Genomic DNA, 505,228 nt, shown 5'->3' with positions numbered 1-505,228 from the left:
TTGAAAATGACTAATTTCATGAGCAAGAGAGACTAGAACACTGCTCAGGCATGTGCAGTGCTGGGGATTGAACCCTAGGCCCATGCTTGCAAGGAATGTACTCTACCCCCAAGCCACTTCCCTGGCTGCTGCCCGCCCCCCCCATTTCTGCAATTCTGAAAAGATATGGAGAATCCTGTGTAGCGTGCTATCCTGACAGCTAGAAGGTTCTAAACACAAGCATAAGGGGTTACACTTATTATTAATCTAAGCATGCAACTTACTAAAGCCTATAGTGTGCTTTCATTTCAGGGGTTTAGGTAGATTTGTTTGTTTCTGTGTAGAGTAAAACCGGAACAGATTCAATTCCTGCTTGGGTCTTCTGTGAATTTATTTGAAATACAAAGAATAACAGGAAAGATTAGAGGTCATGCAATTCAGTTCTTACACAGTGGTAGAGCAGCTTACAGTAGCACTTGTAAACCCATGGCTGCTGCAATCTCTGTAGGGGGTCAGAGAAGACTATGTCTGAGATAAATTCAGGGCACGTGTAGAAAGACTTCAGGCAGCCGCTTACTAGCAAAGAAAAATAAGCATAGAACACTGGCCCTAAACATCAGGATGCTACCAGGGCTGCTGGAAATAGAAAATAGAGGCAGAAATAGTAGACTTCTTAAGGTTAAGGGATGGGTTGGGGTGGAAGTCGCTATAAAACACCAAACAGTCCAAGCACAGCAATGCAGCCTATTTATAGCTGTTACAGCTAGATGAAAAGTAAACTCAGGGATTTTATTAAAAAAATATTCATTATTTAAAACATGATAGAGAGGAGGAGAGAGACAGCTAGAGTATCACTCTGGAACATGGGATGCCGGGAATCAAACTTGGGACCTCACACTTTTGAGTTCCCAGTGCCCTACTCACTGTGCCACTTCCCAGACTATCTTAGATGTTTTATTAACCAAAAAGCCGACAGGCTTTTCCAATCTTTTCCTACATACATACACAAACACCTTGTGTGCCCCCCGCCCCCCGTAAGACCTCTGGGATAGTGTGGGCTGACTTGTGTCATTCAAGAGATTGAAGTCCTGACTCCTAGGATCTGTGAACTTGGCCTTACCTGGAAGTAAGTTCTTGCAGGTGATCAAGCTAGATGAGTTCATGAGGAAAGGTCCTTATTTGATGTGACAGATTTCCTTATAAAATGGGGAAACTTGGGGGCTGTGTGGTGACAGACCTGGTTGAGTGTACATTATCATGTGTCAGGACTCAGGTTCAAGTCCCCGGTCCCCACTGGTGTGTGTGTGGGGGGAGCTTTAGGAGCAATGCTACAGGTGTCTCTTCTCAATGGTAGCTAAAAAAGGGGTGGTGGTTGGACAGGAAACATGAGAGGAAACACAATGAGAACTTACCTTCAGATTCATTCTGTCTGCGCGAAAGGAACCAAGCCTTGATCTTGGACTTCCAGCCTCCAGAACTGGAGTAGAATACGTCCGGTGTTTAAAGCCACCCAGTTTGTGGAAATCTGTAACAGCAGCTCCAGGAAACTTATGCAGATGGTCTTCCAAAAAGATGGCAGATGGATAAGGGTTTATTTATTAGTCAGCTCTCACTGCAATAATACTGCATAACAAGCAAACTTGAAATTTCAACAGCTCGTAGCAACAAGTGTTGATTTATTACACTTCCATCTGGATCTTGGCTCGGGTTCAGCTGGTCCAGGCTGGCTCTGCTGGGCATGACTCCAGGCTGGGTGCTGGGTGCTGGGTGCTGGGTCTGCTCCACATGTCTCTCATCTGCTTCAGACCAGTGGCTACCTGAGAGACGTTCTCATGGTGAGAGGCAGGAGGGCCAGCAGCATGATTCCAGCACATTCGTAACCTCCGAGCCATGGCTCACACTGTCCCACCGGTCAAAGCGCATTGTATGGCTCAGTTTGAAAGGCCAGGAAGTATGTGCTGCCAACGAAGACACCATAGCCTGGCTTGTGGGTGCCAGCAAGTGAAAACTGAAGATCTTCCTGCAAACCTGCCACGTTTCCATTTAGAATTTAATATAAAATCCAAGGTGTGTTTATTGTCCCGTTTAGAATCCATGATGTTTACAGGACTAGGAAAAATGTCTTCCTTGGAGATTTCAACACAGACTGTCCACCTGAGTCTAACAAATATGTGATGACTGAATCCCGTGGCCCTGGATCACATTTTGAGCCAAGCAACCAACAGATGACCTCTTGTTCGAAAGGAGATGGTAAAATCTCTGCAGAAAATAACCAGAAGCACTAACGGTTAACTGGATAAAACAGTACTGTGAGTTGCAGACTTAAACTGTTCTGAGATGCCAGACTTTGTGGCTTCCTGGAAGGAACATGGTTCTTAGGAGAGATGCCATTTGGTGAACATAATTCTTTTAGTAATTAGGGGGCCTGAAACAAGTTTCAGGAGCAAGACAAGGAACAGGAGTTACCAGGCGACTTTGTTCCGTTTAGTAGCGGGATCAAGGCTGGCTTAAAAAGCCATCCTATATTCGCAGGCATAAAAGTTCACAGTGTTCCACAGTAGCTTATGGCTGTTACAATTTATTCATCACATTTGGGACAAGCAATGTCAACTCCTGAATATATCACTCATGGGGTACAGGATGTGGAAATAGATTTGAGCATAGGCTTTGCGTTCAGACCACAGATTTTAAATCCTCAGTTTGCCACTTTTGGCCCTGGGCAACTGGCCATCAGTGCATCTGTACAATACATAATAAGGGGTAGGGGTTTAGTCAGTTTGGGGGGGCTATAACAGAATGCCTTCCAGGGGCTTATGCAGTAGACTTCTCTCAGTTGGGAGACTGGGAAGTTCAGGACCCACTGATTTTGTGTCTGGTGAAAGCTGACTTCCTGATTACTTTTTTCCCCCTTTTTTGCATCCTCACATGGTAGAAAAGAGATCATTACACCATCCCATTGGGGGGCTAGCATTTCATTATGGCTTTTGCTTGCAGGGGGGCCACAACATTTCAGTCTGTAGCTCCCTCCTTAGTGAGGATCAAATGAAGGAATCCAGAGTAAGTGGCCAAATGCTACTTTTACTCATCAGCAAGTACCAGGATCCAAAAGGAGCTTTGCAGAATCAGGACTGAGCCCACTGCAGTCAAACTGCCCATTATGTTGAGCAACTGCTGCCTTAATAGCAGTCAGATGGTAGACTCTGAAAGGAGCCAAAGAGCCATGCCCTCTTCAGTCTCCACATACATCAGGGAAAGCTATATAGAACTTGTGTTATTTGACTTTTTTTTTTGTTTTTGCCTCCAGGGTTATTGCTGGGACTCAGTGCCTGCACTATGAATCCACTGCTCCTGGAGGCTATTTTTCCCCTTTTGTTGCCCTTGTTTATCATTGTTACTATTATTGTTGTTATTGCTGTCGTTGTTGGATAGGACAGAGAAATGGAGAGAGGGGATGACAGAGAGAGGGAGAGAAAGATAGACACCTGCAGACCTGCTTCACCGCCTGTGAAGCGACCCCCCTGCAGGTGGGAGCCAGGGGCTCGAACCGGGATCCTTATGCTGGTCCTTGCACTTTGCGCCATGTGTGCTTAACCCGCTACACTACCACCTAGCCCCATTTTATTTGATTTTTAAATACTTTAATTTACCCAGATGCTCACTTTTTCTCTAATTTCTCCACATATTGAAGGTAACTGGCTATACTAAATAATTAATGAAGTGGGGGGCAATAAAGAGATTAGATGTTCCTTTAAAAAAAAAACTTTTAAAAAAAATCTTTATTTATTGGATAGAGACAGCCAGAAATCAAGAGGGAAGGGGGAGATTGAAGGAGAGAGACAGAGAGACACCTGTAGCCCTGCTTCACCACTCGTGAAGCTTTCCCCTTGCAGGTGCAGGTGAGTACCAGGGGCTCGAACCCCGGTCCTTGCACACTGTAACAGTTGTGCTCAACCAGGTGCGCCACCACCAGGCCCCGAGGTTAGATGTTCTTATGTGTCTTGGGAGGACTCATTTAAGGGACAATGGGTGAGTTTCCATCTGTGTATTAATATCTAACCATCAGGTTAGGATAGGAATGCTATGTAGTCACGGGGAGAGTAGGAATCATGCCCTAGTGAGGGATATAGAACACAACAGAGAGAAAAAATATAAGTGATCAAAATGATATTATGAAAGACAGATCAGAAAATATGCATCCTAGTATGGATATGAGATCTGGTAACATACAAAAAGATTTTAGGTGCTTCAACATAGTTTTCCTGTACAAAAGACAACTTATTGTAGGCTTCATTGAGAGGCGAAAAAGATCAGTTTTCCACTACCTTCCCACATGTTTGCTTCTCTGGACTGACTTGATGTTGCCAGCTCACTTTCAGCGGTGGTGCAGTGGGTTTAGCGCAGGTGGTGCAAAGCGCAAGGACTGGCTCAAGGAACCCGGTTTGAGCCCTTGGCTCCCCACCTGCAGGGGAGTCGCTTCACAAGCGGTGAAGCAGGTCTGCAAGTGTCTATCTTTCTCTCCTCCTCTGTCTTCCCCTCCTCTCTCCATTTCTCTCTGTCCTATCCAATAATGACATCAACAACAATAATAACTTCTTCTTCTTCTAGCGTTTGCCCTTCTTCCGTAGCCAGTCAACAGCGTCAGGTTGAGCCTGATGTAAAGTTTCGAAACCTCCTTTGAATCTGGAGAGGTGGCAGTCGTTGACTATGTGGGTCAGTCTGTCTGGAGCCGCAGGGGCAGTTCAGGTCGTCTCTGGCTCCCCAGCGGTGGAACATAGCGGAGCACCGGCCATGGCCTGTTCGATAGCGATTGAGGAGGGCCCGATCATAACGTGCTAGGTCAAAGCCAGGTTGACGCTTGCAGGGGTCTGTGATGAGGTGTTTGTTCTTTACCTCAGCTGACTGCCAACTCCGTTCCAAGAGTCTGGAACAGAGAAGTTCAGTGTAGGCGTAGGGGACCAGATTGGGTGACGAGACATCAAGTGTTGGACAGGGTGGGCGAAGATATCCGCGTATATTGGCAGGTCTGGTCAAGCGTAGACGTAGGAAATGAACTTAGATGATGCCGCATCCCGACGAATATCTGGCGGGGCGATGTTGCTAAGAACTGGCAGCCATGGAACCGGGGTGGAACGGATGGTTCCAGAAATTATCCTCATGGAGGAATATAATTTGGAATCGACCAAGTGGACATGGGGGCTACGGAACCATACTGGGGCACAGTATTCTGCAGTGGAATAGCATAATGCCAGAGATGATGATCGTAGTGTGGAAGCACTTGCGCCCCATGAGGAGCTGGCCAGTCTTGCAATGAAAATAACTACAATGATAATAACAATAATAACTACAACAATAAAACAAGGGCAACAGAAGGGGGGAAAAAGTGGTGTAACAATTCACACATTTACCAGGACATGAGAGCTGAGGTTGCTCCTCTGCCAGCACTTGGCATTAGACTTTAAGATGTTTGTCAGTCTGGACGTGTTCAGTGGTGATTTTTTTTTTTTTTTTTTTTTTTACCAGAGCAGCCTTCGGAGCCTCAGGCATGAGAGTCTATTTGCATAACCATTATGCTATCTACCCCTGCCCAAGTGGTGATTTATTGTGGTTTAAATTTTTCATTTACTTGATTACTACTGAGGTTGGGCACATGTTTATAATTGGTCAGTCAGTGTTCTTTGTTGGAGAAATGCCTGTCTTCCATTCATTAACTACTGACTTAATTTTCTTCTTAAAAAAAAAAAAGATTTTAAGGACTGGGGAGAGAGCATAATGTTTCTGCAAAAGACTTTCATGCCTGAGGCTCAGGTTCAGTCCCCAGCACCACCATTAACTAGAGCTGATCAGTGTTCTGGTTTCTCTCTAAGTATCTTTGATTGAAATAAATATATTTTAAAAAGATTTTATGTTTATTATTGAGAGAGGAAGAATCAGCACCATTCTGGCACACATGTAGGGGATCAAAGTCAGGACCTCATACCTGTAAGTTCAATGCTTTATCAATTGGCCCACCTCCCGGGTCACTTATTTTCTTATTAATATGTTGCATGTACATCCTCTGGATAATAATCCTGTGTTTTTTCTATTGTAAGAAGTATCAGCGCCTAGCCAACTCTCATGAAATCTTTTTGCAACACATTTTGTGTTAATGACATTTTATAATGATCAGGGTTATGATCAGGGTGTTTGGTTATGATTTACCTCTTCATTTATAAATTTTATTTTTGATGCTTGTGGGTTTTTAGTTTTAATATAGTTGAGTTTGTGACTTTGCTGTACCATTCATATTTACTTTCTTGTATTAGAAATACTGTATTTATTTACTTCAGTGCTTTAATTGTTGCTGGTTAAGCCTTTCATGTTTCTGAAATTCTCCCTGCAGCCTCATTTTTTGGGGGGAGGACTGAAGAAGGACTTTTTTGTTTGTTTTTGATGCAGACCTCATTGCTCCATACCCTTCTAAGAGAGAGAGAGAGAGAGAGAGAGAGGAGAGAGAAAGCGAGCAGCACCAAAGCTCTCTCCCCAGTGCTATAGTATTCCCATTTGGTCTGTCAAGGGCTTGAACCTAGATCATGCATGACAAGGCAGGCACTCTACCAGATGAACTATCTTGTTGACTCTCTTTTGGCATTTGGTATGCTGAGTTACAAGGGTGTTTTTTTCCCCATTGTGAGCCTTATCTGTCTCAATACTCTGATTAAATTATCCATTCATTCTCCATGCTTTTTAATGCATTTACTGTTCTTTTTTTTAAATTAAAAAAAATATTTATTTCCTTTTGTTGCCCTTTTTTATTGTTGTAGTTATTGTTGTTGTTACTAATGTCATAGTTGTTGGATAGGACAGAGAAATGGAGAGAGCAGGGGAAGACAGAGAGGGAGAGAAAGATAGACACCTGCAGACCTGCTTCACTGCCTGTGAAACGACTCCCCTGCAGGTGGGAAGCCGGGGGCACGAACTGGGATCCTTATGCTGGTCCTTGCGCTTTGTGCCACCTGTGCTTAACCCGCTGTACTATCACCAGACTCCCGCATTTACTGTTCTATATCAATCATTTATCTATTCATGAGCTTGTGTCTGGGTCCAACAGCTGTTTCTTGAGTTTTGAGAAAGGGATAGTTGACGACTGTGCCAAAACTGTACTATAAAAAAAGACACACAGATGGCTACAGAATGCCCGTGGATTATATTTTATCTTAGGATATTATGGAAAGGGAAAAAAAAAAGATGTTGATCACAGGCTAGATGACCTGATCTTTTCTGATACTACATAATTTATTTTTAAATAGTAAATTTAAACATTTAGGTTAACATAATTATGAGGGATCAGATAGGCTAAACAAATATATTACAAAAATTGCTGAAAACACCAGGAATCAGATGTTTTTATCAAATGTAGTTATACCTAAGATGATTGAGTTTATGGACAGAACACTTCAGCATGAAGTAAAATGTACTCCAAAGAGTTCTGTCTTGGGAACAATTCAAATCCTAGGAATTGGGTTAAGGCAAGTCTCATCACCACCTTGAAACAGAAACACTAGTTGGATTTTAATGATCACAAAATTGTGCTTAGCTAAGCAATGAAATCTCTGTAGCTATCTGTTTAGTTTATTACCCAGATATCCCCCAAACAACCAGAAGCAATTCACAGTACTAAAACACATTTCAAAAGGGACAGCTACAGTAGAAGATTCTAGCCGCCATACTGTGTCGCTTGGTTATCCCAGCCCCACTCAAAATGAGTCTCTTTAAAGGATTTCCAGAGTCTGATGTCTTTTCAATTTCACCTGTATGAAATGACCTTGGATTAAATACAGTGCTCTATAGTATCGAACAGCATAGCCAAAGCTGGTCTCCTGATGATTATAAAATGTAATTAAAACAAAGTGCATTTTAAGAAGATTTCACAAGGGCATTCCTTGTCAGTCTTGTCTTTGCCACTAAGTTCTGGGCGTGCTCTATAATGACATTCAAATCCTGGGGGATTTGAATGTAATCATCTAGGATCTTATAGCTAGACCTTTTAATTCTTAGATTCTAAAAATTATAAAGGTAACATACTGGGTTAATTCATTTCCATGGCGGACTGATTCTGATATGCATCAAGCCAGAATAACTCTCAATGCTACATCGTTCATGAGAACAACAAATAAGTCAAACCCTGGTGAGGGGGACTCAAAAATATCCTCCAATCTGCTTGGGGAGACCAACTCAAAAGTAAAAAATAGTGAGCTGCTGTCTCACGATCCTGCATAGTGTGCCCAGTGGGTATTTGAAACAAAGCAAGTGACAATCTGAAATGGCCAAAAAGGGACAGAGGAAGGAGAGAGGGAGTATTTTTCAGCACTAACGGAAGCTCTGATAGTTGGGTGGAAGATCTAGTGAAGGGGTAGCTGTATATTTTCCAGGTTTCTTTTTTTTCTTCTTTTTTTATTCATCATCATTCAGATAGAAATGTTTAAGGGAAACAGCAGGGAAGGGCTGCCAGGAACATAGCAATTTGGTTTACCAAGATCATTATATTTAGTACCTTAATGTCTAGCTTTTGAGGTGGGGGTGAGGGGTGTTGAATTTAAGAAAAAGTAAACAGTTGTTCTTAATTATACCATCTCATGGGACTTGGTGTGCTAGCTTCAAACAAAAATAATCCAGCCTTTTCACTATTATAGGAACATTAGTGATTAAACAGAATCGATTGACTGAATGGTTATGATTGAATTTAGTACAGTTTAAATAATGCTAAGCCTTTGAGGTAAGCAGTAAACTCCAAATGGAATTTGTGGCTAATAATATCAGCCTATTGTGTAATGTAGATCCTTACAAAGACAAATGATTTTTTTTCTGTTTATATAATGTATCACAGTTTTGATCACTGGTTGAGTTTTATATAATGTACAATAAAATATTCCTAGAGTAAAACAGTTGAAAACACTGTCTCCTTAAGCAAATGAACTTGCATATAGGATTTAAGAAGACTTTACTGGGGTCTTTTCATATTTGCTTTATTTTTATAAAGTACTTATATTTCAATGAAAGAGAGGCACAGAGAGACAGGAAAGAGAGGACACATACACACACACACACACACACACACACACACACAACAGAGCACTGCTTAGCTCTGGCTTGTGGTGCTGGGGACTGAACCTGGGGCCACAGAGTCTCAAGCAGGAAAGTCTGGTTCATAGTAAATAGTTCATCCACCCCCATAGATGAGATCCATATATCTGTATTTTTGTTTGAAAAAAAAATCTGGCAGCTGAAATCTATTTGGAGATGTTGGATGGAAAACCTTTTAGGTGGTAAGCTGTGTGGTTAGGGCTAGAGTTTCGCTTTGAGCATTGGGTGAGAGGGTGCTTGCCTAGGGTCCTGGCTTAGAAAGGGGCTCATTTTGGTTCTCTGACAGTGCCTCTTACCATGGAATGAGCAGTCTTTTAAAAAAAATTATTTATAAAAAGGAAACATTGACTAAACCATAAGATAAGAGGGGTAAAACTCTACACAATTCCTACCACCAGAACTCTGTATCCCATCCCCTTCCCTGATGGCTTTTTTATTCTTTAACCCTCTGGGAGTATGGACCCAAGGTCATTGTGGGATGCAGAAGGTGGAAGGTGCCAGGCTAGCGTTGCCAGAGAGAGAAGAGACCAGGAACTCTTGGCAGAGTGGGAATGCAAATCTTTATTCATGCGGACGTCCCAGAGTCGGGTGTCAGCACAGTGGGTTTAGGCCATGTGGAGCTAGCAAAACGGCTGCCTCCCGCCCGCTATGCACACAGCCCTTTTCCATGTCTGGATACGGAAGAGAAAGAGAGAGAGAGGGAAGAAAAAAGCGGAAACAAAAGTGACTTTTATAGGAGAATTCCAGAAGTGGCAAGTCGGGATGGAATTGACTAGGAAAGAGGGTGGAGAAAAGAAAAAGGCATTCTGGGAAGGTAGAAAGCTGGTGGGATTAGCAATACCCTGAGGGGATAATGTGGGGATATGTAAATAATACTTGCTTGGAAATATGGTGGTTTGTGGGTCCTGCCTAACTCAACCACATCTGTACAATATCCCAACACCAGGTCTGGCTTCTGTAATTGCTTCCCTGCTGAACATGGGCACTGACAGGTTGATCCATACTCCCAGCCTGCCTTCTCTTTCCCTAGTGGGGAAGGAGGGCTCTGGGGAAGCGGAGCTCCAGGACATATTGGTGGGGTTGTCTGTCCATGGAATTCTGGTTGGCATCCTGTTAGCATCTGGAACCCGGTGGCTGAAAAGAGAGTTAACATACAAAGCTAGACAAATTGGTGACCAATCATGGACCTAAAGGTTGGAATAGTGCAGATGAAGAGTTGGGGGGCCCTCCATTCTGTAGATCGCTAGTAGGCATATTTTAGTTATATTCAAACAGCCTGTGGCTATACTAGTTTTTTTTTCTTTTTCTTTTTTTCCCCTGAGCCTGAAATCTGATATGCAGGTGGATCCAAGTTATTGTCTGAGGTCTGGAAAAAGGACCAGAAAGCTGGATCAGGGAAGAGAGTAGCTCCCAAATATGGAAAAGGGGTATAAGTATTGTTGACAGTAAACCCCATCAATTTGATGTGATCTGGGTCCATATTCAGCTTAGGAGCCTATGTGACCTCTGCATCCCTGTAGATCTGAGCTCACATTCTGTGGTCATGAGTAGGATCATTCCAAGCTGCCCCAATATCAGGACCCATCTTCCTCAGGTGTAGCATAGAGTATGTTGTCCATCCTCCCTTCAGAGGATGGAACATTCTCTACCATTGTTGATCCAAGTTGAGTGCAAGGTCCTATGGGGGCCCACAAAGGGGTCTGTTGTGTTGTTCCTGATAGAAATGACTGGTAACAATGGAGACAGGGATTTATTCGAAGTCTAGGCCCATCATGTCTGTTGGGGAATCTCAGGACTCCCCGATTAGGGCCCCAAGCTAATGGGGTGGCCTGATAGTGATGAAAGAGTCATCGTTAAAGTATGCCAGTCTCTTGCCCTTATTAAGCTTTGCAGTCCTTGCTTTGATAAGATTAGCTTTGGAGTGAGTGAGAGAACTGTAACAGGAAGTAGGTGAGGAGGGTATCTAAGTCTAGGTAGATACTATTTCATTATGAACTTTATATTGAGTCACAACAGACTATTGTGTATTTTTGCTTTCAGGTATATATTTTGCCCTAATTTATGGATACATGTGAACATATGCTCTATCTCATGGGACCTGGTCTATATCTAGGTTTTGGGACTTTGTTAGGAAGTGAACCTCCTGGAATGGAATTAGAGAATACAATGAAAGGAAAGGTCTCACCCGAGTAATGAGGGTGAAGGGTTGACATTCCATGCTTGACGTCTCTGGACACAGTCAGAAGTGAAGCATGCTGAGGTGGTACTTGTTACGTGGAATTAGCAGTCTTTAGCTTTGAAGGGGATATGTCTGCTTTTGGGTTTGTATACTCAAGACTTGAAATTTCCTGTTTAAACTGTGTAAAACCCACTCCAGGGCCCATGAAGGTAAGAGAGTGTGTGTGTGTATGGGGGGGGGGCTCTTTCTCTGTCTCGTGTCTCAGTGTCTTGATGGGAAACTCTGCCTGGGGTGAGGCTGTGGGGTTGGAGTAGGAGGTCTTTAAAATGCTGCTGGTCAGGGCAGGAGGTGAGGATTCTGTGCCCATATGTTTACACAGAACTTAATGGAGTCTGAGAATTTGCAATTGCTGCCTAGTCTTCTAGGTGGATACGAGGTCTATTTACACAGTCAGAGGATAGGATGAATTTGGTTAAAGAGTTTGTAGCTTGATTTACAATTTAAATGGCAAGTAGGTGGACAGACCTGTGTCAACACTCTGGTATCTGAGCCCATGATGCACAAGTAGGCTTTGGGAACTGTAGTATAAATGAAAAGATAGATAGGCGGTGCTTACTTATTAAGCTGCGCTTGAAAGACTAATGGACAATCTTATTTTGTGTCATACAAGCTTTCTTTGAGTCTAAATTTTTTTCAAATGCATTAGAAATCTGTAAAATGGAAAAATCTCATCTGAATTTCCTTTTTTCCATTTATAGCATATGCCTTATTTTGCTTGTACTCATCCCCCCTTCTTTCCCACTGAGTATTCAACTGGCAGAAAGTTGTAGAAAACAGGGTCATGTCTCATTTGATTAAAAAAAATCAATGTCCCCAGAGAGCACTTGACATTAAGGAATATCCAGTAGTGAGCTGTTATGGCAGAGGAGGCATGAGCTATGTCTAGCTTGAAAGAAATTGTGTCCCTCTTGTCCTTGATCCCATCTAATATTGTCAGAGAAGGGGGTCTGTTATCACCCCCTCTCTAGTCCTTTCTTTTCATTCCACTTGCAAAACCACAGTCTCAACCCTAACCTTTTCAAGTCAACTTTTGTCATTTCCTTGGGATTTCAGACCGCTATACAAAATACTATTAAGAAAGAACAGTGCTGTCACAAGAACAGTTGGCTGGTACATCCCCCTTCCAGACAGTGTCTCCCTTAAAAAGGACAGAATTTGAAAATGCATGCCCTTGGGCCAGGTGGTTCCACACTTGTTGAGCATACATATTACCGTTCACAAAGACCTGAGTTCAAGCCCCTGTTCCCAATCTGCAGGGGGGATGCCTCACAAATAATGAAGTAGGTCTGCAGGTGTTTGTCTATCTATGTATCTATCTCCCCCTCCCTTCTCAATTTCTCTCTGTCCTATCAAATAAAAAATAAATGAAAACAAAAAAAAATGTCTGCTGGGAGAGGTGGATTTGTAGCGTTGGCACCCCAGTGATAACCCTGTGGCAAATGATTATGATGATGATGGAAATGAAAATGAAAAAGAAAATACCCGCCCTCAATCTACCAGTGGTCTAATGGAGTGCATTTCCTTAGAAGTTATCACAATTGAAACTGTGGTATAAAGGGTCACCCTTTGATAAGATGAGGGGGACAGAAGGACTTTCCTAAGGATGAAACTCTAAACTGGGTCTTAGAAAATGAACCTGAGTTTCCAGAGGAAATGGTTTTCCAGGCAAAAGGAGAAATCATTTTCTAGGGGGACAAAGTTTGGGTGAGGTTTGCTGCCTTTGGGAACTTGAAGAGATTGTGATGGTCTGGTGTGTGGGGTGAAAAGTGGAAGTGGAGCAGTCTGGAGAGTTACATGGCTTCAGTCAGGTAGGTCCTTGAGGTGAAGCACTTTGGCATTTTCCAAAAACTGACAGCAGCCACTAAAACCTTTGGAGACCGACCCAAAGTCCATGGAACTCGGCTCTGCCTTCAGTTGCATCACACCAGTGTGGCAGCATCTTCTGCTAAATACAGAAACACCCCCTTCCTTGACTGTGGACAACTGTTGCCTGGGGCCCTGCTCTGCCTCAGCTGCCCCAACCCTTCTGGGGGCGCCTCTGAGTCCAGCAAGTGGGAGACAGTGTTCCAGAAGACCTCCCCTTCACCAGGCAAGTGCTCACACTCTCCCAGTAACATCCACAGGCAAATGAATTCCTGACCACCACCCCCAGGAGCCCAAACCCCTTAGCACTTGTGACCAACACCCCCTTCCCTCCGTACAGCCACTCCTGTGCTCCTGAGAGGAGACCGCCTCGCGCCTCAGCAGGGCTTTGCTCTGGGTGTTTGAATTGGCCAATCCGGCTTCCGTCAGGGAGCCCCCCCACCCCCGCCCTAATTAAAACTCTCGCGCCAGGCAGTGTACGTGCACGTGCACGTTGCCTCTTCCTCCCTTTGAACTTCCGGTGGCCGTGGCTGTCGCTCCTTCAGGCCCTGTGAGTAACTGCTTTCCTCTGTTGTTCATCTCTGTGGTGCCGGGTCTTGAAGGTTAGGAATCACTCACAAGTGTGCCCACTGGTTCACACCACTCTCCACTGTGGAGCCGCTGCCATGGTCCAGTTCAAAATACCAAGAGCCTGCGAAATTGCTCCTTTGTATAGTGCGCTCCTTTGCCATATGCAGTGACTCAGGTTCGAGGCCTGGCCCCCACCTCATTGAAGAAAGCTCCAGTGCTGTGGTCTCTTTCACTCTCTCTGCCTCAGTCTTTGGAAAAAAGAGAAAAATGTGATGGTTTTATTTCAGAGAAATTGGGGGGGTAGAGAAGGGGAAAGAGACAGAGACACCTGCAGCCCTGCTTTACCACTTGTGAAGCTTTCCCCCTGCAGGATATATATATATATATCCTTCAGGGTTATTGCTGGGGCTCGGTGCCTGCACCATGGATCCACTGCTCCTGGAGGCCATTTTCCCCCCTTTATTGCCCTTGTTGTAGCCTTGTTGTGATTGTTATTGTTGATGTCGCTCATTGTTAGATAGAACAGAGAGAAATGGAGAGAGGAGGGGAAGACAGAGGGGGAGAGAAAGATAGACACCTGCAGACCTGCTTCACCACCTGCGAAGTGACTTCCCTGCAGGTGGGGAGCCGGGGACTCAAACCGGGATCCTTATGCTGGTCCTTGGGCTTTGTGCCACCTGCGCTTAACCCGCTGCGCTACCACCCGACTCCCCCCCACTTTTTTTAAAATAGAGGTTGGAGTTTGAAACCCTTAACCTGAAAGACAAATACCCACTGTGTGACTTAGGGTAAATCAACCAGTACCTCCAGATTTCAGTTTCCTTATATATGAAAGGAGATGGAATCTAGCTAGGAAAGGTATTTAAAGAGTGGGGCCAGGTGGTGGTGCACCTAGTTAAGTGCACACATAGTACACAAGGACCCCGTTCAAGCCCTTGTCCCCACCTGCAGGGGGAAAGAAAGCTTCAGGAGTGGTGAAGCAGGGCTGCAGGTGTTTTTCTCCCTCCTCTCTCAATTTTTCTGTCTCTATCCAATAAATAAATAAAAATATTTTAACATAAGAAAGCTATATGTAAAGAAAAATGTTTAAAAAGATCAGATCTAGCAGCTGGGAGATGGCTCACATGGTAGAGTACACATTGTTACCATGTGCAAGGACACGGGTTTGAGCCCCCAGCTTCCACATGAGTGTATGTGCACAGTGGGGGAGCTTCAGGAAAGCGAAGCAGTGCTGTAGTGTCTTTCTAAAAAAAATCATTAGGGGGGTCGGGTGTGGCGCACAGGGTTAAGCGCACATAATGCCAAGTACAAGGGCGCGCTCAAGGATCCGGGTTCCAGCCCCCCGCTCCCCACCTGCAGGGGAGTCGCTTCACAAGTGGTGAAGCAGGTCTGCAGGTGTCTATTTCTTCCCCTGCCCCTCCCCTGCCCCTCCCCTCCCTTCTCTTCTCTCCCCTCCCCTCCCTTCCCTTCTCTCCCCTCCCCTCCCCTCCCCTCCCCTCCCCTCCCCTCCCCTCCCCTCCCCTCCCCTCCCCTCCCTTCCCTCCTTTTTCCTTCCCCTCCCCTCCCTCCTTTTCCCTTCCCCTCCTCACCCTTCCTTTCCCTTTCCCTCCTCTCCTTTTCTCTCTCTCCTCCCCTCCCCTCCCCTCTCAATTTCCCTCTGTTCTATTAAAAAAATGGTGGTAGGGAGTCGGGCGGTACCTCAGTGGGATAAGCGCATATGACCCGAAGCTCTAGGACCTGCTCCCCACCTGCAGGGATGTTGCTTCAGGAGCAATAAAGCAGGTCTCCAGGTGTCTGTCTTTTTCTCCCCCTCTGTCTTCACCTCCTCTCTCCATTTCTGTCGTATCCAACAACGACATCAATACCTACAACAACGATAAAAAACAAGGGCAACAAAAGGGAAAATAAATAAATAAATAAAATGGTGGTAGGAGAGGTGGATTTGTAGTGCAGGCACTGAGCCCCAGCGATAACCCTGGAGGCAAAAACCAAACCAACAGGGGTTGGGTGGTGGCACACCTGGTTGAGTGCACATGTTACAATGTGCAAGGACCCAGGTTCGAGTCCCCAGTCCCCACCTGCAGGGGGAAGCTTTGTGAGAGGTGAAGCAGTGCTGCAGGTGTCTCTCTGTTTCTCTTCCTCTCTATCCCCCACTTCCTTCTCAATTTCTGGCTGTCTCTATCCAATAAATAAAGGTAATACAAAATTTAAAAACAAACAGAAACCAAAACATTAGTAGGGGCAGGGGAGATAGCATAATGTTTATGTAAAAATTCTTTTTGTTCTTTTTTCCTTTTTGCCTCCAGGGTTATTGCTGGGGCTTGGTGCCTGCAATGCACTGCTCCTAGTGCTCCTAGTGGCCATTTTTTCCATTTTCTTTTATTGGCTAGGATGGAGAAATTGAGAGGAGGAGGGGAAGATAGCAAAGGAGAGAAAGGTGGGGAGGTCGGGGCGATAGCACAGTGGGTTAAGTGCACTTAAGTGCACTTGGCGCAAAGTGCAATGACCAGTGCAAGGACCAGCGTAAGGATCCTGGTTCAAGCCCCCGGCTTCCTACCTGCAGGGGGTCGCTTAGCAAGCGGTGAAGCAGGTCTACAGGTGTCTATCTGTCTCTCCCCTTCTCTGTTTTCCCAGCCTCTCTCGATTTCTCTCTGTCCTATCCAGCAACAACAGCTATAACAACAATAACAATAAAAACAAATGCAAAAATGCAACAACAAGGGCAACAAAAATGGGGAAAATGGCCTCCAGGAGCAAAGGATTCAAGCCCCAGTGATAACCCTGGAGGGGAAAAAAAAAGAAAAAGAAAGAAAGGGAGAGAAATATAGATACCTGCAGACCTGCTTCATTGCTTGTGAAGTGACACCCCCCCCCAGGTAGGGAGCCAGGGGTTCGAACCCAGATCCTTACATTTCCTACTTTGAGCGCTTAACTTGGTCCACCACCGGCTGGCCCTTAATGCAAAAAGATTCTTTTCTTTTTTTTAAATTTCTTTTGCAAAAAGTTTCTTATGCCTGAGGCTTCAAGGTCCCAGGTTAAATGCCCCACACCACTATAAACCAGAGTTGAGCAGTGCTCTGACCTCTATCTTTGGATCTCTCTCTCTCTAGGTATCATTAAAAATAAATAAGATCATTAGTGGTTTAAGGATGGTTTATAAGACCATGCGATAGGGGTATAGTTCCACACGGTGCCTACCACCACAATTTTGTGTCCGACCCCCATAACCACCATATTTCTTACCAAGTCTTAAAAACAGTTTGGCGGGCGTCGGGCGGCAGCTCAGTGTGTTAAGCGCACGTGGCGCAAAGCGCAAGGACCAGTGTAAGGATCCCGGTTCCAGCCCCCGGCTCCCCACCTGCAGGGGAGTCACTTCACAGGCGGTGAAGCAGGTCTGCAGGTGTCTGTCTTTCTCTCCCCCTCTCTGTCTTCCCCTCCTCTCTCCATTTCTCTCTGTCCTATCCAACAACAACAACATCAGTAACAACAATAAAAACTACAATAAAACAACAAGGGCAACAAAAAGGAAAAAATAAATAAAAATTAAAAAAATTATAAAAAAACAGTTTGGCTACTTTTTTTTTTTTTTTACAAGTTTATGTGTTTCAGTTCTTTAGCTTGCACAGATGAGCAAAACCATCAGGTAGCTGTCTTTCAGCACAGTGCAGGTCATTTGGTAAAGATGTGAACAATAGCTACCTCATGTACCCAATTTTTAAAAAAACGATTCTTTATTTACTTTGCATGCAGACAGAGAAGTTGACAGGGAAGTTGGGAGAGTGCTTTTCCACTTATGGGGCTCCCCCCCAGGCCCTTGAATTAACATGTGCACCCAACTGGAATTTCTAATTTTCTGGAAATGTAGTGAGAGGAGGAAAGAGAGAGGGAAGGGACAGTAGAGTATGCTTCACCATCCCTGGAGCTCCCTGCTGCCTCCCCCATCATTCTCTCAGTGCCAGGGCTCACACCCGGGCCTACACATAGTAGAACAAAGACTCCCCTGGGTTCTCCTCTCTCTGTGTCTCTCTATCTCTCTGTCTCTTACTCTATCTTAAAGAGATGGGAGTGGGCAGTGGCTCACCCAGTTGTGCGCATATGTTACAGTGCACAAGGACCCGGGTTTGAGCCTCCCCCTCACTTGCAGAAGGGATACTTCACAAGTGGTGAAGTAGGGCTGTAGATGGCTCTCTTCTTCTTTATCTCCCCATTCCCCTCTCAATTTCTCTCTGTCGAATCCAATAAAAAAATGAAAAAAAAAAAAAAGGAAAGATGGCTGCAGGGTTGGGGGTGGATTCATAGTGCCAGCACTGAGCCCCAGCTTGTTGGAAAAGAAAAAAAATGCAGATGGGATTTAATGTAAGTACTGAGTCTCACTATTGGAAAGCTTAGGGCTGAGTCCTCTGGTCAGAAGGCCCAGCTAACAGTACCAGAACTTTGGTGGTGGGCGTGGTCACACCCACACACACATGTGAAACTACTAAAATTTGATATTAGTGTGAATCAGTGTTAAAGCAATTAAAAGACACAGAAGAGTCCCACCACAGGGAGGGTGGGGAGACCCTTCTGAGCTCTGGGCATGTTGCTCTTATCTCTCTCTTTCCCTCCCTGCCCCCCCCCCCCCCCCCCCGCCTCTTCCTTCCAGTGGTGGCTGAGTGCATTTTTCAGGATTTGAATCACTTCCTTCTTTCTCACTGAAATTGTGGCCCACGTGGGGTTTGCCTGCCTGCCTGCCCAAGGACCCCGCACATTGCAGATAATGACCAGATGTGCTCGTGTCTAGTCTGCAGACTCCACCTCATCTGTCATCCGCCTGCCGAAGTTAGACTTAGCTTGCAGGATTATCTCTGGAGAATTGCCCTTACCTGTGGGTCTTGGGGGGGGGGTACCAGGGGGAGCTTATAAGTCCCATTTCCGGGAAGGGCTGACTCATCTGGAAACCTTTTGCTCTGGTTCTGTCCATTCTTGCAGGTCCTCCAGGGAATCTTCCCAACGGATCCTCCACTCAGGGTTTTCTAATTTTCTGTACAGTCACTGGTTTTTGGCGTCCCATGCATAGGCCCCCGAGGGTTTCACATTTCCTCAGGGCTGAGCCCAGCTCACCAGTCCTGAATCTCGGACTTCACTTCTTTCCTCCAGGGTCGCACACCTGGAAACAACCCATGAAACTTCAGCTGTCATTGATTGATTCTTGTTAATGCTCAAGAAAGTTTTGGTGTTGGTTCTTTATTATTATTATTTCATGGGAGAGTGAGAAAGGTCAGATCGTTGCTCAACTCTGGCATATGCAATGTGCTGAGTGTCATACCTGGTGCTTCAGACTTGCAAGTCCTGCACTCTACTGCGGAACTATCTCCCCACCCCCAGGAAATTCTTAATTGAAACAGTCAGGTGGCTGCAGAGACCACACTATTAACCCATACAGTAATGTTTCAGTTAAGTCATTTTCCCAGCTCGTGAGAAATTATTTTTAAAAAAATCGACAGCTTGTCCCAGAATAATGCCACTTCTGCCCTCCCCCCATACATACCGTATTTAGTTTCAGTGTGACAGCCTCAGGCCAAGACAGAGTGAACAATTTCCCCGTCACAACAGTTAGAGGACATTGGACTGGCGGGTTTTGCAAAGCTGCTCAGGTTTGGGCCAGCACCCTGCTTTGTGCGTGTGTGTGCAGGTGGGAGAAGAGGCGGCACCTCCCATATGTGTCAGTCCAGGCGTCCATAAAGTTCTGTGAAGCCAGAATGTCTGTGTCCCAAAGCTACTCGACTTTGACCTTGCAGTGTGGAAACAATCAGACAAATCCTACAAGGAAGGAGGACAGAGGTAACTTGGGTCCAAGAGAACCTGCATTATGAAACAGGCGCTGAGCCAGACCTGTCCTCGTTATATCTTTGTGCCAGACCTCGTTATATCTTTGTGCTATCAATTTTTTTATTTTACCCCTAAGTATTTTTTTTTCCCTGTGTGATGACTGTGTGTGTGCTTTTTTAAAAAAAATTTATTAGTGACAGAAAGAAAGGGGGCTAGAGACAAAGCATCACTCTGGTACATGTGATACTGGGAATCATCAAACTCTGGACCTCATACTTGAGAGTCCAGTGCTTTATCCACTGTGCCACCTCCCTGGACCACAACCATGTTTTAAAGTGTAGCTTGAGTGTAAGACAGTCATCATCTCCATAAAGGTTGAAAGATTAATGCAGAAATTGGTACACAAAGTGCATTTTGTATTAAAGGATTCATCTAAAGTCATTTCCTCTTCCAACTCTAACTGCCTCTCTTAGTTCCTCATCTCTCTCTCTCTCTCCCCCCCTTCTCCCATTTTCCTCTCTTCTTTGGCTAGAGCACTGCTCAGCTCTTGCTTATGGTGGTGCTGGGCATTGAACTTGGGCCTCTGGTGTCCCAGACATGAAAGTTTGTTGCATAAACCACTATGCTATCACCACTCCTTTTATCCTTTTGGTGAGTAAATAAACCATCATTTTGTTGCCCTTGTTATTGCTGATGTGTTGGTATGCATGAGACCCCTTCTGTTTCATTTGGTTTAAATCCCCCCTGCTTAACACTATTCTATTTACATAACCACTTCATTCTATTTATATAACCGCTGTTAACAAGCACCTCCCTCCAGGGCATTGGTTCAATCCCCACTGTTTCATGATATGTTTTTGCTCCACCCCCCCTCCTTGTCACACCCTGATCCTCTCCTTGTCACACTCTGATTGTCACCAGTCACTTTTCTCTCCACCCTCTCTATGTCACACCGTTTCCACCCTACTTGGCAAGTATATATAAAGACAGCATTGTGAGTTTTAGAGTACTTTACCTTGAGTTTAGCTTAGCTCGGCTTAGATTGTGCTGCGTCCTGAGATACTGCGTACAACCCAGACATGAGTCCCTGGTCGTCTGTTACCCGCCCGTGCCCGTGAAGCCAGCCCGGCGAAAACAACATAACCCATCGAAAACAACACTGATGTTGTTATTGAATAGGGCAGAGAGAAATTGAGAGAGGAGGAAAATACAGAGAGGGAGAGAGAAAGACAACTGCAGACCTGCTTCACCACCTGTGAAGCCCCCCCCCCCCCCCGCAGGTTGGAGTCTGGGGCTCAAACCGGGATCCTTGTGCTTTGTGCTATGTGCGCTTAAGCTGCTGTGCTACCGTCTGGCACCTATTTTTAAAAATTTCTTGGGGCCAGGTGGTGGCACACCTGGTTGAGCGCACACATTACAATGCGCAAGGGCCCAGGTTTGAGCCCCCAGTCTCCACCTGCAGGGGGAAAGCTTCACAAGCAGTGAAGCAGTGCTGCAGGTGTCTCTCTGTCTCTCACCCTCTCTATCCCTCCCTTCCTTCTTGATTTCTGTCTCTATCCAATAAATAAATAAAGATAATAAAAATTAAAAAATTCTTTATTGGGGGATTAACGGTTTACAGTCAACAATAAGAATTTTTTTATTTTTTATTTTTTATGAGCAAGAATGGCCAGAGCACCACTCAGCTCTGGCATATGGCAGTCCTCGGGATTGAACTTGAAACCTCTGAGGCCTCAGGCATGCTAGTCCTGTGCTGTAATGCTGAGCTACTTCTTCCCATATCAGAATTAAAGCATTTTTCTGTCTGTTACTGTGTATCTTAGTTTAGGGTGGGATGGAACCATCTTGCTTTTCCAGTTGTAACTAACGGAAGTTTTATTGATGGTAAAGGGCTTTGGACATAGTAGTTGAGTGCTGAGGGATGAATCCGTGTTGCTAAGTGATGCACAGGGGTACTCAAGGTTGCCCCAGTTGCTCTCACCCCAGGGGTGGGGGGTGAGGGACGTAGAGAAGGCCGGGAGGAGGAAAAGAAGTGGGTCCTGGTGTCATGCCTGTGGGGATGTCCTCTTTGTGTCGGGGAGTGTCTTCCAGCTGCACTCACTCAGTACGTACCAGTGCCCCTCCACAGGTTTCCATTTCCTGATTTTTCCTATGCCACCTGAGGTCACCCCTGGGTGCTGTGTGCCCATTTACAGAACAGAAGAAAATACCTTGGGTGTGAACGTGCTAGGACCTTGTGAAGTTTCATGATCACTCCAGCACTTTTTACTTTTTGTCTTCCCCAGAGCACTACTTAGCTCTGGTTTATTGTGGTTCTGGGGATTGAACGTGGGACCTTTAGTGCCTCAGGCATGTAAGGGTTTTTGCATAACCTTTTATGTTATCTCCTTGGCCACATTGGAGTATTTAAAAGCAATTAGGCTGAAAGATTCCTGAAGTTGATGTTTCAGAACAAGAGGTTAGGGCTAACTTGATGATTTTCATTGCTTTTTATTTCTCCCTTTATTATTATTAATTATTTAATGGTGACTTACAAGATTATAAGATAATGGACATAGCTCTACACCACACTCCCCACTAAAGCTCTTTGCCCCCACCCCTAACAGTAACCACCATGGTTCTTTGAAAGTCTTAGAGACAACTTTGCTACCTTTTTTTTCTTTCCAAATTCATGTGTTTTAGTTCTCTGTATTCCACATGGGAGTGCGTCACTAAGCATACCACCTCCAGTTTCATCCACTGTGTCCTGAAGGACATAATAATCACCTTTTTTAGTTTCAGAACAGCACTCCATGAAATACATGTCCCACGACTTCATCTAGTCATCTGTTGATGGGCATTTAGATTACTTCCATATTTTGACCCCTTCACTCTTTTTTTAAAAAATATTTATTTTCCCTTTTGCTGCCCTTGTTGTTTTTCATTGTTGTTGTAGTTATTGTTGTCGTCGTTGTTGGATAGTACAGAGAGAAATGGAGCGAGGAGGGGAAGACGGGGAGAGAAAGATAGACACCTGCAGATCTGCTTCACCGCCTATGAAGTGACTCCCTTGCAGGTGGGGAGCCGGGGGCTCAAACTGGAGTCCTCACATTGGTCCTTGTGCTTCGCACCACATGCGCTTAACCTGTTGCACTACCGCCTGACTCCCTGACCCCTTCACTCTTAAGGACTAGTAAACAGACATATGTCATGGATATGACTCCTGATTTCATGGAGCCACAACATAAGAAATGTTATAGTTATGTCTAAGAGCTCTTGGGACAGTCTTACTCTCAGGGCTAAAGGTCCACCATTATGTGTTAAGAAATACCAGAAGCAATTCAACAGCCAACAAACACATAATACCTACATCATATAGTGATGTCCTGATCTGGGCAAAGACTTACTGCTCTTCTGACTTTGGGGTCAATAAGGTAGAATGTGTTTATGGGATAGGTCTGAAACCCTGGGAGAATCCCAAGTGTTAAACTCCTATCCAGGATAAGACAGATAAGGATTGTGCACTTGTAGCCATACGGAGCTTTATGCTCACATCAAAACTTGTTAACCAAAGGCTGACTTGGTGGCACTGGAGAACACATTACCTGAGGTACTTTCCATCAAGACCTGCCCCGAGGGAAAAAGCCTTTTATCCCATCTTTTGTGGTTGCTCCTAAGCTTCCTCGAACATGTACTTGCCTTTTTACAATTTTTAAACTATATTTATTTATCTGTTGGATCGAGAGGGAATGGGTAGATAGAGAGGGAGAGAGATAGAGAGACACCTACAACACTGCTTCACCACTTGCAAAGCTTTCCCCCGCAGGTGGGGAAGAGGGGCTCAAACCTGGGTTCTGATGCTATGTAACATGTGTGCTCAACCAGGTGTGCCACACCCAGCCCCTGTACCTACCTTTTGTACAGTTCTTAGCACCCCAAGGGAAAAGTGCTTTTCCTTCTTAAAAAAAGCTCCTGACCAAACCACCCACCTCTGTAGGTTGTCTTAATTGCTGCTTTGCACTGGGCTCGACTATGACTCTCGCTTTTGGCACATACTGTCATACACAAAGTTCCTAAAATAAAATGCTCCAGGATATCCCAGGAACTCTTAGAAGGCTTTAAAAGGAGACTCCCACAAGGAAGGAATATCTTTGACAGAGACAACTTCAGGCAGGCAGGCAGAATGAGTCCTGCAACAGAATCCTGATTCATTGAGTGTCTGAAGTGGGTCTGGAGAGTCCTTGCCACCTAGCTTCGTGTGGTTTGGGAGGGGTGGGAGTTGGATAGGAATCCAGGCTTGATAAAGACAATTGTCTTTTTCCTCCCCCAAGTGACTATACATTTAAATAGCTAAAACATCTGCTCAGCAACATAGTAAAACATGTATACCCGGAGCGCCTGAGAGGAGCCTGCCAAATAGCCAGTTGAGAGGAACTTTGCTGGGGAGAGTGAGCACAAGATAAAGCAACCACTGTTTGTTTTGTCTGGGTGGGGGAAAAGCCAAGGCAACCAAGATTTGGGGTTTCCTTGATTTCACTTGTGAAGAACGATCTGAGAAAGGGTGCTGAGGGGGGATTTCCGGACGCGACTCGGCTAAGCTGTCCATTAGTGGAAGAGCAAGAGAACCTTGGATGTCAACACCTAACGGACTCTTGAGACCAGTCACCCAGCCCGGGAAAGCGACTCGCTTCTTGAGCGGCCTCACCTGCACCCTTCCCAATGGAGGCAGAAACGGGGAGCAGCATGGAGACTGGGAAGAGGACAAACAGAGGCACTCGGATCATGCTGGGTGTGTTTGTGGGTGTCACTCTGGTACTGGGCACGATGCTCTTTCTAGGTGAGTGGAGGAGCCCTAGAGGCCTGGGAGCTCTCAGGGTGGGGACAGAGATGTTTCCTGGGCTTCACGCTGCCAAACCTCAGCAGGGCGAAGGCGGAGGACCTTGTGCTTGTGGTAACAGCTGGTGCGTCCTGAGTGTCTATGACATGCGCAAACAGAAAGGTGCCTTTTCTTGTGCTTAGTACTACGTGCACTTAACCAGGTGTGCAGCCGCCTGGCCCTGAAAGGTGTCTTTTTGGGGGGAGGCAAAAACAAAACAAAACAAATAACAAATAAAACAAAACAAAAACCACTCCCAGGTGCCAAAGGCACAGTCCAGAATTCAGAGTGACTTTGAAGTCCAGCGGCTGGAGGATTTGGTTGCACCAAACCAGGGAAGCATTTATGTATTGCAGTTAGCAAAATGAGTGTTCACAGGCGGGTCCTTTCATTTGTTTTGGGAAGCAAGACTTTTGCTCTGTGATCAATGCCATGCTGAAATGTCTTTCCATTCAATTTTTGCCGATGTTGGCCTGAGTGACGCATGGAACTTAGTTCAGCAGATATAAATCAGTCTTTTAAAATGCCCCTTTTCTGTGTTCAGTTCCCTTCTAGTCCAGTGACGTTGGCAGGATGACATTTTCACTTGGCCCTTTGTATTAGATTTAACAGTGAATGTGAAGGAAAGCAGGGCTTTTCCTCCTAAGATTTGTAAGGTATTATGAGTCAATTGTTTTAATGAGAATGATGTACTCCCATGAAAAGAGAGGAAAATATCTTGTAAAGGGGAGGAATGTTCTAAAACTATAGGCATTTTTTATTTTGTTTTTAATATTTTATTTTTAATGACAATGATATAGTGGGAGAGAGAGAGACTGAGAAACACTGACCAGAGCAGAGAGAGAGAGGCTGAGAGACACTGACCAGAGCACTGCTTAGCTCTGGCTGATGGTGGTGCTGAGGATTGAACCTGGGACCTCAGAGCCTCAGGCAGGAAAGTCTTTTTGCAGAGCCAATATGCTGTCTCCCCAGCCCAACCCAATTGTAGGTATTCTGAATCCTTGAGTGCTATCCTTTGTATTTTACTCATATAATAGCCACACTATTCGATTAGCTTGAAAGTTATGCAGAGTGGCAGGAGAAGTGGCTCAGTAGGTAGAACATAGGACTTGCATGCATGCGGCCCAGGGTTCAGACCCCAGCACTGCATATGCCACAGCAGCACTCTCTCACTTTTCATGAAATAAATAAATCATTTTATTTTATTTTTATTAAATTTATTTATTTACTTATTTATTTATTGGTTAGAGACAGCCATAAATCAAAGGGAAGGAGGTGATAGAGGAGAGAGACAGAGATACACCTGCAGCCCTGCTTCATCACTTGCAAAGCAAGTGGGGGACCGGGGACTCGAACCTGGGTCCTTATGCACTGTAACGTGTGTGCTCAACCAGCTGCACCATCACTGTCCCCAATAAATTATTTTACAAAAGAGTTATGTATGGACAAACCCTATACTTAGGAGATTGTAGGTGCAGCTTGAACTGTAACAGACCTGGAAGAATTCCTTTGCATGTACGGGATGCGGAGGGCCATGTTTATTTTGGTAGGAGAAAACCCATAATTAAACTTTAAAAGAGCTAGTGTTGTGTGGTTGAACATTGCTAAAATGAGCAAACCATCTTTCCATGTTTTCTGTGGCTAAATATTTTAGAAATTAGATAGGCTGGTGGCTCTGGCACAGTTTAATCTCTGGCTTCTGCAACTGAATTTGTGTCTGTCAGAAACTGTTGGGACATTTCTTAGTGCCTGGGGCTCAGAGAAGTGTCCTGTCCAGAAAGGTAGATGAAAATAGGTAGGTTGTGCCCATGCTGAGGATACATAGTAAGTGGGCAGTGACTACAAAGGCAGACTATTTGTGCTTTGCAAGGACTCCCAAACTTACAGATCCAAACGATTCCTGTCTATGGAAAATTATGAACTCTATTTAATGGTGTTAGTGCTGCTTGCAAACTTTTTAACATTCTTCTGTTTATGATCACAGTCAGAAGTTATAACATGTAAGTTGGAATAACCTAGGTAGCAGCAAACCTTTGGTCTCAAAGGTTTATTTGTTGAGAGAGCAGAGCGCCGCTCTGGAATACATGGTGCTGGGAAAAGAACCTGGGAGTTCAAACATACAACTTCTGTGTTCTACCTGCTGAGCTATTTTCCTGGCCACCAGATCTGAAGTTGACACTAAATTCCTTAAAGCACAGTAAAATTCAGCAAGCCAGGCATTGCTCTTGTGAGTAAGGAGACCTACAGTGAACCCAAAGTCCAGCTTTCCAGTGGGCCCAGCAACCTCTAAGAGAAGCTCTCATGATGCTCGAGAATAAAGGTTCCCATCTCTCCCGCCTTTGCTACTGAAAGTGTGGTTGCTAGACCAGCAGCCTCCACTCTACCGCAGACCTGCTGATCCAGCACAGAAATCTACTCCCACAGGGCCCTCAGGTGACCATGTCCCTTCAGTTGACCCGTTCCACTCAAATGTACACATTCAGGGATGTCTGCTTTTTTTTTTTTTTTTTAATGATTTTTATTTATAAAAAGGAAACACTGACAAGAACCATAGGATAAGAAGGGTACAACTCCACACAATTCCCACCACCAGAACTCCATATCCCCTTCCCTCCCCTGATAGCTTTTCTATTCTTTATCCCTCTGGGAGTATGGGGTGCAGATGGTGGAAGGTCTGGCTTCTGTAATTGCTTCCCCACTGAACATGGGCGTTGGCAGGTTGATCCATACTCCCAGCCTGTCTCTTGTTCCCTAGTGGGGCGGGGCTCTGGGGAAGTGGGGCTCCAGGACACATGGTGGGGTCGTCTGCCCAGGGAAGTCTGGTTGGCATCACGGTAGCATCTGGAACCTGGTGACTGAAAGAAGAGTTAATATATAAAGCCAAACAAATTGTTAACTAATCATGAACCTGAAGGCTGGATTAGTGCAGAGATGTTTGCTTTAATATCACACTGTAGATGGGCTTTTGTCCAATGTCTGCACTCTTTCAGATGTCCTTCCTGCCTGTTTTCTCCTCATGCTCTGCCTCCCCGCTCCAGCCTGCACCGAGACAAGCCCTGCCTGATGATCTCCAGGGCCCTGCCAGGCAGTCTCTGTATGTAGCTTTCATTCAGGTCCTCTTCTCTCCCATGAACTCGTGGGCTGACAGTCAGGGTCAGTCATATAAGCGGGGGATGCTGTCGTCACAGTTTCTCATCTCCTCTTCTCCCCCTCCCCGTCTACCACTACAATTTTTCAAATGCGACGGTCAGCAAACGTTTTCTGTAAGGCACCTGCCAGTAAACATTCTCAGCTTTCTGGACCGAGCATCCTATCGCAGTGCCCTGTTTTAGCAGGCAAGCAACCACAGGCAAGAGGGACACACTGGGTGTGGCTATGCACCCTGGACTTGAGGGTGAATCTCAGATACTTTGCTCAGGTTAGGATGCTGTATTCTTTGGATTTTTTCCCCTACCCACTAGAAATATAGCAACCACTCTCAGTGCACTCTTCATGGACTGTATCAAGAATGTGCAATACCTCATCACACTTGCACCACACTAAACTTTTTTTAATTGCTGTGTTTATTTCATCCACTTACACCTTTACATTTCACTTAATCTGTTTCATTTACTTACACCTTCACATATCTGAGCTTGTTGACTTTCATTTGCACTATCTAAAAACACTCCCTGGATATGATACTTTTCCTTGAGAGGGTGGATGTATGTCCTGACATGTTGAACTTATTTAAAAATATTTTTATTTTATTCTACTTTAGTGGCAGGGAGACAGAGAAGTACTAGAGGCCTACTCAGCTCTGGCTTATGGTGGTGCTGGGGATTGAACTGAGAAACTAACTCTGAGACCTCAGGCATAAGAATCTGCTGCACAAGCTATTGTGCTATCCTCCAGCCCTCTTATATATATTGAATTCCAACCTTTCTTTTACTCAAATTTGGGTAAAGGTATCTGATTTTGTTCTGCTTACTTAATTTTTTTGTGTGTTTTGTTGTTATTTTAGATAGAGAGGAAGAGAAAGAAAGATGAGATCAGGAGTGTTCAGGGTGATATGGCCATAGACAAAGAAAGAAATCACAGCATCAAAGCTTCCTTCAGTGTGGTGGGGGGCTGACTTGAACCAGGGTCACATACATGGCACAGCATACACATAGTGCAAGATTTTGCCAACCTGTCATTTTTTAAAAATTTGGTTTATTGAATATGAGAGAGGGAGAGGGAGAAGGAGAAGGAGAGGGAGAGAGAGAGAGGGTGGGGGGAGAGAGAGAGAGAGAGGAGTTAGAGCACCACTCTGATACATGTGGCACTAGTAATCAAACCAGGAAATTTAAGCATGTGAGTCTGATTCTCTGCCACTTGAGAATCAGCTGTTTCCCTGGCCTCATTCCGGGAGGGTTGTCCTCTTCGACTGAGCTTGGGGAGGGACACACATGGAGAGGTGCAGGAGAAAGGGGGCACCCACCTAGCCAGCTAGATGAGCCAAATCAACCCTGGCAATCAGTGGGGTGACAGATATCACAGCCAGATCGCCCTCACACCCTCTGGCCTCATTCTGAAGAGGGTTTAAGAATTGTTTTTCAAAAGGACTATATTTAACTATTCCATTAGCTTAAAGAATAAAATCAAGAAGATATCATCAGAATCATAAAATTAACATTTCTTACTTTCTCATTAGAAAATAGCACACACCCATTAATGAACATTTGGTAAGCTAGAAATATACTGGAGGGATGGTTTCCCCCGTGGCTCCAGCACCTTGGCGCTTTCAACACACACCCTAAGGTTTTTATTTAGTTCTTGTTTTTTTTTCTTTTTTTGCTTTTAAAAGAAACGAAAACACACCTTTATGCTAAGATACTTTTTTCTTTAAAAAAATCGGGCATGGAAATTCCTTCATCAGTTTTCTTGAATCGATCTTGTAATGCAGGCAGTGTGGCTGTTAGGAGGATGGCAACAGAGAAAAGAACAAAGGAAACGCCAGCTCCCCTTAGAATGTGGGTTACTAAATAATACGCATATGCATGCTAGCAAGTGATGTACAGGCCTTTCATCTCTAGCACAAGTCTAGGTGCTGCCTTCCTGCTGCTTGGTTGAGGATGTCACAGAGACGTTGCCTCCCTGACCCTCCCCACATGTGTCTCCCTTAGGCCACATCTCCAAATGACCCCTTATTTCTGCTCAGAACAAAAGTGAACCATGTCAGACTTTTTTTTTTTAAACTTAAATTCACATGCTGCTGCCCAGAGTCTACAACTTAGGGCTGTCTTTTTATACTTCTGCAGAAACCTGCTTAGCTAGTATTGCCAACCAGATGGGCCTGATGAAGTCAGGGCTGAAAAGCCACTTGCATTTCACAGAGGGTTGGCTTGGTTTTGGTGGAAGTAGTTGGAAGCTTGCTTTAGAACTCTGTGTATGCCTGGAAGCTAGGCCCAGTCTTGTTGGGTGTGTGGGCAGGTAATGGAGTTGTGGGCAGTCTTTTTTAATCCCCCCCCACCCTTCGGAGTCTTATCTGTATGGATGGCTTAGATAAGACCTGGAACTTCAAATGCCATGCATTGTAGCCATCTTCTACCACCATGGATTTGCTCAAATGACATAGTTTTCCTTTTCTATGTGACTGTGAACAACATCATTTTATTTAAAAATTATACAAAGAACAGTTCAACATGGTAAGAATACAGAACTGAATGGATATTACAGAGGTATTTAAAATTTCCATCATGTAAATGAGTTTTGATTATACAGTCTAAAGCAAACTCAAAGATACCTGTAACAAAATCACTGATAGGTAATTTAAATAGCCTATGAAAAATATTTTGCTCTAATTGCTTATTTAAAATTAAATGGCATAGTTTTATAGGTTTCCATCATCCCATCTGGCAAATGAGAATGTGGAAGTAAACAGAAAGAGATGGAAGGGGCTGGAGTGACCAGTGGGCCTCCCTGTCACTTGGTTTGTCAAGCCACAAGGCGGCCCTATCCTGAGGCAGGAGACAAGCAGGGTTTCACTGTTCAGGCCTAAGCAGCTCCTGGATTCTGCTGCAGCCTGTGGAGCTCTCTCTCTGACAAACTTCATAGAGTTCTACCATCTGGGAGTCCTACCACTGTCACTTAGCGGATGACCAGAGCCTGGCTCTGTGACTCGGAGGTGACTAACATTTTAGATTCCTTGTGAATTCTGAGCACAGCGAAGTGACAGTAGACATGTCGCCTTGGGCTGGGTTACCTGCTCCACACCATTAACTGCCTTTTCTTTTGGTCTGTTTTTGTGTTTCCAGTGAGCCAAGGTTTCTTGAGCCTCCATGCAAAGCAGGAGTACTGCCTGAAGCCAGAGTGTGTGGAAGCCGGTAAGCCAACCGTGTTCTGGGCTGAGTTATAATTATGGTACCTGGGGGAGTGAAAGAAGACAAACCAGGTGGTATTTTTAGGATTCTGTTTCCTTGAGGTCTACCAAAGTACCAAATGCAGTTTTGTTACAATTTTAAGTTTACTTTGGAGTCTCAGTGTGAAGTAGTGGAGCCTAGGTTTCCTGTTTTCTTTTTCTGGGGCCAAAAACAGCTGTGCAGTATTTCCAGTCACTATCAGGAGACTTGGAAGGGCCTCTGTAAGACTCGGATATAGACCCAGATATATATATATATATATATATATATATATGCTATTAGATTCATTTTTCTCTTCGGTAGACTTTCTATCCTTTTTTGGCCAGTGGCTCTGACCTGTCAGCATGTAAGCACAGCTCCCCTGTGACCTCAGACCCTTTGAGACCTTCTTAGTCCACATCACAAGTCTCCCTTAAAAAATTATTTATTTGTTTATTATTTATTGGATAGAGACGGAGAAATCGAGAGGGAAGGGGAGATAAAGAAGGGATAGACAGAGAGAGAGAGAGAGAGAGAGAGAAGAGAGAGCTGCAGACTGCTTTACCACACGTGATGCTTTCTCCCTGCAGGTGGGGACCAAGGGCTTGAACCCAGGTCTTTGAACATCATAACAGGTCTTTGAACATCATAACAAGTACAATCAACCAGGTGCACCACCACCTAGCCCAGCATGTCGAACTTTTTTTTTTCTTCACTCTTGAATGTGTGACTTCACTCTGGACCTTTTTTCCCCATCGGGGGGACACCACAGTACCAGAGCCGCTGGCCATGAGCTACTGGGGCTCAGATCTAGGCAGTGTGCAGTGCAAGGCATGAGCCCTACACTGTGAGCTATCTGTCCAGCCCACAAGTGGAACTTTCCCTAAGACCGCTGGTCTGCATGCCAAGCCACCCTGAACTGAAGATGAGCACCTCGAGTTGCCTGTTCTGCTAGAGGTCTTGGATCCCCTCCTGGCCTCTGTCAGGGCTTAGCTTCGCAGAACACCCCCTTACCCCAGTCTGTAAGTGGGTAGGGACACCCGTGAGTCTCCCAAAGGGAAATCCCAGGGATAAATCAAACACATGGGCAGATGGTGTTTCTTCTCCTCTTGACTTTAGGTGGCAGGATTAAGGAATGAGTTCACCACTCACTTTAGTTAGGTTTGGGTCACACAACAGGGCAGCTAAACCAAGTGAGGGGACAGACACGAGCAACAATCACACAGGAGTCCAAGAAGCATCAGTTGGTGGCCTGTGTCACGCAGAAAATAAAAGTATGAAAACAGAATGATGTGCTAGCAAGGGGTGGTATTCCAAAATCAATATGTTTGCAGCAATGTGGTTGCAGTGAGTATGGATGGCGGGGGGAGGGGCGTGCTGAAGCTTGGGCCAGTGCTTTCCAAATGTGTGTGAAGGTTCCAGGGGCAATTGGGACAAAGGTCCTACAGAGCAAAGAGGAAGAGGTTGGCCCAGTTGAGGAAGAGAAGATCTCCTGGATACTGAGTGGCAGTAGAACTCAGATGTCAGAAAGTTGTGTTTTTTTTCCCTTCCACATGCTCAGAAGCCTCTGGAGGGTTTTCAGAAAGAGACACAAGACCACATTGGCACTTACAAGGAATTTTCTGTGACAGTTAATATTGGGGAGTTTTTCTGAGTGGACAGGGGACCAGAGGAAGCAAGCAAGAAAGTCACACAGGCTGGAGGTTAGTCTGGTAAATCCAGTGAGAGCTGGTGCTGTGTGGAATTCGAGATCTGGAAAGGAGATTGCACAGGACTTACAGGTCAGAGAGCTTGTTTGAAGGACTGGGTGTGGACTGAGAGCAAAAGCAGAGCCAAGGTGAAGCTTAGATTTTTGGCAGTGTTTGAATGGTGGTATTTATTGAGTTGGGAAAGACAGCTGAAAGAGCTTTTCAACTTGGATGCCTTATACAAAGGTAATGGGTTAGATATAGTCTTGGAGGTCTCTTTTGTTTCACTCCTTAAAAATATTCATTTCTTTGATAGGACAGAGAAATTGAGAGGGGAGGGAAACAGAGAGGGAGAGAGACAGAGAGACACTTGCAGCAAGGCTTCACTGCTTGTGAAGCTTCCCCCCCTGCAGGTGGTGGACTGGGGGCTTGAACTTGGGTTCTTGTGCACAGTAATACATGCGCTTAACCAGGTGTGCCACCACCTGGTCCTCTTTTATTTTATTCTTAAGTGATGAATATATAGAGACAGAGGAAAAGCAAGCAAACATTACTCCACCATCTGTGAAGCTCCCCTAGTGCCGTATATGGTGTGCCCATATGGTGTCGGGACTTGAACCCACAAGACGTGTGCTTTACTGGGTGAACTATCTTCTCCACCCACTATATATATATATAGTATATGTTTCTTATTTTAAAGCTAGAGACATACAAGGCAGAGAGGCAGATATAGAGAGTAATATAGACAGAGACCACATAAGGGGCTGGGATGCAGCACACCCGGTTAAGTGCACATACTACCATGCACAAGGACCGAGGTTTGAACCCCTACTCCCCATCTGCATGGGGGATGCTTCTGTAGGTGTTTATCTTTCAGTCCCTCCCCTTTCCCTCTCAATTTCTCTCTGTCCTGTCAAAACAAGAAAGGAGAACAAATGGCTGCCGCTGGGAAAGGTGGATTCCTAGTGCTCAGCGATAATCCTGGTGGCAATAAAGCGAGAGGGGTCAGGGAGGAGGACAGCACTAAAGCTTCCTTCAGTGTGGTGGGGACTGGGCTCAAACCTGGATTGTGCACATAGTAAAGCAGCACACTCTCCAAGTGAGCTATTTTGCCAGTCCTATTTTAAGTTTTTAAAATATTTATTTATTACTGGATAGAGATAGAGAGAAACTGAGAGGGGAGGGGGATATAGAGAGGGATAGAGACAGAGATACCTGCAGCCCTGCTTTCCCCCTGCAGATGGGGACCAGGGGTCTGAACCTGGGTCCTTGTGCACTGTAATGTGTACGCTTAACCAGGTGCTCCACTGCCTGCCTCCTGTTTTAATTTTTTTAAGAAAGTGTTTTATTATGAGTGACAGCAGGGGAAAGAGAGGACCAGAGCATCACTCTGGCACATGTGATGGTGGGGATTGAATTCTGGACCTGATGATAAAGAGTCAAATGCTTTATCCTCTGTGCCACCTCCTGGGCTGCTAAATATCAATATTTGAAAACACTCACCATCAAATGAAATCTTCCTAAGAACCCCATGAAATCAGTGTGTTTTCACCAGACCCAATTACAGGTGAAGGTGCACAAGCCCCTAGAGGCTGAAACCTGATGTTCCCGGGCCCACATCCTGACTTAGTGGCAGGGCGGGACTTCAGTTCGTGTCTGGCTTCTCTCCATTTGGGAGTAATCCTCTTCAATCTTGGTCCTGTCTTGCTCTGTTCTCATAATACTAGTCCTGCAAGACAACCAGTTGAGCTTACTCATCTCCTCCCTGGGAAGGCGACAGAGCTTGGGAATTCCTGAACCTTTCTTCTTTCCACCTGGAGCAGTTGGCCTGGTGATTCCTCTGGTAAAGAGAGAGGCAGGGGGTGGGGGCTTTAGTAGGTTAGGGTACCAGGTGGGGCTGTCAGAGGACAGGTTTTTAGATTTCTTGTCACCCAGTACTTGTACTCTGGCAGGGTTCTTGCAGAGGTATGAATCTGGAGTTTTGAAACTCAGGAATCTTCTGTCCGAGTACAGTCTGAGACGGTTGTGTGGAGGACTACATCATGAGTAGCACCTTTTTATCACAAAGCATAATGAGACAGAGAGAATGACATCTGACAGTGTCCCCTCTGGTCAGCTCATCTCTTATGCCTGATTGTCCTGTTTTTAATGTTTGTGTTGGTAAATGACTTTCTAATATTACAAACAAGACATCGACTTTTGCTATTTCTATAGTAAAAGACTCAATGGGATACAGTCCTCCTTACTGTAGCCAGAGCCCCCCAACACTTGGAGGTCTGCAGAAAAGTTGACAAGCACATATCCCAGGAGAACTGTGGCCAAGGGAGAGGCATGTGCCCTGAAGATGTGGGGCAGAGGGGCTGGGTGGTGGCACACTTGGTTGAGTGCACATGTTACAGTGCGCAAGGACCTAGGTTTGCAAGTGGTGAAGCAGGGCTGCGGGTGTCTTCCTGTCTCTCTCCTTATCTCCACCTTCCCTCTCAATTTCCCTCTCAATTTTTCTCCTTATCTCCACCTTCCCTCTCAATTTCTCCTTATCTCCACCTTCCCTCTCAATTAAAGATAATAACATTTAAAAAAAAAGATGTGGGGTGGGGCCCAGCCACCGGGTACAGAATTCACAAGAGGAGGAGGTGTTTGACCACCTTCAGAACCTTTTATAAGCAGGAGCCGACCATTTCTGGGGCGCCTCCTCTCCATAATTCCTTCCTTCTTCTTCTCTTCAGATCTTTTAAAATCACAGCTTGCAAAAGACTGCAAGGAAACAGATGAGGAAAGGGCATACTGAAGATAGTGGGCAACGGCAGACAGGTTGATGTCCCCTCCCCATGTTTATTTGTAATTAATGGTAGTTACACAGTTGTAAAATTAGGGGCCAGGTAGTGGCACACCTGGTTAAGTGCTCACATTACAGTGCACAAGGACCCAGGTTTAAGCCCCTGGTTCCGCCTATAGGGAGAAAGCTTCACAAATGGTGAAGCAGGGCTGCAGGTGTCTCTCTGTCTCTCTCCCTCTCTATATCCCCCTCCCTTCTCGGTTTCTCTCTGTCTCTATCCAGTAATAAATAAATAAATAAATAAACAAAATTGTAAAATTACAGTATGTAGTTCCACAGTGCACCCACCACCAAAATTCTGTGTCCCCACCCACCTCCCAGAGATAATCACTATAGTTCTCACAAGTCTTAGAAATAGTTTGCTTGCTTCTGTTTTTTTTCCCAAGTTCATGTGTATCAGTTCTCTAAATTCCACATATGAGTGAAACCATCTGGTAATTGTTTTTCATCTCTTATCTCAATAAGCATAATCACCTCCAGTTCCATCTGTTTTTTCCCAAAGGACACAATATCATCGTTTCTGATTGCAGAGTAGTATACCATGGAATACCCATAACTTTTTTTTCTTTATAAGAGCACTGCTCAGCTCTGGCTTATGTTGGTTTTAGAGACTGAACCTGGGGCTTTTGGTGCCTCAGGCCTGAAAGTCTTTTTGCATAACCATTATGCTGTCTCCCCAGCAGTGCCATAACTTCTTTAGCCAGTCATCTGTTGATGGGCATTTATGCTGCGTCCTCTCTTCGGCTATTGTGAATAATGCAGCTATGAACATAGAAGTGCATATGGCCCTTCTAATTAGTGTTTGTGTGTCCTTTGGATGAATGTCTAACTGGTAATGCTGGGTCATAAGGTCATAACTTTTTTGTTCGTTTATGGACTCTCCATACAGTCTTCCAAAGGGGCTGCACCAGTTTGCATTCCCACCACAGGCTGATGGTTTTGAAGTTGCCTCAGATAGGCTTGGCATAGTTCCAGGCACAGAGGAAATGTTCAGTATTTATGACATTGTCATCATTATTAATAATAACAAGTAATTGTCACCAGCCTCTCCCTTGAGTCCTGGTGAATCTTTTTTTTTTTTTTTTTTTTTTTGTCTCCAGGGTTATTGCTGGGGCTCAGTGCCTGCACCATGAATCCACTGCTCCTGGAGGCCATTTCCCCCCTTTTTGCCCTTGTTGTTGTAGCCTTGTTGTGGTTATTATTGCTATTGTTGATGTCGTTCGTTGTTGGATAGGACAGAGAGAAATGGAGAGAGGAGGGGAAGACAGAGAGGGAGACAGAAAGACAGACACCTGCAGACCTGCTTCACCGCCTGTGAAGCGACTCCCCTGCACGTGGGGAGTCCGGGGCTCGAACTGGGTTCCTTACTCTGGTCCTTGCGCTTAGCGCCATGTGCGCTTAACCTGCTGCGCCACCGCCCGACCCCCCTGGTGAATCTTATAAACTCAGGCTGGTAAACAGGACTGTTTCCACCTCCACTCCTGGAGAGACCACAGGGCAATTGTCCTTCTAAGCAATGACCTGGCCTGCCACAGACTTCCTGCATCATCGTATTTATGTTATTAAAACAAGACTCCCTGGATTTTCTCCATGGAGCTGAGTCGGGGGAAAGGAGTTTTAGTGTCTTGACAACTAGGGTCCCTCGCAATTTGAAGTCACAGTTCCCCTGCAGAAAGTACAGCCCTATGCCCAGCTGTGAGTCATGAATGATAGATCGAGAGGCTGAAGCCAGAGTTTTCCCACTTGCTCGGCTTGGCTCCAAATTCAGAGTGAATGATGCATTTCCCCCTCACCGTCAGGCCTGAGGTCAGAGCTGATCTTGCAGTTTTTGGGGACTTTCGAGAACACTGAAGAGGAGATGGAGAAGATGAAGTTGAGGGGTTGGGGGCAGGGATGGTTTGGGAAGGCAGCCAGAAAGATTGCGCTTATGCAAATAGAAATGTGTGTGTGGATTCCTCTGTGCAGCATAAATATTGTGCGTAACTGAAACTTGTACAGTCTGTGTCCCCGAGGAGTCTCCTAACAGATTCATTCTGTGGCTGCACAGAATAACTATAAGGACAAACTGCAAGGAGGATTTTGTCTCTTCTTGCATATTTGCATTATTAAATATTGATGATAAAATAGTAGTGAGTAAAATTGAGACAATTGAATTAGTTCTGAAAGAAGAAACTACTAAATGAACTTTTGAATTTATCAAACTTCTAAACCAATTGTTTTGCCTTGATTTCTTTTTGCCGTTCTTTCTTGAAAGCAGTGGGGGTTTTGAAGTCCTATAGAAATTAGGACAAGGGGGTCGGGAGGTTGCGCAGTGGGTTAAGCGCAAGTGGCACAAAGTGCAAGGACTGGCATAAGGATCCCGGTTCAAGCCCCTGACTCCCCACCTGCAGGGGAGTTCCTTCACAGGCGATGAAGCAGGTCTGCAGGTGTCTGCCTTTCTCTTCCTTTCTCTGTCTCCCCTCCTGTCTCCATTTCTCTCTGTCCTATCCAGCAGCAACAACAATAACAATGACAATAATAGTAATAACGACAAGAACAAGGGCAACAAAATGGAAAAAATAGCCTCCAGGAGCAGTGGATTCGTAGTGTAGGTACCGAAATCCAGCAATAACCCTGGAGGTAAAAAAAAAAAAAAAAAAGAAAGAAAAAAAAGAAGAAATAGGACAAAAACGTGAATTTTTCATATAAGATCTGGATTAGAGAAACATCTGCCATTACTTATAACTTAGGTGAACCACACATGGAACCAAAATGTAATATGTGTATCTGAATCTATGCAGATTACACTTTTTTTTTCTTTTTGGCAGATCACTCACATTTAGTCGAGAAACTCATTGGATTTTCATTACTTCAAACAAACATGTATTCTGGCATTAATTAAAGTATGAAAATTACCCAGAATGTCATCTTCCCAATGCCATTAAAATATTGGCTGCCTTTAAAATAAAATCCTTTAAAATGCATCTCTTTATGCTAGATTGGTGGCCAGAAATTGTATGACAGTTGGGAGCGATTTGGTTTTCAATATCAGGAATTTTAGAATCATCACATTTTGTAATGAGTTACTTGGTTTTGAAGCTCTTGTATACATATTTAGACTTGCACAAACTTCCTACCTATGGACTCTCCTTCCAGATGTAACTGTGTGTTTCCTTCTAAAAGAGGAAAATTGTTGCTCCATCTATTGTGTCTTCTGTCCGATATCCTAGACCTGAGCCCCCTCATTCAGAGTACCCCACATTGCCCTCATCTGGCCATGCCTCTCCCTTAATAAAGAGTCTTTGCAGGCTGGGGAGATAGCATAATGATTCTGCAAAAGACTTTCATGCCCGAGGCTCTGAGATCCTGGGTTTAATCCCCAGCACTGCCATCAGTCAGTGCTGAGCAGTGCTCTGGTGAGAGAGAGAGAGAGAGAGAGAGAGAGAGAGAGAGAGAGAGAGAGAGAGAGAGGCGTGCAGAAGCAGGAGGGGGGGGGAGGGGGAGGAGGAGAAGGAAGGAGAAGGAGAAGGAGAAGGAGGAGGAGGAGAAGGAGAAGGAGAAGGAGAAGGAGAAGGAGAAGGAGAAGGAGAAGGAGAAGGAGAAGGAGAAGGAGAAGGAGGAGAAGAATAAGAAAGATTGAGAGTCAGTCAGTCAGTGGGGCCAGGCTAGCAGCCTGGCAGTGAATACCCAGTTTTCCACATCTCTGCAAAGCTTTGTTGTAATTGTTTTTAAAATAATAAGGGAAGACTGGGGGCAGGGGGCGGTTTCTCTGTTTCAGTTAGTCTTTACTGTGAAACAAACCACAGTGGAGCAATAGAGACCTGACATTAGTGATTTAGTATTTTATGATTCTGGGGCTTAGTGGGGGCTTCTCTGCAGATATTGTTGAAGCTCAGTCAGGTGTTCAGCTGGAGGGTCACATTGCCGGGGGGGGGGGTGAGCCTGATAATGGTCTCATTCCCATGTCTGGCCCTTGCTGCTGCTGCTGCGTTTCCTCCTCCTCTTCCTCCTCCTACTCCTCTTTCTCCTCCTCCAGCCAGGGCCTCACATATACATAGTCTTACTACCCCAGGCTACCTTTCCATTCATTTAGAGAAATAGAGATACCACAGCACTGAAGCTTTCTCTGATGCCATAGCACTTCCCATGTGGTGGCAGGGCTGCAGGTTGGGCACACTGTACCGAATGAGCTGTCTCTCTACCCTGACTTGGCTCTTCATGTGTTCTCACCCCCTTTAGAAGACTTTTTCATTTTTTATTAGTCATTTAATAAAAATTTACATAACTACAAGATAACAAGGGTATACCCCACACCGTTCTCACAACCGAAGTTCTATGTCCCCATTCCCTCTATTGGAAAACTGCAGTGATTCTCCCAAAGTCACAGATATGGCCTGACTATATATATAATAAATATATAAATATAAATATATATATTTTTACCAGAGCACTGCTCAGCCCTGGCTTATGGTGGTGTGGGGATTGAATCTGGGACCTTGGAGCCTCAGGCATGAGACTCTCTTTGCATTAGCATTATGCTATCTACCCCTGCTCTTGACTATTATTTCTATAATTAACTATCTACCTCCATATATATATATTCTCATTTTTTTCTATGGTCCTGCCTTCTCTTCCTTTCTAAGTAACACATACAAACCCATTGCTACTTCTGAATGTCCTTCCTTTTTTCCTCTTCTCTTTCCGGGTCCTGATGGAATTGGGTTTCAGAGTTCTCTGGTCATCTTCTAATATTTCTCGCCCTCTAGGAGTATGGACCAAACTTCCTTTTGGAGTGCAGAAGGTGGGAGTTCTGGCTTCTTTAATTTCTTTTCCACTGAACATGGGCATTGGCAGGTGGATCCATACCCCCAGCCTGTTTCTATCTTTCCTGGGTGGGGTAGTGCTTTGGGGAGGGGAGGTTCTAGGACACATAGGTGAGGTCATCTGCTCAGGGTGTTCAGGATGGAATCATAGTAGCATCTGCAACTTGGTGTCTGAAGGGCAGTTAAGATATAAAGCAGGACAAAATGTTTAGTCAGCAGGAACCAGAAAGTAGAAATAGAACAAATAAAAATAGGGATTTTAGGATGGTTAAGAAGTATGGAAGTGGGGGCTGGGTGGTAGTGCAGCTAGTTAAGCACACATGGTGCAAAGCACAAGGACCAGTGTAAGGATTCCTGGTTCGAGCCCCTGGGTCCCCACCTGCATAGGGATCGCTTCATGGGCAGTGAAGCAGGTCTGCAGGTATCTTATCTTTCTCTCCCCCTCTCTGTCTTCTTATTCTTTCTCTCCTATGCAACAACAATGATAGTAATAACAACAATAATAACAACAACGATAAACAACAAGGGCAGCAAAAGGGAAAAAATAGCCTCCAGGAGCAGTGGATTCGAAGTGCAGACACCGAGCCCCAGCAATAACCCTGGAGGCAAAAAACCCCCAAAAACCCCCCCAAAAACCATGGAAGTCTATTTTAGGTATATTCCTAGGAGCCCATGACTTTAGTAATTTTTTCTTGAGCTTGCTAGTTAACATGGAGGTGGACTAAAAATGTTGTCTAGGAAGATGTAGTCATTGTTTAGAACAGAACTAGAAAGACTTCAAAAGATTATCAAGGGGTGACATTAATGTTGATGCTGTCAGAAGAGATTAGGAGATATATCTTACTTTCTTTTGTGTAGTTTAGTTGAGTAGATAGAGTGACTGAGGCAAGTGAAATAGGGGGTAGGAGAGGAGGGTGTTTAGGCCTAAGTTAGAAATATTTGACTAGAAAATGTATGGTGCCTTCTTTAGGCCATTCTACTAGACTGCCAAGCTTATGAAGTCTAAGTCTAATCATAGAGGACTATTAAACACTTTTTTTCCTCCAGGGTTATTGCTGGGGCTTGGTGCCTGCACCACGAATCCACTGCTCCTGGAGGCTGTTTTTCCCCTTTTGTTGGCCTTGTTGTTTTATCATTATGATGGTTATTATTATTGTTGTTATTGATGTCATTGTTGTTGGATAGGACAGAGAGAAATTGAGAGAGGAGGGGAAGACAGAGAGTGGAGAGAAAGATAGACACCTGCAGACCAGCTTCACCACCCGTGAAGTTACCCCCTGCAGGTGGAGACCTGGGGGTTTGAACCAGGACCCTTATGCTGGTCCTTGCGCTTCGCGCTATTTGTGCTTAACTCGCTGTGCTACCACCCGGCACCCTATTAAACACTTTTACTTTGAGGTATATAGTTGTCCCAGACTTACAGATACATGTATACATGTACCCAACCCCCTAGGCCCCAGCCTATATCTAGAATGAGTAATCTGTTAGGGAGTGTGCCATCTGAACTGGAACGAGATAATCCCATGTGTTAGGAAAGGTCTTACCAGATTATTGGAGTTGGAAGACTGACATCTCAAGCTTGACATGTCTGGATATTATCCAAAACACAAAGGTAGTGGCAACATGGCATGGTCGATTTAGTTGAGGGCTAGGAGACTTCTTAAAGGGAAGCCTCAGGGCTCCATTCAAAGGGAGTTTATAGGCTAGAAAAGTGCAAGAACTATTTACACCTAATTTTGAAACTCATAACCTTCTGGTCAACAAATCCCAAGGCAACCCAGATTCAAGACAAGGGAGAGATGCTACAGATTGAAGAGAAAAATGACAACGTCACCATAGAGGGTTTAGAGGGATGAAAGGAAATTCTGTGTGCATGTGTGTCAACAGTTGACCATTGGCATTCCTAGCCCATGCTCCACAGATGGTAGGGGCCGAACTGCAAAAACCAATAGCAACAATACCACTATACTTTTACCCACTCACTCTGAATGCCATAATATAATATGATGAAGTTGATTCAGGGAGTCATTTAAGGGGAGATACTTAAGTCATGGTTTGGGACCAGTTTGATATGAAATGGTTTGTTTTATTTGGAAGAGAATGGTATACAATGTTCAGTGCTTGTTATTAATCCTGTGATTTTCTTTTTAAATAGCGGCTACCATCTTGAGTAAAGTAAATCTGTCTGTGAACCCTTGTGATAATTTCTTCCGTTTTGCTTGTGATGGCTGGATAAACAGTAATCCGATACCTGAAGATATGCCAAGTTATGGAGTTTATCCTTGGTTGAGACATAATGTCGACCTCAAGTTGAAGGGTAAGTTTCTACGGGGGTTTGGTGATGCACTCTACAGAGGGCAATGTTTGTCAGGAAAACCATAGCTTTGAACTTGAAGCACAGCTGCTTATTTTTTTTTAGCTATGCTAAATTCATTTCTAAGGTTTTTAAAGGGAAGAAGGAACATTGTGGATTTTCAGTCTCCCATGTTTCAACACAAGCCTAGACTAGGTTGTTACTGCTGAAGGGTGAATAGCATTTTATTGAGTTTGAGAGCAAAAGAATAGTTAGTGGAAATTGTTATATTAGCATACCTATTTGTTGCGTTCAGAGCAGACTTCACCACTTGCTTACTGTGTCCTAGATTTCCATGGTTTACAAAATGTACTTAACACTTCATCGTCTTTGAACGTCACTTTTGAGAACTCTGGATGACCTTGTGCTTGTCATATTGTTCCTGTTAACTTCTAAATTGGCTCTGGGGAAGCTGCCTTTTCACTCTTGGCCTCCAGTAATGACAAGTTCACACACACACACACACACACACACACACACACACACACACACACTCCCTCTCTCTCTCTCTCTCTCTCTCCCTCTCTCTCTCTCTCCTCCCTCTCCCCCTTAAAAGGTGAAAGTGTCCTCAATTTACAGTCTTCTGTTTGCTTCTTTTAAAATTTTTTATAGATTATCTTTATTTATTTATTGGATAGAGACAGCCAGAAACCGAGAGGGAAGGGGGTGATGGAGAGGGAGGGAGAGAGACAGAGAAACACCTGCAGAGCTGCTTCACCACTCCTGAAGCCTCCCCCACCCCACAAGTGGGGACCGGGAGCTTGAACCTGAGTCCTAATGCATTGTAACATGTGTGTTCCAACTAGGTGCACCACTACCCGGCCCCTTTTGTTTGCTTCTGATTTAATTTTCATTCTGAGCTGCTGGAGAAAAGCACTTGAAGGGGTTCAGACAGTAGCACAGCGGGTTAAGCGCACGTGGCTTGAAGTGCAAGGACCAGCATGAGGATGCTGGTTCGAGCCCCTGGCTCCCCACCTGTAGGGGGGTTCGCCTCACAGGTGGTGAAGCAGGTCTGCAGGTGTCTGTCTTTCTCTCCCCCTCTCTGTCTCCCCTCCTCTCTCAATTTCTCTCTGTCCTGTCCAACATCAACAGCAATGATAACAACAATAATAATAACAGCGATAAACAAGGGCAGCAAAAGGGAAAAAATAGCCTCCAGGAGCAGTGGATTTATAGTGCAGGCACCGAGCCCCAGTGATAACCCTAGAGGCAAAAAAAAAAAAAAAAAAAAGAGAAGAAGAAGAAAATCACTTGAAGAGGTAAATGTGAAGACTTCCAGGTCAATGAAGATATCTATTTTGAAAAAGCAAAAAATATGTATATAATATATATTTTTCTTTTTGATAGCTGAGTTATGCCACCTAGAAAGAATTTCTGAAAAAAAAAGATTTTCTGAAAAGTTAAAAGATTAAACATTTTCCTTATATATCTCAATTTTACCTACTTTTTTTTTTAAATTGCCATCAGAGTTATCACTGTTGCTCATCCTGCATGATAAATCTACTTACTGCTCCTGGTGGCCATTTTCCTTTTTGGTTGTTGTTATTTGATAGACAAATAGAGAGTGGAGAGGGAAATAGAGAGGGAGAGATGAAGAGAGATACCCGCAGACCTGCTTCACTGCTTGAGCAGAGGCTCATACCTGGTCCTTATGTGTGCTTCAATGAGTGCGCTGCTACCCAGCCCTCCTACCTAGATTTATGTTATGCTAATTACATATGTTTCAGGCTTCTTTTTTAAAGTTACAGACAGAAAGGTAGAGAGAGAATGAAAGAGACATAGCACTGAAGCCTCTTCAATATGGTGAGGGCCAGGTTTGAACCTGTGTGACATGTGATAAAGTAGCCCACTATCCAGGGGGGCTATTTCAGCAGCCCTGCATCAGTTTCTGTATATAGTATCACAAGTGACTGGACTGGCTACATACACCATGGTATACAAACTATTCATGGCAAGGAAAAAATGTGACTACATTTTACAGCTAGATAGAAATCATATGGACTTAAATTGTCTACTAGGAGGCCCGCACTAAATCTTTGTAAATTATGAAAGTGAATTTGCAGGCGGGGCATTACATAATGGTTATGTGAAAAGGTTTTCATGCCTGAGGCTTCAGTTTCCCAGGTTCTATCTCCCACACCACCATAAACCAGAGCTGAGCAAAGCTCTGGTGTCTCTCTGTGTTTTTCTCTCTGTATCTTTCTCTCTCATTAAAAATAAAACAAATATATTTTAAAAATTCAAAAAAAGAAAGTGAGCTGGCAATACTGTTAGGGTTTCCCCCTAATTCACCTGCTGAGAGAGAGCCCCACATAGCAGGCCCTGGAGGAATGCTTTTACTAGTGCTTGTTTCCCTACTGGTTATTTACTCACGTTGGTCAGTCACCTACCATTCTTGTCCATTTCTCATTTCCCTTCTCTCTGATTTTCTACCTTCTTAGAAGACAGATTCATCCACACATTGCATACAACTGTTTCAGAAAGATCACTGAAAGATAAGAATGACACGAGTTTCCAGATATATGTTCCTTTTTACCTTACATAGCCAAAAAAGTTTAATCTTCAGAGTATGAAGTAGTTTATAGTAATTGAAGGAACTTCCTAAGGCTGTCTTAATTAAAAAAATTAAAGTCAATATTACCATACTTTGTTTTGAGGAGGACGCTGTACATGGGCTCTTTCAAAATTCACAGAAATAAGAGTAAATTGTTGAGAAGTAGCCCGGGAGATTTTTGTCTGCTTGCTTCTTTTAAAATGTTTCTTCCAAGCTCAGTTCAGAAAATACAAGAAAGCTGTGAGTCGGGCGGTAGCTCAGCTGGTTAAGCGCAGGTGGTGCTAAGCACAAGGACTGGCGTGAGGATCCCGGTTCAAGCCCCCGGCTCCCCACCTGCAGGGGAGTCACTTCACAAGCAGTGAAGCAGGTCTGCAGGTGTCTGTCTTTCTCTCCCCCTCTCTGTCTTCCCTTCCTCTCTCCATTTCTTTCTGTCCTATCCAAGAACAACAACAACAACATCAATAATAACTACAACAATAACACAACAAGGGAAACAAAAGGAAATAAAGAAAAAAATACAAGAAAGCAAAATTAACATGCAAAAAATAAGAAGAAACTTGGTTATAAATTCTCCCCTAGAAACAACTGTTTACGAAGCAATTGGGTACATATCTTTCTGGGCTGTTCTTCATGTCCGTGTACTTATGCAGAACCTCATATCCATTCATTAAAATATAGTCAACATTATGCATAGTTCTTTACAGTCTGCTTTCAAAAATGTCTTGCTCATAATGTAGCTTGTCAGCACATGTCTGTTCTTATTATAAATAACCCTGTGACAAATGTCCATGTCTACACATCATTATTTCTTTATCTGAATATGTCCTTAGCATGAACTCCCAGAATTGCAGTTATGTTGAAAGCATTAGCAATTTCGGTTAGATATGCATGTAGCCAAATCACCCCTTGGAAAGTTATTCTTAGATCTCCATGTAGTTTTTCTTGTTGTTTAAAAAGGTAACCTTTCCCTATCGACTGTTATTTCTGGTATAAAGGTCAGCAAACTCTGGCTTGTGGGTCAAGTGCAGTCTGTTTTATAAATAAAGTTTCATTAGAAGACAGTCGCATGCATTCAGTTAGATCTCGTCAAAGGGATTTTTTTTCCTTCACCACAATGGCAGAGATAAGTAGTTGCTGCAGAGACCATATGGCCTGCAAAGCCCAAGATAATTTACTTACTTTCTTTTTTGAATTTTTAAGTTATATTTATTTATTTGAGAGACGGTCAGAAATTGAGAGGGAAGGGGGAGATAAGAGAGACAGAGAGACACTTGCAGCCTTGCTTCATCACTTGTGAAGCTTTCCCTCTGCAGGTGGGAACTGAGGGCTTGAATCTGGGTCCTTGTGCATTGTAACATGTGCACTCAACCAGGTGCGCCACCACATGGTTCCCTACCACCTGGTCCCCTAAAATAATTTACTTTCTGACCCACATGGATAAAGTTGTTAACCTTTGATGTCTGACATAAAGGTATATCTATCTTGAATCAGTTTAGAAGCATCTTATTAATTAATAGATTTTTGGTGGCTGCTTTGGTATGTTCTGTACAGAATGCCATGATATGAAGAAATAATTGTCATGTCTCAACCTTTCCTTTTACTACTGGATTGTTAGAAAAGTCATGACATTATTTTATCTGTGTTTTTCTATGCAAAAAAAGTCGTGACTTTTCCAGTAACCCAATATATTGGCGAGAACCTTGAACAGTGTTGCATGATAGCACTGGTAAAGGCCTGAGTCTCTTCTTTCTAGCGTGGATGGTAGTGCCTCCAGTATTTATGCCCCTCTTGCATATTTTGTCTTTGTTTCTAATTGATATTCTTTATTGTGTTCTACTGTTCTGTTACTCCTAGTTTGCAAAAGCCATTGCTCAAGAAAGAATGTCTCTCCTGTTTATCAAGAAACTCAGATGGCGCATCTCTTTTAACTCCTATAGATTTTCTAATATTGAACTAAACTTACAATCTTGAAATAAAGCCTGTCTATGAATATATGGTTATTTTAAGATGTTGAATAAGAATTTTATGAACCGAGTAAGCTAGTGCTGTATTTTGTATGTTGTGTTTGTATTCATGATTCACATTGGTCCTTGGATCTTGGTGTGGTAGGTTTGTCAAACTCAATTTTTCAAGCTTTGTTGATCTCACGAAACAAAATGGGAGGCTTCACACAACCAAAAAAATTCCAGGTTCTTCTGTGACAAGGGCTCTTTTGGTGCTGGGAGATGGTGGAGCAGAGGGTCTCTTCTTAAATTAGCATCATCTTAGTACCAAGTGCATGTGTTTGTGGGAGCTGGGCAGTGGTCCACGTGGTTGAGCACACGTAGTACTAAATGTAAGGACCAAATGTATGTGTTTGCTGTTGCATTTTATTTTTATTTATTTATTTTTAATATTTACTTATTTATTTATTCTATTTTGTTGCCCTTGTTGTTTTATTGTTGTAGTTACTATTGCTGTTGTTATTGATGTCATCGTTGGATAGGACAGAAAGAAAATGGAGAGAGGAGGGGAAGAAAGAGAGGGGGAGAGAAAGACAGACACCTGCAGACCTGCTTCACTGCTTGTGAAGCCACTCCCCTGCAGGTGGGGAACCAGGGGCTCGAACTGGGATTCTTAAGCCGGTCCTGGCGCCTGGCACCACATGTGCTTAACCTGTTGCGCTACCGCCCAACCCCCCCATTTTTATTTTTATTTTTCCCCCTTTTGTTGCCCTTGTTGTTGTAGCCTCGTTGTGGTTATTATTATTATTGCCATTGTTGATGTTGTTCGTTGTTGGATAGGACAGAGAGAAATGGAGAGAGGAGGGGAAGACGGGGGAGAGAAAGATAGACACCTGCAGACCTGCTTCACCACCTGTGAAGCGACTCCCCTGCAGGTGGGGAGCCGGGGGCTCGAACCGGGATCCTTACGCTGGTCCTTGCGCTTAACCCACTGCGCCACCGCCTGACCCTCCCTCCATTTTTTAATTTTTATAGTTAATTTATTTGATTTGCCACCGAGGTTATCATGTGACTTGGTATCTGCTCAACTTCATTGTTTTTGGTGGTCATTTTCTTGACAGAAGATGAGAGACACAAAGAGATAGAGGGTGGAAGAGAGCCACATTAGGGGAAACACCTGCAACACTGCTTCACTGCTTGTGAAGCTTCCCCCCTGTAGGTGGGAACTAGGGGCTTGAACCTGGGCCCTCATGCACCATAGTGAGTGCACTCTGCTGGGTGAGCCAGCACCTGGCCCCACGAAATGTATGTGTCTGGACTATACAATATGCACATGTTCTTTTTAAAAATATTTTTTCATTACTGTGGGCTTACAACATTGTTTCAAGTATTTAGTGTTGTGATTCTACAGAATCTGTAAACACTGCATCAAGATCGACCACCAGAAGTTGAGTTTCTTTCACCAACAAGCACTTGCCCTTCTGTTTTTACTTACCATCAGCCCTCTTCCCCTCTAGTAACTGTCAGTGTTTTATTTTATTTTTGTATTGGGGGGATTTACAGTAAATACAGTTGTTGGCATATGTGTAAAATGTCTCAGTTTTCTGTAAAACACTCACCCCAGCCCAAGTTCTCGTCCACCATCATGCACCAGGACCAGGACCAGAACTCCCCCAGACCCCCGAGGTCCTTTGGTGTAGTACACCAAACTCGGTCCAACTTCTGCTTTGTTTCTGCTTCTGTTCTTATTTCTCAACTTCTGTCTATTCATCTTTTATCTAAGAGTTTGCTTTTGTTTTGTTCCTTTTCTCTGTTTCTTTATATTTCACAGACGTGTGAAGTCGTACATTGCTTCTCTTTCTCTGTCTGACTTATAAAATATGCATTCCCTCTTCAAACTTTTAAATTTCAAGATAAATTCAAACTTTTTGAAAAGCTGACAAGGTAATACCAGAAACTTCTACATACCCTTTAGCTTGTAGCTCTGAATGGTGACCATTTTGGTACATTTGCTCGATCTGCAACTGTGTAGTATTGCTTCATTCTCGCCCTCACTCTCTCTATACATAATCTGTATATTCGCACAGTGAAACAGTAAATGTGTAAGTATGGATATACAGATAGATTTATGTTCTTTTGGCTCTGCAAGTATGTTGCACATGTGTAGCTTTCAGTGTACTGAGATCCCCAAATTTCAGATTGATAACAATCTTATTTTTTTAAACAGAAGTTTAAACTCTATCTGTATCACTTTCTATATCCTATTTCTGTGTGTTGTCTGTCTATCCAGCCACCCACTTAATGCAGTCTTACGGTAGACTGACTTTATATGGATAACAAGAAGAAACATACTTCAAATCCCACTACTCAGTGCTAACTTTTTAAATGCTATCCTACATATATGTAGATCTCAGTAGGGAGTGTATAATATACTCTGTGGTCTCATTTTACTTGGCATGGTAATATATTTTCATGTCAGTTAAAACAGACCTGTACCATCATTTGTTGTCACTGCTTTGCGTGGACTTAGTGTGATTTGTTTAATTAGTTCCTGTGTCATCACTTAAAAGGTTGTATCCAGATTACACCTCTCAGAACGTGGCTTTTGAAGTCTAAGAGCTTGATTTTCATCCTTGTTTCTTTTTCATTTATCCTCCATGTCACTTTTGCCCAATTACTTCTCTGACCTAGCTCAATTTCCTTATCTCTCAAATGGAGATAAGAATACCCATTTCATAGGGTTGGTGAAGGCTAAAGGAGGTGACCTATATAAATTACCCAGTCCAATTCCTGGTAGATAGCAGACTCTCAGCAAATATTTGTCCTTTGTACTTCTATTTTGTCTCAAAGACAGTTGAGACCCATGAAGGAATGTCTATCAAATGCTGTAAGTTTTATTCTGGTCTTATCCTTTGTAAATATCATGTGCTTTCAAAAATATTGAATACTGTCTAGATATTTTCCCTCACCCTTGATAAAAGGAGAGAACATCTAAAAATAAAACCCAATACTGCCAATCAAAAGAATACCTTTTTCTTTTGGCTGATAGAGAACACATAGATACGGCTGTCCAATTTGTGAAATAAAATAGATTTGACAGACCTGGCTGATGAAAAATTGCCCTCTACTGAAGTCAGCAACCTGGCTTTGTGAGTTTTTTTTTCTTTTCTTTAAGTGGCATATAAGGGGGGAGTCGGGCTGTAGCGCAGCGGGTTAAGCGCAGGTGGCGCAAAGCACAAGGACCGGCATAAGGATCCCTGTTCGAACCCCGGCTCCCCACCTGCAGGGGAGTCCCTTCACAGGCGGTGAAGCAGGTCTGCAGGTGTCTGTCTTTCTCTCCTCCTCTCTGTCTTCCCCTCCTCTCTCCATTTCTCTCTGTCCTATCCAACGACAACAACAATAATAACTACAACAATAAAAAAAAAAAAAAAACAAGGGCAACAAAAGGGAATAAATTAAATAAATATAAAAAAAAGTGGCATATAAGGCTTAGATTTCAACTTGGAAAATAAAATTATTTCTTGTTCTCTCCAAGAAGCAGAATTTTTTTTAAAGGCTGGGTGTAGTCATGTGTTTGGATGTCCTAGAAATTTCCTTTCTACAAAACTTTCCAAATTTGTCTTCATGTGACCGTGAAAATGACACAGCATGCATTGCTTATGAACGAGCAGATGAACAGTTTGCAAATGAGCACTTGTGCAACATGAGGCAATGAGTGAGACAGAACACTTGTATCACGTAGAAGACTGATGACTTAGGCCGGGCCAGCTCATCTCTATTAGGGGAGAACAATCTATGCCAATATTTTGTAAAGAAATGATATATATTATTATGTTCCAGTGCAGATAGCACCAGCAGAACAGTAAAATGAAGTAGGGTCTGTGCAGTAATGCGCAGAGAAGAATGACTGCGTGTTGAAGATTTGCTGTGAATTTATAAACACGTGATGGCTGAAATTCAGATGGTCTTCATAATTAAATAGCCCCCCCAATCGTGTGTTTCCTCTAAATGACCCTAGCCGAATCATCTTCTGTAGGTGATAGAAAGCTGAAAACTTAACTCCAGCTCCTGTGAAGTTCATATATATATATATATATATATATATATATATATATATATATATATTGTATAATTTTTATTTATAAAATGGAAATATTGACAAGACTATAAGATAAGAGGGGTACATTTCCACACAATTCCCATCCCCAGAACTCCATATCCCATCCCCTCCCTTGATAGCTTCCCTGTTCTTTATACCTCTGGGAGCATGGACCCAGGATCATTATGGGGTACAGAAGGTGGAAGGTCTGAACACGGGCATTGGCAAGTCTATCCATTCTCCCAGCCTCTCTCTCTCTTTCCCTTGTGGGGCAGGAATCTGGTTGTGGTGGAGCTCCAGGACACATGGTGGGATCGTCTGCACAGGGAAGTCAGGTTGGCATCATGGTAGCATCTGGAACCTGATGTCTGAATAAGATATAAAGCGCGATCCCGGTTCGAACCCCGGCTCCCCACCTGCAGGCGAGTCGCTTCACAGGCAGTGAAGCAGATCTGCAGGTGTCTGTCTTTCTCTCCTCCTCTCTGTCTTCCCCTCCTCTCTCCATTTCTCTCTGTCCTATCCAACAATGACGACAACAATAATAACTACAACAATAAAACAACAAGGGCAACAAAAGGGAATAAATAAATAAAATAAATATAAAAAAAACAAATAAAAAAAGATATAAAGCGCGAAGTTCTTTTGATAACTAGGAAAGTTAGATTGCTGAAGACATTTTTCTCCTATCATGATCTTAGTATAATGATGTGTCAAATGGGCTTTGGCATCATTAAATTATTTGTGACAGTCATGATATCAGACTGAAAATGAGCAGTGTGTGTGTGTTTGTGTATGTGTGTGTGTGTGTGTGTGTACATATGTACATACTAAGAAACAACTAGCCATTGTAATGGGTTTTTGATTTCTGGTTGCAAAGTCTTGGTGAGTCTGTTGTATTGTCTAGGCAGGCCCACTAAGAGCTGATTCCTGTTTTTCTTAGCATGAAAGTCCTTTTTCATGTTGCAACACAGGAAACAACAAATTGCCAAATTAGGCATAGACCCCATCAGTCCTGCATGACAAGAGGATCATTGAAGATTTGGGCTCATTTCAAAGACCTTTGAAGTGTAAAATGAAATGATTTTGCTGAAAAATATTTTCTTTCTTTTATTTGAGAGGACAGAGAAAAATTGAGAGGGGAGAGGGAGAGAGAAATAGAGAAACCTGCAGTACTGCTCCACTGCTTGTGAAGCATCCCCTCTACTGGTAGGGCGGGGGGCTTTAACTTGGTAGAGTGTATGCTCTACCAGGCATGCCACTGCCAGTCCCTGAAGTGTGTGTGTGTGTCCACATCTTTCTTAGGTAGCTTTACCATTTTAGCATGGGTGGGAGTGGGGGAACATGGGGTGTGTGAAAGAGGAAAGAAGTCATCAAACTGTAGAAGTTGAGCCTCTTTCTGTAAGAGAACAGTCACTTCAAGTAGAGAAAAAGGTTTCTTCCTGAAGGCTCTATGAAAAGTATGCACGTAGCTTGAGGTGATATATCTTTCTGACTAGCTAAAGGAGGTGACCATGAAGATGGTGCCCTGAACAAATGCTAGAATCTTGGTATTTGGGACACTCAGCATTTTAGATTTTTTCCTCTGTCTCTTTGTGTTGCTTTTTTTAAAAAAATAAATTTTGCCTGCTTCACACATTTGATTTTAAGATCTGCCCTCTCCCCCCTGGGACTTTAATGTCATAAATATTACAAATAAGTTGGGTATGTTTGATAAGAGCCAGATTTTTTTTTTTAATTTTTTTTTTTATTTAAGAAAGGATTAGTGAACAAAAGCATAAGGTAGGAGGGGTACAACTCCACACAATTCCCAACACCCAATCCCCATAACCCACCCCCTCCCCTGATAGCTTTCCCATTCTCTATCCCTCTGGGAGCATGGACCCAGGGTCGTTGAGGGATGCAGAAGGTAGAAGGTCTGGCTTCTGTAATTGCTTCCCCGCTGAACATGGGCGTTGACTGGTCGGTCCATACCCCCAGTCTGCCTCTCTCTTTCCCTAGTAGGGTGTGACTCTGGGGAAGCTGAGCTCCAGGACACATTGGTGGGGTCTTCAATCCAGGGAAGCCTAGCCAGCATCCTGGTGGCATCTGGAACCTGGTGATTGAAAACAGAGTTAACATATGAAGCCAAACAATTTGTTGAGCAATCATGGATCCCAAGCTTGGAATAGTGGAGAGGAAGTGTTAGGGAGGTACTCACTGCAAACTCTAGTGTAGTCCTGCTTTCAGGTATATATTTTGCAGATTTACTCATTTACTTTCATTTTGAGTTGTGTGTGCTTTCTTCTGGGGAAAACCTACTCATTCCACATAGATCGAGGTGCACAGCAGTTTGGCTGTATTAGTCTGTGAACTCCAGACTATTTAGTGAGCATTTGCTTCCCCCTGGTACCAGTTGCTTTCAGTCACAAAGTGGCTTTAACATTAAAGAAATGCTGCTTCACTTAACCAAAGTGTCTAGAAGTAATGGGGACTTCCAGTAAGGGTCAACGCACCAATTGGAACCATGCCATGAGGGATCACCTTTCTTTCTTCTTTTATTTACTCTGGCAAACATTGCCTTGTGCTTCTTTCTTATGCTGTTAGGTCATCAGCATATTGCCAGTGGCAACCAGAATTTATGCTTCTTCATTTACATCCAACAGGATACAGAAATGCAGAGATTAATAAAGCCTCCAAGGCCACCTTCATGGGAATTAAAGCCTACACCTTGCAAACTGTTCTACTAGGTATTATAACCAAGACTCTAGACCTGCCCTATTGATTATGGTAGCCACTACCCTCATGCCACTTCTGGGCAATTTGTATGTGGCTATTTGGAATTCAGATATTCTAGAAGGATGCAGTAGACACCATATTTCAGACTTCATTAAAAATAAAAGGCCAGTAAGATAGTTTACTTGGATAGTGTGTTACTTTGTGCTGCACACATCACCTCTGAGCCCAACTTCCACTGTACTGAAGGGTTTTTCAGTGCGGTGGTGTCTCCTTCTTTCTGTCTTCATGTCTGGAAAAAAAAAGTTGACCTGGAGTATTAGAACCCGAGTGAAGACAAAAAAAAAAAAGAAAAATGCTTCATTAATAACTTGTTTCATTACTTATTTTGGAGATAATACTTGAAGATAGGCTGGCCTAAAGATAAAATAGTGTGAAATCTCACCTGTTCATTTTTACCTCTAAATGCAGTCATAAGATAATTTTAAATGAGGGCACCAAGTGGTGGCGCACCTGGTTGAGCACACATGTTACAATGCACAAGGACCTGGATTCGAGCCCCTAGTCCCCACCTGCAGGGGGACAGCTTTGCGAGTGGTGAAGCAGGGCTGTAGGTGTCTCTCTGTTTCTCTATCTCCCCCTTCCTTCTTGATTTCTGGCTGTCTCTGTCAGATAAATAAAGATAATTAAACAATTAAAGAAAAATTTAAATGACATATATGAGGGCCAGTAAGGTACACAGTGGTAGTGTATAGGACTTACGTGGGAGAAGTCTGAGGTTTCATTCCTGACACCTTCAGTGGCCAGAACTGAATAATAATTCTCTCTCCTCCTCTTTCTTCACCTTTCTCTTTCTTCTCCTTCACTTTCCTCCTTCCTCCTCCTCCTCCTCCTCCCTCTCCTTCTTCTCCCCCCACTCCTCCTTCTCGTCATCTTTGGGGTTTCACCACTCTAGGCTGACATCTTCAGATAGAGACAGAGTGCTGGTGGTGGGGGGACAGACCATAGTAGCTCTGAAGCTTCCTTTAGTGCGATGGGGGACGAGCTTGAACTTGACTCGTGCACATGACACAACAGTGCATTATCCATGTGAGCTATTTTCCTGGCCCTTTCACATTATTTCTAACATACTGTACAATTCTAGAGCTCTAACTAGGCTGCCAGAAGAACTGCCTAGAAATGGACTTAAATTTATATCCGTGATAGAGAAGGGTCAGTGAAGTACTTTGTTAAAAACAAACACTTATCCCAGGGAGATGAGAAATTATAGCCAAGCATTAGCCCCTCCTGATAAAATGATAAGAAAGTAGATCTCAAAAAAATAATAAAATGCTCAATAAAATTCAAAGTAGACCCCACTCTCACATCCAGCCCCTCTGTATTATTGTCCTTCATGGCGCTCCTAGCCACCTCAGAGGACCTTGTGTTCATGCTTGTTTTTATCACTTATATCTACCCCTACCCACCACCCCCAAGATGTCAAATTCCGTAAGAGCCAGAACTTTACTTGTTTGGGTTCTGCTGTGACTCAGCACCAAATACAGCACCTGGAACATGATTGGTACTCAGTAAACTCTTCTGTGAGTAGCTGGGTGCAGAGGTGGTAGGGGGCTGGTTGGGGAGGGGTGACTTTCCCCCACCTCTTTCCCCCTCTTCCTGTACTTGGAGTCCTAGAAGTTGTTCTGGAAGAGTTCTGAGCTGCATCCTAAATTCCCCTGGCTGGAAGGAGAGAGCCATTGTCAGCTCTCCATTTGTTCTAGGCCTTGGGAAGTTGGACAGGAGTGTGGATGGGGAACACAGGCCAGAGCCTTTCCTGGGGCTTCAAGACTCCCCGCTGGTAGGATCTCGTGTAAGTTACAGACAAGGAGAAGAACTCATGGGATGCCATTCAGATTTAAACTCTGCCACTTACTGGCTGTGTGGTAGTAGACAAACCCCTTTCATCTTTTTTTTTCCTCCAGGGTTATTGCTGGGGTTTCGTGCCTGCACTATGAATCCACGGTTCCTGGAGGCCATTTTCCCCATTTTGGTGCCCTTGTTGTGGTTGTTATTGTTGTTGCATAGGACAGAGAGAAACTGAGAGAGGAGGGGAAGACAGAGAGGGGGAAAGATAGAGACCGGCAGACCTGCTTCACCACTTGTGAGGCAACCCACCCCCCCCGCAGGTAGGGAGCCAGGGGCTCGAACTGGGATCCTTTACGCTGGCCCTTGTGCTTCGTGCCATGTGTGCTTAACCTGCTGCGCTACCACCTGTACTCCCCTTCATCTTTTATGAGGTGCCAGGGCCTCAAGCATGTGCAGTACCTCTGCTGAGTGCCTCCCTCCTCAGGACAATCTACTTTCCTTCTCTCCTCTCCTCTCCTCTCCTCTCCTCTCCTCTCCTCTCCTCTCCTCTCCTCTCCTCTCCTCTCCTCTCCTCTCCTCTCCTCTCCTCTCCTCTCCTCTCCTCTCCTCTCCTCTCCTCTCCTCTCCTCTCCTCTCCTCTCCTCTCCTCTCCTCTCCTCTCCTCTCCTCTCCTCTCCTCTCCTCTCCTCAGGTTGCATCCTGCTAGCATCTGGAACCTGGTGGCTGAAAAGAGAATTAACATACAAAGCCAAACAAATTGTTGAAGAATCATGGACCTAAAGGCTGGAATAGTGCAGATGAAGTGTTGGGGGGGGGTCCTCCATTTTGTCAATAGCTAGCAGGCATCTTTTAGTTATATTTCAAAGGACCTGTAGCTATACTAGTTTTTTTTTTTTTTTTTTTTGCTTGAGCCTGAAATCTGATATGTAGGTGGATCCAAGTTATTGTCTGGGGAGGTGATGTCATGGCTGGGAAAAGGACCAGAAAGCTGTATCAGGGAAGAGAGTAGCTCCCTCATATGGGAAAGGTGTATAAATATTGTTGACTATAAAGCCCATCGATTTGATGTGATCTGGGGCCCATAATTAGCTTAGGAGCCTGTGTGACCTCTGCATCCCTGTAGATCTGAGCTCACATTCTGTGGTCATAAGTAAGAACATTCTAGTATCAACCCCAGTATCAAACCATCTTCCTCAGGTGTAGCATAGAATATGTTGTCCATCCTCCCTTCGGAGGATGGAACATTCTCTACCGTTGTTGATCTAAGACATGCAAGTCTTGTGCGTTACTGTTGTGTGACTTCCCTGACTCTCCCTCCCCCACTACCATTTCTTATCTGCTAATACCATCAAATGACTTCAGTGAGATGCATTCAAAGTCTTCTGCACAGAGTTCAACAAATGGCATCTGGTTTTACTGTGGGTTTCATGAAGATTGTGTGGGTGTTTTAACAGCACTTGACGCTAGTTGCTCAGGCACAAGTAACAGAACCCGTAACTCAGTGGATGTGGAGATGCTTAAGAAATGTTAGGTTCTCAGCTAAATCACATTCACAACTGTGAATGATGAGGAAAGTTTGTCGGCATTATGAAAAAATACTCTAGTCTGGTTCTTCTCCCAGAAGACTCAGTATGCCTATAAATGAGGAAAGTGATCCTGAAAGAGGCATGTCTAGGGGCAGAAAAGTCAGGCTATTTGAGTCTGTTCCCAGCCTCAGCTGCTGGACCTTGGTCAAAGTCTCAAACCCCAGAAGGCCTTGATAATAGAATTGAATAGACCCCGCATTCATTGGGGGGAAATGTGATTTTGAAATCACCCCTCTAGGAAAAGAGAGAACAGGAAAGAGGAGATGGTGGACAGAAGAGTTTGGCCTACATCTCATCTAGATGCCAGTAAAAAAACAAACAAACAAACAAACAAAAAAAACCCATGCCATCCCTCCCCTTCTCTTTCCCTTATCCCAAAGGAATTCTTTTTTTTATTAGTGATTTAATGTTGATTTACAAAATCATAAAGTAGCAGGGGTGTAATTCCACACCTTTCCCACCACCAGACTACTGTGTCCCCATTCCCTCCAATGGAACTGCAGTAGTTCTCCCAAGGTCATAGATATGGGTTGGCTATTATTTCTATATCTATCTATCTATCTATCTATCTATCTATCTATCTATCTATCTATCTATCTATCTGCTTCTTTCTTTATTTCTTTCCCTCTTCCGCCCTTCCTTCCTTCCTTCCTTCCTCTTCCTTCCTTCTTTCCTTCCTTCCTTCCTGCTTCCAAAATTATTGCTGGAGCTCAGTGCTGGCACTATAAATCCACTGCTCCTAGCAGCCATTTTTTCCATTTTATTGAACAGGACAGAGAGAAATTGAGAGAGAGGGGGACATAGAGACGAAGAGAGAAAGAGAGACACCTGCAGATCTGCTTCAGTGCTTGTGAAGTGACCCTCCCCTACAGGTGGGGTGCCAGGGGCTGTAACCAGGATTCTTGCACGGGTCCTTGCGCTTTGTACTATGTCCACTTAACCCAGTGTGCTGCCACTCGGCCCCTGCCCATTTTTTCCCCTGTGATTCTGCTTTCTCTTCCTTTCTAAGTCACATTTACTTTTCTTCCTTCTCTCTCCAGGTACTGATGGAATTAGAGTTCAGAGCCCTCTGGTCATCTTCTAACATTTCTCCCTTTAGGAATATGGACCAAAATTCTCTTTGGAGTGCAGAAGGTGGAAGGTCTGGCTTCTTCAATTGCTTCTCTGCTGGACATGGGTGCTGATTAATCGTTCCATACTCCCAGCCTGTTTCTATCTTTCCCTAGTGGGGTAGGGTTCCGGAGAGGTGAGGTTCCAGGACACATTGGTGAGATCATCTGCCCAGGGAATTCAGGATGAAAATGTAGTAACACCTATAACTTGGTGGCTGAAATTCAGTTAAGATATAAAGTAGTACAAAATGTTTAGTGAACAGAGACCATAAAGTAGGAATAGAGCAGATGGGAATGGGGATTTTAGGGTGAATAGACGCTAGGAAGTCTACTTTAGGTTATGTTTCTAGGGGTCCATGACTTTGGTAATTTTTGCTGGAGCTTGATAGCTAACATGCAGGTAGACTAAAAATACTGTCTAAGAAGATGGTGTCAGAGTTGAGAAGAGGACTAGAAAGCTAGATCAGGGCAGAGAGTAGCTCCTGTACTTGAAGATAATGTGTAAATATAATTAACTGTTTACTACGTTAGTCTGACCTCCAAAGGGATTCTTAACCCAAAATCCCTCAAGAGAGATGGCAACACAATCCAGACATTTGCATAGGAAGTAATGAACCTTTATTTTCACTAACCACTGAGCACATTAGCTTTTCTTCATTTGTCACAGGAGACAGTAAATTATGATTTTTTTTTTTTTGCCTCCAGAGATATCACTGGGGCTTGGTGCCTTGAGGCCATTTTTTTCATTTTTGTTGTCCTTGTTATTGTTGTTGGATAGGACAGAGAGAAATGGAGAGAGGAAGGGAAGAGAAAGATTGACACCTGCAGACCTGCTTCACCACTTGTGAATCGACCCCCCCCCGTAGGTGGGGGGTGGTGGAGGCTGGAACCCAGATCCTTACACAGGTCCTTGCACTTCTTCGCTCCATGTGCACTTAACCCGATGCACTACCACCCGGTCCCCACACAGATATTTTTTTTTTTAGCAGTGTTTGTATCTTAAAATGCTACTCTGTGCATCATGGCTTATAATCATAATGGTAGCTAGGTCATGTGCTAAATGGTATGTAATGAGTTAATGCAGTAGCACATATATTACGCTGTCAAACAGTAAAACGACTGTTTTGTTAACTGTATTTTGGAGTAACTTGTTTCTGTTGTATATCAGTGTTTCTCGAGTATGTCATTCCGGAGAGTGACTTTTGAGTGTATGGTCTAGAAAAGGTTTGGAACCTTCTGATTATGGGGCAGGTCTTAAGAAGTATAGTTTGATTTAACACTTGCCTTTTGTGCATCTTAATTCAGGTGTTGCAGGTGGAGTTGGCTATTATGTGCATCCACGGGGCTAGTCCTACTCAAATCTTTTCACAGCCCACTGTTTAGAATGTCTGGGTAATGACCACGTTACTTACTGACTGTTAATATGTGTTTATAAAGATATCAGTTGAAACCAGATTTGTATTTTCAGGGTCTGTGCCAATGCCAAACTTGAACTGTTTAAGTACAGGCTTTATGGGATTACTTATGTCTTGGGACAAATACATATTTAGAGAGGAAGTTACTGAGTGTTGCCACATGCCTATTCTGAAAACAGAGTTCAAGATCACTCCCCAGCTAGAGGTAGTGCAACTTTTGCCACGGTGCAGTTAAAAAATGTTTACAAAGTTGTGCAAATGATAAAAAAAAATAGTACCATGCACTGGAGAGTCTTTATTCAGAAGTTCAATAGGTACTATGAGACCTAGGACAAGAGCTCGCTTGGCAGCTTAAAGAGAAGGACTCTGGGTTGAGCCTGGCAGAGTAGGGGTGCTGGGGGTGGGGCTATAAATCTGCAGATGCATGAGCCATGAATAAAATTCTAAGAAGACTGAATCAATACAACCTGGCTTTGCTGGAAGTAAGCAAAGAGCAAGAGTGCTGGGGAGAGATGACAGGGGTGAGCTGGGCAGGTGAAGGATGTCAGTAGCTATTTTGTGAGATTCCTCATTTGAGGCAAGAGCACTGAGGTTTCTGCACGTGAAGCCACAGTCTGAAAATGCATATTGAGCCCCATCCCAGATAAAGAATGGCAAAGCAGACAAAGGGTAGTGTAAATATTGCAACATGTCATGAAAATTTTCCTGCAGGTCAGCTTGAATGTGTTGAGAGGAAAGACAAACATAACTAAAGAAGGCTGCCGCCGAAATTTAGGTTCTTATGGCTAAATATAAGTCGTTTGACACAGCTAATGACACAGGGCGTGCATGTCCCAAGAAAGACATACATACCTCCACCCACAGTGGCACTTCCTACTCCCCCACCCCCCCCAGGTTCTGGGGCTCTGCTGTTTTCTGTGGCTGGGGTGCTGAAGTGTGTTTTGCTTTGCAGTGGTCCAGCAGGGGTGCATAGTTTTTGAAAAGCCACTTCCTGAAAGAGAGTGACTGTTGGGAAGGGCTGAGGAAAAAAATCCAGCTGGTGTTGGTGGTAACAATTAGGAGGCATACCCACATGAGCATTGGTGGTAGCACTTCCTGAAGCTCCTGGGAGGCCCCCATGTTCCTGTTCTTGGTTGCCAGAAGTTGGAAGAACAGTGGAGCAGGTTTTGTGCAGGAACTTGCTACAGTCACCTAGATTTCACAGCCCATGAATTCCTGGGCTTTGAAACCTGCATCTTGAAGAAACAGGTCCACCACTTACCAGCACTGTATTCCTTAGTGATCCATGGCAAGACTTAGGCACTAAGAATAGAAGTTGGTGCCATGCAAAAAATGCATGGCTAAGCTGAGGTGCACATTTCATTACGCATTTCAAAACTCCTGGTGAGAAGGCTGAGCGGGACTTTCACCCTTAGTTCTGTCATCTTCTCAACTGCCACTTGAAAGAGTGGATACGTTGAGCACCTTTACAATGTAGTCAAATACCCACTTCTTCCCCTCCCCTCAGCTCACTCCTAATAGTGGGGATTCTGTTTATTACTCTGATGTGAGGCTTGGACAGATTCCACCTGGGCTAAGCACTTGATAGAGGTAGCCTCATAGATAGATAGTTACCTTTTGCTGAACTCTTGAAAGTGGACTCAGGCCTCTGAGATGGTCAGATCGCTATGTGTTTTGCAAATGAAGAAACAAAGGCTCTGAGCAGTACAGTGACCAGCCTGGGATCACTCTGTTTGTGGATAATGGGGTGAGGGTTAGAATTAAGGTGAATTTGACTCTTAGTACCTAGTAAGAGCCCTGAAGCTAGGAAGGTGGTATCTTGCTGGTTCACAGCTATGCAAGTGAAGACTGGAGCAGCTAGGTAACTCACTCATTCACACAGCCATTTCTAGTAAATCACCTTCCAGACCAGTGCTGTCCAATGGAAATGCAAGGCGAGTCACACGTGTACATCCCTTGTAAGCTGGTGTTAAAAAAGGAAAAGGTTGAATTGATGTAGTTTATCAAACCCAACATATCCCAGATGTCATCATCTTACATGCATAGAAAAAAATGTATTCATTAGACATTTGGTGTCACATCCTACTAAGTCTTTGTAATTTGGCATGCATCTTAGTAGGGCAACAGCTCGTCATGGGGGCCAGTCACATTTCAAGAGCTCAGCAGCCCCGGGTGACTCCTGGATGCAAGACTGGAAGGCAGTTCTAGAGCCGTGCTTTCCAACATGGTGAATCATTAGGGAAATGAAAATCCGTAGGATCCTGGGGCTCCAGTGTGGATGGTCTGGCCCTCTTTCTGGATTTTATCCCCACCTGCTCCCAGTCTTGGGGGTTCTAATATGCAAACTACTTTGAGCACCTCTTTGAGGGTGATATTCAAAATCACTGAGTGGAAAACGATAGACACTGTTCACAAGAGAAGGTTCTGGAAGTTTTCTGAAATGCATATCATTAACATACCCTTCACACTAGGGAAAGGGCTAGCTAACTCATTAATTTTTCTTACCTGACATTTTTCAATGTTATGGGCCAAGTCCTGAAAAGATGTCTGAAAAGAAACACGATTTTGTTGCGTTCTCCCCCTACTCTTTTTTTAAAAAATATTTATTTATTTATTTTCCCTTTTGTTGTCCTTGATGTTTTATTGTTGTTGTGGTTATTATTGTTGTTGTTATTGGTGTTGTTGTTGTTGGATAGGACAGAGAGAAATGGAGAGAGGAGGGGAAGACAGAGAGGGGAAGAGAAAGACACCCGCAGACCTGTTTCACCGCTTGGGAGGCAACCACCCTGCAGGTGAGGAGCCCGGGGCTTGAACCAGGATTCTTATGCTGGTCCTTGCACTTCGCACCATGTACACTTAACCCTCTGTGCTACTGCCAGCCCCCTTTGCCCCCCACTGTTGAGCTGCACACTGGTTTGGTTACACTTTTCACTGAGGTCAGAGGTGTTGGTGTCAGCCTGGAATGGCTGAGCTGTAGAGAAGAGGCCAGGGAAGTGCAGGTTGGTGCCAGAATGACTCATGCTGGTGTGGGGCAGGCATGGGAAGTTCTGGGTGAGGAAAGGAGGTAATTGTGGCTGGGCTGAGGTCTGCAGGCTGCACAGCCCACGGTGTGGCAGAACGCCCACGAAGCTGCTCTCCACAGCCACCTCAAGCTGCCTTCCCACTTGGCCGAGCTTGCATTGCTGCCCCTGAGACCCAATTGTGAAACCCAATATTCAGGAATTAAAATGGCTCATGTCATCCGAGGTTGTCCTTAAAATGCTTTTTTGGAGTCATTTGGACTTATTTTGCCTTTCATTTAAAACCAAATGCAGCTTTAATATTCTGGACACATTTTTTTTTTTAATTTCCCAGAATGAAAAATGCTGGGCCTTCTATAGTTATTTGCCATTTTGTTCTATTTATCTGACTTAAACTTAAGCCAGAGAATGCACACATACTGCTGAGTCTTCCATAGCTTTAGCTTAATTAATACCATATTTCACTGAATCAAAAATACAGTCATCTGTAAGCTATGCTATTATTTCATGTTTGCGAAGGAAATCTGAGCTGTTACACAATGCTTTTTTTTCCTCACTTGGAATTTTTTACATTATGTTCATAGAAAGGGTTCTTTTTTTTTTTTAAAAAAAAGAAAGAGTTCTTTTAGCTATGATTGTATGTGTTATTTGTGTTATATTTTGCTCTTAGGCATTTGCTAAAAAAAGAGGGGGTGCAGGCAAAAGAGATTGAAGAAGATAGTGCTAATACTTCTTCACAGAGTCTTTTGTATTTCAAATCATCCGTGCATTTGTTTTCTCTCAAAATCTTGTTCACTTGCTCAGCAGAAGCAGCAAATAACCACTGCTTGAAAAAAGGGCTCTTTCTGACCATATCAGAGATTTGCTCCCAAGACTGCCTTTGGGGTAACATTGCCATTTCATCACCAAAGTGTTGTGACATTTTTCCTCCTTTTTTTTTTTTCCTATAAAGAGATTATTTAGGGTGCTGGGCAGTGGTTCACCTGGTTAAGTGCACATATCACCATGTGCAGGGACCTGAGTGTGATTCCCCGTTTCCCACCTGCATGGAGGATGCTTCACAAGCAGTAAAGCAGGTCTGCAGGCATTTCGCTTTCTCTTTCTCTCCCCTCTCCTCAGTTTCTCTCTGTCCTTTCCAATAAAACGGAAATTAAAAAAGGGAAAAAAATGGCCACCAGAAGTGGTGGATTTGTAGTGCAGGTGCTGAGCCCCAGCAATAACTTTGGTGGCAATATTTATTTATTTATTTTCTTATTTATTGTGCAGAGACAGAAATAAAGAGGGAAGGGGGAGATAGATAGGGAGGAGGGAGACCTGAGACCTGTTTCACCTTTTGAGAAGCTTCTTCCATCAGGTGGGGACTGGGGAATTGAACCTGGGTCCTTGCAGATTGTAGCGTATGTGCTCAAGCAGGTGTGCCACTGCCCAGCACCCATGATTTTTTTTTTTAACCAGAGCACTGCTCAGCTCTGGCTTGTGGTGGTGTGGGGATTGAACTTGGGACTTCAGAGCCTCAGGCATGATAGTTTATTTGCATAACCATTGTGCTATCTACCCTCACCCACTAAAATTTTTTTCTAAAGATACTTTAAGTGACAATTTTCCAGTCATGCAACCAACTTATTCGAAGGTCCCAGCTATGAGAACAGCTAGATTAAGGTCATGCATGGGCAGGCAATGGCAGCTACTCCAAGAGCAGGCTTGACTGGTAGTTTTCAGATGGATTCCAATTCCAAAGATGTTCTGATGTGAAAAAGAAAAATGCTGCTTAGAATTGGTAAGATCTAGTATGTTCACTACATTTCCAGTCATCCTGGATCCCCAGCAGCTGTTTATCATATCCTCTTTATTTATGCACTTTGAAACCTTCCCTCCTCTCCTTCCTTCCTTCCTTCCTTCCTTCCTTCCTTCCTTCCTTCCTTCCTTCCTTCCTTCCTTCCTTCCTTTCTATGTGATGGGACAGAGAGAAATTGAGAAGAGAGTAGGAACTAGAGCTAGAGGGAGACACCTGTAGCACTGCTCCATTGCTTATGAAGCCTCTCCCCTGCAGGTGGGGAGTGGGGCTTTGATCCCAGGTCCACATGCTTGGTCATGGGTGTGCTCAACCAGGTGCACTACTGCCTGAGTCCCTCTCTAAACACTTCTAATGAGAAAGATTTACATGATGTTTTCTCTTCTGCCTATCTACACTTTATTATACAGTGTTTTTCCCACTTTCATTTATTTTTAAAAATTTATTTATTGGGTAGAGACAGAAATCAATAAGGAAGGGAGAGAGAGAGAGGTAGAAAGAGAGCCACCTGCAGAAGCTCTTGAAGATTCCCCCCTGCAGATGGGGATCAGGACCTTGAACCCGAGTCCTTGTGCATTATAACGTGTGCCACTATTCAGCCCTGGATCCCCCACTTTCTTCTTCCATTCCAATTAGCAGCTACAAAGCTGTGCTTTGATTCAGTTCTTCTCAACATTCAATATTGTTAACATTGACTATCTTGTTAGGAGGCAGATTCTGATCCTATATATCCGAGAAGGGGTCCAGGAGTCTACATTTCTGGCAAGTTCTTGGGTGCTGCCTATGCTGCGGGTCCAGAGACCATGCGTGGGCACAGTGTGTCACTCAAGAAGCCCAGTACCTCTCCTGCGTGAAATTTAGGTTTTCATTCATTTGTCATTTTAATAAAAACATTTTTTACAGCAGATATTATTGTACTGGTTAAATACATATTTTTATGATAAAGAAACCAGGACTCTGTCTTGTCTTACAGTACAGAAAGGGAGCGAGAGTTCTTTCCTTTAATTTGCTTTCTGAGAGACTTGTTCATTTTGCTTTCCTTTATTGCCTTTTTCAAAGAACTTGGGCAACTTGAATTTACCAGTAAATATGCATGCTTAATAACAGACCCATGAATACCATACGAGTATCTATGTGAATGCTTAATGAGTTAGTAGTGATGGACTGTTTGCTGTAAAGTATAAAGGGAACATTCCATGTAAAATGGTACTACATACAACATGAAAATCCATCACATGCTAGCCAGATAATAGCTTACCACAAACATGAAGTTTGTTTGGAAAGTCTCATTGTTGTTGATACTTGCTCAATACTTTAAAAACCTTACTTGGGCCTTTCCGTTTATAAAATGGGACACACATTTTATTTTCACAAACAGCTAAGATAGGCTTGGGAGCTGATTTTTTGAATGAGAGAAACACTCCCACACAGGTATGTGCTGGCACAATCAGGTGTTTGCCTATGTTGCCGAACAGAGACTTCCTACTAGAGGCCGTTTGCATTAACTCCCAAGTTCAACTGTCACTACATGCTGCCGTCTTTTCTGAATGTGTAAGTTCACTTCTTTCAGGTCTGAGTGTTTCTTGTGACTAACTTTACTTCTTTAGATGAATCTTTTGTTTTTTTTTTTCTGCTTCTTCACTTGAATTCAGTGAGGAATAGTTTATTTCTGTCTTTGCCCTACATCCGAGGAAGCGAAGGTCAAGGAAATTATGTGACTTGCCCAAACCCATCCAGCCATATAATTTGTCCCCCACAGATTATGGGTCTAACATTTCAAATGTCGCCAGTTTTAACCCAGGCGGAAAGAGCTGCCTGAGCAGAGCCTCTGTCCAGCTGGTGCCTTTGAGGAAACCCAAGAAGCCCAGTGTGATCAGAGCTCAGAGTTGGATGGGAAAAGGCACCGGGGGGGGGGGGGGACTGAAGAGAAAGGAGGGACTGAAGGACATGGGCCTTGTAGGCCTTGTAAAAATTTTAGCCGCAGTCCCCAGGCAATGGGAAACCATTAGTAAATGTCAAGAAGAGGAGTGCAGTGAATGGTGTGTCTGCTAGAGTACACTGGCTGTGGGGAGAATGGCTCAGAGGAAGTGGCCACGTGTGGAGACCAGTTCAGACAGGCTCTCTCCTGCTGATCTGTCTTCTAGTTTGGGATCCAGATGAAGGTAGAGTTTCTCTTCCTTGTGACACCCCCCCCAGCAACTGATTATTGTTTTCTCTCTCCTTGCCCACCCCCTCAGGTCAACGTGAGGGGCTTACGGTCATTTCTCTGTAGTTCCTGGTTGCTTGACCATAGAAAGGTACTTTGCCAAGCACCCTGGTTACCTGGCAGAAACCACAAGGGAAGCCATGATAGCAGCTGGTGGGCGTGGGAGTTAGCTCTTAACCCACCATCATTTTGCCCCTGAGTCCTCTGCTTCTGCCAAATGTGAAATTGATTCTCCTCTTAGGGAGGAGGATTCTGGGTAGAAAAGGAAAAGAGCCCAGTTTTTAATTTCTTACTTTCAGAAACCCAATTTTGGAGGGACTACCTCTCTTGTCCACACAATGTGGTTTGAACATCCAGGATTAGAACCACTTCTGCTCTTACCTCCTCATGGAAGGTGGGAGTGAAAACAAGGGTTAGTTGGGAAGTGGTTTTTCAAACCTATGTTTATAGTGTTTTGATGCCACTTTCCTGGATGAGGGTGGAACTGTAAAGTCTGGAGCTCAGATTTTTGCATGTTTTGGGGATGCAGTGTTTATTCCACTCTTCTTCTCTATACGGTGTGTTATAAGCTGCAGACGAAAATAGTCATCCTGTTTTTTTTTTTTTTTTTTTGCTTCATAAGTTTTCCTTGCATAGTGCTAATTTCTTTTTTCCTCATGAACCAGTAAATCAACCCTCACTTCAAACTCTACTACATTTTACCCTAAGGAATGCAACTTTCTAAACCTGGGCTTTGTAGGCATTAGGAACCAACTTAGACTTAAATGGGACAGTTCGAGGAGAATTTCCAGCAGACACAGCAGTGCTCTTATTGCATAGAGCAAGTACATAATAAATGAGCAGTTACCACTGGGTCCTCGGAGACCTTAGAAGGAGCCTGCAGGAGTTTATGACCATGAGTGACCTTTTCCTTGTAGTGTTAAGATGGTAAAAAGAGGAGGCATAAAGAATTGAAGTGAATTTTTTTCCTATAGGAAAAATAATTGAAATTTGAGTCTAACGATGTTAAGTTCAGCTCAGGCTTAACATTGAATTATCTGCCAAGATACAAATTATCGAAATAGAAAAGCCATTTTTATGAGTCCAACTATCACATTGGCAGACTCATTGTAGTGCTGTGCTATCAAAGAGCAATGTTAAAAATTTAAATTATTTTGAAGTGTAACCTTGATAAGTGTAATCTTTATAAATTCACTTACAAGTGAGCATAATAAAAGAGTTACCTTCTATTAGAGTTTTGAAGCACTAGGTAGTTTTGTAAAATTGATTTAATTATGGACAAAGCCATCTTTTGTATTAACAGTGGGGTGTTTTTTATGTTCTCTGGTAGGCCATGATTTAGATTGATGAGGCAGAAGTCTGCTCCTCAAATAATCTCGGCCCTCTTTTCCTTTAGCTGGTGCCAACCAAGTGTCATTTATAAGAGGATCATAGAAATGGACAGGGGAGATTTCTGACAATTTCTCCCCCTATACCTAAGGGGGGAGGTTCAGAAGAATGATAAATATCAGATCTCATTGTCTTTTCGGTATGTCAAACAGACTTAGTTAATCCCACGCTTGACTGGCTGTGGGCCCAAGGAATAGCAGAATCAAGTGTCACCCAATCCATGGGAAAACATGAGGGTTATGGAACCCACAGACCGTGACGTGGTTAACTTGAGGTTTATATTTTAATGAGAGTCACAATGGGCCTTGCAAGCCGATTTAGAGTCTCCAGGTTAAGCTGTGTCAGAGTTTAATTTCCATGCAGTGCGAGTTAGAAGAATGGAATTTCTTAGTCCAGCAGATAAACAGACGAAGCTGGAGACCAAATTGAAGCCTGCAGCCTGGAAAATCAACAAGGACTGAAAATAGTATGATGAGAGGTGACATTCAACCATGGCCCAAGATGGTTTTTAAATGCCACCAAAGGAGAAACCAGGTCACGGTAGACTAGGCTTAAACAAGATCTCTATTCACCTCTAAGACCTTTATGGCAACCACTGTGCTGTCACCTCTTGCCACCTGGATCTGGGGGGTATAGCCACAGTGCCAGTACTACCTCAACCATTTTAGAAAATATACAGAGAGAAGGTTTGTTCGTTGTGAGGGTGAGAGAGGACACACCTTCCCTTAAACTGTTGCTTGGCTCTCTACAGTTTTGATTTCTTTCATGTTCTTCCTCTTGCTAGAATTGAAGGGGCATTTCCTTGACGTTTTCTTTCTAAACGGATTTAGCATTGGTTTCTAATATTATAAGCTTTTAGACATAGTTTCTCACCTAAAGTTCTCTGTGTGTGTGTATACAACTTGTCACTCAGCACACCCATCGCCAAAGTCCCAGTGTCATCACACCAGAGACTCCCTTCTCCCTGTCTCCCCGCTTCCCCATCTCATTTCATCTGATAACCTCCATAGCTTTTAAGGAGTCTAGTAGTCCATTTGGTTATTATTTTTGCTAGTTCACTAGTTTTAGTTATTTATTATCCACCTATAAGTGAAACAGTCTGGTAGTTGTCACCCACTTCCTTACCTTTGCACTTAGCTTATCACCTCTCGTTCTATTCATTTTGTCCTGAAAGGCTCTATGTTCTTTTTATTGGCAGAGCAGTATTTCATTGAGCTACTTCTCTATCTAGTGATCAATCCTCCTGATTATTTCTCCTCTTCCTTCACCCTCTTCCACTTCCTCCTCCTTCTCCTTCTTCATTGCCACTAGGGTTATCACTGTGGCTGCGCTACGAATCCACCGCTCCCAGTGGTCATTTTTTTCCCATTCAATTTTATTGGATAGGACAGAGAGAAACTGAGAGATGGCGAATGGGGGTTTAAACCCGGATCTTTGTGCTTGGTAATGTGTGCACTCAATTGGGTGCGTTACTGCCCACCCCCTTCCCCTGATTTCTAAGGAAGAAATGTTGGCATAATCTACATTGAGAATTTAGTTTCCAGGTTTATGCCAATGCCAAGCTTGAACTGATCAAGTACAGGATTTATGGGACTACCTGTCTTTAGGGAAAGAATAGAAAGAAAAGAGGAGCCAGGTAGTGGTGCACCTGGTAGAGCACGCATGTTGCCATGTACAGCAAGGAGCTGGGTTCAAGTCCCTGGCCCCCACTCGCAGGGGGGGAGCTTCATAAGTGGTGAAGTAGGGCTGTAGGCGTCTCTCTTTCTCTCTCTGGTGTTATGGGTAGGAATACTGGGGGGTGGTTTAGGAGACATCACCAAAAGATAGTCCTTGCAGGGGTGACCCAGGAGCCCTTATCGGTGCTTGTGGGACATTTTAATAACCCAAATAATTGTCTTTGATAGGCAGGCTTTGTTTTCTGCTCATGCATACCTCTCCAGGCTCGATTTCCTCTCTCTGTCCACTAATTCAAACACAGAGCTAAGTAAAATGGATGGTGCCCTGCGATCTTCACACCACTGTCTGCATACCAGTGCACTCCTGCCTGCCTACCTGCCTGCCTGCATGCTGGGGTACAAAGAGGAGGCGGGCAGAAGGGAGAGGGCACTGCAAGGATCCTGCAGTAGTTCAGTTCTTCCGGCCCACAAACCAGAATGTTGATGCATGCCAATTCTGACGGTGGCTTGGGAATGTCCCTTCTTTGCAGATGTGTGGCCTCTTCTTGTGATACAGTCCAGCTCCCTCATGCTTACGCAAGCACACATTTGCTGCTGGGATTTCATTCACTCCTCTGCTTTGTGCCTGATCCTCAGGCCTTCATGTGTGCAGCCTGCTGAGTGGTTATAGCTTGAAGGAACATTCTCTCTCAAAATGAAGTTTGGATTGTTGACTTCTAAATGATCCGCTCTCCCCATAATCCAATGACCATATAAGCAACATGGCAGGAAAGCACATGATCTGATTGGAATGGAAATATATGTGGCTATGGCTTCAGAACTATCTGTTTATTAAACAAAGTACAAGGTTCTTTTTCTACCCTTGGAGCTAGTTATCCCATTCTTACTGCAGTGGTAATATATGAGAGAAATACCAGGCAAGGTGAAATAATTAAAAATGCCACCATTCAACTAGTTTTATTGTACTTGAATCTAGGCCTGTGGACTTGTTATATAAGTGCTTTATAACAACAACAACAACAACAACAGCTGGGGGCTGGGGAGATAACATAATGGTTACAGAAAAGACTTTCAAGCCTTAGGCTCTGAGGTCCCAGGCTCAATCCCCAGCATCACCATAAGCCAGACCTCCGCAGTGTGCAGACCTGCCCCTCGTCATTCATTAAGAAATAGCAAAATTTTTTTAAAAAAGAATTTAACACTAAGGAAAGATTGGAACAGGCTGGGGGTCTGGATCATCTGCCAATGCTCATGTCCAGTGGAGAAGCAATTACAGAAGCCAGACCTCCTACCTTCTGCACCCCATAAAGATCTTTAGTCCCTACCCCCAGAGGGGGAGAAATGTTAGGGGAAGATGACCAGAGGGCTCTGAACTCCAGTTCCATCAGGAACCAGAGAGAGAGAGGAGGGGAAAAAAAACGAAAAGGAAAGAAAGAAAAAAAAGAAAAACGTGTGTTGGGGGACTCAGAAGCAGTAGGTGTAACTTACAAAGGAAGAGAAGGCAGGACCATAAATAAATGGACAAATATACATAGATAGTTATAGAAATAATAGTCAATCTGTGATTTTGGGAGAACTATTGCAGTTTCCTATGAAGGGAATGGGGATACAGAACTCTGGTGGTGGGAGCAGTGTGGACTTATGCCCCTGTTATCTTATAATTTTGTAGATCAATGTTAAATCACTAATAAAAATAAAAAATAATTAAAAAAATAATAAGAAAACAAACTGGACAGAGGCTGCAGGTTACATTTTTTTTAATGTGAAACTTCTGGTTTAGAGGTAGGTTCCTCGTCAGGGAATATTAATTTGATCAGCACTGTACGTTGTACTATTCAGAATACTATAGTAGCATCTGTCCTCTGGTCCCATGGAGGCTGCCAATTTGTTTCAGAAATAAACCCCAAATGCTTTGACAACAGCAATTTGACACAGTTCGGTGTAGACAGTGCCATGAGGCTGCTAGGGGAGTCTTTGTGTTGGCTTCTTGTCAGTCAATTGATACTCTCAACTGTATCCAAGGTGTTGGGGGGGTGATTTTTTATTTAGTCTTGGCTTCCTATTTCCCTTATTTAATGAAATAGTGACAAACATCACTTTCCACCTTCAACAGTAGCATCAGTGAGTGTATAAATAGAAAGTCATTTTGCAGGTGGGCTTATGTCTGCATTGGCAACAGTTTTTATATCTAAGGCCTCGTTGTTATGTGGCTGGGACTTTGAATGTGTAAATGGGGAAGTTTTTAGGCAATTTGGGTGGGCTTTCCAATCTTGCCTTTCTATTTGCTGTCTAAACAGCTTCCTCCATGTTTGTGCAACACCAAATAAGCTTCTAATGGGGACTTTGTTCCAGGTGACCTTCCTGAGAGGCTGGACTATAAGGAGATATTGAGAAATCCGACCCTGATGAAATTGCTTCTGTTGAGAATATTACTGAGTGTAGAAACAAGGGGCAGAATTCGGTGATTTTTTTTGGGGGGGGTGTCTGGAATAAATGAATTCTGTTTCTTTTGTGTAGGTGGCAGGAAAACACTAACCCCTGCAGAAGGTCCTGTCTCGGGAGAGATTGCACTTTTGGTTCCTTTGAGCTAAGAGGGAAGAAGGGAATGTCAATTTTTTTTTTTTAATTTACCTCAGGCAACTTGGCACAGGGCCTGCCTTCCATGTATCTTTATGGTTTGCAGGGTTGTCTGTCTTTACATTGAATTTCCTGGAAGCCAGGACTGTGCTGATCAAATGACCTCCACATGGCACCACGTGTGGTTGGATACTAATGAATCCTTTCTCAACATTCCTAGCACTGTTGGAGAAATCAGTCAGCCGGAGGAGGGACACTGAAGCTGTACAGAAAGCCAAGATCCTTTATTCATCTTGCATGAATGAGAGTGAGTAATAATAATATGTTCAATGTTTATTCCCTTTATTCTTCAGAATTTTATTAATGTTTAAAGATATGATTAAAATAATGGAAAAAGAGAACTACTGAGGCTTAATGTTTAAAGGCACTGGTAGGAAAGGGACAATTCTCAAAAGACTGGATTTTGGTTGAGGGATGGACTGCAGTGGCAGAACACATTCTCCATAAGAGGAGGCCCTGGGTACTCCCTCACCCCCCCTAAAAAAAAAGGACTGCATTTTGATTCAGTCTTTCACAATTCATGTTTTATTGCTGATATGATGGAGAGGATTAATATTTTATTTTAATTTTTTAAAAATTTATTTATTGGGTAGAGACAGAAATTGAGAGGGAAAGGAAGAGATAGAGGGAGAGTGAGAGACACTTGCAGCTCTGCTTTACCACTCATGAAGATTCCCCTGCAGGTGGGGGCCAGGGGCTTGAACCCTGGTCCTTTCACACAGTAACATGTGTGCTCAATCAGGTGCACCACTATTCAGCCCTGAAAACTTTATTATCATGGCTTGGATTCTTTGGCTGTCAGTTTCTCTGTGAGAAGTTTCGGTGGGTTGAGAATGGTAAACCCCATGTATGCAGTACAGAAACCAGAGACCAGGTCTGGTGAGAGGAGCCAGGGTGGGTGACACTGGGGGGATGTTGCTGTGTCCCATGGGACCATCTGGACCCCAGAGAAATGTAGAGTCTTAGACTGACCAGGCTTCTCTTACTTGTCCACCTGCTTAGCAGGCACCTAGGTTGGATGTCCTAGGCCTGTGTCAGCATCTTGGATCTGTTTGGAGTTCAAAGAGACACTTGCGTTTTCCCCTGGTCTGCTTTTTCAAGCTTGTTGCAGGAAGAAGCCAATGCCTTTGGGAAGTATGCTAAGTGGTATAGGGTTGAGGAAGTAATATTAGTGAGCTAGAAGAGGGCAGTAAAAGACAGTGAACGAAACAGAAGTGTTAATCCACCATTTTCATCAAGCAGCCTCCTTTAGTTAGGGTTGTTCCTTACTTTTGCAGAATCTTCTCAGGCCAACATCACTCATTAGCTGGGGTCAGAGCAGACAGCCTGTCTGTTTGTCATATCCCTAGTGAGCTCTCCTGGAAAGATCACCAGGTTAAGGCCGTCACGTTTGTGAGTGTGAGTCTCCGCTTGTGCTAGTTACACTTCACCACCACCCCCACCCTCACCCCCAACAGCTGAAACAAGAATTTTCTCATAAGGCCAGGAGATAACTCACCCAGTAGAGCACCTCAAGGGAGCACCACGGATGGAACTAGGGGAAGCTCCATGGATGGTGGAAGAGTGTTGTGGTATCTTTCTCCCTATCTGAAAACAAAAAGAAACGAAACAAAACACTACAGGAGCAATGAAATTCTGTGTGTGTGAGGCCCCAGTGCCTTAAAAAGAGAATTTTCTTTATGTTTGTTTTTATAAACAGAAATTGAGAAAGAACAGACAGGGAAAAACAATGTAGAATTTGACTGAGTTTGGGGTATTTCACCAAAGTAAAAAATTCTAAGTTCTGGGTGGGGGGAGAGGGTAGATTTTTTAGCTTCACTATAGGGTGGGTGGGGGTGGGGACACAGACCTTTGGTGGTGGTAACAGTGTTAATATACACTCCTATTAACTTGTAACCTTATAAATCACTATATATAAAAGGAAATTTTCCTTGTGGCTGGGAAGTTGGCTCAGTGGGAGAGCACAGGGCTTGCCTGTGTGAGGCTTTAAGTTCTATTTCTGGCACCACTTATGCCAGAGTGATGCTCTAGTTTTCTTAGTTTATAACTCATTAATACAAATAAAGAAATCTTTAAAAATGGGAAAAAAGAGAAGTTTCTTCAGGTTTGGGGATCCAGTCTGCAGTTTTAATTCTTCCTCTACATCTCCTTCCTTTCAGAAGTGATAGAAAAGGCTGATGCAAAGCCGTTGCTCCACATCCTGCGGCATTCACCTTTCCGCTGGCCAGTGCTCGAATCTAACATCGGTCCCGAGGGGGTTTGGTCAGAGAGGAAGTTCAGCCTTCTGCAGACGATGGCAACATTTCGTGGACAGTACAGCAATTCTGTGTTCATCCGTTTGTATGTGTCTCCTGATGACAAGGTGTCCAATGAACATATCTTGAAGGTAGGGTGGAGACTCATCACTCCTGTTTGCTCAGTCCAAAGATAGCCTTTTGGGGGTGCATGCCTTAAGAGACTACGCCACCTTAGTGAAGCGATCAGGTGAGGATCCCATTGAACAGTAGGATATAGCGGACCCCCATGTTCTCCAAAGCTTTGCAGATTGTAAGTTAGGAACAGATATACTTTATCAGCCTTGGTGAGTTTCAAGTGATGTATGATCTGGCCCTCAAATAGCTCCTCTGAGCAGGAGTGGGGGCCCTAAATCCCACTGGGAGTTGTAAAATCTTTCAGAACTCAGCTCTCTTCCCCTCACATTTGGATTTCCCTGACATAGGAGGCTGTATGCCAACTCTATTTCTCTTTCAATACCATCTCACCTGTGCACCTGATCACTGCAGAGGCCAATCTGTAGCTCTTCTTTCAAAAGGTAAAACAAAATTTGCTCTGAGTTCTTTGTTGCATCTTTCTTTCTTTCTCTCTTTCTTTCAATGGCGGGATTAATGTTTTACAGTTGACAGTAAATACAATAGTTTGTACATGCAAAACATCTCCCACTTTTCCACATAACAATACGACCCCCACTGGGTGCTCTCTAATTCGTCCTCAATCTTGCTAATTTTGTTTTCTGCCTCATTTATTCTATTCTCTCTCCCCACTGTTGTTTTCTGTAGTTCAGCTGTTTTGTTACCCTGTTCTGATACTGTATTAGCTTGTTCAGCTATTTGTGCTCTTAGCTCAGCTATTTCAGCTTTTAGCTATCTAATTACCTGGAGATAGATAGTGTTTTCTTTCAGAGTCTCATTTGTTGTTTCCCCATTTCTGATGACTTTACTTTCAAACTCTCTTCTCTCTCCTGTGACTAATTCATCAATTAGTATTTGGATGTTGACTTCATTCATCTGTGCTTTTACCTTTGGGGGGATTTTAGCTGGAATTTTGCTCTGGTTCATTTCTTCAATGTTTCTTATTGGTTTAACCATTGTATATAGTATATTATGAGATCCCTCTCTCAGTAATTTTCAATCTACTGATCCCTCTTGCCTGGATTGTCTTGTGTCTTAGTAAGGTACTTAAAGATTTCATAGTTGTAGAAATTAACAGTTGTTTCAATGCTATCTCAATCCCTGGGTTGAAGCACAGTGTCTGTTAAAGCCTCTCTGTTCTATTTATTCCCTGTAGGCTATGAAATCCTGAGGACTTTTTAACTATAAGTAGGCTTTTTAGCTCAATCACTCACTCCTGACCAAGAGATAAATCAGGGTGGGGAAGAGATATGACAGTGGTTATGCAAAAAGACTCCCATGTGCCGAGGATTCAAAGCCCCGGGCTCAATTTAGCTGTTCTTCCAGCAGCCAGAGCCAAGCTGGAAGTACTTGGCTCTGTTAGTTTCCAAATAAGTCCCGTTTATACTCTGTGGGTTCTGTGGCAGTTATTAACTGTGTCTCCTAATTCATCAGGAAATTCGGAAAGGCTCCCACTATACATCCCCACCTCTTGTTCACTGGGGTGTAGATCTCCTTCTGAGTTTCCTGGTCAGTTCTCTTCCCCACTATGTCAGCATGGGGCCTCCTGGCTGCTGCTCTAGACTCTGAGGGGAAGTAGCAATGGAGACTCACAGTTGCATTTGGTGAGCCTTAGGGGAGTTCTCACCTCCTCTCAGCAGTCTTTTTGTTGATACAGGCTTTAAGACAAGGAATCTCTCTTTAGGCTCCTCTCTGTCCACAAGTCACATGTGTTTGCACTCACTGGTGATTTGGTGGGCTCCCAAAGTAGTTCCAGTTGCAGTCCCGGGTGATATCTCTCTCTCTCTCTCTCCCTCTCTCCCTCTCTCCCTCTCCCTTCCTTCTTCCCTTCCTCCCTCCCTCTTTCTTTCTTTTTTTCTTCTTTCTTTTTTCTTTTTATTGCCACCAGGGTTGTCATTGGGGCTTGGCACCTACAGGACAAATGTACTGTTCTCAGTGATCAATTTTCCCTCCCTCACTTTTTCCCCTTTTCTTTCATCCTTCCTTCCTTCCTTCTTTCCTTTTTTTCCCTCCTTTTTTTGGGGAAAAGTCTTTAAACCTGGATGTCATTACACCCAGGGAATTGTTTAAGAATGAGTTCTCGGCAAAGATAAAGTTGATGCTGTCTTAGATTTATTAGCTAATGAGGAATAACTTTAGACAAAATAAAATTTAATTAAGACAAAAAATTAAAAAAGTGCTTGTTACTGTAGGAGTGAATTGTGAATTGCATAGGTCCCAATATTACAGCTTCCCCACTTTCCTCCCACTTCCTTTTTTTACTTATAAAAAGGAAACATTGACAAAACCATGGGATAAGAGGGGTACAGCTTCACACAATTCCCATCACCAGAATTCTGTATCCCATCCTGTCCCTTGATAGCTTTCTTATTCTTTAACCTTCTCAGAGTATGTACCAAGGTCATTGTGGGATGCAGAAAGTTGAAGGTCTGGTTTCTGTAATTGCTTCCCCGCTGAACATGGGTGTTGACAGGTCGATCCATACTCCCAGCCTGTCTCTCTCTTTCCCTAGTGGGGTGGGGCTCTGGGGAAGCAGAGCTCTAGGACACATTGGTGGGGTTGTCTGTCCAGGGAGGTCTGGTTGGCATCATGGTAGCATCTGGAACCTGGTGGCTGAAAAGAGAGTTAACATACAAAGCCAAACAAATTGTTGACTAATCATGAGCCTAAAGGCTGGAATAGTGCAGATGAAGAGTTATGCAAATCAAGACAACATTGAGATACCACCTTACCCCTGTGAGAATGGCATACATCAAAAAGGACAGCAGCAACAAATGCTAGAGAGGCTGTGAGGACAGAGGAACCCTTCTGCACTGCTGCTGGGAATATAAATTGGTCCAATCTCTGTGAAGAGCAGTCTGGAGAACTCTCATAAATCTAGATATGGACCTTCCATATGACCCAGTAATTCCTCTTCTGGGGATATACCCCAAGGACTCCATAACACCCAACCAAAAAGATATGTGTACACCTATGTTCATAGCAGCACAATTCATAATAGCTAAAACCTAGAAGCAACCCAGATGCCCAACAACATATGAGTGGCTGAGAAAGCTGTGGTATATATACACAATGGAATACTACGCAGCTATTAAGAACAGTGAACCCACCTTCTGTGACCCATCTTGGATGGAGCTAGAAGGAATTATGTTAAGTGAGCTAAGTCAGAAGGATAAAGATGAGTATGGGATGATCCCACTCATCAACAGAAGTTGAGAAAGAAGAACAGAAAGGGAAACTAAAAGCAGGATTTGACTGAATTTGGAGTAGGGCACCAAAGTAAAAACCCTGTGGTGAGGGTGAAGGTGGATGTTCGGCTTCCCCGGGCGGGGGGAGGGGATGGGATGGGATGGGACACAGTCTTTTGGTGGTGGGAATGGTGTTTATGTACACTCCTATTAATTTGTAGTCATATAAATCCTTCTTTTTTGAATAGAAAAAGAGATTGAGAAGGGAATATGGAGAGGGAGAGAGAAAGAGAGATACCTGCAGCAATGTTTCACCATCTGTGAAGTGCAAGTGGGGACCAGGGGTTTGAACCTGAGTCCTTGTGCATGTGTGCTCTACTAGGTCTGCCACCACCTGCTCCGTTTTGTTGCCTTTTCTGTTGGGAAAGTAAGCATCTCTTCCATAAAGGAGTTGGCTGTGCGGACAGACCCTGAGGTAGTTTATTACATGGAGAAAATCAGGAGACTGCCAGCCAGGAAAGATTAATCAGTAAAAGAGCTTGGCAAGCTTTCAAATCACTGTCTTCAGTTGTTTTGATTCTGCTTTTTTTTCTCCCACAGTTACTTTGATTAATGATGAAAACCTCATTGAATCACTTGAGTCTCCCCATTCTGTCCTTGTTGAAACAGAACATATTTATATATATTGCTATTCAAATCATGGAAGAATAAAACCTTAAGAGTGTGTTGCCCTCTCTCATACAGAAGTCAGCTTTTCCAGATCCACACTGTAGAGGTGATTATTTTGATTTATAGTAGGGAGTGGTAATTTCTTTGTGTGTGTGTGTGTGTGTGTGTGTGTGTGTGTGTGTGTGTGTGTGTGTGTGAAGGAGTAGAGAGTAAGTCTTTTTGGCCATGGGGGCCACATAGTATCGGGCTCAATGGCTCTGCCGTTGTGCCTGGAACGCAGCGATAGGCACACATGGATGGATAGAGGTGCTGAGTGTCAGGCTGGTCTCCTGTAGTTCACAGACCTCGATTGTAGACAGAGGCAGTTTCAAGACAAAATCCCCAGTCATTGAAAGAATCCCCATCTTCTTTGGAGGTACTATTTTCCCCTTTATTTTTGATAGAGAAACTGAGAGGTAGTGGGGGGGGGAGAGGGGGAGAGAGAAAGATAGACACCTGCAGTGCTGCATCACAGTTTGTGAAGCATCCCTGCTGCAGATGGGGAGCACGGGCTTGAACCCTGGTCCAGAAGAAACTTCTTGTTTTCAGGGATAGCTAGATGTCTGCGTTGGGTGATGGGCCAACAACAATATGGCACTGAGACCAAGTAAGATGTTCTCAAGAAAGATAGAACCTGACCTGTGAGACACAATGGTGGTGATGGTCCAGAGGTCTCCCTGGCTTAAGTCAATTGGCTGATCACTCATTGTATTTAATTTTAAATGCTTATATAAGTACACTTAAAAGTATGGTGCCAGGGATCAAACTCAAAGCCTCACATAATGGAAGTTACCACTGAACCACCTCCCTGGCCCTGATTACTCAAACCCCAGACCCATTTCTAGAAAAGAGCAACAGACTGAAAAAAAATTTAAGACCATTATTATAGAACAGCTATGCTGTCCTTTCATGCCTAAGGGATACATTTTGAAGTAGGCTGGACATTACTTTTCAATGTGCTGTTTGAATATCTGCATTCTATTGAGTGACAATGTGATCCTGATTCACACAGAGATAAGTAATTGCAAATGGTAGTCATTTCTCACCCATTTCTGGATCTAGCCTAATAATTGAATTCATTTTCTTTAACCACTTTATTATGAAAGATAATATACATGAAAGTAAAAAAGAGTAGTGCACCAAATCTCTGTGTACTCATCAGCTTGACTTTAATAGCCACAAGCTTTCTGCTGTTTTTGCGTTTTCATTCTTTGGTGTCTGCAGGAGAGGAGGTGGATGGAGCTTTGTATAGAAAATCTGAAAATGTAACATCATTGTGCTGGTAAATACTTCTGGATTTACCTAATGGAAAGGACTCTTATCAACACCAAAAAAAGTAACCAGGGCCGGCAAGATAGCTCGCCTGTCAGGGTACCTGCTTTGCCACACGCTTGAGTGAGGCTTCAGCCCCAGGCACCTACTACACTGGGGAACCCTCCTATGCAGTGCTATCTTGCCTTCACTCACTTCTGTCTCTTCTATCTCGATCTCTTTCTAAAAAAGTCTGTCTAGAGCTGAGAGGCCCCAGTGATGACAAGAAAAGTAATCATAATTCTTCAATCCATAGCTGATCTACATGGCAGACTACAGAGTCAGGGATGAGGTTGACTAAGGAGAGCAACTGACAGCCACTTTCTCCACCTCCTGGCCGCCCCCATTCTCAGCCTTCTCCCAGGGTACCAGGAGGTTCTCCAGTCATCAGCTGTTTGGTTTCTGTGAAGCCTGCTAGTCTGGCCCATGTGACTCATCCATTCGCGTGGTCTTTTCTGCTGTTGGGGCTCTGAGCCCCATGCCTTCTCAGCTCCTGACACTTTCTGGGGAGCATTGCCTGGTCTCATGAACACCTTTGAGTTTTTTGCCTTCCTGGGAAGTTCCCTCTTATTTACTTATTTGTTTGTTTATGAGAAATATAGGAGGAGAGAGAGAGAGAAAGAACCAGACATCACTCTGGTAAATATGCTGCCACAGATTGAACTCAGGACCTCATGCTTGAGAGTCCGATGCTTTATCCACTGTGTCACCTCTTGGACCACCCCCTCCTTTTTTTCATTTTTCCCTAGTGGAACACCATCTTACCTCAAATCTCTTCTCCATCAAATTCTTCTTTTCCATAATTAAAAAAATATTATAAAAAGGAAACACTGACAAAAGCCATAGGATAAGAGGGGTACAACTCCACACAATTCTCACCACAAGATCTCTGTATCCCTTTCCCTACTCTAATAGCTTTCCTATTCTTTATCTCTCTGGGAGTATGGACCCAGGGTCATTATGGGGTACAGAAGGTGGAAGGTTTGGCTTCTGTAATTGCTTCCCTGCTGAACATGGGAGTTGGCAGGTCAATCCATACTCCCAGCCTGTCTCTCTCGTTTGTTTTCCTCAATGTGTTTAGCTGCTACTATCCCTCAAAAGTACGGGGGAGAGGAAAGGGATTCCTTTGTGGCTGGGGGTGGAGGGGGTTGACACATGGTAGATCTTGGAAACCTGGGGTCACAGTTTTGATCCCCAGCACTGTATATGCCAAGATAACTTGCTGGTTCGCTTTCTAAGAAAACACAGATAATTTTATTTAGTTATTTATTCTCCTTTGTTGCCCTTGTTTTTATTGTTGTAGTTATTATTGTTGTTACTGATGTCTTCATTGTTGGATAGTACAGAGAGAAACGGAGAGAGGAGAGGGAGACAGAGAGAGGGAGAGAAAGATAGACACATGCAGACCTGCTTCACCACTTGTGAAGCGATTCCCCTGCAGATAGGGAGCCGGGGACTCGAACCAGGATCTTTACACCGGTCCTTGCGTTTTGCGACACTTGTGCTTAACCTGCTGTGCTACCATCCGACTCCCCACAAATAATTTTTAAAGGACATTTCCTAGGCAGGCATAGTCTTGTGAGCAGGTGGCACCTTTGGGTGAAGGAAAAGACCTTCATCCAAAGGACAGATGTCACCCCCATGCCAAGGACAGGCAGTTGGACAAGCAGGGCTTGCTCCAACTCGCACAATGCAGTGGCCATCTGACAAGCTTCCTGTGGTGAGACAGCACAGGGTTTTCCGGCTGGCTTAAACTGAAGGAAGAGAGTAGAAAATACAGGAAGCAACACATGGAAATGTTCACAAACATATCTTGCTGCATGCTTTCAGGCTTATTTTGTGTCAAGTGATAAGAAGGAGGACTTAAGGGATAATAAAAATACTGGAGTGTGTGTGATCCTGAAAGGGTGTTTGGAAGGCCAAGCTTGTCTCAGTAGGCATAACTGAAGTAGTGTCACCTTCAACAATAAATGCTATCACTCAGACCTGCTTTTGTTTGACTCTTAGCAAAATCTATGAGGATGACAGAGACTCTCAGAATGATTTTCTGATGTTTTTGTCTTTTCTTGACCTACATCATAATTTATCAGATTTTTTAAATTATTACTGTTTTACTTCTTAAGCCAAGACAGTGCAGCTGAAGAAAAAAAATATTTTCAGTTCAGTGTCATATTTTCTATGTGCAGTATTCTCATTAGTTGTAAATAGAAGAATTAAAAAAAAAACAAAACTCAAGTATCACAGTGTCCTAATTTGGGTCCCTTGAGAGCATCTTTTTGCCCCAAGAGTTTGTATATTTCTAATGAGATTCAGTGGACTAAAGTTATTCAGTCTGTTTGGTGGATTTGAAATGTTCCCTAGAAATCATAACAATCAGAAAGCTTAAGAAAGATCTGGTAACTTATTTTGAATCATCTAAACTTTTACTAGTGGATATTACTACTTTTCATCAGAGAGACACTTTGACTTTCTTGACTTTGTCTATACAGTTTCCTACAAGACTGGAGCTCACAAGATTCTCTAAATGGTCCAAATCTAATTGAAAGCCAAAACATCTTAACCATAATATTGTGTTTCATGAGCCTGCATTACTTAATTTTGGGGGATAAATGGTGGCAGATTGGGAATTGCAGTGGAATGAAGCAAGGTTGGCTTATGAGTTTGTGGTTTTGTATCAATTAGGGAGAAGCCAGAACATAGTAATTTGAGGATTTTAGGAAAACACACAGACAAGCTGGATTTTATGAAAGAATCTTTTTTTTGTTGTTGTTGTTTCCCTTGAAGCAAGAATACCATTTTTCCCTTGAAATTTTCATGACATCACTAACTTGGACTTTATAGGATTTATTGTTTTTATTAATGATTTAATAATGATTAACAAGTGTGTAGGGTAAGAGAGGTACAATTCCATATAAATCTCACTACCAGGGTTCTGTATTCCATCCCCTTCCATTGGAAACTTCCCTATTCTTTATCCCTCTGGGAGCATGGACCAAATATCTTTATGGGGTGCAGAAGGTGGGAGGTCTGGCTTCTATAGCTGCTTCTCTACTGGATGTGGGCGCTGACAGGTTGATCCATACCCCCAGCTTGTTTCTGTCTTTCCCTAGGGGGTTGGGCTCTGGGGAAGTCAGGTTCCATGCTATATTGCTGAGGTTGTCTGCCCAAGGAAGTCAGGTTGGTATCATGGTAGCATCTGCAACTTGGTGGCTGAAAAGCATTGAGATATAATGGAAAACAATTTGTTTAATAATCAGGAACCTAAAGGTAATATAGCAGATGAGGTTTGGGGTCTTCATGTTGGAAGAAGCTAGGAAGTCTATTTTAGGTATATTCTGTGGGGCTTATGAATTTACTAATTGTTTTGCCTTTATCAAAAAGTGTTTATTTAAATCTTCTGCTAATTTTTAATTGTGTTTTTGTTGTTGTTGTTGTTGAACTGTGTTTTGTCTGAGACAAAAAACTGTGTTTTTGTCTGTTTTGTCTGTGTTTTGTCTGACAGTTAATATGCAGGTGGGCTAAAAGTATTATCTGGGAAGATTGTGTCAGAGTTGGGAATATGACTAGAAAGCTGGATCAGGGCAGAGAGTAGCTCCCAACTATGGGAAAAGTATATAAATACCATTAACTGTAAACCCCATTGATCTAACCTAGGACTCATTTCTGTCCATATTTAGCACAGGAGTCTGTGTAACCTCTGCATCCCTGTCAGTCTGAACTTGAATACCATGGTCATAGCAAGGGACATTCTAGGCTGCACTCATTTCAGGACCTGTCTTCCTGGAGTGGCAGAGTATGTAGTCCCAGCCTCCCTTCGGAGAGTGGGGCAATTTCTGCCATGGTTGTTCTATATTGAGGGCAAGGTCTTGTAGAGACTCACAAGAGAGTTTATGATGTTGTTCCTGACGGAGATGACCAGTGATTGTGGAGAGAGGGATCTGTTAGAGGTTTAGGCCCATCAAATATATATGGGAGTCTCAGGATTCTCTGACTAGGGTCCCGGGTGATGGGGTGGCTTGATAATGACCAAAAGGGCCATTATTAAAGTGTGCTGGTCTCTTGCCCTTATCCAGCTTTTGTAGTCCTTACTTTATCTGACACAGTTGGGCTTAGAATGATTGGGGGAATTGAAATAGGAAGTAGGTGAGGAGGGTATCTAGTTCTAAATAGGGACTAATTTATTAAATACTTTATGGTGTCTTTTTTAGGTCTTTCTACTTGCTTGCTGCACTGATTGAGTCACTGTAGACTGTTGTGCACTTTGACTTTAAGGTCTATGTTTTCCCCCAACTTATAGGTACATGTGCACAGGTGCCTTTGCCATGGAAAACTGTAATTTCATAGACATTTTATGTATTAAGATTATTTAAGATTTTAGTACAACAGAGAAACCAGAAAGATAAACAATCTAATGTTTTATGAAGCAATGATAAGGGCATGTGGTATCTGATTTTATTTTATTCAGATGCTGCTAATGTTTTTGTTGATGCTAAATTTGTATGTCTTATTTACGTTATTTAATTTTTTTAATGTGTGGACCAGACTTAGGTTTGAATGTCTGCTGTTGAGGACCATTTTATTTACTTAATTTAGTTTAGATTGAGACACAGAGGCAGAGAGGCATAGAAATAGAAGAGTGAAAGAAATCGCAGCACCAAATTTCCCTTCAGTGCAGTGAGGGCTGAGCTTGGACCTGGCTCATGCGCAAGGCAAAGCAGCTCTCACTATCCAAGTGAGCTATTTCTCCAGTCAGAGAGCTATTCTAGATTTAGAGAAGGTTCTGGAAGCTTGAAAACTAATTTTTAAGTTTCTGTGTTCTTAAATTGCATGTGTAAGTTCTGACAAGAGCATATTCATGTACTCAGCACCACAGGCAGGAAGCAGAGTCGTCCTACCATCCCCAGTCCCCTCACATTGCCTGTTTAGTGAACCACCCCCTCCAACCCTGTTCTCTGCATAGTTTTTGCCATTTTCACTGTGTGATTAGAATTGGTCCATGTTGTGTTGCTGTGTGAGTAGCTGAGTGGTATCCCATTGTTTATCACAGTCTGTCTGTTCACCTGTCAAAGGACATTTAAGTTGCTACTAGTGTGTGGCCATTCTGAATGTAGTTAGATGCATGCTTTTAAATGAGCATAAGTTTTCAGTTCTCTTTTTTATTTTAAATCACATGTGTGACAAAGGATAAACACATAAGATGAGATTGCCAGTTATTATGTGAATGTATATTTAATTTTATTTAAAAAAATCAACCAATTTTTTTTTTTTTTGCCACAAGGGTTTACTACTGGGGCTTGGTGCTGGCAATATGAATCCTTTGCTCCTGGTGGCCATTTTTTTCCTTCTTTCCTTTCTCTTTCTTTCTTTCTTTCTTTCTTTCTTTCTTTCTTTCTTTCTTTCTTTCTCTCTTTCATTCTTTCTCTCTTTCTTCCCCCCTCTCTATTTTATTTTATTTGATAAGACAGAGAGAATATGAGAGAAGGGAGGGAGAGGGAAAGATAGATAGCTACAGACCTGCTTCATGGATCGTGATGTGAAGCACCCCCTTTGCAGATAGGGAGTGGAGGCTCGAACTCAGGTCCTTGCGCATGGTAATATGCGTGCTTAATATGAGTCCTTGCGAACTCAGGTCCTTGCGCATGGTAATATGCGTGCTTAAGTGGGTGCAGCACTGTCTGGCCCCTTTATTTTGCATTCTCACTAGCGGCCTATGAATGATGCACTTTCCCATATCTTCACCAGAACTTCCTGTTGCCATTTTTTGTTGTTGTATTTTAATAGATGTGTAGAGTATTTTAATGTGAGCTCAGTTTTATATATTATTCTCTTTTCCTCCCTTCCTTCTTTCCTCCCTCCCTTCTTCTCTCCTCCCCTCTCCTCCCCTCCCCTCCCCTCCCCTCCCCTTTCCTTTCGCCACCAGAGTTATCACTGAGGCTCAGTATTGGCACTAAGAATTCACCTCTCCCAGCAGCTATTTCCCCCTTTATTTTTCTTTATATTTTATTTGATAGGGCAGAGAGAAACTGAGAGAGGAGGTGGAGATAGATAAACACCTGCAGCCCTGCTTCACCACTCATGAAGCGTCCCTCCCCCCCTTGCAGGTGGGGGCCGGGGGCTTGAACCTGGGTCCTTGTAAATAGTAATGTGTATACTCAGTTGGGTGTGTCACTGCCTGCCCCCCCCCCCCGTTTACATTTTCTAAGGACTGGTGATTTCAGCACCTTATCTGTATACATATATATATATATATATATATATTAATGTGCCTGTTTTGCTAATTTTTATTTTTTAGATTTTATTTATTTTTGAGTGAGACGAGAGGAGATAGAGATAGAGATAGCGACAGACAGATAGACAGATAGAGAACCATAGTGTTACTCTGGTACATGCATTTCCAGGGACTGAACTTAGGACCTCATACTTGAGAGACCAGCGCTGTTGACCGCACCACCTCCTGGACTACTTGCCAACTTTTAAATTTGGTTCTTTTCTTATTGTTGAGTTCTGATAACTATGTATCTATTCTGGATGCAAGACCTTTGTTATATATGTTATTTAAAAATATTTTATTTATTCATTAATGAGAAGGGTACGTGGAGAGAGAGAAGGAGAACCAGATATCACTCTGGTACATAAGCTGCCAGGGAATCAAACTCAGGACCTCATGCTTGGGAACACACTGCTTTATCCACTGTGCCACCTCCCGGTCCATGGACATGTGATTTTTAATTATCTTCTTTCTTCTTCCTGTCTGTGATTTGACTTTTTTTTCTTGCCTCTAGGGTTATCTCAGGCTCAGTGCCAGCACTATGAATCCACTGCTCCTGGCAGCCTTTTTTTTTTTTCATTTTTATTGGCTAGGATGGAGAGAAATTGAGAGGAGAGGGAAAGATAGGGAGCGAGAAAGAGAGAGAGATCTGCAGACCTGCTTCACTGCTTGTGAAGCGACTTTCCTGAAGGTGGGGTGCGGGGACTCCAACGCAGATCCTTGCGTGGGTCCTTGCACTTTGTACTATGTGTGCTTAACCGGGTGCTCTACCTCCTGGTCCCCTATAATTTGCCTTTTTCATTCTCTTAATGGTTGTCCTTTCACTGAGCAAATATTTTTAATGTTGATAAAGGACAGTTTACTAAGTTTTGCTTTTATGGATTATGATTTCGGTGTCATGTCTAAGAACATTCCCTCCAAGTCACCAAGAACATTCCCTCCAAGTCACCAGTATCTCCTCCTGTGCTTTATTCTAGAAGTTTTAGGTATTCCATCTAAGTATATGAGTTTTTAATACATTCTTGTACAAAGTGTAAGGTATGGGCCATATTTCTCTCTCTCTTTCTGTGTGTGTGTGTGTGTGTGTGTGTGTGTGTGTGAGAGAGAGAGAGAGAGAGAGAGAGAGAGAGAGAGAGAATGTCCATTTGCTCTTTTTTTATCTGTATGGCATTCTACCTTTTTAAAAATTTTATCTTTATTTATTGGATAGAGACAGTCAGAAATCGAGAGGGAAGGAGAGACAGAGAGATAGAGAGACCCCTGCAGCACTGCTTCACCACTTGTGAAGCTTTCCCCCTGCAGGTGGGGACCAGGGGCTCAAACCTGGGTCCTTGCACACTGTAACATGTGCGCTCAACCAGGTGCGCCCCCACCTGGCCCCCCACCGTGATGCTCTTTAGAAAGGCTATCTATCTTCTTTCCTTTGAGCTTGTTTTAGTGCAGGAAGTTTTAATTCAGTAAATCATGCTATACTACTCTATAAGATGAATTCTAGCTATTTGGTTATCTGATTGCTATTTGCTATTTATTTATTGAAAAAAGTCTACTTATTTATTTGCCAAAAATCCATTTATTTATTGGATAGACAGAGAAAAAATGAGAGGGATGGGGGAGATAGAGAGGGAGAGATAAAGAGAGATACCTGCAGACCTATTTCATCAATTGTGAGGCTTCCCCCCTGCAGATGGGAACCAGGGGGCTTGAACCCAGGTCCTTGTACATTGTAGTATGTACATTCAATCAGGTGTGCCACCACCCAGCCCCAATATTATTTGCTTTTTAGCACCTATCCCTGCTCAGCTGTGCTACCTTGGGAAAATCAGTTGCTTCTCTGACTTCTGTTTTTCTACTCATCAGCTAGAGAAAAAAAAAATAAAACAATCTCACACAAATTCCAGCTCAGATAACTTAGATCAGGGGTGGGGAATGTCAGGCTCTCAGGCTGTATATTGTCTGCAAACTCATTTGGTCTGGCCCTTTCGAAGTAGCTTTAGGCAGAACTCAAAATTCAGTAAGTCCAGGATGGACACACGTGCACGCGCACACGCACCCACACCACACATCAACATTAAGGACTAATTATTACATTTTATCAGTAATTTAATAATGGACTTGTTGATCATAATTAAATCAATATTTTTTTTAAAGAAGATTGTTAGATAATAGGAGTATAATTCCGTATAGTTCTCACCACCAGAGTTCTGGTCCCATCCCTTCCGTTGGAAACTTCCCTGTTGCTTTTCCCTATGGTAGTATGGACCAAAATTTTTTTGGGGTGCAGAAGGTGGGAGTTCTGGCTTCTGTAAATGTTTTCTGATGGACATGAGTCTTGGCAGGTCAATCCATACCCCCAGCCTGTTTCTATTTTTCCCTAATGGGCTAGAGCTCCACGGGACACATAGGTGAGGTCATCTTCCCAGGGAAGTTAGGCTAGAATCAGTAGCGCCTGCAACTTGGAGGCTGAAAGGCGATAAGATATAAAGCAGGACAAGTTGTTAAATAAACAGGAACCCAAAGGTAGGAGTAGAAACAGATGAAATTAGGGATCTTAGGGTGGAAAGAAGTTAGGAAGTCTACTTTAGGTATGTTTCATGGGGACCATGACTTTAATAATTTTTCCTTGAGTTTGATAGGTAACATGCAGGTGAACTAAAAATATTGTCTGGGGAGATGGTGTCAGAGTTGAGACTAGGGCTAGAAACTGGAGCAGAGAGTAGCCCCCAAATTTGAAGAAAGTATGAAGGACTAATTTTAAGTTGATAATTTTGCATGACCCATAGGCAATTTTATAAACATTAAAATGGCCCTTGGCAGAACAAAGTCCTTGACTTAGATGCTATTTAGTATTGATGGAACCTCAGAAGGCGTAGAAACAGGAAGTAGTAGGGGACTAGATGGGTCGTCACTGCACTGTCTATTTGTATGTAACTAAGTACAGTTAAATGCTTTCATCCTGATGCCACAAAGTCAATATAGGACCGGGATGACCTCATGACTCTTGTTAACATGGTGCACAAGAATTTACAGTGTAAGCAGAATACTTTCTGTGTTTGTTTCAACAGCTGGACCAAGCAACACTCTCTCTAGCTGTGAGGGAAGACTACCTTGACAACAGCACAGAAGCCAAATCTGTAAGTTTCACTTATAGCAAAGCTTGTACTTTGTCAACTTGCTGTCAGGTCCCCAAGTTGCTCTAGAATCCCTGATTTTGCTGGAAATGAGCAGAATGGCTCTTAGATGACTATGTTCCTGGTGTAGGGAACAGAGAACTTTAGTTCACACAGATAAAGGCCACTTTTTTTTTAACTTTCTATTTTTATTTATTTTATTTTTATTTTTATTTTTAATTTTTTCCCCTTTTGTTGCTCTTGTTATCGTCATCATTATTATAGTTGTTATTGCTGTCGTTGTTGGGTAGGACAGAGATAAATCGAGAGAGGAGGGGAATACAGAGAGAAGGAGAGAAAGACTGTGAAGTGAACCCCTTGCAGGTGGGGAGCTAGGGGCTCGAACAGGGATCCTTACCCCAGTCTTTGCACTTTGTGCCACATGCGCTTAACCTGCTATACCACCACCTGGCTCCCAAAAGTCACTTCTTGTTTTCTGAAAACCTGGGCATGAAGGCTATACAAGCCCCCTTGTTTATACCCTCATGATACAGCTGGGGAAACACCCGCCAAGAAATGAGCTTCAGCCTTTCCTTCCTGATGCTTTGTCGAAATTAAGTGTGGGGAATGATAGCCAGTCAACCTGTAGTTCTTCCAGTGTACTGCTTAAAAACCACCTGGGAAGCTTCTGGTAAAGGTCCATTCTTGGGGCATAGCCCTGGAGAGTCAGATTTAGTAGTTTGGAAATGGGGACCCAGGGTCTGTGTTCTTAACATGTGCCCCAGGTTAATGGGAACCAGATGGGGCCAATTAGGATAGATTTCTTGGGTTGGCTTGGAAACCTATTACTGTAGTTTCCTGGGAACTGGCTTAAAGCTGGTTTATTCCTGACACATTCAATTTGTTTTTGGAAACTTTGGTGACTATCCAAAGGTGCCTCTGGCCCAGGGGACCCTAGACTGAACAGCTCTCTGGTTTCTGGCTCAGCTTGAGACTATGTTAAGTAGACTGGGAAGTGGAAATCCCTGCTTTTTTTGGTGTAATACTAAAGTCTGTATCTAGAAGGTTCTGGAGGGCAGGAAACTAGTGAAGATCATAGGCAGTTGTTTTGTCTGGGGACCGTCATCAAGGAGGGTTGACAAATTTTCCTTCTTGCCAGTAGACAGAATGGACTTTTGCTACCTTAGTGGGTACCACCCTGTCAGCAACTAGGCCTCAACTCTCCTTCCCTTAGAACCAACTGATCAAGTCCTGTGGATTCTGTCTTCAGAACAAATCCTCATCTTATTTTATTTTATTTTTATTTTGCAGAGTAGTTTCTTCAAAACCCAATCCTTTCTGTCCTCTCTGCCCAATGTCAGATCCTTGTTAGAACTCTCAACTTGACTTAAAGCAAGTAGCCTTCTACTAGGTACCTCCTCTTCTGCATCCTGATGCCTCCTTTGGTGTGCTCTGCTGCAAATTCTCTACTCAAAGCATAGCTCCCAGCAGGCTTTGCTCACCAGTGAGGATCAAAATTCCTGAAAGGGAGTTTGAGGCCCCCTTTCCCACCTGATCCCCAGCCGCCTTTGCTATCTATCTCCTCTGCTTTTGTTCTTCTCCCAGCAAAGCCCACTCAGGCCCCACACAGGAGGACTCCTCACTGCTTCCCAGCCTGTCTCCTTCAAATGCAAGGTTCGTGACTTCTCCGGGCTGCAGTCCTTCAGCTCTGGAGTTTCTAAGTACTTAATAAAGACAGTTTTACTAAGAACTGCTCTTTGAGGAGCCAGGTTATGACACAGCTGGGTGAGTGCACATGTTACCATGTCCATGGACCTGGTACCTTCCACCCTTTACCTGCAGGGAGGAAGCTTCACAAGCAGTGAAACAGTGCTGCAGTTGTCTGTTTTTCTTTCCTAATCTGTCTCTGTCCAAAATACATAAATAAATTAGTGGATCTTTGTTTTGTGTTACATGGATTATTTGGTTTTATTTTATTTTACCAGAGCACTGCTCACTCAGCTCTGGCTTGTGGTGGTATGGGGGGATTGGAGCCTCAGGCACAAGAATCTCTTCGCATAACCATTATGCTGTCTCCCCACCCTTTACATTAAAAAATAAATTTAACACTCACTCTACTGATGCTTATTTATTTTTATTCATTTATTTTCAATAGAAACAGAAATCTAGAGAGAAGGGGTGATAGAGAGGGAGAGAGACAGAGAGACACTTGAGGCAATGCTTCACCACTCCAAATCTTCCCCTTGTAGTTGGGGACCGGGGCTTTGCACCAGGGTCCTTGCATACTGCAATATGTCTGCTCAACCAGGTGTGCCACCACCTGCCCCCCTTTCCTAGTATTACATGTTTATATCCGTTACTGAACCACACAGAGAAAATAAGCTCAGGTTTTATTTAGTTTTTCATCTGTACCCCCTTCTCCTGTATTGAATGCCTGCCAAGACATCTTGTGCATGCATTGATTGAATACATATTTTTTGAATTGCAATGGAGATTGAAGAACACTGTTTTTAATCAAGGCTATTTGCAAATCTAGCTTACTAGTTCAACACATGCTTGTTTTTTTAAAAAATATTTATTTTATTTATTCCCTTTTGTTGCCCTTGTTGTAGTTATTATTGTTGTCATCATTGTTGGATAGGACAGAGAGAAATGGAGAGAGGAGGGGAAGATAGAGGGGGAGAGAAAGAGACACCTGCAGACATGCTTCGCCACCTGTGAAGTGTCTCCCCTGCAGGTGGGGAGCCAGGGGCTCGAACCGGCATCCTTATGCTGGCTTATTTATTTTTTAAAAAATTTTTTTAAAATTTATTTTATTTATTTATTCCCTTTTGTTGCCCTTGTTGTTTTATTGTTGTAGTTATTATTGTTGTTGTCGTTGTTGGATAGGACAGAGAGAAATGGAGAGAGGAGGGGAAGACAGAGAGGAGGAGAGAAAGATAGACACCTGCAGACCTGCTTCACCACCTGTGAAGCGACTCCCCTGTAGGTGGGGAGCCGGGATTCGAACCAGGATCCTTATACCGGTCCTTGTGCTTTGCGCCACCTGCGCTTAACCCGCTGCGCTACAGCCCGACTCCCACTGGCTTATTTTTTATACTTAAATTTTTTGTATTACCTTTATTTATTTATTGGCTAGAGACAGCCAGAAATTGAGAAGGAAGGGGATGATAGGGAGAGAGACAGAGAGACACCTGCAACACTGCTTCACCACTTGCAATGCTTTCCCCCTGCAAGTGGGGACAGGGAGCTTGAACCTGGATCCTTGCACATTGTAGCATGTACACTCAATCAGGTGCATCACCACTTGGCCCCCACAAGCTTACTTTTTATTTTATTTTTATGATTTAGAGCTTTTTGAGTAATGGTTCACCGTATAGTTCCCCCCCCTTACCCCACCACTCCTGTCACCAAAGGTCTGTGTCCTCATCCCCACCCCCAAAGATAAATACTATAGTTCTCTCACAGTCTTAGAGATAGGTTGACATTTTTTCACATTCTTATGCTCAGTTGTCTATATTATTCTGCATATGAGTGAGACCATTCTGTAGTTGTCTTTCATATCTTTACTTGCTTCACTGAGCATAATCTTCTTCAGTTCCATCCACTTTATCCCAAAGGACTCAATATCATCTTTTTTATTGCTGAGTAAAACTCCATTAAGTATATATCCCATAAATTTTTTATCCAGTCATCTGGAAAAGGGCATTTTGGTTGTCTCCAAGTTTTTGCTATTGTGAATAAAGCATCTATGCATATGGGGTGCATATATCCCTTCAAACCCAAAGTGTTATTCTAGCTTTTGGGTAAACGCCTAGTAGTGGAATTGCCGGATCATAAGGTGTTTCCATTTGTATTTGTGTAAGGGTTCTCCATACTGTTCTCCATAATGGCTGCACCAGTTTGCACTCCACCGGCAGTGCAGTAGAGTTCCTCTCTCTCCATATCGTCTTCAGCACTTCCCTTCTCTTGTTTTATCAATGGAGCCCATTCTCACAGGCTCAACACATGCTTATTAAGGGCCTGGGGATGCCATCACTGGGTAGACCTGAGGTTGGAAGCCTAGTTCCCAAGGAATGAGATCCTTTCTGCAGTGACATGAAATGCATGGAAGTGGGCTGGTGAGCATGCCAGAAGGGGATTCTGTGTTCCTCATTGCCATTCCTCTCTCCTCCCTTCTGTCTTCCCTGAGTTGGTGAGGAGAACCTTGCCAAAACCAAACCAACCCGGAAAGCCATCAGGGCCACAGTCGTGGGGCTTTGACTTCCTAGTGCGAAGGTGTGGAGGTTGAGCGGGAAGAGAATAACTCACGACTTCCACTGGCCTTCATGGAAGGCCTCCTTCTTTTAGCAGGATTTTATTAAAATCTCACTTGCCTACAAAGAGGTCATTTGACCGACCTTTCAGTTTCTATCCCGGGCCCATTTGGCGATGTTTCCCATATCCGTAATGTCCACACTGGCCAGGAAACGTGTTCCCTCGGCCCTAAAGGGCACAGCGGTTCTAGTATGGGTAGTACTCATGTAGCCACCACTCTTCTCCCCCCAGCCCCCACAGGCAGACAGGTGGTTGTTTCGCACAAGACCCCTGTCCTGCTTTCTATTGGAGAGAAGGTGAAAGCATTCATTTTCACCTGCTGTTTCTGCCCTCCCATGCCTCTGCACCATGCTTCCCAATAGGCTGTTCTCATGGCTGCTTGCATTCTCTCTTCCAGTATCGGCATGCCCTTTACAAGTTCATGGTGGACACGGCTGTGCTTTTAGGAGCTAACGTCTCCCGAGCAGAGCATGACATGAAGTCAGTGCTTCGGTTAGAAATGAAGATAGCAGAGGTAAGTTTTCACCTAGAATTGCTTCCTCACCTGTCCTTATTGCAAAGGCAGCATATCCAGAAAGGAAGTATAGATACGGCCAGTAGCCTTCTGTGGCATCACCCCGTGGCTCTGCGGGAGGGAGGATGGACTTCCCTCCCTGTGAAGTAACAGGGTGAAGAGCCATGTCTCTCTGCTAGAAGACTTAGGCACCTGAGAGAAACGCACACTGTGCCTCCAGTAGAAGACATGTTTCATTGACATTGAGTGGAAGGGTAATTTGAAAGCGAGGATACCCTGTTTCCTCTGGTGGAACTTAGACCTCATGCATGTGCAGTTTTACTGCTCCAGACCACTTTTTATACTATGTGTGCTCTACCCGGTGTGCTACCATCTGGTCCCCCAGACCACTGTTTTTTTTTTTGGATTAAAAAAAATTATTTATTTTCCCTTTTGTTGTCCTTTTTGTTTATTGTTGTTGTAGTTATTATCGATGCTGTCATTGTTAGGACAGAGAGAAATGGAGAGAGGAGGGGAAGACAGAAAGGGGGAGAGAAAGATAGACACCTGCAGACCTGCTTCACCTGTGAAGCGACTCTCCTGCAGGTGAGGAGCCGGGGGCTCAAACTGGGATCCTTAAGCCAGTCCTTGCACTTTGCACCACGTGCGCTTAACCCACTGTGCTACCGCCCAACTCCCTCCAGACCACTTTTTTAAATACACTTTTCAGAGTATTTTCATTGGCTTTTTCCTTTCTTTATTGAGGGGAGGGGGTTAATGGTTTACAGTGGGCAGTAAACTACAGTAGCTGGTACATGTGTCATATTTCTCAGTTTTCCACATAACACTCTTAACCCCCCACCTAGGTCCTCCTCTGCCATCATGTTCCAGGACCTGAACACTCCCTCCCCCCCACCCGGGGTTTATCTGACCTAATATTGGGGTGTAGAGAAGAAGTCTGCCACCCACAACTGGATGCAAAGTTCCATGTAGAAAGTGTACAGTCTTGACTCTTGAGGTGGATTTTAGCTGCCTTACTGGTGCTACTTTGTGTCTAGCCCTGTTGTCCACCCTCTTCCTGCCCCACTTTAATCAAGATCATTGCACCATGTGCTGTGTCCTCTGAAAGACACTTTATATTCTTCCAGACCTTTTGCGGAGACAATACAGGCCCAAGAACAAACTCGAAGGGGAAAAAAACCCCGCAAAATCCCAAATGGCTAGTTGTATTCAATGGATAGCTTTTTTAAAGTTTAAAACTCCTTAAACCTTCTCAGGACCAGAAGGGACAGATACAGTGTGATCTGCCTGTTGAGCCTACTGTGTGGTGACAGAGATGGTTTGTTCAAGAAATTCTTAGGTATAGGGAATATAGGCAAAAATCTGGAAGTGCCAATGAGTTCAAATGTTGCTTGGGTTTATGTTCGGTGAGGTGGTGGTGGTGTGTGGAGGAGTGGATTAAGGCGAAGTGTGAGGGGCAGGAGGGGTCATTCTCCCAGTGGCTGTGGCCCCCTGCATGTGTGCTTGTCTCCCAATTCCTATTTATGGCATCAAATGTCCCTTTCTGCACATCACCTCTGAGCACTGTGAGGGCTGCTACAGATGTTCCGAGTCAGAGACCATGCCCTGTCTAGAGACCATCTGGAGTCCCCACCCAGGCAATTCCAAGACCCAGAGCTCTAATCTGAGCTGAAGCTCTGACACAGCCAAGAAGGCCTCGCCCCGAGCCAGGGATTTGGACCAAAAAGGGAACTAAAAACAGCTGGACTGAAGCAAGACTGGGGATTGTCAGGAGGCTGGATGAAGTGACAAACCCAGGGGTCCTGGGGAGGGGAGTAGCTGGCAGTGAGCTGAAAACAGTTCTGAGGCCAGAGGACTCCAACCTGGCACTGTCTGAATCAAGGGAGGAGGAGGTGATGATTCTCATTAAGCCAGGAAGTCATTTGCAGGAGATGTGAAGTCTCTCCTGGGAAGGTCAGGGAGGGGGGAAGGGGTATGGAGGCATTCACAGGAGAGGGGGCAGATGTCCGCCCCCCAGCCCACCAGGACTTTGCCCTGAGAAGTCCCTGGTGAGTGGATTTTGGGCTAGTGAGTGAGGAATGCTTGCCACTGTCTCTTACAGTCTAAGTCATCAGGGGCGTTCAGAATGAGGGCACACCTCTGAGGATGAGGTGATGGGACAGAGAGGGGGAGATAGAGAGAGAGAGAGAGAAAGAGATACCTGTAATACTTACTTCACGAGTGAAGCTTCCGCTCTGTAGGTGGGGACCAGGGACTTAAACACAGTGCCTTGTGCTTGGTGATGTGCGAACTCATTCAAGTGCACCATCACTCGACCCCATCTATTTACTTTTTTCTTTTTTATTGTTTATTTATTTATTTATTTATTTATTTACTTTTTCAGATACAGTAAGATGAGGGCGACAGGGAAGAATCACAGTACAGAAGCTTTATTCAATGCAGTGGGGGCTGGATTTGAACCTGGGTCACATGCATGGTAAAACAGCACACTACCCATGTCTTTTGACCCTAGTCATCTTCTTTTTCTTCTTTTTTAAAATTTTATTTTTTAATACTCTCTCCCCAGAACACTGCTCATCTCTCTGGCTTATGGTAGTATGAGGGTTTGAACCTAGGACCTAGGAGCCTCAGGCTTGACAGTCCTTTGGCATAACCATTATGCTATCTCTCCTGCCCAATTAAATGAGCTATTATAAACTGAGCTGTGGAAGTGTGTGTTTAACCAACACCAGCAGGAGAGAGAAGTGCTTGAGGGGAGGTCTTGTTGCTGGAGTGGCCCTTGTGGTTGGAGTCAGGTGGAATTTAATTGGAGAAGAGTGGCAGAGAAGATGGGTCACAGTGGAAGTGGTGATAGTGTATGGGGGTTCAGGGGTAGGAGTGTGATGTGGGAGGTGGAAGATGGCCAGTTGAATGTCAGACAAGTTGCTTTATGGCAAAGTCCTGATGTGGTTCAGGGCTGAGTAGGGGACAATGCTGCCTGTCCACAGAAAAGATTCAGCTGGCTACTGCTGCTCTTCCTAGACTAACTTACACATGGTGGGGGCTGGGATCTTAGACTTGGTGTTGAGAAAGTAGCCAAGAACATGGCAGTTGGAATGGAAAGACTGTGGAGAGATGGAACTGGAGATGCAGGCGTGGAAATGTGGGTCTGGGTGGTCACTGAACCCATCCCCCCACTTAGCAGGTGAGGGCAATTTCAAGGCCAGGAAGACCAGAGGACGAGAGGGAATGCTCATGGGTGACAGTGGTGTCCATCTAGTACCTGTCAGTGAAAATGTGCCTTGAGGGAAAAAGGGATGGGTTGAGGTCTGTGGAACACTGAGGGCATTATCTGTACACCACGGGCGGAAGCACAGTGTTTGTCTCAGTTGCCCAGTCTCCATTCGACTATCAAACCTGAGCCACTAGTCATTCGGGAGGAAGGGATCCAGACGTCTTTGTGCCAAGGACAAAGTGCCTTATTGAAGGGAACAAGGAGAGTGCCTATGGTGATGTCTTTTTTTTCTCTCCCAAGTGCCACACCACAGCAAAATCTGGAACACCTTGGCAACATTATGCAGGCATTTTGGCACATGTAGAAAGCAGTCAGGCAGTAAGAAATGGTTTGTTTGAAAAAAAAATAACTGAAGTCTCTTTCTAACAGATAATGATTCCACATGAAAATCGAACCACTGAGGCCATGTACAACAAAATGAACATTTCCCAGCTGAGTGTGATGATCCCCCAGGTTGGTTGGTGAAAATGATTCAGGAGACTTCCCCTTGGCTGGTCATCTTACACACCACTGTATTTCAATCACATGTATTCATTTTTGCCATGTAAGACCCACTATTGGCCTGTTTGCTCACCATCATCTTCATCATTCATCATATCAAATAGTCCTTGTCAGTACACAGAGATGCATTCCACTATAGAGGGTACAAAACCTTCCAAAAGTTGTCTAAAAATTTAAAGTTCACTTTCTTTTTTATTACTGTGAGAGTGAGAGGGGCGAGAGAGAGAGAGAGACAGAGAGAGAGAGAATAGAGCTCAAGTGCAGCCAGACCATCACTTTAAGACATTTAATTAATTAATTAAATAATTAATAATTTATTTTTATCTTTCTTGCTTCCATGTGATACTAGGGATTGAACTCAGGGCCTTGCATACACAAGGCATGTGCTCTACCCCCAGGCTACCCCGTTGGTAGTTTAGACAAAGGTGGCTGTTGATGTTAGTTTAGTTTTGACAGCCAGGTTGTCAGAGAGCCAAGTTCATTATTTTCCTTTCATGCTCTTAGTGCATGGAGCTTTTGGCTCCATTTATTTTGCTTCATGGTTACAAGGAAGCTGACACAGCTCTCTATGTCACTTCTATCTTCAGGAGAGCAGAAGGAGGGTGGGGCTAGTGATAGCCATGTCTGATTTTGTTTTGCCAGGAAAAAAGCCAAATCCTTCCCAGAATATCCACAAGTGTCACTTATTTATTTATTTATTTATTTATTTATTTATTTATTTATTTATCTATAAATTGAGTTGAACTCTACTTAACAAATGAGGCCAGTCAAGGGAGCAACTGGTTTTCCATTTTGATCATGGAGCCAATCAAGGCAGGTGGGGGAGAAAAGGAAAACACTGCAACAGGCTTTGGGAGTAGTTAGCTTAAAGCACCAAGGTAGTGATGCTCTGAAGGAAGGACACCTTCCTTTGTTTTGCCCTCTGTGAGAGGTCTGTGCCAGCATCGAGGGAAGTGACACAGAGGTAGAGCATGGGACCTGAATGGTTGAGGCCCTGAGTTTGATCCCCTAAAGCAACATATGTCAGAGTGATACTCTGCTTCTCTCATTTGTCACTCTTATTAAATAAAGAATCAAGAAAGTGTGCCAGAGAAAAGACCGGTAATGTCAGAAATCCCTATCTTTGTGAACATTAGTGAATGAGTAAGAGAAAGCAGGGGAGACAGAACTGCAGATGGTGGAGGATGCAAGGTCCGTTTATGATTCAGGAAGATCTGAGTCTTATTTTCTTGACCTGAATTTGCAAGTACTAGCTGATGCATCTTCCCTGGACTCTCTCTCTCTCTGTTGCTTGGGGATTGCTGCTTAACTGCAGTTCACTTACACTGTTTTCTCTCTTCCTCTCCTTAGTTTGACTGGCTGGGCTACATCAAGAAGGTCATCGATGTCAGACTCTACCCTGAACTGAAGGACATCGGCCCCTCAGAGAACGTGGTGGTCCGCGTCCCACAGTACTTTAAGGATTTGTTTAGAATCTTGGGCACTGAGAGAAAGAAGTAAGAGCTTCTACATGTATTTAACTGTGATTTTTTTCACTGTAAAGGAAAAAGTCTTCCCTCTCGTGCCCTTGGTAAACTGTGTATAAGGAACGCCACATCAAAAGAATCTTTGGGAAAGCCACAGTGCCCTTTGCAACAGATTGGCTAAAAACCACTGTCTAGTTGTCATTTCCTTGCTGCAGATATACAACAGATATACATTGTTTTTGTCCATTATGTCTGGTTTCACTTTCCCCATGCTGTTTTCTCTGAAAGCTTAAATTGCTTATTAGTTTTGGAAAATAGTTACATAATGGTGCTATATTTCTGAGATCTCTGCACATGCCCCCTTCCTGCATCTAGTTCATTTCTGGTCTTTTATAGCTATATTTTTTCCAGGCTTTTTTTTTTTTTAAGTCAATAAGTCACATTGTGACAATACACCAAAGTACATGTATTCTGAAGACAAAGACCACTCTGAATGCTGTAGAATAAGTTAATTGATGGACCAATGTCAGAAACTGTTAGAGTTTTCTTACTTTAAAGAAGGTTTCAGAGTATGATGTTTTGCTATTTTAGAACCTCAAAAAAATCCTAAAAAAACACCAAGGAAAGGGAATTTTTCATCTTCACTAAGCCATTCAGTGTCTGACTATAGAGAATGAAGCATAGATGGGCCAACTAGTTTATGATGATAGTATACTCAGCCCTTTGCTGGGCCATAATTAAAAATTGTGCTTGTAATTTGAGCTTAGCTGAGTTAAAACTCCTGGGAATATAGCCTTGTCAAAGTCCAAACAGGAAAAAAAAAACACTATGCACACACACATTTATGAGATCTATGGATGTAGGCAGACACTTGCAAAAGTCCTTTGAATATGATTTCACATCCATTTGCAACCTGTAGACACACTTGGATGCCTTCAAAAGGCTGCTGTTCATTTTATGATGATATCTTCTTCCAGTAAGAACAGTATTTATTCATTCAAGAAAACAAACAGAAACAGAAGATGACAAAATGATTAATTTACTTAACGTTCCATCATATCATGAAAGCACTCATTGGAGGTTTTCTAAGTGAAAATAAAGGGAGGTGTGTGTATGTTGAGGAGGCTGCAGTCAGACCAGCAGTGTCACCTTGGGGTCTTTGGTAAAAATACAGATTTTGTGTGAGGATCTAGGTTCAAGCCCCTGTTCCCCACCTGCACGGGGGACCTTCATTAGTGGTAAAGCAGGTCTGAAGGTGTGTATCTTTCTCTCTCCATGTCTATCCCCCCTCCCCTCTCAATTTCTGTCTGTGTTGTCAAAAAACAAAAGGAAAATTGCCTGCCAGGAACTATGGATTCGTCGTCCGATGGATTTGTCGTTATGCAGGTACTGAGCCCCAGTGATAACCCGGCTGGCAATAAAAAAATAAATAAATAAAATACAGATTCTAAGGCCCCTCTTCCAGCGAGGCCAATGCAGCAAATTTGGGGAGAGTTCTAGGTACCTGAGTTTTTTTTTTCTTTTTACTTAGTTATCTTGGATAGAGGCAGAGAGAAATTGAGAAGGAGGGAGGTAGAGAAGGAGAAAGAAAGATACCTGTAGCCCTGCTTCACTGCTTGTGAAGCTCCCCGCCCCCATGAAGGTGAGGATTGGGGGCTTGAACGCAGGTCCTTGAGTATAGTGACTTGTGCATTCTACTGGGTGTACCACCACTGAACCCAGGAGCCTAAATTCTAGGAAGTGCTCAGGAGAATCTTCTGATACTGTGTGGGTGGGTGTGTGGTGGTGGCGGTGATTTGTGACCTTAATCATTGAAAACCTTGTTCATGTGTACTTTCTGACTGAAAAACTGCAAAAATAGGATCCTAATGATTTCTACTGCTTTGTTTAGTGAGGACTTTGGCATATTGGTGGTGTTGACCACAAAGTGAGTTTCAGTGTCTATTTTACCTACTGCTGTAAATTTGAAGACAATTTCATTTCCTTGGTTTCCTGTGCTGGGAAACTCATCTCTCTGTGCAGATTATCCTTTTTGACTTGCAGGACCCATCAGAACAAATGGGAGCAGGAAAGCCTGTGACTGGAGGGAGATAGTAATCAGGTTCTTGTCAATGTGACAACTTTGCCAAATGCAAATGTGATGAAAGGCAGTGGAAGAAATATGGATAGAACACTTTGCTGCCAACTCTATGTGCATATGAGACTTGGTATTTAAATAAAAAGCCAGATCTCTCTGATACAGTTTATTCCTCACTGGTCAATTCATCAGAAACAACTTGAAGTCTTAGGGGAGATTTCAAGGCACTGCACACACCTCGGGGAGACTAATAGCACTGTATTTTCGTAGCAAGTCCATTTTCTTATGCTGCCAGGCAACATAACCCTTATCTGGGTGGCATAGGAAGGGCCCCGTAGGGTGTCCATCACTGCCACATTAGTTGGGACAGACTATATTCATATCTACACAAATACCTGTGAAGTCTTGGGCTTTCACAAGAGAAAGGTCATTCTGCTCCTGGGGCAGTCCAGCAGAGGTGGTTCTGAAAGGCAGCCTCCCTCCACACAGTGACTCAGGACCCCAGGCTCCTTCTGTCTAGTGACTCTATCCTCCTTTGGGTTTTTGGCCTCTCCACTTGACTGCTGACTGAAGCAAGGGAGAGAACGCAGGACTGCACAGGAAATTTTCTTGGGAAGTCCCAGAAGTGGTGTTTATTACTTCTATTCACATCCCATGAACCAGAACCCAAGTCACACTGCCCATTGACCACAGAGGAGGCTGGGAAATACAGCCTGGCACTGAGTTCAGGAGGCAGGTACCAGGGAAGCTTGACGAGTGTTCTTGAAGTGGCAACTTCTGGTTTGCTCCTGTGCCTTCCACCCCAGTGACACAGTGAGCACCTGGTGGCTGACTCCCATGTCATGGCCTTTGTGACTTCTAGGCCTGGCATGGTGTTTCTCGCAGGGTGGGTACTTCCCCCAAATTGTGAGAAGTTGACCTGATGTCCATCACCATGTTCGTGGAGCAGAACCTCAGTGGATGAAGAAAAGAGGCCCAGCTGGAGGAGAACAGGGATGTGGAGAGTGTTGGCGATGGGACCAGCATGGACCTGGGTGCTGCCTTTAGGGCAGGGGCCAGCGATCTGGGGAAGCTCAGGATGTGTGAGGGAGGGGATTTCTGCTCTTTCTTAGCACCCTCCCCTGGCAAGAAACTTCTAGAGGCTTACCTGGAAAATGTGCCCAGGGGTGACGTTATCTTGGGGCTCTGCCATACTGAGGGGAATTGAGGGCTTTCCACCACAAGCCTTGCCTGCCAGCTTGTTAGCAAGGCAGACTCTTGGCCCCTATCCCACCCCAGCCCTGCTGAATCAGAATCTGTAGTTTCATAAGGGGAACCCCCCAACCCCCCAGGCATCAGAAGCCAGTTACAGGTATTTTATAATCCAGTGCTGGCGAATGAGCCCAGGGTCTCCCTGGCCACTTTTTTTAGTCTGTATTTTTGAAAGAGATGGAAGAGAATGGTGGAGATGCCAAAGCAGCACCCTACCATTCATGGTCCTCTCTTGGTGGTGTTCGTGGTGATGCCATGTGATGCCAGGGTACCCATGTGGTACCCTACTACTGAGCCATTTCTCAGCTCTCCTACACCTGCTTACATTCAGTGTTAAGAGGCTGTGTTAGGAGACTGAGGACTCCACCTCACCCCACTGATTTCTGACTTAGCAGGTGTGTGTGGGAGACTCAGGATTCCCTAAGTGCTTCTCAGGTAATGCTGAAGCTCCCAGGGACCACACTTTGGGAAACAATGGCTATGCTATACCTCTGGCAGTTTCTGGGTTCAAGAACCCACTGGACTCCCCATGGGTGTTCTGATGGAGAGAACAGATGCAAGGTCCGAACACCTAGCACCCGTGTGTTGCACATGGGCCTGACACATCTTGGAAATCCCTTCATCTTTGACCTTCATTTTCTTTACCTGAAAAGTAGAACCATAATAAGAACCACCCCACAGCACTGCCACTCATTCCAAAAGTATTTTATGATTTTGTAAATGCAATACAAATGCGAACTGTCGCTGACTGAGATCAAAGGGCGGTGAAAGGTTCTAAAATAACCCTTCAGAGCCAGAGACGTTGGGAAATGTTTTCATGCTGCTCTCTTAGTGCTAGCTTTCCTCCTGGGAGGTTTTGCTTTCCTATATATATTGCCATTTGGGGAAATTACCATACCACTGAAAGTGCTTTTCTTGGGGGCAGGGAGAGTGAGAGACTATGTGTTATTCCCCAGGACTGTTGCTGAGTCTGAGAGCTTGATATGTTTTGTGATGGATGTGAGCATTAGGTAGTGGGCATTCAGTCATTTGGGTCGGATCCTGGCAGGGTAAAGTTAGCACTCCAGAGGTGTGCCCCCCCTAGCCGGGCAGTCTGTTCACAATGCCGGCATGCACAGTTGTTAGTGCCAGCTTCGCCGCCACCCCTCTCCCACCGGGCACTTCGAGGTCTTGTCATCTGTTCTCATATCTTAGCTTGCCTTGCCCATGAAGACCTCTCAAACCCTCTGTCTTCATACCCATAGATTTCTGGGAAGTGTCTTTTTCACAGTATTTTTTAAATTTAATTTTTTATTTATAAAAAGGAAACATTGACTAAACCATAGGATAAGAGGGGTACAACTTCACACAATTCCCACCACCAGAACTCTATCCCATCTCCTCCCCTGATAGCTTTCCTAGTCTTTTTAAAAAAAATATTTATTTACTCCCTTTTGTTGCCCTTGTTTTATTGTTGTAGTCATCATTATTATTATTGATGTTGTCATTGTTGTTGGGTTGGACAGAGAGAAATGGAGAGAGGAGGGGAAGACAGAGAAGGGGAGAGAAAGATAGACACCTGCAGACCTGCTTCACCGCCTGTGAAGCGACTCCCCTGCAGGTGGGGAGCCGGGGGCTCGAACCAGGATCCTTACACCGATTCTTGCGCTATGCACCATGTGCGTTTAACCCGCTGCGCTACCGCCCGACTCCCAGCTTTCCTATTCTTTAACCCTCTGGGAGTATGGACCCAAGGTCATTGTGGGATGCAGAAGGTGGAAAGTCTGGCTTCTGTAATTGCTTCCCCACTGAACATGGGCGTTGATAGGTTGATCCATACTCCCAGCCTGCATTTCTCTTTCCCTAGTGAGGAAGGGCTCTCTGGCGCTCCAGAACACATTGGTGGGGTTGTCTGTCCAGGGAAGTCTGGTCGGCATCATGCTAGCATCTGGAACCTGGTGGCTGAAAAGAGAGTTAACATACAAAGCCAAACAAATTGTTGACCAATCATGAACCTAAAGGCTGGAATAGTGCAGATGAAGAGTTGGGGGGGGGTCCTCCATTTCGTAGATAGCTAGTAGGCATATTTTAGTTATATTCCAAAGGGTGTGTGGCTATACTAGTGCTTTTTTAATTTTTATTTATTTATTTATTTATTTTTGCCTGAGCCTGAAATCTGATATGCAGGTGGATCCTAATTATTGTCTGGGGAGGTGATGTCATGGCTGGCAGAAGGACCAGAAAGCTGAATCAGGGAAGAGAATAGCTCCCAAATATGGGAAAGGTGTATAAATATTGTTGACTGTAAAACCCAGCGATCTGATGTGATCTGGGGCCCATATTCAGCTTAGGAGCCTATGTGACCTCTGCATCCCTGTAGGTCTGAGCTCACATTCTTTGGTCATAAGTAGGAATGTTCCAAGCTGCCCCAATATCAGGACCCATCTTCCTCAGGTGTAGCATAGAGTATGTTGTCCAGCCTCCCTTCGGAGGATGGAACATTCTCTACCATTGTTGCTCCAAGTTGAGGGCAAGGTCCTATGGGGGCCCACAAAGGGGTCTATTGTGTTGTTCCTGATAGGAATGACTGATAACAATGGAGAGAGGGATTTATTCGAGGTCTAGGCCCATCATGTTTGTTTAACAGTGTTTTGAGGAGCCCCGGCCAGCTAGGAGACCTTGACTGAGTTTGAGGCATTAATTCACCATGTCCCATGGAATGAAGCAGAAAGGCTTTAGAGTTAGCTCCCCCAGTCTTCTCTGGGCACCCCCCACTTACTACGTTGGCTCTCCAAATTGGCTGCACGTTGGACGTAGCAGGGGTGGGGAATTATAAAACTGTATTATACTGGGTCCCATCCTAGAAATTCTGATTGGGTTGCCACTTGGGCGTCTGGACTGTGAGAGCTTCCCAGGTGGCCAGGAGATAGTGTGAGTGGCCTTGAGCCTTGGCATCACTTGGTAGCAGCATAGGCAGTACCAGAGCAACTTTGGATGGTGGCGTGGTGTTGAGGTGTCTCTTCTCTCTTCTCTTGCAAGGCAGCTCAAGGATATCATGACTGTGTGAGACTGAGTTCCTCCCTTGTCACCACATTAGAGAAAAAAAGAGCTCTGGGTCTGGGCAGAGGTACACCCAGCTGAGCGCATGTTTCCATGTGCAAGGACGGGTTCAAACCCTTGGTCCCTACCTGCAGGGGAATGCCTGATGAGCAGTCTGCAGTCTCTCTCTCTCTCTTTCTCTCTCTCATATATTTATTACTGGATAGAGTCAGAGAGAAATTCATAGGGGAGGAGGAGGTAGAGAGGGAAAGAGACCAGAGATAACTGCAGCCCTGCTTCACCCCTCGTGAAACTTCCTCCCTGCAGGTGGGGACCAAGGGCTTGAACCTGGCTTTTTGCACACTGTAATGTTCCTGGCCCCCCACTTTCCCTTTCACTTCCTCTCCCCTCTCAATTTTTCTCTGTCCTATCAAAGAAGACAGAGCTACCCCATGACCAAATCTCTGCAAGTCTCTCTGTCCAGTCAAATCAAAGAAGAAAAAAAATCTCCCCAGGTACCCGTAGTAAGTTGGAAATCCACCATGTGATCACGAAGGAGCTACTTGATGTGTAGATGAGGTAGGGCAGATCTGTGCGGAGCCAAAAGTCATGTGAGACGTGGCTATGGCATGATTTCACAGGAGCAGGAAAAACCCATTTATTCTCTCTCCTGCCACAGTGTCTGATCTACCCCGCTGCAGGCCTCAGCCTGCTGCGCTCCTTCTGCCCCCCCCCCCCCCCCCGTAGTTTTGCATTCCCGCAAGGCCCCTGGCCAGGAAGCTCCTGATCTGTGCCGGTGGATCTGGGCCCAGCTCTCACTTACACCCACCCGGCCAGCAGTACTTTCAGGTTGAAGGACAGAAAGAGGGGTCAGGCTCTGCCCCCCATACATGGACCCTGCTTGCTGCCATGTTTCCCTGCTATCGCAGGCCCTCTGGATGCCTCCATGTGTCAGGCCTGCTCACCAGCCCATTCAGAGTTCACGTGCCTGCCCATACCCCATACCCCATACCCCTTGGCCTTCCAGACAAACCTGGCCCCCTCATGGAGCCTCCTCTGAGCCCTCAGTTTGAGTTGGGGTGCACACATCGGGTGTGGGATCAGTTGTGGGGCGCTAGCCTCAGCCTTCTTTCATAGTCTAAAGCTCCAGGAGGTAGGGCTACACCTCCTGCCCTTCTCTAGCTCCCTTGTTTCATTTCGAGAAATATGAGGTTATGCCTGGGGGCTCAAGATTGGGCAGGTGAATGAACACTTTATATCTACTAATTTTTAAACTGATTTTTATTTGTTATTAATAGTATGTTACAAGATTGTGAGATTACAATGTAGAGTTCCACACCACACCCACCACCAAAGTTCTGTATCCCGCACCCTTTTAATTATTATTTTTAATTAAAAAATAAATTTTATTCATTGTTTATAGAGACAGAAATTGAGAGAGGAGAGGGAGATAGTAAGAGAGACAAAGAGACACCTGCAGCACTGCTTCACCACTGGTGAAGCTTCCCCCCTGCAGGTGAGGACCAGGGACTTGAACCCAAGTCCTTGTAGTATGTGTGTCAACCCGCTGCACTACCGCCTGCCCTCCTCCCCCCACACTTATTTTTAATCACAAAGTTTCTGTCATTGAGACCAGAAAGCTCTTTCACTGGGCAAGGCACGTGTCTTGCCGTATGTGTAGCACAGGATCCTGCCCCAGCCCCAGCACCACATGACAGGCATTACAGCACTGAAGGTCCTATATCACTGTGTCTCTCCCTCTTTCTGCCTCTCTATCTGAATGAAAAAATGGCCTGGGAGCAGTGAAATTGTTCACCCGTGATATCCCAGCTCAGCAATATATATGTATGTGTATATGTATATGTATATGTATATGTATATGTATATGTATATGTATATGTATATGTATATGTATATGTATATGTATATGTATGTATGTAAGAAAAGGCTTTGCTTCCTTGAAGTAACATTGTTTTACAGAACTGTTTGCACTGGGGGTACATATCATATCTCTTCAACATGTGTTGCCACTCCTTGCCTAGCTCCAAAGTCCCAGTGTCCCTCCACCCCCCAGCTTTAGTAGCCTCAGACCTATAGTCAGACTAGGGTTTGCTTCTTTTTGACCTCTCCAGCTCCCAGGCTTGCTTCTTTACATCTCATTTATGGGGGAGAGCATCCAGTGTTGTTGTTCACTTAGCTCAATCCTTCCCAGCGCCATCCATGCATCCATGCTATAGCGAAAGGACCCCTTATATCTTTCCTGGTAAAAACAACGGCGATCTAACCAGGTTTGATGAGGGTCTGGTCAAAAAATGTTTGGAAATAATCGACAGAATCGTGTTAAATATAGATTTCTATTCTGTCCTTGCAGATATCTGATCCCTTGTGGATAATGCGTCTTGAAGAATTTACTAGTTCAGACTTTGGGAAATAGCTTTATTTCCCTTTATCTTTGGAAATGTTGACTTTTCTGTTTGTTAAAACAGTTCAGATATGTTGGTTCATTAGCCTACATCTCTGTAAACTCAAGTAACCATACACTTCTTGAGTGCATATATGGAAAATACTTCAGTGCTAGGTGAGCTTGTCCATGGGGTTAGAAGGAGTGGTGGCCGATGAGCACAGGAGGCCAGGATGGGATGGGTGGGTAATGGAAAATTCAGCGTTACTGGGCTGGGGAGACAGCATAATGGTTCTGCAAAAGACTCATGCTTGAGGCTCTTAGGTCCCAGGTTTAATCCCCTGTACCACCGTAAGCCAGAGCTGAGCAGTGCTCTGGTGGCACACGCTCTCTCTCTCCCTCTTTCTCTCTCTCTTTGACTCTGTCTCTCTTTCTCTCTCATTAAAATAAATTAAATATTAAAAAATTTTAAAAGATACATTTATTTTTTTAAAGATTTTATTTATTTATTAATGAGAAAGATAGGAGGAGAGAGAGAAAGAACCAGATATCACTCTGGTACATGTGCGGCCAGGGATTGAACTCGGGACCTCATGCTTGAGAATCCAGTGCTTTATCCATTGTACCACTTCCTGGACCACAAACAAGGGGGTGGGTGGGCTGGAGCATCACTCTTGCACATGCAATACCAGGGATTGAACCTGGGACCTCATGCTTGTGAGTCCGAGGCTTTATCCACTGCATCATTTCCCAGGATTAAAAAAAAAAAGTATTCATTATTACTATTGGGTTGGGTAATTAATTTAGCTCACACATCCTGAGGTTGGGTTTTCAATTTTTCTTTTCTTTTGCTAATGTGGTAACGTTTAATAAATTTGATACATATGTATGTATGTGTGCATATATGATACTACCTGAACATCTGGGATGATTCATGCATTAAGTTAAAGTGAATGGCCAAAAATCTGGAATTAGTACTGTTTGCCAAGCACTTTGTTCTTTATTTAAACCTCACAGTAACCCTTTGGAGTAGGGACCATCATCATCATCACCATGTGACAAAGATAAAATCAGAGCACTCAAGTGACTCGATGGGACTCACATCTCTAGTGAATACAGAGCCAAACTGCACGTCTAGGTAGTTAGGGTGAGCCAGTGCGTTGCCCACCATACCCCAGGTCAAACAGCATATCCACATTTTACCAACTCACCAGCTCATTTGAAAGCATCAGTGATCTCTTGACAGAAAAGGCTAGGTGACAGTGGACCCTGTGGCTGAGAGGCGAGGTTTCATTCACTCTGAGACCTGGGACTTCGATGCTGATTTCAGCCCTCTCTGTTAGGAGATGCAGAGCAGGCCAGTTGTGGTTGCACTTTCTGACTCTATCATCCTTGTCATTTCTCAAGTGAAAGTTCTGCTGTTTTGGATGTGCAAGGGATCCCTCCATGGCACTCTGTTGTTCTGCAAAACATCAGATATCAACCAGAATACAGCACATGTATATCTCTTTTTCTTTCTCTCTACAGGACCATTGCCAACTATTTGGTGTGGAGGATGGTTTATTCCAGAATTCTCAACCTTAGCAGGCGCTTTCAATATAGGTGGCTAGAATTCTCACGGGTAGGTCTTAGGAAGACTGCAGTGCTACACCACCAGATAACTACATGCCTGAAAGGTCTGTGAAGTAATTAATCCGGCACAAACCATCTTTGGGGATTAGAAAGAGGGATTTTTGAAGCCTAAACTCTACTTTTTTTCCTTTCTTTATTTTTATTAAAGTCAACCCTGCACATGGTACAGCACACTCAAGCCCTATTTTGATGGGCCATGTGAAGATACTTAAGGGGACACTTGGGACCATCAGACTTTTTCTATTCTCCCTTCTTTTCAGCCTATTCTCACTATGCCCTCCCCTGTGTTTCTAATTGGCTCATGCAATTATAGTTTTATTTTATTATTATTTTATTTTAAGTGTGATAGCAGAGATTGAACCCAGGGCCTCACCCATGCATTCTACTGTTCAGCCACCTCCCTGGACTGGTATTTCATCTTATTATAAGTGAAACAGAGGCAGAGAGAGACAGATCAGAGCATAGATCCACCAACTATGGAGCAACACCTGTTTGTCTTTGTTGCTCTCATGTGGGACCAGGGTTCAAACCCAGAGCTCACACATACAAGGCAGGCTCTCTACTGCTGAACCACTTCCCTCGTTCAGTTTTAATATTTTTAAATTATAGTTTCAGGTTGTTTTTTAATAATATTTATTTATTTATTCCCTTTTGTGGCCCTTGTTGTTTTATTGCTGTTGTTATTGATGCCGTCGTTGTTGTATAGGACCGAGAGAAATGGAGAGAGGAGAGGAAGACAGAGAGGGAGAGAAAGACAGACACCTGCAGACCTGCTTCACCGGCCGGCTGGCTGGTGAAGGGACCCCCTGCAGGTGGATAGCACAATGGTTATGCAAATGGACTCCTATACCTGAGGCTTCTAAATTCCAGGTTCAATCCTCCACACACAAACCAGAACTGACCAGTGTTCTGGTAAATAGTAATAATAATAATGATAATATAAAAAAGAGTTGATATATTTTTCTTTTTTTCAAGTTCATGTGTTTCAATTCTAGATCTCCACTTCTGAATGAAATCATCCCACAGTTGTCTTCTCAACTGACTCTTTGAATTTGGCTTATCTCCCATTCTTGTTCTCTTAATTTGTTTAAGAATTATACTGTCTTGTCGAAACGGGCATTGGCGCATTCTGTTAAGTGCACATATTACAAAGCTCAAGGGCCCAGGTTTGAGCCCCTGCTCCCCACCTGCAAGGGGGACGCTTCATGAGTAGTGAAGCAGGTCTGCAGATATCTAACTTTCTCTCGCCCTCTCCATCTCCCCCTCCTCTCTTAATCTCTCTCTGTCCTATCAAGTATAATAGAAATATGAAGGAAAATAAAAAAGCTACTGGGAGCAGTGGATTCTTAATGCCAGAACCAAGCCCATCAACAACACTGGTGGCAATAAAAACAAACAAACAAAAAAGGAATTATCTTGTCATTGTTTCAAAGACTTTTGTCTAAGGAATTCTCCCACCAATAGTGGATTTACTGGTTTTTTTTTTTTAAATATACATTTAAAGAATCTTTTGGATTTAAATATTTTAAGCTTATTTTTTTCTCACTTTAAGCAAATGATATTTTCCTTTTTCAAATTATCTTTATTTTATTTATTGGATAGAGTCAGCCAGAAATGGAGAGGGAAGGAGGAGATAGAGAGGGAAAGAGGCAAAGAGACACCTGCAGCCCTGCTTCACCACTTGTGAAGCTTTCCCCCCTGCAGGTGGGAACTGGGGGCTTGAACCCAGGTCCTTGTCCACTGTAATGTGTGCACTTTACCAGGTGCACCACTACCTGGCCCCAATCTTTTCTTTTTTATAATTAAAAATTATCTTTATTTGTTGGCTAGAGATAGTCAGAAACTGAGAGGGAAGTGGGAGATAGAGAGGAAGAGAGACAGAAAGACATCTGCAGCCCTGCTTCACCACTCTCAAAGCTTCCTCCCTGCAGGTGGGGAGCGGGGGCTCAAACCTGGGTCCTTATGCATTATAACATGTCCACTCAGCCAGATGCACCACCACCCAGCCCCACAAATGACCTTTTTCCAAGTTATGATTTCATTGAACAGATGTTTTCATTATTGGAGAAACTTGTGTTTCTTACATTTTTAGGGTTCATGAATCTTGAGTAACCCACTTATTTGTGGTTCACTTTGACCCATTAAAGTTATTGGAATATTGAATTTTATCCAGAACAGCAAAATATATATATATAATCAAAAGGCTAAGCTCCAGAGCAAGTAGAGTGTGTATATATTTTTAGTTCCTTTTTTTTGATTTTTAAATTTTTTATATATTTATTTTATTTATTTATTCCCTTTTGTTGCCCTTGTTGTTTTATTGTTGTAGTTATTATTGTTGTTGTCATTGTTGGATAGGACAGAGAGAAATGGAGAGAGGAGGGGAAGACAGAGAAAGGGAGAGAAAGATAGACACCTGCAGACCTGCTTCACCACCTGTGAAGTGACTCCCCTGCAGGTGGGGAGCCAGGGTTCGAACCGGGATCCTTATGCCGGTCCTTGTGCTTTGCGCCACCTGCGCTTAACCCGCTGCGCTACAGCCCGACTCCCGTATTTTTAGTTCCTATAGATCACATAAAGGATGGAGGAACCCAACTTCTTTTTGCCCCTTCACTGTGAAGAGGAGGAGAGAGAGAGAGAGGGAGGGAGAGGGAGAGGTGAGTGGTGAGTAGTAGTGCATGGAATTTTGAAGTTAGGTCTAAGAATGTTTCTTGAGCATAAAGTGCTAAATATAATAAATATAAATATAATTGCCAATGAAGGTTGTAGGATCTTTTCTTGAGAGGTTTTAAAAATAGACTCATCTTTTACCTCAGAAGAGCTGTGTTACCAGGAAGCAGATTGATTACAGTGTGGTTCCCATTTAGACCTGCACCAACAACCTGACTCTTATCTTTGTGCAAGGAAAGCCTCCAACCATTCTCTGGGGCCCCTCCATCATTGCCGGCCTTCATGTTACACTCTGAGTGCTCCAAACACTCTGCTTCCAAGGACAACTTCATATTTAATCCTTTACTTTCATCACCAAGAAGAAACCTCTGAGCCTTCCAAGTCCTGCCTTGGAACCTCCTCACTTGTTTGTAAATGTTTTCTTATAGTGATTCAATTGGGCCAGATGGAGAAAACATTTACTTCTGGTTTTGACCAGGTTACCAGTGTGTTTTTTGCCATGTCAGCCTGCTCCCTGGGTTGTTTGTGGTGGCTCGCGTTCTCTTGCTCAACCCTCTGCCCCCTGAGGGTACTAACCTGAGAAAGGAGACCCTCACTGGGTAAAGCCTGTGGTCAGCCACTGAGTCTCGATGTTTCCTGGTGGATACTGACCGGACACTTGGAGAGCATCCCTTTATGCCCCTGCTAACTGCAGAAAAATGGCACCATTGTCCCAACCCTTTGTTTGATGGGAGAAACTAAATGGAAAGGAGCAATGTACTACTGCCAACTGTCAAAACATTTGCATTCATTTATTGTATTATTTGTATATGCATGTGAATGAGAGAGGGAGAGAGAGGGACAAAGACAAAGACCCAGAGTGCAACTCCACCATCTATGGCACTCCATTTGGCTTTTGTCTTGTTCTGTGGTGCTGGACATTGAACTTCCCCAGCTCTTTGCTCCATTTTAGACATAATAGAGTCCAAGCAGACAGTTTTCCTTCGTCAGATCTAACTTTAGGCATTAACAGTGTGACACAGATACAGGCTGGGTGTGTGGCATTTCATAGTCTGTTTCTGTCATGTGGGACACACATCTTTTTTGGCAACAGATCGGATATATTTAAGTGCAGCTAAGAGTCCAAGCAGACAGTTTTCCTTCGTCAGATCTAACTTTAGGCATTAACAGTGTGACACAGATACAGGCTGGGTGTGTGGCATTTCATAGTCTGTTTCCGTCATGTGGGACACACATCTTTTTTGGCAACAGATCGGATATATTTAAGTGCAGCTAAGTCTTGATCCATTGTCTCTCACAGGTCATCCAGGGGACCACAACTTTGCTGCCTCAGTGGGACAAGTGTGTCAACTTTATCGAAAGTAGTCTCCCGTATGTTGTTGGGAAGATGTTTGTGGATGTGCACTTCCAGGAAGATAAGAAGGAGATGGTGAGTGCTGATCCCAGCACACCCAGGTGGACACAGTGACAGCTGAGCCCTTCACAGGAGGGTGTGGGGGCTGGGTGGTGGCGCACCTGGTTGAGCGCACATGCCACAGGAGAGTGTGAACCCCACCCAGGCCCTTAGCAGACTCCCAAGCAGTGAAGCTAGATGACAGGTTTCGTGGAGGGGAGGACATCTTACAGGAACCATGCTCACCAAGTACACACTGGAAAGTACTCAAATGTAGAGTGTCATCATGAAAATTGAGGCCATTGAATAGTCAGGAAAGAAGCATGAAACTGGGCCACAGAGAGTCAGAATTTCTCCTGCAGATGTAAAATGTGCAAAGTCACTGTGAAGAAAAAGAGGCTGGAGACACTGATGATGAAATCTTGGAACTCTTGTGATTAAAAAAAAAAAAGGAGATATTCTAGCCAGGCCACTCTTTTAGGGACGGGGAAGGTAGAGACACAGAGATGAGATGATTTGTGATATTTTTAGCAATTATTCAGTGTCATTGAAATAGGAACAAAAGACAGGACTCCCCTACCCCCATCCTTACACTGTTTTTTTTTTTTTTTTTTTAACTTCAGCAGTGTGGCATTTATCTCACAAAACACTCTCTGACTATTTTTCATAAATGTGAAAAAATCCTTTTATTTTGGAAAATTTGATGCATAAATGAAAGTGGAATGAGCAGAGCAGTGGAAAGAACTTCCATGTGCCTGTGATCTGTGTTTATTTGCAATTGCTGTAATGGCCCAGACAGATACACTTACAGAAAGCTGAGGCTGATTTTATTCATCTACTCAACAAATACTTGGCGACCGTCTAGTCTGTGCCAGGCTCTGTTCTAGGGATGTGGGATACAGCGGAGAGTAAAGAAGACAAAGAACCTGGATAGCATTGAGTTCACACACTGTCTGAGGATGGGCACAGACAACACAGTGCAGGCATTAAACAGCAGGTTTGAGATGTTAAAGGTTCTGGGGGAAAAGAGAAAGAAAGTGCCAGGGTAGAGGGACTTGGTGCTGAAAGGGTAAGTGTTCAGGTGGATTGTAGGAGTTTGGATAGTGGTCAGGGGCAGCCTCTCTGTGCACATGACTTTGGGCAGAGTGGAAGTAGGAGAAAGAATTAGATATGGCTGAGATAGTCAGGGTAGAGTGTTTTAGGCAGGAGGAGCAGCTGCAGAGACACGTGCCTGAAGATCTGGCAGACTGGCAGGAAGGGCCCTCTGGCTGAAGTGCAGTGAGCTGGGTGAGGGCAGTAGGTACTGAGCTCAGCAGTGACAGCCGGGGTGGCATTCTGCAAGGCCCTGCACACCATTGTAAGGTTGTTGACTTTGACCCAGAGCCGAGGAGGGAGTTAACACAGACTACCCAGAGATCTGATGTGGCCAGGTTGCTGTGTTGAGAAGAGACTGTAGGGGGCTGAGACTAGAGGCAAGGAGACCAGCTGACTCCTGGAGTGACCAGGTTCACAAGGAAGGTGACCTGGAGCAGGTGCTAGCAACAGAAGCCATGAGAAGGGGTTGGATTCTGAGAACGTTCAGAAGGGTAGAACCAACATAATTTGCTGACAGATTGAACAAGGGATCCAAGAGAGACTTGCATCTGAGTAACTGGAAGCACAGTCAAGGGTTGCTTCACACTGGGGATACATTCTGAGAAATGCTTCATTAATGACTTCACTGTTGTGTGACGGTCACAGAGTGTAATTACACAAACCCAGATGGCACAGCCTATACACACAGGCTAGATAGAGGTGCTATCCTCTCTCTGTGTGTCTAGTTCTTTATTAGTGGTTTAATACTCATTTGCAAAATTAGAAGATTATATGGGATTTCACACGTGTGTATGTGTGTACACAATTCACTACAGCCACCATCAAAGTCCCTGTGTCCCCTTCCCTCTGATAACCATCATATTTTTTAAATCCTAGGAGTCAGTTTGGCCTCTCTCTTTTTTTGCAAGTTCATTGGATTTAGTTATCAACATTACACCTCTTATTTCACTTAGTTCAGTCACCTATTCATTTTATCCCCAATGCTACGGTCTCATCGTTTATCCTTGCAAGGCAGTATTCCACTGGTGGTTCAGATAGAGGCTGAGACAAAGTCTATGACAGCTGCTGTGGCGGGTCCACAGGACACCCTAGTGGTACCAGAAGCCTCTAGTTAGTGTCTTTGGATTCTTTCAGTTTCTCAGTGATATGGGTAGAAAGGTCACTTAAGGAGAGCAAGGATGGGCACGCAGCAGGTGTTGAAGTCTGAAGAGAGAAAAGAAGGTGTGACATTCTTATCCAGGGATGTGGGAGGGGGAGTAAATGGAGGAAGTACCATAGGGCTCTCTGGAGGCAGCAGTGGTCTAGGTAGGGCTGGAGGGCATGAATTTTATTTTTATTAGTGATATAATAATGACCCACAAGATAGGAAGGGTAAGGAAGGGTCCCTATTCTTTATCCCTCTGGGAGTATGGACCAAAGATCTTTATGGGGTGCGGAAGGTGGGAGGTCTGGCTTCTGTAATTGCTTCTACACTGGACATGGGCATTGGCAGGTCGATCCATACCCCCAGCCCGTTTCTATCTTTCCCTAGTGGGGTAGGGCTCTGGAGAGGTGGGGTTCCAGGAGACATTGGTGAAGTCGTCTGCTCAGGGAAGGCAGGATGGCATCATGGTAGTATTTTTCAACTTCTGTCTATGAGTGAGATCATCCCTGGCTTCTGTAATTACTTCTCCGCTGGACATGGACACTGGCAGGTCGATCTATACTCCCAGCCTATTTTTTTTTCCCTCCAGGGTTATTGCTGGGGCTCGGTGCCTGCACCATGAATCCACTGCTCCTGGAGGCCATTCTTTCCCCCGTTTTGTTGCCCTGGCCATTTCTCCCCCTTTTTGTTGCCCTTGTTGTTGTAGCCTCGCTGTGGCCACCATCATTGCCATTGTTGATGTTGCTCGTTGCTGGATAGGACAGAGAAGAAATGGAGAGAGGAGGGGAAGACAGAGAGGGGGAGAGAAAGACAGACACCTGCAGACTTGCTTCATCGCCCGTGAAGCAACTCCCCTGCAGGTGGGGAGCCGGGGACTCGAACCGGGATCCTTATGCCAGTCCCTGTGCCTTGCGCCACATGCGCTTAACCCACTGCGCCACCGCCCGACCCCCTCCCAGCCTGTTTTTATCTTTCCCTAGTGGGTACATTGGTGAGGTCATCTGCCCAGGAAAGTTAGGTTGGCATCATGGCAGCATCAGCAACTTGGTGGCTAAAGAGCATTAAGATGTAAAACAGAACACAATTGTGGTCCGGGAGGTGGTACAGTGGTAAAGCTCTGGACTCTCAAGCATGAGGTCCTGAGTTCGATCCCCGGCAGCACATGTGCCAGAGTGATGTCTGGCTCTTTCTCTCTCCTCCTATCTTTCTCATAAATAAATAAAATCTTAAAAAAAAAACAAACAGAACACAATTGTTTAGTAAGCAAGAACCTGAAGGTAAGAATATAGCAGATAAGATTTGGGGTCTTCGTGTTGGAAGAAGCTAGGGAGTCTATTTTAGGTATATTCCAACGGGCCCATAACTTTACTAATTTTGTCTGAGCCCGATATCTAGCATGTAGGTGGGCTCAAAGTATTGTCTGGGAAGATGGTGTTAGAGTTGAGAATAGGACTAGAAAGCTGGATCAAGGAAGAGAGTAGTTCCCAAATATAGGGAAAGTATGTAAATACCAATAACTGTAAACCCCATCGATCTGCCTGATCTAGGGCTCATGTCTATTCATACTTAGCACAGAAACCTGTGTAACCTCTGCGTCCTTGCCAGTATGAACTTGAATTCCATGGCTCATAGCTAGGAACATCCTAGGCTTCACTCATTTCAGGACCAGTCTTCCTGGAGTGGTGAGTATGTTGACCTAGCCTCCCTTCGGAGAGTGGGGCAGTTTCTACTATGGTTGTTCTACATTGAGGGCAAGGTCCTGTAAAGGCCCACAAGAGGGTTTATTATGTTATTCTTGATGGAGATGACCAGTGATGGTGGAGAGAGGGATCTGTCATAGGTGTAGACCCATCACACTCCCTGACTAGAGCTCCAGATGATGGAGTGGCCTGGTGGTGACCAAAAGAGCCATCATTGTAGTGTGCTGGTTTCTTGACCTTATCCAACTTTTGTCGTCTTTACTTTATCTGACAAGGGCTAGGCTTAGAGTGATTGAGGGAAGTGAATAGGAAGTAGGTGAGGAAGGTATCTAGGTCTAAGTAGAAACTCTTTGATTAAGTATTTTATGGTGTCTTCTTTTTAGGTCTTTCTACTTGCTTGAGTCACTGAAACTATTGTGCACTTTTACTTTAAGGTATATATTTTCTCCTAACTTATGGATACATGTGTAAGTGTGCCCTATCTCATGGACCCTGGTCTATATCTAGGTTCTATAACTGTCAGGAGATGTGCCACCCGAAATGGAATTAAGGAGTCCTGTGAGCTAGGAAAGGACTCACCTGAGTATTGGAGCTGGAGGGTTGACATCCTAGGCCTGCTGTCTTTGGACAGTCCAAAGTGCAACATTTCAAGGTGGCACTGGTTATATTGATTTGGTTGAGATTAGCAGATGTAGTATCAAATAGTATGGATCAAAAGAAGCATGATGGAAAACAAGCAAAGCCCCAGAGGTTCCACACAAGACCTTACCATGATTTATGTCATTTAACACTATTTACAAATAACTGTATATATGTATTTTTTTTCTTTTTTGCCTAGATGGTTATTGGTGGGGCTCGGTGCCTGTACTATGAATCCACTGTTCCTGGAGGCCATTTTCCCCATTTTGTTGCCCTTGTTGTTTATCGTTGTTGTTGTTATTGTTGCCATTGCTGCTGTTGTTGTTGAATAGGACAGAGAGAAATGGAGAGAGGAGGGGAAGACAGAGAGGAGAGAAAGATAGACACCTGCAGACCTGCTTCACCGCCTGTGAAGTAACCCCCTGCAGGTGGGGAGCTAGGAACTCAAACCAAGATCTGTAAGCTGGTCCTAGTGCTTAGTGCCATGTGCGCTTAACCTGCTGTCCTACCGCCCAGCCCCCACAAATAACTATATTTTATATACTTACAAGACCAGTCGCTTCTAGTCTAAGATTATAGGTGATTTAATATTTCATAAGAAAGAAAGAAAATTATTATTAGAAATGCATTAACACTTTGAACGCAGTGTTGAAATTCAGTTTCCTAATTTGAAACCTTAAATGCTTAGATTGAAGGAATGTATACTCAGAACTGAAGTGTATGTATTAAAATGCTCGAGACATTCAGTCTATTTTTCCTCTCTCATATTGATTAAATAGTGATTTATAAGACTATAAGTTAGTAGTAGTATATATTAACACTATTCCCACTACTAAAGGTCTATGCCCCTATCCCAGCCCCCCTACAGTGGAGCTGAAAATCTACTCCCCCACCACGAGTGTTTTTACTTTGGTGCAATAGTCCAAACTCAGTCAACATCTGCTTTGCAATTCCCTTTCTGTTCTACTTTCTCAACTTCTGTTAATGAGTAGGATCATCCCATACTCCTCTTTCTCTTTCTGACCTGTCTCACTTAACATGATTCCTTCTAGCTCCATCCAAGATGGGTCGAAGAAGGTGGATTATTTATTCTTAATAGCTGAGTCATATTCAATTATGTATATATACCACAACTTGCTTATCCACTCATTTGTTGCTGGACACCTGGGTTGCTTCCAGGTTTTGGTTATTACAAATTGTACTGCTATGAACATAGGTATACACACATCTTTTTGGATGGGTATGTTTGGTTCCTTAGGATATATCCCAGGAGAGGAATTGCAGGGTCACAGGGAAGGTCCATTTCTAGCCTTCTGAGAGTTCTCCAGACTGCTCTCCACAAGGGTTGGACCAATTGACATTCCCACCAGCAATGCAGGAGGGTTCCTTTGTCCCCACAATCTCTGTAGCATTTGTTGCTGCTATGTTTTCTGATGTATAACATTCTCACAGGGGTGAGGAGTTATCTCATTGTTGTCTTTATTTGCATTTTTCTGACAATCAGTGACCTGGAACAATTTTTCATATGTCATTTGGCCTTCTGTATCTCTTCTGTAGTGAATATTCTGTTTATATACTTTTGAATTAGGTCATTTACTTTTTTGTTGCTAAGTTTGGTGAGCCATTTACATATTTTGTTAGCCTCTTGTCTGATGGATGGCATGTAAAAATCTCCCATTCTGTGAGGAGTCTCTTTGGGTTATGGTTTCTTTTGCTGTGCAGAAGCTTTTCAATTTGATATAGTCCCACTGGTTTGTTTTTGTTTTAGTCTTCCTTGCAATTGGGTCCATATCATCAAAGATGTCCTTGAGATTTGGATGGGAAAACGCTCTACCAATATTTTCTTCTAAGCAATTGGTAGTTTCTGGTCTAACATTCATGTCCTTGATCCATTTGGAGTTGACTTTTGTTTCTGGTGAGATATAGTGGTTCAGTTTCTTCTGCACGTTTCAACTCAATTTCCCAGCACCATTTGTTGAAGAGAGGAGGGCATAACTTTCAGGGGACACTGCACGTGGCAGCAGGCCCTTCACCATCTGCATTGAAGAAGAGGATGGGATTTAATTAGACCTTTGAATCTGACCTTTTCTTTTTTGATTAAAATATTTATTTATCTGGTGGAGACAGAGAATTGAGAGAGAAGGGGGAGACAGAGAGGGAGAGAGAGAGAAAGACACTTGCAGCTCTGTTTTACCATTGAGAAACTTTTCCCCTGCAGGTGGGGACCTGGAGCTTGAACCTGGGTCCTTGAGCCTGGTAACATGTGCACTCTACCAGGTGCACCACTGCTTGACCTTTTCTTTTTGGGGTTTGCATTTTTCAGTGATGAATTATATTTTACAAATGGCAAGACACAAAAAGCACAGATGAAGCCAGATATCTGGGCATGACTAACAACAACCTGTGGCAGTCAGATACAATCAGCGCATGAGTAGTATGCATGCAGGTGGCTAATGAACACTGAATTTCAAGACACAGAGAAAGGCTGGGAAGTTATGATAATTCAGATGGTTACTATTCTGTGCTGCTACATAAAAATACCAGTCAGCCAGTTAATATTATGTACTGTGCTGCAGTTTGCTTTAGAATACCAAGAAATCGGAGTTCATTTACCTCTGCTAATTTGGTTTTGCTGTCTTTTGACACTTTGGACAATTTCCTGGCAAGCCTGAGGCTTTATATTTGAACCTTAGAGCTCTCCTCTCGTGAATAATTCCACTGAAGAATTAATGTCTTTTTTCATACATCCAGTATTCCCATTGTGTATCTTATTTCATTCCTTGGTCTGTGTAAATGGATTGAGAATTTATCAGATAATCACAGTGGTAACATTATAAGTTCTGGGACAGATACAAAACCAATTAAGGGATAATGGAAGTTTTTTTTTTTAAAAAAAAACATAGTGGGAATTTATATTTTGGCAGTAGAAGAATTTTAAGTAATAAGAAAAGTATGAGACTTAATTTGTTTTTCTCAATTTTGGTGTGAAAGTCGCTCTTTCATCTGTCAGAGTGTGACACTCTGAAGTAAAGTGGATTCCGGCAATTTCCTCCCTTATTTTGAAGGAGATGGAACATGGGGGTAGTTTGATACTTACATGGATACTCATGCATTTTTACATACAATTATTTGCCTCCTTTATGCGGAAGCTATTTGCCTCAGGGAATATTCAAGTTGGAAACTTATAAGAGAAATATCTAGCTTTTAATAGCCTTGCTACAGGGCTCCCATCCAAGAACTGCCTGGAACCATTGAGTGACTAGAAAAACACTCTGTATTATTAGCTACAGTCTCTCCAGGAGTGAGCCCAGACTCCGGTTCTGTAGGGTCCTGGCCAGGGGCTGCTAGGACTTTTGCTTGTTAGTTTATTTTTAAATTTTTATTGTCACCACGGTTATCACTACTGGCAGCCAATTTTCCTTTTTTAAAATTATTTTTATTTGATAGGATAAAGAGAAATTGAGAGGGGAGAGAGAGAGCGAGAGACAGCTGTAGACCTGCTTCACCACTTATGAATGTCCCCTCTGCAGGTGGGGAGCAGGGGCTTGAACCTGGATCCTTGTTGCGTACGGTAATGTGTGCGTGTACCCAAGTGCACCCTAACCCTCCTTTTTCTTTTTTTGAAAGTAGTCAGGAATGGACTTTTAGGGAAAAGCCCCCACCTTTTAAATCTTAGTACTCTGGTGACCAAACTAAGTGTGTCTTGGTGATGCCATTCCATGACTTTTCACTCAGATTCTCTCTCTTCCTCCCAATTTTCAGAACCCCAAGTAGGGCATTGCCAGAAAACTTCTTTAATTGTTTATCTTAGCTATAATACGTCTGCATTATTTAAAGCTACTGCGTATAAGCTCAACATTGAGTGAGTTGCTTTTGTGGACAGGATAAGGAAGCAGGGCTACCTCAGAGAGTCCCTGATGTGTTGGCATTAGGAGTAGAGATGACACTCTTGTCTTTTGTGACAAACCCTGCTCTGCATGTCCTGGATGCCAGGACAGAGTGCCAGGGGTGTGTGTATGGAGGGGGAGTGGTCGAAAGTTCTTTCTTGCATTTTCTTTTTGATTGTTTTCTCTTCCATATCCTTTTGATGACGAAGGGTAAGCCATTTCTTTGATGTGTGAGTAAATATCCACAAGATAAAGCCACATCCATAGAAGGTCCAGTGTGACTGTGACAGTCGGGATATAAAGCCTTCAAAAATCTGCCTAGCACAGGTAAAAAGGAAACAAGCCATCACTGAGGCTTAAGGAGATGGGCTGGCTGGCACCCTTCTGAGAGCTTTCAGGGTGTTAACTCACTTAATTCCCACCAGTGCTCCTATGCTATTATTATTGCCTCTGCTTTCCAGGTGAGGAAACTGAGGTCCCATGGTCATATAGCTAAAAATATTTGGGGTGGGGTTTTAACTTAGACAATTCATTGGGTCGTGATGTATTTCCCTCTTTTCTCTTTTCCTCTCTTTCCTTCCTTCCTTTTTTTTTCCTATTGAGTGAATTTTTTCAGTGTTTTTAAATCTTTTTATTTATTTATTTTTATTCATTTTTCCCCTTTTGTTGCCCTTGTTGTTTGTTGTTGCTGTTATTATTGTTGTTGGATAGGGCAGAGAGAAATGGAGAGAGGAGGGGAAGACAGAGGGGGAGAGAAAGACAGACACCTGCAGACCTGCTTCACCACCTGTGAAACGAACCCCCTGCAGGTCGGGAGCTGGGGGGCTCGAACCAGGATCCTTACGCCAGTCCTTGTGCTTCATGCCACATGCGCTTAACCCGCTGCACTACCGCCCAACTCCCCTTTCTTTCTTACCAGAGTACTGCTCAGCTCTGGCTTATAGTGGTGCTGGGGATTGAGTCTGGGACCTCTGCCTCAGGAGTGAAAGTCTTATTGCATAGCCACATAACCATTATGCTGTCTCCCTGGGCCCAACAATCTAGCTTTTTTTTTTTTTTTGTGCCTCTAGGGTCGCTGGGGTTCAGTGCCTGCACTACAAATCCACTGCTCCTGGAGGCTACCTTTTCCCTTTTGTTGCCCTTGTTGTATATTGTTGTTGTTGTCGTCACTGTTGGATAGGACAGAGAGAAATGGAGGGGGGGGGAAGACAGAGGGGGAGAGAAAGACAGACACCTGCAGACCTGCTTCACCGGAGGAAGAGGAGCCGGGGGCTTGAACCTGGATCCTTAAGCCGGTTCTTGCGCTTCATGCCTTGTGCGCTCAGCCCACTGCCGCCGCCCAGACCCCCTAACAATTTAGCTTTAACCACTGTTTCTTTGCTTCTCTTTCTCTCTCTCCCCTCATTGTGTGTGTGTGAGAATCTGACCAATCAAAGCACTACACCGTTTTTTTGTTACTCTAACCCAGGACCACATGCATATAAGGCACACACACACTCTGCTGCTAATCTCCTTGCTCTGTATGCCCCATCTTGCTTCTCTCTTAAACGCACTCAGATCAGGGGCCAGGCAGTGGCACACCTGGTTAATTAAGCGCACACATTACAGTGCACAAGGACCCACATTCAAGCCCCTGGTCACCCCTGCAGAGGGAAAGTTTCATGAGTGGTGAAGCAAGGATGCAGGTGTTGCTTTGTGTCTTTCCCTATCTCTGTCCTTCACCCCCTCTCAGTTTCTCTCCATCTCTGTCCAATAATAAATAAATAAGTAAATAAATAAATAAATAAATAATAAAAAGATTTTTAAAAAAGACACTCAAATCATCATTATGACTGAAGAAAAGTCTTAGTGGGGAGGCTTCTTAATGGCTCCCCTACAATTAATTAATCCTTATCAGAGTTATTCTAATATTAAAATTGTATAAAATAGAGGGCACATATGTCTTAGCATTTTAGATGCAGCAAACAATTAAAATAGATTTTGTTTCTTGTTTTCAATATTTTGCAGACAAATGCAGTGAAACCTTAATTGAAACCCAACCAGTTGACATTGCATTTTTGTGTTCACATATTTGTCGGAAGAGAGAAACAATAAGTGATCACCAGAGATTACATCTAAGAGCTATGTCTGGGAGTCGGGCAGTGGCGCAGTGGGTTAAGCGCATGTGGCGCAAAGTGCAGGGACTGGCGTAAGGATCCCGGTTCGAGCCCCCGGCTCCCCACCTGCAGGGGAGTCGCTTCACGGGCGGTGAAGCAGGTCTGCAGGTGTCTATCTTTCTCTCCCCTCTCTCTCTGTCTTCCCCTCCTCTCTCCATTTCTCTCTGTCCTATCCAACAACAAAGCAACATCAACAATGGCAATAATAACCGCAACGAGGCTGCAACAACTAGGGCAACAAAAGGGGAAAAAAGGCCTCCAGGAGCGGTGGATTCATGGTGCAGGCACCGAGCCCAGCAATAACCCTGGAGGAAAAAAAAAAAAAAGAGCTATGTCTTTGTTATGTATCCCAGTTTATCTCTGTTTCAGTCCATGCAATGACTCAGTTTCCAGTGTTTCCTATACATTATTCTGAAGAATGATCTTGATGTTTGGAACAATAGCCTGGAGGGCTGCAGGGTAAACCCTCTCCCGGGTTCTCCTTGGGCTGGTTGAGCAGTAGGAGATAGGAAGAAATTTAACTCATGTATTAAATTATGTGCATACTGTAAATTTAAAAGTAAATGGGGCAAAACTAGGATTTTTTATCCTGAGCTAAGCCTGGGGCTTCCAAAACAGAGGAAGGGAGTCATGATGAGAGAGGTCCCCAATGATAAAGACCAGATGTCCTGCAGTTAGATGTTTGCTCTGCCATAGATGTAGGTCACTCACATAGGAAGTTTGTTTCTGGTGATGACACAGTTCTCAGTAAGACTTTAGTCTTTCTTTCTTTGTTCCTTCCTTCCTTCTTTCCTTTCTTCCTTCCTTTTTACCAGAGCACTGTTCTGCTCTGGCTTATGGAGGTGCAGGGGATTGAACCTGGGATTTTGGAGCCTCAGGCATAAGAGTCTCTTTACATAACCATTATGCTATCTACCCTCTGCCCTAGTTTTTCATTTTTCTAAGTAGCTAAGTGCCGGGATAGCCTGAAGGTGCTTCTTCCTGAGTTAGTGCTCTCTGGGTTGGAGAGAACTCAACTGGAGCTGATCTAGGCTGCCGCGTGGGAGAGGGATCAGGAACTCATGCCGCACTAACTTCGCAGGAGATACACTCTGGAACTCTCGGAGCCGGAAAGCAATTTCCAAGTGTCTTTAATCAGAAGAGCAGCTGTTTTTATACTCTCCAAGTAGGGTGGAAACAGGATGTGATATAGAGAGGGTGGAGCAAAAAGTGACTGGTGGAAGATCAGGGTGTGACAAGGAGAGGATCAGGGTGTGACAAGGAGAGGGGGTGGAGCAGGTGAGAATTCTACCACTAAACCACCAGTGCCCTGGAGGGAGTGTGGTGCTTTATAAATGTAAAAGTGATTTATGTAAATAGACCAAAGCCTTGAATGGCATTAAATCTATCCCTATATAGGCATATGGTTAAGCAGAAGCCAGGGGGAGCTGGCATACTATCCATCAGCTAAGGGAGTGGTAAAAGCTTCTGAGGCTTCAGGGTCTCCGTTGTCAGCCTAAAATCACCTCAGTGTTGGGTATTAGACCTGTTCAGAACATCTTGGGGAACCCTTTAATGAACACCTTCAAACCTGAGTGTCATCTGGTCAGAGCATGTCTTTGACAAGCCTCAACTCAAGCCAAGTCTCTGGTGTCCTATTCTACATGAAAACATTTTGAATGTGGAAAATCAGTGGGTAAAGAGGAATAGCCTTGTGATTGCACGGCAGGTTTAGACTCACCTCGCGATGGACTAGAATTTCACTCGTAAAACTATCTCCAAACACTCTAGCACTGTAGGCACTTGTACTTTTCCTCCTTGGTGGTAAAGACAGTGTTTGTGTCCTCAAATAATGCCGCTGATGACCCAGAGCGCCTTCCTGTCTTCCAAGCTACAATCCAGGTAGTAATTCGTCTCCCACCAACAGGCTTCATTACCTGCCCCACACAGCTGCAGCTGGTGCTGAAAACTCAACTGCTCACAGGGGCCCCATCGCAGTGGCTGGGTTTGAGTTTGCAGCCTCCATCCACTAGGAGTTCACCTCATTAACAAGCCAAGATCATTGAATTGATGGACTTCCATTAATATTCAAGTTCTCCAACCCCCCCCTCCTCTTTCTCTTGGCGGGTGGAAGACATGAGGTAGAACTCTGACACTGGTGGCAAAAGTCGCAAGAAAGTCAATATCCTGCCTTCTAGCTGTGACCCTCTGCTGAGGGAGGACTGTGACTCCCCTGCTCCTGTAGACACTGCTGCTCAGCAGGGCAGCTCTCGGGAAACAAGTCATATCAAGAGAGGACATTCACTCTGACTACCCAGGTGGCTTTGCTTCTGTTTGGCTAGTTGGTGGTGTCAGCTGCAAAATCAAAATTGGTCATTCTGAGTGTTTGCTTGAAGACGTTTGTTCTGAGTGAAGGCAAACCACAGTAATCTGCACTCAGATTACCCCTCCCCTCCCCCTACCCTCCCCTCCCCCTCCCCTCCCCCTCCCTCCCCTCCCTCTCCCCTCCCCTTCCCCCTCCCCTCCCCTCTCCTCCCTTCCCCCCAGCTCCCCTCCCCTCCACTCCACTCCACTCCTCTCCTCTCCTCTCCTCTCCTCTCCTCTCCTCTCCTCTCCTCTCCTCTCCTCTCCTCTCCTCTCCTCTCCTCTCCTCTCCTCTCCTCTCCTCTCCTCTTTTCTTTTTTCTCTCATGTAGTTAGAAGATACTGACCTCATACAGAAATGGCATCCAGTTTTCTGCGTAGTTGCACCCATCTCTCACAGCCCAGCTCTGCTCTTACCAGTTTGGACAGGTTGTTAACCCCTTGTTCCTCTGGTTTCCAGTGTGTAAAGGGAGCTCTGTGGCTATAGTAATGCTTTCTACTTGTGACAAAATGTCAGCAGCCTTTCCCGGCGAGCAGTTGTCACAGATGTATCCGGAGTCTGTTTGTGGTCCTGTGGGCAGCTCTGCTGACTTTGGCTGAGTTTGTCGAATGTCTGGGAGTTGGCCTGTCTAGGCTGGTTTCACTTAGCTGATGGAGATGGCTAGGCTATCCTCCAGGAGTTTTACTTCCCTCAGCCTACCAGCCTGGGCATGTTCTCATGGTCATGGCAGAGGCACAAGTGAGCACTCAGGAACACTTGGGGCTCCTGAGACCCACACTCAGAATTGGCGTCCTGTTAACATTTGTACTCTGTTGGCTAAAGAGAATTGCCAGACCAGTCCTGGTTGACAGAGGTAAGCAATAGACCCGGCAGCTTGAGTGAGAGAAGCTGGAGTGGATAAAGGGAAGGCCACAGATAGAATTAAAGGCTCCATCACAGAGAATCACAGCCAGGGCTACAAACTATACCTATCTCCTTGATCTGTGGTGAGGAGGAAGGCAGTCTTCCTGGGAGGCCCAGCACAATGGTTGGTACATAGCAACTGCACGGTTAGAATCAGCTAGCACGGGTATAGAGAGAATCCCCCGACAGATAAGTAGGAGCAAGGAGCACATTCAATTACACATATATGGAGAATGTATTCAGTACATGTATGTGGGGGTGAAAGTCAATGGGGCAAAATGGGGGAATTATATCTAGAGCTAAAGAGTGGGGTAGGAACCTGGGACTCAAAGAGAAAGGAGGGGACTCTCCTGATGAGGACAGGGGCACTCACATGACTCTTTAACACACTGCTTGTCCTGCCATGTACTATGTATGTATGTTTCTCTGGTAGGAAGGTTATTTATGGGAAAACCCCAATTCTGCACAATACTTTTTAATCGTCATTCTTCTAGGTACATAAGGAGTACTTAGTTCTGCACTCAGCTCAAAATTGACCTTAGCTAGAAAGGATCCACATGATGAATGGGTCTTCGGAAGGTTTGTTCTGGACATCTTGGAGAGAGACCTATTATTTTTAATTGCTGGTACTACTTTCTGTTGTGCCTAACATTTACAATGAAGAGAGAATTCATACCACTCAAATCCTGGCATGGACTGTGGTAAGGCTCCTGCATTGAGGTCTCCTCTTTCAAATTTCTTTTTTTTTTTTTTTTTTTTTTAGTTTTAAAACAGTTCTTTTTTTTTTTTTTTTTTTATTAATTAACAAAACCATAGGGTAGGAGGGGTACAACTCCACACAATTCCCACCGCCCAATCTCCATATCCCACCCCCTCCCCCGATAGCTTTCCCATTCTCTATCCCTCTGGGAGCATGGACCCAGGGTCATTGAGGGTTGCAGAAGGTAGAAGGTCTGGCTTCTGTAATTGCTTCCTCGCTGAACATGGGCGTTGACTGGTCGGTCCACACTCCCAGTCTGCCTCTCTCTTTCCCTAGTAGGATGGGTCTCTGGGGAAGCTGAGCTCCAGGACACATTGGTGGTGTCTTCAATCCAGGGAAGTCTGGCTGGCATCCTGATGACACCTGGAACCTGGTGACTGAAAAGAGAGTTAACATACAAAGCCAAACAAATTGTTGAGCAATCATGGACCCAAAGCTTGGAAAAGTGGAGAGGAAGTATTAGGGAGGTACTCACTGCAAACTCTAGTATACTTCTGCTTTCTTACTTTGGTGCCATACTCCAAACTCAGTCAATTTCTGCTTTGCGTTTCTACTTCTTCTTCCTTTTTTTGTTTTTTTTACATGCATAACATTCCCCAGATTCCCATTTAGCAATACAACCCCCACTATTTCATTCGTCATTTTTCATGGACCTGTATTCTCCCCACCCACCCACCCACCCCAGAGTCTTTTACTTTGGTGTAATACTCCAATTCCATTTTAGGTTCGACTTGTGTTTTCTTTTCTAATCTTGTTTTTCAACTACGGCCTGAGAGTGAGATCATCCCATATTCATCCTTCTGTTTCTGACTTATTTCACTCAACATGATTTTTTCAAGGTCCATCCAAGATCGGCTGAAAACGGTGAAGTCACCATTTTTTACAGCTGAGTAGTATTCCATTGTGTATATATACCACAACTTGCTCAGCCACTCATCTGTTGTTGGACACCTGGGTTGCTTCCAGGTTTTGGCTATTACAAATTGTGCTGCCAAGAACATATGTGTACACAGATCTTTTTGGATGGATGTGTTGGGTTCCTTAGGATATATCCCCAGGAGGGGAATTGCAGGGTCATAGGGTAGGTCCATTTCTAGCCTTCTGAGAGTTCTCCAGACTGTTCTCCACAGAGGTTGGACCAATTGACATTCCCACCAGCAGTGCAGGAGGGTTCCTTTGACCCCACACCCTCTCCAGCATTTGCTGCTGTTACCTTTTCTGATGTGTGACATTCTCACAGGAGTGAAGTGATATCTCATTGTTGTCTTGATTTGCATTTCTCTGACAATCAGAGACTTGGAGCATTTTTTCATGTGTTTCTTGGCCTTTTGGATCTCTTCTGTGGTGAATATTCTGTCCAATTCCTCCCCCCATTTTTGGATGGGGTTATTTGTTGTCTTGTTGTTGAGTCTGGTAAGCTCTTTATATATGTTGGTTATTAAACTCTTATCTGATGTATGGCATGTAAAGATCTTCTCCCATTCTGTGAGGGGTCTCTTGATTTGGGTAGTGGTTTCTTTTGCTGTGAAGAAGCTTTTTAATTTGATGTAGTCCCATAGGTTTATACTTGCCTTAGTCTTCCTTGTAATTGGATTCGTTTCATTGAAAATGTCTTTAAAATTTATGCGGAAAAAAGTTCTTCCAATATTTTCCTCTAAGTATCTGATAGTTTCTGGTCTAACATCCAAGTCCTTGATCCACTTGGAATTTACTTTTGTATTTGGTGAAATACAGTGATTCAGCTTCATTCTTCTGCATGTTTCAACCCATTGTTTCCAACACCATTTGTTGAAGAGACTCTGCTTTCCCCATGTAATAGTCTGGGCCCCTTTGTCAAAGATTAGATGTCCATAGGTGTGGGGCCTCATTTCTGGGCTCTCAATTCTATTCCACTGGTCAGTGTGTCTGTTCATGTTCCAGTACCAAACAGTTTTGATGACAATGGCCCTATAGTATAGTTTGAGATCTGGCAGTGTGATGCCTCCGGTTCTGTTCTTTTTTCTCAAGATTGTTTTGGCAATTCTAGGTCTTTTCTGGTTCCAGATAAACATTTGTAGCATTTGTTCTATTCTCCTAAAAAATGTGCTTGGGATCTTGATGGGGATAGCATTAAATTTGTAGATGGCTCTGGGTAATATATTCATTTTGATGATGTTAATTCTTCCAACCCATGAGCATGGAATATCTTTCCACTTCTTTGTGTCTTTTTCAATTTCTTTGAGTAGTGACTCATAATTTTCAGTATACAAGTCTTTCACTTCTTTGGTTAGGTTTATTCCTAGATATTTTATTGTTTTTGTTGCTATAGAAAAAGGAACTGATTTCTGGATTTCAATTTCTTCTAACTTAGTGTTTGCATACAGGAATGCCACTGACTTTTGAATGTTAATTTTATAGCCTGACACATTACTGTATTGCCTGATGATTTCCAAAAGCTTCTTGCTAGATTCCTTAGGTTTTTCCATGTATACTATCATGTCATCTGCAAATAAGGAGAGTTTGACTTCTTCTCTTCCAATCTGTATGCCTTTAATTCCTTGCTCCTGCCTGATTGCTATGGCAAGAACTTCCAACACTATGTTGAATAGTAATGGTGATAGTGGGCAGCCCTGTCTAGTACCTGATCTGAGGGGAAATGCTTCCAGTTTTTCACCATTGAGTATGATGTTGGCTGTAGGTTTGCTATATATAGACTCCACTATCTTCAGGAATTTTCCATCTATTCCTATTTTTTGTAGTGTTTTGATCATAAAGGGATGTTGTATTTTGTCAAAGGCTTTCTCTGCATCTATTGATATGACCATGTGGTTTTTGGTCTTGCTTTTGTTGATGTGGTGGATCACATTGATTGATTTACGTATATTAAACCAACCTTGCATGCCTGGGATAAACCCCACTTGGTCATGATGAACAATTTTTTTGATATACTGCTGTATCCGGTTGGCTAGAATTTTGTTCAATATTTTCGCATCTATGTTCATTAGAGATATTGGTCTGTAGTTTTCTTTTTTGGTTGTGTCCCTGTCTGCTTTTGGTATCAGGGTGATGTTGGCTTCATAGAAGCTGGCAGGGAGTATTCCAGTGTCTTCAATCTTCTGGAAGACTTTTAAAAGTAGAGGTATTAGTTCTTCTTTGAAGGTTTTGTAGAATTCATTTGTAAAACCATCTGGTCCAGGACTTTTATTTTTGGGAAGATTTTTGATAACTGTTTCAATTTCATTAGCTGTGATGGGCCTGTTCATGTTATCCACTTCCTCTTTACTTAGTTTTGGAAGTTGGTAGGTATCTAGGAAATCATTCATTTCTTGCAGGTTCTCTAGCTTGGTGGCATATAGTTGTTCATAGAAGCCTCGCATGATATGTTGAATTTCTGCAGTGTCTGTTGTGATTTCTCCTCTTTTATTTACTATCCGATTTATTTGGGTCTTCTCCTTTTTTTGTTTTGTGAGTCTGGCTAAAGGTTTGTCGATTTTGTTTACTCTTTCGAAGAACCAACATTTACTTTCATTGATCTTTTGTATGGTTTTCCTATTCTCAATGTTATTTATTTCTGCCCTAACTTTAGTAATTTCTGTCCTTCTGGTTGCTTTAGGATTCCTTTGTTGTTCTTCTTCTAGGTCTTTAAGATGTGCAATCAGGCTGTTTATTTGTGCCTTTTCTTGTTTCCTAATGTGTGCTTGTATAGCTATGAACTTCCCTCTTAGGACTGCTTTAGCTGTGTCCCAAATATTTTGATAGCTTGTGTCTTCATTTTCATTGAACTCTCGAAACATTTTGATTTCTTCCTTGATTTCCTCTTTGACCCAGAAGTTGTTAAGAAGTGTACTGTTGAGCTTCCACATTTTCGCACTGTTTCTAATCTTTTGTTGATTGTTAAGTGTTAGTTTAATTCCACTGTGGTCTGAGAAGATGCTTGGGATGATTTCAGTGCTCTTGAATAGGCTGATGCTGTCTTTGTGGCCTAACATATGGTCTATCCTTGAGAATGATCCATGTGGATTTGAGTAAAATGTGTATTCCAGTTTCTTGGGATGAATGACTCTGAAAATGTCCAATAGTTCTAGTTTATCTATCTCTTCATTTAGCTCCCTTATGTCTTTATTGATTTTCTGCCTGGATGATCTGTCAAGTTGAGATAGAGGGGTGTTGAAGTCCCCTACTATGATTGTGTTACTGTTGATATATTGCTGTAGCTCTTTCAGTAGAAGTTTGATGTATTTAGATGGCTTCTCATTGGGTGCATAGATATTAATAATTGTTAAGTCCTCTTGATTGACTGATCCTCTGAGCAGTAAGTAGTGTCCATTCCTATCTTTTTTAATCTTATCTATTTTAAAGTCTATAATGTCAGATATGAGAATAGCTGTTCCTGCCCTTTTTTGTGGGCCATTGGCTTGAATGATAGTTTTCCATCCTTTCACTTTAAGTCTGTGTTTGTCTTGTTGCGTTAGGTGAGTTTCCTGTAGACAACATATTGTTGGGTTGTGTTTTCTGATCCATCTTCCTACTCTGTGTCTTTTAATAGGTGAATTCAGTCCATTGACATTTATTGATATCAAAGATTGAAGATATTTTAACGCCATTCTTGTAGAGTTTTAGAGTGTTTTGATATATGTTCTATTTGTGGTGGTCTGGTTGTTTATAGGAGACCTTTCAGAAATTCTTTCAAGGCAGGCTTGGTGATGGTTGCTTCCTTCAACTGTTGCTTGTCTGAGAAGGTTTTGATGCTTCCATCTAGTCTGAATGACAATCTAGCAGGATATAGTATTCTTGGCTGAAAGCCTTTCTCATTGAGCACTCGATAGATATCTTGCCATTCTCTTCTGGCCTGTAGTGTTTGTATGGAGAAGTCTGCTGCTAATCTTATGGGTTTTCCTTTGTAGGTGACTCTTTGTTTTTCTCTTGCAGCCTTGAGGATCCTTTCTTTATCCTTATTCCTTTCCAATCTAAGTATGACATGTCTTGGTGTCTTTAGGTCTGGGTTAATTCTGTTTGGGACCCTCTGGGCTTCTTGAATCTTTATGTCTTTGGTGTTGTCTAGACTAGAGAAATTTTCAGCTATTATGGCCTGGAGAATGCTTTCTTCCTCCCCTTCTCTTTCTTCCTCTGGTAAGCCAATAATGCGTATATTGTTTCTTTTGAAGTCATCCCATAGGACTCTGTTGTTGTTTTCAGCATCTCTTAATCTCTTTTTGAGATCTCTTACTTCTTTTTTAGTTGTCTCTAATTCATCCTCAATCTTGCTAATTCTGTCTTCAGCCTCATTGATTCTATTCTCTCTGCCCTCTACTGCTTTCTGGAGTTCATCTATTTTGTTGCCCTGCTCTGATACTGTTTTAGCTTGTTCAGTTAGTTGCCTTCTTAGCTCAGCGATTTCAGCTTTCAGCTCTCTAATAACCATGAGATTATTAGAATTTTCTTCCATATTCTCATTTGTTGTTCCTGCATTTCTGATTACAATTTTTTCAAATTCTTTACTCACTCCTGTTATTATTTCCTTAGCTAATGTTTGGATGTTGAACTCGTTGTTTTGTGCTTCACCCTCTGGAGGACTTTTAGCTGGACTCTTGTCCTGGTTCGAGTCTCCAATATTTTTTCTTGTTGTTTTAACCATTTTATATAAGTTAACAGTTTTTTCAATCCCTGAGTTGGAGTTCAGTGGTGTAAAAGCCTTTTTTTTTTCCCCCTGTAGGCTATGGGAGCCTGAGGGCTTTTAAACTATCAATAGGCTTCTTGGCTTAATCACTGACTCCTGACCAAGAGATAAAGCAGGGTGTGGCAGAGATACTCCAGTGGTTATGCAAAGAGACTTTCACAGCCCCTCAGCTATGCCACCGAGAGGCATAGGTCTTCTCCTGAGTTTCCCGGTCAGATCTCTGTACCCTGGTGTCCCTCCCTGTTTCTGCTCCAGACTCTGAGGGCAGTAGCAATGGAGACTCAGAGTTGTACTTGGTGAGTCTCTGGGGAGCCTCCTCCTCCCTTCAGCTGTCCCCTTGTTGTGGAGCAGACTGGAGGTGGTGTCTCCACTGACAAACTGTCGAACTAAGCAGCCACTTAATCTCTCCTTAGGCCCCTCTCTCCTCTCTGTCACCAGCCACGCGTGTTTGTACTCACGCGTGATTTACTGGGTTCCTGTGGTCATTCTAGTCCTGTCCTGTTTTGGTCCGGGTGGTCTCCTCTGGTATTCCTAGTTGATCCGGGAGAGGAGAGGAGAGGAGAGGAGAGGAGAGAAAGCGATCTGCTGCTCGTAGCTCCGCCTCCGGAAGTCCTTTTTCCTCTTTCAAATTTCTATTTCTTTCTCTGGCAGGCCAATTATACGAATGTTACTTCTTTTGAGATCATCCCATACGTCTCTGTTGTTGTTTTCAGTGTCTCTCAATCTCTTTTTGAGCTCTTTTACCTCTTTCTTAGTTTTCTCTAGCTCATCCTCTGTCTGGCTAATTCTGTTTTCTGCTTCTATTAGCCAATTTTCCTTCCCTCAGCTTCTTTGTTCAGTTCAGTTATAGTATTAGCTTGTTCTGCTAATTGACCTTTTAGTTCAGCTATTTCAATGTTCAGTTCTCTAATTACCTCGAGGTAGCTAGTATTTTCCTTGAGGGTCTCATCTGTTATTTCCAGAATTCTGATAGCCCTTTCCTCCATAGTTTGTCTTCATTTCTGTGATTATTAGGTTTACTGTTGTTTGCATACTTTTCTTATCTATGGTTACTTCTGACTGATTTGGAGTTTCTTCTGGGCTCCTGTCCTGATTCATTGTGGTAGCAGTTTTATTTGCTCTTGATTTAACCATTTTTTTTATTGATGTGTTTTTTATTTTTCTGTTCTGTCGTTCTTCAGTTGTTGTGCTTTGAGTACAAGCCACGCTATACTAAATACCTTTATGACAAATGCGGTCACCAACCTCAGAAATTACAACAATAGTAACTGAAGCAAGGATTGATGCAGTTTAACCAATACCAGTTAGCCAAACAACACCTCCAGTCCAAGAATAAATAGCAACCAAGTCCAAAAGAAAGAGAAAGGAGAAAAGGAAAATCAAGAATAGACAATTATGCAAATCTACTGTGCACTGAAAATTCTAGGGATAGCAAGAGGAGAAAGGGAAGTAGAGAAGAGAGGTACACACAGAGAGTACATTCTGAGTCAGATTTCTTCCCCCAAATAATTCACAAACGCGTATCAGTGAATTAAGAAACCAAAAGAAGGAGGAAGGAAGAAAAGAAGACAAGAACAAGAAAAAAAAAATAGCAGTGAAAGGGAAGAATTTTTTTTTAATTAGCTAGGAGGAGGGAAAAAGGAGAGGAGATCGGAGGGAAGAGGTAGAGTGAAACAAGTTCCTCCTACAATGGATAGGACATCCAGTCACTTATCAATGGAAAAAACAATAACAGTTAATTTTGGTCAACCTGAAAGGAGGGGGGGAAGGGACACACGTGTATATAATAGTAATGATAAAATAGAATAGAGTAAAAAAACCCTAGCAATCAGTCAGTCTGCAGCTTGGACGTCTCCAGATTGACTCAGGCAGCCTGAGCAAAGACAGCTAATTGTAAGAAGTATCCACAGGGGAAAAAAAAAACAACCCTCCAGGTAGTCTTTCCCAGGCAGGGGTGAGGCTCTGATTGGTCAGCTTCAGCCACTTAGAGAAAAAAAAAAGAGAAGGAAATCAAAAAGGAAAAGGATTGGAATGAAACCCCTGGTGAGCCAGGACTCTTGGTAAAGAAAATAGCTCAGTGGGAAGCCTGTGAGGAGCAGCTGTCCAGCCTCTAGAGTCTGGTTCTGGGGTGGGGGGGGGAGGGGTGAGCTTCAGAAATAATCAGAAGATTTCCTTTCTTTTTCTTTCGTTTTCTAACCCAAAAGTGAGCTATAGGACCCCTCCTTGGTTTCACACTTAGAACCCTTTATTCACCCTCTTGCTGATGGCCCAGTATCCTACCCTATCCAGCGAATCCTAGGTCACAGGCCACTGCTTGTTGGAGCGCATGTCAGCAGCTGCCTCCAAATTGCCATCTTGGCTCCGCCCCCTCAAATTTCTTTTAGAAATAATGAGAGAGAGAGAGAGACTGAGACTGGAGAGGGTTCTGTTGTTACTCCTCTGTCCATATCCAGGGCAGTAGCTTTCATTTGGGATAAAGATCCTTTTAATGGTGGTGCCATCAAAAGGCACCATTCCAGAGCTTACCCTATTATTGAATGCTAAATTTGGCTCACAGGAGAGTCTTATGAAAAGCACTCAAGGAGGCAAATATAATTTCTAGAACAGATCCAGGTTTCACAACTCTCTAGGGCTAAATCATGTTACAACAAATGTCATCAGACCCCAATCCTGACAGCTCTATTTAAGCAATGTTTGGTAAAATGACATCCAACAAAACAAGTAATTTAGACAGCTCGTTGGGAATTGTTTTGAAAGAAGTGTGGAGAGTACTCTTGCTGTTGTCCTTGGGTATGCTGCTGTGAGGACGACACACTTGGCTTACCTCTCTTGTTTGTGTCCACGTTGTTGGATGACACTGCACACTTCATCTTTACCTCATTGCATTGGCCACAGTCTGTCAGGCAGAGTTGATCTGACCTGTGGACTGAGAAGACCCTGTTCTGGAATGTATTCACTGAAAGAAAACATTTATGCCTTCCAACAGTGCAACATTTTGGAAGTAAACAGGCAGAATTACTTCTTGGGGGGACTTGCTCCACAGCAAGACCATTTTTTAAAAAAAATTTCTTTATTGGGGAATTAATATTTTACATTAGACAGTAAATACAATAGTTTGTACATGCATAACATTTCCCAGTTTTCCATATAACAATACAACCCCCACTAGGTGCTCTGTCATCCTTTTTGGACCTGTACCCCCCCACCCCAGAGTCTTTTACTTTGGTGCAATATGCCAATTCCAGTTCAGGTTCTACTTGTGTTTTCTCTTCTGATTTTGTTTTTCAACTTATGCCAGAGAGTGATGTCATCCCATATTCATCCTTCTGTTTCTTTTTTTTAAAAATTTCTTTATTGGGGAATTAATGTTTTACATTCGACACTAAATACAATAGTTTGTACATGCATAACATTTCTCAGTTTTCCATATAACAATACAACCCCCACTAGGTGCTCTGAATCCTTCTTGGATTTGTATTCTCCCCACCCACCCACCCCAGAATCTTTTACATTGGTGTAATACGTCAATTCCAGTTCAGGTTCTGCTTGTGTTTTCTTTTCTTATCTTCTTAGTTTAATCATCGACTCCTGACCAAGAGATAAAGCAAGGTGTGGCAGAGATAATCCAGTGGTTATGCAAAGAGACTTTCACAGCCACCCCCCTCCCCAGGTCCCCGAGGTATAGATCTTCTCCTGAGTTTCCTGGTTAGTTCTCTGTCCCCTGGTGTCAGCACAGGGCCTCCCTGCTGCTGCTCCAGATTCTGAGGGCAGTAGCAATGGAGACTCACAGTTGCATTTGGTGAATTTCAGGAGAGTCCTCTCCTCCCTTCAGCTGTCCCCTTGTTGGTGAAACAGACTGGAGGTGGTGTCTCAACTGGTAAACTGCCGGACTGTTACCAGCACTTAATCTCTCCCTAGGCTCCTCTGTGTCCACGAGCCACATGTGTTTGCACTAGCCGTGGTTTGGTGGCTTCCTGAAGTCGTTCTAGTCCTGTCTTGTTGCGGTTTCAGGCGGTCTCCTTTGGTATTCCTAGTTGACCCAGGAGAGGAGAGGAGAGAAACACAGCTGCTGCTGCTCCGTAGCCTCGCCTCCAGAAGTCCCCCCTTCTATACTTGTTAGCTGACCTGCTATATGCTATTTTATTTAATTTGTTAGATAACAAAAATCCAGCTGAGTTCGTTGTAAAGATCTAATTGATTTTATAAAATGGCTTAGCAAAAGGAAAGGTACTGCAAGAAGTATTACAAAATGAGCAAGTTATTTAAAAAGAGAAAGATTATTTCAGGCAGAGCCCCCTCCCCAAGGGAAAGACAGGAGCAGTCCTGTCATGTGGATTTCCTACCAACCAAGAAACTCCACACTGGTTTAACATTCAACTTTGGGGAGAGACTACACTAGCTTTTAGACTAGGTATTATGTCTTGTTGGGGTTTGCCAGGGATGACTCCATTTCAGCTTCGTTTTTTAAAATTTAATTTTATTATTATTATTTTTGTTTAGAGAGCAGGCTAGGGAAACAGAGAATAAAAACACCACAGTACCACTCCACCATCCATGGAGTGCTCACCCCCCCCCACTGTCCTTTGTGCTTCCATGTGGTTTTGGGGCTTCTACCTCAGAGTCACACACATAGAAGATCTTCCATGTGTGGTCTTATCTGCTAAGCTATCTCTCAGCCCATGTATTTTTTTCCCTTCTTAAAAGTTTAAATCATGATTCAAATTCTCAAAGTGTATGGATTTTGTTGGGGGAGATTAGACAAATGTGAATGGCAGTGAAGCCCACAGCTATGTTGTTCTGATTATAGGGATTCTAGTTGGTCACAATGGATTTATGTCTTCATTGCTGGAGATTAAGGGTAACAAAAACCTGCCCCATGCAATGGGCCGAGTTGACTCTCTCTCAAAGCAGTATGGCATCTGCCTCTTTAAACTTGTTAGTGGAAACATCACACATTGACACAAAGCACACAATTCCTCTGCCCACGTGATTGGAGAAAGGGGAAGGAGATGTCAGAAGACAAGCAGGGAAGACACTTTATACTTTACTAAGATAGGAGAATCTCATGGAAAAAAGCTTCTGAGGGAAGAATAGCTATAGAAAAATCCTGGGTGGTGTCGGGTAGTGGTGTACCTGGTTGAGTGCACATTTACACTGTGCAAAGATGTGGAGTTGAGCCTCTGATCCCCACCTGTAAGAGGAAAGCTTTGCAAGTGACAAAGCAGTGCTGCAGACATCTCTCTCTCTCCTTCCCTCCCTTTCCCTGTCTTTCCATTCTCTCTCAATTTGTCTTTGTCCTATAAAAATCAATCAGTCAATCGATCGATCAATAAATCAATCAAGAAAAATTCCTGGGATACAAAGAATGAAAAGGATAACCCTCTTTCAAATAGTAATGGCTGAGGAAAAGAAGTAACAGCTGCCCACAGATAGAATGAACTGCATCTTCATCAATGCAATTTGTATCTAATAGATGCTTAAGAAAATACTTGTTTGCCTAGAGGTCCACATCCTGAGTGTGGCCTCATAACACTGGAGTAAGTTTTTTGTGTATCATATCTTTGTGTTATTATTTTTTGTCATCTCTGGGGCTCCACCACTCTGAGAAGACTTTATCAGATAGAGATAAAGAGACAGAGAGTTCGGAGAAGAGACAGCATAGCACTGAAGCTTCCTTCAACGTGTTAGGTGCCAGGCTCCAACCTGGGTCTCGTGCAGGGCACAGCAGGCACACTATCCAAGTGAGCTATCGTGCCATTTCTATTATATTTTTATTTATTTATTTATTTATTTTTTCCCTCCAGGGTTATTGCTGGGCTCGGTGCCTGCACCATGAATCCACCGCTCCTGGAGGCCATTTTTCCCCCTTTTGTTGCCCTTGTTATTGTAGCCTTGTTGTGGTTATTATTATTGCCATTGTTGACACTATTCGTTGTTGGATAGGACAGAGAGAAATGGAGAGAGGAGGGGAAGACAGAGAGGGGGAGAGAAAGATAGACACCTGCAGACCTGCTTCACCGCCTGTGAAGCGACTCCCCTGCAGGTGGGGAGCTGGGGGCTCAAACCGGGATCCTTACGCCTGTCCTTGCACTTTGCGCCACATGCGCTTAACCCACTGCGCCACTGCCAGACCCCCGTATATTTTTATTTTTGGCTCTAAGTAAATTAAAAAGAAAAAATGTCTAGGGATATTTCTGTTTCTCACTTTCCAGTGTGATTTCTGTTCATTTTATATATGAGCTGGTCAAGGTATTTGTTTGGGGAAGAAATACTATTTCTCTCTGTTTTCTTATTATAAAATGATAGCAGACTTTTGCTGTCTCGGGGAACATGAGTGGGGGTGATGTTACTATGTGATGCTGTAGAATAGTCCTGAGATAAAAATCAGAAGTGTTCAGTGATTTATCTGCCTGGATCGAGCATGTTAAAGTCATTATTTTTCTTATTTGTATTGCCATGTCAGCCGAGGGCATTAATAACCTTCAGAGGTGTCCCTTGTTCATAGTCTGCTGGCGTAGTTCAGAACCACCTCACAGAAAATGTTGGACAATAAATCTGTAGAGTCTGCCAGAAAGGAAAGATGGAGAAACTGAGATGGGGCCTGGGGCAGGGAATGGTGGTGCCTGAGAATTCCGGGGCAGAGATCAACAGAAGCTCCTGGGAAATGATTACTTGGGTTCTGACATCTGTGAGAGGACCCCCAAGTAATCGGAGTTATCAAAGCCAGATTCAGGGGAGACAGAGGAGGTAGGGCAGGGGAGCGGAGAGGGAAGGAGGAGGGGATGAAGGAAACCGCTTGAATCAATCACATGACATTCTTTATTCCAGCAATGGGCTGAAATCTTTTTGTTTCTTTTTCTTTCTTTTTGAAATGCCAATCAAGCTGCAGCCTAGAAAGAACTTTGAAAGCCTATGCAAAATGCTTAATGCTTGTATGGATTCAGACTAGGTCCTAGGAAACCAAACTGCCCAAAGGGAAGTCTCTGGAAGCACTTGACTTTATTTTCTGTCACTGCTTGCCTTCCACCTCCGAGTTAAGTCGTTTGGCTTCCCACCTTGATATGTGTCCATACTGTGCCTACTCCCAAAGCTCTAGTTCCATGCTCCACCATCAACTTGACCTTCTCTTACCTGTTTCTCCCACTCTGCTGTGTTCCCCCCCTCTGCCAACCACTATCATTTTCATGGAATCTGAAAGTTACTTTGCTGTGTTTTGTTTGTGTTCCACCTATAAGTGAAGTGAATCCAGTACTTGTCTTTCATGTTCTGACTTCTTTTTTAAAAATCTTTTATTATTGATCAGAGAGAGACAGAAATTGAGAGGGAAGGAGAGATAGTAAGGGAGAAGAACAAGTGAGAGACACCCCCACAGCACTGCCCCACTGCTAATGAAGCCCCCTCCTTGCAGGTGGGTACTGGTGACTTGAACCCAGGTAAGGACCTGGCATGGTAACAGGTGGGTGCACCACTGCCCATCCCCTGACTTCTTTCTCTTACTATAATCTCACTTTCCATCCATGTTGTCACAAAAGGCAAGCGTTGACTCTCTTATAGCTGAGGGTAGTGTTCCATTGTGTATCTGTAGCCCACCTCTTTATCCAGTCACTCATCAATGGGCATTTGGGTCATTCCCAAGTCCTGCCTGGCTGACTCTTGTGAATAGAGCTGTAGTGAAGATAGGCATGCAGATAGCTTTTTTGAATCAGTATTTTCTTATTCTTCAGGCAAATTCTTATCACTAGAATTTCTGGATCACATGATATCTCTATTCTTGAGTTGTTGAAGGACTCTAGGCTATTTTCCCTATTTTGATGAAAATAAACACACTTCATAGAACTGCCCCGAAGAGCATTGGAGGAGAATAGTATTCACCACAAAAGTCTGCAAATTCTGATATACTTACTTGCCAAAGGTCTCTTTGACTTAGAGAGTCAATACCTGCTTATTTATTTATTTTTGATTTGACTTGATCTGTTTTCAAGCATGATGGAAGAAAGTTAGTTCTGATATTCCTTAGGCCAAATCAGTGGTCTCCTCGAATATAACCTTTTGGGTCTTCTTTTTTATTTAATTTTTTATTTATAAAAAGGAAACATTGACTAAACCATAGGATAAGAGGGGTACAACTCCACACAATTCCCACCACCAGAACTCCGTATCCCATCCCCTCCCTTGATAGCTTTCCTATTCTTTAACCCTCTGGGAGTATGGACCCAAGGTCATTGTGGGATGCAGAAGGTGGAAGGTCTGGCTTCTGTAATTGCTTCCCTGATGAACATGGGCGTTGACTGGTAGATCCATACTCTCAGCCTGCCTCTCTCTTTCCCTAGTGGGGCAGGTTCTGGGGAATCAGAGCTCCAGGACACATTGGTGGGGTTGTCTGTCCAGGGGATTCTAGTAGGCATCATGCTAGCATCTGGAACCTGGTGGCTGAAAAGAGAGTTAACATATAAAGCCAAATAAGTTGTTGACTAATCATGAACCTAAAGGCTGGAATAGTGCAGATGAAGAGTTGGGGGGGGGTCTCTGTTTTGTAGATAGCTAGTAGGCATATTTTAGTTATATTCCAAAGGGCCTGTGGCTATACTAGTGCTTTATTTATTTATTTATTTATTTATTTATTTTTTTGCCTGAGCCTGAAATCTGATATGCAGGTGGATCCTAATTATTGTCTGGGGAGGTGATGTCATGGCTGGCAGAAGGACCAGAAAGCTGGATCAGGGAAGAGAGTAGCTCCCCAAATTGGGTCTTCTTTAGGGTGCTTTCTGTTAGGGCTATATGTTGGCCAGGGCATTGAGAGGATGGGTTTCACTGCAAGTTTTGTGAGTACCCAGACACCCCTCTGCCAACCTACAGTATGTTCATGCTACAGTGTGTACATCTGCAGGAACCATTGTGTTTTTTTTTTTTGAGAAACCTGCCTTTAGCAAAATATATTGGTTCTGTTTCATGTAGAAAAGATTCCACTATACTATATCTAACCTTCCATCATCTAATTTTTTAATTTCTGGTTTTTAAAATTTTTAATTACCTTTTTAAATTTATTGGATAGAGACAGCCAGAAATTGAGAGGGAAAGGGGTGATAAAGAGGGAGAGAGACAGAGATACCTGTAACACTGCTTCACCACTTGTGAAGCTTTCCCCCTTGCAGGTGGGGACCGGGTGGTGAAACCTTACGCATTGTAACATGTGTGCTCAACCAGGTGCGCCACCACCTGGCCTCCCTTCATCTAATTTTATTTTCTTCTATATTCCTTTATTTAAAAAGGATTTGTTTATTTTAATAAGAGGAGGGGGGAGGGGGGAAGTGGACTAGACTACCACTCATCTCTGGCTTATTGTGTTGCTGGAAATTGAACCTGCAGCCTCTGAGGCCTTAGGCTTGCATGTCTAGTTTGCTGCCTGCTGTTCTATCTCCCTGGCCCTCTTCTGTATTCCTGATCACCACCTTGCCCTTCTCTCACACTCCTGTGCCTTGGCTAAGGGACACTCTTCCATAGAGACTTTGGTTCCAATCCCCTTTAAGACCACTCACCAGAACAGTGATTGAGCCTGCATGTTTTTCATGTTTGGGTAAAAGTACATCACACAACAGCTGTTCATCTCTCCCCTATGCACCCAGCCCCCTCTGGCAGCTATTGAACTTTTTCTTGTTCCCATAGTTTTGCCTTTTCCAGAATGGCATATGTGGATCACGCAGTGGTCTTCAGATTGGCTTCTTTCACTTAGTCCCATGCACTGAAGTCTCTGCATGATTTCTCCTGGCTTTGATGCAACATTTCTTCCAGTGAATGATATTCTATTGTCTGGATGTAGTCTGTCACCCATTGGATGATGTCTTGGATTCTTCCCAGAGATGGCATTTGTGAATCAAGTTGCTGTAAACATCCATGCACAGGTTTTGTTTTGTGAGGGCGTGCTTCCAACTCCTTTGGGTAAATAACAAGGAGTATGCTTGCTGGATCATATGGTAAGAGTATGTTTGTTTTGTAAGGAACTTCCAAACTGTCTTCCAGAGAGGCTATACCATCTGTACTCTCACGTGTGTTGCTCCACATCCTTGCCAGCATTTGGTACTGGCAGTGTTGGCAGATTGTGGCCATTGTTGTAGGCGATGTCATACTCTTTTGTTGTTGCGATTCACATTTCCCCAATGATGTATGATTTGGAGCCTCTTTTCATATGCTTATCTGCCATCTCTAGGACTTCCACGGTGTAGTGTCTGTTGTCTTTGGTCCATTTTTAATGAGCTTGCTTGTTTTCTTCTTGAGTTTCCATTGGTATTTGTTGTTTTAATTGATTTTTTTTGTTGTTGTTAATCCTCAGGGCTTCATTACTCTGGGCCAGCTTTTTTTCTTGAGAGAGAGAGAGATAATGGGAACGTGCTAGAGAGACACCGCAGCCCCAAAGCTTCCCCAGTACTCTGGAGGTTGTGGGTTCAAACCCCAATCATACACATGACAAAAGAGGTGCCTTCTGAAGTGAGGTGTTTCTCCGACCCTCTGTTGATATTTACTTACTTTTTGATTTTTATTAGTGACTTACTATTAGCTTACAAAATTATAAGATAACAGGACTCTAATTCTACACTGTTCCCACCACCAGAATTCTGTGTCCCCATTCCCTCCATTGGAAACTGCATTGGTTCTCCCAAGGACACAGATATGGATTAACTATTATTTCTATAACTGTCTATATTTGTATATAGCTGCTATTTTTTATAGTCCTGCCTTCTATTCCTTACTAAATCACATTTCTGAATGTTCTTTTTTCCCCCTTCTCTCTCCAGTCCTGATGAAGTTGGAGTTCAGAGTCCTTTGGTCATCTTCCCCTACCGTTTCTCCCCCTCTAGGAATATGGACCAAAAACTCTGGGGGCGGGGGATGCAGAAGGTGGGAATTCTAGCTTCTGCAATTGCTTCTCTGATGGACATTGATGTTGGCAGGTCGATCCATACCCCCCAGCCTGTTTCTATCTTTCTCTAGTGGGGTAGGGCTCTGGAGAGGCCTTCACTTCCTTTCTAAGTCATACCTACACCTATTATTATTCTTGAGTGTCCTTGGTTTTTCCTGTTCCCTGTAAGGTAAGAGAAACAGTGCCTGAGTTACTTTGGTATTGATATTTATTTATTTATTTTAAATTTATTTTTTATTTAAGAAAGGATAAATTAACAAAACCATAGGGTAGGAGGGGTACAACTCCACACAGTTCCTACCGCCCAATCTCCATATCCCATCCCCTCCCCTGATAGCTTTCCCATTCTCTATCCCTCTGGGGGCATGGACCCAGGGTCATTGTGGGTTGCAGAAGGTGGAAGGTCTGGCTTCTGTAATTGCTTCCCCGCTGAACATGGGCGTTGACTGGTCGGTCCATGCTCCCAGTCTGCCTCTCTCTTTCCCTAGTAGGGTGAGTCTCTGGGGAAGCGGAACTCCAGGACACATTGGTGGGGTCTTCAGTCCAGGGAAGCCTGGCCAGCATCCTGATGGCATCTGGAACCTGGTGGCTGAAAAGAGAGTTAACATACAAAGCCAAACAAATTGTTGAGCAATCATGGACCCAAAGGTTGGAATAGTGGAGAGGAAGTGTTAGGGGGGTACTCACTGCAAACTCTAGTGTACTTCTGCTTTCAGGTATATATTTTGCACTAGTTTATGGATAAGTGTGAACATATGTTCTCTCTCACAGAAACTGGTGTATATCTAGGTTTTGGGACTTTGTTAGAAAGTGAACCACCTGAGATGAAATTAGAGTATACTATGAAAGGAAAGGTCTCACCCAAGTAATGAAGCTGAAGGGTTGTCATTCCACACCTGAAGTCTCTGGACACAGTCTGAGCTGAAGCATGTTGAGGTGGCAATCATTGCGTTGATTAGGTTGCGATCGGCAGATGCAATATTATTTGATATGGATTGGGAGAGGCATGCGGGAAAGTGGGCCCTATCCTAAGGTTCCAGGACTGGGGGAAGTAGGGGCTCTATAGTGGAGATGTGAGGTTCCTGCTGTCTTAGGGTTCAAAAAGATAATGGATAGTTAATGTTATCATCACATTATTTGGTAATTGGGTTAACTTTGAAAAGTCCTTTTGTTAGAGTTTGCTCACAGTAAAGCAAGCATACTGTCTTTCCACATCATGTCTTCATTTGTAAGATAAGTGGTTCCCTGAGATCAGGGGGTCTTCACCCTGCTGGGGACCTTTTCAGACTTCCTGATGCCCAGGCCAGTCCTGGGTCCCTCACACCAGCATCTCGATGCCCAGACCTCAGGATTCTGTAAAGGTCCCCCCAGAGCCTAATGTGCAGGGAAGGCTGAGAATCACTGACTTCATGACTTCATAGGCCCTTTGTCCTGTCATTTCTTAGTTTGATTTCTTTGTGTCATGTCCTAACCCCAAGTTGAGGTTCCTCTCTCTCTCTCTCTGTGTTTTTTTTTTAAATTTTCCCCTTTTGTTGCCCTTGTTTTATTGTTGTTGTAGTTATTATTGTTGTTGTTGTTGCTGTTGTTGTTGTTGGACAGGACAGAGAGAAATGAAGAGAAGAGGGGAAGACAGGGGGGAGGAGAGAAAGATAGACACCTATAGACCTGCTCCACCGCCTGTAAAGTAACTTCCCTGAAGGTGGGGAGCTGGGGGGCTCGAACCGGGATCCTTAACACCGGTCCTTGCACTTCGCTGCCACGTGCGCTTAACCCGCTGTGCTACCGCCCGACCCCTCACTCTCAATGTTTTTACTAAGTGGAGAAGAAATAGCTGTGAAGTTCCCCCACCCCCTTCCATCTGCTGTTTGTTCTTATTTACATACGATGGAACCCAGCCCACTGATTTACAGCTCTGGTTCCCTTACAACTGTTATTGAACTGAAAACATAGCTGAAAACTTATTAAACAAAAAAAAATGATTTTGAGCTTCATGCCGACTATTCATTGTAGACCCAAGGAAACATGCAAACTTCATAATTAATGCTAAACATGGGTTCACCACCCCATTATTTCATATGGAACTTTTAATCTAGTGCCAGAGCCAGTGTCTGTGCATTAAGTGTTCATTAAGAAACCTGAAACATTGGGCTGGCCAAATAGCTCCCTTGGATAGTGTGCTGCTTTGCCACGCGTGCGACCTAGGCTCGAGCCAGGCCCCACCACACTGAAGGACGATTTAGTGCTGTGGTCTCTTTAAATCTCTCTCTCTCACCTCTCTGTCTGTATCTTAAAGAAAACAGGGAGCCAGAAGGTGGCACACCTGGTTGAGAGCACACATAAGTTACCATGTTCTAGGACCCGGGTTTGAGCCCCTGCTCCGTACCTGCAGGGCGGTGAAATATGCCTGCAGGTCTTTCTCTTTCTCTCTCCCTCCATACCTCCCCCTCTCCTCTCAATTTTTCTCTGTCATATCAAATAAAATAGAAAGATAAAATGGCTGCCAGGAACAGTAGATGCAAAGCGCAGGCACCCAGCCCCAGCCATAACCCTGGTGGAAATGGAAGCAGAAAAAGAAAGAAAGAAAACGGAAGCACCTTCTCAGGAGAATGGGATTTTCAAGGGACTTCCACCCATAACCAGCAGGGTCTTCTTGACTGTTTTGTGTGCATCTCTGAAGTTAAATGTTGGCATCTGTATCCCCCACCCCCAAATCTGCTGTGATCACTGACAAATGGAGAAAGAAGCCAAGACAAATGCTTGGCCATCATCAGTGTGATCTGACTGGCAAAACACTTGGGAACAGGTTTTGGAAGACAGACTTTACAGCCATTCCTTCTAGAAACCACCATTTTAGATTTGAAAAACAGACTTAAGTTTTAAAATTATCTTTATTTTATGTATTGGATAGAGGTAGCTAGAAATCAAGAGGGTAGGGGTGATAGAAAGGGAGAGAGACAGAGAGACACCTGCATCCCTGCTTCACCACTCGCAACACTTTCCCCCTGCAGGTGGGGACTGGGGGCTTGAACCCGGGTCCTTGCACACTGTAACAGGTGCACTCAACCAGGTGCACCACCACCCAGCCCTGAGACTTAATTTTTTAATTGGGGGGGATTAATGGTTGAAAACAGACATTTTTGAGGGAGTAGGAAGGAAAAGAAGATGATGGCAAAAACATGTAGTTTAACCACTGACACTAACTTTGGAAAGAACTGGGGTTCTTTCCTCCCATTAGTCTGATAGGTCTGATAGGAGCTCACCCTGCCTGCTTCTCTCTTCACAGTTCCTCTCCCAGTGGCTCACTCATTTTCTCCCCCAGCCCCTGTCTGAAACATTCAACCCCTGCCTTTGTTTGTTTCTCTCAAGACTTTGTTGCACTGCTGAAATTAGCTGCTGCCTTGCTCAAGATGGCCTAAGTGATGGCCAGGCAAGTTTTAGCTTCTGCCTAACCTGCCGACCTTCTTGTCTCTGGCCCTTTACAACTGGGTCATCAAATTAATCTCCAAGAGAGGACTAGTTAGTTGTAATCTAGTGGTGGTAGAAAAAGGCATTTCCCTGTGAACTGTAAGGCTGCTAGAGCACAGAGCTGAAAGGAAGCCTTTCCCCACTGTAGTAGTATTGAGCTAGTTCTCATGCAAGCCATTTTGGCCCCAGAAAACCTTGTCTGAAGCTTCTTGGTTTTGACTTAACCTCTTTGGACATTTTCTTGTAGATGGAGGAACTGATTGAAGGCATTCGCTGGGCCTTCATTGACATGCTGGAGACAGAAAATGAGTGGATGGATGCAGGGACAAAAAGGAAAGCCAAAGAAAAGGTAAGGGTTGTTTCCAGTGGAAAAAGAAATACTTGGGAGTCAGGCGGTAGGTAGTGCAGCAGGTTGAGCGCACATGATGCAAAGCTCAAGGACCAGAGCAAGGATCCCGGTTCGAGCCCCTGACTCCCCACCTGCAGGGGGGGTTACTTCATAGGCGGTAAAGCAGGTCTGCAGGTGTCTTTCTCTTCCCCTATGTCTTCCCCTCCTTTTTCCATTTCTCTCTGTCCTATCCAACAACAACAACAACTACAACTACAACTACAACTACAACAATAAAACAAGGGCAACAAAAGGGAATAAATAAATATAAAAAAATTTAAAAAGGAAAGACGCGCTTTTCTGGACTGTTATGTTTGACATGCATGGATGGTGTGCTTATTTTATGCTGACTGAGCTGATGACTCCAAAGGAACCCCGAGTTGGGGGTCTGGTTTATGTTTAAAAATAACACATAGATTCCATTACCAGGTGGTAACAGTAAATGCAGTTGGGTTTCCTGAACTGCAGTTTTGAACATCTTGTAACTCAGCCTTGAGCCTTGACTTCTTTCTATAAGAGCCACACAGCCTGCTGCCCAGCAGACATTGCCACACACTGGCAATGGCAGAATGTAGGGCAGCAGGGAGCCGTGGGCAGCACCTGGCAGAAGAGCTCGGGAAGGCACAGAGGAGAAAAGCCCCTGTTGGCCGTGCGTCCTCCCGCCCCGTGCACATGACGTGTGCAAATGTTCTCGGGTGGGTCCTCTCCTGTCACCACCCAGATTGACTTCCTAACCCCAGCAGTGAGCTTCTCCACGTTGGACCAGCCTTGGAGCACTGTGCAGGGATCCAAACATACCTGCCAGTAGCTGTCGACGTGTTTTCTAGTATCAGCAGCCATGCTGTTTAATAGTGAAACAGGAGTCATCGTGGATTCTGGGTATTCTGATGGGCCTGGGGCTTCAGAGAGTGGGAAACACATGCCAGTCACATTGTTAATACAGCTTGGCTGCAGTGGGCAGTGGAACAAGGAACATTTCCTCTTTACAGAGGCTTTTGGGGGGACTCTGAATGAGAGCCGACACCTGCAGTACCTGGCAGGCTGGTGCTTTCCCTGCACCTCTCTGGCCTGGTCTGATTCATTGCGTGGAGGGTGCAGCCTGCCTGCACCTTTGTGATTTCCACCGGTTTCCCTGGTGAGTCATATTGCTCTGGCTGCTCAGGGTCGTACTGAGCACAAAGCTTTTTGTCTTATGGTCAAGCAACTAGCAGAGAAGGAGCAGACATTTAGGATGACAAAACTACTTTGTGTAGTACTACGAAAATTTATGTGTGTTTGTCCACAGACTAAATGACACTGACTGTGGATTCCAGGTGTCCGTTCATTGATTATAACGAATGTCCCCCTTTTTGGAGTGTGACAGTGTGGGGGCAGGAGGTCATCTTTGGGAATTCTGAGCATTCTGTTCAGTTTTGCGATAAACCTACAGCTACTCTTCATATACATGTTGTTGGCACACCTTATTGAGCGCACATGGTGCCATTCCCAGGGATCTGGATTCAAGCTTCATGAGTGTTGAAACGGTGCTGCAGGTCTTTGTCAGTCTCTAGGTCCCCTTATTCTCTCAAGTTCTTTCTGTCCTATCAAATCAAATCATGGAATATTAAAAAAAGAAACATTTAAATATATATACAGGGACTGGGGAAATAGCAAAGTGGTACTGCAAAAAGACTGTCATGCCTGTGGTTCTGAGGTCCCAGAGGTCCCAGGTTCAATCCCTAGCACCACCATAAGCAGAGCTGAGGAGTGCTCTGGTAAAAAGATACCCTCCCTTGGGGGTCGGCGGTGGTGCAGTGGGTTAAGCGCATATGGCGCAAAGTGCAAGGACCGGCGTAAGGATCCCGGTTCGAGCCCCTGGCTCCCCACCTGTAGGGGAGTCGCTTCACAGGCGGTGAAGCAGGTCTGCAGGTGTCTATCTTTCTCTCCCCCGTCTTCCCCTCCTCTCTCCATTTCTCTTTGTCCTATCCAACAACGAACAACATCAACAATGGCAATAATAATAATAACCACAACGAGGCTACAACAACAAGGGCAACAAAAGGGGGGGGGGGAATGGCCTCTAGGAGCGGTGGATTCATGGTGCAGGCACCAAGCCCAGCAATAACCCTGGAGGAAAAAAAAAAAGATACCCCTCCTCCTAAGAAGGCAGTGTTCGGGGAATGCTTAGCCTTGATGCAATGAGAGCACACAGAGACTGAGCCTTAACACCCTGTTTTATGGATAAACACTGCCACAGCTATTTTTACCAACAGGCACCAAAAGGCTGTTCAGTGCTGACTGTGAAGAAAGTACTGGGCGGCAGTTTGGGAATGTAGAGAAAGACAAAGGGTCTGTCTGCTCCGATTTCTCCTGGAGAATCTGTGAGAGCTGTCTGAAGTCATGTAGCTGATGAGGCAGGAGCGTGAGGACTGGGGGAAGACACTCTCCAGGTGGCCAAGGAAATGAGGGGCACCAGCCAGCATATTTTTCTTTGCGGGCTCATGCACTTGGCAGGCTCACTGGTGCTATATGGGCACCATGGATCTTACATGGGTAGTTGAGCGCTCAGTACATCAGGAGCTCTTGGTATTAGCCCGAAGCCTTGTGGGCTGAGGGGCTCTGGCATGGAGCGTAGGGTGCAGGGGTGAGGACTGAGCAGCACGTGAGTGGGTGGGCACCCAGAGAATGTTCTGGGGACTTCAGCAGGTTCCCTGGGAAATTAGGCTGGCATCATCTCAGGGCAGTCATCTGGGTTTCCCGAAGGAGTGGGAGCTATGACTTTGGGGTCCTTATTCAAGAAGGCTTATTCTCAGTCTAATATTAGACCAGCTCCTGTTTGCCCCCTGAGCTGTTCTCCAGTCTTATATTGTATTTCAACAAGAGCTGTCACCTTTTCTTCTAATAATAGTCTTTGAACGCTCTGCTTTCTTTGAGCTGAGTTCAACCTGCCAGGAACTCAACTAGTTCCCCGACAGGTACAAATATCAAAGGCGATTGCTCACCCGCCTCTCTCCAGGTCCGCTGAGCCTCGCCCGCCTGGCAGAGTTCAGAGCAGCGCCTTTAATAAGAGGCAGGAGAGAGGAATGCTGCCCAAGGGTTCCCAGCAGTTCTATACGGCAGGGCAGGCCCCACAGACCCCTTTCTCAGAAGATGCAGGGTTTCTTTTTCCAAAGTAAATGAACGTGCTGTTCTACAAATGGCCTCTGGGTGGAGCTCGTAGCACAGAGAGGGTTAAGGGAGCAGAGGGTTTTCCTGCAGCTTTCTGCTTTGGGGTTGTTTTTGAAAATTTTTTTTTTTCGCCTTGCCCTTTTTCTGTGCTGCCCTCAATTTGATAGCTTTTTAATAGTCAACAAGAAAGAAGAGGCTGTGCCTAATAATTCCTTAAATCTTAGGTGGCAATCTCTGACCATCTTCAGGCTTTGTCTTTCTTCTATGGAGTGGCCCTTGCATTAAGACAGGATTTGCCTGCATTCTGAGTGGAGGTGAATAATTTGCTTGCTCTTCCTGGTATGACTTGGCACTCTTCTTTGGGCATGTGTTGTGTGCAGTATATCACCCAGGCAGAAGATTTCTCATCAATAATGTGCCCACACCGGGCCAATGCTGAGTCACTTGGCAACCCGTCGGGAAAGCTGGAAAAACGGTCCAATTTGCAAGGGAGAAGCTGTGCTTTCCCACACCTTGAAGTTTTGGTCTGCAGCTAATGGCAGTGCCTCCTAAGTGAGTGGACCCCTGCATTTCCATGCCACCCACCTCTCGAGCCAGGAGGGCCCCACCTTGGCCCTCACCTTGGCTTTTGTGGCTGTGACCCAGGTCTCGACACGGAAGCGTGGGGATGTGGCTTTGTCCTGCTCTTCGCTGAGGGCAATGGCTGTGACAGATCAACACGACAGCCTCAGCTCCCGGGAGGGGTAAAGTTGGTTTCTCCTTCTCCCTGCCTTTCCCCTCCCCTCTTATCTCTGAAGAGGTCACTAGTAGATCCTGGTTGGGAAACCCACCGTGTCGGTCTCACGGGGAATGCCGTATGGCCGGGCAAGCATCGGTCTTTGTTTAGGACTCTGAGTTCCCCACAAGCACGAGCTGTTAGTGACTAGACACAGTGGGCAGAAGGCCTGTTATTTTCCTGTAGACTGACTGAGTATAAGGTGGCCTCAGTTATTTTGGGAGGGGTGCCTGCCTTTTCTAGAGTAGAGTAGGAGGGTCTGCAGCTCACTATGTCATGATTGCAAGGCCCAGGGGAAGGGCTTTTAGGCAGCCTTCAGGTGTCCTGGCTGAGGAGCCAGGTTTCTGCTGGCCAGCTCTGGGCAGGCTCAGGAGGGACAGTTCCCTCAATTCAGCTTGTCCCCACCTAGTTTTGATCCTTCTTAGGATATTTGCTTGTGTTCTTTACCCCTCGGGTCTCCGCTTCTTGGGCCGCCCTCAGAGAACAAGAACTGGATGGAATACCTAGGGAGGTGGCATCTTAAGGATGCCATGACTTGACCTTGACCTTGACCACAGCAAGTGCAGAAGGTTCTCAAGGAAGGCTGCTGTGGTGTGTGGCTTCAGGCATAGGCTTTGGGTGAGGTTGGCCAAGCAGAAGTAGAAGTCTCCCCTTTGACTTTGTCTGTTGGGGAGGAAAAATAATCTTCTGTCTAACCTCTTGACTGGGGCCCTTGAACAAAAAAGTTTATTACCATGACTGTCTCATACATACAGGAAAGAGAAACAAATAACTCAAAGAGGCACCGAGAGCTCTAGCTTATGTGGCATCTTGAGTTTGTAGAGGAATGGCAGTGCCACAGGATGTGAATTTAGACTTTCAAGGGTGGCAGACTGTGGGAAGATAAATATATGGGGAACTAGTGGTAGATAGTAAGAGCTAGTTAGGAAGCTAGTTAGTAGAGTTGGTTATATAGCTTGCTCTCATGCTCTCTCCAGGCTGGTCAGTGTAAAGTTGTATTCACTGGTTCACTTTTGTCCTTCTTGGTAGACAGCAGAGGAGGGATAATTTTTAAAGCTGAGCTGGTAGCTGGAAAAGGGGCCTAGGAATTTTCACTTCTAACAAGTCCACGGTGATGAAGTTGGTCAGGGGCCAACCTAACAACCCTTGGTTCGATCCCTGGAACCCCATAAAATGGCACAGTGGTTCTCTGGTTTCTCTCTCTTAGGAACAGTAAGTTAAAAGTCCGCCCAAAATTTGGAGATGTTTAAGATGTTTCTGTTTCAAATGGAATCAGTCTCTTGTGTGTGTGTGTTTTTTTAATTAACAAGCGTTACATGTCAGGCTAGATCTTCTAAATGCTTTACAGATATAAACTCCTCCAATGCCACAATAGTCATAGATGGTAGGTGAAATTATTCATTTATGCAGAGGAGGGCCCTGAAGCACAGAGAGGGCAAGCAGGTTTGCCCAAGGTCACACAGCTAGCAGGTGCAGGGGCTGTGCTGGTGGGTCTCAGAGAGCCGTTCCCAGACCAGCAGCATTGGCCTCGCCTGGCAACTAGTTAGGAATACAGGTTCCTGGGCCCACCTCCCAGAGCAATTGAACCAGAAACTCTGCAAGGGAACCCAGGGGTCTGCATTTTGCTACCTGCCCCTGTCCAGTGCCAGTGACCCATGCAGCCAAAAATGTGGGGTGCTCTGCTCTGCACTGTGCTTCTGATACCTCAGCCTGCTGGCTGCTCTCCAGGCTTCCCACCTTTTGTTAATGTTCAAGTTCAAAGCTTAACACAGTACTCTAGCTATCATCCAGCTTACAGAGCACAGTGGGAATATTATTACTTCCTTTGTTTTGCATACAAATTATGTTAAGAAGCCTGAAGTTTATATTATGGCTATCTTTTCCCTTCAGCCATGCCACTGTTGGCTCATAACGAAGTTACAGTCAGTTAATTTCCAGGTCTTTCGTTCTTTCGTTTGTTGTTGTCCTTTTTTTTTTTTTTAATCCCATAGGAACTGTTGTTAAGCCCTATTGCTCCTGTCCTAAAGTTGGCTTTAAAGAAAATGCTTCATTCCCCAAATACTGCATTTATTCTTGTTTAATTCTACTGAGTGGAGCCAGACGATGGGGCACCCAGTTGACCATCCATGTTGCCATGCACAAGGTCCTGGTTCAAGCCCCGGGTCCCCACCTGCGGGGGAAAGCGGTGAAGCAGTGCTGCAGTGTCTCTCTCTCCCTCTCTCCCCTTCCCTCTTGATTTCTATCTTTTTCCAATAAACAGTAAAAAAAAAAACACAATCAAAATAAGTCTATTTAGCATTTATTGACAATTCTGACATATAGGTGGATCTGCTGTATGCTATTTTTGCTACAAAAGTTTTCTTTCTTCTGATATTTTTAAATTTATTTGACTTATTGGATAGAGACAGGGAGAAGCTGGGAGGAAAGGGGGACATAGGGAGGGAGAGAGAAAGAGACACCTGCAGCCCTGCTTCAGTGTCTCAAGTTTTTCTCCTGCAAGTGGAAATCAAGGGCTTGAACCTGGGTCCTTGTGCATTGTAACATGTGTACTTAACCAGGTGTGCCACCACCCAGCCCCCTAAAAAAGTTTTCTATTTATGTTGTTTTACATGGAAGTCTTTAATCTCATTAAAGAAAATTAGGAAGGCAAAAAAGAAAATGGGAAAAAAATCTTGTTGCTATTTCTATCTCTCAAATGTAGCCATTTGGATGTACTGCTTTGCTATTTTTTTCCATGTTGAACATACATCTGAAATTATATATATGTATATATATATATATATGTCAAACACACATATTTAACTCCTTTTGCTAATATCATGCATATATATAATTCCTTTTGTGTTCACATTCATATTATCTACATTTCTTCTGTCACTATATAGTTTTGTGAAAGAATTCACATTGTTGCTGCATATTCTTCCATTGGTTGTAGAATAGATGACTAAAACAGCTCTCTTTAGTAGGGCATTCAGGTTGCCCTGTTACTGATGTTACTGTGATGAATATTTCATATGTGATGCTTCCTCCCAGTATTTTCAGGACTAATCTCTTTCTTTCTTTCTTTCTTTCTTTCTTTCTTTCTTTCTTTCTTTCTTTCTCTCTCTCTCTCTCTCTCTCTCTCTCTTTCTTTCTTTCTTAATTATTGCCACCAGGGCTATCACTGGGGTTGAGTGCCAGCACTATAGATCCATCACTCCTGGTGGCCATTTTTCATCTCTTATTTCCTTTCCACCCCCCATCCCCACCCCCACCCCAACCAAGACTCTTCCCCACCCCCCACCCCATCCCCATCCCCATCCCATAGGACAGACATGAATTGAGAGGGAGGGGCCAGGAGGTGGTGAGCCTGGTTAAGTGCTCACATTACAGTGCACAAGGACCCAGGTTCAAGCCCCTGGTCCCCATCTGCAGGGGCAAAGCTTCACATGTGGTGAAGCAGGGCTGTAGATGTCTCTCTGTCTCCCATTTCTCTCTCAATTTCTCTCTGTCTCTATCCAATAATCAATAAATAAAAAATCCAAAAAATAATTGAGAGGGGAGGAGAGAGACAGATACCTGCAGACCTGCTTCACCACTCATGAAGTGTCTCCCCTGCAGGTGGGGAGCAGGGACTTGAACTCGGGTCCTTGCACATGGTAACATGTGTGCTCAACTGGGTGCACTGCCACCCAGCCCCAGCATCTCTAACCCGTTTTCACAAACGGGAACAGAAATCGTGAAGCCTTGAATGCTGTTTGGAAGGAAGTTTCAATAGAATTCAAAATCTTCCAAACAGCATTCAAGGCTTCACCATTTCTGTTTCTTTTCCTCCCCTAGTTTCTCTTCTTTCCCTTCCTCTTACAGGTAAACTTTGCACAATATAAAAATTACTTACTGAAAGTGTACACTTCAGTGCCCTTCCCTGCCTTTACAGTGTGAGGCAACCAACTCCTCTGCCTAGTTCCAAAACATTTTCCTCCTCCCCACCCCCAAGCAGAAAACCCTACTCAGAAGCAGTCATTCCTTCTGTCCTTCCTCTTTCTCACTTCTTTTCTTCTTTGTCTCTCTGAATTCATCTATTCTGGATACTTCTTTCCCCTCCACTTTTTTTTTCTTTATTGGAGGGATTACTGATTTATAGTTGACAGTAAAATACAGCAGTTGGTACATGCATAACATTTCTCAGTTTTCTGCATAGAAATCTAACCCCCCCCCGGTCCTCTGCCATCATGTTCCAGGACCAGAACATTCTTTTCATTTATTTATTTATTTTCCTTCATTGGGTGATTAGTGTTCTACATTCGACAGTAAATACAATAGTTGTACATGCATAACATTTCTCAGTTTTCCACATAACAAGACAACTCCCACTAGGTCCTTTGTCATCCTTTTCCAGGACCTGTATTCTCCCCCCTACCTACCCCAGAGTCTTTTACTTTGGTACAGTACACCAGCTCCAGTCCAGGTTCTGCTTAGTGTTTTCTCTTGTGATCGGGACCAGAACATTCTTATTAGTCCAGTGGTACAACATGTGATCTCCCACTTTGGCTTCCTAAACTCAGTGTAATGTTCTCTAGAGTTCCTCACATGGTGACACAATGCTTTTCTTCTTTTCAATCTGTTTCCTCACTTGTACTCTTGGAAAGAGAAGAGTAAGCCATTTATTTATTTGTTTATTTATTTATTTATTTATTTTGGATAGAGACAGAAATTGAGAGGGAAAGGGGTGGTGGGGAGGAGAAGGGAGGGAGGGAGGGAAGGAGAGAGATGGAGGGAGGGAGGGAGGGAGGGAGGGAGAGAGAGGGAGAGAGAGAGAGAGAGGAGATAGGAGACAGAGATGCCTGCAGCACTGATTCACCACTTGTGAAGCTTTCCACCTGCAGGTAGGGACTGAGAGTTTGAACCCAGGTCCTTGAACACTATAATGTTTTGCTCAGCCAGGTGGCCACCACCTGGTCCCTGAGAACAGCAACATTTTTTTTAGCATTGCCAATAATGAGGGCTTGCCTGTCGTATTTGAACTTTTTTTGAATGCGTCATATAGTTTATTCACAACTGAAAAACTTTAAAAAATTTTCTTATCTTTATTTATTATTACGTATGGACAGAGATAAATTGAGAGGGGAGGGGGAGATAAAGATGGAGAGAGATAGAGAGACACTTGCAGCCCTGCTTCACCAATCATGAAGCTTCCCCCCTGCAGGTGGGGACTGAGGGCTTAAACCCGGGTCCCTGAGCACTGTAATGTGAGCACTTAACCAGGTGTGCCACCACCCAGCCCCTATAACTGAAAAACCTGACTCCCCTCTGCCCCAAATATAGATTACTGATTTGAAATGACCCCTCTCATGGGAAGATATGTGATTGGCTGATTATTCTTGGATGCTCAGGACCTACTAGGACTTAGCAGTCCCTTCTTTGGCCACTCGACAGAATTACAGCTCCACCAAACACATGGCAAGATGCACATTTTGGGGACCCTTAGCTTCCTCATCCATGAAATGAGAATAAATAAACTACAGTCTTCACAGAGTATTTGGAAGGATTAAACAAGCAATGCATGTGCAAAGAGTAAATAAATAGATGCTCAGTGTTAGGGAGCTGGCATATTCTATTTGGCTCCAGTTTCTGTATATTTCCATCTCACCAAATAATGTGACAGTCCAGCACAGTTCCCGAAAACGATGAAAGAATAACAGATGACCATGACATTTGCTTTCATTGGGGCAGAGTGACAAAATGGACTTTTATTAACTCTGACTCTGCTCAATATAAAATATTTAATTATGAACAATCTTAAATGTACATAACAAATCCCCCAGGTCCTTATTCAGCAGCCTCACCAAGGAGAAGTTTTTGCTATTCTGATTGAATCTACCCCTTAGCCAACTGTTTATATGCTTGAGAAATCTAAAAGTAACTCCAGATATGGTACTGCAAACATTTCATAATATATCTCCAACAGGGATAGAATTAAAAAAAAAACCCACATGTGGGAGCTGAGTGGTGGTGTGTCTGTAAGGACCCGGATTCAAGCCCCTGGTCCTCACCTGCAGGGGGCACTTCCACCAGTGGTGAAGCATTGCTGCAGGTGGCTCTCTTCTTCCTTCCTTCTCTATCTCCCTCCCCATTTTCTCTGTCTCTATCCAAAATAAATAAATTCGTAAAAAATTAAAATGATAACATGTTAAAAATAAAACACCTGTATGCCATTGACATACCCAACAATGAAAACAATATTGCTGTAAAACATTAGGCTCCTGACTGGCTTTTCAGTAATTATTTCAAAAGTGTGTGTGTGTGTTTAATAATTTCAGATCAGTATCCAAGCAGAGCCTACATATTGCAGTTACTAAGCCCATCTTTTAAGGATTTACAAATCTTAAGAGTTCTTCCCCCAAACTTACTCATGAAATTACTTAGTTGTCGAGATTAGGCCATTTATTTGTCTGGTAGAATTTTCAGCGATCTGGACCTGACTGAGTGTACATCAGTATGTTTTCCCATGGTCTTCTGCCCCTGAAATTTCCTGTCAATCAGTAGTTGAATCTAGAGGTTCGATTAGATTGAGGCTCAGTTTTCTTCTAGCAAATAGACTTCAGGGGTGCTGCTGTGCGCTTCCTATTGCATCATAGCAAGAGGCAAGTGATGTCTGGCCCATTTCCAGTGAAAAGATTGATCTGTGGGTTCGGATGTATTCATACTTATCCTTCTATTTGTTTTGTTTTTTGTTTGTTTGTTTTAGAATGTGGGACTAGGTAATGATCATGGCCTTATACATGTGAGATATAGCTGAGCTACATTCCTGGCACAAGTTTTACTCTATATTTTGAAAGAGGAAGAGAGGGAGTGTATTCTCTGGTGCCATCCATAGTGTGTTCTCTCTCTCTCTCCCTCCCTCCCTCCCTCCTTCCTTCTTTTGATTTATATATTTATTATGAGAGAGAGAGGGAGAGAGGGGGGAGAGAGAGAGAGATAGGATAGAGAAGCAGAACATCACTCTGGCACATGGGATGTCAGGGCCTCATGCTTGAAAGTCCAACACTTTAGACACTGTGCCACCTGCAAGGCCATTGTCCATGGTGCTTTCTTGTGCTAGGCATTGATCCCAGGGGCTCATGCCTGATAAGATATGCACTTTACCTTCTTAGTCCTAATCCTTCCATTTTAACTTCACCATCAGCCTTTTTCCTTGGGTCCCCTTCCTGGACTGTGACTTATCATCTGGGGAGCTTTAAAAAATCCAGATGCAGCGAAAAAGCAAAGTAAAACTTGAACTATGTTTGCTGTATTGCATCAAAGCAAAGGACTCTGGGAAAGGAGGGAAAGGGATGAGGTAAGGGGTCCTGGTGCATGATGATGGAAAAGGACCTAGGTTAAGAGTGAGACTGCATGTCAACAACTGTCCTGTAAACTGTCCTGTTAATACCCCAATAAAATAACTTAAGACTCAGATATTCAATATGTGTTTACTTGGAAAAAAAATACAGGTTCTTAGGTCACACTCTAAGCCAGTGGCATTAGACTTTTTGGGGAATGGGACAAAACCATTCACATTTTTAAAAGTTCCTTAGAAGATATGGATGTAGGGGCCAGGCAGTGGTGCACCTGGCTAAGTGCACAGGACCTGGGTTCAAGCCCTTGGTCCTGACCTGCAAGGGGAAAGCTTCACAAGTGGTGAAGCAGGGCTTCGGGTATCTCTCTGTCTCTTTCCCTCTCGATCTCCCCTCCCCTCTCAATTTCTGCCTCTCTGTCTAATAAAATAAATTTTAAAAAACCATTAAAAACATATAAATACAGGTAAATTTTATTTAAAGAGTAAGATACTGTTGTAGCATAAAAAGAGAGATTTTTCCTTTATATCTTTTTTTTGGGGAGGTTAATGGTTTACAATGGTTTCCATAGTCATTGAGAACACTGTAGTGATAAATGCATTCACTAGGGTGTATGATGGTGATTTTCAAAAATCTATCATTCTGCCTTCACTAGCAGAAATCTTTCTATAAAGAAGATGTTCCACTCATCAGCCACTTGATTACAGTGACATACAGTTTGTACAAGAAAGTCAGCATAAATGTATATTTTTCTCTTTTTTTATTAGTACTTTAATAATTATTCACAAGATTGTAAGATAACAGTGGTACAATTCCACACAGTTCTCAGCACCAGAATTCTGTGTCCCATCTCATCCCTCTTGGAGTATGGACCAAAATTCTTTATGGGGTGCAGAAAGGTGGAAGGTCTGGCTTCTGTAATTCTTCTGGACGTTGCCAGGTGGATATGTACCTCCCAGCCTGTTTCTACCCTAGTCGGGTAGGGCTCTGGAGAGGTGGCATTCCAGGACACATTGGTGAGGTCGTCTGCCCAGGGAAGTCAGAATGGCCTCACGGTAGCATCTGCAACTTGGTGGCTGAAAAACATTAAGATATAAAGCAGATTGTTTAATAATCAGGAACCCAAGGGTAAGAATAGAGTAGATGAAACTAGGGGTCTTCATGTGGGAAGAAGCTAGGAAGTCTGTTTTAGGTATGTTTCAAAGGGTCTACGACTTGGTAATTTTTGCCTAAGCGCAGTAGCTAACATGCAGGTGGGCTAAAAGTATTATCTGGGAAGATGGTGTCAGAGTTGAGAATAGGCCTAGTGAGCTGGATTAGGCCAGAGGGTAGCTCCCAAACATGAGGAAAGTGTATAAATACCATTAACTGTAAACCCCATTGATCTGACCTAGGGCCCATATCTATTCACATTTAGAACAGGTGCCTGGCAGTCTGAGCTCATAGTCCATGGTCACAGCTGGGAACAGTTTAGGCTGCACTCATTTCAGGACCAGTCTTCCTTGAGTGGCAGAGGAGGCTGACCCAGCCTCCTTTTGGAGAGTGAGGCAGTCCCTACTATTGTTGCTCTACATTGAGGGCAAGGTCCTGGAGAGGCCCACAAGAGGACTTGTGATGATGTTCCTGATGGAAGTGACCAGTGTGTTCACAGTGGGTTGGTGCCCCAGAACCTCCAGAAATGCCAGAGCATTATTATTTATTATTATTATTATTATTATTATTATTATTATTATTGCCACCAAGGTTATTGCAGGGGCTTGGTGCTGGCACTGCAAACCCACCACCACTCCTGGAGGCCATATATATATATATTTTTTACTTTTTTCCCCTTTCTATTTTATTAGGTAAGACAGAGAGAAATTGAGAGGGGAGTGGGAGTAGAGAAGGAGAGAGAGAGAGACACCTGCAGACTTGCTTCACCACCTGTGAAACATCCCCTCTGCAGGTGGGGATTAGAGGCTCAAGCCCAGGTTCTTGCACATGATGATGTGTGCAATCAACCATGTGCCCACAGAGGTTTTTTTTTTTTAAATTTTTATTTATAAAAAGGAAACACTGACAAAAACCATAGTATAAGAGGGGTACAACTCCACACAGAACTCCATATCCCATCCCCTCCCCTGATAGCTTTCCTATTCTTTATCCCTCTGGAAGTATGGACCCAGGGTCATTATGGGGTGCAGAAGATGGAATGTCTGGCTCCTGTAATTGCTTCCCCGCTGAACATGGGCGTTGGCAGGTCGATCCATACTCCCAGCTGCCTCTCTCTTTGTGCCCATAGAATTTAAGCATCATTGAAACTCAGGGAATTTTATATATCTCATTATGTTTAGATTCACTAAAGATATTTTTATTTTTGAAGTTCACATCGTCTTCATATTGTCCAGCTTCCTTGAAGGACTTTTCACCCAAGTCTAGTTGTTTCTGATGGCATTTCTGCTTCCTGGCCAAAGCAGTAGCCCTTTCCATGTTTGACTTCTGTTTAATCAAAAACCAGTTTTGAACAATTAACAAGTTATTGCCTTCATCCTTCTACCAGTGAGTGATCTATTATTTATTTATTTATTTATTTATTTATTTATTTATTTATTTTGTCATAGTGGAAGAAATGCCCCTTACCAAATTGAAATATAGAGTTCAGCAATAAGCAGATTTGCAGAATTATAGATGGGAGATTACTGTGAATTATTATTGGTAAGGGGTTCTTGCTTGTGGCAGTGGACAAGCATGCTTGATAGTTTTTGAAGTTTTCTACGGTGTCAACAGTCAGGAATATAAATAAGTGTATAGCTAGCATATAATCATGCCGGAAATGTCTTATTTTTAAGGTTTGTTTTTAGCATTTTATTTTATTTTTTTATTACCAGAAAATGGTTCGGCTTTGGCTTGTGGTGGTGCAGGGGACTGAATCTGAGACTTTGGAGCCTCAGGCATGAGAGTCTCTTTGCATAACTATTATGCCACTACCCCTGCCCTTAAAAAATCCTGTTTAGTTTGGTAGAATGAAAAAAATTCTTTATTTTGATACATACATTGTTTTTTTCTTTTTTGTATGTTTATTTTTCATTCATTTACTTATTAAATTTATTTATTCATTAATAGAGACAGAGAGAAATTAAGAATGAAGGAGGGAGGTAGGTAGGAAGAGAGACTTGCTTTTAGTTTTCCTGGGAAAAGTCTAGTCGAAGTGTTTTTCAGCTCTCCGTGTGTCTTGGGCTCCTTCCTCTTTGCTTGAAGATAGAACTAATGGCCACCGGGCTCTGTCATCTTGGGCTGAGTCTGCTGCTGACAGCGGCTTCCTTCTTATCTGCCTGCTGGTCCTGCTCGGTCAGTTGTACTGGATGTCAGTTCCATTAATAACCCCAAGGGCAGACAGGCAGATAGTGGCAAATGGGCCAAGAGAGAGAGAAATTATGTTTAACCTGGTGTTCTGAGTTGTCATTTTCTAGACTAGCATAGCCAGGTGAAGGCAGGTTCAGGGCATGACAGCAAATCCACTTCTGTCAGAATCTCACAGATGAAGAGGAGAAGCATTCCCAAGCCAAGAGGAAAACGGAGCACAAGACACAGAGCAAAACAAGGAAAGGTTTGGTGTGGGAAAAGTCAACGGCAGCAAAGCTTTGAAGAAATGGTGTGATGGTCAGAGCATTCTGGTAGAGACACTGACATCTTGGCAAACCAACCTCATTTCGGTGTTGCAAATGAAGAAAATCCTTTTCTTTTGTTTAGACAGTTTTCTGTTTTTTTATTTTTTTAATATTTATTTATTTTCCCTTTTGTTGCCCTTGTTTTTTATTGTTGTAGTTATTATTGTTGTTATTGATGTTGTCATTGTTAGATAGGACAGAGAGAAATGGAGAGAGGAGGGGAAGACAGAGAGGGGGGAGAGAAAGACAGACACCTGCAGACCTGCTTCACTGCCTGTGAAGTGACTCCCCTGCAGGTGGGGAATCGGGGGCTTGAACCGGGATTCTTATGCTGGTCCTTGCGCTTTGCGCCACATGTGCTTAACCCACTGCGCTACCACCCAACTCCCGAAGAAAATCCTTTGTAAAACAGATGGGATCTGTGGAAGGATTGGCTCCATGCAACATTGGAGTTGTGTGCTGTTTCTTTTGATTCTGGATCAATCCATTGCCAGAGGGGAAACAAGTAGGCTCTGATTTTTCTTCATGTGGGTTGAATGACTCACCGATTCCACTGGTCTGTGTTTGGGCTCTCCACTGCTGCATAACAAACCATCTCCCAGTGTGCCACATACTTAAGGAAGTGAGTTTTCTATTGTTTCTCCTGACTCCGTGGGTTGGCTGGGGCTCAGCCAGGCTGCTCTTCTGCTGATCTCACCTGAAGTCTCTCAGGCAGGTATAGTCAGATGGCAACTGTGACGGAATTCCCCTGCTCCTTCTTTACTCACATGTTTGGTCTCTCAGTGTCCCTTGGGTCACCTTTCTCTAGCTGAGCAGCAGGAATCATTTCCAGGGGAGTGAGGGCTCCAGTAGAGAGGAAGTGGAAGCAGCCAGGCTTCTGAAAGCCCAGGCTCAGAAGTTCCAGAATGTTTCTTGTGTTAATAAACATCATTATTACCACTACTACCACTAATATTACTATTTTTCATATTTTATTAGTGATTTAATAATGATCAATAAAATTGTGAGATAAGGGGGTACACTTCCATACAGTTCCCAACACAGGAGTTCATATCCAATCCCCTTCACTGGAAGCTTCCCTATTTTTTTTTACACTGATTTAATAATGATCAACAAGACCTTAGGACAAGAGGGGGTACAATTCCATACAGTTCCACATCCCCTCCATTGGAAGGTTCCCTATTCTTTATCCCTCTGGGAGCATGGACCAAAGATCTTTAGGGGGTGGGAGGTCTGGCTTCTGTAATTACTTCTGTGCTGGACATGGGCATTGGCAGGTCGATCCATACTACCAGCCTGTTTTTATCTTTCCCTAGTGGGGCAGGGCTCTGGAGAGGTGGGGTTCCAGGGTATATTGGTCAGATTGTCTGCCCAGGGAAGTCAGGTTGGTGTCATGGTAGCATCTGCAACTTGGTGGCTGAAAAAGCATTAAGATATAAAGCAGAACAAATTGTTAAATAGTCAGGAATCTAAAGATAAGAATAGAGCAGATGAGATTTGGGGTCTCCATTTTGCAAAAAGCTAGTAGGTCTATTTTAGTATATTCCAAAGGGCCCATGACTTTACTAGTTTTTGTCTAGGCCTGAAAGCTAACATGCAGGTGGGATAAAAGTATTTGTTTGGGAAGATGGTGTCAGAGTTGGGAATAAGACTAGAAAGCTGGATTAGGGACGAGAGTAGTTCCCAAATATGGGAAAAGCATATAAATAAACCCCATCGATCTTACATAGGTCTCATGTCTATTTATATTTAGCACAGGAGCCTGTGCAACCTCTTGAATTCCTGTTGGTCTGTGCTCACATTCCATGGTCATAGCTAGGAACATTCTAGACTGCACTCATTTCAGCACCAATCTTCCTCGAGTGGCAGAGTGTGTTGACCCAGTCTCCCTTCAGAGAGAGGTGCAATTTCTACCATTGTTGTTCCAAATTGAGGGCAAGTTTCTGTAGAGGTCCATAAGAGGGTTTATGATGTTGTTCCTGATGGAGATGACCAGTGATGGTGAATTAAGCACTTCATGGTATCTTTTGGGTCTTTCTACTTGCTTGCTGTACTTACTTACTATAGACTTTTGTGCACTTTTAATTTAAGGTATATATTTTCCCCTAACTTATGGACACATGGTTAGGATTTACTATATTATACAAGACCTTACCATGATTTATGTCATTAAATGTCATTAGATTAGGGCAGAGAGTAGCTCTCAAACTTGGAAGAAAAATCTATGAATAAAATTAATGGTTTGCCCCATCCACCTGACCCAGGGCCCATATATATTCCTATTTAGCACAGGAGCCTGTGTAACCTCAGTTCCTGTCAGTCTGAGCTCGCAGTTTATGGTCACAGCTGGGAACATTTTTGGCTGCATTCATTTCAGGATGAGTCTTCCTTCAGTGGCAGGGTAGGATGACCCAGTCTCCTTTCAGAGAGTGGGGCAGTCTTTACTGTTTAAAGCTAATTATTGTTGAACAGTGATGAGGCCATAAGGCATTATTGCTCAGGTGTAGGGAGTTCCTGCTAGGTTGTAGGGTGCATAACTGGACTAGGCCACAAGGAGCCCAACTTCACCCTAGTACACAAGTCATTTTCCCCCAGTCTTACATATGCGTTCCTTAGAAAATACACCTAATTTTTCAGTATAGACAGACTCATCCTTCTTTGATTTCCCATCCTTTATAACCAGAGACTCTTGGCAAAGGAGAAAGTTATGCTTCACTCTTGGTCCCTTGCAAGGTAAAGGGGACAGAGCTGCCGCCTTTATTACATTCCAGTGTTCCAAGCACTGACAGCCAGCATGTCAGCTGATAAGAGTCTCCCTCCTGGGGCTTGTAGTGATGAAACTACTGAGCGCAGCTGACCTGCCCCCAAAAGACTGGAGTCCAGGATGGCACTGAAGCTGTGTCCTTTATGACTGCAGAACAAAGCCTTTGATTCATTCCAGTGTTAAATTATAAAAGGAATTTGCAAATTCATGGGATCATTCAACTGGCTCTTCCAAGCATTTGAAAATGCAAGTGAGAATTGGGCAAAGTGGCTTGTTGTGGATCTGTAGTAAATTGTGTGGTAATGAGGTCCTATGAGTGTTCTAAGTAATTTCTGATTCCATTAAAATTTGCTCACATTAAATGAGCTTGTCAGAGAGTACTTTTGAAATGAGAAGACTTATCAGGGTAGAGGAGGAGGAAGTCTCTGCTTCCATCTCTCTGCCCCCTCCCAAGTCCCCTCTAACTAACTCACTGTTGGCTGGCTTTGTGTAGGTTCAGGTGCTTCTCCGCTTTCTCTTTCCTCACTGTGCCTCTCTCGGCACTGAATGATGGCAAGAGTAGAGCCCCACAGGGCATTGTAAAGGGCTGAAAATCTCTGTGAATTTACTTGCCTGGAGTCTGCTCACACCCTGGCCACCCCTAGTTAAAAAGAAACAACTCAGTGTCCATAGATGGCTTACTCATTTGAGGACACACTTTACCATGTGAGGACCAAGGCTTGAGTCTTCTAGTCACCATGTGGAAACACTACATAAAGGGGAAGTTTCTTAGGCAGTGAATCTACTGCTGTGATAGCTCTCCTTTTCTCACTATCTCTCACCTTCCATCTGAAAAAATAAGAAAGAGTCCATCAGGAGTGGTGAAATTATATAGGTGCAGATCCCCAGCAAACACACTCTGGCAGAAAAATTAAAAGTATATAAAAAAAAGAGAAAAACAATCCATTTATTCTAATAAGCAGCCAAGTTGGGAAGCTGAGGTCTCTTAGGCTTGCACTGCTCAAGCTTCAGTGTGTATACCAGTCTCCCAGAGATCTCGTGGAAATGCAGCTTCTTAGAAAGTCTGGAGTCACCTGAATTTCTGCATTTTTTTCTTTAAAATTTACTTATTAAAAAAATATTGCCGAGACCATAGGATAAGAGGGGTACAATTCCACATACTTCCTACCACCAGAACTCTGTATCTCATCCCCCCCTTGGAAGCTTCCCTATTCTTTATCCCTCTGGAAATATGGATCCAGGGTCATTATGGGGTGCAGAAGGTGGGGGGTCTGGCTTCTGGAATTGCTTCTCCACTGATCATGGACGTTGGCAGGTTGATTCATACGCCCAGCCTGTCCCTATCTTTCTGTAGTGGGGCAGGGCTCTGGAGAGGTGGCCAAGCTTCTATGTGATATTGATGCCCTGGATCATGGATGGATCACACTGAGAAATGAGTGGGTAGAGCAGCAGCTGGTGAGCTTTTCATGTACAGGGCTAACTAGTTCATACATAGGACTTTGTAGGTCATATGGTTTCTGATGAAGCTCTTCAAATCCACTATTGTATTGTGAAAGCAGCCATAGAAAATATGTGAACAAGTGGGTGTGGCTACATGTCAGTAAAGCTTTTCTTTTAGTCTTTATTTTTTAATTTTTATTTTTAATTAATAATGTGTTATAAGGTTGCAAGATTGCAGGTTAAAGGCTCATACTGCACCCACTACCAAAGTTCTGTGTCCCCAAGCTCCCACCTCTCAAGGATAACCACCATAGTTTTTACTAAGTCTTAGTAACTGTTTGTTTGCTTCTGAGTTTTTTTTGCCTTCAAATTCATGTATATTAATTCTCTACATTGCACATATTAGTGAAACCATCCAGAAGATGTCTTTCACCTTTTATTACACTAAGCATAATCACCTCCAGACTCATTCATTTTGCTCCAGAGGATACAATTACCATCTTTTTTAATTGCAAAGTAGTATACCATGGAATATATATCCCATAACTTCTTTAGCTAGTAATCTGTTGATGGGCATTTGGGCTGCTTCTACTCTTTGGCTATTGTGAATAATGCAGCTATGAACATAGGGGTGCATATGTTCCCTTGAATTAGTGTCCTTTGGTTAAATTTCTAAGAGTGGCATTGCTGGATCATAAGGTCATTCCATTTTTATTTGTTGAAGGACTCTCCATACAGTCTTTGAAAGAGGTTACACGAGTTTGAATTCCCACCAATAGTGTAAAAGAGTTTCTTTTTCTCCACAGCATCGTCAATACCTGTCATTTCCTATTTTGTTGTTTTAATTTAATTTAATTTTTATTTTTTATATTTTTAAATTACAGAATTACATGTCAACAGGGGTTTGGATCCACACCATTCCCACCACCAGAGTTCTGAATCTTCAGTCTCCCCACTGCAATCCACCACAGTTCCCCTAAAGTTGTAGACATGGGCTAACCATCTTCTCTACAACTATCTGTCCACATTTTTACAAAGTTACCCCTTCTTTTCCTGATTCACTCCTCTCTTTCCCTCTAAACCATTCATGACATCAAAGCTACCTCCATATGGCCCTCTCCTTTTCCTTCTCTCTCTCTCTGGGTCATTTCCTATTTTGTTGATGTAAGCCATTCTCTCAGGTGTGAGATGGTATCTCAGTGTAATTTTAATTTTTCATTTCTCTAATGATAAGTGGAGTGGAGCATTTCTTCATATGCCTGTGGGACATGCATGCTTATCTCTCTCTCTCTCTCTCTCTCTCTCTCTCTCTCTCAAAACTATTTAGTTCTTTTGCCCACAGTTGCTTTTCAAATGTGCTATGCACAAATATCTTCCCCCAGTTACTGGATTGCCTTGTTATCCTTGTGTAGTTTGATTTGGAAGTGTAAATCCTTTTAGTGTAGTCCCATTTATTTACTCTTATTTTCATTTCCCATGCCCATGAGGTTGAGTCTCCAAATAATTCTTTGATATGAAGATTCTGTAATGTTTCAGCAGTGTCTTATTGTTTAAATTTTAGAGTTTCTGGCTAACATCCAGGTCTTTATCCATTTTGATTCAATTTTGGTGCATGGTGTTAGGCAGTGGTCTACTTTCACTTTTATACATGTGGCTGTTCAGTTTCCCCAGCATTATTTGTTGAAGAGAATTTTTTTTTTACTCTATTGAATGTTTTTGTCCCCTTTGTAATATATTATGTGACTGTATATGCGTGGGCTCTTTTATGGGCTCTCAGTTCTGTTCCATTGATCCAAGTGTCCATGTTTATTCCAGTACCATGCTGTTTTAACAACTACTGCTTTGCAGTATAAACTGAAGTGGGGGAGTGTGATACCTCCATTCCCTACTCCCTCTCTTTTTCCTCTGAAGTGCTTTGGCCACCCATGGCTTCTGAGGCTTCATACAAATTTCTGGAGAAGTTGTTCAATTTCATTGAAAAATGTCATTGGGATCTTGATAGGGATTTGCACTGAAACTGTAGATTGATTTTGGTAGAATAGCCATTTAAAATTTTTTTTAAATTTTTTATTGTGAGATTAATGGTTTACAGTCAATAGTAAATACAATAGTTTGTATGTGTATAATATTTCCCAGTTTTCCACATAACAGTACAACTCTACCAGGTCCTCCTCTGCCATCATGTTCCAGGACCTGAACTCTCCCCTCCCAACTCCAGTCTTTTACTTTGGTGCAGTACACTAACTCCAGTCCAAGTTCTGCTTAGTGTTTTCCCTTCTGATCTTAATTTCCAACTTATGCCTGTGAGTGAGATCACCCCATACTCATCCATCTGTTTCTGACTTATCTTAACATGATTTCTTCATGCTTCATCCAAGATGGGCTGAAAATGGTGAAATCACCATTTTTAATAGCTGAGTAGTATTCCATTATATATATATATACCACAACTTGCTCTGACACTCATCTGTTGTTGGAAACTTGGGTTGTTTCCAGGTTTTGGCTATTACAAATTGTGTTGCTATGAGCATAGGTATACACAAATCTTTCTGGATGGGTATGTTTTGTTTCTTAGGATCCGCCCCAGGAGATGAATTGCAGGGTCATAGGATAGGTTCGCTTCTACCCTTCTGAGAATTCTCCAGACTGCTTTCCACAGAGGTTGTACCAATTGACATTCCCACCAGCAGAGCAGGAGAGTTCCTTTGTCCCTATACCTTCTCTAGCATTTGTTGTTGCTACCTTTTCTGATGTTTGACATTCTCACAGGAGTGAAGTGATATCTCATGGTTGTCTTCATTTTCATTTCTCTGACAATCAATAACTAGGAGCATTTTTAATATGTTTGTTGGCCTTTTGGATCTCTTCTTTGGTGAATATTCTATTCATATCCTCTCCCCATTTTTGGATGGAGTCATTTGTTTTTCTTGTTGTTTAGTTTGGTGAGCTCTTTATATATTTTGGTTATTAGCCTCTTGTCTGATGTATGGCATGTAAAGTTCTTCCATTCTGTGGGAGGTCTCTTTGTGTGAATGGTGGTTTCTTTTGCTGTGCAGAAACTTTTCAATTTGATGTAGTCCCGTTGGTTTGTTTCAGTTTTCTTTGTAATTGGATTCATATCATTGACGATGCCTTTAACATTTATATGGAAAAGAGTTCTGCCAGTATTTCCCTCTAAGTATCTGATAGTTTCTGGTCTAATATCCAAGTCCTTGATCCACTTGGAATTTACTTTTGTGTTTGGTGAAATATAGTGGTTCAATTTTATTCTTCTGCACATTTCAACCCAATTTTTCCAATACTATTTGTTGAAGAGACTCTCCTTTCCCCATTTAATAGTCTAGGCACCTTTGTTAAAGATTAGTTATCTGTAGGTGTGGGGGCTTAAAGCTGGGCTCTCAGTTCTGTTCCACTGGTAAGTGTGTCTATGTTCCAGAACCAAGAAGTTTTGATAACAATGGTCCCATAATAAAATTTGAGATCTGAGAGTGTGATGCCTCCAGTTCTGTTCTTTCTTCTCAAGATTGTTTTGGCAATTCTAGGTCTTTTTGGGTTCTAGGTAAGCATTTATAGTTTTTGTTCTATTCTCCTAAAAATATTGGGCGAGATCTTGACGGGGATTGCATTAAATTTGTATATAGATCTGGGTAGTATATTCATTCTGATAATGTAAATTCTTCTAACCCATGAACATGGAATATATTTCCGTTATTTGTATCTTTTTCTATTTCCTTGAATAGTGACTCATAATTTTCAGTATACAAGTCTTTCACTTCTTTGGCTGGGTTTACTCATAGATATTTTATTGTTTTTTGTTGCTATAGTAGAAGCAATTGATTTCTGGATTTCTTCTGCCAACTCAATATTTGCAAAGAGGTATACCACTGACTTTTGTATATTAATTTTATAGCCTGACTCCTTACTATATTGCCTCATAATTTCCAACAGCTTCCTTCTGTATTCTTCAGGTTTTTCTATGTATATTATCATATCATCTACAAATGGTGAGAGATTGACTTCTTCTCTTCTAATCTGTATGCCTTTAATTCCGTGCTCCTGCCTGATTGCTATGGCAAGAACTTCTAACACTACGTTGAATAGTAATGGTGATAGTGGGCAGCCCTGTCTAGTACCTGATCTGAGGCAAAATCCTTCCAGTTTTTCACCATTGAGTGTGATGCTGGCTGTAGGTCTGCTATATATGGACTCCACTAACTTGAGGAATTTTCCATTTGTTCCCATTTTTGTAGTGTTTTGATCATAAAGGGATGTTAGATTTTTGTCAAAGGCTTTCTCTGCATTTATTGATATAAACATGTGGTTTTGGTCTTGCTTTTATTGATGTGGTGGATCATATTGATTTATTTAAATATATTGAACCAACTTTGCATCCCTGGTGTAAACCCCACTTGGTCATGATGAACAATATAGTTTTTTAATATAATTCTGTGTCTGATTGGCTAGAATTTTGTTCAATAGAATAGCATTTATGTCCATAAGAGGTATTGGTCTGTAGTTTTCTTTTTTGTTGTATCCCTGTCTGCTTTTGATATCAGGGTGATGTTGGTTTCATAGAAGCTGGAAGGGAGTATTCCTGTATCTTCAGTCTTTTGGAAGACTTTTAAAAGTAGAGGTATTAGTTCTTCTTTGAAGGTTTTGTAGAATTCATTTGTAAAACCACCTGGTCCAGGACTTTTATTCTTGGGAAGGTTTTTGATAACTGTTTCAGTTTCGTTGGCTGTAATTGGCCTGTTTGTATTTTCTCTTTCCTCTTTGTTTAATTTTGGAAGTTTGTAAGTATTTAGGAGCTGGTCCATTTCTTCTACGTTCTCTAGCTTGGTGGCACATAGTTGTTCATAGAAGCCTTGCATGATACACTGGATTTCTGTGGTGTCTTGCCGGGATAGCCTGAGGGTACTTCTTCCCAAGCTAGTGCTCTCTGGGTTGGAGAGAACTCAACTGGAGCTGATCTAGGCTGCTGTGTGGGAGAGGGATCAGGAACTCGTGCTGCACCAACTTCTGCAGGAGATACACTCTGGAACTCTCGGAGCCGGAAAGCAATTTCCAAGTGTCTTTAATCAGAAGAGCAGCTGTTTTTATACTCTCCAAGTAGGGTGGAAACAAGATGTGATATAGAGAGGGTGGAGAGAAAAGTGACTGGTGAAAATCAGAGTGTGACAAGGAGGGGGCAGAACAGGTGAGAATCCTATAACTGAACCACCAATGCCCTGGAGTGCTTTATGTAAAAGTGATTTATGTAAATAGACCAAACCTTTGGATCAGTAAATCCCTATATAGGCATATGGATAAGAAGAAGCCAGGGGGAGGTGGCAACTACCCAACATCTCACCCTTTCTTTTTAACTTTTTGCCATAGTATCAGGAGTGCGGGGCACTTTGTGAGGCAGGGAGACTGATAAGAGGCACACCTTTTTGGGGGTTCTACTGTCTCTCCTTGCTCAACCTCTCCGTGGAGAGAGAGACTAACAGGATTGACACACCCCTCAGAATTTTTTTTTTCACTCACTCACTCACTCACTCACTCACAAAACACAACTGGCCAGTCATAGCATAAGACATTTATTCGGGGGGGGGAGAGTTCTGTGAATCAGATTTTTTTTTTTTGATTCTGCCATGCTGTATTATGGATCCTGGGGTGCATCTTGTAGCCAGTCCTCTTGCAGCCAGTCTTCTTGCAGTGTTTCTTGTTCTTCAGGGATATCAGCGCCATCATGTGGGTATTGCCGGACATGGCGGGCAGGAACCCAAACAGGCTTGGAGTAATTTTGTGGAAAAATACATGCGAAACCCCTCTCCATAGTCAACAGGGGGTCAGGTCTTTTCCAAATTTTATCATGTGGGTCTTTTCATTTGACTTTAATAGCTGGGAGGGTGGGTGGTGTTTGTCAATGAAGAATTATAGGAGGTTGGTCGGAGTTTTTGTAAATATTAAAGAGATTTAATGTAGTTAAGGCTTTTGCCAGTTGGATATTAGGGGGGTACATTTTTCTTTTTTTTTATTTAATTGAGCCTTAAGAGTTTGATGGGCCCTCTCAACAATGTCTTGTCCCTGTGGATTATACGGAATGCCTGTAGTATGAGTAATGTTTCAGAGGGAACAAAAATCTTTAAATTGTTTGTTGGTAAAAGCAGGTCTATTATCTGTTTTAAGTTGAAGAGGTAAGCCCATTACAACAAAACAGGAGAGCATATGGCTTATAAGCTTTTTTGAGTTTTTTCCAGTTTGAGCTGTAGCCCACATAAACTTAGAGAAGGTATCAATTGAGACGAACACATATTTTTGTTTGCCAAAGTTAGGTATGTGGGTAACATCAATTTGTCAAAGAGCGTTGGCTTTTAAACCTCGAGGATTAACCCCTAGAGTCTGAATAGCAGGTGTTTGGATTAGACCTGCACAGGAGGAACATGTAGCAAGAATACGTTTTAACTGTGGCAGAGGAATATCAGGAAATCGAGCTCGAAGACCTTTAAGATTAACATGGGTTAGGGAATGAAAGTCAGCAGGATTAGAGACAGAGGCTAGCAGAATTCCTGTGGAGGCAAGGCGGTCAGCTGTAGCATTCCCTTCGGACAGGGGACCAGGAACAGGGCTGTGGGAACGTAGGTGCTGAACATACAGTGGATGGGTTCGAGAACAGAGCATAGAGGCAATTTGAATTAAAAGAGGAGAAAGTGGGTTGTCATCAATTTTTACATAAGATCGAGCAAGCCATGGAAGTAAGTTAACAGTATACACACTGTCAGAAAAAAGGTTGAAGGATTTTGGTACAGCTTTTAATGCAAGGAAAACAGCATAAAGTTCTTTGTACTGAGGGGAATTATCAGGAAGTTCAGTAAAGAGAGGTTTGGGGTATTGCTGGTCTGGATAATATATAAGGGCAGCAGCTCCCTTTTTTCCACCATCAGTGAACACTGTAGGAGCAGAGGGGATGGGATCTCGAGAGAAAAGTTTAGGTACTAGTAGAGGCAACAGAGGTAAAGAAGCTATCAAATTATTAGAGGGAAAATGATTATCTAATTGTCCTGGAAAACCCATTAAACTTATGGCAAAACGAGAATGGTGGCGTATGAGCCATTCTGTATCAGTGAGAGAAAAGGGAAGAATGGTTGAATCTGGTTCCCTTCTTAAGACCTGAACCGATCTGTTTCTTCTTTGGCGAACCATAAATGCTAAGGCATCAATCTCGGTAAGGAGTCTTGGAGCTCCACCTACTGGTGTATGAAGCCATTCGAGAACGCCATGTTTCTGCCACAATGCCCCCACTACCGTGGGGGTGGAGTTAAAGATTAGAAGATTTACTGGAGAGGAGGGGGAGAATCGAACGAGGTGCATGTCCTGGAGAGCCTGGTTAACTTTTTCCAGAGCCAAGGATGCTTCGGGGGTTAACATACGCTTTGAGGAGGGCTGTTTGTTTCTTTTTAACAGATCGAACAGTGGTTGCAGGCAGCTCGTAGGCAGATAAAGATACTGCCTAAGCCAATTCAAATTTCCAAGAAAACTTTGTAAAGAAGCAAGAGTGAGATTAGAAGGAAAAGTAACACAAGGTTTTAAAGGACGAATCTGCGTTAGGGAAATCTCTGAGCCTAAGAAAGATATTGGAGGGATTAGCTGTATCTTCTCAGGAGCTACATTAAGTCTACTTCTCTTTAAGGCAGGGATTAGAAAATCACGTAGGGCGGAGAGATCTGTATCTAATTCTCTCCATATTAACACGTCATCCATATAATGAAAAACCTTAAGGCCCTTATGAATATATGGAAAAAGGGCAGATTTAACAACCTCTTGACAAATAGGACTATTAGCCATGCCCTGGGGCAGTACCACCCATTCAAATCTATCGGCAGGGCTGGCATTATTAATAGAAGGAACAGAGAAAGCAAAACGTTTACAATCTTGTGGGTGTAAGGGAATAGAGAAAAAACAATCTTGTATATCAATAGCTATGATTGGAATTCTTGTGGGAATTGCGGAAGCAAGAGGCAAACCCCTTTGGGGGGAGCCCCAAACCTGCATGGTTTTATTAACTGCACGAAGATCTTGGAGGAGGCGCCATTTTCCTGAGCGCTTTTTAATTACAAAGACTGGAGTATTCCATGGGCTCCGAGAATGACGAATGTGTCCCAAAGATAACTGCTCTTGGACGAGTTTTTTTAAAATTTCTAGCTTCTCTCTAGGCAAAGGCCACTGTTCCACCCAGACAGGCTCATTAGAAAGCCAATCTAAGCGGGGAGTTCTGTTACGAACAGTGGCAGTTAGTATTGGGGGTGCTGGTTGGGTCTAGCAGTCTCACAGGAGTGAGTGTGGTGTCCTGCAGAGGTGTCTGAGGATATCACTACATCTAAAGATTCCAGCAAGTCTCTTCTCAATAAATTGGTGCTTATATCAGCTATTAAAGGCTGAAAGCGTCCGGTAGTCTCTTCTGGATCTTCCCACACAAGGGAATCTCGTGTGCGGAATGCCTGAGTCAATCTTCCAACACCATGTAAGCGTGGTCCTGGGAGGAGTTCCCAACTCTGGGGAACCTCTGCTTGTCTTAATATTGTCTTATCTGCTCTCGTGTCAATCAAACACTTAAAAGGAATATTACCAATCTTTACTGTCATAGTTGGGTGACCCCTTTCTAAAACAGGGGTGGTCCATAAAATCTCAGGCTCTGAATTCGAGCTGTTCTCTTGCTCCAGCCGGTTATTTCTATGCTGGAAGTTCCCACATACCACGGGTTCCTCTTTCTGCTCACCCTCTGTTATTGTTACTTGGCGTGGTGGGTATAGCGACGGATTGGGTCCCAAGCTGGGCTTCTGTTTGTGGAAGAAGGGCACAGCACCAAGCGGGCGACCTGCTTCTTTCCCTCTTGGGGGCGGGGCTAAGGGAAGCCCCATACCTAGTTTAAATCCCTGTTTACATTTGGCAGAGGCGTGCCGTTCCTATGGAACCTTGACCAACAATCTCTCCTCCAGTGAAATCTTTTCTGGCATCTGGGACAAGGCATTCGTGGTCTCTGATTCCCTGTCTGGAGGCGGGGTTGCCCTGATTGGAGGTGGGGTCGCCCTGACTGGAGGTGGGGTCGCCCTGACTGGAGGCGGGGTCGCGGTCTATTTTCTGGACATTGGTTACGCCAATGCCCTTGGCGACCGCACTGAAAGCAAGCTCCTTTTTGCTTATGTAAGGTAGCTGCATAGGCCTGTAACATATGTCCTTGAAAAGAGCTTGATCTGAGATCCTGTGTAGCTAGAATCCAAGTATCTGGGTGTTCGTTTTTAAGAGTGATACAGGCCTGTCGAAAATGCGGAAGCATTCCATCCCAGACTATGGATCGCAGAAGGAGAAAACGAGCGTCAGGATTATAAATCTTCCTTTCCAAACTCGACTGGACCCTGGCAATGAATTTAGCGAGGGATTCATCAGGTTCTTGTTGCAGGGAGAGAATGGGGTCTGAGGCTGCTCCCATGGGTGGTGTTAATCGCTCCCATGCTTTTAATGCACACAGGCGTACTTGATCAAAATACCCCGCTGGAAACTTGGCTTCCGCCTGTTGAATCCCTGTTTCTAATTGGCCTGTTCCAAACAATGCATCAAAATTACCCTCTGGCTGATTTTGAATATTTTTCCGCGATTGTTGTAAACATTCGTCGCGAAAGAATGCCTCCCATTGCAGGAAGAGGGGGCCTGGGAGCGTAGCACGAGTCACATCTCTCCAATCTTGAGGGGTATTAAGGTTCTGAAGCAGGCCTTGTAAAATGGACTTGGTCCATGGGGCATGAAGACCGTCATCTTTGATAGCCTGGCGTAGTTCCTTCAGGTCTGTGGCGGAATATGGATACCAGGCCTGAGGTTTTTGTCTATTGGGGGCAATATTGACCGGAAATGTGTGGACTTGCTCTAAGTGTGTAGCGGTAGGAGGAGTCATCGAAGTGGAAGCTTCTGGACAAGTGGCCGAAGAAGTGGTTTTGGAGGCTACAGGAGAATTCGGACATGTGTCTATCAAAACAGGGTGGGGTGAAGAAGCAGCCGTGGAGGCAGTAGGAGGTTCCGGACACGTTTCTGCCAAAATGGGGGTGGCCGAAGAAGTGGCTGTGGAGTCCAAAGGAGAATTCGGACACGTGTCTGCCAAAATAGGGGCCTCAGGGCAAGATGCCAAAATAGGAGCCTCAGGGCAAGATGCAGAGGAATTAGGGTGGGTCAAGATCACGACAGGCCTTTGCTTCTTCTTGTTTTTAAGGTGCTGGTTAATTTCTATGATTACTTCCTTTATCTCTTTGACCTCAGCCTCTAGGTCTGTAAGCCTTTTGAGAGGTTGACCTATATATCTCTTAAAAGCTGCTATGATGATCAACAGGATATAAGGTGAAGCCCCGAGAAAAATGTCCCAGATATATAAAAATTGTATACTGGAAAAAGAATGCAGGATTTGGAAAAGATTTTCCATGGTGGAAAGATCTCCGGAAAACAATAAGAAAGAAAAAAAAAATCACAGTGCCTTAACACAATATTGCAGATACCCAAAAGGTGTGTACTTATCTAAGATGTCTTCTTGTAAATCTGCTGCTTACGGGTCCCTGTTCAGGCGCCAGATGCCGGGATAGCCTGAGGGTACTTCTTCCCGAGCTAGTGCTCTCTGGGTTGGAGAGAACTCAACTGGAGCTGATCTAGGCTGCTGTGTGGGAGAGGGATCAGGAACTCGTGCTGCACCAACTTCTGCAGGAGATACACTCTGGAACTCTCGGAGCCGGAAAGCAATTTCCAAGTGTCTTTAATCAGAAGGGCAGCTGTTTTTATACTCTCCAAGTAGGGTGGAAACAGGATGTGATATAGAGAGGGTGGAGAGAAAAGTGACTGGTGAAAATCAGAGTGTGACAAGGAGGGGGCAGAACAGGTGAGAATCCTATAACTGAACCACCAATGCCCTGGAGTGCTTTATGTAAAAGTGATTTATGTAAATAGACCAAACCTTTGGATCAGTAAATCCCTATATAGGCATATGGATAAGAAGAAGCCAGGGGGAGGTGGCAACTACCCAACAGTGTCTGTTATGATATCTCCTCTTTCATTTACAATCTGATTTATTTAAGTTTTCTCCCTTTTTTGTTTTGTGAGTCTGGCTAGGGGTTTGTCGATTTTGTTTACCCTTTCAAAGAACCAACATTTAGTTTAGTTGATCTTTTGTATGGTTCTCTTATGTTCTGTATTATTTATTTCTACCCTAACTTTAGTTATTTCAGTTCTTCTGTTTGCTTTAGGGTTCTTTTGTTCCTTTTATTCTAAGTCTTTAAGGTGTGTAGTCTGGTTGTCTATTTGAGCCTTTTCTTGTTTTCTAAAGTGTGCTTGTATGGCTATGAACTTCCCTCTCAGCACTTCCTTAGCTGTGTCCCAAATATTTTGATAGCTCACGTCTTTATTTTTATTGAATTCTAGAAAAATTTTGATTTATTCATTAATTTCCTCTTTGACCCAGTAGCTGTTAAGTAGTATACTGTTGAGTTTACATGTTTTGAAATTTTTACTACTTTTTTGTTCGTTCTATAATGTTAATTTAATTTAATTCCACTGTGGTCTAAGAAGATGCTTGGTATGATTTCAATGCTCTTGAATTTGTTGACACTATCTTTGTGGCCCAATGTATGGTTTATCCTTCTGAATGACCCAAGTGGATTTGAATAGAATGTATATTCTAGTTTCTTGGGGTGAATGACTCTGAAAATGTCCAATAGTTCTAGTTTATCTATCTCTTCATTTAGTTACCTCTTTTCTTTATTAATTTTCTGCCTAGATGATCTGTCAAGTGAGAGAGTGGGGTGTTGGAATTGCCTGCTATAATTGCCTGCTGTTTTATTTATTTATTTATTTATTTATTTATTTATTTATTTATTTATTTATTTTAAAAAGGAGACATTAACAAAACTATAGGATAGGAGGGGTAAAACTCCACACAGTTCCCACCACCAGATCTCTATATCCCATCCCCTCCCCTGAAAGCTTTCCCTTTCTTTATCCTTCTGGGTGTATGGACCCAAGGTTATTGTGGGGTGCAGAAAGTGGAAGGTCTGGCTTCTGTAATTGCTTCCCCACTGAACATGGGCATTGACTGGCCAATCCATACTCCCAGTCTGCCTCTCTCTTTCCTTAGTAGGGTGGGTCTCTGGGGAAGCGGAGCTCCAGGACACATTGGTGGGGTCGTCTGTCCAAGAAAGTCTGGTCGGCATCATGTTGACATCTGGAACCTGGTGGCTGAAAAGATAGTTAACATATAAAGCCAAACAAATTGTTGAACAATTATGGACCTAAAGGCTGGACTAGTGCAGATGAAGTGTTGGGGGGTACTCACTGTAGACTATTGTGTATTTTTGCTTTCAGGTATATATTTTGCCCTAGTTTATCAATATGTGTTAACATATGCTCTATCTCTGGGGACCTGGTCTATATCTAGGTTTTGGGACTTTGTTAGGAAGTGAACCACCTGGAATGGAATTAGAGAATATTATGAAATGAACGGTCTCACCCGAGTGATGAAGCTGAATGGTTGTCATTCTACAACTGATGTCTCTGGACACAGTCTGAAGTGAAGCATGCTGAGGTGGCACTCATTACGTTGATTAGGTTGTGAGCGGCAGATGCAATATTATTTGGTATGAATTGAGAGAAGCATTCAGGAAAGTGCACCTCACCCTAAGGTTCTAGGACTGGGGGAAATATAAGCTTTATAGTGGAAATATGAGGTTCTTGCTGTCTTAGGGTTCAAGAAGACAATGGATAGTTATTGTTATCATCACATTATTTGGCAATTGGGTTAACTTAGAAAAGTCCCTTTGTTAGGATTTGCTGTAAAATACTCAACATCTTGTATATAGCTGTGCCACTTATTGCTTCTGTTCTCCCTGGTCTAGGCTTTTGAGAGAGTCAACATATCAAAGACTCAGCCTATGTATTAAAAAGACTCAGTCTGTGCTTTAAAAAGTTTGAGACATACAATTTTTCCTCTCTCATATTAAGTAAATAGTGATTTATATGACTACAATTTAATAGGAGTGTACATAAACACCATTCCCACCACCAAAAGACTGTGTCTCATCCCACCTATCCACCCCACCCCACCCCTGCTGCCCTGGGAAGCCGAATGTTCACCCTCCCCCTCACCACAGGGTTTTTACTTTGGTACCCTACTCTAGATTTAGTCAAATCCTGCCTTTAATTTCCCTTTCTGTTATTCTTTCTCAACTTCTGTTGACGAATGGGATCATCCGATACTCATCTTTATCTTTCTGACTTAGCTCACTTAACATAATTCCTTCTAGCTCCATCCAAGATGGGTCAGATAAGGTGGGTTCATTGTTCTTAATAGCTGCATAGTATTCCATTGTGTATATATACTACAGCTTTCTCAGCCATTCATCTGTTGTTGGGCACCTGGGTTCCTTCCAGGTTTTAGCTATTATAAATCATGCTGCTATGAACATAGGTGTACACATATCTTTTTGGTTGGGCATTATGGAATCCTTGGGGTATATTCCCAGGAGAAGAATTACTGGGTCATATGGAAGGTCCATGTCTAGCCTTGTGAGAGTTCTCCAGACTGTTCTCCAGAAAGTCGACCAATTTACATCTTGCTGTTTATATATTGCTGTAGCTCTTGCAGTAGATGTATGATTTACTTAGATGCTTCTCATTGGGTGCATAGATGGTAATAATTTTAGTCCTCTTAATTGACTGATCATATGAGCATTAAGGTAATATCCATCACTATCATTTTTATTTTAAGGTATATCTTGTCAGACATGAGAATAGCTGTTCCTGCCCTTTTTTGTGGGCTATGACTTGTATGATAGTTTCCCATACTTTCACTTTGAGTATGTGTGTCTTGAGTTAGGTGGGATTCCTGCAGACAACATATGGTAGGCTTGTGCTTTCTGATCCACCTTCCTACTCTGTCCCTTTTAATAGGTGAATTCAGGCCATTGACTTTTATTGACATTATAGATTGAAGATATTTTAGTGTCATTATTCTAGACTTTTAGTGTGTTCTGATATGACATGTTTATTATGATGCGATTGATTATTAGAGACCTTTCAGAACTTCTTGCAGGGCAGGCTTGGTCATCGTTGATTCCTTCAGCTATTGCTTGTCTGAGAAGGCTTGTATGCCTCCATCTAGTCTGAATGACAGTCTGTCACAATACAGTAGTCTTGGTTGGAAGTCTTTCTCATTGAGTATTCGATAGATATTTTGCCATTCCTTTCTGGCCTTTAGTGTTTGTGTGGAGAAATCTGCTGTTAATCTTATGGGTTTTCCTCTGTAGATGACTCATGTTTTTCTCTTTCAGCCTTCAGGATCCTTTCTTTATCCTTATTCCTTTTTATTCTAAATATGATGTGTCTTAGAGTCTTTAAGTCTGGGTTAAATCCCATATGTCTCTGTTGTTGTTTTCTGTATCTCTTAATCTGTTTTTTTAAAAAATATTTATTTATTTATTTATTCCCTTTTGTTGCCCTTGTTGTTTTATTGTTTTAGTTGTTACTGGTGTCATCACTGTTGGATAAGACAGAGAGAAATGGAGAGAGGAGGGGAAGACAGAGAGGGGGAGAGAAAGATAGACACCTGCAGACCTGCTTCACCACCTGTGAAGCGACTCCCCTGCAGGTAGGGAGCCGGGGGCTCGAACCTGGGGATCCTTAAGCAGGTCCTTGAACTTTGCACCATGTGTGTTTAACCCTCTGTGCTACCGCCTGACTCCCTCTTAATCTGTTTTTAAGATCTCTTCTTTCTTAGTGTTCTCTAATTCATCCTCAATCTTGCTAATTCTGTTTTCTGCCTCACTTACTCTGTTCTCTCTCCCCCGTTTTCTGTAGCTCAACTATTTTGTTACCCTGTTTTGATACTGTATTAGCTTGTTCAGCTAGTTGTGCTCTTAGCTATTTCAGCTTTCAGCTCTTTGATTCCCTCCAGATAATTATTGTTTTCTTTCGGGGCTTCATTTGCTATTTCTTCTTTTCTTATAACATTACTTTCAAAAGCTTTCCTCACTCCTGTAACTATTGCATCAATTAGTGTTTGGATGTTGTCTTCATTATTATGTGTTTCTATCTTTTGGGGGCTTTTATTTGCAGTTTTTATGTGATTCATTTCTCCAATATTTCTTCTTGGCTTAACCATTGTATTTAGTGTTATATGAGGTCCCTCTCATTACTTTTCAATCCACTAATCTCACTTGCCTGGGTTAACTTGTGTCTGAGTAAGGTAGTAAGAGTTCACAACTTTGGAATTTAACAGTTGTTTTAATATTGCCTCAACCCCTTAGGTGAAGCACAGTGGCTGTTCAGCCCTCTTATCTTCTTTATATTCCCTACAGGCTATGGGAGCCTTTTAAACTATAAGTAGACTGTTTATGTTAATCACTCAATCAAGACCAAGAGATAAAACAGGGTGGGGGATAGATAGCACAGTGGTTATGTAAAGTGACTCCTGTGCCCTGAGGGATCAAAGTCCTGGCTCTAATTCTGGACTTACCCATACTTAGCTGGACTTACCCCCAGCTGGAACTGAGCTGAGCTACACTCTGTGGCCCTGTATTTCTGAATAAATCCTGATTTCTGAAGGAATTATTCACCTTTTTTCCTAATTTATCACAAGAGTGATGTGAAAAGGCTTGTACTATATATTCACACCTCCTGACCCCCGGGATTGTAGATTTTCTCCAGAGTCACTTGGCCAGTGCTTTACCCCCTGAAGTCAGTATAGGACTTCCTTGCTGCTGTTCCAGTAGAATAGAGCAGATGAGAATAGGGATTTTAGGGTGGATAGAAGCTAGGAAGTCTATTTTTAAAATTTTATTTATTTTTTATTTATAAAATGGAAAATTTGACAAGACTACAGGATAAGAGGGGTACATTTCCCCACATTGCCCACCCCCAGAGCTCCATATCCAATCACCTTCCTTGATAGCTTCCTTATTCTTTATTCCTCTGGGAGCATGGACCCAGGATCATTGTGGAGTGCAGAAAGTAGAAGGTCTGGCTTCTGTAATTGCTTCCCCATTGAACATGGGTGTTAGCAGGTTAATCCATACTCCCAACCTATCTCTCTCTTTCTCTAGTGGGGCGGGGACCTGGGGAGGTGGGGCTCTAAGACACATGGTCGGATTGTTTGCCCAAGGAATTCGGGTTGGCATCATGGTATCATAGTCCTTAAGAAAGTTCCATGTGCACTTGAAAAGAATGGATATTCTTTTCTTTTGGCATGGAAGGTTCTGAATATATTTGTTAAGTTCATCTCATCTAAGACTTCATTTAAGGCCTCTATCTCCTTGCTGATTTTTCCCCTGATAATATGTTTCTTGCTGTGAGTGATATGTTAAGTTCTCCTACTATTATTGTGTTGATATTGAGGTCTCTCTCAAGGTCAGTAATTACTTGTTTGATATATTTGAGTGCACTCATATTTAGAGGGTATATACTGATAATGGTTATGTCTTCCTGTTGGATCTGTCCTTTGAGCAATATTTAGTGTCCATCTCTGTCTCTTATGATCTTCTTTGCCTGAAAATCTATTTTATTTGGGCAGGGGAGTGACATGCAGCATCTGCTACTCTATGGCCACACCTCTGGCAATCTCAGTCAATAAAGTTTTATTTTTAAAAACTGACATGTTGGAATCTGACCTGCAGGCCGTGGCCTGCTGACATGGTTAAGATCTTTCCTTAGTCATGAGTTTTTGACCAACATCTTACTGGTTTTCTCCCTTGGTGGTCTGAATCTTGATTAAGAATTAAGTGATTTTTGTAAGAAGTTATTCAGTGGCCTTGTTAAACAATGAATAATTGATGATAACATTTAGGCTGCTGTTTACAAACATCCCACATTGTCCCTTGGCTATGGCTCATTGCTTTGCCTTGATTATAGGTGGTCTTTTGGATTTCCTTCTCTAGGCTGCCTTTTCAGTGGGAGATCAAAACAGAGCTAGGATTTGTTCTAAAACATGGCCCATGGGCTCCCAGAATAAATAACCAGGCCTGAACTGTGGAGACAAAGGTGGTTTCAGGTTGCATTTTCCCCCCTATTTTGCCACTCAACCCTTGGAGTTGAATCTGGAGGGGTGGAGGCTGGTATTCTAAGAGGAATAAGTGGTGAGTCACCTGGACCTAAGCAATTCTCATTGCTGTATATCACAGCCATCAACATGCCTATTCTGGCTTCAGAATCACGTGTTGCTGATAATATGTTACTATAATAGGTAATGCAGGACCAAGTTGTCAGAATTTGGGGTTGGGGGGATCCGAATTTGGAATCAAGCACTCATTGCTCTGAAGGCCCAAATTCCATCTCCTGACCTTTTAGATGGCAGATGTCTGGTTCTTGGCTGGTTGACTATAGAATATTCCTGCATTCCTAACCCCAAAGTCAGGGTTGGACTTAGGAAATTTGCGAGTTTCATTGCTTCAAATCTGAAGCTGGCTTTCATTTGTTTTCATGACAGGGCTGACATCTCTATAGGGGAGATGTCACTCCTCTTTTGAAATAAAAGGTTGAGGGCCAGAAATCCTCAGGCCCTGGCTGGGCTCCATTTCTCAGGGTGGCTTTTGCCAGTGGATCTCTTCCAGGAGATTGGCAATCCTCTCTCCCTGTAGCCCCAGTCCCTGGAACCTTCCTTCAACTGGCGAAATTGAATCTACCTCATTACCCTGACTGGTCTGAAAAATAGATGTTATGATAGCTCCAGACTAGAAATACTTTCTTGACTCTTTTCTCTCTTGATCTCCCCACTGTTGGCCAAATCTTTGTCTGCCAGGGACTCTCAGTCAAAGTTTAGTTCAGTGGTATGGTTTTTAGAAAAGGATGGAAAGCTTCTTAAAAGTCTTTTAAAAAATCTACTTCACACTGTTTCCATTTGTCTTGTCTTTCTGACAGTTTAAAACATTGGTCTTGGTATATTGGCTGTGCTTTCTGTTGCAGAGGTGATCTGTCCAGTTAATTTGGATTTATGAAAACCAAGAACATTTACATAATTGGATATTACTTGTCATCCAGAAATATAATGTGCAGGAAAACATGGGTTTTGATGTCAGCTTAAGACTAAATTAATCTGAGTAAAACAGCTAGTTGGAAGAGTTACTTCCTCTTTCTGAGTCTCACTTTTCTTAACTGTGAAGTGAGAGTGATTTGGATCCTCCTAGTAGAGCTGAAGTAGAAGTTAGGTCTGGTAAGGAAGTGAAGCACTTTTAGTCCATGACATATATCAGTAATTCAACAAAGAATATTCCTTTTGTTGTTAAAAGTGATCCTTATTTCATCTTAAATTATCCCACCTTCTCTCATCTCACCTCATCTCATCTCATCTCATCTCATCTCATCTCATCTCATCTCACCTCACCTCACCTCATCTCACCTCACCGTATCTCACCTCACCTCACCTCACCTCACCTCACCTCACCTCACCTTACCTCTGCCAGGGTTATCATTAGGGCTTGTGGTGGCCAGTGCCCCTGCCCCTCCTTTCTCCCCTATTTTATCAGCTAGGACTGAGAGAAATTGAGAGGGGAGTGGGAAACAGAGAGGGAGAGAGAAAGATAGACACCTGCAGACCTGCTTCACTGCTCATGAAGTGTCCCCCCTGCAGGTGTGGGGGAGCTTGAACCCAGATCCTTGCACATGGTAACACATGTGCTCAGTGCACATACACCACTGCCTGGCCTACTAAGGCTCTTTCCATTGTTAGTGGTTCTATTTAGCTCTTGGAGTGTCTCCTCCTTAAAGATGATTTTTTCACCAGCTTCTCCCCACTCCACCCCACATCCCTTACATTCTTCTAGTGTTCTTTCGTCCCTCTCTTCACATATTTCCTTGAGGAGAGTAATGATGCGTTTTCACCTGTGCATCTCAACTGCGGCTATAAACAACAATGCAGATGGATTTTACAGTTGCACTGTTGAAAGACTCCAGGCATTAGAGAGTGTTCAAGTTCGAGGATGGGCAAAAACTAACCTATGGAGATAATAGCCAGAGTAGTGGGGACCTTGGGACGAACGACTGGTCAGGCACCCAAGGGAGCCTTTTAGGTGCCATAACCATTTTAAATCTTGTCTCAGCGGTAACAACGTGACTGTGTGCGTGCATTTCACAAGCATCTTTGATTTGCATACTTTGTGTTTGACTCAATACCCAGTCTGCAGTGCTTGGTTGGCAGTTAGCAGTCATTCAGGAAAAGGTCAGATAGCGAAGGGATGTTCTGAGGGAGAATGCAGTCAGTCTTAATCACCACATAACTAAGACTCAATTTAAAGAGAGATAGAATATACGTTTGAAAGACACAGTGGACATAATTCATAATTAGAGCTCACACTGCTATTCACAACACTACTTGAATCTTCATCTATTGCAATATATATATATATATATACAATATATATATATATCAAGTAGGGATGGCAGCGCAGGTGGCTTTGCAGGGAACAAAAGCAGACCAGGGATGCAGGCTCTTCAGGCTGGTGAAAAATCTCAGTTTTTATTCAGTCTCTGTTGCCCTCACCTCTCTCTCCTCCCTCCTCCCCTGTCCTTTTAGCCATTCTTCTTTGGAATGAAACCCGCGACTCTAATAGATGCTACTGACACTTGTGTGCAATTCTACCAGATGGTATTTGAGTCTTGGGTGTTCTGTGAAAAATGAAAAGACCAAACACATGCACAAATAAATGAAGGTTGAATTAATCTTTATAATTAAATGGAATATTACCTTGCTATGACTGATTTTAGCTTTCAAGCTGGACTGCATGCTAATTTTTCAGTGAACTGTAATTGTATTAAGGTGGGTTTTTTAGATGCCAAAAGTACTTGAAAATAGTTTTTTTTTTTTTGCCTAGTTGCTGAGGGAAAGTTACCCAAACTTTTGATCTATACCTCCCCAAGATCATATAGTCTAACTTTATCAGGACTTTGAATGGCCAGGCATCCAATTGTTGACTTACCCATTGCCCTGTCCTCCTGGCATTTGGGTGGCTTAGAATCAGGTTGAGTGAGCTGCAAGTGCCTGAGGCACATTGGGACATTTGTAGGAGAGAAGACAAGCCTTGCTCTTCACAAAGGGCTGCTCATGGCAGGAGAACGAGGCCTGTTAGTGAAACACCTCTGAAGTGTTTCAGAATAGGAGTTTTATTCTAAATGGGGTTCTCAGAAGTAGGTCCAGGGGCCATGGCAAATACCATAATCTAGAGCACGGAGTGTCTCAGCCCATAGCATAAACTGCCAGCAGCAGTGGCTACTTTTTAGCTAATTTTATTGGGGAAAGGGTTAATGGTTTATAGTACAGTTATTGGCACATGGGTACAGTCTCTCATCTCCCTATGACAAGTGTCTGCAAAACATTCACCCCAACACAGGTCTGCCTCCACCATCATGCACCAGAACCTCAAAGCCCTCTTTTACCCACAAAAATCCTCCCTGCCTTCCCTCCCCAGAGTACTTTGCTGTAGTACAATGCACCAAAGCTATTCCTTTGCCTCATCTGGATGAAGCTAGGAGGAATCAGTTAGCAAGTGAGATTAGTCAAAAAAGAGGATGAATCAGATGATCTAAACGTCTCACTGTGAAATGATAGGCAGAACTTAAGAAACAAAGATAGAAAGAGAAAACACAAAGTGAAACTCAGATTGGGTGTGGTGTATAGCAGTGACTCATTGGGACATTTGACAAGATCTGGAGATGTTTTGGGTTACAATGGTGTGTGTGTGTGCGGGGGGGGGGTGCGAATTGTTACTGGCATCTAGTGGGTGGAGAACCAGAGATGCTGCCAAACTTTCCACAATACCCAGGGCAGCCTTCACAAGTAAGAATGCTTTGACCCAAATGCCAGTCTTGCTGAGGTGGATAAACTATTCAAGTTGGTAGTAAGGGCTGTGGTAGTATGGATTCCTAGAGAGTAACTCTGAAGTGTTGTGAGGGTCCACGAATTTGCTTTTTAAAAGAGTTATTTTGATGAGAGACAGAAAATAAGCAAGAGAGAGGCTACTGCTCAGCTCTGGCATATGGTGCTGAGGTTTGAACCTGGGATGTCTGGGACCTCAAATGGGTGAGTCCTGTGTACTTACACTGGCAGGACCTCTCCAGTTCTGGATTTGTATTTTTGATCAATACCCAAGAGATGTAGAGGCTGATCAGCTACAGGCTGTGCTTTAAGCCTGAACTGGAGGGCTCCAGTGTCAAAGGAACACACAGCATGTGTGGGTATTGACCCCACTGCACCTCCTTTTCTAAAAAGAACAACATGGCAGTTCAGTTTTGGCTGATTTGAAAATTCACTGATGTTATCTACTTCTCCCCCTCCCTACTTGATGAGTCAGGAAGTTCAAAAGTGCTGTTACTAGTAGGAATTGGTCAGGTCCCAGCTAAACATCAGTTGTGAGAACGTTGCCATTCCCACTCAGTGGAACTGCTGAGCAGACCGGGTCTGTTTATTTAAGGTCATCTCCAACTCACCTGCTGTCTAAGAGCAATTTAAAAATTGGAGGGAGCAAAGCCATTGAATGAATTTATCTGAGGAATGGTGGGTGTGTGTTTCTAAGTCCTTTGCATGTTGACATTAGCAGATGGTTTTAAAGAATCTCTATGTGTGTTTCCTCTATCTTCTCCCAGAGTGCATTGATTTTCTTGTAGCATTTGTTCCTGTGTCTGTTTAATATTTACATGCTAGTACACAAGCAATATTTGTATGTCAGAAAACTCAGGTATTCATCTCCATAAAACATGAAGCGTTATTACAAATCTACTCACATGTTTACATCTTGATGAGACAGAAAAGACTAACTCTTGTGCATTATGTGGGCTGCCATTGCTCTGAGAGATAGTTCAATTCATGCGCAGTCTCCTGGACTTGTGGGTGCTTAAATAATAGAACTTTGATTGATCTTGATAGCAGTTTTCTGTGACACTTTTTTTTTCTGTAGTGCTGGGATCGAACACAGGGTTTTGTGTATGCAAAGCAGGTATTCTCCTGTTGAGCCACCTCCTTGACCCTCCTGTGATACTTCATGATTTGCTTTGAAAAATATGGAGCCTCTGATGTAGAAGTAGGCTCAGTAAATTTTTCCTGCAAAGAGCCAATTTTTTTGCAGAGTCTAGTGAATGTGCTAGAGTCTGTGGATGAAAGGGTCTCTGGTACAACTCCACAGCTCTGTGGGGTGGCATCCAAGTGGCCACAGCCAGTCCCTAACCCAATGAGCATGGCTGTCTTTGGCGAGGAGAAACTTCACTCAGCCTCTTTGGCTCAGTGTTTAGAGAGTGACGGTGACAAGATAGATTGGCAAGAGAAAAGGAACAGTCTTGAGACATCGTAAGTTGGTGAGAACTCACAGAAAATGTAGCTCCTAGAAGCAGTTTGAATTTGGGCTTTATATGCATGCCATCTTAGTGGCTGGGCAGGTGACTCAGTGGGGTCGAATGTACTCCTTTCAGGCATGAGGTCCTGGGTTCGATCTCCAACACTGCATCTGAAAGAGTAATGTTCTGGTCTCTCTCATCAAATCTTTTTTTTTTTTTTTTTTTTACCTCCAGGGTTATCTCTGGGGCTCGGTGCCTGCACTATGAATCCACTGCTCCTGGAGGCTATTTTTCCCATTTTGTTGCCCTTGTTATTGTTATTACTGTTGTTGTTGGGTAGGACAGAGAAAAATTGAGAGAGGAGGGGAAGACAGAGAGGGGGAGAGAAAGACACCTGTAGACCTGCTTCACTGTCTGTGAAGCAACCCCACTGCAGGTAGGGAGCCGGGTGTTCGAACTAGGATCCTTATGCTGTTCCTTGCACTTTGTGTCATGTGCGCTTAACCCACTGCTTCCTCCCCCCCCCCTTATTAATAAGCTGGTTCTTATAAACCCTCTCGGTAAGGGAAGAAAGTTAAGGTTTACAGGAATAATACATGGGGGGTAGCTGAAGCACACGGAGAGGAGGGGTAAAGTTTGAGTTAGTAAGATCTGCTCATACAGATTCTCAGCCCTGTGCCAACGTCTCATTTATGGTCATCAGTCTATCTTTTCCCTTAAGGGGGGATTTGTGACAGTTGAATTGTTTTGGAAGGTTCTGCTTCTAGGAAGATAAGGGGGAGTGCAGACGAAGCTTCTTCCTGCCTGAGTGGTTTCCTGTGTGGATGACACACAGAGCTGGTCTTTTCAGGTAAGAGGATGGATGGATGGATGGATGGATGGATGGATGGATGGATGGATGGATGGATGGATGGATGGAGCTGGTTTAAAACCTGGAACATGCCTTCTGAGAACATTGTCCACACTGGTGAGCTGTAGGCACTGTCTGCTGGACTAGGCCATCATTCAGGCAGGTTAAGGATGGGAGAGCTCAAGTCTGAACATCCCCGTCTCGCAGCTCTTGTAAAATTAGAATGATGTCTCACACTTTTAAAGCTTCTGATTCATGGGGGCTCTTATCTGTCCTCTGCTCTAGTCTGATGCATGAGCCTGTGAACCACCCCTAAATGCAATTTGCAGAATTAAAGTTTTTGAAGCTGAATAATAAATCAGTGCCATTTTTTATCCCAAAGATAAAATTTGACTTGTCAGATAACCACTTTGTTATTATTTGTGGGATCCAAGGTAGCCCCCAAAGGATATTAAAGCCTGCCCTCCAGGCTAATTTTTATCAATGCCATTAGCTCTGCTTAAGAGCGTATCTTTAGCCAAGGCATCTGTGCTAGTCAGTCATTTGTTTGGCACTGTGGAGCCTGCCATTGTTTTTGCAGGATAGTAGGATACATCATTCATGTACAGTCTCCTGAACTTCTGGGTACTTCAAGCACAGCATTCTGATAGATGTTTAATAGTTATTACAGAACTCATCAGAGAAAATGAGCCCTGGCGAGCTTCAGCCTGACTGAAGTTTTCAAAGCCAGAGCAAGCTTAAGAAAGTTTTGCTATAAGCTGTTTGTAAAAGGGCAGCTGATCATCAGGTGCCCCATTTTCCCCTCACGTTGCTTCAATTAATAAAAAAGAAAAAATATATGCTGAAACTTAACTATGTAGGGGAAGCACAAAGCTGCTTAATTAAGTGATTAAAGTGATCCCTTTGATGTACTACATGCAAGACATTGGAGAATTTGCCTGACTCTCCTAAATAGTCACTCCAGTGGGGATTAAAACAAATGAGCTTTCCTTCTTGCTTTCTGCCGATCAGCTTAATACTAAGTCACTTTGAAAATTCAGGAGTAAAGCAGTCAGCCAGTCTTGGAATCAGTTTGGTCATCTGTGTAGAAATTAGATGCTGGCTCACAGTCAAATCAAGTGGAATTGCATCTGGCTCTGTTTTGCCCACCTGCACTGTGAAGTTGCTGTGTGCTTTGTGGAAAGTTCAGGAAAGGGGTTGACTTGAGAGTTCATATGACGATGCTCCGCATTGGACCTGGGGTCCCTGGGCCTTGAGAGCTTTAATCATAGTATGTTTAGGTCGCAGTGCTGCTTGTCTTTCTCCGTCCCTTTGTGCTAGTTTTTTCCCCCCTCTTAATGTGAACATTTCTGCTTTGTGAGTTATTCTCTGTTGTCTGCACAGAAATTAATTCTGATTTTTAAAGCTCAAACTCTCGAACAAGTTAACTTTGTTGCAGGTACTTGTTACTAACAAGAGGAAAACAGAAACAAAAAAATAGTTAAGTCATGGCCTAGGAAGATAGCATAATGGTTATGCAAACAGACTCTCATGTCTGAGGCTGCCAGGTCCCAGGCTCAATCCCCTGAGCTACAGATAAGCCAGAGTTGAGTAGTGCTCTAGCAGGAAAAAAAATGTAGTTAGGTCATGGACACACCCAAGCCCCCCATTCACCATTGCATTAGAATTGGCAAGCATATCAGGCACGTAGTCTTGACAAGGTCCTGTACCATGAACAGAGGGAACTCACTGAGCAGTCTGTCTTTACTGAATGAACTCTACCACCCCAGGAAGCCACTTCCTGGTTTGGTATGACCCATAGTAGGTCGTGAGAGGAGTTTGCATTCTAAAATGGTATTTATTGATTTATTTATGATTGGGAGACTAATGGCCTCTAGTACAGTTGTGGCACATGGGTACAGTTTCTCATCTTGCCATGATAGCTGCCTGTAGCACACTCTCACCTCTAACTGAGGTGTACCCCAAAGATAAAGAGTTTATCACAAAGCATAAAATCTATGAGATTCAGATTAGAGTGTCCATCGAAGTTTCGTTGGAGCACTGCCATTCAGTGATGTGCTGTCTGAGGCTGCTTCCCCAGTCTGAATGGTAGAGTTGATTAGTTGCCACAGTGACTGGGTGACCAAAAAGCGAAAGCTTTTTTAATGTGGCATCAAGAAATGAATTCAGGGTCTTGAACATGCACAGCACCTCTGGCAGACCTCCCTGGAAAAGAAAAGAAATTTCTGTTCTTAATTTACTGTTTGAGGATCACTGAATGGCAGTGCTCCAACGAAACTTCGATGGACACTCTAATCTGAATCTCATAGATTTTATGCACCTCTGGCAGACCTCCCTGGAAAAGAAAAGAAATTTCTGTTCTTAATTTACTGTTTGAGGAGCAGGGAGAGACACCACAGCACTGCTTCAACATCAAGGGAGCTTACCTGGTTCCATTCATGGTGCTTCTGTGTGGTGCTGGGACTCAACCTCAGGTTTTCATGCTGAACAAGGTATATGTTTTACCCAGTGGATTGTCTCCTAGCCCCAAGTAGAAAATATTTTCTTTTTGTCACCAGGTTATCACTGGGGCTCAGTGCCTGCAGTACAAATCCACTGCTCCTGTGACCATTTTTTTTTATAGGACAGAGAGAAATTGAGAGGGAAAGGGGAAGATAGAGAGGGCTCACCTGGTTAAGTGCACACATTACAGTGGGCAAATCCCCAGGTTCAAGCCCCTGGTGCCCACCTGCAGGGGGAAGGTTCCACAAGTGGTGCAGCAGGACTGCAGGTGTCTCTTTGTCTCTCTCCCTTTCAGAACGTCTGAATCCTGGTGGCTGAAAAGAGAGTTAACATATAAAGCCAGACAAGTTATTGACTAATCATGAACCTAAAGGCTGGAGTAGTGCAGATTAAGAGTTGGGGGGGGGGTGTCTCCGTTCTGTAGATAGCTAGTAGGCATATTTTAGTTATATTCCAAAGGGCCAGTCCTATACTAGTTTTTTTCCCCCCTGAGCGTGAAATCTGATATGCAGGTGGATCCAAGTTATTGTCTGGGGAGATGATGTCATGGTTGGAAAAAGGACCAGAAAGCTGGATCAGGGAAGAGAGTAGCTCCCAGATATGGGAAAGCTGTATAAATATTGTTGACTATAAACCCCATTGGTTTGACCTGATCTGATCTGGGGTCCATATTCAGCTATCATGATGCCAACCAGACTTCCCTGGACAGACAACCCCACCAATGTGTCCTGGAGCCCCACTTCCCCAGGGCCCCGCCCCACTAGGGAAAGAGAGAGGCAGGCTGGGAGTATGGATCGACCTGTCAACGCCCATGTTCAGAGGGGAAGCAATTACAGAAGCCAGACCTTCCACCTTCTGCATCCCACAATGACCTTGGGCCCATACTCCCAGAGGGTTAAGGAATAGGAAAGCTATCAGGGGAGGGGATGGGATATGGAGTTCTGGTGGTGGGAATTGTGTGGAGTTGTACCCCTCTTATCCTGTGGTTTTGTCAGTTTCCTTTATATAAATAAATAAATAATTAAATAAAAATGTAAATTGTTGCAAGCACTAGAAAGACAATATGAAGTTTTCTCAAAAAATTAAAAGTGCTATATGATACAAAAAATTGATATAAAAAAAGAAAAGAACAGGACAGAGGTGCTAAGAGGTATGCAGAAGTGATAAAAGAGACTCCAGGGGGAGCTGGGCAGTTACTCTTAGCATAGTGTGTTTGTGTGAGACAGAGAGAGAGAGAGAGAGAGAGAAGAGAGAAGAGAGTAGAGAGTCCCAGAATCTGGGCAGAAGAGAGAGAGATTTTCATGTCCCTATAGAGTATGGCGTATATGGAGTATAGAGTATTCATGTCCCTATAGAGTATGGCGTATATGGAGTATAGAGTATTCATGTCCCTATAGAGTATGGAGTATATGGAGTATAGAGTATTCATGTCCCTATAGAGTATGGAGTATATGGAGTATAGAGTATTCATGTCCCTATAGAGAGTATGGTGCAAAGGAGCAGAGAGTAAATAATGCTTTGGGGAGGGGGCACAAGGTTTCTATCCCAACTACTCAGCACTACCATCTTGTAGCACAAAAGCAGTCATAGGTTGCATGCCAATGAATGGGCATGGCAGTATCCCAATAAAACTTTATTTGTAAAAACAGTTGGTAATGGGAGACCAGATTGGGTTTACTGCTGTATTGCCACCCCCTTCTTCCCATGATCCCTATTGTGAAGTCTTTCTTTCTCTCTTCCTTCCTCCCTTTCTTTCTTTCTTTCTTTCTTTCTTTTCCACCACTCCCATCACCAAATATCTTTGTCCCCATCCCCACCCCCATAGATAACCACCCAGTCTTGAAAAATAGGTTGACTTTTTTTTCAGATTTATATATTCGATTGTCCTTCATATTCTGCATGTAAGTGAAACCATTCGGTAGTTGTCCTTCACCTCTTTATTTGCTTCACTGAGCATAATCTTCTCCAATTTCATCCACTTTGTCCTAAAGAACACAATATCATTCCTTTTTATTGTTGCATAATACTCTGAGTATTATGCCATCTGTTAAAGGGCGTTTCGATTGTTTCCAGGTTTTTGCTATTGTGAATAAAGATCCCTATTGTGAAGGCCTTTCCTTTGTATGCATTTTGTCTCTGCCATTTTTGAAAAATATTCCTTATGTACTACAAAACAAAGGCAACAATCAGAGTATCTCTAAGAGGGATGGTTAGGATTATCTCCAATCTTTTTGGTGTCCTGGTCATCTTTCACAATGCTGTATGGCTCAAGGTGTTTGGTATGAATATTCAATTTTCTTTTCTTTTATTTCTTTTTCTTCTCTCTCTCTCTCATCTTTCTTTTTTCCTTCCTTCCTTCCTTCTTTCCTTCCTTCCTTCCTTCCTTCCTTCCTTCCTTCCTCTCTCCCTCCCTCCCTCCCTCCCTTCCTCTCTTCCTTCCTTCCTTTCCCACCATGGTTGTGGCTGGGACTCAGTATCTGTATGACTCTACTGCTCTCAGTGGAGGCAGAGAGAAGGGGAGAGATACCATAGAACTACTTGTGAAGCCCACCCCTTCAGGTGCTCCCATGTGGTGGCCTTAGGCTCAAACCCGAATCCTGGTTCATGGGAACATATGAACTCTACTGTGTGAGCCACCGGCTGGCTTCTTTTAGTTAAAAGAGAGTTAACTGAACCCCACTCTGGTTTACCAGTCTGCACCATGTACTTTTTTTTTTTAAACTTACTAGTGATTTAATATTGATTTGCAAAATTACAATCAGAGTTATGTATCCCCAACCCCTCCAATTGAATCTACAGTGGTTCTTCCAAAGTTGCAGGTAGTGTTGACTATTATTTCCACACCCATCTGTCTGTATTTGTATATATTTTCCCATTTTCCCCATGGTCCCATCCTCTCTTTTTTTTCAAGTCACACCTACACCTATTACTACTTTGGAATGTCATCCCCCCCTTTTTTTCTCTCCTCTCTCCAGGTCTATGGACTTGGAGTTCAGAGACCTCTGGTCATCTTCCCTATCACTTCTCCACCACTGGGAATATGGACCAATTTTTTGGGGGTGCATAAGGTGGTAGTTCTGGCTTTTGTAACTGCTTCTCCACTGGACATGGGCATTGGCAAGTGGATCCATCCTCCCATCCTGTTTTTATCTTTCTCTAGTGGGGTAGGGATTTGGAGAGGTGGGGCTCCAGAGAATATTGGTGAGTTCATCTGCCCAGGGAAGTCAGGATGTAATCACAATAGCATCTGCAGCTTGGTGGATAAAAGGCGGCATGGTATAAAGTAGGACAAAATGCTTAATGAACAGGAAACAAAAACTAGAAATAGAGCAGGTGAGAATAAGGATTTTATGGTGGAAAGAAGCTAGGAAGTCTATTTTAGGTATGTTCCTAGGGGCCAATGACTTTCATAGTTTTTGCTCGAATTTGATAGATAACATGGAGTTGGACAAAAATATTGTCTGGGAAGATGGTGTCAGAGTTGAGAATAGGGCTAGAAAGTTGGATTAGGGCAGGGAGTGGCTCCCAAACTTGAAGAAGAAAATTTATCAATAAAATTAACGGTTTTCCCCATCCACTTGACCCAGGGCCTATACATATTCATATTTAGCACAGGAGCCTGTGTAACCTCAATCCCTATCAGTCTGAGCTCGCAGTTTATGGTCACAGCTGGGAACATTCTTGGCTGCACTCATTTCAGAACCAGTCTTCCTTCAGTGGCAGGATAGGACGACCCAGCCTCCCTTCGGAAAGTGGGGCAGTCCCTGCCATTGCTGCTTTATAGGGAGTGCAAGGCCCTGAAGAGGCCCATGAGGGCTTATGCTGGTATTCCTGATGGAAGTGACCAGTGGTACTTCGTGCATTTTCTAGTCCAGCAAGAGCCACTACTCACTGCCATCTCTCTCACATGCTTGTGTTCCCTGTCCTCCTGTCTTTGTCCCTATTCCTTCCACTTTTGGAATGGTCTTCCTCTCAGCTGTGCATTTTGAAGCCCTAACCATTATTGATAGTTAGGTTTGGTCACTGTCTCTATTAAATATTTTCTCCACAAGAGTATAGTCTGGCCTCTGGATTTGGGTAACAGTATTGTCTATTTCCATTAAAACTTTGGTGTATGCTGAGATTTCATCTTGCACCTGTGAGAGTAGTCTACATCAACAAAACAGGACAAGACAGGTGTTGGTGAGGTTGTGGAGAAAAAGGGTCTCTGATCCACTGTTGATGGAAATGCAAACTGGTACAGCCCCTTTCAAAGACTGTATGGAGAGTCCTTCAACAAATAAAAATGGAATGACTGTATGATCCAGCAATGCCACTCTTAGGAACTTACCCAAAGGACACTCAACTAATCCGAAGGAACATATGCACCCCTACGTTCATAGCATTATTCACAGTAGCCAAATAGTGGAAGCAGCTAAAATGCCCACCAACAGATGACTGGATAAAGAAGTTATGGGGTGTATACTCCATGGAATACTACTCTACAATCAAAAAAGATGATGTGTCCTTTGGATGGATCTGGAGGTGATTATGCTTAGTGAAATAAGAGACGAAAGACAACTACCAAATGGTTTCACTCATATATGGAATCTAGAGAACTGATATACATGAACTTGCAAAAAAAAAAAAAAAAAACCACCCAGAAGCAAACAGACTATTTCTGAGTTTGTGCAAAGTGGGAGAAGAGGTGGGAAGGTGAAGACACAGAACTTGGGTGGTGGGTGTGGTGTAGAAGTACACCCTGTAATCATACAGTCTTGTAAGACACTGTTAATCACAAATAAAAAGACCCTTTTGTGTATTTTGTACTTTACAGTGATTTGCTGCATTAAATTTATTTTAGTTTAATGAGGACAGGGGTTGACTTTATTTTTTTATGCAGTAGATTGCACACTAGATATTTAGTAAATGGAGTTTTTAGATGATTGCTGCCTTCTTACATCTAGTTTAAGTGCTGAATCTCTGACATCATTTTTCTTTCTCCTTTTTACAGGCAAGAGCTGTTTTGGCAAAAGTTGGCTATCCTGAGTTTATAATGAATGATACTCATGTTAATGAAGACCTTAAAGCAGTAAGTGTTAAATTCACTATATATACTGGCCTCATGCCTTTCCTCTAACCGAAGTCCAAGCAATTAAATCTGGTGGTGCCAGAAAGCACCAACTTTTGATTCATTACTTGGCTAGATACAAGCCTCAATAGACCAAGTGAATCATAAGATTTAAAGTTGATTCACATTAAAGAGAGTGGCAGAAAGGAAGCATAGCTGAGTGAATCCCATAAAACAAAATGATCCTGGATTTGGTCTAGTGTCATCATTAAGGGAAGAATTCAGCAAAGTGAGATGTTTACAGTTAGTGGGCATGTTCTAATGGCCAACCCATGAAGCTTATTATTAAACAGTCTTTATGTGCTTCATTCCTATTGAATGACTAGTAATACATCTGACTGCTGGGAGTTGACTTCATTAAGCTTTAGAAGTGTTTTGGCAAATCAAGTACATATACATATGACTCCATAATTTATTGTGACTTGGACGATATGTTTGCAATAAGTTACTGATGGAGCTTTGTAATACTTCTCTTTTATTTCATATTTGAGACACATATTTTACAGTAGATTTATCCTTTAGAGCCTTTCTAACCCACCACTGCTCTTTCCTCTCCTAAAATAGCTCTGATGAGGTAGAATTCCTTCCTTTTGCACCCCCAAAAGAAATTTGGTCCATACTCCCAGAGGAGGGAATGGTAGGGGAAGGTGACCAGAGGGCTCTGAAACCCAGTCCCACCAGGAACCTGCACTTGTGTGATCAGGAACTTTTGTTTTTGCTGTATCACAGAGAGGGAAGAGAATTTGAAGAACACCCGAGGAAGTCAGGTCCCACCCCCCTTACCTGAGAAGGAAGACTAAATTGGAAAGACACCCAGAAGTTGTGATAGGGGTAGGTGTGGCTTAGATAGGATGTGAAGGTGGGGCCTTAGAAGTAAATAAAAACAGACTCACAGGGGTCATCCATCTTTGCTCCAGTGGCTCACATACTTCTCTGGTGCATGTCTTGTCATTTTCCTGATTAAAAGTTTAAACTATCGGGGGTGGGGAACCCTATGAGGATTCTTAGAGCTAGAGGGAAAAGCCTTTAACAATGAAATAAAAACCACTCATTTGACTCTTATAAATAAAAAAAAAATCATAGGGCATCTACTTATTGGAGTGCTACTCAGCAGTTAAAGACTATACTGTATCCTTTAGGATGGGGCAAAATGAATGGAACTGGTGGTGATTGTGCTTAGTAAGGGAAGTGAAGGGCAACTATGGGATGATTTCACTTATATGTGGAATATAAAGAACTGAAACACAGGAACTTGAAAAGAGAAAAATGGGGTGCCAGGCAGTGGCTCACCCTGTTGAACGCACACATTACAGTGTGCAAGTATCCTGGTTCAAGGCCCCACTCCCCATTTACAGGGGGATGCTTCATAAGTGGTGAGGTAGGTCTGCAAGTGTTTCTGTATTTCTCTCTCTCTCCCTCTCCCTCTCCCTCTCCCTTTCTCTCTCTCTGTCTCTCTCTCTCTCTCATCTTCTCTCACTTTCTCTGTTATAATAAAAACAAAAGAGGGGAATGGCTGCCAAGAGTGATGGATTTTTTTCATTTATTTTAATTTTACTATTGACTTAATGTTAATTTACAAAGTTTTAAGATAACAGGATTATAATTCCACACCATTCCCAACACCTGTATCCTCATTCCTTCCATTGGAAGCTACAGTAGTTCTCCCAAGGTCACAGATATGAGTTGACTATTATTTTTATAAGTATCTGTATTTATATGTATTTTCTCATTCCCCCCCCATGGTCCCATCTTCTCTTCCTTTCCAAGTCACACCTATACCTATTACTACTTCTGAATGTCCTTCCTTTTTCCAGGAGTGATGGATTTTGTAGTATTGCCACCAAGCCCCAGTGATAACCCTGGTGGCAAACAAACAACAAGAATATCTATCTATCTCTCTATATATTCATATTTATGATCTTGGAAGAACTATGGTGGTTATTGTTGGAGGATGGTTGGGCCACAGAGCTTTGGTGGTGGGAATGGTGTAGAATTGTACCCCTATTATCATATAGTATTGTAAATCACTCATACAAATTCTTTTTTTGTTTGTTTGTTTCATATATATTTTTTATTTAAGAAACGAGACATTAACAAAACCATAGAATAAGAGGGGTACAGTTCTGCACAATTCCCATAACCCGATCTCCACATCCCACCCCCTCCCCTGATAGCCTTCCCATTCTCTATCTCTCTGGGAGTATGGATCCAGGGTCGTTGTGGGTTGCAGAGGGTGGAAGGTCTGGCTTCTGTAATTGCTTCCCCGCTGAACATGGGCGTTGACTGGTCGATCCATACTCCTAGTCTGTCTCTCTCTTTCCCTAGTAGGGTGGGCCTCTGAGGAAGTGGAGCTCCAGTACACATTGATGGGGTCGTCTGTCCAGGGAAGTCTGGTCAGCATCTCGCTGGCATCCAGAACCTGGTGGCTGAAAAGAGAGTTAACATACAAAGCCAAACAAATTGTTGAACAATCATGCACCTAAAGACTGTAATAGTGCAGATGAAATGTTGGGGGTATTCCCTGCATGCTCTTGTATACTTCTGCTTTCAGGTATATATTTTCCCCCTAGTTTATGGGCACAGGTGAACCTATGCTCTTATCTCAGGGGACCTGGGCTATATCTAGGTTTGGGGACTTTATTGGGGAGTGGAACACCTGGAATGGAATTAGAGAATACTATGAAAGGAAAGGTCTCACCCGAGTGATGAAGCTGAAGGGTTGTCATTCCATGTCTGAAGTCTCTGGTCACAGTCGGAAGTGAAGCATGCTGGGGTGGCACTCGTTGTGTTGATTAGGTTGTGATCTGCGGATGCAATATTATTTGATTTGAATTGAGAGCAGCATGCAGAAAAGTGGGCCCCACCCTAAGGTTCCAGGACTGGGGGAAATATAGGCTCTATAGTGGAAATGTGAGGTTCCTGTTGTCTTAGGGTTCAAGAAGACAATGCATAGTTATTGTTGTCATCACATTATTTGGTGATAGGGTTAACTTTGGAAAGTCCCTTTGATAGGGTTTGGGGTATAGTACCCAGCATCTTGTATATAGCTGTTCTATCGGTTGCTTCTTTTCTCCCTGGTCTAGGCTTTTGGGAGAGAACATATCAAAGACTCAGCCTATGTATTAAAAAGACTCAGTCTGTGTTTTAAGAAGTTCTAGACATATCATCAGTTTTTTGCCTCTCATATTAATTAAATAGTGGTTTATATAATGTTTACACTTTAATAGGATTGTACATAAACACCACTCCCACCAACAGAAGACTGTGTCCCATCCCCACCACCCACCCCCGCCCCCCACCCCCTGCCGTGCCGAGAATCCCAATGGCCACCCTCCCCTTCACCACAGGGTTTTTACATTGGTGCCCTGCTCTCAATTTAATCAGATCCTGCTTTTAGTTTCCCTTTCTGTTCTTCTTTCTCAACTTCTGTTGATGAGTGGGGACATCCCATACTCATCTTTATCTTTCTGACTTAGCTGACTTAACATAATTCCTTCTAGCTCTGTCCAAGATGGGTCAGATAAGGTGGGCTCATTGTTCTTAATAGCTGCATAGTATTCCATTGTGTATATGTACCATAGCTTTCTCAGCCACTCATCTGCTGTTGGGCACCTGGGTTCCTTCCGGGTTTTAGCTATTATGAATTGTGCTGCTATGAACGTAGATGTACACGTGTCTTTTTGGTTGGGCATTATGGAATCCTTGGGGTATATCCCCAGGAGAGGAATTACTGGGTTATATGGAAGGTCTATGTCTAGCCTTGTGAGAGTTCTCCAGACTGCTGTCCAGAGAGTCTGGACCAATTTACATTCCCACCAGCAGTGTAGAAAGGTTCCTCTGTCCCCACAGCCTCTCCAACATTTGTTGCTGCTGTCCTTTTTGATGTATGCCATTCTCACAGGAGTGAGGTGGTATCTCAATGTTGTCTTTATTTGCATCTCTCTGAAATAGTTCTACTAGAGAACGTTTCCTCCTCACAAAAAGCCCATTTTTTAAAAACCATTTACTAGATTTTCTTTAAAAAAAAAAGTAGCTTTGAGGGATTGTTTAAATAGTTGCTACTCTGAGGTCTAATTCTTTCCTAAAGTTGTGGGTTGACAGGGGTGCATCAGAAAACAGTCCTACTTCTCTATACGAACATCAGAATTTTATAAGATTATGGGCTGGCAAAATAAGTCATTTGGGTAGTGTGCTGCTTTGCCATCTACATGACCCAGGTTCAAGCTCAACATCCACTACATTGAAGGAAGCTTTGGTCTAGAGGTCTCTTTCACTCTTTGTCTTTCTATATCTAAAAATAAATAAATGAAGTAAATAAAAGAAAAGGAATTTTACAAGACTATTCAAAAGTGAGAGAAAGCTTTAGTTGGAAAGTTTATCCATTAGTTTTCAACATATGGCTTTCCAAAGTAGTGATCTGTTTGCTGTGGAGAAAACTAATGATGCTTTGCCATCTTCCCAAGCTCTATAACCTACCTTCTTATATACAGATTAAAAAAAAAAACTTAGCCAAGTCAACATCTTCATAGATTTCACAACTGGCCCTGGAACGAAGTCAGTTCCATGTAAGCGTTAGTTATGACACACTCAATTCACACTGGTGATTGTGAATGGTTCAGGGCTGGAAAATCATTCTGCGTTAGCTCATGCAACATACAGCTCCCTTCAATTGATTTAAAGGTCTCTACAGAGGAAATGGCCTCAAGCTTTAATCAAATAAGCTATTGGGCTGTTGGAAAAGCCAGGGCACATTTATTCTATGTTTTCTTTTTTTCCTTCCTTCCTTCCTTTTTACCAGAGCACTACTCAGTTTTGGCTTATGGTGGTGCCGGGGATTGAACCTGGGATTTCAGAGCCTCAGACATAACCATCATGCTATCTACCCCCACCCACATTTATTCTATGTTTTTCTATGTGAGAATGTGTCGTGACTTTTTTGACGACCCAGTAGCATTCAGGACTCACTCAGAATATTTGCTTAAGTTCGGTTGGCAGCCTGCTGCTATATAAAGTGGGTGCCCAGCGTTTAAGGGCTCACTGAGTACACTATCTTTTGTGAAAGCAAGCAGATGTCAGAACAGCTGCAGCATTGAGTCTGCTCCTTCATTTCTCCAGGGCCTGAACCAAAGCCATGAGACACCAAGATTTGTGAAGCACTTTTGTGAAGAAATGGCTTTTATTTGATTCATGGCCAAACAGACACAGTTACACCCAAGAGCTTCTAACAGTTTTAAAGACAGGCAGATACATGAAATAAAAATGCATTTGTACTCCAAAACTGATAGAGAAAATGAATCAAACTCAGCTTGAAAAATCTATAAAGGAGGCTTGATGTGACAGATAGGGTAGTGTCACTGTGGTTAATAGCAAAAGGACCAAAGTATCACTGACACACAATGGGACTGCGCTTTCAGTTAGGAGGAACCTGTAGATAAGGACTGCTATGGGGCCAGAGAGAAACTGCTGGGAATCTCTGAGCATGCAGGGCTTTTCCTAGTGAAAAGCAGAGCGCTTGATGTGATATGATTCATCAGACACGCATAAGGAAAGCGGTTGGAGGTTGGGCAGTGGGCCAGATGAAGGTTAAGGAGAGAGGCTGAGAACTGAAAGTTGGGCTCATGTGGAGATAATAGCAAATAGAAAATAATTATGAGGGCTGGGGAGGCAGTACAATGGTTATATGAAAGACTTCCATGCCTGAGGTTCCAAGGTTCCTGGTTTAATCCCCAGCACCACCAAAGTTGAGAAGTGCTCTAGTCTTTCTCTGTGTGTCTGTCTCTCTTATTCTCTCATTGAAATCAAATATTAAAAAAATATTTGAACTGTGAGACAAATGTAAAGAATTAGAGAAAATTCTCTCTCTCTCTCTTTCTCTCCTTCCTTCTCTATCATTTGAGGAAGACAATGTAAACAGATAACCAATAAGATATTTCTGAAGAACAGTCTTTTTTAAGTTGTTGAATAGAGAAAGAAGAAAAGCAGAGCCCTTTATGTGAGCCAGCAGCCACATGTAGAAAAGCCTACTCATTAGCCAAAGTCAATAGGCATCAGCCCATGTCCAAACCAGCTGAATAAAATGCTCCTTTATTGACCCTCCATAGAAGCAGGCCCACGAGTTGATTATAATTTGAGGAAAACTCTTATATCAGTCCAGAAAGTCAAAAACACTAGGATTCTTTCCTTTCTTCTTCCCCTTCTAACCATCCTCCCTTCCTCTCTCCTCTCTCTCTTTTTCTTTCTTTCTGCCTGCTGTTGTTGGGGCTTCACCAGTTCAGGATGACTTCTACAGGTAGAGAGAGAGAGAGAGAGAGGGAGAGGGAGAGGGAGACCAAGAGACCACAACATCAAAGCTTCTTCTAATGCAGTGGGAACCAAGTTCAATCCTGGGTCATGCACATGACAAAACATCACATTATTCAGTTGAGCTATTTTTTTGGCCCCACACTCTATACTTTAAAGAGAGAGTTAATGCAGGAAAGGGTTGGAAGGCAGAAAATGGGGGTGTGTGTGATAACTTCCAGAAGCAGCAGGTGTACTACTTCATGTGGAGAGACACAAAAGAGAGGAGGCAGTGGTGCTTCCCCTTAGGAGAGTAGAGGAGGGACTGCTGGGAAGGGACCAAAGATTGTTCCAGACTCATTATGAGAGAGAAAACTGAGAACGAATGTGAGAGAATAGAGGACCCTTTCTAGTTTTGCCATTTGATTTCCTGCAGTGCTTCCTATTGGCACGAAGCCAGGTGGCAGTATAGCCTAGGAAGCCATCTTCAGGTCAGAGCCCCACCAGTATAGAACACAATGGTGGGCATGGGGCTGAGAGACAGTGGGTAAATTATGGGCCCAGTTAAGTGCTTCTCTCCTTCTTGTGAAAGGCAGTGGAGGATTCACAGTAGAGGCCAAAGTCAGAATCACACTGACCTCCCATTCACTTAGAATTGGATCAGGGTAATTTACCAGAGAAGATCAATGTGTTTGGTGAGTGATACACACAGGTATTGCATATTTGTATGAATATAGAAATTTACAACTATTAAGTGAGCACATGCTGTCTCCTATGGGTTGGATCTTGGTCTGCTCCAGCCAGTGAAACTCATGTGTGTGTGTGTGTGTGCGTGTGCGTGTGTGTGTGTTCTACACATTTGTAAATGACAGAGGGTGCTGCTGCTGCAATGAAAAGAGTGAGATGCTACTTAGGTTATGCTCCTCAAAGACAAGTGATTAAGACGTTGAAATCTATACTTTGGCTAAATAGATAAATAAAACATTGCCCTCGGCTCTCTCAAGTGCTTTGGCCTCCATGATCCTGGAGTGCTAAGACTGGGTCTTGGAGCAGAGCTCCTAGATGCTTACCTCCTGCCAGTCAGCTCTCTGTAAGTCCCCCATATTGGCTTCCATCTTGAGTGTGCCACTGGTCAGAACAGACCAAGACCTCCCCAGTGATGGCAGGGCTTCTGGTTCTGTCTGGGTCTTGGCTAGTAATTTCGTTGACTCTTCCACAGAGTCATCCTTAGGTGACCTCCTGTGGGGATTTCCTTTTCCATGTTGTGCCATGCATGTAAGTGATTAAACATTTTGATCACACTCCTGCATGTAAATATGTTGACACATATATACGACATATGAGCTTAGCTATCTGAACACAACAACCTTGCATATTACTTTGCTGCTTATGTAATGGAAGATGTAGACATAGAATGTGGATTCCAGAAAACATTCAGAAGCTCTTGAGGGCCTAGCAGTAAACTATTTTCTTCTTTTAAATTTATTTTTCCTTTATTGGGGGATTAATGTTTTACATTCGACAGTAAATACAATAATTTGTACATGCACAACATTTCTGTTTTCCACATAACAATACAACCCCCACTAGGTTCTCTGTTATCCTTTTCCAGTTCCTGTACTCTCCTCCCTCACCCACCCCAGGGTCTTTTACTTTCATGCAATATTTCATTTTTGGTGCAATAAAATATTTTTTAGAGATATTTGAATATAGCTTTAAGTGTCTTTAAGTAGATTTGACTTAAAAAGTTCTATAGGGGGCCAGGTTCTATAGTTAGCGCAGTGGGTTAAATGCACATGGTGCAAAGCATAAGGACTGGCGTAGGGATCCCGGTTCAAGCTCCCACCTCCCCACCTGCAGGGGGGTTGCTTCACAGGCAGTGAAGCAGGTTTGCAGGTGTCTATCTTTCTCTCCCCTTCTATGTCTTTCCCTCCTCTTTTGATTTCTTTCTGTCCTATACAACAACAGTGACAGCAATAGTAACAACAACAACAACAATAAACAACAAAGGCAATAAAAGGGAAAAATTAGCCTCCAGGAACAGTGGATTCATAGTGCAGGCACTGAGCCCCAGCAATAACCCTTGAGGCAAAAAAATGTTCTATAGCCTATACTTCTGATTGGCTTGTATACTATCTTATCAGCCTGTTCTTACTGAGCCTACAGAGAAATTAGACACATTACCTCATCTCGTCCTTTCAAGTCTGTTTCTCACCTCTGAAGTGGGGTGAGGGAAGGTTTATAACATTATTCTTCCATCTAGTCTGTCACTTTTGTGTTTAGCATCCAGGACAGAAGAAGAACCCAGATTCTCATAAATGGTATGACTTGGACAGCTATTCCTAGGAAACAACGGTCATGAGAGCACCAATTAGTTCCCCATAGGTCACTCAACTGAAAAGTCAGGAGCTGAAATTGAAAGTCATTATCAACTTGACCCACATTTTCACTAGTAACACAGAGGACAAGAGACGTTTGAGCCAAGTATTGCCCCTTGCAGAGTTTAAGCAGTTTGTCATGAAGATTACAAGTGGCTTTTGGAATATCCATGTGCTTTCAGTTTTGTTGCTGTCCCCACAATAGTGGACCTTTCTTAGTGGTTGCTGGTTTTCCTACCTTGGTCAGGGGCCTACTGAAACATTTGAAATGTGGAGCATAGGATCAAATGGTAGAAATTTTGGAAACTAGAGAAACGGAAAGAAAAGGCACCCATTAACATTCACCCCTGAACATCATCATAGCTTCTTCTGTGTCGGTGTGTTATTTTGTCTTTTTGGATTTGTGTCACTGTAGTTGATGCTTACATGAAGTTTGCGAATTGACCCATTACAGTTGGTATCTCGTGTTAGCCCTGTCTTCCGTAGCCTTCACTACCATTATCTTAGTATCTCTGTTGGGTTGAGCAAACTGTACCAGTGATTTGTTTAATCACTGCTCTCCTCCTACCTGTACTTTTTGTCTTCTCCTTCTTCCTTGTTGCTGTACTCATTCTGTTGAATCACTAGTTTTCTGAAAAAACATTGATGTAGGGGCCTAGTGATATGGGCTTGAGTGGCTTTGTCAAGTTCCATAATCTCTTTTGCTCTGTTTATTGGCTCTCATAAGTGGGTAGCAGTGGCTGACTCCTCCTGACCCCTAAACACTTAACCTGCTTCAGTGTAAGAAGTAAAATCCGTCCCCTGTCCCCTGTGATCTCCATTAAGTAAATGGACTAGATCAATTAAACCAGGGCAAGAAACAGCAAATATTCTCAATGTAATCATTAGAGTAGCATACAAGGTGTCCTTTTAAACAGAGATAAGTTGTTGGCAAATTGTAATTACTCGCCTCTGAGCTTCACTCCCCTTGATTACTTTAATGGCCATGCTTGGACCATATTTATATGAAGTTGTGTTTAAAAAGACTGTTTTCTTAATTTAGGAAATGTTGTTTTATAATTTTGCTCTTGTCTCAGAGGTACAGTTGCAGACCTCCTCCAAATACACTTTAACACACCTTGCCCACTATCAGTCTCAACCCCCAATCTCCTAAACCCCCAATCACCCTTCCCTTTTCCCTAGAGGTTATTTTGTCTGTTGTTTGACTTGGGATTTTTTTTTCTCTTTAGGAAAGTTTTGGATGGTATTCTAATTTTTAAGATAATTTTATTGGTAATTTAATAATAATTAAAAAGATTATAAGATAACAGGGGTACAATTCCACATAATTCCCACCACCAGAGTTCTGTATCCCATCCCCTCTACTGGAAGCTTCCCTATTATTTAGTCCCCTCTGGGAGCATGGAGCAGAATTCTTTATGAGGTGCAGAAGGTGGAAGGTCTGGCTTCTGTAATTGCTTCTCTGCTGGATGTGGATAGATGTTGGCAGGTGGATATATGCTCTCAGCCTGTTTCTCTTTCCCTAGTGGGGTAGGACTCTGGAGAGGTGTGGTTCCAGGACACATTGGTGAGGTCACCTGCCTGGGAAGGTCAGGATGGCATCATGGTAGTGCCTGCAACTTGGTGGCTGAAAGGTGGTATGATATAAAGCAAATTATTAAATAAACAGGAATCCAAAGGTAGGAACAGAGCAAATGAAATTAGGGGTCCTCGTGTAGAAAGAAATGAGGAAGTCAAGCAATTTTTATTCTCCCTTGTCTAATGTCCATTCTTCCTGCCTATCTCTTTCCCTAAAAGATAAAGGCTCTCTTGAACTCAGTGTTTGACATTCTCATGAATTTTCTTATGCTCTGTATCCATGGATGGATATGTTATATTGGTTATATTTATTTTCACTTTATGTTTTAATTATTTCTCTTTCTTTCTTTCTTTCTTTCTTTCTTTCTTTCTTTCTTTCTTTCTTTCTATCTTTTGGTTGCTACCATGGTTATTTATTGATAGGCACTACAAATTCACTGCTCCTGGTGGCCATTTTTTCCTCTTTCTTTCTCTCTCTCTCTCTCTCTCTCTCTCTCTCTTTCTATTTTATTTTATAGAACAGAGAGAAATTGAGAGGGGTTGGGGAGATAGAGAGGCAGAGAGAGACCTGCAGGCTGACCTGCTTCACTGCTCATGAAGTGTTCTTCCCCATAGGTGGGGAGCAGGGGCTCAAACACAGGTCCTTGTGCTTGGTAACGTGTGCACTCAACTGAGTGTGCTACATCTGTCCCCCTGATTTCCATGCTATAAAACTTTAAATTATCTGATAAATTCAACTTGCATTTTTCTTTTTTCCCTTTCTTTCTTTCTTTCTTTCTTTCTTTCTTTCTTTCTTTCTTTCTTTCTTTCTTTATATTTTATTTATAAAAAGGAAACACTGACAAACCATAGGATAAGAGGGGTACAACTCCACACAGTTCCCACCACCAGAACTCTGTATCCCACTGTCTCCCTTGATAGCTGTCCTATTCTTTAACCCTCTGTGAGTATGGACCCAAGGTCATTGTGGGATGCAGAAGGTGGAAGGTCTGGCTTCTGTAATTGCTTCCCCACTGAACATGGACATTGACAGGTCGATCCATACTCCCAGCCTGCCTCTTTCTTTCCCTAGTGGGGCAGGGTTCTGAGGAATCGGAGCTCCAGGACACATTGGTGGGGTTGTCTGTCCAGGGAAGTCTCGTTGGCATCATGCTAGCATCTGGAAATATAGGGTGGGGAAGATAGCATAATGGTTATGAAAAGAGACTCTCATGCCTGAGGCTTCAAAGTTCTAGGTTCAATCCCCTGTACCACCATAAGCCAAAACTGAGTAGTACTCTGGTATATTTAAATATATGTGGTTTTATGTGTGTGTGTGTGTGTGTTTGTGTGTGTATGTGTGTATCTTGTTGGTCAAGTAGAACACAATGTTGCTAGAAATTTCTACCTTCAGTTCTGCTTTTTTCCCTGTGCTCTCAATTATTTTATTATTTCCTTTATATTTTGGCCTATTCCTTCCCCAACACCCCCCCAGAGGCTGTTAAAGTGAATTATTATCAGAAGTTGCCCCACAGACATAATGGATGTTCACAATATGGTAGGGAAAAGATAGATGTGAATTAGATTTTGGTCAACAAGGAAGTGACTGTCAGCACTGTAACTGCTGGAGGTTGATAGCATAATGGTTATGCAAAGAGACTCTCATGCCTGAGGCTCCAAAGTCCCAGGTTCAATCCCCTGCACTATCATAAACCAGAACTGAGCAGTGCTCTGGTTAAAAAAAAAAAAGGAAAGAAAGAAACACAAATACGTAACTGTCTAGTCACAGGTGTATGTTCTTGTCTGTAATGGAGGGCTTGCAGCTTTCATATACATGCATGGTGGGAAGCCGGAGAAGTTCGCTCAATTTTGACCTTAGACTTTAAAGTAGTATCATGGTTTAAATCTGCAAAACTATTCCAGCTGTTAAGAATGTAGTTATTCTTATTCAAATGACCTGCTTATTTAAATATATGTTTTCCTTACTTGCCACATTTTTAAAGTCAAGACACTAGGCGATCACCCCAAACTACAGACTTGTTTCTTTCCCCACTTTATTGGGGGCTAGTGTTTTACAGTGCAGTTGTTGGCACAAAAGTACAACCTCTCATCTCCCCATAATAGATGTCTGTAAGACACTCTGTCCTCTAACTTAGGTCCTTCTCCATCATCACCAGGATCCAGAGCCCCTCCTTCCCATCCCCTCCTCTCCTCTCCCAGAGTCCTTTGCTTTTGTTCAGTACTGTTATATACACATTCTTTACAGCATTAAAGGTAGGTACTGCTAGCTTTCTTTTTTTGTAGATAAAATACATATAGAAATGAAATGGGCCGCCATTCTCTTTAAGAAAAAGAAAAGGAGCTCTAGAATCAGTTATGTTTCTCTTTTTCAATGCACAGAATTGTTGTGAGCCTTTGACTTCCATTTTTTTCTACATGGAAGCTATAATCTATGGTTTGCAGTTTCATTAATTTTTAGTGACCAGAGCATTTCTGAATACTGATAAATTCTGTTAATAATTAAATTATTCTAATGAGTTCATTGTGCTTACGGTGGAAAATAAGCCTCTGAGTCACTTTCTTTTTTCCCCTTCATGAGCAAATGCCAATTACAGTAAATTGGATTTTAACATTTGACTAAGTCATCATCTATAAGCTAAATGAGGTTTCAGCTGACTAAACTGACTGTTCTTAGAAGAACCTATGTGACAAATAAAGCACACATTTCAGAAAAAGATCAAGGTCTTCATGTAGACAAAGAAATTTCAAACCTAAGAGAACATGTTCTCTGAAGGTTAAAGGAGATTTTTCAATTATCAGGTAAACGAAGCACAGTGGAAATGATTGCATCTTCTCTTTTTTTTCACTGTGATCCAGAAATAACCGTATTGATTTTGAGCTTTTTATTTTAAAAAAGAAAATCCCTGCCATGAAGTGTCGTGGCTTTGTGAATACTGAGTTAACCCCTGGTAGCCAAGCACAGTGTGAGAGGCATGATGTCACCGTTGCCCCCAAAGTCATCTCAGAGATTTTTCCTGTTGGCACTTGGAATAATGAGGTTGTGTTTTGTTTTTTTCAGGTCAAGTTTTCAGAGTCTGATTACTTTGGCAACGTCCTGCAAACCCGCAAATATTTAGCACAGTCTGATTTTTTCTGGCTGAGGAAAGCAGTTCCTAAAACAGAGTGAGTAAAAGGGGAAAAAAGGAAGTGGATAAAGGAGTTGGGGAGTGAAGTCTGTACCTAGAACTGAAGTCAGAGTCATCTCAGTTTGATAAAATGTGGATTTTATTTTGACACCTCTTATTGAATTGTTATGGCTACTCCTGGCTTCAAGACATACCCCCCCAAATGCTTATTAGAGTGCAAATATTCACTTCACATTGAGGTCTGGTTATCTATATGTGCATCCACACAGTATATTACTCTAGAATTTCACACTCAGGTAGAAACCTTTGAAGATCTTCAAAAAGCAGATAGTTAAAAATAAAATATAGGAGTCGGGTGGTTGCCTAGCGGGTTAAGCACACATGGTGCAAAGCACAAGGACGGGCGTAAGGATCCCAGTTCTAGCCCCTGGCTCCCCACCTGCAGGGGGTCACTTCACAAGCAGTGAAGCAGGTCTACAGCTGTCTATCTTACTCTTCCCCCTCTCTGTCTTCCCCTACTCTCTCCATTTCTCTCTGTCCTATTCAACAACGACAACAACAACTACAACAAAAATATATAATCACAAAATGCAGATATAATTTCATAATTATAAGGTCATTAGGAGACAGTTGTAGAGGCAGTGACTTTCAAAGAATGATAGTGCCATTATTTTCCATCACTAGCAGTTATGATTTATGTGCTGTCCTTCTAGCTGCAAGTAGGAGATTTCCCTACAGGTAGGAAAAATTCCCTGGGGAGTTTTGGTACCAGGATCTGCCTTGACTTCCTTTAGAACTGTCCACGATGACGATAGCAACTAACACTTATTATGCATTTGGTAACTTGTTTCTTTCTCTCATCATTCCTCTGAGTTGTAGGTGCTATGTGTCACCCCGCCACCATCTGATGAATGAATAAGAGACAACTGAGAAATTCTTTAGCACAGGCTCAGATGAACTTTTGCTTTGCCTGTGGATACTTTGACTCTTGTCTGCTATGACCTACTTCTTCTTCAATGTTGCTTTTGTTTTCTCCATTCTCTTCACATTAGATAAGTTTCATTGATCTTTCATCAAATCCACTGATTCCTTATTTGGCCTAGTTTGTTATAGTCTTTGTCTACGTTTGTCTGTATTGTAATATTAGATTTCCTTTAATTCTTTGAATACATTTTTTATAATTTCTATTATCTTTATTTATTTATTTAGTGGATAGAGACAGCAAAAATTGAGAGGGAAGGGGGTGATAGAGAGGCAGTGAGACAGAGAGACACCTGCAACACTATCTTGCCACTTGCAAAGCTTTCTGCATGCAGGTGGGGACTAGGGGCTCAAACCTGTGTCCTTGTGCATTGTAACATGTGCTCACCAGGTGCATCACCACTTGGCCCTCAGTATAGAAATTGTTTGAACTTATTGATACTGATAGTTTTCAGGTTTTTACAAAAGTAAACATCTAGACTCACTCATAATCAGCTTTATGATTGGTATTTCAAAATACTTTTCACTTACACAACATTTTTATTGTTGTTGAAAAGTCTTTCTTCTATAATGTGGCATCAGGGAATGAACCCAGGGTTCCCCCTCAGGAAAGCATGATGCCACCACTGGGTGGCCTTCCTGGGTCAATTTTTTTTTCATTCTTTGTTTGACAGATGGCGAGGCATGGGGGTAAAGTCAGAGTAGAGGCACCAGTCCTGCTGATAAATTTCAAGTTCTAACATGTGATGAGCAAAAGTCCATAGTCTTCTGCTCTACTTTGTCCCAAGCTCCAGCAGTTTCTCAAAAATAGTTTATTATTATTATTTATTTATAAAAAGGAAACACTGAAAAAAACCATAGGATAAGAGGGGTACAGCTCCACACAATTCTCACTACCAGAACTCTGTATCCTATCCCCTCCCCTGATAGCTTTTCTATTCTTTATCCCTCTGGGAGTATGGACCCAAGGTCATTGTGGGATGCAGAAGGTGGAAGGTCCAGCTTCTGTAATTGCTTTTCCGTTGAACATGGACATTGACAGGTGATACATACTCCCAGCCTACATTTCTCTTTCCCTAGTGGGGCAGGGTTCTGAGGAATCAGAGCTCCAGGACACATTGGTGGGGTTGTCTGTCCAGGGAAGTCTGGTTGGCATCATGCTAGCGTCTGGAACCTGATGGCTAAAAAGAGAGTCAACATATAAAGCCAAACAAGTTGTTGACTAATCATGAACCTAAAGGCTGGAGTAGTGCAGATGAAGAGTTGGGGGGGGGTTGTCTCCGTTCTGTAGATAGCTAGTAGGCATATTTTAGTTATATTTCTTTTTTTCTTTCTTTTTTTTCCCTCCAGTGTTATTGCTGGGCTCGGTGCCTGCACCATGAATCTACTGCTCCTGGAGGCCATTTTTTCCCCCTTTTGTTGCCTTGTTGTTGTAGCCTCGTTGTGGTTATTATTATTACCATTACCATTGTTGATGTTGTTCATTGTTGGATAGGACAGAGAGAAATGGAGAGAGGAGGGGAAGACAGAGAGGGGGAGAGAAAGACAGACACCTGCAGACCTGCTTCACCGCCTGTGAAGCGACTCCCCTGCAGGTGGGGAGCTGGGGGCTCGAACCAGGATCCTTACGCCGGTCCTTGAGCTCTGCGCCACATGCGCTTAACCCACCGCGCCACCGCCCAACCCCCTTTAGTTATATTTCAAAGGGCCTATAGCTATACTAGTTTTTTTTTTTTTTTTTTTTGCCTGAGCCTGAAATCTAATATGCAGGTGGATCCAAGTTATTGTCTGGGGAGATGATGTTATGGCTGGAAAAAGGACCAGAAAGCTGGATCAGAGAAGAGAATAGCTCCCCAATATGGGAAAGGTGTATAGATACTGTTGATTGTAAACCTCAACGATTTGATGTGATCTGGGGCCCCTACTCAGCTTAGGAGCCTATGTGACCTCTGCATCCCTGTAGATCTGAGCTCACATTCTATGGTCATGAGTAGAAACATTCCAAGCTTCCCCATTATCAGGACCCATCTTCCTAAGGTGTAGCATAGAATGTGTTGTCTAACCACCCATCAGAGGATGGAACATTGTCTACCATCGTTGATCCAAGTTGAAGGCAAGAGCCTATGGGGGTCCACAAAGGGGTCTATTTTGTTGTTCCTGATAGAGATGACTGGTAACAATGGAGAGAGGGATTTATTTGAGGTCTAGGCCCATCATGTCTGTGTGGGAATCTCAGGACTCTCCGACTAGGGCCCCAGCTGATGGGGTGGCCTGATAGTGACTAAAGAGTCATTGTTAAAGTATGCCAGTCTCTTGCCCTTATTCAGTTTTTGTAGTTCTTGCTTTGATAAGGATAGCTTGGGAGTGAGTGAGGGAAGTACAATAGGAAGTAGGTGAGGAGGGTATCTAAGTTTAAGTAGACTCTATTTCATTATGAACTACATACTGACTCACTGTAGACTATTGTGTACTTTTGCTTTCAGGTATATATTTTGCCCTAATTTATGGATACATGTGAGCATATGCCTTATCTCATGGGACCTGGTCTATATCTAGGTTTTGAGACTTTATTGGGAAGTGAAACACCTGGAATGGAATTAGAGAATCCTATGAAAGGAAAGGTCTCACCCGAGTAATGAGTCTGAAGGGTTGATACTCCATGCCTGACGTCTCTGGACACAGTCTGAAGTGAAGCATACCTAGGTGGTACTCGTTGTGTTGATTAGGTTGGGATAAACAGATGTGATATCATTTGGTATGAATTGAGAGAAGCATGCAGGAAAATGAGCCCCAATCTAGAGGTTCCAGGACTGGAGAAATATAGGCTCTATAGAGGAGGTGGGAGGTTCCTGCTGTCTTAGGGTTTAAGAAATCAGTAGATAGTTATTGCTATAATCATATTATTTGGCAATTGGGTTAACTTTGAAAAATCCCTTTGTTAGGATTTGCTGTATCATACACAACATCACCATAATTTATGTCCTTTGATATTATTTGTATATAGCTGTGCCACCAGTTGCTTCTGTTCTTTCTGTCCTAAGCTTTTAAGAGAGTCAATATATATATGATATATATTATATATAATATGTATATTTATGTGGCATTTGCTAGACTAGTTTGCAAAGTCCTGAAACAATGGGTGGTTTTGAACAAGTTTGTCTTTATTTTTTGTAGATAGGATCTGTTGACCTTTTTCATATCATAATAGTCTGGCTTCTGTCACCCAGTTTTCCCCTTATGGCCCACTTTCTAAACTTAGCTGACTTCCTGGTTTCTAGATCTTTACCTGGTTCTTTAATGCTCTCTGGGGTTCTGGTTACTTTTCTTTCCAACTCCCTGCTATGTCCTGGCATCTATTAAAAGAAACTCTAGGCCTTGAACCTTCCTTGGCCCAAGCTGTGATTATTACCCCTCCCTTGTAACTGGGGCTTCTGTCTGACCATCCTTGGTATCTGTCATCAAACCTTCCTACAAGACATACCTACAATGTCAGTTAACCATGTTGAAGGCCTAAAGCTGAACCACTTCCTACACATTCTCACCTCCAATCAAAAGGCACAATAACAGAAAGTGGAAGACTCTGGAATTTTTTGGAAATGACAGATAGTTGGGTTAAAGCCATCTGCTCCACTCTCTGTGCTTCTCTCATCACAGAATCTCTCAGTTCATTTGTTTAATTCTCAATTTAAATTGTTTAGCAGAAAATTTAAATTTAGGACTCTAAAACTAGCTTCTCAAATCCTATGATGTCAGGTAATGGCTTCCAATAAACCTGTGAGTCTCTCCACACAGTATGGCAGCCCCAGATCTGTGTGAGTCACCCAGTCCTTGAAGCTCTGTCTTGGACTTTGCAGTAATCCAAAGCTTTCATCAGTAGTTTTATGACTCGGTCAGGGGGCTCCTCCATATTGGAGATGCTGTCAGATTCACACTTCCATTTCAGAATGTCATTATTCATGTGGGCAGAGTGAGGCCTGGGTTGCTAATTGAAGAACCACTAAATGTATCATCTTTGGCTTCATCTGGAAATGCTGGTGGGCTGTCAGACTCTGATAGCCCTGGCTCTCTCTTCTTTCTTTCTTTCTTTCTTTCTTTCTTTCTTTCTTTCTTTCTTTCTTTCTTTCTTTCTTTTTTAGGACAGAGAGAAGTGTAGGGAAGAGGGGAAGACAGAGAGGGGGAGAGAAAGATAGACACATGCAGACTTGTTTCACCGCCTGTGAAGTGACTCCCCTGCAGGTGGAGAGCCAGGGGCTCGAACTGGGATCCTTATGCCGGTCCTTGCGCTTCGTGCCACGTGTGCTTATCCCGCTGCCCTACCGCCAGACTTCCAGCCCTGGCTCTTTCTAAGATTGCATTCATGCTTTGGGGAAGTGCAGGCAGACATTGTGGGCTTAGTGAAAGTGTTGTTTTTCCTTCCTGTAAATGAAAACAGACACCTCTTTTTAAAAATTTTATTTGTTTATTTATAAAATGGAAACACTGACAAGACCATAGGATAAGAGGGGTAGAACTCCTACCACCAGAACTCAGCATCCCCTCCCCTCCCCTGATAGCTTTCCTATTCTTTAACTCTCTGGGAGTATGTATCCAGGGTCATTAGAGGGTGCAAAAGGTGGAAGGTCTGGCTTCTGTAATTGCTTCCCTGATGAACATGAACATTGACAGGTCAATCTATACTCCCAGCCTGTCTCCTTCTTTCTCTAGTGGGGCACGGCTCTGGGGACGAGGAGCTCCAGGACATATTGGTGGGGTCATCTCCCCAGGGAAGTCCGGTTGGCATCAGGGTAGTATCTGGAACCTGTTGCCTGAAAAAGAGATAACATATAAAGCCATATAAATTGCTGACTAATCATGAACCTAAAGGCTGGAATATTGCAGATGAATATTTGGGGTCTCCGTTTTGGAAATAGTTAGTAGGTCTGTTTTAGTTATATTCCAGAAGGCCCATGACTTCATTAGTTTTTGCCTGAGCCTGACATCTGATATGCAGGTGGACCCAGGTTATTGTCTGAGGAAATGATGTCATGGCTGGAAAAAGGGCTAGAAAGCTGGATCAGGGAAGAGAGTAGCTCCTAAATATGGGAAAAGTGTATAAATATTGTTGACGGTAAACCCCATCAATTTGATCTGGGGCCTATATTCAGCATAGGTGCCTACGTAACCTCTACATCCCTGTAAGTCTGAACTTGCATTCTGTGGTCATGAGTAGGAACTTTCTGAGTTGCACCAATTTCAGGACCCATCTCCTTTTCTTCTTTTTAAAAAATATTTATTCCCTTGTATTGCCCTTGTTGTTTTATTGTTGTAGTTGTTATTGTTGTGTTGATGTCGTCTTTGTTAGATAGGACAGAGAGAAATGGAGAGAGGAGGGGAAGACAGAGAGGGGGAGAGAAAGATAGACACCTGCAGACCTGTTTCACTGCTTGTGAAGCGACTCCCTTGCAGGTGGGGAGCCGGGGACTCGAACCAGGATTCTCATGCCGGCCCTTGCGCTTTCTTCTTCAGGTGGTAGATAAGAGTATGCTATCCAGCCCCAAAACAGACACCTTTCACAAGGACTTTACATTGGTTAATATTTCTGGGAGAATTCCCCAGGAACTACAATCAGGGTAATAATGGCAGGTATTTCTTGAGTTCTCAGACTACATTATCTATTTCAGGAAAAGCAGTATTTTTTTTTTCATTTTGAATTTTGGTTCTTTTTCAGGCATTGCAGGGAATTTTTGCTCCATGATACTCACTGGCTTTAATTGACATCTTTTAGGTCTGAAAATTCATGAGTTAATTGAGTGGGAATGATTCTGGAGTAGCTGTTGTGTTACACTAGTTTATTTTGAACATCACATCATGATTATATTTCCACAAAGCCTTGCAATAACATTTTGTTTCTTTGTGGGTATAGAAGATAAATACTCTTTATCTTTCACTCTCATGGAGTCCGTTTTAGCTGCACTAATGTGCGTTAAGAAGTTTCAAACACGATGGGAAATGTCAGCAAGAATGAAATTAATTGCGTGGTTATCCCTGAAGGTACATGTTTAGGGGCTGGTGCTTAGAATTGTCACTTCATTGGCTTGCTTAAAAATAGAGGATTTACTTCACTGCTCGGCTTGAGTCAAAAGTAATTTCTTTCCCTCAGGATCCCCTTTCTTTGATAGAAATGATTTTAAGCCAGCTTCCCTATTAACTCATTCTCATTCGACTGTGACCAAGCATGTCTGGGTTTCCCTTATCTTCTAAAATATAGGTAAAAGTGCACTGACTGTCTATACAAATCTGGTTCTGCCCAGCATATTTGTTTGCGGAATCACAGACTAGAACAGATATAATGTACAGGATATTAGAAATAAAGGAACAAATATTTTATGGTTTTTCCCATTCCATATTTCTTAGATCAGCTTTGAAAATTGAGAGGTTATAATAAAACACTTCAATGTATTTCCCCCTTCAATGTATTTTTTAAATCCAGAAGTATAAAAAAATAATCAGACCTGCTAGGTAAAATGTAAAACATTAGCCTGCTATCTATGACCTAAAGGAAATGAGATTTTTAATATCTCTTCCATTAGATCAGGTGGTGGGGAACCTCTTATATGCCAAGAGCAATCTGGATATTTATAACATCATTCGCAGGCCATACAAAATTATCAATCCAAAAAATGAACAGTGAATGCTGCTATGATAAAAGCTCCACTTGCCTTGGCAGGACCAGACCAGATGACACACCACCTGCAGCCTGCAGATTCTCCGGCCCTGCACCCCTTCCCCTTCCCCCTCCCCTCCCCTCCCCTCCCCTCCCCTCCCCTCCCCTCCCCTCCCCTTCCCCTCCCCCTCTCCCTCCCCCTCTCCCTCCCCCTCTCCCTCCTCCTCTCCCTCTCCCTCTTTCTCATTATTCTCTATATTCATCTGTAAAGTCATCCTGGAACAGTGAAACCCTGGAGACAACAATAACACAGTTTAAAACTGTGCATATTAAAACCAGAACATGAAAAAAAGTGCTAAAACGAAATATATAATGAATCTGCTATGTAGTTAGAGATAATACAAAATAATTTCACTGTTGCTTTGGCATGGGCACTGACTGATAATAAATAGTAAAGTCCTCAATCATGACCACTTCAGCAATTTAAAGCACCGTAAATTTGTACATTTCCAGAGGTCGTGGGTGGGGTGGATGGAGGGGGGGGCTGTTCTCTGTTCCAGGTTTCATTAGGGGTGACTCAAGCTAGCTGGGTTCTTAGCAGGAGGCTCTGGGATGTACGCTTTTCCAAGCTCGTTTGGGGGTTGGAAGAAGAGAGGCCCCTTCTTCTTTGCTGGGTGTCAGGTGGGAGCCTTTCTGTATTCAAAGCAGTCCTTGTACATAGCCCCCACATCTTGGGGCCAGCAGCAGTACGCCAAATCCTCCTTACTCTTACAGTCTCTCTGACTTCTGGTTCTGTAGCATCTCTTTTGGCTCTCTGCTCTTAAAGATTCATATGGTGAGATCGGGCCCATTGAATAAGCAAGGGCAAGCTCCCTATTTGAAGTTCCTTAAGCTTAATCACATCTGCAAAGGCCTTTGTGCCATGTAAGATACCATCCAGGGGTCAGGGATTAGGATGTAGGGGTGAAAGTTTTCCTGCTATGAGCAGTAACAGTAGGTCACCAAAGCTGCTTTCCCATCACACACTTCCTTGGACAGGTAAACCAGTAAGTTTGTGTTAAACATTACTGTGTATTGAACTACTAATGCAGAATTTGGAAGAAAAAAATCTGTACTCCTTTTATGGAACTAAGTATAGGTTTTATGTGTGTGTGTGCAACCAGGTCCTCACAGAGGCATACTCTCACTGTCCCTGCACTGCTTCTTCATCCACATAGAGAGCCAGAGAGAGGTACTGCAGAACTGGAGCTTCCTCCAGTGCCTTGGCACTCCCTTGTAGTGCTGGGTTTTAAACCCAGGATGTGTACATAGTGAACCAAATTCCTAACCAGCTCTAGATTTCAGTTTTGGCAAGAGGAGTCCCTCTCTTGATTTTCAGTAATGTCTTCAGTGTATTGTACTGATTAAGAAAACTGGCTTGAAATCAGATAGACCAGACACTGTGGAGGATAGAATCCTTGTGCGTCTCATTTTCTACATTTGTGAAATGGGTCAAGAATCCATTCCTATAGTTAGTGTGGGAACAACATTTGGTTAGAAAATGCTTAGGGGTCAGGCGGTGACACACCCAGTTGAGTGCACCCATTACAGTGAGCAAGGACCTGGGTTCAAATCCCTGGTCCTCACCTGTAGAAGGGAAACTTCATAAGAGGTGAAGCAGTATTTCAGGTCTCTCTCTCTCTCTTTCTCTCTCTCTGTCTGCCTCCCTCCCCTCTCTCCCCTCTCCCTCCCCTCTCAATGTCTCTGTCTCAACCCCAAAATAAAAAAATAAAAATAAAAATAAAGGAAGTGCCTAGCAATGTTATTTCAATAAATAGAAAGAGCTTAGGATAAGTGAGTGCTCAGAGAACATTAGCTACTATTTCTACTACTGGGAGTTATAATGATAATGATTAGTGAACTGTGTAGAGCTAGTACTTGGACTTCCTACCTGTTTCATACTCATCTGGTATAATTCGTCTGTTAGGCATCGATTAGTAAAGTGATTGTTCAGAAAAGGAATTTTATTCAAGTGTATTTTGAGCACTGTACCAAAAGACTTAAGTGCTTGGTTTTAATCATAATAGAAGTGGTTGAAACTAAGCCAGGGACGTGCACACTGTGATTTATGAGCTAAATTTTGCCCACAAGGTAATAATGTCTGAACTGTGGCCTAAGAGCTTTTATTTTATTTTAATCTAGTAATAACCATTATAACTTCTGTGATGCTAAAGCCTCATGTATGCACAGTTTGACTGCTTCTGGCTTGCTCTTTTTCTTTCTTTTCTTTTTTTTTTTCTATTTCAGAGAGAGAGTTTGTTAGGAGAGAGACACCACAGCACTGCTCCACCACCTGTGGAGTTCCCCTTGTGCTATGGTGCTCCGCTGTGGTGCCGGGGATCCTATCCGAGGCCTTGAGCATTGAGCATGGCAAGACTCGCACTCTGCTGAGTAAGCTTACTCCCAGCCCTGAGAGAGTGATCTTTAAAGACTGATGTTTGTCGTTGGTTTAATGGTAGGTAATCACTAACTCAGAACTCAAATTAGCAAACTTTATCCTGCCCCCCCCCCAAGAATTTTCCACTCTTCTCACCAATAGGCCTTCTTCTTCTTCTTCTTCTTCTTCTTCTTCTTCTTCTTCTTCTTCTTCTTCTTCTTCTTCTTCTTCTTCTTCTTCTTCTTCTTCTTCTTCTTCTCTCTCTCTCTCTCTCTCTCTCCTGGCTATTACTATATTTATTATTTTGTCAATAAAAATCTGTGGATTTGCCTTCTCACTCTGGAAGTACCTATACAGTCTTCTTGATTTTGCTTCTTTTTACCAGCAGAATGCCAAAATGTTAATGATTTGATCCTTAGAGGAAAATAATGTTTGCTATACCCTGATTTCAGTAACCTGTTGTGCCTTTAAAATATAGTGTAGACTCTTCATAGGTGAAACGCAGTCTCCAGATCTCCCCAAGTCACTCTTTCATTTGACAGTTCAGGCTGAATCTCAGGAAGGTAGGTGAATAATACAGCACAACCCAGCTTGTTAGTGATAGGCGGGACAAGTCATTGGATTTCGTGGTGTGTAAGCAGTGAGCTTCCTGTTGGAACAGGCAGGTCTCTGAGTAGCATGATTGTACAAGGACCTTATGTTGCCACCAGTCCAATGCCTTTTAATGGCCAGGTCTGGTCACAGATGATGCAGCACATAAGGCCATGGGCCCTTTGAATAGCATTTGGCAAATACTCACTTGTTTTTGTATTTCACTTTTTGGGGAAAACCTTTTTTTTAATATTATTTATTTATTTATTTATTTATTTATTTATTCCCTTTTGTTACCCTTGTTGTTTTATTGTTGTAGTTGTTATTGATGTTGTTGTTGTTGGATAGGACAGAGAGAAATGGAGAAAGGAGGGAAAGACAGAGAAGGGGAGAGAAAGATAGACACCTGCAGACCTGCTTCACTGCCTGTGAAGTGACTCCCCTGCAGGTGAGGAGCAGGGTCTCGAACCAGGATCCTTACGCCGGTCCTTGTGATTTGCTCCACCTGCACTTAACACGCTGAGCTACAGCCCAAATCCCTGGGGCAAACCTTTTTTTTTTTTTAATTTTTATTTATAAAAAGGAAACACTGACAAAAACCATAGGATAAGAGAGGTACAGCTCCACACAATTCCCACCACCAGAACTCCATATCCCATCCCCTCCCCTGATAGCTTTCCTATTATTTAGCCCTCTGGGAGTATGGACCCAGGGTCATTATTAGGTGCAGAAGGTGGAAGGTCCAGCTTCTGTAATTGCTCCCCCGCTGAACATGGGTGTTGGTAGGTTGATCCATACTCCCAGCCTGCCTCTCACTTTCCCTAGTGGGGCGGGGCTCTGGGGAAGCAGGACTCTAGGACACATGGTGGGGTCATCTGCCCTGGGAAGTCCAGTTGGCATCATGGTAGCTTTTAAAACAATTTATTATTAGTGGTTTGATAATAGTTTACAAGATTACGAGATTATAGGGGTATAGTTCCACACTGTACCCACCATCAAAGTTGTTTATGTGCCCCTCCAATAACTTCTACAATTCTTACAAAATCTTAAGAGACAGCTCAGCTACCCCCCTCTTGTGCACGTGTTTCTCTATATTCCACAAATGAGCAAAGCCACCCACAGTTTGTCTTTCACCTTCTTACTTACTTCAATAAGCATAATCACTTTCAGTTCCATCCATTTGCTCCCAAAGGACACAATATTATCTTATTGAATTTGCAGAGTAGCATTCCACTGAGTATATATCCCCTAATTTATTTATCCAGTCATTCACCTGTGGACATTTAGGCTGCTTCCACTCCTTGTCTGTTGTGAATAATGCAACTGTGAGTGTAGGGGCGCAGGTGCCCCTTCAAATTAGTGTTTTCATGTCTTTTGGGTCTGTGCCTTGGAGTGGTATTGCTGGGTCATAAGGTATTTCCATTTTTAATTTAAGGACTCTCTATACTGTATTCCATAGGGGATGAGCCCTTTTGATTCTTGAATGTCTCCTTAAAGCTCACTTGGAAGTACTGGTGCTGGCTTTTCCCATTAGTAATGGGACTAAACAGACATGTTAACAAATTCACACTGAATCTGCTCACTTTAGGAGGAAACTGCTCCTAAATGGAGGTGATGATCTCCTCACCGCTCCATTGTTCCTCAATCACTTGGTGATCAATCCCACAACCTTGTGTATTCCTCCTCTGCTCCTGCCTGGAGTCTGATGGCCGCCTGGTGCTTTGTTTCTCTTTCTGCAGGTGGTTTACAAATCCAACGACTGTCAACGCCTTCTACAGTGCCTCCACCAACCAGATCCGTGAGTAGCCGACTAAGTTTTCATTTAGTGCGATGCAAAGTGAAAGGACCGTCCATGCCTGTGATGAAGGGCATGGCAGTCTTCCCCCACCACCCCGCCTAGCCCCCCACAGTGACCAGCTGTGATAGTGAAGGACGTTTTACATCTCCCTGTCCATATTTCTACCCAATTCTCCCCATCCCCCTCATGTCATGTTCTGTAAGCTTTCTGTCAAGATCGAGTTTAGGGGCGAGTTGGTGGTGCATTCGGTTGAGTGCACATGTTACAGTGATCAAGGATCCAGGTTCAAGCCCCCATTCTCCATCTGGGATTGGAGGGGAGCTTCACAAGTAGCAAAGTATGGTGGCAAGTGTCTCTCTTTTTTACTCTCTATCTCCCCCTTTCCTCTCAATTTCTGTCTGTCTCTATCCAGTAAATAAATATAAATAAATAAAAATATCAAAATTGAGTTTTAAAGTCAACCACATTCAATAAAAAAACATGGTAAAGTTGCTTGTTACAAGTAAGCTGCCACTTTCTGCTCATAAGATAAACCTCACTGACCTGCCCAGGCAGTTCCACTAATGCCTGGGCTTGATGGGAAAGACATGCGGGTAACTGGCAGGTTTGAAGGGTTGCCTGAGGGCACTCTGTAAGGGAATGTTGGAAGCGCTTTAACTAACCTGGAGTAACAAGACTTGGGTTTCTTTCATTTCCATGGACGGGAAATGTACTTAAAAATGTCTTAGGGGGCCAGGTGGTGGTGCACCTGGTTAAGCACACACATTACAATGTGTAAGGACCCAGGTTTAAGCCCGTGGGGACTTCGCGAGTAGTGAAGCAGGGTTGAAGGTGTCTCTCTGTCTCTTTCCTTCTCTACCTCCTCCTCCCCTCTAAATTTCTCTCTGTCTCTGTCCAATAGTAAACAAAAAGTAATTAAAAATAAAAAATGCCTTAGTAAGTCTAAAGATTATAAAGGCCATATTGCCACAAATTAAAAAAAAAATATCTGACATCCCCAAGTGTTGGCAGCAAGGAAACATACTCACTGCTGGTGGAAGTGCAAGTTGCTTAAGTCACTTGCAGAACAACGTGGCGTTACTTGGGAATGAAAGGAGATGTGGGTGCTTATATGTGACTATGATTTGGGCTCCTGACCTGTGTCCAGACGTGGTGTTTGAGGGCAGGTTCTGGGACCAGGGGCAGTACCACGGGTGGGGGGGGTGTTAGAAATTTCAGTGCCCCACTTTGGGCCTCATGTTTGCTTCTCTGCCCTGGGGCCTGAGGCGTAGAAATATATTTTTACCAAGTCTCCCAGCTGTCTCTAGCCCAAGTCTCGACTAAGGAGGCTCATGTGAGAATGCTCAGAGAGGTGTTTTTCAAGCAAAAGAACCATTCTGTGTCTCTTCCTCTTTTTTTTTTTTTAATTTTAAGTACCTTTTTATTTATTTGATAGACAGCCAGAAACTGAGAGGAAGGGGAGATAGAGAGCAACAGAGAGTCACCTACAGTCCTGCTTCACCACTTGTGAAGCTTTCCCCCTGTAGGTGTGGACTTGGGGCTTGAACCCGGGTCCTTGCACATTGCAATATGTGCGCTCAATCAGGTGCGCCACCACTCGGCCCCCTCTGCATCCTTTCCTGAGACAATGAGTCACATGTGTGTGTGCTTAGGAAGGGCATACAGCAGTGACAGGGAGTGACAGAAAGAGACATGCATCCTTCCTCCCACGAAGACTTTCATGAGGAAATATTGAGTATGATAGAGCATAAGGGTGAAAGGCACGCAGAACGATTCTACTTATGGTCGGTCTGGCAGCACATCCATATGTAGTAAAAAGTATGAAGACACTGACGAGAATGACAGACACCAAGTTCTGGTAGGTGGAAACCATTTGGAAGGCCCTTTTTGCTTTCTCATGGCCCTGTATCTCCTCTAGTTTCTGTCATCACTTCTTCAGTTGGTAAGTAACATCCAACTCTTCCTTGGTTTTCAACTCATTGATGTGTGTCTACACTGTTGAATCTAGGGGATGGGGTTTACAAAGACTACTCACCTTGTGAGATGGACCCGCCATCTTGTTTTAGATGACTTAACAGCTCCCTCACAGACCATATACTCCTTCAATTTATTTTAAATAGAACATTGTGGCTGTTTTTAGAATGTTTTGCAGTATGTCATCTTACTTGTTCAACACCCATATCACTCAAAATAAAGCCAGATTACTTGCACTGGGTCAGAACCTTCTGATGGCCCTGTGGGTCAGAACCTTCCTATGGCCCTGTTTTTACCTCTTCTCTGTTCTAGCCATTCTGGCCTTCAGCCTGTGTGTAGAATATCTTCCTTTTGGGCATTAATACTTGGATTTTATTTACCTTGGAGAACTTCTTCCAGTGATTCTGCATGGTTCATTTGATTGCTTCCTTCAAAACTTTACTCCGAGGATATGTTTCTCAGTGAGCCAACCTGCATACCCTGTGCCAGTTAGGTGACTTCCCTAGGTCCTCAGAGAAGACCCTCATTCCCTCAGGACTCCAGAAGGCTCTGACTGCCCACTTCCAGAGAGCACATCTTCCTATTGTCACTCCTGTGTGGACACTTTTAGGAACTGGAGTGTCTGGAGGACTGACCTGGAAGACAATGAAGGAAGATGATCAGATGGTAATTTTTGTAACATGTGCTTAGCCAGGTGCACCACTGCCTGGCCCCTCTGTGCTATTTTTTTATTTAAAAAAGGAGATATTAACAAAACCATAGGATAAGAGGGGTACAGCTCCACACAATTCCCACTACCAGATCTCCGTAACCCATCCCCTTCCCTGATAGCTTTCTTATTTTTTATCCCTCTGGGAGTATGGACCGAAGGTCATTGTGGGATGCAGAAGGTAGAAGATCCATACTCCCAGCCTGCCTCTCTCTTTCCCTAGTAGGGTGGGGTTCTGGGGCAGTGGAGCTCCAGGACACATTGGTGGGGTTGTTTGTCCAGGGAATTCTGGTTGGCATCATCATGCTAGCATCTGGAACCTGGTGGCTGAAAAGAGAGTTAACATAAAAAGCAAAAGAAATTGTTGAACAACCATGGACGTAAAGGCTGGAATAGTGCAGATGAAGTGTTGAGGGGGGGTTCTCCATTTTGCAGATAGCTAGTAGGCATATTTCAGTTATATTTCAAATGGCCTGTAGCTATACTAATTTTTTTTCTCTGAGCCTGAAATCTGATATGCAGGTGGATCCAAGTTATTATCTGGGGAGATGATGTCATGGTTGGAAAAGGGACAGAAAGCTGGATCAGGGAAGAGAGTAGCTCCCTAATATGGGGGAGGGGTATAAATATTATTGACTGTAAACCCCATAAATTTGATGTGATCTGGGGCCCATATTCAGCTTAGGAGCCTATGTGACCTCTGCATCCCTGTAGATCTGAGCTCACATTCTGTGGTCATGAGTAGGAACATTCAAAGCTACCTCAGTATCAGGACCCATCTTCCTCAAAAGGTTTCTGCCCCATGATAGTCTTTTACAGACTTTGTACATCTTATGCAATTACTAGATAGAAAGATAGAAAAGATGTAGAGATATTGTGAAGAGATGGTTGAGCAGGCTGCGCTTAAACCTATGAGATGAGTCTCTCCAGGTAAGTCTCTCTCTCTAAAGAGGGGTTGAGCACAGGAGGACGCATAAATCTCACAAGGTTCGCAGCCATTTAAGCCTTCCATCCTCCACAGAAACTCCTACATCTTCCCACCTGAGCATGGCATTCCTCTAAAACATTTAAGCCTGCTCCATTCCATTTTTCTTTACTGTGTCCATTTAGATATAAAGGGATAGGAGGAGATGTTGCTGAGGAGTTATTCTGATGCAGTCTCCGCCCCCAGGTTTTACTATGCCGCGCGAAACCCTAGCATTGCCCCCTTCAACCAATCCTGGCCCTACACGTCACCTCTGGTTGTCGCCCAATAAAAAGCCCCCTCACCCCCCCCTCTCTCTCTGGGCTCTCAGCTCTCCCTCTCTGAGGTCTCGCTCCCTGCTCTCCCCCCGTGGTCAGGTAGTGGGGACGGCCATTGCCGGCTGGCTCCACGTGGTCCGCTGCGTGGGCTGCAGAAATACAGCTTCCCTGCCCAGTACAGCTTCCCTGCCCAGCCGTTGTCTCCGCGTCACTGTTACCCGCCTGTGAAGCTAGCCCGCCCAGCCAGAGCCCTAAGAATTTTAACAACACTCAGGTGTTGCATAGAGTATTTTGTTCAGCCTCCCTTCAGAGGATGGAACATTCTCTACCATTGTTGAACCAAGTTGAGGGCAAGTCCTATGGGGGCCCACAAAGGGGTCTATTTTGTTGTTCCTGATAGAGATGACCAGTAACAATGGAGAGAGGGATTTATTTGAGGTCTAGGCCATCATGTCTGTTTGGGAATCTCAGGACTAGGGCCCCAGCTGATGGGGTGGCCTGATAGTGACTAAAGAGTCATTGTTAAAGTATGCCAGTCTCTTGCCCTTATTCAGTTTTTGCAGTCCTTGCTTTGATAAGGATAGCTTGGGAGTGAGTGAGGGAAGTATAATAGGAAGTAGGTGAGGAGAGTATCTAAGTTTAAGTAGACTCTATTTCATTATGAACAACATACTGACTCACTGTAGACTATTGTGTACTTTTGCTTTCAGGTAACTCAGCTATTTCAGCTTTCATGTCTCTAATTACCTCGAGGTAGCTAGTATTTTCCTCGAGGGTCTCATCTGTTGTTTCCCTAATTCTGATAGCCCTTTTCTCCATAGTTGTCATTTCTGTGATTATTAGGTTTACTATTGCTTGCACACTTTTCTTATCTATTGTTACTTCTGACTGATTTGGAGTTTCTTCTGGGCTCCTGTTCTGATTCATTGTAGTAGCAGTTTTATTTGCTCTTGATTTAACCACTTTTTTTTAATTGATGTGGTTTTTATTTTTCTGTTCTGTCGTTCTTCAGTTGTTGTGTTTTGAGTACAAGCCACACTATACTAAAGACCTTTATGACAAGTGTAGTCACCAACCTCAGAAATTACAACAGTAGTAACTGAGGCAAGGATTGATGTAGTTCAACCAATACCATTTAGCCAAATAACACCTCCAGTCCAAGAAAAAAAAAGCAACCAAACAAAAGAAAAAGAGACAGGAAAAAAGGGAAAGCAAGCATAGACAATTATGCAAATCTACTGTCCACTATAAATTCTACGGATAGAAAGGGGAGAAAAGGAAGTAGAGAAGACACACACGCATAGAGTCCACTCTGAGTCAGATTTCTTCCCCCAAATAATTCACAAGTGAGTATCAGTGAATTCTGAAAACAAAAGAATGAAGGAAGAAAAGAATAAAAAGAAAAGAGAAAGGAAGAAAGAAAGAAGAAAAAAGGAAGAGCAGTGAAAGGAAAGTTGTTTTTTTTTTAATTAGCTAGGAGGAGGGAAAAAGGAGTAGAGAGTTGTTTTTTTTTTTTTAATTGGCTAGGAGGAGGGAAAAAGGAGTAGAGAGATGAGGTAGAGAAACAAGTTCCTCTCACAGTGGATATGACACCCAGTCACCTAGCAATGGAAAAAACAATAACAGTTAATTTTGGTCAACCTGAAGAAGGTGGATGGAAAAGGGACACATATGTATAATAATAGTAGTAATAAAATAAAATAAAATGAAATAGAGTATAAAACCCCTAACAGTCAGTCTGCAGCTTGGATCACTAGATTGGCTGCCAATTGTAAGAAGTATCCAAAAAAAAAACACCCTCCAGGTATTCTTTTCCAGGCAGGGATGAGGCTCTGATTGGTCAGGTATTTTTTCACTCAAATAGAGCTCCAGCCACTTAAAAGAGAGAGGGGGGGAGAAAGAGAGAGAGAGAAAAAAAAAAGAGAGAGAGAAGAGAGAAGTTAAAGGAAGAGGCTTGGAATGACACTCCAGGTGAGCCAGGAATCTTGGTAAAGAAAATAGCTCAGCAGGGAGCCTGCTAGGAGTGGCTGTGCTGCCCCTGGGGGCTGGTACTGTGGTGGGGGGGGGATGAGCTCAGAAATAATCAAAGAATTTTCCTTTGTCCCTCAGACCTCCATTTGTCAGCCCAAGAGAGACTTATGGGACTGTATTTTGGTGTCACTCTGACCAGCCCATGTTCACCTTTCTACAGACAGCCCAGTATCCTAACCTATCCAGCGGATCCTGGGTTGCAAGCTGCTGCCTCTGGGAGCTCATGGCAGCTGTGTCTCCAAACTCTCCATCTTGGCTCTTCCCCCCTCTATGCCATTTTTAAAATTTATACATTAATTGATGTAAACTGTTCAGTAAATATATATATATATTTTACCAGAGTACTGCTCAGCTTAGGCTTATGGTGGTGTGGGGGGATTGAACCTGGGACTTTGAAGTATCAGGCATAAGAGTCTCTTTGCATAACTATTATGCAATCTACCCCCCCAATATTTTATATTTTGTACTTAATTGTAGAAATATTCATTATCATGAAAATTCCACTGCATGATCCTCTCCCCAATTTATTGAGGTATAATTGACAAATCCAAAATGATACACAGTTAGGGCTGGGGAGATAGCATATGGTTGTGCAAAATGACATTCATCACAGAGTCTCTGAGGTGTCAGGAGTCCCCTGAAACACCATAAGCTAGAGATGAGGAGTGCTCTGTTAAAATTAAAATGAATACGCAAACAAATAATCTTCACCATGATGTTTCACTGTAACTCCCAAGTTGAGAGCTAACCTGCCTATGTTATATGGGGGCTTCTACTATTTGAGATATTAATTATAACTGATGTTTTCTGAATTATATTTTTATATAGTATGAATTCCTTGGAGTAACCTACTAGGAAATAGATAATAGTTTGGATCATCTGTTTCTCATATATATATATATATATATATATATATATATATATATATATATATATATATATATATTTTTTCCCTTTTGTTGCCCTTGTTGTTTTTCATTGTAGTAATTATTGTTGTTGTTGGATAGGACAGAGAGAAATGGATAGAGGAGGGGAAGACAGAAAGAGGGAGAGAAAGATAGACACCTGCAGACCTGCTTCACCACTTGTGAAGGGACTCCCCTCCAGGTGGGGAGCCAGGGGCTCGAACCGGGATCCTTATGCTGGTCTTTGCGCTTTGCGCCACCTGTGCTTAACCTGCTGCGCTACCCGACTCCCTGGATCATCCATTTCTAAGTAAACTGTTTTGGGCCAGCAAAATAGCTCACTTGGATAGTGCTATACACATAAGCCCAGGAAGCTTTGGTACTATAATCTCTCTCTCTCTCTATCTCTCTCCCCCTTTGTCTCTGTTTTTAAAAGTAAAGAATTTTATTATGTGATATTGGTACTTGCAAAAGAATATACAGAATGCCTGCTATTTAAAGTAAAATATTCCTAATTGGCATTGTTAGGTAACTGGAGGTGAGGTTAGAAGTGCTCAAAAATGTTCTCTCTAAGTCAGTGGAAAGAGCATCTCAGATACCATTTCAGATTAAGGTGGAAACCTGGATATGCAATATGTGAGCACCAGCAAAGTTATAAAGTATGTAAAAACATATATATATATATATATATATATATATATATATATATATATATATCTGCTTATGAACCTAAATCAACAAGAACCAGAATATTCCTGAGGTTATTAGATTGTCCATGCTCTGCCCCATCCTCTTTCTTGTCCCCATCATACAAGTAACCACTGCCTGAGGTCCCTGTTTATCTTTTCTTTTATTTTTAAAGTGAAATTTCTATTATTTCTCTATCCATAAACAATATATAGTTTGATTTTTGCCTATTTTTTAAAATAAAAATAAATATGGTAGCACACTACATGAAGTCACATGAGTTAAGACTCATCCACACAGTATGTGACAATAAGCTTTCTTTATTTTTTGAAACTGTATAATATTCCATTGCACAACTGTACCCACATATTATGTTTTTTATAATCTTTGTATATTAACAGACCTATTTTTTTGCTGTTAGGAAATGTCCTAGTCTAAATATTCTTGTACATGCTTCCTGAAAGGATTTTTTGGGGGGGTTTACCAGAAGTGGAATTATTGGCTTGTAGGATATGCAAATACTCAATGTTACTAAGTCACACCAAATATCAAAATGAGTGTTCTAATGTCCAGAAGTGTATTCATTTGCACTGTCATCACTTCTTGTTTGAGGCTATTTTCAACAGTCAGTGCATATAACAGAGTAGCTCTTGAGTAAGAAAAGGCATTGAGATGTCACTGCATGTTTTCACACCCACTTCCCAGGGCCATTAGATGCTTCCTGCTCCTTTGGGGCCTGAAGAACCCCTAATGGTGACTTTGCTCCAGGAATTCCTCCAGTCCTGCCTTTTCCTTGTCTGGTCCCCACAGAGGTTTAATGGAAGCAGCAGCCATTTCTGGGGACCCAGCGGTTTCTCCAAGGCTCATGAGCAGAGGGGATTTGAAATGAACAATTTGAAGCAGTATTTTAATTAAGACATTCAAGCTGTTTCTGTTTTCCTAATGGCCAGTGCTTGCTCTAGTTGTAAATTATATTCCTAGCCAAGATGACAGGGAATCCTTTGGGTGACATCTCTACCCCCCTCCTTCCCTCCGTCTCTCCCTCTCTCCCTCTCCTGATTTTCAGGACTACACATTAAGACAGGTAGAATTCCTCATTTTTAAGCATTTCTTACACTGGCTTTCCTGGGACCCCCAGACCCCAAATGCCTTCTTTTTGCTTCACTGAAGAAGTGAAAAATTGAGGTGATTTTCTGAAATGAACATCTTTATTGATTAGGGGCTGATTCTGACAGCATGTGGCCATCTGTTTAATTGGGTCTCACATCTAAGATGCAACTATACTTAGAAACATGATTTATGAGCATTTCATTCAGTTCCCATTATCATTTTCTGATTTATGCCACTTATGTCAGCTGCTTTCTGCGTGCAGTAGAGACTTGAATAGAAAAGAGAAAGCCCTCTAGTTTAATTGTTGTTTATTTATTCATTTATTTACTTTTGCAAATCCATGCCTTTGCATGAAGCCTTCTAATTTGTGGCCATGTTTCAATGTGAATGAAGATTTTTGCAGGGTGGTTAAAGCTTCTAATTCTTCTGCCTTCATTAGTCTGGGCAGTGCTGTCTTCAGACATGGAGTGGCACGTGTGAAATAATAATGAAATATTATTGGTGAAACAACTACTCAGCTGCATGAAGAATTCTTTTCAAAAGTACTTTTATTATTTATTTATTTTTCTTTTTTATTAGATAGGGCGGGAGAAATTGAGAGGGAAGGGGTAGACAGACAGGGAGAAAGAAAGAGAGACACTTGCAGATTGGCTTTACCACTTGTGAAGCTTACCCCCAGCAGGGCAAGCTCTGGAAGGCCTGCCCTGTCCACCCCATGTCCACCACTCTGTTGGCCACCAGAGAGGTGTTGTAGAGGAGAACGTGCAGAGTGAGGACTCAGGACATTATGGCAGGGGTTACACCAAGGTATTCTTATACTCGAACAAGCAGGCAGAAAAGAGGAAGTATTGTCGGACCAAGCACTATAAAGGTCAATATCGTGAAGTGGGAACAAGCTGGGGACAGGGAAGTTGCGGTCTTATCAGGAACAGGCTGGGGCAAAGGCTGATGCAATCTCAATGGTTAATCTATTTGTGGAATTCCAACACTCTTTTTCCTGCGGGAAATGGAAATTTAACTATAGTCTGTGCAGCAATTTCAGTTAACAGCTCCTGCCCTCAGGCCACATGCAGAATGTTGGCAACAAGGCTGTCTGAGGAGAGGGAGGAGTAGCAGGGAGGCTTTTTTGGGTGAACTCCTATCAGTCTCAGAGAGATGATGGGGTTTCAGCCCTGCTTGACCTGCCATATCCCCACACCCCGTGCAGGTGGGGAGCAGGTGCTCAAACCTGGGTCTCTGTGCAGTGTAATGTTTGCACTTAACCAGGTTTTCCACCACTTGACCCCATTGTTACTTGTTTTTTTCTTCTTTTATTTGTAAAATAGAAAGTATCGACAAAACCATAGAATAAGAGGGGTGAAATTCCACACATTTCCCACCACTAGAGTTTCATATCCCACTCCCTCCATTGGAAGCTTTCCTATTCTTTAACCCTCTGGGAGCATGGACCCACAGTCATTATGGGGTGCAGAAGGTGGTAGGTCTGGCTTCTGTAATTGCTTCTCCTATGGAAATGGGCATTGACAGGTTGATACATACTCCCAGCCTGTCCCTATCTTTCCCTACTGGGGCAGGGCTCTGGAGAGGTGGGGTTCCAGGGTACATTGGTGAAATTGTTTGTCTGGGTGAGTCAGGTTGACATCGTGGTAGCATCTGCAGCTTAGTGTTTGGAACATGCATTCCTTTGCTTCCTCCTTCTTGTGGAACTTGGTTCAGTAGTTCTTGTAAGGTGGGGTTGATTGTGGCAAATTCCTTTAGTTCTTGAATATTTGAGAAAACCTTTATTTCTCCCTCATATTTGAAGGATAATTTTGCAGAATACAATATTCATGGCTGGAATTCGCTCTCCTTTAGAACTTTGAATATATGTCATTGCATTCTTTCCTTGACTCTAGAGTTTGTAAAGAGAAATTTGATGAAAGTCTTATAGCTCTGCTTTTGTATGTAACTTTTTGCTTTTCCTAGAAGCCAGAAAATTTTTTTTCCTTGTCATTGACTTTTGATAGTTTTATAATAATGTGCCTTGGCTTTTGTCTTTTTGTACTTATAAATCTTGGTGATTGCTCTGCCTCTTGGATGAGAATGTTCTGATGGTTTCCTAAGTGAGGGAAGTTCTCAACTAAAATTGCTCTGAAAATGGACTCTGGGTCTTTGACCTTGTCCGCCTCTTCAGATAAACCTATCACTCTTATATTTGATCTTTTGATGGAGTCTGCAATTTCACACAGAGTTGCTTCAGTTTTTCTAAACTATTCCTCTCCATCTTTGAATTGAAAGAGTGGGCTGGCTGTATCTTCTGGATTGGAGATTATTTCTTCTGACTGTGTGGACTACTTGCTAAGTCTTCTACCTGGGCATGGGTTGCAGTTAGGGTGTCTTTTACTCCCTGAAATTCTTACTGAAGTTCTTCTTTCAAGAACTTAGTGATGTCTCTTATAAGTTCATCTCTCATGCATTCTAATCCATAGTAACATGCTCTTTCAATTCTTGCTTAAATTCTTGGAAAGCCCTTATAATGACCTCTGTGTAGTCTATCTCTGAGAGTCTCTCTAAATCTGTAATTCCTTGGATTTCCTCTGTTTCATTTCTGTCTGGCTGATACGGCACAGTTGGCTGTTTAGTTCTATTTTTCTGCTTGTGCATTTTTTGTGCTGGTTATTGATGGCCAGCAGGTGGTGCTAATGTGATCTCTAGGATTTTTTTTGCTTGTATGGTCTTCGGCATGTGAGACGGGGTGGGGGTGTTTTTTTGGGGGGGGCTGTCTTCCTGTCACAAATGCCCTGTTTTACGTTGTGTCCTTGCCTTGAATTCATAAAGCTAACCCCCCCCCCCAGTCAAAGACTGAGAGGTTTTAAGCCCCTGTCTCTCTTCTTCTGGCACTAGGAACAATGTTGCTTGATGCGCTTAAAGTGAAATTGCTAAAATGGCGCGGCTCAGCGCCTGTGCCACCCAGAACTCTGATTTGACTTTGCTGTTCTTCAACCAGTGCCCGCACCCCTTTTCGCTCCAACCACTCTCGAGCACCCACCTGAGGCTGCAGAACTTTTGGCTATAGATTATGACTTCGTTGGGTCTCTTGTATTTATTTGTTGTTTTGGGAGGAGAGGTGATTTGGTCCCAGTTATTCCATGACCACACCTCCCTGAAGTCTGTTATTTGTTTTTAATAAAAGAGAGACAGAGATGGACAGAGACCAGAGCACTACTCAGTTCTGGCTTATGGTGGTGCTGAGGATTGAATCTGGGTCCTCAGAGCTTCAGGCAGGAAAGGTTGTTGTAGAACCAGTATGCTGTTTCCCCAGCCCTGTGCAAAGAGTTCTACACAGGAGCTGTCCCTGAATGTGTCTCTGCTGTACTCTTGGGGCCAGAGATATAAACCAAAGCTTATGAGCAGGATGGCATGCCACTAAGGCTGTCTGCATGGCTGCAGTTTGTCATTTGCTGACCACAGGGCTGTGAGAGGAGGGGCCCTGGGGAACCATGGGCAGGGCTCTGCCCCAGCTCCCAGACTGTGCCTCTGGTGGGGTGGTGCCAGGAGTAGGAGACTGGCAGAGGGAATAGCTTGCACTTGGCTTTCTTTTCTACTCGCTCAGACAGAGCTTCAGGATAAAAGTCATGCCGCCTATTCATTTGTGTCTCCAAAATGCCTCATTTCAATATTAGTTTTTCTTGTTCTATGTCTCAAATCATATTAAAGAATTTTCAGCAAATAAAACCTTGGCTTGGAAACAGGCGAGGCCTGAGGGCTAAACCCAGTGATTTTATTATCTCTGTTGTTCGACACAAGAGTTTTGATTGCCCCAGTTTAATCACAGATATTCTACTAAAGAAGATAAGCCTTTGTCCAGAGGCTGGGTTTAGACTGGCATCAAACTATGGAATTAATTCCCAAATCAAACATAGGTTTGTTTTGTTGTTAAGGAAATAACCATGTTTCAAATTGGGAGAATTTCTCATACTTCACTGGCTGCCTAAAACTATAAAGTGGAATCCAAGTTAGCAAATACTCACCTGAAGCCTATATTGAAATCTAAGTTAATTGAATCAGTGAATCCATTTGGCACTCTATTTGGAGACCATATGAAGATCTTCCTCCATGGTTTTGGTGTTAGAAGGGAGCTTAAGTGGTCCTCACTTAATCTGAATTTGTTCCCTAGAAGAGATTCTAACAGAGAATTTCTTAGTAGTTTTCCTACTTATTCATTTAATATTTATAGAACTTCCTAAAACTGCTCCTCCCTGGTATTAAATTGTCTATGTATAGTCACCTCCCACATTGGACAAAGTCACCCTTTGTTACCAATAGGATACTGTGGAAATGAGGGAGATTGACTTCTGAGGCTACATCATAAAGCACAGAGCAGCTGTTGCCTTGATTTTCTTGGAGCAGCCTGGGGGCCCCAGCCTCCATGTCCTGATGGCAGTTAAGAACCTTGTGGAGAGACCATGTGGGAAGGGCCTGAGGTTTTCGGGCATGTATTGAACATCCAGTATGATTTTGGGCCTGGCTGAACAGCACTGCTTCTACTGTCAGTTTTGAATACAGAACAACAGTGGTATTTATGAAAGGGCGGGGCGGCCTGTTGGTACATGGCCTGTAGCTCCATGGTGGAAGGAAATTTTGTTTGCTTTTCATGATCTTGTATGATAGCAGTCATTCTCAGTATGGTCCCTGAATCAGCAGTAGCAGCCCCCACCCCCTCCACCCCCCCCTTAATAAGTTCGCATTATCTGACCTACTAAATCAGAAACTTTGGATGTGGACCCAGCAATTAATGTTTTTGCAAGATTTTAACCCTTAAACTTCTGCTAGATGTTGAAGTTTGAGAACTTCTGAGCTATAAATAGATAGTTTTTTTTTCTTTTGACATAATTCTATTGGGGAGGACTAATGGTTTACCTCACAGCTATTGCCATGGGTACAGTTTCTCATCTCCCCATGGAAAGCGTCTGCAAATCACTCTCACACCCTGACTTAGGTCCTTTCCCATCATCATGCACCAGGACCCCTTCCCCCCCCCAAAAAAAAAAGCAGTCCAACATGACTGGATAAAGACAGATTACTGACTCATCCTCATTTTCTTGGAACTCTCCCAATTTGGGTACTAAAACCTCTGCATCCTTGGAATCCCTTTCGTCCTGGACAGGTGTGGGGCGGGGGGATGGCTCTTTTTGTCACAGCTGAAAGGTAATTATGGCAGGAAAAGAAGAGAAGGGCCAGCAGAGAAGGCTTCAAGGTGGAAGGCAGATTTTCAAAGCTTCTTTCTGCTTGTCAGTTCTAGGCGGATGGATCTGGTGGCAGGAGGTTACCTGCAGGAAGCCAGCAGATGGCTAAGGCATCTTGCTGAATCCCTTGACATGAGTCACAGCTGTTAGAACTTGATACTTTCTGGAAAGGGAAAGGTTGGCATTCACTGAACTACTGCAGGATGCCAAATTGGAAAGAAAAAAAGCCACTGTTCATCTTCACAGTGATGACAATGGAATCTCCATACAGTGAAAATCAACCAAAAGTGCTTTGTAATTACAGCAATTTCCATGTCCCAACTGATGGGCCCCTAGATTCTAGAAGAATTGTATCCAGCTTATCTGATTATAAGAAGTAATCTTGAATAAGATGTAACACTCGCCCTCAGAATGAGTGTTCATCTTGGATTTTCCAAGACAGTTACAATGAAAACTGTTTTGTCCTTCTCTACACTCATAATTTAGAAGCCATGTAAAGTTTCAGTTTTGCAAATATAGTTTGCAATAGCAATATCAAATCATGTATTACAAGAAAAGTGTTGAGCAGTAAAGAGAGAAATGAAGCCTGAGAGCTGATGTATAAGGAGCTACATAGAAAGGATTTTAAATTTTTTCTAAACTGACAGTTCTGAACTTGTTTGCTTATTAGAATCACCCAGGAACTTTACAAACATATTGAAGCTCAGAGCCTTGCTCCAGAGATTGTGGCTTAGTGGGGCAGGAGTTTGGGCTCAGTTCTCTCTTTAAAAAGCTTCCCGAAAGATCCTAACATGCAGTTGGAATTGAGAATTCTGGTTCTGACCGCAAGCTGTGGATCCCAGCTAGGGGCACAGAATAGTCTAGAGGGCCTGCAGAAACCTCCAGAGACCAACCCCAGGATTCTTTCATCAGGCCTTGGGGGTGGCAGCAATAAGAAACAAAACCTCCTGGGGAAGCAATTCCAGAAGCCAGACCTTCTACCTTCTGCAACCCTCAATGACCCTGGGTCCATGCTCCCAGAGGGATAGAGAATGGGAAAGCTATCAGGGGAGGGGGTGGGTTATGGAGATTGGGTGGTGGGAATTGTGTGGAGTTGTACCCCTGCTACCTTATGTTTTTGTTCATTAATCCTTTCTTAAATTAAAAAAAAAAGAAACAAAACCTCCCTAACCAGTGTCCACCTGATGCTTCTAGTCTGGGCCCACACTTGAGAACCAGTGTGCTAAGCCAGCCCCTGCCCCCCCCCCCCCCCCGCAAACCCTGATTGGCCTGGCAAACCGTGTCTTGTAGTGTAGACATGTAGCTCATGAAGCCCCTTCCCTAGACCCTTGTACACGTCTACTCCCATGTACCCAATGTTTCTTTGCCCTACTGACTTGAGCGCACATATCAGCGAAGAGTACACTTTAGAGAGCTTTGGTATCACTTCACGGTCCTCTTTGGATCTTGAAAAACAGGATTAAAAAAAAAAACTTTCCACACTAGATTTTCAGTTCTTTTATGACCTTTGTGTAATCAGAGATTACCCCTGTGACTCAACACATCATGAATGCTCAGCCAGTGTTAGTGCTCAGTGGTCATATATAGAAATTGCGTTGTCATAGCAAAGCCCAAACATCCATCCCCAGTAGTTTTTCTTTTTCTTTTTCTTTTCTTTTCTTTTCTTTTCTTTTTTATTTATTAAAAGGAAAAGTTAACAAACCCATAGGATAAGAGGGGTACAACTCCACACAGTTCCCACCATCAGAACTCCTTATCCCATCCTCTCCTCTGATAGCTTTCCTATTCTTTATCCCTTTGGGAGTATGGAACCAGGCTCATTATGGGGTGCAGAAGGTGGAAGGACTGGCTGATCGTTTTTCTAATGGGATAAAATTCACTAAGATCTCGGAAACCAGTGCCACAAAACCTGTTCACTTAGTAAACTTAGAACTAGGAGCTGTTGCACAGCAAAAGTATAACAGCCAAATAGTTAATTTCAGCAAAAGTAACTACAAGGGGATCTCACGAATAAGTTCTGAATTTTGAACTGATGCATGGATTAGCTCTATAATATTAGCATTCACTGAAGGCTTTTGAAAATCACTCATGAGAAAGAAGATCACTCAGAATATGTACTAGAATAAAGCCACATAAATACATCAATAAATCCATGCAAAGGCTAGCACATCCTATTATTTGACAAAACTAATAATTCAATAGCAGATGTTGATAGAGTTATCCTCTTAGGAAAAGTGCCACAAGCAGTCACACTGAAATAAAATAAACACAGACACGCAATGGAAAAGGCAGGTATGTCTCTGGAGGAAGCAGTGGCAGCAACCATGGAAAAAGGTGAAATAAAACAAACAATTGAGTGTATGCTTTGGTATACACACATTCTTAATTTCATTCCCCCTGATCACTTTTTTTATTTTCCACTTCTCCTTTTCTTCCTCCTCCTTCTTCTTTATTTTACTTATTATTTTTTGAGAGAGCATTTTCATTAATGACTTGCAAGATCATAACGGGTATAGTTCCATACTACACCCACTACCAGTGTTCTGTCCCCCCCCCCCAACAAGGATAACCACCATAGTTCTCCCAAAGTCTTAGAGACAGGTTGGTATCTTCTTCTTCTTCTCTTCCTCCTTCTCCTTCTCCTCCTCCTTTTCTTATTCTCTCTCCTCCTTCACTTTCTCCTCCTCCTTCTCCTCCTCTTCCACTTGCAAGTTCATGTGTTTCAATTCTTCACAGTGCACATATGAGTGAAAGCATCCAAGAGGTGTCTTTTGCTTCCTTACTTAGTTCACTAAGCATAACTATCTAAAGTTCCATCTGTTCTGATGGAGGGAGAAAAAGAAACTCCTGCAGCACTAGTGAAGCTTCTCTCCTTGCAGATGGGGACTAGGGGCTTGAACCAAGGCCCTGGCACATTGTAATATGTACACTCTCCCAGATGCACCACTCCCCCCCCCACGGTTGTATATATATGGCATTTCAAGCATTAAGAGTGGAGGCCAGGATGTCACACAACTGATAGAGCACACACTTTGCCATGCACAAAGACTCATGTTCGAGTCATCAGCCACCACGTGGGAGCAGCAGGCAAAGGGGATACTTCACGAGTGGTGGAGCAGTGCTGTGTTGTCTCTCCTCCTCTCTCTCACCCCCATTTTAAAAGAAGACTCCACCAGGAGCAGTGGAATTATGCAGGTGTGGAGCCCCAGCAACAACCCTGGCAGAAAATAAAAGGACTTTAAAGACTAAATTGAGATAAAAAAATGCTTGCAACCATTTGTACTCTAACCAGCGAGCTACTTCCTCCCTGGCCTCTATTATCTTTTTTTATCATCTTGATTTATTTATTGGATAGAGACAGCCAGAATTCGAGAGGGAAGGGGGAGATAGAGAGGGAGGAAAGACAGACAGACACCTGCAGCTCAGCTTCACCACTCATGAAGCTTTCTCCCTGCAGGTAGGGACCAGGGGCTCAAACCAGGGTCCTTATGCACTGTAACATGTGCAGCCAACCAGGTGCACCACCACCTGGCCCCTTGGCCTCTATTATCTATTATGAGCTGTATTAAGTTTTGTCAACCCAGTAGTTAGACTTCTCTTTCCATTCCCCTTCCTCTCTCCTGCCTCTCCTCTGTGACATGCACGGGTACGCGTACATGTGCACATTCACTTCTCCACTGTGAATGCCACCCACATATATACCGATAGAAGAAGGAGCTGTGCAAGTGTAAAATAGAGAGTTTGTGTTGAAGTGGGGAGCAGAGGAAAAGAATGAAAAGAACATGCACAGACACATAAGAAAAAATTATCGGGGCCGGGCGGTAGCGCAGTGGGTTAAGCGCAGATGGTGCAAAGCACAAGGACCGGCGTAAGGATCCCGGTTTGAACCCCTGGCTCTCCACCTGCAGGTGAGTCGCTTCACAAGCGGTGAAGCAGGTCTGCAGGTGTCTGTCTTTCTCTCCCCCCCTCTGTCTTCCCCTCCTCTCTCCGTTTCTGTCTGTCCTATCCAACAACGACAACAATAACAAGAACAATGATAAGGGCAACAAAAATGGAAAAAATGGCCTCCAGGAGCAGTGGATTGGTAATGCAGGCACCGAACCCCAGCAATAACCCTGGAGGCAAAAAGAAAAAAAAATATCAAATAGCATGGGACTAGAAAAATAGTTCTCTGCGTGGGGGAAGATAGCATAATAGTTATGCAAACCGACTCTTATGCCTGAGGCTCCCAAGTCCCAGGTGCAATCCCCACACCACCCCCCACACCACCATAAGCCAGAACTGAGCATTGCTGTGGCAAAAATAAATCTGTCCCCCCTTTTTTTCTTGCTACCAGGGTTGTTGCTGGGACTTGGTACCTGTACTCCTGGCAACCATTTCTTCCTTTATGTTTTGATAGGGGGAGGAAAGGAGGGAGGGAGGGAGGGAGAGAGAGAGGGAGAGGGAGAGGGAAAAGAAAGCATAATAGGTCTGTAAAAGACTCTCACATTTGAAGCTCCAAAGCCCCAGATTCAATCCCCAGCACCACCATAAGCCCGAGCTGAGCAGTGCTCTGGTTGCTCCCTGTGTGTATCTTTCTCACTGTCATTAAAAATAGATTAAAAAATAAAAGAGAAGAGGAGACATCTGAAGCACTGCTTACTACGATCCCCCCCCCCACACACACACACTGCCACAGGTGGGGACTGAGGGCTTGAACCGAGGTTCTCATGGATGGTAGGCAGCATGTACACTCTACTGAGTACACCGCCACCCAACCTCGATTCATTGTCCCTTTATTTTTCGCATCTGTCTTTGCTAAATGCACCGTCTTCCATTTATGAAATACAATGATGAGTTGGCCCTTACTGGGATTTGATCTAGTACTCTTGATCAGTTGATAGTGCCTTCACCTCCAGCAAACATTCCTAAGGGATCCGTTGCTACTGCTCAGCTTTGCTGAGTCCCAAGACTTGTCAGACTTGGTAGACACAGCTGATCAGGGAGTAGGAAGACTGTGGCTTGGGAGTCCAAGGCCCCTACTAGCGGAGGTGGCAGGAAGAGCCTGTGCAGGTGTCAGATGTTTCACTGTGAGTAGTTTGGCAGTGGGCACTAAGGCTGCCAGCTGGGCACATTACTGAGCAGAAAGCCATGATGACTCACTAATTAAATCATTGGTTTATGATCATTGTTCTTTTTAGGAAGCATCATCACTTTTTGATCATCTATTGTGGGAGAAAGATTTGTCATAAAAACCCCACCATTTTCACACGCGTGTAGTATAGTATGCATACTTATTATTACAGTATACATTTATTGTGTGCTATATGTTTATCTGTATGACCGATATGTATGAATCCATGTCAGAATGACTTAGTAAATGCAATCACAAAAACTGGATGGATTATGGGTGTGAAAAAGACCAAGATATTTTAGGAAATGTGGATATGATGAAAATTAATATGCCATCGCTCCCTTTGAAGTCTGGCTCATTTAATACTGTTGTAAGGTGTAAGGGAAATTAAACATTGAAACTATTAGCATAATTACACCATTCATCCTTATATTGTGCGGATATAAGAACATTTTACTTGTATGTGGAATCACAGAAATACAGTTTGGATTTTATAGTGTGTATATGCATTTTATTCTTAGAAGAAAGTGACAATTACACATAAAACTCACTCCAGTATTTTCATTTAACTTTAAAAACCTTTGAATACAGTGCTGAGATCAAACCCATGGTCTTAAGCATGTGATTCATCACTTAGATCCTCTCCTGCCCATTTCTGTTATTTATTTATTTATTTATTGCCTCCAGGGTTCTCTCTAGGGCTCAGTGCTTGCACTATGAATCCACTGCTCCTGGAAGCCATTTTTCCATTTTGTTGCCCTTGTTGTCATTGTTATTGCTGTTGGATAGGATGGAGAGAAATTGAGTGAAGGGGGGAAGGCAGAGAGAAAGATACCTGCAGACCTGCTTCACCACTTGTGAAGAGACCCTCCTGCACTTTGTGGCATGTGCATTTAATCCGCTGCACTACTGCCTGGCCACCCTATTTATTATTATTATTTTCATGAGAGTGAAAGAGGGAGAGTGAATGCATGATTGAATGAATACAAAGTACTGGTCCAGGGCTGGGTGGTGGTGCAACTGGTTGAGTGCACAAGTTACAGTGCACAAGGGCCCAGGTTTTTGAGCTCCTGGTCCCCACCTGCAGGGGGAAAGCTGCAGGTGTCTCTCTGTCTCTCTCCCTTGCTATCTTACCCCCTTCTTGATTTCTGACTGTCTCTATCCGGCAAATAAATAAAGATTTTTTTTTTTTCAAAAGTACTGGTCCACTTTCATGGAATTCTCTTGGAGCTGTCCAGTGTGCTCTCATCTGATGCCAGAGATCAAGCCCAGGGCCTCACACCTGAAAGACAGGTGCTCAACTGCTGTCACACCTCTTGGGCCCTTATTATTATTTATTTAAGAAACGAGACATTAACAAAACCATAGGATAAGAGGGGTACAGTTCCACACAATTCCCTCCACCCGATCTCCATATCCCATCCCCTCCCCTGATAGCTTTCCCATTCTCTATCCCTCTGGGAATATGGACCCAGGGTCGTGGGTTGCAGAAGGTGGAAGGTCTGGCTTATGTAATTGCTTCCCCGCTGAACATGGGTGTTGACTGGTCGATCCATACTTCCACTCTGCCTCTCTCTTTCCCTAGTCGGGCCCTTATTTTTCTTATTTTCTTTCTTTTTAAATTTTATTAGTGATTCAGTATTGATTTACAAAATTACAGGATAAAAGAGGTGTAAGTGTACTTTTCTCACCACTAGAATTCTGAATCCCCAATTCCTCCATTATAAGCCGCAACAATTCTCTTAAGGTTGCAGATATGGGATAACTATTATTTCTACAACTAGCTGTCTATATTTGTATAGATTTGCCCATTTTTCTGTGGTCCCATCTCTTTTTATATTTATTTTCCCTTTCATTGCCCTTGTTTTTTTTATTGTTGTTGTAGTTATTGTTGTTGTTATTGATGTTGTGATTGTTATATAGGACAGAGAGAAATGGAGAGAGGAGGGGAAGACAGAGAGGAAGAGAGAGAGATAGACACCTGCAGACCTGCTTCATCGCCTGTGAAGCGACTCCCCTGCAGGTGGGGAGCCAGGGGCTCAAACTGGGATCCTTACGCTGGTCCTTGTGCTTCGCACCACATGTGCTTAACCCACTGTGCTACTGTCCAACTCCCTATCCCGTCTTCTCTTTCTAAGTCACACATATACTTATTACTACATCCAAATGTCCCTCCCTTTTTCCTTTTCTCTCTCTAGGTCCTGATGGAGTTGGAGTTCAGAGCCCTCTGTTCATCTCCCCCTTATCATTTCTCCCCCACTGGGAGTATGGATCAAAATTTTTTGGGGGTACAGAAGGTGGGAGTTGTGGTTTCTGTAATTGCTTCTCTGATAGACATGGATGTCAGCAGGTCGATTCATACCCTCAACCTGTTTCTATTTTCCCTACTGGGGCAGGACTCTGGAGAAGTGAGGTTCTGGGACACATTGGTGAGTTCATCTGCCCAGGGAGATCAGGATGGAATCACAATAGTGTCTGCAACTTGGTGGCTGAAAGGCGGCAAGATATAGAGCAGGGCAAAATGATTAATGAACAGGAACAGAAAGTAGGAACAGAGCAGATGAGAATAGGGATCTTAGGGTTGAAAGAAAAGTCCATTTTTAGGTATGTTGCTAGGGTGGCCCTAACTTTCTTCTTCTTTTTCTTTTTTTCTTTTCCGCCTTCATTTTATTCCATAGACGAGAGAGAAATTGAGAGGAGGGGGAAATAGAGAGGGAGAAAGAAAGATAGACACCTGCAGACCTGCTTCACCACTTGTGAAGCATTTCTTCTGCAGGTAGGGGACTGGGGCTTGAACTGGGATCTCTATACCAGTCTTGTCTATGTCTTGTACTATGTGTGCTTAGTATGGGTATCCCACTGCCTGAGATGGCCCTTATTTTCACCTCTTAATGTATGCACATTCTGCCAATACTCTCCACTTTGGATTACTGATGAATAGGGAAGGAAGCAAAGACAAGAAAACCATGCGTTGACCCATCTTTCCCTTTTGCTCTGTGGCTGTGCATGTTTTCAGTGTATGGGGCCAACTTGCACTGGGAAGGAAATGAGTAAGAAAGAATCTGACTGTACTCCTTGGCCATTCATGGTTTTGGCAATACCATCACTTTCTTTTGGTAACCAGAGCAGATTATCATTTAAATGGAAAGAGTGGGCTATTGGGGCTATCTGAACCCAACTTACTCAGTCCTAGGTGTAGCATGTGTATCTTGTACTTGCATTGGGTCCAGTTGGCCAACATGTTGTGAACCTACTGGAGCTCTCTGCTCTGGGGTAGTACCATGACTATTGCATGTGAATGAGAGATCAAGAAACCTGGGTGCACACAGCATATAAACAGAGCTCCTTTGTCTGCATGTACACACACACACACACACACACACACACACACACACACACACACACACCTCTTGTTCCCTTGGACTTTACTTCCAAAATCAAATTCAGAGTAAGAGTGTTGAAAAGTGACAACAAGTATTAAGCCAAGTGTAGGCAAAGTCCCTTCTCCATGAGAGACTTGCATGGATCCATAGGTTGTGCAACCATGAAACTAGCCCCCTCTCTATCAGAGGAAGTCACTGAAGAACTGGAAGTTTCCTGCACACATTGGATAAAAGAACCCAATTCACAGCAATCTAGACCTGCCATGTTTGCTATGCAAAATGGGTGTAGTGTACACACTTCAAATTCAATTGTGTTAGTATCATAGATCTCATGGATCTCGTAGAGAGTTCACAGTTCCACAAGTGGTGCCTTTTAGGTGGGCCTTCAAAATTCTGTACTAAAACTGGAACCAGGTCATCATGCAATCGATCTCTCTATATCCCTTTCAATTTTATTTGTCTTTCTCCCAGGATTCCCAGCAGGAGAGCTCCAGAAGCCTTTCTTTTGGGGAACAGAATATCCTCGGTAAGTGAATTAGTAAAGAGACAAGTTATTGACATGCTGTCTGGGTGTAGAGCACAGAACTTAAGGTGAGAAAACAAAGCCAGTGGTGATCCAGCATCAAGAAGGCATGGGACATGATGTGGTTCAGGGGTACTTTGTTATCTGATTCTTGGGCAAAGGTGTATGACTGGGCAGGAAAGTCAGTTTATATAGAGGTAGCTTTTATTGTTTGGCATGTTTTCACTTGTGTGTTGGCTCATTCTACAAAGACTTGGACTTTAAAGACTTTGGGGGATCTGAATTAATGGTTATGGCTTTAAAACTGTTTCAGCAGTTCTTTTGGGAAATCAAAAAGGGAAAACATAATCGGAGTGGGGAGGTGAGGAAGCTAGTAACTTGTGTTGTAGCAGTTTTTTAAGACTGCCATGTGGATTATCCTAAAGTCTGCAAGTTAAAGCAGTAGAAAGCCATTATAGGTCTGTGAGTTAGAAATCCTATCCAGTTCTCACTGGGCTAGAATCAAAGTGCCCACAGGGCTGCATTCCTTTGTAGCAGCTCTAGGGGAGAATCCATTCCTTTCCCTTTTCCAGCTTCTAGAAATGTCTCACACTCCTTGACTTATGGCCCCTTCTTCCATCTTCAAAACTGGTAAAGTTGGGGGTCGGGCGGTGGCGCAGTGGGTTAAGCACACGTGGCGCAAAGCGCAGGGACCGGCGTAAGGATCCCGGTTCGAGCCCCCAGCTCCCCACCTGCAGGGGAGTCTCTTCACAGGCGGTGAAGCAGGTCTGCAGGTGTCTATCTTTCTCTCCCCCCTCTCTCTGTCTTCCCCTCCTCTCTCCATTTCTCTCTGTCCTATCCAACAACAAAGCAACGTCAACAATGGCAATAATAACGGCAACGAGACTGCAACAACTAGGGCAACGAAAAGGGGGAAAAATGGCCTCCAGGAGCGGTGGATTCATGGTGCAGGCACCAAGCCCAGCAATAACCCTGGAGGAAAAAAAAAAAAACTGGTAAAGTTGTATTGCTCTAACCACTCATCCACAGCCACACCCCCTTCTGATTCTCATCTCTCTCCTTTCCCACTTGCAAAGACTCTCCTGATGCCATTCTGTATAATCCAGGATAATCTCCCTAGTTTAATCTCAGCAGATGAGCACCCTCAGTTTCCCTTTGCCATGTAAGACAACACATTCACAGATGGCCACCAGGGTGGCATTATTCCACCTACCTCACATGTGTAACAAAGCCAGTTAGTACCATGACCCACTGGGGCTCAGTCCTGCTAGTGAATTGTAGCATCTGTTTATGTGTGATTGTACCCAGGGGCAAAAAGAGCTGGGGTAGTTATGCTTTAGATCATCTGCTGTCATTGACTGAGGGCCACTAGCAGGTATGCTACCTCCTTGAATTTGCCCAGACTGGGCCTAGAGGGCTATGCTGGCCAGAGAAAGTCCTCAAACAATGAATTTCAGGTTGTAGCTTTGGAAGACTGGTGTACTGGAAAATGGTGCTTGCCTAGGGGGAATATGAGCAGACCTCAGTAAAACACGCTGTCAGGACGCATCTGCAGATTAGAATACATGCAAATTCCCAGTCCGGGTTGCCCAGACCCCTTAGTACCACCCCAGACCTTGGCTACATAGTTTTATTAGTACTCAAATATTTGGACACTATTTTTTTTATTGTTAAGATTTGTGTATTTTTCCACAAAGTTAAGATTTAGACTAAATGGTCTAAAATCTCCTTTCTGACCAAAAAATGCCCTAGAATGCTTTGCTTCTGCAGTCATTAACAATTTGACAGAACTTCTATTATTGTGGTTATATAATTTTTACCTGGGGACTTGGAAATGGTCTGGCTAGGTTCATGAGCACGATTTCCTGATATTAAAGTCAAATCAAAGAAATGTAGGAAATAATTCTAGCAGTCCATTTGTTCCGCCTTCCCAAGCCTTATTCAGTACTTGATTAGGAAAGAGATTTTATGATTTTCTTTAAAGAGTTCTATGTTTGACTGAAGCCATTCATCCTCTGTTAAGGTGGCTACTCAGTGAATCATTACTAAGTGTCATTAGGGTATTTAGCATTAAAAATGTGGAAGTACCCATGAGGGGCATCCCATTACCCACATGTTCTGCCTGCACAGTCTTTTAGAACCAACAGGTGGGAGTCGGGCTGTAGCACAGCGGGTTAAGCGCAGGTGGCGCTAAGCACAAGGACCCGCATAAGGATCCTGGTTCAAGCCCTGGCTCCCCACCTGCAGGTGTGTCGCTTCACAAGCGGTGAAACAGGTCTGCAGGTGTCTATCTTTCTCTCCCTCTCTCTGTCTTCCCCCTCCCCTCTCCATTTCTCTCTGTCCTATCCAACAACAATGACAACAATAATAACTACAACAATAAAACAACAAGGGCAACAAAAGGGAATAAATAAATAAAAATAAATATAAAAAAAATTTAAAAAAAAAGAACCAACGGGTGAAAATCCTTTTCATTCCCTCTGCTCAGCTCAACCTTTTCCTGATTGTTGAGTCTAACTGCAGGGCAGCAATAAGATGGGTTATTTCTTTTTTAAAATTTTTTATTATTGTTGTAGTTATTATTGTTGTTATTGATGTCATTGTTGTTTAGATAGGACAGAGAGAAATGGAGAGAGGAGGGGAAGACAGGGGGAGAGAAAGATAGACATCTGCAGACCTGCTTCACCACTTGTGAGGCGACCCCCCTGCAGGTGGGGAGCTAGGGGCTCGAACTGGGATCCTTACACTGGTCCTTGCACTTTGCGCCATGTTTGCTTTACCTGCTATGCTACTGCCTGACTCTCTTTTTAATTTTTTTTTTTATCCATGAGAAAGATAGGAGGAGAGAAATAAGCAGACATCACTCTGGTATTTCCTTTTCTCTCTTTTTTTTCCTAATCTTTTTTTATTCTTTACCACCAGGGCTATCTCTGGGGCTTACTGCCTGCAGCAGGAATCCATGGCTCCCAGCAACAGTCCCCCCTTTGTTTGATAAGGCAGAGATAAATTGAGAGAAGACAGGCAGATAGAGAGGGAGAGAGAGACACATGCAGACCTGCTTCACCACGTGTGACACCTGCCCTCTGCAAGTGTGGATCCAAGGCTTGAACTAAAGTCCTTGCACATGGTTATATGTGTGCTCAGCCGGGTGTGCTAATGCCTAGCCCCTGAATGGATTATTTCTTTAGGAGAGAATCAGGATTTTAAATGACCCAAGACAAAATTTGCTAAACTGTGTGTTCCATGAATCAGTCTTTGAGGTAAATTATCCTCTTTCCCTTGGCTTTCTAGAAGCCCAGTACTCATCAGTATATCTATTTAAAAAAAGTTCCCAAGTTCTTCAAGAAGGAAACATTTTCCCTCCCTCCCCCTCCATCCATCCCTCCCTCCTTCCCTCCCTCTCTCCCTCCCTCTCTCTCCCCCCTCCATTTCTGCCACCACCACCACAACCACCACCACCACCACCACCACCACTATCACCCCTCACCCCTGTGATTTCAGGGTGGAACTCTGGACCTTTGTATGCATGGTAGGCTCTGTGATGCTGTGCAGTGCACTGCCACAGCCCCTAGGAAGCTTATTTAAATGTGTTTAGCCTAAAGGTTTCAAAGCTCCCAGGAGTTCTGGGGGCAGACTGCTGGTTTTGGGTTCATAACTGAAGAAAAAGGTGAAACATTTGAGAATGCTTTGTGGAGAGTTGCTTCATCTGGCAGCATGGACTGCCTCCATGAGGATGTGTGTGGGGAGCCCCTAGTTACTGGAAATGCCCCCGGAGAACTCTTACAGACATTCAGATAGTTTTTTCACAAAAGGGGCCCATGCCTTTGACAAAGTGTTGAACCAGATAAACTCTTAAAACATATATATTTGCTTTATTTTTCTTATATTTACTAGGAAAGAGAAATTGAGAAGAGTGGAAGAGCTAGAGAGGGAGAGAGACTCCCCACCCGCAGGCCTGCTCCACTGCTCATGAGGCTTCCTTTGCTGTGGCCGGTGAAGGGGGGTGGTCTGGAGACTTGAACCTGGGTTTCCTTTTTTCTTTTTTCTTTTTTTAATTTAATCTCTTAGGGTTAAGAGATTTAATCCTTTTTACTTTAAAAAAAATTATCTTTATTCATTCTATAGAAACAGCCTGAAATCGAGAGGGAAGAGGGAGATATAGACGGAAAGAGACAGACACCTGCAGACCTGCCTCACCACTTGTGAAGCTTTCCCCTTGCAGGTGGGGACAGGGGGCTTAAACCCAGGTCCTTGCACATTGTAACATGTGTGCTCAACCAGGTATGCCCCCAAACCTGGGTTTTCTTGCACATGGTAATGTGTGTTCAACCAAGTGTGCCACTACTCAGAGCCTTGAACCTAGATGGCCTTAAAGCTACTTCCAGACCTGAGATTTTTATAAATTTCCAAGGCAGGCATAGGACAGCTTTTAGTGGCAGCCAGAGAGCACAGTCGCTCCAGACAGCTAGTCCTGTGCATATATTAAACCCATGGGATATTAAGGACAAAAGGGAAACTGAGTAGGTGGAAAATTTGCCACCTTCCCCCACTTAATTTTTGGAAGGCTTGATTTTCTCTGTAGGAGTTCACTTGTTTCTGGACAGCTACATTTTTGCTAGGCATATGGGTTTATTTATTTATTTTTTATGACATGCTAATGTAACTACTGTCTGTTGTTAAAATGAAAGCTGTGAGTGTAGTTTTATGAAACATTCCCAGTGTAAGGCTTAGTCAGATAAAATTGCTTCTTGTCTGTTGTTCAAAGGATTGTACTTATGTAACTGAGAATTGGAACTTGCAATGATTCAGTTATTTTCTCAGTTCTCTTATTACCCTTTGCAAATGGTGAGCTCATTGGAGCAGTTCTTTCTAAGGGGCATTTATTGCTGAGCACATCCTAAAAGCGTCCACTGTTGGCCCCTGAACTGTGTGCGCCTAGTAACTGCACCGACTGAGCAGTGTAGTAGTTGGATTGAGTGCTATTCTCTGGGCAGAGAGGCCTGGAAAAAAGCTGCAGTGTCACAGGCTCCATAGTGATATCCACTGCTGCCAAAATGAGCACCATGTGAAATTACACGTTTGTCCCAACTGCTATGATAGCCCTGAGATCGAAACTCTGGCTTCTCTAATGAAGGTCTGCAATGATGGAAACCCACTAGGAAGCAATTTTTTCCCCAAATGCTAATTACCTTGCAGGAAAGAAATAGCAAAGGAAAGAATTGCTGCCAAGGGGAAAAATGAAAACTTGCAGCACTTTCTTGGGTGTAGTTGAGACAAACAATTCACATGTTGAGGATCATTATGTCCTGTAATAACATGTTGCTTCAAATATTCTCGCTTCTTCTACTTGTGGGTCCTATCTGTTTGCAGGGTGACTTTGATGTTGCATGTCAGGAACCAACAGTGAGATATTTTTAGCATAACTGCAAACCTCGGGGAAAAAACAAAACAGAACACTTCATATCACTAGGACTTTGAGTTGCCTCTAATCCTCACCCACACATTGAATGGCTGAAAGAAGTTACATAGAGATCAACCACTTGAAATAGTAGAATTAATTCATTGGTTAGTGAAAACATTGCAGCTTTGTCACCACGTACTAGGTACAGAGAGCTCAGCAGAGACCGAGTTGAGAAGGGTCTGCCTTCATGGACTTGTAGTTGAGCAAGAAGATCCCAGACGCACACAGATGGAAGCCCCTCACTGATTCCTTCATATATCATTAATACACCCTGTTTCAGTTGTCTGTTGCGATGCCATGAAAGTGCTGCCAAACAACCACTTACTGGCTCCTGATTCTGTAATTTGGGCAGGGCCCAGCCTAGACAGCTCATCCCTGCACCATTTGGTGCTGGCTGGGACGTCTCAGCCAGGGCCAGAAGGTCTAAGATGACTTTGCTAACATGGCTGGTACCCACTTGGGCTGGCTTGCCTGATAAGACCTGTCTGGGCCCCTCTCTTCCTTTAGAAGTCTTTCAACTCTTGGCATTTCTCACTCACTTCCCTTAGTAGCTCTCTCTCCAGCTGGTTAATCCAACTTCTTTACATCACAACTCACCTCCCCCCCCCCCGTGGGGGGCCTACACTGTAAGGGGACAGAAATGGAAGCTACCTACCGGGCCTCTCACAAAGTAGGCCCAGAAGTCATTCCCAGCACGTCACATTGGTTCTTTGTCTCAGGGTCCTTGAAGACTCAAGGGGGTGGGAAATAGCTAGCCTCCTGGTGGAAGTGGGTCTCAGGCATCCTGGGGTGGGCAGAATCACCTGTGTTCACCTCTGTAAATAATCTGCCACACACACTTCTTGGAGGTGAAGAGAAATAATGTAACACCTTTCCCCAACCTGGTGCAAGCTTCACAGTCTTGGCTGCTGAGTTGTGAGCTTGTCTGTCGCTTTCTCAGAGCAGCATGAATCCCCTGAAAGCAGAGCTATCACTTTCCTCCCCGCTCTGCTCCCTTCACTCTGACTACATTTGGAAGACAGTCTCACTTCTAAATTGATGCTGGGTTTGTTTTTTTTTTTGACAGGTTATTAAATTAAAAAAAAAAGACATGACATGTTTACCAATAGGATCTTTCCAAACCCTGTTGCTGCTTTGGGTGTTTATCAGTAAAAATTACCTCCAGAGTAGCCACAGAATCCTAGAAGCCTTAGGGCTGGAACAGACTTTAGAAACTATCTGTTTTATGTCCTGGTTCCACAGGGTGGGACACTAAGGTCCATGCCTGGTCAGAGTGACAGTGCTAGAATTTGTGTGTGTTATTGACGGTAGGGTAGGCTTAGATTTTATTACAATTTTGGGTGTTGTTAATAGATGATTATTATTGTCCTTACTAGACAACAGATAATTTTGTCTTTTCATAAGGAAAAAAAAAAAAAAGCCTTAAGGAGTATGCTCTGCGATTCGTGTTTGTAACTTCCACCAAATTATGTATTTATGCCTTAGATCTCTGAGTTATGGCGCTATAGGAGTAATTGTGGGGCACGAATTTACTCATGGATTTGACAATAATGGTAAGTACTGGTTCACTGTTTAAGCTGCTGTGTTTATGATAATGTTAACTATAAGGGCGTTAATTGTTGCTATTATCTCTGCATAGTGGCATCATCATAGATTGAAGATTACCCAAAGCAGTGTGATTGCTGATTGAAAACTTGCTCTCCTGTCTTGCTATGAAAGCCTACGATAAATAAATAATTGTTCCCCTTGGTAAATGGGTCGGATGAAACAACAACAATCCTGAGATGTTAATGAATTAAGCTTTGCGTTTTGATCAGGATTACTGGAGCTGCCACTGTGGCTATACAGATCGTTTTATATCTTCCCACCTTGTCACCTTGAGACGGGCTCCCTGGAGGTGAGGTCCCTGCTGCCAACTTGGGACTCAGGGAGCTAGGATGCTGGAGCTCAGTTGGATTGTTTCCCATATACCATTTCAAGTACCATGTAGTGTTTAGGCTCTTTTTTTTTTTTTCTCTAGGCAGGCATATATTCATATATCCAGAATTTTTCTTCAGTCTCTGGGGCCTTGTGTGTACCTGTGATTTTATCACTCTGGGCTAACTTTTTCAGCTGGAGGGGGAGGCACCACAGCACTGAGGCTCTCCCCCCTGGTACCACAGCACTCCAATATGGTGCCAGAGGCTGAAGCTGGGCCACAAGCATGGCGAGACAGGCACCCTGTCAGGTGAGCTGCCTTGTCAGCTCCTACTCAGAGACTCGTGGAAAAGGTTTATACTTTCCTCATAAGGAATGGTATGGAATACACTGTGTACCTTTATGACGTTGAAACAAAAGGAAAGAGGAGACTATGGCATAAGCTAAAAACATGCTTGCCTTTGAGTGCCATCGCCATTATTTTCCCACCATTGCCATATTTAATCAGCATTTCTTCTGCTCAGGTGCATTATCAGGAAAACCACATGCAGTCTCCCAAACTGAGGAGTTTGCAGCTAACTAATATTATATCCACATCCATGTGATGATTTATAGGTGAACTCCAGAGTGCAAGTGGTCCAAGGCAGCATTTTTTAGGTAGAGGCACACAGAGAGACAGGGGTATCACAGCACTGAGGATCCCTCTCTCCCTCCAAAAATTATGTGGACTGGGTTGGAACCTTGGTGGTGCACATAGCAAAGCATTACGCTATCCAAGCGAGCTATTTTTCTGGCCCACCCAAAGCAGTATTGTATAGAGGAGCCTCTTTCTTCTGTGTCTATGGGGTCTCCAACATTGTTTTCTGGATGCCCACTTCAGGGGCAAAGACTCAATTTTTCTCCCTCTGGTCAGTTCTTTCTGTGTTCCCACCAGCTATTCCTTATTAATGTGGATGTTTGTTTGCTTGTTTCCCGGCTTCCTCCCTGTTAGAATGTGCTTTCTTGTGGTCATCTGTATCCCCAGAGCTATACTTGCTGTCTTATTTGTGAAGAGAATCTTCACTAAACCACAAAAGCCATTAATGGTTGCTTGGTTCTGGGCCATCCTTCCTGGAAAATTAAGTACAGTCTCCCCCCACCCACCCACCCCTCCAAATCTTCTGGAAAAGAATAGGATGCAATGGTAGCATTTTCACTCTGTCATCAGCCTTGGAACAGTGTGCTGAATATATAAGCACATGGCCAGGCAGTGTTTAGTGATTGGTTGGGTCACGGATGGAACAGAGCAGCTGCTCTCACAAGGGTGTTGATAGTGGCACCCAGCTTTGCTGACGAGCTGTGGATTGTTCCAGTTAGCGTCTTTCCTTAAGGGACTTTCTTGTGAGCCCAATGAAGACTTGTCTTCACAGTTAAATGTGAGCCACTGATAACAGTGGCTATAGAAGATAGTTCAGACATAGCCAAGGTTTCTTCTTGAAGAGTATAGAGAAAATGAAGAATTGAGCTGATAGCAGCGAAACCTGTTAACTGATATATTTATCACATTATGCTGTGGATATTTCCGTTCTTTCTCAGAGTTCTTTGTTTAGAGCAACCTTCCTTGTCAGAGCAGGACAGATGGGTCTTCCTTTCACATTGATGGCTGGGGGATGATTCATTGCAGAGCCTTAATGTGTCTCTGGGCTCCTGACAACTCTAAGGAGGCTCGTTCCTATAGGGCTGAGTCAGGGGCAGTGGTGGCTTGGAGTGAATGACTCACTCAAGTCTTCCCAGGGAGCCTTTGGAATTAAACTGGCCATGGTGAGACTCTCTCCATGGACATCCTAAACGAGGCCATTTAGTTTCCTGATGCAGAGAACGTTCTGGGTCAGACCAGGTGAAAGCAGGGAATTCGGGGTTGGATAACAACAATGTGCGTGGTGAGTTGATAGACTAGCTTTGAACTGCTCTTTCTTCCTTAGACAATGAAGAACTTTCTTGACCTTCCATTTCCTTCTCCCTGTTTCCAACTAGGCTGTGACACTGGAGAGAGGGTAGGGGCTGCTCCCAGGGGTGGCCCTGCTGCTGGGACTTCTTTTATAAGGCCCATGTTTCTCCATGGATAATGAAAGGAATTTTACCTCTTTTTTTCTGTTACTAGGTAGAAAATATGATAAAAATGGAAATCTGGATCCTTGGTGGTCATTTGACTCAGAAGAAAAGTTTAAAGAAAAGACAAAGTGCATGGTTAATCAGTACAGCAGCTACTATTGGAGGCAAGCTGGCTTAAATGTGAGTGTGACTGTGGTTTGGGAGTGGGGGGGCATCTGGTGGGTTATTGCTCCTCACTAGGACATTAGCTTACCTTTAGGCCATGGGTTCTCAAAGTGTGTTTCCAGGGGCTTATTAGAAACACAGATTTTTCTTTTTTAATTGTTTAATTAATTGTTTTCTCAAATCATTTTGTTGGGAGGGTTAATGGTTTAAAGTAAAGGGCTGCAAATCCCAGACCCCCCCCTCTAGGCCTACTGACTCAGCACTTGTGGCTCTAGGGCCTGTCCTTTGTCCTCATAGGCTGGTGGCCAGTATTTTCATAAGCCCTCAGGGGACTTTGACATAGGGTCCAGTTTGAGAACCACAGCCCTAAACATCAGTTTGTTTTCCCAGATTGGAACAGAGTGGAGGAGATAGCACAGTGGTTATTCACAGAGACTCTCAAGCCAGTGGCGCCAAAGTCCCAGGTTCAAGCCCTGTAGCATCAGAAGCCAGAGATGAGTGGTGCTCTGGTTAAAAAAAATAATAATAATGGAACAACTTATGCAATGGAGAGAAACAAAATTCTATTCTTTTTACCACTTAAAAGTTTTTCTTTCAAACTGTGGCTTACGTTTGAGGTCATTGAAATGAAACCACATTAGTGTCTGAATTGGTTAGGAGTTTTTAGTTATAGAGGATTTAACTCAAGAAACATATCTTTTAAACATTTATTTTGGGGGACTGGGTGGTGGGGTGCCTGGTTAAACACAAGTGTCTCCATGAACGAGGATTGTGGTTCAGACCCCCAGTCTCCACCTGTAGGGAGAAAGCTTCGTGAGTGGTGAAGCAGTGCTGCAGGCATCTCTCTTGTCTCTCTCCATCTCTATCTCCCTATTATTCTCAATTTCTCACTGCCCCATCCAATAAAATAAAAATAAATAAAATATATTTAAAAGTTGTTTTATTTGTATACATCAATACGCCTTTATTTCCACCTATCTGGAGTGTTTTCTTATTTTGCCTCCAGGGTTATTGAAGGCACTACTGCTCTTGGTGGACAATTTCTCCTCATTTTATTGGCTAGGACAGAGAGAAACTGAGAGAAGAGGGAGAGATAACCTGCTTCACCACTTGTGAAGCATCCCCCCTGCAGGTGGTGAGCCGGCGGATTGAACCTGAATCCTTGCACAGTTCCTTGTGCTTAATGCTATGTGCACTTAAACAGGTGCACCACCACCTGCTCCCCATTCTTTCTTTCTTTTTTTGGTCTTTACTTCATTCTTCTCCCCTCTTCCCTACCTGGCATGATGCATCTTTATAAGTCAGAGTCACTTCACCCCATGTGAAGGTAAACAGGCACATGTAAAAGGTAAACAGACACATGTAAAAGGTAGCTCATGTAAAGGTAGACAGACACACACTTTTAGCTCATTGTTCTCAGTAGCTGTCTAGAAATCCAGTGTGATGTACTATAATATGCTCAACTGACCTCTTTTTGGGGGCTTATACTATGTTTCTTATTTTTCCACAATAAGTGCTGTTGCAGAAAGCATCCTTGTTTTGTATACATTCATTTATGTTTTCTTCTTTCTTTCTTTTTTCCTTAGAGGCAGAGAGGGAGAGAAATGGAGAGAGAGAGGGAAAGGAAACAACAGCACTGAAGCTACAGCTGCTTCCAATATGGCGGGGGCTGGACTCAAACCTGGGTGGCATACATGGCAAAACAGTGCACTATGCAAGTGAGCTATTTTTCTAGCACTATATATTTTACGTGTCATCCAAAAGTCATATTCTCATCCCCACCAGTGATGTACGAAAGGGCAATTATCTTTTTTGAAAGTACAGACAGAAATTTAGAGGGGGGAAGGGGAGAGAGAGAGAGAGACAGAAAGAGAGAGATGGAGACTTGCAGCTCTGTACTGCTTGTGAAGCTTTCCCTTTAAGGTGGGGACCAGGGGCTTGAGCACAGATCCTTGCACACGGTAACATGTGCCCTCAATTAAGTGTGCCACTCCTGGTCCCAGAGATTATCTACTGAGTTGTTATTTCCTTGTCAATTTATCAGAACTTGAGAAAACAGATAAAGTATGGTCTGATATTCATATTATAGTATTTCCTCCAACTCTCTATTTTGTCTATTCCACAAATCTCATAGTGATCTTCCTCATTTATTTAACACTTCCTATGCACTGGACACTTTTTGCACACTGTCTCACACACTCACCTAGCAACTTCAGTAGGTGGGATAATTGAGATCCCAAGAAGTTCCACAAACAGTTTCTCCCAAGTTACATAGTAAGTGACAGAAACTTGACTGAATTCCAGGATTGCCTATCCTAAGGTTGTACACTTTCCTCTTAGGCTGAATGTCTTATGCACAATGCCACTGCTGCCATTGGAGACGAGGTGGCGTGTTCCCTTCCCCAGAGTCAATATCAATTAGAAAGAGGATCTGGTCTTTAGCAGCATGGAGTCACTGATGCTGATGCAAAGAATAAGCTCTTGCCACATCTTGAAGGCACTAGAAAAATGATCCATTTGCTCCTACACATATTGAATGGAGAATTAATAATTTGAGTTGGGAAGATAAAAAGACTAACAGCATTGTATCAGTTGGTTATTACTACATCACAAGTGATTCCCTTAAAATGTCGGTGGATTGAACTAATGTTGATTCTTACTCACGGTTGCAGACCAGCTAGCTATTGGCTTGATAGAGTTGGGTTCATGCAACTCTGCTCCAGGTCATAGGTCTCGCTGTCCATGGCTCCGTGCTTCAGGTTTCCAATGTATTCATCTGGACCTTGGGCAGCAATGGCCGCAACTCTTTTCTGCCCATTGGACTGCACACATGACAGACACCTTTTTTTTTTTGCCATCAGGATTATCTCTGGAACTCAGTGTCTGCATGAATCCTGTTCCCAGTGGCCATTTATTTTTTAATACAGAGTGAAAGACAAGAGGGTAAGAGTGAGAGGCAGGGAGACAGAGAGAAGAGACACCTGCAACAGTGCTCTACAACTCATATCCCCCCCACCCCCCGTTCAGGTGGGGACCAGGGATTTGGTAATGTGTGCCCTCTACTGGGTGAGCCACCACACAGTCCCATGTATGACATTTTTTTGACATGCCCAATTTAAATGTTGCTATATAGCTAGATATCTCTCTCTCTCTCAAAATAGCTTCTTTATTTCTATTTGAAAGTACGCACACGCACACACACAACTAAATTTTCTAGGTAAGTTTTGATTGCGTTGCTACTTTGTACTTAGAGTTTCATACAGATGAAATTAATTATTCTGTGGAGTTTTACATGAGAATTCACTTATATTTTCCCTCGAAAGGGTAGTCGATTGGTTCAGACTCATTGGTTGACATTTTCATCAGCCTTAGATGCTTGTCAAATACTAGGTCCTGAGGAATTTATGGACCCTGTATTCTGTTCTCATGACCTATTTGTTGATTTCTACAATAATGTCTTATTACCATGGCCACACAGGTTGTTCTGATATCTGTCAATAAAAGTTCCCTCTCCCAGTTCCACTTTGCTATACTTGGTCATATTTGGGCAAATATACTTTCATATACCCTCTGAGACAATTTTGTTCATTCTCTCCCCTACTAAGGATTACTAATTATCAAATTGGTAATTTTTCTTGTTGATACTGGAACTAAACAACCCTGGCCCAACTTTTACACACACATTGAGGGACAGAGACTCAGAGAGGGAAAGACACTACAGCCTCTTATTCAGTGGAAGCTGGACTTGAACCTGAGTCACATGCATGACAAAGCAAGCACACTACCCAGGTGAACTATTTTGCTGGCCCTTGAACTGATAATTTTATAAAACAGTCATCTTGTCTAATAAGATTGTATGGCTTTTCATTTGTTTGATTCTTGGTTTAGATTTTCTTTTTTTGTATTTTTTGTTATCAATAGTTTGTTACAGGATTAACATATTACAGTGTATAGTTCCAAAACATACCCACCACCAAAGTTCTGTATCCCCACCCTCCCACCTCCCAAAGATAACCACCATAATTCTCACAAGTCTTACAAACAGTTTGCTTATTTCTGTTTTGTTTGGACTTTTTTTGCGGGGGGTGGGCAAGTTCATGTAAATCAGATCTCTAGATTCCATATATGAGTTAGACTATCTGATCGTTGTCTTTAATCTCTTTACTTATTTCACTAAGCATAATCACCTCCAGTCCCATCTAGTTTGTCCCAAAGAACACAGTGTCATCTATTTGATTACAGAGTAGTATTCCATGGAATATATATCCCATAACTTCTTTAGTCAGTCATCTGATGATGGGCATATAGGCTGCTTCCACTCTTTGACTACTGTGAATAATGCAGCTGTGAACATAGCTGTTCTTGTGTTCCTGGTCCTATTCTAATACTTATCATCTCATTAAAAGTTGAGATTCCTTTGCTTCATCTTTTCATGTGGGACTCCTCTCAGTAATTCTTGCAAGGCAGGGTTGGTAGTGGCAAATTCCTTCTGTATCTGAATATTTGAAAAGATCTTTATTTCTCCCTCATATTTGAAGGTTAATTTATCAGGATACAGAATTCATGGCTGATAATTCTTATATTTTAATACTTTGAATCTGCCATTCCACTCCTTCCTTGCCTCAAGGGTTTGTTATGGGAAATCTGATGAATGCCTGATGCTTCAACCTTTGTAAGTGACTTTCTTCCTTTCCCTGGTAGCCTGCAATTTTTTTTCTTGTCCCTGGTTTTGGATAGTTTTACAATGATGTGTCTTGGTGTATGTCGTTTTGGATTAAAAATTTTATGTATGCATTTACCTTGGATTTCTGTATTTTGAATGTTGCTAAGATATGGAAAATGTTATGCTAAAATTACTTTGACTATGCCCTCTACTCCTCTCTGCCTCTCTTCTTCCCCGGGGATCCCAGTAGCTCTAATGGAATCTTTAGATGGAGTCTTTCTGATGGAGTCTGCTATTTCAAAGAGAAACACCTCATTTTTCCTAAACTTTTCCTCTCCAAGAGTTTTAAATTCACAGAGAGTGATGTTTGATATTCTCTAATCCACCTAATTAAATCTGCTTCTGAGGCCTCTGACCTTAGCCTGAACTGCATTCAAAGTGTCCATTAGACACTGCAGTTCTGTTTTTTTTTTTTTACTTAGTAATTCTTTGGTAAAATAATCACTGAGTTCTTGAATCTTAATTTTAGTTTCTTGAATTTATTTCATAGTGAGTTTTCTGAACTCTATCTTCATTTTTGTTTTCTGGATCTGTGCCTGTCTGGTCATTTGGAGTTTCTATCATTGCTGTCTGTGGATCTCAGTTTCCACATTTAGCATGGCTTTTGATATGCCAGCAGGAGGTTCTGTGGCTAAGATGTTCATTTTCTCTGTTTATATACCTTGATGGGGGAGGGGAGATTTTATTTATCCTGAGTCACCAGGCCAGGTTAGTGTCCCTGATGTCATTATAGGGTCTCCCTGCTGCTGTTCTAGCTTCTTTGGGGCAACAGCATTGGAAACCCAAGAAGTCACAGTTGTAAATTTGTGTTTTAGGTGATTTTTTTTCTTTTTAACAGTTTTTTGTTGCTTAAATTCAGAGCCGGAAGTGGTGCATCTGAGTACCAATCTTCCAATTTGGTGCCAGCTGTCCCTTAGTCCCACTTTTTAGTCCTGGGAATGGTTACTTTACCCCCTTTCTGCCTACAAGCCACATGTGTCTATATTCACGTGTGACTTAGGTGATTTTCTTTCTCTTTTTTCCTTCTTTTTTCTTTTCTCTTTTTTAAATTTTTATTTATAAAAAGGGGAAACACTGACAAAAACCATAGGATAAGAGGGGTATAACTCCACACAATTCCCACCACTAGAACTCCGTCTCCCATCCCCTCCCCTGATAGCTTTCCTATTCTTTAGCCCTCTGAGAGTATGGACACAGGGGCATTAAGGGGTGCAGAAGGTGGAAGGTCTGACTAATTGCTTCCCTGCTGAACATGGGCATTGGCAGGTCCATCCCTACTCCCAGCCTGTCTCGCTCTTTCCCTAGTGGGGCAGGGCTCTGGGGAAGCGGGGCTCCAGGACACATGATGGGGTCGTCTGCCCAGGGAAGTCAGGTTGGCATCATGCTAGCATCTAGAACCTGGTGGCTGAAGGAAGAGTTAACATATAAAGCCAAACAAATTGTTTACTAATCATGAACCTAAAGGCTAGAATATTGCAGATGAAGATTTGGGGGCCTCCCATTTTCTAGAATGTTAGTAGGCCTATTTTAGTTATATTCCAAAGGGCCCATGACTACACTATTTTTTCCCTGAGCCTGACATCTGATATGCAGGTAGATCCAAGTTATTGTCTGGGGAGATGATGTCATGGCTGGAAAAAGGACCGGAAAGCTGGCTTATGATGGTGCTGGGGATTGAACCTGGGAAATTAAAGCCTCAGGCAGAGAGTCATTTTGCATAACCATTATGTTGTCTCCCCAGCTCAGTTACTTGATGTCCCTAAATCTCATGGTCTTCATCTGTGAAATGGGTTGCTATTTCTGAACTCACAGAAAAGCTTACATGGCATCCCGTAAAGTCCCGTCTATCAGGATGACATGAGTGAGGTGATGTAAAGCACTGCCTGACATGCAGGAAGAGCTCAGTGAGTGGTAGTTTGGATTCCTCCACTTTGAGACAATCTCAAAGATACCTCAAATGCAGGAGGAAGTCAAGTGGAAAAGTTGGGGTTATGAAAAAGCAATAGGTTATTTAGAGGGAAGGAATGCATTCATCCTTGTAATTATTATATGTAGGCTAGGGAGCTAGATTTTTTCACTCGGTGGAAACAAATTTAATCTTGATAGTGGTCCCCAGTCCCCATCACTGCCTTATTTCACACTTAAGGGGATGTACTCCCAAAGTGATTAAAAGTTATGATTGGGGAGTCATGGAACTTTTGTGGTGGGCATTGTGTGGAACTTTATCCCTGCAATCTTATAATCTTTATGAAATCACTAATAATAGATAGCAAACAAAGACTCATGATCGCGTCTCCTTTGAATTGAAGTCATGATTCTAACCTCCATACTCTCTCCTCCTATATTGTGCATTGGTCTTCTTATTTTAATTGCATTGTATGCCCAGGCAGTGTTTTGAGACCGGAAGTTGATCTGTAACATTCACTGTGACTGTTACAGAGTGTGAGATATTGCAACTGAATGCTGATGAATGTGTACACAAGGACAACAGAATGTGCATGACAGAAAACAGTTTCTGTTTTCATCTCCACAGGAGAGGGGGTGGCTTCCTCTGGATGCACAGACTGTACTTTCTCCCCCCTCCTTTGTGAAGCCCAGTGGAGAAATGGAGGCTTTTGTTCCATTTGAGGGGGGGGTCAGTCCCGTGTGTCTGAATCCTTCTCTGTGGAGGTTTGAGTGGAGCTCCAGTGGAGTGCCACAGAAGCAGACTGTCAGCTGTTTTTGAGTCCTGAGAGGCCAGCCTGGGATCTAGAGTGGGAAGAGCCAGAGGAGTGAGGTGATCCTCACACCCCTCATTTAGGAAATGTGTGGAAGTATTAGGAAGGAGATAAAGTCAAGCATAGGTAGATGTAGTGATAACCACTGAGAGCCTGGACTTAGTTCAGCAGGTAGATTGTGTGACTCACCATGCTCTGAGTTCAAGCTCCAGTACTACATAGACCCGCCAGGGGGAGCTCCATGGATGGTGGAGAGATGCTAAGTCATCATACCTCTATCTCTCCCTCTCCACTGCTAAGTTTAAACAAAAAAAAAAAAAAAAAAAAAAAAGGAAAAGGAAATGACCTGGAGGTCACTCAGTGGCATTGTATTTGCACACGGAGCTGAGTTCATCCCTCTCATGTGGCATTAAAACAAAGAAATCCAAAGGAATTGAGGCAGTAGCATTTTAAGAATCTAAAGTGCTGAAGACAGACTGCTTGGGTCTGGGTGCCTGGGAAGTGTGGGCAGTTGATTTATTCATTTCATCCTCCCCTCAGATGCACTAAAAAAAAACAGAGTCCAAAGAAGGATTTCTTAGGTCAGTGGTTGCAGGAGAAACTTGTGTAAAGGGTTGAAGAAAAACATTGGCTTCAGAAATTTAGCCTCATCTTGACCCCATAGAGGGTTCCAGAGCGTGGATTGCAGCACAGATGTTGCTCACTCTGGCCACTGAGAAGTGAATGGGGCATTGGCTACCAAGAGTTGCCAGGTGAGGTGGCTGTCTTGAGCTAAGATTTATTTTCCTGGCCTGCTAGCAGCTGTAGGAATAGGTATGCAGTGTAGGTATAAAGGCATCTGGATGGAACCCATGACATCTGTTACCCAGCCTCAACTCAAGCGTCCTCATTTGTGAATCAAGGAAGAAATCCGATAGCACTACATTAAAAGAATGTATTGTGCAGGGTGGGACGTGGCCTGGACATTATCTATTGTAGCAAGACAGAGAACGTGGGTGGGGAGCAGAGGGAGGGGTTGAGAGGGCATCAGGGACCCAATGCACAATGGTGGAGTTTAGTGGTGGAAAGAATTCATGTGCAGACATCTGCCATGTAAGGAGGAGAAATCGTACCCATGTGACAGCAATTGTCTTGCAGACCATTACTTCCCTAGTAAAACATCAAACAAACCAAGAATGCATGCATACAAAGCAGGAATGGTCAATTTTGCAAACAGAAGCTAGATGGACCCTAGGTGGTCATAGTAGCAAATGCTTGCCCAGGGTTTTCATTCATTGGCAACGCTTTACGCCTGAGTAATTTGGTTGGCTTGAAAGGAGGGTGAGGAAGATCCAGGAAAGTTATAGCGGGGTGTCTTCATTTCCTGGTGCTGCTGTAACAAACCATCACAGGTAGAGTGACGTCATATAGCAAGACTTTATTATTTGACAGTTCTGTATGTCTGACTCAGAATATCTGAGTTCTGTATGTCTAAGCTAGAACCAAGGTGTTGCCAGGGCTGCATTCCTGTCAAAAGGTTGGGGCAGGGGCTCTGCTTTCTTGCTTTGCTTTGCTCACTTATATTTTACACTTTAGATCTATTTCATAGGAGACAGAATTTCACAAGGGAGAGGGAAAGGGGAGAGGGAGAAGGAGAGGGAGAGGGAGAGGGAGAGAAAGAGAGAGAGAGAACAAACTTCAGTGTATGCAGTATAGAGAATCAACTTGTGAGCCTCAGTCAAGCAAGCCCTGTGCTTTCCCAGCCGACCCAATTCCTTTTCCTCATCTTTCTTAACTCTTAGAAGGTTCCTGTTTTCCTTAGCTTGTGGCACCTTACTTCTTCAGAGTCAGCAATAACTCCCACAGCCTTCTTACATTGTGTGTCACTCACAATCTTGACTTCCTTTTCCTCTATTTATCCAGACTTTTGTGGTTGTATTGGATCCAACTGAATAATAAATATGTCCATCTCAAGATCCTTAACTTAAATCGTAGAATTTCAGGGATATAAGTCTGGGTGTGTTGTTTGGGGGATGTGTGCCCTGGACATTGAACTTAGGACCTCATATGTTTAAATGTGGAAAGAATGTCTTTACCATTGAGCTACATACCTGGCCTTATTTATATTTTAAAAATCATCCCTGACATCTAGGGAGATGACTCAGAATAGATTTCATACTTTGCAAGCTGAGGCCCCCAGTTTGATCCCCTGCACTTAAAAAAATCCTCTTTGCCATATATGGTAACATAGTGAGGGGCTCAGTGCATTAGGATGTAGCTATCTGGGGTGGGGGCATTACTCTGTGGTTTATAAAGGACCAGGCAGTAAGTATATTAGGCTCCATGGACTGTAAACTCTCCTCGTAGCCACTAAGTTCCATCTGCAGTAAGAGAACAGCCAGAGAAAACACGAACATGAGCAGGCTTGGCTGTGATCTGCTAAAACCTGATTTATGAGACTGAAATTTGAACTTTATACGATTTCTACACACCACAAAGTATTACCCTTCTTTTACCCCAGCCCATCCTGCTAACCATTGAAAAAAAAAAAAAAACAGTACAGTCTAGTCACCAGAGACTAGAAGTAGGTTGGAGTGGTTTTATGGGCTGGCTTGATTTAAAATATTTTTCATCTTCCACTGTAGAAGGGTTTAAGAAGCAATCTTCCAGTGCATGGACGAATTTCTTGCCATGCTTGGCTGGTTGCCATACACACTACAGACCTCAACCTTGTGGTCAGTGCTGCTTCAATTTGATTTTTGTTTCTCATGAGAACCACCCACATTTTAATTTGTCATGGAAATTGTTGAAGGCAAAATGGTGATGGCCAGTCCTGAAATCTTGTTCCGTGAGGGTGGTAGGTTTTTGCAAACATAAGCACACTGAAAAGGACACTCAAAAAGATATGTGTGAATCAGAAAAAGTAATCTGTATATTGATAGTTATATCTTCCCCCATTAAACCAGAGTCACCTACATTGCTGTGAACATTTATTGGAGCTGGCTAAATTGGTGAGCATGGAGAGGTGAATGAAAAAGAAACGTTTAGCTTAATAAAACAGAAATTATTACATCAGGAGCACCTTGCTGGGATTACTTTGCCATCTCGCAGTCTATCACAACTACCTCTGATTTATGTATTGTAATTTCCTTTTTAGAATAAGATACTTTCTCTTGCTATCATATTTATGTCTCCTGTTGAATGATAGCTGGTTGTGAAACACTTTTTTTTCTCTCTTCTTTTCTTTTGACTAGGTGAAGGGGAAGAGGACTCTGGGAGAAAATATCGCCGATAATGGAGGTCTGCGGGAAGCTTTTAGGGTATGGTGTGCACTGCTGCATTTGCCGTGATTTAAAAAGCAAACTATAAAACACTGTATGGATGTACCTCAAGTTACAACGTATACAGATGTTCCTGAGGAGTTGGAATTCTGTCAATTTTGTGAATTTCTGTAAACAGAATTCCCTTTCACCAATGACTCTATTGTATTCCATTATATGAGTGGAGCAGATTTCTGTTTTCTCTTCAGGGCATGAAGTCACCCTGCAGAATAGCACTTGCTGATACTGAGGATTATGTATCTGAAACATGACTTTCAGAAGATGTGTGTTCACAATAATGCTGGAGCATCTTAGAGATCGATTGCCTCTGCACTCTGCTCATTTGAGCTTTCCTTGTGCGACTCTGCAGCCCTTCTTATCATTTTCTCTGTTTTAATGTTTTTATTTTACATTAGAAAACATTTGACTAAGCTAAATTTTAAGCTAAAACATTTGACTAGTCTACAGTTCTGTATAGGTCCCGGTGCCCCGTCTTGCACAGCAGCAACAGCATAGATAACACACCAGGTCCCCCACCGGATGGTCAGTCACAGTCCACTACCAACCAGCTGGCCTCCTCTACCTATCCTATCTCCCCTTTTTCTCCTTCTGGTAACCACCATTTTTTTTTAAACTAGAGTCTAAGGAGTTTTGATTTTACTTTTGTTTTGTTTATTTGCTTTGTCTCTTCATATTCCACAGATGAATAAAATCGTATGTTTTTTGTCTTCTTCTTTCTGACTTGCTGCATTTAGCACAATCCCCCTGAAGTCTATCCATCTTGTTGAGCGGATATCTCACTGTGCTTTGCACTTCAATTCCCTAATAAGGATGAGGGAGAACATTTCATCATGTGTTTGTTGACCACCTGTGTGTCTTTGATAGTGAACTTCCTGTTTAGATCTTCTACCCATTTTTTCTTATTTATTTATTTATTTATTTATTTATTTATTTATTTATTTTGCCTTCAGAGTTATTGCTGGGGCTTGGTGTCAGCACTACTCAGGACAGCCATTTTCCCCCCATTTTATTGGTCAGGACAGAGAGAAACTGAGAGGGGTGGGGAAGATAGAAAGGGAGAGAGAAAGATAGGCACCTGCAGACCTGCTTCACCACCTGTGAAGTGACCTCCATGCAAGTGGGGAGCCGGGGGCTTGAACCAGAATTCTTGCGCTTTGTACTATGTTCACTTAACCTGGTGCATCATTGCCCAACCCCCCTCCACTCATTTTTTTTTAATTCATGCTGTATACTTTTGTTGAAATTCATAATTTCCTCACGAAATAACAAGCTTATAGCTTGTGGTCAGAGGCTATTGGGTCTCATACTGTTGCTTAAATAAGAGTCTGTAATGATGTTTTCATCTTCTGTTGATCCATGATTCGACGAGAATCATATGGATGATATGGAAAGATTTGTGTAAAGCCACCTGCATTCAGTGTAAACATCAGTTTGAGCTTATATCTTCCTGATAGTCTAGTTAAAATATCTTTTTTTCCCTAAAATGATGGAGATAGAAAATGAATCTTTATTTGACAAGAGAAAAAAATTGTCAGTGTGCTGACCTCAAAATTTATTGCCATAGACCTTGCCACTGTGTTAGATTTGTTTGTTCCCTGGGAAGAAAGAATGTTTTAGAAGTCATTTAGCATCAGAACACTTTGGTCCAGCTGCTTTGGTGTTTACCGAGTGTACGGTCTTTCTGCAGACGAACCGATTATCACTGTTAGGCTAAGTAACATTGACTTGCACTTCCAGTTATGTGTTTTCCTAGAGGAGAACTTGACATGGTGTACAGGGCACTTAGCAAAGGATGTATGGACTATCTCTGTACTGGATGAGAGAAGAGAAAGCCACTTGCAGAGGCTCACCAATTCTGCTTCTCTCTCCAGGCATATAGGAAATGGATAAATGACAAGAGACAGGGGATCGAGGAGCCCCTTCTACCCGGCATCCCGTTCACCAACAACCAGCTCTTCTTTCTGAGTTACGCACATGTGAGTAGACTGAGCAAAGGGCATTGGAGATGAACTGTGGGACTTAGGCTAGCTCCCTTGATCAAAAGTTTGGAATGAAAGTTCAGTAGCATAGCTTTGATTTTTAGCTGAAATTTATATTGCTGCTTATTTTTATACTCTTGCTATATTCTTAGGTTATGTTTCACTTAGTAAAAGCTTTATGTGACATAATGAATTAAATGAATCAATCTAGGTTCAAATGAGCCTTTTTTTAAAGCAGTTGATATCTGCCCTATTGCCACTACCCACTACATTGGTACTTTTTTTTCATTACCACTTATTATTAGGGAATTGCCCACCAAAACCACAATGCAACATCCCCTCACACCTGGGAGAAAGCTTATCTCAGAAAGCTAGCACTGCAAGAATTGGCAATGTTATGAGTTAAAAAAAAGGGGACCCTCATACATTATTGGTAGAGATATAAACTGGTCTATAACAGCATGTTGATTTCCAAAATATTAACAATAGATCTATCATGTAAGCAATTCCACTTAGATATCTACCTGAATTTTTTTTTTTTTTTGCCTCCAGGGTTATTGCCAGGACTCCGTGTGAATCCACTGCTCCTGGAGGCCATTTATTTTCCCTTTTGTTGCCCTTGTTGTCCATCGGTGTTGTTACTATTATTGTTGTTGTTGTTGGATATGACAGAGAGAAATGGAGAGAGGAGGGGAAGACAGCGGGAGAGAAAGATAGACACCTGCAGACCTGCTTCACTGCCTGTGAAGCGACTCCCTTGCAGGTGGGGAGCCGGGGGCTCGAACCGGGATCCTTACACCGGTTCCTGTGCTTTGTGCCACATGTGCTTAACCCACTGCACTACCGCCCGACCACCCCCTGGAGTATTTTTTTTAATGTAGCCTGACTTTGACTTCTTAGTGTATTCATACTATGTATGATCATTCCCCATTCTTTCCCTGCTGTGGCCTTGCCCTTCTACTTTGCTCCATGTGCCGACACAACCCACCATTTACTACTTCTCAATGCTATGTTTCCAACTTTCCTGTAGAGATGTAAAGACTACTAAAGCTGAAAAAGAAAACACTGCCAAAAGTCAGGAGAGTCATGGCACTCTCTTGTGAGTTCAATGGGCTCTCTGAACAGAAATGGAAAGGAAGACGTACCAAACATGGCACAGTGTTTTTTTTATTGTAGTTTTTCTTTTTTTCTTCTTTTTTTTCTTGCCTCCAGGGTGATTTCTGGGGCTTGGTGCCAGCACTACGAATCCACTGCTCCTGGTGACCATTATTTTCTTCTTTTTCCTTTTCTTTTTTTATTGAATAAAACAGAGAATTAAGAAGGGAGAGGAAGATAGAAAACTGCAGACCTGCCTCACCACCTTTGAAGTGACCCCCCTGTAGGTGGGGAGCTAGGGGCTCGAACCAGGATCCTTGCACAGGTCCTTGTACTTTGTACTATGTGTGCTTAACCTGGTACACTACCACCCGTCCACCATGGCACAGTTTGGAACTCTCTAGCTAATGCGACAAGTGCTAATTCTCTTTTCTTACTGGTGATTGCACTGGTTCATGTCACAGATGTGGAGGACTCATTTTCAAAGCACTCAGAGAGGGTTGATGATGGATACATGTCCTTATAGTGGACAAATAGGTTTCTGGATGTGCCAGCCTAGACCAAAGTTTTCAGTCTTCCTCAGTCAACTCAACTCATGCTAAAGGTGTCTTACTCCTCTGGGGTCCTTTATCCTACAGCTGATGTGACAACGTAAAATCAGTGATAATTTACCAACCTGCTAGCAGCAAAAGCGGAGTCATCACCAATTTCACTTTCCATTTTAATTTTCCATGTCTATCAACCCTCAACCCTATCTGTGCATCTGCCTGGCTAGAAAATCTGGATTCTCAGGTCACCAGTGACCTTGGTTTTATGGCACATTTTCCCGAAAGTAAAATGTTTTATCCTTCTAACTAGATTTCAGACCTAACTGCTCTTTGTCCCCATTCCTCTATCTTGTCATTGATAGGCCTTGATCTCTTTTACTTTGGGTTATTTTAACAGCTTCATGGCATGTTTTCCTAGAGTTGGTATCTTTCCACCACCTTCTGCCTTATATGTCACTAAATGGCACCTTTTCTTCCATTACTGGCATGCTGAAGGAAATAGTCACTCTCAAATGGGGTCAGACAGCTTCACCGGACTTTCAAAGTTGTCCTCAGTCTGATCCAACTCTACCCAACTGGTTTCAAACTCGTATAGGTTATTAGACTCATCCTCAGTGGAGCATATCTCCTCACCTCCAACACCCCTTCACACCATTATGCTTCCATGCATTTGCTTTTGCTTTTCCTTCTATGACATGTTCCTTTTCTTACCCCCCTCAGATTATCCAAGCCCACTTTCACCCATCAGGATCTATATTGAGTATTCTGCCTATTCTGTAAACTCCCCTAAGAGCTCTAGTCTCCATGTCTCTCTCTTTAAATTTCAATTCTTTTATACTTACCTTCATTACAATGATTTGATTATAAAACATTTGATTTTTCTCAGATGCTGAAGATTTTCAGTTACTCCACAGTGACTATTTTGGATCTTTACACTTCTTATTCATTTCATAGCATACAACAAAGATGTGTTGGGTATATTGGATACACTTGCCATCTTTAGGTGTGTTGCTGAAAAGAATGAGGCTAATTTCAACCAAGGAGTCATTCGCTTAGATCAACACTGGGTTCAATATATAAAACAAGTTTGTGCAGTATAGTTAGAATGTTCTAGAGCAGAAGGTGACAAATTGAGACTCCTGGGTTGAATGTAGTCTATTGTCTGGTTTATTTTTTTAAGCTATTATCTCATTTGGTAATGGCCACATTCTTTCCTTTTAATGTCATTTTATGAATAGATTTGTGCTTCAGCAGCAAAGCCTGAACTACTTTCTATCTGTCCTCCTACAGGAAGCTTTCTGATCCTTGTTCTGGAAAACAAAGTCCAAGGTCCTTCAGTTCTTACTTACATTCTGGTCCACAGTATTGCTTTGACAATGAAATAAATGAATTGATAGTAACATTATAGCCCGAATTTTGAAATGTCTCCAAACAAAAATCCAAATCATGTCTGGCTTATTTTAAGCTAGCTAAAGAGATTCAAGGAAAATTCAAAGCTAGTTTGTATCACTAATGATAAATTTCTCGTGGAATTTTTTCTACTGACAAAATAAGATTTTCAATCTTTGCATGTTGGTTTATAGGGAGTCAAGTTATTTTCCCTCCTGGGAAGGTACTAGGAAAATAGTAACAACCATAATGCACTTCCAGAAATCTCTTTAATGATACATGAAACAAGGATAATCCTATAGGGCTGGGAGGATGGCATACTAGTTATGCAAAAAGACTCTCAGGCCTGAGGCTCTGAGGTCCCAGGATCAATCCCCAGCACCAGACCATAAGCCAGAGGAGCAGTACTCTGGTAAAATAAAAATTGAAAATTAAATTAAAAAAAAAACCCAACCTATGGTCAGGCCCAAAATGCATTAACTCAGTTTCACTCATTCACAACCAAGTAATATTACTATTTCTCTCATCTCTCTTGCTCCATTTCCTAGCACTGTGCGGGCCAAGGCACTTCCAGAGGACTGAGACCTCACTATTTTTAATTTATTTTTATTTTTAAGTTGCCACTAGTGTTATTACTGAAGCTCTGCCATAAGTCAGAGCTGAGAAGGTTATGTTTTTTGTTTCTTTCTGTGTATCTTTACCTCATCATCTTTCTCATATAAACAAACAAAAAATTAAATGTTTCTAAAAAGACAACACTATATAATAATGTAAGGATATATGAAGTGATAACATAATGAAAAATGTGTTGAAATATAATACCAGAAACAACTTCACATTAGGTAGCTTCTGAGGAAATTAAGGAATTACACCATGAAAACATCTTCAGAGCTTCTGAAGCCATAGCATCATTTTATCCTACTGCCTCATATAGCCCTCAAGCTCAAAGACCTGCCAGATTTCCTTAGAGGTTATTCTTACTCTTGTACTTCTTTCCAGTCCCCATTTCTGCTTATTTAGTAGGTGGTCCTTGAGAACATACCCAGATTCTAAAAATAACCTTCTAGCTAGTCTCTAATTACCTCCTTCCACTATGTACCCTTGATAGATAAGTCTTTAAAAATATACTTTTTACCACTTTCTTCCTTAAGCCAATGCTTCACTGTAGTTTAAACATGTGTTCCCATTGCTCAGGTAATTAGAAATCTGGGACCATCTTCCATCTTCCCTGGTCTCCATTGCAGTGTACCACTCCTCCCAGTTCATCAGAGAAGGATGTCTTGCTTATTTTGTCTCTGTGTTGGTGCTTTCATTTTCCCCATGCACTTGGAATTCCCACAATATTCACGAGTCCTCGTTGTGTTCATACGTCAAGATGTTACACCAGGGTTAAATAGTTTATGGCAGAAGAAAGAGAGTTTATCATTTTTTGTTCATGTGCCATGTCTACTGTGGCTCAGCAGTGATCCTCTGCTTCTGTTTGGGACCCAAGAAGCTGGATGATGGAGTGTTGATCCCAGCATGCTACTGGCTTCCACATTGCCTCTTGGAACTAGGAAAATAGCGTGAGATAATGTGCACTGACCCTTAATGTAGTATCTTCAATTGTCGTTGAAGCTTTTGAAACTTCTTCCAGAATTAAAAAAAAATTCCTTACACCAGGGTGATCTCTGGGTCTCAATGCCTGCATAATATGCCCAACAGTCACCATACTCCTCCCACCCCCACCCACCTCAGTTTTTTGATAGAGTTGGAGAGAAATTGAGAGGGAATGGGGAGATAGGGAGAAAGAGAGACACCTACAACACTTGCTTCACTGCTCATAAAGCTTCCTCCATACAGATGGTACCAGGAGCTTGAACCCTGGCCCTTATGGTAATAATGTGTGCACTCTACCAGGTGTGCTGCTGCTTGGTCCCTCTGTCAGGATTTTAAAGTTTCTGCTAGTGAGATAACACACACACTCATACATATCATATAGAGAGATAACACACACACACACACACACACACACACACACACACACACACACACACATATATATATATATCTTGTGTTTATAATTCATTGGTCAAAATAAATCATATATCTATCTTTGTCTACCTTCAGAGGAAATGAAGAAGCACCTTCCTGTCCAAGGCCCAGAGAAGAGTGAGGCAAGCAGTACACCCAAAGTGCAAAAGACTACTACTCCTTGTCCTCTTTTTATTGCAACCAGGATTTTTGTTGAGGCTCAGTGCTGGCACTAGGAATCCACCGGAAGCTCCCGATGTCCATTTTTGCCTTTTTTGCTTGTTTGTTTTGGTTTTCATTTGTTTCCTAATTTTTACTAGTTAGGGCAGAGAGAAATTGCAAGAGGATGGGTAGATAGAGAGGAAGAGAGAAAGACAGACACCTGCAGACCTGCTTTAATGCTTGTGAAGTGGACCCCCTGCAGATGGGGAGCAGGGGGCTCAAACCCAGGTCTTTACACTCGGTAATATGTGTGCTTAACTGTGTGCACTGCTGTACGGCCCCCAAAATACTAACTTCTCATGACCATACTCAATAATCGATGATTGGTTGACTGTATTGGCTTGAGTGAATATGATTACATTTGCTAAGGGGGGATTCTTCTTTTTTTTTTAATTTTGTGCAATGGAAGTTCTGTAGTTCATTTTCTCCCATGAGGATTCTAATTTTACCCTCTTTAAAAATTTTATTTATAAAATGGAAATATTGACAAGACCATAGGATAAGAGGGATTCAGTTCCACACAATTCCCACCACCAGAACTCTGTATCCAATCCCCACCCTTGATAGCTTTCCTATTCTTTATCCCTCTGGGAGGTGCAGAAGGTGGAAGGTCTGGTTTCTGTAATTGCTTCTCCGCTGAACATGGGCATTGACAGGTCAATTCATACTCCCAGCCTGTCTCTCTCTTTCCCTAGTGGGATAGGGATCTGGGGAAGCGGGGCTCCAGGACACATTGGTGCAGTCGTCTACCTAGGGAAGTCAGGTTGACATCATGGTAGCATCTGGAACCTGGTGGCTGAAAAAGCATTAAGATATAGAGCAGAACAAATTGTTGACTAATCATGATAAGGGGATTTTAAGCACTGTATTACTTGCCCAACACATAGGTCAACTCTTGGACACATATGCTATCCTCTTGTTTAAAGTGTGGATTTGAAAACCTTCCTCATTTACTCAAATAGAATTATTCACCATGATAAATATTCTACACTGGGAGTTAGAATAATAGATATTGCTACCAACAATGGTGTTTTATCTGGTCTACTAAGACTCTGTGTAGTCATTGATTCTAAAAATTACTCACACGTATAGTTTGGGACAGTTAAGGCAGTAGAAAATTGGTATGGGGACATGATTATCAGGCTGCTTATTTTTCCCCCTAGGTGAGATGCAATTCCTACAGGTCAGAAGCTGCCCGAGAACAAGTCCAGATTGGCACTCACAGCCCCCCACAGTTCAGGTAAATGGGCAAGGGCTGGGGGATAGAATAATGGTTATGCCTGAGGCTCCAAAGGCCCAGATTCAGTCCCCCACACTATCATAAGTTGAGCAGTGCTCTGGGAAAATTTATAGATAAATCAGGTAAATGGGTGACATGAGCTTCTCATTTACTGTGCCGTCTCTCTGCTCACGCCCTCACCCTCCCAGTGCTCCATGAAGTAGGTGATCAAGTGAAAGCTTGTGCGTGAGTGACATCTCTATTTTGCCAACAAATAGAAACTAGGTGTCTTTTCTTATCTCAGAAGAAAGATGGCTTATTTAACATTCTCTCAACAAAACTTTAGTAGTAGGTGTTTGCGTACACTGAGTCTAGTGCTGTATCAAGCAATCCACGAGGTTGTACAAGACTCCAAAGGTAACTAGAATTTAGATCCTCTGGACTGGAGTTGCTGTACTGTACCAAAGTAAAAGACTTTGGGGTGTGGGGGAGGGTTCATAAGCTGAGCAGTGCTCTGGGAAAAATTTATAGATAAATCAGGTAAATGGGTGAATGGATGACATGAGCTTCTCATTCACTGTGCCGTCTCTCTGCTCACTCCCCCACATGACCGCAGAGAAGGACCTAGTGGGGGTTGTATTGTCATGTGGAAATGTTATGCATGTACAAACTATTGTATTTCACTGTTGACTGTAAACCATTAATCCCCCAATAAAGAAAAATAATTAAAAAATAATTTAGATTCTCACTTTCACATGAATCCCAGAGTTGGCAGTCAGCTGAGGTAAAGAACAAACACCTCATCACAGACCCCTGCAAGCGTCAACCCGGCTTTGACCTAGCACGTTATGATTGGGCCCTCCTCAATCGCTATCGAACAGGCCATGGCCAGTGCGCCACTATGTTCCATCGCTGGGGAGCCAGAGACGACCCGAACTGCCCCTGCAGCTCCAGACAGACTATGACCCACATAGTCAACGACTGCCACCTCTCCAGATTCAAAGGAGGTCTCGAAACTTTACATCAGGCTCAACCTGATGCTGTTGACTGGCTACGGAAGAAGGGCAAACGCTAGAAGAAGAAGAACATGAATCCCCATTTATAATCTTTCAGTTTTTGAAAGGCAGCAATTCTTAGGTACTCAGAAAACTCAAAGTTTTGATTCCTCCATCCACATACTTTTTTTCCCCCCTACTGGTCTCTATTTTTTAGACAAGGATGAGGTATTATATCCTGTGCCTTAAAGCACCTAGAGTTCTAGCTTGTTTTGTGTTATGGAGTATCTTTACTGAGACTTGTTCTTTCATGCAGCCAACAAACAGATGTTAATGAGTGGCCATTTTCCGAGCAGCTCTTTGCACAGAGGACAAACTGTGCTATTTAGCTATTGTAATTCATGTCTAGAGTCATATGCACTACATTTTGGCTTTTAGTTTGGGTCTTAGTTTGAATCAGTTACTTATATATGAAGGGAACTATGTTATGACTCAAAATCATATTTAATTGTCAGAACATATAAAATATTAAAGATAAAATTAAGGTTAACATTGCTTACCTCATCTTTGGCTTCTAGAATGATTTGAAGGGCATTTTCTATGGTAGGTGACTTGGAATTGTAATAGACACATAACGAACCATACTAATTTATATTTATTCACTTCTGTGCTCAGAACATATTATATTAGGATATGTTTATATTTAATGTTTAAATGAATCCATTAGCATACTGCAGGAAAATCACCTAAATTTTTGCATATTTTAAAATTGTATTCCTCCAACCTTGCTGTAGAAATGTCTCTGAAATTGACTATGAATTACTCAGTAGCATAAAAATCTAATCACTGTGTTGGAAATTCTCCCCCACTGGGCTAAACTGTCATGAACAGTGACAGTCTTTAATGGAGTAGAATATCCTCCCACTGATAAATGTGCAGATGAAGCCACACAGTAGATTAATTACCCAACAGATTAAGTTTCTAGAAACTAATTTCCTTTTACTAACTAGTTGCTTGTAATGCTGGATTTTCACTGATGATTTCCAGGGTATGCTTACTCATTATCAGTTAAATTCCATCGTTAACACTTGTCCACACTGAATCACTCTGTAAAACATGCCTGCCTGTTCATATAGCCCAGCTAACACATGAGACACACAAGAGGTTTGGGGGACTTTTTTTTTTTTTAATAATTCAGGTCATTGCATTCATTCAAACACCTGCAGGTAACAAAACCATTAGGGAAGAAATAGAGAGTGAGAATGCGAAGTCTCTAGTCAAACTTTTGAACATGCGTAGTTGAGTAAGAAATAGATGAGGGAGTTCTTCCTATTTGTTGGCTTGGTAGTGATAGCTGCTATAGATTGATAGCACAGTAGAACTCATCTAGTGGAAATATCACTTCCAAAAAAGGCAATTACAGTCCAAGTGTTGGAATATGCATTTTCTTCTAGATTGAATGAGCTCTTTAAAGATAGTTGAAAATGTCATAATGTAGATGGAGCTTACAGATTTTATAGTGAGGGAAAGAAATAAGAATCGTGCTGTGTGTTTCCATTCATCTGAAGCTCAAAGTCAGACAAAAGTAAATTGTGATGGTAAAGGCCAGGCCCATAGCCATTCTTGGGGTGCTAGTGGTAGGACATGCAAGAAGTCTTCTTGGTGCTACCAGTAGAGCTCAGTCTTGATCTGGGTGGTAGTAATACAGACAAATGAAAAAAAAAAAGAGCTTTCCATTCCACATATGTGCGTATTCTGTCTATCCAGTATACCTTCCATGTCAAGTTAAATTACAAAAAGTCAGGAACACTAATACTGGTGAATCCTGCATTTTAGATGAATGTGAAGATATTCAGAGAGATTAATTAGGAACATTTGCCTGGCATCTGGGGGTGCTGGCTCTAGACTCTGCTAATTTCTTTGGATATTTCCTTGATGCCAATTAGTTACATGGTGACATTTTCGCTTTCAGAATGCTTGCAGAGAAACAACTGGACGCGATTTACTTAGCTAGCCAAGATGCCGCTTATCACCCTAGTAAGCAGACTAAATGAGTGCCTGGCCATCCCTTCAAGCATTATGCTCCTAAAGTTTTGTTCAACACCGGTTGATATATAAGAATTAAATGTTTAAGCATGGTTTGACCTATCTTTTTCAGAGTCAATGGCGCAGTTAGCAACTTCGAAGAATTCGGGAAAGCTTTCAACTGCCCGTCCAACTCCTCAATGAACAGAGGCATGAACTCCTGCCGGCTCTGGTAGCTAGTCACCGGGTCACGCCACCGTAGGAGAAGCAGAGCAGAGCAGCAGGGCCAGTGGAATACTTCCCCATCGACTGTTTTTACTTCGCGTTACCCTCCCTGAGGACTTTGACTTTTCATGCATCTTCATCATTTGGGTATTGCTTGCATCTAAACACTACATAGTCAAGGCTGTAGGGCTTAAAACATGGAATATGAGAAGCAAATCATGGTACCCTTTAGAAAACCCAAGCAACAAAAAGAAACCCCTAGGGGACTTCCTAGCATGCTATCTGCTGAACTCTTGCTGGTGTCCATTTAGGTGTAAGCCCCAGCTAAGACGAACATGCACTTTGAATCTATAGCTTTGCAGGGGGCCTAAGTTGAATGTGCCCAGATTTTTTCTTCTTTTTGTATTTTATAAGCTTGTGACTCTCAATGATGAGGACTTGTGGATAGCCGTGAATTCTGAGTGCTCTGTGGAGTGCAGGGCTAGATTTGATGCCTCATGACACTGCATTTATTAACTCCAAGGTAGTTAAGTGAGGAATAGCTCCAATCTTCATGCTTCATATTGGGATGACTTTCTTAGTTTCAGTTTTGGAGTCTTTGAGGATAATAAAAAGCATGCCTCCTAGTTTATATATGGTTTGGCCCATCACCTTATCTAAGTCATCAGGAACAAAAGCTGGCAGAAAGATGACTTGGTAAAGAATTTGAGTTTATTGAACAGAAAAGAATCTCTCTCTCTCTCTCTCTCTCTCTCTCTCTCTCTCTCTCCAGGGTTATTGCTGGGGCTTGGTGCCTGCAGTGTGAATCCCCTGCTCCTGGAGGTCATTTTTCCCCATTTTTTTTATTGGGTAGAACAGAGAGAAATTGAGAGAGGAGGGGAAGATAGAGAGGGAAAGTGAAAGATAGATATCTGCAGACCAGCATCACTGCTTGTGAAGTGACCCCCCCCCCCTGCAGGTGGGGAACTGGGGGCTTGAACCTAGATCTTTGCACGGGTCCTTGCATTTCCTACTATGTGCACTTAACCCGGTGCACTACTGCCCAGCCCCTAAAGGGTATATCTCTAAATCCCACAAGAAGTTCAAACTTCATAGAGCACAAATCTTGTTAACATCCTAGAAACGTATCTTGTTTCTGAAATGAGCAGGCCTCAAGAAAGACAGTGTTTCAATTCCCCATTAGGAATGCACAGTGTCCATTCCTTTTAGTGCAAAGGGATGAGTGCTGTATCAAGGGAGAGGCTACAAAGTCCCCGTCTGTTTGGGTTCAGTAATCTCTCTCTCTCAGTCTCTCTCTCTCTCTATCTCTCTCTCTCTGTCTCTTCCAAATCTTTTGACGAAGAGGTTGATTTTTGATTGAAAACATTTTAGAACCTATTGACTGAAATTCCCTGTGTAGTCCAAAGACAGATCACTTGCACTCATTAGGTCTTCTAAAGGATTTGTTAAAATTGTTTTTAAAGTGGGGATGGGGAGGTCAGTACTGCAGTTTTGATCTTCAGAGCTTTATTCTGCTAAGTGAACTCCTCCAGTGTGTGTGTGTGTGTGTGTTGCAAGTCCAATGCCTTTAAAATGGTTGCCTAGTGTTTACAGTTTCTTAAGATATCCACTCCCTGTGCTCCCCCTTCACATCACCCATTGTGTGTGGAAGTGTCTGTTGAGTGGGCCAGTAGGAATATATACAAAGCAAAATGGTAAATTCAGACTAAACATAGGAGGCCATTTTGCATCCCTGTGACCTGGCATCCCTTCAGAAAGGTACATGCATACAATACAATAAATGCATGCCATGGCCTTCTGGCACTATGAGAACTTCTGAAGGGAGGAAAACACAGGGGCACCATTAGAAGGAAAGCAATCACACCACCTTCATCAGAGGAGAGTGATTTCCCCTTGACTTCCTCCTCTCAGAACGGATACATTTCCGAAGGGTGGCCTTTCTCCTTCCTCAACATGGCTTAAAGAGACCTTAAAGTATTTTTTAAACAAGCTAGATGAGGGTAGGGATGCTGGGCACATGTATGTCTTTATCCAGAGGACTCACTTTGATGTGGTGTAGACACACAAGATACTCCTTGTTTTATCCCTGTACACAAGCATTTCAAATGCCAGTTTGAGTAGCACTCTCCTTCTAGCTTTCTCTATTAAATGCCAAATGGACATATTCCTGCAGGTCAGAGAAAGTGTCTGGTGAATGCATAGAACTATGACTGTGGAAATGGAAATTTCAGGGTGGGCGTAGATAGCATAATGGTTATGTCAATAGATTCTCATGCCTGAGGCTCCGAAGTCCCAGGTTCAATCCCCCACACCATAAGCCAGAGCTGAGCAGTGCTCTGGTAAAAATAAAAAAAAAGGAAAATTCTCAGTCCTTTGTTGGCCTGGGAAACTGCTTGGTAATCAGTTGGACCCTCACATTTTCTAAACAACATGCTTACCTTGTCCTCATTAACTTTGCTTGATGTAACTCAGTTATACTGAAATATGTAGATAGGATGATCAACATTAAAACGAAACCCACTCAAAGCAACAATTACAAAGCATCCATACCAGCTAGAACAGTGTTCTTACAGCATTTCCAAATACATGCTCTTGTTTAAAATCACATATTATACTCTGTCCCAGCTCTTTTCTTTAAAACAAAAAACACTGATTAAGTGCTGTAGGGAAGGAGATAAAATACATATGGAAGGGAAGGGAAAAATAGAGAGAAACTGGCCTAAGAATGTGATTCTAAAAAGACAGACTTTTGGCAACCCCTGCTAAACCCATCCATTGGAGTAGAGCCAGTTTTACAAAAAATAGCTATGGGAAATTAAAAAGAACTTAGATATTAGATCTCAGAGTAGGACTGCTATGCCACACTTCTCTGATTCATAGGGCAAATATTTTGCCAGTCAACTATTGAGTTAACTATTGTCTTGGCATTGGAGAGAGAGGGAGGGGGAGAATATGAGAATGTCTCTGTGTGTGTGTGTGTCTCTGTGTGTGTCTGTCAGAGAGACAGATAAAGAGAGAGAGAGATTCTCTTGGATCAATCAAGTATGTTATACCTACAGAGTGGTTTTGTTTAGGCTTTCCATCAGTGTCCAAAGTTTCTTGAGCGTTTCAACACCCACACCACACTGGCCTCCTCTTTCCAATTTTTCCTTGATTGAAGTAGACTTGGGCATGACTAATACAAGGTCAGGCAGGACTCATACATTATCCTGAAGTTTATTTAGTGCCTTTTCTCAATGGAGCTTAAAGCCTAGCACATACATTTTATCTTATTTAGCCTTGGAGCCTCGCTAAGAAGCAACTAGAGACTATGGCTTGCAACACAGCTTGTGCTTATGCCAGAGAAGTGGAGAGGTTTGAGATGACTTGTCAAATAACCCACAGTCAGGGAAGGTGAGTCTTTGTTCTTTGGGATGCTGACCTTTGCCTTAGCCCCCAACCCTTAGATAACCCCATTTCTAAAAGACATTTATTCCACCGGTGTTTCTGTAATCACCTAGCATTTAACAAGCTCATTCCTTGACATTTCAAACATAATGCCTCTGCTGCATATTCAGTTCTTGAAGAAGCGTGCCTGGTTATTTCATGCAACCACATTCCTGTCACCAGTGGCAGTGCTCCACTGAGTGAAGAAAGGTATTCTTGGATTACACAGTTTTAAGCTTAACGGTCATTGTATTTTCCTCCTCTCCTTGTGAAGCAATATGATCAATCATGTTAAGGACAATAAAATTCTGCTTGAAGCTTTTCGGTTTCTCTCTTCTTAAGAATATTAAAATCTCTGTCTTTTAAAAATTATTCATTTTTTATTTGATAGGACAGAGAAAGTGAGAGGGCAAGAGAAGAGAGTGGGAGGGAAAGCCACATGCAGCACTGCCTCACCATTTGTGAAGCTTCCCCCTACAGGTGGGAACCTGGGGCTTAAATTCACATCCTTGCACATGCTATTGTGTGCACTCAGGCTATTGTGTGCACTCAACCAGGTGTGCCACCACTCACACCTAAATAAATCTATTGATATATCCAGTTCTTTGTTTTAGACAGTGATATTCGTCAGAAGAGTACACACTGGAATAGAGTTAACTTCCTTGGATAAGGAAAATGGCATTTTGTTATGAGGTGCCAGAGATCAAACCCAGGCCTCACACTTCCTGTTCTGACTTTTTCCTATTTTTAGAATGAGAGAGAGAAAAATACAGTGAAAGGGAGAGAGAGAGAGAGCAAAGCATGACTCCATCATCGAATGAGTTCTTCTTGCTGTTGCCATGTGGTGCCAGAGATCAACTTCAGAACCCCATGCATGCAAGGTGGGTGCTCTACCATTGAACTACCTTCCTGGTATCTAAAAATGGCATTTGGATGCTGTAATTTTCTCTGTAGATAATGCAAGATTTGGGGGTGCTTTTTGTATTTTCTTCCAGAATGTAAGTCATTAGATGTGGTATGATTTTTTTGTTTTGTTTTCTGCCTCCAGGGTTATTGCTGGGGCTGCGTGCCTGCACTACAAATTCACTGCTCCTGATGGCCACTTTTCCCCTTTCTTTTTGCTATTGTTGTTCTCATATAGGACAGAAAGAAATTGAGAGAGGAGGGGAAGACAGAAGGGGAGAGAAAGACAGACACCTGCAGACCTGCTCCACTGCTTGTGAATTGACCCCCACCCCCCGTAGGTGGGGAGCTGGGGGCTTGAACTGGGATCCTTGCACTAGTCCCTACACTTTGCACTATGTGCACTTAACCCAGTGCATCACTGCTGCCCCCCCCCCTGCCATCACCTTTCTTAAATAGTCTACTGTAGAGACATTGATTTAGCACACAGTCATTGTGCTACAATCACTCAACTAGTTGTATTGAAGTGGCGCATATGTAGTCTTTGGGCCTCAGTAAACAGTCTGGTCTAACATGGCAGATGGATATGGCAACAGTTATAATTATCCAACTGCATGACAAGTGTGATGATGTATAAGAACATCCAGTTAGGTGTGCAGAGAAGCAGCCATTCAGTTCTCCTTTGGTGGTTGCTTTTGGGAATCAGCTGTTTTCTCTGCTCAGATGCCAACAAGTTCTTTTTATCAGATACCCTGCCTCGGCTAGTGTGTGTGTCTTCTTCTGATTTGGCTCTCTACTGGAGCTTCTTTGCCTCAGAACTGGAAATGCCTTAGAGGTTACCACCCTGAGTAACCATGTGTCAGTGACTGAGTGGAGAAGGGCAATGGGAACCTGACTGTCTTGCCAGTTCAGACAAATCCAGAGATTTGGAGAATCACTTTGGGGTGTTTTGAGCAGGACAAGTAGAGCCTCTGATGAAAATTTTTATTTTTATTTTATTGGGTAGAGGTTAATGGTTTACAGTATTTTTTTTTAACACATAGGAACAATCTCTCATCTCCCTTTGATTGATACCTGGGAGACACAAAAGGATGCCAATGTCCCTTCATACTCTCCCTTCCCCTCCTTCCCCAGAGTCCTTTGCTTTGGTGTAGTACACCACTCCTAGCCCAAGTCAGAACTCTAAGACATCATGTCGGGTGAAACAAGCGAGGAAGAGAAAGACCACTACCAAATAGTTTCATTTATAGGTGGAACTTAAGAACAAAGAACAGTAAAGGAAAACATGAGGTGAAACTTGGACAGGGTGTGGTGTATTGCACCAAAACAGAGTTTTTATATCATTGTATTGAGAAGTTAATGGTATACTGTACAGACGTTGACACAGGTACAATTTCCCATCTCCCCATGCTAGGTATCTGCAAAGCACTCTCACCCTCAACTTGGGTCCATTTCCACAGTTGTGCATCACATCTTTTTGGCACTAATGGGTTCTAAGATTTGAAAAAAGTACTGGTTTGTATTAAGTCCATAGAGGAGATGGACAGCAGTCAGGCTACAGAGGTGGTGGGTGATAGGTGGCTAAGTGTGACCTGTAAGTATCCCTTTTACAGAGCTTGGTTGTGGAGCTGGTACATGAACTCAATTGGTGGTGGCATTGCTGTGCAGACTCCTATCACAGAAGGATAAGAAATTGTACCTACATGACAACTGTCTTGTAAATCATTACTTTTCTAACAGCATAAAAATTGTGCATAGGGTAGTGGTAGAAGAAGAGACACATAGAAATGACAAACTGATTTCTGAGGGATGGAGGCAAGAAGTCTGGACTCATTTCTGCTATGACCTATGTGACGGTTTTTATGTGAAGCAAGCAGTATTGAGTTGGCTTTGCTTTTTACACATGTATCTCTGAATGAACTGAATCAAAATGTGAAGGTGGCTAATGTTTCTAATCAGGTTTAAGGTATTTGCCTATCTCTTAAATTTAGCTGTTGTTGTTATGAATATCATACAAACTGTTGAAACAGATAACCCAAATGAACTAATTCAGATAGATTTTGTTTCTTGTTTTCATAACATACAAATTTTGCTTTCATAATCATTGAGTTTCTCTCCCCCAATTGATGATTTAGGGAGCCAGGTTCCATCGTGCTGTGATCCACTGTTTTCAACACATTATTACATACAAGTTTATCCTGAAGAAGTTAGTGGAGGGAAAGACTCTAGAAAAGATATTGAGTAGATGGTTTTGTTTGGTCCTAGAAGTTATCTATTACATCACTTCAGCTCATGTCTTATTGGCTCAGACTCAGTCATGTGGCCAAGCCTAACTATTAGGGGTGGGCAGATTGGCTGGGATATACAGCTTAGCTCTGTGCCCAGAAAGAAGAGGAAGTGGGCTTGGCTACCAGCTAACAATTCCAATTACACCTGCAAAGTGAAATATAGAACAGTAACTTTGAGCTCCTCTGAATTTAGGAAATTGCTTTTAAGCACAGCACAATGAAAATTTAAAATGCTATTGGTAGCCTGCAGTTTATTCCGTAGGAGTCTTTTAATTAACAGCATAATTGGATAATTTAACCCCCTTTAGAATTGAAGATATGAAAATGATAATGAGATACTCCCTGTGATCTGACAATACTATGCTCTGATAAACACACCAAAGGGAGCCCGGAAATGAGCACCACAAAAGCATTACCATAATTTGTGATCAGTGAAAGAAAACCTGATCTATAATTTTAATTATTTCTAAATGGTTTAGATACATGTTTCATTTGAATGTGTATTTTGTTTTGTTAATTGCCACAATTAAGAAGATAACTGAATATAAGATTCTGTGACTATGCCATAGATTTACAATATGTTTAAGCTTTTAAGAGACACCCCACTGAGACAGCAAATATTCTGTGAAATAAAATAGAGTGCATTATCTTCTAGTATTTTTAGAAAACTATTATAAAAATTGTTTTTACACAGAAGGAAAATTTCTATATGTTTCAAGTGTGTAACATTGTAATTCAACATGTGTACATACTACATTATATTGCCATGAAGTTTAGTTTCTGCCCACCATAATACAACTGATCTGTTTTGCCTGTGCTCTGTGGTAACCATCACTTGATTCTTTTTAAAAATTGTTTTTATTTATTATTATTATTATTTATTTTATTTATAAAAAGGAAACACTGACAAAACCATAGGATAAGAGGGGTACAACTCCACACAATTCCCACAGCCAGAATGCCGTATCCCATTCCCTCCCTTGATAGCTTTCCTATTTAAAAAAAATTGTTGTTTTAACTTCTCCATTGATTGAGATGAGCAATGCCACTCATATATATAGTTGTTTTTGGTCCTCTCTCTATTTGAAAGAGGGACTAAAGCTCATTGTCCACAAAAAATGATGAGTGTCCATATAAAAGCCACAAAAGTACCACTTGAGTGAATTCTGGCTCGAGAATCCATTTTATAGAGAAATGACTAAACAGTGAAGTTCATGTCCTCCATGTACGAGTTGTCTAACACACTGAGTATCATGCGTGTTGCCAGGTTGGCTGGAATGCATGCATATGTCCTGGACAGAAAGGGTAGTTGACCACTTAGAAGTATACTGGTGGAATCAGTACCCCTGCTAGCAGTCATATAACCCTCCTACTCCAATGGAATTTGAAAAATAGTAAAAACATATTTAGTCCAAATCAGTCATTTTCCTAGGTCAATATAATCAATATTTGAAGGTGGGCAATGTTTCCTATCTAAATTGCCATTCATAAATGGATTTTTGGCTTTGTAACGACCATAGTGAAAATGGCTATCATGGATTAACACCCATGATACGCTAGGCACTCTGCTAGCATCTTGACTGTAGTAGAGCTAATCCTCCCAATACGCTTGCAAATACTTGTTACTAAGCCCACTGTTGGGTGAGGAACACTTAACACGTTTGGCAGCATCACGTGAGTAACTGGAGGATCAGTTTTGTCTGATTTCAAAAATCCTCTACTGGGGCTGCTAATCCCCTACTGGGCATATGGAACAATGTTCACAACTCTGGCCTGGTCCTGTAAGTCATGCAGAATTCATATTCTATTCCATCGGGTAAAAAATAATGCGAAGAGAGGATTCGGCTTACCAGTATTTCTACTTGATGGTAATTCCACTTCACAGAGCTCTCTAGAACCTGCCCTCCAATGAGAATCCCAGCTCCTGAGCATGGTTCATATTATCTGATATAATTGTTAAGATCACTCAGATACTTATCATCTACCCGCCTTTACAGGTAAGGCAACTGAGGCTTGGGGAGATTCCAGACTGGCCCATGATCATCTTTTTTAAATTTTTTATTAGTGATTTAATATTGATTTACAAAATTATGAGGTAATGGGTATGATTTCACACTGTTCCCATCACCAGAGTTCTGTGTACCCATCCCCCCATTGGAAACTGCAGTAGTTCTCCCAAGGCCACAGACACAGGTTGACTATTATTTCTGTACCTATATTTATATATATTTGCCCACTTTTCCTATGGTCCTGCCTTCTGTTCTTTCTAAGTCACACCTACACCTGTTACTACTTCCGAATGTCCTTCCTTTTCCCCTCTCTGGGTCTTGGAGTTTTGATGGAAGTGGAGTTCAGAGCTCCCTGTGCTCATGTCACTAGCAAGAGGCAGTGCTAAATTGCAATCCAGAGTTGTTCAAGGGTTCCCTCAGCAAGTATCTTGCTATAATGACTTCAAGTCCTGGATATCTAGGCCAGGCTGGATGTGCCCCCTCCAGCTTCCTGGGTGGACGCTTCCTAAATTTAAGTGTTAATTTGGTGATTTTCAGCTCCCTCACTGTTCTGCCTTCTGACACCAAAATGTCATTTCCATATCACTGTCTCCAGAACACCAAGTTTTTACCACTCTACCTACCTGGGGACCATTGAGGGCCTGTAACCTCTGTGGACGGTTTTCAAGTAACCTCGCCTTTTTCAACCCTTTAATGCATTGACACTGACTGTTAAGAGTTCTCGAGACCTTTTGGCATCCCAAGGGGACCCAGTAGACGGGTAGCTATGCAGGCATGCACTTTTTTAAAGCTGTTTTTAGTGTCATTTTTTTGTGAGAGGGGTAGTATATCAATATATGAGTTAACAGGAAGTCTTTGTTTTGTTTTCTAATGGGAAAGTATAACAAAAAATTTTATTGAAAGAAATGCTTCCATAGATATGGTTCTCCACTGAATGCTTGTCTTTCCCTATAAATACCTATAAGAGACCAAAGCTTCCTTTAAATTTCCTGAATATCATGCAGGTTTCATTTTATGCAAAAGCCAGAGTAGTTTTTTTTTTTCTCTTGGTTATTTATTAAAAACAAGCATGCCTATACATTGGGTATTTTTCATCTTTCCTAGAGACAAGTAACCGAGTCTTTGGAGAATTCATTTGAGGTGAAAGGAATGTGTCTCTGTCCACCTTTCAGAGCTGTGCTAGGAACATGCCTAGGAAATGCTAGAGTAGATTTGTCATGAATGCCTCAGAGGAAATTTTTACTTATCAACAAGGGCCAACCTTGGCCCTTGGAGATTTATATTTCTGCTCTCATGTTCACACACATATCCAGGGTCTGGCGCAGATTGAGTTTGGGTTAATGCCCATAGCTTGTTGGGAAGAAATCAATCAAAAAACCTTTTTAAGCAGAACTGATTCTTTGGGAACAGAAAGCTGAGTGCCTCAATTTTATTGTCAGCACTGAATTAAAAAAAAAAGCATTTGAAAGCATTCAGCATATTAAAAGTCCTATAAAATGCTAGTAATTTGAGAGGTAGTACCTCTCTTTAATCCACTGATAGTATGTGCAAAGTAATATTTCTTATAGAATAAGAACAAATGGGCTACCATTTTAACATCTGCCTGTGGCACATGGGGTCGAGTGCTTGTTGTCATCTTGTGTTTTCATTAATCTGGGACTTCGGTGACTTAAAGCTCAAGCTTCACAAATGAGAGTATAATGACAAGTATTGTCCACCTCTGTTGCAAAACACTCCAGGGATCTTTCCACTGAATATAAAAAAATAATTCAAACAAACAATAGACCAGTACTGTCTCTTTACTCTCCGTTGCCATGTCTGTCCTTTTTTTTTTTTTTTTCTTAGTCCCACTCATGCCATTTGTGTCTCAGTTTAACTAAACTTTTCTCCTGTCAGTCTCAGGGCCAGCTTCTTCTGAAATTGTCTTTGCAGATGTTTCATATAATCCACTCCTAACTAGGGTGTTTCACTTTCTGATCCACCATGGCCCTACAGCTGCCCACTGGGGCTAGGTCCACCCCCATTAACTCCCTTCCCCTTGCTCTCCCTCTTGTTGATTTTTAAAATTTTCTTCTGGGGCACTTGTGACAAATCCACTCTAGCATTCTCCCCTATATTTTCCCAGACAATTCTGGAAGGTGGACAGAAAAACATTCTTTTAGGGGGTCAGGCACAGCGGGTTAAGTGCAGGTGGCACAAAGCACAAGGACTGGCTCAAGGATCCTGGTTCGAGCCCCTGGCTCCCCATCTGCAGGGGAGTCACTTCGCAAGTGGTGAAGCAGGTCTGCAGGTGTCTTGTCTTTCTCTCCCCCTCTCTGTCTTCCCCTCCTCTTTCCATTTCTTTCTATCTTACCCAACAATGACGACATCAATAACAGCAACAATAATAACTACAACAATAAAACAAGAGCAACAAAAGGGAATAAATATTTTTTAAAAAAGAAAAGGAAAACATTCTTTTACTCTCAGATTAATTCTTCAAAGGCTAAATTCTGTCTTTAGGAGAAATGGGGAAAACCAAATGTTCAGGTATGCTTTTTATTATTAAAATAAGACAAATAGGATGGGAAATTTTATTCTGTGTGGAATAAAATCTCTGCATATTAGAGTAAGAGTCTCCCTGGAGCACCGAGCAATCATAGCAAGGAGGTCACATTGGCTGGAGCACAGGAAGCAAGGAGGCATGCAGACCTAGGGGCTGGAAGAATGGCAAAGAGCTGTCAGGCCTCCGGTGCTCCTGTAGATTGCCATAAGATGGCTTCTTTTCTCTCTGTGTGAGATCAGACCCATTAGAGACTTTGGAGCAGAGAAGTGACAAGATATGACTCACGATTTCCAGGATGGCTCTGGCTGTGTTAAGAGTAGACTGTAATGAACAAGGGAGGGAAGCAGCAGGAAGACCAGTTAGGCAGCTGGCGCAGCCATCCAGATGAGGCCTGATAGTGGCTTTGCCTGAGGAAGCTGCAGGGGAGGCAGGGAGTGAGTGAATGACAGTGACATTTAAGAAAGAAGCTCCTCTATAATCCTGCTACCTTCAGATTTCCCATTTATTACTTTTGTATTTTTTGTTTTTGCTTGTTTTTTTCGTGTTGCTCCCTAGAACCATGCATAATTATATGGTACCATTTTAGTCCGAGTATAATATGATTTTAGAGTTTCAGTGACATCTTTTCTTCAGTTTTTATTGTTAGAATTGTATTATTGGTTTCATTGTAACTATTAAGTGTAATGTTTATTTCCTCTTGATTGTTTCCTTAGAATAAATATTTAATGAATTTGCTAGATTAATGAGGGCATATACTAACAATGTTTCCTAACAAGGTTGACTGTATGAGAACACATGTACCATTTTGCATCAGAACCTACTCAGAAAAGTGTTTTACCCACAAGAAAGTTCCAATATACTGGGGGAAAGTAGATGTGTAAGCCAACAAGTATCATCTACATCATAATGAAGAACAACATAAGGAGGCACCACCTTCAGTAGAATCTGAGCAGCTCTAGCTGATGTTAATTCCATCTTTACTAGTAATTTGCATCTATTGAATACAGAAATGTGTGTCTGGTTGCTAATTTTACTATTTAGTCTTTTGGCTCTTACATTTCTTGATGTACGTCACCCACACATCAGTGTCCTTAGACCATTATGTTACTAAGATACTGAATTTATCATTTCAGTTGTATGAGCTTTTTTTTTTTTTAACTTAGTAGAGTCATATTTATTTATTTATTTTCTGCAGGAAGAGGGAGAGGGAGTAGAGTCATTTATTTAAAAAGAAAAACCTGTGAGTGTGTGTGTGTGTGTGTGTGTGTGTGTGTGCGCGCGAGTGTACTCAGATATTCTACCCCTTCTCTTTCTGCTTCTGTGAGTAGTGTTCTCTTACAAGATGGCAGAATGCTCTTCTCCATTCAGTTTATTTTGCTGGAATAAACTTTATGCAAAGGAGTATTTTAAGGTAACACAAATTTAAAAAGAATTCAATACTAAGCGTATAGCAATTAACTGAACAAATACTTAGTGAAACCCTTGCTAGATACTTATTTAGAGCTGGTAATATAATGATGACTAAGAGTTCTAGCAGGGGCAGAGCAGTGGCACAGCAATTAAGCACACACACACATTACCATGTTCACATACCCAGGTTTGAGCCCCCATACCCCACCTGCAGGGGGGATGCTTCCCAAGTGGTGCAACAGGTGTGCGTATGTCTCTCTTTCTCCCCCTCTATCACCCCACTCTAAACTTCTGTCTGTCCTATCTAATTAAATCATAAAGAGAAAAAAAAAGACAAAAAGGAAAATGTGTCCGCCAGGAGCAGTAAGATTCATTTTATCATGCAGACACTGAAACCCAGCCATAACCCTGGTGGCAATGAAAAACAAACAAAAAAAGTTTCTAGCTTTCAATTATTCAATGATTTAAAACTTGCTTAATAATTCATAAGGAAAAGTAGAAATATAAATAATAATTTCAACAGTGTAATATATCATAGAATCGAGGTTAACAGTTTTTTAGAGAATGGGAGTGGATAAAAAAAATCTGTTAAGTTAATAACAAGAGAATTACAATGCCTTCAGCTGTGAAATAAAAATAATAATAAAAGCTTAAAATAAGGCTGGCAACTCAGTCTGAAATTAGACAAATGAGTTGGATTTGTGCACTGAAAAGGAATTCAAATCATTAACAAATAAATGAAAAAAACTCATCAATAAATAGGGAAATGTAAGTTAAAAACCACAATTTATATGCTTTCCCTCTACAGAAATACTAAAGCTAAAATAGGATTTATACAAGCAGAACTTTCTTATACTGCTGGTGGGAGTATGTATGGCTACTTTGGGAAAAAAAATGGTAGTATCTCCTAGAGCTAAACATATTTGTACCTTATGACCCAGTAATTCTGCTTCTCAGTATTAAGTTCCCATCATAGTGGGTTGGGAAGGGCTTATTGTTGGCAGTTGCATAATGCTCAATCTTATGTGTATTCAACAGAAATGTACATATATTTTCCAAAAGACACATAAAAGAATGTTTATAGAAGCATTATCTGAGAAGTACCCAGATGCCCATCCACACTAAGTAAATAATGAACTATTAAACTATAATCACAAGAATGAACAAATCATATATACATATATATATATATATATATATCCTTCTTACAAATATAATATTGAACAACAGAAACCAAATTCAAAAGAGAACAGGCTTTTTATGGAACATAAAAATAGATCAAGTCAATTTGTGCTGTTAGAGGATATAGAATTACTCGGAAGTAACTTGGGAAGTGATTATTTGGAATTAATATGTAGATAGGGTGATTTGTTTTTCCAGTAAAGCATGGTGTGGATCCTTTAATAAATAATGAATCATATCTACTGTCCTTGACGTTCCCCCTTTTAAGACCTTTCTCTAGTTCTCCAAGTTAAAGGATGTAATTATGACAGATGACAGAATACTCACCAAGCATTGCTTCTTAGAAAGGAAGCAATGACAGGACTCAAGTCTTTTTAGTGGTGTATCATGCAGGCCATGCCCCAGCATGCAGACTTCTTAATTTTGTCAAGTGAGTCAACTGAGAGGGAAAAGTTAATTTGTCTGAGTAGTCCAGTGTTAATGTCATTCTGCAACTAGAATGAAAGTTCTACCTCTAGACACTATCATATACCATTATATAAAAATGTATTCATGTGCTTATATGAGTATGTAAGTACAAATATATGTATATCCATGTGGATATGTATATATGTACACATATGCATACAAGCTAGGGACTTAGACAAGTATACGCCACCCTTGAGACTGTTGATACAGAGCTTATCTAGGTATATAAAGAAAGCCTGGCTTATTTAATCTTCCTCTCTTTCTAACTATTTTATCTGGGCAAAAGGGGGTATATGAAGGATATTTTCCTTACTTTAATGACCTCATTTCATTTCCTTCCTTTCAATTTTACTTTTTTTTATAAATGGGAGCACTGCATTAATCCATTCTAATTAAAAACCAACCATGCAACCCTTCAGTTAAAGAAACAATTTTTGGTCTGCCTAGGATATCATTTAGTCAGAAATTGCCTTTATGGCTTTTGGAATTATTGCCACTGAAGCGCTCTGGTGACCACTGGGGCAACAGCTTTGCTAGCTTGATTTGATTCTAAAAATAGGAATTGGCCAGGAGCCTTTGCTCTGAAGATGGGTTCAGAGCTCTTCCACGGGGGGGCTAACAGAGTGAGGCAATTTTGATTCCTCCAGTAAAAGAAGAGGGGGGTTGTGGGTGGGGCCACAAGAAAACCCCCCTGCTAGTCCACAGAACACCTCTTGGCCTTCTGGCTGTCAGGAGAGCTATGCTATTTTTAGCCATCTCTCGCAAAGGTAATTACACAAAGGCCCTCTGCAACCCATTTTCGCATTGGTCCAAGAAATTATTTTCTTTTCTTTAAATCTCCCACATTGTAACTGAGCCCTTGGTCTGCCCTTCTCATATGGAAGTACTTCCAGGCTCCCTCTCTTCACCAGAGTCCTTTCTGCACACAAATACAATCATGGCATCACTATGCCAGCTCTTCCCGCTTCTCCAGATGGGAAATGTTCATCTTTAGCATTTCCCTTGCCATTCTGCTTGTCAATTACATGAGCCTTTTCCTTTTAACTCTTGCCAGATACTTGTAAAAGTTGGACCCAGTGTTATGCAAAACAAAAACAAACAACAAAAACACACTAGCTGATCTTATTATGCTCCTGAGGTCTGACTATTGCAGACCATGCGTCTGTTTCCTGATGGAGAAACAGTCAGGTTATTGGAGTCTGGGAAAACAGCAGAGACAGTAGAAGCAGGAGCCTCTTACCCACCCCACCCCCAGCTGTGGAGGAAAGCTAAGTGCTATTGAATCATGGGTCAAAAAGCAAAGCTATCTGTACAAAACAAAGGCCCCCAAACCCAAACAGCAACTTCCCTTTGGACTTGCTGGTCCACAAGTCAAGGGAAAATCCAGCACAATTGCTCAGTGAGGGGAACAACCAGAGTAGCCGATGAGCAGCTGTGGCTTAGAATTGTCACGGGTTGGGGAGAGGCAGGTATATCCTGAGAAAATGCAGAACCCATCAGAATACCATCCTGACTGCCTGTTGAGAACAAGCCCAATTTTCTGTCGCTGAACAGAAGCCTCTTAGACCTTCTAGTAGACCAGCACCAGACTCATAAGAATATACAGAATAAATACACAGGCCCCAGGCTAAATGATTCCTTCCTAATTGAACTATGTGACAGATTTTGAGTCCTCTCTCTTTCCCTCCTCTCCACTGTCTATTTGTCCTCCCCATTGGGTTAGTCACCAAGCTGGCTCTTCCACACTCCCGTCGTGCTCACTCTCCTGGCTTCTCTTTCCTTACTTGGCCCTCAACAATCTCAGTCCTCAAGTATAAACTGCTCCCTCAGAGCACTTTCTGGTTCCCGTCCCAGTCTACACTATGCTCTCCTTGTATATGCACCCCACAAATTTGAAATGCCTGGAGGAATATGTTTCTGTCCCTTAATATGTTAAGAGTGTCCAAACACTCTTAACATTTGGCCCTAAACTACCTTTTCCTACCAAAACTCCCAGCAGCTTCCGTATATGAATCCTGTACTGCATCAAGTGCATTGTCCTTGAACCTACACATCCATCTTTATTCATACTGTCCCCTTGACTTGATAGGCCAGTCACTCTTCACTTTGCCCCTTTTTAAAAAATTTATTTATTTATTATTGAATAGAGAGGGGAGGAAAAGACAGAGAGACACCTGCAGCCCTGCTTCACCACTTGTGAAGCTTTCCCCCAGCAGGTGAGGACCAAGGGGTGACTGGCCCCATCTGGAACATTCGTTTTCTTCTTTTTGTTAAAATTAGTGTTTTAATAATAATAAACAATATTGTGTGATAAGAGCGGGTACAGTTCTCACCACCACAGTTCCACATCCCATCCCCTCCATTGGAAGCCTTCCTGTTCTTTATCCCTCTGGGAGTATGGGCCAAAGATCTTTACAGGGTGCAGAAGGTGGAAAGTCTGGCTTCTGTAATTGCTTCTCTGCTGGACATGGGCATTGGCAGGTCGATCCATACCCCTAGCCTGTTTCTATATTTCTCTACTGGAGCAGGGCTCAGGGGACGTGGGGCTCCAGGACACATTAGTGAGGTCATCTGCCCAGGGAAGTCAGGTTGGTGTTGGTAGCATCTGAACTTAGTGGCTGAAAAGCATTAGGATATAATGCAGAACAATTTGTTTAATAATCAGAGATCAAAAGTAAGAATATATCAGATGAGATTTGGGGTCTTCATGTTAGAAGAAGCTAGGGAGTCTATTTTAGGTATATTCTGGGGGACCCATGGCTTTACTAAATTTTGCCTGGGTCCAACAGCTGACATGCAGGTGGGATTAACGTATTGTCTGGGAAGATGGTGTCAGAGTTGGAAATAGGAGTAGAAATCTGGGTCAGGGCAGAGACTACCTCCCAAATATGGGAAAAGTATATAAATACCATTAACTAACATAAATAACATAAACCCTATTGATCTGACCTGGGCCCATGCATATTCATATTCAGCACAAGAGCCTGTGTAGCCTCTGCATCCCTGTAGGTCTGAGCTCACATTCTGTGGTCATAGCTAGGAACATTCTAGGCTGCACTCATTTCAGGACCCATATTCCTCGAGTGGCAGAGTATGTTGACCCAGGCTCTCTTTAGAGAGAGGGGCAGTTTCTACTGTTGTTCTATATTGAGAGCAATGTCCTGTAGAGGCCCAGAATAATGGAGCTAGAAGGTTGATATCCCAGGCCTGACATCTCTGGAGACAGTCTGAAGTGGAACATGTAGAGGTGGCACTGTTGCACTGATTTGGCTGAGATCAGCAGGTGCAGTATCAGATGGTATGGATCAAGAGAAGCATGAAGGAAAACGAGCAAGTCCCAGGACTGGAAGAAACACTGGCTTATAGAGAAGGAGGAAGGTTCCTTGCTGTATTAGAGTTTAAGAAGGCAATAGATAATTATTATTATAATCTAGTTATTTGGGAACTTGGACAATTCTTAAAGCACTTTTTTGTGGCAATTAGGGAAACTTGTCTATTTCACTTATTTAACCCCATACCAGGCTGTAGTTGGCTTTCTTGTATGTACAATAACTCCCCTTAGTGGAGTTTGAAATAGTTTGATGACATGAGTGAGCTTTCAGAGGTAGGAACCTCACTCTAAATGATTTCAAATTATCCCAAGACAGCTGAGTTTTGCTGTGAACTCAGTGAAGTTAGAAAGCTACAGTTCAGTGAATTGAGAGAGGAGGGGAAGACAGAAAAGGGGGGAGAAAGATAGACACCTGCAGACCTGCTTCACCGCTTCTGAAGCAACCCCCCTGCAGGTGGGGAGCTGGGGGCTTGAACCCAGATCCTTACACGGGCCCTTGCGTTTCGCGTCATGTGTGCTTAACTCACTGCGCTACCACTCCTCCCATTTTTTTCTTTTCTTTCTTTCTTTCTTTCTTTCTTTCTTTCTTTCTTTCTTTCTTTCTTTCTTTCTTTCTTTTTTGTTTTTTTAATTTGATAAGGCAGAGAGAAATTTACAGGGAAGGGGGAGATAGGGAGGAAAAGAGACAGTTGCTTCACCGCTTGTGAAAACTTCCCTCCTGCAGGTGGGAACTGAAGGCTTGAAGCTGGGTCCTTGTGCATGGTAATATGTACGCTCAATGGATTGTGCTCCTACCGGCTCAAAGCCCAGCAAACTTTTTTTTCTTTTGCTTCCGGGATTATCGCTGCTCCTGGTGGCAGTCTTTTTTGTTTTGTTTTGTTTTGTTTTATTGGATAGGACAGAGAGAAATTGAGAGGGGAGGGGAAGATAGGGAGAGAGGAAGATAGACATAGACACTTGTAGATCTGCTTCACCGCTTATGAAGTGACCCCCCCCTGCAGTTGAAGATTGGGGGCTCAAACTGGGATCCTTGTGCGGGTCCTTGCGCTTTGTACTAGGTGTGCTTAACCTGGTGCCCCACTGACCAACTCCCCCCCCCAGCAAACTTCTTGATGTCTTATTTAATAGAAAATAGCTGGACTTGGGTAGGGGAGATGGTTCAGTGTGCTAGAGCCTAGGATTTGAGGACTGGCGAAATCATTCAGTTGAATAGTGTGTGACTTTGCCTTGTGCCTGACCCTGGTTGGTGCCCAAGCCCCACCACATTGAAGGGAGTTTTGATGCTTTGTTCTCGTTCTCTCTGCCTGCTGCTCTGCCTGTTCTGCCTCTATCTAAAAAATAGAATTCGCAAGCCTTGGAGGTCCCAGGTTCAATCCTGGCAGTTTACTATAACTTAGATATGTGCAGTGCTCTGGTGCCTCTTATCAAAATAAATAAATAGATCTTTAAAAAGACAACAGCTGGATTCTTGGATATGCTTCAGTATTCAATGTTTTGTGATGGTTGGATTTAGGGGAAAGGATTGGGAGAACATTCAGTTTCACACAGAGATGTTGGAGAAAGGAGGAGTAATGTAGAACTTTACAGACGAATGCCAACATTCATCTCTGAAACAAAAATCAAAACTTAAGCATTGGTAGTTTCATTCTTTTTTTTCATTTTATTATTTATTTACTGTATGCATTTTCCTCCCGGCTTATTGCTGAGGCTTGGTGCCAGCATTACGAATCCGCTGCTCTCAGAGGCCAATTGTTTTCTTTTTCTTTCTTTTTTTCCCCCCTTCTATTTTTTATTTAATAGGGTAGGAGAAATTGGGAGGGGCGGGGAGAGATAGAGAGGAAGAGAGAAAGACAAACACCTGCAGACCTTCACTGCTTGTGAAGAGCAAGAGCGCACACCTTGCTCAGGTCCTTGCGTTTGGTATAGTGTGCGCTTAAACAAGTGCGCCACCACCTGGCCCCATCCGGTAGTTTCGTAAAGGTTAGTTACAATATGGAGTTTGAAATATCCATGTGGTAAGGGCCAGGGGGTGGTGTACCCAGTGAAGTGCACATATCACCATGCGCAAGGCCTCATGTCCGAGACCCTGCTCCCCACCTGTAGCAGGGACACTTCACTAGAAGTGAAGCAGGTCTTCAAGTGTCTATCTTTCTCCCTTTCTGTCTCCTCCTTCCCTCTCAATTTCATACTCAGTTATACTAAAATCCATTGTTATCTTTTTTTAATCATGCATGATATTGTAACATGACACTGGCCATTTGGGAAATATTGACTCACTTTAATTAGACAAAACATCCAAATGTTGACACATCTGATTACGCAATTTCAAAAAATTACACTCAATGGTAATTATCACTGACCTCTTGAGATAAGTGTTTAACACTGGGAAGATGTCAGGACTGTGGCGTCAGACACAAGATTTTCAACATTCTGATTTTTTTTCAAAAACTTGAATTTTATCATTGACAACAGACACTGTCCATTGTTTTCTTTGAAGTGGTGGGCTAACTGTTCTTCTTTTTTCTTTTTAACCACCTGTCAAATTTGAATAGCCATAGTTTGTCAGTTGTTCTTTCAAGTGAAAATGGTATTTCACAAAAATAGCAGATAGTTCACCTTCCGACTCAAATGATGGCATCAATCTTCCTGGAGACAGTCGTTGTACGTCATTGTGCAACGAAAGTGTCTCATGCATACTTTCCATTTTGTCACACAAAATATGAAAATGATGTGCACTCAAGGGTTTAGATTAAATAAAATCCATCATTTTTATAATTTTATTAAGGACATTCTTTTCTGAGATGTTTATTTAATGAGAGAGAGAGAGATACCAGAATGCCAATTGATTAAACCAGTGCCAGGAATTGAACCAAGGGCCTCATGGATGTCTGGCATGTGCTATACTCACTGAGGTACCACCCCAGTTGCTATCAATGATAATATTAAGTGAAACCAGAAATTTCTTTTTACTGTATTCCAACAAAAAGATAATAACTACTAACATAGCTTAGTACCTCTGCCTTGTTGTGTCTATGATACCACCTGTTTAATCCACCATTGCTTTTGCACTATTCCCACAAATGGTAAAGAGTGAAAGAGATAACTTCTGCATCAGTGCTAGTATGGAAATAGTTTTGACCTCAAGGGCCCTCAGCAAGGCGGTTAGCGATCTTTGGAGTCTGTGGGACTCATCTGAAAACTACTGTTCTGAATTTTTGCAGAGGGCCAGTCCTCCCAGGACATAAAATCTAGCTCCTGGGACATTTGGGTGGAGAATAGAGGTGTAGGGCAATCCACCTTACTTTTTTGAACCCAGGGTGGACTTCTTATTTCTTTGCAGAACTCAAGGCATCTGGCTTGGGAGCACAATTATTCCCCACTCACCTTTAAACTGCCTCAGCTATTACTAAGTCTCTGGCAGTGATATGTTGATTATGTGAATTTAAAGCCCACAGGTGCCTGAGGGATGACAGATCAGGTTTTCTTAAATGAGAAATAAAATCCAGGAGCCTGGCAGCAGGACATACGGCTCCCACTCCTGCCGACCTTTGGTGTCACTTTGGTAGAATGATGGCCTGGGGGCCAGATGGCATGTGGTGGAAAACGGAGACTTTGCAACCTGTTTCCTAACATCCATTGTGCACACTGATACTCCTTCATCGTGCAGTTCCAAATTCTTCATCATCAACCTCATTTAGATTTTTTTTGAGACATCAGAATTCTAGCAGGTTTCCATGAACCCAAGCAATTTTTAAAAGGTCTAATTTCTTTTAAATCTCCAAAGTCAAGCTACCCCCCCCGTGTGTATAACCACAGTCACAGGCTGACAGACATTGAATCTAGAATGAATCAAGCAACTTTTCAAAAGCAATGAGACTGAAAGCAATGAGACTCCTAAGGGAGGCAGCTGAATGGAAGCCTTTTTTCCCTCCTTTTTTTTAAAGGTACTAAATAAGGATCACTTTTGGGGGGGGATAGTGCACCAGGTTAAGCGTGCATAGTACCAAATGCACAGACTGGTGCAAGGATTCCCGTTGGAGCCTCAGCTCCCCACCTGCACTTCACAAGTGGAGATGCAGGTCTACAGGTGTCTATCTTTCTTTCCTCCTCTCTGGATAGGACAGAGAGAAATTGGAGTAGACTCATGCTCTCTCAATTTCTCTCTGTCCTATCCATCAACAACAGCAGCAGCAATAACAAAAATAACAGCAACAACAACAATGGAAAACAGATGGCCACCAAGAGCAGTGGACTCATAGTGCAGGCACCTGAGCCCCAGCGATAATCCTGGAGGTAATAAATAAATGAATAAATAAATGAATAAGGATCACTTTGTAGACAGCTTTCATATGTAGCAAGAGGGCCTTTTAAATCTGGGAATAAATGGAAGGCTAATACTCTTTATCTTACCAACAATTCCACCAAATTTTATTCATTTATTTTTCAAAAATTTTATTGATTTAATAGTGATTGACAAGATTGTGGGATAAGAGGGGTACAATTCCACACAATCCCACCACCAGAGTTCCACATCCCATTCCCTCTATTGGAAGCCTCCCAATTCTTTATCTCTCTGGGAGTATGGACCAAAATTCTTTATGGGGTGCAGAGGGTGGAAGGTCTGGTTTCTGTAATTGCTTCTCTGCTGGACATGGGCATTGACAGGTCGATCCATACCCCCAACCTGTTTCTATCTTTCCCTAGTGGGGCAACTGAGGAGGTGGCATTCTAGGACACATTGGTGAGGTCATCTGCTCAGGAAAGTCAGCCATTTACTAATGGCTTTTGGGTCAGGCTTCACCTGCAAGCAAATATATACTTGAAGCAGAGCTGTTGGAAGTGTTAAGCCATAACAGTTCCTGTGTGTAGTGTCTAGACTAGAAGGTAACAACATCACATATCTGTTGTGCGACTGTTTTTCTCTCTTTTTAAAATGTATTTATTTATAAAATGGAAACACTGACAAGACCATAGAATAAGAGGGGTACAATTCCCACTGCCAGAGCTCCGTATCCCATCCCCTCCCCTGATAGCTTTCCTATTCTTTAACCCTCTGGGAGTATGGACCCAGAGTCATTATGGGGTGCAGAAGGTGGAAGGTCTGGCTTCTGTGCGACTAGTTTTTATTGCTCTGAAGCCAAACTGAGAATCCATTGCAAACAAAATCTGAAGGAGTACCAGTGAAGAACAGAAGCAGAGGAAGTCTGGTAGGAAAGAGAGCTTAGGGTCATGTATAAGAGTAAAATTCTGTGTCTAGTCACCTGTTGGTGGGTATTTAGTTGTCTTCCACTCCTTAACAATTGTGAATAAAGCTGCTATAAACATGGGAGTGCATATATCCTATTGGATTAGTGTTTTCATGTCCCTTGGATATAAGCCCAGGAACAGTATTGACAGAATATAAGGTGTTAGCATTTTTATTTGTTTAAAGACTCTCCATACTGTTTTCCAAAGGGATTGCCCTGGTTTTCATTGCCACCAACTGTGTAACAGAGTTCCCTTTGCTTCACACCTTCACTCACACTTCTAATTTCCTGTTTTGTTGATGTAGGCTGTTCTCACAGGTGTGAGGTGGAATCTCCTTTTGGTTTTAATTTCCACTTCAATAATGATAAGTGGCATGGAAGCAATATTTTATATGTCTGTTGGGCGACATATATATATATGTTGCCTCCAGTGTTATCACTGCAGTTTTGTGCCTGAATCCAGTGCTCCTGGAGGCTATTTTTTCCCTTGTGTTACCCTTGTTGTTTATCGTTGTTGTTATTGCTGTTGTTGTTGGATAGGACAGAGAGAAGTCAAGAGAGAAGGGGGAGACAGAAGGGGCGAGAGAAAGAGAGTCACCTGTAGACCTGCTTCACCACTTGTGAAGCGACCCCCCTGCAGGTGGGGAGCCGGGGACTCGAACCAGGATCCTTACGCCAGTCCTTGAGCTTCGCGCCATGTGAGCTTAACCTGCTGAGCTACCGCCCGCCCCTTATCTGTATATCTTTCGCAAGAAAACTGTATTCAGACATTCTATCCACTTTCTCCTCCTGCTTCTTTATTTTTATTGGAAATTTAGGGCTTAACATTATGGTTTTGGGCACATAGGTAAATTTTCCTATCATGACAAGTGTCTGCAAAGCACTCTCACACCTAACTTAGGTCCATCTTCATGTAGCAGGAACCTGAAAGCTCCCCCCACTCCCAACACACACACCCTCTCCCTATGCTTCTTCCCCAGAGTCCTTTGCTTTGGTGCAAAATAGCAAACCAGTCCAAATTTTACTTTGTTTCCCCTTTCTGTTCTTGTTTCTTAAGTTGTACCCATGAGTGAGATCATCCTTTATCCATCCTTCTCTTTCTGGCTTATCTCACTTAACATGATTCCTTCAAGCTTCATCTAAGATGAGGTGAAGAAGGTGAACTCAAAATTCTTAAAATCTGATATATATATATATGTGTGTGTGTGTATATATGTATATCATAATTTTCTTAGCCAGTCATCTGTTGTTGGGCACCTAGGTTGTTTCCAAGTTTGTGCTATTACAAGTTTTGCTGCCATGAACATAGGTGTACACAGATTTCTTTGGATGGCTGTGCTTGTTTCCTTAGGATATATCCCCAGGAGAAGGATTGCTGAGTGATAGGATAAGTCCATTTCTAGCCTTTTTGAGAGTTATCCTGACTACTATCCACAGTGGTTGAACCAATTTACATTCCCACCAGCAGTGTAAAAGGGTTTGCAACCTTTCCAGCATTTGTTGCTGTTATCCTTTCTGAAGAATGACATTCTCACAGGAGTGAAGTGGTATATCATTGTTGTTTTTATTTGCATTTCTCTGATAATTGGTGATTCAGCATCTTTTCATATGTCTGTTGGCCCTTCGGATCTTTTCTTTGGTGAATATTCTGCAATGAAAAAAGATGATATTGTGTCCTTTGGGACAAAATGGATGGAATCAGAGGTGATTCTGCTTAGTGAAGTAAGTAGGGAAGTGAAAGACAATCACTGGATGGTTTCATCTATATGTGAAATGTGCATAATTAAAACGTGAACTTGCAAAATATATATACATTTGTCTCTAAGTCTTTGTGAGAACTATGGTGCTTATCATTGAGGGGAATATATCAGAACTTTGGGGATGTGTGCAGTCTGGAACAATACCCTTATAATTTTACATTATTGTAACCATTATTAAACCACCAATAGAAAGAATAAATAAATATATGCAGGGAGTCAAGCGGTAACACAGCAAGTTAAGCATAGGTGGCGCAAAGTGCAAGGACCAGCATAAGGAACCCGGTTTGAGTCCCAGCTCCACACCTGCAGGGGAGTCGCTTCACAGGCGGTGAAGCAGGTCTGCAGGTGTCTATCTCTCCTTCTCTCTGTCTTCCCCTCCTCTCTCCATTTTTCTCTGTCCTATCCAACAACAACAGCAATAATAACTACAACAATAAAACAACAAGGGCAATAAAAGGGAATAAATAAATATTTAAAATAAATAAATGTATGCATAACTCCACAACATATAAAATAATGTCATAAATAAATAATAATATGAGATATTTCTCAGTTTAGACAAAAAAAAAAACCCCTGGCTTCAGGAAATACAAAGTTAGGTTGTGGACGTTGTATCTGGCAGACCTTTCCCCCTTTGTATTCATCCTACTGGAATTATATGCAATTCACAAAGAGCTTAGCTAGCATGCAATTGTAAAAAAGAAAAAAAGGGGGGGAACATATCTCAATGATACGTGCTCATTTTCACTCAGAATCCTGGTTCACTGTTTATAACAGGGAAGAATGTACAAACTTCCGTAGGAACTACCTAGACTTATTACAAGTACTGAAAATACTAATTTTTTTTTTTTGGCCATAAAAATTTCAGTTATCTCAAGGTTGACTCAAGAGGTAGTGGGAAGCCTGATTTGAGAGAATAACAAGTGTTGGCATAGTGTTTAGACAGGTCAGGTGGGTTTGCAGACATTAAGAGGTCTGTTGGTATGAGAGAAAGATGAAGTTATTTCCCGGGAGTGAATGACTCCTAAGAGAAGGGAACATTGCTGGAGGACTGACTGGGGTCAGGAACTCGGGGCAAAGGTGAGGTGCCAGTGACATATATTCATACTTTAACTGGCTGCCCTGACCTGGCACTGCCTGAGTGCTTGTGAGGGCGGCTGTCACTAAGAGCAAGAAAAAACTAAAGGATTACTTTTCCATCATCATTGAACCAGGTAGAGGGAAACAGTGTCTTGCAACCATCTATTATGGAGAGATAATAGGTTATAACTATGTGTCAACAACTTCACTGTAAACAATATGCCCCCCTCAATATAGTGGGGGAAAAGGATGGAAAAAAAGCCTAAAGGAGTGATATGAGAAAAATCTCTTTAAGACACCAGGGAGTCTAATTCTGAAGTGCTTTGTAGTCTAGATAATAAGAGTGGGGGAGGAAAGAGGACAAGGAAAAACATTTATCTTCCTAGACATAACAGTATCATCTCTTTGCAGGGGTGGTAGTGACTTTGGCTAGTGACTTTGGTAGTGACTTTATTTTTTTCTGGCTACCTGGGCAATGCATTTTCCCCACTGGTATAGCAAAATCAACACTCCAGATACCCAGCAGGTGGCACAGTGGATAAAATAGTAGACTTTCAAGCCTGACATTTTGATTTTGATCCTTGGCATCACATGTGCTGGAGTGATGTTCTGGTTCTCTTTCTCTCTCTCTCTCTCTCTCTCTCTCTCTCCCTTCCTCTCTCCCTCCCTCCCTCCCTCCTTCTCCCTTCATAAATAAATACTTTTTTATTAGACTTTAAAAAAATATTTATTTTATTTATTTATTCCCTTTTGTTGCCCTTGTTGTTTTATTGTTGTAGTTATTATTGTTGCTGTCATTGTTGGATAGGACAGAGAGAAATGGAGAGAGGAGGGGAAGACAGAGAAGAGGAGAGAAAGATAGATACCTGCAGACCTGCTTCACCGCCTGTGAAGTGACGCCCCTGCAGGTGGGGAGCCGGGGTTCGAACCAGGATCCTTATGCCGATCCTTGTGCTTTGCGCCACCTGCGCTTAACCCGCTGTGCTACAGCCCGACTCTTTTTTTTTTTTTTTTTTTTTTTGCCTCCAGGGTTATCGCTGTGACTCAGTGCCTGCACCACAAATCCACTGCTCCTGGAAGCTATTTTCCCTTTTGTTGCCCTTGTTGTTTATCATTGTTGTTGTTGTTGTTATTGTTATTGTTGTCACTGCTGCTGCTGCTGTTGTTGGATAAGACAGAGAAATTGAGAGAGTTGGGGAAGACGGGGAGAGAGAAAGATAGACACCTGCAGACCTGCTTCACCGCTCTTGAAGCAACTCCTTGCAGGTGGGAAGCTGGGTCCTTGGGCTCTCTACACTATGTGCGCTCAACCTGGTGCATCACTGCCCGCCTCCCCTCTCTGTTCCTCTTTCCCTCTCCCTCTCTCCCTCTCTCCTCTCTTCTTCTTCCTCCTCCTCCTGCTCCTCCTCCTCCTGCTCCTCCTCCTCCTCCTCCTCCTCCTCCTCCTCCTCCTCCTCCTCCTCCTTCTTCTTCTTCTCTCTCTCTCTCTCTCTCTCTCTTTCTTTTCCTCTAGCGTTTTCGCTGGAGCTCAGTGCCGGTACTACAAATTCACTGATCCTGGAGGCCATATTTTTTCTGTTTTATTGGCTAGGGCAGAGAGAAATTGAGAGAGGAGGGGAAGATAGGGAGAGAGATAGACATAAACACCTGTAGATCTGCTTCACCGCTGGTGAAGCGACTCCCCAGCAGTTGGAGGTTGGGGACTCTAACTGGGGTATTGGCGCGGTTTCTTGCACTTCGTACTATGTGCGCTTAACCCGATGTGCCATTGCCCAACCCCCAATTTTTTTTCTTTTTTCTTTCTTTCTTTCTTTCTTTTTTTTTCTCTCTCGGTCTCTATCCAATAATAAATAAATAAATAAAATCTTGAAAAAAATGAATGTTGCACTTTCAAAAGAGGTGCTACAGAGGTGCCACAGTGATGGGTTAGGGTGAGCCAAGGGAATAAAGTATGTTGCTGTTTATGTGGTACAGTTTCTCTTTGTAGGAAGGTGAAATCTGGGAAAATATGGCTTGAATGTCATGCTCATTCTTTAAGCAAGATCATTCAATGTCTAACTCTGTGATTTTTTTCCATGTGCACTACTTTTTATATTTTATTTCATAAATATTTTTGTTTCATAACCATTATGCTATATCTCCCTAGCTCCCGTGTGCGCTGCTTTTCACATGATTTTTGATTAGTGTTCTCTTTCTCCAAAAGTGACTTGAAATTCACTGTAAGATGACAAAACCTTAAAGAAATAGGAGTACACACACACACACACACACACACACACCTATATGTAAATATACACAAATGCCTGCGCATGTGCGCGCATGAGCACAGAGTGCACATGCATGCACATGCGCTCATCAGGTTCCGTTGAGGAATTTTGAGTTTACAAAAGACAGTAGAATAAGACTCAATAAGGCAGTTCCAGAAGCTAACACTCTATGGGACCTTCTGGAAGTATATTCATTTGGCTTCTGGGGCACTCCCCTCTCCATTCCAACCAGTGTCTTCTCCACTGTGCAAGGCCACTTTCTCCTGGAAGACGAAGAGCAACCTCAGCTGCCTCCACCCCAAAGCTCTTTCCCCCTCCATCCAAGCCCCTTGCATTGTGTGAGGGCACAGGAGGGAAATTAGGGGCGGTGCCAGAGTACGTTGTGATGCGCATGCGTTGTATTGTGTGTTTGCAACCAATACCATCCCCTGAATCTCAGTGACGCGGGTAATGGGTTATCAAGAGGTCATAGTGCTGGATCTTTGGTTGTCCGGCCATCTTTAAACGAAGACTTTCTTTCGGATTCTCTTCGGAACATCCAAGCAAAATCAACTATGTCGCAAATCATAAGTACGCTGAAGGGAGATATTTCTAATAAAGACTTTGGATGCAAAGAGGGGCAGCATGACCAGAAAGAAGGCGAAAGGTCAGACAAAAAGAGAAAAAGCCGTTGGGGGGACTTTGCGATAAACCTCATAGGAGAAAAGGCTGATGTGCAAATTCATTTCTGTGATGGGTGTGACTTGCCTATTAAAATCTATGGAAGAATTATTCCATGTACGCATGCTTTTTGCTACAGTTGTGCACATTTATATGACAGACATGGGAACAAGATGTGTCCGAGCTGCGGTATTCCTGTGCTGCGAATTGAGAAGCATACACAGGGTTCTGTCTTTATGTGCACCGCCATCCAAGGATGTAAGAGAACACATTTATCGCAAGGAAACCTAGATGCTCATATCAGCCATTACCACAGGGGAACCAGAAGACATATTCCATTTGAAAATTTTAATCCTTACTTTAACTCATCAAAAGTTAAAGTCCCTGGAATGTGGCAGGACAAGGGCCGTGGGAACCATGCTTCAGTAGAGAAGCCTGCCACGACGTTCTCAACTCCGGTGTACCCTAGGCCCTTCAGGAGCTATCAGCAACGACGCCAGCGTGGCCACGCAGCTTCTGCACAGTTCTCTTCAAAGTCTTGGGTTCGTCAGGAAACCGTTGGTGCTTCAGCAAGAAAATCCAGCAATTTAATCGTTGTTCCTATTCAGCAAGGCTCCAATTCTGCAGATGAATGAACGCCATCACATCCTGCCTCAACGCCAGTGTGCCATCATCCTAAATTAAGAAGACAACCAGTGGCATCACAGCCTACTCAGATAATTTCTCCTGAGCATCATATAATACAGTATCCCTTCCACCCTGAGTAAGTCAACCGTTATCGTGTTCTCTTTAGAATTCATTTGCTTCTCACTTGACTTGTCGTCAACGGTCACCTCTACCCAGCATCCCTGACCTACCGTCCCTGACTTCTCTTTCCCTGGCACCAACATATAGGAGCCCTCCTCCCTCAGATCTCCTCTGTCTCAAAATGGTGGTCTACCTATACAGGACTTTCCTTTTAACTGTTACATTCTTAACTCTATTCCAGTTTGTAGGAGGACAAGAAAAACTCTGAACCTTTCACTCATGCAATCTCATGGAACAAATTCTGATATAAACAAAAAGGCCAATGCAGACTCCACCTTCTCCAACCCTACTTGCTGTATCACAGCTTTCAGGTCAGATAATGATATCTCAGCAATGTTAGTAGTATTTTGAACTGAAAAAACTTACAGAAAAAATATTAATAGGCAATCCTTTTCTTAAATTTTCTTTTGGGACGTAAAAACAATTTGTATAGAGATAAATGTGAAATGATTCAGATTTTGCTGCTTGAAATGATTTCAAACCCCGGAGAAATGCCAGAGCTGAGCACAGGTGATTAAAAAAAAAAGCATTTTTGTTCCCATAGTGTGATAAATTGACCCAGAGGTGACCTTTTGTAACATAGAGTTTGTGAAATTAATTGTTGTTCCACTTTCAAAAGTATTGATTTAGTTTTATAGTGAACACATTTTGTTACCCTGTGTAAAAGGATTAAAAGTAAATATGATGGTGAAAACACTATTTTTATCTTAGCCTTGGCACAGCCACATAGCAGTTTTTTTAAATGATGATTTTACCACTAACTTCTTACAGCACAGTAAAAATCCTAGAAGTAAAAATCTACTAGAACTAACTGTAGGGAGGACCACCAAATGATAGAAAATTATTTCACATTTAGGCACTGAGAATTTTGACTCACAATAAGTATGTAATGCAATTCACTTGAATGCGTTTTCATTTTCAGCCACCCTAAGAAATGAGCAAATACATAGAAGTTCGAGTACTTCAATAGATTTATGTTTGTGATGTTAAAAGGTTTTACTAAATCATTTGGGAATATATGGCCAAAGTCATTGAGTTTGGAGGCTCCAACCTGGAAGAGATGCTGTTCTTGTTTGTATTGTCCTTTCCCAGAATTGTTTTAATCATATAATATGCCACACTTACTAGTCTTCAGTAACATAGGGGTATTTAAATGGTGTTATTTAGATGATGGGTCAGCTACTGTTTATTGTCTCAAGTTAAATATCTAGGGCTAAATAACTTTATTGTAAAATTTCTTATTTCATGGTAGTGTTTGGGCCTGTTTTGTTCTGGCTTCTTGTTTATTGGGTTGTAAAGTACAATTTAAGGGCATTGGAGGGGTTTGAATAATGTGTTAGCTGTGGGCACTCTTACAATCACAAACTTGCATTTGTGTGGCTTTTAGCATTGTGTGATGAAGGTTTATTTTTTTAATCTGACTTAAATAAAACCAATCAAACCTTTCCTGTTTCCTTTATTGGTAAAATATTCAAAATATAGGACATTTTAACTTGAAGTTAGTGGTGAAGACTACTAGATGACTTTGTATTGGAGATAACAAGTGACTAAATGATACGGATTTCACTGCTCTGTGAGGCCCCTTTACAATTAGCTTTTGCCTCATAGTGACTTGCTATATTTCTTCTAAAGTGAACAACTGTACTTCATTGAGAATCCATGTGTGATTTGACATCCTCAGTATATTATATATCATTTGAATAAAGCCTCCTGAAGTTTTTCCTATGCTAAATGGCACATAATATAAACATGGAATGTGTTGTATGTGGATGTAATTTATTAGTTTCTAGTATACAAATTTAAAACCTATTTCTTATTATCAAAGCACGAACTGGCTATTAATTCATCATTTCATTCTGTTGGGTACAGGCAAAATAAATTCTTATCTTGACTGATTAGATGCAAATATATTTCTCAGCTTGGAGCTGAAGCTAGAAATAACATAAATGACCATTTTAACCTTGACCAGTTTAACATAAGTTAGACACTTGTTATGTAAGTGATTTTTCACACCTAGCAATTTGAGAGTCCAGTGTTAATGCAATATTTCTAGTGAGGAAACCTTGTTATCAGAAGCACAGAGTGCAGTCATGTGAGATGGTGACAAATGCTTTTATCATATTATCTTAGGTACTTAGATTGGCACAAACTTTATTCCCCTTTTTTGTTCAAGTTAGGAGCTGTTGAAATATCACTGTTAAAATCCAATACTGTTATTTGTTATAATAAAATAGTCACATTCACTGTCTCCTCAACTCTGTTTTTTTTGGTTGTTGTTGTTTGTTTGTTTATTTTATTTTATTTTTTTCCTCCAGGGTTATCGCTGGGGCTCAGGGTGGGCACTATGAATCCACTGCTCCTGGCGGCTACCCCCCCCCATTCTTGTTGTTGTTGGATAGGACACAGATAAATTGAGGAGGGGAATACAGAGTGAAAGATACACACCTGCAGACCTGCTTCATAGTATGCAAAGAGGCTTCCCTACAGGTGGGGAGCCAGGGCTTGAATAGGGATCCTTGCACCAGTCCTTGTGCTTCACACTATGAATGCTTAACCCAGTGAGCTACCGCCTGTTTTTTTTAAATATTTATTTATTCCCTTTTGTTGCCCTTGTTGCTTTTTTATTGTTGTAGTTATTATTGTTGTCGTCGTTGTTGGATAAGACAGAGAGAAATGGAGAGAGGAGGGGAAGACAGAGAGGGGGAGAGAAAGATAGACACCTGCAGACCTGCTTCTCCGCCTGTCAAGCGACTCCCCTGAAGGTGGGGAGCCAGAGGATCGAACCAGGATCCTTAAGCCGGTCCTTGCGCTTTCCTCCACCTGCGCTTAACCCTCTGCGCTACTGCCTGACTCCCACCGCCTGGTTTTAAGGCCCTGCAAAACATTAATACTTCACCTCGTCCTCCTCCACCATCATGCTCCAGGACCTGAAACTGCCCCCTCCCCTCAGAGCCCTTTACATTTGTGCAATACACCAACCCCAGTCCAAGTTGTGATTTGTGTTTCCCTTTCTGTTCTTATTTCTCAAATTCTGTCTACAAGTGAGATCATCCAATATTCACCCTGCTCTTTCTGGCTTATCTAACTTAACATGATTTCTATAAGCCCCATGAGACAAAAAAGGTGAACTTATTATTTTTTATAAATTCCATTGTGTATATATACCACAACTTACTCAGCCATCTGTTGTTGGACTCCTGGGTTGTTTCCAGGTTTTGGCTATTACTAGGTCATAAGGAAGGTCCATTTCTGTCCTTGTGAGGGTTCTCCAGATTGCTCTCCAAAGGGGTTGGACCAATTTACTTTCCCACCAGCAGTGCAGGAGGGTTCCTTTGCCTCCACAACCACTCCAGCATTTATGTTACTATCCTTTCTGATGTATGACATTCTAAGAGGGGTGAAGTGTTACCTCATTGTTGTCTTTACTTGCATTTCTTTGATGATCAATGACTTGGAGCATTTTTTCATGTGTCAGTTGGCTTTTTATAAATTTTATTAATGACTTAATTAATACTGACTTAAAATTATAAGATAACTAGGGTATAATTCCATGCCGTTCCTACCACCAGAATTCTGTATCACCATTCCCTGAATTGGAAACTACAGTGGTTCTCCCAAGGCTGTAGATAAGGGTTAACTATTATTTCTATAACTAGCTGTCTATATTTGTATATATTTGCCCTTTTTATGGTCCTGCCTTCACTTCACTTCCTTTCTAAGTCACACCTACACCTATTACTACTTCCAAATGTCCTTCCTTTTTTCCTTCTCTCTCTCTTTCTTTCTCTCTCTCTCTCTCTCTCTTTTTCTCTCGATCCTGATGAAATTCAGAGTTCTCTGGCCATTTCCCCCTATTGTTTATCCCACTGGGAGTGTGCAACAATTTTTGGGGGGGTGCAGAAGATGGGAGTTCTGGCTTTTGTAACTGCTTCTCCACTAGACATGAGTGTTGGCAGGTCTGCCTATACCCCCAACGTGTTTCTGTCTTTCCCTGGTGGAGCAGAACTCTAGAGAAGTGAGGTTCAGAGACACATTGATGAGGTTGTCTACCCAGGGAAGCCAGGATGGAATCATGATAGCATATCTGCAACTTGGTGGCTGAAAGGTGGTAAGATATAAAGCACAACAAAATGATTAATGAACAAGAACCAAAAAGTAGGAATAGAGCAAATGATAATAGGGATCTTAGGGTGGAAAGAAGCTGGGAAGTCTATTTTAAGTATGTCCCTAGGGTTCTATGACTTGTAGTTTTTGCTTGAGTTTTATAGGTAACATGAAGTTGGACAAAAATATTATCTGGGAAGATAGTGTCAGAATTGAGAATAGTGCTAGAAAGTTGGATTAGAGCAGAGAGTAGCTCCCAAACTTGAAGAAAATCCATGAATAAAACTAACTTTTTACCCCATCTACCTGAGCCAGGGCCCATACATATTCATATTTAGCACAGGAGCCTGTATAACCTCTTGAATCCCTGTCAGTCTGAGCTCATAGTTCATAGTCACAGCTGGGAATATTCTAGGCTGCACTCATTTCAGGACCAGTCTTCCTCTGTGCAGGGTAGGATGACCCAGCCTCCCTTCTGAGAGTGGGGCAGCCCCTATCATTGCTGAGCCCCTTATAACCCTAGAGGCAAATTAATTAATTAATTAAATTAATAAAAAGAATTCTTCTTCTTCTAGCATTTGCCCTAATAAAAAGAATAATAATGGATATCCCAGTCCTTAAGAAGTGCCTTGGTGTTTAAAGTGCTAGGAAATGGAGCAAGAGAGATGAGGGAAATAGGAAAGATATTACTTGATTGTGAATGAATGAAACTTGAAACTGAGTTAATGCATTTTGGACCTAACCATAGGTTGGGACTTTTTTTCCTCCAGGGTTATTGCTGGGGCTCTGTGCCTGCACTACAAATCCTCTGCTCCTAGAGGCCATTTTCCTCCATTTTTGTTGCCTTTGTTGTTGTTATATTTATTGTTGTCATTGCTGCTGCTGTTGCTGAATAGGGCAGAGAAATTCTGAGAGGAGGGGAAGACAGAGGTGGGGTGGGGAGAAAGACACATCTGCAGACCAGCTTCACCACTCGTGAAGTGACCCCCCCACAGGTGGGGAGCTGGGGGCTCAAACTGGGATCCTTGTGCTTCTCGCCATGTTCACCTAACCCACTATGCTACCGCCCACTCCTCTTTTTTTTTTTTTTTATATGATTCCCAACACCAGATTTCTGTGTCCCATCCCTTCTATTGGAAACTACAATAGTTCTCCCAAGGTCACTGATATGGGTTGATTCTATAACTATATATCTATGTCTGTCTGTCTGTTTCTCTCTCTCCTTCTCTCTCTCTCTCTCTCTCTCTCTCTCTCTCTCTCTATATATATATATATATATATATATATATATATATTCATTCCCATTTTTTCCTATGGTCCTGCCTTTCCAAGTCACCCCTACACCTGTTACTACTTCTGAATACCTTTCAATTTTCCCCTCTTCTCTCTCAGATAAGAGAAACAGTGCGGGAGTTGGGCGGTAGCACAGCGGGTTAAGCGTACATTGCACAAAGCACAAGGACCGTTGTTAAGGATCCTGGCTGGAGCCCCTGGCTCCCCTGCCTGGCTCCCCACCTGCAGGGGAGTCGCTTCACAGGCAGTGAAGCAGGTCTGCAGGTGTCTATCTTTCTCTCCCCCTCTGTCTTCCCCTCCTCTTTCCATTTCTCTCTGTCCTAGCCAACAATGATGACATCAATAACAATAATAATAACTACAACAAAAAAACAAGGGCAACAAAAGGGAATAAATAAATAATAAAAAAGAGAGAGAAACAGTGCCTGGATTCCTCTGGTATTTTCCAGTTTCACTTGCCTTTCAGCGATGGTATAAAAAACAAGATTCCTGGTGACAAATGCTTTGGGTCATGGTGGAATGGGGGTACAGAATCCTCTGGTCATCTTCCCCTAACACCCTTCTGGAAGTATGGACCAAAATTCTTTTGGGGGTACAGAAGGTGGGAATTCTGGCTTCTGTGATTGCTTCTCTATTGGACATCGACGTTGCCAGATCCATCTGTACTCACAGACTGTTTCTGTCTTTCCCCAGTAGGGTAGGACTTTGGAGAGGTGAGGTTCTGGGACACATTGGTGAGGTTGTCTGCCCAGGGAGGTCAGAATGGATTCATAGTAGCATTTGCAACTTGGTGGCTGAAAGGCGGTAAAATGGAAAACATCTTTTTTTTTTTTTTTTTTTTTTCGCCTCCAGAGTTATTACTGGGGCTCAGTGCAGACACTAGGAAACCACTGCTCCTGGAGGCATTTTTTCCTTTTTTTTTTTTTTATTGGATGGGACAGAGAGAAATTGAGGGGAGGGGAAGATAGAGGGGGAGAGAAAGACAAACACCTGCACATCTGCTTCACCGCTTTTGAACTGACCAGTGGGGAGCCAGGGGCTCAAACTGGGACTCTTCCAAGTGGGACTCATAGCACAGCATCACCCAGTGTGAGGCTGTCTCCTTCTGGATTGGTCAGTGCCCACATGACACTACTTATTAACTTAAAAAATATTTTTATTTGATAGGAGAGAGAAAAATTGATAGAGGAAGGAGAAATAGAGAGGGAGACAGAGACACTTGTAGCACTGCTTCACCACTCATGAAGCTTCCCTTCTCAAGTGGGGGCTAGGGGGTAGCTCAACAGGATGTGCCACCATCCGGTGTCAGCTTGTTAACTTTTTTTTTAAATTACTGTGGAGCCACCTCTTTTACAAGCCTTTTTTTTTTAATCTGTGATTAATAGTAGTTTTCAAGATTATAAAATGACAGGGCTAGGTGGTGGCAAACCTGGTTGAGCACACATGTCGCAATGCACAAGGACCCAGGTTTGAGCCCCCAGTCCCCACCTTCAGAGGGAAAGCTTTGTAAGTGGTGAAGCAGCGTTGCAGGTATCTCTCTGTCTCTCTCCCATCTCTACCACCCCATTCCCTCTCAATTTCTAGCTGTCTCCATCCAATAAATAAATAAAGATATTTAAAAAAAACTTTAAAAGATTTATAAGAAGACAACGGATAGTTCCACACCACACCCACCACCTAAGTTCTGGGGAGCTACTTTCTTGATTTTCAAGGTGCTCAGGGATCCCAGATGGTCAAATTTGATGTGTTTGATTGTGTCACCAGAAACTAAGGAGGGGGAGATGTGGGTGATTAAATGGATAATTCAGGGAAAAATACCTTAGATACTGGAACTTTCTTTTTTTTTTTTTAATCACTTTGCTGAAGAAATGATTTACAGTGTTGTTGTCACAAGGGTACAGTCCCATGTCTCTCCAAGATAGTGTCAGTCACACAGTCTATCTCAACAGATGGGAAACACAGGAGGGTTTTATATTAAATATAGAAGGTTCTGGATTAAATATAGAAGAAGGAATCTTATGAGGGGATGGGATGCAGAGTTCTGGTGGTAGAAATTGTGTGCAGTTCTACCCCTCTTATCCTATGGTTTTGTCAGTGTTTCCTTTTTATAAATAAATAATAATAATAAAGAAAAAAAGGAAGAAGGAATCTTACTGACAACCAGTAGTAAAGGTTGTGTGTATGGCCCCTTAAGAAATTCTCCCTACTCCACAGCATTGGGGATTTCTTGGCAATAGTTTTTATTATCTGAATCATCCTGAAAAGTGTCAGAATTTGGCACATCTCATAACAGTTCTAGCAATATTATGCCAAATAAAATAATCCATCTTTTTCTTTGATGAAATAGTCAATAGGAGGAACTCAATTGTATTTGAAGCATTTTTCAAGGTCAGACTTAGGGAAAGTGTTCACATTTGACGGGGATGTAGAGACACAGAACTCTTTTTTTCTTTTAATGCATGAAATATTAAGACCTGATTTCCTTTTTTTCTTGTTTTTTTTTTAATTTAAGAAAGGATTAATTAACAAAACCATAGGGTACGAGGGGTACAACGCCACACAATTCCCACCACCCAATCTCCATATCCTACCCCCTCCCCTGATAGCTTTCCCATTTTCCATCCCTCTGGGAGCATGGACCCAGGGTCATTGTGGGTTGCAGAAGGTAGAAGGTCTGGCTTCTGTAATTGCTTCCCCGCTGAACATGGGCGTTGACTGGTTGGTCCATACTCCCAGTCTGCCTCTCTCTTTCCCTAGTAGGGTGTGTCTCTGGGGAAGCTGAGCTCCAGGACATATTGGTGGGGTCTTCAATCCAGGGAAGCCTGGCCAGCATCCTGATGACATCTGGAACCTGGTGACTGAAAAGAGAGTTAACATACGAAGCCAAACAAATTGTTGAGCAATCATGGACCCAAAGCTTGGAATAGTGGAGAGAAAGTGTTAGGGAGGTACTCACTGCAAACTCTAGTGTACTTCTGCTTTCAGGTATATATTTTGCAGTAGTTTATAGATACGTGTGAAGATATGCTCTCTCTCACACAGAAACTGGTGTATATCTAGGTTTTGGGACTTTGTTAGAAAGTGAACCACCTGAGATGAAATTAGAGTATACTATGAAAGGAAAGGTCTCACCCGAGTAATGAAGCTGAAGGGTTGTCATTCCACATATGAAGTCTCTGGACAGTCTGAAGTGAAGCATGTTGAGGTGGCAATCGTTGCCTTGGTTAGGTTGTGATCGGCGGATGCAATATTATTTGATATGGATTGGGAGATGCATACGGGAAAGTGGGCCCTATCCAAGGGTTCCAGGACTGGGGGAAGTAGGGGCTCTATAGTGGAGATTTGAGGTTCCTGCTGTCTTAGGGTTCAAAAAGACAATCGATAGTTAATGTTATCATCACATTATTTGGTAATTGGGTTAACTTTGAAAAGTCCTTTTGTTATGGTTTGCTGTACAGTACCCAGTATCTTATATATAGCTGTGCTATTGGATGCTTCTGATATACTTGGTCTAGGGTTTTGAGAGAGTCCGCATATCAAATACACAGCTTATATATTAAAAAGATTCAGTTTCTGTTTTGAAAAACTTTGAGACATACAATTAATTTTACCCCTCTCAAATTAATTAACTAGTGATTTATATGTCTACATTTTGCTAGGAGTGTACATAAACACCATTCCCACCACCAAAAGACTGTGACCCATCCCTCCCCCCACTGATTTCCTTTTATGAGAGATAAAAGATGAGAGAGACCAGAGCACTGCTCAGCTCTGGCACATGGCAATGCTGGCAATTGAACCTGAGATGTCTGTGGCCTTAGGCCCCAGGAGGTACTGAGATACCTCCCTGGCCATGAACTGTTAATTTTTTTAAATTTCAAGATTTATTTATTTAATGAGAGAGAGAGAGAGAGAGCACTCTTCAGCTCTGGCTTTTAGTGTTGCAGGGGATTGAACCTGGGGCTTTAAAGCCTCAGGTATGAGAGTTTTTTTATGTAACCATTATGCTATCTGCCCCTGCCCTCTTTACTTCTTTCTAAACTGCTGGGATATCTCTCTGTTGGTAAGAGATATCACTGGTCTATATATTTTTTCTTTTCTTTTTTAAAATTTTCTTTATTGGGGGATTAATGGTTTACAGTTTTCATTTTCTACAGTCTAACGCTCTCCCAACTGAGCTATTTCAGCACCACTAGACAGTTTGTATTTTCTTAACTAAGAGACTCTGTTTTATTTATATTCACAGAACACTGCTCAGTTCTAGATTATAGTGGCAAGCAGGATTGAACCTGGGACCACAGAGTCTCAGGCATGAAAATCTTTTGCAGAACCAACATGCTATTTCCCCAGCCCCCTTTTTTCTTTATTGGGGGCTTAATGTTTTATAGCCGAGAGTAAATACAATAGTTTGTATATGCATAACATTTTTCAGTTTTCCACATAACTATGTAACTCCCACTAGGTCCTCTGCCATCATGTTCCAGAACCTGAACTCCCTCACCCACCCACCCCAGAGTCTTTTACTTTGGTGCAATACACCATCTCCTCCCCAGCCCTCCTTGACCCCCTTTCTATATCTGAATTCTTATTTATTTATTTATTTAAAAAAGGAGACATTAACAAAACCCTAAGATAGGAGGGGTACAACTCCACACAATTCCCACCACCAGATCTCTATATCCCCTCCCCTCCCCTGATAGCTTTCCCATTCTTTAGCCCTCTGGGAGTATGGACCCAGGGTCGTTGTGGGTTGCAGAAGGTGGAAGGTCTGACTTCTGTAATTGCTTCCCCGCTGAACATGGGCTATATCTGAATTATTTCCATTTGTCTTTATGGTTTCACTTATGAAGAAGTAGACTCTATTTTCTTTTCTTTTTTCAATTATATTTTATTAGTAATTTAATAGTGGTTTACAAGGTTATAAGATATTAGGGGTGTAATTTTACATCACTCCCACCATCAAAGTTCTGTGTCCACACTCACTCTCCTCCAATAGTAGTCACCATAGTTCTCCCATAGTCATAAATACAGTTTGACTACCTACCTACACACACACACACACACACACACACACACACACACACACACACACACACACACACACACACACACACATATTATTTTCAAGTCCATGTGTTTCAATTCTCTGTATTCCACATCTGAGCGCAATCATTATTTAGTTGTCCTTTACTTCCTTCCTTCCTTCAGTAAGCATAATCACTGCCAGCCCTACCATTTTTTCCTGAAGGACACACTATGTTGACTATGTTTTTTTTTACTCCTTTAAATATTAAATAGCCTTGTGATTTTATTTGGTCAATAGAATGTGTGCCAGAAGTGTCAATGTGCTACTTCTGCACATGAGGCCCTGTGTCCCTCCACTTTCAGCATCCTGCTACTGTGAAACCAAACTTGACCTACCTTGCTGGAAGATTAGAGATCACAAGGAGGAGGTAGGCCAGATGGTAATGCACAGGGCTAAGAGCACATAGTACAAAGCGCAAGGACCAGCATGAGGATCCCGTTTCCAGCCCCCAGCTCCCCGCCTGTAGGAGGGTCACCTCACAAGCGGTGAAACAGGTCTGCAGGTGTCTTCCTCTCCTCGTCTCTATCTTCTCTTCCTCTCTCAGTTCCTCTCTGTCTTATTCAATAAAATGGAGAAAAAAATGGTCACCAGGAGTAATGGATTCATAGTGCCAGCACTGAGCTCCAGTGATAACCGTGGAGGAAAAAAAAAAGGGAAGAAAGGAAGGATGGAAGAAAGAGAGGAAGAAAGAAATGAAGGAAGGAAGGAAGGAAGGAAAGAAAGAAAGAAGGAAAGAAGAAAGGAAGAAAGAAAGAAAAGAGGCTGGGTGGTGCAATGCGTTAGGGGCACATAGTACAAAGTCCACAGGTCCTCACCTTACAAGTGGTGAAGCAGATTTGTAGGTGTCTCTCTGTCTCTCACCCCTCTCTCTTCCCCTCCTCTATCAATTTCTCTGTCCTATCCAATAAAATGGAAAAAAATAGCCACCTGGAGCAGTGGATTTGTAGAGCTGGCACTGAACCCCAGTGATAAACACTGGAGAGAGGGAGAGGAGGGACAGGGGAGGGGAGGGAGGGAGGGAGGGAGAGAGAGAGAGAGAGAGAGAGAGAGAGAGAGAGAGAGAGAACGAACACATGGATGAGAACTCATTTTCCCATTTACAGCCATACCAGACCACCCTATGATCATCTAACTTTAAAAAGCATGGAGAATCAGCTTAGCAGAACAACCAGCCCATCCCACAGCTGACTACAGACACATGCAGGGGTTCAGCTCAGAGCAACCACCCAGATGATCTGTAGTTTTATCAGCAATGATACAAGTGTTTAACATTGGAAGGCACTGAGTTTTTGGAATGGTTTGCTACTCTGCAATAAGTAACCAGTACAAACCATTTTTGCCCTCTCTCTCCCCCTTTAGTCAGAGACATATAAGTCCAGTTTTACAATGAAAATTTTGTTCTGATGTAAGGTATTTTAAAAACATGAAGTACCAAGCAAGCAAATTAGCTCACTTGGATAGTGTGCTGCTTTGTCATTCATGACCCAGGTTCAAGCTTGGCCCCCACTGCAATGAAAGACTCTTCAGCACTGTGGTCTCTTTCACTTTCTCTGCCTCTTTGCCTTTCTGTCTGTATCAAAGAAAAAAGGGAAAAAACATGAATTACAAATATTTGATGCTAAGATACAGGGATAGTTCACCTTTGAAAAAGGGTTTAATGTACTAAACATTTTCTTCAGGTTTTGTCATCTTCACATATTCATTTCCCAGTTTTCTCATTAATATCCAGGCCATAAAAATGATTAACCTTCAATAAACTGCATAGTAACCTTGAACAAACTGTGGAGGATTTAGCTTAAGCAGACATTACATATGCAGCCAGTGTTTCCCAGAGTCTTGGTGATCAATTTACTGAAGACGGTATGCAAAGTCTTGCACTTCTCAGCATAAATCCTTCCTCCAAATTTTTCTCTTATGAATTGGAGTCTTGGGATCTCCTAAGTTTGTGGGAGCCATTTATGCACTAGCTGAGCTGTCTTGGTCTTTTCCTGAAAGTCCTCATGCCATCCTTATGACTAACAGGTCTCTGTTCCTAGAACCACAGTCACAATCACTATGGTGTACAATCTTTGTTTTTTATTTTATTTTTTTTTTATCAGAGGTTACCCAAGTTATCATGGAGATTTTGTCTTGGAGCAAAACTCTCTCTCTCTCTCTTTGTATGCTGTCTTGCTTCAATTTATTCTGCCTTCATTACATTTTGTTATTGTGCATTGGTCCTACAAATTCAGAACAATTACTTCTATGTATAGAACTGCTTGCATAAGTTCACTTCAGCCTTCATAAAATGGTCACATTAGTACAAAACCCTCCTTTTAACTTCAGCCTTTCGCGGGTTCCCAACTATCCAAAGCAGCTAGCCCTCTTTTTTCTCTTTCTCTCCTTCTTTCTTTCTTTCTTTTTAAATATTTTATTTATTTGATAGAGACTGAGAGAAAATTTGACAGCGGAGGGAGGTATAGAGAGGGAGAGACACTTGCAGCACTGCTTCACCACTCATGAAGCTTCCTCCCTGCAGGTGAGAACTGAGGACTTGAACCCGGGCCCTCATGCATGATAACATGTATGCTCTACCAGGTGTGCCACCGCCTGACCCCTTCAAAGTAGCTGCAGCTTTCTAAGTTAATGTCCTAAAATGTTCTTTTCCCAGTTTGGTCCAACCTTGCTATCTTTCTCTGACACATTTCAAATAATTTATGAGTAAGCTATTAGCCACCACCCCTCATCTCTGCATAGATCCAGATGTCTGTCACTACAACTGACATCATTCTGGATCCCCTTAGCTGCATTTCAGACGCTGATGAGTTAGTTGGGCAAACATCTGTTTCAGGGACAGATGTCTGTGTGTCATCTTAGGCATTCAGCTTGGAGGAAAATGTAATTAAGGCATTTTGATGTTTTATTAGGAAAAATAGCTTTAAGTGATTCTTGTGTTTTAGTTTACAAAACCAACATATGTCCATAATGGTATATGAATGCAGTATAGGCAAGGACAGATAAAAATAAGTTATCCCATGAGGATCCCGGTTCGAGACCCCGGCTTCCCACCTGCAAGGGGAGTCACTTCACAAGCAGTGAAGCAGGTCTGCAGGTGTCTATCTTTCTCTCCCCGTCTCTGTCTTCCCCCTCCTCTCTCCATTTCTCTCTGTCCTATCCAACAACAGCAACAATAATAACTACAACAATAAAATACAAGGGCAACAAAAGGGAATAAATAAATATTTTAAAAACTTACCTGTAAATCTATAGATAATTTTTGCATGTAAATTTTATACTTATTTATATGTTGTTCTGTGAAAAATGTTTCCATGGGCTCAGAATGTACCTTTTCTACAATCCCTTTGATGAATACTCATTTAAATTTAATTCATCACAAAGTTGACTTGATTTTTTTTTTTTTTTGCCTCCAGGGTTATCGCTGGGGCTGGGTGCCTGCACTATGAATCCACTGCTCCTGGAGGCCATTTTTCCCCATTTTGTTGCCCTTGTTCTTATTATTGTTATTGTTGCCATTGGTGTTGTTCTTGTTGGTAAGAAAGAGAGAAATTGAGAGAGCAGGGGAGGTAGAGGGGGGAGAGAAAGATAGACACCTGCAGACCTGCTTCACCGCTTATGAAGTGACTCCCCTGCAGGTGGGGAGCCAGGGGCTTGAACCAGGATCCTTATGCTGCTCTTTGCACTTCACTCCATGTGCGTTTAACCCGTTGCGCTACCGCCTGACCCCTGGTTGACTTGATTTTTAACTCGTAAAAGCACATGACTGGCATTTTCTTTCCTTTTTATTGGGAACATATTTTATAAGGTACTTGCTGTCCTTTTTCACATTTTGACATATAATAGCATTTGCTTTGCTTTGGATACTCCATATACGTCAATTATTTGTTTTTGTTGTATCTGTGTAGTCACTTAAACTGAAAACATTGACAAGAATTCACTCCACCTGTTGCCTATGCCTCAACGTACCTGGCTCGAGTGGGTGAGATAGCTCACCTGGGAGGGCACCTGCTTTGCCGTGCTTTCAACCTAGATTCAAGTCCCCACAATACTGCATAAGGCTACTCTGGTAGAAAGTACACCAAAGGAAACTTTGTTGCTGTGGTCTCCCTCTGTCTGTCTGAAAAAATTAGGTTGGATCAGTAAAGCCCTGGTAAGGATCACAACAAACACCATTAAAAACATACTTGGAGGCCAGGGGAGATAGCAATAGCGATTATGCAAAGAGACCCATGTTTGAGGCTCCGATGTTCCAGGCTCAGTCCCCCACACCACCATAAGCCTGAGCTGAACAGTGCTCTGGTAAGTAAATAAATAAATAAACAAGTTAAAATATGTCTTTAAAGAAAAAACATACCTGTTCTTTAGAGTAAAGACAGAACATCTCCACATTCCAGTGAGTATTTACAGGGCGGAAGGAGCAAAGTAGTTGCCAATTCAGAACAGATGCTCTGAGAATGAGCACCTGCCTCTGTCATACAATTTTTGTTAGGTGTGCTTTATCATAAATAAATAATCACAGAACTTCCCCCCCCCCCACACACACACAAACTGATGACTTTAAAGGGAGCTAGTGGGACAGGGAGGTGACACAGAAATTCTATCTCCCCTGTGGGAATTTCTGGGTTAGATCCAGACACCACAAGGGGGCAGCGAGGAGAACACCATGAAAGAAGCTTTTGCTCTCTCTCCCTGGCTGTTTCAGTTTCTCATTGTTTTTGTTTGTTTTCTTTTTGTTTGTCTCTGGGGCTTCACATCTTTGGGTCTGACTTTTTGAGAAGTGTTTGGGGGGGGAGACTTCAACATCAAAGCTTTAAATGCTGTGGGGGCTGGGCTCGACCCTGAGTCACAGCTCATGGCAAAACACTGCACTATCCAAGGGAGCTATTTTGCCAGCCCTATCTCTCATTCTAAAAACAAAAAGAAAAAAAAAGCTCAGGGCAGGCTGCTCAGTGGAAATTTGCATGAGCAAATTGTTCTCTAAAACTGCATAAAAAGAATGAATCAGTGAATGAATCAATGAATGAACAATAAAAGGTGCTGAGCATTTATTAGATGGCTGAAGGTAGCTGAAGGATGTTGCCCACTTTACTAGAAAATGTGCCTAATGAAAATAAAACTATGTGGGGGCAAAAAGCTCACCTGCACATCCCCCTACTTTGCTGAGAGCAGAACCCAGGTTTGAACCCAGTTGCCATCACATTGGGGAGAGTTTACTCGCTGTGATGTCTTTCTCTCCCTCTCTAGGTCTGAAAAAGTTGGTCCCAACAATGTTGCAGCAGCAACAACTGTACTTTTGTTATTTTGAAGAGGTCTCTAAGTAAACATTTGTATTTGAGTTGAAGATTCAATTTCATTTTGTGCTTGGAAGTGGCACCACTTAGGTATTTAAAACTATACTGTGACTGGCTTCCTTTGGATAAAATCTGGGCACCTCAGCTCCAATGAGCCCAGTACTGCATCGCCCCCTCCAGCCAGAAAGCTCTGCTGTGTCTTTAGTCTCCTGGGGCAGTGCCCTTCCCTACACAAACAGACCAGCAGAACCTTGGAGTGTCTCTTAGAATTCCACATTCCTCCTTCTTCCCTCTCCATAGTTGCTATCTAAGCCACTGTCTTACAGCAAAAGTGTCAGGGCCTCTCTGAACTCTGGGAAAAACCTTCTTAAACCCCACCCCCACTTCCAGTCACATCAAGGTCCACACTCACCTAACACAGTTGCTAAGTAAACCCTGACACCCAAAGGCCCTCATAGCTGGCCACTTCTTCAGTTATTTATATTCAGTGTCCTCCTTAAAAATAGAAAAGCAGTTTAGCCCTTTGTCTTGTTCCATAGATGTTGACCTCTGTGAGCTAACCCCCCACCCCTAGCCACATGCACACACAAGTTTTATTCGTCTCTTCTTAAAGATAAATTCTCCAGCTGTCATTTGCGAGAATACAGATGGGCCTAGAGGGTATGATGCAAAATTGGATAAGGCAGGGGAAAGACAAACACTGCAGGATTTCAATCATATGTGGGAGATGAGCCAAGTAAACTAGGAGATCAAAATCATGAAGGAAAGCAGTTTGGGGGTAGCAGGCTCAGTAAAAGGGGCCTGTTTTTGGTGGAGGGTGGAAACTAGATTTGCTGGAGGTCAGAGAGCATTATTTGCAGTTGTTGATTGATTCATAATGCTGTAATGTCACGAACCAAGGCTAATTCAATATAAACATTTTTAAACGCACCCTTCAAGTCTCAGCATAAGCATCACACTTTCTCTTTTTTGGCAACATCACTTCTTAAAAAAACACCTTTCTCTAACCAAAGTGCTTGATTTTGATGCCTCTGCACTGTGACTACTCTATCATTGGTATGTCTACATGGTGCCAGTTATACATGGCATGTTATTTGTATGTCTTTCAATTCCACCAAACTTGTGGGGTTCAGAATGTGCTCCCCTGACCAGCAGTGGTGGCTTAATTTGAGAATTAGAAATGCAAATTCTCAGGCCCCACCCCAGATCAGAATCTCTCGGGGGTGGAGTCCAACCATTTATGTTGGGTGCAAAACACTTCATATTTCACAACAGGAGAAGGCAGGTGGTATGCTGAGATGCAGAGGAACTTGAGGGAGACAGGTGCTTTTCAGTGCCAACTAGCTCTCTTTAAAGAGATTGACAGTGGTACGAGATAGCTGCACAGTAGAGCACAGGACTTGTAGGCATGAGGTCTCACGATCAGTCTCCACCATGGCACCTGTCAGAACTGAGCAGAGCCCTGGTTTCTCCCTCCACCCCACCCACCGTCCCTCCCTCATGTAAATCAATTCTGGGGTCAGGCAGTGGTGCACCCAGCAGAGTGCACATGTTACAATGCACAAGGACTTGGGTTCAAGTCTCCAGCTGTAGAGGCAAAGCTTCACAAGTGGTGAAGCAGTGCTGTAGGTGTCTCTCTATCTCTCTCCCTATCTCTCCCTCTCCTGTCAGTTTCTTTTTGTCTCTACCCAGTAAAGTATTTAAAATCAATTAATTTTGTAAAAAAAAGTACAGACAACATCAAGGAAGTTCAAAAAAATCTCGGATTATTTTTAATACTTGCATTCATTTGGGGCTCTATCACAAATCTAGCAACTTGAAGTGCTAAGAGCTGACTGAGATGAGATCTCTGAAATGGCTCGACCCCGGTTAAAGGCAGGCTGCTGCCAGAGATGAGTTCCTTCTAGAAGAATTGATTTCCCCCATCTTTTTTAGATCCCAGAGGTTGCCTGCGTTCCTTACTTTTGTACCCTCCTGCTCCATCTTCACAGCTGGCAGTGGCTGGTTGGGTCTTTCTCGTGTCATGCCATGTCCCTCATTCAAATTCTTCTGCCCCCTCTACTTCCCGATGTAAAAATGGATTCATGGGATCACATTGGGCTCGCTGCAGAGTATTCTTACATTTAAGTTATCTGATTAGCAACCTTCTTTCCAATAAAAGATGCATTCCCTTTGCCTTAGTACCTGGGCTATTTGGAGAGATCTAGGATCCCCCTTTTCATTATTGTCTCTTGTGAAGAAAGTGGTTTGGAAATCTTGTGGGTGACGTAGAACATTAACCCTCCCTCACCCCCAGAATTTATTTAGAGTTTTCACTGTGAAATTTCAGTGTTGCTCAAGGTCACCCAGGAAAACATGTCCCAGATGGCAGTTCCAGACTGTGAGATCTGTAGAGAGAAGTGCCCATATGCTAAATCTGCTTCAAATGTTTTGAAAGAAGAAATAACATGTTATTAAATAATATGTCTTTGTAGAAGGGGCACATAAATGGTTTTCTCTTAATTTTTCCCATGGGTTTTAACTAAAGCCAAAAGTCCAGTTTCAGGTTGAGCTTACCAGATTGTTCCTTCTTTTCTTTCTTTTTCTTTTCTTTCTTTCTTTCTTTTTTTTTTTTTTTTTTTTGGTTTGGAACAATGTTATTTATTTATTATATTATTTAATTTATTTTATTTTTTTCATTTCTTTACTGGGAGATTAATGTGTTAGTCAACAGTAAATACAATTGTCTGTACAAGCATAACTTTTCTCAGTTTTTCACACAATACAACCCCAACTCGGTCCATCCTATTCCAGGACCTGAACTCTCCCCTCCACCCACCACAGAATCTCTTATTTGGTGCAATACACCAACTCCAGTTCAAGTTCTGCTTAGTGTTTTTTCTTCTGATCTTGTTTTTCAACTTCTGCCTGTGAATGAGATCATCCCATATTCATCTTTCTTTTTCTGAATTTATTTAACTTAACATGATTTCTTCAAGTTCTATCCAAGATGGGCTGAAAATGGTGAAGTCACCATTTTGTAATAGCTGAGTAGTATTCCACTGTGTATATAGACCACAACTTGCTCAGCCACTCACCTCCTGTTGGACACCTGTGTTGCTTTCAGGTTTTGGCTATTACAAATTGTGCTGCCTGCTGGTGGGAATGTAATTGGTCCACCCCTGTGGAGAGCAGTCTGGAGAACTCTCAGAAGGTTAGAAATGGACCTACCCTATGATCCTGCAATTCCTCTCCTGGAGATATATCCTAAAGAACCCAACACACCCAGCCAAAAAGATTTGTGTACACCTATGTTCTTAGCAGCAAGATCTGGGAGTGTGATGCCTCCACTTCTGTTCTTTCTTCTCAAGATTGTTTGACAATTCTAGGTCTTTTCTGGTTCCTGATAAACATTTGTAGCTTTTGTTCTATTCTCCTGAAAAATGTTGTTGGGATCTTGATGGCCATTGCATTAAACTTGTATATGGCTCTGGGTAGTATATTCATTTTAATGATGTTAATTCTTCCAACCCATGAACATGGAATACCTTTCCACTTCTTTGTGCCTTTTTCTATTTCCTTGAATAGTGACTCGTAATTTTCAGTATACAAGTCTTACACTCCTTTGGTTAGGTTTATTCCTAGATATTTTATTGTTTTTTGTTGCTATAGTAAAAGGAGTTGATTTCTGGATTTTATCTTCCTCCAACTTAGTGCTTGCATAGAGGAATGCCACTGACTTTTGTATGTTAACTTTGTAGCCTGACACCTTACTATATTTCTTGATAATTTCCAAGAGCTTCCTGCTAGATTCTTTAGGTTTTTCTATGTATACTATCATATCATCTGCAAATATGGAGAGTTTGACTTCTTCTCTTCCAATCTGTATCCCTTTAATTCCTTGCTCCTGCCTGACTGCTATGGCAAGAACTTCCAACACTATGTTAAATAGTAATGGTGATAGTGGGCAGCCTTGTCTCGTACCTGATCTAGAGGAAATGTTTCCAGTTTTTCACCATTGCGTATGATGTTGATTGTAGGTTTGCTATATATGGGCTCCATTATCTTGAGGAATCTTCCATCTATTCCCATTTTTTGTAGAGTTTTGATCATAAAGGGATGTTATATTTTGTCAAAAGCTTTCTCTGCATCTATTGATATAATCATGTGGTTTTGGGGCTTGCATTTATTGATGTGGTGGATCACATTGATTGATTTACATATATTAAACCAAGCTTGCATCCCTGTGCTAAATACCACTTGGTCATGATGAACAATGTTTTTATTATACTGCTGTATCTGGTTGGCTAGAATTTTGTTTAATATTGTAGCATCTATGATCACCAGACATATCAGTCTGTAGTTTTATTTTGTTGTTGTTGTTGTTGTATCCATGTCTGCTTTTTGGTATCAGAGTGATGTTGGCTTCATAGAGGCTGGAAGGGAGAATTCCTGTGTCTTCAGTCTTTTGGAAGAGTTTTAAAAGTAGAGGAATCAACTCTTCCTTGAAGGTTTTGTAGAATTCATTTGTAAAACCATCTGGCCTAGGACTTTTATTCTTGGGATTTACTTGGCTTGTATCACACAAGCACTCAGAATCATTGTAGTTGCAGAAGTTTAAGAGTCAGAGGTCTGGGTTCATCTGGAAGGATAATACATATGGAAGACCCCACATAACGATCTAACCATGTAGGAAATGTCCCCTTGAGCTAAATCCTTAGGCTGCCTTGCAATCCAGGTGTATAAATTAGGACATTGGCCTCTCAAGATTCTGTAGTCTTTTAGGAAAGGGGGTTTAGGGGTCAGGTAGTGAAATAGCTGGTAGCATACACATGTTGCAATACACCAGGATCCTGGCTCAAGCCTCAGGTCCCCTCCTGCAATAGGGAAGCTTCACAAGTGGTGAGGTAGTGCTGCAGGTGTCTGTTTCTCTCCCTCCTTTTTTTCTTTTTTAAAAAATTTTATTTAGTTATTTATGAATAGATACAAAGATAAATTGAGAGGGATGAGAGAGAGGGGAGAGAGAGAAAGGAAGAGAGACAAAGAGACATCTGCAGCTCTACTTTACCACTCGTGAAGCGTTCCCTCTACAGTCGGGGACCAGGGGCTTAAACCCAGGTCCTTGCACACTGTAATGTATGTGCTTAACCAAGTATGCCACCACCTGGCCCCTTCTCTCTTTCTCTCTCTCTCTCTCTGTCTCCTCCTTCCCTCCCAGTCTATCTCTGTCTATTAAAAATGAATAAAAATCAAATTAAAAAGAAAGGGAAGAAAAGAGAATCTGTAGGACATGTTTTAACAGACCTGCTTTCTTCCCCTTTGTTCATTGGATCTGACATTTAAGTTTACATTTCTTTCTCTTTTTTAAACATTTGTTTATTACCTTTTGTAGCCCTTGTTGCTTTTTTATTGTTGTAGTTATTATTGTTATTAATGTTGTCATTGTTGGATAGGACAGAGAAAAATGGAGAGAGGAGGGGAAGATAGATAGGGGGAGAGAAAGATAGACACCTGCAGACCTGCTTCACCGCCTGTGAAGCGACTCCTCTGTAGCCGGTCCTTGCGCTTTGCGCCACCACCCGACTCCCTTAAGTTTACATTTCTAAGAAATGACTGGAACATGATGGTAGAGGTCCTAATGGGGGTTGTATTGTTATGTGGAAAAACTGGGAAATATTGTGTATGTGCAAACTATTGTATTTTACTTTCAACTGTAAACCATTAATCCCCTAATAAAGAAATAAAAAAAAAAAAAGACCGCTTCCTCCTAGGATTGAAATGGAAACTTTGCAAGGCCATCGTTACTACAAGGGATATTTATTATAGAGGTTTGAGTAACTTACACTTTAATTCAAGTGTCCTCTCAGCATTGAGAATGGGTTATTTTCTCCAGAAAGTCCCAGCAGGCTCCTGTTTTAAAGAAATTGAAAAGAAATGTATTGCTTTCAGCAGCTCCAAAATCAATACAGTCTCAAATACAGATGGGAACAAGTTTCTCATGCTTCTTATGTGGACTGAAGGATGGTGCTGACTTGAAGACCTGTGCGGTCATAGTACTTAGGCTGAAGTCACCGTGCTCCATTGTATCCAGACTGCTGGGATCAGCCCCTGTATACACGGGCAGTGACAGCGGCCTCCTAGCCGTCCACCTTTAGCAGTCTCTCTTCAACACAGAGTAGCAACAGACCATTTCCACATGAAAACATATTTGCATTTTTTCAAAAACAACAGGGAGCCTTAGGGCATTGCCATGCAGTGCTTTTTTTTTTAAATAGGTAATTTATTTATTTATTGGATAGAGAGAAATCAAGAGAGAATGAGGAGATAAACAAAGAGAGACACCTGACATACTGCTTCACCACCTGTGAAGCTTCCACCTTGCATGTGGGGACCAGAATCTTGAACTTGGGCTCACCTTGTGCATGGTTATGTGTATGGTCAACCAAGTGTGCCACCACTCAGGCCCCAGTGGTTTTTTTTTCATTCATTCATTCATTCATTCATTCATTCATTCATTCATTCATTCATTCGTTTTATTAGAATAGCATGTGTGATAAGTATGGCTTTAAGATCTAAAGCCCTAGATAACAGGATATCAAAATTTTGTTCATCTTCCTCTCTCCCTCACCCACTATGACTCATCTGTAAATGAGCTCAACACCTGTCTGTTAAGTAGACAAGTTGATAATTTCACAAACTTTTGATAAAAAGAGTATTCAGTAATGTTGTAGGGTGCCTTTTGTTTTGGTTTGCTTGAGGGGGGCATATTCTTTTTTTTTACTTTATGGATATGAATACAAATTAACAGGAGTGTATATAAACACTTTTGGGCATGTTCTTTTACTAGACTGTTGAGGTCACAGGGGTACAGTTTCACACCTCCCCCAGATAGGTGCCACCACCCAATTGCCATCTCCCTTGACATGGGGCTCTGGTTCCCCTGGCACTCACCCCGTCTGCCTCCCCCCCTTTAAATCCTTGGATCTGCTGAAACAGACCCTAGATTATTAATGCTTCACTTTGTATATGGATTTTTTTCTTGACAGGTTGAACTTTTAGTACCAAGAAAGGGATCTTGATTCTTTTGTGTGGTTTCCATTTCTCTGCTACAATTTTCAAAATTGCTTTTTTCTCTCATTGAATTTGGTGAGCATATTTATTGTAAAATGTTTGTCTGGGAACTCCAATATCATTCTTGTTATTCTATTTTTGTTTTTTTCCTTCTAGTCTCGGTTCAGGTTGTCCTATCTCCAGCCTGTCTGCCTTTGTTTGCATGTTGTACATTGCATTTCCAAAATTGTCTGTGGAAATAATTTGAGACCCAAGAGGAAGCATTTTTCTCCAAAGAAGATGCCCATTTGCTTCTGCCAAAAATGCCCAGAGGCACAAGCTGCCTTGGCTACTTTTGTCCATTTCTAGGGATTGAAGAAATTTAAAAAAAAATATTTTATTTATGTATTTTGGATAGAGGCACAGAGAAGTTGAGAGGGGGGAGATGATGGTAGAAAAAGAGACACCTGCAGTACTGCTCAACAATTAGTGAAAACCACCCCATCCCCACCCTACGGTTGGGGACCAGAGCCTTGAACTTGGTTTCTTGGGCACTTTAATATGTGTACTCTACCATATGTGCCACTTCCAAGCTCTGAATTTTTTTAAATGAGCAGAACTATAGTTTGTTTATTGAAAGATACATGCAATTGTATTTGCAGTATTTTTCATGAAACATTACCACCCATCAAAGATAAATCCACATTCTCTAACAGAAATCAACTAATCGGAGGAGAAGCAGTATGAAAATATTTGAACACAAAAAGCAGAGCTGTCAATAGCCCTATCCAAGAGAACAGAACAAAGATGGAAAAGTTCTGTCGCTTCTGTGCTACCTAATAGAGAATCCATTAGCCACACAAATGTTCAAAATGTGGCTAATATAATCAAGGAGTTGAATTTTTCAATTTTTAATTGAACAGTACAGTTTTAATGCCCATGCCATGGCTCTAAACCAGTGGTGTATTTGGGGGACTTTCTCTATAATCATAGCTGAGAGTTGGAGGGATGGAGCTTGGGGATAGAAAGGAAGGATCTTAACAGATCAATTTAGTCATTTAAACAATATCCAAAATTCTCTACAGCACACCACTAACTCCATTTGGAAACAAAAGGCCTAGGACTTTGGTCATTCTGGAGAAGACAGGTCTCTGGCTCTATACACAGAATGTGAAGCTTGGGTCATGTCATGCCCAGGGCATCTGTGCACGGGAATCTGGTGGAGAGCTCAAGTGGAAGGAACCATTCATTTTCGGACATTGCTTCCAGAGCCAGAAGATTTGGAAGTGGAGGGAGGAACCGAGGTTCCTTTCTGGCTGTTGGCAGGCTGAACAGGCCCTTTCTTCTTGGGGACCAAGGTGTTGTTCTTGCTCTTAAATACTTTTCTGGGATCCAGCTTGTTCACAAAGGAGTCAGTCCCTTCCATTAACAGCTTTGTGTTGTATGTTATGGGTTTATACATGTTGAAGCCTTGCTTAGCCTGTGGGCTAATGCCATTGCTGTTGAAGGCATACTGTCACCGGGACAGGCCTAGGTGGGTGTCAAGTAGCCGATAAGAGGCAGTAAAGTTGTTTGTGAGAAAATGCCAGTAGAGAGTGCTGTCTAGGAACCAGATCTCGGAGCCTTGTGCCAATCCTGGTGCCCCTCTTTTGTAAACAAGACAAACCTTTCCATGCCCATTGCAAAGATACGGCTTAAATATCACACTGTGTGAATCCGGATGAGGTTTCTCTGGCTGGTTCTCACTGGTGTCTTGTTTATCATCATCCAAGTCTGCCATAGTCGGCACATTAAGAAACGAATACATGGAAGACCAGTTGTGTTGTGTCAATTTGGAGATACCATTAATTGCCATGCCACCCAACAGAATGATAGGTTCATCCAGCTTCACACTGCATGTCGTGTGGAAGCGGTTGGTCATAAGGTAAAAATTCTTCACATCTTCAGGCAGTATGCAGTTATTTTTCTGCAACAAGCAAACCTTGGCCAACCACAGGGTCTCAGAGAATTCAATTCAGTTGTTATGCTGTTCATTCAGAGATAACATCAGATTCCACAAATTAAATGCTCAAGACCCCAGTGCCAGACTCACAGACACAAGCCTACATATTTACCTGGACTTCTGATCAAACAAGTAGAGATAGAAAGTCTCTGTGACCCTCTCGTCAGACTCTCAGCTCTGAATTTTAAGACCCCCAGTTCCTATAGCCGTATACTTTCGGTTGATGCTAATTTTAGGGTGCAGGTGTTTGGTGATCTAACCCAAAATGAGGAAGGTTAACAGCTGCCCCCCTTTTCTTGGAGGCTCCCAGATACTTACGTCTGTCCTTTAGCTTCACTAAGCTGATGACACCACTGCTTAGTTCCTCAGATGCTCAGCTGTCCTCTCCAGGACCATCAACTAATCCCAAGAGTAGAGACTTCAAGCATAGCAACATTTCCAGGGGCATTCATCTCCCCTGCCCCAGTTGTTGTTCAGTTACTACGTCTCTACATTGTTAGTACAGTAATTCCTTTAGGAAATAAATATATATATTCCTGGGATTGGAGAAATGACTCAGAGGTAGAACACCTGCTACACATGCGTGAGACTCGTGGGCTTGAGTGCCAACCTCACACCTCTGATGGCGTAAGAGTGCTTTGCTCTCTTTCTCTCATTCTACAAAGTAGAGGAAATATTGGGCTGGGGAGGTAGCTTGGTGCATGATGATATGTATGCTTGAGAGGATATCCTGTGTTACCATCTCTAGCACTGCATAAAACAAACAAACAAAAAAGACGTCATATCATACTTTTTTAGTGGTTCTTAGTGGGGATGTTTACATGACCTAATCTGCCACTAGCAGAGACAAAAAGTCCACTCACCTTAGCTTCAGTCATAGTGAATTGATTTTATAATTTTAAAAATATATATTTGTTTATTTATTTTCCCTTTTCGTGCCCTTGTTGTTTTGATTTTATAATTTTCACTTGTCTGTTACTCTTTGGTTAAAGCTGTGTGTGTATTTTGATATTTAAAATATTCATATATTTGTTTTGGTGGCTCGCTTTGCCCCACTAACTTCATAGAATTCTATTCATCCTTTGTTTCTGCAGAAAAGACCTAGTAATCTTTTATTTTGGGAAATGAGGTTAGAACACTTATTTCTCACTTATACCATTTGGTTTGATTTGATTGCATTATATATTTTGGTGTTTATCATGATACTGTTAAATGTATTTCTATTATTTAATTTTTAGTTAAAATTTGTATTTGACTTACCACCATTTAAAAAGGCAATGCATGGGGTAAAAGAAAACAATAGTATTGAAAAATTCTTTTAAAAATCATATTTCCTTTGTCTAATTTTTGGACTACATAAATGGCCAACTTATTTTTGGCACTCTTACTATGATTATGAATCCATTTCTATTATAATAGTGCTGTTTATTATTACTGTACATATTTTGAAACTATTGCTGTGTTATTGGGTTCCTGTAACTATAGTTTTCTATCTCTCTTACACATAACCCCTTTATTCTTAGTCCAAAAATTATTCTTTTGACTGAAACTCTACTTTTTATGATGTTTATATGACAATTATTTCTGTTGTCTATTGCTTGCATAGTGTATCTTAGAGTTTTTAAATTTCAAACTTTCTGTATTCTAATGTTCAAGATTCTTCTCTTTTAGACACCATTTCAGTGGGATTAAGTTTTTTTAAAAAAAATATTTATTTTATTTATTTATTCCCTTTTGTTGCCCTTGTTGTTTTATTGTTGTAGTTATTGTTGTTGTTGTTGTTGTTGGATAGGACAGAGAGAAATGGAGAGAGGAGGGGAAGACAGAGAGGAGGAGAGAAAGATAGACACCTGCAGACCTGCTTCACCGCCTGTGAAGCGACTCCCCTGCAGGTGGGGAGCCGGGGTTCGAACCGGGATCCTTATGCCGGTCCTTGTGCTTTGCGCCACCTGCGCTTAACCCGCTGCACTACAGCCCAACTCCCTGGGATTAAGTTTTTAAATCCACTAATACAAGCTGCACTTAATGTAATTACTGATATATTTGAGTTTATATATTCCTCCATATTGCTATATTTTGCTAATTGATACACTTGTTCTCTGATCTTTTTTTTTCTATCTATCTTCACTATACTTTTGTGTTATTCTACTTTTCTCACTTGATTTGCTTGTTATACATCCTTCTATTCATCATTTAAAATATTTTGATTGGAGGGATTAGTGGTTTATAGTAAATACAGTTATTGGTACATATGTAAAATTTCTTAGTTTTCTGCAAAACACTCTCACCTCCAGCCTAGGTCCTCCTCCACCATCATGCACTGGTATCTGAAAGTACCCCCCAACCACCACCAAGTACTTTACTTTGGTGCAATACACCAAACTCAGTCCAAGTTCTACTTTATGTTTTCCTTTTTCTCCATTTATTGGGGGATTAATGGTTTGCAGTTGACAGTATAATACAGTAGTTGGTATGTGTGTGACATTTTTCAGTTTTCCATATAACACTCTAACCCCCCACCTAGGTCCTCCTCTACCATCATGTTCCAGGACCTGAACACTCCTCCTACCACCAGCCCCAGAGTCCATTACTTTGGTGCAAAACACCAAATCCAGTCTAAGTTGTGCTTTGCGTTTTTCCTGTTTGATATGGCAAGTACTTCCAACACTATGTTGAACATTAAGGGTGATAGTGGGCATCTCTGTCTAGTATTGTTCTGAGGGAGAATGATTCCAATTTCTCACCATTGAGTATGATGTTGGATGTAGGTTTGCTGTATACAGACTCCACTAGGTTAAGGAATTTTCTATCTATTCCCCCACCTTTTTTTTTTTTTTTTTGTAGATCATGAAGTGATGTTGGATTTTGTGAAAGGATTTCTTTGTATTTATTGAGATAATCATGTGGTTTTTTATTTTTCTTTTACTTATGCGGTAGATCACATTGACTGATTTACATATATTGAATCAGCTTTGCATCCCTAGGATAAATCCCACTTGGTCATGATATATAATCTTTCTCATATACTGTTGTTTCTGGTTGGCTAGAATTCTGTTTAGTATTTTAACATCTATGTTCATCAGAGATATTGGTCTGTAATTTTCTTTTTGTGTGCATGTTGCTGTCTGCTTTCAGTATCAGGGTGATGCTGACTTGATAGAAGATTGAAGGTAGTATTCCTGTGTTTTCAATATTTTGGAAGAGCTTAAAAATTATAGGTATTGGGGGCTGGGCGGTGGCACAGTGGGTTAAACTCACATGGTGGGAAGCGCAAGGACTGGCCTAAGGATCCCGGCTTGAGCCCCCGGCTCCCCACCTGCAAAGGGGTCATTTCACAGGTGTTGAAGCAGATCTGCAGGTGTCTATCTTTCTCTTCCCCTTCTCTGCCTTCCCCTCCACTCTCTAATTCTCTCTATCCTATCCAATCCAACAACAATGACAACAATAATAATAACAAGGACAACAAAAGGGAAAAAATAGCCTCCAGGAGCAGTGGATCGTAGTACAGGCACTGAGTTCCAGCGACAACCCTGGAGGCAAAAAAAAAAAAAAAAAGTATAGGTATTAGCTCTTCCTTGAAGGTTTTATAGAATGTATTTATAAAACCATCTACACCTGGACTTTTATTGTTGGGAAGTTTCTTGATAACTTTTTTAATTTCTTTGACTGTTACTGGCCAGTTCCTGTGTCCTCGTTTCAATTTTGGAAGGCTATATGTTTCTAGGACCTTTTCCATTTCTTCCTGGTTCTCTAGCAAGGTGGCATATAGTTACTCAACTCATCATTCCATGGTTACCATAGTGACTATATTGTACTTTCCCTTAATTTATTTAAGTTTTAATTTTTCCATTTCCTTGAAAATGGTTATCTTAAGAGATTTGAACTTGAATTCCTTTTTGTCAGATTTTGTGATATTGTCATGCAGTTTAATTATACATTTATTTTATACTTCACAAGAAAATAATTATTCCCTATACTTAGTACGCATTTATCAATAGATTAGCTTTGTTATTTACCTATTTTTTTCTTTACTCCCTTGTTTTTTCTTGAATCTCTAAGATTATTTTCCTCCTTTTAGAAAAACTATTTTTATTATTCTTTATATTATAGGTTATGAATGTTGCCAGCTTTTGCTAGAAGGCATTTTTATTTAAACCTAACTTTTGAGGAATTATTTTCATATACATATATCTATATATATATATTATTATATCTAGTGAAAAGATTACCACAGTAAGGTTTACTTAATCTAATAGCCTTTTTTTTTCACGTTGAGAACATTTGCAATCTACACTTAACAGCTCTCCAGTATATAGTCTAGTACTGTCACATGTAGTCAACACTGTGCACCTTAGGTTCCCAGAACCTATTGATCTTATAATTCATTTGACCAACACCTCCCAATTCACTCCAGCCACCCTCAGCAACTACAGTTCAACCCTGTTTCTTTAAGTTTAACTTTCTTTTAACCTCCCACATAGAAGTGCAATCATATATATTTCACTTAGCGTAATGCCCATAAGGTCTATCCTTGAGACTGACCAGTTGCTGAAAAGGTCAAATTCTCTTTTTCGGTTATCATTCTGCCTGCCTGTTTGGTCATCTGCCTTCCTACCTATAAAACTATCTTTCTTTGTTCATTCATCCATCACTGAACATAGGTTGTCTCCATGTCTGAGCTGTTGTGAATGATGGTAGCAATGGTGAACACGGGGGTGCAAATATTTCTTCACAATAGTAATTTCATTTCCTTTGGCTATAGGCCCAGAAGTGGAATTGCTGGGCCCTATTCTTGCTGTCCTGATAACTCTCCATATTGTTTTCTATAGTAACTGTACAATTCATTTTCCCACCAACAGTTTCAAGGCCCTTCTCTCAACACACTTACCTGTGCTTGTTATTTATTTTTATAATGTTCTTACTGACTCAATATTGATTTACAAAATTATAACAGGGGTATAATTCTGCACCATTCCCACCACCAAAGCTCTGTATACCTGTTCCCTCCATTGGAAGCTAAAACATTGGTTCTCCCAAGGTTGAAGAAATGGGTTGACTATTATTTCTCTGCTCTGTATATGTTTTTATAGGTTTGCTCTTTTTTTCCCCTCTATGGGCCTTCCTTATCTTGCTTTCTAGGTCACAGCTACGACTTCAGAGTGTCCTTCCTTTTTTCTACTATTCTTTCCAGATCTTGATGGAACTGGAGTTCAAAACCCTCTGGTCATCTTCCCCTAACATTTCTCCCCCACTGTGAATATGGACCCAAAAAATGGGGAGGGGGAATTGTCCTGCACTTGTTATCTTAATACGAAAAAATCTTTATCAGTTCTGTTGTTATTGTGTTTTCTTTGTGGGTTTTTTCCTTCCTTTAGTCTTTCCTGGGATTTTTTTTCTTTTTAATTATTTATTATTGGATAAAGACAGATAACATAGAGGGGAAGGGTAGTTAGAGAGGGATACACCTTTAGCCCTGTTTCATTACTAGTGAAGCATTCCCCCTGCAAGTGAGGACCAGGGGCTTGAACCTGGGTTCTTGCACATCATATATGAGCACTTAAGCATGTGTGCCACTACCTGGCCCCCGGACTTTTTTTCTTTTTTTAAAAAAAATATTTATTTTATTTATTTATTCCCTTTTGTTGCCCTTGTTTTATTGTTGTAGTTATTATTGTTGTTGTCGTTGTTGGATAAGACAGAGAGAAATGGAGAGAGGAGGGGAAGACAGAGAGGAGGAGAGAAAGATAGACACCTGCAGACCTGCTTCACCACCTGTGAAGCAACTCCCCTGCAGGTGGGGAGCCGGGGTTCAAACCGGGATCCTTATGCCGGTCCTTGTGCTTTGAGCCACCTGCGCTTAACCCGCTGCGCTACAGCCCGACTCCCTTTTTTTTCTTTAAGAGAATAAATGGGGAACTAATCTGCTACACTTGATTTGTTTCACCACGGGCCTCCGGTAATATTGACATTCACCTTTGTTTCTACTAAGTGGCAACTACTGATGCCCATAGTTAGAATAGCATTTACAAAGTGCTTCCTATGAGCTAATCCAAGTAGCAATTGACTTGGTCTCCACAACAGTTTATGAGTACCATAGTTAAGGAGAACTATCGTACTTATTTTACAGATGAGGGAATACAAGCCAAGCGATATTAAATAACTCACCCAAAGTCACAAGATTAAGAAGTGGTAGGGTTGAGATTCAAACTCCAAGTCTGTCTTCAGAACCCAAGCAGTTACTCTAACATCTGTCGCCTTACCACCTCCAAAGAATACATGTTCTGACTTTCTTGAGCAGCTGGTCCTCTCAACCCTTGACCCTTGATAGGCTGATTTTTTGTGTCTTAGCCCCAGGTCATCCTCACTCTAACAGTTCCTCCTACTTTTCACCCTTTCCTCACCTGCCCATATATCCCTTGTGACTTTTTAAATCCTGTGTGTCATTGGATTGCCTGCCTCCCACAGGTTGAGCAGGTAGCCTCAACCCCTAGGCCTTCCCTGTGGGGAAAGGAGTCAGGTTGGAGCTTTCTGATGTCCTTCTCTACTTCCAGAAAAGTTAGCTCTGGTGCATGCATTCTTTTCTTTTTTTATTATCTTTATTTATTGGATAGAGAAAGCCAGATAAGAGGATGATAGAGAGGGAGAGAGACAGAGAGACGCCTGCAGCACTACTTCACCACTCACAAAGCTTTCCTCCTGCAGGTGGGGACTGGAGGCTTGAACCTGGGTCCTTGCGCATTGCAATACGTGTGCTCAACCAGGTGTGCCACCACCCGGCCCCGACACATGCATTCTTTTCTTCACACACAATGACAGTTCCTGCTTCTGGGCTTGCCTGCCCCCTGTTCCCCTCCTCCTTCCTTGCCTGAAGATACAAGCCCAGCACTGGTTCTGTGGCCACCATCCTAAGTTTAAGGAGACCTGACCTGCTCCATTGAGGCTCCTGCTGTAGTGGGGGAGACAAGACACAGATCACTGTGTATCCTGCCAGAGGATAACCAGAGCTTCGAAAACAAACAGAAGAGGCTAAAGGAGGTGGCAAGCCCCGGGGAGAGAGTGTATGGGATGTCCATTTTATGCCTGCAAGTATGCTAGGTACTGGGGATACAGAAAATTAATAGGACAGTTGCGTGCCTCTGACTTGTGCAGCCTTATGACATCTCTCTCCTCTGTAGTCTAGTAGACTAGAGCCAAAGATAACTTTTTTTTCCCCTCCAGGGTTATTGCTGGGCTAGGTGCCTACACCATGAATCCACTGCTCCTGGAGGCCATTTCCCCCCCCCTTTTTGTTGCCCTTGTTGTTGTAGCCTCGTTGTGGTTACTATTATTGCCATTGCTAATGTTGTTCGTTGTTGGATAGGACAGAGAGAAATGGAGAGAAGAGGGGAAGACAGAGAGGGGAAGAGAAAGATAGACACCTGCAGACGTGCTTCACCACCTGTGAAGCAACTCCCCTGCAGGTGGGGAGCCGGGGGCTCGAACCAGGATCCTTACGCTGGTCCCTGCGCTTTGCGCCATATATGCTTAACCCACTGTGCCACTGCCCAACCCCCCCAAAGAGAACTTTTAAAACATCAATTGTATCCATTCTTTGCTCACAACCTTCCAGTGGCTTCCTCCTCCCTTCCCACTAGGTCCTCCTCCACCATCATATTCCAGGATCTGAACACCACCCCCCTGCTCAACCACCCCAGAGTCCTTTACTTTGTGCAATACACACCAGCTGCGTACTTAACAGGCTGGTCTGGGCTATGTCCCTGGCCTTTCTTAAAATTTGTTTTTTTAGTACATGAGATCATTGTTCAGCTCTGGCTTATGGTGTTGTGGGGGATTGAACAGGGGACTTTGGAACCTCAAGCATAAGAGTCTCTTTGCGGGAGTCGGGCTGTAGCGCAGCGGGTTAAGCGCAGGTGGCGCAAAGCACAAGGACCGGCATAAGGATCCCGGTTCGAACCCCGGCTCCCCACCTGCAGGGGAGTCGCTTCACAGGCGGTGAAGCAGGTCTGCAGGTGTCTATCTTTCTCTCCTCCTCTCTGTCTTCCCCTCCTCTCTCCATTTCTCTCTGTCTTATCCAACAATGCCAACAACAATAACAACTACAACAATAAAACAACAAGGGCAACAATAGGGAATAAATAAAGTAAATATTAAAAAAATTAAAATTAAAAAAGAGTCTCTTTGCATGACCATTATGCTATCTACCCCCCCCTTTTTCCCCTTTTTTTACCTCTCCATGCCTGCCCACGAAGTTCTAGGGTCTTCTCACTACCAGAAATGACCCCTCGCCATATTCTGCCTACCCCACTCTCTTCCCCTCTGATAACTACCAGAGTTCTCACCTCATCTGGAAGTTAGTTTGAGTGGTTGGTTTAGGGCTTTTTCTTTTTGCTAGTCCCTCTTTCTAGAATGTTCCTTCTAGAAGGGCATCTACAGCAACCCTTCTCTGTTCTCACAAGGCCTCTGCCCAGATGCCAAATTCCCTGTAAAATCTACCCTGACTATCTTCACCCACCACTCCGGTGCCCTCCTCCTCTGTGTTCTGGCCCCTTTCACCCTTGTGCGCTACATAGTTGTTTGCAGCGTGATCTGTACCTGGCTCTCCTGCCCTGACCCCTATGAAGACAGCACTTTTTAAAAATTGTGACATTGAAGCCAGGAACGGTGCCCAGCACAGAGGCAGAGCTCAGCAAGTATAGATAGGTTCATGGAGCTGAGTGGAGTAGGGAATCAAGGCTGATAAATATCCAATTATAACACATCCTAATTAGTCAATTACAATAAACCTATCATTATTAGAGATAAATCCTTATTAGAGAGCTTTCAATGGATTTCCCCCAGGGGACACGGTGCTTTCTGAGTCCTGATTCTATGCCTATCCTCTCTCCCGCGACACTCTGACTTAATCACTGAACATCTCACTTCCCTCACCCTCCGCTGTCCCTGCTGCAAGCCCATCCACCTCTTCTCCGCAGCACTCCTGGTTGCATGCACCTTGCATCCCCACAAGGGAAGATTACACTTAGCCTCTCAACATCAGTGTGGGGCTGGGGTTAGTATTATCTATTTTCCAGCTGAGGAAACCGAAGGCTGGAGAAGCTTGGTCACTTGCTGCGAGGGCCTGGACATTCATGCTTGAAGTCAACCCTCAGCACAGGACGCTGGGGGTGGGTGGCCAAATGGCCAGTCCCCTTCTTCCAGTAGTCACACAACTCTGACGTGTGTTCCCTGCTCTTTTTGGAGGGCCTCCCTGTGCTCCCAATCTCTGAATTCCTCTTACCCTTGGCTTCCTTTCCTTCCCTGCCCTCACCTCCCAATGCCAGCCTGGTGTCACCTCCCAAATAGAGGACTGGCAACCCAGAACCCTGACATGCTTCTAAGAGGTTCCAAATGGATTTTAATACCACACAATTCCCTCCAAGGGACAGGAGAAATATCCCACACAAATACTGCCACCATCTCTGTCATTCCTCGAATGGAGAGAACTAAGTTGCCTGAGAATAAGACATTTTCCTTAAGCCCCCATGGCCACCCAGACACCGCTCCACACACCCCTACCTTTCTTTTGACCACCATAAGTCTAACTCTTTTGCTATCTCCATTGATAGCTGTCTGAAAGTCATTTGGGGGGATATTTGATCACATCAACAACCCGTCTGAATCACTAAGATGGATGGAACTTTTGCTTTGACCAATCTGTAATTTGGGGATGCTGTTGCCTAGGAAATGGTCTTTGTGGGCATGGAATTAAGGATAATAGGCCTAAAGCTGTGTATGAAAGAAGAGCAGATTGCCTGGTGGAAGGGCATGTGACACATTGGATTTCTCAAGCAACTTGAGGTGGCATTTAGTTCACTGGAAGAAAGCATTTTCTAGGCAGTTAGAGGAGTAAATGACTCAGTAAGAGATGCCTTTTGACAGTAGGGATTTCTGGAAGGGGATTTTCCATCACCTTATTCCAATTTCCTTCCGTTCAGTGAAAGTGATGGGCAGGGGGCGGGGAAGCTGTGGTGTAAACACATGTTGCTTGGGAAACACAAATATCTGAGAAAGAAAGGAAAACAAGGCAGGCTGTGCTCGCGCAAGCCATTCCTCCATGCTTATTGGACGGAAAGGATTTCTGTACAAAGGCAAATAGATGAAATCTTAATTCTGTCTCACTGCCCAGGGATAGTAGTCAAATCAATATTCTGCACCTCTAGGAGGAAATAAAGAGTGTTTCTGCTGTGGACTCAGCTAAACGTGTCTATATATTAGGGTTCATCGAGTTCCCTGGCCCTGGTGGCATAAAACAAGCACCATATTGCCTCGTGTTCATGGCCAGCTTCCACTGGGAGGTAAGATTTGTTCAGCCCTAAGCCTCGTCAGCTGTTCCATTTGTCACCTGTCTTTAAAGGTGCCTGTTGGCAGCAAGCTCCCCACGTGGGAATCTGCATGACACAGCAGTCAACTGAATGTTGCTATTCAACTAAGATGGCTGTCTCCTAGGGGCCTGTAGGTGTCTCTTGAAAACCTACGTGTCAGCACTGTAGTCTCCAGAACTCATAAGCAAGCAGGTCAGAGGATTTAAATCTCAAGAGCTTGATGTCTCCTTATTTAGGGTCAGGATTTTGATGAAGATTTCTGAGTTTGGATCATGCTATCATCACTTAAATGGGGTTGCACAGAAAAATGATACAGTCTTTCAAACTGTCAGTGTTTCCCTCCTTTACCGCTCATTCATGACCTTGATCCCATTCAGCCTGTCTCTCCACCGACCTTGTCTTGAGAGAACCCCTAAACCCTATTTCTGTATGCATTCCCAGTGTCTAAATTTACATGCCATTGCTTTGAGGCTTTGTGGTATATTGCAAAGCTCCTTCAAGTAATCACCAACATATATGCTGGTGTTATGAGGAGACAATCTGGCCCTGTTAAAGAAAGTTTCATTGCAAAGGAAGACAGTGTCCACACTTTGCTATAATCACCTGCCGGGCATCTCAATAATGTATTTCTGTTGTGGGCAGAAAGCAAAAGAATATGGCCACCTGCTGTCCTGGGGGCCTCCCCCATCCAAGACTGAGCAATGCTTATCTCCCCTGCTTCCAGAAGCTGCCCAAGGTCATAGTTCTGAAACAATATATGTTGCTAAGAAGATCTGGACAGAGCGCAAGACTGAGCCAAGTAAAAGGTTCTGTATAAATCGTCAATTAGATTTGTTTACTGATTAATGAGAAGAAAGAGAAAGATAACCAGAGCATCACTCTGGTATGTGCGCTGAGATTCAAGCTCGGGACCTCACACATCCAAGTCCTGTGGTCTACTGTTTCACCACCTCCCAGGTCACACCTCTGTCAACTTTTAAACTTTGGGGGTGAGGTGGCAGGAATCTTTTTTGTATTGACAAACTCTCTTAAGTCAGCTCCCTCGGTTATTAAAAATCATCTACCAATATAAAACATCCTGCTTCCTGCTATCTTCTCTCCTCCCTTCCCTGGGTATGGGGGATAGAGATTTGGAGGTGGGGTGGAGTGGGGGGTTGCACTTTCAGATCACCCCCAGGAAGTGACCCTACACTATCCTTTTTGGTTCCTTCACTTCTGAGTTCCAAACAGAGCCCTACCCCAGCTGGGAAAGATAGAAGCAGGCCGGGGGTATGGATCAACCTGTCAGCGCCCATGTCCAGTGGAGAAGCAATTACAGAAACAAGACCTTTCACTTTCTGCACCCCATAAAGAATTTTGGTCCATACTCCCAGAGGGATAAAGAATAGGGAATCTTTCAATGAAGGGGAGGGGATATGGAACTCTGGTGGTGGGAACTGTGTGGAATTGTACTCCTCTTATCCCACAATGCTGTCGGTCATTATAAAATCACCAATAAAAATATATTTGAGATGATGTAGGATCACCATGAGTAGCAATGGCTATGCTGAGTCTTTAGGTCCTGATGATAGAATCAAGAGGCTTGGATCCTTGCCATTATGCTGTCTTTTAAATACAACCCTTGGCTTCTATTTTTAAAAATGTGGGTTATTTTTCCCTATGTTACTTTAGTTGGTGTCTGTTTCTACTAATTTCTTCAAATTTCCAACTGTTCTCCTTCTCCTTGCCTTCTTGTTTTTAATTAGGCTATCATGGAACTAAGTTTCTTGAAATAGTACTTAAATTCTGAATGAGAACCTGAACACCCCACCCCTTTATTTTTGCTCCAGGGAGAGCTGGGGCTCAGTGCTGACAGTATGAATTCACTGCTCATGGTGGCCATATTTTTTCCATTTTTATTGGATGGGACACAGAAACTTTGAGAGAGGAGGAGGGATAGAAAGGAAGAGAGAAAGGTAGACACCTGAAGACCTGCTTCACCACTTGTGAAGCATCCCCCTTGCAGGTGGGGAGTTGGGGCTCAAACCTAGATCCTTGAGCTTAGTACTATGTGTGCCTAGCCACTGCCTGACCACCTGAGGCCCCTTTCTATGACTCAAATGTGTAAGTTTTCTACCTTAACAATCTCTGTTTAGTTGTTCAGCACCCCCCATGCAATGTTCTACTAACTGGAAAGTTATTTACAGACAAGAGAATTGTGACCACATTCTCCTCACCATAGTTCCCCGGTACACTGCTAATTATTCTTTTAGGGACCATCCCACCATTTTCTCCTGGTGCTTGAGAGGTTGGTTCTCCTCTGCCTTTTCCTCTGTCAAGAATTAATATTCACCAAGCTTTCCAAGTATGGTTCATTAAATGAGAGACTTGGATGGCTCTGATTGGAAATTTGGGGTGTACACACCAGAGCAGACTAACGCTTAGCAAATGTTTTTTGTTTGAATTGGAAGGTCCACTTGAAAGTAGGTGATTGTCATGAACTTTCAGGCTGGGCTTCAGGGTGATACTTATTTCCAAGGTCCAAGCTTTTGGAAGGGGTGTCCCTTTTAGGCATGAAATTCTCCTCAGAGTTTTCAACAATAGAGCTAAACAGGGCCCTAATGGGACAACACCTAAAACCTAACCAAAGAGTATACAAGAATCACCCATGCTTGCTGTTATGTGTGCTTTGCTGCTGGTAGGTCGCTTTGTTTGTTGAAGTCAAGTCAACATCTTGAGAGAAGCGGATTTTTCTATCAGAGACACCTGAGCTGTGCCTCCAAATGCTCAGGAGCTCTAAGATGGAATGATCTGCCAAGGTCCAACTCCTAGTTAGTCTGCGATGGAGGTGACGTAGAACTGACTGCCATGGCTGGTTCTGTTTCTCCAGAGCCCTTAGTACTGCAGTTTATCTTTCCCTGATGAACTTTAGGTATCGTAGGGGGTCACACACACTGGCAAAGTGGGGCTGACTGGTGACATAATCTTTATCAACGCTGTAACAATGGGAGGCCATATGCATTTACCCCACTGCACGTCTTTCACATGTTCAGCCAAGGATGGGGAACTTCACAGAAGAGAGGAGGATGAGGGCTAGGAGACAAGATCTGGTCTAGCTGATCTGAGAGAGCTTCCTTTTCTGCTATAACTGTCTATTTCTTATTTTTAAGTTGACTTATCATTGGTCCCCAATGCTATAAAATGTAGAGGTATGACTGTATACTTATATATGTATATAAGAGTCACGACACCCACCACCAAAGGTCCAGCACCATTCCACAACCAAAATAAATAAATAACCAGTTTTTCTGGGTGCTAGATATCAAGCTTAGAAAGTTTAGGTGGTGCACATAGTACTAAGCTCAAGGATCTGGGTTTGAGCTCCCAGCTTCCCACATGCAGGGGGGATACTTCAAAAATAGTAAAGCAGGCCTTTAGGTGTCTGTCTTTCTCTGTCCCTCTCTATCTCCCCCTCCTCTGTCAATTTCTCTCTGTCCTATCCAGTAAAATGGCCACCAGGAGCTGTAGATTCATTGTGCTAGCACTGAGCCCCAGCAATAACCTTGAAAGCAAAAGAAAAGAAAAGAAAAGAAAAAGAAAGAAAAAAGAAGAAGCAAGAAAAACTGTAGGTCATTGGACAATACTAGACCACCTCATCATTTGTAACCCTGGGATCCCCACACAGACATGATGGGCCTAGACCTCTAATAAATCCCTCTCTCCACTGTCACCAATCACTTCCATCAGGAATGTCATTACAAACCCTCTCATGAGCCACTCCAGGAACTTGTCCTGCTTATAAAGTAGCAATGGTAGGGACTGCCCCACTCTCTGAAGGAGGCTGAGTCAACCTACTCTGCCACTTGAGGAAGACTGGTCCTGAAATGAGTACAGCCTACAATGTTCCCAACTGTGACCATGAACTGTGAGCTCAGCCAGACAGGGACTCAGAGGTTACACAGGCTCCTGTGCAAAATATGAATAGACATGGGCCCTAGGTTAGATCGATGGAGTAAACAATGTTATTCATAGATTTTCTTCAACTGTCCTAATTCAACTTTGTAACCTTATTCTTTGAAAATTTTATTTTATTTATAAAAAGGAAGCACTGACTAAACCATAGAATAAAAAGGGTACAACTCCACACAGTTCCCACCACCAGAACTCCGTATCCCATACCCTCCCTTGATAGCTTTCCTTTTCTTTAGACCTCTGGGAGTATGGACCCAAGGTCATTGTGGGATGAAGAAGGTGGAAGGTCTGACTTCTCTAATTGCTTATCTGACCCTATTCCTAACTCTACACCATCTTCCCAGATATTTTTGTCTACCTCCATATTAGCTATGAAACTAAAGCTAAACTACAAAGGTCATGGGTCCCTAGGAATATAGCTAAAATAGACTTCCTAGCTTCTTTCCACCCTAAGATCCCTTTTCTCATCTGCTCTATTCCTACTTTTTAGTTCCTGGTCATTAATCATTTTATCCTGCTTTATCTTACTGTCTTTCAACCACCAAGTTGCTAATGCTATCATGATTTCACCCTGACTTCCCCATGCAGACAACCTCACCAATGTGTCCCAGAACCTCGTCTCTCTAGAGCCTCACCCCAGTAGGGAAAAATAGAAACTGCTATGGATCAATCGGGCAACACTCATGTCCAGCAGAGAAGCAATTACAGAAGCTAGAACTCCCACCTCCCCCCCCCCCCCAAAAAAAAGAAATTTGATTAATACTCCCAGTGGGGGAGAAATGAATGATAGGGGGAAGATGAACTCCAACTCTATCAGGACCCAGAGAGAGAAGAGGAAAAGAGGAAGGAAGTAGTAATAGCTGTGGGTGTGACTTGGAAGAGAAGAGAAGGCAAGACCATAGAAAAATGCAAATATACATATAAATATAGACAGGTACTTATAGAAATAATAGTTAACCCATATCTGCAACCTTAGGAGAGGGAGGACTACTGTAGCTTACAATGGAGAGAATGGGTACACAGAACTCTGGTGGTGGGAACGATGCAGAATTGTACCCCTATTATCTTATTGTGGATCAATATTAAGTCACTAATACAATTAAAAATATAAAAGAAAGTTTAGGTGAATTATCCCCCAATGAGTTGCCATTAGGTCTGGACTTGAATCCTGTCTTTTAGTCCCTGAAAAGCCATGGAAAATTCCTCTCATCCATCTACAGAGAAACAGTATTCAAAGAATCTTAACACATTCCCTTCAAATAAAAAAAAAAAATCGGTCTCTCTTTCAGATTTCAGTAGCTACCTCAGGATACTGTCAGGTTGCAACCACCCTGTGAGTATTTGCTGTTGTGAAACATCACTGCAAATAGTTCTGGCCATTCAAATCTTCTGGTGGTGCTTGGTGGAGAAATGAAAGCTCTGAGGGAGGGGAGGGATAATTTGTGATTAGAGACTAGAAACAAAGTGATTTTATTACTTAACCATCTGAGAGCATTCTAAGGGAGAAATGGTGTGTGTGTGTGTGTGTTTGTGTGTGTGTGTGTTTCTGTTTGTAAACTGGCCGTCAGAATGTACTGCACTGATAAACAACAGAGAGGGTGTGAGAAGGAAAGCATGTGTCTGTTTAATAGAAAACTTGAAAGTCAGAAAATCATGTTTTTGTCTCAGAAATTCTCACCTCCATCACAATTGCTGACCCACACGCATAAACAGTCTGTTGGCGGCAGCTTCCAGTCCATGCTCCCAGAATCCTGCTTCCAGAGATTACCAGGTGATCATAAAGTGAGTGTTAATGTGTTAGGAGATGCTCTTCCTCACCCATTTGCAAGGATGCCACTTACTTCACTGTAGTGGGGGCTCTTCAAAAGATGCCTCGCATACCGTGCCCCTTCATGGATTATTCTAGAGTGAGAAAATTTTAATTTCCATTAGCTGAACTCTGAGTCATTCTGCTGTCACCTCTGCCCACCTTCCCATTTGACTGGCCTTTGCTGGAGGCTCTAAATTTAGATAGGAAAGAGACTGCCTCTGGGTTACATAAGGCGGGCTAGTGGTTATTTTTAGAATGCCATTATATCTAGAGAGCCCAGTGCTGCTATCTGATTTGTTAACCACACTTTGGAGAAAGACTTGATTACTGATTCTCCCCACCTCCCTTGCTGCTTGGGGTGCTGCACCCCTCAGGACCGAATGACATTTGCAGTTTTGTTTACTCGCAGTCCTGTGTTATAAAAGTGCTGGGAGCCCATTGTGTTCCAACACAGTGACACTGCTTTCTACTACCTCTTGTATGTGAGGAAACCTCAGTAACCAGTGCAACATTCTCTGTCCTTTTTTAAAGACTGGGAAGAAGGCATCCCAGGCTGCTCCTTCTCTAAGGCTGTTGCCTGAGCTGGTGGTGGCACACGCCTATCTAAAGCACTAAAGTTCTGTGTGTGTGTTCTGGGTTCTCTTGCACTTTCTTTTTGCAAAAGGGATAGCTGCTGCAGCTGATTGAGGAAAATCAGAGTGGCAAGGCAGACCTTAGGAGAAGTGCTGCCAGGCGGAGAAGAAATGAACCACTGCGCGGGGTCACCGGGACTCTGGGCAGAGAGCGCCTGGGTGGTCTGTGTCTCTGTCGTTTCCCAGCCAGACACTAGAAGTCCACTTTTGCCCCTTCCTGACTCTTCACCGGTGTCTCAGTGTTTCTTAGCCATCAAACACATGTACTTCCTTGGAATTTTAATACAGCCATGGTGCATCTCTCTGGCTTGTTTTGATGTTTTTGCTTAGTCTTGAAAGGACTCTGTGGTCCTGTGGCTAATTGTCTAGGACATTTGTCTCTGCAGTCAGCCTCCTCTCTGTAGTTGGTGTAGGTAGCTGAGGCTTTCAGCTGGTGTCCACTGCAGAGAGACATGAATGAAGCATGCAAATGTGAGGGTGTTCCAAGCAGTGATACTGGAACTGCTGGTGAGAAGGGTTCCTTCCCTGAGACATCGTTCAGATTTTGCAGTGTCCCTGGGATGCAAGAAGCAGAAGTGTCCCACAGGGATCTTGGTGGCTGAGGCCAGCTTTCCTGGGTCCTGTCTTCCTCTCAGCCACACCTTCTTGGGTTCCACTGATTCACCTGCTGATCACTCTTTATTCTTGTTAATAGAAATATTGCATTTAAAAATACATCTGATCGGGGCTGGGTGGTAGCACATCTGGTTGAGTGCACATGTTACAGCGTGCAAGGACCCAGGTTCAAGCCCCTACTCCCTGCCTGTAGAAGGGAAGTTTCGGGTCTGCGGGTGTATCTCTTTCTCCTTTCTATCTCCTGTCCCCTCTCAATTTCTCTCTGTCTTGCCAAATAAAATAAACAAAAACATAACAAAACAAAAGGATATAAAAGGCTACTTGGAGCAGTGTATTTGTTGTGCAGACACCAAGCCACAGCAATAACCCTGGTGGCAAAAAAAAAAAAATTAAAGCACATGATTATGTCATCCATCTTGTTAAAAAGCAAATGGGCTATAGCTTCCACAGCTGCACGGAAGTGACTACTGCTCCCTGTCAGCCCCCACAGGTCCCAGACACTGAGTGACTGAGGAACAGAAGCAGTTCTGAAAAGATCAGGGATGCCAGTCCAGAGAGACTGCTGCCCAGGATGATGTTGTTGTGTCCTCTCTGTCAGGACAACTTCTCTCACATTTGCTCCGAGACTGCACGAAGGGGTCAAAGTCTTCCTCCTGGGTTTCCTGCCCAGGTGCAGGCTGCAGTCCACCTCTCCATAGAGCAGGTGTGAGGGAGAGACACTCATGCTCTCTCTGCTCTTATGACCAGGACCTTGTACGTTTCCACATTCTCTGTATGTGGTGACATTGTGACATTTGTTTCAGGCCTTTTGACACAAGATTGGAAAGCTAAAGTGGATCTTTTTGGGTATCCTCTGGCATGCCAGGTGAGGGGAATTCCTGTTGTCCAGCAGGAAAGGGCCCTGAGAACCACCTTGGATGTGGGAGAGATGAGAAAGTGGCTGGAGGGCTGGTGAGCAGGGTCACTGGGGATGAGCGAAGGCCACTGAGTAAGCCTGATGATCATAGGCCACCAGTCCCTGTGAGGGCGGGCTGGACCTCAACTCAGGATCAGCCAGTGACCCAGTGACCTGATTGTTTACCTGAACATCCCTCCAATATGGAGCAGCTGCTCACTGGGAAACCATGGAGCGGTGGAGTCACCACAAGACAGAATCCTAGGTGTTGCATGGTGGCATTGGCTGACTGAAACAGCTCTTCAAGTCTGCAGACCCCAAGACCTAAGAACAGAAGATGGAGAGAAAGGTCCCAGCCCCAAATGCTCTCTTGGTAGCTGGGGCAACCTCAGTACAGCACTGAGGAGCTATATGGGAGAAATGTAGTACAAATAGAAACAGAATATTACCAGGATAGAGAGTGAGGATCCCTCTAGGCTGCCGCCTCCCTCTTGGCTAGAAAATCTGCCAGAAGGGAGATGGACAGCGACGTTCTTGGATAGGTGCACATGTCTCTGATATCTGATTACTGTAAAAAATGGCAACTAATCCCTAGCACTGCAAAAACGGTATCATCTGTTTTCCATCTACACCATGCCTCGGCCTCGCGTGAGCTTAATGTGCAGCTTGGCGATACAAGAATCCGGCATGAAGCCCAGCCAGTCTATCTTGGCGTTACTCTCGATCGCACTCTGTCATTTCACAAACATCTCATAAAAACTGCAGCAAAGGTGGGCGCGAGGAATAACATCATTGCAAGACTGGCCAGCTCCTCATGGGGCGCAAGCGCTTCCACACTACGATCATCCTCTCTGGCATTATGCTATTCCACTGCAGAATACTGTGCCCCAGTATGGTTCCGTAGCCCCCATGTCCACTTGGTCGATTCCAAATTATATTCCTCCATGAGGATAATTTCTGGAACCATCCGTTCCACCCCGGTTCCATGGCTGCCAGTTCTTAGCAACATCGCCCCCCAGATATTCGTCAGGATGCGGCATCATCTAAGTTCATTTCCCACGTCTATGCTCGACCGGACCTGCCAATATACGCGGATATCTTCACCCACCCTGTTCAACGCTTGACGTCTCGTCATCCAATCTGGTCTCCTACGCCTACACTGAAGTTCTGTGTTCCAGACTCTTGGAAACAGAGTTGGCAGTCACCTCATCACAGACCCCTGCAAGCGTCAACCCGGCTTTGACCTAGCACGTTATGATTGGGCCCTCCTCAATCGCTATCGAACAGGCCATGGCTGGTGCGCCGCTATGTTCCACCGCTGGGGAGCCAGAGATGACCCGAACTGCCCCTGTGGCTACAGACAGACTATGACCCACATAGTCAACGACTGCCTCCTCTCCAGATTCAAAGGAGGTCTCGAAACTTTACATCAGGCTCAACCTGACGCTATTGACTGGCTACGGAAGAAGGGCAAACGCTAGAAGAAGAAGGTGCATATATCACCATGCTCAAGGTTCCATGTTTGAGCCCCCACTCCCCTCATTCAGGGAAGATGCTTCATGAGTGGTGAAGCAGGGCTGCAGGTGTTTATGTTTCTCTCTCCTTCTCTATCTCCCCTCCCCTCTCAATTTCGCTCTGTCCTGTCAAAAAAAAAAAAGTAGAAAGGAAAAAGAAAGGTAAAAATGGCCACCAGAAGCAGTGTATTCATAATGTATTCACCGAGTCCCAATCATAACTCTGGTGGCAAAAAAAAAAAAAAAAAAAGAAAGAAAGAAAAAGAAAAGAAAAGAAAATCTTCCAGAAGGTTGATTGTTTCTAGCTATAATACTGGAGGTTGGGCAAGAAGGAGGGCTTAACACAATGGCCCCCTACAGCAAAGTAAACTGCTAAGAAGAGTGGCTTGGGCATCTCTGGTGCCTAACCTCGGGCCCTTTTGACTCCTATCTCCCAGTGGTGTAGACAGGACCTAACCCCTGCTTTCCCTATTGGCACAGATGCACTGATTTAAGCCCTTCCTGAAGATCTATGTGATGAGAGTATGCACAAATGGAGACTTAGCCCCCTGAATAAAGTCTTGACCACCAAGGAAGAGAAAAATGTTAGTTTTTTATAAAGATTTAAAAGTTTTCATTTATTTATTTATTACTGGCTAATAACAGAGAAATTGAGAGGGTAGAGAGAGAAAGAGACAGAGAGACATCTTCAGCCCTGCTTCACTACTTCTGAAGCTTTTCCTCTGCAGGTGGGGATCTGGGGCTTGAATCTGGGTCTCTGCACACTGTAATGTGTGTGCTCAACTAGGTGTGCCACTGCCTGGTCCCCAATATTAATTCTTTTACAAATTACTTTTAAGATGTAGTTTAAATATTTCATTTATTTATTTACTTTGGATAGAGACAGAGAAATTGAGAGAGAAGAGGGAGATAGAGAAGGAGGGAGGAAAGGTAGAGAGAGTGACACTTGCAGCGCTGCTTCAGCCACTGCAAGTGGAACTGGGAACTTGTACCTGGGTCCTTGCGCACTCTGCCAGATGCACCACTGCTGGCCCTAAAGTATTAGTTCTTAGAATGGACAATTCTGAGGTGTACACGGCCCATGAGTGACTGTCCAGAAAATATGAGCTCCAGTTGCTCAAAATGGTGACAGCTTAATAATATGCCTTGTTATTTATATCAGTAGCACATGTTGAGTTGACATCATACAGCACAATATACAGTATAAGTCATTGCACTATAGCAATAATTAACATTCTAATAGTTATTAGTAGTTGTCATTAGTTGGTTTTCCATCCTCCCCATGCCACTCTTTGCAGTATGTCCATTTTTGTTCCCAGGGATTGCTTTCTTAAATAAACTACCTTTTAGTGAGCCGGGTGCAGAGAACGTAGTCGCAGGCTCTGATTTTTGGGAGAAGTGGAAACCAGAAGGTGACATGTAGGAGGCAAGCTTAGCAGAGCAGGTCGTTTGCAATTCTGAACCTGCCTGGACAGAGGGAAGTCCTTCGAAGGCAGGTCCTGTCAGCACTGTGGACCCCAAGGTCCTTTCCTGTGGAAGGGCTGCCCAGTCCATTGTAGGGTGTTCAGCAGTGCCTCCTGATGGGGACTGCTTCCCTGCCCCAAGCTGTAGCAATCAAAACTGCCTACAGACACCACTGCCAAATGACCCCAAGGGGCAAGCACCCTCACTGAGAACCACTGATCTGGGGACACGTGAGCCCATTCTGCAGTCCCTGCACATTGTCCACAGCTCAGCAGGTCTCCCTGCGGGCGGGCTCAAGAGAGGATGGGACATGCGCTTCCTTCTGTCTTCAACCTGGCTTATCAATTTCTCTTTTTACGAGTAAAACCCATTCCTCAGCTTATACCATGTGCCATTGTGGGATTGTCTTTGAACTCTAGCGTGACTGACAGTGGTTCAGGGGTGGTTCCAGCAGCTTGTACGAGGGGCTCGAAGGCATATGCATGTAGGTGTACATGCATAAGTATGCATATATGCTTTTTCAGTGAACCTCGGAAATGTAGAGAACCCCAAAGATCAATCAGGACCTGCTCAGATCCACAAATCCCATGGTGATCATGTATGAGCGAGGAGAGATTTAGCAGTTCCTGTGAAGATTCCACTCTCAGTTCAGATCACAGGAGTAGTCTGTTCAGTTTACACACTTGAGCACATATTCAGGGATTTCAAGTCCCTAGTGTGCCACTCAAGGGACTGATATGATCAAGAGAACAGGTTGTTTCTGGGCTTCCACCAGAAGAACTGGAAAGTTCTACATCTGTACTTTGGGGCCCCGTCCCCAGTCCCCTACCCCAAGCCAAAGGTGCCAAGTAAGAGGTCTGGTCACTCTTAGACTGCCATGCTGGAAGCTAATGTCAAGGGAAGTCTCTAGACCTTCTCTCTTGTGGAAACCATGTGACACAGAGATGAACCTGAGGAAGGGCTGAGATTCCAAGCCTTTCCCAAACTTCTACAAAATAGTAAGGTAAATATGAATCTTCCTTTTGAGGCATTACTTCTTCTTCTTCTTCTTCTTCTTCTTCTTCTTCTTCTTCTTCTTCTTCTTCTTCTTCTTCTTCTTCTTCTTCTTCTTCTCCTTCTCCTTCTCCTTCTCCTTCTCCTTCTCCTTCTCCTTCTCCTTCTCCTTCTCCTTCTCCTTCTCCTTCTCCTTCTCCTTCTCCTTCTCCTTCTCCTTCTCCTTCTCCTTCTCCTTCTTCTTCTTCTTCTTCTTCTTCTTATTATTAATTTTTTGCCACCAGGGTAATTGCTCGGGCTCAGTGCCTGTACAAGAGATCCACCACTCCCAGTGACCTTTTTCTCCTTCCTTTTTTGATGGAAACTGAGAGGATTTGGTAGGAAGGAGGGATGAGAGAGAGAGAGAGAAAGGGAGAGAATGGGACTTGCAGCGCTGCTTCACCACTTGTGCAGCTCCCTTCTTATAGGTGGGGTCTTGGGGCTTAAACCCAGGTCATTCTGCATGGTACATGTGTGTTAACCAAGTGTGCCACCACTCAGCCCCAAGTCATTACATTTTGAGGAAGTTTGTTATGCAGCAACTGATAAAACTGAAACACCTATAGTGGTGAGTAAAACCTATTTAAGACCAAGTTAAATTTAAGATTTAATCAACAAAGAACAAGAACTCTTATCTATACAAGGTCTTAAAAATCCTATATTTTGCAGACTCAATAAGTGCAGCAAGCAGATAGAAAGACCTAAAAAAGACACCATAAAGTACTTAGTCAAGTAGTTTCTACTTTGACCTAGAGACCCTCCTCACCTACTTCCTGTTTCACTTCCTTCAGTCACTCTGAATCTAACCTTGTCAAAGTAAGGATTACAAAAACTGGATAAGAGCAAGAGACTGGCATACTTTAATGATAGCTCTTTTGGTCAATACCAGGCAACCCCATCATCCAGGGCCCTAGCAAAAGAATCTTGGGATTCCCACATAGACATGATGGGCCTAGACCTCTAACAGATCCCTCTTTCCACCATCGTGGTCATCTCCATCAGAAACAACATCATAAACTCTCTTGTGGTCCTCTACAGGACCTTGACCATAATTTGGAACAACAATGGTAGGGACTGCTCCACTCTCCGAAGGGAGGCTGGGTCAATATACTCTGTCACTCGAGGAAGACTGGTCCTGAAATGAGTACAGCCTAGAATGTTCCTAGGTATGACCATGGAATGTGAGCTCAGACCTATAGGAATGCAGAGGTTACACAGGCTCCTGTGCTGAATATGGGCCCCAGATCACATCAATCAGGTTTACAGTTAATGGTGTGTATATATTTTTCTCATATTTGGGAACTACTTTCTTCCCTGATCCAGCTTTCTGGTCCTATTTCCAACACAGACATGATCTCCCCAATACCTTTAGCCCATCTGCATGTTAACTCTCTGGCTCAGGCAAAAATTAGTAAAGTCATGGGCCCCCTAGAATATACCTAACATATAGACATCCTAGCTTCTTCCAAAATGGAGACTCCAAAATCTCACCTTTGTCAAAGATTAGATGTCCATAGGTGTGGGGGCTTATATGCTTTACATCTTAATGCTTTTCAGCCACCAAGTTGCAGATGCTACCATGACACCATCCTGACCTCCCTGGGCAGACGACCTCACCAATGTGTCCTGGAACCCAACCTCCCCAGAGCCCTATCTGACTAGGGAAAGATAGAAACAGGCTGGGACTATGGATTAACCTCTCATTGTCTATGTTCAGCAAGACGCAATTACAGAAACTAGGCCTTCTACCTTCTGCACCCCAGAGAAATCTTTGGTTCATGCTACCAGAAGGATAAATAGGGAGGCTTCCAATGGAGAGGATATGGAACACTGGTGGTGTGATCTGTATGAAATTGTACCCCTCTTATCCTACAATCTTGTCAAACACATTAAATCACTAATATAAAAATCTTTTAAAAAAAAAATCCTATAGCATTTGAAAAGCCAGACATTTCATTTTCAGAATTGATGTCATTTCTAACTCAAATGGTGTCTTGTGAGAGGATGAAAATAAGAGAAGTCATGTCCCCAAAGGCCTGTGAAAACAATTGTTTGAGTCCCAGGACACCAAGAGAAGCTAAGAAAGCAGGACTTTGTTTCTCCTAATTTAGTTTACTCTCCAGGAAAAACTTTAAAACATGAAGACTTAAGGACAGACTCTCCCAGTTCACATCTTGTAGGTGTTTCATTAATGTGAGCCCACTCAATTTTGCTTTTGTAATGATGGGTCTCCCAGAGGAGTTTCTTATTCATAAATTCACTATTTTTGCCAAGAAGCCTTTGGGAATGTTGAAAAAAAATTTTTTTATTAAGGTTCCTGACACCTCAGAGATTGTTTTTCAGACATTGTAAAGCTCATCCTGTAATTACCACATTTTCAGATGGAATAATTATTATCCCATTTATAATAAATGTAGTGATAAACCATTAATCTGTAAGGAATATAACACTTGAAGTCATTCAAGCAATAACAAAGTCATATTGGAAATTTAAAAGGCCACACTAACAATCAGGGGCTGGAATATTACGGGGCTATTGAAAAAAAGGATGGGGAACTTCTGTGTCCTGAAATAGATGGACAGAGCAGTGGGTAGAGGGTGCTGGTTTTTGTGTTAAAAATGAGATAGCAATTATAGAAGTCCGACCTTCCACCTTCCGCGACCCACAATGACCTTGGGTCCATACTCCCAGAGGGTTAAAGAATAGGAAAGCTATCAGGGGAGGGGATGGGATACAGAGATCTGGTGGTAGGAATCATGTGGCATTGTACCCCTCTTATCCTATGGTTTAGTCAGTGTTTCCTTTTTATAAATGAATAATAAAAATATAAAAAAAATAAAAAATGAGAAAGTTATACTGCCTTATTTCTGTTGGTCTAAAGAAATTCTGGAAAGACAGTTGAGACATTAATAGAAGTAACTTCTTGTAGGCTTGGGAGGTAGAAAACTAGACAAATGTGACACAGAGAAACAAGAAACTATATATACATATGGATATGCATGTAACACATAAATGCATATTTGCATATATATTCACATGAATACACCACATTTTTTCATTTGTGATTAATAGTAGGTAGGTTACAAGATTGTAAGTCTACAGTGTGTAGTTCTGTATCACACCCACCACCAAAGTTCTATGTCCCACCCGCCCACCTACCAAAGATATCCACTGTAGTTCTCACAAGTTTCAGAAACAGTTTTCTTGCTTATGTGTTTTTTTTTCTCAAGTTCAAATATATCAGATTTCTAGATTCCACATATGAATGAAACCTGGGAGTTGTTTTTCATCTGTTTACTTATTTTGCTGAGCATTGTCTCCACCAGTTCTCTCCACTTTGTCCCAAAGGACACAATATCATCTCTTTTAATTTCAGAGTAATAGCCCATAGAATATATATCTCACAACTTCTTTAGCCAGTCATCTGTTGACAGACATTTAGGCTAATTCCACTCTTTGGCTATTGTATATAATGCAGCTATGAACATAGGGGTGCATATGTCCCTCTGAGTTAGTGTTTGAGTGTCCACTGGATAAATGTGGCATTGCTGGATCATAAGGTCATTCCTTTTGTATTTGTTTAAAGGCTCTCCATACAGTCTCTCAAAGAAGCTGCACCAATTTGGATTTCACCAGCAATGTAGCAGAGTTCTTTTTTCTTTTTTTTAAAATTATTTTATTATCTTTACTTATTTATGTATTGGATAGAGACAGCCAGAAACTGAGAAGGGAGGGAGAGGGAGAAAGACAGAGAGACAACTGCAGCCCTGCTTCATTACTCACAAAGCTTCCCCCTGCAGGTGGGAATCAGGGACTCAAACCCAGGTCCTCGAGCATTGTAACATATGTGCTCAACGAGGTGTGTCACCACCTGGTTGTCACCTCTGCAGGCAGAGTTCCATTTTCTTCATAACCTTGCCAGCACCTGTCATTTCCTGGTTTGTTGATGTAAGAAATTCTCCCAGGCATGAAATGGTATCTTGGTGTAGTCTTAATTTGCATTTCTCTAATGATAAGTTAAGTGGAGCATTTCTTCATGTGTCTGTGGGCCATGTGTCTAGTCTGTTCTTGATGGGCCTAGACCTCGAATAAAGCCCACTCTCCACTTGTGACCAGTCATCTATATCAGGAACAACAAAACAGACCCCTTTGTGGGCCCCCATAGGACCTTGCACTCAAGGATCAACAATGGTTGAGAATGTTCCATCCTCCAAAAGGAGGATGGACAACATACTCTGTGCTACACCTGAGGAAGATGGGTCAATATTGGGGCAGCATGGAATGTTCCTACTCATGACCACAGAATGTGAGCTCAGATCTACAGGGATGCTGAGGTCACATAGGATCCTAAGCTGAATATGGGCCCCAGATCACATCAAATCGATGGGGTTTATAGTCAACAGTATTCATACATCTTTCCCATATTTGGGAGCTACACTCTTCCCTGATACAGCTTTCTGGTTCTTTTCCCAGCCATGATATCATCTCCCCAGACAATAACTTGGATTCACCTGCATATCAGATTTCAGGCTCAGGGGCAAAAAGAAAAAGGAAAAGAAAAACTAGTATACCCACAGACCCTTTGTAATATAACTAAAATATGCCTACTAGCTATCTACAAAATGGAGGACCTCCTAGCTCTTTATCTGCACTATTCCAATCCTTAGGTCCATGATTGGTCAACAATTTGTTTTGCTTTATATGCTAACTCTCTTGTCAACCACCAGGTTCCAGATGCCAACAAGACTTCCCTAGACAGACAACCCCACCAGTGTATCCTGGAGCTCTGCTTCCCAGAGCCCTTCCCCACTAGGGAGGGAGAGAGACAGGCTGGGAGTATGAATCGACCTGTCAACGCCCATGTTCAGCAGGGAAGCAATTACAGAAGCCAGACCTTCAACTTTCTGCATCCCACAATGACCTTGGGTCCATACTCCCAGAGGGTTAAAGAATGGGTAAGCTATAATGGGAGGGGATGGGGTGTGGAATTCTGGTGGTGGGAATTATGTAAAGTTGTACCCCTCTTTTCTTTTATATATTTATTTATTCCCTTTTGTTGCCCTTATTGTTTTATTGTTGTATTTATTATTGTTGTTATTGATGTCGTCATTGTTAGATAGGACAGAGAGAAATGGAGAGAGGAGGGGAAGACAGAGAGGGGGAGAGAAAGACAGACACCTGCCTGCTTCACTGCCTTTGAAGCAGCTCCCCTGCAGGTGGGGAGCCAGGGGCTCGAACCAGGATCCTTATGCTGGTCCTTGCACTCTGTGCCAAGTGCGCTTAACCCGCTGCGCTACCAGTTGTACCCCTCTTATCCTATGGTTTTGTCAATGTTTCCTTTTTATAAGCAAAAAAAAAAAAAAAAAAAGAAGAAGAAGAAGAAGAAAAGAAACTTGTCTGTTTAGTTCTTTTGCCCATTATTTTTATTGGGTTATTTTTATCTTTCTGTAGATCTGTACCAATTCTGTATAGATATTTAATGTTAATTACTTATTGATGTGTGATGTGCAAATATCTTCTACTTACTGGGTTGTCTGCTTATGCTCATGTAGTTTTCTTTCAGTGTATAAAAGCTTTTTAATTCCATGTAATACCATTTATTTACTCTTATTTTCATTTCCCATGTCTATGCGGTTGAGTCTCCAAATACATCTTTGATGTGGAGATCCTGCAAAGTTTTGCCAGTGTTTTCTTCTATAAATGTTTGAGTTTCTGGTCTAGTATCCAGGTCTTTGATCCATTTTTATTTGGTTTTGGTGTATCATGGTAAGTGATGGTCTGGTTTCACTTTTCTACATGTGCCTTTCTAATTTTCCCAACACCATTTGTTGAAAACACCTTCTTACTCCATTGCCCCATGCTTGTAGCCAGGAGACCTGCTTTTGCTCTTTCGAAGCAGAGGATCCCTTTCCTTATGTACTTGTTTCTCCTTTTACTCTATCAGTTCCTCTTTCTTCTATTCTTTTAAAAAAATTAATTTATTTATTTTAAAAAGGAGACATTAAGAAAACCATAGGATAGGAGGGGTACAACTCCACACAATTCCCACCACCAGATCTATATCACTATTTAATTAATATGAGAGGGAAAAAATTGATTGTATGTCTCGAACTTTTTTTTTTTTGTCTCGAACTTTTTAAAACACAGACTGAGTCTTTTTAATACATAGGCTGAGTCTTTGATATGTTGACTCTCTCAAAAGCCTAGACCAGGGAGAACAGAAGCAACCGGTGGCACAGCTATATACAAGATGTTGGGTATTTTACAGCAACTCCTAACAAAGGGACTTTTCAAAGTTAACTCAATCAATTACCAAATAATGTGATGATAACAGTAACTATCCATTGTCTTCTTGAACCCTAAGACAGCAGGAACCTCCCATTTCCACTATAGAGCCTATATATCCCCTAGTCCTGGAACCTTAGGGTAAGGCCCACTTTCCTGCATGCTTCTTTCTTCTATTCTTATGTTGATCTGCCCATTAAGCTTTCTTTCCTAGCTAAGCCATACCTTTTCTTTGACTATCCTACCAGTTACCTTTCCTTTAAGAAGTAATAGACCCTAAATAAACCAAACCAGAGTTATTTATTATGGACTTGCTATGTGCCCAGCCACATTCTCATGTTGTATTAGATACAGAAAAATGTTCCTGCAATCCCGTGCCCTCAGGAGCTCATAATTGAGTTTCTAAATTGGATTAAATATTGAGCTGTGTGATATTGACTTGGTGTGATAGATCACAGGCAAGAGAAATTTTTCAAGGTAGAGCTAGTTAAGACAAAGGATAGGCCTTGATGAATGGGGAGAGTTTGGCAGAGAGAGAAATGAAGAGGAGGAGGAGAAGAGAGGGCATTCCTGGAGGACTAGGCAGGAAGAGGCCTAGGCCAGTTAGGGGACTGGCTGTGTGTTGCAATCTATGTAGTTGAAGGTTTCAGCTGTCACACTCAGGAGTCCATAATCCAGAAGAAGTAGAAATAGTGAGCAAAGACGTGGCCTGCATAATGAACAAACAGGCTCTATCAGATTCGACTTTCTTGTCTACTTTCTGACCTGTAGTGTGTTGACCAGCAGGCAGGAAAGCTCACACCACGACTGCCCTCAGTCACATGTGCCTCTGGTGACAACACCCACACCACTTGGTCCCCAGAACCACTGCAGTGCTTCACTGGCAAGGGCTCAGGCAGCACTGCTGAGTACAGAACCCGGACCTTTTCAGCTCCCTACACTGAGGACTGGCCTTTCCTGAGGAGGTGGCCATCTGTGTTGTTTTCCAAAGCCTTCCGGAGGTGTATAATACATTAATTATTATTTTTCTTTCTTTTTATTTTTTTATCTTTATGTATTTATTGGATGGAGACAGCCGGAAATTGAGAGGGAAGGGGGTGATAGACAGGGAGAGACAGAGACACCTGCAATACTGCTTAACCACTTGCAAAGCTTTCTCCTTACAGGTGGAGACTGGAGGCTCGAACTCAGGTTGTAACGTGCACTCAACCACGTGTGCCAGCACCTGGCCCCATTCTTCTTCTTTTAATGCAGTGCCAGAGAGTGAACTCAGGACCTTGTGAACTCAGTGCATACTGAGTGGCTTACCAGAACCATTTTTTTCTTTTACTTAGAGAAGAAAGAGGAGAGAAGAGGAGTGAGTGGAAGGAGGAGTCGGAGTCGGAGTCGGAGTTACAGCATTGTTCACATGGTGCTTACCTATGGTGCTAGGTCTTGCATATCCTAGCCCCAGAAAAATACACAGTTTAGACCACAAGTACTATCTTGTCAGGTAGAGCTCTAGTGAGGAGACACATTGGGGTTATATAAGGAGGGGCACGTCAAGCGTCAGCATCAGCATCGGTGCTGAGGGGGTGATGCCTAGACTGACAGATTCCCTCCTTGATCAGACTTAACTCAGGCTCCCAAAGCCTCCTCTATAGACATCTGTGCACTCCTTGTGGAGTTTTGTTTTTTTTTTTTCATTAACTTAGTGAGAGTGCCCCATTGTCCTTATGTGACTCCCCCCTTAGTATCTAACTTGGCTTTTCATCCTCTGTCCCCTGCCCCCAGGTGATGGTGGACCCCTGCTGGCCTGTCTTCTGTAAGAGCCTGGTAGAATGGGTTAGTTGTGTTGCTGCTCGGTCACTGCCACCACCCCCACCCCTGCCTTGTGCCTTGCCTATGAATTCCCTTTTGTCCAGGCTGTTTTGGTAGTGGAGCCTGGGTCTGGATAGAGCTCGCCTTTCTGCTTTTGCTACAATCACGAATAGAATCTGTCTTCTTAAGATTTCTTAAAATGTATTAATGAGAAAGGGGGGGACACCCACATGGAGGGGGGGAGAGAGGGAGAGTGAGAGAGATGGAGAGAACAAGAGCACCACCTTGGCACATGTAGTGCTGAGGATTGAACTCAGGACCCCATGCTTGCCAAGACTTGCTCTGGCCACTGTACCATCTCTGGGGCAGTTAGAATCAATTTTTAATAACATTTTTTAAAATGATGCTAGAGAATGAACTCAGGGTCTCATTTGTGTGTAATACTGCTGAGAAGCCTCCTGAACCCACTTTTAAATTTGTATTAATTAAAAAATTGTATCTATTCATTGCTTTAATTCCCATCAGTGTTATTGCTGGAGTTCACTGCTACTACAGTGGACCCATCACTTCTGGAAGCCATTTTCACCCTTTCTCTTTTTCTTTTTCTTTTTCTTTTTTTTTATTTTGATGAGACAGGGAGAAATTGAGAGGAGAGGGGGAAATAGAGAGGCAGAGAGACACCTGCAGCACTGCTTCACTACTTCTGAAGCTTCTCCTTTGTAGGTGGGCAGTGGAGGCTTGAACTGGGATCCTTGCACATGGTAACATGTGAGCTCAACCAGGCATGCCACCTCCCAGCCCCCACCCCACTTTTAATTTTTTGTATTTACTGCAACAGTGAGAGAGGTAGAGGGACTGAGGTGCAAGATATCACAGCATCCCACCATCAGTGGTACTCCTGTGTGGAGCCGGGGCTCCAGCCCAGGGCCTTGCTAATGTTACTGTGCAAATTCCACCACACGAGCTATCTGCTGGCCCTGCTTCTCACCACAAGTGCCCCCGGCACTCTGAAATCTCCAGTCTCAGCTTTGAAACCCATGTTCACCTGTGTGGCAAAGTGTGCGCTCAGCCAGGTGAGCTGTCTCCCATCCCCTCTGCTGGTCTTCTTTGCTGGTTTCTGCTACCCTCTTCGTGAGCACAAGGAGTAGGTAGATCTTGGGCTTTGCTCTACCGTTGAGCCCCTGCACTACACACACACACACACACACACACACACACACACACACACACACACACATTTGGTCCCGCTGCTGAAATCTTTCATTCTATGACTTCTGGTAGAGTGTTTCTCAGCCTTTCTCCTACTTTGTTGAATCCCCCCCCCTCTATTCTTGTAGTGTCAGTAGGTACCTGTAGAGGCAGTGCCTTAAAGTCTTTAGCAAGTTCATATTACTCTGCTAGATTTGGGTGTTCTAGGTGCTGACCCATCATTAGGTCTGCACTTGGGTGAGTGTAGTGGGGGGGGGGGTCAGGGGTTCAGGGTCATAGGTGTTCAGCAGCCACTAACTAGACTGGCACAGGTTTGAGTCTGAGAGGAGGCTGAAGTCGCTGTCCCAGACAGTGAGGAGCGTATATTTGCAGGCTGGCAGGGAGCAGCATTTGGCAGGCTGCAGGCTGTAGCATCCTCTTGCTAGCTGGATATGCTGGCTGTGAGGGTTTCACTTGTTCACTAGCAGTTAAGCAGCACTGCTGAAGGCCAGGTCTGCCTGTCTGGTGATTCAAGATCTTTGACACCTCCCCCCCCAATGTTGTATTATCTTGAGGGAAGTGCTAAGTCAGGTAAGAAGGGAGGATTGTCTTCCCTTTTTCCCAGACTCGAATCCACTATCTTGGGACTTTATTCATTCATTATCTCTTTAATGTAGTGCCAGGGGATGGCTGCTGGGCCTTGTGCATGTATCATGCCACCGAGCCACCTCCCTGCTCCCAGGTCTTTCATTCTCTATCTTTGAGGGGAAGCCAGAGAGAGGGGAGTGGCACTAAAGCCATCCCTGGATGCTTCACCATCCCTGGAGTCGCCTTGTCGCTGTCCATAGTGCTTCCACGTGATGATGAGGCTCAAAACCAGCCCCCACCACATGGTGAGACATGTGCTCATTCTGCGGAACCAGCTCCTGGCTCCTGTTCGTTTATATACTTTTCCCCCCAACCATACCACTGTTCAACTTTAGCTTATGGCATTGCAGGGGATTGAACCCGGGACTTTGGAGCCTCCAGCATAGTCTTTATGCTATCTCTCTGCCCTCTTTTATATGCTTTTAAAAGTATGCATTAATTTATTTATTTAGATAGGGCAGAGAGAAGTTGGGAAGAGAAGGGGAAACAGAGGGGGAGAAAGAGTCCTGCAGCACTGAAACTTCCCCGCTGTAGGTGGGGACCAGGAACTTGAACCCAGGTCCTTAAGTACACTAGCTTGTGTGCTACACAGGTCGCATCCCACCTGTCCTCCATGTATTATTCTTGATCTTCATAGTAATGATATTCATTGTAATAGTATACAAATCCCAGTTGTGTATCAGTGCCTAATTTTAGGTGGATTAATTCATTCATACTTGAAAACATGTGTCTCCTGGGTGGTAAGTCCCAGTGATGCCATAATTTGTCACTTTTTAAAAATTATTTATGAAATGGAAATATTGACAAGAATATAGGGAAAAAAGGGGTACATTTCCACACAGTGCCCACCCCCAGAGCTCCATATCCAATCCCCTTCCTTGATATTCTCCCTATTCTTTATCCTTCTGGGAGTATGGACACAGGGTCATTATGGGATGCAGAAGATGGAAGGTCTTACTTCTGTAATTGCTTCTCTGCTGAACATGGGCATTGGTAGGTCGATCCATGCTCCCGGCCTGTCACTCTCTTTCCCTAGTAGGGCAGGGCTCTGAGAAGGCAGGGCTCCAACACACATGGTGGGGTTGTCTGTCCAGGGAAGTCAGGTTGGCATCATGGCATCATCTGGAACCTGATGGCTGAAAAAGAGTTAAGATATAAATCAGAACAAATTGTTGACTAATCATGAATCTAAAGGCAAGAATGTTACAGTTGAAGATTTGGGGTCTCCATTTTGGGAAAAGCTAGTAGGTCTATTTGGAATTTGTCACTTAAAAAAACTATATCAGCTTCCCCAGAGCCCCACCCTACTAGGGAAAGTGAGAGGCAGGGTAGGAGTATGAATCGACCTGTCAACGCCCATGTTCAGCGGGGAAGCAATTACAGAAGTCAGACCATCCATCTTCTGCATACCACAATGACCTTGGCTTCATACTCCCAGAGAGATAAAGAATAGGAAAGCTATCAGGGGAGGGGATGGGATACAGAGATCTGGTGGTGGGAATTGTGTGGAGTTGTACCCCTCTTATCCTATGGTTTTGTTAATGTCTCCTTTAAAAAATTATTTATTTACTATTGCATAAAGACAGAGAAAATTTGAGAGGGAAGGGGGAGATAGAGAGGGGAAGAGGCAGAGTGACACCTGCAGCCCATTTTCACCACTTGTGAAGCTTTCCCCCTGCAGGTGGGGACCAGGAGACTTGAACCAGAGTCCCTGCACACTGTAATGTGTGTGCTTAACCAGGTGCACCACTGCCTGGCCCGCCAAAATTTGTCACCAAAAAAATCAGGGGGAGTCGGGCGGTAGCACAGCAGGTTAAGTGCATGTGGCGCAAAGCGCAAAGACTGGTATAAGGATCCCGGTTTGAGCCCCCACTCCCCACCTGCAGGGGAGTCGCTTCACAGGCAGTGAATCAAGTCTGCAGCTGTCTTTCTCTCCCCCTTTTTGTCTTCCCTCCTCTCTTCATTTCTCTCTGTCCTATCCAACAATGACGACATCAGTAACAACAACAAAGATAAGTACAGCAATAAAACAAGGGCAACCAAAGGGAATAAATAAATAAATAATATAAAAATAAAAAAATCAAGGAAAAGACTCCACGTGATAGATGAGACATATAGTCTCAATTATGGGACACTTGCACTTGAGAAGTGGGCTAGCCAGAATCTAAGGCTTGCTTGTCTTAACTGGCCCATCTCCCAGCGCCTGCATATGTAAAGCAGGTCCTGTTGGGGGGGGGTGCGGGAAGCTCTAGGGAAACAAACCCAACTGCCTGCAGATTGAGGATGGTCACTGAAACTCAGTCATTGACCAAATCTCTGAATGCACAGAGCTCTTTGGATGGCTTAAAATGCACTTTTGAGAGGATTAACTGCAAAGCATGTTTAATGGAAGGCAAATCACTCTGTCACCAGCACCGCAAGTGGGACACAAATTTTACATCGTGGAAAGTCTTCTTGGGAGCAAATGCCCATCACACTCTACCACAGAGGTTGGTCCTTGTTGTTCAACATTGGAAATGGCACCGTGCATGGATTAGGGTATTTAGTTGGTAGTTAGCAGACTTCCAAAGAGACTGAGTGGCAAGGAGAAAACTTTGCAGATTAAGATGTTAAGTCCATGTGTTTGGTTCGATGTAAATACGTGCATTGTTTGTCATTAAAAGTTGAGCTGTGCTCTCCTCTGCTGGAGGAAGGACTAGCCGGGTCCTTGCACTTAGTTCTATGTGTGCTTAACCAGGTGTGCCACAGCCCCCTTCCCCCCACCCAAGGAATATCTGCCAATAGTTTGTAATTTATTTTTCTCTTTCTCACAACTTGTTCTTTCTATCTTCACACACGTTTCCTGCAACCTTAAGTCTTCTCTGACTAGATTGGAATTGCTTGCAGTCCTTTATTGATTCATTCACACATCCATACATTTGTTTTTCTACTTTTTGTCTGAAACCAGAGCTCTGCTTAGCTCTGGCTCGTAGTGGTGCCAGGGATTGAACCTGGAACCTCTGGTGCCTAGGCATGAGGTCTCTTTCATGACCCCTATGCTATCCCACAGCCCAACCCATTGTTTATCTACTTTTTAAATAATTTTTTATTTATAAAAAGGAAACATTGACAAAACCATAGGATAAGAGGGGTATAACTTCACACAATTCCCACCACCAGAACTCCGTATCCCATACCCTCCCTTGATAGATTTCCTATTTTTTAACCCTCTGGGAGTATGGACCCAAGGTCATTGTGGTATGCAGAAGGTGGAAGGTCTGACTTCAGTAACTGCTTCCCCGCTGAACATGGGCGTTGACAGGTCAATCCATACTCCCAGCCTGCTTCTCTCTTTCCCTAGTGGGGCAGGTTTCTGGGGAATCGGAGCCCCAAGACACATTGGTGGGGTCGTCTGTCCAGGGAAGTCTGGTTGGCATCATGCTAGCATCTAGAACCTGGATAAAAGGAGAGTTAACATATAAAGCCAGACAAGTTGTTGACTAATCATGAACCTAAAGGCTAGAGTAGTGCAGATGAAGAGTTGGGGGGGGGGTTCTCTGTTCTGTAGATAGCTAGTAGGCATATTTTAGTTATATTCCAAAGGATCTGTGGCTATACTAGTTTTGTTTTCCCTGAGCCTGAAATCAAATATGCAGGTAGATCGTAGTTATTGTCTGGGGAGATAATGTCATGGCTGGAAAAATGACCAAAAAGCTGGATCAGGGAAGACAATAGCTCCCAAATATGGGAAAGGTGTATGAATATTGTTGACTGTAAACCCCACTGATTTGATGTGATCTGGGGCCCATATTCAGCTTAGGATCTTATGTGACCTCTGCATCCCTGTAGATCCGACCTCACATTCTGTGGTCATAAGTAGGAATGTTCCGAGCTGCCCTGATATCAAAACCCATCTTCCTCAGGTGTAGCATAGAGTATGTTGTCCAGCCTCCCTTTGGAAAATGGAACATTCTCTACCATTGTTGATCCAAGTTGAGGGCAAGGTCCTATGGGGGTCCACCAAGGGGTCTGATTTGTTGTTCCTGATAGAGATGACCAGTAACAATGGAGAGAGGGATTTATTTGAGGTCTAGGCCCATCATGTCTGTTTGGGAATCTCAGGACTACCCGACTAGGGCCCCAGCTGATGGGGTGGCCTGATAGTGACTAAAGAGTCATTGTTAAAGTATGCCAGTCTCTTGCCCTTTACAGCTTTTGCAGTCCTTGCTTTGATAAGGATAGCTTGGGAGTAGGTGAGGGAAATATAATAGGGAATAGGTGAGGAGGGTATCTAAGGCTAAGTAGACACTATTTCATTATGAACTTCATACTGACTCACTGTAGACTATTGTGTACTTTTGCTTTCAGGTATATATTTTGCCCTGATTTATGGAAACATGTGAACATATGCCCTATCTCATGGTGGTGTTCATTACGCCAGGTCTGCTGCATTGCTTGATGTTGTGGTCTATTTACATATTCACTGTTTTGCCTGAGACCCGCCCTGCCTGCAGGATATTGGTTTAATCCCCACTTCTTAGATGAAAGCTTTCTATGTTCTATTCACGCTCTTTTTTGCTCTGCCCCCTCTCCTAGTCACTTCCTGTTTTCCACCCTACCACTTCTGTCATAGAAGATATTTAAAGGCAGATTCTTTTCTGATTAAAAAAAAAACACATTGGATTGCGTTCCCACTCTGCGAATCCCAGAGTCTCTCTCCCAGCACGAGTTCCTGATTCCTTTGCTGCGCATCAGCCTAGGTTGGCTCCAGTTGAGTTCTCTCTAAACCAGAGAGCACATGCTTGGGAAGAAGCACCCTCAGGCTATCCCAGCATCTGATGCCTGAACAGGGACCAGCATCATGGGACCTGGTCTATATCTAGGTTTTGGGGCTTTGTTGGGAAATGAAACATCTGGAATGGAATTAGAGAATCCTATGAAAGAAAAGGTCTCACCCGAGTAATGAGGCTGAAGGGTTGACATTCCATGCCTGATGTCTCTGAACATAGTCTGAAGTGAAGCATACCTAGGTGGTACTCATTGCATTGATTAGGATGGGATCATCAGATGTGATATCATTTGTTATGAATTGAGATAAGCATGCAGGAAAGTGAGCCCCACTCTAGAGGTTCCAGGACTGAGGAAATATAGGCTCTATAGAGTGGGAAGTTACTGCTGTCTTAGGGTTTAAGAAAGCAGTAGATAGTTATTGCAGTAATCATATTATTTGGCAATTGGGTTAACTTTGAAAAATCCCTTTGTTAGAATTTGCTGTATCATACATAACATCACCATAATTTACGTCCTTTGATATTATTTGTATATACCTGTGCTACCAGTTGCTTCTGTTTTCCTTAGTCTAAGCTTTTAAGAGAGTCAACATATCAAAGACTCAGCCTGTGCATTAAAAAAAGTTTGAATCATTCAATCAATTTTCCCCTCTCATATTAATTAAATAGTGATTTATATGAGTACAGTTTAATAGGAGTGTACATAAACACCATTCCCACCACCAAAAGACTGTGAGCTATCCCACCCCCTCACCACAACCCCCCCTCCCCTGCCCGCCTGCCCCATGAAACTGAACATACACCCTCACCCTTAACCCAAGGTTTTTACTTTGGTGCCCTACTCCAAATTCAGTCAAATCCTGCTTTGAGTTTCCCTCTCTGTTCTTCTTTCTCAACTTCTGTTGATGAGTGAGATCATTCCATACTCATCTTTATCTTTCTGACTTAGCTCACTTAACATAATTTCTTTTTTAAATTTTTATTATCTTTATTTATTTATTGGATAGAGACAGTCAGAAATTAAGAGGGAAGGGAGGGATAGAGAGAGTGAGAGACAGAGAGACACCTACAGCCCTGCTTCACCACTTGTAAAGCTTTCCCCCTGCAGGTGGGGACCAGGGGCTTGAACCTGGGTCCTCGCACATTGTAATGTGTGCACTCAACCAAGTGCGCCACCACCCGGCCCCTTTTAACATAATTTCTTTTAGCTCCATCTAAGATGGGTCAGAGAAAGTGTGTTCATTGTTCTTAATATCTGCATAGTATTCCATTGTGTATATATACCACAGCTTTCTTAGCCACTCATCTGTTGTTGGGCACCTGGGTTGCTTCCAGGTTTTACCTATTACTAATTGTGCTGCTATGAATATAGGTGTACACATATCTTTTTGGTTGCATGTTATGGAGTCCTGGGAGTATATCCCTAGGAGAGGAATTACTGGGTCATAAGTAAGGTCTATGTCTAGCCTTGTGACACTTCTCCAGACTGCTCTCCACAGAGGTTCGATCAATTTACATTCCCACCAGCAGTGCAGAAGGGTTCCTTTGTCCCCAAAGCCTCTCCAGAATTTGTTGCTGCTGTCCTTTTTGATGTATGCCATTCTCACAGGGGTGAGGTTGTATCTCAATGTTGTCTTTATTTGCATTTCTTACAATCAGTGACATAGAGCAATTTTTCATATGTTTGTTAGCCTTTTGAATCTCTTTTGTAGTGAATGTTCTGTTCATATCCTCTGGCCATTTTTGGATGTGGTCATTTTCTATTTGCTAATTTTGCTGAGCTCTTTGTATACTTTGGTGATTAGTTTCTTGTCTGATGTATGGCATGTGAAGGTCTTCTCCCATTCTGTGAGGGGTCTCTTTGTTTGTGTGATAGTTTCTTTGGCTATGCAGAAGATTTTCAATTTGATGTTCTATTGATTTGTTTCTGCTTTAGTCTTCCTTGAAATTGGGTTTGTATCATCAAAGATGTCCTTGAGATTTAGGTGACAAAGTGTTCCACCAATGTTTTCCCCTAAGTATTTGATAGTTTCTGGTCTAACATCCAGGTCCTTAATCCATTTGGTGTTAATTTTTGTTTCTGGTGAGACAAAGTGGTTCAGTTTCATTCTTCTGCAAGTTTCAACCCAGTTTTCCCCAGCACCATTTATTGAAGGGAGACTCCTTTTTCCATTTAATTTTTGGGCCCCTTTATCAAAGATTAGATGTTCATACGTCTGGGGGTTTAGTTCTGGGCTTTCAATTCTGTTCCACTGGTCTGTGTGCCTATTTTTGTTCCAGTACAAGGCTGTTTTGATGATGATGGCCTTATAATATAGTTTGAGATCTGGGAGTGTGATGCCTCCATTTCTGTTTCTTTTCCTCAAGATTCTAGGAGTTTTCTGGTTCCAGATAAATGATTGTAGTTTTTGTTCTATTCTCTTAAAGAAGCTTGGTGGAATTTTGATGGGTATCATACTAAATTTTTTATGGCTCTGGGGAGAATATTCATTTTGATATTAAGTTTTCCAATGCATGAGCATGGGATATCTTTGCATTTTTTGGTATCATTTACTATTTCCTTGAGTAGTGACTCATAGTTCTCAATATACAAGTCTTTCACTTTTTGGTCAGGTTTATTCCTAGGTATTTTATTGATTTTGCTGCAATAGTGAATGGGAATGATTTCTGGATATCCTCTTCTTTGGATTTAGTATTTGCATAAATAAATGCCACTGATTTTTGTACATTGATTTTGTAGCCTGACACCTTGCTATATTGCCTAATAACTTCCAGTAGTTTTCTGCTGGATTCTTTAGGTTTTTCTATGTATACTATCATATCATCTGCAAATAGTGAGAGCTTGACTTCTTCCCTTCCTATCTGTATTCCTTTGATTTCTTTCTCTTGCCTGATTGCTATGGCAAGAACTTCCAATACTATGTTGAAGAGTAATGGTTATAATGGACAGCCCTGTCTAGTCCCTGATTTGTGGGGGAATCTTTTCTTCTTCTGTCCATTGAGTATGATGTTGGCTGTAGGTTTGCTATATATAGACTTCACTATCTTGAGTAATTTCCCATATATTCCCATCTTTGTAGTGTTTTGAGCATGAATGGGTGTTGGACTTTGTCGAACGCTTTCTCTGCATCTATTGAGATAGTCATGTGGTTTGTGGTTTTGCTTTTATTGATGTGGTGAATGACATTGATTGACTTACATATGTTGAAGCATCCTTGCATTCCTGGGATAAATCCCACTTGGTTGTGATGAACAATCTTTTTGATATACTGCTGTATTTGGTTGGCCAAGATCTTGTTTAATATTTTGGCATCTATGTTCATCAGAGATATTGGTCTGTAGTTTTCCTTTTTTGTTGTGTCCCTATCTGCTTTTGGTATCAGGGTGATATTGGTTTCAAAGGAGGTGGAAGGGAGTGTTCCTGTTTTTTCGATCTTGTGGAAGAGCTTTAGAAGTATAGGTATTAACTGTTTCCTGAAGGTTTTGTAGAATTTGTTTGTAAAGCCATCTGGTCCAGGACTTTTTTTGTTGGGAAGATACCTAATAACTGTTTTAATTTATTTGTCTGTGACTGGCACATTTAGGTCTTGTAGTTTTGTTTATCTGATTTTAACAAGTATTTACAGACTGCCAGGAGGGTCTAATGCATTTCTCCTGTTGCATTGTGGCTGTGATGCCAGTTTTCCTGGAGCTTGCATAGTTTTTTCTTTCCATCTTTCTTTCATTATTTCTTTATTTATTTTAAACATAAATACACACACACACAGAGAGAGAGAGAGAGAGAGAGAGAGAGAGAGAGAGAGAGAGAGAGAGAGAGAGACTAGGAGATCACAATGCTGAAGTTTCCTTCAAACCCTGGGAACTGAACTCAAAGGGCTATTACACTATCCAAGTGAGCTGGCCCTCTTGAATCATCTTTTCTGTCCCAAAGATGAACAAGTGTGCATTTGTACCTTTCAGAACTATTATGATCAAGCACACATCACGCTATTAAAATGGTATTAGAAAACAGAAGCAACTTTGGAAAAGGCAATTTCCTTGTGGCTTGCCAAATCAGCCAGCCTGAGTTCAAGCTCTCCCTCTGTTTGCCTGTGATCACTGTGAGGAGGCCTGGTCTTCCTGACTCTCAGCTTTGACAGTCTTTAGAAAGGGAGGTCTTTATTCCTTTTCACATCTGTTTGCTGTGGGGCTGAACTCCCCCAGCTCAGCCTGGTGGTGTGACTCTGTGATTTGGCTTTGTTTAAAAGTCCTCATTGCTTCCTCCTTCTCTATAGGCTTGGAGCTTGTCTCTCATCCAGGCCTACATCAGCTGCCAGAAGAGGAGCCCTGTGGGGACAACAAAGAGGGGAGACACTGCTCCACCTCTACTACTTCTTTCCTTCCCCTCTTCCCATCCTTCCTTTCTTCCTTTCTCACTGGGCAGAAAAATTAAGGGGGGTACACACCCTGCACAGAGTGTTTAGATGGATAGAGTGATTTCTTCATTCCCTCCCATGCCCTTTTCTCCCCCATGCCCTTAAAGGATTAAATGGTTTTATTCTGCTTAACTCACCCATCACACTCCCCTTCCGTCTTGATTTACTGGTGGGTGGGGTGGGAGCAATGGAAAAGAAATACCTTCACTTGCAGCAAATACTCTTGGGAGCCCTGCACAAAAATCCATGAGCAGCCTCAGTGAAAGGAATTATCCAGAGTTATCCAGAAGTGTTTTTTTAACAGACTCATCATCATTCACACAGATAAAAATTCCCATTGGCATCTAGACAGTATTTTCCCTTGAGATTTCATCCGCTTTCTTTACACCTATCATCAGTATTAAGATACAGTCCTGGTCATGTTGCAGAATTTGTGTTGCTCTAACCACACAGGCATTTCAGCTTCCCCTAACACTGAAGATGCACCCCAACAATGTAGTCAAGAGGGAAGCTAAGGTACCAGCAAGATAGCTCATCTGGGAAGGTGCCTGCTTTGCTGTGAATATGACCCAGGTTCTAGCGAGAACCCCATGACACTGGGGGAAGCTTCAGTGCTGCCATAGCCTTCTCTCTCTCACTCTGTCTCAAAAATAGGTCCAGAGCAGTGAAACCCAGGCAAGGATCGCAAAAAAAAAAAAAAAAAATGGTGCACAAGGACCTGGGTTCAAGGCCCCGGTCCCACTTGCAGGGAGAAATCTTCACAAGCCGTGAAGCAGTGATGCAGGTTTCTCTCTTTCTCTCTTTTAGTCTAACTTCCCCTTCTTTGTTGATTTCTCTCTGTCTTTGTCAAACAAATAAATAAATTGGGGGGGGGGGCTAGGTGTTGGCTCACCTAGTTAAGCACACATATTACCAAGTGCAAGAACCTGGATTTGAGCTCTGCTCACCACCTGCAAGAGGTCTGTTTTCACGAGTGGTGAAGTAGGTCTGCAGGTGTCTGTCTTTCTCTCCTTCTCACTATCTCTCCATCCTCTCAAGTTCTCTCTGTCCTATATAATAATAATAATAATTTAGAAAGAAAAAAAGGAAAAAAATGGCCATTGGGAATGTTGGATTCATAGCACCTGCACCAAGCTCCAGCGATAACCCTGGTGGCAATAAAAATAAATAAATAAATAAATTTAAAATAAAGCTAAGATAACCACTAATAATGACCAATGTGTGGTTTGAGCTCAGCTAGTTAAGTAGATAGACTGATACTATGTAGTCACAAAGAGACCTTTTTACAATCTGTATTGTGTGGTTTAATAAAGTGGCAATAAACAATTCAGGGTGGCCAACCTAAATGTGTGCAGAGGTTGAATCTTATTCAAGGATTCAAAACCAAAGTCACCTTTTTTTTTTAATTTTGAAATGACACACATTAAAATGTGAAATTTCCTTCCTGGACCAACTTGAAAATCCTTGTACAGTTTCAAACATTACAATTGAATTTGAATAATCATATTATACTTTGGTGCCCTTTGATTTGCCCTGAGAGCTAATGGAATAAGTAGACACGCTGTAATTAAAGCACTGTATTCCTCTGGGTCAGGATTCTTGGCACACAGTGGGTGTTCATTACCATTACTTTTCTTTTACAAAACCTCACTGAAACTATTCATGTGTTTTGGAACACAAAATCTCTAAGAAACCCATGGCTTTGTCTTCAACTCTATGAAAATAAGGGGGAAGGCTTCCAACCTCCAAAGCCATGAATTCCCTAGAATTAGCAGGGTTCCAGCACAAAGGAGGAGATGAAAGGGGGAGTATTTGAAACTGTCAGAATGTAAACGACACATTTAAAGCACATTCATCTGGCACAGCAGCACTTCACAAATTCTTTTATCATGCCACGTGTATTCAGTTTCCATCATTTTCTAGATGTGACATTTTAATATGAATTTTATGACTTTGAGCCACTGCCCATTTATAGACATCTATCTTGATACCATACAATAAATCCCTCTTCTTTTCATGAACTCGATTTGAGACATAGGTCAAGCTCTGAGTATAGCCATCCCTTGCCTGGCCTAGAGGAGAAGCTCTTGGGATGGATTTCACCCTCAGGGAGCCACCAGGGCTGCTCCTGCCACCTCCCATGCTGCGCCACACCTGCCACCTTCTGAAAGAAGGCTGGAAGCACAAATGCTGCTCCACCCCTCCTCAGGACCAAGCCCAGTCACCAACACCACAGAGCACTGCTTCCTGGGTCCCTCTGCTCTATCTCCCCCAAAGGGTTGTCTTCTTTCCTTCTTCCATGCAGCTTATAACAGCCCCTCCTTCACTCACTCACTCCCCCAGTCCTGCCTTACCCTCTGCCCACCAGAAATCCTCCTCCTTCTCCTCTGACCTCCCTCTTTGGCACTGGGGCCAAACTCAAGGTATTCTCCACCTTGGTGTTGGTGATGTATTAGAGTGGTTTATTCACTGTCGGGGTGGGGGGGCCTGTCCCTGGCACTGGAGGCTGTTTAGTAGCCTCCCTGTCCTCTACCTACCAGAAACTACTACTAATGCTTCCTTCCAGCTGAGACAGCCCCAAAACGTCTCCAATCCCAAGCGTCCCCTGGGAGTAAATTTGCTCCCCAGTAGAGAGCCAGTTATCCAACTGACCTCCTTCCAAGTCACTGTTTTCCTTGGAGCTCCTTGCTCTTTGCCATCTTACTTCTGGACCTGCTAGATTTGTGTCCTCTCTGCTCTTTTCTCTACCTCCGAGACAAAAGCTCCTTGGAATCACATGCTGATTCAAAGGCTTACTAGCCTTTGACTCCATCAATGGCCTTTTGCTACACCTGAGGATCAACTTAGTCACAGGCCTTCTTGTGAGGGGGAATTTCAGCCCAGGACTTTCCCTCCTTTTCCCTCCCTCTCCTCTACTATTTTGCTTATTACCCTCCTTCAGATTTTTCCTTCAAGAAGCTCTTTTACTCAAGCCTCTGGCCTCTAAGTTACCTGATTCCTGTATTATTATTATTATGAATTTTTTATTATCTTTATTTATTTATTAGATAGAGACAGGCAGAAATTGAGAGGGAAAGGGGTGGTAGAGATGAAGAGAAACAAAGAGATACCTGCAGCCCTGTTTCACTACTTGTGAAGCTTTCCCCCTGCAGGTGGGGACCGGGGGCTTGAAGCTGGGTCTTTGCACATTATAACATGTGCGCTTAACCAGGTGCGCCACACCTGGCTATAGTTACCTGATTGTTCTGACCTAGGTAAACCCCAAATTTCTACCCATGTTCCATCTGCGGAGCTGAATGTCATTGGAGGGAAGCATAACCCCCACTAAGAGCTCACTTCCAGTTAATGCTTGAAAATTTCGATTTTTTGGACCATCTTGTAATATTGCCGAGGCCAGTGTGTGCTCTCATTCTCTGAGACAACTATTTCGTATCTTCTCTTCTCTTCTGCAGAACTCCAGTGCTCTCTTTCTTCCCTCATCCTTCTTGACAACCATTTTTAACTCCTTGAGAAAACAGAAGTCCTCAGATAATAGCTGTGTCATCCTGGACCACTAGCTCAACTAACTTCTCTATAAGTATCTGTCACCCTGTTCCTTCAACTTCCTCCCGTCACAACTGGCTTACTTATTGCCACTCCTCTCTAAGGTCAGACTCAGCCTGTCCCTGTTTGCTGCCACCCCTTTGCACCTACCCAAGGATTTCATCCCCTCACTTCTTCCCCCAACTTATGCATCACACATTCTTCCTCACTCTACCATCAATGCTGCTCCCTCTCTCTACCAAAGATGCTACTGCAGTATTTTTTATTAGACCTAAAACCACAATGTGATATCTCCATCTTGTCACCACTCAGTCCTTCTTCTTCTAGTGTTTGCCCTTCTTCCGTAGCCAGTTAACAGCGTCAGGTTGAGCCTGATGTAAAGTTTCGAGACCTCCTTTGGATCTGGAGAGGTGACAGTCGTTGACTATGTGGGTCATAGTCTGTCTGTAGCCACAGGGGCAGTTCGGGTCATCTCTGGCTCCCCAGCAGTGGAACATAGCGGCGCACCAGCCATGGCCTGTTCGATAGCGATTGAGGAGGGCCCAATCATAACGTGCTAGGTCAAAGCCGGGTTGACGCTTGCAGGGGTCTGTGATGAGGTGTTTGTTCTTTACCTCAGCTGACTGCCAACTCTGTTTCCAAGAGACTGGAACAGAGAACTTCAGTGTAGGCGTAGGAGAACAGATTGGATGACGAGACGTCAAGCGTTGGACAGGGTGGGCGAAGATATCCGCGTATATTGGCAGGTCCGGTCGATTATAGCATATTAAATCAAATCCAGTGATGGTGAATCGAGCAGCTTCATCGACTGCTATGTGTGTTTCTTGTAGGCAAATGACATCTGCCTGATGCTGTATTGCCAATTGACCAATAAGAACGCGTTTGGCAAAGGACAGCCCCTCAACATTAAGTTGGAGGACTCGAAGAGCAGGACCAACAGCTTGAAAGCTGTCAGGAGCTGCTTGTTGCTGGCTTTGAAAGTGACTGGGATCCATGTGGATTCAGTTGGATAGGAAGGATCGTCAGTTTCCCCAATGAATGGGTACTCACGGGATGCACCACGGAAGGTCGATCCAATGCATCCCACAACGTGATCTCTCCATCTTGTCACCACTCAGTCCTGTACTTTGCTATCTCCTTTGACCCCCCCTCCACTCTCCTCCACCCATCCTTTCTTTGCCTGTTCCATCCATATTTACTCTCTTCTTCTTCTTTTTAAAAATTTTATTTGTAAAATAGAAAATATAGCATGGTCCGGGAGGTGGCACAGGGGATAAAGCACTGGATTCTCAACCATGAGGTCCTGAGTTCAATCCCCGGCAGCACATGTACCAGTGTGATGTCTGGTTCTTTCTCTCTCTGCCTAGCTTTCTAATAAATAAATAAATTAAAAAAGAAAAAGAAAATATCGATAAAAACATAGAATAAGAGGGGTGAAATCCCACACATTTCCCACCACTAGAGTTCCATATCCCACTACCTCCATTGGAATCTTTCCTATTCTTTATCTCTCTGGGACCATGGACCCAGGGTCATTATGGGGTGCAGAAAGATGTTGAGAGGTCTGGTTTCTGTAATTGCTTCTCTGATGGACATGGACATTGACAGTTTGATCTATGCTCCCAGTCTGTCCCTATCTTTCCCTACTGGGGCAGGGCTCTGGAGAGGTGGGGTTCCAGGGTAATATGGTGAGGTTGTCTGTCTGGGTGAGTCAGGTTGACATCGTGGTAGCATCTACAAGTTGGTGTTTGGAACATGCATTCCTTTGCTTCCTCCTTCTTGTGGAACTTGGTTCAGTAGTTCTTGTAAGGTGGGGTTGATTGTGGCAAATTCCTTTAGTTCTTGAATATTTCAGAAAACCTTTATTTCTCCCTCATATTTGTAGGATAATTTTGCAGGATACCATATTCATGGCTGGAAATCTCTCTCCTTTAGAACTTTGAATATGTCATTGCACTCTCTCCTTGCCTCTAGAGTTTGTAAAGAGAAATCTGATGAAAGTCTTATAGCTTTGCCATTGTATGTAACTTCTTTCTTTTCTCTAGCAGCTAGAAAAATTTTTCCTTGTCATTGACGTCTGATAGTTTTACAATAATGTGCCATGGTGCTGTTCTTTTTGTACTTATAAACCTGGGTGATTGTTCAGCCTCTTGGATAAGAATGTTCTGATGGTTTCCTAAGTGAGGGAAGTTCTCAGCTAAAATTACTCTGAAAATGGACTCTGGGTCTTTGACCTTGTCCTCCTCTTCAGATAAATCAATCACTCTTATATTTCATCTTTTGATGGAGTCTGCAATTTCACACAGAGTTGCTTCAGTTTTTCTAAACTATTCCTCTCCATCTTTGAATTGAAAGAGTGGGCTGGCTGTATCTTCTGGATTGGAGATTATTTCTTCTGAATGTGTGGATCTACTTGCTAAGCCTTCCACCTGGGCATGGGTTGCAGTTAGGGTGTCTTTTACTCCCTGGGGTTCTGACTGGAGTTCTTTTAAGATTTGATGATTCTTAGTGATCTCTGTTATAATTTCCTCTCTCATGCGTTTTAATTCCCTAGTAACATGCTCTTTTGATTCTTGCTTAATTTCTTAGAGAGTCCTCATAATGAGCTGTGTGTAGTCTGTCTCTGAGAGTCTCTCTAAATCTTTAATTCCTTGCATTTCCTCTGTTTCATTTCTGTCTGGCTGATATGGCATAGTTGGCTATTTAGTTCTGTTTCTCTACTTGTGCATTTTTTGTGCTGGTTATTGATGGCCAGCAGGTGATGCTATTGTGATATCTAGGTTTCTCTTGTTTGTGTGATCTGCTGCATGTGGGTTGGGGTGAAGGGGGTGGTTACTTTGGGCTGTCTTGTGATCACAAATGCCCTGTTTTATGTTGTGTCCTTGCCTTGAATTCAGATGACTAAAGCCCCTCTGAGTCAAAGACTGAGAGGTTTTAAGCCCCTGTCTCTTTTCTTCTGGCACTAGGAACAATGTTACCTGCTTGCTGCACTTAAAGTGAAATCGCCAAAATGGCCCAGCTCACTGCCCGTGCCGAATTCTGATTCAACTTTGCTGTTCTTCAACCTGAGCCTGTGCCCCTTTTTGCTCCAACCACACGCGAGCACCCACCTGAGGCTGCGGAACTTTTGGCTGTAGATTATGACTTCAGTTGGGTCTCTTGTATTTATTTATTGTTTTGGAAGGATAAGTGATTTGGTTCCACTTATTCCATGGCCATGCCTCTCAGAAGTCTCCATATTTACTGTCTAAATGGTCTCAATCAGCCTCATGACTTTACATAACATATATAGACTAGTGGCTCCAATTCCTCTCTCTTTGGAACTTTCAATTCACATCTCAAGCTGCCTGTATACATGTAGACTTGACTGTCTCCCCACCTCAGCATCTCCGACTTAACATGTCCAGTCATGAATTTTCGTTCAGCCCCTAAAATCTTTACTGGCCCTGTGTTCACCCTTACTAAACATTTCAGCAGGTAGTCAGGCTGAACACTCTGGCCATGCTAGTTGCGTTCATGTCTCCCCACCCGGCATCCCTCATCTGGTGTAGGTAGCTCTGCCTTCCAAGTAGGCCGTAAATCTGACCTCTGTCCATTATTCATTACCTCTTCTATCCTATCTCTTTGTCATCTCTTGGACCACTGCCACCATAGGCCTGTTGACTGGTTTCTCTGCTTCCACTTTTACTCACCCAGAGAATCTGCTTGAAACATTCCATAGAGTAGCCATTTGTTGTAGTTATATCTGTTTCTTAGGGAGGGAGGGAGTCAGAGGATCACTGCCACATAAGATGTTGGGATTGAACTCTGGACCTTGTGCTTGAGAGTTCAAGGCCTTATCCACTGCACCATAGGGAACCTTTTCAGAGTTAGAAACATGAGGGGCAGGAGATAATGCAGTAGGCAGAGTATAAGCCATGCCATGCTTGTGGCCCTAGGTTTGCTCTCCAGTACCACATGGGAGCACCGTCGATAGCACCAAAAGGAGCTCCATGGAACAGTGCATGGTGTTTCTTTTCTCATTCTCTCTCTCTCTCTCTCTCTCCCTCTTTCCCTCTCTCCCTCTCCCCCCTCTCTTTCTTCTTTCTCTGAGTCTATAGAATTAACACAAAGAGTGATAAAGTATATTATTACTTCCTTACCCAAAGTTCTTCAATGGATTTCTAAGACATTTAAGGTAGGAGTTCATGTTTTACCATGTCCTGAGCAGATTTGGGCCCTACTTAATCTCTTTCTTGTGACTGACTGTTTTATGATCCTTTCTCATTTTGCTCTGGCCACCTTGGTCTTCTTGGTGCCTGTCACACACCAGGTTCATTTTAGCAGCATGGCATTTCCACTTGCTGCTTTATCTTCATCTGAGATCATTGTGTGTCTGGCTCCCTCACTCAGGTGGGGTGGCCATGTCACAGATGGAAACAAGCAAGGCATTCATTGCCATGCCAGTCAAAATAATGTGTGTCCTGCCTGGGCTTGCCTTCCTGTGTTAGATCATTAGGGCCACTTGGGAAAGACAGCTTGAAAATTGCTAGTTATTACAAAGAATTTCATTACTCCAGTGACTGTTGGAGTTCATGACCCTGATCCTGACAGCAGCTCAAGACACCAGATTTTAGACCACTTTGGAAACTTTGCCTGTGCTTTCGTGACATAAATTAAACAATGAGGCTTTCTCACTTCTCCCTTCATCCATCCAGTGACGCCTTTATGAATCATGTCTTGTTTGCCAAAAAGTCCTCTTGTGACCCAGACCAGGCCTTCTGCGTGGGGACACTCAGTGAACTTGCCTTTGATCTTGTGGTTCTGCTGGCCTGGCTATTTCACCCACAGTGCCTTAATGGTTCCACTTTCTCCCTCAGTATTGTCTTAGGCTTTTGTCTTGAACATTTTTAGGACCCTTACTACATCATGTCGGTCTCTGTGTTTTCCATGATCTGTTTGTGGGGTGTCGTATGCTTTACATTGGTTTGTTCTAGCCCTTCCCCCGCCAAGAGAATTGGATCAGGCTTGCTAATTTCGAGGGCCTGCTTGGCCCCGCCCCAAGGAACCCCGGGAGAGGGTTCCTGAGTTCGAGAGTGACAGAGTTCCTGAGTTCCTGAGTCCGAGAGTTCCAGAGTGACAGAGTGACAGAGTTCCTGAGTTCGAGAGTTGCAGAGTTCCAGAGTAAGAGAGAGTTCTGAGTTCGAGAGTAAGAGAGTGTGCTTGCGCCGCTGCAAAGAGACAGCAGAGTTCTGTTTGGTGATTAGTTTGTCTTAGTTTATAAATCGTTGTTCCTGAATAAAGAAATACAGCTTCCCTGCTCAGCTGTTGTCTCCGCGTCTCTGTTACCCGCCGTGAAGCTAACCCGCACGGCAAGAGCCTCCGAAATTTTAACAACAGTGGGGACATCCTGTGTTCCCTTCCAAGGGAGGAGCTGCTCCAGGGGCCTGCATCAGGCACAGACCCCTAGCTGCTTTCAGTAGTTTGTCCTCCTGAGACATGATACAAAATCCATTCCTGAAACCCCATCAAGCCTGACCCCTTCCCAGGCACTCCTGCACCATCCCCTCCCTGCCCCAACAAAGCAAAACAAAACCAAACCCCTAAACTTTAATTAGTATAGCTATTTATTTTGGACCCTCTCCATGGGTGAAATTTACATTCATTAGAGTATAATGAAGCCTGCCCTTTCAGACAAATGTATTCCTTTGTTTGTACTCATTTGAGCACAGGGAGTGTTTCTGGAGACAGTTTACAGCATACGCGCGCAAGCGCGCTCACACACACACACACACACACACACACACACACACACACACACATCCCCATCCCCAGCCTGAACTTTCCTAATCCCAAGATGCTGGCTGTTCCACCCACTTGAGATTTCTAAACGGAGACATGTAGGATAGATGTATTTTTTTTCTTTTCTTTTGTTTTGCTGTTTTCCTACCTGCAGAAGAGACACATTTTCTGGGAAAACATTCCCTCCTCTGCAGCTTCCTGGTTAGTATTCAGGCCACCACCTCTGTTATCAGACGGTGGCAACAAAGCTTTTCCGCCTGGATCTCCAGGCGAGGTGGCAAGGGAATGGATTGCACAGTAATGAGCTGTTTCTGCAGGCTTCCTTCAGGAGTCTTTGCTCCTCTCCCTTGGCAAAAGGAACTAATTCAAAACAGCAGCCCACCCTTGGGCATCTCAAATTCACAGCAACTCAACTGATGTGACAGTAAGAGGGTCTCCCTGAATATAAGTGCTGGAAATTGGGGCTTCTTTATTCCAGGGGAGGGGGGTAGAGGTTTTTCTGGAATTTTATATAAGACTTTTATCCTTATTGCTGTTACAAGCCAAGCAAGGGTGGCTGAGAGTGTGCCGGGAGGTGCTTTTCTTTCCTGATTATGCTGTTTCATCCTCTGAGCAACAAGAAGTGAAAGTCTCAGAGTGTTTCCTCTCAGAGAGGCAATCATGGACTGTTTTATTCTTCATGAACTTGACCAGCTAGGCTGAATCTTCCCAAAGGCAGGGGCCAAGAAATGTTCTTTTTCTCTTCAGTAACTAACACTGTAGCCTGGCACTAGGTAGACCCTAGTTGTGTACCTGAAGGGTGTTGGATGTATGGTTTGTGGGGCTAGCAACGGCTCTGGTGAATCCACTTCCCTAGCAGTCATTGCCGCCAATGTTCGCTGGTGCTCTGGACTCAGGTTTACCTATCATGTGTTCTCATGCCATCAAATGCTGGCATCCAGTTCCCCCGCTATGTAGCTCTTAGTTCTCCTTTCCATCCAGTCTCTTTTATCTCAGGAGATGGTGATTCTCCATCTTGTAGACCTCTATCTGTATGTTCCCAGAGAAACTTGCTTGAAAATACACATCCTCCATATTCTCCCTCCCCCTCCCAGTTTTTATCTTTTCATGTTTCCTACTTTTGTTTTAAATTCTACTTTTCTTCTCTCTCCCCTTCAACCTCAAGCTCTCCTTACACTCTGAACCCAGACTCAACAAGCTCAGCTTTGGTCCTGTCTCCTGCCTTCTCTTCTCTCCTTCTATTTCTTCAGCAGGTTTCACCCTTTCACTCCTGGTGAAGCTTCCTTTTCGTGACAGAACTCTTCATATTTTCTGGAAGTTGGAACAGACCTCCCCTATCAGATTTATATTGTTACCTAGTGAGATTCCCCAAGCACTGCTAACTTTAGGGTCCGTGGCAGAAATTCCCTCAGTATGTGGGGGAACTGTGAGGTGGAGGAAATTATAAAGCTATGGAGTTGTGGTTTGTTTTTCATTTGAACTAGCCATTCATGACCAAGGGCAGTTTTGTCACCCTAGTGTGTGCATATGTTTGTGTTGGGGGGCGGGGAATACCACTGGGAGGCAGTGCTCAATCTCCACAGCACACAAGGCAGCCCCCAAACCAAGCACAGGGGCAGCGTGTCCATAGTGCCAAGGTGAAAAGCCTTGCTTTACACATGCTTCTCCCTTCTTTCCCAGGCCTCCTCTGCCCTGAGCTCCCATTATCTTGCCACTTGTGCCCCATGACCTCAACTACTGAGTCCTTACTGCCCAGGAAGCACCCCTTGTTTGGCTTTCTCTCTCTCTTTTAATTTTTTTTGGTATTATCTTTATTTATTTATTGGATAGTGACAGCCAGAAATTGAGTGGGAAAGAGGTGACAGAGGAGAGTGGGGGTCCGGGCAGTGGTGCGCCGGGTTAAAAACACATAGTGTGAAGCACAAGGACCTGCACAAGGATCCCCGTTCAGCCCCAGCTCCCCATCTGCAGGGGCTCAGCAGCCATTTTTCCTACCCCACTTTCTATTATACTTGATGGGGGGATAGCGAGGGAGAGAGAAAGATAGACATCTGCAGACCTGCTTCACTGCTCCTGAAGTGACCTCCTGCAGGTGGGGAGTGGGGGCTCAAACCTGGGTTCTTGTGCACGGTGATATGTGCACTTAATTGGGTACACCACTGTCCAGCCTTTTTATTATTTATTTATTTATTAATTATTTATTTTTACCAGAGCACAGCTCAGCTCTGGTTTATGGTGGTGCAGGGGATTGAACCTGGGACTTTGATGCCTCAGGCATGAGAGTCTCTTTGCAGAACCATTATGCTATCTACCCCTGCCCATATTGTTTATTTAGTTATTTTATTATTTATCCATTTATTTATTTATTTATTTTGTGGAGAGTTGGCCAGGTGTTGTCCTCAAGCCATTATCTTGACTCCACCCTAAGGTCAGTTAAGACTCAGGATTCTTGAAATAGAAACTAGAATCAGTAATTCACAAGTGTTCTTGCTATCATGTAGATGAGCTGTCTCTAATCTTCTCCAGTCTCACCCATCTCCTTGAACTAATTGTTCCAGCTCTGAGAGCTGTCGTATCATAGTACAGCCCAAAGAGAGAAACCTTAGCTTCTTCAACTCAGTACTATTAACATTCGAGAGCAGCTCACTTTTTTTTGGGCGGAGGCTGCCCTGAGCATTTCTAGCATCTCCTGGCCTGTACCCACTGGATGCCAGTAGCACCCCCTCTTAGTTATGACTACCACATCTGACACCAGATGCTACTTTGAAGGCCAAATCACCCCCCACGCCCAGCTGAGAACCACTCAGTTGAAAGAAGAGCAGGCTCCTGGCAGTGACTGGGGCCTGGGAGTGTGTGCTTTCATACGGCTCCCACATTACAGCCCACTATGACTTCTTTCTGAACCCTGGAAAGGATTTAATGTTCAAGTGACTAAAGGGGGTGTCTGAAAAATAACTGCATAGGAGGACAAGGAGGTGGGAGAGAGTTCTTGCCATTTCCCGTCCTCTTTCCCCTCACCCTGGCAAGTGGCCAAATCAGAGGCACTTTAGCCAGGTCCACAAAATCAGAAAAGAAACAGAAATGGAAGCCCTTTTTCATCAGCCAGTGGGCACTTGGCCACTCTGACACCACTAGAAAGTGCTGGGCTTTCTTGCAGTGGAGGCAGTGCTGAGCACAGAGCAGTGCTGCACACTGACAGATGTTAGCACACTCACCAGAATGCAGGCAATCAACAGTTCATGGGATGAAGTCTCTAAAGGGAGGAGGTTAACCCAGAATACAAGGGTCTGCTGGTCGATCCTTGAATCATCCATTTTGATGCGGCTTTTTGAAAGACCTTCCTGCCTTACTTGTAGGTCTCTAACACATGGCCCGGATATAATGGACACTCACTGGTTTTTAATGGCCACTTATTTTTCATCTCCAAAAGTGAATGGTCAGAGGTCATGGACTGTTAGACCTGTATGCTTCTAGACAGATCACTGTTAGACTTTAGATCATGCTTGTGTATGCTGCTTCTCCTCTTCTCTCTCTTTCCTAATAGTAATGTAGGGCTATAGTTATTTATATTGAGGCCAGACTATATGAAATGGACATTTTCATACACTAAAAATAATAGAGTAAGTCAATCTTTTCTATTTACCTTTCCTCCAGTTACTTCTCACAGTTTCTTTTCTTTTTTCTTTCTGCCACCAAGGTCATCTCTGAGTCTCAGTGCCCGCACAAAGACTCCATTACTGGTGGCCTTTCTTTCTTTTCTGGTAGGGACACAGATAAATAGAAAGGAAAAGTAGAGAGGAAGGAAGGGAGGGGGGGGACTAGCTTAAGCACCACTCATGAAGCTTCTCCCCTGAAGATAGGGACCAGGGGCTTGAACCCATGTCCTTGTGCATGGTAATGTTTGCTTTACTGAATGTACTACCTCTACCCCTCCCCTTCTAATCTATTTTCCATTCTCTAATTTCTTGTCTTTGTAAGCCCATGCATACTATCCAACATACCAGCAGTGAAAGTCAACATATAATACTAGGAAGGGGGCAGGTGGTGGGGCACCTGGTTAAGCATTCACATTACAGTGCACAAGTTCTTGGTTCCCACCTGCAGGGGGAAAATTCATAAGTGGTGAAGCAGGACTGCAAATGTCTCTTTCCTTCTCTGTCTCCCCCTCTGTTCTCAATTTCTCTCTGTCTCTATCCAATAATAAATAAACAATACTTTTAAAATGATAATACTGGGAAAATATTAAGAAAAAGACTAGGTTTCAAATTTCAGTAACTGTCAGTTGGCAAAACTGGGGGTGGAAGAAATTCCTTTTTTTTTTTTTTTTTGCCTCCTGGGTTATCTCTGGGGCTCAGTGCCTGCACTACGAATCCACTGTACTTGGAGGCCGCTTTTTTTCCCATTATGTTGCCCTTGTTATTATTGTTAATGCTGTTGTTGTTGTTGAATAGGACAGAGAGAACTCGAGAGAGTTGGGGAAGACCGAGAGGGGGAGAGAAAGACAGATACCTGCAGACTCTGCTTCACTGTCTGTGAAGCAACCCCCTACAGGTGGGGAGCCAAGGGGCTTGAACTGGGATCCTTCCGCCAGACCTTGCGCTTCCCGCCATGTGCGCTTAACCTGCTGTGCTACTGCCCAGGCTCTGAAATTCCTCTTTAAAAAAATTTAAAATGATCTTTATTTATTGGGTAGAGACAGCCAGAAATTAAGAGGGGAAGAGGGAGATAAAGAGGGAGAGAGATTGAGAGACACCTGCAGGCCTGTTTCATCACTTGTGAAGCTTTCCTCCTGCAGGTGGAGATTGGGGGCTCGAACCTGGGTCCTTGCACACTGTAATGTGAGAACTCAACCAGGTGTGCCACCACCAGGGCCCCCAAATTTCTCCATATGTACTGATCATGGCAGCTTTGCCAATATCAAATGAAGAGGCTCTGGCATCCTGAACCCCCTCCCCCAACCTACTGCCAGTGATCTGGCCGCCTGTTCCCCACTCTCCCCTCAAAGCTTGATTGAAAGTTGTGATTTTGGACCCTGGTAGCATCTCTAGGAGTATCTACACAAGTGGGCCTTGTTGACTGACCTTAGCCTGCCTGCCAGATTCACTCTTGCTTCCTGGACCGCATATGAAGTCTGTCAGCTTCTCTTGGAAGTTACTCCCCAAGCCATGTCCTTTGAGCAGGCCACGCCCTCTTTCTGCTCACCTCTTAGCCCTTATGCGCATGTGTATGTAAATTCTCACAGCCTGTCTAGGAATTTAGATTTCAAGTAATGTGTTTGTCTTTTGTCACAATGTAGAATGTAGAAAATTAGAGCGAATTAGCAATGTAGAAAATTACAGCGAATGAAAGTGTTATCGTGGAGCCCAGCAGTGGTGCCCCAGGTTAAGCACACATAGTATGAAGCACAAGGATCCTGGTTCGATCCCCCGGCTCCCTACCTGCAGGGGGCGCTTCACAAGTGGTGAAGCAGGCCTGTAGGTGTCTCTCTGTCACTCTCTCGCTCTATCTCCCTCTCCTCTCTCAATTTCTCTCTGTCCTATCCAATAAAAATGAAGCAGGCCTGTAGGTGTCTCTCTGTCACTCTCTCGCTCTATCTCCCTCTCCTCTCTCAATTTCTCTCTGTCCTATCCAATAAAAATGAAGCAGGCCTGTAGGTGTCTCTCTGTCACTCTCTCGCTCTATCTCCCTCTCCTCTCTCAATTTCTCTCTGTGTTAGCTCAGTGTGCTAAACAGAGCACAAGACTCAGATGCCTAAGGGCCTAGGTTTAATTCCTGGTGCCACCAAAAGCCATAGTTGCACGATGCTGTGGTTTCTGTCTTTCCCTCTTTTATAAAAGTAAGTATTTTATTTTTAAATTTAAAATAAAATCATTTGAGAGCATTGTTCTTTCACTGAATGTTTTAGAAGACTGCTTTTTGGTATAAAGTCAGTCTCCTAAGGTCTGTTTCTGTATTAAAATATTTTATCGAGGAGACTAGGCGGCAGCGCCCCAGTTAAGCACACACATCACCATGCGGAAGCATCTGGGTTGGCGCCCCGCTTCCCATCTGCAGGGGGACGCTTCTCAAGCAGTGAAGCAGGTCTGCAGGTGCCTCATTTTCTCTCCTTCTCTATTCTCCCTCCCCTCTCAATTTCTCTCTGTCCTGTCGAATAAAATGGAAAGGAAAAAAACGGAAAGCATGGCTACCAGGAGCAATGGATTCAGCACTGAGCCCCAGCAATAACCCTGGTGGCAAAATAATAATAATAATAATAATAATAATAATAATAAATTACTGATTTTATTGAGAGAAATACAGAGGTGAAGACACACACGCACACACATGCCAGACAACTGCTCATTTCTGGCTTATGGTGGTGCTGAGGATTGAACCTGGGACATCAGAACCCCAGGCATGAAAGTCTTTTTGCATAACTATTATGCTCTCTTCCCAGCTCATGATGTGTATCTGTACATCTGCATTATATATGTATATATGTATGGTTTTCCTATTCTCATATTATCAATTACTTAGGTTATTACTAATAGTAAGTAAATTATAAAAGACAAACTTTTAAAATATATGCCACTCTCATTGTACCCCTCAGTAATTTGTTAGAATAAATTTCTAGAAATTGTATGACTGGGTTAGAAGTTATGGGTTTATCAAATCTCTTCATATATACTTCCAAGTTATTTCCCAGAAAGTATCAATTCATATTTTTTTCTCCATCAGTATAAAGAGACATTTGTCTCTCTGTATTTTCCCCCACTTGACTAGAAGAAAGCATCTTCCCTAACTTTGCACTTTGCTGATTTCTGAAAGAACTGACCTCTTTTTTTATTTATTGACTTTCTATTTGTATTTCTTTTGTGAGTTGTCAATGTTTGGACAACAGTCTGAGATCAATGAGAAGACAATAAAAAATTTTAACTAGATGAGTGACATGAGTATTGTCAAAGCTCATGCTGATAAGAGTGTGGAAAATGGATAAGACTGCAAAGAGCTGCCTGAGTTAGGGGATTGTTAGTAACCATGGAGCCATGGTAATGAGACTGAAGGAATGTGTGTGTGTGTGGGGGTATGGGGGACTTCCAGGGAGAACTAGGAGATAGAATATTTAGGGCAACTGTTGAGCATGGGGACTAGGCTGAGAGATTGACTATCAGCAGGGCCATTCTTTTTTTTTTGTTTTGTTTTGTTTTTGTTTTAATTTTTTTTTAATTTTTTTTATTAAAGAAAGGATTAATTAACAAAACCATAGGGTAGGAGGGGTACAACTCCACACAATTCCCACTGCCCAATCTCCATATCCCACCCCCTCCCCCGATAGCTTTCCCATTCTCTATCCCTCTGGGAGCATGGACCCAGGGTCATTGAGGGTTGCAGAAGGTAGAAGGTCTGGCTTCTGTAATTGCTTCCTCGCTGAACATGGGCGTTGACTGGTCGGTCCATACTCCCAGTCTGCCTCTCTCTTTCCCTAGTAGGATGGGTCTCTGGGGAAGCTGAGCTCCAGGACACATTGGTGGTGTCTTCAATCCAGGGAAGTCTGGCTGGCATCCTGATGACACCTGGAACCTGGTGACTGAAAAGAGAGTTAACATACAAAGCCAAACAAATTGTTGAGCAATCATGGACCCAAAGCTTGGAAAAGTGGAGAGGAAGTATTAGGGAGGTACTCACTGCAAACTCTAGTATACTTCTGCTTTCTTACTTTGGTGCCATACTCCAAACTCAGTCAATTTCTGCTTTGCGTTTCTACTTCTTTTTTTTTTTTTTTTTTACATGCATAACATTCCCCAGATTCCCATTTAGCAATACAACCCCCACTATTTCATTCATCATTTTTCATGGACCGGTATTCTCCCCACCCACCCACCCACCCCAGAGTCTTTTACTTTGGTGTAATACTCCAATTCCATTTCAGGTTCGACTTGTGTTTTCTTTTCTAATCTTGTTTTTCAACTTCGGCCTGAGAGTGAGATCATCCCATATTCATCCTTCTGTTTCTGACTTATTTCACTCAACATGATTTTTTCAAGGTCCATCCAAGATCGGCTGAAAACGGTGAAGTCACCGTTTTTTACAGCTGAGTAGTATTCCATTGTGTATATATACCACAACTTGCTCAGCCACTCATCTGTTGTTGGACACCTGGGTTGTTTCCAGGTTTTGGCTATTACAAATTATGCTGCCAAGAACATATGTGTACACAGATCTTTTTGGATGGATGTGTTGGGTTCCTTAGGATATATCCCCAGGAGGGGAATTGCAGGGTCATAGGGTAGGTCCATTTCTAGCCTTCTGAGAGTTCTCCAGACTGTTCTCCACAGAGGTTGGACCAATTGACATTCCCACCAGCAGTGCAGGAGGGTTCCTTTGACCCCACACCCTCTCCAGCATTTGCTGCTGTTACCTTTTCTGATGTGTGACATTCTCACAGGAGTGAAGTGATATCTCATTGTTGTCTTGATTTGCATTTCTCTGACAATCCGAGACTTGGAGCATTTTTTCATGTGTTTCTCGGCCTTTTGGATCTCTTCTGTGGTGAATATTCTGTCCAATTCCTCCCCCCATTTTTGGGCCATTCTTGATTGTAAGACATTCAGCAGAACCTCTGCCCACAATGTGCCAGTAACACATATGGTCCCAGACTTTCCAAACTGTGAGAACCAAAAATACCTCCAGGCATTGCTCCATATCCTCTAGAGCAGGGAAAAAGTCACCCAGGGTTGAGACCACTGGAATAGACATTGATGGTTTCTAGAACTTGGGTTTGGATAACACACAAAGGGAACACAGGAAAAGCAGAAGATATCCATGGTGACGAAAGAAATGATCACAGTTCAGTAGGGGACATGTTGACTTGAGTTAATTGTGGGGAGGGTGGTAGTAGGCACTGACTGCAGTTTGACTTCCCAAGAACTGTCCTGGGGGCAGAAATGTGGGAGCCAATGGGATATAGATAATGATCAGTGAGGATGAATACAGCTAGAAAGAAAGAGGGTTTGGGACAGAAAGAACGAACATGGTAGGGGGGTTGTCAGCATTTAAGAAAGAAGGGAACTTTGCAAAAGGTTCTCAGAAGGAGTTGTCAGAGATGATGAGGAAAACCAGAAGAACTGGATGTCACATGGAGGAAGCTAAGTCTATTTTCACAGACCACAGCTTTAGGTGGTAGTTCTAAGATCTCTTTTAGTTGTTGTTGTTTGTACAGTCTTTTATTTATTTTTCTTTATTGTGGATTAATGGTTTATAGTCAACAGTAAAATTCAATAGTTTGCACATGTGTAAAATTTCTCAGTTTTTCCATATAACAATTTACCCCCCTCTAGGTCCTCCTCTGCCTTCTGTTCCAGGACCTGAACCACCCCCACCCCAGAGTCTTTTACTTTGTTGCAATACACCAAACCCACTCCAAGTTCTGCTCTGTTTTTTCTTCTTTTTCAGCTTCTTTTTTTTTTATTAGTGATTTAATAGCGATTGACAGAATTGTGGGATAAGAGGGGTACAATTCCATAAATTTCCACCACCAGAGTGCCATATCCCATCCTCTCCATTGGAAGCTTCCCTATTCTTTATCCCTCTGGGAGTATGGACCAAAGATATTTATGGGGTGTAGAAGGAAGGTTGGAGGTCTGGCTTCTATAATTGCTTCTCCGATGGACATGGGCAATGAAAGGTTGATCCATCCCCTCACCCTGTCTCTACTTTTCCCTAGTGGGGTAAGCCTCTTGGGAGGTGGGGTTCCAGGACACATTGGTGAGGTCGTCTGCCCAGGGAAGTCAGGTTGGCCTCATGGTAGTATTTTCAACTTCTGTCTATGAGTGAGATCAGCCCATATTCTTGGTTTCTTTCTGACTTATCTCATTTAACATAATTCCTTCAAGCTTCATCCAAGATGAGGTGAAGAAAGTGAAATCACCATTTTTAAATAGCTGAGTAGTATTCCATTGTGTATATATGCCACAACTTTCTCAGCCACTCATCTGTTGTTAGACACTTGGGTTGTTTCCAGGTTTGGGCTGTTATAAATTGTGCTGCTATGAACATAAGTATATATACGCAGATCTTGGTTCCTTATAGTATATCCCCAGGAGAGGTATTACAGGGTCAAAGGGTAGGTCCACTTCTATCCTTCTAAGAGTTCTCCAGACTGCCATCCACAGAGATTTGACTAATTTACATTCCCACTAGCAGTGTTGTAGGGTTCCTTTGCCCCCACAGCCTCTCCAGCATTTGTTGCTGCTACCTTTTCTGATGTGTGACATTCTCACAGGAGTGAAGTGGTATCTCATTGTTGTCTTTATTTACATTTCTCTGATAATCAATGACTTGGAGCATTTTTTTTCATGTTTGCTGGCCTTTTGGATCTCTTCTGTGGTGACTATTCTGTTCATGTACTCTCCCCATTTTTGGATGGGGTCATTGGTTTTCTTGTTGCTGGGTTTGGTAAGCTAAGAACTCTTAGTCGAGTTCTGGGTCTCCAAAGCTTTATCATGTCTACATTCTGAAAGTTTTCTAGTTTTATATTCAAGTCCTTAAGCAATTTTGAGCTCATTTTCATGTGAGGCTTGAGATTCAGGTGTTAGTGTTTTATAATTTACTACTATTGTTATTATTATTTGCCTATGGATATCTAATTATTTCAAAATCCTTTATCAAAAGAGGTTTAAAATTGTTAAGGTGAAAAATATTTGAATGGGCTGTCACATAGCTCACTTAGACAGTGTGTTGACCCCACCTCTGTAAAGGAAGCTTCAGTGCTGGGGTTTCTCTCTTTCACCCCCCCCCCACTTTTTCAACCACAGACTCTGAGTCTTAAAACAAGAAGTCTTTTTTTTTCTTTCCAAATGTGTTGACGTAGTTCACATTATTTGGAAATTTGTAACAAATGTCAACTCAAGCCCTGTCCTATAGCTTCTGAATCAGAAGCCTCTGGGCTTGGCCCAGTGATCTGTGTTTTAAAAAGATTTCCAGGGGATTTTAATGTACATTAAAATTGTGAGAGCCAGGCAGGAATAGATAGCATAATGGTTATGCAAAGAGACTATCATTCCTGAGTCTCCAAAGTCTCAGGTTCAATCCTTTGAACCATCATAAACTAGAGCTGAGCAGTGCTCTGGTTAAAGTAAACCAAAAAAAAAACCCAACCAAATAAATAAATAATTAATTAATTAATTAAATTTGAGATCCACTGACATAGCAAGCAGGTGACAGAGAGCCGGGATGCAAACTCAGATGTTTCTAGCTCACAGCTAAAGGGATTTTGATGTTATCCCTCTCTCTCAAAGTAGAGAGATGTTGTTTAGGTGGTCATGGTGACTTCAAAGAAGGTATGCTAACACATAATCCACTTTAATCTAACAGATAAGAACACACTTATCTTTTAATTGATACCCTTAGAGTATTAGTCTGTTCCTTAATTTTATCCAGAGGAAAAATAAGCATGGACACTCTTCTTTTTTATTTTCCCCAGCTTGATATCACACAGATGGTACAGTTTGCTTTTCATTTTCTTTAGATCAAAGCCACAATTTTGTTTTCCTGTGGAAACTAATAGTTAGGAAGAAGAGGGGAAAGCTTTCAAATATTCCCAAGGTGGTTATTGGTTTATTGCTCAATATCTCTGATACAGGTCGAAGCCAGTTTGGTCAGTAAGTTGATGTTTCTTGTTTGTCTATTTTCAGAATAAATTTCAGTATGCAAGTTGACAAAGTTATGAAGAAATCCAATTGGAACCCATTAAAATATTTCCCCTACAAGGAAAAGATAGTTACTTGTGTGGTCCCGGCTCAACATAAAAGGTAAAATTTGTCTCAGCCCTCAGAGTGCAGATTTGAATTTAAAGGGCATGTGCAGGGTCCAGGGGAGAGGAAGACACAGAGGCTATGACTCACTTTGTCTCTTATTCACTGACCAACAGGATGACTTAGAGTACATGGATGGAACATTAACATGGACATGCCTAGAATGAGATCTAGCAAAACACAAGACAAGTGCACTCTTTAGGATACAGTTCCATAACTCCATGTTCTATCGACCTTCTTCAGAAAGGAGCACTGTGGCAAAGAAGAAATCACTACAGAAATAAAATGGCGGGGGGGAGGGGGGAAGCACGGCTACCAAACTCACACTACCTATAAGTTTTCTTTTTACCATTTTGAGGGAAGCTTTGCTTGAAGGGGTGGAATGAATGTAAGCCAGTATCTTCTAGGAGCAATTAATCATATCAGTTTAGGACAGCTGTTCAGTTATCTTCCGCTGCATGGGAAATCATCCAAGTCTTAGCAGCTTCAAGCAATAGCAGCACTAATTACACTCACAGATCTACAAGCTGGGCTCAGTGGAGACAGCATTTCTCTGCTCAGTGACTGATGGGACCACTTGGAAGCCGTAGCTTACCAACATCTGTAGGTGACTTACACAGCTCAGACTCAGCTATCAGTGGGGGGGGTGCGGGGGGGGGCAGGGAGTGGAACATGTCTACGTGACTTTTTCATATAGCCTGAGTTTCCTTACAACATGGTGGCTGGTTTCCAAGGGTGAGTATCTATTGACAGAGGGAAGGAATCCGGTTGAGATATATCACCTTTGATAGCCTAGATTCAGAAATCAGGTGTCTACTCTAGATTCTGAAGTTGTCATAAGATCCTGTTGAGTTGTGGGGGTGGGAAATAGACTGCACCACTTACAAAGGAAGTGGCAAGATTCTAGAAGAGGAAGCCACAGGAGCTTGATAATTACACCTCTGGGGCTGGCAAAATAGTTGACTTGGATAATGTACTGGCTTTGCCATGTGTGCGACCCAGGTTCAAGCCTATCCCCCACCACACTGGAGGAAGTTTTGGTGCTGTGGACTCTTTTTCCATCTCTCACTCTCTGAAAAAGTATGCACGCAGTGATAAAACCCTAGTGATGACAAAAACAAGTTATACTTTTGGTCCAGTGTTTTTTAAAATGTTTATTTTGAAACCAGTGTAGACTTAGGGAAAGAATGAAAAACTATTACAGAGCTCCTATGTTTCCTTTACCAAGTTTTTCCTTACACATATAGAACAATTACAAAGATTAAGAAATTAATCTAGAGATAATATCAACTAGCTGACAAATTTTATATGGATTTTTATCAATTCTGCATATCCTTTAGGGCTTCCAAGATCTAACCTATGATTCTATGTTACATTTGATATTCTTTTTGTGATTTAACAGTGATTTATAGGATTACAAAGTTCGAGGGATAGAGCTCCACTCCACACCACACCCACCACCAAAAGAGTGTGTCCATACTACAGTTAGTTGTGTCTCCTTGGTCTCCTTCAATTTGTGACATTCCCTAGATGTTTACTTGTCCTTCACAACCTTGGTACATTTGAAGGAAACTGGTCAGTTCTTTCATGGACTCTCCCTTAATTTGTATTGGTTTGGCTTTTGCTCAAGGTTACACTGATGTTACGCAGTCTTGGAGGTATACACTTTATCAGAGGGCACACAATGATGCCATCAGTTGGCTTGTCTGCCAAGTGGTGTCAACTTCATAGTTTTCTCTGTGTACTTGCTAAATATTTTGAAAGATGCTTTACGACTAAGCCAGCTTCTTGTATCCATTTAAACCTTTACAAACTAATTTTAGCACCCACTGTGGTTCTTGCCTGCAGCAATTACTACTGTGGTATACTAATGAATATTTTCTATTTTCTGCATTTTTTCTCCATTACTTAATTAGACATCTTCTCTGTGGGAGAGCTGTCCTTCCTGCTTATTCAGTTATTTATTTATATCAGCAAAGACTCATGGATATTCATTTAATGTCACATTTATATTCCAATATTCATATTCTTTTGTTGGCTACAACATGCCCTCATCTTCTTAGTTACTTATATTTCTAATCTTTTTGACCACTTCTTTATTTTTCGGGCACCAGAACATGCTCCAGGTTCATCTTGTATTTTGCTTGTCACAGCCCTAGAAGCAGCCAGTTCTTCCAGAGTCCGGGTTTATCTTGTTGGAGAATGGTATTTAGAAACCAAGGACTGCACTTAGCTGTAAATATTGCTGCTGGGTGTCACATATACACACACACAGCTCTATCCCTGTCTTTATCAGCACGTGTGTGTATGCATGTGCGTGTGTGTGTGTGTGTGTGTGTGTGTGTGCGCGTGCGTGTGTGTGTGTGTGTGCGTGTGTGTGTTTAAAAGTTACACTGATGGTGAGAAGCTGGTTCTTATTTTTTATGCTCGTATATTTACTGGGTCTACTCTTAGAACACAAACAGATTCAGAATTTGTTAACCTGTAATCCAGTAAGAAGTAAATTTACCGACTAGAGCACAATGTCTTTATACTGTTAGTTTTGCCTTTAGTCTTAAAGTATCCAGTCAAAACATTGTTTTCCAAAGTGATTTAGGTCTAGGTCAGTTATTTATTTTTTCTTTCACTACCTTCAGGGTGGTTATGTGATTCATTTCTAATGCAGTTCAATTTGTCATAGTCTGCATTCCATCATCTCCCCTGCATCATAGTTAAGGGAATGTTTTAAATTTATATACAGTAACATTTGTAGTGCACATTTCTGTGGGTTTTAACAAACACAGGGAATAATATATCTGCCATCAAAGATCCTTACAGAACAGTCCCATCACTCCAACTTTTTCCTTCATTGTCACCTTTCCTCCACCCCTTACCATCTGGCAACCACAGCTATTGTCCATTCTTTTTCTTTTTTAGCTTTCTTTTATTGTCATCACCAGAGTTTTCACTGGGGCTGGGTGCCTGCACAATGAATCCACCATGCTCAGTGGCCACTTTCCCCTTTATTTTCTTTTTACTTGATAGGATAGAGAGAAAAGGGGGAGATAGGGCAGGAAAGAGAAAGAGAGACACCTGCAGCATGGCTTCACTGCTTATGAAGCGTTGCCCCTGCAGCTAGAGACCTAGGGGATTGAACCCAGATTCTTTTTTTTTTTTTAAATAAATGTAGCTTTTTTTAAAAAAAAATTATTTTATTTATTTATTCCCTTTTGTTGCCCTTGTTGTTTTATTGTTGTAGTTATTATTGTTGTTGTCGTTGGATAGGACAGAGAGAAATGGAGAGAGGAGGGGAAGACAGAGAGGGGGAGAGAAAGACACCTGCAGACCTGCTTCACCGCCTGTGAAGCGACTCCCCTGCAGGTGGGGAGCCGGGGTTCGAACCGGGATCCTTATGCCGGTCCTTGTGCTTTGCGCCACCTGCGCTTAACCCGCTGCGCTACCGCCCAACTCCCAAACCCAGATTCTTTAACATGATAATGTATATGCTTAGCCAGGTATGCCACTGCCTGGTCCCCTATTTTCTATTTCTATGTTTTTGCCTTTTTCAGAATATCATATGCATAGCAGTGTGCAACATGTAGCCTTTGGGTTCTGGCTTCTTTTGATTCAGCAAATGCATTTAGCTGTCATCCATTGCTGTGTGTATCAATAGCCTGTTCCTTTCTCTTGCTGGGGTATATTCCACTGTCTGAAGGCTCCACGGCCTGTGAACCCATTCACCAGCAGACAGACACGTGGGCTGTGTCATGTTTAGATGGTAACACATATTTGTCCTTTTTTTTTAAATATTTATTTCCTTTTGTTGCCCTTGTTTTATTGTTGTATTTATTATTGTTGTTGTTATTGATGTCATCCTTGTTGACAGGACAGAGAGAAATGGAGAGAGGAAGAAAAGACAGAGGGGGAGAAAAAGACACCTGCAGACCTGCATCACCGCCTGTGAAGCGACTCCCCTGCAGGTGGGGAGCTGGGGGCTCCAACCAGGATCCTCACTCCGGTCCTTGCGCTTCGCGCCAAGTGCGCTTAACCCGCTGCGCTACCGCTGGACTCCCGGATGGTCACACATAAAGTCTCTGCATACATCCATGTACAGGGTTTTACAACCCTGAGCACAAGCCTGCATTTCTCTCAGATGAATATCCAGGAGTGCATCTGCTGGTGAGTATTGGTAGGTATGTGTCTAGTTTTATCAGAAACTGTCTCCCAAAGTGACTCTATGCAGCAAGGCTGGTGGGCTTCGCACCATCTGTGGGTGGGCGTTCTGGTCATACTGTAGCTGTTTGATTATTCCGGAACTTAACTCTCTGATGGGCTCATAATAGTCATCAATTTGATATGAATTTAGTGATTCTTTCATTGACAGAATGAGGCTACCCTCCTTTTGAACTCTTTACCTCACAAAGGGGGAGTCAGAAGTAAACCTTTGAGGGACTAGTGAAATATTGGGGTGTCAGGAAAGTCATGATGCATTTTTGCATAGAAAAACCCGTCCTGACTTTTCCCACAACCCAATAGCTCAGCATTAGAGCACAGGACTTGCAGGCCTGAAGGTCCAGATGCCTTGAGATCAGTCTCCAGGCACCGCCTCATCCCAGAGTAGTGCCTTGTTCTCCCTATCTCTCACTCATTATTTTAAAGATGGAGAACTTTGTTAGGAGGAACTGAAGTCTTAGTGGGAAAAGTAGGCCGAAACAATATACTTATGTTATTTCGGAACAGAGAGCACCATGGCCTAGAAATGTGATGTGAAGGGAGATAGTAAGGACAAACAGCACTTTCTCTAATCGGCCTACTTCAAGTTGTTCATGCCAGGCACCTGGCTCCCTCCTTGGGGGCCCCTAAAGAGTTCCGTCCAGGGGGCTGGGCGGTAGCGCAGAGGGTTTAGCACGATTGGCTCAAAGTGCAAGGGCTAGCGTAAGGACCCCGCTTCGAGCCCCTGGCTCCCCACCTGCAGGTGGTCTCTTTGCAAGTGGTGAAGCAGGTCTGCAGGTGTCTATCTTTCTTTCTTCCTCTCTGTCTTCCCCTCCTCTCTCGACTTCTCTCTTTCTAGCAACAACAACAGTAACAACTACAACAAGGGCAACAAGATGGGAAAAATGGCCTCCAGGAGCAGTGGATTCATAGTGCAGGCACAGAGCCCCAGCGATAACCCCGGAGGCAAAAAAGGAGGGTTCTGACCAAATGCCTGTGTTGGTACCCCACTATTTCCACATACTAAGTAAACACAGGTTGCTTATTTGATTGTTCAAATAGTTGGAGAGATTGCATAAGCAGCATGGTCTTGCTGAATAGGAGACAGTAGAAAAAAATAGGCTGTATAGCTAAGCTGGAGCTCGGAGAGCATCCTGTGCTTTAAGGTAAGCCACACTGAAATGTGTGTCTGGCTGAGCGTGCAAACAGAGTTGTAGACAGAGACGCAGACACAAGCGTATAGTATAGACTAGATGGCTTGTTGGGGATTCTGCAGCCAATTGCAGCGCCTAGTAGGTGCTCAAGAGAGATTCTTGGACAGGGAACCACAAAACCGGCACGAAGTCCAAAGCATTCATGATTATACAAAAATAGATTTCTTTCCTCCTGTGTTCTGTGTGAATGCTGATGGCTCTTACAGATCCTCTGGAATTTCTCTTGTGCTATCAGTTTTTGACAAGGACTCTCTGCCCATGTGTCATGAGGCAGTGAAAGGAACATAGCGAGAGTACTAGACTCAAGTTCCTATAGCAACACACAGGCTATTTCCACATTAGGTATTGGTGCAGGTGACGGTGGCATAGGAGGGTGGCTTTTTATTTTTGTTTTCTTCATGTAAAATGACTACTTTGACTAATTTGGGTTTGTGAACAGCAGAAAGAAATTTCCTTCAGAGTGAAACTTATCTGTTGTAATTTAACTTAAAAAGAGGTTGGTGTGGGCTGCTGTGGCATGTAAAAGGATTCACAGCGGGAGCTGGGAACTGGTTTAAACAATACAAGGGTTACTGGGGTGAAACAGGTAAAAGGCAAAGTAAGCACTTATCACCAAGGGTTAAGAGTATGCTAGGTCCATAAAGTCTGAATATAGTTATCAAAAGTTTAGTCCCATAAGATAAACAATTATCAGCTCTGGTAAAGGTTGCTCATGGCTGTAGAGGGGTCTAAAAGTTTACTGGCTAGCAGAGTCACACGTGTTCATTTCGCATGAGAAGTAGCCATGACAGATACCTGGCACACCTCTGCCGAGATGCCTCCGACCAGGAGAAGAAGCAGCAGCCAAAGAGTGAGACCTGCTCAAAGTCCCGTGCTTTTATACATTCCCTTCTCTGAAGCACCTCCTTAGGGTGACTTCATTTGTCTGCTAATAGTCCCAAACTCCTGTTGGGGTCATAACACTTTTCCTGGGTAGCAGTCAGTCACCCCCACCTGTGTCATCTCACCACACTTTCAGGTTCCACAGCCATTGAAGTGGGGAGGGGTGTTTCCGAGAGTCAGAAGTGATAAAGTGTGTGCTTTCAGCTGCCATTCATTCTGAAGGGGCAATTTGAACTTTAAGATGAGTATCAGTACTTTAAGGTGCATAGAGAAGTAACAAGGTGCTGGAGTCTACACGGTGAATATTTTAAAGGACAGCTGAAAGGACTGTGAGAGATTATTTTTTAAACTTCGCAGTTGTCATTTTCTTTCCAAAGGATTGAGACACTTAAGGTAGAATAGGCGCAAAAGGAAAATTACAGGTTAGTTGATTTAAAAAAAAAAAAAGCCTTTTGGATTGAGGAAAGATTGCGGTAATGGAGATGGCAGATCTCAAGGAGGGCAGGATACATTTATACAGATGAGAAAGAACTCAGCTCTAACAGAGAATTCCCTGAGGCAGGAAAGACACCAGAATAAATCAGGTACAAATCCATGACAAATTGCAACGTGAGAGTAACCAGCTGTCTTCCTTGAGACAGCTATTCTGGACCCAGGTAGTCCACACGGCACTGGTCAAGTTCACAGTAGTCAATTAGCACCATGTGTTTTCTAGCTCTGTTGCTGCCACTTTAAGAAAGAAGACATCTTGCTTATGTGTATGATTTTTTAAATGAATTTTCCCTTTTTCATTTACTTGACAGGACAGAGAGAAATTGACAAGGGAGAGGAGGTAGAGAGGGAAAGAGAGAGAGAGAGACGCCTGCAGACCTGCTTCACCACTCATGAAGTTTCCCCCAGTAGGTGGAGAGTGGGGGCTTGAACCTTGGTCCTTGAGTGTGGTATGTGTGCGCTCAACCAAGTGTGCCACTGCTCAGCCTGTTTTCAGGTGTATGTTAACCCCACCATCTATAATTCTTTTTTTCTTGACTCACTTTTTTTTCTGTTTTGTAATTGCTGGTACTTCAACCACTCAGGGACAGCTTTTTCAGATATAAACAGTGACCGAGAGACAGAGGGAGGGGGAAGATGTCATAGCACCAAAGCTTTCCCCAGTGCTATAGGAGCCTGGACTGGAAGCTAGGCAGCACGTGGCAAACAAGGTGCACTTTCCAGGTGAGCTGTCTTGCCTTCAGGGTTACTTTTTAATATGCAAATAGCTTATTTGCAGTGACAATGACTTGAGTCAAGTTCCTATAGCAACACATGGGCTATTTCTATATTAGGTATTGGTGCAGGTGACTGTGGCATAGGAGGCTGGCTTTTTGTTTTTGTTTTCTTCACGTAAAATGACTAATTTGGGTTTGTGAACAGCAACAGGAAATTTCTTTCGGAGTGAAACCTTCCTGGGCACCAGTCACCCCCACACCAGTGTGTGAAGGACCACACCACCAAAGCAATTATTATTTGCTGACTTAAGACCATACTAATTTGAACTATTTCTTCAGTTTTTCATGTTTGCAATTAAACACTTAGGAGTCAGGGGCTCTAAGAACCTCTTTCCTACCCATGCTGGCCTTCCCTCGCTCTCTTGGAGAAGAGGTGAGCTCGACATGCATCCGCACTACAAGTCCTTTGTCCTTTCCTTTTTCTGCCCCTAGAAATATTATTAGTCCATACTCCCAGAGGGTTAAAGAATAGGAAAGCTGTCAAGGGAGGGGCTGGGATGCAGAGTTCTGGTGGTGGGAACTGTATGGAATTGTATTCCTCTTATCCTATGATTTTGTTAGTGTTTCATATATATATATTAGTCCTGAAACACTAAGGAGTCTGACTGGCTTCCTTGGCTACACTACTGCCACATTTCATCAGTCCGCAGAGGAGGAAATACGAATTTCATCTGAAAAGGCAGTGTTCGGGAGGATGGTATTCACAAATGACAATGGCTGAAAGGCTAATGTGTTGATCAGACTTTTATGACTTTGAAAAATAATGGTGCGCTCTCGGCATAGCTGCCAGTGTGCAGTCCTGGGCATAAATCTACCGTATTTAGGATGACAAGGCCTTGTATTTACATAGAGACTTTCTCCAAGGAATCCACATCACTCCTTAGGAATGGCTCCATTAATTCTTATGGCTTTGGGAACTGGCGTGGGATGATCTGTCTTTATGCCCCATTGTCATAAATGAGGGAACCAGGCCTAAGAGGAGCCTGTTACTTTCTCTAGGTCACTCAAGCCACGCTGAATTGCCAGAAGTGTGGAAATTAGAGTTTCCACTTGAAACTAGAGTTTCCATTTTTCACATGAGGAAGGACTGTTTGGATCACTTGGAATAAACAAGTGTGGCTTTTTTAAAATGACTCTGTTCTCTCTCTCTCTCTTTCATACTCTGAGACTAAGAAACAGTATGGGTTATTGTTTTCCAGGTAGACTATTTGAGACATCAGCAGGTCTTCACTGAATCAAAACAAAACAAAACGTGGTTTCCCTGGGCAAATGGGTTGAATTGCTTCATCCTGTATCTACTTCTTGCTGATTCAGAATTCTTATGAGTGCTTTGTGACGTCCTGTAGTGAAGAACGTGGTGAGCTTTAGAAATCCCAAATTCCCAGACTTATTTGGCCATGGAAATAGAGTTCCTTTTATGTAGAATTTGTGTGTTCATTTAGTTGAGAATCAGAGCATCCACTCAGGTACATGCAGTATCACAGACAGAACCCAGGGTGTCATGCCTGAGAGTTATCCACTGTACCACCTCCCAGGACACTGTGGAATCTTTGAATGATTAAGGATCTGTTATTCAATGAGTTCACATTTTTGGGAAATGGCTCTCTTCAGTAAAGACATATTTCTTTGATAAGGGAATATGTCTCTAAATTCCATTTGTATTCTCTAACCCTGGAGGAGGGAGAATGTGTGCGTGTGTGATTTAGATGTGCACGGGAACTCTCAGCGTGGCAGGGTGAAGGAAGGAATGATGGTAACAAAAGTGGCCCAGGACTAGAACCCTAGCTTTGTGTGCCAGTCTTTGCTCCATTCCTTCCAAATCTGTACCACATCCTGATTTGGGGCCATTGCCTTCCCTGTGTGATGGACATTGTGAGGGTGAACCACAGGCCAAGCAGCAAACACACAGTGCAGACCAAGGCCCAAGAAAGAGCCATCAATCAATCAGACAAGTTTCCAGGAGCTGACCACTAGGGAGCACTAGGGATGCAGGATAGATAGAGGCTCTCTCTCTCTCTCTCTCTCTCTCTCTCTCTGTCTCTCTCTCTCTCTCTGTGTGGGGGGAGGGAGGCAGCAGGTAATGGGGAGGCAGGGAATAAGTCATTCCAATGGAGTAATAGGCTGGTTCTTCGAATCCCAGGTAAGGTTCAGGGTCAGGGGAGGATCCCTGAAGAGGCCACAGCTAAAGTTTCCATGTAGGTGGTTCCTGCACAGTGATGGGGCACATCATTCTAAGCTGACATGTGAGTTCCTCTCCTTCGGAATACCAGAGAATGCTGCTCTCTCTGAGTTGCCAACTAAAACTGACATGGGGAACAGCCTTTGAATTGTGCCCACCCTCTCATCCCACCAAATGAAGGGACACAGTGTGCACCGTTAGAGGCAGCAAAGTCATGACAGAGAGCCAACATGGTTAGTGACATTTGGCCATGGTCACATATGGCTTGTGAAAGAGGTTACTATGTCTCTTCTGTAGCTATTTAAATCATAACCAAGTAAGAGGTTTTTTTTTGAAAAATTATTTATTGGATAGAGACAGAGAGAAATTGAGAAGGGAGGGGGAGGTAGAGAGGGAGAGACAGAAAGACACCTGCAACACTGCCTCACCACTTGTGAAGCTTTCCCCCTGCAGGTGGGGACCAGGGGCTTGAACCTGGGTCCTTGGACACTGTAATGTGTGCAATTAACTAGGTGTGCCACCTCCTGCCCCTGAAAGTTTTTTTTTTTTATGGTGGTGCAGGGGATTGAACTTGGGACTTCAGAGTCTCAGGCATGAGAGTCTCTTTGCATAAAAAACACTTCAGAGTCTCAGGCATGAGAGTCTCTTTGCAGATAAACACCTGCAGACCTGTTTCACTGCCTGTGAAGCAACCCCCCCGCAGGTGGGGAGCCTGGGGCTTGAACCGGGATCCTTACACCAGTCCTTGTGCTTCACGCCATGTGTGCTTAACCTGTTGTGCTACTGCCCAGCTCCCAAGGGAGTAGGTTTTTTTAAGAGCAGAGATCACCCTCCTCTGAGCTGTTGAGATAAAAGACAGATTGTGTGTGTGTCCAGGTTAGTCCCAGGACCCTAGGGAGCACCTAGACTTAAGTGCAATCAAAGGAAGGGGTGGGTGAGGTTTTGGGAGGTGGCCCTCAAGCAAAACTGGCCATCGGAGCTTTTTGCACTCCTGGGTACCCCCGGTGTGTCCAGTTGAGAGGGGACCCACTTGCAGCAATTGTTTTTGGATCATCACAGCTGGGGCCCAGGCCTGCCAGTAGTTGGAGGACTCAGAGGCACATTCTCCTGGGTGGAATCACCTACATAATTTCACCTTGACTCAGAGACTCTTCCCCAATTTACCTTCATTTGGTCCCTGTTTTCAAAGGCCCAGAGGGAAGATTTATGAAGCCAGAATGGTTTCTCAAGGAAGGAAGGGCTTCTGTTTGTGGAAATTGGTGGGATAGGACAACTGAGCAGTGACCCTGCTGGTCACATCAAAACATTCCATTTGCTGGTTGAAAAAGACCCAGCCAGCTGGCAACTGGTCTTTCGGTAGTTTGTTCTCCTGAGAATTCCATGGTGTTTCGTGTCTTCCTTATTTCTTTTTATCTGGTTTTATTTGTTGTGAGGGTTATCCTTGGGGCTCAGTGCCTGCATGTTTCCCCTGCTCCCAGTGGCTTCTCCCCCCCACACTTTTTTTCTTTCTTTTCTGATAGAGAGGTAATCTAAGACCTATAGTGCTATAATACAATTCTACTTGAATACAAATTAGAACTACAAAGGAAAAGGAGGTCTACAGCACTGCTTCACCACTCATGAAGCTTCCCCTCCCTGCACCTGGGGACTGGGGCTTGAACCTAGGCCCTTTCACAAGTTACTGTGTGTACTCTACCAGTCCCCTTCTTAAAAGGAACGACAGCACATAGGAGTGTGTTTGGGTGACAGGTAGTGGAGTAAAATGTTAATTTCTATTTCTAAGTAAAGCTGTTAGACCTAGGAAGTTTTGGATACATCTTAGAGGGAAAAAAATTTAAAAATGTGGAGTTTCTTTCTATTTTTATCTTCAAGATCCCTTTTGGAACAATACAGCTGTTATAGAATAGCACTCCTGTCATGTTGATCAGGGGTACAAACAATTAGGCAGAAGACACCTTTGTTTGAAATCAGTACAACAGCATGAATGTATTCAGACAAGTCAGTGAAGAATCGTGATGTCTTGATAAATTGCCTGCCCTGGAGAGCATGGGCATCCCGTGTCGTATCTACTGAGCAAACAAAGCAACCCTGTCAAGATGACAGCTGCTGCTTGTGCGGATCATGCTAGGAGTCCCAAGGACTGGAATGGGATGTGGTTAGTAGCGCGTGTACTTAATCAGCTGGCAAGGAGGGTCGTCTGTCTTCTTTCTGGGGCCTCCATGGCTTCCAGAAGGCAGCTCACTTACACCTGGCTTTACCTGAAAAGAAGGAACTGACTAAAAGTGTTGGCCTTCAGGGAGTGCCGTAGGCTCTGGAACGATTGCCACCAATGCTGGGAAAGCCACTAACCTTGACTAGGACCGCACTGCGTAGCCCTCGTGACAGCTCACATCTGGGGCTTGAGCGGAGGCTGGCTACTGTAGACTGCATTTAGCTGCAGCCTTTGCTTCTGTGTTATATTGTCCCTGACCTTACTGCTGAGGCCAGCTCAGGTATGTTTGGGTTTTTTTTTTGTTTTTCACTGTGATGATAAAAAGACAAAAGAGAAAGTGTAAACATGCAAGTCATCTTAAGGGTTAGACTTGATTTCTAGATTTTATTTATTTATTTTTTTAACCAGTGCACTGCTCAGCTCTAGCATATGGTGGTGCTGGGAATCAAACCTGGGACAATCGAGCCTCAGGCATAAATGCCCTTTGCATAATAATGATGCTACATCCCTTGATTTTTTAATTTTAATTTTGTTATTAATAGTTTCTTACAAGATTGTAGGGTTCCAATGTCTAGTTCCACATCACACCCAGCACTAAAGTTCCATATCCCCACCCTCCCAAAGAGAACCACCAGAGTTCTCATAAGTCTTACAGTTTGCTTGCTTCTGTTTTATTTGGATTTTTTTTTTTTTGGCAAGTTCATGTAAATCAGATATCTAGAGTCTGCATATGAGTGAAACCATCTGGGAGTTGTCTTTTTTTTTTAACATTTATTTATCTATTTTCCCTTTTGTTGCCCTTGTTTTTTATTATTGTTGTAGTTATTGTTGTTGTTGATGTTGTTGTTGTTGGATAGGACAGAGAGAAATGGAGAGAGGAGGGGAAGACAGAGGGGGAGAGAAAGATAGACACCTGCAGACCTGCCTCACCGCCTGTGAAGCGACTCCCCTGCAGGTGGGGAGCTGGGGGCTCAAACCGGGATCCTTATGCTGGTTCTTGCTCTTCGTGCCACGTGTGCTTAACCTGCTGTGCTACTGCCTGACTCCCTCTTTTTTAAAAATATTTTTTATTTGTTATTGGATAGAGACAGAGAGAAATTGAGAGAGAAGGGGGAGATAGAGAGGAAGAGAGACAGAGAGACACCTGCACACCTGCTTCACCGCCTGTGAAGCGACTCCCCTGCAGGTGGGGAGCTGGGGGCTTGAACCGGGATCCTAACCGGTCCTGGTGCTTTGTGCCACGTGCGCTTAACTCTCAGGAGTTGTCTCTCATCTCTTATTTTGCTAAGCATAATCACCTCCAGTTCTATCCATTTTGTCCCTCAGGACACAAAATCATCTTTTTGAAGATGATTTTTGCAGAGTAGTATTCCATGAAACATACATCCCATAATTTCTTCACAGTCATCTGATGATGTGTGTTCCCACTCTTTAAGGGCTAGACTTGGATTGGCACACCATCGCTTCTGCCTCATATTATTTGCCCAAAGCACATTATGTGGCTAAAATGATAGTCAAGGGGAGGAAAGTATTTTCTTACATTCTGCTCATGAAGAGGCCACAACAAGGGTGCTGGGATGAAGGGGGCCCAGAGAAGCACTTGAGACAGTGATCCTTTGACCTTCTCTTTTATCCTGGTTACCTAGAAACTTTGAGTGATTCAGTCCCCAGCAAGGAACAAGTTCTGGACTGGCCTTGTGTGGTAGGACTGTTACCTTTACACTGCCCCTGCTCCTTGCGTTGTCTTTTGGCCATTCAGTTGTAAATATATTTTATTGTTAATAAATACATATTTAATATTGACATTTTATATATTTCCAGTTACTCAGTTCTAGACCCCCATCAGAAGTGGTGTCCTTTGATGCACACAGCTTTTTAATTGCAAAGTCCAATGTATTCATTTTTCTTTGGTTACTCAGTTTTTGGAATTATATCTAAAAATCCTTGCAAAATTCAAAGTAATGAAGATGTATCCCTAAGTTTGGTTCTGTTTGTATTTTCCACCAGGGCTTCACTGCTCCAGGCTGACTTAGAGATGAAAAGAGAAAGAAAAAGAGACCCACGACAGCACCGGAGCTGCCTTCAGTGCCCTCAGACTCCCACGGGGTACACCAGTGACTTGAACCTCAGCCATGTGCTTGGCAAAGCAGGCACCTTCCCAGGTAAGCTATCTTGCTGGCTCCCCTAAGTTTCCTCTCCAAGCCTCTGTATCTTTGCTCTTGCATTTAGACTTCAGTGCATTTTGAGTTGATTTTTATCTATGGAACAAATTAAAGATTCAACTTCTTTTTTGTCTTCATGATTTCTATGGCTTGGTGCCTGCTATATGAATCCACTGCTCCTGGTGGCCATTTCCCCCATTTTATTGGATATGATAGAGGGACACTGACAGAGGAGGGGGAGAAAGAGAGGGAGAGAGAAAGATAGACACCTGCAGACCTGCATCACTGCTCCTGAAGCATCCTCCTGTAGGTCGGAGCCGGGGGCTTGAACCGGGATCCTCGCACCAGTCCTCATGATGATAATCCTTGCAATGATAATATGTGCACCTAACTGGGTGTGCTACTGCCGCCCCCCAGGTTCAACTTATTTAGTATGTCATAGCATCATTTAGTAAAGAGACTACTCTTTGAGGACCACTGATTTTGATGAGAAATTTTTTATTTTATTTTATTGATTTGATAGGACAGAGAGAAATAAAGAGGGGATGGAAGGATAGGGAGGGAGTGAAGGAGAGAGAGAGAGAGAGAGAGAGAGAGAGAGAGAGATAGAGAGAGAGAGAGACCTGCAGCACTGCTTTACCACTAGTGAAGCTTTGCCCTGCCAGTGGTGACTGGGGACTTGAATCCTGATCCTCCTGCATTGTAACATCTGTGTTCAACCTGCCACCACACAGGCCTAGATGATAAGAAATTCTTCTTCTTTTTTTTTTTTTTTAAAAAAAACATTATTTATTGGATAGAGACAGCCAGAAATCGAGAGGGAAGAGGGAGACAGAGAGACATCTACAGCACTGCTTTACCACTTGCAAAGCTTTTGCCCTTACAGATGAGGACCAGGGCCTTGAACTTGGGTCCTTGTACATTGTAGCATGTGCGCTCAACCAGGTACACCACTACCCAACCCCGAGAAATTTTGTTATTATTATTATTAGTGATTTAATAGTGTTTGACAAGATTTTAGAATAAGAGGGGTACAGTTACATACAATAATTACCACCAGAGTTCCATATCCCATTCCCTCCATTGGAAGCTTCCCTATTCTTTACTCTTCTGGGAGTATGGACCAAAGATCTTTATGGGGTGTGAAGGCAGGAGGTCTGGCTTCTGTAAATGCTTCTCCACTGGACATGGCCATTGACAAGTCAATCCATATCCCCAGCCTGTTTCTATCTTTCCCCAGTGGGGTAGGGCTATGGAGAGGTGGGGTTCCAGGACACATTGGTGAGGTCGTCTGTCCAGGGAAGTCAGGTTGGTGTCATAGTAGCATCTGCAACCTTGTGGCTGAAATGCATTAAGATATAACGCAGAACAAGTTGATTAATAATCAGGAACCCAAAGGAAAGAATATAGCAGATGAGATTTGGGGTCTTCATATTGGAAGAAGCTAGGAAGTCTATTTTAGGTATATTCTAAGGGGCCCATGACTTTACTAATTTAGACAGCTAACATGTAGGTGGGCTAAAAGTATTGTCTGGGGAGATGGTTGTAAAAAGGACTAAAACACTGGATCAGGACAGATAGTAGCTCCCAAATATGGGAAATATATATAAATACCATTAACTGTAAACCCCATCAATCTGACCTATGACCCATATCACGAATATGAATTCAGCGCAGGAACCTATGTAACCTCTGCACCCCTGTCAGTCTAAGCTTGCATTCCATGATCATAGCTAGGAACATTCTAGGCTTCATTCATTCAGGACCAGTGTTCCCTCAGTGGCAGAATATGTTGACCCAGCCTCCCTTCGGAGTGCAGCAGTTTCTACCATTGTTGTTCTACATTGAGGGCAAGGTCCTATAGAAGCCCACAAGAGGGTTTATGATGTTGTTCCTGATGGAGATGACCAGTGGCAGTGGAGGTCTAGGCCCATCATATTTATGTGGGAGTCTCAGGATTCCCTGACTAGGGCCCTGGATGATGGGGTGGCCTGGTAGTGACCAAAAGGGCCATCATTAGAGTGTGCCAGTGTCTTGCCCTTATCCAACTTTTCTAGTCTTTACTTTATCATACAAAGTTAGACTTAGAGTGACTGAGGGAATTGAAATAGGAAGTAGGTGAGGAGGCTATCTAGGTCTATATAGAAAATATCTGACTAAGTGCTTGCTGCACTTATGGAGTCACTGTAGACTATTGCACACTTTAAAGTATATATTTTCCCTAACTTATGGATACATGTGCCATATCCTCTGGGCCCTAGTCTATATCTGTAAAAGGCAGTAGCCTTGAAATTCCCTTTTTATGCAGTTGTTTGTTAAGTGCTTTTAGTATGTCCTGCTGAGTGAAGTAGAAAAATTCCTTGCCCCTTTCCCCTTGAATAAACAGGACCTAATCAGTTAAGGCCACCCATTGTTCGAAGGACCCTGCCTGGGGACAAGCCTTATCAGGACCTTTGAACAGACTTTGTGGTGTGCTGTCTACCGGATGGGTGGTCATAGCCGATGGCAGGAGGATGTGCCTGGTTGAATTCTATTGGTTGTGTGATCTTACTATATTCGAAACTAGCCCGCGCTTTGCTTTGTATGGACCCCGCTTTTTGCTAAGTTTGAAATGATTGGATCTTGTGTTTGCTATAGCCTGTTATTGGATGTAGGTTGATAAGGTGATGTGCTCCCCCTCCCTGAGTGTAGTCTGAATTCCTATAAATTGTATGGTTTGAGCCCTGTTCGGGGTCGAGCTTGGTAGACTAACACCAGTCACCATCTCGGCCCGGATTGCAATTCGTCAATAAACATCTTTGCTTCCTTACAGTGGATGGTGGTTTGATTTATGCTCGCTAACAATATCCAGGTCTTGTAACTGTGTTGGGAAGTGTGCTAATTGAAATGGAACTAAGGAGTCCTATGAGCAAGGAAAGGTCTCATCAGAGTATTGGAGCTGGAGGGTTGACATGCCAGGCCTGGTGTCTCTGGACACAGTCCGAAGTGCAACATGTCAAGGTGGCACTGGTTGCACTGATTTGGTTGAGATCAGCGGATGCAGCATCAAATGGGATGAATCAAGAGAAGCAGGAAGGAAAATGAACAAAGCCCCAGAGGTTCCAGGACAGAGTGAAATATGGGTTTATAGAGAATGAGGAAGGTTCCTTGTTATCTTAGATTTAAGAAATCAATAGATAATTATTATTATAACCAAGTTATCTGGGAAGTTGGTTTACTTTGAAAATTCCATGGTTAGGGTTTACTGTACCATACAAGACCTTACCATAATTTATGGTGGAGTTGAAAATCTACCTGCCCCAGCTAGAAATGTTTACATTGGTGCAATACTCCAAACTTAGTCAAATTCTGTTTTGTGTTTCCCTTTCTGTTCTTCTTTCTGAATTTCTGTTTATGAGTGGGATCATCCCATATTCATCTTTCTCTTTCTGGCTTGTTTCTTTTTTAAATTTTCTTTATTAGGGGATTAATGGTTTAAAGTTGACATTAAAATACAAGAGCTTGTGCTTGCATAACATTCCCACATAACAATGCAACCCCCATGAGGTCCTCCTCTGCCATCATGTTTCAGGACTTGAACTCTGCCCCCCACCCCAGAGTCTTTTACTTTGGTGCAATACACCAACTCCAGTACAAGTTCTGCTTAGAGTTTTCCCTTCTGATCTTGTTTTTCAACTTCTGTCTATGAATGAGATCATCCCATATTCATCCTTCTGTTTCTGACTTATCTCATGTAACATAATTCCTCCAAGCTCCAACCCAGATGGGTCAGAGAAGATGGATTCATTATTCTTAATAGTATTTCATTGTGTATATAGACCACAACGTTCTCAACCACTCATTTGTTGTTGGGCACCTACAACCTAGGTTGTTTCCAGGTTTTGGCTGTTACAAATTGTGCTCCTATGAACATAAGTACACACAGATTTGTTTTTTGGATGGGTATGTTTGGTTCCTTATATTATATCCCCAGGGGAAAAATTGCAGGGTCATAGGGTAGGTCCACTTCTATCCTTCTGAGAGTTCTCCAGACTGTTCTCCACAGGGGTTGGACCAACTGACATTCCCTCCAGCAGTTCAGGAGGGTTCCTTTGCCCCCACAACCTCTCTAGCATTTGTTGTTTCTGTTTCTGATGTATGGCATCCTCACTGGGTTGAGGTGGTACTAGAAATTCTTACAGTAAATTGCCATTGAGGTAGGCCCAGGAGTAAACCTTTGTGCCTTCTTGGTGCCAGGGTCCTTCCGTGGAAGGAGAAAAGGTCCAGTGAAAAAGTGAAGACAGGGGCAGGGTTGAGGTGGGGAGGGTAGAGCTGAAACTGACATGGAAGTTGTCTCTCGGAGAGGTGATATTAATCTAAAAACACAACCAAAGAACTGCAATAATCTCAGTCCTATTTTCTGAAAGTTTGAATGCCAGTGAAGTCTCAGATATATCAATCAACCTGATAGCTGGGATGGTTGTTCAGAACCTGCAAATGTTGGGCTAGTAGCCAACACATCATTTATCCATGTTCGGTGGAGTTGTGCTGTTGGGCTCATGGTTTGAAACCAGAAGTCATTTCTGGGGAAGGGGGAAATCCAGGGTGGAGGTGGGGAAGGTGTAACAGACCAGTGATGAAAAGGACTATAGTTGTTCATCCCTCTGCAATAGTTCTGTATATTTCCTTCCTCAAGAGGTAGGGTAGGTACTACACACTGAATTCCGACTGGCCTCGGGGCTCTCTTGGGCCAATATAAGCAGAAGAAATGACTGTGTGTCATCTCTGAGCCAAGGAAGCATCATGATGCTTTGTGCACTTCAGTCCAGTCCTGGAATTTGACCCACTTTCCATGAGAAAATACCCATGAGGGAGCTCATGAAGCTGGGCTGAGGCAGTCCAGTCACCAGCCAGCTGGTCCCCCAAAGGAGAACCACTGAGCCCACCCACAGCCATGAAAGATGCCATGAGGGAGCCCAGCTGAGCAGACAGTCATCAAATGGAGCCCAGCTGAAGTCACTAGTCTCCCAACTCATGCTATAAATAAGTGGTTGCTATTTCAAGCCAGTGGAGTTTGGGGGTGGTTTGGTGCATAGCAACAGCTGACAACACAGCAAGCATCAAGGGCACACTGAGTGGGCTGTAGACTGGCTGGGTTTTCTCAGGACCAAGACAAGGATGGGGACTGGCTCTTTGTTCTGGAGGAGGAAGTGTTGAGAGTGAGTGCTACGAAAGTCAACAATTCGCTCTGCTTTATATCTTAACTCTTTTTCAGCCACCAGGTTCCAGATGATGACATCATGCCAACCCGAAATTGAGGACAGGGGAGGGAGAGAGGGAGGGATAGAGAGAGTCCTGCAGCACTGTCTCATCACTCATGAAGCTTCCCTCCTGCAGGTGGGGACTGAGGTTTGAACCTGTCTAGCCTGGGGCACAGTGCATTGCTAGGCAGTCATCCTGCCTGGCTCTGTTAGCCTTCTCTAATTTTATTCATCTGTTTTGTGTTATTCATCTCCAGGGCCTCACACATGTGCAATTCTACCACTCTACGCTGCCTTTTTTTTCCCCCCACAGAGGGCAGGAGAGGCACACCAGCTCTGGAGACTCCCCGGTGCTATAGTGCTTCTACGTGATGCTCACTGGTGCTCAGACCTTAGTTGTGCACATGGCATGCACTCTACCAGGTGAGGTCTCACTCCACCCCTTGTCCTGTTGGGTTTTTTCCCCAAAGAGACAAGCATTTATTAACACAAAGCAGAGATAGGAGAGAGAGACAGGGACATGCATAGATAAATGTAGGCACTCAAGAGAGAAGCCATCTCTCTATCTTTTTGAAATATTTTATTTTCATAAGAGAAACAGAGCCAGAGACTCAGAGGACTGCTCAGCTCTGGTATAAGGTGGTGCCAGAGACCGACCCAGAGACCTCTGGGGCCACAGTCCTGAGAGGGTGCTATGCTCCTTCCCTCCATGACTCTCCCACAGCCCCAATTTAAGGCCTCTCAGCCTTCCCTCTGCGTCTTGTCCCCCTGTAAAGAAAGCTGATGCCATCACCCCTTCCCAGTACTGTTCACACTAGAGCCATGGAGGTGGCCCTAGTCCCCACTCCCCAGGCCTGCCCGGACCACAGGCAGCCTGGCCACTGCACTCTGCCATCTGTTGGTGGGAAGCTCTTTGGACAAGGCTCAATCACACCAGCCATCTGCTCCCAAGACCCTGCGGGATAGTCCTTGAGGATTTCACCCCAGGCTCCCCACTTTCATCCTCTCCAGCCAAGTGTGCTCATTCATTCTAGCAGATGATTTTAATGACATGTGGGAAAGGCAGAGCCCATTTCAAAGTCATCTCTCTCAGCCAGAGTCTCCTTGCTGAAATTTATTTTTTGGCCTAATATTTCAAATTCCCAGGACTTTTCACTGAGAAAAGTGTGACTCATAGGACTTAAAGAAAGTCGGGTGGCCACCTTGTTTCTAATCAAATTCCCTAGCTGCTAGAAGGCCTCATGAAGTTTGGAGACAGGCACTTTGCCATTCCTCTCAATGCAGCACTCTTGTGTACAGCTTGGCTGGTCTCAGTGGCCACCTCCTGAAGTTAGAAAGACTCCCTCATCCTCATTCTCTGTTCTCCACAGTGCTCACTGCACAGTAGCTGCCTGCCAGTGGGCTGACGCATTAATTTTTGATCTAACCATATTTCTATTTATCTACCTGTCTGTCTATCTATCTATCTATTGTTTTATTTTAATGATAGAGATAGAAAGAGACTGGAACATTGCTCAGCTCTGGCTGATGGTGCCGCTGAGGACTGAATCTGGGACCTTGGAGCCTCAGGCAGGACAGTCTCTTGCAAAACCATTATGCTGTCTCCCTCATTTATTATTATTATTTTGAATGCTCGGGATACTGTCCATTGGTTTGGCCTTCACTCCCTGCATAGGAGTAGGGAAAAATGAGGGAAAATGGAGTTAATTTTTGTCTTGCCCCATTTTGAGCTCAAAAGAATCAGATGACGCCTAAGCAAGAACAACTGAAGGGAAAACGATACATAATTTATTTGCTTCCCAGTAGCCACAGGAAACATCTGTTGTAATTTTATAAGCCTGTACAGATTCAAAATAAGATAAGTGAAGAAAATATGTCTATTTAAAAGACAGCAGAGCTCTCTTCTCTGAGCACATTAAGGAGAGAAATGTCTGCAGCTTTATTTGGCAATTGTATATAATCTCACAGGCAACACAGCTATTTTATTCATTTAATTACAAATGGAAAATGTATTATAATGAAAAAAGTTAGCTGTGGAAAATGATGAAACACCCCTCCCAGTCCCTAACCCCTTTTTCTCATTTTGTGTAGAGAAGTTTTCCTGGCAATTAAGATGTTTAAAACGATGGAGCGAAAGTACAGAGTTATGGGATGGCTGGCTAATTTCCTCATAGTTATTTTTTTTAAATCTCTTACCAATTACTCGATAAGCAACAAACTTAAACACTGTTCTTAATTACCGTTGTGAGTGCTGACAATAGCAGTTTCCAGTAATGATTAGCTTTGTTCTCTGCCCTGTTTGCTGAGCTGAGTTGTGAATTATTAATGGACACGAGCGCTGCTTTACTACAGATGGAAGTGCTTTGCACACTTTGATTTACACAGGACCAGTCAACAAAAGCCTCCACGTGGGAGTCGGGCTGTAGTGCAGTGGGCTAAGCGCAGGTGGCGCAAAGCACAAGGACCGGCATAAGGATCCCGGTTCGAACCCCGGCTCCCCACCTGCAGGGGAGTCGCTTCACAGGCGGTGAAGCAGGTCTGCAGGACCTATGGAGTATATGTCCCATAACTTTTTTTCTTTTTCTTTTCTTTTTTTCTCTTTCTTTCTTTCTTTTTTTTGCCTCCAGAGTTATTGCTGGGGCTCGGTGCATACACTACGAATCCACTGCTCCTGGAAGCTATTTCCCTCCTTTGTTGTCCTTGTTGTTTATCATTGTTGTTATTGATGTTGTCATTGTTGGATAGGACAGAGAGAAATAGACAGAGGAGGGAAACACAGAGTGTTTATTGCAGAGTAGTAGAATACTACTCTGCAATAAAAAAATCATATAGATGATATTGTGTCCTTTGGGACAAAATGGATGGAATTCGGAGGTGATTGTGCTTAGTGAAATAAGAAGTAAAAAAACAAGTACCATGTGGTCGCGTTCATATGTGGAATCTAGAGAACTGATACACATGAACTTGCACAACAACAACAACAACAACAACAACCAAATACAGCAAGCAGTCTCTAAAAGTTTGTGAGAATAATTTTGGTTACTGTTGGGAGGGTGGGGGACACAGAACATTGGTGGTGGGTGATGTGGGAAGCTATACCCTGCAATCTTACAATCTTGTGAACCACTATTGATCACAAATTAAAACAAGATGGCTTGGGGGGGGGATTTTTCTGTCTGTCTTCCTCACTAGAAGTCTCTGAGCTGCTGACCAGTGTGCTTCTGTTGCAGCCAGTTTGACGCTGCTTATGAAGCTGCACAAGGGCGATGGCAGTTCTTGCTTTGGCCCAAGTCACTGCAGAACAAAGGACAAGTCAGTTGACATCTCGAGAGTTCCTTGGCTCATGTATAAAGTGAGAGAGCAGAATGAAATACTCCCCTCCTCGCTTTGACATTGGAGGCTCATGAAACCTCTACATCTATGTCTGTATACATGCATGCATGCATATCTGTTCACTTTGTTATACTAATTACAGCGAGCCTTGAAATGGGATTATTTTAAAGTGCAATCTTAACCATTGTCAGACAGTCCAGAGCCTTATGGTGTGAGACAGGCAAAGCCACAATGATCCCAAAGGTTCTCAGCTGGTTTCAGTTAAAAATGGAACTCCCCTAGCCTCGCCCAGGTGGACATGATGTCAGCCTAACATCCAATTATGGCTGGACATGCTGAAGATCACACAACGGTATTTAGTTTGATGTCTCCGCGTGCCACCTTTCTCTCACAGCCATGCAGCACCTGAGGGTCAGAGTAGTGACTAATCACTACTTTTAGAACAGTAGTAAGATTTTTCTTGAATCATGGTGGAAGAGAATCACACACTTTAGTGGCAGCCCGTGCCTGGTGTAATAAGAGCAATGTGTACAGGGCTTTCAGGTCTTTCAGAAGTATCTCACACATATTTTCTCATTGTGCCCAGAAATTGAATGAAGGTGATGATGGAGATGGTCTGGAAGCACATTTTCAAGGAACGCGAGTTGAGGTTTTCAGTCTTGGACAAAATCAAGGACTGCATTTTTCCTGAGGAATGAGATTGCATTTATGTTGTTTTTTCTGAACTTCATGAGCTTCTCCCTCCCATCTTGAAAGAAGACTGTGAAAGGTAATGAAGACACAGAGAGTGTGGCAGCAAATGCTGAATAGAAAGTAGGCAAAATGCAAGCCTTCCCTTTAAATTTAAAGAAAATAATAGTGTCGGCCCTCCAGTCACTGGGTTTGCTATTGAAACAGCCCTGTGTATTGTCAAAACTGGAGAAATCCCATGAATCTGAAACTTGATGCCAGGCCTGCTTGAAAAGACAGATTCAAGGATGTGGCCAGGTCGCTGAGATTGATAATATCAATTTAGCAGGACTAACTTAATTTTTTGGTTCCCACTGTTCTTTAGTAGTGAACCTCCGAGATACTAAAAGACTATCAAGGTTTGAAACAGATGGAAAAAGAGACGCACCTTGAGTCTTCTTCCAGTCCAGAGTGCCCCCAAACCTTGGATCATTGTGGCTTTACCCATCTCACACCATAGGGCTCTGGACTGTCTGACAATGGTAAGATTGCACTTTAAAATAATCCAGTTTCAAGGCTCGCTGTAATTAGTATAACAAAGTGAACAGACATGCATGCATGCCTGTATACAGACATAGACATAGAGGTTTGAGTCTCTGTGTTGTATTTTTCTTCCTCTTAAAGTTTGTGTTGTGGGTTTGGCATTTTGATACTTTTTTTTTTCAGTTTAAGTTGTTAGGGTGATTGGAACCTTGGAAGCCTCCTGGGACTCCTTTAACACTATGTCAAGGCCCTTAAAAGTAAGTTGTGTCTGGGTTGAGACTGCCAGAGGAATTAGAAACACAGCGAGGCCCAGGAGACAGCATAATGGTTAGGCAAATGATTCTCATGCCCGAGGCTCTGAAATCCCTGGTTCAGTCTCCAGCACCACCATAAACCAGAGCTGAGCTGTGCTCTGGCCTTTCAGTCACGGAATTAAAATAAGTAAAACACAATGTGTTTGTAGGGATCTAAATCATATTGTTTGTAAATTTCTCTAAGTTCAAACCTTAAGACACTAAGAAAGTATAAAATAAGGAAGAATTTGAAATGTACATAGAGAGACATCTTAACGCAAAGTGGGCTTTTAATTTTTTTTTTCCTCTCCAGGGTTATCACTGGGGCTCGGTGCCAGCACTATGAATCCACCATGCCTGGTGGTCATTTCCCTACTCTCCATAGGATAGAGAGAAATTGAGAGAGGAGGGGGAGCGTCCCCACTGCAGGTGGGAAATGGGGGCTCGAACCCCAATCCTTGAGCTTAGTACTTAACAAGGTGCGCCACTTCCTGGCCCCGTTTGGTCTTTAATTTAAAGCTTCCATATTTGAGAAGCAAAGAGCTTGAAGTAGGCACACCGGGATGCCCCGGGGTCCTGGGCGTGGTCTTCAGCACCACCTGGAAACTTGGTAGAAATGCAGCTCTCAGCCCCACCCCACCTGCTGGGTAAAGACCGCTGGGGGTGGAGTCCAATAGAGTGTCCCCACCCTTCCACGTGATGGCGAACCATGTGACTGGAAACCACTCAGCAATGCTAACTTGGGGACACTGGTTTCCTGACTTGGAACCACCCGGGGAACTTTACCAGCCTGGCGTCAGCCGTGGGGGAGTCTGACCTCAGTGGCCTGGGCTGTACTCTGCCCACTGCATGCTCAAAGCTGTGCTGACCCTTCGATGAGCAGGCCTTTTGGGCCCCTCCGCGCTAACGCCTGCCTATTCTTTGATTAAAGTGCAAGTTTCCAGAAAGAAGCTGGTTTTGAAAGGCAAAGAGAGCAGAAAAGGAGTGAGGGAGACAGAGTTACACTTGCAGTGCTTTCTGCTCTGGCTGAAGCCCTCTTCTCAGTCAGTCTGCAGAACTTTTTCAAATGATGATTCTTCCTCCAGGTAAGAACACTTTTCTGAGTGCGGAACAGTACTTTTTGTGGTTGTTAGAAACTCTCCTACGGGATTCTGAAGGCAAAATCACACAGAAATAGCCAAAGATTAAAAAAAAAAATCGGAATTCAAAGGTGTGGGTCAGAAATCATTCAAATTGCTTCTTTTCTTTGAGACCTGACTGCTAGTTACATTTCAAGACTGTTTATTTTATTTCATGGAGATGAAAACGGGACTTTGATGTTTACATTCAGGTTTTTTTTTTTCTGCTTTCTTCCAAATATTTTTTATGAGTTCTACCCACTCATCTCAGTTCTCATTTAAGAACCACATCTAAGAAATGGAATGTTTAAAACCCTTTCCCAAGCAGGGAAGGATGTAGAACTCAGAAGTCTGGTGGTGGGGGTGGTGTGTGTGGGGGGATGTTTGAATATTGTGATCTTGCTGTAAGTCATACCCTTCCCCTATGCCTGGCTTTTGCTTTTCCTTTGCTGGAGCTTCGCTGCATCTGGTGGACTGTTTTTCCAGAGAGAGAGAGAGAGAGAGAGAGAGAGAGAGAGAGAGAGACAGCCTTTAGCACTAACACACCCTCCAGTGTGGTGGGGGCTGGGTTTGAACCTGACTCACATGCATAGAAAAGTAGAAGCACTCTCTGTGTGGGTTCTTCTGTCTGCCCACAAGGGCTCTTCTTAACTACTTTGCCTGGTCACCTGGCTAAGGCATCAGGATGGTAGAAGTGGTGATAGGAGCCTCTTCTTCTCTTCCCACTTTTCGTGGGGGGGGGGGGGGGGCTTCTTTATCAAGGTCACTTGGGTTTACCGTTTGGGGGTAGAGTTTCATACCTCTTCAGACTATGTCGCCACACCACTTCTCCCTCCCTCACAGTCACTGGACACTCTTCAAATGGGGGAATCCTTCTTCCACTCACAGTATGGGGTTTGCTCTAGCTTCCATGCCTTTGAGTTGCTCTTGGGAATCCAGCACCTGCTGTCAGCTTCTTGCTCAGAGAGGAGACTCTCACAAATCTTCTGTGTCTTTCACAGAAGCCTCAGGGCTATGGGTGGAACCATGCCAGGTTTGCAGATGAGCCTTGTATGGAAAAGATTAGCAGCACCTCAGTTCTGCCCCCTTGGGAGAGGGAAGTTACTACATGGGACCCTCACCCTGCAGTTTCTAGCTGTGGTAGTGTGTGTCTCTGTGTGTGTCCAGGGAAACTGCTGGGTGATAAAGCCAAGAGGCTGTGATGGACCTGGAAGATAGTTAACTTGGTAGAGAACATACTTTATCATGTGTAAGTCCCCAGGTTCAAGCCCCTGCCTACCACATCGAAGCACAATGCAGAGAGGAAGCTTCCCAAGTGGTGGAACAGTGCTGGGGTGTCTCTCTACATCTTTCCCTCTCTGTCTCTCACACTCTGTTGGAATTTTTTTTTTCAAGAGGTGTCTGCTGGGCTAGGTTTGAATGTCAGGTACAAAGCCACACTGAAGCCCTTCTGACATAACAAGGCATCATCAAGAAAGGAGACCATGAAGTACCTTCTGTTTTACTGTGTGATTCCTTTCCTGCCCACCCATATTTCCCCCTTTTTGTTTTGTGGTGAGTGTTACTTGTAGAAACTCTCGAGCATTCTTGGAAATCTGGATCTAATCTGCTTTTTCCAGAAAGCAACTGTGTTGACATCAGTGACATTTCTGGACCTCTTTAAGTGTGTCTCGCTGTGCCCCTCCTCATCCCAATTCTTAGAAATTGCTGTGGTTTCAGCTACCCCTCCTGCCTGTCCTCCTCCCTAAGATGAGACATGTCTTTATCGCAGCTGTCTCAGGGCTGAACTCTCTGCTTCCCACAGCAAGCAGAATCTCAGAGACCAGGCCTGGCAGGAATCTGTAACTCAGCTCTTGTCTTTGCTTGGGCCCAATCATTTTTCCTTTATAACCCCCAACTCCAGGAAGTGCAGGCTCTGCTGAGGACTTCAGAGTGGCAGCTGGCATTTGCATTTTGCTACTGCTTTGAATTCTTGCTTGATTTTTTTTTAATTTGGGGTGCAGAAGATGGAAAGTTTGACTTCTGATACATACATATATACATTATATATATATATATAATATTGGATAGAGACAGAAATTTGAGGGGGAGGTGGAGATAAAGGGAAAGACATAGAGACACCTGCAGCCCTAATTCACCACTCACAAAGCTTTCCCCCTGCAGGTGGGGACCAGGAGGGGCTTGAACCTGGGTCCTTGAACTTTGTGATTTGTGCACTTAAACAGGTGCACCACTGCCTGCCCCTCCCTTTTAAAATTTTGCATAGAGACAAAGAGGTAGAGAGTGAAAGAGAGTCACGATCTCCATAGTCTCCATCAACGTGGTAGGGGCCAGGCTTGAATGTGGGTTGCACACATTGCAAAGCACTGCCCTGTCAAGTGAGCTATTTCACCATCCCCTTGCTTTTTTTTTTTTTTTCCCCTTTGTCACTGAAGGCTCCATTTTCCTACTAGCCCTTTCTTTTTTTTAATTTTTAAAAAATATTTATTTATTCCCTTTTGTTGCCCTTGTTGTTTTATTGTTGTAGTTATTATTGTTGTTGGATAGGACAGAGAGAATGGAGAGAGGAGGGGAAGATGGGGAGAGAAAGATAATACACCTGCAGACATACTTCACAGCTTGTGAAGGGACTCTCTTGCAGGTGGGGAGCCAGGGGCTTGAACCAGGATCCTTACGCTGGTCCTTGTGTTTTGCACCACCCCTACTAGCCCTTTCTTTCCCCAACTTAACCATCCATGTGTGTCTATATATAGTAATTTATATATACACAGATTTATATATAAAGCTACTTTAAAAATGTTTTAGTGAGAGAGAGGGTTGGAGGAGAGAGAGATAGTCAGAAAACAAGATATATAGAGAGGAGAGAGACCACTGCTCAGCTCTGGTTTATGGTGGTACTGGGGATTGAACCTGGGACTTTATAGCCTCAGGCATGAAAGTTTCTTTGCATAACCACTATGCTATCTTCCCTTCCCTGCCCATTTTCCAGCTTTTTAAGGCTTTCTGTATAAGTTTCTCTCCGTCTGTCTGTCTGTCTGTCTGTCTCTCTCTCTCTCTCTCTTTCTCTCTCTCTCCATAATAGCTGTTCTAAACGAAGATTAAATTGTCACTGAAGCTTCAGCTAGCCATTATTAAGTTTGTTATTCCTACTTCCTTTGTACTACCTGAAAAATAATACGTGTTCTTTTGAGGTCTGTAGCTGAGGTCTTAGCTTAGAAGCATTAAGAGGTCTTAGACACCATCATTAGTGAACCATTTCTTAGCGTTGTTATCTCATTACTGCTGAGGTGCAATACTGGCAGTTGGTTCTAGTCCTGAGGTCAACACACAGGCCCTCACTGCTAAAATAAATGGAAACAGACATGGGAGAGGCCTTGGCTATCTTTCGCTGCATGACATAACCAGCCTTGAAACCGGTGGCTTAAAATAACACATTTTATTTCTCTATTTTATATTATTTGATATCTTTAACAATTGGAGGATTGACTGAGTTCAGTTGGGCAGTTCTAACTTGGGGTTTCTCATGTAGTATGTTGACTGGGTTGGAGTCTTTTGTCAGGGATTGATTTTTTTTAAATGTTTCTGGGACATAGCAATTTCAATGTTTCTGGTTTGATTTTGTTTTCATTGTTTTTATTCCAGTAGGCACCAAGATGGAGAGCTGGCCACCACAGTGCCCTGCCATCTAGGAGCTTCTTCTGGTGACACAGTGCTCTCCTGTGGTTTCAGGGCATCAACCAGTGGCTTTGTATATGGTAAGCTATGTGGCTCCATCTCCAGGGTTTCTTGATTTACATGTTTTAATGCTGAGCTTGGCTGTCCCTTGGGACCTCAGCTGAGCCATGGTCTTATAGCAGGTTAGAGCACGGGGTTAAAACACTCGGTCTCCACATGTAGCCTGTGCCTTCTTGCTGCATAGTGGCTGGATTCTTTTTATTTATTTATTGTTGTTGTAGTTATTATTGTTGTTGTTGTTGGATAGGACAGAGAGAAATGGAGAGAGGAGGGGAAGACAGAAGTGGAGAGAAAGACATATACCTGCAGACCAACTTCACTTGTGAAGCGACCCCCTCCCCCCCGGAGGTGGGGAGCTGGAGGCTCGAACTGGGATCCTTACGCCAGTCCTTGTGCTTTGTGCCACCTGCGCTTAACCTACTGCGCTACTGCCTGACTCCCAGTGGCTGGTTTTTAAACGAGAACCTCGCAAAGGAGAGTGTGAGTTCAAAGCTGTACTGCCTCTTGTGTTGCAGTTCATGGGACTTAAGCCTCTGTAGCATTTGTTTTCTTAGAGTACAGTAGGCAAGACTGGTCCCATTCGTGGGGAGGGAAATCTGTGAGAAGAAGGATCTAATAACTCATGGATTATAAGTAGACAAAGGAAGTTTTATGTTTCCATGTTTGAATAGATTCCATTCTAGTGGTAATTGCCCTCAAGTCCTGATATTTCCAGGTGGAAAGAGAAATGATGCGTCTCCCTTTGCTTTGTTACTCACTGGGTTTTGCTCAAGAAATGTTTGAAGATAGAGCCACCTTTGTATCCACTGAAGCTCTAAAGATAGAGCTTACCAGCCTGTGCAGGCTGCCTTTTCTCCAGTTTAGCTGCCTGTACTTTCACCCTCCTTTTCATTGGTGTGTTTATAAGCAGCATGTCTGCTCGGGTCTCTCACATGACTGAAAAGTTATGATATCTTTTCATCTCAGCCCTTCAGCGTAGTACCAAACAGCTAGCTGAGGCTGAGCAGTGAGTGGGCCACCTGGTTGAGTGCATATATCGGTGGCCAAATAAGAATCAGAATGGGCCAGGCGCTGGTGCATCTGGTTGAGTAGATACACCATGTACATTAACATTCACAAAGACCTGGGTTCAAGTCTCTGGTCCCTCTGCAAGGGGGAAGCTTCATAAGCAGGGCTGCAGGTGTCTGTCTCCCTCCCTAAATCCCTTTTCCCTCTCAAACTCTCTCTGCCCCATCAAATTAAATAAACATTTTAAAGTTAAAAAAGCCATTCATAACTACTCCTCAGTCCTCTCTCATGCCCCCCGTCTGACTTTTACTTCCCCTCTAGAAAGAATAAACACCATGCAGCCAGTCTGTAGCATTCTTCAGATGCCTCCACAAATCAGTAAGCATTACTGCATTTTTATGTTATTTCTTTATTGAGGGATTAATGGTTTACAGTTGACAGTATCCTTACTGCATCTGTAGTACCTATTTCATCAGTTTACTTGCTTTTCCAAAAGATCTTCTCCTTTGAAGTCCCCCCCCCCCGTTGTCCACTTCTTCCTGATAGGATGTAGTACGTGCATAAACTATTCCTTTCTGCCATTTAGAAGCACTGCTTGTCGGCTGTGGATAAGAACTCTAATTTTGGAGACTTGCTCCTCTTGGTCTTCAAGAACAGGCCCTCCTTGCTCTGGTGATAGATTCTATGGTCTTAATCCCATTGTCTCCAACTGGGAGAATATAATTTGACTGGTTTTCCTAAATCCCAACTGGAACCAAGACTTCCCTGTAGAGACAAACTTTAAAAGAAACAAGCAGTTTAGCAATATAAAAGAAATGTAGTGTTCCAAGTAAATAGAATTCCAGATGTAACTTAAGATGTACATTTTAAAGCATACAAGTTCTAGCAAAGATCGTTGTAAAAAATGGGAGTTGTTTCTGCACCATCATTCCAGCTTCCTCATCAGATCAGTATCACCATTATAGACAACATAGAAATGGACAAGTTAATGCAAAACAAGTTAATCTGATTACCTCTTTTTGTATAAATTATTTATTTATTTTACTCAGGTTATCGCTGGGGCTTGCTGTTGGTACTACGAATCCACTGCTCCTGGTGGCCATCTTTTCCATTTTATTGGATAGGACAGAGAGAAATTGAGAAAGGAGAGGGAGATAGAGAGGGAGAAATAGAGGCACCTGAAGACTGACTTCCCTGCTAGTGAAGTGCCCCCCCTCCCGCAGCAGGTGGGGAGCTGGGGGCTCAAACCCAGATTCTTGCACGAGTCCTTGTGCTTAGTACAATGTGCATTTAACCAGGTGCTACACCGCCCAGCCCCATTTTTTTTTTTGGTATAAATTCTCAGGGATGGAACCACTAAGTCAATGTGAAATTTTAAGCCTTTATGTGTTTTCAAATTCCTACCATTCTTGCAAGCAACTGAAAGGTTTACTTCACTGTGCCCTCACCTACTTCGGTATTAATATTCAAAAAAGTTTGCTGATTTAAAAGTTAACTTTGCTTCAAGTTTCCAACTGTTGAGTGGTCTCCATGTTTTCTGGATTGAACCTTGAGAGATAAGACAGATAGATGTAAGGGGGCTTAGAAGTGACAACTGGACATCGTGGGCAAGAGCACTCATATTTAAAGATCTTTCAAAGATCTTTCCTATCCAGAGAAGTCATTTTCCTCAGAAAGATAATTTTGTATTCTGCATGTTTTTTTTCAGTGACGGAACTGTTATGCTGTCTCATTTAGATTTCAAATATACCATAATCAAGACTTCATAACATTTGAGTCTTCTTCACCTCCCTCAGATTTCTATTTAAAATATTTCTGTTCAGCTTTATCCCTTGTGTGCTGTAGAAGGTGGCTTGTGTTAAGGCATATGAGGGGGGTGCTATGTCTCTTCATTATAAGAGGATAGGATTTAAATTCCTTTAAGTTGGTGCCAATTGAATTCAGCAAGTGCGCTTCTTGCAATTTCTGTTATTGACTTCATTGTCTTGAAGTCACCCCCCCCACACACACACATAAACACTCAAATGTGTTCTATGTCTATGTATGGTGATGGTTGAGAAAATAAATGTTTTCTTTTCTTTGTTAAAACCTCCTTTGAGGCTCCTGGGAAATGTACTCCTGCCCTGGAAATGAATGAACATGTCCATGGAGCCACTTGCTCAATGACCCCTCTGGCCCCAGACTTGTAAACTTTACTCATGGAGGTCTGTGAGGAGATAATCTGTTTAATCTCTTTCTTAGCCACCAGTCTCAGACAGCTGTTTTCTGTTTGTTTGTTTCTTCTATGATGCGTTCCCTCCTTATTTTGGTTTAATAAGCTTGATCTTAATTAGAAAGTAGATTCTTTGGTCTAAAGCATTTGAGTCAGATTCTCTAGGATGAGACCTCCGTGAGGCAGTTGCTGCACTGTTTCCAAGGGAGCTGGGCATTCTAGTTCTTTCTGTTTGTCACTGAACCAATTTACCAGTGCAAGGCCTGTGACATTGTGTGGCTTTGAATTTATCGACAAGAGAAGTGATTCTTATGAATAACCATCCCATCTGCTCTGCAGAATGTTCATATCCTTAGAAAAATCACCTTTTTTTGCCTCCAGGGTTATCACTGGGTCTTGGTCCTAGCGGCCACTTTTTCCATTTTGTTGTTGTTGGATAGGACAGAGAAAAATGGAGAGAGGAGGGGAAGACACAGGGGGGAGAGAAAGATAGACACCTGCAGACCTGTCTCACCCTTTGTGAAGCCACCTCCCTGTAGGTGAGGAGCCAGGGGCTTGAACCTGGATCCTTGCACTGGTCCCTGTGCTTCCTACTATGTGCACTTAACCAGGTGCACCACCACCTGGCCCCCATGAAATATATACATACATATATAAACCAAGCAACCCACTGTCCTCATCAACTTTCATTTAATACCTACCTATGAATGCAGGCATTTTGAATCACTATCTTGGCTAACTGCCCATCTCTCCTGCCCTTAGCATGGAACACCCTATTTGGCTTTAGGCTAGTAGCTTCCACACAGTGCTAGAGAAGGGCTTTGCTCAACCCAAAGAGCTGTTTATGGTGCTGTGGTGACTTCATGATTCTGGGTCTTGGTTTTCTCGGCAGAGATTTGTAGTAGACCCTCATTCATCCTGATCTGGTGTAGAGCACTCTGCTAACTTCACCAGCAGGCCAGCTGAGGATAGTCAGGACAGGCACGCACAGTTCTAGACCTCAGAGCAAAGGGTTCGGGACTCTGCATATTTGACTGACAGAACTTGAGTGCCTTAAATCTACTTGTTTGTACTGGGGTGGTGGATATGAGATGTTAAGATGGTGAGATGATGAGATGGTGAGATGGTGAGGGAGGAGCTTTACAGGGAGGGAAATTAATAATGGAGGAAGGCCCAAGATCAAGAGAGATGTTGCTTTATTTGAAGCCCAGAAAAACAAAAAACAAACTTGTGTACTGTATGTGTGTGTGTGGGGGGCAGGCTGACTGAGAAATGGAGCTAAGAGCCAAGTCACACATGATGTTTTGTCACGTTAATGGGTCTGGATCTTTCTCAAAGCCATTACAAGGCTTCCAGAAGGAAAGTGTCATGATTTGGTATTTGATTCACTGTCTGGCTCATAGTCTGCCCTCAAAATGTTTGAGAAGTGAATCAAAGAGTAGAGGGGTGTATTTGTGATGTGGAGACTAGCACGGAGGTTTGAGGAGGGAAGGGAGATTGTAGGAGTTATTGCAGAATTCAAAATATTTGCATAGTGAATTCATTAACAAAGGAAAGAAGCCAATCATTTGGAAAATTGCTGAGGACTATCTTGTAGGTAGAACTGTCAGAATTTGGTCAGAGTGTGGGAGATACTGAGAATGACCTCGGATTTTTGTAGCTTAAGCAGTTTGGTGGCTAGAAGGTAATAGGTTTCACAGAAGACCAAGCGCTTGATCTTAAAAATGTGATTTGGAAAAGCTACTCAAGTTGAAGTATCAAGTTATCAGCTAGATACATCAAGACTGCCAGGAAGAGAAGAGATTTGGGGACTGGAAAGATAGCTAGATAGTGGGTTACTTTGCCGTGTGCATGACCTAAGTTCAAGCCTGGCTCTTACTGCATTGTAGGAAGCTTCTTGTTGTGGTTTCTTTCATGCTTCCTGGAGTGGTGAAGCCCCAGTGATGAATGGGGGTATGGGGAGAATGAGATTTTGCTTAGATACATACATTTGGGCATTATGTTAATGACATGTAAAAATAGTAAATGCTCTGGCAAAGCAAGCAGAACCTAGGCCTTGGGAAATGGACATCTGGAATTCTACTAAGCAAAGGAAGTGCCAGAAAAAATGCTACAAAAGCAGTGTCAAGGGACTGGAAGACATCATGGGAGCTGAGGCATGAATTCCAGTAAGAAGAAAGGAGTAACTGAGTAGAATTCTCCAGAAAGAACTAAAATAATCAGTGTCAACTAAGCGTCTGTGTATGAGACTGAGTTATGTGAAATTGCTATGTTGGTAGTTTAAAAAGGTCAAAATACTTTCTTTGCTTTCCTATGATTTGTTTGACTGGTATATATTTTAGGGGAACATCTTTTCCAAAAAATGTGGCCACCCATAGCTACGGTTGTAACTAACTCCAGCTTTTCATTCCTATCACTCAGTGGAGTTTCATTTACATGCTTCTATTCTAAAACTTGTAGGGAGAGCCCACTGAGGGATCTTGAGCAGTAAATCTGAGCAGGTCTTTGCTTCTCTTAGCTGTCAAAAGTGGATCCATGTTGTTTTGCACCCCCATCTCTGTGCCCAGTTTTTGGGTCATAGCAACAGATTCACTGGCTTTTATATAGCAGAGGGTTCTCAACTTGACATGAAATATCTGTCTAGAAGTATCTCCCTTAATGCTTACAAGTTGTTAACCTACTATAGGTGTTTGTCTTAATATCAGCATTGAATGGCCTCTTCAGCTACCCTGCCACTGCTTCTGCTCCCCGAGCTCTAGCTTTTTGCCTTTTCAGTGCAGAACTTTCTTGAGTTACAGAGTAAAGACGGGTTTGCTTTATTTTATTTCAATTTATTTTTTATGCAGCACCAGGGAACGAACCAAGGAAAGGCTTTGTGCATCACTGCACATTACTGTCTAGTGGTCTCCTGTGGTCAATTTTTATTATATATGTTTAGGGTAATGGGGAGACAGAGAGAGGAAGGGACACCAGAGGGCCATCCCAGCATCCAAGGAGCTCCCTGGGTGCCCTCATGTGGTGCTGGGATCAAACACAGGGTCGTGTGCATAGCAGGGTGTGTGTGTTCCCCACGGAGCACCTCCCAAGCTTGGAAGGTTAACTTGCTTTGATGTTGACACCGAATGTGGAGCAGGCATTTAGATTCCTGGTGTCTGCTAGTTGCTTCCTTAGCTTCTGCACCTTACTCGTGCAGGATTAAGCTCCTTCCACTCTTCGCCTTCATCCTTCCTTCTCATCCTTTTAGATACCTACATTGACTTGGGTCCTTCTTTTCATTGTATGCTTCTAGAAGCAATTTAACATTCAGACCACGAAAGATCTCTGTGTCTGTGTATTTGGTCTTCCTGAGCTTTTTAAACCCACTGCCCTTTGGCAGCCTAGCTGGTTCAGGCCAAGTGGGAGACCTTTACTTAGGTTTTGTTCACCTCCCCCCACCCCACCCCACCCAACACTTCTGCATTGTGTGCCAATGTTCTCTCATATTGTAAGAGTTCACATAAAGCAAGGTTTTTAATTTCTAAAACAAAACTTAAGATATTTGACTGCACCGGGCTGACATTCTTGCAGAGCCCAAGTTGGCGGGATCTGAGAGGCAGCGGAGGCCTTCGGAGCAGAGCTCACTCTAGTGCCTGCTTCTCACATGCTGGGCTAACCCCTTAATGCCTTTCCATGGCATCCTCAGGCCTTGGAATTATTGGGGTGTGAGGACCCAAGGTCACCCAGGCTGAAAAATACCCCAGAGATGACATTTCACCTTACATGAACCCTGTCCAGGTGCATAACTCAGTTCACATATCTTTTCTGTTGAGATTTCTGAGGGTCATGTTTAGTTGGTTAAAGTCTTATCTAAAAATAGGGGAGTGGATAAAGGAAATAGGTGGGAATTATGTGTGTCAGCACAGCTTTCCCAAATGCCTCTGAAGAGTGTTTCCCAAGCTTGGCCACCCAATTCCCAAGCCTGCATCATGGAGGAGCATAAAAAAATACCCATGTCTGTTCCCAGAATATTTATCTTAGAGTCTCAGAATCTTGGTGGTGGGGAGCGCAAACATCAGTATTGGGGAAAAATAATTGATGTTCTAACTTGCAGTCAAAGTTGAGAAATGCTGACATTGAAATTGAACCGAGCAACAAGAACTGACTTCACTCTCCTAATGGACTCCTCAGAGGTCTAGGGAGTTATATGTGGCTTGTTTGCAATCAGTCTGGTGCCAGTAAGGGCTAGTCCTAAGAATGACCTCCCTTCCCAGAAGTCAGACTTTCCATCTGGCTGGGATTTCCACTACACCTAGTGGCATCCATGCTCTTCCGGGGCAGTTCCTCACTATCCCTCTTAACACAAGTAATGCAGGCTGGGCTGAGGCAGGGAAGAGCCTAGAGGGAGTGGTGAGAGGTAAACAAGGGAAGGGAGAATTGGGGTGTTGACGTCTTACCAGTCTGAGTGGTAATATATTGTGGAAAAATAGATTGTTTTGATGTCTTTGAAGATGATTGAGTAGTAAAAGAACAAACATGAAGGCACAGATTAAGGAGGAGTTGCATGCACTCAATGTGTTTGTGTCCTTACCGGTGTCCTCATTTGGGTGACTTTACCGGTGTCCTCATTTGGGAGAGTCTGAAAAAATGACTTGGACTGTTCTTGAAGAATGTACAAACTAGGGGACAATTCCAAGTGAGGTCAAGCCAATCATTGTTTCCACAGCCAAATTACTTTTGCAAGTAACCCGGAATAATAGGATGAGAAGACGTGCTTCAAACAACAGCTACTCAATGACAGTCTGCTTGCCTGCCTGTCTAATAACATCAGAAAAATAGGCTTTGAGTCTTAGCCTAATCTGGAATTGAAAAATTGCAGCTTTAGGGTTTATGATGATCACACCCCAGCTGGAACATTCACTGAACAATGGCAGGAAGGTTTGGTGGAGCCAGTCTGCCCTGCTGTGGCTTTTGCCACAAGGGAAAGATGAGTTTTAAAGGACACAGCCTAATTTCTATCTGCAGCTGGGTGTCACTGACTAATGAAAATATATTGGCACACTGCTCATGGGTTATTGTTCCATGTAACTGCACCTCTTAGCTGGGGATTTGTAAGCAGACCATGATTGAAAGCAATATGACTGTGCTTGGTTATTAAAATATTCCAAATACAGCCTGCCCTATTTATTGGGAACAAAGTTTGACAAGATTCTGCTGATATGAAGAGCAGATAATGAAACATCACCATGCATAGGCACTGCCAATGTCATCTGGGCAGAATTACAGCCCTTAAATATTTATACAGGAAAATGAAATGCAACTATTAATGCTTCCAGGAAGTGATATCATGTGAGAGGAGAAATCGACTTGAGGAATAGGGTCCCGGCTATTTTAAACAGGCCAATTTATCATTTTTATAAAATGTCTGCATGTCTCATTTATGTGAAGTCTTCTAAGAATGGGAAGAAGCACAACCACCTCGAAACCACTGAAAAATGAGTCATATTTAAACAAAAGTGTCCAAAAATTGATGGCTAGATTTATGTTTAAGAAAGACTTCATTTTTATGATGGTAATACCTTTCAGACTTTTTTTTTTAATTCTAGCCTCTTTAGTCATTTTAAAAGCACACAATTTATTTGGATGGTTTAATTTTGTTTTACTTGACTTTGGTGTTAATGTTGTGTAGGAATCTCTAAGAGGTAAATATCCAGAGGGGCAGCAATTGCCTCAGAAAGAGCAGCATTACAGTAGCAAGGGGCCGCTGAGATAGCTCACCTGGATAGTGCACTGCTTTGCCATGTGTGTGACCCAGGGTGGAACCTGGCCCCTACCACATTGAAGGAAGTTTCCATGCTGTGGTCTCAGTCTCTCCCTCTCTTTCTCACTCTCTCCCGCTTCTCTCTCTCTGCCTGTTTCTATCTAAAATATAAATAAATGAATAAAGTAGAAGTAGAAGTAGAAGTAGAAGTAGAAGTAGAAGTAGAAGTAGAAGTAGAAGTAGAAGTAGAAGTAGAAGTAGAAGTAGAAGTAGAAATAGAGCAGAGCAGTAGGGCAGGCATTAGCCCAAGAACCAGAGGATCAGTTGGGGTTTTGATCCAAGGCTGGTCTCCTTAGAATAGTGAGATGGATACTCTGTCATTCCAGGCCTCATTTGTTGACTCTGTCTTAGGTGCTTCCTATACTCTGTGGTTGGGGTTGTACAGGACCTTTAGTTTTCTTTAAGTATTTTTAGCAATGCATGTGGCAAACGCTAGAAGAAGAAGAAGCAATGCATGTCTTACAGGCAACAAATGTATCCACTTTCAGGCCCTGCCTGATTGCTTCTCTTTTTTCTATTTATTTATTTATTTATTTATTTATTTATTTATTTAATTTGATAGGACAGAGAAAAATTGAGAAGGGAGGGGTAGATAGGAAGAGAGAAAGAGAGACACCTGCAGAGCTGCTTCGCAGCTCGTAAAACTCCCCTTGCAGGTGGCTGCCTGATTGCATCTAAAGGTTGTAGGTGTTCAGAGTAGCTCTCAAATATGGGAAAGGTGTATAAATATTGTTGACTGTAAACCACATTGATTTGATCTGATCTGGGGCTCATATTTAGCTTAGGAGCCTATGTGATCTCTGCATCCCTGTAGATCTGAGCTCATATTCTGTGGTCATGAGTAGGAATGTTCCAAGCTGTCCCAATTTCAGGACCCATCTTCCTCGGGTGGAACATAGAGTATGTTGTCCATCCTCCCTTCGGAGGATGGAACATTCTCTACCGTTGTTGATCTACGTTGAGGACAAGGTCCTATGGGGGCCCACAAAGGGATCTATTGTGTTGTTCCTGATAGAGATGACTGGTAACAATGGATAGAGGGATCTATTCGAGATCTAGGCCCATCATGTCTGGTTGGGAATCTCAAGACTCCCTGACTAGGGCCCCAGCTGATGGGGTGGCCTGATATTGACTAAAGAGTCATCGTTAAAGTATGCCAGTCTCTTGCCCTTATTCAGCTTTTGTAGAAAGCTATCAGGGAAGGGGATGGGATGGGATATGGAGTTCTGATGGTGGGAATTGTGTGGAGTTATCCCCCTCTTATCCTATGGTTTTGGTTAGTGTTTCCTTTTTATAAGTAAAAAATTTTAAAATGCAGCTTTGAAGGTAAAATGAGAAGAACTTGACTTTGACCAGGTGTCTTCAAAAGGCTTCTAAAAGCCTCACATTCAATGCAAAGTGGCTCTGAACTATAGTGCCATAGAAAAGGCATGCTGTTTTTTCATAAATCAAATACTTTGGTTAATTGGTTGTTTGTCAAAATGCTCTTTTACTGAATTGTCAGTAAATTGCACTATAGTTAAACCTGAACTCATCTCCATACTCCGCACCCCCCCCCACCTTCTATTTCATCTACAGATAGCCTCCTTTAAAAATCACCCTGTCACTTGGATAGTGCACTTGCTTTCTTATGAACACAACCCAGGTTAGAGCCAACCCCCACCATACTGAAAGAAACTTCCTTGTTGTTCTGTCTGCCTCTCTCCCTCTACTCCAATCTTTCTCTCCCTCTCTTTAGCAGTGAAGCCCTGGTGACATACAAAACCTACCATCTTTGTCAACACTGAAGGTGACTTTTCAGTAGTGAATCAAGCAAAGTAACTGGCAGAGATGGGAAAGGAAAAGTTTCCTTGAGGGAGCCAGTTGGTGGCACACCTGGTTAAGTGAACACACTATAGTGTGCAAGGACCTGTGTTCAAGCTTCATGAATGGTGAAGCAGGTCTCCAGGTATCTCTCTATCTCTCTCCCTCTTTATCTCCCCCATCCCTCTCAGTTTCTCTGTCTCTATCTAAGAATAAATAATGAAAAATCAAATAAAGAAAAGTTCAATTGTGGTAGCTTTCATGCTATATTCCATGGTTTCATAAAGCATTTTTCTTTATTTTTAATATTTAATTATTTATTTCCTTTTGTTGCCCTTGTTTTATTGTTGTAGTTATTATTGATGTCTTCGTTGTTGGATAGGACAGAGAGAAATGGAGAGGGGAGGGAAAGACAGAGAGGGGAGAGAAAGATAGACATTGTAGACCTGCTTCACTGCTTGTGAAGCAACTCCCCTGCAGGTGGGGAGCCAGGGGCTTGAACCGGGATCCTTAACGCCAGTCCTTGTGCTTTGCACCATATGTGCTTACCCTGCTGCACTACCACCTGACTCCCTCATAAAGCATTTTTCAAGAGTTTGGTTCAAAAGCAAAGTTTGGTTAGTAAATTTTGAGGTTGCAGGGGGAATGACTACAAACTGTGTTTGTAATTACTTTTCTAAATGCTTCTGGGTTTTCTCAGTACTGTGTGATAGAGGAGAAAGAAAAATTAGATGCTGAGACTGACTTGTTGACATCTATAATCCCCAATCTCAAAAGTTTTTCAAGGGTCTTATTTTTTCTTTTTTATGAATGTTACCAATGAGTCCTGCTGATAACATCCACTAAATTATGATATACTAATAAAATGCGGCCTTTAGCAGTTACAATACATTGAGATCACACGAGAGTTGATTTAGAGTAGGATGCTTCCATCATTACGGATTGCTTTCTTGCCAACCATTGATAATGTAAGAAGTGAATTCTGGACTTTGGAAATAAAGATTTGGTTTCACACCCATTCTTAGCCAGTGAAGAGATCCCGGTGACCCTGACAAAAAATCATTAAGATCATTGGGCATCAGTTTAAGTCTTATGAGAGAAAATTAAGTATATCTTTTAATGGAATAGGAAATGAAGTAAAATAGCCTGCAGGAGGATTTAAAAAACCTAGGAGACATTTGTATGTTTAAGAAGGTTGGCACAAGCAATCGTGGTCTGGGAGAGATGTGGAGGACTAGTCTCTGGGAGTCTGAGACTTGTCTCATGCAGCTATACGCCAGGCACTCACTCCCTGGGCTCTCTTTAGCTTAGTGAGTAGCCCTGCTGACCTCAGTGCTCAGAAAACTATAGAGGCCGTTGAGAGAAATTCATGACTACCCACGGTGACTGTCCATTCCTACCCATGAAGATCTTCAGGTTGACTTTCACTAGATGCAGAATGTGCTTGGTGAGCTCGTCACCACCAAAACATTAGCAACGACTTCTTCTCAGTAGCTTGAGCTTTCCCAGTAAAATTCAGACTCCTGTGAGGTACTGTGTGAGTACGCTGAGACAGGACAGGAAGGGGCCTCATGAGCACCAATATCCTTCCTGAGACTTCCTGCCTTGCCCACTGTGCAACCCCAATTCAAACCCCTGCCTTGTGTATTGACAAGTCACCATTGCCCTTGGCCTTGCAGCTGAATTCTAGGAGAGCCAAAAGCTTAGCCATTAAATCCTAGACAGCTGAAGGTCTTTTGAGTAGGCAGCATAATTTAGCAGACCAACACCTGAGCCTCTGACTTCAGATTCGTACCCCGGAATCTGAGGGCCAGCTTGGCCATTTCCTGCCTAGCATCTGAAATAGGTTAATAGAGCTCAGCTTCATTCACCAGAAAGTGGGGTCATAACAAAGTTAGATTCTAGATAACTTGCTAAAAAATCAAATGGTCAAAGAACTGACTTACTAACAGCACCTTTATTTATTTATTTATCTATTTATTTATTTTACCAGAGCACTGCTCAGCTCTAGCTTATGGTGGTACCAGGGAGTGAACCTGAGACCTTGGAGCCTCAGGCATGAAAGTCTTTCACATAAGCATTATGCTATTTTCCCCACCTGTCTAACAGGATTTTTTGATTGGCTAATTACAATCCAATTTATCAAATTGGCCAGATTACCAAAAGCTTACTTCCTCATGCTCAATATCAAGTTCGCTGCATTTAATGCCCAGTTAGGATAGCCCTAAGGACTTTGGGAGATTTCCAGGGAAGGTTTATTGGACATGGTTTCATTCGGCTTCACAGCAGAATTTTAAGGAATATTCAGTCTGCTGAGAGTAAGACTGATAGGTTGGTTAGATATGTTTACAGTATATTTTCTATAATCAGAACATTGTTTTAAAAAAATTATACATTTACAAAGCTCAAGTTAATTTTTTTGGCAGTTTACATTAAATTCCTCTGGATCCTCTAGTATATTGGTTTTTCTTTTACTATTCTCTCAGCATTTTTAGGAGTTTTTCATCAAATTTTTAAAAGCAAATCAACTTCTATTTAGGCTCTTAGAGAGCTGCATATTTAGTGGATCGATTTTTCAGCACATTGAGCTGCTTCTATTAAGTTCTGCAAATATTTCTTGAGTGTCTACAATGTGCTGATCTTGGCTCTGGTTATACCATGAGGATACAGCAGGCAGGCTCCTGCTGTCTAATTTTCCATCCCAGTGGAGGAGACCAACAATAAACAAAAAGTGATTAACTGCAAGGAAGGGAAAAAGAAGGTTGTGGCAGTAACTGGGGCTATGGTGCTGGGCCAGGATGGTTAGGTGGCTTAGAGGAAGCTTCTAGCAAAGGAGGTATACTCGGGAGATCGCCTTTGCTGAGACTGGGCAGCTGGAGCCCAGGGCAGAAAAGCTTGATTGGGTGATTGGAGAACCCAAACCAGTGGCCCAAGGCAATGTTGAGTCGCTCTGTGGTTTTGAGCTGGGCCTTTGCAGCCTAAGTGCCTCTCCTTGCACTGTGGAAATGCTGGATATTTGTGGCTGTGATTTTTTTCTCCCCTTCAGGCCATAGAAATGTTAAACATTGCCCACATCCAGGAACTGCAGCAGCACCACAGGGACAAAAGATTCACATACACGTATATACAAAATAATCAATCTAGCTGGACAGCTTTCGCACGAGGTTTCCCAAGTCCCCTTTCATTGATACAGTTTTAAACTGCTGTAGCAGCGTTTTAGTGCCTGATTAATGGGTTCATTTACTTCAAAGCCCACTTCAAATCATAAACTCTTTGAAAAAAATATATATTAGAAAGATGCTTCAGAAGAGCTTGTCAGCATTCTTTGATTTACAAAACTTTTTTGTACTAATCTTAACTCTAACAAAAACTTAAGTGGTGACTGCTTATCTAGGGAGTTACATAGGAAAACGCCTTTGGTTTCAGTGCAGAAAAACATGTATGCTGCCTCCAGAGTAAAAGAAGAAAACAAGTTAGGAAAAAACCACATCAGAGTCACTTGCAAAATACAGACGGAGGACAGCCTAGAATCATGTCTGCTCCTTTTAGGCAGTGCGTGCTTCCAGATCACAAGCAGGTTGGAGAGTCACTTGGGAATACGTCAGGTACAGCATGCAGTCCAGGGACACTTGGTGCCATTGGAGAGGAATATTCATGGCACCAGGGTCACCTGCAAGCTTTATTTCCATGAGCTCGGAGCCCACCTGAGGGGCCATGGCAGGCTGGTTACAAACTGAGCTCAGGGTCCCCTGCTTCAGATCTCTGGGCCTCAAGCTCCAGTTGACACAGTTAATAAGCATATACTTGCCAAGTAGTTCTAATGTGATGGAGCACAGCATGTTTAGGGACAAGACCGAATTGATAAAAGGATATTCTGGAAGTACCTGCACCCAATACTTGTGAAGAAGCATGCCAAGGGTTCATCTGTGTTGGCAGTGGGGAGAGAGGTGGGATGACAAGCCCCCGGCCTCACTGGAGCAGAACATCTCCACACTGTAGATACTCCGAATATATCTTTTGTTTAATTTATTCCCTTTTGTTGCCCCTTTTTTTTTTTTATTGTTGTAGTTATTATTGTTGTTGTCGTTGTTGGATAGGACAGAGAGAAATGGAGAGAGGAGGGGAAGACAGAGAGGAGGAGAGAAAGATAGACACCTGCAGACCTGCTTCACCGCCTGTGAAGCGACTCCCCTGCAGGTGGGGAGCCGGGGTTCGAACCGGGATCCTTATGCCGGTCTTTGTGCTTTGCGCCACCTGCGCTTAACCCGCTGCGCTACAGCCCGACTTCCTTTTTTTTTTTTTTTTTTTTGATACTCTGAACATATCTTAAGCATTGAAATACTCTGGCTTTGTATAGAGAAACAGTAAGGCAGCACTCATTCAAGTTGTGGAGAGGCTGCCTGGTAGCAGGAAAGCTGTAGGATGTTGTGAACTGAGGCATGGCAGGCAGAGAGGGACCTGGCTGGACTTGCTCAATTCTGAGCAAACTGAAGTGCTTCATTTCCACACCACCATTTTCCCTGGGTTATCCAAAGCCACACTTCTTGTCTGAGAGGGTCTGATGACTGAACTAAGCTCTTTACAGAGCTGTCCTCATGAATGGGTCCCTCAAATTCTTGGAGCCCAGGCACTTTGTCACTAATGCTAGAATGGCATGGACTAGAACATGGCGCCAGCGGCATTCCTGAATGAGTGATGTCAGGCTGCTGTTCTGAGAGGCCCTTGCTGCTTAGTGCCAGCAAGATGGTGACAGCTCTGGGCTTGGGCTAAGTGGAAGACTCCCCTGTATCTATTTGGAAACGGTTGGCATCACCTTAGCCAACCGTATGACTCCCTGGCTTTCACTTGTGCTGACCTCCACTCCAGCAAGGTTACCTGAAGTTCAGTGCTCACATCCCTTTCATAACTGTCCTGTGTGCTGGGTCCCTCTTTCTCTCCTTTGCTGGGTGTGTGTGATGGCCTGAAAGTTTCCTCCAGGTTTTTCTTTTTTTTTTTTGGGGGGGGGTGTCTCAAACCTCTGAGTCACATGTATGGCGAGCCAGGTACACTGTCCAGGGGAGCTATTTTGTCAGGTTATTACTGATTTTTTTAAAGTCGAATTTGAGGCAACTATTTAACATGTTTACCTTGGAAATTTCTTAGTTGAAATTAAATCCTGACCTTTTAGAGACTGAATTGGGAGCTGTTTGGTTCTCTGGTCTCAGCATTAATAGCATTTTCCTTGAGCAGCTGGTTATTGTTTTTCCTCATGCATACTGTGAGACTTGAAATCGCCTTCATTTTTCTACCTGAAGTTGGTGAAATTAGAGCCAAAAGTGTTGGTCTACCTTTAACATTGAAGCAATTGTGCTCCAGCTTGATTTTTTTTTTTTTTTGGTTCCTATTAGTGTTGGGTGACCTTTAACTCAAACATTTAATGGAATGGATTACTGTTTTTGTTTGGTATTTTCAAGAATTTTATAAATGACTTGAGGCCTTTTTTGGATCAAGGTAAGGTAAAGATATATAAGGTTCACATTTATACATCTCTATGGCATGGGGAAATTAGGATGTAAATTGAAGTATATTTGTTATAGCTAAATAATTACACTTCTTAACATCAACAGCAGTTGGAATTCAATGTAAAACCTTATAGAACAGCTAAATTAGGCAGTTTGATTATTTTTATAAATCTTTTATTTGTTGGATAGAGACAGAGAAATCAAGAAGGAAGGGAGGGGGGGTAGAGAGATACCTTCAGCACTGCTTCACTGCTCACAAAGCTGCCCCCACCTCTGCAAGGGCCTGGCGGTGGTGCACCTGGCTAAGTGCATATGTTGCATATGTTACCATGTGCAAGGGCTCAGGTTCAAGCCCACAGTCCCCATCTGCTGGTGGTAGGGAAGCTTGATAAGCAGTGAAGCAGGTTACTGGTCTCTCTCTCTCTCTCTCTCTCTCTCTCTCTCTCTCTCCCTCTCCCCTTTTTCCTCTCAATTTCTCTGTCCTGTCAAATTAAATAAAGTTAAAAAAATCTTTTTTAAAAAGCTTTCCCCTGTGTGTGGGATCTGGGGGCTTGAACTTGGGTCTTTGTGCATTGTAACATATACCTGCAACCAAGTGTGCCATCACCTGGCCCCACTGTAGTTTTTATAACAGCATAGTAGTTTAATCTCTGAATTGCCATTTCTTGGCACATACTTATACAGTGAACAGAGTATAGTTCAATGCTTAGTAGGAAACTTGTCAAATACTTTGCTTCTTAATAGTTAGTAAATTTTAGCAGAGTCACAAGCTTGGGGGGTATGATAGCCTGGCACATGCTGCTCATAATGCTAGCTCATTGTTTTTATAAATGATTACATCTAAAATGAAGCAGTGGACTAAGTATTTTCATCACTTAATAGCCTAAGATGCCAGCCCATATTGTACCAGAATAAAAGACTCTGGGGTGGGGGGAGGGAGTGTTAAGGTCCTGGAACAGGATGGCAGAGGAGGAACCTAGAGGGGGTTGAATTGTTATATGGAAGCCTGAGAAATGTTACACATGTACAGACTATTGTATGTTACTGTAGACTGTCAACCATTAATCCCCCAATAAAGAAAAAATTTTTTTAAAGATGCCAGCCCCTATAAAGGTAGACAACTTTTTCTTGGACATGGTACTCTTAGTTAAAAGGTGAGGGTATTTGTGGGAAGTAACTGAGTGGAGAGATGTAAAAACTGTTCCTAACATTGGAAGATGTTCTGAGCAGTTTTACTAACTGAATCGCTATTGGCATGGGGCATAGAATAGGTGAATACAACTGAAGATAGACTCAGTACACAAAATATGTGTGCCTTTTACATTAGATATTCTTGAAGGTCAAAGTCTTTTTATTTACAAAGATCTCTGTATCATAGACAGGAGAATTTCAATATTGATCTGAAAATATAATTGTCTTGATGCTATTTAAGGTCACTAGCCAAAACAACCCAACCCACAGACTTCCTTTGAAGTACAGGAAGTTAGATGCATAGAAATAGAGGAAAGAAGAAAAACAAAACAAACAACAATAACAACAAAACCTAGAAGCATTTCTGGAGTTCGAATGTAAGCAGAACTTGGATCTGAGAGAGTGTGTGGGCATGCTTGACCTTAGGACATCGACACCTTTGTCATGGGAGCTGTTTTGCAGAACCATTATGCCATCTCCCTCCTCTCTGGCCTTCTTTTTTAGGCCATTTATATTTGTGATTAATAGTGATTTACAAGATTATAAGAACACAGGGTATAGCCACACCACACCCAACACCAAGATTTTGTGCCCCTACCCTCCACAAAGTCTTATTTTTTTTAAAAAAAAGTAACAAATTCATGTGTATCAGTTCTTCCACATACGAGTGACACCACCTGGTAGTTGTCTTTCACTTCTCTACTAATTTTGCTAAGCATAATAACTCCCAGTTCCATCTGTTGATATTGTGTCTCTTGGGACACAATATCATCTTTTTGATTGCAGAGTCAGATTCCACGGAGTACATATATCTAATCCCATATCTTCTTCCATTAGTCATCTATTGATGGGCATTGGGATGCTTCTACCACTGGATATTGTGGATGACACAGCTATGAACATAGGGGCGCATATGCCCCTTCCAATTAGTGTTTACACATCTGAGGGGTAAATGCCAAAGAGTGGTATTGCTGGATCATAAGGTCATCCCATTTTTATTTCTTGAAGGACTCTCATACAGTCTTCCAAAGGGGCTGTTATTTAACCATGAAAGAGGCCATTAGGATCAGCCAGGGCCAGGCCAGAGAGAATAGCACTCTAGGCTGGGCCATGCAGTTAGGTTCCAAATGAAGACAGTTCACTTATAGAACAAAACAGTCAAGCTTTGCTTGTTAGCTTTCTACTTCAGTTTTTCACAGCCAGATAACGACCCCTTAGCCCTGTCACTGTAGCGAATGTCAACCTCAGCCCTCGTGTGCTGCGCAGGAATGGGTGCTGCGCAGGAATGGGTGTTGCGCACACGTGGGCTCAGCTGCCTTGACTCAAGTTCTCAGGCAGCAGCAGCAGAGCTGGTGGAGCAGGAGTTGCCAATATGGGCCTACTGGGTGAGGGCCTTACCATGGGGGCCAGTCTCCACCACTCCAACAGGTCTGCACACGCTAAGTTCCCTTTAATAATGATGACCTTTAAAAAAAATAACTTTATATTTTATTTTAATGAGATACCCGAGCACTTCTCAGCTCTGGTTTATGGTGGGTATGGGGATAGAACCGGGGAACTTAGAGCCTCAGGTGGGAACGTCTGGTGCACAGACTACTGTGCTGTCTCCCCAGTTGAATAATGAGAAGCTTTAGCAAGTAAACTTAATTTTTGAGCAGTTTTAATTTTTGGTTTGTTTTTGAATTTATTTTATTTATTGGGCTGTTGGAAAGGTCATGAGGTATTTTTCTGTCTTTCTATGCAAAAAATGCATCATGACTTTTCTGATGACCCAATGTTTATTTAGTTACTTGATTTTATTTATTGGACAGAGACTGAGAGAAATGGAGAGAGAAGGGGAGGATAGGGAGAGTAAAAGAGACACCTGTAGCACCATGCCACTACTTGTGCAGCTCCCTCTCCCCACAAGGGGGTTTTGGGGGCTTGAACCCAGTTCCTTGTACATTCTGACTGTGCACTCTACTGGGTGCACCAACACTCAGCCCCTTGAGTAGTTGTAGATTCACAAAATGATCATAAATATTGCAGAGAGCTTCCATATACTCTATACCCAGCTTACCAATTCACATCTAAATATGATGTATTTTTCCATTAAAAAATAAACAACCCAGTATTGAGAAATGATTATTAACTAAGCTCCACACTTCATTTTTCCTAATGTCCATTTTCTGTTCTAGGATCCCATCCAGAACACTTTACATTACATGCAGTTGTCAGGGTTTTTTTTTTTTTTAATTTAAGCTTCATTTTATTTGATATAACAGAGTTAAATTGAAAAGTGGGAGAGAGAGAGAGAGAGAGAGAGAGAGAGAGAGAGAGAGATACCTGCAGCACTGCCTCACCACTCCTGAAGCTTTCCCCCTGCTAGTGGGGACCTTGAACCTGTGTCCTGGTGCATGGTAATACATTCACATCCTGACTCCTAATGCCTGTTTTTTAAGGGAGTTATTTATTGTGAGACAGAAAATTTTACATGAGAAAGGGATGTCAGAGCACTGCTCTGATAGAGGTTCACGTGAGGCTGGGGACCAAACAAGAAGCCTTAGGGTTGCAAACTCCATAATCTACCAGTTGAGTTCTTGCCTGAGCCTCTGTCTCCATAAGCTCACGATTTCCAGGAGTCCATTGACTTGATGAGGCTGCATGTTTTGAGGATGAGCAGCTAGGTATTTCCTAGACGTTCTCTGAGTTGGGGTTTGTGTGGTCCTTTCCTATTTTTTAATTTTATTCTTTTTTATTTGATGAGAGAAAGAAATTAAGGAGGGGGGAATAAGGAGAAAGAGAGACACCTGCAGCACGGCTTAACACTTTGAGACTTGCCCCCCTGCAGGTGGGGAATACAGGCTTGAATTTAGGTCCCTGAGCATGGTAACTGTGTCCTCACCCAGGTGGGCCACCACCTAGCCCCTGTGTGTTTGGGGAGGGAAGGACACAAAGGTTGAAGGCCATTATCATCAGTTGAGTGCAGATTATCAGTAGGCCACTCATTTGCCATGGACCTGACAGTCTGCCTAAAGGAGCGCTCGTTAGCCTTTAGCCCACTGTAAATCCACTCCCTTCACCATCTCGACCACAGGGCTCTCTGCAGGAGAAAGTTCCATGTGGAATGCATGCTTTAGAGAGAGGAGATAAACTCCATCTCTTTGAGGACTGAATACAACAGCACACAGTTGACTTGTAACTTTTCAGTCATTTACATATATCAATTGATATTATCCTTTGGGTTATGATCCTGAGCTGACCACAGGCCTTTAATTCTCCGCCAGATTTTTCTCTTCACCACTTGTGAGTCCTTATGGCAGTTCAGTATCTGTTGCTCCTGAGTTCACAGTGAAGACCCACTGCCACTTGCAGTGTGCTCGTCTGTATAACTCCCAGAATGGTGCCAGTTGTCGCCGAGTGCTGCTGCTTAAGTCTTGGGGATCTCTCGCTCTCTCTTTTTCCTTCCATTGACTACACTTGCCACACTCACCTGTGCTGTCTTAGTGAGTTTCTGAAAGAAAAAAAAATCTCGGATGAGTTTTCAGGTGTGTTTTCATTGCTTTAACTCGATCAGAGGAGTGGCCTGAGGCAGCAGTTACTCCATAGCCACACCTTCGGAAGTCAATTCCTTTGCATTTTGAGAACATATTTCATATGGCTGAAGGTGTATTTTATGGCCCAGAATGTGGCATGTCTTGGTGAATATTGCACACAAAGTTTAAGAATATGTATCCTGTTATTGTTGAACTCTTATACCGACCTCATGCCTTGCCATACCCAGAACCACATGGGATATGCCATAGAACTGGGGGAAATTCTGGCCTTGAGATCCTCTCCCCTACCCCCTCTCTCAGTGCACAAGTGGTCCAGGAGCAGTGAAATGGCTCATGTGTGAGTTCTTAGCTCCACAAAAAAAGTCACTTAGGTTGACTGACATTGCCTTGCTAGTCAACTATAACCTCATTGATTTCCTGCCTGCTTGATTTAGTAATTACTGATGGGAGTGATGGCACAGGCTGAGGTCCCCAACTACAGAAGGGGATTTCTCATTTCATCCTTTCCATTTTATCTGTTTCTTTTTTATTGACATGTTCACATGTTCTGTTATTAGGAACATGTATGTTTAGAAATGCTACATTTCCCTGGGAGTTGATTCCTTTATGATTCTATAATGTCCCCTGCTATCCCTGGTATTTTTTTTTCTTGTTTTGAAACTTGCTATAAAATTAATGCAGTATTATGAATAGTGGGAACACATGACCTACCTTTCTGCATTTATTTTTCTCTGAGTCTTTTGAAACAGTGATTTTCTTATCATTGGGTCTTATTTTGTATCCAGTGTGACAATCACTGATGCCTTTTGGTTGCTTTGTAGACCTTTCACATTTAAATTATTGATGTATTGGGGTTATTGATGTAACTGTGACTGCTGAAAATTTTAGAAGTAAATTGCTACTTCAAAACCTTTCAGTGGTCACCTGAAAGCTTAAAATACACATTTTAAACCAATATAAACTTACATCCAAATATGCTAGCATTTCCTGTGTATTATCACATACTAGCTTATTCCCAATTCTTTCCTCTCATCCTCTAGATATCATTCATCCATACACTGCAATGACATGATTCAAGCAGACAGTTATCATTAGATCCATTAAGAACAAGGAAAATAGAGCTAGAGAGGCAACTCGCTGAGATAGGACACACAAATTGAATGTCTGAGGACCCAGGTTCAGTCCCAGGTTCAGTGCTGTGCTCACTCCTGGGCTGATGTTTCTCCATTCTTTATATAGAGCCACACTTCTTTTTTTTTTAAATTTATTTATTCATTTACAAAAGGAGACATTAACAAAACCATAGGAAAGGAGGGGTACAACTCCACACAATCCCCACCACCAGATCTCCGTATCCCATCCCCTCCCCTGATAGCTTTCCCATTTTAACATTTTTTTGCAAGGGCAGGTCTGGTGGTAATTAACTCTCTCACTTGTTATTTGAGAAGATTTCTTTTTTATTCATTAAAAAATTTTTATTGGACAGGGACTACTGGGTTGATATCTTTCTTTTAACATGTTAAGTATTCTACTCTATTCCCTCTTTATTTGCATAGTTCTGATGAGGAGATGGATATAGTCCACATCTTTGTTCCTCTCTAGGTATTCATTTTTTATGATGGAGAAAGAGACAGATAATCCAGCACCCCACTCCATTATATGCAGTTCTCTGGCACTGGCACTGTACCTAGTGTTCCATGTGTGCAAGTCCTAAGCTCTGTCTGCTGAGCCACCTGCCTGCCTCACAATCTGCAGAGGTTTTTATTCTCTGGTTTCTTTCCAGATTGTCTCCTTGTCTTAGATTCATCCTGCTTGGCATTTTTGAGGTTCCTGGATATGGTTTTCTATCTGTCTTTCATTTTGTAAAAATGTAAGCATTATTATTGATTTCTGAAATTCCTTTTGCTTTGCTCACTTGCTTTTCCTCCTGGCACTTCAATTCATTGTCTTTGAAATGTCCTCCCGGTTCTTGGCTGCTTTTTTCCTTTATATTTTTTAACGTCCTCCTCTCCTTCCTCCTTGTCCTTCTTGCCTTCAATCTGGGAAGCTGCTATTGATTTCTCTCCAGGCTTACTGATCCCTTAGTTTTATATGTCTGCTATGGCACTAGGTGCCAGCACTTTCTGCTTCCAGGGCATCTGCGTTTTGTCTCTGGTCATTGGGCTTCTTAGAGGGGGAGCTGTCTTTCTGCTCCTTCAGGTCTAATCTGCTATCTGTCTGTACAGGGATCCCTATGGGTGTGGTGAGAGGGTAAGAAGGAGGGAGTGCTCTCTAATCATCCAGTAAGATCTATCTGTCCTGGGGCAGGGTGAGTGTATGCTGTGTAGCTTTACCCCTCCTGGTGAGGTGAGAGAGGGATCTAGCCAGAGGCTGTCTGAGGGGAGGCTCCAGGCAAGTCTTTGCCCCTGAAGACTAGGCCTTTGTTGTTGAGAAGTTTCTGGATATATTTGGCCAAGATTGCTACCTTCCTGGTCACTCTGTCTGAGCTAGGATAGAACTTTCCTGGCTTTTCACCATAGAAGCTTAGTAGGAATCCTAGCTATAACCATCACCCCTCCCAATGCCCCAGGAGAGTCTGTCTCAGGCAGTAAGCATTCCAACTCCAGAAGTGTGTCCAGCACTTCCTCTAGTGCTGTGTGGCTCAGGCCAGCAGATCATAGCTGAACCTCTTGAATCTCAGTCCTCTGACATGGTCAAGACAAGGCGTTGGCTCTCCAGTTTGTCTAGCTTTAGCCTTGTGGGGGTTATCGACGAATTCTGAGGTCTTTATATGCCAAGATGAGACAGGGTCGTGATGCATATTTGGGAGGGCAACACAGCCCCCAAATCTTGATGATGGCTTACAGAGGGAGCTTTCCATTTGTTTTCAACTGGTCCAACAAATGAGGTTACATTGTGTGTCCAATATCTTCTAAGTCTGTGGTACTAAATGGTTCTAACCTGCAGGTGCCTTAGGTAGAACTACAGAGGTTATCTATCGATAGTTTTTGTCTGCTGTTGCTACATGCCAGTCAATATTGGAATGTTTCTGTTTAAGTCGGCATCTTCATTTTTGGTCAAGTAATGATATGTGGTAAGTTATGGTCATTGGCTCAGACATTTAATCTCTTATCCTTCCCCTCCTTCCCATTTTACTCTCTCACCTCCCCTTCTCCAGCTCCTGTCAAGGATGACCTTGAAAACTGATCCTACATCTTTTTATTCAAGTGCCTTGTCTTGCCTAGGTTGGGCTAGGTTACATTCCACCTACAAAAGTCGGGTCTTTTCTAGTTTATGTTCCCAAAGACTCAAGGCATAAAGTGGTGCCAGCTATCAGTTCTCTGAGTATAAATTTGTGAACATTGTCAGTAGGAGGAAGAGGTTACAAAACAAAAAAGAGAAAATGAAGAAAGAAAAGGCATATTAGAACCTCTGCTCCAGTGAATGAGAGAACTCCCAGCAATCTGTGGTCCTTTATAGCACCATCTAGTGGAGCATTGAATTTAGTCCTGGGTGAACCCTCAGGTCAAGCTTACCTGATTTTTTTTTATGTTTATATATTACTTTATATTTTGACAAGCTGTTCTAAATTTATATATTATTTATTTTTTATTTATTTATTTATTTATTTATTTATTTATTTATTTATTTATTTAAGCAAGGAGACATTAACAAAATCATAGGATGGGGGGTACAACTCCACACAATTCCCGCCACCCAATCTCCATATTCCATCCCCTCCCCAGTAGCTTTCCCATTCTACCCCAAGGACTCCCTAACACCCAACCAAAAATATGTGTGTACTCCTATGTTCATAGCAGCACAATAGCTAAAACCTGGAAGCACCCCAGGTGCCCAACAATAGATGAGTGGCTGAGAAAGCTGTGGTATATATACACAATGGAATACTATGCAGCTACTAAGAACAATGAACTCAACTTCTCTGACCCATCTTGGTCAGAGCTAGAAGGAATTATGTTAAGTGAGCTAAGTCAGAAAGATAAAGATGAGTATGGGATGATCCCACTCATCAACAGAAGTTGAGAAAGAAGATCAGAAAGGGAAACTAAAAGCAGGATCTGACTAAATTGAAAGTAGGGCACCAAAGTAAAAACCCTGTGGTGAGGGGGAGGGTAGACATGCGGCTTCCTTGGGCCGGCGGGAGGGTGGGGGTGGGGGTGGGTGGGTAGGACACAATCTTTTAGTGTTGGGAATGGTGTTTATGTACATTCCTGATATTTTTGTATCCTGGGGTTGACTAGACAAACAAATAACTTCTAATGGACCCTCTTGTTTTAGTTTGTGGCAGGATAAACACAGACTAGCTGTCAGAAATGAGTACTTTCCATCATTTGAGTACAATTAGACTTCAGGACTAACTTATAGAATCATTCTGTTCTTTTCTTGACACTTGATGTGCCAAAATTATCTAGGGGAATTTTACTCTCCAGTAGTATTTACAACTCAGAAATATGTCAGAAAACCTCTTCAGTATATCTGCTTTCACCAGATATTTTGGGCTAGGATTTGTAAACTTGGAGAATTTAGACACATATGTTTGTGTACTTATTCATAAATAAGCCAAGTGTTTCCTTGTCTTAATTTGTAATGTGTCTATTTCCTCTTCATAGCTCATGGAATGCTAATTCAGAGTTCTGATAAATCAAACTGTGAGTTTCCTATTTTTTGCTTTTCAGAGGATGAGGACGAAGCTTTTGTTCATAAGGGGAGAATGAGTTTTTCTTTTTGGACATGGGGGGTATGAGTATGGAATATTAGAATATAGTGATTGAGTATCAAGAGCCACTTAAACTCAGGCACTCCTGGGAAAACAGCATGGGTGTTTTTGGTCATTTTTTTTATTAGCACAGAGAAATTGAGAGGGGAGGGGGAGGTAGAGGAGGAGAGAGACAGATAGACACCTGCAGACCTGCTTCACTGACTATGAAGTGACCTCCCTACAGGTGGGGAGTCAGAGGCTTGAACCAGGATCCTTGTGCTTCATACTATGTGCACTTAAGCCGCTGTGCTACTGCCTGGACCCCTAGCATTTTTTTAAATTAAAAATAAGGTTTTATTTTTAATTGTGTTTGAGTAACTATAGAAATATTTTGGGGGTCTAGCCTCCCTCGGCATGCTCTCCAGTTATGCTCCTATAGCACTAGGCTGACAGTACTTTAGATCTTTTCATCACTTTTTCTCTCCAACTACTTTGAAAATTTACGTTTATTAGTGACTTAATATGTTATAAGATAATGAGGGTGTAATTCCACATCACATTCACCACAAAAATCCTGTGTCCCCTCCCCCCAAGGGTAACTACCATAGTTCTCTCGCAGTTTTAGAAAAAAGTTGGATTTTTGGTTTTTTTTGCAAGTTATGTTCCAATTCTCTAAGATTCCACATATAAGTGAAACCGTCTGGTAGTTTTCCTTCTGGTAGACTTCCTTCTTCACTAAGCATAATCACCTCCCATTCCATCCATTTGGCCCCAAAGGATACAGTAAAAACTTTTTATTGGTGAGGATTAATGATTACAGTCAACAGTGCATAATGTTATTGGTACACTTGTAAAATTTCTCAGTTTTCTGCAAAACACTCTCACCTCCTGCCTGGGCTCTCTTCTATCATCATGCACCAGGACCTGAAAGCCCCCCCCCCACCCCTGGAGTCCTTTACTTTAGTGCAGCACACCAAACTCGGTTCCAGTTCTGCTTTGTGTCTAACTTTTCTGTTATTTTCTTATTTATCAACTTCTGTCTGTGAGTGAGATTATCTCATATTTATCCTTCTCGTTCTGGCTCATCTCACCTAATGTGATTCCTTCAAGTGCCATCCAAGATGAGGTGAAGATGGTGAACTCATCATTCTTAATAGCTGAGTAGTATTCCATTGTGCATATAACTGACTCAACCACTCATCTGTTATTGGACACCTAGGCTGTTTCCAGGTTTTGGCTATTACAAATTATGCTGCTATGAACATAGGTATACACATACTTTTTGATGGGTTGTTTGACTCCTTATATATATCTCCAGAAGAAGAATTGAAGGGCCATAGGGTAGGTTCACTTTTAGCCTTCTGAGAGTTCTCCAGACTGCTCTCTACAGGGGTTGAACCAATTGACACTCCCACCATCAGTGCAGGAGGGTTCCTTTGCCCCCACAGCCTCTCTGGCATTTGTTGTTGCTATCCTTTCTGATGTATGACATTCTCAGAGGGGCGAAGTGTTATCTCATTGTTGTCTTAATTTGCATTTCTCTGACAATGACTTGGAACATTTTCTCACATGTTTGTTGGCCTTTTGGATCTCCTATTAAGTGAATATTCTGTTTGTATCCCCTCCCCATTTTTGGATGGGGTCATTTTTATTTTATTTTATTTTATTTATTTATTTTTTTGCCTCCAGGGTTACTGCTGGAACTCGGTGCCTGCACTATGAGTCCACCGATCCTAGAGGCCATTTTTTTTTTTTACCTTTGTTGCCCTTGCTGTTTATCGTTGTTGTTATTTCTGTTGCTGGATAGGACAGAGATAACTTGGGAGAGGAGGGGAAGACTGAGAGGGGGAGAGAAAGACACCTACAGACCTGCTTCACCGCCTGTGGAGTGACCCCCTTGCAGATGGGGAGCCAGGGGCTGGAACCAGGATCTGTAGGCCGGTCTTTGTGCTTTGCACCATGTGCGCTTAACCTGCTGCACCACTGCCCAACCCTCAGATGGGGCCATTTTTAAAAAATATTTTTGTTGTTCTTGTTGCTGAGTTTGGTGAGCTCTTTATACATTTTAGTTATTAGCCTCTTGTCTGATGTATGGTATGTAAAGATCTTCTCCCAGTATATAAGGGATCTCTTTGGGTGGTGGTTTCTTTTGCTTTGCAGAAGCTTTTTAACTTGATGTATCTCCATTGGCTTATTTTTGCTTTAGTCTTCCTTGCATTTGGATTTGTATCATTGAAGATGCCTATAAAATTTAGATGGAAAAGAGTTCTGCCAATATTTTTGTCTAGATATTCAATGACAGAAATATTTATAAACCCCTTGGAACAGGCCTTGGCTGCAGAACGGTCAGGAGCTGTTTGTGAGTTCAGAATTGGCAAAGCCGAGCGGACCACTTGAGCAATCATGCATGCTACTCTAAAATTCGGAGTGTTCATGATGGTGAGGGTGGGTCTTTTAAGTGGGTATTTAAAAGGGACTGTGTAGTGGAGTAGCTCATCTGGAAATGTGTTGCTTTGCCGTGTGAGCGCCCCAAGTTCTAGCCTGACCTCCACCACCTGGAAGGAAGATTCAGTGCTGTGGTCTTGATCACTCTCCCTCTGCCTCTCTCTACCTAACAAACAAGAAACCACGAAAACTGCCTTGTATACTAAAGGCAGGACTAAGTAAATAGAATTTAGTCTGTTCTTTTTAAGCCAGGGCCTTTGGATTTCTAAGATAAAGTTATTTAGGGATTGTTTATGGATGTGTTTCTCTGAGCCTTGATGATCTCCTGGGCTGAGAAACGGCTTCATTCACGCCCACACAGACCCACAAACACATAATCACTCCTCTCAGAGAAAACATTTTCTCCAACTCCCCATGTGCTATTTTGTATTTTCCTGTGTTTTCAATCATTAGTTTAACAAATAATCTGATGTAAGAACATGCTGTGCCAATAAAATACGCTCAGATCCCCAACAAACCATTGTGATGGTCTTATTTTATTTAGATCAGAGAAGCAGAGGGTGGAAAAGAATAGTCCGCTTTGCTTGTATCACGACTGTAAACAAATTAACTGGAGTGGGAAATTAACAGACTTGAATTAAAGGGTTCCCCTCCCTTTCTGCAACTGCTAGATGCAGAGATATATAGACATGCATACCTGTGCAGTAGGGCTGGATTAGAGTCCAGTCACCATGACAACGACTCACTACAATGTACTGGTGGCTTAAAGCAACACACCCTCATTATTGTACTACAGTGAACTCAGGGCCTTGGGCTGAATTTGTTCTGGACACTGCCCAGGAAGGCATGCCCCTTGCCCTTTCCAGCTTCCTTCCGGTAGCCCCCTGCCTCCTGTGCCTCATCTCCTTTTCCTTCCTTCTGCAAAGCCAGCTGGGCAGAACAGCTTCATATTTCTCTGACTCTCCTTTTCTTCATAAAGGTCACTTTGACCATCCAGCATAATCTCCTCCTCTTTTTTTTTCCTTTTTACCTCCAGGCACAGGGGCTCAGTGCCTGCAGTATGGATCCACTGCTCTTGGCGGCCACCCCCCCCCCATTTTATTGGATAGGACAGAGATAAATTGAGAAGGAACAGGGAGAAAGATAGATACCCAAAGATCTGTGTGTCACCACTTGTAAAGCAAATGTCCCCCCTGCAGGTAGGGAATGGGGGGCTCAAACCTGGATCTTTGCATGGGTCCTTGCACGTAGTTCGATGTGCGCTTGACCAGGTGTGCCACCGCCTGGCCCCATAATCTCCCCACCTCAAGAGCCTTGACTAAATCACACCTGCAGGGTCTCTTTTGCGTTGTGAGTTGACTCTCAGGATGTGGGCCTCTTTGGGGCGGGGGGAGAGCATTATTGGACCTACCCCAGATGTGCTGACTTACTATGTCATCTCCAGTGCTTCCCTAGCACTTAACAGTCTCTTCCTCACTCCTTCCCCCTTGGGTAGGATCCTCACATGTCTACTGAGCTCAGAAAGGACACTCTTTACAAGGCTTCTGGCCCCCTCCCTTCCTCTGAGTTCTCCAGCCTCTGTCTCTGGTTCCTCTCCCTGTGCTATGGCCTGTAAGCTCAAGACAGCACTCCTAGGGTCATCATCCTTCATTACCCAGTGCCACGTGCCTTGAAAACTGTTGTTTCATACATTTGGTTTCTCTTTTGTTGGTATTTCAGATGGAAGAGTAAATTTGGTTCCTGTGACTGCACTCACCTAGAGGGACTAGTTATTTGATGTAAGATAAAATCTTTCAATGCTTTCTAAACATTTTAGTGCCCATGTTCTGCCTATGCCCTGCGTCTTTTTGCTGTGTATTTGCACTAGATGGACTTGCAGCTTTGATTCATTGAACACCTATGTGCAGGGGATTCACTTTTCTGAGTGTTTGCTGGCAGTAGCTATGATAAATTCCGTTAGTTGTGCTGGTCACTTTCTTCTCCTCTCTCCCCATAAGTGTAGTCATACAGCTAAAGACATCAGATACTACCTTTGAGATTGTCCTTCAATGTTGAAAACACCCTGGAGTTTTGTGGGTATGGATTCGTGGTGAAGACACTGCGTACTTGGCATCTGTCATTGACGACTATGTGAAGAAAGCATGTCTGCAAAGGATCACATACTGCCAACTAATGTCCAGGCTCTCTGGAACCATTTGAGAAAATCAGTAGTTTTTGGTCCTGGAGGGGCAGAGGACAGGTTAGGAATCTTGCTTAGTAAATGTGCGGAGTGAACAGAGAGAGGGCTTGAGGGGAAGGACAGAGGTGTCCTTTGTTTCACATTTCTTGCCTTCAGCATAACCCAGACTTCTGTGAGGCTAAATGGCTAGTGAGTCAATGACTTGAAAATGTCAGAGGAACAGTTAGGCCTTGGGAAGGATCTGGCCTTTGAGATGCAACCTATAGAAAAAAAAAAAAAGGAAAAAAGATGGGTTTAATATCCTTGGGAAGGGATGCACTATCAGCTCAGCTTTGCCAGGAACTGCTGACTCACACAGCCATTTTTCATTGATTTCTGCTCCCTGCATGTGAGAGAAACTCTGAGATCATTCTCCTCTGTCCTTCCTTGAAAGATGAAATGGCACAATTGCTGCTCTGTTTATTTTGCTCCCACATTACTATTGTTTAAAGTACGATTTTCAAATTCATTTCTAGCTAAGTGGATTGATTTTTTTATTACTCGTGCTGAGCAGTTGACAGTAATGATTTATTGTGTCACTGGGATTTCGGCAGCTCCATACGACTCAGGGTTTAATTCTCAGTTTCCCTAATGGCTTTTGTGTCTGTGGAGTTTGCTCTGAGTGTGAAGTAACGCACCGCCAGGCGCACTACATGCCTGGCCCCCTCTCCCATTTGAGTATTCTCTCCCCCAGCTGTATGACCCTGGTGACTGTCAGGGGAGAGGAAAGATTTCATAGATGGAGACCTGCTGCCTTCTCTGGTCCTAGCAGCTACAGCTGCTTTATTTAGCTCTGAGTTGAGCTGTAAGCTACAATCTGCTCAGCCTGAACGGGGCCTAAGAGAGCCAAGGGGAAGGACAAGAGAGCTTCCTTCTACCTCAGAGAGGTAGGTACCTACTCCCCTGTGGCATGGATTAATCTTGGGCAGACCAGTGCACAGGCTGAATTTGGACCACTATTAGTATTTAAAATATGATCAAGGGGAATGGGACCCGGGTCTCATGCATGTTCATACCTGCTGAGCAGCCTCCCCTGGGCCACTGTTGATGTCAGTGAAGGGAGAGTGGCACACAGCCATGCCCACTGAGCTTTCTAGTTACAGAGATTATGTGCTTGGAGAGTCAGTGATAGGCTGTTCTCCAAAAGTGTTTGCTGCCCTTGCCTTAGTCCACTTCAATTTGCTATGAAGATTATCAGTGATTTTGAGTATTTTTCATATGTCTATTCACCCCTTGGATCTCTTTTTATTTTATTTTATTTTATTTTATTTAAGAAAGGAGACAATAACAAAATCATAGGATGGGGGGGGTACAACTCCACACAATTCCCACCACCCAATCTCTATATCCTGTCCCCTCCCCACTAGCTTTCCCATTCTCTATCCCTCTGGGAGCATGAACCCAGGGCCGTTGTGGGTTGCAGAAGGTGGAAGGTCTGGCTTCTGTCATTGCTTCCCCGCTGAACATGGGTGTTGACTGGTCGATCCATACTCCCAGTCTGCCTCTCTCTTTCCCTAGTAGGGTGGGTCTCTGGGGAAGCAGGGCTCCAGGACACATTGGTGGGGTCTTCAGTCCTGACTGGCATCCTGATGGCATCTGGAACCTGGGGGCTGAAAAGTGAGTTAACATACAAAGCCAGACAAATTATTGAAGAATCATGGACCCAAGGGATGGAATAGTGGAGATAAAGTATTGGGGGATACTCACTGCAAACTCTAGTGTACTACTGCTTTCAGGTATATATTTGCCCTGGTTTATGGATACGTGTGGACATATGCTCTATCTCCTGGAACCTGGTCTATATCTAGGTTTTGGGACTTTGTTAGGAAGTGAACTACCTGGAATGGAGTTAGAGAATACTATGAAAGGAAAGGTCTCACCTGAGTGATGAAGCTGAAGGGTTGTCGTTCCACACCTGAAGTCTCTGGACACAGTCTGAAGTGAAGCATGCTGGGGTGGCACTCGTATTGATTAGGTTGTGATCAGCGGATACAATATTATTTGATAAGAATTGGGAGAAGCATACAGAAAGTGGGCCCTACCCTAGGGTCCCAGGACTGGGAAAAGTTTAGGCTCTATAGTGGAGATGTGAGGTTTCTGCTGTCTTAGGGTTCAAGAAGACAATGGATAGTTATTGTTATCATCACATTATTTGGTAATTGGGTTAACTTTGAAAAGTCCCTTTGTTAGACATACAATCAATTTTCCCACCTCTCATATTAATTAAATAGTGATTTATATGACTACAGTTTAATAGGTGTGTACATAAACACCATTCCTACCACCAAAAGATTGTGTCCCATCCCACCCCCCCACCCCATCCCTGCCGGCCCAGGAAGCCACATGTCCATCCTCCCCCTCACCACAGGGTTTTTAGTTTGGTACCCTACTTTCCCTTTGGATCTCTTCTTTGGAGAAGATTCTGCCTATGTCTTTCCCCACTTATAATGGGGTTGTCTTTTTATTGTTGAATTTGGTGAGTTCATTGTGAAATTTGGTTATCAGTTCTCTGTCTGATATATGACATACAAATTTTCTCCCACTCCATTGGGGGTCTCCTTGTTATAGTGGTGATTCCCTTTGATGTGCAAAGGTAAAATTTGATGGTCCCTTTCATTCTTTTGCATGTTTGAACCACATTTTCCCAGCACCATTTGTTGAATAGGCTCTCCTTTTATTCTTGATGTTTTGGGCACCATTGTCAAAAATAGATGTCCGTAGATTTGAGGGCTTATTTCTGGGCTCTCATTTCTATTCTGCTGGTCTATTTGGTTCCAGTACCAGGGGTGTTTTAATTATAGTAGCTCTGTAGTATGTTTTGAGGTCAGGAAGCATAATACCTCGATTTTTGCTCTTTTCTTTTAGGATTGCTTTGGCAATCCTGGATATTTCCTGTCTCCAGATAAACTTTTATATCTTTTGTTCTTCTGCTCACTTGAAGAAAGTTTGTGGGATCTTGATAGGAATTGCATTAAATCTGTACATGGCTCCCAGCAGAATAGTCATTTTGACAATGTTACTTCTTCCTGAGCTCCAGTGGTACAGTCAGTTAGCACAGTACTTCTCTGACAATGTTACTTCTTACTTCTTCCAAACTGTGACCATGAGATGTCTTTGCATTTCTTTGTATTTCCCCCCCTATTTCCTTGAGGTGTCGCATAGTTTTCAGTATAATGGTATTTCATTTCCTTTATGTTTATCCCTAGATATTTGATTGTTTTTGCTGCTATTATGAGTGGAATTGATTTCTGGATTTCTTCTTCTGTTTTGGTGTTTCCATAGAGGAATGACACTGATTTTTGTATGTTGATTTTGTAGTCTCTCACCTTAGTATACTGCTTGAGAATTTCTAGGAGTCTCCTGCTGGATTCTTTGGAATTTCTATGTTTCTCTATGTTTTAACCTTTCCTCAAGGGCAGATTAGATCAGGGCTGATTTAGACGCACGATGTCTGCAAGCTGGAAGCTACCTTGTGGGATTGCATCATAATCACCAACAGTGAGTAGCAAGGTAGTCCTCACAGGGACATTGGCAGCACGGTGCCGTGCCTCCTTTGACTGCAAGTGCACCTCTACTACACTGCTGGCCAGGCAGAATCTCACTGCAATTCCAAAGAAATATCTCACTCTCTGATTCTCTCCACTGTTTCTATTTGCACTGATGATGGAGCCAATGTTGTTAAAGCAGCATGAGCGTGAACATTTACCCATGAGCCGAGTTCCACAAGCTGTCTGCACCGGCTGGCGCCTCATTCCAGTGCGAATAGTGCTATTATAAAACATCAGAGAGAGCTTTACCGGAGTTTTGTGAACAATCACAGGTCACACATGTTTTCTTGGCAGTGGCAAGAGGAAGGTGGGGTGCAAACCAAGACTTCAGAGAGAGAGAGAGAGAGAGAGAGCAGAGCAGTTCTGTGCTTGCAGTGGTGGTGCCCCCTTGCCTCTCCACAAAGAAACAGCTGTCAAAGGAGCACACTTGTTTCTCTGTGCTCTGGCTGCTGGGAAGGAAATACACATTTTAGAGTTGGGAGATGGGAGACTGATGGGATGTTAATGTGTCGAGTCTCAGCAACCTCTCAGAAAGGCCACCTGTGAAGTCAGATTGTCATCAGTCACAGAAAGCGGCATGTCTGTCTCAGGAGCCATTCCTCAGAAACATCTTCCAGAAAGATTATTAAAGATGAAAAATCTCAACACAGCGAAAAAGTATTTTATAAACGTGTATTTTTGCTGCTTCTGGCAACTTCTGAGCACTGTCTCAATTGAGAAATGACCAAATGATACATGCACCGAATCTATTTCAGAGAAACGAGGATTGATTAAAGATAGTGGTGCAAGGATCAATTATTGCATATTTATGAAACTTACCTGTCAGAATGAGGCTCGACTAGGTGCGTTTATTAAAGCACATATCTGCGTGACAGCAAGGTGCAAACTTGACCTCCATTAGCCTAAGATAGCCAAGTAAGGGCCAGGGGTAGATAGCATAATGGTTAGGCAAAGAGACTCTCATACCTGAGGTTCCAAAGTCCCAGGTTCAATCCCCCGCACCACTATAAGCCAGAGCTGAGCAGTCCTCTGGTAACAAAAAAATGATAGCCAAGCAAGTCAGGGAAATAGGTACTGTGTCAGAGTGCTTGGATAATGACATCAGTGGCAAGTTTGTGGATACTATTGAACCAAAGTCTAGAGAGGCCCCTGGGGGTCTTGACTCTGTCATTTTGCATGTTGGGCACATTTGGCATTTAAAGTTAGGGCATGCTGTGTCCTGCAGACACAGGGAGAGGGTCCTCTTCTCACACAGGCTGCTTTCACCACACTTAGTAAGCTCGGTGAACTGCACCAGCTTCATAAACCAGAGACTAACCGCTCATGCCCTTCGCTACTGGCCATGTGTTGCTCTGTTGGCTTCCTTCCACCCCAGCAGAGTTATGACTTTGACACCTGCTGACATTTCCCCAGTACAAATCCCAGGCCTGGGGGGCATAGTGTACCCACAGAGCTTGTCAGAAAAGTGTTCATTAAAAGTCACGGTTAGATATGAGCTGGAGCTGAAAATCTGAGCAGTGTTGACACTGTGTGTCCCAATGCCCTTCCAGCCTCTAGTGCAGGTGGGTGGTGAGCCAGTCAGCAGCTGAGCTCCAGTGGCCACCACTCAGATATCTTTCTCTGACTCCCTTAGACCAACCCTGTCACCTCCTAGCAGACCTTCTCAGCACACATCTGAACTAAAGGAACTCTTCTGGCCATATGAAATTGCTTTGTTCATCCAATCTCCAAAAATGTATTGAGCAAGTCAGAGTCCCCCTGATAAACCGAGTTATAAATGACGGTGGATCTCATATAGGTAAAGAAAGTGCTTGGATGAATGACATCAGCAGGTGGCCACACATTAGACAGTGAGGTTTGGGAAGGTTTCCATGAAGAACACATACACTAAGACCTGAAGGGTAGTTCAGGATCTCTGCTCAGGCTTGCTCAGTCCTCGCAGCCAACTCCTTTGTGGTGGGCTGAACTCTTTCCATTGGAGTTCCTACTGCTGCAGTGTCAGCTGGTGACAACTTCAGTCTCTGGGCATTTCTTTTTCTGAGTTTGTGACACTGTTTATTGACTCAGACATTAGTAGCTGGTGAGATGCCTATCTGAAATTAAAATGTTGGCTGGGAGCAGTGGGCTTCACATCTATTAGCAGGACAAGAACATTGGACTGTTATAGGGGAAGGTGGAGGAGGGACAGGAAGGCTGACATCCCCCCATCCCCCAAAAGTTCGTCATGCCTATCTCCACAATGAATTGAAAAGAGCATGATTATTCAGGTGAGTTAAACTTTTACTGAAGAAAGAATACATTAAGAAAAGAGATGGGGGGGTAGAGCAAAAGAAACAGGACTGAATTAGTCCCGAGAAAGAGAGAGAGTAAGGGTAGAGAAAGACTTACATGATGCTGTCTGGACCAAAGAGAGTGAACAGAAATGCTCCATTTCTGGCTAATAAACTCCAAACCTTGCCTACACCTCCCAGGTCACTCCTGTAACCACTCCCATTTCTGGGTGGTCTTTCTCTCCCTCAGTAGGACTATGTATGTTTGTTCATTTTTATCCTAAAAGAGTAGATTTGGCTTGATATTTAGTGTGTGTACGTGTATAAATAAATACACATGATTGCAACGTGTGGTTTTGCAAACATTTTTAACTCCAGTGTGCATGACCCCAGTGCTTGGTGCTTGCCTGTTTAATGAAAGCACTAAAGTGCCAGGAAGCCTCCCAGAGTGAGCAAAGCCAGGACTCTAGTCCTCCTGCCACCGGAGACAGCACTTCCTTGTTCACAGTCCAGTGTAGACTCTGTCCCAGCAACATGGGAAGCTTCACTCTCTTGACAACTTGGACCCACACTCAGATTGTTTCTATCTCCAGTAATTCACTGTATCCCAGTCTGATTCAGTCTTTTGTCTGTAGCATTACTGTGTTTATTGCTTTCTGGTGTTTTCCTCTGCAGTAGTTTTCTCCTTCCAAGTAAACAGAAGTTGTTCTGGGACTAGATGGTGTCCATCACATTCTTCTCTGACGTAGACCTGAGTACCGGGAAAATAGAGCACACTCAGTTGGATCCTTCTGGACTAAACCAGCTAGGACACTGCCATTCAAAGTGTGTGCTCAGAAGGACTGGCAGCATGGCCAGTACTTGAGGAATTAAACCCTGTCATCTTAACACCCCTTTCTCAATGCTCCCAAAGGCAGTGCATCTCTGACTTTCATGTGCATGGACCACATGGCAGGTCCTAAAAATGCAGATTCCAACTCAAGTCTGGTGAGAGCCAAGTTTATGAGTTGTATCAAGTTCCTGGCTTATTCTGCTGCCCGTTCCAGCAGATTACACTTGAGACCCTAGGGTGGCATTGCCCCGTCTGGAGGCCCTAGCCACCTGCAGTGAGCAAGCACCTGGTATGTGGCGTGCTGAAGCTTATTATAGAAGAAAGAATGCCAAGCGTCATATTTGATCTTTAAATATTCAGTGGATGTTGCAGTCATATTATTTGGGTGGACTGAGTTAAATAATACAGTATCCTGCTCATTTATTTTCTGGGACTCATGCATTTCACTTGGACAACATTGTCCTAGCAGATTCCACTAGTACTTATTTTTTGCACATCACCTGGGAGTGAAGTGAGAGACTTGTGTGAGCACACCATTAAGCAGACTCCCTGTTCAGTTTTTTCCTCCATTTTATTGGCTGTAACAGAGGGAAATTGAGAGAGGAGAGGGGAGAGAGAGGGAGAGAGAAAGAGAGACACCTGCAGACTTGTGTCACTGCTCCTGAAGCATTCCCCCCTGCAGGTGGGGAGCGGGGGCTCAAGCCTGGATCCTTGTGCAGGCCCTTGTGCTTAGTACTATGTGCACTTAACTGGGTGCACTACCACCTGGCCTTGCCCTGGTCTGATTTTCATTCTTTATGCAGAGAGGAAGGCAGAGGGAGAGAAACCTAGGCACTGTTGCACCATCCGTGGCCTCTCTTGGAGCCATCCATGGGGCATCCATGTGGTACTGGGGCTTAAGCTTGGGGCCTCTTGCAGATTCAAGGCATGTGCTCTACCCATTGGGCTGTCTCCTGGCCCTTTCCCAGTTGTCTAAACACATCAGTCATTAAGCACCCCCCCAAAAAAAGAAACCACCCTGCATTTATTCAGCATCAACATAGGGTTAGCTGAAAGCAAACTGTAGTGAAATATTACAAAACTGGGAGTCAGGTGGTAGTGCAGTGGGTTAAGTGCACATGGCGCAAAGCGCAAGGACCAGCGTGAGGATCTTGCTTCGAGCCCCTGGCTCCCCACCTGCAGGGGAGTCACTTCATAGGTGGTGAAGCAGGTCTGCAGGCATCTCTCTGTCTCTCTTCCCCTCTATCTTCCTTTCTTTCTCAATTTCTCTTTGTCTCAATCTAGTAACAAATAAATAAAAATATTTAAAAAAAACAAAAGAAAATAAAAATTACAAAACCATCCTCAAAAAGATGTTTTTCTTCACTAAAGCATATAACCTAACAATGCTATTTCTGTTACCCAGAACCTGCAGGTTTTGTCAACGTTGATTTCTATGTGTATGTGTGACTCAAGCTATATAGGCCTCCCTCCTACGAGGATGAATATGCATCTAAGTATTAGATTAATCATCTGTGATTAAGTCCTTGACAAATCTAGATGATGGATGAGAAGGCTGCTGTTCTGCACAAAGTGTACTGGAATCACCTCACAGCTCTTGGATATTCTGCTGTTTGTTTCTGGGTTTCTCTTCCTTCCTGTGTTTCAGGCAGGGAAGTTTCTGCTGACATGCACTCACACCCACTGATTCTGGTTCTGGCTGTCCACTCTGAGTCCATTAGAAAAGCACTTTTCATTGCTGTTGGAGTTTTTGACTTGCCAGCTTTCCCTTTCTGCCAGTATCATGGCAGGAGATGAACCCTGTACCTTGCACATGTGGAGTAGCTCCCAGAGGGCTCCCCAATCAGGTCCTCTGTCCCTATTTCAATCACAATAAAATTCCACTGTAGAAGGCAGGGTTAGGAGAGACCTCAAGCACCCTGCCACCAAGACCCCTTTTAAAATGGACCATTTGGGAAGGAACATCTTTCACTTGGTACTTTTATTTCCAAATTGTTTTAATCAGGGAAAGTATGACTTCCAGGGCAGTGGTCACATGGACGCAGTTTCTTTTTTTCCTTCCTATGTTATCTCCCTCAGCCTCCAATTTCCTCAAGTAATGTTTGTTTTTTAAAATATTTCAGTTGATAGGAGAGAAAGAAATTGAGAAGGAAAGGGAAAATAGAGATAGAGAGGGGAAGACACCTACAGTCCCACTGCACTGATTGTAAACTTCCCCCTGTGGGTGGGGGCTGGGGACTTGAGCCCAGGTCCTTGTGTACTATAACGGATACAGTTTCTTATCTGTCTTCATGGTAGGTATCTTTCCACCACTGCTGCCATCAACTCCAGTCCTCCTCCATTGCGTACCTTGTCCCCAGGCCTCTCCCAAATCCCTCCCCACCCCCAGAGTCCTTGAGTACCAAACCATTTCTACATTTAGGGATGTAAAACATTTTTATTTTTAATTTTATTTATTTATTTTCCCTTTTGTTTCCCTTGTCTTTTTTATTGTTATAATTATTGTTGTTGTTATTGATGTCGTCATTGTTAGATAGGACAGAGAGAAATTGAGAGAGGAGGGGAAGACAGAGGGGGAGAGAAAGACAGAAAACTGCAGACCTGCTTCACCGCTTGTGAAGGGACTCCCCTGCAGGTGGGGAGCTGGGGCCTTGAACTGGGATCCTTATGCCAGGCCTTGCACTTTGCGCCACGTGCGCTTAACCCACTGCGCTACCACTCATACTGGGCGTAGTGGGGAGGGATTATTTTCACTCGATGGTGTTATCATCTGGAGAAACTCATTCGACTGGGTAGGGTGGTTTGAGTACTAGCGTCTGGAACCATCTGGAGGCTTCTTTTCTCGTGTCTGCCATGACACCATGGCTGGCTCAACAGGACTGTTGACTAGTGGGCTACACATGGTTTCTCCCTGTGCCTTGAACTTCTGAAAGAATGGTGACTAGGGTCCAAAGAGAACATTTGAAAAGCAAGCACCAGGAGAGTGAACCTTCTAGAAGCCCCTAGCTTACTTTTATAGATGCTTGGAGATCATACAGATGTTATTGAGCCATGCTTGGGAAATTCACCCTATTCCACCATACTAACAAAATGTTGTGTGGGGGGGAATAGTTAGCTCACTCTGATTGGAGCTTATTGCTGCTCTGGGAAGGTCTGTTTTACTTGGCTTCTTCCAGGTGTTATCAGAAGGACATCTTCTGATTCTGTGTTAGGTCGTCTGGTATATTGGTTGAGGAGAGCATAGGTTATGGAACCAGCAAGACCTGGGTTCACTGAAGTTTCCTAATTGCTTGTAATCGTTGGGCAGATTCAGGAGAGACATAACTATTCGAACAAACATCCTGTATGTTGTACAGTACTCTTGTGTTTCTTTTTGTTAATTTTTTAGAGGAGTGAGACATTTACTCTTTCCTCAAACACAATAAAGTCTCTATCTCCTCTGGGGACATTCATTGGCTGCTTTTCTGCTGCTGCTGCTGCTGCTGTTGCTTTCTGAGGGTGCATGGCTCTCACAGGAATATTCTCTGTCCTACCTCTGGTGCTTCAGAATGGATGAATGTGAGGATTGCATTTTCTGGTGAATACAGCTTTTGCTTTTATATCTTTTCTTATTTTTTCAGCTCTTGAAAAACAGGATTAATATACTATTTTATGGTGTCACTACATTTCTTAAAAATTCTAATACAGACAAACCAAAAAGCATGTGTTCTTTGGACAATGAAGGCGAGAACTGTTTTCTTTAAGCACTCTTGAGGGAAATTCTCCTAGCCCTGATTGAAAATTCTGGAGGACTTGGAGGACTTGCACTAAGGCAGCCTCTGACCTCTGGCTGAAGCCTAAGAGGGCAGGTTGAGACCCATTTTGAGTACATGCTGTGTGTGATACTTGGGAATGCCTTCTTTTCTGAGATATTTGTACAATTTTTCATTGGTTTTGCAAAAACAAACAAATCAAAAGAAAGGCACTATCCAGATGCGACCTCCCAGTTGTTGTCCTAGCCATCTTAGCCTTCATGTGACTGTACCTGGCCCCATTATCTTCATCAAGCGACATGGCATGACCCTGTTACTCCCTCGCCTTGTGCATTTCTTGTTCCCAATGTTCTCTGTACTCCAAGGATTGCTTGTAAGAGAGCCGGGGTCCTCATGCTTTGCACATGATACTCTCGTGGTCTGAACTTCCCCTTCTCTGCTGATAGAGCTGCAAACCCACTCCCTGCACTACATGAGCTGGGAGGCCATTCTCGGGTTGCATGGAGAGTTGCTCCCCAGAGGCATCTGCACAGAGTGTGTATTTCCACTCAACACGTGTTTGTTTCTCCAACAGCACTTGAGCATCTGGAAGGCATGATTTTGTCTTTTCCGCTGTCCCGTGTGCAGTGTTTTGTGGTGCTTGCTTGTTCTGATTATTCTAGAAGCTGGCCCAGAAATAAGACACTCAGTAACACAGTAGCTTATTTGGTAGGTGATTCCAAGACTGTCTGGGGCAAGGAGAGGACGGGAAGGAGGGAGGGGAGGGAAGGAAGACCGTGCTTGCTGTACAGGTGATGATGTGGATGACAGGGTATGGCTTCGTTGGGGAGCTCTGGGAAGCCGTGTAGACTTGTCCCACCAAGGCGAGGAATTGGGGGTATTTATTCCCCAGTTCTCATCCTGCATTGATTGATACTAACACCTGGCATTTGGACCTGTTCTGTTTTTCTTCCTCCCCCCCCCCCCCGACTTTGTTGAGGAGGGTGTGGCTAATGGTTTACAGTACAGCTGTTGACACATAACTACAACCTGTCCTCTCCCCATGATAGATGGCTACAAGACACTCTCTACACCCACTTGGTTTCTTTTTGTTGCTTATTTGGGGGTGGGGTGGGGATGGAGAGGAGCTGCACTGTTCTCTAAAGCCCAAGGATACCATCAGGTGCAGAGACAGATGGCTGCCAGAGCGAGCAAATGGGTTGTGAGGGCCTGGAGAACTAAGGAGAGTGGATGGGCACAGCTAGAGCTTGTGTAAGAGCCAATGCCTGGAAAAGACTGTGGAATCAGTAACTGTTCGCTGAGTGACATCAGTGAATGAGTGAGTGAAGCTTAAAGGGCTTTTTCTTCGTGTGTGTGTGTGTGTGTGTGTGTGTGTGTGTTTTCCAAGAACATTTTTCAAGTTAAAGAACAATTTTGTCTTACAACATGCCTTTTTAAATCAGAACTTGTGAGATGTCTACAGATGTACTCAATATTCAGTATACCTTAAGTACTTGGAGCCTCTGTAAAATATCCAACATGGGGGGGTCAGGCGGTAGTGCAGCGGGTTAAGTGCACATGGCGCAAAGCGCAAGGACTGGCGTAAGGATCCCGGTTCGAGCCCCCGGATCCCCACCTGCAAGGGAGTCACTTCACAGGTGGTGAAGCAAGTCTGCAGATGTCTATCTTTCTCTCCCCTCTCTGTCTTCCCCTTCTCTCTCCATTTCTCTCTGTCCTAACAACGACATCATCAATAAAAACAACAATAATAACTACAACAACAATGAAAAACAAGGGCAACAAAAGGGAAAATAAATAAATATAAAAAAAATATCCAACATGAGATTACCAGGGTGCAGCGTGCGTGCCGTATTTGATTTCAATGCTCTTTTGTATGTGTCGCGTATGAGATGGGATCCAGTCATCTTCGCAGAAGGGGTAGGGAGAACGGAAATCTGTCTGAAGGGCTGGGCATTGGTCATCTCTGTACATTAACTGACGTAGCATGTGGTGGGTTGTAAGCAATTCTTTCATGTGTACATTTAGGTCTTCCACTTCTACAGAGTCTCTATTGGCTTTTTATTTATAATTATTTGCTTCAGACAGCATATGTTCAGGACCTGCAGTTACTTATCACATGGTAGAACCTCCAAAAAAATAATGATGTTGAAAATGACATCTTCAAATAAGCACATCTCCCTCGCCTTTTTTTTTTTTTTTTTTAAAAACATAGCTGGGTGTTACTTGATTTGTATATTAATCTGTGCAGCAGTGTGGCAACTTTAGAGAAGTGAAGCTCTCAAATATTAGGTGCTCCACTGAAAGACCCTTCAGTAGGTCATTTGGAGAGGATAGGGAACTTGTCCAAGCCATACAATAAATATGTGATGGAGCTGGGCTGAAAATGTTCACCTCACTGAGATTCAATGTCTTTGCCCTCTTCAGGGTCACAGAGAGTCTTTCCAAGGTGCCTTCCAAGCCAGAGTTCAATATGAAGCAGTGCTTGGAGGGTAGGAAAGAGGGGAGGCAAGGATGTTTTTTCCTTTTAAGATTTGATTTCTAAATGGATTCCTATGTATCCCTCCTCTTACTCTGATCTTTTCCCATCCTCATTCAAAGCGACATGACTGGTGGGGAGAACAGCCAACAATACTGGTATAAACATTTCAGTTTCTTATTTTTTTCCCTTAAACTCTTCCATGGATTACCCATATTTTTGCTTCAGTTCTCCAGTTAAACTTATAGCAGAGCCTGACTTAAGTGGGATGAAGTCCTTGGCTACAACCTGAGCTACAAAAAGCAGTACATGCTGAATTTTCAAAACCCAGTTATTATTATTTTTAAATGATTTGAATAACTCAAGAGGTGTGAGAGTTTGGAGCAGCTAGGATAAACAGAGTTCTCTTGTTCAGGAGGGATTTCTAAAGGTATTATGAGGTAGTATTGCAAGAGTCCACACAAGAAGAGGTCAAAATATATATATGGAGATTTCAGTTCTGTGGAGGTAAAGGTGAGAATATTTTCAAGTAGCAGCAAAATAAACATGAAAAGTGGTCTTAGGGATAAGAAAAATGTGAGAACTGTAAGGCATGGATCATCCCAAGACTGTTGGCTTGGGAGCCTTTGGGGAAAGGAATTAGGATTTGTTACACTTACACTCCTTACTGTAAAAGTCCTGGATGCAGAGAAGGCTGTGCTAGTCGGGCAGGTTATCTGACAAGAGACCAGAGTATGTGCCGTGGGTTGAACTTGAATCATCCAGGATCATAGCCAGGGTCACACCCTTAGACGCCGTTCACAGTGAGGAAACCCAAGTATCAAGTTAGCAAAGAAGCAGATGAATTCATGCCCAGAAGACCTGAGAGTTTTCCAGAATGTCAAAGACTCACTTCACTTGGTGTTGTCATTGCTAATTATGATCATTTAATGGCATCATTGGATTCATTTAATGGCAAATTTGCCTCCAAAGGCAAAAAAGAGGATGTCAAGTGAGGGTGATGGTAGAAAAGACAGGGTGGTGGGCCTTATAGGCCCCCGAGACCTCTGGGCATGACTGCTCCTCATGTCTGCCTTCCTTCCTACCCACCTACTCCACTTCCTGCATGCTTTCCCTGCTTTTTCTTTTCTCCCTCCTTCTCTCTCCCCTTCAGGGTACCCTGTTTGAGTTAGAGAGTTTCACAGTAAAGGGATGCCCTCTCGCCTGCACAGCTCCACCATTCCCAGTGGTCATGCCCCTTTCTTTGTCACAGGTGATGGAGGATGAGAGACCGACCCACAACTCGGCTCCACCACTCAAGCTCACCTCCTGCAGGTGGATGCTGGGGGCTTAGACTTGGGTCCCTGAGCATGCTAATGTGTACACTGTTCTAGGTGGGCCAACACCCAACCCCCTTTCCCTTTCTTTTAAAAGCATTTCATTTTAACTCTCCTTGGCCTGATGGGGAGAAAGTCCATTAGAGTGAATATGTAAGGAACCAGCACTAACTCCTAGAGGGTCTTGAGGCTGCTGACTCAGAGATTTAATCAAAGGCAGAGAGTTGTTAGATCTGTCAGTCACCAACTCAACTGTAAACTCCATGAAGGGAGGTTTCACATGCGACCTCTTCTTTGCAAAAATAGTATTTTATACAGCAAAAACTGCTGACGCTTACCTGGTGGTTGATGAGACCTTCAGTCAGACCTAAGCCATTCTCTAGACCCTTTAGTGGCCAGCTCCATGCTCACCTTGCACTTGAACGGCAGCTTCTCTGTGCTGTTACCTTTCTCGTATTACTGTCATGCATCCCTCTCACCTGCCATATTTAAAGCACCCTGAAGGGCAGGGGATCAAGTAGATTCCACTGTCCTCAGATCTCTCTCCCTAGTGTAGAGGGCTGTGTATAGCCAGGAAACAAGCAAGCGTATTATAAATTATTTAAACAACTTTCATCATCATCATGACTTTCAAGGGTGACTTTAAGACATGTATAAGTAATGTTCTGTGAGGTTGGTCTTAGATGAGAGTTTCAGACATGAAAAGGATCAGGCCATAGGAGGGAGTCTGGTAACTGGCTCACCAAGTAGAGTACCACTTTATCATGTATGGGTGGCCTGGGTTTGAGTCCCTGGTCATCACATGGGAGCCTAGGCACAGGGGAAGTTTCACAAGTAGTGAGTAGCGGGGTGGTGTTTCAGTAATGCTCCCCACTTTCCCCCCTCTCCTCCTTAAGAAAAAAAAAAGAAAAAGAAAGAAAGAAAAAAGGCTGCTGGTCAATTATGTTGGTACAGAGCCCCGGCAATAACCCTGGTGGAAAAGTAACAGTCTGTAATGACTACCACAAGCTGATACTTCTAGCCCAACATTAGCAGTGACTGGTTCAATGGCGTTTTACTTGAACAAATGCAGCTTAAATTTTCAGAAGTGATCAAACTGGTACATCAGCTTTTGAGAGTCTAAAGCTTATGTGGTAGGTGCAATATCTGTAAGGGTATTGGAAAGATAGGGCAGTTCATTTTCTTTTTTTTTTTTAAATATTTTTTATTTTATTTATTTATTCCCTTTTGTTGCCCTTGTTGTTTTATTATTGTAGTTATTATTGTTGTTGTCGTCGTTGTTGGATAGGACAGAGAGAAATGGAGAGAGGAGGGGAAGACAGAGAGGGGGAGAGAAAGATAGACACCTGCAGACCTGCTTCACCGCCTGTGAAGCGACTCCTCTGCAGGTGGGGAGCCGGGGTTCGAACCGGGATACTTATGCTGGTCCTTGTGCTTAGCGCCACCTGCGCTTAACCCGCTGCGCTACAGCCCGACTCCCGGCAGTTCATTTTCTTACGGTACAGGCTTAAATCACACTGCTCCCTCGTAACAGACGTGGACTGCCTTTTCCAGAAAGGAAGTATTAGCAGCTATCCACACATGATGGTTTCTGCTTATTGTTATTAAGTCATTTCACAATTGGGATTATTCAAGTGTAAAAGTAGCAAAAGTTAAAAAACACAGTTCAGGGGGACATGAAATCCTCCTGCCTGATTTGATCACAGGTCAAACATCATGGATGACCAGTGCTGAAGGTGGCTTGAGATTCTTCAGAGCAAGCTTGGCAGTTGATAAAGGTCCTGATTTTGAGGCCAGAGAATCTGGGTTCCAATCCTTGTTCTGCCTTTTATCCATGTGACCTCACTCAAGTTACTTTAACACTTAAAAGCATATCTCAGTTTACTCTGTGTAATGTAGAGCTAATAGTGGTTCATCTCGTTTAGTGCCAGGAGGGCTGTGTGAGTTGATACCTGTGAAAGCATTCAGAAAGATGATGCCTGGTATGTCCTAATGCCATGCATGTACTTCCTATTTCGATCACTGTCACTCTTCAGTTTCCATGGAAGAAACTGAGGTCCAGGGTCCGGGGTGACTGGATAGGAGGCAACCGTCAGGGCCAAAACTTAGCTGTGTTCAGTCCAAATTCAGGGCTCTTTAGACTCTGCCATGATGCCTTCCTATGCAAATGAAATACTTTCAAAGATCCTCAAGAAACTCCAGTCTTCAAAGAAACAGGTCCGGCTACCGGAGTCACTTGGGCCTGGTAGCCAGAAGTGTGGAGACCAGGCCTGTGCTCTGAGGTGCTGGTGCCCCAGCCTGCTTCCCTTCACCCTTGGACCAATGCACCTGTGACTGCTGGTAAGCTTTCTTTTTTTAACCCTGGCATGGAAAAACCAGAAATATCTAGGAATTAGTATTGCTTGTGACAATCCCCCATCAGTGATGGAAAGGTTTTGAATAAGCATCCCAAATATTTGGCATTCAGATAACACTGAGGCTTATTTTCTCTCAAGCCACCGGGATTAAGCTTCAACAGCTGTTCATTGACAAGGCTTTCTGAACTGACTTCTGGCTTTTCCCATTTCAATCTCCTTCCCCAAGAAGGAGAAGGCTGAAGTTTCCTGGGATCACCCTGCAGGTCCACTACTTGCATGCAAATCCCTTTCTTGGGGGTCTGCCTGACCCTACTGAATGATGAATAGAAATGTCAGAGGTCCACATACTCAGTGATTTGGGTATTGATACCTCACCGTAAAGATGAAGAAATAAGCTGGCTGTTTGTCTCCACAGAGAACAGATGTTTTTAGAGCACCCTGTCTCCCATACATAGCAAGCTCCCATACATATGTACGAAGTTCTTGGAAACTTTTAAGCCCCAAAGGAAACTGAGAATGTTTGAGCAAAGAAAAGTACTTACATAGCTTATATAGTTTTTAACACTCTTCATAGATCTAAAGTCACTTTGTTAATTTTGGAACATAAAAATGCATTATGTATAACATGGTTGGCTCCTTGATGTCTTGAGGGATGTGAAGGCCCAGAAAACACGAGGGGCAAAAAGGCAGTTTAAATGAAATTCCAGCATTATTCACCAAAGCTGGTCAGATATGGCATCTGGGTCAGGTGGGGTCATTCTCTCTCCCCTTCCTGAAGTTGCTTCACGATGTGGGGTTTTCAAGGATGTTTTGGGAGCTATGGGCAGCAGACACCAGATTTCTGGGGTGCTGTGGAATTGCTGTGTGCTGTCCCCTGTGCTGCTGGTTACCAGACAGCTCTTGTACACTGCAGTATGCCTGTGGCATGCTGGCTCACGACTCTGTCGAGACCATGGGCACAGTGTAAAGGCAGCCAAAGTGGGGAGGGGGTGGTCTGCAGGACATGGCTCTTGACACCAGCACCCCAGAGACAGGCATTGACGACCACATGCCCTTGCACAATCACAGGATAGCAGGAACTGAGAACATTGCCCAATTGAGGGATGGAGCTTGGCCAGTGGTGTGATCAACCACCACCCCAAACTAGCCCATCTGCCTACTTTACAGTTACACCAGCTACCAAACCCTTTTCTGACTATTCACACGAAGACCTTCCCATTCCAGAGGCCTCCTTGTGGATACAGTTAGGTGTCATAAGTGTGAGTGCTAGAATGTACTCTTAGATGCTAATTCAACACACATTCTCAGTTGTGTTCTCAAATTCCAGTTGCTGGATTTGTCTAGATTTGATTGTGGCTGAGAAATTTAGCAGAGGGCAAAGTTCAGGAGTTCCCTCCCACCCCCTTTGTGTCACCTGTCCAGGCCACCTCTTCCAGATGTATAGAGGAAAAGCAGGCACAGCACTGAAGCGTCTTTCAGTGAAGCGGCAGGGGGTTGAAGAGGGTCGACTTGAACCTGGGCCATACTCCCGGCAGACCAGGCACACAATGCAGATGAGTTCTTTTGCAGGCCAGGTCTTCGGGGGGCGGGGGTCTTCCTGAAGTGGAGCTCAGCAGAAACATCATACAGGAAAAGGGTCTCGCAGTCAGTACATTTTGCAAAATTAACTGGTCCTTCTCCAACTTGAATAGGCAAACTAGAATAAACAACCCCACCTCGCCGAGACACCGCTTTTTTTGTGGGCAATTGGCCATTCACTTGGCATGTAGTATTCAACATGCAGCAGCTGGTGCTCTCCCATCCGTGGGTCCTTTCTTTTCAAAATATAATGACTTTTAGAGATTGGCAAAGAGATCATTTTTAGAGATTGGCAAAGAGATCATTTGAGACCAGGGGTGAACTCCACATCTTAGAATATCACATAGTGATGGTGGCTCATTCTGCAAAGATATTAACTCTTTAAGGAATGCTTGGTGCATTCCCCTCTTCTTCTTCTAGCGTTTGCCCTTCTTCCGTAGCCAGTCAACAGCGTCAGGTTGAGCCTGATGTCTGCTTGTTGCTGGCTTTGAAAGTGACTGGGATCCATGTGGATTCAGTCGGCTAGGAAGGATCGTCAGTTTCCCCAATAAATGGGTACTCACGGGATGCACCACGAGAAGGTCGATCCAATGCATTCCCCTCTAAGGGTGAAGAACATGTTCTTAAAGATTTTGCCCTTACTTTAAACACCACATTGGAGCTTGCTGAGTATGGCCTATGTTTGTGATGGAGGATTTTCTTCTTGGTGAGATGCTGCTAGCTTGCAGAATGTAAAACAGAATGGACGGTGGGTTGGCCATATGCGTAATTTTCCCCATATGGAGTGCTTTTCGTGCTCTCAGCTCCGTGCCTGGCACAGTCACCACCGGACCACAGCAGACAAATGGTGGCTTTGTGCACATTCGTTCTGTCTCTGCTTAGGGTTCTGTGTGGTAAAGGTTGGAGGTGTATAGTTCCACCTGGACCGCAAGAGCATCTGTCCAGCCCGTCTGTTTCAGGTGCCACTTGGTTTGTGTTTATCCCCATCTTGGTGTCCAGGCATTAAGGTGGCCCCTGTGTTTTCTTCTTCCTGGTGTTTATACTGTTTTATGATGTGTTCTTTCCTTGATCTTGGGATATGTGACTTTTTTAAAAAAAAAAAGTACCATGTATAGATTTTCTTTCTTTCTTTTTTTTTTCTTTTATCATTTTATTGGCAGGGTGAATGGGTGTGATGTGTCACTTCTACCTAACGGGAGATGGCAAGTGCAGTGGAATGGGCTGTATTTCTTATGGCCCTGTCTCACTAACAGGCCCACTCTAAAGACTGTCTTTGGTAGCTTTGAGGTAGCCAGCAAACAGATTCTACCCACAGCCTCAATGGAGTGAGCTCGCAAGTTTTCCTGAAGATAATTCCTTTAGAGGCTGACTATGTATAGTACTAGTGTGTGCCTCCAGGTTAGTACTCAGCCCCAACTACTTATATCTTTGTGAGACCCTAAGCAAAGGATCCATTCAAGTCATGTCTGACTCTCAGGGACTGTGAGATAACACATAAGTCATTTATTTTATAGCCAGCAGGGCTATCACTGGGGTTTGGTGACTGCACAATAGGAGAAAGAGAAATTGAGAGGGGTGGGAGAAATAGGGAGACACCTGTAGTCCTGTTTCCCTGCTTGTGAAGCATTCCCCACTGCAGGTGGGGAGTGGAGGCTCGAACCCAGGTCCTCGCATATGGTAACATGTGTGCTCAACCAGGTGCATTGCCACCTGGCCTCAGTAAGTCAAGTTTTAAGCCACTAGTTCGTAGCAGTCTGTTATAAAGCAGAAAAAAAAAAAAGACACCGATTAATGAACAAAGACTTTGAGAATAGGGAAACTAATCTGAGATGTCCAGGACCTTGTTCCTGGGGCCTACACAGTGACTCAGATAGTGTAGGTGAGGAATCAACATCTGCTGACTCTATGAATACCAGTTGCAAAGAAATGATTTCGCATGCCCAATTCGAGTCTGTCCTCTGCATGAGGGAGCAGGCCCCTCCGCTGGTCAGTTGACCTCTGGGCTTGGCAGTGGGCCCTCGCCTTTACATCTATGCTCACTTGCTGCTGCCTCCCTTCACACCAGCTCACACAGCAGTTATGCTTTGGCGCATGGTCCGTGTTTCAGTGGACCGAGTCATGTGTGCTCCTACCTAGTATTCTTGTGTGGTTTGGGAACGCTGTCTGGGGAGAGCACTCAGGGTGAGAATGTGAACGGTCTCCCCAGCTGAATTAAAGATGCTAACTCCTAGAGCTAGTAGCGGGAGAGAGTGGGGAGAGGGAGAGCTAGACCACAGCACACTCGATACCCATGGGGCACCACTCCTTTGTGTCCCAGGTGCTGCCAGGGTGTTCTTACACAGTGCTGGGCAATGAACCAAGGGCCCCCAGCACGGAATGCATGTGCCCCACCCCTGAGATCCTAGTTATTATTTTTTTTAACCTTACCTCCTCCAACGTCCACTCTCCAGTATCTCCAATATCAAAGGAGAATGTCTTTGGATGGAATAGGCCAGAGGCTAGATTAAGGAGTATTCCTGTTTCGAATAGGATAGAGATGAACTTTCAGTGACTGACAAGAGAGGAAGCCTGCTATTGTTTGCTCTTGTGATTACTGGAGCTGTACTGCTCAGAGTCGACTTTTTTTTTCCAGATAGAGAGCAAGAGAGGGAGAGAAGGAAAGATAAATCTTATCACAGAAGCTTCATCTAGTGAGGTGGGGGCCAGGATCAAACTTCGGTCTCCTGCCTGGTGTAAAGCAGATGCGCTCTCCAAGAGCTTACTTGCCCAAGCCTATCACTGTGAGGGGACAATATAAATGTTTTAGATGCCTGTGGAGGTTAGGTGACCATGGAGAAATTTGTCACAAGGAGATGAAAAACAGCAGAGTTTGAAGGCAAGTCCTGTTTCTCTCTGACTGCTCTGAATCTGCAAATTCTTGAGTTTATTCTAGAAATGTCTCTACCCTTGAATCTTCACAACATTTATTATCTTTATCTCCTATTGACTGCTGAGTTCCCAGAGAGGAGAGTCTGACCCTCTTTTCTATTTTTTATTATTTATTTTTAAAATGTTTTGTTTGTTGTGGTCTGGGAGGTGGCTCAGTGGATCAAGCATTGGACTCTCAAGCATGAGGTCCTGAGTTCTGTCCCCGGCAGCACATGTACCAGAGTGATGTCTGGTTCTTTCTCTCTCTCCTCCTATCTTTCTCATTAATAAATAAATAAATAAAATCTTTAAAAAATGTTTTATTTGTTATTGGATAGAGACAGAGAGAAGTGGGGAGGGGGAGAGAGAGTGAAAGAGACACAGAGAGACACCTATAGCTCTGCTTCACCACTGGTGAAGTGTTCCAGCTTCAGGTGGGGGCCAGGGGCTTGAACCCATGTCCTTGCACACTGTATGTGAAGGCTTAACCAGGTACATCACCGCCTGGCCCCCTTTCCTTTTTAAGTGATCACACTAACATGCCTTGAATATTGGCATTATCCTGCCGATATTCTGGATGCTCTATTTGCGTTATTTTCTCTGCAGCAAACCCCAGAGGTAGGTCCTGTCAACACCCCCATTTCCCAGGCAGGAAGTAGAGTCATTTGCAGGACACCAGGCTCTTTGTGGTGCAGTGAGCAGCCCCTGGAAGAAGCTTCTCCAGTCAGCGTGCAAGGACCCAGTTGGGACCACCACATCAAACAATGTTTCAACTTGAGCACCCCCGCCCCCCATTTTTTCTACCACATTTGTCTTCTCACGGAGGATCCCAGTAGCAAGCCCAACTCTGATCACTTAGTTGGAAGCAGGAAGGCCTGGTGAAGAGGAAGAAGAGAAGGCCTGGTGACCAGATCCATCAAAACTTACCATTTTGGAAACCAGAAGAGAACAGTCTTTGAACTTGCCCCCACAGGACCTGTCTGTGTGCTGCCTGCAGCTAAGAATGTCTTGTTAATGCCCATTTCTCCTCAGGAGATGGGCTCCTGCGGTGGAGAGGCAGTGGCTGTTCTCTGGCTGAGTGGCTGCACTGTCCTCTTCATGGCTAGTTGATGTTGTTGTGGTGGCAAGATGAGTGGTGGCACACTTGCAATTAGGCCTTTTGAGTTGTCCCAGTGGTTGTAAAGCCATCATCCTCTTTATAGTGGTCTCTTTGCCTTAAGACCTGAACATGCTGCCACCTTCTTCTTCTTTTTTTAAGTTACTGGCTGCTATGAGTGATTTCTGTTCTCTGGAAATGTCCCTTGAAATAGTGCTGCTGGAAATCACCTTGTGACAGGTTATTAAATGGAACTGATAGTTATATTCCTTCCTTCTCCTCTTTTCTCTTCCTCTCTCCCACCCTCTCTCCCTCTTCCCTCCCTCTAACAGTTACTGAACACCTATGAGGTGTCAGAGTGAAGGCATTAGTCAGTCTGACAACATCCCATATATCATAGAACTTAGATTATCAAGTGTGTATGTGGCATTTACAGAAACCAGCAAATAAACCTTCCAAGGGTGGAGGTAGATAAGCATAATGGTTATGCAAAGAGACTCTCATGCCTGAGGCTCCAAAGTCCCAGGTTCAATCCCCCACACCACCATAAACCAGAGCTGAGCAGTGCTCTGGTAAAAATAAATAAAGTTTAAAAGAAAGAATAAACTGTCCAGTTTTACCTGTTGTGGTAAAGAGAAAGTAGGCTGATCTCATTGAGAGGCATTAGCTGGACTCCTTATGCTGGGTGAACAGAAAAGGTCTTTTTGTAAAGTTTTTTTGTGGGGCCAAGGAAAATCTAGCCATGCAAAGATCTGGAAGGAGAGAATTGTTGGAAGAGGCATTGCTTATGCATAGTGTCTGCAGTGACAGTGAGCTGGATGGGTTTGAGAAACAGAAGTGGGGTCCCTAGAGCCAGCTGTGGCAAGGTGGGTGCCAAAGCGGGGACATAGCTGCAGTTATGGGCAGGGAGGTCATCTAGGGCCCTGTAAGCCAAGGCCAAGTTGTTCATTTATTCTAAGTGCAATGGATAGAAGTTAGATGGATTTAAGTTGAGAAATGGCAGCAGTCATTATAGAAAGGTTTTGGGCCAGGCAGTGGTGTACCTGTTTGAATAATGTGCAAGGACCTGGGTTCAAGTCTCTGGTTCCTACCTTTCGAGGGAAAGCTTCACACATGGTAAAGCAGTGCTGCAAGTTTCTCTGTGTATCCAATAAAAATGTTTCTTGGTAAAGATATAGATGTATTACATTATGACTGGGGAGGTGGTTCATCAGGTAGAGTGCAAGTCTTTCGTGGATGAGGTTCAGTCCCTGGTATTGCATATGCTCGAGTGGGTGCTCTGGTCTCTCATGAAAAAAAAATCTTATACCGTGTGTGAAATGGTTAGAGGGCAGTACTGGAAGCAGGGACAGGAAACAGGAAGCCGCCATATGCTTTCCAGTACTAGATTCAGGTGGCTGGCAGTGGGGGGACAGTAGGTGAGAGGAGAGTAGACACATTTGGGATGTGTAGTGAAGGTTGAGTTGGTAGAACTTGCTGACGAATTGAAAATACAGCATGTTTTGCATAGGCAGTTTATTTTGAAAATGGTTCCATGCTCTGAGTTGGGGAGAACTGAGCGAAGTCCAGGTTTGGGCAGTGCCCTGGTGATTGAGAGCTCTCTTGTGGCAGGGTGATCATAGTCACGATGATCTGGAGATGGAGCTGGGGTAGACCCTTAGCCTGTCAGTGGTCTCTAAGGACATGGGTGGGATGAGTCCACCCCGTTAGAGCAGACATAGAAGAGAAAGGGAGCCGGGAACCTCTCATAGAGTACACCAACAGGGGCGTCGAGCAGCTCAGGAGAACCTGGCAAATGCCGTTGATCACTGGGAGAGAAAATTGCAAGGCCGAGAAAGCTAAGAGCAGAAACCCTTTTGAGTTGTCTAAAGCTGCACTTTGTCTAAAGCTGCACTTAAAAAAAAATTATTTATTTTCCCTTTTGTTGCCCTTGTTTTTTATTGCTGTCATAGTTATTCTTGTTGTTATTGATGTCGTTGTTGTTGGATAGGACAGAGAGAAATGGAGAGAGGAGGGGAAGACGGGGAGAGAAAGGTAGACACCTGCAGACCTGCTTCACCGCCTATGAAGCGACTCCTCTGCAGGTGGGGAGCTGGGGGCTCAAACTGGGATCCTTACGCCGCTGGTCCTTGCATTTTGTGCCACCTGTGTTACCACCTGACTCCCAAGCTGCACCTTTTAAGCATTTTTGCTTCTGCAGGATGCTGAAGTCTGTGGGACACTTTATAAAACAAAACAAAACAAAATTGCTCTTTAATGCACCATAGAAAATGCCAAAGATTAGAAAGGAAAACAGTTCTGTTGAAGTAGAGCTGCAAATGACTGAGCAAACTCGCTAGCCACACGTGAGTTTTCCTTAACATGCTCCACAAGAAGATGTAAAGGCATGTTAATAACTTAGAATCTCCAAGTGGTGATGAGCACTGCCACAGCATGAGTGGAATGCATAAGATGAAAACACAGTATTACAAAAGGCAGCGGGAAAGCGTGTGATCTTGTCACAGTCACAGACTCCTGCTGACACTACTGTGGTTTGATGATGCTGTTTAAAACTCGAGGCAAAATGTCCCTAGTTGCTGAGTACAGCTACAGACACATTTTTCCATGCCAGGTCACAAACTCTTCATTCCAAACCCCCTGGTCTATTGTTTAAAGGAAATATTCAGAAGTGGCAGTCACTCAGTGGTGACAATTTGCAATTGTGATTTATTTGACTCAGCTTGTTTAGTCTTGACCAGCAGCCTTCAGCTTGTCCATGTTCGGGTGGAAAATGACGTTAAGAGTGCAGTGGAGCTGTGGCGGAGGGGGAGAGTGGTATAGACTCTTTTCTCTCGTACCTTCGGTTAAAGAGTATGAATATTCATCAAGGTGTCTAATATTAAAACAGGCTCACAGTTGAATTCATTACAGCGGAACACGTTCAAATCTGCTTCTACTTGCATTGTTCCATATCAGAACACTCTAGGTACAAGGGTACAGATATTTATATAAAAATTGTCCCTTTGTTCTTTCTTTTTTGTTGCCCCCTTTCAAGTGCTAGGATAGCTACTATATTTGCTCTCCCCCTACTTAGGCTGATTAGTTAAAGTATAGCTATCTGGGGGCTCTTTATAATACCCAACTTGGGAGTGCATTGTTGATGTTAGAATTTGAGGAGGTGTTTGAGAAGCCATGCCTACAGACTGGATTCCTTACTCTCCTGCTCCGCCACGTGCCTTTTCACTAGTGTTATGTTCTGAAGGTCTAAATATTTATTCTCACACCCAGCATAGTATCAGTTCTATGCCACGAGTCCTTCTTACTCACTTTGCTTTCATTATGCTTTGGCTGCAGTTTGTTGCATACTGTGACTGCTGGCCTGTTTCTGTACAGTCTGCAAACCAAAAAAAAATTTTTTTCATTTTAAAGAGCTGTAAAAACAAAATAGAAGGATTTGCAGCTGAGGTCTTATGCAGACTGCACAATCCAAAACTACTTTCTATTTGCCCCTTTATGGAGAAAGTGTGTTTGTGTGTGCAGCCATTCACACAGAAGCAGCAGACACTGTCTCTCTCATTCTCCTGTATTTGAAATTAGTGTTTTAGTTTTTGCCTCCAGGGCTTTGCTGGGATGTCATGCCTGTGCGACTCCACTGCTCCCTGCAGATAATCTTCTTCCAGATAGAGGAGATACACCATGCAACTGCCTCACTACTTTTGAAGTTTCCCCTTTGCATGGTGCTCCCATGTGGTGCCACGGAGCTTGAACCAGCTTCCTTGGGTTGTTGTAAAGTGTGTATTATACCATGTGAGCCATCTCCCGACCCCACCAGCCCTCTTGACCACTGGGGCAGACAAATGTCCAGACATGACCGACCCTACCTTCTCTCTGATCCTCCTAACAACTGGGGTTGTTACCTCTCGGGACTGAGCATGGGGTACCAGCAGGAGTCATCAGTGACCTTCTGGTGGCTATGGAGATGCTGGGGAAAGGCTCCTTTTCTTTGTGCTGGAGTCCTTAAGTGGAGATGGCCTAAGCCTGCTCATGCTGGTGGGTGTCACAGAGAGCACTTGCAGGAGGAGAGAAGGAGAAGATGTGTGCAGGGAATTGGGCCTGACAGATGGAGCCATGGGGCCAGAGCCTTGGCACGTGAGGTCCCATCTGATTTTCTCTCTGCATGATCTCAGTCAACAATGACCCTTTGTTGCCTAAACCAAGTTGTATTGCAATTCCCTCCCCCCCCAGACAGACACCATCACACTAAAGCTTCCTTTGGTGCGTTGGGGTCTGGGTTCAAACCTGGCTGTACACATAACAAAGCAGTACACTATCCAAGCAAGCTCTTTCTCCAGCCCTGCAGTTCAAACTCTTCTAAGTCAAAAGTCACTCATAAATTGGCACACAAACAGATCTTCCAAAAGTTAACAGATCTTTTTTCTTGCTTAACTCAAAAGCTGAATTAACAATGTACAAAGCGCAGTCAACATCCTAAGCACAGAGCTAGTTGTTTTATGACACGACGGAAGATGCATACTCAGCACCACATTACAGAGGGTTTGATCTGAGATCAGCAGTATTTGCTTGTGGAACGGGAATGCCTTTGGGGGTAAAATGGGCAAGATGCTAATGAGGCTCAGTGACTTCAGGAAATGAAAAGACCGGATGTTTTCATGGATATGTGGGATTTAAAAAACTAAAGCAAGTGAAGTGGCAAAACCCCAAACTCTCAGACTTGATGAGACATATATTCTGGTTTTGAGAGGGAGCGGGGAAGGTTGGTGGAAGGAATGGGGTGGAGAGATCATTTTGAAAGCATGATGGTGCAGCGAAGTATAAAACTCCGCCCCTGAGATTCTGTAGCATCGAAGCTCTATGCCAAAGGTTGATGTGAAAAGTGTCCTCAGAGCTTAGTTTGCAGCAATGCTGAGGAGCCCTTGTGTTCTCTGTGACATCAAGGTTCTTGTCAACTTCATTTTGCTCATGGGACACAAGTGGTTTGACGAGAGGAGCAGTCAGCGTATTACTCTCTATCCCTGAGCCTGTAGGATTTTATCCTTAATAGCAGCAAATACGTTTCTCAAATACATGTCAACTACTTGAATTACTGATTTTAGGACTCAAAACAGTATAGTGATGTATAGAATAGACTGTGCCCCCACTGTTTCACTGAGCAATACATGCATTTGAAATGTCAGGATGATTTTCAGCCAGGTAGGTAGCTGGTGGTATGATGGAAGTGTGTGTACTTTGCGGTCCTTTGAGGCACAAACCCAGGGCAGTGTGAGGACAGAGACGGTAAGGCAGGGAGCAAGAGACATAATGCTGGGGGGTGGCATGCAGCAGTGCTTTGCAGTGTAAATAAGTCAAAGAAGAGCTCTTGGCATGTGTGGGCAGAGTGCCTTGCACAAGCTCTTTGAGCAAACTGTCTCCAAAGAGTTCACTGGAGGGAGGATGGAGAGGCCACCGCCCACCTATGTCCCCTTGGCTAGACACTGCCCCACAGAGAGTGCATGTCGGATAGTTCTAGGTCATATTATCCTGTTCCTTTGGCAGTCAAGAGGGTTCTCCACCCCATTTTCTCAGAATCCCAAGTCAGTGAAGGAGTCCAAAGCAGTAAAGAGTCTGGACCCCGGGGCAGCATGGCAGTAACCAAGGCCGAGGATCTAGCACTGCTTATGCAAGTGACTGATCAACCCCCGATGGCAGCAGTAGTGAGAGACTCTCAATGTGCCGAACTTGGGTGGTCACATGAATAACAGTTATAAATTGGGTATCTGCAAGTTCTAAAATAATCTATTGAAAAACCATGAGAGCCTTAAGGAGATGATTGCTAGCTCATTTTACGTAGGCAATAAGCAATGCAAATTTGGTCTTGATTAGATATTAAAGAGTTTTTCTTGAGTTCCAACAGAGATGATTTATCTAAGTCTGAACATTTACTAAAGCTTAATTTAGGTTGACACACTAGACTGGTGGTCTTTTTTTTTTCATTTTTAATGTGGTGAACTGTTATTATGAATTAGATCTTTCATCATGGAAATAGCAACTTCCATTTCTTGAAGACAGTCAGTGAAAGGTTATTTCAGTAGTGCTTCATCTATCAACATAGATTAGACCCAGGGACTAGAGATATAAATATGTATATATACTCATTCATCTCCTCCACAGTGAAGTCAGTTGACAATTATAGCACTTTCAATTTTCCATTTCTGGTTTCTCATGAGGATACCCAGAAGACATTCAGAGAGTCACACTGGCTTGGTTCTTTGCATGTTACAAGTTGAGAAAAGTTATTGACTGTTTCAAGTAACGAAAGGATATTCTCCCACGTAGTCTCCAAGGGGAAATCTGAAACACGAAACATGTATAAAGGCAGAAGTTGATCTTTCATGTGAATGAGTCAAAAGTTGAGAATACGGTGGAGAAGGAACTCCTAGTGTTTTTATTTTCCCTGTCCTCACCATTCTTCCAACTCAGCTGTTGTGGGTGTTCATGATGAACTCTGAGCAGGGATTTTAAATGGCTTCACAACAGATAGTTCTCAGACTGAATGGTATGCAACAAGTCTTGGGGATTTTAGTTCACAGCAAATAAATGGTACTCTTTTAGGGTCAAAGGAAAATAATATGCATATGCACATTTAAAAAGTTTCTTTATTAAGGAATTAATGTTTTGCATTCAACAGTAAATACACTAGTTTGTAAATGCAAACATTTCTCAGTTTTCCATATAACAATACAAACCCCACTAGGTCCTCTGTCATCCTTCTTGGACCTGTATTCTGCGCCCCCACCCACCCCAGGGTCTTTTACTTTAGTGCAACATATGCACATTTTAAAAGACTTTTGTTTCTCTTATAAATCAAGTTAACCCACATGATAAAGAACACTCACTGAGGAAATACATTTTGTGGGCTTTGGGGCTGTAGCCTAAGTGATCCCTGCAGAACCTGACAGTTCAGAGCAGATCTTGCCTGCTGAAAAAGTACCCTGTTGCTAGTGCCTCCATGAGCAAAGTGCAGGTATTTGTCTGTCCTTGTAGATACAGTGGGGTGAGGTAGGCAGCTGGCAACACAATAGAACGTGTATCTTAAAATCATTGTCTCCCTTTCAAAAGTGCTTTGATTATTTTAAAGGTTGGGCTTTAAAGGAATGGCAAGTCATCTTCACAAAGCAGTGTGCCGCTGCCTTCTCCTCCCATATGCCCTGACTTAATAAACTTGAATGCTGGGAATTGCTTTAGCCTAGACTTACAAGATAGAGAGGCCAGGAAACCAATTGACAGCAGGAATTTAGCTAATAAAACAACCTTCAGGGGCTGGTCCTGGGTCAGATCCATTAGCACTGACTTCTTACACCTCCACCTCATGTGCAGTATAGCCACCTTTACAGAAGGTCTTCAGGGTACCATGCAGCCTTCAGCTGCTTGGGAGTAACTCAGATTTGCTAAGGTGAAGAGGGAGGAAAACCACTTTGAAAAAAGTTTGAGTAGTCAACAGTGGGGAAAAAAGTGGTTTCTAAAGTAAACCTTAGTTTTCTGCAGATACCCTACTCTCAGGCCATTTTAGATAATCAAAATCTTATTAGTATTAATACACATGTGCTTTATTTATGGTAATTATTTGTGTTAAATTCTTTGACTATGTCAGATAAAGTCAATCTTCTGGTTCATGAAACATCACTATTATTTCTTTGGAGCAGTGTTGACATTCAGCCTTCTAGAAACTCTATTAATAACAGTTCCCTGCTTTAAAACCCCAACTTAGAGCCAGTGCTGCCATTATTAAAGGAATGATATCACATACTTTCGGAAGGAAAAAACAAAAAAGCATAGAAAGTTGGAAAAGGAAAAAGAGACAGCACTTATTATTTTGAAACACAAAATGAAGCAAAAAGGAATTACCACATAGTTCATACTGAGGCAATTTGGCCCTACCACTTGACATTAGCATTCAGGAAGAGATACCTATAATTCTCGGGTGCCCAGGAACAATGACCCTGCCCCTTCAAGTAATCCATCACTCTGAAGGGTGGGCAGGTAATAGGAATGCATGTTCCATTTATCATTCCCTGCCAGTCAAGGAAATGACAGTCATATTGAAATGCTTTAATATCTTGCTTGACGTGTAGGAATGGATTGGTGGTTTGCCCAGGATGTGGCCAGCTTCCCTCATTCCTGAGAGGGAGCCCACAAAAATGGGGGTGTCCATTCAAGTTGTCTTGTTTGGTCTTGATCTGGGGTTTTCAAATGATAGGTGTGCATGAGGTAGAAGGAGAGGTTTAGTAAGACCTGGGTTTAGCAGACCTGGGTTGTATATTAGTATCTGATATGGGGAAGCTGTAGATCTTGCAAATTTACCATGTTTGCCAAAGTTGGAAAACATTAGGAAACTTTGAGCAGGTATTGTTACTAAAAGAGTTTTCTCCATCAGTAACCTAGTAATGATAATAAAGAAGAAACATTAGGGAGTATGCCCTCTTTAATCCACAGAGGAAATGACAATCTTGTTTTTCAGACTAGAGACTGGGTTTTCACTCAAGTACAGGTTCCCAGTCTAGATGTTTATACACTGCAGGTGCTTGAAAGTTACAAACTCAGTGGCCATGCAAAGTCAGGAATGTATTTTTGTTACTTGATGTAACAAAATGGTTCCCTTCTACAACTGTTTTTTCCCCTAATTAAAAAATTCTGACTTTTAAAAAATAGAGACAGAAGGCATCTATGCAGAGAGAGATAGCACCAAAGCTTCCTTTAGTGTGGTGGGTGCGGGCTTGAACTTGGGTCATGCACATGGCAAAGCAACACACTTTCCAAGTGAACTTTTCACTGGCCCATATTCAGACTTTTAAAAATAGTACTTTTTTTAAAATTGCTGTCATCACATTGTTGGAAACTTAAAACTGTGTGATTGTAGAAAAACCCCATGGCAGATAAGGAAAGGTGGAGTAGTCTTAGTGAGTGCCAGGACAGAACTCAGCCTGCGCTCATGCTCACTGCTGTCCAAGGATTTTTATCTGATCTGTGCTCAAAGAGGTATCTGTGAATTAACAAGTGCCCACTGAATCTACTGGAGAATTCTTTCCTTTAAACTAAGAAATGGTGACTTTCCAGAGATGTGGAAAACCACCATCCATGTTGGTCATGTCACCAGTAGCACACAGTAGTATCAGAGAGAACTCTGGGAATTTTATAGGAGGCCCGACAGTATTGAACATGGCCTTGAAAAACAAATGGGAATTTATGGAGAAAATGAATCTTTGCAGTTAACTATCTTGTGTGACCTGGGGCAAGCCAATTAAATCTGCTAATTCATGCCCCCTCTATCTCAGGATAGGTTTGAAGATGAAATGAGATGAGGAAGCACTTCAAAAACCTAGGGCTGCTATTCCAAGACATATTTTTTCAAGAACTATGGCCCCTGGTATAGGAGGCAAGGCATGATGCATTATAAAAATAGGATACACATACTAATCTAGAAAAAACCACCAGGCTTTGATGTTATTATTTAGAAAATTCCTAGCTCCAGTGCAGTTGATATGGGTAATTGCCACTTTTCTATAACATACAGTGAGGCCTCTAAGCTACTCGCAGAGAGTCTCTGGAGAAATTGCCTTACAATCAGATGTGGACATCTATACTAGCACAGAGTTGTTACGTGGACTTATGAATAACTTCAGGCATTAGCCATAAGGAAGGGCTTCAGTCAAAAATGTGTGTGTGTGTGTGTGTGTGTGTGTGTGTGTGTGTGTGTGTGTGTATGTGTATATTTAGGATAAGCTCATATCTGCCCTTTCCAATGTCTTCCCCTCCTCTTTCCCCAACCACTTTGGGTAACTGATAGTGGAAAAAAAAAAAGAAAGAAAGAAAAATGTCCTTGGGCCAACAGAGTCAGGGATGGCATGCCTAAGGAAAGATCTTAGTAATGGTGACAGGCAAAGAGGGCGCAAGCTGAAGCAGGCTGTCTCACAGTTTGAATGTAGCAGAGCTTCATTTAAAAGCCAGCATTTGATAAATCATAGAGCAGTGTTCAAATTACCCTTTTTGTTTCTGATAAATAGTAGTGAAGCACACTGTGTGTGTGTGTGTTGGGGGGGTGTGGGTTTCATTCCAGTCTGTAGCAGGTGCCTTTCAGAGACTTCTCTTCCTGTGGAAGCCTTGCATAATGTTCACTTATTTAGAGTGGACAGGCCTGTATCAGTTAGCTGCTCCTGTGGAGCTAAGTATCCTCAAATATGTAGGTGTCAATCAATAGCTGCTTTATTTTATTTATGTTTTTGCCACCAGGGTTATTGCTGACGCTTGGCGCCTGCACAACAAAATCCACCATTCCTGGTTGATTTTTATTTATTTTTCTTCTTTTCTTTATTTGGTAGGCTAGACAGGGAGAGAGACACCCGCAACACTTGCTTCACCATTTGTGAAGTCTCCTCCCTGCAGGTGGGGAGGGGAGCAGGGGCTAGAATCCCAGCCCTTGAGCATGGTACTGTGTGCACTTAATGAGGTGCGCCACCGCCCAGCCCTCCCATAGCTGGTTTCTATTGTTCATGAATCAGCAAGTTGACTGGATGGTCCCTGCAGTTTTCCTGAGGTGTATCAATTTAAAATGTACAGCATCATTTTGACATATATTGTAAGGCAACTCATGAAGTAAGCTTAGTTAGCATCCATTGCTTCACATTATAGAGAGGAGCCCAGGCTCTACATTCTTAACACCAGTGTTAAACAGAGCCGCCAGGCTGCTGCGTACGTGACCTGCTAGTGTGTGGAAAGCAGACACAGATCTGGTAACTGTAAGGGTCAACTTGCGGTAACCACAAATCAGATCGCCTTTTCGCCTCTTTCTTTCTTTCTTTCTTTCTTTCTTTCTTTCTTTCTTTCTTTCTTTCTTTCTTTCTTTCTTTCTTTTTTTTTTCATTAGATTCCACTTCTAAGTGTGCTCACTTAGCACAATGCCTCCAAGGCCCACCTGTGCAGGATCTCCTCGCACGCTCTGGCTGAGTACTATTCCCATGTGTGCACGCGTGTACGGTATACACACTTACCACAGGTGCCTGAGCCTTTTGGGATGGCGATTGTAGAAAGCTGCGTATGCTGCTGTGGTCAGCTGTGCATCAGCTAGGAAACAGTTGAGGCTATTTTGATGTCTGCAAGGGAGATTGAGAGAGATTAGGGGAGATGTATGTGCTAGTGTTTTCCTTTTTCCTTTCTGGGGAGAGCCTACTTTCACTTTGGAGGTGATGATAGAAATGACTGCAGTTAAATTTCTTATTGAAATGAAATATAAACGCAGGCACTGTCTTCATTTCCGAGGCCGAGCTGGGGACTAGATACCAGTCTGTATGGACAACGTGGGGAAGCTCCATTCTGACAGATATCCTGATGGGGTCATCACAGTCTGACCCCCTCTTATGCTATGCTGAGGGTTATTTTGTTGTGGTGCCTATTTGTTCTCCCGGGAAAGACAGAGCCGGGAAGCTTAAATAATTATCATTTGGGTTGTGAGTGCTCTAGGAATGTTGATGAAGAAAGTGGGGAGGGGGCATGGAAAGGATGTCTGTGGTAAGATTCAACATGATGGCAGAGTTGTGCCCTAGGGAAGACCCACCGGACCTTCTTGGGGCCTTAGAGTAGTCCAGGTAAGAGGGTGGCCCCAGTGTTTCCTGGGATAGGTTGGAAGGTGGAGGAAGCCTCTCTGTCTGTAGAAGGGTTCCAGAGGCCAGCAGAGGGACAACCAGAGCACTAAGCTCTGGGAAGATTTGCAAGTCAATTTACTCTTTTCTCTCCTCAAAAAGGGAGTTGTATGTTTAATGAGAGAGGCTTGGGTATCATACAGGAAAGAGGAAATGGCTGCTGCTTAGAACCTCCTACAAAACCCCTCTGATTGTAATTTGGTTTCATAATTACATTAAATCAGGTTATAATCCCTTAAAAACTCAGCACCCTTTACCTACTAATAGTGCAATCAGTCTAAATGCCATTTGTAGTTAGTCTAGAGCAGAAAACAATATTTAAAACCAATTTTCAGTCTCAATTCATGGAGAAAAAAACCCCATCACTCTACCTTATTTATAATAAACTCATTCGAGTCGATCCAGGCACAATATAAACAAGTGATGGAAAATCCCCAGGAGGTTTTGGCTTCTGAGCAGACATGCTCTGGAAAACACAGACATTGGCAGCAAACTGCAGTGTGCCAGAAATGCCAGGAGATTTCAGGAGACTGGACTCTTCATTAGGACTGGGCACCTTGCATTGTTTCTGAACAGGGAATGGGCCTCATTTTGTATCTGGCTGGCCAATTCTTGTTTCATTTTGATCCACTTTCAAATAGGTGAGAGCTGAGGGACTGAACAAGGTCATATGCATGGGAGCAAGGATGTGGATGCTGTGAAGCCATCCCGACCAGAGCCAGGGAGGGGAGCCTGGGCAGTCTCCGCAGAGGTCCAAGACAGTAATGGCAGCTTAGTGTGAGCGACCCCAGTGGTGCGGCAAGTGTGGAGTCTTGGACATAAAGGTGAGCCTGTTTGAATTCTGGCTCAACTGTTTCCAAGCTACATGACCTTAAATAAACTACTTAAACCATCTGAGGCTTCCCTTCCCCTAGCAGTAAAATGGAGAAAAACATAGGGGTCTGCAAAAGTCGCAGGGATATTTAGCTTAGATACTATTACTAGTCCCCTGGGACACAATGGTCCTGCCTTAAGCCGACAGTTGTGTATGTTTGTCAAAGACTGTTAGAGCTGCCGGAATGCATTTTATCAGAGGAGCCTAAAGGCCCAGCAATGTATCACCTTTTGTGTGCATCCTTAAGCCAATCATATGTGAGTGGAAAGGGACAGTCTGCATGTCCTCCAGCTGGGGACATCTCTGGAGTGTTACTGAGACTCTCCAGAGGTCCCTTGAGAAACAGAGCCGAGACTACCATCCTTGGGAGATAATGCCCCATCCTCACTTGGTCGTCTTCTTCCCTACTCCTCTGCTGGTTTGCTCCAAACACTTCCTAGTGAGCCATCAGCACAGGAGTCCTTTTCTTCCTTTTCTTGGGGGTTGCCTGAGGGACACCTGTGCCTCCCACCCATGTTGGACATTATCTTGCTCTTAGTAACTGGAACAGTCCAGTAAGAAGCCTTGTTAAATACAGGTTCCCACAAGAAAGACTGCATTTTAGACCTTCTGTATAAGTCTGCACTTTCTCTAGAGGGGAAACAGTTCCCTTTGGCCTCTGGGTTTCTGAATGTTTCCCAACTTGTCCATTAGCTGTAAAACCTTGGCTGGCTGCATTGGACTTATGAAGCCTCACTTCTCCCATTTTCAGTGAATTTTCTAATATCAGGGCTGTGCTGGGGCTTGACTCGAGCAGAATCTGCAGGCACCACTATGGCATGTAGCCCCAAATAGTCATTACCTGGAGAGATTACTTGGATAGTCAGCAAGGGCTTTAAAAAATGAAAGAGTATTGTGTCATTTTGTAGAATATGCTACATATTTTATAAGGCACTGCTTTAAAAATCATCTTTAATGTTTTCATGCTTGCTGAATTTAAGAAGTGTGATTTGATAGGGCCAGTGCAACATCATAAGCTAGCTCAGTGTGGTGGAGAAAGAGGAGCAGACTGACAACGGCAAACAGTCAATGCGATGGTGAACAGGAGAATGCTTGCAAAGCTGGGCTGGGAGCAAGGTTGATGAAGAAACCCTGGCCCAGACGTGTCCCTTACCCCTCACCCCAGTGCCAGTGTGTTAAGGGTGCTTCGTGTAATTCCATCTCTCTGGTATCCTTGGAGCCTATAAAGGATCCCCTCCGTTGAGCTCCATCTTGTTAGAGAACTATGCTCGGATAGGAATCCCTTTGTCCACAGGATCCTGCTTCTGGCAGCCAAAGGCCGGAGGTGCCACATTAAGGGCTTCTAGAAAGAATTATGGCCACAGATGATTCTGATGGATGAATCCAAAGGGGAACTTCCTTGTGAAGGGTATAAGAGTATAAGGATCTGTAGGACAAGACATGCATACAACTTTCACTAAGGAGTAGAAGTAGGAGCTGGGAAGTCTTAAGTCTAGGGAGACTCTTCCAGACCAAATATCTTTACCACCTGTTACTCCTGCTACTGTGTCTTCATAATTCTCTTACTCTTCTGACTTATTCTTTTGCAATGTTTATATCAGGCATGTCAGAGCTACCTCTAAAAGGTAAGTCAAGGTCATTCAGCTGACTTGACCTTTTTGTGTTCACTTCAGGTCCAGCCAGCTGGGGCTCCTGGGTGCTGGCTCACCTTTCAGGGAGGAAGACTGTTAATGTGAATCTGAGGGGCACCCGTTCTAAAACATATTTACTACAGTGATTCAGATGTATTCCTAGGCTTGCCTGCTATGATCCGTTCACCCACGCCTATTTAGCTCTCAGGGGAAAAAAATATCACCACAAACCAAGCATCTGAAGACAAGTCTGACAGAACCATCTGGACTGTACAAAATTTGACACCGTGCTGGCTTATCTTAAACCCACCCTTCTTTTGAAATCCCCAGTCTTTTGACAGTTTGTTGCCAAGCAAGGAGGACTATACATAGCGAAAGATACTATTTAAGTCTCTACTAATATAGAATTTGGAGGATTTTGGCATTTCTAAAAGGGATTAACACATTTTCTTCCATTAGCTTCTTGGCAAGGGTTACTTTCTCCGGAATATTGGTGGAACACGCATTAATAGAGTGTGCACTGCTGTCAAGTGTTTCGTCAGTACTGCAGTGGGACTTTAATTTCTGTCATCTGATTCATGTTTTATCGCCAAAGTAAAATAAGATGAAGGGGTTGGCTGGGTGGACTAGCTTTTGTTTCCGTGCAAAACCTTCTGGTGGGGAAACTCTTTTAAAGCAAGTGAAACTTACTAGAAGATATTGAAAGCTACTGTTCTCTGTCAGGATGCTTCTTTGTGAACATTAAAAGATACAAGGCCCATGAGTCAGACACCCACATACTCAGTAAAAGAGTGGACAGACTGCCTTACTTTAAGCAGACACCACACTTTCAAGTGCAGTTTCCCCCACCTCAGAGAAAACTTCTCTGTAGTTTCAAAAGGAGCTTTAGACTCTTTGGTCCTAGGTGTGAGGATGTTCCCTTTCCCTCTTGTGGGCTAGAACTGTACAGGCCAGAGATGACTGTCAGGTGATGTTTGAATGGTGGCTGCATCACTTCCATGCCTGTCCAGAGGTCAATCTTGATGGAAAGTTTCTGTGGGCTCTGGTGGTCTGGGCCAGTGTGAGGCCCTTATAATAGCAAGGTGGGCAGGAGGAGAATGAAATCTGGGTTGCTAATTCTTCATCTCATCTTGGCTGGGCTTACTCTGCTGAAGGTCAGGTGGTGGTGGGGTGCTGTGCCCTGACATTTCTGGGCTTAAGAGTACCAATGGCAGCAGCGGCCAAAATAGCTCAGTTGGGAGAGCATTAGACTGAAGAGTACCAATGGCTCCTTGCCTTGCTGTCCCCAGGGTACCAAGTTAGCTACTGTTGGACCCCCTTAAATAAGTAGTCATTGATTAACCCACCCCCCTCCCCCAACAGCTGCATGGGCCTGCCTTTCTCTCTCCTGCGGGTTCTTCTCCCTAGATCTACCGCCAGCCTGAATTTTAGTATTTTGCAGGACCAATATGACAGCACTCTACGGGATGGTTTTTCATACCGCAAGTGTGTGAAGAGGCCCATGTATATGGCACCCTGCAGAGTTTGGCAAGAGGATTACAAGATAGTTTATATGAAATTGGGTTTAGCTGGCCTACTCCTCAGGAGGCTGCTGACAACAAAGTAGTTCAACTTCACTTGGTCCCCTCACCCAGGAGATGTCCTGGGGTATGGCAAGCATAAAGGATGACAAACAGCACTGGGGACCTCAGCACCGATTCCACAGGGACGTTTGTCGAGGGTTCATGATCCTTCAGAATTAACTAGGTACCTGTGACTGTCACCAAGGAGTTCTGGGTGCTTCCAGGATGTGACCTGTTCCCTTCAGGCACTCAGGCTGGGAGACAGCCCTACCTCCACTCTCTCTCCAGGCCCTGATCTCCTAGCCATGAAGAATTTGCACACAGATCATCTGGCATCCTTAGAGATGCTTGATCTTTACATTTTATCACTGCTTCCTTCCTTCAATGGACTTTTTTTTCTTCTGCCACCAGGGTTATCACTGGTGCTCTGTTCTTGCATAACTGCACCATCCTGCCTGGATGCCTATTTTATTCTGAAAGAGGGTGAGAGCACAAACACTATTCCACTGCTTGTGAAGGCCCCCTCTCCCACTCAGCAGGCTGAAATGGTCTCTTCATCTCAGTTTTGAACTGTGACAAGCTTTCAGAGGAAGCTGCTTAAACCATTAAGTTGAGCACCCTGCCCTGAGAGGAGTATTCAGCTGTAGCCACGAGAGTTCTGTGTTTCCTCATAGGGCCTGGGGTTGCCAGGCCTGATAGTACCTGTGCAATAGATAGATAGATAGATGGTGAATGGGTCTGAAAGTATTGTCTTAAGAAGCAGATGTTAATAGTGGCCCCTTGTTTACTTACTCACTTCGCAGTGGCTCCCCACTACTTGTTGAAAGAAAAGCACAATTCTGTTCCTTCCTGTGACTGGAAGCCTCCTTTCTAGGGAGTCAGGCTCTCTAATCTTCCTTTGCTCCCATGTGTCTCATCACTGCAGTGGGAGCTTTCTAAATCACTGCCTTTGCTAACTCCTCTCCTTACATAACCTCATCTGTTGGAATTTCCTGTGACTCATAGCAGAGGAAATGGAAACGACTTATTATATCTATTTCCTTTGCCTTCTGTCAGATGATTCCTCCTAAGGGGGCTTTCTGAGTAGGGGGGTGGTCTGTCCAAAGGCACGCTGCACTCACAGGCATAGACAGGGCTTGCTCCTGACACTCAATCTTCGGAATGATTCTTTGCATCTAACCCTAGCCAGTAAATCACTGATTTCTCAAAAAGGCCAGTTAACGTGGGGTTTGTCTCCCCAGATGCTCAATCAGAATCCCTGTCTAGCTGCTGTAGTCTCTTCCAGGGACATCTCAGTAGGAGACTTCCTGTTTGCTTCCTGAGGTCTTCCCATGCCCTTGTGTGATTCATTACAACCTTGGCAAAGTCAGAGCTGGAATATTCCCAGAGGCTAGACCCCTGAAAGGCGAAAGTCACGCAGCAGTCATCTCCCTGCACCCCAACATTCCATTACTGAATGATGATGATGATGATGATGAAAAGTGACGCTGCCAGGCAGTGCTTAACCGATATCTTGTGCAGTTTAACTTACAAATGAGTTTCCACAACTAACGTAGGAATTTCAGCCCTGTGCTGTTACACCATATAGAAGCCGATGTGGATGTGATGTGCCTCTTTCTGAAGAGTGTATCTGGTAGAAATGATAGGGGGCTGGGTGATGGCATACCTGGTTAAGCACACCTAGTACTGTGGGCAAGGAAAAGCATAAGGACCTGGGCTCAAGCCCCTGCTCCCCACTTATGGTGGGGAGCGCTTCATGAGCAGTGAAGAAGCAGGTCTGCATGTGTCTTTCTCTCTTATCTCTCTCTGTCCTATCAAATAAAAAGAGGGGAAAAAATGGCTGCCCAGAGTGGTGGATTTGTAGTGCTGGCACCAAGCTCCAGTAATAACCCTGGTGGCAAAAGAAAAAAGAAAGAAATGATACCACTGGAATTGTATAAATTTTCTGTCTCCACCCTACCCTCTGACTATAAAACCATTGAAAATACTAGAGAGCTTGGTGCTTAAAAGGAACTACCGGGTTGTTTCCTGGACATTTAAAGGGGTCTCAGACTCTCCTTGTGAATTAAGGAAAAGCAGACTTACACAGACTTCATTTCCTGTCAAGTACTTGCACCACACTAATGTAAATGGATGTGGAGACATACCATCAACAAAGAGTGATCAGTGGCTCGGATGTCTCTTAGGACTCGGGAGTGGTGACAGGAACACGGTGAGAAAGAAGCAGGAAGGCTACAGTCCAGTGAACAAAGAACAAACTTGGGTTCCGTGCATGCACCCAGAGTGTTTCTTGGTTCAAGCTTGAATTTATCTACCATTGGTCACATATTTGAAAAGGTTGTTGGTTGATGCTTTTAGAGAAAAAGAGGGTTCCAGCATAGTCAAACACATCCTATTTGTCAAGATTATGTATGCCACTGAGAGGTTAGATGCTATTCTGAGATGATTCAAAGCACTCATTTGGAGGAATTACTTGCGTGAAAAATCAGTCTTATGTAAGTGTATGATCTCTATTTCCCATACATGCCTCATTTCACCTATTCCTACAGATAAAGAAAGTTTTCAGAGGGTTTCAACCTTTTTCCTTTAGTGTTTCCAGTGATTGTCAAAGTAAGTCAGAAAAGGGGGACAGATTCATCCTCCTTTGAATTTAAAAAAAAACTTGGATCATTTAATTTCTTCTTTCTTAGTCATGAACAGAGTTTTCCTTTGACTCATTCCCCTTTACCTGTCAGAATTTGGGATGGAGGCAGCATATTGAACCAGTGTGGCGTAAATGGATAACCCAGAATCCTTTTAAAATGTCATAAGCTTCAAAGAACAGTCAGAAGTTCCATGTCCTTCAGGGCTCTGGCCAGCACTCTTCAGAGGCCACTTCATGCATCTGTTATGGCCAATATGACTTGGGCCGGCTGGCTCAGAGCTAGATGCACGCTGTAGGCTTAGAAGGGGTTTCAACAAGCTGATGGAATTGTGTTTTTTTTTAAGCAAGTGGACACAGGAAAGAGAACTGTGACTTCGGTTTTCTACCATGTGACACTACCTGGAAGTTGTACAAAAGGGATCTTGGGACAGAGATGCTAAGATTTTGGAAGTCAGTGTTTTCTTCAGGTTAAGGGCTAGGTTGTGATTATTATAAATAGTCATTTATTCTAATATTTAGTACATTATCATTTATACTTTTATTCTTTAATTTTTTAAAATATTTATTTTATTTTATTTATTCCCTTTTGTTGCCCTTGCTGTTTTATTGTTGTAGTTATTATTGTTGTTGTCATTGTTGGATAGGACAGAAAGAAATGGAGAGAGGAGGGGAAGACAGAGAGGAGGAGAGAAAGATAGATACCTGCAGACCTGCTCCACCGCCTGTGAAGCAACTCCCCTGCAGGTGGGGAGCCAGGGCTCGAACCGGGATCCTTATGCCGGTCCTTGTGCTTTGCGCCACCTGCGCTTAACACACTGTGCTACAGCCCGACTCCCTATTCTTTAATTTTAAACTTTATTTTATTTGATCGGACATAGAGAAATGAGAGGCAAGATGGAGATAGACACCTGCAGTGCTGCTTTACCACTCATGAAGCTTTCCCTTGCAGGTGGGGACTGGGGGCTTGAACCCAGTGCCTGGCCCTATATTTTCATTCTATTTATAAGTACACACACACACACACACACACGGTAAATATACTATCTACTACTGTTACTATTCTTATATTACTAACAAATGTGTATTAACAGCATTTCTATCCAGACTTGGTATTACTATGCAGAATCTGCAGATGAAAAATCAGATGTGCTCATGTTAAGCAACCTGCCCACTATTATCTAGTTAGCAGGTATAGTGTTTGGACCCAGGGAGGCTTAGTATTTACTGTTCAGTTATGTTTACTCATGAGTACTTGTTTTTGAGCAAATACATATTTTTAATGGAGAGAGAGAGACCCCCAGTACAATCACTAGTTGTGAGGCTTTCTCCCTACAGGTTGGTGGGGGGGGATGACCACCCAGGCCTTTGTGCATTGTAACCTATGTACTCTACCTAGTGTGCAATGCGCTTGGCCTTGGAAATGTATATTTTCACTTATGTCTTTAAAATTATACTTGAAGGTGAACTTGAGGCTGAAAATTAAGCATCAGTGATCCCATTATTGGATGATGTATAAATTAAAAACCCATTTCAGGTATCTTCCCCTAAGTCAAGAATCTAATAGAGGGCCTGCAAAATAGCTCACTTGTACAGTGAGCTGCTTCCCACTGCTCTGACCTCTGTCTGAAAAAGTCATCCCAAAGCAGTGAAGCCCCAGTGATGATGGCAACACAAACTTCTGGTATTGTGTGGAAAACACTTCATTAGCCTCTGGTAGTATTAAATAGAAGGAATAGACCTGCTCGCTATTGATGAGGGAATTATGACACTTTGAAGTCACTGTGTGATGTTCAGGTAAGAATACACGAGATTTAGAAAGAAATAGCATTTAGGTTGAAAATCAAGTGTCTAGAAATATGCTCTGGAAATAAATGGGATCAATGTCACTGTGTAGGGAGGCTTCTTCACAGAACTCCACTCTCCATCTAGGTGGCATTTGGGGTGAGTCGGATCAAATCCAGGTGGGGTCATTGTCAAGTATTCAGGGTTCTTTGGGAGCCAGTTTTAAATAGTTCTTACCTTGAAACTGGGCACGGTGGGAGTAGAAACCTCACAAAACTTGGCATATGGTACAAACCATAAATTCTTTTAAAAAATTTCTGAGAGGTAGCTCTCCACATTAGTCAAGAGACTAGAAAGGTCGTTGCTATCAGTGTTTGAATCCCCAGCCCAGGATATGTAGCACAACAGCTTGATAATTAGAGACAAGACCAGTCTAATACTTTGATCTAAATTCACTAACTCTTAGCACCTGAGATGTGAAAGATACTAATGGTCCATATACTATTTTGATGTTGGCATCATGACTCTGATATTGAAAGATTCAGAGAAAAATGGAAGCAATCAATCAAATATATATTTTTATTTTATTGGGAGGATTAATCATTTATAGTCAGCAGTAAAAGCAGTTGTTGGTACAGGTGTAAAATTTCTGTTTTCTACAAAACTCTATCCCCTCACAGAATGGGAGAAGATCTTTACATGCCATATATCAGACAAGAGACTAATAACCAATATATAAGAGCTCACCAAACTCAGCAACAAAAAGGTGGAAAAATGCTCCAAATCACTGATTGTCTGAGAAATGCAAATAAAGACAACAATTAGATGCCACTTCACTCCTGTGAGAATGCCACACACCAGAAAAGGTAGCAGCAACAAATGCTGGAGAGGTTGTGGGGACAAAGGAACCCTCCTGCACTGCTGGTGGGAATGTCAATTGGTCCAACCTCTGTGGAGAGCAGTCTGGAGAACTCTCAGAAGGCTAGGAGTGGACCTACCCTATGATCCTGCAATTCCTCTCCTGGGGTTATATCCTAAGGAATCAAAAATACCCATCCAAAAAGATTTGTGTATACCTATGTTTATAGCAGCACAATTTGTAATAGCCAAAACTTGGAAACAACCCAGGTGTCCAACAAAAATAATTGAGAAAGATATGGTCTATATGCAGAATGGAATACTAGTCAGCTATTAAAAATCATGAGGTCACCTTCTTCACCTCATCTTGGATGGAGCTTTAAGCTCCACTGGCAAGATGCTGAAGCTCGCTTTTCCTTCCTCTCTCACCACCCCCACCTTTGTCAGAGATTAGATGGTAGTAGCTTTGCTAATTTCCTTCTTTTTTTTTTAAAGATTTTATTTATTTATTAATGAGAAAGATAGAAGAGAGAGAGAGAAAGAACCAGACATCATTCTGGTACATGTGCTGCCAGGGATTGAACTTAGGACCTCATGCTTGAGAGTCTAGTGCCTTAGCCACTGCGCCACCTCCCGGACCACAATTTTGCTAATCTCTATCATTGTCCTGTCCGCCATGATTCCCACTGATTGCAGCAGGGCTGCGGGGCAGCTGCCAGACCCTCAGGTCTACGGTTGTTCCCCTGAACCAGGAGCCACACACTATGGCATTTATTATGCCTACAGGCCCCAGACACTGTGGGTTTTCCCTTGTATAAAGTTTTTTTTGTTTCTTTTTTCTCATAGCAGGTCATAGCAATATGCTGAAAAGGTTGATTTTTTTTTCTTTTCTACATAAAAATAATACACTGTTTTGCTTATCAGCTGGGTTTGCAAGCAGACTCTTTAACAGGGGCGGTAGTAGATTCGGTGGCAAGTTCAAGTCAAGTTGATGACATTGAGCAGTATGTCCCTGTCTGTGCTGAGGGGAGAAGGAGGTTGCCTCCAGCTGTGTTGTTCTTATTCATCTTGAGAAGTTAACCCTTGGGGGTCCGGTGATGGCACACGTGTTCCAGAGTGTGAGGAGACAAGGTTGAGCCGCCAGTCCCTACCTGTAGGGGGAAAGCTTTGTGAGTGGTGAAGCAGATCTGCATGTCTCTCTCACCCCTTCCCTCTATCCAATCATAAATAAATACAGAAAAATTAAAGAGAGTGAAATTAACTCTTAGCTTCTCTGCCTCAACGTCTCCTAGGCCACACATCCCTTTGAGGTCAACTGGGGCCCACTGCCCCCTTAGGTGCAGCTGTGTCTGTGAGTTTTGGTATCCAGCAGTAGCAGAAGCTGGGTCTACCCTGGGGACAGACTCGCCAGGTGCCTGCCACCTGACTTGGCTGGTGAGAGAGAAATACTTGAGTTGTGGTATGTGTAGCTCTTGAAAGTCCAGCATCTATCTTTCTCCCCGTGTTCCCCAGCAGCTGGGGACTGAGCCCTGGTCCTTGTACATGGTAACACATGCACTTAGCTAGTTGCTCCACCACATGGCACCCAAATGATTAAAAAATTTAAGGGGCCATTTGGTAGGGCACCTGGTTGAGTGTACATTACCATGCTAAGGACCCAGGTTCGAGCCCCCTGCAGGGGGGCTGCTTTACAAGTTATGGAGCGAGTCTTCAGGTATCTTTTGTTCTACCTCTGTGTCCTATCAAATAAAACAGAAACAAAAAGGGGAACATGTCTGCTGTTAATGATGGATTCGCAGTACAGGCATCAAGCCCCTGTGGCTGAAATAAATAAGCAAGCTATTTTTTTTTTCTTCAGGAAACAGTGGTTTAGTGTGAATTCAAGATCCCTACCCAAAGTCTATTCTGTTAGACCCAGTCCCCAAATACTCTCACTAGGAATTATGGATCTATTCTTTGTACCTAAGAAGTTCTGCTTCTTTATATTCCAAATGGAACAGACTTTAGCTTTCTCCATCTGACTTATTTCACATAGCGTCATCTCAACAGCCAGCCCCATTGTTGCAAATGGCAAGATTTTCTCCCCACTTTATTGGGGGGTAATGGTTTATATTTCAGTTTATACCTGAGTGTTGGTATGCATGAGACCCCCTTCTGTTTCATTTGGTTTAAATCCCCCCTGCTTAACACTATTCTATTTACATAACCACTTCATTCTATTTACATAACCACTGTTAACAAGTTCCACCCTCCCTCCAGGGCATTTGTGGTTCAGTGATAGGATTCTCGCCTGCTCTGCCCCCTCTTTGTCACACTCTGATTTTCACCAGTCACTTTTCTCTCCACCCTCTCTATGTCACATCCTGTTTCCACCTTACTTGGCAAGTATATATAAAGACAGCATTGTGAGTTTTACAGTACTGTACTTTGAGTTTAACTTAGCTCATCTTAGATTGTGCTGTGTCCTGCATGAATAAAGAGATACTGCGTACAACCCAGCCATGAGTCCCTGGTCGTCTGTTACCCGCCCGTGAAGCCAGCCCATTGAAAACAACATAACCCGTCAAAAACAACACCTGAGTATAATTTCTCATCTCCCTGTGATAGGAGTCTCCAGAACACTCACCCCAACTTTGGTCCATCATGTCCTTCCTCAAAAGTCCTTTACTTTGTTGTAATACACCAGACCCAGTCCACAGTTCCTGTTGTTTGTTTTTTTATGGTTAAGTAGTGTTCCATCTATTACCAGTGGGCACTTAAGTTGCTCATGCACTGCATATTTGTAAAGAAAGCTGTAATGGTCTGACTCAATTTCCAAACATTCTAGTGTGTATATGCTTTTTTTTTTTTTTTTCTTAGCACAACACTGATCAGCTCTGGCTTACGGTAAAGTTAGATAGAGTTGTTTAAAAGCTACTGATTGAGACAGTTCAAGGTTCAGTTTTCTTCTAATATTTGAAACCTATGTTTTGTCAGTATAGAAAGTAGACAGGTGGCTACCTACGTCGCCTTCTCTGTGAGTGAGGGAACATACTTGGATGTCCTTGCTATGAAATCAAGTTAGAATTTGTTTCCTCTGTGGTACTCACTCACACTCTATAAGTCCTGATTAAATAGCGTACGCTATTTAATATTTACATCAATGACCTCCCAGAAACTTCTTCAAGGAAGTTCATCTACGCCGATGACATCTGCTGTGCAACTCAGGCATCAAAGTTCAACATCCTCGAGGAAAACACTCACGAAAGACATGTCTCTGATATCTGATTACTATAAAAAATGGTGACTAATCCCTAGCACTGCAAAAACGGTATCATCTGTTTTCCATCTACACCATGCCTCGGCCTCAAGTGAGCTTAATGTGCAGCTTGACGATACGAGAATCCGGCATGAAGCCCAGCCAGTCTATCTTGGCGTTACTCTTGATCGCACTCTGTCATTTCATGATCATCTCATAAAAACTGCAGCAAAGGTGGGCGTGAGGAATAACATCATTGCAAGACTGGCCAGCTCCTCATGGGGCGCGAGCGCTTCCACACTACGATCATCATCTCTGGCATTATGCTATTCCACTGCAGAATACTGTGCCCCAGTATGGTTCCGTAGCCCCCATGTCCACTTGGTCGATTCCAAATTATATTCCTCTATGAGGATAATTTCTGGAACCATCCGTTCCACCCCGGTTCCATGGCTGCCAGTTCTTAGCAACATCGCCCCGCCAGATATTCATCTGGATGCGGCATCATCTAAGTTCATTTCCCACGTCTACACTCGACCGGACCTGCCAATATACGCGGATATCTTTGCCCACCCTGTCGAACGCTTGACGTCTCATCATCCAATCTGGTCCCCTATGCCTACACTGAACTTCTCTGTTCCAGTCTCTTGGAAACAAAGTTGGCAGTCAGCTGAGGTAAAGAACAAACACCTCATCACAGACCCCTGCGAGCGTCAACCCAGCTTTGACCTAGCACGTTATGATTGGGCCCTCCTCAATCGCTATCGAACAGGCCATGGCCGGTGTGCCGCTATGTTCCATCGCTGGGGAGCCAGAGACGACCTGAACTGCCCCTGCGGCTACAGACAGACTATGACCCACATAGTCAACGACTGCCACCTCTCCAGATTCAAAGGAGTCTCGAAACTTTACATCAGGCTCAACCTGATGCTGTTGACTGGCTATGGAAGAAGGGCAAATGCTAGAAGAAGAAGACGTCCTGATTATTTCCATTGTGGTGTGGTGTCTCCAGGGTAACTTCTTTTTCTTAACCCAAGGCAACTGAAGTTAATTTCACCACAAGATGTTTACTGAAAGCCTTTTCCATGCTACTAGATGATACTCTAGCAAACAAAGGTATTGGCATGCAAATGCAGTGCATTTATGACCAATCATAATAAAGAGTGTTTTTCACTGAGAGTTTGTGTCAACTCAAGAGCAGCCAGGTTGTGGGGTTACAAAGTGATCCAATGATCCTCAATGTAGCATTGTTCTAATTCAAATAACCCAGACAAAAAAGCACATTATACTGTGCAAGATGGAGAAGGCCCATTGTTTCTCTTTTTAATTTTTTTACTAAGGTTTCCTAAGGGGCCAACGGCGATACTCGGTTTTCAATTTTATGAATTTATATCCTTGAGGTTTGGGTACAAAATGAACTCATTTTCTGTAGGATTTTCCCTGGAGATGTGGTTGGTTCAGGCTTGTGTTCTAAATAGATTTAAGAATTATAAAGCATAATGAGACTGTCTTATTCATGTCCATGGCACCTGGCTCCCCTGTTCCTGCCAGTCTGGGCTCTAAGCAAGGCATAGTAATACAACCCCCCCCCCCCGCCCTGGCAAGTAGCCTAGCCCACTGTTGAATCCGAATGTCTAAAGTAAAATCATTCTGCACATGTTCAGCCAAGGAGAACTGTGAACTACTGGTGTGAGATGGTTGAAAATCCTAAAATAGGTTGAGATGTGAAACCTTTTGAACATCTTGGAGTAATAATGGGGAAATTCTGTTGAGAAAAGCCAATCAGTGGGTTGATTTGCCATAAGGAATCATGGTACTTGAGAACAGGAGGTCTCGAAACTTTACATCAGGCTCAACCTGACGCTGTTAACTGGCTACAGAAGAAGGGCAAACGCTAGAAGAAGAAGTGAATGTCTGTTTATGTGGGCTATACGGCTTCTACAGAAAATTCAGTTTTCAGGGGGCTCCTTTCTGGACCAAATTTTCCCTTAGAACAGTATGCTCAGTGGATACCACTAAGCTTTTAGGATCAGCCAGACTTGCCTTTGTAGCTTGTATATCTATAGTCACTTTCGTATTTTGGTCAGGTGTATCAATTGCCCTTAGAGTTGATGGGATCCCATTGTGTTGTCTAGGAGTGATCATTGTCCAGAGAGAGTGCTATTGTTGAGATGTTAGCTAGTTGCGTAGCCTAAAGGTTAAGTCTCTTGGAACTGCCCTTTCATCATGATTCTGTATTTATTTCTCAGGAGCATTACTTCAGGACTAGATCAGATGGAAATGTTTTATATGCTTATAGTGTATAAGATATGGAAAGGTGGTGTAGCTGCTCTTGGCTTAAGTAGTCGGTGAGCCGGGGGGTGGGGCTTAGTGCTGCCACTAGGAATCCATGGCACTCAGTAGCTATTTTTTCCCCTTTTTCTATTATAGAAAGACACTCAACCCAAGTCCTTGTGCATGATAATATGTGCACTTAACCAGGTGCACCACTGGCCCCCTCCAGATTTTTTCTAAGATTTTTAACTTTTTGTCTAAAAGGCATACTATAATTTACAGCCTGCCAGGAGCGAAACTTTAAGCAGCTGTTTTTGAACTTTTAATTCAGTTCCAGGTAAACAAGTTGATTTTTGTACATAGTGCAAAATGGCTATGACAGTAAGTTTAGTTAACATCTATCTCCATACTGAGTTGGTATTTTTCCCCCAGACTTTTAAGATTTACTCTCTTAGCTTTTAAGTATATGCTCCCATATCCTTGTGACGTGTTATTCCACTGGTAACAGTGCTGTGGGACCTGTCAGTGTCAGGTACGGCAAGGTGGAAGCCACTAGAAAGCGGGAGAGTAGTCCAAAGTGTGTGGTGGCTGCCAGTGGTGTTTCTGTGTGGACCTCCACACTCCTCTAGAAGGAGGCCCCACTACAAGCTTTTGCCTTCTGGACTACCAGATAGGCCTCTTTTTCAGAAAAATGGGGTGGTGGTCAGACTTGTCTCCTCCTGGTTGTTGCAACCTCTCAGGGCCTGGGCACACAACC

At 43.1% G+C, this 505,228-nt stretch overlaps 1 protein-coding gene and 1 pseudogene across 1 annotated transcript; one reads left to right on the top strand and one right to left on the bottom strand.

The window, feature by feature from the left end:
• The first annotated feature begins 24,277 nt into the window (after positions 1–24,277).
• On the top strand, positions 24,278–280,547 carry PHEX (phosphate regulating endopeptidase X-linked). Its single transcript, XM_060183651.1, has 22 exons — positions 24,278–24,395; positions 30,713–30,781; positions 42,278–42,439; positions 72,622–72,708; positions 74,621–74,847; positions 89,407–89,475; positions 94,166–94,282; positions 97,926–98,009; positions 99,408–99,553; positions 109,798–109,891; positions 113,873–114,001; positions 148,876–148,977; positions 198,768–198,845; positions 212,178–212,281; positions 224,615–224,673; positions 247,524–247,578; positions 254,522–254,589; positions 257,094–257,224; positions 267,883–267,948; positions 269,841–269,945; positions 276,379–276,455; positions 279,588–280,547. Exons 1-22 carry the CDS (start codon positions 24,278–24,280, stop codon positions 279,688–279,690), a joined length of 2,250 nt encoding a protein of 749 aa, XP_060039634.1. The 3' UTR covers positions 279,691–280,547.
• A 52,560-nt stretch (positions 280,548–333,107) lies between these two features.
• On the bottom strand, positions 333,108–334,741 carry LOC103128419 (tubulin polyglutamylase complex subunit 2-like; annotated as a pseudogene).
• Between the last annotated feature and the right edge of the window lie 170,487 nt (positions 334,742–505,228).

The sequence above is a fragment of the Erinaceus europaeus genome, chromosome X (genome assembly GCF_950295315.1).
Source record: "Erinaceus europaeus chromosome X, mEriEur2.1, whole genome shotgun sequence".
NCBI lineage: Eukaryota > Metazoa > Chordata > Mammalia > Eulipotyphla > Erinaceidae > Erinaceus > Erinaceus europaeus.
This window is presented reverse-complemented; position numbering and strand designations above follow the sequence as displayed.

Excerpts from the sequence above, each read along its gene's own strand:
- PHEX (XM_060183651.1), top strand. The coding sequence starts at position 24,278 with ATGGAGGCAGAAACGGGGAGCAGCATGGAGACTGGGAAGAGGACAAAC. Across the intron at positions 42,440-72,621 it reads TGTCGACCTCAAGTTGAAGG|CACTGTTGGAGAAATCAGTC; the intron begins GTAAGTTTCTAC and ends CAACATTCCTAG. Across the intron at positions 257,225-267,882 it reads GGAGGCAAGCTGGCTTAAAT|GTGAAGGGGAAGAGGACTCT; the intron begins GTGAGTGTGACT and ends TCTTTTGACTAG.